This window comes from Corvus hawaiiensis, chromosome Z, assembly GCF_020740725.1.
Source record: "Corvus hawaiiensis isolate bCorHaw1 chromosome Z, bCorHaw1.pri.cur, whole genome shotgun sequence".
NCBI lineage: Eukaryota > Metazoa > Chordata > Aves > Passeriformes > Corvidae > Corvus > Corvus hawaiiensis.
The window spans coordinates 71,230,186-71,717,772 of record NC_063255.1 but is presented as its reverse complement, the minus strand read 5'-3'; the positions used below and the strand labels follow the sequence as shown (position 1 = coordinate 71,717,772).

At 38.1% G+C, this 487,587-nt stretch overlaps 3 protein-coding genes and 1 long non-coding RNA gene across 13 annotated transcripts; 2 read left to right on the top strand and 2 right to left on the bottom strand.

Annotated features, from left to right (window-relative positions):
• Nucleotides 1-3,703: 3,703 nt before the first annotated feature.
• On the top strand, nt 3,704-165,687 carry FER (FER tyrosine kinase). 4 transcript variants are annotated; one of them, XM_048292938.1, is made up of 20 exons: nt 3,704-3,753; nt 16,956-17,067; nt 22,644-22,902; nt 26,622-26,795; nt 30,215-30,314; nt 46,671-46,854; nt 49,247-49,384; nt 50,227-50,346; nt 56,329-56,451; nt 59,849-60,038; nt 83,157-83,249; nt 89,573-89,776; nt 93,224-93,346; nt 108,300-108,356; nt 111,325-111,440; nt 113,051-113,145; nt 127,039-127,162; nt 150,093-150,247; nt 154,002-154,124; nt 157,779-165,687. In XM_048292938.1, the coding sequence occupies exons 3-20, from the start codon at nt 22,696-22,698 to the stop codon at nt 157,919-157,921; spliced, it is 2,469 nt and encodes an 822-aa protein (XP_048148895.1). In that variant the 5' UTR covers nt 3,704-3,753; nt 16,956-17,067; nt 22,644-22,695; the 3' UTR covers nt 157,922-165,687. The 4 variants fall into 4 exon arrangements, with proteins under 4 accessions (XP_048148895.1, XP_048148896.1, XP_048148897.1 ...); XM_048292939.1 differs by lacking the exon at nt 3,704-3,753 and adding an exon at nt 4,173-4,314; XM_048292937.1 differs by lacking the exon at nt 3,704-3,753 and adding an exon at nt 6,937-7,633.
• LOC125320537 lies at nt 160,189-177,781 on the bottom strand. The gene is made up of 2 exons (XR_007201168.1): nt 173,593-177,781; nt 160,189-168,364 (listed from the first exon to the last, which is right to left on the bottom strand). It is a non-coding gene; the product is annotated as an uncharacterized LOC125320537 (long non-coding RNA).
• Nucleotides 177,782-188,669: 10,888 nt separating this feature from the next.
• PJA2 (praja ring finger ubiquitin ligase 2) lies at nt 188,670-238,577 on the bottom strand. 6 transcript variants are annotated; one of them, XM_048291449.1, is made up of 12 exons: nt 238,471-238,576; nt 226,412-226,612; nt 220,764-221,805; nt 216,333-216,518; nt 214,668-214,853; nt 212,456-212,564; nt 208,171-208,285; nt 207,766-207,881; nt 206,396-206,561; nt 202,762-202,888; nt 199,899-200,016; nt 188,670-189,664 (listed from the first exon to the last, which is right to left on the bottom strand). In XM_048291449.1, the coding sequence occupies exons 2-9, from the start codon at nt 226,608-226,610 to the stop codon at nt 206,499-206,501; spliced, it is 2,016 nt and encodes a 671-aa protein (XP_048147406.1). In that variant the 5' UTR covers nt 226,611-226,612; nt 238,471-238,576; the 3' UTR covers nt 188,670-189,664; nt 199,899-200,016; nt 202,762-202,888; nt 206,396-206,498. The 6 variants fall into 6 exon arrangements, with proteins under 6 accessions (XP_048147406.1, XP_048147409.1, XP_048147408.1 ...); XM_048291452.1 differs by lacking the exon at nt 238,471-238,576 and adding an exon at nt 238,245-238,400; XM_048291451.1 differs by lacking the exon at nt 238,471-238,576 and adding an exon at nt 230,477-230,605.
• Nucleotides 238,578-334,628: 96,051 nt separating this feature from the next.
• On the top strand, nt 334,629-446,664 carry MAN2A1 (mannosidase alpha class 2A member 1). Of its 2 annotated transcripts, none has more exons than XM_048291063.1 (22): nt 334,629-335,293; nt 347,045-347,305; nt 357,404-357,548; nt 367,060-367,231; nt 368,923-369,050; nt 370,538-370,711; nt 371,737-371,923; nt 377,118-377,295; nt 381,333-381,535; nt 385,982-386,167; nt 387,525-387,639; nt 390,446-390,513; nt 407,098-407,263; nt 409,082-409,312; nt 409,414-409,536; nt 416,310-416,424; nt 420,028-420,161; nt 421,228-421,369; nt 424,271-424,404; nt 438,484-438,678; nt 443,216-443,326; nt 443,680-446,664. In XM_048291063.1, the coding sequence occupies exons 1-22, from the start codon at nt 335,159-335,161 to the stop codon at nt 443,830-443,832; spliced, it is 3,456 nt and encodes a 1,151-aa protein (XP_048147020.1). In that variant the 5' UTR covers nt 334,629-335,158; the 3' UTR covers nt 443,833-446,664. The 2 variants fall into 2 exon arrangements, with proteins under 2 accessions (XP_048147020.1, XP_048147022.1); XM_048291065.1 differs by lacking the exon at nt 334,629-335,293 and adding an exon at nt 335,652-335,676.
• The last annotated feature ends 40,923 nt before the right edge of the window (nt 446,665-487,587 follow it).

The following is a 487,587-nucleotide window of genomic DNA, read 5'->3' as shown; positions in this document are numbered from 1 at the left end:
GTCACATACAAACCTGCCAGGATTTATTGCAGAAGGTAATCGTAGAGCTGATGCTCTGGCTATGCCAGCAGACATAGTTCTATCAGCCGACTTACCAAAGCTCCCCCAAGTTTTTGAACAAGCAAAATTGAGCCATGCCATGTACCATCAAAATATTCCTGCTCTTATCCGCATGTTCCATCTGTCGCGGACACAGGCAAAAGCAATAGTGGCAGCATGTCCCAACTGCCAGAAGCTACAGCTTCCATCACTGGGCATGGGGGTCAATCCCAGAGGTATTAATAGCGGTGAAGTGTGGCAAATGGACGTCACACATTTCCCTGAATTTGGGAGATTAAAATACGTTCATGTTTCTATTGATACCTTCTCTGGTGCTATGTATGCCTCTGCACATGCAGGTGAAAAGGCTAAGGATGTTGAAAAACATCTTGTCCAAGCTTTTGCTGTGCTCGGTATACCTGAGGAGATAAAAACTGATAATGGACCTGCCTACACCTCCCAGGAGTTTAAAAACTTTCGTCAGCAGTGGGGATTTCGACATGTTACAGGTATTCCTCACTCCCCAACTGGACAAGGCATTGTTGAACGTGCCCATCAAACCCTCAAGCGAATGCTGCTACAACAATCAGGGACCGCCAAACTCAACTCACCTGTCCTCAGACTCAGCAAAGCACTGTTTACCATAAACTTCCTGAATGGCACCTTTGAGGATCCAAACCCTCCCATCTATCGTCATTTCCAGAACACCAGGAGACAGAAACTGCAGGAAAATCCAGAAGTCCTGATCCGGGACCCAGAGACTCAAAAAATCCAAGGACCGTACAAACTTGTAACTTGGGGACGTGGGTATGCCAGTGTATCTACCCCTCAAGGACTGAGATGGATCCCAGGGAAGTGGGTAAAACCTTATGTCACTTCCTCAAAAGTTAAGGAGGTTAAAACTGCCTCCTGGAAGAGACGCCGTAAAAAGAATCCTGATTTAGCACCTTCATGTAAACCCCCTACTGCAGATCTTTATGTTAATCCCTTAAGTTAAGTTGCACTGTTTTGCACTCAGGTTTTTGCACTGTATTTTGTAAATCTTCGTCCTGATACTCCATACCATAGATGTCCTGACTAAACCCCTGAGTTTTGACTGGGGAACTAGTTTAAAGGCATCCTAGGTACTGTCGAGTTGTAGGGATGATAGATTACAATTATATTTTGCACTGTTGTTTTGTTACTGTTCTATGCACTTTTAAGTTACTAAGAGTTACAACCCAGCTTTAAAGAAAAAAAAATAGGGAATTGTTGCTGCCTGTTCTGAGCTTCCCCTCCCCCCTCCCAAAGACATGTGCTCCGAGTTCCTTTGTTCCAAGCGCGGGCAAAACCAAATGTAACTCAGACTCTTCAGCAGTGTCTGATTGGCCACTCACCCCGGGTCCGCCCCCAGTCATCCCCTTTCCCCTTCTCCGAATAAAAGATGGTCGAGGGGAGGCAAACGCTCTCTCTCAGCTCAGCTACCTTCCTGTAAACACCTCTGGTCGTCTGTCTCATTTGAAGGCTTCTAACTGCAGGGAATTGAGCGAGCAGGGAGCTATATTTCTCCCTCTTTGCTTCTGCTGATGGTATTTGCTCTGCAGCTGATTCAGGTACCGATTTTAGAGCTACTAAAGTGCTAGATTGCCCGTGCTACCTCTCAAGGCTGCTCGAGGCTTTCTAAGGCATTGAAATACAAGCGCTAGCCGGTATAAAGCTGAAAAGATACCTTCCACAATTTCTTACAGCAAATTCAGTGTTAGCATGTAAGATTTTTATCTCACATCTAACATAGTTGGGAATCTACAAATGTAAATTACATCTTAAACTCCCATTTTCTAACTAAATAGCTTTTTTTCCCCTTCAGTACTATGCATATTTGTTTACAACTGCATATAGGTCTCAATTTGCCTCAAGGTGCATAGAGATGAGGTACAAAGGAATGCAATTTTTTCTCATTTCATAAACAGGTAAATAAAGGAAATTACTTCTATAAGATATTTGGGAAGAAAAGGTGTGAATGGCTTAAACAGAGGTGGAAAACTGCACACAGCAAAACTTCATTAGCTCTCTTTAAACACTCTGGTCTAAAAAAGAAGCCACGAATTGGAATATGACTGCTCTGTGCACATCTTGGTTTTTAGCCTCCTTCCTAAATACCAATCACTGCCAACCTCTCAGGGGAAAAAAAAAAAAAAAAAAAAAAAAGATACTTATCTGTAGCTCCAATCTAAACTGTTAAGGGGCTCTTCAGTATGTATGAAATGGATTGTCCTACCAGACTTTGTTATTGCTGCTTCATTAAATTAATTTTTTTTTCATTTGCTTTGAGCATAATCTATTATAAAAGACAATATAAAAAGCTTTAATATTCATGGGTTTTCCCCTAAACCTGTCAAGGTAGTGTCACAATAACAGGTTTTTTCTTTTTCTTTTTTCTTGAGTCTTTTTTTCCTCCATCTTTTTTGTCTTTCTTTTTTTTTCATCCCCCCTTTTTCTTTCCCTTCTTTTTTTGGCCTTCATTTTTCCTTCCATTTTTTTCTTTCTTTTTCGTCGTCTTTTTTCCATTTTTTTCCTTTCCCCGTTCTTTTCCGTTTTGTTGTTTTTTCTTTCCCCTTTCCTCTTTTTTCCTTTCCCCCCCCCTTTTTTATTTTTCGCCCCTTATATTTCCCCCTTTTTTCCTTAAACCCCCATTCTCTTTTTCACCCCCTTGCTTTTTTCACTTCTCGCTGCCTCTCCCTGACGCGGAGCTGCCGAAGCACCAGAACACGGGGGGACTCCTTGTCCGTCTGTCCGCCGGCAGCTGCGATGCCCAGGAGTGACTGTCCCAGCATCTCCCACCGCTGAGCCTCACGGCCCCCGTCCCGCCGGCACCCACACATCCCTGACGGCGGCGCGGGCAGCAGGGACCCGCGGGGACGCGAGGGGTGTCCCCACGAGGGGTGAGGGGTGTCCCCACGAGGGGTGTCCCCACGAGGGGTGAGGGGCGTCCCCATGAGGGGTGTTCCCACGAGGGGTGAAGGGTGTCCCCACGAGGGGTGTCCCCACGAGGGGTGAGGGGTGTCCCCACGAGGGGTGAAGGGTGTCCCCACGAGGGGTGTCCCCACGAGAGGTGAGGGGTGTCCCCATGAGGGGTGTCCCCACGAGGAGTGAGGGGTGTACCCACGAGGGGTGAGGGGTGTCCCCATGAGGGGTGTACCCATGACGGCTGAGGCGTGTACCCACGAGGGGTGAAGGGTGTCCCCACGAGGAGTGAGGGGTGTCCCCACGAGGAGTGAGGGGCGTCCCCATGAGGGGTGAGGGGTGTCCCCACGAGGGGTGCTCCCACGAGGAGTGAGGGGTGCTCCCACGAGGAGTGAGGGGCGTCCCCACGAGGAGTGAGGGGTGTCCCCACGAGGGGTGAGGGGCGTCCCCACGAGGGGTGAGGGGTGTACCCACGAGGAGTGAGGGGTGCTCCCACGAGGAGTGAGGGGCGTCCCCACGAGGGGTGAGGGGTGCTGCCCCGAGGGGTGTCCCCAGTATCGCGGCGCGGGGCGGTGGGGGGCTGGGGAGCGTTGCCGGGAGACGGAGGCGCGCAGGAGGCGGTGGGGCGCGCGCGCGTCAGCGGGAGGCGGACCGCACCGCCATTGGCCGGCGGGGCGGCGGGCGGCGCCGCGCCCATTGGCCGGCGCGGGGTCACGCGGCGCGGGCGGGGCCCGTGACGCGCGCGGCGGCGGAGGGGGCTCGGCTTGTCAGGTAGGGACGGTCCGCGCGCGCCGTCCGCGCCCCCGCCGGCGCCGCGCCCGCGCCGGGGTCCGACCGCCCCCGCCCCGCCAGCGCCGCGCCCGCCCCGCCCCGCCCCGGCCCGGGACCCCCGGGAGCGCCGAGAACAGCGGGAGCGCCGGGACCCCCGCCCGGCTCGGGGGGGCGGGCGGGCCCCGCGCCGGCTCTACCTGCGGGCGGGGCGGGGCGGGACGGGCAGCGGCGCCGCTTGCGCTTCGCTGCGCCGGGGCGGCGGCGGCGGCGGCCGCATCCGGTCGCGTCCCGGTCGCGTCCCGCGGGGAGGTGTCAGAGGCGCCGCTCGCCCGGTGGCGGCTCCGCCCCGGCAGGGCAGGGGCAGCGTGGCGGGCGCGGATCGCGCCCCCGCCCCCTCCCCCTCCCCGGGTCGCCGCCGAGGTCCGGGCCGGGGGGCGGGGGGAGGCAAAGGGCGGGTTCGGCCCTGGGCTGCCCGGCGTGTCTGTTCCTCTCCCGGGCTCCGGGCGAGCTGGAGGTGCTGGGACTAGCGGGAGGACGCGCCGGCCACCGCCAGGAGCTGTGGTGGGTGACCATCCCCGCGGCCCAATAATGCAACAGCCGAGGGGGTCGGTTTGGGTTTTTGCGTTCTCTCCCTCCTTGGTCCCTCCGTGACAGCTCTGTACAACACAGCGGCTGCCTTAACTTCTGCATTAGCGTTGGAGCCTGCACGGTGGGGCCTTCTCAGTGCAGCTGCCCCGGCGCTTTTCGTGTGCGTTTTAATGCTTTGTGTGTTTAAGACTTTGGTATCTGCAAGGGTACTGAATACTCACATATTTGGTGTTCGAGAATAGATTACACTGAAGGGCATTAAACATCCCTTTTCGTATTGGTGTATGTTTCTGTTTGGTTTGACTTTACATGAGCATGCACCCCTGAAATGACACATCCCGTGTGAACACCAAGGGTTTTGTAAGGCCTTTGAAACAAGCCAGCTCATTTTCTCTTTGCAGGAGGGCATCACTGCTTTTCAAGTAGGTGAAATAACTTTTCCGTGCTTTGAAACAGACTGGCTCAAAGTGGCTTTGTTGCTCTGCTGTATTCTAATGCAGATTCCTTTGAAGACTTGCGGTGTGAAATAAACCAGGCGTGGTGCATGAAACTTCTTGACTAAAAAAATTTATTGGGTATTAAAATAAGTTAATTTTAGTTGCTGAATAATACCTAACAAGGAGATTGCTGCTACAGTTTATTACATGTAAGTGCTAGTCTTTGAGAGTCTCAAAGAGGTGGGACATGCACACATCATCTGCTCACAGTCAAAGCAAATTGCAGATGATGGACACGTAGGTTCAGATGGAGTAATGATTATTGTTGGTGAGACTAATGTATGTTCCCTTATTTTATAAATGTCTTTTTAATGTGGTGACAGAAATTGTCAGTACTGTTAAAATTTTAAAGTTGTTAACCCCAGAAGAGTTGGACTTCAGAGATATTTCTTTGAGGGAGGATATCAAGTCTCATGTGTACAAGGTCGCTTTCTAGCTGAGCAAAAGCTCAGTTATCCATCACCTTTCCTGATTTTCCACAACTGTAACTTCATGTCACAACTGAGTCTTTCAAAGGAAGATCCTTTGTCACTTGGTATTTGGATTGCCAGTATATAAAGTGATCATGTAGAAATAATTCTGATACTTGAAAGCAAAGACAGGCCGGAGAAGGTGACAAATAATATAGAGAACAGAAATTTTCAGTTCCTCTGAAGTTGTTACATAGAGCTTAAAGACTAACTAGCAACAAAAGATAAAATAATGTAAAAGTGTGTGCCACAGGATGTCCAGCCAATTTTTGTATCAAAGAACTTTAGTGCTGCAAAGGTGAGATGGACCTTTGTTAAGAGAGGAGGAGAGGTGACATTTGCTCCACTAGATTAGGGATATTTAACTAAGATCATAACAAGGGAAGTCAGGCTTGGCTGCGGGCGTTGCACTGCAGTTAGGTGCCATGGGATGTATATTTCCATACTTAAAATGTTCAGAGCTCATTGTTATTCTTCCTGCCGTGGAGAGCAGAGCTGCTTTGGTGGTATGAAGTTGTGTTAGATGTGAGAGTGGGGCAGGCATCTGGTGGTCTGTTCTTTGTCCGTGGGAAACCCCCTCTCCCTGCCTGGTCTGCCCTCCCCACTTGCCGCCTGCCCTCGATGTTCCCTCAGCTGGGAAGCAGCAGGATGGAGGAAGGTATGTTTGCCATGTCAGGCTGAAGGCGGAGAGAGCTCGCAGCATTCCCGGAATTGCTCCATACAAGGAGATGGGCTAGGAGCATGAGGTCATTATTTCACAGGGAGGAGTTTTTTTGCAGTGTGTGGGAAGTAGGTCTAGGAAAAGGAAAAGAGATTTTTTTGCTGGGGGGAGGAGAAACGAAGCAGTAAAAGAAGACAGGAAAGCCTAAACGCATTCTAGTAGGAAGTAAACTGCGTGTATGCTCCTATTCTAAGATAAAACTGCCCACTTAATACTGGCCTAATTATATTGTTGATGTGTTTGCCTTGTAAAAATGGATTTCAAAAACTTAGTGGAGAGCTTTATTCTACGGTAGAGATAGTCTTGGAATTGTTGAGTAGTCACCATTTCATTAGGGAGTTAAAGGATTTAAAATTCTGTGCATGAAAATATGAAGAAAGTTGCTGCTGTTTAACATTTGTGTGAGGTAAATGTAGCATTTCTTTGCAAAGGTTTATTTTGGAAACTTTTTCTCAGCAGCGAATGAGTGAAATTCATAGCTTTGTTTCCAGGGTTTGAGAGAAGATAGTTACCTCTCATTTTAAGAGCTATGTGTATGGTCTCATACAGTACATACAAAGTTTTGGTGAGGATTTGTAAAAAACACCTAGAGCCCTTCTAAAATGGCTTTTATTTTTGTGTTTGGGATTATTATTTTTTTTCTCTTGTAGGACAGCTTCCTTGGATGGAAGTCTTTGATTGCTGTCAACTTGTAGCATGAAATGATATTTGTGACCATTACATTCTTTTCTATTTTGTCCTGCAAGTTTAAATGCAGAGTTCAGTTTGGTTTTGAGTGTAATGAGTTTAATAATAATAATAATAATAAAAAAAAAGTAAATAGTAGGGAATTTTTTAATTCCTGTGTGTTTCCCTGATGATAATAAAAATAAATTCCCAATAAGTTAGGGCTTAATGCTGTTTTTAGTCTGAGTGAGTGAACTGTACTTCATGACATCATTCTACTTTGGATTTCAGATTGCTGTTTGTTCTGTAGTAACCAGCTTCCCTTGCATTGGTGCCTTCTACACCTGAAAATGCCAGGTGCTTTAACCACATGCAATTTCAGACTTTCTTCTTCATATCTGGGTTTCCTATTAACCTGCTTACAGTACTCAGATGTGTGTCATAGCAGTCTGTAGAGACAACTCTCTGTACTCATAACTTTACTGCAGTTCAGTGGCTGATTTCTGTCCCCATGTATGGGTATGGGTTTCACAGAATTACTGATCTTTGGAGAGTACTAGTTGGCTCTTTAGAATCTTGTTTATGTTGTGTGCTTGCACCTTGAGCAACGAGGGTATTTTGTTAGGCTTTCTGAAATGGCTGCTCTTGTTTTCTATTGAGGGGACAGTTACTGCATGGACAAAATCATTCCTTTAGGTTGTTGACTGGGTGAATGTGGAGTAACAGCGCTAGTTGTATACTGTGAGAGCTTTCTGTGGTGTAGCTTTCTGTTAAGACAATCGCATGAAACTAACTGTCAGCTGTTGAGGGGGAAATACAAAAATCATGTGTACACTGTTAATCTGTCTTTTAGGTATGCTGTACAATATTGCCTGCACGATACTGTTGTCCACTTGCAACCCTCTCTTAGTAAGAGCTAGTAAGAAAATAATTAGTGAGTAAGTACTAAATGGTTTTTCTTGTATTTGGCATTTTTCTACATGGCATTCATATCTTGGTCTGAAGACAGCTGTCTTGCAATTGTCATTACTTGATCTTGAGTCTCACAACCTTTTTTTTCATACCATTATTCTGTAAGTGACTTATTTCAGTACGAGGAGCTGAAACATTAAGAAATTAAGCTTAAGTGTAAAACTAAATTACCATAATTAAGACCTAGTGAAAAATCAGTTATCTTGTAAGTAGTGGCAACCTGTGAAAAGTTTGTGAATTGTTGCATATTATGTAAGCACTCTTTGCCAGAAGCAGAAGTTAAATCCAGAGCAGTGTTAAAGTGTGTTAATCATGAGCCGTTTGTTCGCCGAAATTGCCTGTTTAGTAAACAGGAGACATACAATTATAGCAGTGAGTGTGATAAGACTTGTGAAGATGAGCCCCTCTGACAAAATGCTGAGTCATACTCAGAGCACTCCATCATCTCTAATAAATGAGTTGGGCATTTTTGGAGAAAAGGCTGTGAAAGTAATTGCACAATCACAGAGTGCATATTCCAAAGAGGGTGGAATTTGGGTTTTCATCCTCATTTTGTGCATCTCTTAATTTTGTACTTGGTTTGTCAGCTTTGCTGCTTTTTGCCAGTTCTGTTTATGCCTAACGTTTTGCTTTAGAAAATTTGGAAAATCTTATTCCATACATTGACAGCATATTGTATCTTACATGGTTTGTCATCACATTTGTAATGTGTGCTGTTTGAATTGAGAGTGGCAGTTATAAGTTGTTTTCTTTCTTAAGAGAGTTGGAAAGGACGTAGATTTAATGGTTAGTTAGTAAGACAGGAATTATTTTATTGAATACTTGGTGCTCTAGCACTCAGACAACCTATTAATAATGGCTCAGCTGATGGAGGTTGTTAGCTGCTGCACTAGTAAATGACAAAATTCACCTTTGGTAGACCTATAAACAAGTAGGAGTAGCATCATAGGATAAATTTTGATTTTTGAATACATAAAGTTTGTTCTATCTACTGTTAAATTGTATAAATGTGTTAAAATATGATCACTGTGGTGTACTGCTATGGTGTCTGCTCAAGTACAGCTTTTTAGAGTTATGCTAAAGCTTCCTATGTTTCATGTGTCTTTAAGATAGCATCTGACTTCCTAGTTGTGGCTTCTGCTTTGAAACGTTCATACGTGTAGAACAATAACCCATAGCATTTGTATTCTAACTAAGTTTCAGGAAGTACAGATAAGGGGGTACAGTCAAGCAAAGTGGTTAAGTTAAAAAAATGTGACAGTTTAAGCATTGTAAAAATGGTATTTTTGAAACAAGTAGGCAATCAGCAAAATGTGAGAATTGCAGTGTTAAGGAAAATCATACAACTTTGCATCAGCTTTTTACTGATTAAAAAATAGAAAACATGAATCAGAAAAACACATCCTTTTTTATTTTTGGTATATTTGTTGTATTTCAAGACTGTGGATGCTGTATTTCTTCCCAAGGAGAGTGTCTTTTCTGAAATTTCCATGATATGGTTGATAAACTGAAGTTCACCAGATAAAAGGAAATGCCTGATTTGCCAAATACGGAAAAAGTGTTGGCAGCTGATGTGTGTATCTGAAAAAGCAAACAGTTCTAAAGGGTCTGTAACAAAGATAGAGGAAAGCTATATAATACCTAGTTCTGCCTTCTGGATTAGGTGAATGTTGAAATTTGAGTGGAAGATGTCTCATCAGTGGATGTGTTAAGTAAATTTGAAGTCACTGTTTTAATTAATTTAATTGGCATCCAGATAATCTGATTTATCTAAATGACTCCTTTTTTTTTTTTTTTAGTATAAGAAGGTAGTTATATGCCATTCTTATCAAGGTCAAATTCTCAGGTTGAGTCAGTTCTTGTGCTCCTCCATGGTCTTGTAGTTTTCCATGCTGCGTGCGTTCTGGCTCTGCTTCTCTGGAGCCAGGTGGTACCCTCTGAAAGGAAACCTGCTCGTAGCTGATGGGAGTTTTCTCCAGGCTCTGCTTCAGCCACGATATGGAAGCTCATTGCAGCAGATTTGTAGAACAGTCTTCAAGAGGTATCCTGCCCCTGTCTGCCTTGTGTCCCAAGGCTTTATGTTTCCAGGAAGCATGCAGTGCATATACCCTGTGCAAAAAATCAGTCTGATGGGCCATGACATGGTGATTTCTTGTGCTCTAGTGTTTCATCACCAAAGTCACCCCATCCAGGCTTGGGGAGCCCAAGTGAGGAATGTAGGGGTTAGCAGCCTGGGTGTGGTCAGTGGGCTTTTGAGGGGGAAGCTGCCATTTCCAAAGCTCTGATTAAGCAGATGGTAGTTAACATTTGGCCATTACAATATCATGGCTTGTGTCCGGCTACCGAATTTTTCTCAGATTAAGTTGGGATTTCAGGTTTAAAGATGCAGTCAGTCAAATTCCCTTCAGCTGTCTTGGAGTACAATAAGGCAAGAATTCTGAGAGAGCTAAATAACCCTTGCCTACAATATAATATTATTGTCATCTCTAACTTGTTTCTGAAGACTATCTATGAAAGATGCTATGTTATAAAGAATACTGTCCTTTTAAATGAAATATTGTCTGCCTGGTATGATTTCTGGAAAGAATAGTTTTGAGAGGCAGAAGGAAAGACTGCATATAAAATATTAATCTCTTGCAATAAAGATCAGACAGGCTGAATCTTACTTATGCAAATCAGTTTCCATGTGAAGAGTCCAAGCATGCACATGCACTTCAGGACCACATGTCCAGACACCTGGAAGATTAAACCTCTACCACTCTTAATTGTTCATAATAGCATCTGTTAATTAAAGCTTGATCCATTCATACATTTTCAAATGAGAATAATACCCTTCAGAATGAGTGTTCTTTACAACTAGGATGGCTGATGATACCCAAACAAACCTGGCTGGAACTAAGGAAAGAATGGGTAGGTTTCATTATGTATTTTGGTATATATTTGTAGAATATATGTATTTGAAATTTGTTACACACTTAAAGCATGTAAGAAGGTACAAATGCATAGTTCAGTCATCTCCATTTCTGGTGAGAGTAACTGTATCCCATTTAACAGAGAGTTGTCACAGTATCTTTTAAGATATGGAGCATGGGAAGGAGCAGACAGTTCAGGAACAGCAAACAAAGGCTTGAGGCAACACCTTTCGCTGAACCACACAGTATGTTATATTTCCTGCTGTGTAACAGCCTGGAATATCAGCAGCTGGGAGGAGACAGGACTCTCATGGACCTGTGGTCCTCATTGCCAGTATTTTCTGTACAAAATAGTGTGTAATCAAAGTGCATTAAATGTGGTACCAAGTGATGCCAAGGAAATAAGTGACCTCAAGAAGACTGAATGAACAGTGAGTTAACTAAGTAGAGGGCTTAATGAACCAGGATGTAATTAGTATAATGAAGGAGGAAAGAAGAAGAAACATCCTGACTGCTCTTTGGATTTCTTTTCAAAGAGCAATAAATAGTTGGAACTAGATTATGCTTCTCCTGAGGAGACCAGTATTGTCATATATTACGGACTAATGGCAGATTTGTTATCTAATTGTTCTGTCTGAAGTGAGACATTCTGCCTGATATTGGGCCGTAGGAAGAAATTAAATGCCTCTGGACCTTTAAAAGTTTTTCACATGCTGTGAATTTATCTTTTTCTATGGCTGCCCTTAAATCTTGAGAGTTAATACAGTTCTACTGGAAGAAGCTTCTAGCAGTATTCCGGATTTCTGAGTTGAAATGTGCAATGGTGGCAGCCAGATGAATTTTGGGACCTGAAGTCTTAAGGGAGGAGTCTTAGGTGTAGCTTTGTGATGATGAGAGACCCTCAGTAGGAGTATTCTTCAATCCTGTTTCCCCTGGAGAGATGCTTACATAGGCAGCCTTGGGAGTGAGAGTTTGCATGTGGATTTTGTGTGTGTTCATTGTGACTTAGCATGTATTTATCTTGAGACAGATGGATATCAAGATTTGAAGCACTACTTTCAGAGGTTTGGGGTATTTTTTCAGGTAAAGAAGACTGCTTCCTACCTTCAGACTAGAGGACTTGGTATCTAATTGAAATCTAAATAGCTAAAAGAAATCAGCAAAGACATAAGTTAACTGTGCATAGAATAACTCTTTAGGCAAGGTGGTTACTACAGGTACTTTTTAATTTCAGTGCTGACTTTTGCTGGAAGCTGTTTCTACCTTTGCTAGTCATCTAAGACAAGAAATCTCTTGAAAATGCAATAGTTTAGTTTTCTTTAGTTGCTCTTTTTTGCTCAGAAGTTTCTTTAATACACTAAATAATATATACTTTAAGCAAGCTTGAGTCACTGATGCATTTTTTATTCTGTTTTCATTTTGTGGCCAATTTTTGGACATTTTAACATTATCTAATTCTTTGTAATTCTGGAACAGTCCTTTTCTTTAGCTGGTAGAATTGGTAAACAAGGCTGGAGATGCACAGTACCTGCCCCATGATAGTAATTTTAGCAGCCTTATCCCGCTGAATCCATTTTTCTTCTAGGATTTAGTGTGGAGATGCATGTTGCAACACTGCAGAGTTGAGAGTTCAGTGAAAATTTGTTGGTCAGGAGCTCTCAATTGAGGCCATGCCTTTCCTTGCATCCTGGAACTGAATTTAAGGAAAGTGTAATTCTTGGAAAAATAGAGGAAGGAAAGCTTTTTTTTCTTGCAAACACATGAAAGGTAATGAGAAACTAGGTGTGTTTACCCTTTGAAAGCAAAAGGGGGGGGTGTGGCTTATTTTGTCACTTCTTCAGAGTTACCAAGACACCAGAAGAGTCTTGAAGCATTACTGCCAGGATGTGTCTTGTGTTACCTGGACTAGCTCTTTTCTTCTTAACTTGCATCTGTTTTCATCTTCTTGTTTTTCTGCCTGGTGAGATTCAGTCTTGCTATTTAGCTGTGACTGTGAGGTAGAAACTTCTACCGGGTGGAAGCAAAAATAGTTGAGTAACTGCACCCAAAAAGCACTTACTGCATGGTTCACTGCCAGATACCAGCTCTACCCTTTGCTCATTCTTTCACAGAAGTCCTGAGACAATAAAGAGCATGCTGAGAAAGTTATCAGGCCGTGGGAAGTAGCTGGAGGTGTGGTGGAGAATGAGATTACTGTTTAGAATAGTCTTGGCAAATGGGAGATGTCATCTGGAACAAAGTAGGGGTCAGTGAGCATGAAAGCTCACTGGCTGGCTGTAGGATGGATGTGTGGACAGAATGGATGTGTGGTAGGGGAAGAAATAGGAAGATGAAGTTCTGTGGAGAACATGAATTTTTGGATAACTAACAAATAAGGATATATTATAATGTTGTTTGGAAGAGGATAATCACTTGGGCAAGGAGCTCGAAAGTAATTTGAACTAATCTCTGTTCTTCTCAGAGTTGGTTGGTCCTAGAGTACCCCACCATTTTAGCTTCTGACTTCTTAAGTGAGGTGGAGACCAGTTGGGGGATGTTTAGAGGATAGCAGTGGTTTAGAAAATGATTTAAAATGAAAGATTGAAAAAAATCAGAATTGTGACTTGTGATGCTAGGCAGAGAATCTGGGAGCTGGTTTTTTGGGCTTCTTTCTGCCTTTTTTTTTTTTTTTGGACTGCTGACAAGTGTAAATCGCATTCTTTGATGAAGCCCACTGCTTCTTATTTGCACGTCTTTTTAATAACATCACAGCTGCAGGAGCTGCTAGGGAAAAGCATGGTCTTCCTACAGCTGCAGGGATAAGAGAATGAGAATGCACTGTTTGAGGATGTTTGCACATGACCAAGTGAAATCCATGTAGCTCAGTACTTGCTACTGTCAGATAAGAGATAAGATTTGTGCTGTTGGCACAAATGCAGAGTAATAGTTCCTGTTCTGCTTTTACAGTTTAGACACATCTTGAGATGGAATTCTTGCTGTTCTAAGATCTGTGGTTTTTTAATGAATTTTTATAATTATTCTGTACTTCTTTGTTTCATGGTCTCAGAAGTGTCTTTAGGCATTGAATTATCTCATTTAATTATTTACTAGCCAAAGAGGTACATAAGAGCAACTTTTTAGAAATTTCATTTGATGTTCTCAAGTTCTTCTGGAAGACACTTCAGGCATCTGACATACCATATAACTTTGTGCCACGATGATTTTTTTCTTTTGGTGTACTTTGATCTTAGACATGTCATTCTTACCTGTTTTGTGAGCTAAAAAATTCTCTTTACTTTCTCTGTGTGTAAGCTGCTCCACACTATGATCAATATTATCTATACCTTTTTTGGTGCTTTATGGTTTTCATGAGCTAGAAGAACTTGAACATATAGGAATACCGCTAATGTATCAGCAGCATAAGAACATATTACATTTTCCCTTCCCCTGATTAAAAAATAGTCTGATATTCTGGGTAGTTTCTAACCTGACCACTTGAAAGTGCTGAACAAATGTTTTTGAAGGTATGCGTTCAGAGACTACTGCAACTTTTTCTGGTAATGATATTAAATAGCTCCTACCAGTCTATTAATGTTGCATTTATTGACACGTGACTTCATCTGCTGTTTTCTATTCTTGCTGCTTAGAGTTCTGAAGTTCTACGAATTTTGTAACGATTTGTCAGTTTGGATTAATCATAGTAATTTTGTATAAAGCACAGATGCTTCTGTAATGACGCATAGGCAGGTAACCATTCTGAAGAGCAGCCCAGTCCTGGCACAGATTATGGTGAGGCTTCTGAGCTCTCTCCTCTGTCAGTCTTTGTCTCTTGAGTCTTACCCTGCAAGATCTTCAGTTCTCTAGCAGCTTCCTATCAGAGACATCAGCAGAAACTTCCCACTTTCAATGCCTTTTTCCACAGGATCCTTGATTCCTTCACAGAACTCTTCAAGTTCTGAAACTTGATTTTGCTCTGCAAAATCTGCATTGGATTTTTTTTCTTTTGAATTATTCTAGTCTATCTACAGATTCTTAGGTATGGTTTTAACCACATTGTGCACTACTGAAGTCAGAGTGTGTTGTGCTTCTTCTGATTGCCTTGTCAGCTCTGAAAAAAAATTGATCTTGTTCCACTCATGATTCCTCTTTGCTTAGCTCACCTTAAGCCTAAGTTTTTGCAGAATTAATAATTTGGAAATTTGATAGCTGACGCTTCAGTGCTTTGGCTCAATAGCATCTGACTCTGGTGAATTTTTACTATTAATTTGATATTTTTAATTGCTTCTCTGATGCTTCGTTTTTAGAAAATGCCTTGTATATCCTAAATCTAAAGAGGATCTGATTGGAAATTGGCCTTACCTGTCTTGGTAGTAATTTCAGAAAACAACAGGTCATCTAGGTTTTCTGCTCTGAATTTATCTTCTTATAAATCTGTCTCTTATATCTTCATTATCTAGGGGATGATTGCATTGAGGTAGCAAGATGTCTGTAACTATCAGAGTCTGCTATGTTTGAGCTCAGAAATGGCAGTGGAAATTTTGTGAGATTTTATTGCCCTCTGACAGATGGCTGTGCAGTTCACTGGAAAGCTTTTATTACGCTTTCCTGTACTAGCTAGTCTATGCCTGTCAATTAGACCAGCATTGGACTTGTATTACCTGCTTTAAGTTCTACTAATGACCTGTGTGCAGATGAAAAATTGCACATAGGTACAAAGTCAGTGGTAACTGGAATTCTAAAGAAAAGTTGGTTTTGCATTTAATTTTTGTACTGACAAACAAAATTCTGCACTATAAAATACGTGGTAGAGTAATTCTTTAAAAAGAAAAAATTATGTTCACTGTTTGTGTGCAGGGAGCAGAAGATAGAACTTTTTTGTGTTGAAGTGGCTCCAATCTATTGTTTCATTTGATAAATGGAATTTTTTTAAGGGCTTCATTTTACCACATACAATTCTTAACATCTGCTTGAAACTTGAATGTGCCCAGGTGCTGATGGTGGTGTTTGTTCTACTTTCACGAGTCCCATTTGAATGTGGATTAGGACTTGTGTTCCTGTCCAGCGACAGTCTGGTGTTTCCACCTGGTTTGTATTTGTGTTAGAAAGACTGGAGCCAAATTGACTCTAATGTTTGCTCCTGCTTGTACCTTTTTGCTGGTGAAGACTTTCCCTAGGGCTTTGAAACTTTGGAACAAATGATTTTATATCTGTTTTTTTAGAAAATTGATGAATTTTATAATGTTTATAATCTCCTGCTTTTTTTTTTTCTCCTTTCGTATCTGCTTGCATAGCTGCTGTTCCTTTGCGGTGACTGAATGTTAGCATCACTCAATCTTTTCTATTTTTGGTCATGGAGAATAGAAATTTTGTATTTATATTAGGCAGTTCTTTGTTTCTTGAACGTCACTAAGTAACCAGAAAGGAATACTAAATAATGCCTGCTTAAATGTGAACTAAGCCTATCCCTTCATAAGATTTTATAAACATGCCTGTGATCAGTGCTTTGTTTTAAATAATGGAGATTTTGAAAATAGTTTTGCTTTCTTCAGCCTTACACACCGTGTCTTTCTTTCAGTTTTGCTTTGTGTGTTTTTCTTATAAGGGCAATGCTAAACTGTTATGGAATGTCTCATCTAAAGTTGGACATTCTAGCATGAGATTGTGAGTGAATGCTTATCATGAGTCCACATGTAGATTTTACAGTATACCTTGCACTTGTAAGCTGTATGCAAAGCTTGTTCCTTACCATTTTTTATATTTTATATACTTTTTTTCTTAATATAAACCGTCAAAACCTTCTGTGTCAGTTTGCTTCACCTAAATTGCAGTCCAGAGTTACAACTTGAAATTTTGGTCCTGCTAGTCATCCTAACTTCTTGACCTCTTACTTTTCTAGATATTAGAGTAGTTAGAGCCATATAAGAAATTTATGTGTCTTGAGTGATTCCTTTCTGATGTTGCCACTTGTCGTGTTCAACTTTATAAAAACAGCACTACTAACTTCATCTTTCATATAACAAACTTTGGCCTTCCAGGCCTTCATTTTCCTGGTTAATGGACTTCTGTTTCTGTTTTACCAAGGGCAAGGTTCATAAATAAATAAAATTGTCTAATTTTTCAGCTACAATACTCTTGTCATAAGAAATGCCAAGAACTTAAAAAAAATCTTCTCTTGCATGTGTAGAGGCAAAATTATTTCTTCACTCAAAATTATGTGTATACTTTGAGAAGTCTGCTCTTTTCTTTCAGTTAAACTTTATCTTTTTTTAAAAAAAAAAGTGGCTGGCTCCTGGTAATAATCTGAAAATGCGGGGCAATGTACCTAAGTTTGAATTTTGCAATGTGTTTGAAAATGCTGAAATAGTAAAAACAAGTTTGCTATTTTTTTCTTTCACAGAGTCCCCAGAAAAGAAAAAAACAAGTGTATTTCAGAAAGTGAAAATCAGAGGAAGTAGCTGCTGACATAGGAAAACTGTACTAAAGGACATTTCTGGAGGAAAACTTCTAAGGTATCTGAGCTAAGTTATGCTTTGCAGAAGAGCCTTCCTGAAAATCAGCTGCCTGCTTTGCTTGGAGTGGACCAGCATTTCAAATCAGCTTTGAAATAATCAGACTAGCTTTTGTTACCACTTCAAGTGTTTATTGTTGACAAAAGCTTTGGGGAATGATTAATTTTGCTGGTTTGTTGTATACACCGTATCCATGCATACAAAGATGATCATCTGAATATTTGGTTAGTGTAAACAAATGGTAGGTAAAACATGTGTTTTGGGTTTCATGGTCTTGTGCATTCCAGGAATAGAGTCTATGCTAACAGAAATGTCAATTGTGTGAATGTCTAATTTTTATTTAAGATGGGGATGGATAGCTAAGAATTGATTTATTTCATTATTTTAATGGAATGTAGCTACTGTAAGCCTCACATTGAAAAATTGAAAAAGACTATCTAACAAATTGATAACGTGTTGTAAAAATGCTTTTAGATCAGTACAGAAGTCTTGATTTTGAGGATTTGTCTTCTGAATCCAAATCCTCTTTCTTTTCTGATTTTGACATGCTTTTTTTTAATGTTTGTAGGAAGTATTTGCAAAATAAAGGGCATTCTGTATTCTCTGTGATTTGGAGCCCATGCAGATTTAGGAGCAATCTAAATTCATAGACAGCGTATGAAGAGTGAGAGAAGCCAGATCTGCGCTGTGCTTTCCTGTTCTGAGTTTAGCTGGGGGCAAGGTGTGCTTTCTGGGTTTGTGGTTTTTTTAGTTGCCTGCCTTGTCACTGGTACTGTGAAACCACAAGTTCCAGCTGATGTGTGTAGATCCATCATTATTATAAGATTACCAGTCACAACCTTGGATGTAATGATGGCAATATGTAGCAGAAAGCACCAGTTGTTGTAAGTGTAGGAGAGCATCTTTTGAAAGTGTTGTGTTGTACGTGTTCTCTTCTTGCTTGCTCATTTCGTTTCAGTCAGTGTCACACACAGGACCTTTGGTCTGACATGGCGTGGCCACTTTCATATGTCACAGATAGATTGCAATTCTTAAATTAAATGTAGATTGGTTATTGAAACTATTTTCTTCAGGAGAAGAATGCTGCTGGAATCCAGGAACATGACTAACTGGAATATTGGCTTTATTTCCTGAGGGGAGTGTTACATTATTGAAGGATTATGTGACTACCATTGAAGTTTCTTACTGTTAGGCTGATAAAATTTAACACAGGTTTGTTTGGAATCTGACTGCACCACTGTGTTGGTGGCTGAGAGAAGTTGTAAATTGTCTTCAGTAACTCTGCTTAAATTTAGAACAGTTTGAGATCTGGTTGCTCATTCACACTGTATTATTAAATGTACATTCAATGTGTACTTCCTGTGAATGATTAGTTGATTGTTTTGAGCGTAACACTTTAAAGAAAGTAAGGCCTACTTTCTTGGAATTGACTGGCAAACATATTTGACTCCTAAGCTTAAATATTTTTTTGACTAATTTACATGTCCAGTAGTTTTTTTTTTTCTATATCTACCTCTATATGTCTATATCTGTCTTAGATTTCAAAAAAAAAAAAAAAATAGCTTAAACTCATGGTATAGTATTTTACTCATGGTACTAGTATTTTACTGCTTTTACAAAATGTGCTAGAATTCTGTTTGAAACTTCACTGGCATGTCAAATTATGCAAACTTCGTTCACATGTGGAAAAAGAGATAAACCTCACGGGTATCTACCAGAAGCAGAAGAAATCTCTTCACAGTAAGAGTAAAGCAATTCCTGAAGGTTTTGTTCTGTATGAAGTTAGCATATCATATTTGTTGTTATCACTTCTCCATCTAGCTTCTTTTAAAACATGATGCCATTTCTGTTTTTTCCTTCTCCCATGTTTTTTTGAGAAATACTTTTTTTCCCCAGAATAGCTCTCACACTGTATTTTCATCTTGCATCATCATTAGAGAAGAAAGTATGTTTGTGTCTCAAACCCACCACATCTCATACCAGTTCTACGTTAAAACTTTTCTGGGTTCAGATTTTGCTGTACTTCCCAATTTTGCCAGTAGTCTGTGATTGAAGAATCTGTTTAGGAATCTGTGCTTCAGTGTGAGTATTTTAATGGTGTATGGTAATGATGCCATGATGATTTTTGTCTTTTCTTTTATACCCCTGTTAAACATTTTTTACAACTTCTGTATTCTCAGTGCTTTTTGCCTACATTCTTGGACTTGTTTGTCAAGCTGAGAGACTAAACATTTTAGAAACTTCGTAGTTAGGGATCAGTGTGCCCCAGACCCCAAGGTCCTCTCCAGAACACATTTTGTAAACTAGGATAGAACCATACAGGGGAAGGTTCCTTGGGGAGGGGGGACTCATTTGAGCCTCTGATTGGGGAATTTTTGATAGATCTGCTAATTAGTAAGACCTATAATGTTATACCAGATCTTTTGGGGGGATTGGCGGTGGGCATTGTGGTGCATTCAACCTGGACATAGTGCACCTAAGGATCCTTAAAATAAATACCAAGGTAAAATCCCTTTTTCCCTTCTAACCGTGTATGGCTCTTGATTTTAAGACCAGAAAAAGGCTTCAGTAAAGCAAAAAAATACAGGAATGTTAGTTTTCCATAATCCAGTAGCTGTGAACAAGGAGGATCACACGATGAATAGCCCAGCTGGTTTGCTGTCCTTAAACATCTTCTGGTGCCATGGTTGGAGACACAGGGCTGATCTAAATGGGTCACTGTGCCCAGGTGATCATTGTGGGTCCCTTCTGACTGAATTACTCTGTTCCATTGGTCTGACCCTGTAGGGCAGCTGTCATCTCACCTGTGGTCACCAATGAGGGAGATACCAAGCTTGGAAAAATACCTGTCTGTATTGGTGCCAGATACTGTCTTTTTGAACGCTGACCTTTCAAAACGAGCGTGTGTTTTTTAAGAGCACTTGAAAATCAGATTGAGTGTTCATATGTTTGGTAAATCTTATAGTTCTGACTTCAAATAAATGACTGTGTGATCTGTACTGTTAATGTTTAGGCTATTAAAAAATTAGAAGTGGTTTTAAGTGACAGCATTGGTTTTTAGCTTATCAAAATTTAAGCTTAGTTGAGTGGCTTAGGTCTTGAATACTTCTTCACTGCTTCTTGTCTCCACAAGACATTTGGATTCAAACGTCTTGATTGAATGTTTTCTTAATTTACATGGAAGTCACATGGCAGCTGGCTTAGCCATTTGGCAATCATCAGTTCTGAGTCTTTATGCTTGTTAGTGTTAGCAAATCAGAGTTTTATCACTTCTGCAAAACAAATTTTTGCTGTGCTTCTTCTGTCACAGTGAAAGGAATAATTTAAAACAAACGCCAGAGTCCAATGTGTGTATAGTTTTTGCCTATGTATCCAGGCATCTAATAGTGGAATTGGAAAAAATCTGATTCCTGCTTCGTGAAGAGCAACTTAGCAGGCTGGAGTGAGATATTGTTGGGTCTTTTGTTCTATTGATTTTCATAATCCTATGGCTCCTCTGTAAGTCAGTAGAAGCAGACTGAAATATCACATGCCGAGAATATTTCCTCCTTTCCTTGCCATACTGCCTCTCAGTAAAAAACAGAGGCTAGGGTAAAAGCAAGCAAGCCATTACTTATAGCACAAGGCCATACTTCACTGTGAGATTCAGTTCCCATCTCTTCTAAATCTGGAATGTAAGAAAACAAGGATACTATCTTTTCCCATGGGTATTGTGCTAGGATAGTTAGGTAATGTGCTAAAATGGGGTAGGAGAAAAATGAAAAGTCATAAAAGTGGATCTAGATGTAGAGGGTGTCAAAAATTCACTAGTGCAGCTTTAGTCATGTTAATAAACAGGGGCTTTAAGATTTTTTCTTTGGTTCATGTTACTAAATTGTTTGTGGTTCTGTAAGACTGTTCCTGAATTTTAACTGTGGAGGTATTTTCATTAATGTTACTAATAATGACATAGTTCATGAATACAGCCAACATAAACTGTTTACTGTTGCTGTGTATGTCTGAATTCCTAGCCATCAGGAATAATTCTGACTAAAATATACAGCTTCAAATTAGAGAGCTTATGAAAGCTTGCAATAGGTTTAAGGTTACTCATACAGCCTTGACTTGCCTGTATTGTGTAGATACATAGTAATGTGGCACTGTTCTAGTTTTCTTTACTGGATCTTTGTTTTGTTATGTAGCATGGTTTGTGTTCTAAGAATAAACACATCGTACATGAGGCTTATTTCAGAGGCTGCTTGAGGTTCTGATTTGCAAAATCTTCTGAAATTTTGTGCAGTAACTGAAGCCAGTAATATATTTATTTTTTCTGAATACCTAATATGCTAAAAATGCTAGGCACTCTGAAAAGTCTGTCTTTAAGCCTTGTACATACCAATATGAGCTGCCACAGTGTCAACACTAGTTCATGTGTCAGTTCTTAATGTAAAGTAAGAATATTAGTCCTACTTCCCTCAGTGGACTCCTAGGAAGATAAATTTGTAAGTGCCTATAGAACACTGCTAATTTAAGAGGTAATGTAAAGCCTGTGAAGAAATAGGTATTTCTGTGTTAAAAAGAACCAGGACTTTGCTGTAGTGCGGGAATTAGTGAATAGGCAGTGTACAGGCTGTGGCTGCGCTGCAGTCCGGAGATAAGGGTTGCAGTTTATATAAGTTTATCTTACCTAGCTGGAAGCTGATTAGTATAGGAACAGGTGGTTGGTGTGTACACAGAAAAGAGGGTTCAGCCTACGTTACAAAACCTGTGCAAGAGTGTGTGGTTTCAGCTCTTCCACAATGTAGCTACCTGTTTGTCAGCATCAGATGGAGGTGTTTCAGAGCTAACTCTAGTAATGTGTCTTTGGCCTTCAGTTCTACTACAGGATTGCATAAGGCAGCATATCTTACCTGTTTATCTATCTTACTTTATGTCAGTTTGGTGTACAATAAGACTGGACTGTCCTAGGGTAAAATGGTGTAAACTAAAGAACTCTGACCCTGGGGACCAGTATGGTTGAATGGAAAACCTGGTTTGGGATATTTTCTGGTTTCTGGGAGGTGGAGTCTGCAAGTTTAATGGCCTGTTAACACAGGGTTTAGGAGCAAACTTGCTTCTAAATAGTTATCAATTTCCCACAGATGCAGTGCCTGAGAGCTGATGTTTTATTTGGATTTTTCTGTGCTCTTAGGACAGTAAACACCAGAAACAAATTTTTCAGATCACCAGGAGTAGAAAAGTGCAGTTGGCAGCTTGTCTGGAGATACTGTTAGCTGTACTTACTTGGTTAAATATGTAGATTGGTGTTTGTCTTAGATGCTGTTATGTTTTCTTACATACTGTACTTTAAAGTTAGGGAGGTACCTTTTTGCAGGAATGGAAACTGGAGAGCAGTTCTAAGGCTGAAATCTTTTCCAGTCAGAGTTTGGTGTTCAAAACAGTGCTCTGAGCCTCCTTCAGGTTTATACTGAAGAGGTAAATGTATGTGGTTAATCTTATGATTAAGTTATTTCAGGGTTAGGCATTAATAGTTGCTCTTTATCTCACCAGAAGCTTTTCTTTTGATAATTGTCTCATCAGTCTTGTTCTCATTTCAGATGTGGTGAAGAGCCTGTATTTTCCCCTGTCTGGTATATAGTGCCTTAAAAAATGGGGTTTGGAGGTGACCTGAAGTATTCTCACGATGCTTTATTAAAACTGCAAGACTGGGAACTACGACTGCTGGAAACAGTGAAGAAATTTATGGTAATGAGAGTAAAAAGTGATAAGGAATACGCATCCACTTTACAGAATCTTTGTAACCAAGTAGATAAAGAGAGCGCGTGTCAATTGGATTATATCAGCAATGTGTCCAAGGTAAGTCTGAAGTGTTTTGTATTTGGAATATCCTTGGGTACTGGGTTTATTTTTGTTTTTTTTGCTTTGAGTTGGGTTCCTAGCCATTCATTTCCTTGAGAGTTAATTTTGCCAAAGTATTTAAAATGGGCTTCTTTTAGTTTCTCAGTGAAATATGCAGAAGTTGAGCTGTAGTCTTGCTTTCAAAAAATTAACTGAACTAGAATCAGTCCTGATTTTTGAAATTCAGTATTTTACATAACTGGGTTGAGCCTGCTACTTTGTTTAGTGTTTTGAAAACAAGTATGCTATAGTAAGCTTTTCTTTTAAGGTAGGAACTATTGTTTATGTTTTATAGAATTTGTGACAGAAATAGAAAATGCCAGGAAACCAAGGCAAAGCCTAGCATTCCAGCTGTAACTCACACTGCAGCATGTGTTGTAAAAACAAAACATTAATTCAGGATGTTTCTCATAATGGTGAGGTTATTTTGTATTCAGTTTAAAATAACTGTGTTGACTTTTTAAAAAGGTAAGGCTGTCTGTTTTCCAAATTACTGATTTTCAGATTTAGAGCAAGTCCAGTAAATATACCGATGAAGCAAACTTCCTTTATCACCTGTTTGAAAGTTTTGCTCCTGACCTGGTTTCTCTACTGACAAGAGAAGACTATTCTGTTTTGATGGCTTACTCAGTTCAGTTCTTGGCCCTTGTGCTGTAGCAGTGGTTACACAGTCCTTCCAGTCTGGCATGAATCCTCATTTTCTCTCTGCAGGAAAACACCCTTTCTGGATCAAGTTAAATTTTAGACAGAACAGTTTTTATGTAGTGGGCTTATGGGGTGGCTGCTTGGACAGTGGCTGTGGCACAGCATTAGGAACAGGACTGCTCCTTGTGCGAGCAGGCTGGATTTATACAAGGTTAAAGTGACTGTGTGTGACTTGGAAGCTGTGCTGCTAGAGCTCGGCTGCTTCAGCACTGTGCAGTGTTTATATATAACATGTTCTGTTGTTGTTTCCCTCCCCCACAATAATTCTTGCCTTGTAAATTGAAATACTGCCCTTTTTTTTTCATTGGCACAGACCATTTATCATTATAAGGCATAAACAGCCATTAACCTTCACATAGGTATCTCAGTTAATAACATGATCACTTCTTGTGAGCAGATAAATTTCAAAAATCTGGAGATCTGACTTAAGCCATGTTCTTTTTGGCTTGAAAAGAGGTATGCGTGTCACATTTTGAAATCTTGTTTTGACCAGAGACACTCAAGTTGTCCTTAAGCATCATTTTTGTTCCCTTTTTTTTCCCATAAGGAGGTGTAATTTTTCATTAAGTTGCTTCCCTGATTTCTACAAATTTATCTAACAGCAAAAATATTCATGTGGACCGGCAGATCTTTTGTATGGGCTTGCCTTAAAATTTCACTGACACCTTGGATTTTAAAGTTGTGTAATGACACATTATCTTACTAGTTTTGGCAGTTAAAAAGCCTGAATTATTGATTAATTTACTAATCTCATTCTAATTTATTTTATTCTTTTGTGATACTTTTTTTCTCTCTTCCTGACATTTTACTGAACCAAAGACTGATGCAAATATTATGGGACATAAGTATAGTATCTTACGTCTTCTAAGATGTAAAATACCTGTGTTTGGTATTATGGTATTATTTTGTGTTTTGTGGCATTAAACCCCAATAGGAAGCTCTGTAATTTTTCATGGGTTCTGTTTGTTTGGTTTTGTTATTGTGGTTGTTTGTTTTGTTTTGATCTCTAAGTATACAGCAAGAGCGAGCGTTTAGAAATGGTGTTTGGGAAAATCTGTCCTGTGTTTTTTTCATGTGGAGACAGCAAACTTGCTGGAAGGCATGGTGGCAGCAGCTGGTAATGCTAGAAAAGAGGTGTTTTTAAGAGCTTCCAGACAGCTCTTTTGTGTGTGTATATGTCTAAAAAATATTGTTAAGCCAAACACACCAAACAATATTGTATTTTATTGCATTTGTTGGGCTGTGGTCATTTTTTGTGGAAGGAAATGCTTTGCCTTTTCTGCTGTCCCCACCCAGCTTTTTTGTCCCATATAAATCTCTATTTTTGAGTAGTTTTCACTTTACCTTCTCCTAATTTAAAATAGTAAAATATAATCATACAAAGCACAGAAGTCCTGCTTAACTGATATTCCCCTATGGAAACATCACTTTCATCTTTTCCTGGTGGAAAAAGTGATGTGTGAAGAGCAGGAAAATATGCAAATGATTTTTTTTTAATAGGAAGGGAAGTATTTGCTATGTTTCTGGCTTATTTAAGCTCATTTGGTGAATTGTAAACTAAGCATTTCTTTAGAATACCCTGTACTGTTGAAAAATGCTTTTGTCGTGATTTTTCAGGATTAAAACAGTAGTTCTGTCATCAGTAATAAATCAGCCTTATAGAAAATGGATGACTCTGACTACATTTTCACCTCTGAGGGCACTTTTATGAAATCTTCTGTAACCACAAGGCCCACTCCTCTCACACAGGTTTTCAATGATGTTTTTATCCTATGCAGCTTTTCAGTTTGGGTTCTGAAATGGTTTCCAGCCATAGCAGGGAAGCTTTAGGCGTTGACCTTTTACAACACCACACTTTAAGCAGTCTGGATAGCTCTGTGCCAATCTGTGGGATGTTTACAAGCTGGAGGAAATGTTAAAGATAGGCCAGTATATAGGGGAATCAATTGTCTTTTGTTTTCTTCTCTAGAATCCAGTTTCTGTTGTAGCATTGTCATACAGAGATGGAAATATTATGTATATGTATTTGTATACAGGATGGAAAGAAACCCCAAAGCTAACGAACAAATTAATCTTCTAAGGTTTTGATCTCAGGCTGATTTCTGTTTTAGTAAGAGTAAGATAAATGCCAATAAAATTCATATGCTAGCTGCCTTCAAAACATTGTAATTCTGTGGCATGTAGCCACTCTGAAATCTTAGATACAGGACAGCGTTCATTGGCAGGGAGTTATCTTTAAGGAATCCAATGCGTGACAGCAATCTTGAGGGTAACCAGGGCTTTTATTTGAACTGAAGATGAATTTCGCATTTGTCTGTGATATCTGTAAATGTGTGTCTGTATTCAAAGCCACACACAGCACATTAAGCTGTCCTGAAAACTGACAGAATGTCCAAGAAAGCTATTGAAGCAAGGGTACAGAAAGATGTTGGGTTACAGTGACAGATGAATGTTGCGTCTGTTTGTGCTTTGGTACTGGTGGCCTGACTGATGCTGCTGTGTGAAGCAGCTGATGTGATGGTATCCTCTTAAACCAAGACCACTCAAATGCATATTACTGTCAGGTATTTAGACAAAGGAGGAAGTCAGCGCTGGCAGAGCAGCTGTTGGTGGAAACTGGAGGACAGAGGACGTGGGAGCACTGTTCTCGGGGGTGTTGGGGGGTATATTTAAAAAAAAATAAGGCTGCAGTGCTTTCTTTGGTGTTTAGAAATACTAGGACAGTGCTAAAGGGTGAACATTCAACACTGTATTTTTGTCTTCGGTGCTTTTTTATTATTTTATGAATAAGATTGAGGCATAATTTTGCTGTTGCAGGAGGATCTCAAATGCATTTCAGTAAGTTTAAAATTAGTTCTTTTACTGATTTTTTTTAAACAGCAATGCATCTTTTCCCACAGTTCTTACTAATTGTTTGGTTATTTGTGAGCTGAAGTAAGTAAGTGCTTTTCTGTTCTGACTTTTTTTTATAGTCTTGGTTGCTCGTGGTACAGCAAACAGAACAGCTGAGTAAAATAATGAAGACACATGCAGAGGATCTTAATTCTGGGCCCTTGCACAGGCTTACAATGATGATCAAAGATAAGCAGCAAGTTAAGAAGAGCTTCATAGGTGTTCATCAGCAAATTGAAGCAGAGATGTACAAGGTATTTTATACATCTGTGCTTGATAAATGGATTAAAATTCTATATGTTTAAAAATATTAAATTAAGAGTGGATTTTTTTAGTTGCTGTTTCTGTTTGTGCTGTGATAAAAGCATAGTGGGTGATACGTAGAATGCTTAAGTTAAATTTTATTAATTTTCAATACAATTTTTCTTTCCTGGTAGCTGTCAAGGCAAAGATGGAGAATATCTTCTATATGAATTTCCATGGACAGTTAACACTGCAAATGCTCTTCTTCCAGTGGAGGATAATTCTTGTGTGACACTTCTCTGTTCCATCTTTATTCCTGTTCTCATTCCACTCTAGACATTCATGGGACTGGGACACTGTAAACTTTTGTTAATGAGTGCAGACTGTTTTGGGTGGGGACAGGATTTTAGTTTCTATTCTAAAACATAAAGCATGTGTAAACCAAACATTTAGACTGCAGGTGGAAGTCTTCAGAGTGTTTTCCGTGACATGTCAGTTGTCCTGCTTGTGTTGAAAGTGCTGTGTCTTGTCAGTAAAGCTGACAGAAATCACTGTTTCATTCAGATGCTCTGGGGAAAATTTAGCTACAGATGTCAAAAATCAGAGTGATAGTCTGAAAGGTCTGCTGAGAGAAGGAAAAGCACTTCTTCTTCTTTCTTCCAGCAGAGAATTTGGGATTTGGAGTAGTGTAATTAAAATGTAACATCTGAGTAAAGCAGTAACGCTGTCACAGATTGATGAGTAAAAGATTCTTGGGCCAGTTATGAGAAGAACTTGGAGCTATTCTGTATTTAAACTAAGAATATTTTAAGATAAATATATTGGCTCTAATAAGATTGCTTCCATACTATGCTACAATCTTGGCATCTTCCCCAAGTAGGGACTATGGGGACATCTTTTTTGATGCATGGTCAGTAGGCTGTCATTATTTGATAAAACTTCCAAGCCAAATAATCACTCACTGCTACTTACGGATTGGTGCATCTCAAAAAAGTCAGGATGGAAGAAGAGGAAAAACTGGTAGCATGTGTTAGAAATAATAGAAGTTACAGAGAATTGCATTAAGAGAAAAAGAAAAATAAGAAGGAGAGGCTGAATGGAGTAAGATTGCTGGAAACTCAGGTATACTTTGTAAAGAGACTATGAAATGGGGTTTTTTTCTGTAAATAGTCCAAACTCTAATAAAACCTCTAATAAAAATGTCTTTTAAAATAAGACTTTTCCAAAAAAACATAATGCATATTGAGCACTCGCCAAACGATTATTACAAACCATATTGACTTTATTTAATTATGGGCTGCATAACCATGAAAGTATTTTGCATCCTGCTGAATAAGCTTGCACTGTTGTTTGGTTTGAGGTTATTTTGGTTTGGGTTTTTTCTTTTTTTCCCTTCCTGATTTTCCAAAGAAGTATTTGAATAGTGTTCTCCCATTGTTAGCTGACATTGTTTGTTCGAGGTTTTGTGTACCTGGAGCCTTTTCAGAATGACTCCCTCAAATTCAAAATACTTCTCATGTTCTGTGGTATTACCTCTGCTTTTGTTATGCACAGAGGTAAAATGACAGTTATATACCAGGGCAGTATCCAAAGTGTGTGAACGTCAGTGTCTGTGCAGCTCCTATTTTTAGGATAAGCTGGCATAAAAGTGTGTTTAGGTGAAATACATATGTGTCATCCTTTCTTATTTTAGACACCTCTACGGTGAGGAATCTTATGGGGAAAATTCTTAAGGACAGTAAAATAACGTGGCTTTTGCATATATGTAATAGGACTTGAATCTTGTAGATTTATTCCAGTTTCCATTAAGGTGTTGAATAATTTTCTTTCTTCATGAAATTCAAGGGGGAAAAAAGTAGAGTACTAATTAGAGTGCTAATTAGGTGGGCAAGACCTTTTGAAATAAAAACGGAGTTTAAAGTAAACCTTGACCATGTTAGTTCCTTAAGTGTTCTTTGGGAACAGATATGCTCTTGGTGTTGGTTTTATCTGTTGGAAAAACACAATCTAAAAATCAGTAAAATACATAATAGAAGGTTATACATAAATACAAATGTTTCATAATGCTAGTGGGCTTTTATTTTTCAGTTTTCTGTAAGAGAAGCTGTTTGTGTTATTTAGATCTTAATTGTGATCACTACTTCTTAACTGAATCTTTTTCTCCATTTGCCATGATGTCTTTATAATGTAAGTTTGTTATAAAGTTATTTCTCCTGTATCACTGGATTATTATGTATTATTGGTGCATAATAACAGCAGTTGTGAGTATAATTTGCAGAATGTAAAAATATGAGATGAGTATATGTGATTGATGTGGAGAAAATGTTCTGCCTTTAAATTAAATTTTGCACAGTTGGCCCAAAAATAGAAGCTGTAGACAGCACTTTGTTGGATTTTTAAGGAATTTCATTAAATTTTCAGATGTTCTGGGGGGTGAAAGTAGTGTTACCTTGGCCTTACCTCATGAAAAAAAAGGGAAAATTGTGAACTTCAGCCTTCTTGCTGCCAGCTGCAAGAGGAGCAAAACCAGTTAATAAGTTTCTCTTCCATGATTTTCCCATGGAAGTCTGTTTTTTTGGTTGGGTGGTTGGTTTGGGGTTTTTTTTCTGTTCAGAATTTTTTGTTTTTCTTTACAATATTGTGGTTTCTTTACAGTTGTTTGGTATTACGATGGCTGTTTTGTTAATGGCTTTTGTTTGCAAGTTCATGGTTTGGGATTATTTCTGAACAGTGCACTAGTTTTGTGACACAGTGAATGAATGCTGGGGGTAGAAGAGAAAACTTTATTTTAATTTTGTGACCAAAAGTGTTATGTTCAGTGCTCTGTTTCATGGTAGAGGTTTCTTGTTTGGTTGGTTGCTTCTGTAGTTGGGTTTTTGTTTAGGTTTTTTTCTTTGTTGGCTTGGTTTTTCTTTTTAAGGGTTTGAGTTTTACAGTTGATAGACTGCTTCATGCCAAGTTGCTGTTCCTTAGTCATACGTATGAAGTGTAATGTCTAAGAATTCTGCTTTTGTTTTAGGTGCTGAAGAAATTCCTTCCTATGCATAGGACATTTTAAACTAGTATGATTTGTTAAGCATCTTTTTGATATTTTTTTTTCCTTGTAATTGAAATGGAATATCGTTGATGATTAACTGGATTTTCTAAATATATTTTTAATTACATTGATGTGAATGGGGATCTGTGTCTTAGGCTTCTTATTTAATTCCATGCATTTATTGATTTTGCACCATGTAATTTATAACATGTAATTTGCACTATGTAATTGCACCATGTAATATCCTGTTAAGATTTTCTCAAGCCAGTGGAAAGTGTGGCATCCTTATTTTGGATAATAAATTCTGTTAATTCTCTTTTACTAATGCTATGTTTTTCTAATGTGTTGAGAATAAGTATTTTTAATGCTTTTTATATTTCTCTTTTCTTAAAGGTCACAAAGACAGAACTAGAGAAACTAAAATCTAGCTATAGGCAACTAATAAAAGAAGTAAATTCTGCCAAAGAAAAGTATAAAGAAGCTGTGGCTAAAGGTATGATTGACTTAATTTTGTGTATTTTTTAGTGCCCTTTTCAAAACTGGTAAAACTCTAAGAATGAAACAAGGTAATTTTTTTTATTTTGAGTTACATTTTGATTAGAATGTAAAAGGTTATTTAGTGTCTTAAGTAAGACAGGCTGATTGTCATTGTGTATGCTTGGTATAATCTTTTAAAAATTCATAAAATATAAATGGTGATTCTTTTCAGTTCTTGTATTATTCCTTCAGTGGATGTTTTTGAAATCTAAAATTGCTCAGATGGACTCTTGTCTCATCTGCGTTGCAGCTGCGGCTTACTTGCCTGTGAACTACTATTGTTGCTATAGTGGCATCAGCATCAGTTTCTGCCAGTGTAGCACATCCAACCTTTGTCAACCTCATCTACAAGAGGAAAATAAGTCATTTGCACACTGAGATTTTTTTTTTAGGGAATGATGTGTTCAATCTGCATGGATTTTGATTCCTGTTGAATTGTGCTTGAATGATGAGATAAAAGAGAGCTTTTTTCTATTATGTATTGAAATATCTTGCTAATAGTTGCTTTTATGTGTTCTTCCAAGATTTTCTTTTCTTCCTTTAGTGAAAAGTGACTGAATGGCAGGATGTAAGTGTAATTCCAAGATCCATCCTAAGGTTTTGTCTGACCGTCCAAACGATAGTTAATGTTCTTGGTTCTGTTGTAGTATAGTTGTAGTAGCTCTCAGTGAGGAGAGACAGATGTTTTTTTCCAGCTTTGTCCAAAATTTGGACAAAACAGCAGGGGACAAGAAGTTACACTTAGCACTGTTGAACTTTTACTGTTTTATTTCTTTTACTGAAGTTCATAATTACTTTAAAATGCCTACTTAGATGTTCATTTCATCCAGTTGCAGGTTTTCTGTATGTAAATTAATTTGGTTACTTGGTTTATCTTCAAGTAACTACTTAACACTGGAATATGTAGTATGTAACATGGAAAATGTAATAGGTTGTTCAGATCTTAGTGTGTTATTTTTAGCCCGTTTCATCCTGTCTTCCTGTTACCAATCTGGTCGTTCTCTATCCCTGAAGCACCAAACTTTCCCATTGGAATAAAGGAGCATTCTGACTGTCAGCACTGTGATGTTTTGATGTGGTTTTGATTAACTGAATTAATGTTTCTTTAGATAGACAGCAAACATAAATTGTTTTTAAGACACTTATCTCCTGTGGTTTTCTTTGACCTTCTCTTTCAGGGTTTTATCTAATGTTTGTCTTATTATGATTCATACTGAATTTTGCTTCCACTAAAACCTTAGTGTAAGTCTGTTTTGACAAACACTGACGCACATAAAAATGTGACAGGTTTTTCTCCCAAAAATTGCAGAACTGCTTCTCCCCGCTGCATCCCAGGCCCTGTTCCTGTTTACAAATACTTGTGCATTTGATGAGCTACTACAGTTCTTTGTTGGTTTCAGGTCAGCTGAGCTGCTTCAATTTTTTTAAGTCATGGTATTTCTGAGCTTTTAAGTTGTCAAACTGGTTCACTGGTGAAGTGGAAAGTTAGGGAAGTCTTAAAATTGCAATGCTTCATTATTCCAGGGTATTTTTTATTCAGTAAGCAATGCTTATTCAAATTATGTGCTATTAAGATATATTACTTTTGTTTATGTACAAACTGGTTTAGTTTTTCAGGATTTCAAGAATTACTGAAAACAAGGGAAGAAACAGTGGTTACCACAACAGTGGGAGGGCATAACCAAGTATTGAAAATAAGCTGAACACCATTTTGTTAAACAAAAAAATTAAAATCTTTTGACACCAGTTCTTGCAAGTAATGTGTTAAAATAGCCCATCCAGCTCCATTTGTGTAAAATGTTGTTTTAAACAGAGTCTGTTCCTCCAGCAACCAAGTCTGTAAGACAGTGACTGACCTTTCCTGTCTGGAGCTGAAGAGGACAGCTACCTCTTAGGACATAAAATTTTAGCTTTGCTGTGGGGGTTACTTGTAAATTTGTGCAGCACCTGTACTACAGGCTGGTCCCCAGGAAAAGAATGAAATTTGCACAATGAAGTGTCTGACAAATGTCTCTGTTTTGCAAGAGTAGTGATTTTGAAATTTAGTGACTTTTTTCTGCTTTGTTTTGGAATAGCACAGCCACTTTCTGGTGAGAGAGTAGGTTTATTAGAGCTGCTAGTGAAAGAGGTACAACTGGTTCTTCAGCTTGTGAAGATAATTACTGTCCAGTTTTCTGGTTGAGTTGTTAAAAGTGATATTACGTTCTGGACTAAACACACACAGGAGAGGACATTAACTGATAAGGGTGAAGGCTGGCAAAGTTTATACAGTGGAAAGTGATTTTGTGATTTGCTGAAATCAGGAGGTATTCTCAGGTAAACTTGAATTTCTGTGTTTGCTACTTTACACTAGCTAAGGGGGCAGTCGCTTTGAATCAGTGACACCTTAATGCAGGGTTAGCATGTCATGGGTTAGCATAACTCCGGAAGTGATTTTCTTGCAAAGAGGTGCTTACAGCTTCCTCTATGACCTAACAGAACCTATCAGCTGGCCAGTTTGAATATTGACAATTTTTTAAGCCACTTAAAAAAGCCTGACATGCCTGTATGGTCCACATTTAAGAATGGACAAGCCCCAGGAAAGCTCTCTTGCTTCCAGCCTTGGGACAGGTAACTGGACTGGGCCTGTTTGGGGCCCAGCGGGTCCAGGCTGGGCCCTGCTTCGTCTGGGCTGAGTCTGGGCCAGGACCTGCTCAGCCCAGGCCAGGCCAGGCCACAGCCATCCTGGAGCCATGCAGCCCTGTTCCACCCGCGCCCCCCTCCAGCACTGTTACATGCAGATGGCGTGGCCTGGCTGCCACCCCACCTCTCCAGTGCGGCCGAAGATTCAGCTGAAGCTGCCCTGCTGCCTGGCAAAGATCATGGGACCAACAGCGATAAGCGAATTCCAGCTGCAGGGCCGGGTGAGATTAACCCTTTTAGTGCTGTAAGTTTCCTCCAGAACAGATGAAGCCTGCAGACATTAAGTAAATAAAGTAGAGCTGAAAACGTGAGGGAGGAGAAAGAGGAGATGCTTAGGAGCTGAAACTCTGTTGTAAAGCTATGGTGGTGATGGACTGTGATATATCAGAGTACCCGTTGTAATTTCATGAAAGCATGGGGGGTGGAGCGTTCAAACTGCAATTGTGAGCAAAGGCACCTGTGCTGGAATAAGCAAATGCTGGAGCAGCTGTAATTTGATGAGAAGTTTGAACAGGGAGAGATGGAAGTGATGAGGGCTTTTGCTCCAACTGGAAGGAGAAGACCTCTGTTCCTAGAGATGAAGATGATGAGGACTCTTTTGCTCCCAGGGAAAGGGGAGGGCCTCTATTCCTAGAGACGAAGATGCTTCCAGAGATGGGTAAAGAGAACCTTTGTTTTTGAACACCTCAACCTTAAAATGGCACCCCAGTAGCTCAAGATTGGACCCTCAAAAGCAGTTGTGGGGAAAGCTGTAAGTTGGGGGCAGGGACTCTCACATGCGAGCAGAGAACCAACACGGGTGGCTGTCTCGTTGTGATACTGAGCCATGAGAGAACTTTTTGTGGAGATGTCTCCATAGCATGAGCAAGAGAGACTCCTCTCCCTAAATGAACTGAACGAGGTTATTATGGAAGTGGTAAACACACTGAAAATCTCAAGGGTTGTCTTTTTACATTGTCAGTGGGAGAAGGGAGAAACGTGGGGGGAGAAGTGTTCTGAAGGTGTGGTCTGATTTTTTTTTTTCTCTTAGGTCTGTTAATAAACTTCTTTATATTCTTTTAAGTTTTGTGCCTGCTTTGCTTTCTCCTAATTCTCATCTCACAGAAAGTAAATAAGTAATGAGTGTTCTGCACCAAACCACTACACTAAATTGGTGTTTCCACCTGGTTTACGAACTGAACCTGCTACACAGGTGTTTTCATTTTTTGCTGAAAACACTAGGGGCCATTGGAAGAGTAGTAAGTGTTAAGGACTGAATAATGATACTGGTTAGTTACATGTTTTGTTAGTGTTTGAGCAGTGGGTAATGCATGTGGTGGGAATTCTTGGATAGTTTTTTAGTGCGGAAAAGGGAACTGGTTTCTGAAGGAATGCGGGAGCTTCATTGTGGAAGACTTTGTTCTGTCCAGGTCTGGAGGAAGGGGAGAGTGTCTGAGAAGCTGTTCTGGGGAACCCTTTGCTAGCACTGCTTGTGCACTGGGGGAAGCAGTGGGACAGTTGTGTTGCAGAGGGAGCACCACTGACGCTTGGCTGCCACTTCAGCCTTAGGCTGGGTTGCAGTGCCTTGTTATGGCCACCAGTGCCTGCCTGATGGTTCAGTCAGAAATGACTGATTGATCTTGTTTGTTCTAGCCCTTACCCCAGTAATTCATGCATAGCTGCTCCTTTCTGGACCAGTGATTACCGTGGGAATCACAAATGCAGTCTGGTTGGTTTTTCTTGGGCATGGAGGCTTCAGGTGTCAGGCAGTCTGGTTGATGTTAGTCATTTGCATGATAGTTTTCTGCCTTTATTTCCTCAGTCATTCATTCTTACGGTTTTTTAATACATGGTAAGAGATAACAGCTGAGAGGGGATGAAGTCAGCAAGCTGAACTAGTCCAGTGCCTCTTTAATGAGGCATGCTTCAGTTTTTGGAAACCTGTGGACAGATTGAATACAATAGTCTTCTGGATTAGAAAGCTTTGTTCAAAGAACTCCACAAAATATATACAGGAAATGCAGAGCATGTTCCTCTGCAGAACTGGGGCATTGGAGTCACAGGGGATGCAGGGGTCTTTGGAGCAAAATATAAACAAAAGCATATTATATTATTTTTCTATGATGAAATGGACAGCCCTGTGAAGTGTTTTGGATGTGTGATATTCAGAAAGAACAGTGTAAACATTTTACAGCAGCAGTTCACAGTAACAGTCTCAGAGGGTATACAAGTCTGAGTTTACAGTGCTGTGCTAATCAGTGATGCTGAGTAACAAGGTGATTAGAATGTGGCACGTTGATGTTGCTGCTGCAAAAAAACACATGAAGCCAAAATTTGTGCCAGATGGAAAAGGCATTGTTTCACTAAAGAAGTCACAAATCTTCTGGAATAATTTTATGAATAATCTATTAAGAATACAAAATGGAGACTGTAGGACGACAGTAAGTATCACGTGTGTTATTTCATTGCAGTTTGAATCTCATTTGGTTGGACCAGTTACTGCTTCCACTTAAGTTTGCTGTTTGCACAGTTACTTTTGTTTCAGCAGGATTGTGCATCTCTGTTTAGTATAGTTGCATGTGTCTGTGGGGGTTTCAAATATTTTCATCCTTGAATTTTTTGTTAAGCATTACTTAACTGCTGTATAAATAAGGAAATAATGATTACACGAAACAATAATTTACTCAGTTCATTACATGTTTTTTAAAAAGTTGAAATGCATTAATAAAATTTAGCATCTGTTTTTATAGCTGATTTTGGTGTTAGATGTTGAGGTGTGAAACAGTTGCTCATATATCAGTAAATATTGCAAGTCGGAGCAGAGCCAGTGTAGCTTTGGGAGGTTCATACTGAATTTTAATACAACATACTCTTTAGAAAAAAATACAGTTTTTCTGTAAATACATGAATTACATGTGTTTATTGTATTCTTGTTCCTAGTTCATTACTAATTGAATGTAGAAACTATGTTGCAGCATTCTTAGGTGACATAATGGATCTGAAATAAATAGTAAAGGAAAAATACATCAATTCTAAGTATTTAATATCATAATTCCATTTTATGCTGCTATAGCAGCATAAAAAATACTGCACCAGATTTCTCTAGGCTTGTGTTCCCTGACAACATTGTGATTTAGAGATGCCTAGAAATATTAACTGTACACCTAGCACATTATACCACATTGCTTCTGATGAAAGAATGTTTTCCCTGCAACTCTGGTGATTTAATACTTCAGAATTGATGTGACTTCTGTGGTACATACTGAAGTTGCACAGCAGCATAAGCTCACATTTGTGATGAATAAAGGAGCCGTTAAAAAAGCTTTCATTAAATCAAATTATTGTCCTACTATTCTTTGTAATAGCCGAGTGGTCAGAAAATACTTATTAGGTGGCCGGTGCATTCATTCTGAGATGCCTTTAAAATTGTTATTATACAACTGCATTTCCTGGTGACATGTGTTGCCTGTAGTTGTTCCTTCAATAAGGGAAACTCTTAGTAGGATATTTTTTAAGCTTAGTTTTGACTGAAACTCTCATACTGCTAAGACAAAACAAGTAACGCTGGCTGAACTGGTCTGTCTTACAGAGGTCAGCAGACTGCATAGATTTAAAATTAATGCTCTACTGTAAGTGTTTCAACACTTACATACTACCAGTGTGTGCTTGGAAGGGGTAGGGTTGTTTCTTCGCTAAAATAAAGCTTCTAGAGCAGGGAACCCGAGAGAGTGGAAAGAGGTCGTGGTGACTTCTTGTGCAGTGTGGGACCAGCTTGGACCTCTGGTTTCCTCTTAACACAGACATGCAACCCCAGGATGTGCTCTCCTCAGTCCTCACAGACCAGCAGGCACAGGACTGAGAGAATTGGCTGAAGGTGCTTAATAGTTCAAACACCTGACAGCAGTTCAAAAGATAGAACATTCATTTTTGCTATTTTTATGCTATGTTATTTACTTAAGACTGGGCTGATAGCTTTGGTGAACTAATACTTAACTCAGAAGTTTAGCTCTGGTGTTCTTTAAATTTGAACACTTCAAAATACACAAATAGTTTGGGGTTTTTTTTCCCATTAGAAAAATATTTACTATTTGCAGTCATTAACTTGTTAAGTAATAATCAGGAGAAACTTCTTACCCTCTTCTCAAAAGTTGGTTGAGTGGAGAAAGGACTGTGTGACTTGTTGAAGAAGCACATTCATGTAAGACTCTTGCAAGACGTAAAGGGTAAGAGACATTAGAGACTGAATGTGAAGATCCTATCTTGTTTCTGTCTATCTTTGTGATTTTGGTCTTGTAAAACCTGTGTTAATTAAGAGCACTGTGTTTGCATCTCCTGATTTGCAGAGTGATGATAAGGCTGCTCACCCACTAAATTTCTGAGTGTGCTGAGTAGTGCCTGCAGTTTGCATAAAAATTGCTTTGTAGATAGGAATGTTTCTAAAGCTTTGAACGCAAGTCTAAATTGGGAGTGGAGTGGCTAGAGAGCAGCCCTGCAGAAAGGGACCTGGGGTGCTGGAGAACCACAGGCTCCACATCTGTCAGCAGGGTGACAGGTGTTATCTTGGGGTGCATCAAACACAGCACAGCCAGACAATCAACAGAGGGGATTGTCTTCTGTATTTAGTGTTAGTGAGGCCTCACCTGGAGCACTGAGAGCAGTTCTGGGCCATACAGTTTAAGGATGTGAAGGCACTGGGATGCACCCAGAGAAGGGCAGCAGAGCTGGCAGAAGGGCTGGAAGGTCTGTCCTGTGAGGAGCTGCTGAGGAGTCTGGGTTTGTCCAGTTTGGAGAAAAGGAGGCTGAGGGGTGACCTCACTGCCCTCTGCAGCTTCCTGGGGAGGGGAAGTGGAGAGGGAGGTGCTGATCTCCCTGGGATCCAGGGACAGGACACACAGGAAGAGCTCACAGCCATGCCAGGGGAGATTCAGACTTGACGTTAAGGAACATTTCTTCATTAAGAGAGTTAGAACGCTGGAACAGGCTTCCCAGAGAGGTGGTTGCTGCCCCAGTCCTGTCAGTGTTTAGCAGGCATTTGGACAATGCCCTCCAAAATATGCTTTAGTTTTTTGCTAGCCCTGAATTGATCAGGCAGTTTAACTTCATGATTCTTCTAGGTCCCTTCCAACTGGAATAGCCTAGCCTAGCCTTAGGGAAGTGAAGCCAGGCTCAGTATGGGAATCCACATGCTTCAAAAGCCATGTCACTGGTGGTATTTTTGGGATCAATAAGAGCTATTGTATGAGGAAGTAATTTTCATAATCATCTATGGTATTTAGGTGTCTCTAGCATTGTAGTGTGAAGTATGGAATTTAAAAAGATAACTTGGATCAGGAAGGTCCTGAAATCAGTTGAATGGGTAATAGAGAGTAGTCAATTACAGAGCAAGTTCTACAACCTGTGTCTTTCCTACTGAGCAATGAAAACCAAGGAAATTGAGCAAACTATGAGGAATAGAATTGGAGAAGTTAGAGGTTGCCCCTGGAAGTGGGGCCCAGCAATTTTTTTCTCAAGAACTCACTATAAGTTGTGTAACGTACTCTTCAGTATTGGGAATCAATTAATGTAAATATACATAATTATATTGGCTTGATCTATAAAAGGAGTCCTTTTTTCCCATCATATCTAGGCTTTTAAATTATTTGCTGTAATTTAAGTGCTTAGTCCTTACTGAAATTCAGTTGAGATAATGAGCATGTTGCCATCCCATTGGTACTTGCTCCAGTTTCAGTCTGTGGAGCAGTTGAGTCAAGCTTTATGATTCTCTAATGTAAACATATTTTATTGTTTTAAAAAAATATCTTGCTAGAAAAAGACCTGTTTGAAAGCCAGGACCATCTCATTCATAAGTATAATGGAGTGTTCTTTTCCAAGCACAATTAAATAGTGCTCTGTGAACAGGTGTGTCTCCAAAGTCAAAATAAATAAGGAAGTGACTGTATTGGAGTTTTGTTATTGATAAACAAAGGTAAAGATAGCAAAAATGCTCAGAAATCATCTGTGTTGTTGAAAATGCTGAAAAAAATGTGTAGATGGAAAGATAAATGCAGTTCTGGAAAATTATTTGAAAAACAGCAGTCATAAACAATGGGAAATGCGTTGTAGATCACTATATGCATTGACAGCTTTACAGTTTAGTGCTGGTATTTACAAAAATAAAAGTTCCTAAATCAAACTGAAGAAGGAAGTTTTTTCTGTCTTAAAAATTATTATGGCTCAAGATTTGCATGTCTACTCAAGGGATTATTGTTGCTTCCTTAAAAAAAAGGAGAGAAAATATAAGAAAAATGGTAAAATCTGATTCTCCCCTCTTTTCCCATTTTAAAATTTTCTGAAATCAAATACTGTGGTACTTAGTGAGATTTTAATGCAGAAAATTGAACCAACTCTCAAGCCAATCTGCTTAGCTTTCTGTGGGACCTTGCCTCTTCCCTCCTTAATCCTAACCCATAAGGTCGCTCCTTGTCTGTTGCTCCTCATCCATCCCAAGGCAGAGCTCTATGCACTCCAGCTGCTATGTCATGTAAAGTGCAGCTCCCTCTCCTTGACTTCCTGGGCTGCTTTTCCCCAGGAGTCTGAATTCTCCTTTGCATAGCTCCAGTCCTGCCCCCATGATCCTGACAGTATCCTGGCCCTACAGCTGCACACAGAGAGCCAGCTTACCATGTTTATCTGCCACGCTGCATGCGGTAATACACAGGCACGTCATCCCATCATGTTGAGGTCCTGGTGAGGATTTGGGGGACTTTACTCACACTGGTGCCTTTTGAGAACCTTCTTGCTCACTTGCACCTCCTGGAGGTAACCCCATCAAATTCTGTTTTGTTTTCTTTGTGATTGATCCATTCCCATCTTACCATGCCCTTTCCTTAGCAGTCTCCTTCACTGCTCCCTCAGGACTGTGGGTCATCCTCTCCATCCTGTGTAGTTTCTAGTTTAAAGCCCTCTTAATGAGGTCAGTCATTTTACTGGCAAAAATACTTTTACCCTGCTTAGGAAGGTGCTTCCTATCTTCCAAGCAGGTGGTGTTCTGCAAAAAGGGTCCCATAGTAGAATCCAAACCCCTGTGGCCGACACTGGTTCCGCAGCTACTTCTCAGTTTGTACTGTCAGTGCCCTCCTTGCACCCTTTCCCTTCACTGGCAGGATTAAGGAGGACACAACCTGGTCCCTCATGCTTTTCATGTCCGCCCCCAGAGCTCTGTAGTCACTTTTGGTACTGTCCAGGTTTCCCCTGGCAGTGTCATTGCTGCCCACATTTCTTACGACATTGCCTTTGCTGTTTTTCCCTGTACTTACCTATACCCAGAAATTTGAATGGATTTGCATTTTGCAGTCCCTGAACTACAAGAGACAGTTATGTGAGTTCCTGGTATGTGTTTTAGTCCTCAGTTTCACTGGATTGTTAGTCATAGATTTATTTATGTATAAAGACTTCCCTCCTTCTTGTTACTTGTGTAGATTTTCAGCTTGTCCTTCTATTTTTCATTTTGTTTGTCTGTTTCCACAGTTCTAGCATATGTAAGCTTTCTCACTGTGTTTCTATTGGAGGGATGTAACCATATAGTGTCACATCAGATGTGTCATTGGCTTATTTTGAAACTAAATTAAGTTAATTATCAAAAACGTGGCCTATCTAATATTGTGTCAGACAGATACTACCTTCGTTGGTGTATCTACATGGGATGGCATTTGCTGTGCACTGAAGCCGAAGGTCAGGTTTCAATACCAGGAGCTATAAATCTATAAATCTAGTTTGTCCATTGTGAGCTAAGCCTTTATAATGATCTCTGTTGCCTCTTTTGTGATCAGTTTGTCATCACTTCGGAATGGCTGAAGGTCTAGCTGGAAGGAGTTGTAAGAGGGTACAAACCTGAGCTTGTTGGCATAATTATTTATTTTAAAGTCAAAATATGTGTGAAAACCTCCTCTGTTTGAGATATTTATTTCCTTATGGTCAGTTTCTTTGAGGCACTTGCGCTGTACATTGATGCTGATTTAAAAAAAGATGAAGTGAACATTATGAGCTGAAATTTTTCTCAGTTCATTGTCCCATCCAATATTTTTTCTTCCATTCTAGGTTATTATTAGGCCACAAGAGTCTAATAATTATGATTGCAAGAACTTCAGATTAGCAAATCATCCTTTTAATTGAAAATAGACTAAAACATTCTTTTCCTGGATGGCTGTGTTGTACTGTATGTAGTAAAAGCTTAGATGAGTTTTTATTAGAAATTGAAATACTAGACTCCAGAATGATTGAAAAAGAATGCCAGCCTTTTCTTTGTAAGTGTAAAACTTTCATAATTGAATTTTGCAAGCGTCACAGTGCAGTTTATGGTGTGACATATTGTATATACAGTCAGTTTCTATTAACATTAAACAGTTTTGTCAACAGCTGATGGCAGTAGAATTACAATTAGATCTATTTATGAAATTCATTATACAGATAAAGAAAATTGGCTGTTTTCCTCTATGCTAATTGTCATGTAGAACAACTCTGTATGATGCCTCACTGCATTTTGCTACTTAAAAAAATAAATTACAATATGAAAATAATACTGTAACTGTGTCCTCTGAATTAAATATAGGTCCAAGGCTCTGCTTTAAAGTTGAGTGAATATGATAATTTGATGTATGTTACAATTAGTTGAGGTGTTCTGCTGAGGAATAATGTATAGCAAGGGTATTTAGTCCTTAAAACAGATGGGAAAATAAGATAGTTTAGCTGTTAATGAGGTTTCTGAAAGAGATATAGTATTATTAAATTGCTACTTACATGGATTTGGTAATTTTAGTGTAAATTTTCAGTTTAGTTTAACTGTTGAAGGTGGTTTGTTGCAGTTCACAGGTCAGAAGCTTGTACTGATGGTTCATGGTATGATTTCACATGTGCTGATATTTCATAAGCTGAAAACTCATAAGGGATGTATTTTAAACACATGTGTAGACAGCTTGTAGGTTTTAAGCTCTTAAACAATGACTTAGGGAGATAATTTTGCATTATTTGATTTAGGGCATGCTTGAGCAGGATTTGCCAAACACAGAATAAACCCAAGAAATAAGGCAGCATTTTTGTCTCTGGTACCATCTTGCCTGACTCGTCTGGCTTCCCTGGACAGTCTGTCTCCCAATGGATTGGCAAGCAAAACTTGGTGCTTTCAGCCCTGGCTTCCAACTGCTTTGTCCTCTCCTTTTTCATCCAGTCTTCATCCTGTAACTGCTACATGACCTGTTCCTTTGCCTTCCAAACCCTCTTCAGTCACTTTCCATTATTTCCCCATGTTCCACATGTCTCTCCTTCTCCAGAAAGACCTTACAGGGTGTATGTTTTACTCTGAAGATGACCAGGTTGGCTCTGACTGCTGTATTTAGAAACAAGTCTGTATGATCCTCTGAAATTAGTTGAGGTGTTCTCCTCAGAAATAATGTATATAGAGGAGGAATTTAGTCCTTAAGGCACATATGAAAATGGGATTTTATGTGTCAGACATGCATGTTTGGGGGTGTTTAAGTTCTAGGGTATTATTCTGATGTGTTGGATTATTTTTTTCCCCCTTATAAATGGTCGACATTTCATTGAGAAAGAAATAGCATGATTCTTTTTGTTTTTGGGAAATAAAAAAAAATTAGTCTCCTCATGAAACACGAGCTTAGATGATTTGCCAAAGACAAAACTTGCTATGTCTGGCTAAAGTTTAAGATAGACCTTGTGAATGTTATCTCTCTGAAACAGTTCTACAGAAATTCATAAAGTGGATTGCTTCATTCATACTCACATGAAAAATTATTCTCTAGTGACAGCTCTGGAGATGTGTTTCGTCTTTGTTGTACAGTGTAACTCACATAAATTGTAGTGTAAGAAATCCGTACCTTCCACGTGCAAAATTAGGCCAGCAGTTGGATTGTTTTCAATTAAATGAAAGACATAATATCCTTTTTAAGTGATTTTTATTAATCCATGTTTGAAATGAAGCTGACAGTGGCAAGGTGGCGAGTGTCTACAGAGCCAAATGACAGTACAGACTGATAGAAACATGCTTCTGCTTCATGGTAATTTGTTGCCGAGGGAGTTCCTGAGTCAGAAGTGCTGTCCTAGCTCTTAGTAGCACTTCAGGTTGTTTTTTGTTTTTTTTTTTTGCATACACTTGTCTATTCACTGTTAAACCACATCAGTTTTTTATGTTTATGATAACTTTTGCCAAAAGAATACGTAGGTTAGCTGCATGCTCATTGAGGTAGGTCTTTGTTTTTACAATTTCCATAGAATGCTGTGCGGTTTTTACATTGAAAGAGGTTGTGCAGGTCTGGTAACTGTGTCTCTTGCATGTTCCTCCTCAGACTCCTAGTGCTTTGGGACCCTTCATTGTAGTCATTCTTTCTCTGTTTGTCTTGTTTCCTACCTTTCTGATAGTTAATGCCCTTCTCTAAACCTTTTGCATGACAAATATATTCTCCTTGAGGTCAGCAGATTGCATACTTATAAAGTGGATTTAATCAGCGGCATACCAACCCAGTCTACTCCTTTGCTAAATAACATTGTGTTCAGCAGCTGCTGAACACTGAGTTAACATTTCTATCAATCTTTCTGTACTGACCTCAAGATCTCATTTCTGTGTGCATTCAGTAAGCTTACAATAGGTTACTAAACCTGAATAGTTTTTTACCCATGTGCATCTCTAAATATTCACTCTATAATTTACTATTTTGAGTTTTAATCAGTACCTCTCAAGGTTTGTTTTCCAGTTCTTCACGTTTGGTTTCCCTGTTTGCTACTTTCAGCATCTTCATCATCATCACCTTCATCATCTGTCATAGGTTTGCAAGCATAGTCCCGGAAGGGACGTCCTTGCTAAGGGTGCTTACAGCTTCCTCTGGGACCTGACAGAACCTATCAGCTGGCCAGTTTGAATATGGACAATTCTTTAAGCCACTTCAAGTTGTGACCACCTCTGTGATCCACACTTAAGAATAGACAAACTCCCCCCCAAGCTCTGTCTCGTTTCCAGTGCTGGCACAGGTGGCTGCGGGTCCTGTGCGGGGGCCAGCGGGCCCGGCCAGGCCCTGCTTGGGCCAGGCCGGGCCGGGCCACAGCTCCACACAGCTGCAAGGCCGAGGTGAGATTAACCCTTTTATTGCTGTGAAGAGCTGAAAACCTGAGGGAAGTGAGAGAGGAGATGCTTAAAGCTGAAATTCTGTTGTGAAGCTATGATATATCAGAGTATCCCATTGTAATTTCATGAAGATATGGGGGGTGGAGTGTTCAACTCGTAAGCAAAAGCACCTGCGCTGAGATAGGCAGATGCTGACGCTGCTGTAATTTAATGAGAAATTTGGACAGGGAGAGATGGACCAGATGAGGACTTTTGCTCCACACGGGAAAGGAGAAAACCTCAGTTCCTAGAGATGCTCCCAGAGATAGTCCTAAAGAGGAAGATGAGGAGGACCCTTTGCTCCCAGGGAAGGAGGAGGGCCTCTGTTCTTAGAGATGAAATGCTCCCAGAGATGGGTGAAGAGAACTTTTGTTCCTGAATGGCTCAACCTTAAAATTGTACCCCAAAAACTTCAAGAGTGGACCCTCGAAAGCAGTTGTGGGAAAAGCTGCAAGTCGGGGGAAGGGACTCACATTGTGAGCAGAGAGACCTCTTCCTAAATGGACTGAACAATATTTGGAAGTGGGCGGCTGTCTCGTTGTGATAATGTTTTCATAGCATGAGCAAGAAGAGACTTCTCTTCCTAAATGGACTGAACAAGGTTGTTATGGAAGTGGTAAACAGACTGAACATCTTAAGGGTTGTCTTTTCACATTGTCAGTGGGAGAACGGAGGAAGATGGGGGGAGGAGGAGAGTTCTGAAGGTGTGGTATAATTTTTTTTTCCCTCTTTTAGGTCTGTTAATAAACTTCTTTATATTTCAAGTTTGGTGCCTGTTTTGCGTTTCTCCTAATTCTTATCTCACAGCAGATAAACAGTAATGAGTATTTTGGACCAAACTACTACATCATCTCATCTCTCAGAGCCCAGCTGGTATTCCTGGGGCTCTCCATTGAATGCCTACTTCCTCCTGTAAAAACTAATCGTAATATTTCAGCTCAAACTTTCTCAACTACCTTTGAAGTTTCAAAACTAAGCACCATCCAGCCCTCATAATTTGTTCTTATTTCATTTATTCTCAACAACTTCTTCCTCTGTCACCTCAGAAGAAAGAGATTCATTGACTCTTTCACAAAGTAGTGTTTTATCCTGGAAATCTCGGAAGGTCTTAGGCAGTGATCACAGAAGGAAAAAAAAATTCTTTTCTTGTACCAGCTCCTTTTCTATGGTGGCTGTCGTTTACTTTTTCTGACAAGCTTGCTGACTCCAATGTATATGAAAGAGGATTTGTTACTGGTTTTCCCGCAACTTTTTTTTAGTGTACCTTTAATGTGTGTCTCTGTTTTGATTTATTTGAGTTCACAGTCCCTTGTGTATTCCTTATATGACACAGCTCTTCAAGGTCTGCTTTCAAACGGCTGTTCTGCCACTTACCTATGAATGCTTACATTTTCTTTTTTCTCAACTGCTTTGTGATGGGTAGTAGACATGTTTTTTATGACATAAATTATTTTAAGTTCGTAAGAAATGCAGTGGTTAGATTGCTTTAGGTAGCGTAAGTTTATCTGTGCAGGTAGTTGTGACTCTGTACTTGATATTTGCAGATATGGGACTCATTTAAAATGATTTTAGTTCCTGAAAAAGTAATGAAATACTTGATAAATATCAAGAAGAAAGCAATGACGTCATTAAAAGCTTATGCATCTATTCTGGTTATGGCTGAAATAGAGTTAATTTTCTTCACCGTAGCTGTTATGGGGCTGTGTTTTGGATTTGTGGTGGAAACAGTGTTGATAACATACCCCACATAGCTGTGCAGTTACTGTGGCAAAGAATGGAATAGGTGGCCTCTTGAAGTATCTTGTGGCTCTGTGTTTCAACCCTGAACTGGTCCTGTCAAGCTTGAACTTGAGGACTTCCAGTCTCAATGGTGCAAAGCTGAGGCTGTAGAGCCAAACCTCCTGATCTGGATATCATGTGATAATGAAATGTTGAGTTCTAGGAGAGAAGCTGCCCATATTGAGCAGGAGTAGTGTGAGGGTTCAGCTACTCATATGTAGACTGCATCATTACTTTATTAGGATTATATGTAGCAATAGGAATGCTTGAATACAAAAAATAATAGATTTTTAATGAATCTGGTGTAGTAGGACATCTCTTCCTCTTTTATTTATTTGCAAATAGAAGAATAGCTTTTAGATAGTCACATGTCTGAGATTTCTTTCTTGTTCATAGTTATTTTTACACTTGTGGTTTTCATATACTTTTAGATAAAGAATTCTCACATTTCTGCTCAAAGAAAATAACCTTTTTCTTACATAGTTTATTAATTAGGAAACCTAGACATTTGATCATATCAATGATCTGAAAATGGTTGGATTTTACCTTCCTCAGAGATGTACCTTAAAAAAAGGTACCTTAGAAAAAGGGGCAGACTTTAAGCCCTGTAAGATGTGTTCTTATATATTTCTAACTAGTACAGTGAATCTACCAGGTATGTGTCATCTACAGGCCTGTATACTTTTAAATCACCATGTGCATTTTTGATTTGTTTTCTCTCAGGAAAGGAGACAGAGAAAGCCAAAGATCGGTGTGAAAAAGCCACTATGAAACTTCATATGTTGCATAACCAGTATGTGTTGGCACTGAAAGGAGCACAATTACATCAGCACCAATATTATGATACTACGCTTCCTCTGTTACTTGATTCACTACAGAAGATGCAAGAAGAAATGATTAAAGCCCTGTAAGATGTATTCTTATATATTTCTAACTTGTACCATTTTCTATGTGTAATATTCTAATTAATTTATAGGAATAGTTGAAAATAAGAAACAGTGCTTGATTAATTACTTATCTGTCAGGGGTAACAGTTGAAAAAAGTCTATCCTAATGATGCAGACAGTAGTTCCAAGTGCTTACTTAAGCCTACCAACAAGACACCATCTTCTTATAAATTCTTACATATTGACTGCAGTATTTATATTTGAGTTCATGATTTGTGCATCAGCTGACACAGACTATGGCAAGTTTGCTGCCTCTCTGGCAGTCATTATTATGAAATTCCACCAGCAACAAATTTGGTTTAAACTGCCCAAGTGTCTTGAAAGTGATTGTGGAGGAGGGCCAAGCCAGATGCATGGTTGATGATATGGGGGGAAGAATTAACGGTATTATTGAAAAACTTGATCTCACTGTAAGGAATCCACCCTTAAAAATACAACTACCTCTTCCCTAAAAGATCATTTTTACATCATTACAGAGTATGTGCAAAGTGATGATCTCTGAGAACAGTTATTGAGGACTTTCAGCCCTCCTTTCTGGTTTGTAACCACCATGCTGTGTCTTTGTCTTAGCCTAAAAAAAAGGGTGGTTACCTTTTTCTGTTAGTATTGTTCATTTAGATGTGAAATATTCTTCTTTAACTCATTTTGTTACCTGTGCTGAAGTCGGTGTTCGTCTTAATTGCAGTGCACAAGAAGTGAGGAGAGTTGGGGATCCCACACTCTACATGGTGCAGGCATCATTAGCTTCTCTATGCAGTATCATATTAATTTTTTTTATTCAGGTGCTGCTATTGCAATAAACCTTTAATAAACAGTAGTCTCTGTACAATCCTTTTAATTTTTTATGCAAGATCATGGCACAAGGCTACATTTAAATGTGTGTGCTCTAATTAAGGTGATTTTTTAGAATCATGAGATACGATAATTGACTGAAGAAATTTATGATGGAACAAGAACTTATTGAAACCACTCATCTTTGCTCTGCCTGGAGTAAAAACCTGTAAAAAATATTTTTGTCACTACACAGACATTTTTGTGAGTTCTGAATGTATTGGAAAATTATTCTTTTGTAATAACTTCAGTGTACATAAAGAGATGCTGATTTCAGGTGTAGAGCCTAGTGTGACAACCCTGCGTGAAACAATACTTCCTCAATAACCCTAATTTTGCAGGGTGAATTAGTTTTTTAAACTTAAAAAAGTATATATTAATATTGCTAATGATTTTTTTTCCTCTTTTTTTTGTCACTGTAATTGATACAGATTCTCTTTCTCTTATTGCTTATTCTCTTTCTCTATTGCTGTAGTTGATGTTTAGCTATCTTTTCATCACAGTCCATGAACTATTTTCTGGAACCTTTTCACACATGATATTCTCAGAAAAGGCAAGATTTAATGCCTTCTCTTGTCTCTTTTTTGCCCAGAACAAGTGTATTGAAAAAATCCTATCACACCTGAGATCTTATCCAGGAAAAATGTATTTATACTTTTTTCTCTGCGTATTTGGCTAGCCAAAATTCATCAGTGTTTTTTGAGAGGCCACCATGCTTCAGATCCTGGCACGCTAGCAAATTTGTCAGGGATAAAAAATGAAATAGGAAATAATTATGAAGGTACATTATGAAGGAAAGCTAAAAGTTAAGGAGAATAGAGGGGTGTTCTGAGTATGTGTCACTGGATGCTATTAAGAGTAGTGTCACAGTATTACCTCTTCCTCTGACATTCACTCTTCACTTGTTTTTTCCCACTCTTGGAAGCAGGTAAAGACAAGGTTTGGTGGCTTGCACTTTCGTATTGCAACTTCTTGGTTGATTTTCTCTCCTCTTGTAAATATGTGCTTACTTGTGACTTACCTGTTTTTGTCTGAATGGCAAATCATAATATAAATATATATTAAAAAAAAAGTTAAACCCAGTGTTTAAAGGAAATGCACATATTTCTGTAACTCGTTTTGCCTTATGCCAGAATGTATTTTGTCATGAAACATGAAAATCTTTGGTGTGGGTTATAGAAAGCATGGCAAGTCCTGTGTGAAGAAGAGCATCATCACTGAACTCTATACATTGCCTTTCCTTGTAATCTCTCCAGTTTTTGTTTAGCTATGCAGTGTGTAGCTGCACTAAAATCAGCAGAAGGAGCACGGTCTTAAGAGACTCGTAACCAGCCTAAGGCTTTAGAGAGAAGGCCACAGGTGATGCATTGTTTCTTTGAATAATATATTGTCTTATTTTTCCCTTTTTAGCCAGTTGCAACAAGAGTTTGTAGAAACAGCAAATTGAAAATCTGAAGCACCTTCAGTGTCATCTATGCCTTCAGTGCCATGTTATACACTAGAATTTTTTTTCCTCTCTAGAAAAGGGATCTTGGATGAGTATAGCGAGATCACCAGTCTTGTAACAGAAGAGATTGTGAATGTCCATAAAGAGATCCAGACCTCGGTGGAACAGATAGACCCTAACTCTGAGTATAATGACTTCATAGATACTCACAGGTGAGCATTTTCATCTCATGTTTCTTCTTGGGAAAACCCTACATTAAACTGCAACTCTGCTTAAGTGTTCAGAGGAATTTGCTTCTCTTTGGTTCCTTTTACATTGTTACTTGTAAAATTTTATCCTAATTTGAAAATTATTCTACTTGCACGCACAGAAAGCTGGCTGAACGGTCTGCTTGGCTAGCTCTAGAAAAACAAATTTCCAGTTACATGAGAAGAGCCATAACTTTGGTACTGATAGCAGACTACACATTACAGTCTAGACCCAGCTAATTTACTGTTTATTTAGATGCAATTTGCATTCTGGGCTAAACTTGTTCTAGTTTAAAATCAACTCTAGGTACCTTTGTACTCTGCAGTTATTGCAGGTTGAGACTTCAGAGCATGCAGATAATGCAAGAAAGTTTTTACTTAAAAAGTAGAGTGTCTTTCCCATTTATTGAGCTATTACTCTATATCAGTATATGAAGAAATATTCCTAAGACTTCTTGCATTATCTTTTTGTTGTTGTTACGTGTGAATTGATGGTCGTCTCGTGCAGGTTTATGAGTGGAAGCAGGTAAGAGTCACCCATTCACATTGGTAGTTTTTGAGAGCCTTTATTGTGCTTTGAACTTGATTCAAAGAATTGTAGTGCGTTTTACTATCTCATGAGATTTTAGAATTATGTTCTTTGTTCAAAGGAAAAAGAATATATATCCAATTGCTATCTATCCTTTTATTTCATACGTAATTTTAACTACAGTTAATAAAATATTTCAAAACCTAATGATTTGCTCTATTATCTACTCAAAGATACATGTTGATTTGGAAATGATAACAATTATTTACTAAATTAGGTCATCAGAAGTCATTGAACAAGAAATAGAGTTTGATACATCTTTACTAGAAGAAAATGAAAACCTTCAAGCTAATGAGATCATGTGGAATAATTTAACAGCAGAAAGTTTGCAAGTCATGTAAGTCTCTTTGAAAATCTTTCATCCTTCAGAAATGCTGTTTTATGTTATATCTACGCTCACTCAGATCCTTGCATGGCTGTGTCCCCTTTTTAAGATCCAATTTCTAAATGTAGTATTTACAGGCAACAGACGCTTACCCATGCTGGTTCTATCGTTCTTTGCACAAAAACCTTCTCCTTAGTCTCCCCAAAAACTTGGCATCATTTTTGATGTGTGTTCCTCTCTGTGCCATTTAATACAACGCCCCAAATCTACCATGGGTCCTCCTTGGGACCATGCTGGTTCATTTTCCCAAAAGTGTTTCTCATTCACTGCTCTAGGAAAAATAGCAAAATATTTTGATGAAACCACTGAGTAGAATTTTGTGGTCAGTGATTTAAATCACCATGTAGAAAATTTTCATGAATTTATTTTTCTCTTGTTTTTTAAGTGTTTCCTTTTGTTTTGCAAAGGAGATTCTTATTCATTATTGTAACCTTTAGAATATATTAACTTAGTAACACAGATGTAGTTGTTGTATAGCATTTCACAGAGCTTTTAGCTATTCAGGGTGATGAACTGCCTCTCTGTGTTTTGTTAATATATTGGCTAGTTAAATATTTTCATTACTTTTGCCAAGTTCACCTTTAATCATTTGTTATGGGGAATGAATCGACTGCGGAGATTATTATGTGCGTATATTATCAGCCTCAACTTTTGACATAAAATGGTCCTGCGTGGTCACTTGTGAGATTGCAACTATTAATCATGCCTTAAATATGGGAAATTCAGAATTTCATTGGTTGATGGTGTTTTTGCTGTGTCTATTGTATTTCAGTTCGTATTTGATTTATTTGAAGTATTTTCCCCTTAGAAAGTATAACTGATGCAAATAAGATATCAGTGATATATGTGGTGAATTGTTTACCCACTGCTTTTCCAATCCCATATTGTTCCCCGCCGCCCGCTTTCCATTGCCCCTAGCCTTGGCCAGTCCCTCGGGTTCTCCCTATCGGTTCCTGTACCCCAACTCTGCCCATGAGCCCCTGAAATCCTCCCTGCACCCAGATCACGAGGTCTCTGTGCCTCTGGGGATCGCTGGGACAAGATGTAACCATTAAAGGTCCTCTTAAACCCTCATGGAGAGACCCTTCTCGCCTCCTTCGCCGTCACTGTGTTGTAGAGCTGATAGGTAGCCAGAGCAAAACTGCGGAGCCGTCCAAAATGGGCTACGGGAGGGTGACAGTGGTCACACTGCCCTAAGCAGCCCCCCTGAGCTCTCAGGAAAGCTGTAGCTTGCTAAACTAAACCTAGCACTACAACAGGTATATTGTGGTAATGTGGGAGGTTTTACATTTGGTTTTGTGTTTTTTTTAGTTTCATTTGTTTAATCAAACTATGATCCTTATTTCTTGTAAGTTTTTCTGAAAATCAAAATCAAACTGAGGTATTTCAAATGTAAATGTATTGCAGTGTCTTCTGCAGGTTACTCTAATCCCTGTGTTTTCTCAACATGAGAGAAACTCTGGATTTTATTAATTCCTTTTTAAGGTTGTTAATCATCCTCTCTTTCCTGTATAATTTGATTACTTTTCGTAAATCTATTCCTTTGATAAGTATTGAAATAATTTTTTTAATATGAAGGATTTGCCTCCTTAGTCATAAAGCAGCTTTATCTTATGAAAGGATCCCATGATGGTTAAGCCCACCCTGTTCCTTTAAACGTTTCTCTTTTTAATATGTTCTGCATCATTACTGTATTGAGATTATTCCTGCCTACAACTCTGTAGATGTTGTACATCTTGATGTGCTTCAGCACAGTAACAAGAAATATATTAATATTGAACCTCCCTTTTCAATAGAATATTACAATTTTTCTAAGATTCTGCCTTCCATAGCTCAAAAAGGTAAGTTCTTGTTTGGCTTGCCTTTTGTATCCCACTGTTTAGAAATGAGACAGCAACATATCCAGGTAAAAGAGATGAAATGTTGCTTTTCTGATAAACATTTCTGATGAAATGTATAATTGTGTTATAAATGCTATGTCTGTATATTTGCCTACATATATACATTTTCAGTACAATTTTCATTGTGTTCTCTTGCAAATCTTACATTCATCCACTTGAAATTGTTTCGTGAATTTGGGTGAGAAATTTTATGGTGTGGCATTATTTCTGGAACAGGAATCAGGTATCTCTATTAAGTTGCTGTCTTTAAGGTGTTCACTTTCTGGTATAGATTTAGGACTCTGAGAAAAACAGTTAAACTGTATTAGGTCAGACCTTCTTCAGTCATGTTCAGTGTGTAAAAGTATCTGTTGTCCATAGAATTTTTGGTCAAGGAATTCCAGAAATTAGCTTCCTATTTTGTGAACCTGCTGATACCTTTTTTCATTTTATGTCTCTTAAGCTTTTGTTTTGGAAGAGAATAGGAACAATCTATTCCTTTCTGCCTATGATAATATAAATTTCTGTTCACCTTCTGTTCTGTGATCTCTATTTCAGAGTGTTCTTTTAGCTTTAGTCTGTCCTTTCGCAAAGCTTGCTCATCCTTTAGTTATCTTGTAGTCTTTATTTAAATGTTTTCAAGGTTACTATATTGGTTTTGAGATTAATGACTAGACTTTTACAGGTAATCCAGATACATAATTTAGAGAGAGGCCTTCAAAAGTTTCCTGTGTTCTTACTTTGCTTTGGTTTTAACAAATCCTAGAGAATCATTCAATTTGACTTTCTGACCCCAGCAGCTCATCAAGCCAGGGTTTTCAGGGAATCATCTACTGTATCTCCAAGATTTCATTTTTGAGTGGTAATGGTCATTTTAGAACCATGCTCCATTCTCCACATAAGGCTTTGGATTATTTTCTCCTTACTGTATATTTGCCTATTTCCATATGTGTTGAAATGACAGCCCAGGTATAGTGTGTCATAGAGTCCATAATAATCCCTTTTGCATGCCTTACATTCAGAGCCTTCCTCCTACCTCAAGTAACATTGTGTGATCAGCATTCTTTGTCACTTTTCAAACTCTTATTTGGATTATTAAGATCATATTAGGCAGTGCAGATTATTTATGAAGGTTCACTGTCCCGTGGGACTATAAAAAGTGTTTAGTCTTATCCTGTTTATCCTTCTGCTTTTTAATGCAGGTGAGAACCCTTTATTTTTTGTTGCAGTTCTCTGTATCTGTTGTTACTCATAGACCTTGTAAACTGTGTTTTAGGTATGTTATTACAGTCTTGCCTTAAAGCCAGTGCAGCCAAAAAGCCTCCACTGCATTAACTCTGTATGACTAGAAATTTGCAAGTAAGAGAAGTGTACTACATATTTATCCGTAGTTGATGACTTTTTAAAAAATCAGTTCTGTACATGATGAAACAATAGAAATTTGACTTTTGATCTTTAGTATTGAAAGTGTGACCTTAGAGCTTTAAAATGCTATGTCATTATGTTTCTGCAGAGGAGAACTACCTTCAGTATCTACCAAATAAAATAAGTGCACATGGTGGATTTATTTCACAAACATTTAAAACATTCAGAAACATATATTGATTTGTAATCAATAATATTTGGTTGAATCAGCTGTTTTATTGAGTATGCAATGGAAGAATGACAGTTTTGCATCATAACTGTTTAATGGTTTTAATAAAGTATTTTTTAAGGGAGTGTGATGAGAAAACTGGCTTTTACATTTTAAGGTAAACTTATATTTATGAATAAAGTTTTGACAATAGGAGTTAGTTAAAAGTCAGTGTTGACCAGCTAACCTTTCTAAGGAATGAGTTAAGGTGTCTTCCGATAAATATTAATAAATGTCACTGAATACTACTGAGAAATTCTGAAAAGTATAGCAGAATAAAAGTTTACGCTTTGAAGAGATATGCATTAAAAGCTGAGAGCATATTCATATCCAATTATTCTGAAATACAAGTTCTGTAAGATCAAGGATTTATTTTAACTGATAGATGCAGCAGAATGGAGCTTATAACTAAAGAAATACAAAAGGAAGCTTTCCAGGTAGGGGTATTGTGTGGTTAGTGATCAATTGGTTAGTAATAGAAACCCTTTTGTAAACTGACTGTATCCAGAAGGCAAATACGACACCCCAAGAAAATTCCTTTGGCAGACCTCAGCCAAGATGATACAAGACAGATGCAGCTAGTCAGCTGTTGCCAGTTTGAGTAAAAGTTATTGTTTAAACAAAAAATAGATTTTGAGTAGAAGGAGGCAAGTGAGTTTGGTGTATATGATAGCTTTTTTTTCTTTTCTCTAAGATAAATAAAAATGTCCTGAAGTATCTCAGAAGTTTCAGGAAGAACTACATCAACTTAATATTTTGATCTGATGCTGCAATATAAAATATAAAATCTAATATTTTTAAAGTGGTGAAATAAGGAAGATATTGGATCTGCATGTATATACTCTTCCCTTCCAGTGATGAACAGTCTTATTAATTAGGTTTTAATTTCATGACTATTGATGTAAGATCATTAGATAAAACATCTGCTTCTTGTAAATCAGTTGTTAAGCAAAAACAATGTAGATTAAAATTTTATTTAGAAAGCTGATCAAAAAGCAGTTAAAAATTGTTAATTACTTTCTTTAGCAAGATATTGAAATAAAAAACATTAGTTGGCAATAAGTTGGAGACCCAGTGTAAGAAAACACAGAGAAGTTCAGCAATACAGATTTTGATAGCCTAAAACTAATAAAAATATCTATGAAAAGCGGAGCTGTGAGGATGTTACTTTGAGGGAAATGTTTTAAGTATTTATCTTATCTCAAACACATGTGGAAGGTTTGTCTTTTGGGAAATAAATTTTGGTCATTCACTCTCTGGCTTTTTAAAGTAATTTAAGTCTCCTAGAATAAAACGTATGACTGAGTACAGATCATATATAATCAACATTGTATAAAATGCATTGGAAGGAGAGGACTGATTCAGTGTTTAGAATCAAGTAATTCAATTTGGTATGTATGGCCATGTGGAATGTGCCTCCTAGATATTTAGAGAGTTGGGTGTGCCACTCCCTGGTCTGGAATGGTTTTGGTCCATAGATCTTTGCAGTGGTAATTACTACATGTATTTTGCTTGTGTTCCACTCTTTACTTCAGTAATTTTATTGAAATTGGGCTTGAAAGTACAGGGGAAATAAAGTAAGATAGTCAAAGATGCATAGATAAATACCAAGAAGGAAACAAAATGTACATGCTTATTTATTTTTAAGAGATTGTTCTGACTTAACAATTTATTGAAGTCAACATTGATATGCATTTTAGAAGTCATCATTATGTAAGACATTTACATGCATTGTTCAGAATGTAAATGTTGTTGTATATTCACTGATTTTTTTTTTTTGTTACTGGAATATTTACCAGGATAATTACAAAGTGTCAGTAATGGTTTTAAAGTGTAATAACCCCTTCTCTGTTAGTATTGAGTGTTTTTGTACAGTTTTATCTTTACTTTGAATTAACCATTGCCAGAGATTGTAACATAAAAAGGATAATTGTGAATCAAGATGTAATCACTATTACAACAGAAAGTGATCATTTGTATTTTTGCTATTTCTAGAAGTAAATACAACCCAGCTACTGATTCTGGGTATTTATTTAACGCATGCTTTAGGAGTTGGAAGGCTTTTGTCTTTCTTAAAGCATCTCATAATTTAGCAATATATTAGGAAGGCATTAATTCACAGAACTCATCATGTATTTTTGGAAAAAATACTTCTTGATAGGAGAACCTGCAGGCAGCAGATCATTCTGTAACCTTGTTTGTATACAGAGGCTAGTATGGAATCTGTAATAATGCAGATTCCCAATGTAAAGGTATATCCACACAAAAAAAGAAAAAAATTATCACCAAGCGCTGAGTGAGATAAAAAAAAAAAAAAAAAAAAAAAAAGCTCTTTTACATCTTCAGGAAAAAGATTACAATGTTCCCAAATCTATGCAATTTATGCATTCACAACTTGGGTTTCTGAAATCTATTTTACAGGTTAAAAACAGTAATAGAAGAACTGATGCAGACACAGCAAACCCTTTTGAGCAAAGAGGAACTGGTGTTGGAACTAGAGAAAAAAATAGAAGAGTCCTCTAAGACATGTGAAAAGAAATCTGAGTAAGTTGAAATTAAATTTCGAAATACAATCATTTGAGGGGGGGAAATGTCTATAATGCAATTCTTAAAACTTAAATAAGAAATAACTTTCACTAATCTTGTTCTGCTTTTGTGTGTAGCAATTACTGTGAAAAACAACAGTAAATTAGTTTCTCATCTCTAAAATAACCCTTGCCCACTGCAGACCAAAACCCATTGAAGAATTGAGCAGCTCCATGAGTTTAATATAATTGTCATCGTTTCAGCATGGCTCAAGAGCTGGACCTTTCATTAGTTCAGTTCAACTTGATCTGAGAAGATGAGTGAATTCAGTTGCCTTTCTGTTTGACAGAATTCCTTGTATAGGTATAATTCTGTGAAAGGCTTTCAGAGTCGTGCACGACTTGTTCTTATTCAGTAACATGTTTGGAACTTGTGAGGTTAAGTTCATTCTTCTTTGCATTTCCTTTACAAAAGTGTAGATGTAAAGAATGTAAATCTCATATCCTGTACTACTGCATAGTAAATACCAAAGGTGAGGGCTTAATGAGTGTTGTAGTGCACCATAAATAAAACATTATTATAAAGAATCATTTTTGGGCAATGTCTTCAGGTTTTTCTTCTACCTTTGGTTAGAAAAAATATTCACATACTCTTCTAAACTGAAGTCAGTACAGCAGATAAAGAAACCTTTTGTCTGTAGAGGTATTTTCTGATTCTTATTGCAGTCAGTCTTAATCTTACTAATTTGGTAATAAATATTACAGTATTTATTTACAGTAGCAGTAGTGAATTGGAATGCAAGTCCTTCAGGTAATCCTTCATTGACTGAAGAAGTCTTGAAGCTCTTTGTTGAAGTAACCTTCTCACATGAAACATTGTATCGTATTTAATTCGCGTCCAGAATGTTATTTATGTGTATGATATCTCTGTTTTGTTTAGATATTTCATGTCCTTTCTTTGGTTAAGTCCACATGCACTCACAGTGTGTTTTCTAATTTTTTGTTCTTGAGCTATCTTCCTTACTGTATGCTACTTAAAGGATAAACTGGATTTGAACTAGTTGAGTTTGATGGGGTGTTATTTGATTTTTTCCCCCTCAGCATTGTTTTGTCACCAGTTACACCTCTCTCAAAATAGTTCAGACCATCCTTGTATTTCTAACTGTGTGGAGGCTTATCTGACTGATCCTTTAGCAGATGTTTGTGGTGTTGAGGAGATTATTTCATTTCAAATTGCACCAGTACCTGTTTGTCTTACTAAAAGGCAGGGAATCTGGCTTACATATCTAGTTGTAAGATGAAGGCTTCCCTGAAATCATCCTTGTTCATTTGTCATTGCTCATGCCTACCTCCAACAAATCCCGTTTTCACCTTTTAGCTGCAGTGCAGAGTGATATGGATGTTTCAACTTGTACTTACTGTCCACAGAAGGTCTTGTCCAGCGTTGCACTGGGTTTAATTGTGACTGCATAAGGTCATGCCTTCTGGCAGTGTCTTGGTGCTATTATCCTGGCACTAATATCCTTTTCCATCTTCAAATGATGATATTACCTTCAACACAGAAAATGTTTTAACTGTATGTTATTTATATGTGTGTATGTCAAGCATACCATCTGCCCTCTCAACATGACAGCATATTGAATATTTGGGTTTTGATTTAGTTCAACTTTTTACCACTTGCTTATATGTTGCCCTGATCTCCAGGGATCCTTCACACAAGATGTCACTCTGTGAGGTTGCTAGCTATTGCTAGCAGCTATTGCTAGCAGCAAGGACTTTAAAGTTTGTACTCATGCAAGCCACAGGCAAGTAATTTTATAGATTCTATTTCCTCATGCATGACTGGAGTGGCAAGCATTAAAAGTTGGATTTGGGAAGCCAAATTAGATTGTAATCCATCTTGCCGCATTTCAGGAAAGACACTAGCTTTTCACTAGCAGAATATGTCTTGTTATCACTGTGTCCTAATAGGTTGAAATCATTCCGTGTTTGGGGATATCACTCTAGCCAGCATTCACCAAAGCCTAGCTGATGGTTGAAGCCTATTATTTTCACAGGGTGATGTCCTTTTTCTCTCATAAAGGAGACTAGATGAAAATACATTATCTTGAGCATAACATCAGGATAATTGTTCATTTGCTTCTCTGATGCTTTTAAATCTGTGCAGGCTTGTGCCAAATCTCAGTTTCAGATTTGGGAATCATGTCTGCATACCTCACACTTACGCCTTTTGAATGAATGATCGTTTGGCTGATGGTGCAGAGTTTTGTCCATTAGTGACTTGGTGTAATGCTCACCTACATGGATATGATTTGCATGTTTTCCTGCCAATGAGGATTTTATGACAGGTGGTTCTCCTGTTACTTTGAAACCCATTTAAATACTTATTTGGCTGAGCATCAGTTTCTGAAGGATCAATCCCTGTATGAACAACATTTGCCTTTCTTTTTTCCTGCAAGAGTAGGGCTTGCAGGAGGGCTTGTCTTCCAGGGATTGTCCTGAAGATACAGAGCAACACAATACTGTGATTTTCCTTCATATTATCCTCTTCTTCTTCATAGTTCTGGTCCATTTACCTCCTTCGTCTGTTTTTGTAGGCTGTGAGAACTCTGCATCTCATATAGACCACATTGTCACTGGGCTCTGGTCGACTGGTTTTAAGGGTGTCTGTATTATACTGTGGGTGATTCTGTCTTTCAGGCAGCTTCTGTCACTCTTTGGTTTTGGCAGTTATTTGGGATAATAGAGTCATCTGGGTATCTGCAGATACTCTAAGTGCTTGTCCTTCAATATGATTTAATCATGACTGTCTTGAGTATTCACGGGTATGAGTGGTATTCATAGAAGAACCATAAAAATAAGCAGAAGACAAAAAGTTGCTTTTAGCGCCTCATAAAGATGAATTTATTTAGCTTCATAAGAAGACAGTTATAGCACAGTCCAGAAATACTTATGGAGCAGAGGGAAAAAACAGATATCTCTGATGTGATGCCATATGAATTTATACTGGATGTGAGGTGAGTTTAATATTGCAAATTATTACTGTAACAACTACACTGATTGGAGTGAATTTCTCATCACTGGAAATCACTATGTAAAATTTATTTATTCTCTAAAGGAGGAGGAAGTCCAGTGTTTGTAAATTAAGTCAAAAGTGGATAAAAGCAGGAGTTTCACCTATATTTATTACAACAGGATTTTTGTGATAGAGAGAAGAGAATGGGTGTTTTCCTGATAGAGAGAAGAGAATGTGTTTGCTTGCACTGTCTTGTTGCTTTGAAAATGTTCTAGAATTGCCTTACCTTTGAATAAATGATGATGTTGAGGAATTATCATGCTTTTTTCCCCTAGCTTTTATGAAGCAAAGAAACTATTTTGAATCTTGTATATTTTTAAATTGTTATTTTTCTTTGCAGTATTGTGCTCTTGCTGAGCCAAAAGCAAGCGCTTGAAGAACTTAAGCAAACAGTCCAACAATTAAGATGCTCTGAGGCAAAATTTGCAGCCCAGAAAGAACTACTGGAACAAAAGGTTCAAGAGAATGATGGGAAAGAACCACCACCTGTAGTAAATTATGAAGAAGATGCCAGATCAGTGACCTCTATGGTAAGTTTTACATCTGTTTTACTGAATTGTGTAGCCCTGCCATTGTCCTTCAGACCCAGGATCAGAGTATCAAGATACTCACTGGAGTGATTAAAGTGAATGGACTTCACTTTGCATTTTTGGAGAGCTGTTTGGACGAGCAGTTCAGTTGCGTGATTTCTTTTTATTTCTAAGTGGCCATAACTCCTAACAATCTGTGTCTGGGGACTTGATTGTTCTTCTCTACACTTGATGCTTAGATTTTCATTACACTCTTTTATAATGAAAAGACTTAACCCTTACATAGATTTAGTAAATTTGACTGAGTAGCTGTTGGTAATTTCCTTGGCTGTGTTGAAGAAACACATCTACAGTTGTAGATAGAAAGTTAACAGCAAAAGCTCTTGGATTTGCTGTATATGTAATTGGGAAATGAATTTTATGTACTGTAATTACTCTTTTCTTAAACAGAAATGAACATTGGTTTCTTTGCAGTTTATTTTTAAATGTTTACATGCTCTTAATAATTAAAAAGAAATTTTTTTGGTCTAATGAGATCTCATGTAATTTAAATAAGTACCTTACGTGGCTAATATTTTGTGTGACTTCCTTTTCTCAGTTGTATGCAGCTATGTGCAGAGTTTGTAGGCCACATAAAAAAGCAAACAAACAGTACCTGTTTACTAAAGGGACAAACAGTAGTGTTTGCCTTTGTGGATTGGTTTTGACATGTAGGAGATATTTGTGATTTTTTTTCTTTGAGGTTTAGCCTGGCATTCTTTTTGGCCCATGGGGCAATAGCTCTGTGAAATGTAATTAAATGGCTGTTTGTGAGAGGAAAGCTTTTTTCTTCCTCTGTCTATTTGTGGAACCGTTTGATTCCCATTCTACAATTACACTTGATTGTCAGCATTCTCTTGCTTCCACTGCTGTTTAATATTTACAAGGCACTATGAGGTGGTTGTCATTTACCCTGGTACAAAACGTTATTTTACAAAGCTTGTATGCTTGTCGTGACCTGGAAGTTTAAAAAGTACAAAAAGTTGAAAAAAGAGAAAATAAGAAGCAGGATAATGATTGCAGAAGATTAGGAGGCTTGGAATGCTTTTGGGGTAGGCTATCTTGTTAGTTATTTAATGTTATGCCCTGTAACAGTGCTAGGGATTAGTTTCTGCTAGGTTTAGTTGAGATGATGAGTCTAGTCATAAGAATGGTACTCTTCCCCTTCAGTTCAAGATTACTGAAGTCTGCTTTCTGGTGTCCAAACCTCTGTTTCAGTGAGCAGGAGAAAATAATCCTGTGTGCTGAGTGCAGGCCTACACAGGGCCAAGAGGACAGAGACAAACAACTCCATCACTGCCAGCACCGTGTCACCTCCAGTGTCACCTGCAAGGAGTGAGGTCTCATCACGTCCAGTGCAGCCATCGATGTGCCCACAAGTGCCCCAGGGCAGATGGCACAGGGTGGCTGGTTCTGTGTTCAGGGCATGGTGGCCTCTGCAGGAGGGCAGGGGAAGGGGCAGCACAGAGCCATAGGATGGTTGTGGGTTGGAAGGGACCTTCAAGATTGCCTAGTTCCAACCCCTTTCAACACGTTCCACTAGAGCAGGATGCACCCCTTTACAAAACCTTGCCACTTCAACCCAATGTGAGGTTGCAGAGAAAAGCCATGAGAGCACTTCAAAAGGGGCCTAATTATGAGAGGCTTAGTCTGGTCAGCTTCTCAGGGAAAAGGTAAAATGGGAACAGGAAGTTGGTACAAAAGGAGGCAGAAATACATAAAGCACTAAGTGATGTTAGGTAAGCTGAAAGAGAGGATAATGTGGGTTTTTGTTGTTTTATTTTTTAAACCAGTAAGTGAAATTTACTGTTAAGGCAGCTTGTGAAAGTAAATCAGGGATATATTTGTATGTCAGTGATAATGTTAGCATTATTTTTTTACGTGGATTTTGTACTTTAAGTAACTTACTCTAGTTTATGTAGTTCTATCTGGCCTCTGTTATCTGAGAGTTCAGAGTGTCTGCACCTTTAATGAAAATAATGCTGATCATTCAAGCTACCTTGCAGAGAAGATCTGTCATGAAGTGTGATGTGTTAACTTTCATCTGAAGAATTTAAATTGAGCAGAATTACCACTTCCCTTGCTTCTTCAAGGCAAAGCTTGCCAGAAGGGCTAAGCCACTCTTGGACATGCAGACTTATTTTGCAGGTCCTAGATGTGGAAGTCCTTGCCTTGCACAGGAGACTGGATGGGACTGAAAACAGGGTTAACTGTGAAAGCAGGCAACTTTATTTCCACAGCTAAGTCAAGTTCATGTACGTGTACAGAATACAGCATTTACATGCAGCCTTTGGTACTGAGGCTGCCTTGGGATCAGCAGACATTGCCCCAGAAGGAAATGGTTGTGATCCACTGCAGCCTGCACTGGATCTGGTTAACCCTGCTGCTCATGCTGGTTTTTCCCTTAGGACCCGCAGGGGCTCCTGCACCTCAGTAAAGAATTCTACCAGCTTTTGGGCTTGGAAAAAAGACGGGAGCTAAACATGCCTGATGGTGTCAGTATTGGCCTTGCCTTCTGAGAAGGGGTGATCATAAAATGATCCTATGCCTGTGATGATGGATAAGGCCTTACACCTGGGCTATCTGCTCAGCACTTCTACAGCGCACAGTAGAAGTGCTGAGAGGTGTAGACTCTGGGGCATTTTGCTCTTAAACAGCCTCTTCCCAGCTGGTCACTCCAGTGAGCCAGAAGTAGTCAGGCCTGTTGTCTCTGTGCACGAAAGGACCACTGCTGTAACCCTGCAGTGGAGCAGAGAGGATCAAGGTGGTGTAGAGTGGTCACTGTCAGTACTGGGGCGGTCTCGTCTCTCACAGCTCGTGCCAGAGCTTTGTTCCCCACAGAGCAAGACTCAGCTCAGGGGCTGGAACCTCTCCTCTTTAGACTAAGACTGTTTCCCCTTATCATATCACTATCTGGCAGTGTAAAGAGTCACCCTCCATCTTTCTTATGAGCTTCCTTTAAGTGCTTAAGGGATTCAGTGGGATCTTCCTGGAGAAGATCTTCCTTTCTCCAGGGTGAACAACTCCTCCCTCAGCCTGTTGTCAAAGGAGAGGTGCTCCAGCCCTGTGATCAACTTAGTGGCTTTCCTCTGGACATGTTCCAACAGCTCCTTCTCTTTTTGGTGTTAAGGACCCCAGACCTGGGTGTAGTTCTCAAGGCGGAATCTCACGGGGCAGAGTAGAGGGAGCAAGTCACCTCCATCGTCCTGCTGCTCATGGTGCTTTAGGCATAGCCCAGGCTGTTGTTGACCCTTTGGGCTGCAAGTGCACAGTGTTGGCTCACGTGCAGCTTTTTGTCTGCCAGCATCCCCAAGTCCTTCTCTGCAGGGCTGCTCTTGATGTGTTCTTCTTTCTCCCAGTCTGTGCTCATGTCTGGCATTGCCCTGACTTGGCAGTCTTGACTGTATCTCAAGATGAAAAAATAATACTCTGATGGGTTGTTTCTGTAAATAAACATCCTGGTGATTTTTAAAATGGGATTTTTTTTTTTTTAGTGAAATTCTTTAAAAGTATAGGCCTGTAAAAGATCAGAAACTACATGTTCTTGCTGCTGATGGCTCTCATACCAGTATTGTTCAAGAGGATCACTGTTTCATCAGCTATAAATTCATTTAGGTTTCTCTACTTTATTTGGGAGCAGTTCATCTAAATGTTGCTCTGATACACCTGAATGTGATTATTTATTGCTTTTCAGAAATTAATTGTAAATGCTTGTTTTACAATTTTTTTTCCCTAAGAATTACAAAATCATAGTTGTCTTGTGTTGTCAACATCCCTACGAAGCAAATTTTCGTGACCTCAGTCACAGATAATTTTTTTGTTTTGCAATTTAAAATTTAAAAGATGATATGCAAAGTGATTTTGTAAAGTTTTGTATCTCCTAAGTATTTATATCATATAAATAGAGCCAATTTCATGGTGGAATAGTTTGCAAATTGTTTTGTTTCCCTTCTCTTACATTAGATAACTGTATAATAGAATACTAACAAAGAGTGAAATTCTGAAATGCTGTTAGATATGTTTTTATAGACAGTGTAATGTTATGTGAGTGTTTTAACTTATTTTCCTTGTTCTTTTTTGCCTCTGTTAACTGTAGGAGGTTTCATACTCTGTTAGTGTCTTCAATATGTTTTGCTTTAAGTCAATATATTTTTTGTAGAACGTTAGCTGTGTCTTGGTAGTCATTTTAGCAAAAAAAGGAAATTGCTGAACGATTCTCCTTTTTTCAATCAGGGTATCAGGGTATCGTAGCAAGGACTGAAACAAAACTATTTTTTGTTATTTCTGAACGTTGCATATAATAGTTTTGTCATTGTATGTGGAAGAATGAAACGTGTTTTTGTTAGTAGCAGTTATACTTTTCTACTGACTTACCATGCAAGACAGAGATAATTATAATGCTGAAGGTACTACAAGTTTAAACTCTTGTCTTTGAGCCCCTTAGAGTTACGCATTTACGCTATTCACTATGTTAATGAGAGATTCATAGTTAACATTTTCTTCTGTACTTAAATTATGGAGCTAGATATTAAAAAAAAAGCCTGTTATTCCTTGTAAACAGATATATTTTGACAAAAATATAGTAGTATCCAAAGTGTTATGTATTATGTCACTTTATAAAATTTAACCAGTAACTGGAAGCAACTTGAGCTAACTTTTAAATGTTTAGGTGTTCAGTGAGTGGATGTATAGCCTGTCATTTTTCTTAAGGTACATGAGGTACATTTTTGCTGTTAATATGGTCAACAAAGCATGGCAGTAGTCCATGGCAATTAAAATGAAGAAAACAACAGCAACAAAATGGCTCGGACAACTTTTATATGTCTGATGATCAGATTAGAAATAAAAACATCATTGATTTTTGAATATTGCAGTGCTACCTAAACATGTACTCAGGTAATTATGTACAATTATGATGATTTGCATTTCATGGTAAAGCTTTAAACTTACAGCATCAGTATTGCCTTGGAAATTGTTACAGAAATCTTCAGGGAGGGCTTAAGCCAGGCAATAGACTTAGTTAATATAAAATAGTAATTAATTTTGTTTAGTAATCATATAGTGAAATCTCTGTGCCACGTCTTCTCCTTTTTCCTTACATGGTAAAAGCAAATTTTATAAGGGCATAAACCCATTACTTTTAAGAATGTGTTTGAAATTACGTGCTGTTCCCGCTATAAAAGTGTTTCAAGTAGATTTATTTTGCGTACTGCAGCATTTTCCTGGAGCTGGTTGACAAAATTGAGACCTGGTGTGCAAGCTCTGCAACACTTGAGAGACTTGTCAGCAGGTGGAGCTCAGTGCCAGAAGACTAGTTGTGGCTGAATAACCCAAATCTGTTAGCATGAACTCATGAGAGGTACACAGGGCAGAAGCAAGCTGAAGCACCGTGGTGCAGCCATTGGGATGCTGTAATGCCTCTGTGCCAGTAGAGTGCCAGGCTTAAAACTGTACACAGCAGAAAATGGTTTTATCTGTTGTAGCATAATTACTTGAAAGGAAAAAAAAAAAAGAAGTTCACCTCATATCTAATTGCTTTTTTTGTTTGTTATTCCTTTTTAAAAGGCTTCAGAGATGTTATCCTTAGTGATTGCTTTAAAAGTAAGATAAGCCAGCTATTAGTGAAAGTTGTGGTAATAAAAAAATTAGTTCTCAGTCATTATGGAAAGAAGAAAAACCTAAATGCATGAAACAGAGCTAAAGTGCTACTTGCATTGTTTGTAAATTAGTCTACCTAATGTGAATTTTTTCCTTTCCATCCTTTCTTTCTAGCATCCAAGACTTGGTGCTGTAAATGGTATGATCAACAAACCAATAGTCAGGGTCTTCTTCGGCAGGTTTGGATTTGAAGTGAATGTTTTCAGAGCTCTCACTAAAATAGTAATTGGCAAATTTAATCAATTTGTATGTTTTGATTTTTTTACTGTCAGTTGCATAGATATGAAAGAGGCTTTGCAGGAGTTTGCTGTTTGATTAAAGATGTTTCGTTGCATACATTTTAGATGTTGGATCATAAGGTCCTGAAATGTAATCTGCTGAGAGAACTACCGCACTCTTGGGGGTTCCTTTTCCTATGCTCTCTCAGACTATGCAGGTTCTTTATTTTGAAATAGATGCAAGGAAGTGATTTCCTTCTGTGACAGGCCATTGCAGCAATAGCAGAAAGTGTTACAATAGAGATAAATTTGTCATTTTTCTTACTGATACAGAAACATTTATGCTTTCCTATGGTCTGTAATGCATCACCAAACATCTCCCTTATCTGTCCATGAAAGTAATTCTCTACTGATTTGAGGCTCATGACATTTATATAAAACTAGGATTGTATTAGGGCATGGTAGGGGAGCCCTTCAGAATTACTTGGTTTATATATTTATAAATCTTGTACACTTCCACTGTGTTATTGCAAGATTTTAACTTTATTGTCAATAGAAACAGGGCCAGAGTTAGTCTGTGCAGCATTTGTATTCTTACCCTTTCTTTTATTCTAGTCTCTGCTGAGGAGACGCTGCCAGTGCAGTCATGCTGTAGAAATTTTGCCTATTTATTAGTAAAAGACTTGGACATAAACAGTTTTATTTGATGGTTGCCTGGACAGCTGAAGTTCAACCAAGTGATCTTTGCTTATGGCCACTTTCCAGGCTTGCTGGCTGGGGCCTGTGTTTCTGGCATACAGCCAGAATTTGACATGGATTGAAAATGCCCCAAATGTCAAATTCTTTTAGCAAGTGTGGAGGATGAATTCCATTCGTCTTTCTCTCATAGTGAATATGTTCTTGCTTCTGTTTCTTCTTTTTGTAAATCCCAACTGCCTGATGGATATACATCAGAGGAAGAATAATACAAAAGGAGATACTAAGGTAGTAGACAGATAAAACCAGTCATGCTTTGTCCCACTGAGTGGTCCGGAATTTACAGGATGAGAGGTCAGTTGAGCTGTCAAGCCTCTTGCCAGTGAACATGCCTAGAAACTTCTGAAGTAAAAGACTGGACTAAGTTCACACATTAAGGCTCAGAACTTACATATTCCTTAAGGTTAGCATATTATCTATCAAAAAACGTTGAGAAATAAGCTGGTCTTGGGGAAAAGTGATATTAGAAGTGTGAGCTAAATGTTTGAGGAATTGAGGGATGTGGATCATTCACAGAAACAGAACTCTTAGAATATTTGAAGTGCAGAATTAGTTTACCCTCTCCGTATGAAGGAGAGTTATAAGTACTTGAGATAAGTTCATAGACCTGTCTTGAACTGCCAAAAATATTTCAAGACATTTCATTTCTTCCTTGAGGAGGCAGGCTTCACCATAGTAGTGTTGCAGAACTGCATACCCACTCGGGATTTGTTGTTTCAGTCAGAATCTTCTCTATGGATTAGGAAAGCTCCACACAGAAGTTTTCTTTTAAACAGAAATCACATACTGGTATTCAGCATATGTTTCTCTGTGTGCTGGGAGGAAAGTAGTAATTCTCTGCCAGAATCATCATCATTGCCTTCTTGAATCTTTTTCATAGTGATGGCACCAAATTAGTGTGATTGCTAACTTCTCATAGCCTCTAGGCAACACACAGGAAGTAATGTGATAGAATTTGGCTGCTTTAAATCACCTCTCCGCTTTTCTCTCTTCCTTTTTAAGTAGCTGATTAAAAATACCATTGGCCTTAAAGGCAAGTATTATGCTTCTAAAATTCCTAAAATATGCTATAAAATAATTCTTGGAATTATGATTTATGGTTTTAATCTAGTGTAGTTTTTTGCCAGATTGAAGTGCATGATTTTATTCTTAGCTTCTGGTTTTTTCTGCTGTGTGGAGAAGTTCTCGCCTGCTGCAGACGTGAGAAACCAGAAGGCAATCCAATTTTCAGACCACTGTCTTTAAGTTACAGACCTATTTATTTGTTCTCCTTTTTATTTTTTATTTTTTTACTGTTGGTGATTTTAACAGTGGGGTAAGTGAAATAGTATGTTTCAGATATTACTTTTTTTTTTAAACATCCAGCAGTCAGATAGATATGAAACTTTTCTGGTCAGTTTGGGATCCAGGTGCCTGAACATCAGCGCTAATGCCATTTTTAGATTGGTTAAGGTATCCTGCCTGTGACATGAAGCTGTGACTGAAGTCTGCCAGTCCCATGTAGTTGTCTTGGATAACCTAGGCCATAAAGAGTACTGGTTATTACTATTCAAACAGGTGAAGCCCCCTTTCCAATGGACACTGAGGCTCTTGTTCAAAATAGTCTTTAATGGTAGGGAAAATTAAAGTTCTGTGTGAGATAGCGGTAGTCACTGTAACCTTGTCAAAAAATTCCAGGATTCCTTACCTCAATGTCTTTTTAGGGGAGATAAAGAAAGAGATCATCAGAAACTTAGTTTTTATTTGGCTGTTTTGTTAGGGTAATGGGAGAAAGGCAGAGGTATTTGTATGAAGATAATAGCAGATATCCATGAGTTTCTGAAACTAATGTCCTCGTCCTAGAGAAGAAAGAAAGCTTGGAGTATCACAGCCAAGATGCATGGAAATTTGTCCTTCTTGGAAAACGATTGAAAGTCTTTACTTTTAAGGCACTGTAGGATTTTGTGGATCAAAAGTAGATTTGTTTTCTGGAAGTTAACTGCAAAGTCTTTCTGCAAGCAAAATGATTTTTTAAATCTGATTTTTTTGTCAAGTTCCTGCAAAAAGCAAGAGTTGGTGGTGTCTAGAAGCTAGAGTATAGATTAGTAAAATTAAAAAAAAAAGAAAAAAGAAAGAAACCAAATTAAGGATAGAGTGGCAAAGCCAGACTCTGGCAGCTCCAGAGGCAGTAGAGCATTTAGTCAGGTTCAGAGTGCACTAAGGAGTCCTGTCAGGAGCAAAATGAAAAGCAGCCTGAGACAGTGCTGATGACAAGGCTATCATGTGGGTCCAAAGTCTGTCCAGGACACAGGACCAAACGTAGGATTGGAGAAGCCTATGACATAGTCATGTAGGACTCATCCAGGGGGAAAGGCTGGAGACAGAGCAGTTGCCAGTATAATTTAATGAGACACTATCTCTGTGAGATTGTGGCTCCGACTTTATCAACACATGTTGCCACTGTCATAAATTGGGTGCTAAATCAAAGCATAAATAGTATGATAAGTAAAATACAGTATAGAAGTGATATAGCCTGAGCTATATCTGCGAATTTTTGTTTTCTGTTGTACCTTAGAATTACTTGTTTTATTTCCAGATCTTGGCTCTGAATACTAAGATGAAATAAAATCACTTAACGTTTGGCTTTATATGTAATACAAACTTCTGTCATTCCCCTTTAAATTAAGTTTACCTAGTTTTACCAAAACTTTGTAACAATGAGGACTCTCACAATATCTAACTGAAATTATCTCACTCTGGAAATCTGTGGCATTTACTCAGCAACTGCTTTAAGAATGAAAACAAAGAACTGTTGGTAGGAGAGAGAAAAATGAAAACACAAATATGTTGGTTTGGGGGTGGGGGGACTAAAATGAGATGCTTGACAGTCTTGACAGTTTCTATATCATGTTAACCTGACATTTTTGTCTTCTGTGCTAGCTCTCTAGAGCAGTTGAACTTGGTGATTGTTTATACTGAGCTCAGTGTAATATAGTGAATGTTGCAGTACAGAAGGAGCTGATGTGACTGAGCAGGCCATAGGTGATTTTACTGAGAGAGGATGCAGATTTTTGTATGATTTTTAAGTGAGGGGAGATGTATTTGGAGAATTCTAAAAAAAAAAAGTTTAAAATTAACTTCTGAGTTAGAAACAACCAACCAAAAAAAGGAGTAACTTCTGGTTTATAAAACCAGAAAAGTTAAAGAAGTAACTTCTGGGTTTAAAAGAAACAAAACCTTTTAGGTAAACCTGTATTTCGTTAGTCTGAAAGAGAAGCCTACATCCTCAAGGAAAATAAAAGTTTAAGTGCATCTAAGATAAATTCAATTTTCTTACGTTAATGTGTTGGCTATTATAGCATAAAGGGGAGATGTTGTTTTCTCTACAGGGGGTGGGGGGAAAGACAAACCTGCAGGTGGGAATTGTGAACATTTCCTACCTAGTAGGATCCTGTTACAGTGTAGTTGTACTCACTTAGTGATTGTCAATTCAAACTCCAGGCCACAGTAATGTGTGACAACTATGTAAGTACCATTAATGGAGGAATGATTGGTCTTACAGTAATTTTTGTATGGGCCAGTGAAGTAGCTTTTTTGACAAAAATACAGCTGTTTTCTTCTCAGGGTGTTTTGTAGTAGTATCCAAAGCTGTGGCTGTGTATTGGAAGGTTTTGGTCTGCCTCAGGTGCTGCCGCTTTTGAGTACTTCATCTGTTCACTCCGTAGGGATTTTTATATATAACATGTAAATTAACACTGGTTGTGTGGATAGTTGTATGTGCAATTTCATCTTGGCATTAAGTGTCTCAGGAACTGTGTGATAATGAAATATGTACCTTTATAATATATAATAAAAAACAGTGAGGAAAATAAGATTTTCAGCCAACATGACTTAGTATTTCATCAGTTATTTTCTTCAACATACCTTTTAAGAAGTTGATGCATTGAATCATGTATAACTATACCCATAAAATAGAAATTATTGGGGATTTTTTTGGGGGGGGGGTGGGTGCAGAAGGAGTTTCTTCTGTAACATAGGAGACTGGTCTTTGTTTTAACAAGCAGCTTGAGCATGCTAAATAAGTACAACTTACAAACTTTGAGGGAGCACTGCTTGCTTGTTCAGACCCTTTTTAATAAGTAATGACTGAAATAAGAAAGAAAATCTGTTGACTGAACTAATAAAAGTCTTTTTGCATTTCTGTGGAAGTGCTGCCTTATTTTTTTTGGCTCATCATGCTAGGTAAAATTTAAAAACCTCAGCTTGAATAGGATTGAAATCTTTTACTTGGTACCATTACTGAGACTTGCACACTGAGTCTGTCCTCCCTGATGTCTGTATTTTCAAAATAGTCTTGTTTTGTGTCTGTGATTTGTAGCTGTGATCTATGCGTGATTTCAGTGGACCATAGGCTTTACTCAGAGTAGTATTTGAACACTGCCGATTTTGAGGGTTTGCATTTTTGTTGTTCTGTTGTTTAAATTGGCAGATATTTGTTGTTTTGGCACCCTGCAGAGATTACTCATTAAGCCCACCTCAGTTACGGTGCTCAAGTTGTGCTCAAGCTGTCACAAAGTTGGTCTTTCATTTTATCTATTAACATGCAGGCTGATTTTGCGCATAAACAAGTATCTGTGAAAACCAAAAGCAAACATCATATTCTGACTACCCTGCCAAACAGCTGTCAGACAGAAATACCTGATCAAATCTAGGCATACTGCAAACTCTTTCCAGTTATGAACAGTTCAGTTTTATTGTTTAACACATCCAATGTAAATGTGGATCTGCCTAAGAACCTGTCATGTCCTATCTGACTGAAGGTCTTCAGGGTTAACTCCATGCAACTTTTGTTTTATTGTGATAAAACAGATGCATCCTCTCACAATATGATTTTCCAAACAGGTTACAATCACCAGTCTATATTTAATAACACTGTTTATTGGAAGAACAAAAAGGCTTCACATCCTGCCTGATCACATAACATGTAATGCTGTTTCTTGTTGCTTGACTTAGCATTTACCAGGTGGCTTCATTAGAGCCAGTCAGTGAGTCAACTTGAGCCAGTTAATGAATTATAAGAGGAATCTTGATTAGTACATGCCAGTGTGTAGAGGGCAGAACTGAAGAAATGCTACCTCGTACAAGCCAGAGCAGCGTGATGACAAACATAAAGACAATGCCCCTCTGGTACAGTGACAGGGTGGTTGGCTGAGGAGACTGGATTCTTCTCAGGCCTCTAAGAACTTCCTTTGAAGTTAGGGGGAAAATTGGGAGTTTCCCCACCCTGTCACCCTAGTGAATAGTGTTTTCTGTGGGTTGGCATGGACCTCTGCCGAAGCTGGGTTGCAGTTCCCTGCCTGCAGCCTCGGATCCCGCAGCTGTCGGTTATTTACTTCTTGGTGTCTTGGGAACCGTAGGAGGATTTATGGTTAGTTGTGGATTTCAAGGTCATGCAATATAGTGATGTTTTTTTCTCTGTTCTTCACATGTTGCTGTTGTCCACTGCTTCCCCAACAGCTGTTCAGGATATAGCTGGCTTCAATATATCTAATCCCTTCCAGAAACCAGACTTTCTTGGACTTAAATGCCTAAGATCTGGACTCCACCACTAGCTTTGTAAGGCACTTATCTTGAGTGGCATTACTGAGTGTAAATGTGGCTGAAAACCAACGAAATCCAACAGTGTTTGAATATATTTAATGAGATCTGGAAAGACTGTCATTCGTCCTGTTAGTGAGTTGTGCATTCTAATTAAAGTAATTGACCTGTATACTAAGTGTAGTCACTAACAAATGCCATAGTCAGTTCATGCTATGTTTATAAATACTGCATTTAGATATATTTTGGGCTGACTAACCCCCAGTTGGCACACTTGGAAGCAGTGTTAGCTGCTTCATTGGCTGATGCAGAAGAGTACTTGCTCCCATAACTGTAGTGTTCCCTTTATGCAGTTGATATGGCATCCAGTTAGTTGCTTCAGTTGTCTTCCCATGTCTTCTTTGGATACAAAATGCTGAACCTCTAAAGAGGTGCAGTTCTCCTTAGAAAATCCTGGTTTGGACGGAACCTTTGCTTGAGTTGAGGTCAGGCAAATTTTTTTTTCAGTATCTCTAGGAAGAAACCCCCCAAACTGTCCTTCTCACTGACCTGTTACCTTAGTTCTGTATTCACTGTACTATCCTCAAGCATCTTTTAACTAGCCTCCGTGGCAGAAATAAATCACCTGCTTGTAGTTCATAGCTGTAATTTTCCTCTTAGCTGACTTACAATCCCCTACCTACAAACTGCTATACAGATTTGCTTTATGAGATCATATTTTGTCAAGATACTGATGCCATTGTACTCAGTGGGACCAGAGGAGCTTTGCCTGTGCAGATCTGGAATAAAAGATTGAGAACAGTTTTTGTTTTGTTCTCTGCTGAAATGTGTGTTGGCTTCCTGTCTGGGGGTTTTAGAGTTTTAAAATAACCAACACAGGTTTTTATAGTAATGAGAAAAGGAGAATGGTTTGTGCTATTCAGTCTGCAGGGTCTGTAAGTATATATGGATTTCTGGCAAGCCTATTATTGTTATTTTAAATTTGTGGCTAGTAAAGACAATTTCCAGTTCCAGATGGCATTCTTTGGCATGCACGCTACTCTTCGAGAATTCACCAACATGCTTGTGGTAGCTGTGGGTGATCTTCATCACTTCCTTATTTCAGCTACTGACTGTTGCAGAGAACATTAGTAATTAAGGTATTTTGGACATTTTTTTGCAAGACTTTGTTTACCAGGCTGAATCCTGATGTAAAAATGTCCTGGATGTTGTGTTTGTATTTGTTTAGTCTGCTGAATTCATTGTGTCAAGTACTGTATGCATAGCTTAGTTCTTCAGGCACTTGCACTGGAAAATTTTTCATGCCTCATGTGAAATGTAGCCTAGGGGTTCTTCACCTGTGGCTTTTTGTTATCAGCCCATATAGTGATGACTATAGTTCTTTTTGTTAGGCCAGTGGTTGTGCAAAGTTCTATTAGTCCTTAAGTAATATTTACCAGTTTGAAAAGTTTGATGTAAGCTTTTTTAAAACTGAAGCTAATACTGTACTCCTGAACTTCACCATTACACTGAGGAAGTGCCATTACAGAATACTGTAATTTGTTAACAAGTGCCAAAACCACTCTCTACCTTTATACTTTTTTTTTGCAAATAAATGAGTGTATGAAAACTTCAGGACATAGAATTTATTTTCTACAGTGGTGCCCATTTGCAGTGGAGGAAAACTGATGTTTTCAGTTGCTGTTTTGTCACAATCTAGTTAAGTAGAGATTCAGTTTTCCAAATAGGAGTAATGCTGCATAACACGTCTATGTAGAAAAAATCCATTTCTTCCATTACCTTAGCAACAATTTTCATTCTAGCTCAGGTTTTGGTTGGTTTTTTTTTGTTGTTGTTGTTGTTTTTGGTTTTTTGTTTGCTTTTTTTTAAACTTGAAAGGGGGATGGCAAGACTAGCCTGTGTGTGCATAGATGTATATAACCAGTTCTAAAATATATTTCACATTAAAGACTTTACCACTTCAAATGGCAGCTATAGTGTTGATCTTGGTTAAAACTCTGGGGCAGCATCTCCAGCATTACTGCATTTCTCTGTTTTTCTGAGAATTTGGGTCATAAAAACCTCAAACTATTTCAACTGGATATATGCAGTATTAAGGTAAAGAATAAAATTAGCCTATTTGATTCAAAAATGATCCTAAGAATTTTTAAATTGAAATGGTTTGTGGATGCACGTTTATTCACTGCTTTTTGACTTGTGATTCTTGGTTTTCTTGAAGCAGCAGCAGCACAGCCTGAATGTTGTCCTGGCAGATGGTGATCTTCACCAGCAGCCAGTTCATCATACCATTGGTTTTTTTCATGCTATTGGTTTTTTGAGTAATGAGCTGCCAGAGCATGTAAGATGTTGGCTTTCTAGCTTTTGTGCACATTAGGTGCTGCAGTACAACTACAAGCACTCAGTGCAGTCTGTTTTATATTCTCCCATTGAATCTTCATGAGCTTACACAGAATTATAGCAAGAGAGAAGTTGTGGGTATGTTTGGAGATCTGTTACTGTGATGTGGCAATGGCAACCAAGGAAGAGAAGGACCATGCCATGAAAAAGTAGTTCCCTTTTATAGATAGCAATTGCTGTACAGACTGAAATTTGATAATTTTTTATTAAGTGAAACAAGTAAAACAATAGTTTGAGAATTCATAATTTTTTGTACATTTAGTTAATAATGGCATTGCTGATTAATAACAGTTCATATCTGAAAATGTACACCAGCCTCAGGTTTTTGAAGGATAGAGGTCTTAATTTTCCCTGTTACATATTTCCAAAGTAAATAATAATAAGGTAATAGCATTTAAACTTAATTTTTGAAAAGTATTTATTTTTTCTATATTTGTCTGTAAGCTTTCCAAAGTCTTAATTCGTTTGTTAAATTGCCTTTATTGAAATCAGATGTCGTTTACTTGGCATCGTTATGTGATCCATGAATGGAGGTGTCTTAGGATTTAGTGGTGTAGAGATACATTAAGCAGAGAAGGAATACTTAATTTCAGGGACCTATCTGGACTGCAAAAGCCTTTGTCTGGCTACTTCTTCCTTCCACAAAAACAGTTTTTATACAAGATCTCAGTGCCTCAGCTTAGGTGTAGAGGTACATGTAGTCATCTTTTTCTCTAGAGAACTGCTGACATTCTTGATGATAATTTGGTGAAATCAAAGTATCATCTTAAAAATAAAAAACTGTTGGGTGTGTAAGAGTAAAAAGGTACAATAATGTTTCTGGAAACATTATTGCTAACACCCATTAAGAGGTGCTCAACTTCTGTTAAGACCTTTAATACATGTGCGTGTGTTTCAAAAATTTGCTAATTATTTAAAAGATGAAGTTGACATTTCCCTGACATATCATATGTAGCTTGAAAAATTAGTCTTCTGAAAGTCTTAATTAAGAGAGAAAACAGAGCAGACAACTTAACCATACATTCTGTTATGATAGATAGGGATTAAAAAAAAAAGCAAAGGGTCAATCATACTGTAGTTTTCATAATTCTTTTTTAAAAATTAATCTATTTACACAGTGTTTGCTGACATCCGAACCTTTCCTAAGTAAAATCTGAGAAAGATTTTTCAGGTTTTTGTCTCCAAAGATTTCACCAATCTCTTGCTTAGTACTTTTTCTTTACTGCTGTTTTCCTGGAAAAAAAAAATTACTTTCTAGGCTCTGTTATAACTTCAAGATCTGGTGTATAAGGAAAGAAATGCGTAAAAGTAATCATAAGAGAAAAAAGGAACTTCATTTTGAAAGAAAAATATTTTTTGATAGTAAGTTGAGTAAATTCCTGAACTTGTTACAAATTGCACATATTCTTTCTAACAACCTTTTAAAAACTTCTAAAACTAACATCATATTGTGTTACTCCTGCAGCCCAGCCCGTAGTAACACTGCCTGATTTCACATATACCAGTAATGACTTCAGAGTTACCACTCAAAATCTAAATGTTCCTGAAGATACCAGGTCACTAGAAGTGATCAAGACAACAAAACATGCTAGAAATTTTCAGGAAAAGAAGAAAGAGAGCAGAAACCATTACATCACTCTGTAAATTGATGTGCACCTGCTTCCCAAATGCCTTAGAACTACAGAATAATTTAAATTGGAAAACATCTCAGGGGGTGCATCTGGTCCCGCTTCTTGCTCAGAGCAGGGCCATCTCTCATGTTATATCAGGCTGCAAGATGCTTTATACATGTTGAGGTTCTAACAACTCCAGTAATGGAAGTCCCTCTGGGAAACCTCCTTCAGTATTTGATCACTGTCATCGCTGTGAGGTTTTTGGCTTTTTACAGTATCTAACTGGAGTTTTTCTTAATGCAAATTGTCCTTTTGCTTTGTACCACAGAAGAGTTTGGCTTCATGTAACCAATTATGTTTTCAGCTCCCTTAATTAGGAAACTGATCTAGGAGAATTCAGAAAGACAAAATAATGCTCAGCTATGTGGAGGAGCTTCTGTAGAATTAGTGAGTAACTAGATGAGCTTTACCAACTTGAGAAATGCAGTGGAGTGTAATACAGATGCGTTCTGTACTGGGTGTGAGGATACATGGGAGAAGTGAGTAAGAAGTAATGTCTGTTCTCTCTCTTTGCAGAAGCAAGATGTGTGGGCCATCAAATAACCGCAGTAGGCAAATGATTCAAAGCAAGCCCACAAACATGTTCTTGAAAAACGTGTAATTAAGTTGTGCAACTGGTTGCTACAGCAGTGGGTTGTAATAGGTTATATAGATTCAGAAAACAGCTGAAAATTATGGAAGGAAAATCCTTCCATGACTGTTGCATGTAGAAACATCACATCTTAACTAGTAAGGCTGATCTTATACTACAGATCTTCAGAGGACAAAGACATGCTTTGAAGAATTGTCATTCTTTTTTTCTTACTCCACTGGCATAGTCTGGGATATGCCTTTGGTCTGAGAAAATATAACTGTTACTAAATTTCACACTAGTAAGTCTTGTTTTTCAGTCTAACCCCTACAATTCAGAATGGGGAACATTAATTTGCATCCAGTGCAGTGTTTTACAATATGTGTACATCAATTATGCATCATTTCTGCTGCTTTGGAAGGTGTTACTTGTGTTTAAAACAGAAAATGGTGCCTTATCATAAAATGATTTTTGAGTAGCTAAGATAATTGGTTTCACTGTGTACTTGAGATATTTTTAATTAGCTTTGAGTGTTTAAATTTTTAATAACTATATTATGTATACATGGCTCTGCACAGTTCTAGATATCTACAATAGTGAACTAAGAAAATGCGTATTATCATTCCTGGAAAGGGGCTCCAAAACGATGATCTGCTCAACTGAAGTAATAAGCTTGTATTCAGGCAGCAGCTGGTTTTGTATGTGAGTGCCATGTTAATATTTTAAAATACTCTGGGATTTTTGGTAAAGACAGCATGATTCTTTATCTGGTTTTCTACATGTGGTCTGAGATATCCGGTTCTGTCATGGATGGGACAGAAAAAAAAAGAGAGAACAACCTTTTGAGGAAAGAGATTAGTGTTATTTCTGAAATAAAATCATAGACTTTAGGGATGTTGGCCATGTTCTGCTGTATGCTCACATTTTAATATGTCAGCATTTACATCTCTTTCAGTAAGTGCTAACAGCTATAAAACAGACACATGAAGATTCTGTGGTTAGTATATCCACTCATCAACAGGCCGGCCATAGTTAATGGCACAGTCTAAGTTTATGATATGCTTTTGGGGCTGCTCCTAAATGACTTAATCTCCTCTACTGAAGTGACTAATGCAGAGGATCATTTTCAGAAAAGTTCCTGCTTGTAAATCACAAAAGAGTTGAAGAGTTCCTGCTTGTAAATCACAAAAATTCATTCTCACACCGTACTTCTACTGACTTCTAAAAAACCAAAAATATTCCTTGTTCTGCCTGTTGTCTAAATTTGAAGCCTTAAGATGAATGTTGTCAGACACCTTTTTCATCAAGGAAATTGTATATTCAAACAAGAAACGAAGCTAGCATTCACTTTACGAAAACAATGTTAATTGCTCTGGCAGATACTGTCTGTATGCCTGTTTTATCTGTATCTTTATTGGACATATCATTTGCACTAGCTGCTGGAATTTCCTTGTCTGGTTTTATCATACAGCCCTTGTACTGTACCGAAATAGTTTTCATCAAAATCTCTGAGGACCAGTTAGTCAAATCACAGAAACAGTGATATCACTCTCTTCTTTTAGATATCACTGATTATGTTCATCTAATTGAAATCTGCTTTTCTTCTGAGACCATTTTCTCTTTGAATTGGAGAGTCGTCATCACATTCCATTTAAATTTCCTGTGAAGGTTCTGTGGTTTAATTTGCAAGCCCACATTCAACTTCTATATCCATGTGGACAGTTCACATCTGACTCATAAGGCATTTTTTTTTCTTTGAATGGAATAGTATTAGAGTATGAGCTTATTTGTATCACTGTACATACATGGCTGACCAGTGTTTTAGGAATATTCAATATATTCTGCCTTGCCCTTTGTCTCTTACTGATAATCTTCCACCTTTGATTGGTAGTGTTACTATTTGCCTGTCCCTCAGAAGCATTAATTCTATTTTACCTTTATCTTAGATCTCTCTCCAGCCTCTTAACTTCTTTGCTTTTCTAAAAAGAGTATAGACTATTTTTCTTTTATAGTAACAGCTAAAATATAGCCCAAATCCTGGATTTATACAGCTAAAAAGCTCTTCTGAGCTTTTACATCACGCAGTTCAATTTAAGCAAAATCTTTTTTTCCTGTTGCTTTGTCTTGCATATGTTCATTGGAAATACTGTTGTGACTATGACTCATCTGGCCTGTCTCTTTGATTGTGTCACACTGCTGGGTGTATTGTTTTGTTTCTCAGGCACTCCTAAGATTTGCAGTGATTTGGTTCCGTGACAGAACTGTGTGCTTGGTGAATGGGAGATTGTTGTCCACGAGACAGTATCAGTTGCAGTGCATGACCATAGAAGATAAATTGTAGTGAAAAATCCACTGGAACACACAGAACCTCAGACTGCTCGAGATCCCCCAAAGAGAACATAGGAAACACAGAAGCCCAAGTTCTGGTCATATATAAAGATGCAATTGAAGAAATCCTCAAGTAAAATAGCAAGTGCTTCACTTGTGTTTTTCAACTGACTTGAATCCTGCCCTTCTTTTTTGGTTCTTGGGCTTTATTTCTCCTTTCTGTCTCTTGTAAGAAGACAAGAATGGAAAATGAAATTAAGAGTGTCAGAATGGTTGTCTTGTGTTGTGACATCTCTTGAAAAAAGCTGAAGTAATTGTTTCCCTCTTAAGAAGGAAAGAAAACTGAACAGCCTGTATCCTTCTGTTCCAGCACTCCGCAGGAGCTGCCCCACCATGCTTCAGTGATACCAGTAGGGTTATAGCCGTACAAGTGTGACCACATCTCTAGTTCTTCCTGTTTACTCCCCAGCTGTGTGCATCAGCATAGGGATGTTTCAGTGGGCTCCCAGGGAAGCTGGCTTTGTGTCTGGCTGAAATTCCCTGGTGTTCTTTCAGGTGTTTTCCTGCTGACCTGCCTTTCTAATTTAGGTTCTGTGCATTTCACTGGTGTGGGTGGGATGGCATCTCATCCCTCACCTTATCATTGTTAAATATGATGATATCCCCCTCCTCAGGTATATCTAGTTTGACATAGTTAATTTCAGTTCATTGTGGGGAGTCATTAGAAACATGGCTAGTCCTAAAAAGGGAAATACCAGTCAATGCATTTTTCATAATTCTTTGTATTGTGTTCTCATGACACAGGTGTGTTTAAACATGCTTGAAGAGGTTAAAATGTTCTCTAATGACAGCTTGTATTTTCATACATACCTAGCTTCTTAATGGTAGAGTTCAATTTTTTCTGTAGTAATTCAGTTATTGCATAAAATATTAGGGCCCACAGGTAAGTTTGCTTTCTAGTGAAATTGGTGTTGTATAAAATAAAGAAGTGAGAAATCATGCTACCATTTTCTTGATATCTCTGCAAGTAATTAATTTAAACTGAAATGAATCAGCTAATATGCTTTAGTAGCTGCCTTGTGTATGCTAGCAAATATATTACTCCATAATGCTCTCTACAGCATCCCTGAAGTAGAATTCCTTATTCCTTTCCAGTGTCTAGCTCAGGTTTGTTTGTCTGATAGTCGTGTGTCTTACAACTGTGAAACTTTTGTCATGACTCCATATTTGGCATGTTTGTTCTGTTTGGTGACATGATGTCTGTTGGAATGAGCATTGTGTGTAATTATAATTGACTTTGTGAGCACACAGTGTCTCTGCTAGGTTCCTTCAGAAATTTTACATAATAGCTTGAGGTAATCCTTTCACCTACTAAATCCTTTGTTGGATTGAGAGGGGCTTGACTGAGAGGTTAAAAATTTGATGTGGCTAGGGAGAGATCACTGAAAGATAGCTCTGTTGTGTATTTGCTTTTATTTTGTAAATCAGACTTAAAATAACATTCTGATTTTAACTAGTAAGATTATATGCACACATGTACATAAATATATACATATAAAATGAAGAATATTCTAGGTTTCAGTTTTACACTAGTTTAGAAAAAACAATATACTTAATATGCATTTTAAAACCCCATTATAATGATTTCTGTATTATTTTGAGTTAAAAACAGGTTTCCTGTAAGATCTAATGGATCCTTTTAAGGTACCCTGCAGCTGGGCAACGGCAGAAAAGATACCAGTAGAAGGCCACTGTTGCAGCTCTTTAGTTTTATCTAGGTTACCCTAAAAATACTTGAATGTAATAAATAAACTCAGTACAGGCTACAGTTGTGTTTTGTCATATGTTTGGTTATGCCTGCTGTGCAGACAAATTGTGAATCTTCATTGCTGTAAGATACAGAGTAGTTTCAGTATGTCAGGGGAAAGAGCCATGGAAATGCTAAATAGTGTTTATAAATGTATTGCAGTTGGAACAGGACGTGCTACATTTTGAACAAAGCCAAAGTTTATCCTTTAAATCCACATTTCAATATTCACTCTATTTAATACGACTGTTTGCCTCTGTATGTCATTCAGTGATGCTAATCAAAGTTGGCACAGTCCTTGAGACTGTTATTTTGAGTCAAAAAAGTTCCCTCTTGTTAATAATATTTTTCAGGAGAAACTGGTGAGTGTAGAACCTTACTTGTAGTTGGGTGTTGTCACTAGATCAGCTGGCTGTTAGTGTCCACTAGAAAGAAAACTCTTGAGTTTTGGTTGTGGGAAGTGAAGTAGAATTTGTGCATCTTTTGGTAACTTATTTTCTCCTGTTATATAAGAAGTATACATTTAATTGGTATCTCATGGCTCACTTCTGAAGAAATGTGCAGAATGGATCATTCCACAACCAGCATGCAAGCAAGTACAGACTTCATGTCTTAGTTGTTAATGTGGTTTTTTTGTTTGGGTTTGTTTGGTTTTTTTGTTGTTGGTTTTTTTTTTTTTTTTGGTTTTTTGTTGGTTTTTTTTTTTTGTGAAGGCAGTTTAATTCAGCAGCATTATAAGAATAAAAATCAGGATTCAGCACACAGTTGTTTTATTAAAATAAAATTATTTGGTATATGACAATACTTAAGTCTGATAAAAGGTATAAAAATGTTATTGATGGGTAAGTGGGCACATAGTTAATGAGTATTTCTGTGATGGATACACTCCCCATCAGAGTTTTCACAATTTGACTGGTTTTTGCACTCTTTTATTTAATAGCATATAAATTAGGGCAAATTGCAGACTTTTGCTACCAAATAAATAGCACTATTTTGCTAAGATAATGTTTAACCTGTATCTTGTAGAATAAACTGTATTTGGAAATAATTTTCAAACACTGCTAAATACGATGTACAGAATGTATACATTTTGTTGCTTGTTTGGAAGTCCTGGAATAAACTGAAACTGCATTTATTACATTATGAGATTTTTGGTTTCTTCTATCAAAGGTGTACATTAGAAACTTGGAAGCAATTTTTCTTTGTAACACTGGCAAACAGTTGCGGTCTGTCTCAATTACCAGTTTTTTACAGTTTAGTTAACCTAAAGCTAATTAGCATGAGGTTGTTAATGTGTCTCTGCTTCAAGTTTATTTACTTTGTGAGTACTCATAGAAATATCTTTGCTGTTTCTGAAGCTGATTTACAACCAATGAACTCATTTTGTCCATGTTAAAAGTACTTTTTTTTTTAAAAGATTGTTATTAATTTTGAGAGCTGATAGTAAGAGATGAAGAAAAATACAGTCTTTGGACTAAGTCAGCTTATGAGACCTTGGAATTTACATTGGCTTATGCTGAACTAGAGATGCGTAAAGGCTGTTTCAGTGTTCCAGTCAGAGCCCTATTCATGCAGAATTTTAAATCCAGACAATGGCTACACTTATGGTTTACAGTAATGCCAGAAGAGAAATGGCTCCTGTATCTTGCACCAATGGGTGCTAGTATTTAGAAGTAGTCTGTTGTCATAGAAGAACCTGTTAATAAAAGGAAAAAACCCTAAGCATGTATTAAGTAAGGATAATGCACATACGTAGAGCTTTTAACTATGTGGGGGTTTTTTATGATATATTTTCGAATCATTGTCCCTTTAAAATGATAGGTATTTCAGGAGAACTGAGAGTTATGTCTCATGTTTTTAGGATATAAAATATACTTAAAATAATTGCACAAAATATTTCAGGAAATATAGAATTTTTAAGTGGTTAAATTGATCTGAGCTTAATCCTGCTGATGTTGACATTTCCTGGCTTGTATGAATAGAAGCTCAGCCCCTATCTCTTGTTTAAGTAAAATTCAAGAATTATATTGCACATTCTCCAATAAATCCTACAGATTTGCTTGTTTTCACTGAAGATTCTGCCCTTTCTCCTAGGACAAGAAGGATAAAGTCTCAAGATTTGACACTATACGTCATTCCATAGCTGGAATTATAAGGTCTCCAAAATCCATGTTGGGCTCATCATCAGTAAGTAGTACCAATACTGTAGTGTTGTGATATATTCTGTTATTTTTACATCTTAAGTAAGATTTTTTTCCTTGAAACATCATGCATTTCCATTTGAATGGACAAAAATTACATTATAATAATGTTACATAAACACTGTTCTGATTGATCAAGACACAGGATAATATTGTGGTGTAACAGTATGTCAGAATAACTTGCTACACTTTAAGAGAATCACAGTATGTATGTTCTTTGCAGCTTCCACAGTGGTACTGTGTTGTTCAGAACACTCTTCCCAATGAGGCTGATTTTCCTGAAATGTACTGTATTATAATAATCTGTAGTAGGTTAGATGGCCATACATGTTTTAGCAATTGTTGCAATAATTGTATTCACCATGTTTGTTATAAAAGCTCCAGTGTAAAAGCATATTGTTACTACTGCTCCTGGTACAATTTAAGTAACTAAGTGTTATAGATCTTGCTTAAAACCCCACTAAAAATGGTTGTTGAGTATTTCCGGGGTATAGTTGGCTTTTGTTCGAATTCTGTAATTGCTGGAAAATCTTCCTTGTTTCTTTTACTTTTGCAGTTCCTCTTGTTTGTTTCATATGGAGGCTTGCAAGATTAGTTAGAATACTTGAGCACCTACCTAGGGATGCATTAGATTTTACTTGAAAACCTTCTTCCTGTTTTTTTCTTTAAGTGGAACATGCAATCACCCTAATGTTCCCAACATAAAATCAAACCAAAAGAACAACTCAAAAAACAAGCAAAAGGGGAAAAAAAAAACCTGTAAGAAAGTTGGGCAGAGTTTTTAAAACTGTTTAAAATTGCTTTTTAATTGTTATCTTGTCTGCTAAAATATAAGCTCAAAATAGCATTCTTGCAAAAACTTCAGAAGCAAGGGGTTTTCTATTTTACGCTGCAGGCTTGCCTCCAAGGACCCATTAAAGGACACAGCAAGCCACATTTAAGCTAGACAATATTGGGTGGATTGGTTGAAGAGATAACAATTACATATGTGTAAATGCATATGTGTATACAGAGGAAAATTGTATATGGTAATGAAGGAATGGAAAAGTAAATATGACCATGAGATAAAATTAGGATAGAAAGGCTTTTCCTCTGAAAAACATGGAAGTTGTATGACATTTGAAAAGTAACAGGAAAAACGTTGCTGAAATACTGAAATTTCCTTGATGTTAGACAAAATCTCCACGTTATTGTGATTTTCATTTTATAAAAACTTCTAATTGTTTCAAAAATGCAGCATTTCATAGTAAGAACCCATTAAAATGTGTATTTCTGTGACCTGTGTTTTTTTGTCTGGGTGAGAAAAAGCATTCACCTCTATTTCAATGTATTATAAAACTTATGACTTCAAAATAAACCAAAAAGCTTCCACAAACCACAGAACAAACCTACCTAAAACTGCTTCAGATAAAAATTGGAAGAGAAAAAAAAATCTCAGGAGGAAGATTAAAATAAAACATTTAGATTAAATCAGGGGAAGTCAATGTCAAAATTTCAATTGGCTTAAAGTGTCATTAAATAAGCTATGTTTCACACTCTGATTTTCATTCCATGGAACCTGATGTAAACCTGGCTGTAGATACATGGTAGATAGGATTGGTGAAACCTTGGAATATGTTTGGAAGAAGTAAGATTGGCCTTGGTTCATTTGAATCAGAAAGTAAAATATGAGTAACAAGTGCAATCTTGATTACTTGTCATTTAAATGACACCTAAATGACTTCAGAATTAGAATATATAAACTAGCCAATTCTCAGTTTTGCTTTTTGTTTTGGTTTAGCGATTTCGTGTATGTTAGAAATGCTGACCATACATATACAGCTAAAATTTGCTTCATGAATTACTACTTAGCTATTAAATGAGGTTGGCTGTTTCCCACTGCCAATTATGTAACCATGCTTAATTGCTAAATATATAAACTGGTACTTAAAACTTATTATCCATCAACAAAGTATTCCAAGCAATTATTGAATATGTATTATAAAGTAATATTCACATACATAAAGAATTTGTTATTTTTTTAAATAGACCAGTACAAAAAAGGATCTCATAGCAGATTTGGGAAAGGACTGGTACTGATCCTCTCATATAGTCTGGTCTAAAATGTCTTCTTACCTACCTGTTTTCAAATTACCTGTTTTAAATATTGAAAGGTTTTAAAGTATTTTTAAATATTTAATTTTTACCTATATTGAAACTTTAGAAATGGAGCAATATCTTTAAATGTGGTGCTATTTTAAAAACACTGTCCAATATATTTAATTGGTGAGATAATTGAATTTTGTTTGTATAAATTAGAGAGGACTAATTTTTTGTATGTCGTCTGAAAAAAGTCATAGGGAAATGGTCTCATTCCAAAAGCAGTCAGGAGTTTTTGTGTGTTAACACTGAAACTCTATATATGCTCTCAGAATGAGAAGGTAAGGGGTAATACAGGAAAAGAGTGTAGTTTGAAGAGAAAGCAACACAGCTAAAGATTCACGTAGTTTTTCTTGGACAAAACGCAAGCCAATTTACTGTAACAGCAAGAGACATAAGTTTAATCAAATGAGGAGAGGAAACACAGCAATGGGGGTAACTTTCATGTACCTGTGATGAAATGCTGTGAATAATCTGAATGAAGAGTCTGAACAAATTGCATCATGAATGCCTGCTTCTGCCCTTCTGCATATTTTTTTTTGGTACAAGATATTTGAGCTTGACACAAACATCCGCTTTTGTTTACAGGATAATTTTTTTATTGTTCATAGGATAATAGGTGGAATTAATGCTTGTTTCAGATGGTATATTATTAGCATGTGGGAATGAGCCAGGTACACAGAGATGGAATGTCCATAGGGTATTGTCTCAAATTATCAACCTAAATTTATTGCTTTACATTCTCATTTGTGTCCGTGCTACTCTTTTACACTGTGAGAGAAAAAATATCTTGAGAAAATGTTTTGTTCTCTCAAAGATGGAAACTAAGGAACTACTGAACATTTGCATTCAGAATATATACAAAAATACAATATTGAGCATGCTATTAGTGTAATAAGATATCATCCCGGTTATTTTTATTTAATTGGTAGTGCAAGTGCAGGAATAATATACAAGTTTCTGGGGTTAGAAATAACACACTGCTGTTTGCTCAGTTTTTCTCTTGAAATAAGGGCAGCAGCTGGGACTGCTTCCTTTTACTCTTGGAGAAGAGCACATACAACATGGATTGTTAAACAGAGAGAGAGAAAGGGGCTCAATATAAGTAAAGAGGACAGTACTAGATCCATGAGGATCATGATGAAGTATATGAGGCCATCTCCTCATAGAAGAAAAAGTGTGATTAAATATAGAAAGACACACACCCCAGCCCCATCCAATAATCCATGAGTAAAATATGGCAATAAATGGAAATCTTGAGGGAAAGAGAACAGGCATAAAGAAGAAGAGGGGGAAGGCGGGAGAGTAGAAATTCGTAGTGTGAGTTCCTTTCCTTGTGCACGATTTGGTTAATTATTTTTACCTTCAAGCCAGATTAACAGCAAAAATCCTAGAAACAGTCTTTCTTCCTTTAGGCTGTTGAATCATGGAGTGCTTCTGTAAGTGTACATACAAGTGAGAAAGAGATCCATCCTCCAAATAAGATTGTAAAACATTAAGGCCTAGAATATAAAGTTGTCGTATTAACTTGCTGGCTGATAATTTAAGTAGAGTTTAAAGAAAAGAGGTGGGAATTCCATTTTGCATGGGTAGCTTTTTTTTTTCCTCTATTTTCCTCAAAGACTAACCTATCATTTAATTCTAGATATAAAATGCAGTAGAAATATTAGTATTAATAGTGGTAAACTGAGTTGAAATCAATATTAATATGGTTATATATCCTGCATTGATACTGTTTTTTTCTGGGCTTTCAGCCATGTTTTATTCTGTAGCCAGTCAGGGTCAATATTGTATCATAGAGAAAGTATGTTGGAATTAGAAGACTTGTTCACAAAAATAAAGCAATTTAAAAATAATTCAAATAACACTCAAGACAAGAATAATTGCCGCCTACTTCATCAGAAAAACCACAATGATATGATAAAAAGTAAAGGTAAGGTAAAGTGAAGGACAATCAACAGAGAAAACTTTGTGGAATTTCCATTGTTTCCATATAAAGTGATAAATAATACTTCAGTCAAATTTAAAAGGGAAGGAAAATTGATGATAGAGTTATAGACGGCACTGTAGTTATCTATGTCTAAAATGCTCCGTGTTCCTTCCATAAGCTCCTTCTCTGTCATAAAGGCTCTTAAGATGTTTTGTTTTGGGATGTGATCCTGAGTGTCTGAATGGTGCCTTAGCCTGTTTGTGCATAAGCAGGTGTTACTGTCTGGTGGGTTCCTTTTTAAGCTATAAAATAAATTGCATGTCAGCTTGGGTTTTTTTTAACTTTGTTTTGTGAAGGCCATGAAGTAGATTAGTAACCCTGTACTGGCCTTTTATACTTAGAAACTTTCCCTCTCAAGTAGAAATCTGCTCCTGTGTTAAAGGGTTTGCTGCTGTGAACATAACAGAGATCTAGGTTTTCTTTCAAGTCAAGCTCAGCATCTTTGAACAATAAATGTTCAAGTAAATAACATTGTCTAACCTTTTGAAAGCTTTTGTCTTTATTTTAGGAATTTGTGAAAGAAAATGACATAATGTCATTTAACAGTGGCTGACAGCTTTCACCTGAGATGGTTTTTAACTGTTGATGAAACTGAAAGATATGACTGCCTTCTTGGCCAATCAATATCTCTGCTTTTTAGCAGCTCACTGTGCTGATAAACACATAACCTTGGAATACAGCTTTTGCCTCTAAAAACTCGGTGTAATTTGTGTTCAAGCTGTAGTTATTTCTTACATAGTCCTTCCTATCTCTGACTCTGTAGAAGAGCACACTCACTCTTTCTAGTGATGTCTGTTGGTTATAGTACTTGTTACAAATCTCAGGTATGAAATTCTCCTTGAGAATTTCATCCATGATGGTTCTCTCTGTCTGTTGATGTCTGAAAACAAAAGCGTCTGTCAGGTTCTTAGATACGTTCTCCAGCTTTCCATCAATATCCTGGACTAAACTAGTCCTTTGAGGTATAACTTAGGCAGCCAGGAGCCAGTAAAGACATTTTTCAATAGCTAAAACTTTATGCAAGTGCTAAAGAATTGCAGATATTTGGAAACAAAAATTTCTGAGTAGATTCCCTTTCTTGGGTCTGCTCATTTCCACTCTGAAAGTCTGAGATCATTCCTAGTGTTTTTTAGACTAGGTGAGGGGTTGTAATCTAAGTGTTTTCTGAGGAAGACCCTAAATGTGCAGGTGGCCTCCAAGCTGGGTTTTTAGCAGGGCAGAGCAATAGGAGAGGTTAATTCTGAGTGGTGTGCTTTGTTTGCATGTGTTTGGTTGTCCTTCATTGAGGTGTAGGTCTCCGTGCTGATATGTAGATGCAATTCAGGAGGCTGGGAAACATTCACATACCTGTTTTACTCACAGTACAGTGTGTACTGCATTACTTGTTCAGCATTTTACCACTCTGGCTGTGAGAATTTCTATGAGCTCTGGCAGTGGTTTTGAATGACATACAGCTTAAATGGGGGCTTGCCTTCCTACCCATAAAAAATAAATCTGAGGTGGTCATTGACAAAGTACAGAGTTTTCTTCAGTGTTTCTTAAATAATGTAGGCATGTTAATGTGTGAAATCATAGGTTAAAGCTCATGAACTTCCACTTACCACTGTTAGTTGCCATTTGCAGTCAATTCCACGTAGTGAAAATAACAGAGTTCATAAGGACACTACACTCAGGTGTGTATTCTGCACTACAGGGTGCATGCTAGGAAAAAAGTCTCATAATTATTGATTGAGTTGGGATGCAATTGATAAATTCTGCGAAAACAGTTTACCAATTCAAGTGATTTGTATAAGTCAACTTATTATGGTTTTGTTTGAGAAGTTTCTGTCTGGATAGAGACATGAATAATACTCAGTTGTTAATAGCATGTCAGAATGTGTGAGAAAGAGTTGGATAGTATGGGTTACAAAAAACAGCAGGCCAGATAAAAGATATTACATGTTTTTATGGATGGTGCCTTAAACTTGTGCTTTTGACATACTGATTTTTCAGGTAAACAGAAAAGAAAGTGATCAATATGCTTTTGTGCAAGTAAGAGCCTTGATCTTGTTGGTTAATTGAAACACATAATTTAGATACATAAAAGAGAAATTATTGTTGTTTGTGATACTTTTCATGTACAAGTAAACTCTTAAAAATGTACTAATATAGTAACATTTTTCTTCAATATTTTTCCCAAGTTCTTTGATGTAATCTCAACCACTGAGAAACCGTTGTCTGAGCAAGATTGGTATCATGGTGCAATTCCAAGAATAGAAGCCCAGGAGCTGTTAAAACAGCAAGGAGACTTCTTGGTGCGAGAGAGCCACGGGAAACCTGGTGAATATGTCCTTTCTGTGTTTTCAGATGGACAACGGAGACACTTTATCATACAATATGCTGATGTACGTCTCTGATATAGTACTGAATATTCAATTTAGGATCTACATAGTTTACTATAGCAAATGGATTTAGCCTTTCTGTGAAAGTGTGAAAAAGTGTTGGAAATACTTCCATCAGTGCTGGAATCAGGGGAAAAGGTCATTTTGGGAAACAAAGGAAAAATGTGAAGTATCAGGTTATTCAATATCTTTTATCTTATATTGAAAAGCCAAGCTATTTCTATAAATGTTTTGAAATCTAGAACTTGTTACTCCTTATTTATGCATGTACATTTGGTTATTTTAAACCCATTTTCGTTGTTGGTGCAAATTAGGTTACTTTTAGTTCAGACTGTAAAGATCACACTGAATCTTCCTGAAAAATGGAAACAGCCATGGAGAAGAAAATAATCTCTATTGGTTTTTATACAGATGAGAATTGGAGCCCAATTGGACTTGAGATGCTTATGTTCTTTTTAGTCCTGTGGTTATTGTTTTGTTCAGTATAACACAAACACTTCGGATGTTGCGCAGTGTGCATGCTTCTAAGGACCAGAGCTGACCCCCTTGTTGCTCTGACTAAGGAAAAATTGATAACTTAATTAACAATATATTAGTTACTATCTGCCTTTATGCAGTGTATTTCTTTTTATTCTTGTTAATGCATTGCTTGGTTTTTTTAATGTATGTATTTTTCTTTTTACCTTGCAGAATTTTAAACTTATACGAAATGTGCCAGTTGCCATAACATTACTAGAATTTTTTCTTGACGTATGAAATTGCAGCAAATCATTCTCAGTTTTGATTCAGTAGTGGTGTCTTTTCAGCCTCTTGTAATAAAGTTTCCCACATACAGAAAAATTCTCAAATTTAATCGCATAATGATATTTACACTGAGGGAATTTCAGTCTGAATCCCCAGATGATGCAACATGCCTGGGGTAACTCAATATTGTGTACCTGGTTTATTTCCTTTTAATGAGAGGCAGTGATATTTTTCAAACTTCAGAGAGGCTGGAATGCTTCTCTAGGATTTAATGATTATAGATACTTGTCATGCTGGAGAGTGTTCATTAGTTCTCACCTAGAATTTTCCTTGTAGAAGTAACACACACACAGTCAGTTTTATTTTATTTTGATTTTATGACCTTAAAGTATTTTGATGTGTCAGAGTGCTGAATGAGAAAATAAAAGCAGTAAAATTACCTGTACCTAGAGTCTTACAAGATGCTTGGTGCTCCCTGACTGGACCCAGCAGAAATAAATACACATTATATATGTGGTGTGACTGAAATAATTTTGTGCAAATCATTGTATGTGGCAAGTAGATCTTCAAAAAGATAGATTGGACTGTCAGGTTGAAGTTCCAAGTATTACTTCGAGGCCTACCTTTAAGCTGACTCTTCTTGTTTGCTGGGGGGGGTTTCCACCAAAGCAAAATGAAACAAAACAAAAAAACTATCTTTATCTCCATAATTTTGTACTTTCTCCTAGCAATTATATTTGAAATGTGAGACTGATACTGTTTAATGTTGCATAGCTTGGACAGTCCCAGCATCATCAGGTCAAGATATCTATCTGCTTGTACATTTGCTAGTAGAGCATTATGTTCATCTGCTCTTGGGATTAATTTCTGGTACATTTTCTTGTCAATCATGGAAGTTAACACTTTTTTTTCTTAAAGATGTTCAGTACTCTGTATGCACTCCTATGGGGTGAATTTTCTGAGGATGAGAAAAAGCCTATTAAGCTCTAGAAAGTAGGTGTTGGGAGTGTTAGGGTCATACAGTGAGGGATTTATTCATGAACATTTTTGTGGGCAAGTTTGGGGAGAGTTTAGTATAAAGGATTTGTTTGTTTGTTTACATTAGTATGAACAATGTGGAATTCGGTCTCTGACTGGTCAAATCACACTCATGGATCATTGACAAGTCTCTGTATTTTCTTCTGAATCAAATACTGAAGATTAGAGTAGGACATTTGTTTTAACAGCAATCCTTTTTTTGTATAAGTGTTTCATCTCTGGTTTTACCATTATTTTAAAGGCTAATCTCGATACAACTATGAGTGTGATAAATTAATTCATCATTCAGCTTTAAGCATCAAAATTCACTGTTGTGATTCAGGGCTATCGTCATTTTCACTTGGGCTTATTTGAGGCTGTGCCGTTCAAAAATTTTTGTTTGTTAGTGACCTTAGGGTCAGGATGGGGTGTAAATACACAGAATCAAAGGACACTGCCTGCCCTGAAAGGTTTTACATAAATGGCAGCAGATGGGTGTGTGGCTGAATGTGGGATGAGGAAATAATAGGCAATAGGGGTGGTTGTGCTGAGGAGACTCTTGGGGCATCAGGTTTTTTGGATCATCAGCACGGAAGTATGAAGGAGCTTATTTGAAAAGAATGGAAACTAGTGTTAGTGGTCACTCAAAGCTGAGTCACTATTTAATAAACAACAAAGCATTCAGACTATGGAAACATTTTTTATTTTAGAGATCTCTGAATGTTAAAAACAGCTGACTTGACCCAACTGTCTTCACCAACAGCAGTGACACGTTTCCGGAAGTTAATGCTTTAACCCTTAAGGGAAACAATGAACTTAAAATGCACTGTGCAAGGATTTCAACCCTGGGGGCTAGAAAGGATGCATGCCAGTGCTGGCGGTGTTCATTGACCAGTTATGTAAATGAACTTGAATCACCATCTGTGCTCGGAGTTTCTTTAATTGCAGTACTTGTTCACTGTTGCCATTGTCAGGCTGGCTTATGGCAGCTACTGCCCTGTGGGAAAAGCTCTCTACATGTAGATGCTGAGTCTTAAGAAAGCAAGAGACTTTATTGTGTTTCACAATCAGCTGCAGGATCGTGCCTAGCTTCTCTCTGAATCCTGTGCGTGACCTGCCTTTGTCTCTAGCTTGTTTAGAACCTCCTGGTAAATACTCTTCATTAAAGAACGATCATGCATCCTATATTCTCTGCCAGGGATTTACTAATTTTAGGAAACAACAAATGAAGGAAGATGAGATTAGGATAATATTGCTTATATCCTGTTTATTTTATCTCTTTTTGTATTTTATTATATAGATGTTTTAGTTTGCTCGCTGTAATTTTTAGAAATAATTCAGAAGTCGGTTTTTCTGGTTTAGGGTATTTTTATTTCACTCTGTAATAGTTTTGAGTGTAACTGGCCTATTTAAATTAAGAGTTTAAATAGTTATTTTATCATATTGCCTTAAATGACTGATGCCGTAATTTGGCATGTATTAATTTATCATTTTCCTAATTATCATTCCAGTTAAGTCAGTATAAATGCTATTCAGTAGGTCAGAAAAGGAATATAAAATAACTCTGTAAAAGTGTACATTTTTTTCTTTGTTGTTACTAGTGAAGGAAGTTTGGTTGTGCACTTTTGCAGTTTCTTGTTCAAACTATTGCTTGTAGAGAAGTAACTTTTTCTTTTTGCCTCCATACAGAATCAGTATCGTTTTGAAGGAACTGGGTTTCCAACCATTCCTCAGCTCATAGAACATCATTACACAACAAAGCAAGTTATTACAAAGAAGTCAGGTGTTGTTCTGCTTAATCCTGTTGTTAAGGTAATGCATACATTCCAGAACCTTAATTTAACTGACAACAATTTTGGGGGATTTGTCTTATTATTTAAAATAAGATCCTATGGAACTTCTCAGAAGATTCTCCTTTTTTGTTCGTTTTGTGACTCTGTTCCTGATCTCTTTCAAACTTCTCACCTCTGCAATACATTCACTTAAAACAACTCTCCATCCTGATTTTTACAATGAATTTTTGCTATTTTGAAAGAATGGCATTCAACTTCTTAACCAGGTATCCTCTTACTTTTCTGTTTGGTTTCACATTTGGATTTCCCTACTAAGTAATTCAAAGTAGTAGCTCACTGCCATTCCTTCTATAAAGTAAAAAATTTCTTTTATATAATGGAGAAGGTCTCATGAAATTTGGAAGACTTACAACAACTCCATTTTGTCTCTGTTTTATATCACAAAAATAAGTTAGACACAGAAAAAGGTACTAATATTCCAGTATCAACGAAAATTTAGAACAAAATTTCCCTTTTTAATCAGGAAGCTACTGTAGAAAGTCTTTCAGGAAACAAAAAGGGATAAGTATTAAATTATATTAGAGTTTTACGAGTCTCCTTGACTTCTTCCAGCAGTTTTGCAGTTAGTATCTATCTAGCTGATACTTCATTCATAAGCCAACTCCACTTATACCTTTGCATCTTAACTATGGGTAAGCCTTTTGTTCTTGATATATTTATTTTTTTAAGACGGGCTTCAAGCCTGTGTTCAACAAAATTTTAGGAAGTATGACAATTTATATTTTACCATTAGTTACCTACTCCAGGGTCCTAGTTCTTTCCTGATAATAAGCCTAAGAAAGTAAAACATGTTATTTTTCTCAAAATTACATTTAATCTGCACTTTACTATTTTATGTAATTTTAAAATTTTGAGAATGGGACATTGTAAATACACATTTTATGTTAATATTTTGCTGATTACCAAACTGATGCTTCATTGAACATAGGATATTGTTTGCATTTATTGTAGATCACATGAGAAAGCATAGGACATTATTTTTGATGTGTTAATAATTCTTTTTGATATAAATAGTTTAAGCTACAAGTAAGGGGTAGTGAAGCTCAAAATAAAATACTTTAAAATCTTTTTGCAAATTTCTCTCTCTCTTTAATACCGTGTTTGTTTTTAATATGTAATGCTTTTTCGGTTTCCTGTGAGAGCAGCCCTGTTTTAGCAAGTGTAAAACTATAGTATGGTTTATTACTACATAATCTTAGTTATTGTCTGTTAAACTGGAACACATCGTCTGTAAAACATCATCTCTTCATTCTCTTGTTTACTTTGAAGATGGGAGGTTTCATATTCCTGACATTTTTGTTTCATTTTGTGTCATTTTTTAATAGAGTTAAGTTTTAATTTATCCATACTCTTGTGTAAGTATAGCCAAATAATTTTTCTAGTACCTGTCTTGTAGAAGAAACATGTTTCCAAATGGCATTCCTGCTCATTTCACCATTACTGTACTTGACCTTGTGGCCTTGGAGGTAAAAATGCAGTACCTTTAGATAGTCCAAGTCCCTTGATGATATCTGTCTGTGGTGGGTGTTTCTAGAACTTGAATCCATACCATTACCACTACATTCAGATGTATCATAACCACCTTGTAAAGTGGTGGAGGACAGTTTCCCAGACAGACCTTTTAGCTTTCCGACTGTCATGGAGTATAAGGTCAGGCTTTTTGTTTTTCTTCTTTTCAGGGGGAAATGAAGTGAGTCCACTCCTCTCTGGACTTGCTGACTTGAGTTAGTCTTCGTATCAACTACACTTAGTATTAACTAAAAATTAGCGGAAATATTAGTATTTCCTCTAGGATTGTGCTAGTTGATAGTTGATCTGAGCTGCACTGCAAAGCTACTTCAGCTGCTCAGGTTTCCCAAAAATTATGCAAATAATAGGCATCTATCCATAAAAACACAGGCTGCGTCTATTTTTTCATATGACTTATCTTGTCCTGGTATGCATCAGTTTTAATATTCGAGAGTATTTTCTTTAGGGTTAATAAACCTTTCTACTTCCATTCTGTTGTGTTATGTGATATAATGGAAAGGGTGACTGTTAGAACTCAGAAGAGTATTGAGTGACAGGAGCAATTGTATAGGTTTTTTTAAATATATGTATTACATAGATTGCATGTAGGCTTTCAAGAATTTATGAACTAGAATGTCAGTTTCTATAGCTACTAATACTTGGAGTGAACTAAAACCAGTGTATAGTATACCTAATGCTTTATGACGAGCAGTTTGAGCGAAATAAGACAATGTTGAAAAGGGTGTTAGCTACATGATCTGAATTTCTTTAGAGCAGCTGTTCTTAAAAATATTTAAATTATTATTGAGCTATGATTTTATGGTGGTTTTAGTTCTCCCATCTGATTAAAACTATTTGCTGTATTCTGAAGAAGTACTTCAGAATGAAGCAAAAGAGTGTTGTGAGCTCTGTTTTTTAATTTGTATGGAGCTCTGGCTTTTATATGGGAAAGCGGAGACATTTTAAGTCATTTTCAGAAGTAGCATATGCACTCTGACACCTAGTGTCGGGGGTAATTTATGCATCATGTGCTATTACCAAGATGTCTTTAATCATTTCCTTAAAGTTCATTTGACATCTGCAAAGACTGTTTTTGCTTTGTTCACATTATAGCTGCAGAGCAGTCTTTGTCATTTCATGTAATCTTTAATCTTTTTCTGCAAATTGCTGTCCCTGTAATAACCTATTTAGAAATTGAAAGTTAAATATGACAAACTTCACAGCAAAAAAAAAAGTTATGCTTTTTAGTTTGTTTTTGCTTTCCTTCCTTCCTTCCTTCCCCCAGTCATTTATCCTCCTTTAGCATATTAGTAAAATTAGTGTTCACCTTCTGTGATGTTGCCCTTGAAAGGAACAGGCTTAATTGTGTCACAAAAGGCCTGTCCCATGTCCCATTTCATGTAGACCAAATCTGCCTGCTTAGAATTTTAATGATTCTGTAATAATAGAACTTAAATTAGAAAAACTGAGGGCATTAAAACAATATCTGCAAGTAACTTCTTTAATGGAAAAATGTCTCATATTTATTTATAATCTTCTAGAAGAAAGTGCACATTATGTTCTTCAGGTTGTTATTGGTGGAGTCACTGGTACATAAAGCCCCTAAGTAACTTCAGAGCACACTCAAGGACTTTATTAGTAAAAATGCTGTTTTAACCATATTGGATGTATTTTAACCTTCTAACATCTCTGACCTCCTATTTTGGAGGTTTTTAGATTTCTTGACATACATTTTTTAATATATTTGAAAAATCTGTATTAAGTTGTGAATGTGCTTCAGTTTGACTACTAGAAAAAAGAAAAAGGAATACCATTTTTATTTAAGTGTACCTGAATTAAAGTTTTTGCTTGGATCAGAAATACAGCTTTGAAGCAAGTCTGCCCAGGATGCGCAGCTGCTCATGGGAGGGAGTTCAGTTTTCAGAGCCAGGAAAGATCTAGCCTGAAATAATGCTTTTCCTGCAAATATATGTTACAGATTCTTAGCACCAGTTGATTCACTTTGGAGATCTGCTACTATTTTGTTAGTGCTAATGTAGTCCTGGTATTTGGATGCTCTGTAGTTAATTCAAATGCTGAGCTCATGGAAAAAAATTAACTGCTATTTTGTCAGATGAGTTAGGCCACATGTTTGTTACTTGTAACTTTCATTTAAAAATTCTTGATCTATTTTTATGTGACAAAGAAGCCTGTTATATGTTTTCATATGTTTTGTGTACATAGGAAAGTGATGGATCATAAATGATGAGATGAAAGAAAAGTGTTGAAAGACAAAAAATAGGTATTTTTTAGTAGTGCTTCTAATGCTGATAAATAAGTTTGCAGATGACATGAGAATTCTCTGCAGATCTGATGCTGTCTTGCAAGGTATGCATATGTTGATGAGTTAGACATAGAAAGAAATTCTGAAGAACTATAAATTTAAGTTAGAAAGATTTTTTTTCATGAAAATCTGTTAGTAAAAATCTGACGTGACCGTAATTTTTTGCTGGTGGGTTTTTTGGGGGAGTTTATTTTATTTTAGCAAAGGAAGCTGAGGTTCGCTGTTGCAGACAACATCTGTGCTCAGGGTACAGGCAGTGTGTGTCTCTCAGGCCAGCAAAGCACATGTGGAGGAATTGAAGGACAATTGCTGCTGAACGGTCTCAGTTTCAGGCAAGCCCTCTTATGGCTGCTGGGAGATACGGGATAGAAACAAGGATACTTACAAAGGAAGCTTCCAAGTTTATCACAAAGTAATGCTGTCACACGATTATTGATGCTCATCTCATGGCTGGAGAGAATTAAGATGCTGCAGAGGGAAGCAGTGGCAGTAATAGTGCTGCCTTTGGGGAACATCATCTTGTGTCTGTTTGACCTGAGGACAACTCCTGAGGAGCAGATGTCTGAAAGGCAGAAGCAGCCTGCAGCAGGGAGTGATTCAGTTACTGCAGCTCTGCCTTGGCTAGATTTGTCGCTCCAGAGAGGATTCCTGTGGCACCCTGAATTACCTGTGTGATGCCCACCCATCCGTCCAAGAAGCACGTGGTGGTTGTGGTCTCTGTGTGTTGGGTTTTGGCCTAAAGCTGCAATTCTCATGGGTGTAATTAAAGTCTAATACATGCATTTTTAAATGTCGAAATATATCTTCAATTTTCTTCAAGGAAATTGAATTCACAATGAGAAGTGAGTGTTTATAAAGTGAAAGGCGTACTTACAGAAAATGAATGTATTTATTGAATATGCATGAAATGAATCAATAGCCTGCAGGTATTGACATTTGAGAGCAGAGTTTCATATCTTAGTATTAGAGGTGCATTTCAGTTATGTTCTTATTTCTTCAGAATTTGGAGAAGTGTCACAGGATTTGCTTTTAACGTTTTCTAGCAGAGATTATTGCAATATTTCTGTCAGGTAACAAAAGGAATGCATCATCTTTAATGGTGGCCTGTACTTGTCAAGGCATGTCATCCTGTTGAGAAAAGGGAAAAAAGAGAGTAATTTGCTCTTTGTGCTAACAAAGTACTAAACCAAATTTATGTATAATTTCAGGTATAGTGACTACTTTCAAAATTGAAAGGAATTATTTTCTCAAAAATCTCATTAAAATGTGTTGTAATAATGGAGGCACATAAGGCTACCTGAACGAAGAGTAACAAGGGTTGTTCTAATATTCAGTGATCAAAAGTTTTCTGTAGGTTTGTTTTCTAGAGGCAGTGGCATTAAACATCTGCTCAGTTGACTGTTTCTGGTTCAGTCTTGTCTTTTTGGTATTTCTTTCCATGATCAGGTTTAGATTAAAATTGAAATATAACACTCCTAAAGGGTGTAAGCATTATGCTCAAACCTAGAAAAAAAAGTATTTTATCAAGTATATGAATTTCATTTTAACAAACACAATGTTATTTTTGACTGATCTCATAAACAAAAATCTCTGTCCTAGAAATTTTAAATGGCAACATGTGCATTCCTACTTTCTGTACTGCTTTCATATAAAAAAATTATAGAATGCCATATTGCTGTGTGGAGTGCAAATTGAACAAAATGAGTTATCTCAAATACAACTGAAACAGTAGGAAGTAGAAAAAACTAAAATTTGTGAAGCAAGAGATGGAAGCAAACCATTCATTCTTATAAAAAAATAAAAAGTTATTTTGTTAGGAAGGGGTAAAAATTATTAAATGAAAGATTTTAGTGGAGGTTTTTTGATAACTAGGACAAGAAACTACTTCAATTAAAGCATCCTTCATCAAAGATTATTTAGATTTCCTAGATTTTGTTGCTGACATTTTGTATATACATGTGAAAATCAAAGGTTTTATTGTGTTCTGTAATTTTCTGGGTGTAAGTTGTGCCTTATGGAGTGCTTGTAAAAACTGGGGCCTTGCACTTTGGCTTTTCATTGTCTTTCTGAGAAGCTTCATAACCAGATGTTGATATAGCACAATAAAAAAATTGTATTAGAATTGTGTATGATTGCAGCAGCTTTTCTGCTGAACTAACATCCTGGGGTTTTTTATGGATTCTGACATCTTCCCCATATTTGGAATTCAAACATTCCCTAATAATTATTTTATATAAGATTGTGAGTTGTAAACTTCTTGTAGTCCTCTAATTATATTCTTCTTCCTGTTTTTAATAGTGCACTCAGAATGACTTTAATGCAAATAATGTTTTGAGTTTTCGGTATTTTCATAGCATGTGGCTGACAAGCACATAACCTTCCTTGACCGTGGGCTCTCACAGGTCAAAAAACACAGTGTAGATTAGGAATAGGAATGAGTGTCTGTGCTCTTAAATTCCTTTGTAGAGTTACAGTTATGCACAGTGGGGTACTGTGAAGTAGCTTGTGGTTGCTTAAGTATTTTAGCCTCCACCAATTTTAAGTGGAACAAAATGTTAAGAAGGAGTGAAATGACATTTCAGCTGTGGAGGAGCAAAGGATACACACTAAAGGAGCTACGTTTTTTTAAAGTCAGGTCTGTGCATCTGATCTATGTAACAGTGTCTGAATTCTCAAGATCTGTTTATTTAAATGTTGATTAAGGAGGAATTCAGGGGTGAGATTAGGTAGGGCTTCAGGATTCCTTATTTGCAAGGTAAATACTGTATGTAGCCTACTGTTGAGGCTAGTCCATGGATTTCATCATCAGTTCATAATGAAGTAAATGCTACTACCAGTTCTGCCCTTTCTGTCACTTTGATTTCTTCCTAATAGAGTTGCCAATGAGGCACATAGTGTATCCTCTGTGATTACTAAAATAAAGATCACCCCCAGAGGGCGGTGATCAGTGGTACAAAGTCTAATGGGAGGCCAGTAACTACAGCTGTACCCCCAGGGTCAGTACTGCGTCCAATCCTTCCTTCATCCACTTCTTCATTAACAAGCTGGATGATGGGACATGAGCAGTTTTACTGATGAGACCAGTCTTTGAGGTGGGACTGATACACAGAGGGTTTTGCTGCCATCCAGAGGGACCTGAACAGGCTGGAGGAGGGGTCTACAGGAACCTCATGCAGATCAGCAAGGGGAAGAGCAAAGTCATGCAACTGGGGAAGCACAACCCCAGGCACCAGCACATGGTAGACATAGATGTTTTTCCCTTATCTCTTGTGTTCATATTTTAAATTGAGGGTGTGAATAGTAAATTTGTTTGCTTAATTGTAGGTCAGTTTATTCAAAAAGAGTCTTGACACGTTGAGGAGGACACTGCATAATTAATTCTCAAGAGTTTTGAGTTTTAGAAAAAGATGCAAAAGGTACAATAAGGTGCAACTGTTGTGGTTTAATCCCAGCTGGCAACTAAGCCCAACACAGCTGAGCATTCACTTCCCCCGCGGCTGGACTGAGGAGAGAATCAGAAGGGCAAAAACTGCAAAAGTCATGATTGAGATACAGACAGTTGAATAGGTCAAAACAAAAGCTGTGCACACAAACAAAGCAAAACAAGGAATGGATTCACTGCTTCCCATAGTTGGGCAGGTGTTCGTCCATTTCCAGGAAAGCACATGTAACAGTGACTTGGAAAGAAAAATGCCTTCACTCCAAACATATTCCCCTCCTTCTTTTTTCCCAGCTTTGTATAAGCATGATGCCGTATGGTATGGGATATTCCTTTGGTCAGTTTGGGGTCAGTTGTCCTGCCTGTGTCCCCTCCCAACTCCTTGTACAGCTCCTAGAATAGGTGGTGAATTCTTCAAAACATTCATGTCCACTGTTTAATTTTTAGAGAAGAATTGTGCACGCATGCATGCCATAAAGATTGCTTCATGTGTTGATCATCTTTGTCAAGAGACTAATTTAACATGTGAAACCAAAATATAGCCCCATACTAGCTACTGTGAACAAAATTACCCCAGCCAGAACCAGCACAGCAACAAAGAGTCAATTGCTGTAGACCACGAAGGAAAATTTTGTCAAGCTAAAGTCAGTAATACAGGAGAAAAAAAATTGCTGAAGAAAGCATTCAGAAGATTACACAAGTAATAATAGAATCTGCTAATATCTTGCAGAGCCACTTGGTATGTGTACTGCTTCCCTTTGTGTGTCCTTCATTGCCTTTTTTCTCTGCCACTAAGAGATTTTCCAGTGATTTTGCTATTTTGAATAATGAGTTAGTGGTATGTGAGAAACTAGCAGTATCTTGTTGAAGAACTGTATGCATCTGATGTAGAAAAGACCCAGTGCAGCATACTTCTTTTAAACTGTTGGCATCAGTGTAATGTTGTATGACTTCTGATTCAAAGCCACAAACATCTGCCTGGAATGCAGGCAGACCTCGCTGGTACCCTGAAATCTCATAAGTTAAGGCTGCAGTTTCCTTTCTGTGTGGCTTTGTCTGTTTCTTGCTCTTCCACAGTCACAAATTAGCTAAGACAGCAGATTATTTGAATTTTGACAGGGTATTTCTGTTCCATTTCAGTGGTTTTAACATGTTATCTGAAGATTATGAAAGGCGCTGCAAAATGAGCAGGTGTGGCTAGAAAAGCATAGGATGAAAGATCTTGGGGTTTTGCTTTGAACAAAATGGTAATTCGGTGGAAGCTCTAATGTGGAACTGCAGCACTTTGAAAGGTATTGCCTGCTGACCACTGTAAATTAGGCATTATTTTTGAAGGATGAATGAAGTGTGTTTCTCTTCCTGGGGTAAAGAAGTCATCTAACTGGAAGCAACTGGATGTTTTTGAAGTTAAGTCAGGATGGAACTAAGTATGTGGCTAAGTATCTTACATAGCTCAAGGAGACTCTCTTGGACATTTTTACACTACCTGTAGTTCCCCCAACCCCATCTGACGTACCTTTTCATGTGTGGGTGGAAGTAAAAATGTGTTTGCACTTACATGAAAATATTTTAGCCTATTTTAATAATTCAAGTGTTTGGGGGAGTGTTGTGCATGAATAGTATGACTTTGCTTTTCCATTTCTTTCCATTTAAATGACGTGGACTGTTTAAATGAAAAGCCACATTATCATATGGTTTTGTTTGCCTTTGAGTGTACAGATGACTGTCACTGTTTTGTAGGGCATATCTGATCCAGGGCTGATAATTTGTCTGTTTGAATATATTTGGTTAGCGAGTGATTCAGGGTACTTTGTTTTGGTAGCTGAATTTACTGTATTCAGTAGGGGGGAATAGTATGTGTTTTAATGTGCTTGAATTATAATGGTTTTGACACGAACTTGACTTTCCTTTTTCTGTGCTTAAGGATTTCACCTTCTATGTCTCTTTCTTTCTTAGCTGTTTATTTGACTTCTCTATTTTTCTTTGTTTCTTGCGTTTTTCCTGAAATATCCTCCGTGTCATTTTAGCCCTTTCATGAATACAAAAATAGAAGCTTAGGGAAGTACTGCACATCCTTAAAAAAAAACCCTGAAGAAAACAGGTATTGTATGTTGAATTGCACAGTCATTTTGTCTACTGATCTTCAAGAAATAATGGTCAGAGAATAGCTGCTCAGTGTCCGAGGTCACTTCTGCAGTTTATACGTTGCATAGTAGCTTTTCCAAATCTCATTTCTACTCTCTTGTTCCTTGGTCATTTAGAATCTGGTTTAGCAGAAAGGTTGAACTTCCCAAAGTTTTTTTGTGTAACAGTAAGAAGTCAGGTAAAATAGTACTTTTTCCAAGGAGCTAAACCTGTCTGTGCTGTTATTCTGTTTTACAGCTCACATTGAGTTTCATCAGTGTGGCTTAATACAGTGCTGTTAATAATGCAAAGCAGCTTCCATAACAGTTTTTACAGCTCATGAATCTTTATTCTGAAACAGTTTTGAAGAAGTTGCCAGTGAGGTTTTTCAAAACCCCTCTTGTAAAACTCACTTGTTCTTATGAAAAATCTTTTCCACCAGCTGCCTTTATTTCTGTACTTAATCTGAAGGACTTGAAACATATAGTTTATGATTCATGAAATTGATATGAACATTAGATCTACTGGCATAGGTGGTATAAAAACAAGTACTTCTGTGAAAAGACAATTTTTTATTCCCACATTGATATGCCCTATCCACATGTACGCAGCTGTTACTTTTTTTTTCGTCTGGTTCATCAAGTTCTGATAAGTGAGATTTGAATGCCCATCTGATGAAAATTGTCTGCAATTCTGATTTTCTTAGCCATAAAAAGAATTTTACTCCAATTATCCTTAGTACTGAAAATGAAAGATTAACTTTCCATTTTTGTTGTTGTGGGGAAATAGCTCTTAGCTGCAGTAATTCATACTACTGATATTTTCTATTTAACTTGGAAGAAGGAGAGCAATTAATACTTTCCAAACTATTTTTTGATGCATTTTTTCTGATTAAAACATTAAGAAAGAGGCATCACTTCTGTTTATGCACTTGACTCCTGAGATGTCTACAATATCACTCTATTTTTGAGGTTTTTTAGAAGAATGTTAAGGATTCATGTACTGGGATGAGGGAAAGGGGAGGGATATTTAGGTTTTTCATAAATTCCACATGCTGTGCTCAGATACATTCTGAGATTGGAAAGTCACATGTTTTCAGTTCTCTTAAAGCAGTAAGTTTTGGTTTTGTTTGATTCCTTCTGGAGCTCCCTAAATCAACTAAAGTTTCCAACCTCTAGAGTTTTTAGCCTTTTTCACTTTGGTTACATCTACAATTAAGATTTTAAAAAGTGACAGCATTTGCTGTAGATACTGCCTTCTGAACTAAAAAAAGTAAATAATGTGTCAGAGAACGTGCGATAAGTAAATAAATTACAGTAAATAACATAAAGGTCTTTTTTATTCATACTGTGTTGGAACCTGATCTGGATTTCCTCACCCTTCCTCTTTGAAATATCTTGCTTTGGAGTTTGAGTAAGAATCTTGTTTTTATTTGGTGGTTCTCTGAATATAAGCACAGGTGGCATTTTTTTTCTCTCTTTCCTCTCTCCTATTAGAAATGGTGAGATTTTTAGAACCAAATGTTTAAGCTGAAGCTTATAAATTCATATCTAATTCTTAAAACATCTCTTTTTGAAAGTTTACTATCTAATTGCTTTAATGCTGGTTTTTAATTTGAAAAAGTACAATTTTAGAATTCTTAATGATTGAAATTGTTACTGAGAATTACAGAAAAATAATGCTAAGGGAATTTGAACACTAAGTATTACTTCATGGTTATAAATTCTATTTTACTGAAAGCTGTTGTAATTTACTGCAGCTAATTTGTGAGCCTTCTTCCTGGCATAGTAATTTGTGATCTCTTTGATGTTGTTTCTCCTAATGAAGGGAGATGGGCAGGAGGAAAACTGCTCTTACATATTTTGAGGATGTTTAGGGTAATAGTGATGACATTTCAGTCTCATGGCTCAGAAAACGAAAAATGGGATTGCATTTTCTACAGCAACCATCTGTGTTCAAACTGTTGTCAGTGGCTTGCACGCAACTCCACTGTACCTTCACTGAAGAAAGGATTGATGAACAATTGATTCTTTGCTGGTTGTCCAAGGTTTGAACCCTATCATGGTGTAGGGAGCCATGAAACGTAGTAACATGAAAGAAGGAATGCTGCATATCCAGGAAAAAAATACTGCATATCCAGAATACTTTATTTTATGAATAAAAGGAGACGTTTCTGGTTGGTTTTAAGTATTCCTTTTCACAACTGGAAGTTTCATTTCTTTAATTACTGTTCTGTTTGAGGTTTGTTTTTTTTCAGTTACAATTAACTTTTGAAATAACCCTTATCTTTGAAAATGCTTATATTCGTTGAAATCAAACAAGTGTACTGGGTAGTTGCAGAGAGTCTGGAAGGGTAGTCACTAGCAAGCTGCTGCATATAAAAACCTTCAGTGGGATGAGTGTTATTGAGTACCTGGCTGTTGGGGTAGGGTAGCAATGTCAAGGCTGACCAAGTTCTCTGCTTTGTGAACTGACTACTTGACAGCTTGTTTCTTAGTGTTTGGCCAACAGATGTGTCAGTACCTCCAAAGGTAAGATACACTGATAGGATTCCAAACATCTTATTAGCAAACCTGTGCTTGAAGTGTGGCATTCATGTAATTTCTCCTCCTGGGACAGAAATAAAGTAGAATCTGGTAAAGCTTGTGGATTTCCCAAGTAATTCCATTTGGAAATAAGGTATGTAATTAAGATTACAAATGAGTATGCTCAAGTGCTAATTTGTGTGACTGATTTTGTCTGAAGTGCTTTTATATTCTGAGGTCCAAAATTAACAAGAGAAAAATCTGAACAAGCAGAAGGTAAAGAGAGGTTTATAGTGGTGTCACAAGAAGAGGGCTGCATCATAAACAGCTTCCTTCTGGGTGAAATTGTAATGGGCATTAATAGTCTCAGGAGTTCTGTTCACTGTCATTCAGATTAGTTTGATTAGGTACAAAAATGTGCTGGATTTGCTCCATTTGGTTTAGAAGCAACTCTATTGAAATTAAAATTTCTGTGACTTGGACGGATGTGCATTAAAGCATCTGTTGATCTACATATTCAAGAATATTTTTTACGTCCCATTTTTCTGTCACATTTCTTTTGTGACTTTCAATATCTTTTGCACACATGATTAATCTGTAGAGTAATGGCATTTGACAACTGGAAAAATACGTTCTATTCACAGTCAGAATTAAGCACTTAGAGAAGATCATGAACTTCATGATCAAACAGAGACATGACTTTATTTCATAACCTTTTTTAATCATGTGCTTGTATTTACCCATTGATTTGTGTGCCTTATTGATGTCTTTAATTATTGACAGCTATTCAAATTCTTGAATGCGGTCATACTAAACTCAGGGCAATTCAAGTAGATTTTGTGAGACAACAAACCTGCAGTGGAATGTCTTATTATTGTTCACCTTACTGTGCTGTTCATGTTATAGTTTATTAATTAAAGACAATTATCTGAACCAGTGACAATTTGTTTTGACAATTTGTACTATTTAAATCAGTATCTAACACATTGCATATTAGAAAGTTGGGTTTGTTTCTTTTTTAATCCCAGAATTGTACACTGGCATGATGTACATGACTCTCTCTTCTGTTAGATTTTTTTTTTTTACTGTCTGCTGAAGAAACTGCTTTTGTGCAGTTTATAGGAGTTACATCAAACAAAGCCTGTCAAACTTTGAATAATTCTTTGACTGTGAAAAATCTGTCAGAACCACGATAAAGTAATGAATGAGTTACAGTGGTATACGAAATGACTGAAGGATTTCATAAAAAGTACAGGCAGTGATTAATGTACAGATACAATGATAAATCCTTCAACAGATCATGTGATTCCAGTTTATGGTGCTGTTTTCTTTGATTAGTTCTCTGAAGAATTATCAGATTTTTTTCCCTTCATAAACAAGCTTTTGAAATGTCATATTATCAATTTATTCAAAAAGTTGTTCACTGAAGTACAGAATCCTTGGAGTTAAGCAGTAAAAAAATCCATTAAATTTTAATTCTATAACTTTTTGACTTTGTCACACTTATTTCAATGTTAAAAACCATTATGTTAATACCTCCAAGTAGTAATTTTTTGGGTTTTTTTTCCTTAAAGCTTTCTTTGCAAATTGTTTTCTTAAACTGGAGTATTATTATTAAAGGAAAGGGTGCAGTTTGATGGCACTTCCTGTCTATTTGTAGTGTAACAGCTTCTCAATGAGATACTCATTCAACAAAAAGTATCAAAAGAGGAGATGCAGGAAATGTGTTTCTTATGACGTGGGATCTGTGAGGCAGTAGTTTTAAGCAATAATCTTGTCTATAGGGGGAAAAATAAATTATTGGATATTGAGAATTTCCTCTTGGGTCTCACAGTTCCCACCCAGGGAAGAGAAATGGTAAAGGTTGGTTTCCATCATGCGGCATGGTGGTGCAGTACAGGAATTCTTGGGATGGATCTGACAGGTGTTGTGTGCTGGGAGTTCGGGTTAATGGAAGCATTCAGAGAGTCTCTAGGATGTGCACTGTTCACACTTGTGACATTGTACTTATGAACAAAGGCATAGAAATCAGAATAGCCATGATCCCCACCCATTTTTTAATTTGCTGAATTCATGTTTGACAAACAATCTCCAGAGAGGGTGCACTCTACCACCTCCCTAGGCAGCTTACTCCAATTCCTAACCACTCGGTCAGTGAAGAATTTTATTCTAATTTCTAATCTGAACCTCCCTGGCACTATTTAAAGCCATTTTCTTTTGTCCTTTCATTTGGGATGTGGCAGAAGAGACCAACCCCTGCTTGTCTTCAATCTCCTTTTCTCCAGGCTGAGCACCCCCAGCTCCCTCAGCTGCTTCTCATCAGACTTGTGCTCCAGACCCTTCCCCAGCTCCACTGCCCTTCTCTGGACATGCTCCAGCCCCTCAATGCTCTTCCTGAACTGAAGGGCCCAGAACTGAACACCAGTGTCCAGCACAGGGGGATGGTCACTGCCTAGACAGAGTGCTTTATCTGACGTGTTATATTTTCAAGCAGTTGCCTGTAATATTTCCAGCTACAAGAGAAGATGTAAGAGATGCAAATATGAGTCTTGTTGAGAAGTCACAAGATCATGTGCACTGAGGAGAAAACTGTGGGAGTTTTTTTGATTTAGTAATAACTTACTTCGTGTACTAAAATGAAGTTTTCTTATCTCATTTTCACTTGACGAATTGTTAAAATCAAGGTGCTAAATCATTTCCAGAGCTTGTGTGAATCTTTGCATAGTGCTCATCTACCTACATACCATCATGTTGTAGGCTTAATTTCTAATAAAAATTTGCTATATGGTATCACTCACTATTTTATTGTATAGCTAGCTTTCTAAACTCTTGAATTATAGATGCTTAGCCTTAAAACTTCTTGGTATGCTTGTGATTGAGTGTTCTAAATGTAATACTTCTTCAGCTCCATTTCATTCTACTGAAATGCATCTTAGAGAAACTGTATCTTGCATATTTGCGCAGACTGAAAATTCTGCTTTCCTTTTCATAGGATAAGAAATGGGTTCTCAATCATGAAGATGTCACACTGGGGGAATTACTGGGCAAAGTAAGTAATAAAGTGAGCTAAATAACATTTGAGGAAGTATATTGTAATCATTAAGCCATTTCTGTGTACCTTTTCTTTTAAATTACTGTATGCAATTTTTATATCAATTTTTTTTGTGTTAATACACAAGACTGCCTTATGCTTTAAACAGATGTAAATCACACTTACTAGTAAACACTGTAAACACTGTGGTTGTGCTGAAATTATTTAACTAGCATACATATTTTTCTTTTTTGGAAGTGTTTTGAGCTAACTAGGTATCTATAAAGCATGATGTGGCTGTTTCGCTTTCTGTAGTCAGAACAATTTTGCAAAATATAAATCAAACATGTAGAGAAACAGGTGTATGTTTATTTGTGTATAAAATTTGATATAATAACATGACTAAATCAATATTTCTTAAAACAAGTGGTAATTGCTCGTGCATGATTATTTTCATTCATTCACTGATGAACGTTAGCTAATTTCACAATCTTATTTGTATTAAATTAATTCTTGTGTACCTTATAAACTAGTACTTCACAAATTCTGCTGAGGAACTACAAGTCTTTAAAATCAGACAAACTCCTCACATTTTTGGCACCTTTGCACCTGCAAAGATGTGGGTGCTACTCTGGACGCAGTGTTTGAAAAGGTTTTCCAAAATCGGAAAAATAAGATTAAGTGAGGAGGAGACAAATCGAAGCAGTAATTGCCTTCTTACTATGATAAACACTAAAAAAATCAATAAGAAATTCAAGAAATGAGGGAATGAAATACTGTCATAAACTTCTGTTACATGGGATAAAATCTCTTTGGCAGTGTAAGATGACAAAAAGTATGACCAGACTGAGCTGTGTCTGCATAAAATGCAGGTACTGCAGGATCTTCACATTCTTAAGCAGGATAGTATCAAGGGAGAAAAATAAAGATGTTCTAGGCATAAAAAAAGCTTTGACTTGCTAAAAAATAAATATGAATTAGTTTTGATGTGTAAAGACAGTTAAAGCAATTTGAAAATCATTTTAGTTAATTCAATTTACATGTATATTGCATGATTTTGGTACAAAGCATTTTTAACAATCAATAAAGACAACTCAGAATTTTAAAGTGATTGTAGAAGGATGTTCTTTAAAAAATACAGAACAGGCTAAAAACTTTCTTGGAACACAGTATGAATCTTTTATGCATTCATCTCTAAAAAGATGTAATCATACTAAAAAAGATAAGAATGACACAAAAATCGGCATCTGTATGAAAAAATATTAAATGAACTATAGCCATTCACCACAGAAGTGAGAATTCTGAGAGTGCAAAACCGTGAGTGGCCTGGAAAAGATAAGGAAGAAATAATGAAATTTTAATGTGTAGAAGATGTAAACTTAGAAAAGATGAAGATTTTCCTTCACCTCAGGAGTGAATGGTCAGTTTATTTACTCAGTATTAATTCTATAATACCCCACAAAATGGAAGTTGCATAATAGGAATCTCTTATACTAAAAATCATGTATTTAATAATACTTCAATGTTTTTAAATAAAGAAGTAAAGCATTTTCAATACTTAAATAAAGCTTAGGGTGGGTTCAGATTTCATTGTTAAATACTTCTGACCAGAAGGGTAGAGGAAAAGTGAGCTGGGAGCAGCTCAGCTGCTAACCTTGGGAACCTGATGCCATTTCAGATATGAGAGGTAGTGTGGTAGCCTCTGGAAGAGCTTTAGAAGGTCCTAAGCCTCACTTGCCAGCTACATCTTCCTTATCCCAGGGTACAGAAAAAAAATTCTGAAACGTGTTTAGACCTGCATTTCTTCCCTTGTTACTGGAAGCACATTACTGTTTTCCATCGATGAGTTTCTTTTTTCCCTTTTCTGTCATCTTTCTTTGCCAACACTAAATTCAGCTTCATGATGTAACGAAATCTTCATCACTCAAGAAAGGAAGGAAAACATCTCCAGCAGCGTTTTTTGAAGTCAGATGCAGCCCCAGATACCAGGATACAGAAGTGTAATACATGTGGAAATTAGTCAGGCATGGTTTCAAAATCGAGTTGTGCTTATTCTTTGGGAAATACAAAGCTTAACTTGAAGTATGAGATCTACAGTTTTCTTCTTGTTTTCTTCTCTTGAGGGTTTTTTCATTGATACCAATGTTTTGTTTTATACCTCACAGTTTTCTTCTTCCTTTAGTTTGTGTCCTAATTAATTTTCCTTTTTTTTTTTTTTTATTAAATAAAAAATGCATCTGACGGAGATGATATTTATTACTTCAGCTTTCTTCTGTGAAAGCTAAAAACAAAATTAACTTGCCTTGGGGGCATGTTGTTCGCTACCTAAAAGGTCTGATTATAAAAGGAACTGCTTCCTAAAGTCTTGTCCAAGTGGGAAGCCTTAGAGATTTGCCTTTATAGACCAGTGCTGAGCTTGGGTTTTAAAGAAATTCTGATCACCAGACACAACAATAAATTTTGCAGTAGGTTTTATTTATGATAAAAATTCATACTCAGTGTTTTCATTCTTCATATTTTGGTTTTTTTTTCCTTGTATATGAGAATGTTTATGTTATATTGATGTGTTTTGTCCTAGTTATTGAGATTAGTTTTTAGTCTCTTCCAGGGTGCAAGTTAAAAACTATTCACAAAATAGTGTGAAAATGAAAAGTGCAGGAGTAAGAATAAGAACAACAGTCAGTGTCAGTTGATTTTGAAAGTTACTAAGAGATTTTATGAGAAAATTCTAACTACTTAGTTAATGGTGTTTTTTTCCTCTTTCCAGCAAGGTCAAACCAGAACTCATACACTGTGTCGATGTAACAGATGTACTATGTCAGAGTGAACTGCTTTTGTTAGGGCAGATACTGGAAGAAAATCTCATTTGGCTTCATAAACACATTCCAAAGTTCTGTACCAGTTTCAATAGCTGTCTGTGTTACTTTTTTCTGGAAATTCATTAAGATTTTATTTACATCAATGATCTTTTTTCCCCTGATTTCAGGGTAATTTTGGTGAGGTGTATAAAGGAACATTAAAGGATAAAACTCCAGTTGCTGTAAAAACTTGTAAAGAAGATCTTCCTCAGGAACTGAAAATAAAATTTCTGTCAGAAGCCAGGTAGGTTCTGTAAAATTACTTGAAAAAAATGCTTGTGGCACTTTTTCAGTTTTTGTCACTAGATGCATTTACAAAACCTGACCTTCAGAAAAACTCAAAGAAGCAGTAGTCAAACTTTTCCTTCCTTTCTCTCCCTCAGTACATTCCACCACTGTCGCCTTGGTAACTAAACATTGGCATTTTTTAACGTGTGAGTGCAGTATCGTCTGCACTTGCTGAAACCATCTCTGACAAAGCAAGCCATGCCTGTAAAATAAAATTTTATTGTCTTAAGTGCTTTCATTTAGAACTTTTAAGATGTGCCATGAGGATTGGGATAAGAAGACTGGAAGATGTTAATTTAAGTGTGATTATATCAGGCCTAACTCCTACCTTACATGCTTGGCTAATAGAGGTGATAAGTGCATCCAGATTACTTTCTTTAGTGGGGTATAGACCCCATTTAGTAATTTTCTCTTTTTAAGAAGAGTTTGCTCCAGTAGAGGTATTTTATGCTGTGTCAATCAGCATGAGATTATTTTCTTATGTTTCAAATTACAGTCATGGCACAGTATACAAAGTACTCTGAGTGTCAGCTGATGTGGATAGGTAGGTTCTGAGACTCCAGGGAGAGGGTTGTCTTGACATATATGTCATGATTTTTAAACTACCTTGCTCCTTCTTGCTATGAGGCTTCATGTGTTTTAACTTCCACTCCCAAACTATATCATGATCAATATTGAAAAGTAAAAGATATTACCTGCATTTATAGAATGGAAATCAGCCACCCTATCCATTGAATCATTTTAAAAAGCTTGTAACTTGGCAACGGCAGAGATGTGTCATTTGTTGAGCAGCTTGACACTAATGGAAAAAAATGGTCTGATAAAATGGAATGTGTTATTTTTCGCTAAATGTGTATGTACCAGGTAGATTAGTATTTTCCTCTTGATCCCAGGAAAAAAGGGAGAAAGAGGAGGTGCTTTGAGTCAGCAAATATCAGAAGGAACATTTAAGTTGTAAGGTCTCTGGAGAATTTTTTTTTTGCTCTTCATTTCACTTACAAATCATAGCATGCTGTTTTAGGCTGGAAATGTTCTTATTAAAGCATTGTGTCAAAAGATGTAAATGTTTTCATTTAATTCACAAAATTGCTGTCCTTATAGTCTTCTAAAACTTATTGTATTAATTAATCTCTCAAAGTAAAATTGGAACAAGTGTGCTTTTGAACAGTGCAGCAGGGAAGTATAGAGGCACGCTGTGCATACTGTTTTGATGTAGCTCTGCTTCTGGTCCACCACTGTAATGCTGTTTAAATACAAGGGTACTTAAGAAACTGCAAACCTGTGAGGCCATTTTTCAGTTATATAGATAAATGTCACATAGGCAAATGGTAGAATTACAATAAGAATAATTTCTGATTTATTAGTGAATCAGTATGCCTTTCATTTCAAACAGTGTGTTGATTGATCTGTTACATTGATTTTGATAACAGTAATGATATTTTTTTCTTTGATAACAATAATGACATCTTCCATTAATGTTAAAGGTTTAAGATATTTTCCTGTAATACTTAATCAGTTTGTACAATAAATTTTGTTAATATAATAAACCTATTGTGTGTTTTGCAGAATACTCAAACAATATGATCATCCTAATATTGTAAAACTTATAGGAGTTTGCACTCAACGACAGCCTATTTATATCGTTATGGAACTTGTTCCAGGTAATTGTTTTTTTCCTTTTTTTGCAGCCAATTCCACAGGTTTCATTGTTTCCATAATGTGAAATGTATTGTATTTGTCTTATTCTGCATTCTGATGACTGACCTCAAAAGTCATCTTTGCTGCAAATCTTTGGAAATACTGGGTTCTACAAATCTGTTGAGAATTTTACTGTAGCCTTTGAAGACAACAGAAGCTTCATTCTTCTCCTGATGAGATATTAAATGGTATTTCCTTTAACAATAGAGCTAGGTAGTTAATGTTAAGAAGTATTTAACGAAACTTCATGTCCAGGTAATGTTTCAATTTTAATAACTCATGTTTGGGTCACCTTTAGTAATATACATTTTTTTCTTTACCAGAATGTATTGTTTGGTTTTCGGGTTGGTCTAGATTTATTTTGGAATCTAGTTCATTTTATTCTGCAATGGCTGGAGTGAATTTCAGATTGTTGGGATTATAACAGCTTTTGGGCAATTTTACCTCTTTGTTGATTTTCTGAGCATCTGGAAAATGTGTTGGTTTGGTAACCTCTAGTACTGCTTAATATGCAACATTGTATTTTTTTTATATATCAATGGATTTGTCTTCAAAATTATACAGCAAGCTGCTTTAAGAACCGTTTTTTTCAGGAAGACTTAGATTGCTTATAATTCTTGAATACTGGATGTAGTATGAGAGCACTGATGAAATATTTGACCTTGTGGAGTTTTCTGCCTTTATTAAATTAGATTATATTAGATTATTATATTTGTATGCACAATTAACTTTATTAAAATGGACACTGAAAGCAGTGTCCTCAGTTTTAAGGGGTACTTTAGTAAACAGCTTCTCCAGACATCTCTGAACTAAATCCTGATCTTTTAACACCTTTATCATTCTGGTTCAAGTTTTTCAGAGCCTTGTACAAGTTGTTGAAACATGCTAATGCTGTTGAGGAGGAATCAGTGAGAATTTTCCTCTGATTCTCATGCCTCTTTTGGAGTTCAAGTCTATCAAAACATTCATGTGTTTGAATTTGCTTCAGAAAGAAGCTTTTTGCAAAGAGAATTGTTGCCCTGTTTTGATGGTCTGTAAACCCTGGGCTGGCTGCTCTGCCTGCATGCCCTCATAAACAAGGTGCTACCTTCAAGCCATCACACTTTGCTACATGCTCTTACATGGTGGCACACCAAGAGACTGACCAAATCAGCAGAAAACATAAGGATGCCAGCTCTGAAGAAGCTGACAGAAAAAAAATCAAATCACTTAGATTAGTAGAGAAGCAGTGATTCTGATGTCACTGTTTTTTTCTAATGACAGGTTTGGATGGGATTACAAAAAATGATAGTTAATCCTTCTCTGACTTGGTATTGGTGTCGTTTGAGGAACAGGATAGTGGTAAACTTGTCTCCACTTGGCACTAAACTTTCACAGTATCTTCATTGTTTTGTCTTAAATGTGTTTATGGTTGAAGGTGTTTAAGCAGTTTAACTCTGACTTTCTGTTTAATAACTGAAAATGGCAAGTTTTACATAGAATTATATTCTGTGAATGTATGACTGAGAACACATGTGATTTATAAATGTCTGACAGTTTTTTCCCTGAGGATAAAATTAGAAACATCTCCATAAAACAAAGGATTTCTCCTGTGTTTTCTGACTTCTGTCTAATGCTTGCAGATTTTCTGCCATTTTTGTATTCCGGATACATGTAGGCTGTACACCTACTGTGTCTTTTGAGACTCCTGTGGTGTGGTTCCATAGCAGCTAATTCTGCTTTGCATTCGAGATTCTGATTTCAATTCAGAGTCTTAATTTATTCAGGTATTAGAAATATATATTGAAACTTACCACCTTATACAGAGAGGTACTACTAATCGGTTAGTTATTCTGTCATAATAAACTGGCTCTGCAGAGATATCTTTGTTGCAAGTGTAAATAGGGTTAAAAACTATGCATATGGATAAAGGCATCAGTGAAAATAGTAAAGAAAGGTTGCAGATGGATATTTAAGCATGTGCCCATCCTCTATTACATGCAAAAATAGCCCAGATGTTGCCAACAAATGACAGAGAAACAAAGTTGTCAAAGATGATTATTCTTTGCAGTAGACCCTTTTCTTGGTGGGTGGTATGGGGGCTGTTAATATAAGTGACATGCGTCCTGTAAAGAAATGCCAAGATGGGTGATGTAGGAAGGATTAACTGAAATAATAACTAATGTAGCATATGGATACATAGAATCATAGAATGGTTTGGGTTGGAGGGGGCCTGGAAGATCATCCAGTTCCAACCCCCATGCCATGGGCAGGGACACCTTCTACTAGAACAGGTTGGTCAGAGCCCCACCCCACCTGGCCTTGAACACAACTAACTACATATTAGTGAGAAAAAAACATTATTTACTTACTATTCACTTGCTGCTGGTCATGCTGATCTCACTGAACATGTCCTCCCAGTGTCAATCCATCACAGATTACTCCAGTACAGAAAGGAAAAACTTGGTCCTTTCTGCAATTCACCTATCAAGAAATGAGGAAAAGGTCCTAATATAAGGTATATGTATGTTATATAGATCTCTCTTTAAGGGATGCACATATAGGAAAGTGCATCCAGTTTCCCTGCCATTGGCTCGGTTTTTAGAGGGCCAGGTCTCTCCTCTTCTTAGTCTTGTCCTACAGGTCTTTCTGCAGGTTCCTCTACAAGTGGGAAGGAATACCCTGTTAGCAGAATGTGTGCACTGTTTATTTATTGTAGAATTTAGATTTATTATTGCTTTCTAAAACCTATTCTTTTAATTGTTGAAAAAAATAAACTAAGTAAAATGCTCTTTGTTCTATATAAACTGAAGCTAAAATATATGTAGCAGCAATTTTCTTCATGTATACATGGAAAGTTATATGTATGCAAGAAATGTGACCTTAGACCACGATTCAGGAATTTGCAATGAGAATTGATAATTTTTTTTTTTTTTTTTTTTTAAATCCTAAACAAGTTGTCCTGCCTTTCCTCCCCTCGCCTTCTCAAAATTATCAAGATAGCCAGGAAAAAGGAATCAATAAACTGTCACTATTTTTCTTACAAAGGTTTTATAATTTTTAAGTTGAGATCTATACATGGATCTTATTTGCAGGCTTAAGTTATACTAGCTAGCTTCTGTGAAAAAGGAATTTAGCCAAGCAGATGGTTTTAAAATTTTTGTGACTGCATAATGGATAGATTTGCAATAACCTTTAAATAATTGCAAATAAATTAAATAACCTTGCAAATAATTAATTTTATTCTCCTTTACGTAAATGACATTGAAATACTAACTAAAAGGATAGACAGCCCGGATCCTCATAAGGGCCCAGTGCTGTAGTTGCTGGATGCCTTTTCAACTACCATGTAATAATAAAACCCCCTGAATTTTACAGTGGCATGGTTTTCTTCTGTGTAATTTTTAGTAGAAATGAGAAAACAACTCTACCTAGAAATTACCTTTCTAATAAAACATTGTATTCTTAATGGAGAACTTATCATAGAGATTTCCTCTTCTTGTATAACTTACGACTCTTTCTCTATGACAACTGTTCTTTGTAGTTTGAAAATATTAAGACTGTTGAAAAGACTTCTTAGATAAATTAGACTGTTGCAACATGTTAGTATCTTGAAGAACTCTGAACATCATATAGGTTGCAGTAAGTTATTTTCTTTGTAATACTTTCCTTACTTTTTACTGCTTTATAGTAGTATATATACTGCTAAATGTTCTCTAAGATGGTTTGATAAGGTTTATTGCAAAGGTCACATTTGGTGGAGTTTTTTTCTGGTATCTTCTGATCTAAAAATAGGAATAGTGCATTATTTCATAACTTAATACAGGGACTTTTTATTAATCTGTTGTAATACACTTTAAGTACTCAGTTTATCCTAAGAAAGATAGAAGAAGTTAAAATGGGAATTGCTAATGAATTTTGGGGAAAGAAACCCTGTATGTTGAGACTTGCCAAATGCTTGGTGTTAGTATAGAGCCATGAGTTTGTATTGTCCTATGGACTTGACTGACCTGACTGAAAATTAATGTAGTAAATGTGCAACACGAGTCTTAAAGCTAGTCAGGGAGAATTGCTGCATATTTGCAACCACTGGAATTTTCTAAGGTAGATAAACCTTTGTCAGGGATGGTTTCCCACATGAGAAGCAGCAGAACTTTGTGTAAGAGTTTATAGCGCTGTGTAAGAAAGAGTGTAACTTTTCTGTAATGCCAAGTCAATCTGAAAAGCTGAGCATTTTACTCATATTTTTCATGTTAATTTTTTCATTTTTCTTTGCTCTGTGTCTGTTGTCCTGGTGGGATTTTTGTCCTTTGTCTTTCATTGTTGATCTTAAAACTGAAGAAAGAGAAATAATCATGAGGAGCTGCTTTGGTATTCAGAACAGCAAAAGAACTATTTGCCTTTGTCTCTTAAGGCTGCACAGGGCATAAGGAGTTTTCGTAACAGCTCATTTTTAGCGAATTTATATGATGATCAAAAAGACTGCCTGGAATACTGCCAGAGTCCAGACTGACAACCTGAAACAAATAGATGCTGAATTTTGTTGGGGTGTGGAGAAGATTATCAGGAAAATGCTGAAGGGGGTACAGAGCCTGCTTCCTGTTCTTTTCTTTTCAGAGTGAACTCAGCATCTTTTCATGATAAAAGGAAAAAAAGAAACTAAAATCCCCTTCTCTTTTACCCTTTCTAACTATTATCCTTCTGGCCCCAACTTCTCCTTTAGTGATCATGGATGACAAAGTTGGTTTTAATTCATTGCAATACTCAGGATCATTTAACTGCATTTTCATTTGCTTATAATTTATCATGCAATCTCCCATGTAATCAAAAAGGGACTGCAGGAGTCCCATTAAAAATTTGAATGTTTTTTCCTCTTCCTTTAGGGGAAGAACAAATTAAGATCAAATGTAATCTGTAAGATGCAAAAAGCAATCCTAAGCAACAACATTCTTTCTTCTCCTTTATGTTCATTTCAATTTACTTGAATCTTGGCTAGTCCTGAAAGGAGAATTTAATTTAGAAGTAAGAACTTGGCATGCCCTTGAAATGTATGTTCTAGAATGGGGTGTTTTGAAGATAGATGTGGAATCCTGTGGTGCACTTACCACTTTATGCAACTGTTTAAGCAACTTGTCTTGTAGAATCTTCCGGAGTGCCTCTGTCTCTCCAGCAAAGAGTCTGCAAGATAAGCACCATCCTCATGCTTGCACCAGCTCTCTCTGGAAAGATTTGTCTAATTGGAGGTCAATGCAAACATCTTTGTGTGTTCCAATGCTTGATTCAGGGTAGTAGAAGGAGGCTTGAAGTCACATGTTTCATGACCTGCTCCTTTTAGAAGTCGGACTGTTTAATCACAAGTTGGTAGCCTACTTTCTGTTTCAGGTTTCTGTATATTTAAACATTTTTATAACCAACATAGTCAAAATTAAAACCCCAAAAATATTCTGGAATAATTTTATTTCTGCTATGTCAGGCATTCAAATATAGTCAATTGAAGTGTCTGTCTTGTCTGTTGTCTTAATATAGCTTCCTCTAGCATATGCATTTTGCTAATATGATACATGATGAGGATATTATATATTATGATATTATGAAATCTAGATGATCTTCCTATACCAAATTCTTGCCTCAGACACTTCTAAACAGTTTCCCAGGAGCTGTTTCCTGTCTCCTGATCCATTCTGTGTCCATAGATCATATTTAGTCTGTTCTATCAGTGATCTGCCCTGAGTGTGATTCTCACCCCCTCTCCCCAGTGTGTATTTATGGACATTGTTCATTCTCATACTAATGCATTGTAGGCATTTCCCTGGAGTACCAGCGTGCCTTCCTGATACCACCATAGAATTCCTTTTTGATAATAGATACATGCTGAAAAAAAAAAAGCAACTTCCTTGTTAACCTAACAGTGAGTTCGTGTTCCTTGTTTTGTCTAACTTGTGTTTATACATTCTGAATGCTGGCAGCTGGAAACAGGTAGAGCTGTGTCTATACATGTGAACAGCTCTGGAAATACCCAGTAATCTAGTAGCATAGGAAGGTTGTCAGAATTAAGTTTCAACTATGATCAGCTTATATCTAGACAAGTGTAGCCAGCTTCCCGGGGAGGGGTTCAGCAAGGTCATAACTTCTATCTTTGCAGCTGGATAAGGTAACCTGTAGAGGTTTGTTCTGTATCATTTGGGATGCAAATTGCCTGTGCCACTGATGCAGAAACAAATCAGAGGTGACAGGTTTTATTAGCTCAGGTGCAGCAGTGCTTGATGTGAAGTGCCCTGACTCCCAGGCACACCTGGAATGAGCATGGCCATTTCTGTAGTGTGTGTACCTGCAGTCACCATCCCTTGAAGTGCTCATAAAATGAGTAAACCTGGCACTTTGAGATACGGCTTAGTGGGCATGGTGGTGTTTGGTCAAAGGTTGAACTTGATGATCTTGGAGGTCTTTTCCAACCCAAGGGATTCTATGATTCTTAACCTGAGCTCTGGGGTTACCTCTGCACCCTGTTCATGCTGTCCTAGCCACAGTTGGCTTTGGTCTGGCTTGGTTTATTCACTCCCTTTCTTCTGAAATCTGACTCCATTGCTACTTCCTGTATGTTACAGCACTTCTTACTTCCACGGGGTGTGTGATGTCAGAAACATGTGCAAATAAAGCCCAGTGTCTTGCCTGACCTACGAGGCTCACTTTTTGGCTTTCTTGGAAAAGAGGGCTTCAGGGCATAAAGTGTAGAAATACCTACATATCCATTATAGGTGTTTCTGAGGAGCTGGTACAAATTACTAAATCATAAATTACTTTTGTGGAATTGCTCTTATTTTCTGCATGTAGTGATACTTCAGGGTGTAGCACCAAATCACAACTGACTTTGTGCATTTCTCTTGTTATTTGCACTGGAGCCAATAGACCCATTTATAACTAAAAACTCAGTTCTGAGGCTAAGATATGTATAATTTATTTATTAATATGAAGTACAATATCTATATTATCTTGAGCTTTTCTGCTAAATTAATTATCTTCATGGATAAAGGAGAGCAGATGCTAAGAGCAGCTGAAGTATGCATGTATCATGGCTTACTTGAGCCTTAGATGAGACCTGCTGTCTCTGAGGTGCCACTGATTTCATACACAGGCCTGGAATGATGATTGTTGCTGGGAAATAGCTGAACTTTTAGTTTCACATCGTGCGATTCAGCTGGTGCATTTTCTACTTTTCTGTGGTTTTTTCTCTTTCCTGCTTCTGGAGACAGTGAGATCTTTATAGAGATCATTCATGATTTTTTTCTAATTGCTTCTCCTTAGAGAGCCCTTAAAACTTTAATAAAGCTTTGCATGATCTGCCCCACTGATTGTATTGTGCATCCTCAGTAGCTATCTTTTGTGAGCAGATTTCAGATCTGAGTCCTATCTTGCAGTCACATCCTGAGTCTTTACTGCATGCTGTCTAAAATCAATACAACAGAAAAAAAAGGGTCAGTCAAAGTCCAATTAGAGATAAGGTGCAGTGATAGTGACTGTCTGGCTTTGTTTTCTATTCAGTTCTCTTTTTTTCCTCTAGTCAAATAAGTTATCTTCTCATTATTACTGGTTAGTGAAGCCACCTTCTGTCTACCCTGCAGTTTCTCTTCACATGGACCCCTGTCTTTCTCTCTAGTTTTTGTCTCTCTTACTTTATCCTCTTAAGTTAAATAACCAGCTTCCATTTTGATTTGTCTCTATTTCTCTGCAACTTGCTGTGCTTCTGCCTCTGCCATCTCTTCTTGTTGGGCATTTCACCCAAAGAACCAGAGACCTCCCATGGATTCCTTCTCTCCATGTGTCCAACTTTTCCCTCTCCTCACCAGCCTTCTTGTAGTACACACACAAATGTACAGACCCTATTTCTTCTTCCTTGTCTTACTCTTAGCCCTGTACTGTACATGGTTCTCTTCTTCCCTCTTTGCTTCATGGATTCCAGCTGCAAGATTATTAAGAAAAGGAAAAGTCAGATGCTTTTGTTGGGGTGTAGGTGGTGGTGATTAAAAATTCTTTTCATCTCAGAGCTAGTGTTTAGTAAAACAGGACCAAAACTCTGCTCTACGGTCTCCTTTTGTGGTAACACTTCAGACTACAGTTGGATTTTTATCTCTTCAAATGTTCTACGTTTTGATTTTAGCATATTCCATATCAGTATTGTACAAAATCAAATCAGCAAGTAGATGAAACTAGAAAATCCATTTTAAAACTGAATAAAGACAAGCATAAAAAATTAGCAAAGTGCTTACGTAGCTGTAAAAACTTCTGTATTCAACTTACTTCTTTTTATTCATTGTTATTAATATTTCTTTTTTACTTTGCCTGAAACAGTTTTAGCTGTAGTAGCTATTTAATGTGTCTGTGTTTAAAAAAGTGTTCATTGTTTTTCTTCAGATTAAAAAAACCCTCTGTTCTTCAGGTGCATTCTGTTTCATGTCAGCTGTCATGTCTCTCTAATCTGGAATCCTTTTCAAGGCCTTCGATTATGGATTATTGAGCATAGTGCAATTACAGGAATTACTTATTCAAGAATGGAAGACCTCCTGGGGAAAGATGACTTTCTTTTCAGTTAGTTTCTGAAGAAGTTTTATCTATGCACTCACAGTGGGTATCCTTACAGCCACAATACTAAAACATAAGAGTCCGGGTAGTCTGGACAGTGTTATTTTGGCAGCAGAGAAGACAAGGGATGCTAGATGTTGATGTCTCACTATGATTTCTGGTTTCTTCTTGACAGATGATGACAGACTCTGTTTTGGACAGGTATTTAATGTTACTTTGCATATTGGCTTCATGTTCTAGCTTATTTGATCCACCTGAAATCTAAAGCAAGACTGATGAGCATTGTCAATATTTCCTTTATTTTGATTATATGTCTGTGGTCTGCCATCCTGTTAAAAGGAAGTGAAATAGCACGTGTGACTGTGTTGTAGCCTTCTTCTTATCTTCATTTTATCTCAGTGCAGTTATTTTGTGCTTGTGAGTCATCTCTGTTCTGGTCTCATCACAGGTTGTCTGCTAAAAAGTCATCCGCAGGATGGTTCTGGTACAAGTCACATTTTCTCTGTGTTTACTTCTTTGCTGCTGCTGCTCATGTCCTTAGCTCTCAATGCACACTATTAATATAATTTTTTTTTCTTTCTTCATCTTTTGTTTTCACATACAGGTATTTCTACTCATACTTCATTACTGCTGTTGTTAATATTATATTGGCAGCACTTTGCATGGTTATAACTACTTTTATTTCCTTTGCTTAATGGGAAAAATAAAGTTTTAACTGGATTCCACAATAGTAGTCTGTAGGCAGTTAGAAAAATAAACCTTGGTCTTAGTTACAGTTTCTGTTACCACATATATAAAATAAAAGAATAAAAAAAAGTGAAAGCACTGCATTGCACACAAATGATGCATTAGTTGAAATGTGAAGTTACAGTATTTTAATGAAAATGAGTGGTTTAGCATTTTTAAACCCTTGTATTTTTAATAGTTTGTCAAACAGCTTCTAACTTAAAAAACATTATCTCCTAGAATTCCCTAGAGATGCATATTTGCTATTTTAAATTCATAGTTAAAAGTAACTCTGTTTGTGTTTTAGATCCCATGTATATGGGATTAAGATAGTGGGCAGTAAGGAAATTCTAAATTGCTTCAGGGCTACTCAAAATACTGACCATTTAAGTTCTCAAATTTATAAATACTTACAGGTGCTGATAAAGGTAATTTCAATAATATTGCACTGGCCTGTAAAACAATTAGGGATATTGACTTCTAGAGCTCCCCTGGGTTAGGTGATCATTAGGAGGTGTGGCCATAAGCAATGTATCTGCATGATGAATGTGTGTATAAATATAAGAATTAAGCGACCTCTTTAAACAAGAGGCTGTTTAACAAAGGAAATTCTCCCACTTTATTAAAACTTACATGTGAATAATAATACATAAAACTAAACATCATTCTTAGTAGTTGGTATTGTATTAAGACATTTATTAATATTTGTATAACTATTAATCATATTATTAGGATACTATGTAGAGATACAATATATAAACAATGTATGTCTACATACCAGCTAAGTGGAAGATTTCTCATCATCGTTTCAAAATGTATTTTCATTGTGTTCAGTGTCAATACTGGTTATCAGAATGATGCCAAGAGTGCCTAGAGCAAATAGGTAGGTGTCATTGTGGACACCAGCTCAGGAGAACACTGAAATATGTGGTCATAGTTGATTATAAATTCCAGTGAAGTCAGAGATTGCCATAAATACGTATTTTGTAAACCTATTTAACATTTTTCATTGTTGTTTCTTGCATTTTTGGTTTCTTCTCGTAGATCACAGGGGTTTGGTTTTTTTCCTCTGCCAAAGCATTAGCTTGCTTTTTTGTGTGCCAAGGAGTGAACTGTTTTATTGCCATGCTGTGCTACTTATTGTACAACAAGAAGTTTATGCTGTAAAGCACAGCCAACACTAGGAATTGCTGATATGTAGTATTTTCACACTCTCAGAATTTCTGCATGTAATGAGAAATAGTTCCTATTCACAGCAAAATATGCGAAGGGCTGTGTTCAGGAATCCAGTTACAACAGGCTGCTCTCATGCAGCTTCTGCTTATGAACTACATTTTGTCCTCTACTTAGTAAAATAATTCTGTTGTACTAGGAAGGCACTCCAGTACTGTTATTTATCCTCCTGTAAACCCAAAACAGGCAAGCAGTCTCCGATAGGTGATTTTATATATATATATAATGGTCTAATTTTTTTTATATTCTTAAAGTTGTTGGAGCAAACCTCATATTCTGGTTGTGTTGTGGCCATTAACTGGAATAACAGGTAGCCATGCAGAATACAATGCAAATTCCACATAAAAGAGAAAGCATTGCTTACTATTATGTAGTCATCTAGTTTTGTATCAGTTGTTTCATAGCCTAATTGGTCTAATTTTTATCAACAGCTGTTACATTGCAAAGAATGACACTGTGTGCTGCAAATAGTGAATTAGGGCTTTTTATATTAAAGCTTACTTTCAAAAGTACATAAAGATATTGCTTAACCACAGTTCTGCACTGAAGAGTTTGTAGTGAAATACTCTTAATTCATCCTTGAAGATACTCATGTATTTGCTTTGCTGTGAAGATGAATAGCTGGAGCATTGACCGCAGTAAAAGTCAGAATTTACTGAGGAGTAACTCTGTTACTTAAAGGACAGACACTTAAGCCTATGTTAGTATCGTAATGATGAGGATAATCAGATTAAACCTAAACATTACGTATCTTGTGCAAAGTGAGATGCATATCACTTAGCTGTTTTATTTTGTCTGCAGCTACCACTACTTTTAATTTTGTTAAACAGAATATTTAGAAGATGTTTTTGCCATTTCTGTGCAAGGACAGACACAAGAAAACAGAACAAACAGTGAAAACTCTGAGATAGATTAAAGCAATGTAATTGAAACTCTCATAGGCATCAAGTACACTGTATACAGCTCGATGTATGGTGCTGGTTTTGCTGAAACCCCTAGAATTTCATACAGTGCATGCCACACTCTGAAAATCAGCAAGTCTAAATCACTTCCTGATGGTATTGAATTGCATTGGAAAGTAACAGGCTTGTGCTTTGTGAGTTTGACATATGCTGATGTGAGGAACTGAGCAGCTTTTAATATCGTTCAGAAACAAATTGTTCAAAATTAGGATGTTAATTGCCTGAGCATATGGGAAATAAATTTATAACATGTATTATTTTTAAAAGTTTTAATGGATATGGTTGGGTTTTCTTTTTTTTAAAGTTTGTCTTAAGTTTCTTTATTGTCTTTAATACCTCGTTATTTAAGAACAGATGGTTTTACTGTTGATTGTGGAGATGGTTTTACTGTTGATTATGGAGAGCATTAACTTATTTATACAAAGAATTTATATGAATTGTGAGGATTACAATTTACACTGATGTTGTTATAGCAGGTTTTTTTAAATAGAGAACTTTTGTGAGATTTTTTGGGGATTTGTTTCTGCGGGCTTTTTGCTTGTTTGTGTTTTTTTCCTTTTTTATTTGTTTGTTTATTTATTTTGTTCTCCGAGAATATCAAACTGAGCTTATCTGTCCTTTTAATTCTTCCTACAGGAAGTTGTTAGCAATTCTTAGTCTTTAATATTGAAATATTGGTTGACTGAGAATAGAGTTTTCTTAAGATGGTCTTAAATGTATTTTTATAAGCTGCCTTGATTTACTGCTCTCATTCAAGTAATGCCACAGTTTGTCAAGATGGGAAGACTTCACAAAGTCGTATAGTCATACTTACTCATTAAAAGATGATACTGTGTAAAGGGCAGTGAGGTCTCAGCATATAAATAACAAAATTTCTTCAGCTTTTTGTGTGTGTTGGAGGGGGGTATTGCTTAGAAATTATTTTTAGCTGTGTGCTGTAACTAGAATAATTCTGTTTACATGTGCAAGAAATGACACATACTTAATTGGAGTGTTTATCTTCCCGCTGGCAATACCTACTTTTTACCAGTTACCAGACTATGTCAGTAACCTCTCAGATTAAAGAAAAGGTGATTACTACCCATTCCAGTTTGCAGTAGTGATCTGTCCTTCTTCACTGGAGTTTAAAATACAGTATCACAAGATTCACTCTTGTCAGACTTTGGAGATGTAATGTGTGTAATCCTAGTTTGCAAAACAGAGGGTATTTCTAACTGGCTTTAGAGTCGAGGCAATCCAGTCACCTCTTGCTCTCCCATCTGTGTGTTACCCAGTCTGGGAGTGAAGGGCAGTTCCAACGTAATGTCTGAAGGCATTACAGTTACACTTCATAACATCTGACTTTTTCCTTTAATATTCTCTTATTTTATTTCTTACGCTGTGAAATATAAATATAAATGGCCTCCTAAAAAGAGTCACATATGAAACTTTTAATATGTACCATAATTTCCTGTTGCTAAGAAAAGGCAGTATATAAAATTGTGTAACAGTTTGCAAGAAAAAATCCTCACAGTCAGTTCAGTCCTAAATGAAAAGAAACAAGTACTGGAGCAATGACTGTCTACTCACTAGCAAATAATTGTGTGATGTGAAAAGCTCTGCTGTGATTTTTTTTGTCTTTGCCTGGAATAATAAAATATATTTTAGAAAAATCTTTAATACATTTATATCAATCAGAACATGGCTTTGCAGTGTTTGTATCATAATCCTCCATCTTACCTTTGTCCTAAATTAAATCAGTTTTTCAGAAGATTTTTTTGTTAACACAATTTGCTTTTTGGAAATCCTCCATGCTGACCCTTCCCACTTCTCAGACAAGAGGACAATGGCTTTGCTCCTCCTAGGCAGAAGTCTCTGAAGGCACAATAGTGACTGTTCACCTTCCACTGCTTGGTCAAATGTCCAGCTAATGTTGCCCAAGAAGAAAACACGTTTTTACCCCTCCAAACACATCAGTGTAGAATTTGAGAAGAATTGCTGCAAATGATCAATTAAAAATTACTTACTTTCATGTAGCTAATAGGACCTAACCTCTTTATTCACAATTAATAGTTCTGTGATTAGAGAAGAATTTGTATGACAGATTACCAGGTTTTTTTGTCAACAGTTTTTAAGTGAGTCGGTATCTAATTTGCACTGGTGAAGACTTTGGGTGTATCAAAAGCATGCTGTGCAGTTTTCACTTTTAAGCTCCTAATATTTAATGGAAAATGTATTTTTGAAAGGTGAGTTCCTTCCTTTTACTTGGGCTGGCCTTAAACTGATGGGATGAGGAGAACAGCTAATAACCTGCATTGTGTTCGGTCTTGCACCCCTCATGAGAGATAAATGTGAGTATCCTGTCAGTCGTGTCACGCTGTCTATCTGTCCGTTTTCTAGGAGGTGATTTCCTGTCATTCCTAAGAAAAAAGAAGGATGAGCTGAAAACCAAACAGTTGGTGAAATTTTCATTAGATGCTGCCTCTGGTATGGCGTATCTTGAATCTAAAAATTGTATACATAGGTAAGGAAAATTTTTTTCTCATTATTGTACCTTTGCTCAGTGGAAATGCAAGATGTTTAAAGGTGTGTGGTGTTTATTATCACAGGAATGAACCCCACGGTTTCAAAAAAGATACACTTTTTCTGAAAGTTGGTCCTTATTGCTTGTCTAATTCAAAAATACTCATCTGGGTAAAAAATATGTACTACACTATTTGGTATCTATAGTTTTGGTGCTATTAATAGAAGTTAAAAATTATTTTTCACCATAATGATATGCATTATAAGGAGCCTGATTCATACAGTGACAGTGAATCATAGCAAGAGGCAGTCTGTGAGGCTTATGTCATGTCTGAAATTTACAAATACTTGCCAGGCTAACAGAGAAATTAAGGTATGTTTGAAGTGTGCTTCAGGAAAATTCGCTGGTTTCTCAGATAATAGAGAAGAGCTAAAGTTCTATATGTTAAAATATTAATTGCCTGGACTGCTTTCTCTGAAATATGGAACATTATCAAGCATTACGCTGTTGGAGTTTCTTATTCCTGTTCCTACCATTCCTCTTTCTTGTTTCTTCTGCAGTTTGACTCTGCCACTGCTGTGCTTATACTCCATTTGTATTGAAGTGGATGGAATTCGTTTTGTTCTCTCAGAATAGCACAATATATACCCTGCTTAGTGCTGTGCCTGAAATATGAGATGTAAACATAATGATGATCCATTTCATAGAAAAATTATGAAGAACAAGTTTTCATTTCTGATGTTGATGTCTTCCACTTGTAGAACATCTGTAGGTGAACTGTGTGACACCTCACTTACATAATCAGTCCATTTGGGATTTAACACCTTTCTGGTGAATGCTGTTACCAGAGACCTGAGTGGCATTTCTCTTAGATTTTTATCAGCAGTGAATGGGTCAGTTGCAGTCCTGCAGGTCAAGTTAATCAAAACAATTCTGCAAGATCATGATGTATAAGAAACACTGAGAGAAAAAAAACCCTAACTCATGATCTAAAACTATGTAATATTCCCTTAGGGAAATCCAAGAAAAGGATTGTAAGCATTCTGTCATGATAGAATGTGTTTCAGCCTGGCTCTGTTTGTCAAGGATATAATAGCATAAAAATCAGAGCGAGAAACAGCATTAGTGATTTACACTAGCCTCATAAATGTTCTAGTGCTTAGTAATTCCTGTAACAGTCAGATCAGTGTTAAATCTGAAGTGCCTGTTTAAGCTCTTGTGTTCTTAGAAAATTAAACAAAAGATAAAAATAGTAGCTAGATAACTGAAGTTCATAATTGCAGTTACTGAAAAAAAATGCAATATTTAGTCATTAAATGATAGTGTGCTGCCTGAAATATAAATAGTTTTATGAATTTTTTTTTTAACTCTTGGAAAAGGGTATCCTTGCACAGCTGTGTGGGACAGAACTGTTCTAGTTGCTATAGATGACAATGTGGCCTCACTGTATCTCTAAAATGTGCACTGCTGGTTGGTGAATAGGAGATGTGTTTACAAAGCTAATAGTGATCTAGAGAATGTGTTTCAGAGAGAACATATGTGGAGTATTGCCTTACCATATGAAGATTTCATTGTTTCGTGTTTTCAGTTAGAAATCTGAGTGCAAATGTGTCGTGTAACTCCCAAGTCAGGAAAAAGAGCTGAAATCTGTTTTGTTAGTGCCATAGACTTGCCAATGCACACAGTCTGGGTTATGCATACTGTAGTACTGTAGTACAAGGAGAGAAGAACTTCTTTCCCCTTGTTTACTTTTTAACTTTCAAAATATTAATGAAATTTGTTTATTATCACAGATTGTCACAGAAGGTTATCAGAGAGCTAGCACTTTCCTTAAAGGAAGAACCAGAATTTTTAGGAAACCTATTCTGAATAAAAACAGAGCTTTAAAGTGCAACCAAGCAAGCAAACCATGTGTTCAGGAAAACTCTTACTTTCATGAAACATACAGGTTAATAAATCAAAATATGCATTTCCAGTATTAGTTTACCAGCCTTATTTTCTTCAGTATACAACATTCTTTTTTTTAGTGTGGTTAGCCATAGCATGTGCTTACTTAATTTATGAGCTAATTTTTCTAAATTTGATAGGGAAACATAATGAAAGTCTCAGAATCAGGAGAACAACCAGCGAAGTTTAGTGATTTTTGCAGTAACGATAAAGGAATTTATGGGTCGTTTCCTTGGTTGATTTTATTTTTAGTTACTAGTACAGGTTGATTAACAACTTAGTTGATTAACAACTAGCTTACTCTAGGAAAGTAGCTCATGAAGTTTTAAAATGTGTTTGACCAAAGGCTAAACTGCAATTAAATAGGCTTAGCATACATAGAATTTTGCTAGGTCTGTTCGCTGTTTGAGGAATTTGAGCACTGATCCAGGATTTCTGGATACCCTGGGAGTGGCTGGAGGTACATCAGTCTAGAACCCCTGTCTGCCACAGAAGCCCAGAAAAGCAGGGAAAAGTCAAGCTGTCTTGTGCTCTGTGAGCAAGTTCTTGGGTGTTCTGACTCAGAACCCCACTGGAATTTCCTTACCCAAGCACTGAAAGTACAACCATGTGGCTGCATGGTCCATACAAGGAATCTGGGGGCCTTTGCTCCCTCGTTTTTAGGTGAGGTAAGACAGATTAATCGTGTCAATTTAATGTTGACGGCAGGTAAAAGGGAATGGAACAATTTAATTCACAGTAGGAAGAAGCTTTACCAATCTGTAAAAGGAGTGGTGGTCTTCTAAAAGAACATTAAACTTGTTCTTTTTTTGTCAGAAACTTCATCTACTGAAAGTGGTTCTCAGATAAAAAAGAGGTGAGAAAATTAACTAGAGACAATGGACTAAGCAATGGTTAAAAAAACCTAAGTCTTCTAATTTGTTTAAAGGTCCATAGGTTTTGATTACTATTCCTTAAAGATCAGTATTTATTGTATAATTAGAAATAGTTTCTATTATGTAGATTGCAGTAAAATGAAATTGGTTCACTTCATGCTGTTGTCTTTCTGCAGTATTCAGTTTGCTGATCAATGCGCCATTTTGGACAAATCTGGAGGAAATTATCCTCTGAGAGAAGGCAGGTTACAACCAGCCCTCCCCCACCAGGTTTGGGAAAAAAAAATAATTTTTTCCTCGGAGGGAAGTGAAAGAGATAAAAACTATTTCTTTAACAAACACACAGGAAAAGGGATAATAATGCTAAATGAGAAATCCTTCCACTCTGCTGAGAGAAACCTTGGAAAATTTCAGAATCCTTCCGTAGATCTCTCTCACCCTCCTTGGAGCTGGGTCATGGGCCCACCTCCAGCGCCAGGACCTCGATGGAAAGTCTTCCCAATGTATTCTGATGTTGAAACTGTCCAGCAGAGAAGAAGGGAAAAATTGAAGTCCCAGGAAAACAAAGTTCAACTCTCTGGAGGGAAAGAAAACTTAGGAAACTGGCTGAAAGAAAAGCAAGCAGGGTGCTTCTCCACTCTCTCGCTCTGCTGCCGCAGCTGAACGCAGAGAGCCATCTCTATCTCTGTGTCCTTGAACAAAACTGCTTTGAAAAGTTTTGCTCCGTTTTTTCTCTCCCCACTCTCGGGCTCAGTTTAAAGGCATAGAAAGACACAAAATTAACTTCTGGGCATAGAGCAGCGATACAGGATACACATCATAAAGTCACCCCAAGACAGTATTTTTTCAGAATCCCATGTATTTTTTTTTAAGTAGTTCAAGTGTCTGATTTAGTATCTTACATATTTAGCTACCTGCTAAGGGTAACAAGGGCTACTAATCAGTTTATTGCTCTTTAGTTGTAACTGCAGTAGCTACATTTAACCTTTATATTTTAAAATTCTATCCAAATTTTTATTGGATTTTGGAAATTATTGTCTGAATTAAACTTTAACTTACTCTTTCAGTAGGTGAAATGGTTACATTGGCATGTAAGTGATTATTGAATGATTATTTGATCTACATTTTCATCACCTCTAGCATCCAGATATCACTTGTTCTTTGCTCTCTGTTTCTCTTTAAAGAGCAGAAATGACTGCACTTACAGGGGAAAAAAAACTGCATGAAAAGATGTTACTAAAAAAATAAAAAGAGTGGTTGAACATGCACAGAACAATGTAGTAATTTCATCTCCACTTAATTAACATGAGGTTGAAGAATTGTTTCTTACTTTTCATTTTTACTGTATGCTATTGTTTAGATAGTTCCATTTTTCTGTTAATTAGAAACAGAAGATAAGGATGGAAATGTGATAATCTGAGTTGGTTTAATAAGCATTTGTGAGTGGCCTTCTTTTCCAGTATTTGATTTGCATGTGATGAATTCATTTGTCCATACTTTATGTTTAATTTTCAAAGCAGTCTTGGGGAGCTGTAGGAGGGAAGCTGCAACTTCTATTGGACTTTATTGGATGTGTAGGGATGTCTTCTACAAGACCAGGTTGACTTATTTGCAAAAGATGCACTAGGAGTGTGAGAAAACAGAGACCAATGTCCCTGCGTTCCAGGTCAAATTTTCCTCTCAGTCAATGAATTTATCTTCTGGAAGTCTCCAATATTCTGAAATAAGTATATGTTGCTTGGCAAGATGATCATGTTCTCTGGTCTAGTTCTTCCACTTTTAGTCATTGCTACTACTTCTTTTTGCCTTAGTTTTGTAGCTGTTAAAAACCGTGTGTTGTGTTAAATCTGGTTTACTTTCATGTTATGAAATCCTGATTCTGTGGATATTAATTCAGGATTTCTACAGTTTTCATTAGATATGTATAATTTAATTTAATTATGTATAAATTGCTAGGAAAATACTTACTTCCCTGCTTCTAATCTAGTTTAGCTGATCTGCTCTGCTATTAGAGGTTTTTTCCCTCTCAAGTCTGGTAACTGCTAATGTACAGAGTTTTGGAAAAAAGTGTCAGAACCGTTTTATAACCGTGAACTTAAGAAGTATATTAAATAGTTTAGTAAGTCTTCCATTTCTACCTGGAACAATAGTTCAGCTACCACAAAAGGATGAAAAGTGATCCTTTTCAATTTATCATAGGTGCTGCTCAGTTCTGTGTGTTTGAGCAGTGATTCAAGTCTCCTGGGAGCAGGAGAGTGATGCTTTAGCTCCAAAATGGAACAGGTCTCCTTCCTAAGAAGGGGTAACAACCTCTCTGCTTGATTTGTCTACCTAAATCCCATGGAAGACAGTAGCCAAATACTTGTCGGTGCATGCCCTTGGGAGGTTCCACAGGACCCCATGCTCTGTGGAACAACTGGTTTGGTTCTGTTATGCAGTAGCTTGGGCTCCTTGAGCACAACGTGTTTCTCTGAATATCGCTTTTCCTCCTGGCCAGTTGCAATACCTGAGGCCTTTATTGCAGTTTCTCTAATTTTCTCCCCTAGTGTATGACTTATGAAGAAAAGTCATTTGAAAAAAAGTCATATGAAAGAAAGTCATTTTGGCAGTAAACCACCTGAACTCTCCAAGGTTTAGAGCAAGGATTAATTTGCCATTATTAATTATCTTTTTACAATTCCTTCAGAATTACATGTATAAAATGAAGTGATGATGTGAGATTCCATTTCTATAGCTTTCTTTCACAGAAAATTTATTTATGACTGAATGAGAAAATATGTACTATTGTGTTGATAATATCTGTTGATCGTGCTTCAATTAATATATCTTTCAGAGAATTATTGTCAGTGGTACAGTTGAAACACCCCATAAATGTAGTGAATTATCATAGTTTTGATCCTTTTTTATAAGGTGATGTCTCTGCTTTATATAAAATGATGTTTCAAAGCATTTTTTTTCCAATATGAATGTTAGAAATACTTCCATTCTGTTTAAAGCTAAAAACACAAATGGAAACTTACATGAAGAACTATTACTTTCTGCAGGCCGCTTTACATAGATATAGTGTTAGTTCTTAAAAAAAGCCACCAAAATTTACTCTGCCACACCTGTAAAATAATTTTTAGTCAAACTTTGAATTTGATTGGCGCATTACTGTGTGTTGAGGTTTTATTTCTTAATATGGACATGCCTGATACAACCTCCTCTGTTGCCTCTTAACTGGAAAGGTTTTTTCCACCAAAACGAGTATTTCCACTGACTTTATTAGATTATAAAGATGCTGTGCAATTACAGCACTGCCAGTTTTATACACATTATTATTTTTTATTTGTTCTGTTGGTCATAAGTGGTACTAATTCTCCCAGTTCTGTTGTGGAGTAAGTGAGGATCTGTCTGCCAACTCTTTCCAAAGAAACCTGAGTTCAGAGAGCTGCTCTTGGGACTCCCAGCTTTTCTTTGTTGCTAAACAAAGAAAGAAAATAAATTCGTTGTTTCCAAAACAGTGGTGCTGCTCCCCTTTCATCACACTAATGCCAGCTCTGCATAGGTGCTGTTGGGGTACTTGGTCTACCATGATCCTTTTTTCATCAGTGGCTATTAAAACTGCATTTCACACCATAGTATTGATCAAGACAAATGTGTCACTGCTTTCAAATGCAGCAGGAAATTATTCGTCATCATTTTCACACTACCTTGTTTCTTCAAAATGAGATGTTTCCAACCCTAAAATAGCTAATATGGTGCACTCCAGCTGCTGTCATCCAGGAGAGGCAGGTGAACAATGCTACATTTCACTCAGCTTGCCATATAGGAATAGATTATAGAGTATTATATACCAGGTTTTAGCTTTTAAGAAGTGATTTTCAAGAGATTCCCTCCATCCTTTTTTTTTTTTTTCCTGCTGTCACATTGGTGAGTGTGGTTTGATCCTAGAGAAATATGTTTGCAATTAAAGTTGGATCAGTTCTGAATCAGTACTTCTGGTTGTCCAAGGTCTTATTTGAGCAGCATGATTATTTTTTTCTTTAGTGAGCTTCTATGAATCTGATCTGAAAGCATTAAGGAAAAAACCCCAGTAAACATGAATATGCAAGGCCATGAATATTGTATACTTTAAACACATTATAATAAATTAGAGTGAATATTGAATTTGAAGTGTGCTGTAATGGAAGTGGCTGTGAACTATGGTGAAGAGTTGCTTTTGAATAAAAATTGAACTTTCTTCCAATCTTTTATCTGTTTCCCTAAGCTTTTGAATTTTGACATGGCTGGTGGTAACAAAGAATTTAAAAGGAGGAGAAATACAGTTTTTTCCTTGTGGATGCTGTGCATTTGTTGTACTGGTTGATACTGCTTCCCCTTGTGTGCTTTATTTGAAATTCACCCCAGGCTGTATTAAAAGCAAACTAGGCATCACAGATTGAGCTTTGCCATGGCTGCATAAGGCTTGTAATTAGAGTAATAGATGTGTGGGTTTGAATGGCCAGAGTGTGATATAAGGAAGGTCTGAATAAGTTTTTGTTTACTCTAAACCTCTATGTGTCATTCTGTCTCCATAAGACTGTGCTGTCTTTCATATATTCCCGATTTGTGGTCGAAGTAGTCCCGTTACCAGAGGAGTTAGTGGTCACAGTGTGTAGGAAATACATATTTCAATTGTGGCTTTTTCATGTTACTGTATTAAATAAACATGCAGTAGACTGCACAAAGTATTACACTAATGTAATGATTATTACATTAATGATAGAAATGGAAGTTCTGGTGCTTTTTTGTTTGCTTTTCATTTCGCTTTTTTTTTTGCCTCTTTAGGAATAACATGGTACTTTACTCAGCTGCTATTAGGACAGGTTTTGTTTGCCACGGGGATTTTCCAGTACTTAATATCTCTACCACTTGCTACTCTTCTTTTAAAATATTAAATTATAAGGCATCTATTCATACTAGTGGAAAAGAAAGTTCTCGTTCAACTGTGGTTGTTCTGAGGCTAATATTAATAATTAATGTTCCCAGAGGCCAGTTTAGTATAGGATATTAGATTATGCTGTTCCTATGCTGAATGGCAAATCGAAGTTTCTTCATATAAAATAAATAAAGGGAAATTACCTTTTTCTTTCCATGTTTGTATTTTCTTTTGAAAAGACAGTTACATTTCATCTTTATTTTTGCCTAATTGACATTTCCTTTAGGTTCCATTTTATGTCTAAAGAGAACACAGCCTGTATATCAGCTGAATGGCATCAGGGATAATCCAGTATGATAAGTCAAACATAGTTCTTTATATTAATGCTTTGAAGCGTCTGTTAAAAGCTTCAATAAGGTTGATATTTTCGTTTTATTGCAAAGTTTCCCTAGTGGTGCCTATTCAGTATGTGCTTAAATATAATCTTTTATGTGTTCTTCATAAAATGGAGAAAATATCCAATTATTTCAGACATCTGAGCTTTCAGTATTTCAGTTTTTCTTGGATGATGCTTTAAAATGTCATGTAGAGTTAAACTAAAGATAGTAATAGTTAAATTGGTTGGCACGTTAATGCAGAATTATTTTGTAGACCTAGGTATTTTAAAAAATGCAGTGTCAATATTGTCAGTAAGCTATATTAATACAGATATATGTGGTGATAGAATTCACTGATAACTGATAACACAAGGGAAGCTGAAAATCCATTACTTTTTGCAATAGCTAGAAATGTATAATGGGTTCTATTTTTGCTTTCTATTTGCTACATCTCATCCATCAGTTAGCAATTAGAGGTTGGATATTTACCATTAGAAGGTAGATTCTTCATTCTGGTCAGCTGGCTGTTGTATTTTTAAGGAACATTGAGTGTTTCATGTGTTTATGTTTAACTTATATGTGACCTGAGGTCTCAGTCTCACAAGGAAGAGCATGAAAAATCCTCACTAAGGAGCATTTGTTGAATACACATATAAAGGGACAGAATTTGCCATTTTAAGGATAATATTTTGTAAGAAAATGACCCTAAACCGACTTTTTAAACTTCCTTTATCTTCTGATAGTCCAGGGCTTCTCATTCTGAGATTTCACACCTTTCCTTTGCATTGTCCCTGCCCCTCCAGATTTTACTGCACAACTGGGTAAGACATGAGTGAGGGAAAAAAATACGCAAAAGGAAGATTTTTTTAAGAAGGAAATATTTTTGTTCTTGTTATTGCATAGGTAAAGTATGGTTGCATTACTTGCTAGCTGATGTTTCTGCTCTTACATGTTTAAGTAAATAGCAATGAATCTGTTCCCTGAAATCTCAGATAATGGTCTGGTCTTTCTGCCATGCTGAATTCCTGTTTGGGTTCCAGAAATCATCAGAGAATCCAAAAGAACATCACAAATTTCAGAATATTGTGAGATACTGTAATAAAATGTTGTCTATGATGCATATAGTTACATGATCTCTTCTTTTAGAAGTGTGTCCGTTTTATTCTTAGGGGGCTGTTGTTTTATGTAAAATCAAAATTAAGTTATTAGAAAACTGAGTATTTTATAGATGGTGGGGAGAAACATTAAGTATCAAAAGGTGATTATAAAAAGGCTTATATCAGAATTAATGCTTAGGTTGTAAACAATTAGTAAGAAATTCCAGAGGAGGGGATTTAGATTTTTTTCTTGTCACAGAAGTTGCATAGTATGAAAAATATTTATTTCTTTCCCCTGTGGGGTTGAATTAGTCCGTTATTTTCCTCATGTGATACAGAATGCTTGCTCCTAAAAAAAGAGCAGGCTTTGCTAGGAATAAAGGAAATAAGGCTGAAAGAAATGGAAGCAAATTTTCTTAGACTCTCTCATTCTGTTTAACAAACAGTAGCATTTTAAGTGTAAAATTATTGCACTGTATTTGTTTTTGTTTACTGCAATATCACTTTCTTGTTGATAAATACTAGGAATTTATAAGTATTATTCAGTAAAATAACTTGAGTAACGTATTTTTAGAATAATAAATCTACTCACTGCATGAGGGCACCAGGCTCTCTCTAATTAAGAAGCAAGAAGTAAAAAATGAAAGTACACGATATTGAAACTAAGATAAAGATAACATGCAGTTAGTGTTTGTGGAAGCTATTGTGCTGACCATGAAGTCTGGGTAGTGTAAATAACATTTTCTCTACTCTCATAGCCCTGTCGCAGTGGAGAATAGTGGGTGAAATGTAATTTCTTTCTAAGAAAGATGGGCTGCAGGATTCCATTTGTGCAGTGGGCAAAGGAGGTATTAGTCGATGATGAACAACTAATTAGATGATCGTACAAGACAAAAGCAGAATAATAAGGGAGGGGGGGAAGGGAGAGAATGCAGTCAACTACAGCAGTTGCTTCAGAAGTGAGGTTTAGAGTGGCTCTTTGAGCACAAATCATTGACCACAGGGTGTGTCAGTGTTTGTTTAGGGAAGCTAAAACATGTTTTCATGCACTGATTTCTTTTCTTTAGGGTGTAGAACTTTTCCTGGTTTCTTTCTTACAGCAGAAAATTCTAATCAGTGTTTTTGAAAAGGAAAAAGATGTAGTGTACATCTAAGATATAATGTATTGGTTCAATTTTTTATTGGTTTCCTGATACTAATTATTGACATTCCAAAGAGGAATGTACCACAATTATCTCAGATAGGAAACAACTTTAATTTAATAAAATTTTTTTAGGCTGTATATGGTAACAAATAATAAATTCCCAAATTGTTTTCCTGAAGAAGATAAACTTATTTCCCTTATCTGAGTTTTATACACATACATACACACACACATATAAATATATATGTATGTATGCTTACTAGGTTATGCCTATTTTGTCGATTTGACAAAATGTTTATCCACTACTTTTTCAGATAGCACTAATGATGATATACCTTGCCCTGTATTTTACCACTGCCTCAGGAGGTTTTTCAGAAGTGCCTCCGAGCTTCACAGTGCTGTAGTTTTATCACTGATGTATCATATTCAACATTGTGCTATGGCTGTGTACATAGTGAAAAACAGATGAAAGAAGGATGTGTGATGGGTTTTAGTGTGTATTCGTGAAATAACTTGGTTTTAAAGTTTCTGGAACTGAAAACATTATGGCATATAGTTCTACATATCAAATAATAAAGAAAAGGCTGTTTTCCAGCTCTTTTTGGAAAATCAGGACATTTTTCCCATAAAGCTAAGAGAAACTTACGAGAAATTATGCCTGTTCAGCTCAGGTGAAAGTAAATTCAGTTCCAATAGGTACTGCTCACAAAAAATATTTTGATCAAATTTAAACTGTCTGAAAGGAATCACTCTTGCTGAGGATGAGTAAAATAAAACACACAGAAAGCTAAGTGCATGTTTTGTTCTCTTTTTGTCATTGTTCTGTTGTTCTCAGCCTCTTTCCTCCTCGTTCAGCAGAATTGTAGTGCATGGATACGCTTTTATGAAACATTTTTATATCTCTGTGAGTTTTGCCTCAGATAAGGAGTTACTCTTTGTCAAAAGCTATTTCAAAATCCCTTATGCAAGGCAGTAAACAGCAAGGAAGGCCATATTGGCATGTTAACTGGTTTGGAAGATAGATGGAGATCATCAGGGTACATGGAGCTGTGAGAATTGTTGAATCAATGTTACAGTATTTAAATGTTCGCAGATTTCAGCTGAGTCATTTAAGCCTGACATAAAAGCTCCTGGCAATGCTGGATGTCAGATACTTCATCAAGTGTCCTGGCTTCTGGGAAATAGAAATAGATGAGTGAAATAAGGGCCAAGCCCCTGTTTAAAAAAACCCAAACTATTTATAGGAGTTAGGATGCTATAAGTAAATATACTTGATTTGAAAGGCTTCTGCTTTGTAATAATTTCGATTTTGGAGATCAGTAAGATCAATAAGGCTATACCTGCTCAAAAGGAAGGGTTTAAACTTTACTGCTCTGAATATTGCATCTTAGTAGTTAGTTGGTTATAAAAACCTCCAGGCCTATCCACTAACACATTAATTGACTGTCCTTCCTGCTTGGTATCTTAGACCTCTCTGACTTCTCATCTGCTTCTGGGAAGCCACCCTTGCTGCCCATTATTGCTTGTGCATACCACGCTCTCTTGTATGATATTATCTGGACTAGTTTCTTACTCTCCTTTCAGGGTCATGCATGGATTCATGAAATCCCACTCCCTCCTCATGAGAGCAACAGAGAGCAAAACTGAGATGACAGGGTCATCTGCTCTTGTCTTTTTTTGGCAAAACTCAAGTATGAAATATTAGCATTGTGGTCACAAATGTATTTATCTATCCTGGTTTCTTATTAATACATTTTATTTTCAAAGGGGTTATTAAACTTCCATATACATTATTAATCTTCTGTAACACAGCTGGACTTCAGTTGTAAATTGAAACCAGTTGTTTTTAAATTTGTAAGTCAATAAGGATCTCTGTAACCACAGGAGAGCATTATAACCTTCAGAGAGAGTCAGGCAGACAGAACTCTTAGACTCTTGTAAACGTTATGCAAGATTTTTCTATGTCAAACGTAAAGACATGTTTTTTCCTTAAGCAGGCAGTTTCTGCTTCTTTTAGCTATCAAGGAGCTATTAAACTGAAGTGTTTTGAAGTGTTTCAGTTCCTTTTGGGGAGTATTTTATAGTAACTTATACAGAGCTTGGTAATCTTTTTGATTTGACAATGGGCCAGTATTCTTCTCCGATGGTTTTAACATATTCTTTAGAGCTGCACAGTTCCCCTCTACCGATGTTTCAAGCCCTTTGCAGGAGATGTTGTCTGAACCTGGAGCTGGACTCTGAAGTGCCACTGACATGCTGCTGACACCAGCCTGGGTTAGGGCAAAGGACAAATTGGTGCTCGCTAAAGAAGGAAAAAAATTGTTGAGGAAGCCAAAATTTGTGTGATAGCTTTGCTACACACAGTGTGGGGCCACGTTTGACATGGGAAACCAGACTGCCTCCAATCACAGATAAATGCCTCTACCTGCATATAATGGAAATCTGAGGAGACTCAGCAGCCGCTATTTCATTATGACTTTGTGGGAGTCTACCTGTACCCAGCTGGCAACACTTGTAGCATTTTCTGGACAGAAATTAGCAGTTTGTGTCAATTGCATTCGAAATTTTGTTGTTTACCCAAATATGTGATTGGTTAAAAAAGTCACCTTTTCATATATGATAAAATGAACAAATGCACCAATCCAGGAAATTAGTAATTCTTTGGGTCTTTCTCTCTTTGACCATTACCTGTTTGTTGTGTACTGTATGCCTGATAGTATAATAATAGATTTCAGGGCATCTGACAACTCTAATGTTTACTTTAAGTCAATAAAAAGTTGGATTAATTTACTTAATCAATCCATCCCTTTGAAACAGACACTGGTCTGTACACCTGTTGAACTGGTTTTAGTTTATTAAGTAACTGCATTAATAAAATAGTATTTCTTAATTTTCTTAGATTTCTCACAATCTGTTAGACAATGAGGTTTCATTTTCCGATGCTCAATTTAGTTCCATTACTTGTATTTAGTTGTAATCCATATCTCTTTTGGTTCACTTTCTTTCTACGTGATTGCCTAGCAGTATTTGTATTTTACTGAATGTTTATATTTAGGCTTAATTTTTCAAAATATAATAATTCCTGTTTTACAGGCTAAGTCTAATCTTTTTTCCAACAGATACATCTCCTCTCCCTTCTCTCTGTTCTCCCCTCTCCCTCTTTCCCCTCCCTTTCTCCTTCTCTCCTCTCCTTCTTTCTTTTTATTTATTTGCCCTTACTGTTGCTTGCAGCTGCTCCTAATTTGATAATATCTGGAAATTTAATTAAGTTCCTGTTTAACTTTTCCCTCAGATCATTAACAAAGCTGTTGAATGAAAACAGGCAACTCCAGTTTGTTGCCCTATATTACATCACCTTCTAAGAAATTTTTTACCTTCTAAGAAATTTCTTACCCATAATTCTTTAAGTAGGAAGATTTTAAGCATTCAGCAGATGACTAGCTGAACTTTGGTTATTTTATAACCTTTGCCTAAATGCTAGATGCTAAAATGAATGTAACTAAATGGCAAAGAGGATCCTGTCTTCCTACAGTGTAATGGCAGAATAGTTTTTTGTGTGGAAATATTTCAGAATAACAGCCAGGTGCAGTAAATCCATAGCTTTGCAGTAGTTTTCTAATAGTTAATTCTTTTCCTGTCTTTAGATTAAGCACAGGAAAGTGTTTCCTACATTTCCAACAAACTTTGAATCCCTGTAGGACACAGAACACTCCAGATTCATAGGGAGTCAACACTCTACCTGAGTGAACATGCTTCTGCAGAGAGCAACCAGAGGTAGAGGGGCTGTTTCTAAACATAGAAGTCTGGATTTTCCAGAGGAAGGACATTCTTGTAACAGATGACTTCATGGGATAGCGTAAGGTTTTAATAGAAGAAAAAGGATAGAGTTAAGTAGGTGATGAACTTGGAGCCCCTGGCCTTATTAACATCTGTTCCTTGACTCATCCCAGCTGTGAAATTTTACCATGGTGAACATGTGAGTTAACATGCGAGTTCATCCAGTTCCCAAAAGTTGAAGTCCTGTCCCATCTTCTGCTATCAATATGAGATGTAATCATGATCCTTAATCAGCACTGTCATCTTTTTTTCTTCAACATCTCATACTTTGGGTGCCTCACCGTAATTCCATCAAAATTTCATCACTTTCTGCTTTTTCTTGTGATGAAAAAAGGGCAAAATATTTTCTTCCACATATAAGTTTTATTTTTGAGTAGGAAAAGTATTGTGGATTTTAATTAATAGCAACAAAAACCAGGACAGATGTTCAATTATTTCCTATCTTGTTAATTGACAGGAAATGAATAGGTAATTTTATTCCTCTAAATTTCTATATATAATCCTGTACAATGTATTAGTCACATGAAATTTCTTTCGTATTTCTGTAAACTAACTGCAAATCTTACTTAGCTGTCTAGGACAATTAGTAAATGATTACTCATCTTCATTTTCATTCATTTTAAGGTTTTTTTATTATAGTGACAAAACAGACTATTTTTAAAATATTAAAATATTTCAAGATGCCACTAAGCATTTGTTGGTAATCTTTGATGAAAGGTAGAGAGGTACTGTCAGGTACAAATTAGAATTTTTTTCTCTGATTGGAAAATTATGAATTTGTGGACTATTACTGTATATCTTTGTAAATGGTTTCCATTGCTAAGAGTGCTTAGCTGGCATATGCTACCTGGGCCATCCATTTAAATTATTTCCTCCCTAAACAGGAAACATCCCCAGAGAAATAATTGCCTTAAAATGTGGCTGACTTTTCTCTCTTTGCTCTTGGCTTTCTTTGTGACTGTCTCTTAAAAATTCAGGAGGTTTTTTTTTTTACACTTTCTAGCCACTCATCTTAGGACTGCAACACAATCCTCTTGTCTAGCACTACTTGATTCTGCTATGTCTCTGCTTTCTTTTCCTCCTGATTTCTAATCAGACAATTTATTTGGTTTCTCTCTTACTACTTCTGTATTATTTTCATGAATATGTAGTGTCTTTTACCTTTATTAGGCTGGATGGTTCATTTCTCTGTGGCCTGATTATTACCTTTACCTTTTTTTTACCTTTATTAATAAAGTATTTGAGGGTCTAGTTCCTATAAAATACTTTTCTACTGAAAAGTCATGAATGTCAGTCCATGCTTATCTGTTACTTCGAAACTCTTAATCCATTCCTGTCTGCTGTAGGAGCAAAAGTAAATTTAAGTGATTGAAATGCATGTAGAGATAACTTCAACTACAGCTACTGAATACCACATTATTGGTGCTGGCTGCTGAAAAAGCAGTAGAGTTGCTACCTGCCTCAGATGAACTTTGATATTCACCTGTAGCAAATACTTAAATCTAGCCTGAGAAGACAGAAAGACTTTGAAATTCTTCCTTTTTCACTAGGAGGACTTGAAAAACCCTGCAAATACCATATTATTGTGCTATTTGATTTAATTCTAGTGAAAAAGGTGGGGGGGAAAGTGACCCATGTTATAACTATGCTTTTGAATTTCTTGGTTCCTTGGGCACTTGCAGTGGTTTTCAATTTCTTATGCTCTGCTTTGCATTATTAGTAATTTGAACGTAATACATTATGATATTAACACTAGGAAATGCTTTGTTTAATAGAATCAATAGTTTATTTTCTAAAAACCTTAATCATCAGGAAGTCAGCAATAGAAGCAACTCTGCTTTAGGCATTTTCTTTAAATCCAGCATGCAGGCTTTTCTATTACTGGTATATAAAGACAAGGGAATATGGTCTTTGACTATATCTGGTCTGCCTCTTCAGATGTTTCCAGTTTTGTAAACAAGTTAAATGAATATTTAATGCTTCTGTACAGATAAATCAATTACATTTTGGCATTATACTGTAGAATAGAATAAGGAAGAGATTAATTCAAAGGTAAATTCAGAATTAAGGACTAAATTGAGGGATCCTCCTGGTCTAAAAAAGGTGGACACTCGTAACAAGTCTTACGTTACCACACAGGTTGAATAAAGCCATGATATTACAATAAAAATGCACTTGTTAGCACAATTGTGTGCTCTAGTATTTCATTTTAGTTGCCTCTGTGAATATTACAGTGAAAATTTCTTCTTGAAAATGGTATTTTTCTTCCTATGAGTAATACAGTCTACTTGTGTGACTTGTTATGGAAATGGAACACATTGTGACTTAAGTCCACTGTAATTTTATCAAGCACAAAATGTAAACTTGTGTTCTGGTACATCTTGGATAATTATTTTTTGGACACTTAATTTCCCCTCTAATTCCATTATATCAAAGAGATTTTTCAGGACTATTAAGAATGTTACACGTTTCTTAAATGTACCCATGTTTATGTCCTGTAATGTTTCTGTCAAAACCCAAGAGCTTAGGAATGGTTGCCTGGAACCTAGCAGAGGTGTTATTCCTCTGTCTGTCCTGTCATTAAGGATTTCCAGAAGGTATTTTTCATTTTCCAGTTGCTCTAATATTGTAGGTTCCTCATGAAGTTGCCTATCTTCCTCTCTAATGACTGTCCAGACCCTTAGTTTTTCATTAAAATGGGCACGCAGAAGAAATTGGATTGCAAACCTTTGTTTCAAGATACAGCACAAGGGGGGGAAAAAAATAATTAGACATTTTGTTCAGCATATTACATGTAATCAGCAGTGCACAGGAAAAATGGGTTATAAAAATCTACAGGGATGTCAATGCATAGAGGACTATTATAGACTAAAATGACTATGATGCCATTTTCATCAAAATAACTGTTCAGAAGAATACAAGTAATAACTATTAAGTTCTAAAACAGTTGAGAAACAATGCAGATAAAAACCATTTAGATGCTGCTGATGGGAATGTTTCTGTTCCAGGAGCAGGCATTGTGAAGACAACCTCTGAAATAGGAAAAAGAGGGAGGAATAGATGATGCAGCAATTTATTGCTTCATTTCCATCTTCATAGTCTACTGCTTTGATTCTTCTCAGAAAATGCTCATTGTCTACTATTGCCTTCTTTATTTCTTTCAAAATTGCTGGTACAGAAAACTTGCCCTGCTAGGAAAATAAAGGGCACACAGTAGCCTACCAAAATAAAACTCAAGATAGAAGTTTCCTAATGTGTCAGTAGATCTGTACAGTCCCTTGAGTCATATCTGGATGGCAGACAATAAGTTGGCAGTCGTGTTCAGCTACTGAATACAATTTTGTGGGGGTTGTTTTGTTACTTTTTATCTTTTGAGTTCCTTTTGCAAAAATTTAAAGTCCTTCATCTGAAAACTGAAAAGTGCTTTAGAAAGAGTAATTGAATGTCACTAATGCTGTGAGGTGGGAATAGTTGCTTATTTTATAGTTAAGAACTGAGCAATATCCAAAACTGTGGATAGCAAGCAGAGCACCTGACATTATTGAGAAATCACTACTGCATCCATCTTGGAGTTTCTCTGGTTTGCCTGCACTGTTCCAACTGTGGAGATGAAGATGGGCTTGCATTATATGAGGAACTGAGAGAAATTATTAGCATTGTAGTTAATATGGCTCCATTGGTGTTCATAATAGCTAAAATAATGTGAAGAAACAAATCAAAGTAAAAAGGGGAAAGAAAACACAGAACACATGAAAGGGTCTTCTTCTGACCCTCTAATATTTTCCCAGTCTGTTACTAGGCACATATTATTTGTTGTACTCTCCACATATAGCAAAATTTGCATACGCATATCAAGAAAGTTCTGAAATATGTGTGTTTTGATTTGGGCACCACTGAAAAATTACATCAGGTGTTTGAAGGTTAGGGTAGTATCTTACAGTCCACAAAAACCCCAATAATTTATCTTGTAGTTCCACTTTCCTCCCCTTTTTGTTGTGTTTAGGGAGTAGACTATTTTCATTGAATTTAACGTGCAGAGGAAATAAAATGGTCCTGTTCACTAATTAATTACTTGCTTTTATCACCTAAGAGTATTTTAACTGCACGATCCAGGGATGGAATATAAAATAACTAATTAGTTCAGTGAGGCAGTCTGTGCTACTGATTTAGTAATGTGGAGTTTACTCTCGTTTTGATTTGCTTTGACTCACGGAATTCCATTCCAATGCTAGGTAGTAGTTGCTCTGTAGTTCCTTTGGAGTGTGGAGGGAGTGTAAGAATGTCCTTAGAGAAAGGTTTAGTAGGTTTACATCCTGACTGACAGATGTGAATCCAGGTGGTAACAACTCCCAGCACAGAGAAATTGCCTCCACTTCCTCCTTTAACTGGCTGTTGAATTTTTAGCAAAAGTCCTACAAACTCTCTCTTACAGTTTCAGCATATTCAAACCATATTAGAGATCCCTAGGAGATGTCCTGTTTGTATTTATAGGGGCTGCAGAGCAGTGCTTAAAAAGGAAATTTCCAAATTACATACTAGTTCATGTATGTAATTGTTAGTAGCTGGGGGGAAGGCACTTTGTTTCCAGCAGTACTAGGAACTTACGTAATATTGTTATTAAATAGTGAGAATCAGTTTTTCTTTTGCTAAGGAACTTCCTCTGTAGCACCTCAATGTAATTTGTGCCCAATTTGTAGATCTTTCACAATATAAATAAAGAATATTTTCTTGCTTACTGTGTTAAGGATAAATACTGATTTTGTGGAATTACTGCTTTAAATAACAAATGCTTTATGAGAAAAAAAGAAAATTCCAAACAGATACGCCTAATTTTATGCAATTGTCTCTCTTTTTATTCAGGATGTTGGCTCTAGGGAACATTAGGGAGAAGGAAGAGAAAGCAAATAGACCATACTGGTTCTTCAGGGGGAAGAGGACAAATAGAATGTGGTTGATTTTGGTGCAGTTTTTTGTTTAGGGGTTGGTGTGTGGGGGTTTTGTCATTGTTTTTCAGGGGTTTATTGTTTACTTGTTTGATTTGGTTTGGTTTTTTAATGTCCATGTAGAAAGAGTCGTGATTTACTATAAATATTTAACACTGATGTTATCTTTAATATTGACTTCTCACAGTTAATTTTGGTCACCAGACCTCTGTATTTACATTTTCATGTTTCCCCTAACTCATGTTGTTTATCTTACATATGAGGTGAAACTCCATTGTGTGTATTTCATATGAAAGGTTAGGAAGTAAAGGGTCTTTATAAGCCCCTTAACACTATTATACTAGAACTCATATCTGTAGAAAATAGAAATTAATTAGAATCATGGAAACTGGAATAAAATGAATGTCATGATTTATTATTTTAAAGCAATGGGAGTAATAGTTGCTGATGCCATTTTGTTTCCAGATTCTGGCTATAAATTCTGTCATAAATCGCATTGACCAAAAGCATCTTTGGTGTTTTCTCTTGTGTCTAGACTGAAAAATAAGAACATCCTTTTAAAGGAAGCTGTCAGACATAATAAGAAACAGTGAAGAATTTATTTGAAAAATACAGAAAAATCTTAACCAAACCCTCGGAATAATAGTAAAAAAAATCCGAAAAGTTGAGGTACCTATAGCTTTCAGTGTAACTGTTTTTAAAAATGCTTTTAAGCATGCAAATATGTATAAAAATCACCTGTAAAATTAAGCAACAAATCACTGAGGACATGAAACATGTACACTGACAGTAGAAATATTAACAAGATAATCTAATTTTGGGACACTTGTATGCCTGAGGAATGAAAGTATCACATCTAAAGTGTTTTCTAAATAAGTATGGGAAAGCGCCTATAATATGCATGAAGATGGAGAAAGGCAAATTTGTGTCAGAAGTAAATATATGAAGTGCTCACAAGACTTTATTAACACAAATGATGTATTGAAAGTAATACAGAGTCTTATAGCATCAAAAATGGGAGAGTTTTAGCTAAAAACAGAAAAAGGTATTAATACAGTGAGACTCATAATGTGCCAACATTTTATTTGCTCTTTGTAGCATTAATTTACATATATCCTGAACAGAGTGTCACAATCTTTACCAACTTCCACAAATACCAGTTGATTTTCATGGAAGTGTTTTAGTCAATTTTCAGTAGGGATGAAAAGCTTTTTCTCTAGATGATTCTGAATGAAAAAGAAAAGTCATAAATACAAAACTGACAAAAATTATGCAAACTGAGTGTAGTCTTTGTTTATAAGCACCATACTGTGCATATTATTTACAATCTGCTTCCCCTAATAATCAGACTTATGCATGAGGAATAAACCTGAGGCAGCTCAGTATATAGGTTTTTCTTAAACTGACTCAAGATGTTCAAATACTAGGTCAGACTTCAGGTGGGGAGATGCCTGTGATTTCAGTTAATTGTAAATTTTCTTTGAGGTACAACCTCATTACTTTTTCCACTCCTTATGTGTATCAGTTGCAAAATCTAGACTATATTGAGTAAAACAATAAAAAAACTAATTACTGAAGTATGATTGGAACCTAAGCCATAAATTCTTGAGGTTCTGTGGCGATACTTACTGCACACTTGAGTATAAGCAATAACAATTTGATTTTGTTTTGCAGCTTACTTGCTTTAACCAATATAGCTGTATATAACAATACCACATGCTAACATCAAACTACATAACACAGTGCAGACGGAGCTATTTTATGCATTTGTGCACATCTTCAGCTGGTGCCTGTGAGTTCAGATTTGTTTTTTAGTGGTTCATCTTCTCAAACCACAAGAATAACTTCATTTATATCACTCAAGCTCTAGAACTATAAATGTTCTTAGTGGCAGAAAAGTTGTGTGAGTCAAATATGTTAAAATTCTTAAATCAAGTTATAATATTTATGGTGATACCTAGGCTCTGTCTACATATCGAATAACATAGCCCAATATCAATATGGATGAGCTGATCAAAGTGGATGTATGAGCTTCAGCATCCTTAAATATGGCTCTAGACTTTTACTTTGGGTTAAATATAGTTCAGTCCTTTGTCGTTAATGTCCCCAGCATGGGTAATGTTAGAAGCTGTTTGCCACTGGTTCAGACCTTTCTTTCTGCATTAGCTGTAGAAAAAAATTCCATAGAAACAAAATTCTGTAGCTGTAGAAACAAATTTTGTGCAAATCATGGGCAGAATTCTAAGTTAGTTTCTTCCAAGAGCAATGTAGTTTGCATGCACCAAATTCATTCTTCAAAAACCAATGAATGTGCATTAAGTGCTCAGGGGATTCACTTCAAAACTATGCTACAGCTCCAATTCAAAACATCAAAGTTAATGTAGTTTTTCTGGAATATTCATGCAAGGCAAGCCATTTGTGGGCATATTAGCTATTTAAGCTAAACAAAAACACAGCAAGTTTAGTTTAAAAATATTTTGCCCATGATGCTCCTAATGGTATAGAATTAATCCCCTTGCTTAACATATCTCCCCATTTAAAAATTTCTTCTATTTTATAATGATGGGAATAATACTATGTATTTTATTATGTTGTATTTTAATAAGCTGTAGAACACTGACATTTAATATACGTATAGTATGTTTATAATATATTATTTGTTGGGGTCTCCTCCCCTGCCATGGAGCCCTGGGAGATGGGCCCTGGGGGGGGAGACACGGGGTTTCCCTGCCCCTGGTCAGTCCCATTTCCCATTGGTTGGTTTGTGTTCCCCGGGGTGGCCAAGGACCCTCGTTAATATACGTATAGTATGTTTATAATATATTATTAGCATCTAGAGAAGCCACAGTAGGTCTTCTATCAAGTGTTACTGCATAATGTCTCCTAATCTAAAAAAGAAAAAGAAGTTTGAGATGAAGGGAAGGAGTTGACTTTCTGAGCTTCTCATCCATCACTGAAACAAAATTCCTTTTCTGTGCTGAGTAACTTTTAACTTTTAATAGAAACTCTAACAGGCAGAGAGAAGATGAAGCCATTTCTCAGGTTTCTCACTGAAACACATCCTGAACACATTTCAGGACATTTCTTCAAATTCTGTTTCATTTTACATAGGATCTGATTCATTAATCTGTGGTTTATTTCTGTGACCACTGAGGGCAGTTGTGATGAGTTAACTTTGCCTGGCTGCCAGACACCCATGCAGATACTTTCTCACTCCCCCTCTCAACAGGACAGGGAGGTAAATAAGACAGAAGAACTTGTAGGTCAAGATAAAGACAAGGAAATCACCTACCAATTGCCATCATAGCAAAACAGACTGAATTTGTTTTTAACGTGAATGTAATGTATTGCAAATTAAAATAAAGTTGGATGGTGAGAAATAAGACTGAAATACCTTTTCCCCTTCCCTTCTTCTGAGGCAGTCCTTCACTCTGGAATCCTTCACCTCCTCCTCTGAAGTGTGAGTGGGAATGGAGATTCTGGTCAGTCCATAACAGCTCCTCTGTGCTTCTCCTTCCACCTCACACTCCTCCCCTGCTCCACTGTGGCTCCTCTCTGTGGACTGCAGGGGAATCTTGGAGCATCTCCAGCATCTCCTCCCCTAACTTTTTCATAGGATTATTTCTGACGTTTCTTCCCCTTCCCTCGCTTCTGTTTCCCGACAACTGCTGTGAAGTGTTTTTTTACCCTTTTGTAAATAAGCCTCTGAGAGGCACCACCGTCTTGGCTGAGGGGCTCAGTCAGTTTGAATGATTTCCAAGTACTTTCAAACCTGTAAAAATGTCGGTGTTTATTTCTTTTTTTAATTAGAGACCTGGCTGCAAGGAACTGCTTGGTAGGTGAAAGCAACATTTTGAAAATAAGCGATTTTGGGATGTCCCGGCAAGAGGACGATGGCGTGTACTCATCATCAGGCCTAAAGCAGATTCCTATCAAGTGGACTGCTCCAGAAGCTCTGAACTATGGTAAGGATATAACTGGATTTTCTTGACCAAAAAAAAAAAAAAAAAAAAATCCAAAGTACAGTATAAAGCCTCAGAGCCACAATATTCGAGTGTATATACATACAATATTCCTTTTCCCCTGTTCAAAATAATTATGTTTAAAATAATTTTAATATTTCTGTCTGATTTATGTAAAAACCACAGTTTTGCCTTTGAAAAAGAATAAGGCAGCAACATCAGAATTGCTATTTTGCAGGAATAGCAGAGTGCTTTGGTTCTGTTGCTGACTCATTCTTGTGGATAGCCTTGTCAGTCATCTAAATTATGATCGTTAGCAAAATGAATAGCAAGTTCTGCATATTTATGGCCTCTCATTGAAAACAGTAGAAAATGTTAATGTACTAGAACACTGTGTTAGATAACTCATTGCATTGGTGAAAAATGTAGTCACTGGTTTTTTTGGGGTTTTTTTTAACTGCAGTTTTTATTTTCTTTTTTCTTTTACCTGCATTTTTGTGTATCACTAGGCTGTTGTATTGGGGATAAAAAGTCATTATATATCACTGAGGGAGGTGATCCATGCTACATGAATAATAGTTCCAGAATAGAAACAGAAACTGCTGTACTTAGCCTTTTTTGCTTATATGAAACTAGAAAAATAAGTTCTTCTAGGTAAAGTGGGCTGTGAGGGAGCTGCACATTTAATAGATGATGGCATGTTTTGAATGTACTTCTCTCAACCGGTTCTTTAGTTGAGTACATAGAATAAAATATTTTTAAATTCTTCATTTGAAGTGTCTATAAATATTTCTGCCATCTCTTAAAGCCTTTTTTTGGAAATCATGCATTGGAAATCATAAGTTTGTGAGTTATGATTGATAGCAGAAAGCTTCCTCTCATTAGCACTTTTGCAGCAGCTAATGACATGACACAGTAAAGCAGATCTTCCCTTTAAAAGGCTGACAGTAAATTTAGTTACAGTAATTGATCCTGTATTACCAGTTATTCTAAGAGATGTTAGTGTTGCCAGCATTCACAGCTTTGCCCTTTTGGGTGTTTGATCCACTGTAAAAGGTGTTTTGGGTTTTTATTTTTGTTATTTTGGAAATGCATACAGTGGTTTTGATATATTATGAAAACCTATCCTTATAACTGTATGTGGTCCAGTCGGCTATATTTAGCAAGAAACAGACTCTTGTGACAACACCTTCACTTTGTTCTGCTGAGTCTTTTTTTTCTGCACAGTACAGGAGAAGAGGGGATTGTTGATTAACATCTACTTATTTTGTGTTTCCTAAAGCACATCCATATTCAAGCAGCTATAAGTCGTTTTCTGTAGTGTCTGAGAAATAAGCTCTCTCAAACATCTGTTAATATGTTCAGCAGTCTTAATACTCAACTTTCAAAATGTTATAAAAGGTTTCTGTGTATTTTTGAAGGATATTTTTTTCCACTCCCTTTAAAGAGATGAGTCAAACTGACTGGATTATGTTTTATTGTTTTCCATTCTAATAATAAGGTTGTAAGAATTGCATTGATTTGTGTGGGTAAGACTGGAGGTATGTAAGATATCAAAATGAAATAAAACTAAACCTGCAGTATTTCAAAACTAGCTGGTAACCACTAGCCCTGTCAGTCTTTAATATCAAGATTCAAAGGTTGGAGGAAAATGAGGAATAGGATCATCTGGCCATTACATGAGTTCTAATGTGCTTAAGAAGCTACAAAGAAGTTCTGGTTTAGTCTCTGCTGAAGTCACTGTGTGTAACAAATTAACAGTAGTCACTAAAGTATTTTAAATTAAGAAAAAACACAAGTTGTGAAGGCTATAAACCAGATGAGAGCAAGTGGAGTGGTTAGGGCATTGTGTCAGAAGTTGTAAGCAAAATTCAGATGGCACTGGCGTTTTTGAGCAATGGAACCTTTGGTTCTGTGGGTGCTGTTCAGTGCCACTCCACACCATTGTGGTGACTTGGGAGGACGAACCCCATCACTCCAAATGTCCCCCCTTTCCTCCTTCTTCCCTCCCACTTTATACACTGAGCCTGATGTCACAAGGTCTGGAATATCCCTTTGGTCAGCTGGGGTCACCTGTCCCAGCTGTGTCCCCTCCCAGTCTCCCAGGCAGCCCCAGCCTCCTCACCAGCATGGCCATGTGAAAAGCAGGAAAGGCCTTGGCTCTGTGCAATCCCTGCTCAGCAACAATAAAAACATCTTGTATTATCAACTCTGTATTCAGAACAAATCCAAAACACATCCCTGTACCTGACACTGAATAAAATTAATTCCATCCCACCAAAACCAGCACATATTAGGAGAAGTATAGGGTATTTTTACTTCCCAGTCTTTCAAAATTAAAACACGTCTAGTACATGTATTTTATCACTACAACATTGTGAGTTATTTGTGATGTTAATAGTAATGTGGGGAGGACTTGGGGTTTTTTTCTAAACAGATCTTTTTTTTCTCCCCTCAGATAACATAATAGCAGAAAATATAATTAACTGTACAGAGCTGTACTTTCTTTAAAACAAACAGCTAATCACCTATCTTGTATCTGCTGAATGCTTTCAGTGAAAAGTGTTAAATTACTGGATGCCAAACTGTGGGGAGTTGATATACAGACAAGAAAACTAATCTTACTCCAAAGAGCATCGTGAATATCCATAATTGCCAACTATGAGGCATGCAAGCTAACACAGCACAGCTGGAAGTGATATTTAGTCTAAGAGTAAACTGAATTTTCTGACGTCAGAACAGTTGTCACTGTCATCAACTGTCACTATAATTTACATGTATTTTCCTTTTTTTCTTAGTCAGAAGTGGCTTAGTTTGGTTTGTTTGATGATTAGAGGTAAACAAACAATGCATTCACAAGTGATGTTTTTAAAGAATAAAGACACATAAATACAAAGTAATAGTATGGAACAAAGAAGAACGGTCATGAGAAACGTTGAAAGTAATGTTGAAAATGGATTTTTAAGGTAACATTTTCACTGATTTTGCTGCAAAAGGCTAGGAGTCTTAACTTTCTGATGTGAATCCATCAGGGACAATAGAAATATCTCCTCCAAAATGACTCCTTTTCCTGTAACAGAAAGCTATCATTACACAAAGAGGCTTAGAATTCAATTATTTATCAATTATCTATTTTGCTATCTCTGAAGCATAGTTGGAGGCAATGGAACCTTTTATTTTTTTTCTTAAATTGATTGGGTGCATCAGTTCTTCAGGGTCCAGCCATACTTTGATTTTCAGAGATCAGTTTCTCAAAGCATAAGAACCAGGCCTGCTTCACGTTTACAAACAGTGTTGGTGGTAGCTCCTCTCAGAATAAACACTGCCATCCTAAAATAGAGAACTGGGAAAGGTGATTTTTTTAAAGAATATTTTAAATTGAGAGTGCTTGTAAATGAGGGGGGAAGTCCTGACATTTTTCTGTCCTTTTATATTGAAAGAGAAATGTTTTTGTATGTTAAGAAGGAAAGAAATTCTTAACTTGCATGAGTGATGTGGCATGGTCTGTGTATAATAGTAACACCTAAGGTTAGCTTCTGTTGTTCCAAGGTATTGGCTTTAATATGATTTGTTCAGTCTTTGAAATACTGGAGACTGTGTAGTCTGTAGAATGTATTAGAAGCTGCAGCTTTGTTTTGCCTGAAGCTTGCCTATGTAACACTTTTACCTTTACAGGAAATCTTTGGCCATAATTATCTGAAATCTGAAATTTTTTTTTTTTTTATGTTAAGCTGAGGGTTTGTTTTCCTTTTCTTAGGGAGATACACATCTGAGAGTGATGTATGGAGCTTTGGAATCCTTTTGTGGGAGACCTTTAGTTTAGGAGTATGCCCATACCCTGGAATGACCAACCAACAAGCACGAGAGCAAGTTGAGAAAGGTAATTATTCATAGGGTGCGAAAGAAATGCTGGATAAATTGTAAGGATACAGTATGAAATAGCAAAGGAATAACATACGAGCTTTGTAGCAACTTTAGCAAAAATAATACAATGTTTTCTAAGAGGCTGAATCTAGCTCTGTGGGAGGAGTAGGGTGGTATTTAGGCCTTTTGAAAAAAAAAAAGGAATACATTGACCGTTAACTTAAAGGTTGGAAGACAGCATGCTGACTTTCATTGTTGCAGAACTAACAGGTGAGATGGAAAGGAGAGATTTACTGCTGTGCAAAGCAGAAGCTTGAACAGAATGAATTATTTAAGATTATGCTAATGCAGGTATAAATATTCTAAACTGCCAGAAAAAAAATCTGTATCATTCCATCTTCTTTATTAAATCATTTCATAGAAGGATTTAGCAATTATAGTGGAGAATGGTAAGCTAGGTGAGCATTACAAGCTGCATTTCTCTTTTACAAAATAATCGAAAGGCTTTTACTTAAAATAGCAAATAACTGTAAGCAAGATTCCAGGACTTTTGATTTATTTTCATTGTCTTTAGTGGCATTTCAGAACTGTTCCTTCCCTACATAGTACTACTGTATAATTTATAAATTGGTTCTAAGCTAGTAAAACTTCTAAATTATTTAAAACAAAACAAACAAGCAAACAAAAAAGCCCTGGTTTGCTGATTTACACGCATTGTCAGTGTTTGTTATAGTTTTATAAGCACTCTAGGTGATATTAAAGTTTCTCCTTAAAGGCCAAATCAAGTCCTAGAGTCCAAACCATTCTTGTTTGAAGTTACATGCATTCATCCCATTCCTAGAGCAGATGCATGCAGTATAAAAAAAGCAAAATTATTTCTCAGATTTACCTGTTTTAAGAGGTCGGTGTCACTGCGCTATTCTCTAGAAAGAGAGATACAGAGACCTGTGCAGTGGGTCTGGAGTCACAGAGCTGCATTTAGCTGTAGAGTCCTGTGTGCCAATGCACATCACTGTGCACTGCCTGTCATTTGCTCAGAGCTACATGTGGTAGACAATTCATGGAATCACAGAGTCAAAGAATGGCTGAGGTGTGCAGGGACCTCTGAATGTCATCTGATCCAACCACCCAGCTCAAGAAGGATCACACCCAGATGGCTTTTGCTTATCTCAATGAATGAAGATGCCACCACCTCTCTGGGCAACCTGTACTCAGTCACCCTTGCAAGGAAAAGGTGTTTCCTGATGCTCAGGAGGAATTTCCCATGTTTCAGTGGGTGCTCATCACCTGTGTGTCCTGCCACTGGGCATGGGAAGAGCCTGGACCCCGTCCTCTTTGCACCCTCCCTGCAGGTGTTTATATACTTGCTGAGATCCTCCTGAGCTTTCTCCTCTCCAAGATGAGCTGCTTCAGCTCACTCAGCATTTCCTCATAGGAGAGATGCTTTGGTGTCTCCATCATCTTGGTGACCCTTCATGAGACTGTCTGCATTGTGCCTGTGTCCGTCTTGTACTGGGGAGCCCAGAACTGGAGCCAGCACTCCACGTGTGCCTCAGCCAATACTGAACAGAGGAGGCAGATGATCTCCCTCAAACTGCTGCAACATTCCTTCTAGTGCAGCCCAATCTGCCATTAGCATTCTTTGCTGGAAGAGCTCATTGCTGATGCATGTTCAACCCTTGGTGCTCACCAGGAGCCCCAGGGCCTTTCCTGACAAACTGCTTCCCAGCTGTGCATTCCCAGCCCGTGCTGGTGTCTGGGGTTGTTCCTCCCTGGCTGCAGGACTTGGCTCTTCCCATGCTGAACTGCTTGAGGTTCCTGTCAGCCCCTTTCTCCAGCCTGTCGGGGTCCCTCTGGACGGCACCACGACCCTCTGGTGTATGAGCCCCTCCTCACAGCTCAGTGTCACCAGCAACCTCGCTGGGAGCGCAGCTGCCCCATGATCCAGAGCGTTAATGATGATGATGTGACACAGGATTGGACCCAGTACTGACCCTGGAGCTTCACTCAGACTTTGTACCACTCATCACCTCCCGTCAGGGCTCACTGTTCAGCCGGTTTTCAATCCACCTCCCTGTCTGGTAATCCATCCCATAATTCAAAGGTGTCTTTGTGAGGATTTTACAGTGAAATCCCCTCATATACCAGGCCACTCATCTCACTGAAGAAGTTTCTCATATTGGTCAAGCATGACTTGCTCTTAGTGAATCCATGCTGACTTTCTACATGCTTATTCCTGATGACTTTCTCGTCCTTGAGGTGCCTGGAAATTGTTTCCAGCATCAGCTGCTCCATCACCTTCAAGGTGATGTTGACCAGCCCTGGGTGCTCTGACTTGAAGATAGGAGTGACATTTGCTTTACTCCTGTCCTCAGGTACTTCTCCCAGTAGTCACAATGATGTATGAAAGATTATTGGGAATTGTGTGGCAGTGACATCAGGCTGTTCTCTCAGTACTCACGGGTGCATCAGGGCCCGTGAACTTAAATAAGTCCAGTGTGCTTGAGTATTCCCTGATCAGGTCCTCTTCCACCAAGGGTACATCTTCCTCATTCCAGCCTTTCCCACTGATCCCTGGAGCCCGGGATTCCTGAAGGCTGGTCTTGCTAGTAGAGGCTGAGATTGAGAAAGCATTCAGTATCTCAGCCTTCTCCATTTCCTGTGTTGCTGAGTTGCTCAGTGCCGCATTCAGCAGTGGGCACACATTTTTTCGAGCCTTCCTTTAGTCCCCTGTGTACCTAGAGAAGCCCTGCTCGTTGTCTTTGATACCCCTGACCAGATTCAATCCCATCTGGGCTTTGTCTTTCATAACTTCATCCCTGGAGGCTCAGACAGAGTTTCTGTATTCCTCCCATTACCTGATTTTGTGTTTGATTTTGTCCAGGAGCTCCTTGTTCATACATAGAATCCTCCTGGCGTTTTTCCCAACTTCCTACTTGTTGGGAAATTGTCTTCATTGATATGAGTACACCTCTGTGGTCCAGGGTATTGATGACATGCCTGAATATCCACTTACCTGTGACTTTTGAATGATTAGCTGCTAATTTACTTAACTGATTGTCCATTTTCCTGCTCACTGCCAAGTCAGAGAACTCCTTTGGCTGATGGCAGCAGAGAGGTGTGGAAGTCACTGCCTATCTAAGCAAACCAGAAGAGAAAGAGAGTTGAGATAAGATGGAAAGATACAAAAGTTAAGAAAATAGAGGAAGGAAAAATTACTGAAGTGCAAACGGGGAGGGACTTCTTTAAGGAGCCAAAAAAGGGAAGAAACGTGAGAATAAAAGTTGGTACATCTTCAAAAAGAGCAAAGAAATTTACTCCCATCTTAATTTTTGTTACCAATTTTCTTACTGCAGCGAGGAAAGGAAACAACTGAAAACCAGAGGGTAGCAACTTCCTAAGATGCAGGAAACAAATCTGTGCATGTTGCTGCTATTAGGGATAAGGAGCAAACTGACCATTTAGCATGCCCAACTTAAATATCACTGGTACCAGAGCTTTAATTAGTTTATAATTATCTCTCATCTATAGGTTATGTATTGAAGATGTTCCTCACATTGCCTTGAAGGTCTTTTTTAATGAAATGGTCTTTAACTTTGCTCTTTTTAGATTTGTCAATATGCGTAAGTTTTCAGTACTAAAAGTTTTCCCTACTTTTTCTGTGTACCAGGCTACCGAATGTCTGCACCACAAAAATGTCCGGAAGAAATACATAAAATAATGCAGAGATGCTGGGACTACAAACCAGAAAACCGGCCAAAATTCAGTGAGATTCAGAAAGAGCTGTCTTCAATCAAAAAGAAAGTGACATAGTGATGAAGAAGTGCCAAACTCAATGTCTGGGACTTTATTTTCCAGTGAAGTAATTTTTTCCCTCAAACACTATGCATTTATACAGCATTATTTGCAATATTCTTCTAGGATTACTTTGAAATTAAGTGGTGTACCATCTTGAATGGTGTCTACACCTGCATTAAAGATATATACTGCGAAATGCTATATATCCATTCACAGTAGTACTGTAATTTAGGTTACATGTACATAGGAAAGCACATACTATAAATTTAAGGGACAGTGGCTTCTATCTGTTTTACAGCAAATAACTGCTAGTGAACATTTTTCAGAGGTATTCTACTTTAAGCTGTGCTCTCACTCTGCTATCCCTGTCCTGTATGTCAACATATTAATTTAATGTGGGGATTGTCATACATGTTGACCTTAAAACTGAAGACTGTTTTAACAAGTATTTCAACTAGAAGTTTGGGGTTTTTTTTAATTCTTTCTGCAACTGATATATTTAGGTGATACTTTGTTTTAAACATGAAAGTCAGTCAGATTCTGGATGCAAACATGCTTACTGAATGGAAAAATCCAGATTTTTTTTTTGTAGCTGAATTATTTGTGCATTTATTGAAATACTTCTGATTTTTTATGTGATCTACTTAAATCATGCCCTTTTTTTATGCCTGCAGAATTCAGTAATAATTTATTTTACAGTGACCTATGTTTATTAGAAAAAAAGACCAATATAAAGTCTTGACTGCACATGCTGAGAAATACTGCAAACTATCTGCCTTCCAAAGAATACCTAAAAGTAGTAGGCCAAGAAAAAAAGGTTTATTAATGATTGCCGCAGATAACAAATATCATTGATCTTAGAGGAGCTAAAGGATGTATTGCTATATTTGCTTTTGATCCTGTTTTTTTCCTGAATTGGTAAAAATTCTCAGAATGCAGCTGGAGCATGCAAAAGTTTATTCTGAACAAAAGAACATTCCATGCATAGTGTCCAAAGGAAAATGCTACTTCTGTGTGGCATGAGGAAGTTGTTCAAACAACCAAAAGGAAAGAAGTGTGTTTAAAGCCTCTGACAGGGAACAGCAGAGTAGAAATACTAACCTATTTTTCTTAGATAATTGCAATCAAATATCAAAAGACTGGGGATAAACAAGGTTTAAATGTACCAAGAATATAAACCTTGTGTTTGTATATATATACATATAAATATATATTAAAAAAAAAAAAGCCAGAAAGAATAAAAACTTACTAGATAGGGGCAGGAGGAAATGCACCATTTGTTACTTTGACTCTGGGTCCTCTTTGCAGCTGGAATTGTTTTCTAGGGCTCTACATAGAAATAGGAACAAGTTACAGTATCCCTGTCTGAGTTCCAGCATTAAGGTGCTTAAAATATTTCTAGCAATTTACTAAAATGTTCAGATCAAGGGATACCAGTTGCTGCTAATGCAAGTAAGAAACAGGGATTGTAAGTAACACAGCATCTGGAATGTTAATTAGCCTTATATTTTAGTGTTACAGTGGGATTGAGATGTAGTTAAGTCAGTGGCTACATTACATTTTTATTTCTGTTAGAGTGGCTTTTCTATTGTCCACAACATCTTTTGCTCTCTAAAGTATATTTGCCGTAGTGCTGAGTGGTGGTTTAGGGCTATGTGTGACCAAAATAAGTGTAGACTAGAAGAATTTGTCTGTTACATAGGAATTAGTGTCCAGCTACAACAGTGAATGGTTGTGTGGGGGCACATCACCTGTATTTGGGGAGGTACTGTCAATATCCAGGTGTAAGGAATGGTGAGTGCTTCTTGCGTTTTGTTAAGTGATTTTTTTCTTGGAGATAAGGAAGCATATATATACACATACCCATGAAAGTGTAGTGCTTGGAAAACTTGGTGGCATAAATGAAAACTTCATTATAAGTGTACTGGATATATTTACTTAGTTCTGTACTTCAAGCAGCCCAGAGATATTTTTCAAGAGCAATAGGAAACATTCTTGTTAGTTTGTATGCTTCTAAGTAGCACACAGAGTCTGTGCCTTAATTTGCTAGTATGCTAATGCAAGTGCAAGTGTACTAAGATTTAAGGAATGTTTCACAGTCATTTGGGAAAATCCAAGATTCATCCAACTGCGTTTCCTTATGTATGCATCCCTAAAGTCTGCAAGTAAGGATAACAGTGTCAGCATTCATAGCTTTTTTTGGAGAGTTAATATTCTTCTGTTAGAGAGGTGGACTATTTCTTTGCCATATGCCCTCTTGACAGCAAAGAAATACTGCTTTATTCTGATAAAATAAAATACTGTTTTATTTGTCACAGATTAACCAAGCACCATCCAGACTCTTGCAGAAGGATAAAAACAGTACTAACATTTTTTTCTGAAATAGTTAACCTCCACAAATATGTACCACAGTTCTATTTAAAGTCTTTTTAAAACAGGGGATTTCTACAGCTTTCAGAAAATCTGTTACTGTTCCTGATGTAGGCATCAGTTCAGTTCAAAACTAGTAATACTTTGGGAGAATACCAGAATGGCTTTATAGGTATAGAATAAATGTCAACACAGGTACATGTCTTTTAAACTATTTAAACTTTTCATGTCATTAATTTAACAGTTTGTGGCAGAACTTGTTCATCGTGTCTGACTTGCAATTGCTGAAACTATTCAACTTAGGAAGTGGAATCCATACCTATAGATACTGTAGGCTTCTCACAGGAGCATTCACAACCAAGCCTGCCATACCATGAAATTTGAAAGAAAGACATGGCACTCAAGAAGCAAAGCTGCAATATCTTCTCTGCATGGCCTTTTGATGACTTAATCTTGTCAGGTTAATCCTACCAGGTTAGCCAGATCCTGGTCATTTGGCTGATGTACCATGTTTGCCATAGAGAACTTAACAAAGAAGTTAAAATTAAGTCTCTTTTGCAAGTATGGATTTCAGGTTAGGTTGTTACACTGGCACCCTGAGGGAAACCTGAATTATTTTACACTGTTAAACATAGGAAACTCTAAATACTGTTACCCTCAGCTTGTAACATGAGATGGAATTCAACCGGTTATCTCTTAATTTCATGTTTTTCCTAGGAATTGCATTCATTATTTTAAGAAAATTGCTTTGACAGCAAAAAAAGCATCCTTAGTTTGTTTTTAGTAGAAAATAATCACATACTAGCTTCCAAGTCCAGTCATCAGTGAAATCATAAGGTTTCCTAAGCTTCTTTATTTTATGGAATGTAAAATAGTGAAAAGTATCTTATCTGAAAACAAACCTTGCTTCAGCAAAAGGTGGTGTTGTAGAGTTAGCATCCCACTAAGGCATTATCTTTGAAATGTGCATTTTCTCTAGTTTTTGTGAAAACCAGTAAATTAGCTTCTCATTTATCAACTACAGTTAAATTGCATTTCTTCTTAACAACAATATGCCTTTTTGCAGAGTTGCCCAAAACTTTTTTGGAAATTGTTATTGAGGAGTGCATCACCAGAAGGCCATCAGTAAGAACTGCAGCTGGTAAAGCCCATTCTTAGTGACAGGAAAGACAAAACAGGTTAAGGAAATATTAGATTATTCATACTTAAGTACTTTTTCATCCATGTCTTTGACCACCTGTTAGGCTTACTTTAATCCTACAAGCACATCATTAAAACTGACTATGAAGTTACCCATTTTTTACCTCTTTATAACTATTTTGTTACCCTTTTTGCAGCCATTGTAAAGATAATAAAAAAAAGAAGAAAACCCCACATTTTTCCAAGGTTATGGAGTAACCAAGTCTCAGAAGCATTTAAAAATGTCTCCCCTCCAATTTTCCCAGATGTGCTGCTGCACAAATATTAACAGTGATTAAATACTGGCCCTGTTTCCAGTATTCTTGCTGTCATATCCTCTAAATGTCAGTGCTACTCACAGACTTGAGAGAGTGCAATATTTTAAGACCTAACCTAGTGTGTAAATAGTGTCATCAAACATGGTATTCAAAAGCAACAGTTCTGAAAATAATTGATTGTCACAAACAATAACGCATTATAAACATTAAATAAAGGGGAAGAAGCTGAAAGAGTCCACTTTCTGTAACAGCTGCCCTGTTTGTAGGCAGTAGAAATATTTGTTAGCCAGTGCACTTGGATTTGTAACATTTTTATGGCTAAGCATTAAGTAGTTTGCAGTTCAAGGAAGAGTTTACCAATTAATTTTTTTTCCCCCTAAACCACAAAAGGACTTCAGATATTGTTGGAAGCATTCTTCCTAGGCAGGTCAGGGAACAATACCCCTGCTAGCAGTGAAGTTATGCATTTTTTCTTCTTAGAATGGTTTTCATGCAGTCCTTCACTTCCAGCAATTACTTCAATTAGTAATTAGAAGGTAAAGGGCAAGTCCAGTATTCCTGAAGTTCCAAACAACCATGAGTTTTTAAGAGATCTGGTAAATTTGAAATATCAGCTCAATTAAAAATGCTTTCTTCCAGTTTCCTTCTGCAGATTTACTGAAAAACAAAACAAAAAAGCAGTCCTGTCCTTAATCATTAGTAACAACTTACTAGGAAAGTGAATCAAACTGAGGAGCCTATCAAGATTTTTTAAGAGTCGCTCTTCCCTGGGGTAGCTTCCCATTATAAATAAAGTTTAAAGGTGGAAAGCTCCAAGTTGAAATGGAAGAATCCTTTCAGTTGCCACATTATGAACAGTCAAGTATTGCTACCATTTCTGTACTCAAAGTGGTACTGAATTGCGATTTCCAGCTCCTACATGCATTGCAGAATTGCCTATTAGTATGTTATTAATACCCGACTTTACTTTTAGATCAAAGAAGGGAAGATTCTCTCATTGAAAAGTCCAGCAAGATCTGCCTGGTAGCTCCAACATTTTTGTGTATTTTCACATTCACTTAGCAGAGTCATTGTGTTCATTATAATAAGTACCAAATAGAATAGGAGCTGGAAGCTTCTGACTTTAAATTTTCACAGCTTTAACCCTAGAATCCAACTTGATTTTGCTTCTCTGTCAAATAAGCAAAAGCAATTTCTGTATTTCAGCCTTACAACTACTCTATAAAACAGAAAGATGTGTTTACTGTTCTCTCCCAGGAATGCTACCTCCACCAACAACCCTTAGTTACCATTATGTCCCCTTCTCTTTGATACAAAATTTCAACTGGAACATATGTCCAGGTATAGAACTTGGATGTTAACTCCAAGAGTTGTTTCTTTTTCAGGCAGTTGTATATTATTGGCTATATTATGGTTTCAGAGCACCATTTTCTCAGGCATCATCTAGGCAGGAATTAAATTAGAATTTTCAGATGGTTTAGTTGGGGGGGTGGTTTGTGAGATAAAAGACTAATCAGGTCACTAGCTACAAGCATTGTTGTTTTGCAGCTGTTTGAGATTGTAGTTATGGGAGGGTAGTTCATTTAGAGAGCTCAGATCCATATGCCTTCTCCAAATGAAAAACTGTTAGGCATACTTACAAAAAATGGATAAATAAAACGCTCAAATAGAGTTGACTGAGGTCATAAATTGAAAACATAGAAGAGCCATGAACTAGATTCTTTCTTCCTCTATCTCCCAGAATGAAATGCTTTGTAAATACAACTTGAGTTAATTGGTTTTGTGTTTATAGATAAATACATCCTCTGAACCAGTATGATAACCTAGGATTCACATTGAGCAGAGAATGCTTGGAAAAAATCCTGAATTGCTACTATTTGGAACCATCATCTAGTTTTAGAAATGAAAGTGTTTGTAGATAAGTACTTAATTTAAGTTTTAATACAGTAGGCAAGCCAGCCATTGAAACTTTTCATCAATATAAGGCAATTAGGCTTTTTAAAAGAAAAATCAGATCAGTGATTCCTTCTACATTACAGATGTTGAAAGTATGAGCCAGAACTTTCCATTACTAAAAAAAAGATGCACAGTACTCTTTTCAGTCAGCTCAGTCTTTCTCAACATATGAAGAATTCCATAATTGTTAATGCAAGTAGCAATGTAAAATTCTTGGATTACTGATATGTTAATGACTTAACTCTGAGCTGTTGCCTCAATTCTCAAAGAATCTTTCTGCTCTCTAAAGAGGGCTGCAGTAAGCTTACACTTCCAGCTGAGCTCTGCTGTAATAATCTGTACTGTTGAATCTCCCAAATACTTCCTAATTCTGAAGGCTCCGTGTACCACAGGTGGCGCCCTTTCACTTACCAAAAAATGTTATTCTGGTGACAGAAAAGTCCAAATACACTCCTGCTTTTGTTCAACTCAGAAATACTGTAGTGATGTTACACCTAGGGCAATGTGTTTGTATGAAAATGGAAGTAACTGCGAATCAAGGTGAAGCACATTGTTCAAATCACATTTTTAATGAAGTTGCATATCCTAGCTATATTATGAGTTGTCCACATCATAAAATACATCAGAGAAACCACATTCTTGACTGCCTAGTGTACAGTGCAGAACATCCTGCTCCACACAGGGCGAATTATAAAGCTAAATACGCTCCTTGACATTTTGCTATCAGGCCAAATTAGAACAGCGTCTTCAAAATCAACAGCAGTGACTTAATTCCACCTAAGCCTTGTTGTGAATTTCCTTCTTCTTAACAGACCTTTTCAGATAGTGTTAATTCTCATCATTTTGCTTTCAAAATTTTGAATTCACTGTGTCATGCAACATTTACTTATAGTGGTAATTATACACCCCCCCCCCCCCCAGTATGAAGTGCTGAGACCTCCAATTCCAGAAGGTATGCATTATTGTTGTGTACAGGGAACTGATCTTGCACTGGGTCTCAATTGATACGGCTTAACATGTCTGTTTCCATGGTTAATTGTACCATTACCCGTAAATCACAAGCTAACTTGTTTTTCCACCAAGCTTCCCATCTAATTTTCACTAAAACGCTGAAAACGTGATAGGGAAAACCCCATGATATAGGCTCATCACACAGGACACAAAAGGCAGGCAGACTCCTACAGAGAAATTTTGGGGCGTGAAAGCCAACATTAAAACACCTGCCTTGTACCTTCTGTTAAAGGACTGAATAGTTACATACGTGTTCAAGTGACTTTTGGGGATGAAATTTGGGCTGGGGTTGTAGGACTGCTGTTTTTGAAACTGCATGTGTTGCTTTTCCTATGTGTAACTGTTGGCAGCTGGAGACAGAGCAGGGGTGTTGGGGAAGGTGGGAAATTCACATCACTGACCTGCCGTCAGAAGCAAGACTTGACACCAGCTGCCTTGAGTGGGCACAGATACCATTTGCAGATGTCTTTAGGTATCTACTCAAGTCTCAATTTTGTGCCAAAATATGCACCAGCGAGTCTAATATCAGGTAAAGCACCTTTTATGCTCTTTGTTGTTTAAAAATAATATATTTGTGAAACAGATCGATAATACATAACACTGGAAGTGGGTGCTTCTTCCCTAAGTATACATGTAAAATAAAATAAAAAAGAAACAACATTTGTGAGTTTATCTGGCTTTTAATTAAGTCTGAAAATGATAAGTATGTTATACAGTTGCCAGTTGTTGGTCCTTTATAATTTTAAATAGATCTGCATTTTAACTTTATTTATTTGCCAATTTTTATATACTTTAAAGTTACACTTTAGAACTCAAGCTAACTTTTTATTTTCCTGGGCTGTTATATAACAGATTTTCAGTTTTCTCGTAAACTGCAGACCTTTTTTAAACAGTCCTGTGTCTTCTCCTTTGGACCAGTTACCACTAATGAGTCTGCAGTCCCCTTTTTACTGTACTCTTCCAATAAATGTAAAATGTTTGTATCAAGCTGTCTCATTTTATTTGATATTTACAAGTTGTTTTTCTCATTTGCTTCTGTAATCAAGTGGAAGACCAACTCTAGTAACATAGGAATAGACAAAATCCATAATTCTCTATTTCACACAGCGGGGGATCCCCAATTTTATTTGATTCTTTTGGAAATTTCTGGTGATAATATCTCTATGATCCTCCCAGTTTTGCATTACTTTTGTTTATTGTTTGCATGTTAGAAGATATTGAAGCAAGGAGTAACCTTGGACAGAAGGGAAAGGAAATGTGAAACAGGCTGAGAACTTTGTTATGAGAACATTATTATGCCTTAAAAAATATAAACTAACATTTTGAGATCTTGTGGGTAACATAAAGTATGAATACCTCTATTTGAAGAACTTCTTCCACTACCTAGCACTCCCTGCTGCAGATGCACCTTCTCTGAAGGCCCAAAACCAGGTAGAAAGACAGGATTTTGGGTACCTGCACCTTACATGGTGTTGTTAAGCACTCTGCACACTGGTACAGCACTGTGATTTGCAAGACTTGGGGCCTGACTGAAGAAGGAGTTTATAGCAAAGAAAGCAATTTACAGCTCAGGTTCCTAAGTGGGACTGAGGTACCTGTGTCGATTTTTTCCTAACAGAATACAGTTGTTCCCTTTTACAAACTCTTTGAGGCGTTTTCCCCGCCATCTCCCAATAATCATGAATGGATGAGGTGTAAGTCCAAAGCTTGTCCCCTGAATTTCCCCAGTGTGTGTTGGAACAGAAGACAGCACAGTGTGGGATTGCACACAGGTCTGGTACAATTCTGCTGAGGCTAATTTATTAGCAGGATAATTTTAGAAAAGGTTACTGCAGCTAAATCTGTTCCGCTCAGTGATGCCCGGCCTCCAAATAATAGAGATATGTTGTTTGAAAACCTGCAACTGCCCAACACTGAGCAGCACGGGGTCATCAGATTTCCTGCTTTGAAGTGTCACAGCAGTGAAGTAGGAATGAGGCTACTGAAAGGAACCTTGAAGGAGATCAGGGCCTTTGTACAGTCCTACATTTTCTGCAGTTTAGAAGTACAGTTAAAAGATTTGCTGTTGAAAGGATTTAGTTGATTAAGACTTCTCACAAGGTCCCAAAGGACACTGGTGCACAAGGACCACTTTAAATGGCAGATCACAGCATTTCCATATTCTTGAGATGCCCAGTTTAGCCATGCAGGCACATCCTACCCTATCAAACTTCATGGCCTGCAGTAACAAAATGCTCCAAGTTAGATATTCCCTAATTCCCAGGTGACCTAACGCTTCACTTCATATTTCAGCTTGAGTTCGTCACTTGGGACTTTTATGCCTTGCTGACTTGTGAGCTCTAACCTTGCAGGCACTGTACAGCTGGCAAAACTACACACAGAAGACATTTGGGCACAGAAGTTTTGAATCTGGATAGCAGTGCTTGTTTGGGGCTTTTTTCTAGACAGCCAGCATTTGCATGTCAAAGCTGGATTTGTTCTTTCTCTCTGCAAATGGCAGACATGCCTCCCGCCCTTTTAGATCCAAATACTGTGCATGCAAAGATGTTTTGATACCTGGGTACAAATCTTCTCTTGATGTTTGGCAGAAATATTTTTGTTAAATGAGGGAGAGACTAATCTTGCTCGGAGACACAGAAGAGGCTCACATCTGAGGACTCCAAGCCAAGGAGTATGTGCCTGCCTTCAGCCTGATGATGTGGGAAATTTGTGGAAAAGCAGGGAGGGGAAGAGTTGTTTTGGGGAGTGAGTTTTTTCTTTTTCAACATACTCAATTTAGAGGCACACTGGGTCTGCTGATTTCCATAAATGTTGTCCTGGGTCCCTGTGTTTCCAACATCTCCACATTCTTGAAGCTTAACTTGGCCAAGGACCATAGAGGGATCAAAAGCCAAGTGTTCCTATATTTAAGATTTTTGGTAGGTCCACCACCTAAAACCAAGTAGGTCTGAGGAAATCTGCAAGAAGACACACTTGCTCAGTGTGGAGCACAAGGGCCATTACACATCACTGAGTATGAACTTTCACCAGTGCCAGAATTTTCTGATAAGCTTGTGATATGAAAACAGTTTGAAGGACTGTCTCCATCACACTCTGCAGCTACTGTTCAGTCCTCCTTGAACTCATGTTCCAACCATAAAAAAATGCAAAAAATGCAGTAACATCAGTGATATGGTCTGGATTACAGCTGTACACTTTACACCTCTAAGGACATGTTACAGATAACCACAGAAAATGCACAAGTCAATGACACATGCACACACCACTAACACTGCAATGCACGGAGCTCTTCTTTGATGCAATTTCATCAGTATTCATCTCCTCCTCCATCACCCTCCATTCCTCGCAGGTCTGCTACACTAAAAGCACTGCTGCTAAACAGTGTGCAGAAATGCATCAGGACTGAAGAAATAGCTCTGTCTTGAGAATACAGAATAATGAAACACTGTGCTCTATTTTTCTAATATCTAAGTTCCCATAGCTTTCAATGACCTAATCTGCTGCAAAAAGAAGTCGGGGAAGAGTAAAATCAAGCTACTAGCTAGCTTAGAATCTTCAAAAGAATCCTCAAAGGAACAGGCTGGCATTTGACCACGCCGTAATGGAAAGAAGCATGCATCTTCAAGAGACATTTCCAACTCAGGATGGATTAGTTCTCTGACAGCTGAAAGAAAAATGAGATTGCATTAGCAACACCTGGAGTATATTGAAATATTTTTCTACTATCTTAAAAGCTTACACTGCCAAGTACAGTTCACTTAAGAGAAGGTACAGAGAAGGGTTAGTAGGATAATCCAGTTGCTAAAATTTAGTCTGCAGCCAGTAGCTGCCCATGAAAGCCCATCCTGTTAATACTAAGACATGGAAGTCACAGCCCCTATAAATTCAGACAAACACATACTAAGCCCTTACCCTGAAGGGTCCTGAAGACCTTCACTCAACTAACCCTGCAGTCCTGTGCATTGAAAAATCCACTACTCTATTGCCCCGAGTCTGAAATGAAAAGAATGCAATGGCCTAGATCTAGTGAAATATAATTAGAGAACCTTCAAATCTGATGGAGCTAGACAGCTCCATTTCACTCACAGTCTTGGACCCAGAGGGTTGGGTCTCTAAAGCCTGGGCCTGAACAGGAGTCAATTTTGTGGTATGCATCTGATTTACAGAGATACCTTGACATTCTGTCTTTTCCCAGACTTCAGGTGGACTGGGCCCAGGGGGTTTGTCAAGCTCTGTCAAGCTTAGGATGCTTTTTTTTTTTCTTCTTCTATACAGCAACAATATTTGAGCAGGAAAACGATGAAAAAAACCCTCCCGAGTCCTTGTGCACGCCCTGTCTGATCTCTGCTGGAGTGGTGTGAGAGGCAGGAAAGCTCTTGGCTCAGTGCCAGCCCTGCTCAGCAGTAACAAAAACATCTTTGTGTTATCAATACTGTTTTCACCACAGATGCAAAACACGGCTACTGTGAAGAAAATTATCTCCATCCCAGCCAAAACCAGCACAAGAGAGCGCACAGAGAAATTTAGGTATGAGGGGGTGCTCATGCATCTCCTTAGGGTGCAGCTCAGAGCAGCAGTCACACTTCCACACTCGGCCCCCACGAATCTGAAACTGTCCCTTGTGAAAGAGCTGCAGATGTGCCGGTTGAAGGAAGCAGGTGGTCACGGCTGTTCCTCAGGCAGGCGTGGAGGGATAAAAAATATAAGCAGTGTAAGCACCCTGTAGGTGTTTACATCAGTCACTGGAGTACCTCCTCCAGCCCCATGAAGCCTGTATTTTCACAACAGGGAGGAGTACGGAGAAAAGCCCTTGCCCAGCAGCTGTGACCTTGGCTTTTAGGGCTGCAGGGGAAGGCCTTGGAACCCAATTCCAGCTCTGGCTACTGAGTTGGGGAAAGATCCATTTTGGGGCTCAGAGACGTGCTTAATCCAGAAATGTGTGGGAGACACTTGGCTAAGCATGGAGATGGCAGCAAACTTTCCCCACAAAGGGCTCAATCTGCCCCTTCAAAACCAGTGTCTGTGCCAACAGCTGTCTTGGACCTTGGCAGCTCCAGCATCCTGCATCCTTCCACAGGCCTGCCCCTCTCTCTTCTGAGCTGAAAATATCACCTAAAGCAGTTTCTGAAAGCTAGAGACTGTAGATGACTTTGAAAAGCATAAACAACATATGCCACAGTCTGTCACTCAGGGATTATTAGGTTTATAGGTATAACTCCTCTAATTACAAAATCACTGTGAAGTACAAGGTTTAAGTGAATTTAAAACTAGGAAGTGGGAAAACCCATGCAGCCTTTTAATTTTTTTGCAGTTTCTTCATGATCCACTTGTAAGCAGTATCTGCTTTACATTCTGATGTTCATCTAAATTGGTATAAGGGAGTCTTTATTGAAGGAAGGGTGAGCAGTTCATTAAGGAAAAGTTTCAGGAAAAAAATTGTGCCAGAAAATTGCAGAAAAGTCGAAGTTCAGGCAGTTTTATACCCAGCTATTTGATATATAGAGTGACTACTAGACTGCTAGATATTTTCATACTGTGTTATCATCACCAATGCTCCTTCCTCTCTCTGTTTTACTCTTCACAGAACTGATGGTGAAGTCAGATTAAAGCAACAGAATTGAAGAGTCAATATGCTATTATTTGAACCAAGCACCTGATTATTATGGGGGAAAAATTTTAAAGCAGATGAATTCTTACCTTCTTTTACAATAAAAGCAGCCTTCAATTTCCAAGACATCTTGGGGTGCTGTGAGGTTAAGGGCATTTTATATGCCAGAAATACCTTCTCCTGAAACTTTTTGAGGCAAGCAAAATCTGACAAACATCAAAAATCAGCACATAGCCTATCTTTCTTTATTCCTTGTTATTATAATATTCTTCAGCCACAGAGATATCAAAGACTTTGGTGGCAATGGATGCAATTTAGCTGTTCCCTAGAGATGGTTTTAGAGAATGCATAATCAATTTTATAAATGAGCAGCTGGCCTGCACAGCAAGGTGCACTCCGTGTTTCACCGAAATGAATAATGAACTGCATATACTCTGCATTAAGGAGATTGGCTTTCCTCTTAGAACTGATATGACCAAGTCTTGTTCATTTCACTTGTTGAAAGATAAACTAAAGCCTGGCTGTTGCTTAGTGTACCCAACTTTTTTGTGTGGTAGCCATGGCCAACACTACCAGAGACAGCATATGCTGGGAGGAGACTCCCAGACATGGGCCATGGGCAGGCACCCAGGTCAGCAGCTCGTAAATGTCAGTCTGCCCAGACCCTGTGGACTGTTCACCGCAGACAACCATCAATAAGCCTGAGGCTCCAGCCTTGGACATTATCTTTGGCTGGCCCTACAAATTGATAAGCTTAGCTAAATGGCAAGTATTTATTTTTATATTGAACAAAAATATTTCATTGCAGAAGCAGAAAAACAATTTCCAATTCCACATCTATTTCCCTCAAACTTAGTGATCTCTGTGATCCAGGACAAAAGTTTGCTCAGGCCCAAGGCATTTTGTTGACTTTCCACTGGCCTTTAAGTCTATAATGTGATTTCTTGGGTCTCTGTGTGGAAATGATTTGTGACTCTCATATTCCCATTGAGAATAACCCATCCATTATATAGCCTCCAGCAAAAGCTGCACCGTGACAGGTCTTTTGAGGTCAGATAGGCTACAGTAATGCCTCAAATGGGTAGGCATGACAGACCTGCTGCTCCTCACAAAACACAGAAAGCAAGCAGGAAGGAAAGCAACAGAATGTGGAAAGTAAGAAACAGAGCACCCACCACGTTTACAGGGGCACATTCATACTTAGATGTACATTTTTTTCCTGAAAAGACAGTCTCTGAATAAATCTGACTTCACCTGCCCTACTCCAGCCCCTAGGAAATGTTGTGCTTTCAACATCAAGCCTTTCCTAAGATTCCTAGGTGTGCCTGGTGAGATTTCACTGGCATTTGCATTTTGATTTCTTATTACCAGACATTCTTGTGAGACAGCAAGACTGTCGTCACTGCTAAGAGCTGGCTCCAAGACGTCTGTGGGTTGGGTTTTTTTCTGATCATATTGGTGTGTTTTAAGCGAGAGTTGTGGCAAGAGTGATGGAGTCTGTGCAGACTATATTCAGCAACAGCAGAAGCCAGGAGAAAAAGTACACCTGTGGGAGCACGTAGAAATAGTGTTAGGCTTCATGCTCCGTGTGTGCTGCAGGAACTCAGCACACAGCACCAGGCCCCGTGACATCGCTGTGGGCCTGCTCTGTCCCTGCACTTTTTAATGACTTGAGAAAAACACCAATAATTCTCTCTGCACAGGTTTTAACACACAACTACCTTTTTGTACACTTCAAGCTTCTGATGCTAGAGAGATGCAAAATTAATTGCAGCATCCAATGGTCCTATTGTATCACTGTTCATATGGTGATTCCCCTCTTTCCACTACATGGGATACAATAAACTCAGTCAAGTCCTGAAGCATCATATCTTTGTATAAGCCAAAGAAGACCATGCAGAGACCTCGGCACCTAAGTTCTCTTTCCAACACTAAAGCCATAGATGGAAACACTGTATAGAATAATACGCAACTGTGTGGTCTCCCAACATTTGAGCAACCATCCAGGAGTGTGATTAAGGCTCCTGGCTGTTGCCAAAAGCTGGCAAGGCTGTGCTGGGAAGCAGAGCTTTGTGCTACTGATGCACCAACAGCTGCAGTCCCAAGCAGGCACAGCAGCTGTTCTAGCAGCAGTTCCCAAACTGGCAGTGACTTTTGCTGCAACGCTGCCCTCCAGCTGGCAGCCATCCCAGGTGGCCAGGCCAGGCATGGATAAAAAGGCCTGCTTTTTTAGCTCTGAGCATCCCTCCTCTTCCTCTTACTGTTCTAGGCATGAAGACAAGGAGCAGGGATCCAAACATGGGCTTGGCAACTGCTCTTCTCAGAAGGCCATAGCTCAGTTCTGCACATCCAAGGCAATGCTTGGATCTTGTTTGCCTTGTTCTACTGAGAGCAGCCAGGTAGCCCCTTCACTTCTGCATTCTGCTTCTTGAGTATTCAGTTATGATTTTCTTTTGTTTTCAGATCAACTACCAATTTTTTAACATCAAGAATTCACAAAAATGTCACTAAGCACTTTTTTTAAAAATTTCTAAACAAGTTCATTACGTGACTACTAAGTAATTAGTCTTAAAATAAATTTTCAAAAGGAGCTGTAGACAAGAACAAATCTGTTGCTAAACCTTGAAATTTTTTCTTCATATGGGAAGCTTGCTTTGCCTCAAAAATACTACCACAACCCCATTAGGAGTGAGCCATCTCTTTCTGTGTTTTCTGCTGAGCCTCTGGAGAAATGCTCCATAATCTAGGACTGAGGAGGGCATGGTACCTAAGTGGCACTGACACTCCACATGCAGCAAGCCAAGTTATATGCAACCTCCCTTTTGACAGCAAGGTTGTTTTCCCAAGGGAGACCAATATGTGTGTTAGAAAACACATTTCAAAGCCTTCTTCTTTTGCTGTAGTTTTTGAGAATAGACAGCACACTGCAGCATGCCAAGTGGAAAAATGACAGGAGATTGACATGTTGTGTGCCATTTGGATCAGGTCATGTCACAGAGACTTGGCTGTGGCAGGACTGTCAATGGGAATGGCTGTCCAGAAAATCTAGGATTTCACGAGCTGGAGAGAGGAAATCAAGTCCTCAGAAGGAAGGACAGAAATATTCAATATAGGGACAAGCTAGTCCTTCTGAACAATATAGTTTCCTGTATGGTTCTTACTCCTCTCTTTAGCAAGAATTCTGGATTAATGGCACTGGTCCTTAATTCTTATTCAAGGGGAAACCAGTGCAAGCTAGTAAGAAGCATTATGCAGGACCTGAAAAGGAACACCACAAGTCTTACCTTCTCAGTAAAATCTTAAAAAGCTGCTCTTTCATCTTTCTCTCTGACAGCGTTGATGTCATGAACAAAAGACTTTGTAGTCACCAGATTCTTCTCTGATTATGTAAATGTTATTACTCACACCAAAAAAAAAAAAAAAAGCTGAAAAAATGTTAAATTTTCAGATATTTGAGATACTTAAGGCTTTTTGGTTGTTTTGAACAAGAACTCTTTACATGCCTATGGCTGTTTATTTACCCATCTATGCAAATTCTGAGGAGCAAAAAGAGCCACCAACTTTCTAAGGTTCAGATAGTTTTAAAATACGATTTTATTTTTATAGGTAAACAAAGCAAGCTATAGCCAGGCAACTCGGATACAAACACAGCTATAAAGAAAAAGGGCTGATAGGGTAAGTAACCTGCAGTGCATGGGCAAGCTTAGTGCCACACAGGAGCACAGGACTATGAGCCATGGGATAAGAGCTGCTTCTCCAACCTGGTTTTCACCCACACAGCTGGTCTGTGTTGGAGGGAGAGCACGGCAGATAGGTGGAAAACCCACCTGTGGCACCTTGCCTTCCAAGGCAGCAGACCCATTTTGCACCAATTGCAAAATTAAGAAGCTCATAATTAAGCACCCAATCAAACTTCCTCATTACCCTGCCTGCAGGTCAGCTGTATTCTACTACATTTGATAGGAGGTATGTCCAGCTGTGTCTGAGGATTTAGATGGTTTTGTAGGAAATGTTTGTGGTAAAAGCTACAGGAACATGTTAAAGCAACATGAGAAAACATGAGTATTGCAATAAGGACCCTCATCCCACCTCTTCAAGATGGCATCTTGATGCTTGTGTTAAAATTTAGGTCTTTTCCCCAGAGGTCTGCCTGAATCCACCACCAAATCTTTTCCTCCTTAATCAGCAGGAGTTCTGTGCTGCAAGTAGCAATTAATCTTTTGTGAGAGGTTTCTGGTGGGATATTGTGCACATCCTTTGTTGTTGGGTTTTTGTTTTTTTTTTTTTTTTTTTAAGAAGGTAGTGACCAATTTACGTTATTATGAGCGGAAATAGAGCAGCAAAATGAAAGTGAAGCCCTGTATTGAATTGTAGTCTTTACTAATAGTTTTTTTTTTACTTTACCTAATAAATATGAAATGTTTTTCAGTAAGAAATAGGACCAACCCTGAAGTAAGTCAGCACATATTGCTTATGCATTAGCAGAGATTATTCAACAATTCAGTGCAATCCTCACAGCCAGTCTTCTAACAGAGGGTGAAAAAAAGGCAATGTAGTTTTTGCTAGATGAAAAACACATCAGCAGAGCTCTTGTTAAACCACAATCACAAAAGACACACTTGACAAACTGCATCCTAACTGTGCTGCCCAAGGGATTTACAGCTGGTTTCTGTGCAAACATTATTCAATCAGGCATTTTTCTTCTGTGGGCATCCTGTAGGCAAGCACAGCCAGGGGGAGAGGAGGCCAGGGGTGTTACAGCTGTTACCTTTCCTTCCCTTCCCATAAGTATTACTTTGCCCCTTGTCACTGCAAGCACATTGAATTTCCTTGCTATTGATTACACAGTAGGCAACGTACCAAAGGCATTTCATCGCTGGGTGTGAGCCTGTCACTGCCGCAGCAGAAAAGGAAGGCAATTAACTTTCCTGAGGGTAGATGGGGGTAGGGTTACCAACACCAGAGTACAGCCCCCTAAAGATCCCCCCTGCTCAAGGCCTGCAACAGAACAAGTCTGGAAGCACCATGCAACATTGTCCCACCTGCTTCCATAAATCCTCCCCATCTCCGCCAACTCCTTGCTTGTCACAGTGTCACAAAAAATAGTAGAAAAGATTGCTCAAACCTCCAGGTGCAACAATTTCTGTCTATTTTTCTTTTCCAAAACATAGACACTGTTTCTCACAGAATGAATTTTTGCTTCAATCTCTCCATTTGTTTTTTTATATGTATTTTTCTCCTGAAACTCCTCTTTCGGTCCCTGCTACAGTGCTTGAGCCATGTGACAGCTGATTATTTCTGTTTGAGAGAAATCCATTCACACAAAGCACATCTGTCATCTTACTACATATCCAGTTTAAATAAAAGGCATAGAGCAAATTATTAACAGAGGTGAGCAGAAGGAGGCAGAGCTTCTCTAATACCCTCCTGTCCAAATGCTAACATTTTAAGTCAAGTTCAGATGACAGGACTATGCTTCAATGATACTGAGCACAGATGGGAAAAACAGACAATATAGATTGAGAAAAATAAAAAAATGTTAGTTTCCATGTTAATGTGTAGGTTTTGCCTTAAATAAACCAGGCATGAAAGGAGCTGTTAGCGTCACTCTCCAGTGAGATGGTGATGCCACTGGGCTAGCAGCACACACCAAATTGAGGCAGAGCTGTCCTGGGAAGGGGTCTCAGCCTTCTAGCCCCCTGTCTGGGGACTGCCCAGGGCCTGTGGAGGAGAGGCCAGTCCTCAGGGCAGGTGGGTGCAGTGGGCAGCCAGGTCTGGCCATCAGAGCCACCCTGGCTCAGAGCAGTGAGGTGGCAGCTGCTCTCCAGATGGTCCCGTGGCTTCGTCCATCACCCTTCATCACACATCCCTCACTCATGCGTAAAACTGTGGGTATGGATTTACAGAAATCCAACGTCAGCTGCAGTAAAATGGGGCTTCAAAGAACAGCAAAACATTTGCAGAAAATCAAACTTAACCAGGAAGAAGTTTTACTGTAAGTGTCCTATATGTCTTGTCTTTTTCTAATTTCTTGTTCATGAAGATCAAAGTTAAGCACTTGATTTTTTTTTCTTAGTAAGCTTTGCTTCAGAGATGCATTACAAAAGAGTCAGGGGGAGGGGAGAGAAGGTGTGATTCTGCCATCACTTCTATGGCACCGTTAAATCCACATGGAGTAGTTCAAATATGGACTAGTTCCCCTTCTGAAAACAGCATTCATCCTCTGATGCTGCAAGCTAAAGACACAACTCTTCCACAAAAGGTGTTAAGGTTTAATTGCTTCTGAATTTAGGGATTTTGTATCACCTTCAAATGTGGTAGCATCCAGGAATTAAGGAAGTTTTGAGTGGGCCCTCCAGTGATGCTGTCACCAAGCTGGCTTAGGGGAAAGCAGTGCCATTAGCAGGGATCCCAGCCAGGCTGCCTCAGTCAGAGTCTCTCACTGCTGCTGGTCATGATGAAGCTGCTGAGGTCAAGAGGGTCATGGAAGGCTCATTTACACCACAAATATGCTTTGTATCAGGCAGAGCATTCAAACAGAGTGTACCTGGTAACTGAGTGGTCTTCCATCTCTGGGTTCTTCTGACTGTCCCTTGCTGTAACTGGAATTGGCCTGGCTGTTGATGGAAACTTATTTCAAGGCTTCTGTAGCCTTCAGACTCAGGTTTCAAGACTGGAAAGAACATTACAGGTTTCTCTTACATCCCAGTCAAGCCATGGCTCTGATTTGTCAAGGACCTTTCAAGGCCATGGATTTGTCACTCTCCTTGTAACTCCCTACAGGACACATCTGAATCCCTTGCACCTACCAGTTACCAGAAAGCATTTTCCTTGCAAACAGGGAACCCCTTCTTTCCCTTATCCATGTGCTTAGACAAGTACCCAAAAGACACACAAGTTTTAAATGTATTTTTTAAAGGGATACGAACACCATCAGCAAGCATCATTTTTCACAACTGTCCCTTGTTTCAGCACCATTTAAAAGTTCTCAGATGTCCCATTGTGGAGGGCTGTGAGCCCTTGGCACAAGAGCCCTCTGCACTCCCTTGGAGGAGAGAGGCCTGAGGCCAAAAAGACTCTCCCCAGAGATAAGCAATCTTCCTCAGGTCACGGTGACAAAGTGAACCACCCCTAGCATGCCTTGTTTCTAGATGATGGTAGCCTGTGCCCAGTTGGCTCACTGGTTTCTACCCCACCCCCTGCCTTTCCCATAAAAGCCCCTGTTTCTGCCCCAGGCAGGGAGCCCTTGTCCCTGGCCTTCCCTTCACGGGGGCTGCTGGACAATAAAAGCTGCCTCTGTGGAATTGCCATACGAGGCTCCCGTCTCTCTGTCCCCGAGTTCACCTTGGGTGATTTCACAAAGAGCTGAATCACAAGAGCTGGAATCACCTGTAGCTGAGAAATCAATTGCTACACTTGCTGGAATCCCCTGCTGCCCAGGGAGGCCGGCCACTGCCCCTGGAAGAGTTGTTCTTGGCAGGACCCTCTCTCTAGGAAGGCCGCGGCACACCGGTGCTGACCAGCATCAGACCCCCTGCGATACCCCATAACCAAACTGAAAAATCAAACCTACTCTTCTGACACTAAAGAGAGTCTACTGAAAAAACTGTGTTGAAATACAAAACAGCACCCAAACCACAGTAAGTGTGTTCTCTCTTTTCTCCCTCCTCTGATGCTTCTGCTACCATGAATGAGGTATTAAAATTCTTTTTGAGTATTTCTTCAAGCACTTCTTATAGTGTTTAGTCATTCATTATGAAAATTGTCATGTCCTTATGTTCATGGTTTCCCATCCTGCACAATTAGGGCACATCCATCAACAACATCATAAAACATACACCTGCACTATAATCAAGTCTAATACAAACTGCAACAATCCCCTTCAACAAAATATTATGTGCACAGTTTGGAAAATTTAAAAGGACAAGGAAGTCTTAAAACCTTTGCAGTGGAAGAGAAAAGAAGAAAAAAAATCCTGACTTTCAGCACCCACATACATGAAACATCACTTTGAGTCATATACTGCTCAAGATCTGTCTTAAAAAATAAATGCTCTTAAACACCCCACTATTCATCTTGGAAACTTGTTTTTGAATCTTCTGTGCAGATTAGAAGGTGCTTCCTACATATTCACCAATTCATCCTCTCATTTTTTGTGCTGGTATTGTCTTTTAAGTCATGAAGTCCCTTTCCTCCAACCCTGGCCAGTTTCCCTTCAGGATTTGATGCAGCATCATTAAACCACCAATCAAGAACAGCAGAGGACAGTAGTTAAACAGTAGTTTAAAGTGCTTTAAAAGTAGTTGAAGCTCCCACATAGGTAATACATTTCTGTAGTATACACATTGTGCAGACTGTGGGAATAAATGGCTCTGGGTATCTTGAACATCTGCTCCCTGAAAGCTGTGCCAAGTCTGCTGAGCTTCAGTGATGGACAGGATAGAGAGCAGCCCCTTCCCTGCTGTGTTTCACAGGGAGCCTCCTCCTGAGAGCCCAGCTGAGCATCCAACCACTCTCCCTTCCACAGGTTAAATGGACACAGAAAAGCTAGATGGTGAGTCAGCACTCCTGCTTAATTCTTTTTTGTTTCATCAACTAACCTTTTTACTTTTACATTATGTATTTTTTCTGAAAAAAAGTATTACTTTATGTTACTGCAGACACCTCATGTAACAGCAGATTAAAACAGATATTACACACTAAAGGCATTTTCAGACACTTTAAATGGAGTTTTCGAAGGTTCAGGGCAAGACCCCTGTTACTTTCCAGGGTCAAATATTGTCCAGTGAAAAGATTGTAGCAATAAAGAGAGAAAAAGTGGGGGTTTCTGCCATGTTTCTCTCTTACCAACCAATCTTCTTCCTCACGACACACAGCTTACAGCAAAATGGAATGGTATTTTAGGGTACTGCATGACTGCAATACACATACTTTGTAACATCTACTGTCCAGTTTTTGAAAGAGCATCTAAGTTTTGAAAGAAGAACATGATGAAACATGCAAAAGCCTCGATGTTTGCTATCATTACATGCCATGCTTCAAAAGCCTTGAGAGAAAGAAAATCTCCTCCAAACTCCAGGATGCTGCACAACCACCTTTCCCAGCTACACTTAAAGGTCCTTCTGCAACACTGCCTGTAAAGCAACATCTACAGACCTGTCTGCTAACAAATGTGGAGCTCTGGTTTTACTTGGACATTTGCTGTAGCATGCAAGAGGCAATTTAAGAGCTAAAACAAGCAAGAAAGAGAGGGGAATGAACGTGGAAATTCTAGTTTCTTGCACTGTAAAATACAAATTGTCTGGAATGTATTAAATTATTGTTTTTACCCAACCTCTGCTCAGTCTGTGGCCATAATTGACAAGCAATTCAGAAAAAAAAAAAAAAAGTGTTCTGCATAAAATGCCACCTCTTCAAGGTGAAAGTATCACGAGTCACTGTTGACTAATCTGAAAGGTCAATATACAAAACTGGAGAAGCACATGTACTCTAGAAAAGCATGCTGTCAGCTCCTCCAAAAATCAAAGCAGCAATGGTTTTGTCCTATGCAAATCATATAATCCCAATTCCTGCCAGGTTAGTTCCATTCCCTGTAGAAACTCACTCTAAACCAAGGCAATAATTAGATTCACACCTTCTAATTGCTTTTTTTCTCTTTGGGTTAAAAAGGCTAGAATTTCTGCATTTCTGTTGGGAGGGAAAAGAAAGCAGGAACTAAATAAAAGCCTGCCCTAAGAGATCTGTCACTTCTCTCTCCAATTCAAGCCACGTTCCTGCTCTTACAGCCTTTTCTGGGCACACTGAAGGAAGTGTTTCTGTATGATTTGGGAATTGCAAAAAACAGGTCCCCATATCAGCCACCCTATGGCCACACAACAGGGAGAAGAGCAACAGGGAGAGGAGCTACTACAGCTCTGGATTTGCTCACCACTGCTGGGAAAAGGAGAATGCTGCATGTGCAGAACCAGGCAAACCAAACGCCCTTTCTACAGTCCCAAATCCTCTTCCCCCCTTTCTCAGAGAAGAGAAGTGAGCCTCGTAACAGAGACTAAGTCTAATCAAGGAGAAAGCAAAGGGAACACTGAAGGCAGAGCAAGTAAAATATGGAGGGCAGAAATAAAAAGGAAAGTTCAAAGAGCTAGGGAAAAAAACAAGTGAAGGAAACAACCAGCCAAATTCAGGTGGGGAAAGAGGGAGAAAAACTTCACTGTAGTCACTGTTATGCAGGTATATTGCAGGCAAAATTTGCAGTCCAGCTACTGTAGCACGGGGCAAATCTAGTTAATATTGAACTGAACTGAACTGAACTGAACATCCCCACTGAAATTTAAATGTATCCAGTGCCTGACACAGGGTCCCAAAGCCTCCAGGAACTGTTGAATTAAACAGCTTTATCACTAACAGATTTTCAGGAAAGACTGTGAGACACTTTTAGGCAGTGAGGGAGCAAAGAACGTTTCAAGCCAGTAAGTCTTTGAGAAAGGTTTGAGTGACCAAGGAGAAGGACCTGACAACGCTGCACAGTCGTAGATGAAATTCAAAAGGAGAAAAACAAACCAAAACAAAACACACTTGAATTGTAAAGTTCATTTTTACACGTGAAATAAGGTGGCTGCCAGATGTTCTGTGCCCCTGGTAAATAGCAGTGATACACTTAAAAGTGAGTGGTAGGGTTGCCCTGGTTATAGAAAAGACATTGAAATTGTGTGCTCTTAACACTGTTTTTACATTAATTTCTCCCATGTCAGTGTTCTGCCTGGGACCCTCAACACCTTGTTTGCTCCAGCACTACTTATATTCTCACTGAGAAGGCTCCAGCTATGTGCAAACAATATCCAGAATAGTGAAGCATTAGCACTGGGTGTTGAAATAGGAAGAAAACAATATTCCACACATTAAAAAAAAAAAAAAGGGAAAGCTACATACATTAAAAGTTGTCTAATTCCTAGCATAAGTCAGCTGAAATAAATTTCGTGCCATCTTGGTTAGTTTTTTGGGATGATCCTTTCAAGAACATGATACAGTAATTCCAGGAAGCAAAGGCTGGAAATCAGTGCTACAGTAAATACAGTCTAACTGACCTGCTAAAGGTCTGTTTTATGTGAAGAAGGAACAGAGCAGTTGATTTTTTTCTCTCTATATTTGAAAGAAGAAAAAACATCCCCTGCTATTTTTGGATCAACCCCAGCTGTTTTCCTCAGCCCACCACAAATTTTTCAGAGCATATTTTGCCTATCCCTGCTCCTGCAGCATCCTTAGGGCAATTCTGGCGACCCAGAACAATTTCGTTCTCATGTCCTTATTTTGGAAAATCATCAATAATACTTGGTGCATCAAGCTGTTTCCATTCTGGTTTACAAAGATATTTGCCAGTTATCCCCCAATGTTCTCTTTCCTGCCCTTTCCACATTTCCACCTTCCACCAGGGACAGAACAGATTGTCCTGTAGTATACACAGAAGTATCTCTAAAGTAAAATCTGCTTGCTTGAAAGCCAAACCAAACAACCAGAGGTGCAGTCCTTGGTAACCAACATAGTGTTCCAAAAACAACATTCATCTCTCACTCTGCTGTAAACTGCAGACAGAGGTAGCAATTCTTCCTCAGAAATACACAGGAGCACTCTGGAAAAACCAACTGCCTTTCTTACAAAGTTAATCAAGGAGCACATGTGCTCCCAACTGCAGCTCACGTTCTGACTTAAACTGAATCTCTCTGCCAGTTGTTTCCTGTGTAAGAAGCAGCATTCCAACTATGTTTACAGCCAGCTTAAATTTTTGCTCTGCAGCAAAATGAGCAATCCTATGGAGGATTAAGGAACATTAAGATTTTAAAGTGCAAATTAAAAAGGAAGATCAGAAAGCATAATATACCATTAGATCACTTGGAAGAACTTCCTGTTTTGGATATGGCAAAGGACTAAACCAAGAGGAGACAGGGGAAGTTAAGAGGGTTGGAAGAGGTAAATTGCAGGCCCAGAAGCACAGCCTCTTAACTTTATCCAATAATAAATATTATCTGTGTTTAATACAGTGATACTACCATTTCAATGTCCATAGTACCTCTCTGAAGTGGAGCTGTACCTTGCAAGGACATGCAGCACTGTTTCTATGAGGTTTTGCAGTCCTGTGTCTTTGCTGTCTCTTGCTCTAGCCACATCAGCACTACTGTTACAGCACGACAAAAGTATTAAGGAAGTGCAGCATGTTTTAATCATGCTAGAGGTCAATATCCTGTTTCAAAAGTTGTAGCTGCATTTTTAGGAGATATGGCTAAGACAGGAGTAAGTAACTAACCATTTTTCTGAGGGCAAGACTGGTTAATGAATAGAGATGCTCTCCTGTCTCTTCGCACCATTCTTTGATCCAGATATACAACAAATGTGCTGCACAGGGTGTTTAGAGAAAAATTGTTGCACAATTTTTCCTCCTCCTCCAAAAGTAGTACTGGTTTCTCTGACTGTAATAGATGTCCTCTGCTTTTGTTTTCCATTGATCCTAGGTTGAAAAGGAATAGTAAAGCAGACTCTTTCCTGCATTTGCATCATCCAACAACAGGTCTGAAATGTTGAACTAGGATTTCAAGCGCTGTTTGTAGTCTAGGGTTTGCTACATCAGTTTAGGAATTCATGGTATCAAATAACCCAGAAGCTCATTTTTTTTGCGTCTTAAAAATTGCTTTTATCAACTTGTTCTCAAATGAAGGCTAGTCTGTCATTTGTCAGAGCAAACAGGGGGTCTGTTGGAGATCACTGCACAGGGAGGCTGTACAGAAGGATTTCTGTGCTGAACATCACCCCCAGGGAGCCTGCAATGACTAACAGCATCACAGCTGCCTGGGTGTAGTTTAACTTCAATCAATGAACTTTTTGATAAAATTTTGATGCGGACTGGAATGCTGGGGAAAATACAAAATTCCACTATATGAAGGGATTAGTGCTGCTTTGCCATGGAAAACAACCTCTGTATACATACTCCAGGACTTAAAACTATGTAGTGAGTGTGCCAGTCAGTTCATGAAAAGAAAAGCTTCTTATAGCATTGTGAGCTGTATAAAGTAGAGGACAATAATATTTGTCACCAAGGCCTAAGTTTAGGTCAACTTCGGTGAAAGCTATGTTTAGTTTCGGTTTCAGTTTTGGTTTTGGTTTGGGGTGGAGAAGAGGAAATCAGACAAAGATGCAGGATTGTTCACTGCCATTGTAGGATTCCATCACGCTTGTTACACCTTCTGCTTCTATTCCTTACATCAAACCAAAGAATTAAGAAAACTCACAGATTTCCCTGTTCAGTACCAGCACCAATCTCATCATGACTACCCAAAAGATAAAGGGATGCTGTCACTGCAGCAGATGGCTCATACATTGTTCAAGGCAAGGAAATTACAGGGCTTGGACAAGAGGATCCATAATGTCAAAAAGACCCCGAAGCTACCTTACAAAACAAAGTGCAAGATGAATTTACTGTTTTACTTCTGATAAAATAAGCCCTTCTTCCTGGAACCAGTATGTTGTTCTTAGGCTGAAGGACAGCATTAGAAATAAATTCAGATATGTATCTTCTACACACTTTATCTTATCTCAAAGCTATTTCTAGTAAGCTGCCAACATCTCAGCTGAAAATTGTCATTTATACACCCACCATTTAGTTTCGAAGTTATATGATGTCTCATTAATCCACTCTGGCTACTTTTTCCAAAGCAATAATCAATAACTTGTATTTCAAATGTCTTGGGTTACAATGTGACATGTAACAAAAAATATGTATTCTATCACCATCTGTTAAAACCAGGTGGGGCAGTGTTCTTTATCTCTCCCATGACACATCCCTGCTAACTCCCTTGGGAGGGACATCTTCTGTTAATGGGCCATCTAGCCTCAGTGCATGGCTCATTAAATTACATCGTCCCATTGTGAGATGTTCCTCCAGGGGGAGGAACCAAGCATTCCTACCTGGATATAATCTGAGGTTTGGAACACCACACTCAGCCCTAACCTACTGGATTTCCAGAGGACAAGAGCTACATAACCACCACTGGACCTTCAGAGGAGGACCAGATCCTTCTACAGGATCACTGCTTTGACAGAGCCATATCCATCACTTCAAGAGGACGGCAGCCACCATTTAATCAGACTGCTACCACCACCCTGCCCAGCAGGGTGTCAGGTTGTATCCTGATTCTGTCAGGGTTAAGCCAGTGTTTCTGTATTTTTGCCTTGTTACATATACTAGTAAAGAACTATTATTCCTATTTCTCATGTCTTTGCCTGAAAGCCCCTTAATTTCAAAATTATAATAATTCAGAGGGAAGGGGTTACATTTTCCATTCCAGGGGAGGCTCGTGCCTTCCTTAGCAGACACCTGTCTTTCAAACGAAGACCCAAGTCTCAAGTCTGGCATCCTGAGATATGCAGATACATTTCACTGAGTCAGCTGGACCTGTGAGAAACAATATGTTTAGTTAGTTGTAGGTCACATATTCCTCACACTTGATTAAAATGTAAACTAGCAAGCACCATGAGGTACAGCTTTAGGACTCATTGCCATGCCCACTAGGGTCATTTAGAGCACTGTGTGATTTTAGACAAGAACATTAGTGGAACAAGGCATACAGAGGCTGATAAGGCACAAGTTTTGAACACAAATCACATTACATTACCTCTCAATATTTCAACAATTGCTCTGCTCTGAATTTAAAAGTCCTTGGGTAATGTGTTTCTGGGCCTGCAATTTTCTTCTGTGCCACCTAGGACTGACATGAGCAGAAAGCTTTAGAGAGGATGTGGTGTCCTATATTAACAGTGTAAACGCCAGCATTACGCCTTACAAAATTTCATTACCTGGTCAAGAGATCCAAACTACCCTTTAAGCAGTATCCCTGCATTTTTGTTTCTTTAAAATAATTTAAAAGCATGTTAAAAAAAAAACAAACTACAAAGCAGCCCAAAAGCATTTGAACAAGAGCACCTTCAGCTTGGAAAAGAAAATGTAGAAAAAAAAAAATCATGCAATCATAAAATATCCTGAGCTGAAGAGACCCACGAGGATCATCAAATCCAGCTCCTGGCCCTGCACAACACCATCCCCAAGAGTCACACAATGAGAGCATTGTCCAAACGCTTCTTGCACTCTGCCAGCCTGGTGCTGTGACCACTGCCTTGGACAGCCTGTTCCAATGCCCAGACACACTCTGGGTGAAGAATGTTTTCCTGATACTTAGCCTTAACATCCTCTGACTCAACTTTAGGCCATTTACTCAAGCCCTGTCACTGGTCAGCACAGAGCAGAGATCACTGCCTGCCCCTCCTCTTCCCCTCACAAGGAAGTTGTAACTGCAGTGAGGTCTCCTCTCAGTCTCCTTTTCACCAGGCTGAGCAGACCAAGTGCCCTCAGCCACTCCTCATACGGCTTCCCCTCGAGGCCCTTCACCATCTTCATGGCCTCCTTTGGACACTCTCTGACAGCTTTATGCTTTTTTTATATTGTGGTGCCCCAAACTGCCCCCAGCACTGGAGGTGAGGCCTCCCCAGTGCAGAGCAGAGCGGGACAATCCCCTCCCTTTCCCGGCTGGTGATGCTGTGCCTGATGCCCCCCAGGACATGCTTGGCCCTCCTGGCTGCCAGGCACTGCTGACTCATATCCAACTTGCCATCAGCCAGGACCCCCAGGTCTCCTTCCCTGGTGCTGTTTTCCAGCCTCTTTTCAGCATCTCCCCATTTAGAGTCATCAGCAAATTTACTTAATGTACGTTTGAGTCCTGTGTCCAAGTGGTTTATGAAGATGTTGAGAGCGCAGGGCCGAGGATGGAGCCCTCTGGAACCCTGCTAGTGACAGGTCACCAGTCTGATGTCACCCCATTCACTATAACCCTTTGTGCCTGACCGTGAGCCAGCTGCTCACACATCACAGGACCTGTTTATCCAGCTGTGGGCTGGGTGTTGTCCAGAGGGATCCAGTAAGTTTTGAAGTCTTTGCTGAAATGCCAAAAGCTACATTGACTGGTTCCCTTGATCTAGTAGGTGGGATACCTTGTCACAAAACAAAATTAGGTTTGACAACCAGAACTTTCCTCTCATGAAGCCGTGCTGGCTGCGACCAATGGCTGCATTGTCCTTCAGGTGTTTTTCAATACCTTCAAAAATAATTTTCTCTATAATTTTACCAGTGACACCACTAAAGGTGTGACTGACAAGCCTGCAATTTTCCAGGTCATCCTTCTTGCCCTTCTTGAAAACTGTGATAATGCTCACCAGCTTCCTCTCAACTGAGACTTCTCTGGATTCCCAAGAATGTTCAAAAATCATTGAGAGAGGCTCATGATGACATCAGCAGCTCTTCGAGTGTTCTCAGATGAATCCCATCATGCCCCATAGATTTGTAGAGATCCAGCTGGAGCAACAGAACCTGCACAGGCTCAGGGTCAGCTGGGAGTTTATCACTCTCACAGTCATGGTCCTCCAGCTCAGGGCACTGGGACCCCCTTAGCCATCAGCAGCACTGAAGACAAAGGCAAGGAAAGCATTAAACACCTCTGCCTTGTCTCTGCCCTGTTTGGGAGGTGACCATTCTAATCCTGCAATGGGCCAATGTTATCTCTGCACTGCCTTTTACTACTAATGATCTAAGTAAACTTTTTTCATTGTCCCCCACAGTTCTGGCCAGCATCAACTCCAGTTTTTTGGCTGCATGAATTTTCTCCCTTACACCAGTATCTCTGTTTGCCTCCCATGCCACCTGACTTTGGCCACACATCTCCTTTTTCTTGCATTAGCTCCAGAAGAAGATCCCTGCTCAGCCAAGCCAGCCTTCTGCCTCACCTGCTTGACTTCTATCTGGAATTGCTCGTTCCTGTGCCTTTAGGAGGTGGTGCTTACAAAGTGACCATCAGAGTCCAGCACCCTCAAAAGCGTTTTCACAGGCATTCTTACTCACAAGTTCTCTGAGCAGCCTGAAAAAAATACGATCTAGCGAGACTTCATGGTTTCTTCAAAAATCTGGGCTAGGATGAAATGGAGATCTATTTAAAAGTTAATGACCTTACTTCAGCTTTTCAAGTATTTTAGTTTTCTCATCAGTACAGATATGCAATTATTAATGTCACAATTTCAGCCCAAAACACTGGGGTGTACAATTATTATTGTACAGGGAGCAGTACAATAACGATTAGTTTTGATAGTGCTAAACTCTGGAAAGGGAATGAGTCAATTAATATGAGGTGGAAGATAAAGAACCTGAAAGAAGTGGAGGTAGTAAGTGAAGGGATGAAGCAGTTTTGCATCTTTGGTTTGAAGAACACCAAGAAACACAAAGTCAAGAAAATCTGCAACAGTGCAGAAAGTAGAAAAGATGCAGATGAAAGGCAGCAGCAACACTTGAGAAGAATAAAAGCAGGATATTTTAATTCTGATTCTGTCACAATTCAGTGTATAGACTTGGAGGAATGGTTTCTCCCATGACTCAGTCCTCCTCTGTTTAAAACCAGAATGACAGTTTCTCCGAAGTCTTTTCCCTTGACCTTCCTACAGCATGCAAATCACTGGTAAAAGGAAAGGATTTGAACCCTTCTACTAGGCTTGCAATTGCTAGGTAAGGGTGTTAGTGCCGGTAGTTTTCAAGATCATGGTAAGAAATGTAGTATTTCCCATGCTGTGCTGGACCGGTGGTATGTGCAGCACAGAGTTTTCCCTCACTCCCTCCTGCACAGAGGATGCTTCTCTGGAATTTGCAGGTGTCCAGTGGAATAGTGGGAGCTGCCAAAAGCTCAGGGCTGGGGTAGGTCATTGGCAAGAGCAATGAAGAAGGCAGGAAAGAGGAACAAGGAAACAAGGAAAGAGCTGAGGTGACACGTGCCTGACTCACCACTGCAGGGACACAGACACCATCTGAGTCAGAGCCCAGGTTTGTGTGACAGCTCATGTCATTGCACGGAGCAACTTCTGACTGAAGACTCTCATGTGGAGAAAAGTGAACTGCGGTAGCTGCTAAGGAGCTTGATAGATGAGGCAGAAAAGCTGTCACTCCTGAGCGCTCCTTGGAGGCCTGGTGGGGCTGCCCCTGCAGCACCTGCCACCAAACCATCTCTAGACCCTCCGGCCCAGATAGAATCTCTAAATATTCAGGATCTCAAAACCCCAATGTTATGTCAGATATTGTGTCAAAGTGTCTCGTTGAAAGGAAAAAACAATGACAAGAGCTAGAGTCCTCTGCAAAATTAAGTTTAAAAAAGAAAATAAGTAGAAATTCCCAGCTGGTGGTGAGATTAAGAGGTGTCGTTAAAGCACAACTCATGTTACAGCATCTGTGAGTTACATACTGTAAATAACCAAAAGTCATAACGGAAACAAAACACACTCCAGTCCTCAGCAATGTTTTGGAACAAGTGAAAAATTTATTTTTGTCCCTTTTAGGTATTCACACTAATAACATAAATGTTTCACAGTTTTGATTAAGGGAAATAATTCCATCTTTAATTCAAACTTTGAAGTCACTTCCAGCACAAACACAGCATCTTTTTAATTGAAATAGGAGTGGACTTTTTTCCTTGAATAGTAATCACTCTTTCTGTCCTTGGAGATCAGACGATCATGTTAAAGTCTCTGAAATTACAGCAGAAAGTGTTGATGGTTTTTTAAGGTTAAATTATTGTTAGACAGCAGCATTAAGCACCAGCTTCAGTTTTGAGAGGGGAGAAGTGTTTATTTTCCAGCAGCTGTTATGAAACTGTAATGAAAAAAAAGAAGAAAAAAAAAAACAGGAAAAAAAAAGCACTCCAAGGTTCCTAGATTAGTTTTGTTTTTAAAAGCAGGATGGTTTACAGTTATGTGGAAACCTGAGACTGCCTGAAATCAGCAAGTCACTTGACCTGTATTGAATCTTAAAGCAGAAATAACACAGCATTTTGTCATTTCAATACAAGGCCCACTAACACTGAGATGTGTTTAGCGTGTGTATGTATGTCCATGTGTTGGGGAAGGAACCTGTGTCCGGGTTTTTATTTTGTGGCCCATTGATATTGTTCAAAATCTTTATTATGGTGGTTTGAGCTGTAATATGCTTTATGAAACCTCCTCTGCCAATAATTTTCTATTAATAAGTTGGTGAGACACAGTACTGAGTGTTGACTTCAGAGCAGGATGACCTCAGCAGTGAGAGGCTGTCCTTTGTCACTGTTTTCAGGCATGGCTGGTTTTGTTGTTGCTGATGTATTGCACTCCTAGTCCACAGGACCTGGCAGAGTGAGGACACCTCTGTGAGGTGTGTGACCAAGTAGACGATGGCAGAGCTTTGCAGGGAAGTGGACAGGTTAAGGAACATCAGGGAGTCTGAGAAAGAGCTGCTGGAACCATGCTCTTTCCTTCCTGAGACAGAAATAGGAATATCTGTGAGAAAAAAAAATCAAGATCCTGTATCCCACCCCCTGCAGACCCACCCCCAACCAGAGAGAAGGCAGTAACTTACAGTAAAGGAGACAATGGAGCCAAGTCTATGCTCAGGGTGGCAAGTGAACCGTCTCCAGATATCTGCCTCACCTGCTCAGGTGCCTCTACTCAACAGGTGTGAGGCTTTGGATGTGGCAGGTCTGACAGCTGATAATATGGATGATGGTCCATCTACCCCAGAGGTGTTGCCAAGATCAGAAAGGCAAACCCGCATGTCATGACCACCACCACGAGGAAGAAAAGATGGGTTACAGCTGGTCCCTCCCCTTTCAAAATGCTGCTGCTTAAAAGGCATTCCTTATTGCCAAACAGCACTTTATGTACATATTACAAATATACAAATTATTGTTTTACTGAAAGCTAATTAATTCATGTCAATTTTTCTAGGAGCACCTAATAGGAAAGATGCACAAAAGCATAGAAAATTGGAAGAAAATCCTTTTTTTTCCCACAGAGGAAAAAAATGCCTTGCGCTACATTTGTCAATATTGAAAACATTTATCACATAAACCCCATGAGTACGTTCCTGAAGAGTTTCACCAAACAGAGGTGCTGATGCACCTCAGCAGGTCCCTTCCCCTGATTTGTCATGGGGGGGTTGGTGCAGATGAGCTTGCACCCCCTAACCTGCAGCCCCCCACCAACAGCCCTGTCAGTGCCTGGTGCTGAGATGGGAGCTGTGATGGATCAGTGCTCTAATGAGCAAGACCATAAATAAATAAATAAATAAATAACTACAGTGATAATTAAAGCTGCCTGGATTTTCATCTTAGACATGTCTGCACTTTTTCCCCTGAAATATTTATGTTTGGTTTTGCTAGTTTTTTTTTTTTCTTTTCTCTTCTCTCCTTGATTTCCTCCACTTCAGAGCCAAAAGAACTGCCTGACTGGCAGGCACCCAGGCTCCCAACAGCTGGATGCTGGATGCTCTCTGGAAGCTGCCACTCTCCACCCTGGGGGCAGCCCAGCATCCCAGAGGAGAAGTGCAAAAAGCATCCAACAAGGGGAGGAAGCACCAAGAGGCTGATTAATGGCAGGCAGAAGCTGGGCCACATGCTGCAGCTCATGCTTCCACAAGGTCCCCTGGCAAGGATTAAGCTGCTGCCCCTGGCACAATGAATGTCATCCTTTCTTTAGCCCTGAAGGGGAGTTTTTGTTGTTCACTACTCACTGGCTCTCTGGCTAGGGGAGGCATTGAGGGGCTCACCCCCACACCTGGCCTGGGCCACCCTTGCTCCTGAAGCCTCACAAAAACCCTTTTCTAAGCCAAAGGGATCTGGTTCCCTCACCCACATCCAGGCTGGGAGCTTTGACAGGAAGAGCAATCTTAAAAGTGTTTTTCCATAAAAGCGCTGCTGACTAAAATACATCTGCCACTCAGTGGATTGAGCCATTTGATTTGACATTTAAATTCAGAAATCTCTTACTGCAAAGTGATTTAACACTCCACTGAAACACCACAGTTACAACATAATTTTCAGAGCAAGAAATATTTAAAGAGTCACCTGTCCAACCAATCCATTCCCAGAAATTTAACAAGATCTGCAGGTGTCTCTTTTTTGGGCAGAAACCCCAGTTGCTGCTGGTGCAGGCAGCATTGCCTGTGCCTCTCCCTTCTGCTTTACAGGAGCAGAACGGAGCAGAATAGAGGGGAACAGACAGGCACAGGGTGCTGCAACACTCCCTGGGCAGCTGCATCCAACCCCTCCTCTCCTCCTTCCCCCAGGAACAGGCTAAAGGGGCAGCTCTTCTGAGAGCTGTTCGGAGAGAAATGTGTTGTTGTGGGAAAGCAGCTGCTGGGAGAGAAAAACAGAGTGTAAGAGATGAGAGTGGAGGTAGCTAGTTGGGATAGAGGAAAAGTTGAGAAAACATGAGGCCTCTTAAAAATCTCATGACTGGACACAACACAGGAATAATGGAGGAAGAAATCAGTTCTTGACTCAAGAAAAATCAAAAATAATAAATAGCAAAAGAGATGGAAAAATCCAAAATAATAGTTCCAGACCAACAGATTAAATCAATGCATTCCTCTCTCCTTTTTTGGTAGCACTGGGCTGATGACTGCCCACTTATCCACAGCTGAGCATAATATATTTCACATGATGATTAACAGGAAGATTATATTTTTCTCCTCCTTACCATTTCTGAAAAAAAAAATATAATAGAGCCATCCAAAGCTAATACAACCTACTTTTCAAATCCAGAATGCATTTTCAGTGACCTTTTAAGGAAATCCAATATTGACAATTGATGCACTGAATAGTGTAGTGGAAATATGAGAAGGTTAGAGGACAGTGAAAGACAAGTAATACACCCATGTTCCTCCCCTCTTGTGTGTTTCATTTTTCCTGCTCTCAAAAAAGAAAGGTTTTCACCCCATATACGTCTGAGTGCTCAGAAACATGATAATGACCAAAAGGTTATCAGAAAGCATTTAACTTTCTGCCACTTTTACAAGAGATGTAATAGGTATGTGCTCTCTATCTTTCATTTTCATTGCTTGCAGCAAAAACATTTTCCAGGTTTTAGCAGAGTGGCTTCCTCCTTTTCTTGATGATGCTTACCACAGGACTGTTTCTGGTAAGGACAGTATTATTTCTCTCCTACATCTGCAGAGTCCTATTTGTCTCGTGTATGAAAACCCAGTACACTGCCTGAAATTAATATGCCAAAGCAAACTGTGGAAAAGCAGACTGAAAGCAATGCAGTTAAAACATGCATGGATCTGGTTCAAATTTTTAAAAATTTCATTACAAAAATAAGAACAATCTATCTAAATTCTTCTTTTAAAACCAACCAGACCAATGTCAACAATCAAGTTCCAGTAACCAAACAATGAAAAGTTTGTATTCTCATCTGCATTCTATTTACAACTATTTCATTTTATGTGGGAAAACACTTCCAAATATGCAGAAAAAATGGGCATAGATGGAATGAACAGAACATTACAGTCACATGAAAAATAATAATACATACCAATGCACGTGATACACTTGTATCCAATCATGCTTTTCAATTCCACAAACTATTTCTAAATTACCTCATGCCAAGGAGAAATTGTGCTACTGTTTGAGATTTCTTTTCCCCCTAACCTTCTTGGTATTTCCCCCTAGCAAGCACTGTCATAGCCTTTTACTTTTCTCTGGGATGTTAGGAGAAGGTGAATGGTGGAGCTAAAAGTCCATGGATGCAGAAAGGACAACCAACTTTTAAATGAACTGTTGAATTTTGGCACTGAAAAATAAAAAAGGACATCTGCATGAGCCTGGGCTAAAGCAACCCATAACTATGTTCAGCTCTGGGAAAAACTGCATCACAACTTTTAATCTCAAATTTCCTTTTCTGAAAAAAAATGTGTGAAAACACACTTACAGCAAAAGAAGGCCCAAACAGAAAAATATTTTGGTTCCAAAGATATTTTAAGTGCACAACTGACAGCAACACTTTCTTCATCTTTCAGGTTTTGTTCTGATGTTACATTATCTCCATACATGATACTAACTGGCAGCAGCAGTAACACAGAACAAAATCCCTTCACAAAAACAAAGTAGAGACCACCCAAACTGTACCCATTCCTGGCAGACCTGACAGATGCACAGCTGGAGAACACCACTTTACCCATCCCCCTAAAAAGTATGTATTTAATTGAATGAAACACCAGTTTCCACCCTCTCATCTTAATGTCAATGTTTTACTGCTCTCTCCTCTGTACACACATGGAGAGATGTAAAAATGTACTAGATTGCATTTAGTTACTCTGAAATCACATTGCTGAAATTATAGAATTGTACTCATTTTTAAATACATGATAAACACTAACCCATCTATTTAATGACTTCTAAAACAATATGGGTTTTGCATCCTTCCAGATATTACAACATAGCACTGAAATAAAAAATACATTTTTTGACTTTTAAAACTCTTAGTAGGCCACAAGTTTTCTTGACAGGAGGTTCTACAAGTGTCTGTTGGCCCAAATTCCTTCTTGAGCATCAGGAAGCAACGTCTCCTTCTTCCTTCTGTCCATTTGGGAATAATGCAAAGGCCTGTTGCTCCACATGAGCCACCTCCAAATGAACCTGGAGAGCACTGTAGCACAGGCAGCACTTGGCAGAGCAGCAGCACAGACAGAAGGCTGCAAAGGCCCTGGTGAATGTCCTGCTCATGGATCATGATCCTGTGGCTGCACCCAGGAACATATGGTCTCCCACACTGTGCTCTGTAAATCCTTCCTCGTCTCCTCCAATCAGTGTTAGTTCAGTGATTCTCAAACACATTTGGGGCATGATTTTTGGACAGTACAGAAGTGGTATATTGTGATTACCTGTTATGAGTGTATTGTCCCACAATGGTGCACACTAAGTTCCTGCTGACTACATGCAGCAATAGAGGCCACCTCTGAGGACACCTAGGCACAAACCAGCTGCTTCCAGACACCAAAGAAAAGAGGCACTAAAAGGGGCACTAAACCAGGAGTCACAACTCAGGCAGCTCACCTTAAAAAAGTATGCCCTAAAACAGGCTTAAAGGAGAAACACAGAATCATTGATTCATTAAATCATAGAATCACAGAATATCCTGAGCTGAAGAGACCCACGAGGATCATCAAATCCAGCTCCTGGCCCTGCACAACACCATCCCCAAGAGTCACACAATGAGAGCATTGTCCAAACGCTTCTTGCACTCTGCCAGCCTGGTGCTGTGACCACTGCCTTGGACAGCCTGTTCCAATGCCCAGACACACTCTGGGTGAAGAATGTTTTCCTGATACTTAGCCTTAACATCCTCTGACTCAACTTTAGGCCATTTACTCAAGCCCTGTCACTGGTCAGCACAGAGCAGAGATCACTGCCTGCCCCTCCTCTTCCCCTCACAAGGAAGTTGTAACTGCAGTGAGGTCTCCTCTCAGTCTCCTTTTCACCAGGCTGAGCAGACCAAGTGCCCTCAGCCACTCCTCATACGGCTTCCCCTCGAGGCCCTTCACCATCTTCATGGCCTCCTTTGGACACTCTCTGACAGCTTTATGCTTTTTTTATATTGTGGTGCCCCAAACTGCCCCCAGCACTGGAGGTGAGGCCTCCCCAGTGCAGAGCAGAGCGGGACAATCCCCTCCCTTACTCAGCTGGCGATGCTGTGCCTGATGCCCCCCAGGACATGCTTGGCCCTCCTGGCTGCCAGGGCACTGCTGACTGATGTCCAATTTGCCATCAGCCAGGACCCCCAGGTCCCTTTCCACAGTGCTGCTCTCCAGCCTTCTATTCCCCAGTTTGTCCATACATCCATGGTTGCCCCATCCCAGGTGCAGAACCCGTCACTTTACTTTGTTGAGCTCCCTATGGCTGGTGATTGCTCATCTCTCTAATTTGTTGAAGGCTCTCTGCAGGACTTAGCACACTTAACAACACATTTATGGCTACAATATGACTTCTGAAATCCAATGTTTTGCCAGAAAACGTGCAGCAAATACATGTACAGTGCAACAGTGTGAAGTGCCAGAGAGCCTCCTGTCCCCAGCACCAAGATGCCTTCTTGCAGAAAGTGTCACTGCAATGCTACCTATCAAACTCCATAAAGACTCTGCCTCATCCTCCTTCACAACCCTCATGAAAGCTCTGCAGTGATCACTCTACCACTCTGTAATCTGATCATGCTGAGACAGATGGCAAGCAAAGACTGCCCATTTGTACCTAAAATACGTTTATTTTGCTGGTATTTCTGTCTCCCATAGACCATATACTCCTGCTGCACAGTTCTTACATAGTGCTTTGTGTAATCCCACACTATTTTATACAAGCATTTAGGAAATGTAATGTTCTTCTTTTCTTTCTTTTCTCTTTTTTTCATTTCTTACAATGATCCCTATTGCTTTATCAAGTGCTCTAGAATATACTGGGTCAAAATTATGAAAGCCACAAACTAAAGTTTTATAAATAGCTAAAGAAAACAAATGGCATACGCCTTGAGGTAATAGCAAATAAAAGCTCTTAGAAGAACTTATGTGCTTCTGCATTGCATAATACAGTTGTGGAGAAAAATTTATATCTATTTATTATTAATTTAGTACACTGATTTCAGTGGGAATATTGCCTGAAAAGGATGTTGTTATTAAAATTTCTGGAAAAGAACCAGGTTTTTTATTTTCCCTTGCACACTGCAGTCTGTATTTAGTTACTGAGGGACAGCCCTCAATCCTCTTCTGCTTCCCTACTTTGAACTAGAAATCATTGCCCAGTTATATTAGATAGATGCTCAGAAAAAAAAAGGATAGTGATCACAATTAAGAAAACATAACAAGCTCATGACGAAGACATTTAAAGGCTGAAAGATTAACACTTGAGCATCTAGTACTATCTATCCTCCACTAGCTTTTTAAGTAGCAGAGAAAGAAATGCAAATGCTTGCAGGCATGTAAGCATCTTTGCAATGAATATGTATTTTAGAATTTCAAACTGAACTTTCACAACATCTTTCAGCCAGTTCTGCCATTCTAAGTCATACTCTTGAAGTTTTGCAAAATTAGTCATCACCTCATATGTCAAATTGTCACACATACAGAGGACAAGAGACTCACTTACTTAAGGAAACAGACAAAGGCTCAGCTACTTTTTTGCTCTCTCACTCCTTTTTCACTGAAGGAAAGAAAAAAAGTAGTTTGCCTCTGAATGAGGATTGTGTGTCATATAACAGCAATGGAGTTTTGCATTTGGGAACTGCAAATATATTTGAATTTTATGCATGGAAAGAGCAGCAAGAATTTTGAAGAATTAGACCTTCATCAAAGCTTAATTTATGTGATACAGGAAGACATAAATAGTATTTGTTAGTAAGAATGATAGCAAAAAGCAGCACGAGAACAGTTTTAACTGTAGCCAACATAAATATATACATTTATTTTCAGAGTAGGGTTTTTTTCATTAAAATGATGTAATGACAGATCACAATGTTTCAAGAAGTTCATCAATATTTGATGTATTTTCTACTTGGATAATGAAAAGCCTGAAAGAATTTCTAACTGATCTCCTGAGCTTTAAAGTGAACTAGAAATTCCACCGTATGTTGTACATAGCTGTGATCTCAGTTTTGAAGGCAGGTAATTATGTAAAAAAACCCCGAAACACTTTATTCAGATACTGTACTTCAATCTAGCCCTGTGGTATCATCTCTTAGTATTCAGATGATTATCCAGAAAATGTTGAAACTATGCAAAAAACCTATGAAAATCTGGATCAGACCCGACATGCTCCTCCCTTTCTTTTCTCTTTCTTTTTTCTTTTTTTTTTTAAGGCAATATTGTCTAAAGTCTTTCTGACAAGCTGCTGCCCTGCATTGCAGTACATTCCCTGAGTGCATCTGTTTTTCTGGTACTGTAGAGGACTTGAGGCCACCTTGCACTCTCCATTGTGCTCTAATTCACAGCACAACCAGTACATTAATGCAAGTTAGCTAATTATTCTGTCTTGTTGATAACTTCAAAATGCAGCAGGTGGATGGGAAAAAATTTAGTCATCTCTCTCAGATGCATGATGTCATGCATAACAAAGGACAGAAGATGAACGCTTTCTAGAAGTACTGGCATCCCAAGTACAAACCCTAAACAGTAGTCAAAATCATCTATACTTGTTCCAAATTTAAGTTAAAATTTGAATATGTACTTATTCTGAAAATGAAACACCCAGAGGTTGCTCTTGGTGCTCTGTGCTTGAATTATGCACACAGAGAGACACACCTTCCCTCTGTAATATATGGAAGGAGAAAATGCTACCTTCAGATACTTCCCCACTAACACACACAGACTGTACCAGCAATAATATGCCTCTGATTACTGTCATTCATCAAACCATTTTCAGTAACAGAACAGAAATTAATTTTCCAACAAATTAACTGATGCTTCTTTTCTTCAGTTAGACATGGTAACTGATTCAGAGCAGGAGAGTATACAGTGACACAGTTTGAAGTGATAATATAAGACAAAGACCCTTCTGCAAGGTCACAGGTGTCTCAGGAACAGGCCCTTAATAACCCACAGGGCACACAGGCATCCTTTCTGAGTCCTTGACACCAAATAAATGCAAACTATTCCTCTCAATCAGAAAGAAACTGTCTCACAGGTCATGTAAGATTTAGACCAAGAGATTCTGAATGTGTTGTAGTGATCAGGGTCCACATTTCCTGAAGAGCTAGAGGAGTGCAGTGGGCCAGACAGCAGTGCCTCAGGAGCTTCCATGATTTCTGCTTTGGGACAGAGCTGCCAAAAGCAATTTTGTGCCACACTCTCCTTTTTTTTTGCTTCCTTCCCTATACTCACAACTGAATTTGGTTTTGGTTGATACTGTAGGTTGTTTAGATTCACTTGAAAGACCACACTATTTCTGCTCCCATTTCTCCCCTTCTTGCTGGCCACTTTCAGAAGAAAACTGCATTAAGTGAAAGGATCTGAAGGGCATTTCTTCACCAAAAACCCTGGTGAACTAGACATTTATTCCAAAAGCTCCAAGAATGACACTTGCTGTCTCACAGGGAGAAAGATAACTGAAGGAGGACTGTGGCTATCTGCAGGTGACAAACACTGCTGAGGATCCCCTGTTCTCTTGTATCACTTCTGTTTAAATGCTCCTATTTATTTATTTTCCAAAAGCTCACAATTCATGAGCAAACTCTTTAGTCAGGCTCTGCTGGTTTTGTGTGTGATTCTTGAGTTGCTTTGGGTTGGCCCATTAAGTCATCTTTCATACTGTCAGAAGAAGTCTCACAGTCTCATGGAGCTTTAATGTAAATAATGAGAACTATATCCCATTCTTAATCTCTACAGCAAAACTTTCTTCTTGCTTACATGAATTGTGATTCAGGGAGTTAAAACAATAAAGAAAACAAAGGCATGTACAGAACAAGTTCTATGCAGGCTCCATTTCATTTCACTAAAATAGCTTAACGGGAAATTATTTACAGTATTGCTGACAAGAACATCTTTCTTGACTACCAAAGCAAGTTACCACCTTAAAAAAGGATGTCTGGGATATGCAAATAGCATTTTAAAATATGTGTCAGTGTTTCTGCAGCTGACATCCTCCTACTGCAGCATTAAAGCAGTGTTAGAAAAGCTTTTTTGTATTTCTGCTTTTAGTAAGAGCAGGGAATTCCACTCATCCACAGGGAAACTCTTCTACCCATTGACAGAGATGATGTTCCATATTAGCAGGTCATAGTACTCAACATACAATAAAGAAATACTTTGACCAGTGATTTTTATTCCCTATTAGGAATTTATTTCCTCTTTAGGTGTTCCTAACACAGAGCTATGAAAGAATGACCAGGTCCTAACTATCATTAATCAGTACCACTTACAACACTAAAATTGTAGCCCTTGGTTCTTGTCAATTAGAAAACATGACATAAAATGCCTGACTTGCCTTGGAAAATGTAATTCTCACCATCACATTAAATTTCATTGACTTCCTTGACATATTTTCAAGGGCTGCTGTCTGGTAAGCTGAAGACAATTGTGCTTCACAACTGAAAAAAGGACTTGTTTTTACTGTGATTTAAAGGTAGTTGAAGAAACTAGCTAGACTACAATCCACCTTCCTATTTCTTACCTAATTCTCCTTTACGTCCTCTTGAGAGCCTTTTCTTTTGCCTCAGGAGGGCAAAGCAACTCCAGTATAAATTAAAATCATGCCCTTTACATTTTGGCCTCAAGACATCATTAAATCCTCATACTTACTCATTAATAACTATCATTAGTTGTTTCGTCCATAATTATTTATGATACATGACTCAGAGCAAGGTAATTGTCTATCTACAGAGAGGCTTAAGACTGGAAAAAATTACAGTTATGTGGAATTTTAGGACAATAAAGATCTGTAAATACATATTCTGCTTACTAACCTATAGAGTGAAGACTTATTCTCCACATAGTGATATTACTTCTCTTGTCTAAATAATTATGCATCTCAGCTGTGTGTACCACCTTGACCAAAGGACTGCACATAACTAACATATATTCCTGTTTTCCATTTTGAATATCCTGAAGCATTCAGTGACACAAAAAAAAAACCAAGAAAAAAAAAAAAAAAAAAAAAAAACAAAAAAACAAAAAACCAAGGGAAAGAGAATGGATTGTAAAAACATGCAGATAAAATAAAACTGAAATTACTCAGCCAGGGTTGTTTTTCTTTTCCCATCTTTGGCATTTTTCAGAACAGGATACCTACTGCATTCACAGTATCAATTCAGATGTGCTCACGTTAGTGCATCACCACGGAGAGACTGTCCTATTAAAAAGAAAATGTGGAAAAGGATTCTTACAGCTGCATATATTCATTTTATGAAATAAACAACCCTGATGTTGCTGCTTTCAAATGTGTCTCTTATGGCAACAGTCTTATATTTACTAAAACACAATAGGCCTTTTCAGGAATGATGCTATTCCAAGTTCAAAGAGAAAGATAAGGTACCTGGAAATATGCTTTAGGAGTGAATTACATCCATGCCAAATACATCATATTCTCAACAAAATATGCTCCTCTCTCTCCACCCAAAGCCATCTGAAAGAGTTTACTTCAAACCTAAGGAAGAGAACTTTCATTTTCAATTATTTTTTACATTGCATTGTGAGGAATGTGGCACAAGCTTATGAGGAACCCTTGTGCTCCCTTGGTTCTGACTAGTGCCAGACTTTCTTTGGGTTAGTTTGCACTGGATTTCAATGACGCAATAGCAAAAGTCAGGGGCATTTCAAGGCTCCTGAACACTGGTTCAAATCTTTGATACCAGGTCTGTACATCTGAAGGTTACACACAGATGACTGTCAGCCCACTTGTCTCCTTGTAACACAAGACAAGGAGCCTTATCCACTAGTCCTTGCCAGCTGTTCTACACTTCATTAATTGAGCCCCACTCCATAATCAGTCAAGCCTCAGAGTAAAGAAGGTTCTCTTTGTATACTCTCAGTGTCCCACAAAACCTCATTACATCTGTTTCAACAAAAAGCAACTGGAAAGAAAATAATAGATTTTCAAGGTAGAAGAGCAGCTGGGCAACCAAAGAGGAAACTTGATTTTGTTGTAGTCTTTGCCTTGGCTTTCTGAGCAAGAATGAGCCTACCAACAATAGCAGTGTATTTTTTTCAGTGGCAACAGCTGTATCTTATTGGAAGGTTACAATATAAATACATTTTCTTGATCTTTAACAACTAAAAATCTACTTAAGGAAGCCCTGTATTGGACAAATTCTGTCAGCCCCAGCAAGCCCCACTTTCATTCCTATTCTGTTCAAGTAAGAACAAATGGAATTTTGTGAGACTACACCAAAGTGTTTATGCAGAAAGCCAAGCAGCATCACTACAGTATTAATACAGTTTTCAGGATTCAAACTGTAAAGCAGTAATTCCCAACCAGGGGAGGTTTTAAAAAAAAAAAAACAAAAAAACTCCAGAAAAAAGAAGAGTTCCAAGGATCACTTAGTAGGCATAGCTAGTGCCACCAAAAAAACAAACCCCCCAAAGTTAGGAAAATTCAGTGCTTTGCAAAATAGGGCACAAATAACAAATCGTATCATCATGTCAACAAGTTATAGCCAGTTCCCTTCTCCTGTGAGACAGTATTTCATTCTCATTATTTTAATTTTAAAAGGGTAAACTATCTCTGGCGGAAAAAGCTCAAAAACTACAACATTCTTCTTCATGTTCAGAAGAATTATGTTGTTGCAACACTTAGTTTTTGTGCAATACAACCTTGCAATTCTTTAAACAAACTGAAGAATACAGGACTTTTTATATCTTTAAAAATACAAAAAGAAGGTAGCATCTTGGAAATAGTTAAACATTTAACAACTGATCTTACATGCTGTCCCTACAAGTTTGAATATCTACCTTTCAATTAAATTCAAGCGAAGATGTTAAAAGCCGCAGAAATAAAATACTTTCAATGTGCTTGGAGCAGAACCAGACTGTTTATTCAAAATGGAAGACTCTCAGCTTTTTGCACACTGTAGTTACTAGATTGAAAAAGGGTTTTTTGGGAGGTGTGAGGTTTTTTGTGTTTTGTTTTCTCCTTCTTTCTTTTTTTCGTTTTTTTTTTAGCGTGTGATAATGATTGAGTCTCCGGTATCAGATATAGAGCACACAATTTTCCACAACATAAAAAGTCAATCTGATGATCAGCGAATTCAAGCCTGGAAAGGTGAGTCAGAACACTGATGCACCAGAAATGTATTCTGAGGGGAAATGACACCACATACAAAGCCAGTGGCAGATTATTTTAGACGTGGAGTATGAGAATTCAAGGGAAGCCCTACGGCCAAAGCAGCACCACATCCTGGGGCTCCAAGCCTGGCAAATAAGCAGTGCACTAAGTGCCAAGCTGAAAGTGGAACCAGGGGTGCACAGTTCTGAAATAGCCAGAACTGGTGAACTCAGACAGATGAAAAACTGCCCACAGTGAGAGTTTCAACTGAACACTTCCACTCCAAAGCAAGACCAGAGAAAATTGATGAAGCAGAAAATAAAAGAAAGAAATGTAACATGGAAATAAATACAAGGAATTAAAATAAAGACATAAAAGAAGTAAAATGAGGAATTAAGCTACTTCAGATCCCACAGGCTTGACAGATCCAACAGAGAAATGGAGTAACTTCTTAAAGAAAACACAAAGGTACTATTAGTTGCATGTTGTTGTAACAGCCTCCAAAGGCTCACATATTTGTGACCTTGCATTGAACTCATGCAAGAGATTAAAAACCCAGCTGGTACCAGTATCTTTATGAGACATAACCATGACCTGATTGCTACCACAGAAATTTGCTGGGATGAACTGGAGTGCTGTGACTGATGGCTACAAACTATCCAAAAGAGACAGGCAAAAAAAGAGTTGGGGGAATTTTCCTCCATGCCAAAAATGAGATTGATTGCACAAAGCTGTCTTTGAAGAACAGCAACATGCAGGTCAAGAGCTTATGGATGGAAATTATAGACTAAGCCAACAACAGAAACCTTGTGGTTGGTGTCTATTACACATTACCTGATCAAGGAGAGAAGGCTGGTGAAGAGCTCTTTCTTCAGCTGCAGGAAGAATCACATTTGCAGGCCATGATCGTGACAGAAGACTTCAGCCACATGGATGTTTGCTGGGAAAACAGCACAGCCAACTGCAAGCAGTCCAGGTAAATACAGGAGAGCATTGAGGGTAAGTTTCTAGCCCAGATGATGAAGACAGACCAGAGGAGAAACATTCCTTGACTTGTTTCTCACTAATATGGAAGAATTTATGAGAGAGACCAAGACTGGAGGTAGCCTGGGCTGCAGGAATTAGGCTCTGGAGGAATTTCCAATATTGAGGGGTACAGGTCTGATAACAAGTAGAATGAGCACCTAAACCAAAGACGGCATACAATGCAGCTTGCAAGAAGAGGGGAAGTTAGCAAGATACAGATGGCAGGAAACATGAGGAAGAAATGTGAATGGCTTGGACAGTCTGCAAAGGAGGAAAGGAAGGAAGAAGGCTAAAAAAGAAAACAGGAAGTGATGGTGCACAGACAATTTAGGGCTCTTTCTCAGAGGTAAACTCTAGAAACCCTGTAGAGCTTTCAAAAAGAAAGGGGTGGTTTTGAACTGGATTTTTCACCTGAGGAGTTACTTCAAGGTGATCTGTTTCTATTCTAGTCCAGGGAGTGAGAGGGGTTGCAGAGCTCTGCAGGTAAGATTACAGAGGAGTTACAAGATGACAGAAGGCAGTTAAAGGGAAAGACAAACAGGCCACAGGATTTCAACCCAGCTGAACAGTGCACTCAAACACAGAGATGTGCTGACAGCGGGAACAGAAGCACAGTCTGGGATCCAGGACCCCACTGCTCTGAGAGTCCTTGACTTCTGTGCCACATGATATCCTTCTCTCTGAATGGGAGAGACACAGATCTGACAGACAGGACAGTCACATTCAAAGGGTCAATGGCTCAATGGTCCCACGTGGAGACCAGAGAAAAGAAGATTCCTCCAGCATTATTGTTGGAACTGGCCCTGTTAAACATCTTTGTCAGCGACATGGACAGTGGGATCAGAGCAGCCTCACCAAATTTGCTGACAACACCAAGCTGTGTGCGGTGGTGGGCACGCTGGAGGGAGGGGATGTCACCCAGAGGGACCTTGACAGGCCTGAGAGGGGCCTGTGTGAACCCCACGAAGCTCAACAGGGCCAAGCGCAAGGTCCTGCACCTGGGTTGGAGCAAGTCCAAGTACAGCATAAACACAGGCTGGGCAGAGAATGGATCGAGAGGGGTACTGAGAAGTACTTGGGATGCTGAACGATAAAAGCTTGATGTGACCCAGCAATGTGCACTAGCAGCCCTGAAAGCCAGGTGTGTCCTGGTCTGTATTAAAAGATTGTGGGCAGCAGGCCAAGAGAAATGATTCTGCCTCCATGCTACACTCCCATGAAGCATTTTCCCTGCACCTGGAGTGCTGTGTCCAGCTCTGGAGTCCTAGCATAAGACATGGATGTACTCAAACAGACTCTGAGGAGGGCTGAAAAAACATCCAGGGAGCTGGAGCATCTCCCCTATGAGGACAGGCTGAGAGAGCTAGGGTCGTTCAGCCTGGAGAAGACTCCAGGGAGACCTTAGAGAAGCCTTCTAGGGTCTCCCTAGTCTACAGAATAGATGAAGAGCAATTTTTTACCAGGGAGTCCACTGATAACAGGAGGAGTAAGAGTTTTAAACTGAGAGAAGGTTTAGATTAGGTATTAGAAAGAAATTGTGTACTGTGAGGGTGGTGAGGCACTGGAACAGGCTGTCTGGATATGCTGTGGTTGCCTCATCCCTAGAAGTGTTCAAGGCCAGGCTGGATAGGGCTTGGAACAACCTATCTCCCACGGCAGGGGGGGTTAGAACTAGGTGATGTGTAAGGCCCCTTTCGACTCAAACACTCTGATCCAAGCACTTTTCACAGCTTATATAAGCAGCTTATGTGGTTTGTAGGGAGTTATTTTTCAGAGATGGAGGATAACTGCATTTTGCAGCTTTACTTTATATATTAAAAAAAAGTTTGTTTTCCTCAGATGTTCAATCAAGCACAGAATAGGAAAGAAGGGGGAAACAGGAGCTTTCTGCCTTGAAAAGCAATGAAGGATTCTACAGCGTTTCAACTTAGGAGGCAGTTTACCATGTAACCTTATCCAAAACCCTGGGAACTTTCCCTCTGACTTGAGGGAAATTGTTTTCATACTATGTTAATTACTGTTGCTATGGCTAGTTCAGAAAAAAGTGTTACCTCTTTGCCTAATTGCCAAAACAAATTAACTTATCAACACCTGCCAGAATCTGAATGCCTCCAATGTACTAGTGCATGTGTAGATAACATGAACCTTTAACAGAAACAAGACAATTTTTCCTATTTGCTTTCTCATTCTTTCCCACCTGGTGGCCTTCTATGATGGAGCGACTACAGCAGTGGATAAAGAAAGGCTTACAGATGTCATTTATCTGGATTTCTGCAAAGCCTTTGACAGCGTCCCCCACAACATCCTTCTCTCTAAATTGGAGGATTTGATGGGTGGGCTGTTAGACTGCTAAAAAGTGGCTGGATGGCCATGTCCAGAAGGTGGCGGTCAATGGCTCACAGTCCTAACAGACAACAGTGAGAAGTGCTGTCCCTTCAGGAACCTTCAGTACTGCTTAATGTCTTCATTAATGACACTGATGCAGGGACAAAGTGCCCCTGTAGCAGATCTGCAGATGACACCAAGCTGAGCGGTGCAGCTGACACTCCTGAGGGATGGGATGCCATCCAGAGGGATCTAGACAAGCTTGACAAGTGGCCTGTGGGAATCTCATGAGGTTTAACAAGGCCAGGTGCTGGTCCTACACCTGGGTTGGGGCAACCCCGGGTGCCAACCCAGGCTGGGCATGAACAGATCCAGAGCAGCCCTGCCCAGAAGGACTTGGGGGTGCTGGGGTGAGAGCTGGACATGAGCCGGCCATGGGCACTCCCAGCCCAGAAAGCCAAGTGTGTCCTGGGCTGCATCCAAAGCCCCGTGGGCAGCAGGGGAGGGAGGGGATTCTGCCCCTCTGCCCTGCTCTGGTGAGACCCCACCTGCAGAGCTGCCTCCAGCTCTGGGGTCCCAGCACAGGAAGGACATGGAGCTGTTGGAGAGTCCAGAGGAGGCCACCAAGGTGATCAGAGGGATGGAGCAGCTCTGCTATGAGGAAAGGCTGAGAGAATTGGAATTGTTCAGCCTGGAGAAGAGAAGGCTTTGGGGTGACCTAATTGTGGCCTTCCAGCCCCTGAAGGGAGCTCACAAGAAGGATGGAGAGGGTCTATTCAAAATGGCATGGAGTGACAGGACAAGGGAGAGTGGTTACAAACTAAAAGAAAGTAGGTTTAGATGACATTAGGAGGAAGTTCTTGGCTGTGAGGGTGGTGAGACACAGGCACAGGTTGCCCAGGGAAGCTGTGGATGCCCCATCCCTGGAAGTGTTCAAGGCCAGGTTGGATGGGGCTTGGAGCAACCTGGTTTAGGGGAAGGTGTCCACGACCACAGCAAGGGGGGTTGGAGTCAGATGATCATTAGAGTCCCTTCCAACCCAAGCCAATCCATGACTACATATTAGTATTTTATACTGAATTGTTTTCACATTATAATTAAAACAGGCAAAATTTACATTTTTATTTTGGTGGCAGATTTTATTTCTGACCCTAGTCTGAGGGTCCTGTAGCAATATTAACAGAAGATGCTGAATCATCAACCAAATAAAGAAAACAGGGTCAATCAGCTGCTTCGGGATGTACAGGTGCAAGCACATGACGACAAACAGGGCATGTTCCCGACTACAAAAAGAGAAAAAAAAACCAGGTCATTTGCACAGTTTGCAATTCTATTAAAAAGCTAATAATTATTTATAAAGTATTTAGTGTCTTCACAACAGCACCACCTCAAACTCAAATTTGACTGCAGAGCAACCTGGAGCTGACAGCTAACACAAACTCAGAATGAAGACTTGTTTTGCTTTTAAACTAGCTATGCAGCAAATGCATCAGGTTGTCTCCAAATTCTTCTTCAAAGCATTGATTTTACAGGTGGGATTTCTTTTTTTTTTTTGAGGCAAGGATTAAAAATAAGCTAGGCACAGCCCAAATATAAGAGGAAGTATTTTGCCCTAGTTTTCAGCAATAGTAGTTTACTATGACAACAGAAAAAAAAAAGGCAGGATGTGTAAAACAAGGAAAATTACTATGGTAATCAACATTATCAAGGTAAAAAAATTATAAACCCACCAACTAAATCCATCAACCTTCCATGCTACAGGTGCTCTGCTATGACCCCCATAGTACAATCAATTAATCTCCCTTATACTCTTGAAATTGTGTTGCACTGTAGGCTCACTGAGAACTACCAAGCCCAGGCCTGCACTGCACATAAAGGAGAGTGCAAGTAAAAAAAAACATTAATTATGGTTGTTTTAGTCTAGCTTCAATGTGATGCAAGCCTTTTTAAGACATTTGGAAGGAAACTGATTACAGGTTATGAAAATGAAATCTAATATCGTATAGAATTACTAAAGGTAATTTAAAAAAAATTAATCTACAAGCATTTCAGTATTTCTTCTGCCAGCCTTAGCTGTCACCATAAATGTGCCTGACATTGTGGTAAGACAGAGCAGACCCTTTGCTATTCTCAGAGAAAATGAATCCATCAACTTTACTTCAAGGCAGGAATATAGTAAAGAAAGCTTTTCTTGTACCAAAAGAAGTTATAACTCATCCATGTCTTTCATTCTCAGTAAAGGAAAATGTGTTTTCCCTTACAGAAATATTTCCTCAATTAAAGAAATTACCCTTCAGGCAAGTACAAATACAGCTTTCTTTCCTCACTTGCACTAGAATTTGGTTCCATAATGCATAAATTCAACAGCCAGTTATCTCTTGGTATTTCATCCCACATTTTCAAAGACTTAAAAGTCGTTCTTCCCCGAAGAATACACGAATTACACAACACCCCCCACAAATCCTCCACCAGCCCTGTAGTACTTACTCTCTGTAACCAAAGAGTTACACAAGGTTTGTGAAACAAATGATGACAGGGTAGCTCAGTTATGATTTCACCTTCTATATATTCACTGCAACAGATAGTACAACACTGCCCTTGACCTAAACCCATGATGAAGAAAAATAATTAATACTTTGTTTTACATCTAAGATGAGCTCAAATCAAAAGAGATATGTTATCAACAGTATCACTAAAGGTTGCAAAATACAGTCACAGTAACTCCAGTAAAGATTAGTTTTCCAGACGGATCAAAATTCTACTCAGATTCAAAAGATCTTAAAACAGCATTATGGAGAAAGTATACTTAAATATTGCATCTATGGTATCACAGAAAGTTGAACTTGATCTTACAAACTTTGTGGAAATTACTTTTTCATTATTTTTCCATACCATTGTAGTCACCTGTGATGATACTCTGTGGCAAACAATCTATGGTTTCTTTCGTAGCTGGTGGATGAGTCTGTTCAACATCAAATGTAAGAGACTCCAACTGTGCCAGAGCAGTCTGAAAGGGTAAGGAGAGATCAAGTTCTCTTACTCACAAACGTAACATTTCATACAAAAACAAGCAAGCAGGAAAAAGAATTCAATTCTAGCAGTATTACTTTTTAAAATGGAAGATACGTCTATCAGACTAACCATTACATCATTTTTAGTTTTGTAATGAATGAGATGAAACTGAAGGTCAAAACAGCAATGCCTTGTTTTTTAAGCATTCTTAGAGTATGAGGACAGAGTCACAACTTAATCTACAATGAACATCTGTTAATTTTATAAAGTTACAGAAAAGGCAGCAAGTCGAAAATGTAATAAGGCTCGCCAATCTAAAACTGTCTTTGCATTTTACTTCTGAAAATCAATGCCTCATTAATGTGTTTCCTGGCTTCAACTATTGAAATAGTCGGGCACAAACAAAAAATATTAAGCTACACTAATGGTGTAAACTTCCAGAAATAAAAAACCCAAGATCCACATAGATGTTTCTAATCTTAAGACAGACATAATGCTCTGAGGCAACTTTGTTTTAAACTCAAATTTCACCATACAAAATCTTTAAGACTCCAAGGCTATGGCATATTTGCTACATATATTTGCTGTGTACATCATACACTCAACCATGTAAGACACTAGAAGGATGTCTAGTAGAAAAAAAAAATCAAAATCACAGAACTCAGAATATTTGGTTATATTTGCTAAGAAATGTACTAGCTATACCTGTTTGAACAGCAAACGAACTGAAACTGAAGAACCAAGAACACAGAAGCACCAGGTTCACACCCTTAATGAGTTAGTCACATCCCTTAAGTACAGCAACTTACTGTTCCAATCAGCTTGAAAATTATTTACTCTATTGGCCACAAAACTCTCTTAGTAAGAAGTATAAGACAGTGTAATCTGTAATGTTGGGAATACACTTAACCAAAAAGCTCTATATACTAGGGAAACATTGGATTATACAGAAACCTTTCCAGTAGTCTTTCCTCTTAAACTTTCCCTAAAGTTACTAGAGCTGCAATCTGAAAACATGCCTGCACTTGGATCACAGTGACAAGGTAGCTCAAGCAACCACAGTACCACAGATCCAACCTAGCAGGTTTATACTCACAGTCAAACCTCTGTGGGGGAGAAAGTTCAGCATGAGCTAACAAATATTTACAGCTCCTACTGCCACATGTATTCTCATCTTGGAATCTCTCAATTTAAGAGAAAACTTGGGGTTATCCCTAGCGCAGTGTGTGAGTCCCCCTGCAAAACAGGTACACTGCTCCAATTTTACAGCTAATACCCATCAAACTCTGCTACAGCAGAAAATACTACCTTACTAACATTAAGATGATTTTAGAATTTGTAATTGGATTTTGCTACAAGTGCAATGGTCTGAGAATAAACTGTAGGTAAAAATATTATGCTTAATCAGAGTAACTACTACACCTGGAAAAACTAGGCAAGATCCTAGTTCACATAGAAGATCCTAAGCACACAGAAGGTTGCAACAGTAGCTATGTGTCAAACATCTGTTTACACCCACCATATGAGTATTCTCAAACAGAAAACATTGTATTGCTTGCTTGCTTTTGAAACCTACACATAAGAAACATCATAGACATAAAGCCTTACAGTGACTCTGATGCTTAAAGCCACATTTTCAAATTCAAAGCAAAGCAGTGTCTATTTTATAACTTTTCTAAGGCGTATCTTCAAAATACCTGTACTTCACTCCTCTAATTACTCATGTCACTGCTTACTTCTCCATGTACCATAAAAAAATGCTGGACATTGTTTTGTTAAAATCAAGAGTGCTACAGCCTACAGGGGTTTGAACTCTTCACATCTGTGAACTGGCACAGGAAATACTTATAACGTCACTGATGCAGTACAGACAGACAGCCTGTTCTGTACTGCTAATGAAGTAAACCAGACACTCCCAGCTATGTTGTTTCTTTATAACAGATGAAAGAAAAAAAAATTTTAAATCACACATGCATTTTACTACTTTTAAGAACCCAAAGCCTTATAGAACATAGCTTTTCAAAACAAGTATCTAATATTTTCATTACTTCTCCCCTCCAAATGTCACAATTACTTGGGATAGCTCTCTCCCACTCCCTCCCCTCCAATTAATTAAGATACACTTGAATTTTGGATGCTTTATTATGTCATATCCCTCTCAAGTATTTCAAAGCAAGAGTAAATCATTTTGCTTATATTTTCTGAACAATTTTAGTAACCAACTTCATACTGGAAAAATATGTGCTCTTTATTTCTGCTTGAGGTTTGAAGGGAGTATTTGGAATTCTTACTCACAACCTGTGTCATCCATGTGGTCACAATCAGTACAATTCCTCCTTTTATTACTCAGTTACCACTTTCTGCTGACTAATTCTAAATATGCCAGACTTCTACGCCCACCATAAAGTTTCACACCATTAAGTGCTACTTTCAAGCACAATTGCTATGTAAGAGAATTGGCTTTCCCACATTCACAGTGCCACAGGTACCTCTGTAGTCATCTGCCTGCTTGCTAATGGTGTTCAGTGACACTGTTCCTGGTGACATAAATGCAATTACAGCACCTCCTCAGCCAGCCATGCACATAATCACCTAGGATTTTTTTACAGGTCACTCTGACAAGACTGCACACATTTCTTCTGGCAGAGTAATTAGGCAAATGTTGTTACACAGGAATGAGAAAGAATAACTTGAGTCATAATAAACTCAATCTCCTCTTCAAGTGTTACTGTGCAAATTAAAAAAAAAAAGATGGGATTAGTTTCCCCTCTCTACACAGATCCTCTTGCTTTGGTGCAAAGGAGGAGGTCAACTGTTTCTGTAGTTCTGTTTTTTTTGATGTAGTGAGAACCAGCATCTAGGAAAGACACAAGAATATACAGCTTCAAAATACTGCTTTTATAACAAGGATATCAACACACCTTCCCCACATTAATGAAGTGTCTCTAAATGAGTAATGCTAACAAGACCCTACACAGCTGGAGAAAACCCTCTGATACTTGATCATGAATGATGACCTCCCATATACCTTGGGGGATGTACAATGACTGGCAGCTTAAGGCAACAGCCCTTCCACTGCCTTGGAAAAGACCTGTGAAGCTCATTCAGAAAATCATTGACTTTGCACATATCCATGGGAAACAACCCATTATCTATGACTGTTCCACTGCCTGCCAGCTTTAGAAAGCATTTCAAAGTGCCCTTGGTATTTTGTCTGCAAGCACATTATGACATACAGCCTTGCCCTGTTCACCCCTTTAAAGTAAATGCTAGCAGTCAAACTGCCCCTTGCTGCCCTAAACTTATGTCACCCAAAAACCATTCAGTTCAGCTGTTGTAACACCATATTAATGTCTACATATCATTTAACTCTTATTTTGACAAATACCCTGCAGGGGAGATTTCTGGTGATGCAAGAATTGTCGCATTGCATCAAACTGGGTTTCTGCTAGCTCTATATTCACTCTGACATTGACCAACCTATAGTAACAAACAAAAGACAAAGATCATAACCATGCTGGCTCTTGCTAATACATACTTTGGTCTATCCAAAATTAGACAGGTGAAATGGGATTAGAATAAGGTAAAGATAAGAGGTGTTTTTTCTTCTGGGTGGTTTCTTTACCTGATTGGGGTTTTTTGTTTGCTTGTTACTGGGTGGGGGTTTTTTAAACTTTTTTTTTTTAAATTTAAAATACACAGAGTCAAGACAGTCAAACACAGAGAAGTCTTCTACTGATAAGTAAAAATTTGAGAAATCCAAATGTACTCTTGCAAAAAAAAAAAAAAAAAGCTGGGATAATTCGCAGGCACAGATTCAAGTATAAGCTTTCCTTTGTTATGTAGAGAATTTGGCAAAATTCTTTAGAATAAATTAAATGGCATATGTTTATACTGGTAGAAATCAGTAACTTTCTTTCCCTTATGAGGAAATAAATACATATGCTAAAAGGAATAGGTACCAATCAATGACTTCTTGTAGTACATCCTTTAAAAGAACTTCCAAGATGTATTTTCATGTTTGAAGACCTGAAAGTTCAAACTAACACAGGAAGTATTTTTCCCCCCATTCTCCCAATTTTCAGATTAAGTTGAAGAAGGATTCAACTATAAACATTTGTGTCACAACATCACTGATGTAAGACTATCAAAAATGTTTTAATACCTCCACAGCTTCTAAATGTTCCTCTAGTGCCATAAATGTGAGAAGTTGAGGTTCCATGTAAGGAACAGCTTGAGGAAGTCCTAGGCCATCACCAAACTCATCAAGTAGTCTGAAAAACATGGGTTAGGAAACGGTCTTATTTTCAAAATAAATAGTTGCAACAGAAAGTCTGGGTATATCAAATTATTGCACATCACCTGCTAATAACAGCCAGATACCCAAACAGCTGATTTCTCCCTCCCCTGCCTCAACTGGACATGTAAATAAGATCAAAAGCTCATGGGTCAAGATAAACAGGGAGATGAGTCATCAATCACCACCACAGGCAAAATAGACTCAATTTAGGAAAAGCCTTAATTTAATTGAAAGGCTGAACCAGATGATCTTTTGAGGTTCCTTTCAAGTTAGGCTGCTCTATGATTCTAAATGAATTAATTGCAAATAAAAATGGATTTGAATGGTGAGAAACAGACAAAAACTAAAACACCTTTCCCTTAGCACTCCCCTTTATTTCCAGGCTCAATTTCACTCCTTCATCCTTGACTCCTCCAAGTTCCCCTATCCAAAGCAGTGCACAGGAAAAGGAACAGGGGTTGTGGTCAGTCCACGGTAGTTCCTCTCTGCAATCACTTTCTCCTCACACTGTTTCCCTGCTCCTGCATGGGTCTTTCCCACTATCTGAAGTCCTTCACTAACTGCTCCAGCCATGGGTCCTCCATACACACAGTTCCTTTAGCAAATCCCTACCTGTTCCAACATGGTCCTCTCCAGGGGCTGCAGGGAAATCTCTTCTCCAGCACCTAGAGCACTTCCTCCCCCTTTCTTTTCTGACCTTGGTATCTTGCAGTGTTGCTTCTCTGACATCATCCTAATTTCTCTCTCACACACTGCTTGCTGTCCAGCATTTTTTATCCTTTCTTAAGTATGTTCCCGGAGGCCCCACCCTGTGGTGGGTCCACTGCAGCCAGTTGGAACCAGCTGTGTCCCACATGGGGCAGTCCCAGTCTCTCAGAGGCAGCTTTGCAGCTCCCTACCTCTGGTCCCAGTACAGTGGTACCACACTCCCCACAATATTTACTTCAGAACATCCTGATAGGAGTTTTTAGTGCGCAAGGGCGTAAGTTCAGCTAATATGTTTCATATGTATGCTGTTAGGGTTGTTTTACAACTAACAATCAGATTTTGATTGCATCATGTGTCACAATTCATGGCTTGGCAGCTCCTTTGAGTTCTGTTTTAGAAATTCAGAAATCAAATCTTAAAACAGGCACAAGTGAAATCATGAACAGGTCTGCATATGCTCAGCAGACAAAACTTAACAGACCATCATCAACTTTATTCCTGTTTTTAGTAACTAGGAAGCTTACCAAGGCTAACCTCCAACACTTAAAACACAGCTTCTGTCCCTATCACACAATTCCATTGCTAGCTTACTGCCTGACAGCGTAAGAACACATGCCTTACTTCTAGTTTGGACTCTCATGCATTAGCTCCTTTTATGCTTTTCCACAGTATAACTTCACAAGGAGAAAATACCAGTGTTGGTATGTCTGCACAGTAGTTTATATTTTAATAAGCAGAAGAAAGCAAGTGTTATGCCTCTCACTGGAAAGCCTTCTATCTCATTCTAAAACAAACACATTATACTATTACACATTATACTGTTCTGAATGTGACTCCAATCACTTTATTCCTGGTATATGCAGCATTTTTATAATAAACTTATTGCAATATCCTCCAGTAATCTAACAACAGAAAATAGAGTGAAGCATTCAAAATTATGATAATATTAGGTAAGTGCATGGCATTTCACAGAGAAATAAAATACGTTTATAATAGCTAACTTACACCAGTTTCAAAGGAGGAAAATACCAATTATAAAATAGGAGTGACTTGAATGCTGATTACATTTATATTGCCTTACTTTTGTTATACTTCCACTTGAAAATTGAATGAAAGAATACATCCATCCCTATCATATTTAGGGCACCAAAATTTTGTCAAATCACAGCCTGATTTAGCAAATCTATTCCCTTTTCTCTCATTAGCAGATACATAGCACTTGAAGTACTTTAAACCTTAAAACTGAGATTATCAGTCCTTGAAGCAACTGCATACTGATAGCCATGAGTACTTTTGACATCTTACATAAAAAACGAAATAGTAACTACAAAACCTCTAAAATTAAAGCAGACAACTATCAAATGCATACCTCCACTCCACATCCAGGTCTTCACTCACACTGGAGTCATCCTCAAGGTTGTTATTTCCATCCAACAAGAAGAATCCAAGATGCACAAATTCACTAATTGGATCATTTTCCTCATCACTGCTACTTTCTACGTCATCTCGGAATCGTAACCAAGGAATTTCACCTTCCTCCAAAAATGTCTGCTCCCTTAATATAAATAAATGAAAAGCTAAAACTAAAAAGCTAAGAGAATTTACAAACACATGTAAGCAACAAAAGCTAAGCATAACACAGACTACACAGGCATGTTTCCTAGACTCCAGAGTCACAGATTAGAAATTTAGCATTTAGCACAAACATTCAAGAAATCCCCAGGGGAATCAGCTCCAGACTCAGCATCTAATGACACCCATGATTCCGTGGCAAAGTTATTTGCCTAACGCTCAAGGCCAGTAGTACAGTAAGCAGCTTGCTTTGCGTTTTCCCTAGTACAGCCAGCATCCCTGTCAGGGTTAATAAATTTGGTACTAAACATTTTCTTATTTATCTACCAGTTCCTAAAGGCATTAAGGAGAAAGATTGTCTTGACACTCTGAAGCAGCATCCACAGCAAAACTTGGCCTGAATGTAATGCAAAGAGCTACTACTTGCAAGAGAAGCTATCTAGCAAGAGAAAGACTCCCCTCATTCTTGGATACTCCAGAGGAGCACAAGTCACCTGGATACTGAGAGCCACAGGGCTGTGAGTCCCACTTTCCTTATAAAAGGGAAAATAGGCAGGAATTATGTTAAAGATTATATTATATTAAGCATAATCTTAATTATGTTAAGATTCATACATTTTCATGCTGTTCATATCAAAGAAAGTTAAAAAACACAGAGGTCCATTACTGTTGTTCTGAAACAGATGAGTTTTCATAAAGTTTTCATGAAGTCACACTAGTTCTCCAAGACCCAAGAATGTGGAAAATACTAAAAAAACATTAACAACAAACTGGACTGCTTGGTAATAGGCAAGTGAACCTAATAGCGGAAGAAGCTGAAAGAACACTTAGGTGGCTTTTGTTTTATGAAGACTCAAACTAGAGTCAATGTTAGCTGCTTAAAAAAAGCCAAGCACACTCTTCTTAGCTATACATAACTACAAATTTTGCCTTATAGCAAAGGCAGCTGCAGTTTATAAAGTACTGAATGACTGGAAAAATAAAGTACGTTTAAAGTTACTAGGGCAAGCAAGTAGTTCAAGTTTACTTTAATTACTGATACGGCTGCAGAAAATGAGGAGCAGCAGTGGAATAGAGAAGCAATAAAGCAGAGAGATAAACAAGTTCTTTTCAAGGAGTCCTAACCAGTATCAAGAGATGTTTATGTAACATGTACATATTTACAACTAACTTGCCAAACTAGCTTTTTTAAGTCAATATATTAAGTCTATTAACCATATTGACACTACATTGTCAATGCACTCTCACTGTTTCTGAATTTTTCATTAGCTAGAACTGTTTGCATGAAATGCCGTATTTTCCCTGATTTGAAATACATACAACTACTCAGATTATTGTGATGCAGGCAAATGATTGCTGGTAACTGCTTTTAGAATAGATGTTATGCTGTGTAGTGCTGTGTGAGTACCCTACTACTGCTGCCAAAAGCTACAGAAAGTTAGCCAATAAAACAAAGGCAAACCCTTCTTGGAAACAGAAGTCTATGTTCTCCTCTTTCACGCCACTGCTGCTCCTCTGCACCTCAGGGTCATGCTCCTCCCTGCATGGGACAGTCTCCCAGCTTTCATCACTTGAGGACTGCTCTTTTTCCATAGCAGTAAAATAGGAAGGTGCAGACGCAGACCATTCTCCATCACTGCACTCTGAGCTGCAATTTAAACAAGGCAACAGAGTATGAATTTAAACACTGCTTTAGGGGAAAGAAAACAAACAAATACTCTGCCATTTTCTACTTTTCTATCAACACTGCTCTCAATATAGGCAATTTTTTTTCTAAGAGACATGAATCTTGTGCTATCTATAGATGCATTACAAATCAAGTGTAGAGTTGATTAAAAAAAATAAATCAGTCTGTAAGAAAGAATTCAAGAATTCTGCCCATCCTACTTTGCAAAAATATTCGGTTCTTCCCTTGCCTCACATCCAGAGTACACGAAACAACTCAAGAACATAAACCAGACTCTCTACACATATCTTTCTCCCAGATCACAAAAACAACAGCAGTGGCACTGCTTGATTAACAAATAATAATCAATGTCAGCCTTACCTCTCAGCCAAACAAATCTAAAGTAAAAGCTCTCAGGACATATAAGCCATATAGAATAACTTCTTTAACACAGAAAGATATAATGGATGACTTACTGCAAACTATTTGATTCACTAGCCCAAACAAGATGAATGGCAGGGAGTTTTTCAAAGACAATTTGCTCAGCCACCACATAGAAAAGGGCAGTAAATAAGCTTTGGGCAGCTTAAACAAAATAAGCACAGTCTAAGGAAGGATGAACTACTGCTATCATTGGTAACGGCACTTAGATGATTCACTCACTACAGTGACAGTTACTGAAATTCAAAATATAGTCAACTAGCTATGTCCCTTCAAAAAGTTAGAGATAACATATATGCAAACAGCCAGCATGCTTAAGAGAGCTCATTTTATAAAGCAATCCACAATACCCACAGTATTACTTTCAAATCTGCTAAACCCAGTATGTTCAGGTGTATTCTTACCTCCCCACCTACAAGCTCACTAATTTCCTCCCTTATCGAATATTATGAATACATGTCAATAGAACTTTCAATTTAATGAATTTTAAGTGCTTTTGGAAAACAGCACAGTATACACTGCAAGTTTTACAAGAATAAGTAAGTTCAAGACACAGATTATATATAAGCATTTTGAGGCAGGAATATATTCTTCTATCACAATTTTGATGACTAAAAAGTCATGGAAATGAGCATATTCACTAATTTTGGGCTATTTTAATGGATTACTTTAATTTAGAAATCATATCTATTAAGAAATTCTGACAGGTAGTCTAATGCATCTCATATTACACCAATTAAACCTAAATACTGACATTTTTGAACCTTTTGTTCTGTTTGGTTCTTTGCTTTTGAGTTGGGAGTTTTGTTCACTTTGGAATGTTGTTTGTTTTTTATGCTGTTTGATCAAGTTTTTAAATATGTATTTTACAATTTTATCTTAGATACTCTAGGACTACCTGAAATACTCAAATTTCTTGTTTTAGTTGTCTCTATTTTACAATCCGAGAATGACTTCCAACACACCTTAAAATAATACTCCTTTGGTTTTAGTCCAGTTTGCTCTCTTTAAGGTTTATACACAAACACTCATTCAAACCAGAAAAGGATATGCCTAAAGCCACTAATACTAAACAACTGAAGAACATTAAATATTTCAGAACTCAAGATTTAACTGTGCTCAATCTGCAGAGCTGAGATGCAGAACATTACTTAATGGTTAGAGTTACAGACTTGTCACTTCCCAAAAGCATAGCACACAAACTTAGCCTCTGCACGTTGATTTTCTGGCAATAGTGTCTCCCCTGGCTGAATCCCCTCCTAACCTGTACCTGCCATACAGACCAAAATTAAACAGAGTGAGATAACAGATATGATCCTCCTCCCTCCATGCCTGCCCTGAGACATTCCACCACCCTTCCAACTTAGAACATACATGTTTCTAACAAATATGCAAGACTTTCTCCTTCCCATACACCTTCTACATGCTAACACCACAATAGCTGTGCACCTCCTTGAAGCAAAAATGTGAGGTTGGAGGCCCACACTGCAACAACCAAAAGGTGGATTTCTCCCTGGGTTGGGAAAAAGCTAAAATTGAGCTGAAGGATGTCATTTGACACATATGTCAAATCCACTTTTTATGCAAAACTTCACCTTTCAAGAGGGAACATATTACTCCTTTGTACAGACTAATCATCGACAATTTACTTCATAAACATAAGACTTTTGAGGTTCTAGAACATAAATTATGGGGATTCTAAGTTAAAAACATATGACTCCCATTTACTGGTTCAGTTATTGTCATCATCAAGAACATTTCAAATAATCAATCCATGCTTCTTTTTGTCATGCTACAATAACCCATCACTATGCATCATGGAAGCCAATGCTATAATTGTAGAACACATTCCACCTCCTTCATGGTACTTTAATCTTCTAGCAGCAGCATTTCAAAAATGGAGAAGATTATGCACAAACAAAAATTTTTGAAAAGTAAACTTCACAAGTGAAGGATTCATTTGCAAGTACCTTTACTAAGAATCACAGAATTGTCAGGGCTGGGAGGGACCTTTGAAGATCATCCAGTCCAATCTCCCTGCCATCCTGCAATCCAACCTGGAGCCGGTGACAGAGGAACGGTCCCAGGTGGGTTTGGAATGTCTTCAGAGAGCGAGACTCTATGACCTCCCTGGGCTACCTGTTCCAGTGCTCTGCCATCCTCAATCTGAAGTTCTTATTGTGGTAGAACTTCTTGTGTTTCTGTTTATGCCATCGCTCCCTGTTCCTGTCATTGAGCACCACTGAAGAGACAGTCTGCCACCATCCTTCTGGCATCCACCTTGGAGATATTTATTTGCATTAATGAGATCCCCTCTCAGTCTTCTCTTCTCCAGACTGACCAGGAACAGCTCCCACCTCTCCTCATAGGAGAGATGCCCCAAACCCCTCAGCATCTCTGTGGCCTCCACTGGACCCTCTCCAGGAGCTCCTTATCTTTCTTCAACTGTGGAGACCAAAAATGAACACAATATCCCAGATGTGCCTCACTAGGGCCAAGAAGTGCGGCAGGATCACCTCCCTGACCTGCTGGCCACACCCTTCCCAATGCATCCCAGGACCCCACTGTCTCTCCAGGCCCCCAGGGCACACACAACTGGCTCATGGTCAACTTGTCACCCACCAGCACACCCAGGTCCTTCCCAGCAGAGCTGCTCTCCAGTAGGTCAGCCCCCAGCCTGTGCTGGTACTGGGGGTTATCCCTACCCAGGTGCAGGACCCTATACCTACACCTTGAAGAAAAAAAGCCCCTATGTCTACTATCGCATTTTAAAATGCATTTTATTCTTTCATGGTTGCAACTCTGCAATATTTTAAGGACAAGATTTTAAGCAAATCAATTTTTATGTTTTTCTCTCTACAAAAACACAGGAAACACAATCTACTAAGCAGGTTAGCTTATGAATGGCAAGCACATGCACAAAAGAGCCACATCAACATCCAGAAGACACGTCTTGTAAAGAATGCTGTGGGAACAGAATCAACAAGATGAAAGCAAACTGGAAGAAAAATAGGAAGAAAGCCATCACAAACACTACTGCAAGTTCCATAAATGATCAGAAAGCTAGCAATGTTTTTACCCTCAAATAACTCAGTTATATAATTCCAAGTCATAGTGAAAAGTTCTCAACTGACGTTTTATGAATAGAAGTTAATCAACGTGTAAGGTTTATCCAAATTATCCTGTCTTTTAGGTGAAGAGCTCAAAACAGGAGGAACCTGAATACTACTCCTTGTGTCAAGGTTGAAGCAATTTGTAAATCTAAAACTGCAATAATTAATAGTTACTTTGGAAATACCTATTAGTCTGAAGAATTTCCATTAAAAAAGGGATTACAAGCAACCCTATCAAGTTATTCTTCAGATATTACAAGGAACAACAATTTCTTTCAAAAGGCTGGAGACAAGAGCATAAATAGGCTGCCATCCAAAAAACTGAGATTTGGTCGCAAAAAACCAAACCCTGAAGAATAAGCCTAGAAGGAAACTTTCAAAGCTGAACAAGGCTTTCAGTCTTTACCCTCCATCTGCTCAGTAAAAATGAAATAAAAATAAACAAATAATATCCCTCAGTGATAAGATGCTCTGACTGCAGACATAAGGAAAAGCTTTTTACATTACCAAGAGAGTGAAGAAGAACTGAAAGGAAAAGTTGCCACCTTGTTATCTGATCATATTCTGAAATGCTTCAAGTTTTTATGTCTCGTTGGCTAACATAATGTTCAGTTTTGCACATTATTTACACAGAAGATTCAATACTAAAACAGATATAAAAATGAAATTTTACCTGTCTTCATCTTTGTGGGACATTAAGTAATGTCTGTTGCGGTCTTCAAACTCATTCCAAAAAGCACTGTCACTTAGAACACTGTTTTGTTCTTGAGCTACTGCCTTTCTTCTTAAGTCTATTTCTCTGTTCTTTTGATCACTGTGGATTCTTGAGAGAAAGAACAAACCAGAATTCATCTCTTCCTTGCCATCTCTCAAGGGACACTCAGGATGGCATTGCTGGATATCAGCAATTCCAATTCTGCTCCAGGAATCACTTTCCTCTTCATCATCACTAGGGAGATGGTTTTCTCTCTCCAGCTGTTTTGCAGTATTTTGTTTTCTAATTTTAGGTCTCACTACTAGCTCAGGTGAATTTTCTTCGTCAGTCTCTCCATCACTGACGTTTAATACACCAGCAACTGGTAGGGAGCTTCCAATTCCAACATCCACTATATGTTTTATCTGCTGTGTTTCATAACTGTCACCACTCAGGCTAATTTTTGGTATAGCTTCATCTTCAGCAGATTTAAGTGTCCTATTGTTTGGACATGCCAAAGGCATTGGTCCTGCTTCTTCACAATTTTCTCTATAAATGCTGCGGTCAAAAGCAGACAGTCGGGACTGTAAGTCACTAAAAGACTCCACCTCTTTTTCACACTGGCAAAGTATGTTATCTAGTCTTCCCTGAATTAGACCTGCTGCTTCTCTTATCCAAGAACATTTGTATTGAGCATCCTCTTCCTCTCCATCACTGCTATCTGGCTCATAGGAGTCAATGTTTACAAAAGCAATTCCATTTTTAGCATTCAAATCATTACGTCCTCCAGATGTGTATTCTGCAAGGTCCTCAGATTTTTCATACGGATTCATAAAGTCCTGTGAGATTTGGTTGCCTTCTAGACCGTAACAGAACACAGAACATGGTGACGCAGTCACTTCCGAAGATAGGCTTGATGCACTTTGGCAAACAGGTTCTCTAGTGCCAGCATCTTTTGACAAAGGCTCATCTAATAAATCAGCAGAAACTTGAACCAATGGACTGGAACCTTCAGAGAAAGCTTTAAGAAAGAATGCACTGGAATAATCAAAACCAAAAGAAATATTCTCATCTGCAACAACTGCTCATTAAAAAGAAGGGATAATTTACTAGGACTGCAGTGGAAAGTGATAGAAATATTTATCAGAGATGCAGTCATTCTTCAGTAATATATTTACTTTCTCATTTATACAAACTAAGTTTATAGAAATAGATCTAAATTATACAATTCCAGCTACAGATGTGATAAGGAAAAAAGGATTAAAGGAACACGTACACAAGCAGAATTTTTACATTGTTTATATAAAGGGGAATTATAAGACAACAGGAAAACTGAAAGAACATCTCTTTCCATATTGGACTACCCATTCATTAACTGGCTAAATTGTGCCTTCTGCCACACTCAGATAAAACCACTTATTGCTACTATAAATTACATACTAAGAGAACTGTATTTTGTACATGCACCTTTGAGTGCAACTCTTTATAAGAAGAAAATAGCAGGGTTGAATGTGGTATTACAGTTAATAGTTGCTTCATCACGAATGCACTTTAGTTATATTACACTTGAACACTTCTTGCATAAAGAGACAATAAACATCAAATCTAGCAGAAAGAGTTGAAGAAGGTAAAACACGTATACTGCTGCTACTACAAAATCAATCCCTTGTTCAAGTAATTTTTAAACTCCTAACCAAGGAAATAGTCCAGACTATTTTGTCCAAAATCTCATCTAAATTGTTACTCCATGACTAGGTTGGCGAATTCCTGGCACTGGAATCTTATGAGACCTATGCCCATCAGCACCAGGAATATAGCTTCCAGGAAAAAATACTGTATCTAACTGATTAGAATCTTGAAGCTCCTCCACAAAATTGCTAAGAGCTGAGGCTGGCTGGCAGAGCCCTCTGGAGATCATCCTGTCCACTCCTCTTGCCCAAGCAGAGTCCCATACAGTAAGTTGCCAAGGAACAAATCCAGTCGTATTTTTAATATTTCCATTATTTAATATTTCCAATATTTCCTTCTACCCACCTTCCACAGATTCTTAGATTCCTAAAGCACCTGGATGACAACTTCATGGCAGAGGTACTAAATGGGCCAACTAGGATAGGTGCCCCCCTTGATTTATTGCTTGATAACAGAGGGTCTCAAGAGCCAAGAGACTGGTGACAGTCTTGGCCACAGTGAGCATGAAGTGATCGAGTTTAAAGTCTCTGGTGATAGAAGGAAAAGTAAAAACTTCAACTCTGGACATGAGAAGAACAGACCTCAGGCTGCTTAGGGCACTAGTTAGTGAGATCTGGGGAAAATGCTTTGGAAGGTTGCTGAGGTCAGTGCTGGTCACTTTTTAAGAACAACATCCCAAGGGCACAGAAATAGGCAATTCCAAAAATGTTGGGAAGTCAAGCAAGTGAGGCAGAAGGCCAGCTTGGATGATTAGGGATCTTCTTTAGGAGCTAAAGCAAGAAAAGAAGGTGTATGGCCTGTGGAAGCAAAGTCAGGTGACATGGGAGGAATACAGACATGCTGCTGCCACTGTAGGGAGAAAATTCATGTGGCCCAAACTCAACTGGGGTTGAAGCAGGTCAGAAACGCGGGGGACAATAAAAAGAGCTTTTTCAAGTATGTCAGTGCAAAGGCAGTGCAGAAATAACATCAGCCCATTACAGGAAAAGGATGGTCAACTCACAGACAGGGAAAGAGACAAGGCAGAGATATTACATGATTTCTTTGCCCATCTTCAAGACTGATGAAGAGAGAGTTGATCTCCAAGGCGGTCCCAGCGCCCTGAGCTGGAGGATGATGACCATGAGAATGGTCAACTCCCAGTCAGCCCTGAACTTGTATGAGATCTGCTGCTCCTGCTGAATCCATGTAAATTTAAAGGGCCTGATGGGATTCATCAGAGAGTAGTCAACAAGCTAGCTGATGTCACAGCAAGGCCTCTCTCAATGATTTTTGAACAATTCTGGGAATCCATAGAGGTCCCAGCTGACTGGACACTGGCTAATGCTGTCCCAGTTTTCAAGGAGGGCAAGGATGACCCTGGAAATGCAGGCCTCTCAGTCCACTTCAGTTACTGGTAAAATTAGAGATGACTGTTCTGGTGTAGCGAAAAACCTGAAGGACAATGCAGCCATTGGTCACAGCTAGCAGGGTTTCATGAGAGGAAAGTCCTATTTGTCAAACCTAATTTCCTTTTACAACAAGGTATCCCACCTACCGGATCAAGGGAACCAGTTCATGTAATCTTCATGGATTTTAGCAAAGCTTTCGATACTGCCTCTTATAGGATCCTTCTGGACAAAAGTGCCCACAGCTGGATAAACACATCATGTGATGGGTGAGCAACTGGCTCACAGGTCAGGCACCAAAGGTGACACTGAATGGAGTGAAATCACACTGGTGACCTGTCACTAGTGGGGTTCTACTGGGCTCCACTTCAGGCCCAATGCTCTTCAAATCTTCATAAACAACCTAGACACAGGACTCAAAGGTACACTAAGTTTTGCTGATGACACTAAATTGGAAGATGCTGATGAGCTGCTGGAGAGCAGCACCATGGAAAGCAATGAGGGTGTCCTGGTCAATGGCAAATTGAACGTAAGTCAGCAGTGCCCTGGCAGCCAGGAGGGCCAACCCTGTCCTGGGGGCCATCAGGCACAGCATCACCAGCCAGACCAGGGAGGGGATTGTCCCACTGTGCTCTGGGCTGAGGCGGCATCACCTCGAGTGCTGGGGGCAGTTTATGTACCACCATGTAAGATAGAGAGTGTCTAGAGGAGGGCCATGAAGATGGTGAAGAACCAGCAGGGATAAGCCATACAAGGAGTGGCTGAGGTGACTTCATTTGTTTGGTAATAAACACATGAACAAATGCAACGGAAAGGCATTTTGTTATTAGACTAATTTACATACAAAGCAACTGTATTAAAAACAGGGAGATAATACACCCTTAAACCACATGTATCTAATGACCCATAAAATAACTGCATGCTGCTGTCTGTGTAACTGTAACAAGAAATATGGTAGCGCTATAGAGAGAAAGTAGGAAGATCTCCACAAACATCAACACTACCTTAAAGGAAATATACCTTTAACCAGATGAAAGCATAGAAAATGTATGAAGCATGGACAACAGTAAACACACTTCAATTAGAAAAAATTAAAAACCACCCAAATATTATCTACATCACAACAGATTACAAGAACAAAGCGCTAAGCCATTATCATTTAAAAAGAAAAACAAAATTGGAATAAGAAAGCAGTTTCAAAATAGTCTATAACGGAAGGAGGAAAAAAAAAGCTACCTTGTAGAACCATAGAATCACTTATGTTGAAAAAGACCTCTAAGATATCAAGAGCAACCATAAATCTAACGCTGCCAAGTCCACCATTAGACCATGGATACACATTTTAAGGACCTCCAAGAACTGGCGACTCCACCACTTTTCTGGGCAGCCTGTTCCAATGATTGACAACCCCTCTGGTGAAGGTATTTTCCCTAACAGCCAATTAAACCTCCCCTGGTGCAATCTGAGGACACTTTCTCTTGTTCTATCACTTGTTATTGGGAAGAAAGACCCTCACGCTCCTCACTCCAGCCTCCTTCTCAGCAATTGTACAGAGCAAGAAGGTCCCCCCTCCTTTTCTCCAGGCTGAGCACCCACAGCTCCCTCAGTTACTCCTCACCAGACTTGTGCTCCAGACCCTTCCCCAGCTCTGCTCCCTCCTCTGTACACACTCCAGCCCCTCAATGTCCTTCCTAAATTGAGGGGCCCAGAACTGGACAAGGTGTGGCTTCACCAGTGCCGAGCACAGGGAGGACAGTCACTGCCCTGGTGCCACACTATTGCTGACAAAGGCCAGGTGCCTTTGGCCACCTGGGCACACTGATGGCTCATATTCAGCCAGTGTTGAGCAGTATCCCCAAGTCCTTTACCCCCAGGCACTTTGGAAGATCTAAGGCTGTATCAAAAGCTGAAAACCTCAGCCAAAGAAATTGGACCATATTTCTAATCCAAGAAGCCATTCTGTATTCCTCTATTAAATTATTATTCAGATGCCAATGTCACAGAAGGCATTTTGATAAATACTAACATCCAACATTCATTAAACAAAAAAGGGAAGTGGTTTAACCGGTACAAACAAATAAAAAAAGGACTTTCAAAGATGTTTTATAGGCTTAAACTAATTTTTACTATGGCTGACAAAGACAGAACAACCTGGGTCACGATGCATCCAATATTTCACAGCCTAGTTCCAACAAGAAGGTTTGAATAGGTATTCTCTTCCAAATGTGGATTTTAATTTGAAGACAAAATAATTTGAATTATACAATGTTATTGTTATCTAGTTTGTTAGAATGCATGAAGTCATTATGAATGTTCTTCAGGCAAAACTACACAGCCTAGTATGGATTTATTAGATTAGATTATCTATACTTTATAAAATGAAATTTAGTATAAAGGCAAATTAAAGACATACAGAATGTACTTTACGTGTTATTTAAGTGCCTCAATAACATGAGCCACTTACATGGCTCTCAATGCACCTTCCTTCTCTACCCCCAAGCATCCCAGTTTGCACATCAGTATGGTAAATACACAAAGATATATACATACATAAAGTATTCTCTTTCTGAACATCTTCCATTTCTAATTGTTTGCAGTCTTCATTCTGTTGATGTCCATCTCTGTCATGATTATTCAAAAATGGTCTAAACCCAACATAGGAATGTCTTCTTCCATATCTTCCACTTGTAACAGTCTGATATGCTCCTGCAGGTTTGGGCCAGGCAGTTTTGCCAAGTCCTTGCCCCATTGCTACAGGAGATTATGGAGGAAAGAAAGACAGAGACACTTGTTAGACAGCAATATGTCTTTGCAGTTTCCCTCTTCCCTACCACTTTCATTTACTTTTTTTAGCAAGGAATTTTCTATTTCTCTAAAGTCTTAAGCTTCATTAATAATGTGATTATTAACAACATGAAGTGCTCTGGGCCCATATGTTATGAAAGCACGTAACTGAGTTTTCATCTACACTAAATAATATTGGCAAACACTGATTGCGCCCCCATCTTAACATGTTTTCAGTCAATAACAGACTTAATAAAAAAAAAAAATTTAAAAAATCAAGCCCAGATGTCATAGCTTTTTTGGTTTTTTCACCCTGCTCATAAATCTGACGCAACATGTGTATCAGCTTGCAGAAAAGATTTGCAAGCACTATAAAGGAAAATCCTTCAGGTAATACAGCACAATTCAGGCAGCCCTAGCCAGCTTATCTTTGTGACTGGAAAAGTATAATTAATCAAATCACACCTCCTAGCAAAAGTCACAGGGAGAAGGCTTTATTCTTACTGCTAAAGGTAGAATGTTCAGGCATGGCTATACAAAGCATTGCCCACACACTGCTTCTTCTGAGAGCAGTTTTTCGTATTAATGACACTTACAGCTTTCACCAAGAAAATACGGGATAAGGAGTACAAAGGAACTTGAGAAACAGTGGAGAAAGGCTCCTGATATTGTAATAATGAGAGATTTTAATACAGCACTATTATCAGGTATTAATCTAACACATAGGTTCATGCCCAGAGGGTGTTCCTTGTACAAATGCAACCAGAAGTTCACTATTTCAGACATACAGTGACTTCTTTGTGTCCCTCTAAGTCACTTTTAATCTTTACTAGATATGGCATTTCAAAGTTTCTGTTCTTTAAACTCACCAAATTAAAAAGTTAACCTTAAACACAAGGAAGATAAAGTTTGCAACCGTTAACATAGAGTATTATGAACTTCAGAAAAATACGAAAGCTTTTTTATTTCCTGGCTGTGCAACTAATCTCTTCATTACACTTAAAAAGAGAATATCTATGAGCAGAGACCTATAAAAGAGACCGAACCTTTGCAGAAAAAAATTAGCAGGCATCTGAGGCTTTTTTCCCTCATTTATCTATGAAGCTCTATGGAGTTTGATTACACATAATTTTCCCTGGACATATTTTTGGGTATTTGTCCAGACCTGGCCATCCTACATTAAAAAACAGAACCTAAAATGTTTGTTTGATTGTTAACTATACCACTCCTGCAATCTTTAGAAAGGTAAAAATTCTGGTGTCTTGGCAAAACAAAAATCCTGGCAACTAATGCAAGGAGAAGACGACTGACAATTCATTTTCCCAGCTAGTCAGCCAATAGTTAATATCCTTATTAAGTCAACCAGCAAGTTAATTTTATTCAACCAAGCTCTGACAATCCTGAAATTTCCCTTGATTACAACATGGCTGGTCAGCAGACTGCCAGAGGGAGCTGATAATTAGCATCCAAATCTGCAGAGCAAAATCCAACAGTTAGATTAGTAAATCAAAACAGCAATGCAGAAATCTGTCCTCAAACAAGTGGTTGAAAGACACAAGGTAAAAATACAACAAAATTGCCTAACTCTTAATTTCATTTTGTTCTCTAAAACATCAGTATTGTTCAAAAACAGATGTCCAGTCAACAGAGTCAAGTTCTCTGAATGCAAATGTTTCATTTTTAAAAAACATGCAAAATTTGTTTAATGCACTACATTTTTTATTTCAAATAATGCTCTTGCATACAGAGTATCTCATCACATATTCAACTGTTCGTAGAAGATAGAGCAGGCAGTTAGTTATTATTTGTCTGTCCTGGGGAAGATTTATTGGATCAACATAGTGAAAGCTTTCACCACTTACTGTGTAAGTATTGATGTCATATTTGGTTTTTAGGAGAGGCTAACTTCTACCTAGATACAAAATACCTCAAAAATAAGAGCAGGAGGCATGCATTTATTTACCTACATGCCTAAAATCAGCAGCATTTAGGCACGTGAATGCTGAGACTAATTTACAAGAAACCCTTCAGGCAATGAAGCTGTGAGACACAATACCCTCTCTCAGGTATTTCTTCCAGGCCAGCTCAGCCTAAGAAGTAAGTATTGCTTCAGAAGCTCAGTTTAGTAGACCTGTTCAAAGCACACCCAATATTCACTGATTTTCTGCAAAACTGACCAGTCTTAGAGAAGCAACACACCAGCGAATAAATAACAGGGCAAACAAGTTACTTATTCACTTCTCTGGCTGAAGATGGTTATACACACACCTCCATACTTCCAAAACATTATTACAGTCACCTGAATTCCTCAAAAGGATCATGAGAAGGAAAGCATTCTGGATTACCACAGCTGGATTAAAAAAATGGGAGAGACTGTCTCCTAAAATGCACAGTTCTCAAACAGGTAAGTCCAGCCTTTAACAGGCACTGCCTTAATCACTGACACATAGTGGTGTGCTTCCTCTTTACTTCTACCAATACGGCACTAAAGATACTACTCCCTAGAGACAGCAAATTACAGGCTATAGCACAGAAAGCCTCAGAATCTAGACCAAATCCATCTGATTTACCTAACCAACTTGTCCTCTTCCACAAGGATTTAAAGAGGAAAAAAAAAAACCTGTTTTTCCAGAAGTGTTCAAGAGTAGATGCATGCCGACACATGTTCACAACCTAGCACTGCAACCTAGTGTTCAGAAATCATCCACACTCTTGACCACAATACAACAAAAAAATCTCAAACCAATTTACAGAGCCAGATGTAGGACAACTGGAATTTCCTGCTCTGACACATGCTGGCAGGACCCAGTCCTCACCCACTAAAACCCAGCCACCTCCCTTTACTCTCCTCTCCATTACCTTTTGTTCTCTCCTATCTCCTCAACTCCCTCACACCCTGTGCACTAGTGACAAGAGCAGCAGCTTTCTTGGGTCAAGAAGTACATGACTGAGAGCCATGAAGGTGATCCGAGGCTGGAGCACATCTCCTATGAAGGCAGGCTGAGAGAACTGGGACTGTTCTGTCTGGAAAAGAGGCAGCTTCAGGAAGGCCTTACAGCAACCTTCCAGTACCTAAAGTGGGGCCACAAGGGAGCTGAAGAGGGACTCTTAACAGACTGTGTAGGCCTATTACACAGGAGGAAAAAGCTTAAGAGAATGTGGCTGGGGTGCCCGGAAGGGGAGTGGGCATGGAGTGAGGGGGAAACAGTTCCAAGTGGTTTTCATCCCAAAGAGGGGAAGGGTTGTCCTCATTTCCTGCTGCAGGAAATATTTAACTAGCTCTTTTTTTTTTTTTTTAAGAAAAGTGAAATTAGCCTCAAGTATTTCTCTAAGAAGTTTTTTTCACTCTTTTAATAACTAGCACCTTTTTATGTTCTTCCTCAGGTTTTCCTAGCATTCATAAAAAAAAACTTGTATGCATATTCTGGACGAAATCTCAACACTTGACACAGAAGTAAAAATAAATCCTTTATCCTACTCAATTGCTCTTTTTTCTCTGACATCTATCAATTACAGAAAACATTTTCTTCTACAAGGCAACAAGATCTCGCACTCAAGGTTTGAAAAGGGAATGCATGTGATACTGACACAATTACTGTTTTCTAGGTTACCATCTTAAAAAAATAAATCTGCATTTGTTCCCAGAAGTATATGAATTCATTTGGCTGTCAATTGGACAAAACTTAAAACCAACTCATATTCTTCACACCCTCTCCCTTAACTGACTATTTCTGAATCATAATGAAATCACACCCCTGATCAACTCAAATAAATGTTGCAGGTAAAAGTATTCACATTGTCTTTTAAAAGGTATTATCTAATATTCTTTACCTGGAACCAGTACTCTACATCTCTTTCATTCCTGCAGGTATTGAAAGCTTCCAAGTGCAGATGAATTTTTAAAAACAAAATTGAATTAGAATGGAGAATTTTCCGTTTGCTAAGCACCACTGCTCAGGACTGCAAAGAGATGACTTCAATTCAGTTAACAGAAGAAAAGCACACAATAATTCCAAAAAAGGAGAGGAATATTTCAATTTGAATAATTGAAACAACATCCTACTGTTACAATTTCCTTCTCTTGCCTCTATGAGCAGGTTAACACTGAAATTATTTCATTTTTTTACTATGTTTTCAAGCTTCAAACTACATACACTAGCAAATTAATACTCAAAGCAATCAATATTCAGTTAAAATTTACTTTCACTGTCTGGGATTCATCTAAACCTTAGAAAACCATATGCCAGGGTCTAACTCTCGTAGGCAGTTAAGCACCACAAAGGTGATCGCTCACTCTCCCACCCAGTTGAAAAGGAGAGAGAACAAGAAGTGTAAAAGTGAAAAAACCCATGGGCTGTGATAAAGACAGTTTCAGAATTTGGGGGTTTTTTTAAGGAAAAAAAAAAAGAAGGAGACAAATAAAAGCAAGGAAAATGAATAATGCAAAAAAACCCTAATTGCTCACCAGCAACCCAACAATGCTCCGACAGTTCCAAAGTCACAGCACCCTGGCCAACCTCCTTCCCCCTACCAACTAAGCATGATGCCACACAGTCTGGAATACCCCTATTGTCAGCTGGGGTCAGCTGTCCTGGCTGTGTCCCCTCCCCGCTCCTTGTGCACACTGCCTGCTCACTGGTTGGGTGAGGAGCAGAAAAAGTCTTGGCTCAGTGCAAGCCCCACCCAGCAATAATGAAAGCATCTCTGTGTTATCAACGCTGTTTCCAGAGAAAAATACAGAACACAGTCCCATGCAAACTCCTGTGAGGAAAGGTAGCTCTATCCCAGCTGAAAACAGTACACCAGATGATAAGCAAAATTCAAACTATTTTCTTATGGATCCAATCCATTCAACGAAAAGTTCCTTCTCAAACTCTCTGGTTTAGAGGTGACTTTAGGCTCCTCACTAGGATATTTGAGAACACAGTAGTGATTATTTCCATAAGCAGTATCAGCTCAGCTACAAGTACATTGATAAATGGAATATGCTTCAGGGACTTATTTTCCAGGCATTGTCTTTTCATCAACCTTCCAGGTCATTTTGAACTCTCCTTTGAGCTACAGATTCCACTAAGTCAATATTTTTACTCAGTATAGTTTCTTCTCTTTGCCTGAGGCTGGAAGTAGCCTGTGGTCCAAATTCAATAAGCTGTCCCACTTATCCCACAGGCTGGCCCACTACTGATTTCATTTTAAATTAAAATAATATTGCTTAGTTGTGGGGTTTTTTTACCTTTCAGATTATGTTTTAAAGCAAAAATCCCCCCAAAACCATGATCATATCAAAATATTCTGATACCGATCTGAGACTCTTCCCAAAAGAGGCAAATGATCACCAGCAAACTAATAGCAGCTTCCTTCCACTTAAATACTAAATGGTTTCTGTTTTGCATTTCCCCAAAAGCTTGCTGTTTTGTATGTAATTTGTGCCATAAATGCAAAACTGAAGTCCTGAAATATTACAGTCTATTAATATTATACCTATAACAATTAATTTTACAAATATTTACATTTCTGCATTTACCAAAGCATTAATCAACATGCAGGCTAAAAGAAATAAGTTGATTAGTATTTTGGACATTGTCCGTATACTCCAAATCTCAATTAATGACCTCCTGTTACAATCCGTATAATCATCATAGACAATTCACAACTCTAGACAAATTATGAAAAAAGTTTCGCCAGACTTGAAATGGAGCCAGTGCTGCCACTATACAAACAAGAGTGAATTAAAGTGTATGCAGGAAAGTATCAGTGGTTGCTCTAAAAGAAATGCATTAGCTATATTCACAGGACAAGTCATGAGGAAGAGACACAAAATTTCTTCAAGTTCAGAGCTCCCTTAATAAGTGGAGCCCAGTCATCACCTTCCATACAGAAATGACTGAATGGGCGACTTGCTAAAAATGACCATCTTGATGCAGTTCCTTTCTATCCTTAGACATCCTCCTAGAGTCGAAGATCCTGCACAGCTCCCATTCTCTCATCCAGGCTCTTCTGACCAACACGAGGGCACAGAATCCCCCTATGCTGATGTTTGCCATCTGGTCACTTCAGCCAAGGAGCCAGAGCTAGGCTTGCTCTGATGCAGCTTCAGATGCGACTGCAATGGTTGGCTTCAAGCGAAAGCAGCCTGCATGAACTTACTCAGGTCTGCCAGATTTCCTTCTCCAAGGGTCTAAGTCTGTCTTCATATTTAAGAAGCTCAGCAGGCTCTTGAATTAGCACAGCTGAGGTGGTAGAACTGAGCCATTCCAGTACAAATTTTACACTGTCCTCTTAGAGTCTATCTGCTTCAATGCTATACACAATTCCTGCACTATTTCCAGGGGTTTTTTCACTGACTTGCTCTGACTTTAGCCCAGTTCTCCTTACTTTCTTACACAAAACTGTAAATAGTTTGAATGCATCATATTCATCTCCCCTGATGAAAATCCTCAATCCTCTGTTTGATCTGATAAACTGACAGCTCTGCCTTACCACTGTAATAATCAGTTTTACAGCTTTTATCCTAACAAATACATTCAGCAGAAATTACACATTAAATCTTATGAGGGAAGATTAAGCAACTGCAGTACTAAAAGCTTTTAAAGATGAGGAGAGTGTGTATGCCATGTACTAACCAAGGAATAGCAAGCCCCCTCCTACCTTAGAAAGCTAGCATTGTAACCTTAAGAATAAAAAGCCTAACTTTGCCAGTAGTCCCTGTAGCAATCTGTTCTGTTAATGCAGAACACTATTACGTGCTACTAAGCATCAGGCAAACTTTCTTATCTCTCTCCTTCCCCAATATCACAAGTTTTTGTATTCTAAATAGGTGCATTAAACTAAGGGCACAGAAGTAACAATTTTTACCTACTGCTTTTCAGGAGATGTATAGAAATTCAGTCACCAACCCCTACCCCTGTATCTGTCCTCTTCTTATGACTCTCACATCTTGTACTTTTGTTTAAGTTCTGATTACAAACTTTCCAGAGGAAAAAGCATCTCTCTGGAGCTGAACGACTTCAAATAGAAGCCAATAATCAACAAAATGCCAAGACTTTTCTACACTTTAAGCAGAAAAGGTACACTTCTACTTTTGTCAGTGCAGATACCCCAAAACACTTTAAGAAACCAGAACAATCACTTCCTTTCCCCCTGATAAACACAGCAACTAGAAATGACAAAAGAATCCCACAGTGGAAGTGCAGGCCCTGGAAACTCTTACACGACGGAGAGATATAATTCATCAACTAGAAGACCCAAAGATGTATTTTTGCATTGCTGCCTATCATCTTATATAACTGTCTTTATTAAAGCAAACTTAACCCAAAACATGTAATCAAACCTCCACTATCAGAAGCAGTAAAAGCAATTTTTAAATTTTTTTCCAAGTTTGGAGGTTTTTTGTTTTGTTTTGCTGTTGGTTTTGGTTTTTTCCTGAAGAACACTGAAGTCTCAGCACTTTCAACTCTTCTTCTTTCATAAACTTAATTCTGTATCTTGGATACAAGAGTAACAAAAGCCTCTGATCCAATCAGCAGACAGAAGAGCTTACCTGAAGTGTCATGAAACAGAATCTGAGGTGATTCCAATATGCCAGTGAAGAAGTAAGATCATTCTCAAAAAGAGAATCATGGGATATTATTGTCAGGTAGGAATACACAACTGAGGGAATTACTAAATTACTAAATGTCCAGCTAAGCAGAAGGGCAGTGGAGGATTATAGAGGACCACAATACACAAAACTCAAGTCAATGTATTCCTCTGTTTTGGCAAATAGCAACATACAGAGCTGCATTAGCGTGAAGACTGCAAGACAGGAAAAGTAACCCTTGTATCCTGACCAACAATGTAAATCAGCTCTTATGCTCTGCATGTGGTTTTTAAATACCTTGCTTCAAAAATTATCACTGTTTTCCCTGAGACATGGAAACAACACATGGAAATGACATAAGAGAAATGTTTCTACCAGTAGGGACACGGTATCCCTCCAACAGATCACCTGGGGAGGCTGAAGAATACCCATCAGAAACACAGCCCAAAGAAAGGTATTCAAACAAACATCTGGTGAAGAATCACTGGGAGGAAGGGCTGGGATAGAGAATAAGCCTGACAAGATAACTGTTTGAGGTCACTTCCCTAAACAAATGCTCCAGAATTTCAGATACTTATTCTGCCCCCAAGCTAGAATCACAGTCCTACATATCTACTTTTGGGTGGAGTAGAAAATCTGTGGGTTTTTTCCTCCAAACTGGTGGCGCTACAACACTACCATCTATCACTATTTGCTTGTTTTCACACAGAAGATGAATCAATATTAATTTTTTTCTTCTTCAAAATTTTTGGAAGGTTACACAATCAATATGCTGTACAAAACTGCACTGGGTTTACTTGGTATGGTACAAGTACTTGATTTTTTTTTTGTCATCTTTTAAAAACCACTACTTTTCACTTAAAGCACCTTATTAGATAATGGAAACATACTACCGATCCATTGCCTAGAAGCTAATTTTCAGGCCTCAAAAATAGTGCTGCAGGTTCCTGACAGTACTCTCAGAACCTTACACTACAATTTTTTTTAAGCTGCCAAACTACAAATACCTGGTTCACCAAACGCATAATGAATAAACACCTAGTTAACATATGAAGTCAACTATAGCACCACTAAAACATAAGGCAGATTTTGCTATTGTTTAAAATCATCCGGGTTAGGGCTCTTGAATTTTTTGGAACATTCTGACACCAAGCTGACATGATAGATATACCAAAGCTGACACTTTGGTATACCCAATTATCACTAATCTCCTGAGCAGTAATCCACAATCTACCCTCAGGATCAGAACCATTTCTCTGTACTATATTTTTCTATAGCATCAACTACTGGCATCATTTAAATTTCAAATTTGTTATCACTTTGGATTTTCTTTTCCCTGCTTTGCTTCCAGCAGAGCGATACTGACGATGTTACAGCAATACAGAAAAACCACAGGCAACTTTAGAATCTCAACAACCGCAAACTTTTCAGGTCCGGTTTTAACAACTGTTAAGGATGCACACACGTGCCAGTTGGAATTCTCTACTTCCACAGTCACATATTTAGTTACCTGAAATGCTGCGTAAGGATTTAGTACAAAAACATCACACTTGAATTAATCGAATTTGAAAAGCTGTTTTAAAACCACTCAGAATGATTAATGCCATTGGCAGCAGAATTCATAAATATCTTCTCCCACCACAACACATGAGCATTTAGCAATTTACATGACCATCCACTCTGTCATTCCTGCAGAGTATTGCACTCATTACTACAAGCTCATCAATAATTACCTCAATTTCCCATATAAATAAGTCATAGCCCTGCTCCACATAAACAGACTGCCAGGTGTGGCCTGTATGACAACAAAGGTTCTTGTGAGAACTACTGCATTTTTGCACCCTTGCACAACTCAAACAACTGCCCCCATGTTAAATGTGCACAGCACCACTATAAGTGCTTCAGGACATTCTCCTGATAAACTGCATGGTGTGTTTTGTTTGAGTCCAGGCTACCAAAACCACAGAAGCAGAAGTTTCAGACACTGGTTCAGGTCAATGTGTCCTTTAGGGACAATCACACTACTCCCTGTCCATGGATGTTCCGAACAGAAGGCCAAGGTGAGCTCACTGTCCTTCTCCAGTAGTCTGGGTTTATCTCTGCTTATTCCACATTTGAAGTCATTTCACAGTTTTAAGTCTTTAAATACACTTTCCAACTGAAATAAACACAAAGTAGCCCTTTAGAACCTGCCAAAATACACTGCTGAACATACAGATACAAGGCTGCTGAAGCAGTCTTGTAACTGCAGTGGGCTCTACCGGACTTCTAGACCTATCCACTAAAATGCAGGGGGGGTTATTACTGTATCATGAATAAATTAATTAGAACAAATGTGTTCCCCATACTTCATTCAAAATACTATTCAGAAGTATTAGGACAAGCCTTGACAGAATGGTAAATTTTATGGTCACAGCCTCAAATGACATCCACACCTCCAATTTCCTCAGAGGCTAAAGGAACACGACCCACCCTGGAAACCACAAGCTGGGGACTGTCTGCCCCAAAAACAGCCCCTGCTGCTGTACAGCACAATAATACTTTTGGATTCATTCAAGCCTTCCTCAAAACAAACACAGCTCAACAAGTACTATGGGCCACCAGGGAGATTACTGTGTAAAAATAGTAGCAATGCCAGCTCAATTTTTGCAACAAATACTCATACAGTGTTCGTGGAATTCATCCAATACGTCCTATCAGTGTTTGTCACTTGTTATGCTAAACTGCTTTTGCAGAAGTACACATCTTCATGGCATCAGCTAGCTTAACAAGGCAACAATTCGTAAGTATTTATTTTGATGAGGCTTTGATCTGTCAAGAACTCATGCACCTTACTAGACTGCACTGCAATTCACTCTATCAGCAAAGGAAATTTTAAAAAACGGGCCTATTTCATAGGAATCTCCTGATCCTGCACTTTAATGCAACTTCAAAATAAAGACTTTTATGATCAACTTTTTCCGGACTTCTTCCTTTCTTTAGTGCATGAGAAAGAGCAGGAAATCAATTCTGTGAGAGTCTGACTCAGCTACAAATAAACTTATTTTATTACATACATTTGCTTACACAATTTTAAATAAGCATACTTCTCCCAAATGCAGCTTCAATCCATAAAGTATGTATTCTTCATTTGTGCATTAAAGAGAACACTAACAGTTTGACACCACTCTTCATTGCTACAGTACATTTTTTTTTCTAGATAGTGTGGCAAAAATCCAATCAAAAGTCATTCTTCTAAACTGCTTAACTGTGTGCACAGACAAACGCAAATCAAGAACTACACAGAAAAAAAGAACTGCTGAGTACATCACAGTATAGAAAAAGGACCTAACCACAGTCTCTAAGCTTTCAAACGCATCCTATAAAGTCCACAGCCTCTAAACTTAAAATAAACTTTTTAAGTTTTCGTGCACCGTGGAGATTCACAGTGTATAACTCATATGTTTCACAGTGTTAATTCACCAGCAGTACCCAGTAAAGCCCGTGTGCAGGACATCCTGAGAACGCTCAGCTCCACCACAGCCAACACTGCTCCAGACAAGCACTTCAAGAGAACTGCTAAAGGTGCAGCAGGAGGTGCTACTCTCTTCCAGGTACAAAACCCATCCCGTGCAGTATAACTACAGTTAATTAACTTAACTCGCGTGGAAGAAAAGGCACATCAGCTACAATCACTGACACATCTCCCCTAGACTCTGGGCCCAAAGCACGTTCCTTCTGACCCTGTATTTGGGGGCTGCTCTGCTGGCTCGGACCTCCCCTCCTCAAGCAAAGAGAGGAGTGTGAGTGCTTCACAAACTCGCTGAAGCGATGTCAAGCGACGTCACTTCGCCCGTGACCCCGCTCACACCCGCGGGGGCTTGGCTGACACAAGGCAGACCCCGCGCAGGGACCTCCCTTTCCCCGGGATACTGAGTCACTGCCCTGGTGCTGTGGGAGAAAAACTACAAAACACAACAAAAAAACCCAAACAAGAACAAACCAAACCAAAAAAAAAAAACAACAAAAAAGGAAATTAACTGCAAGCACTTTGCCTCCGAAGGCCTGCCCGTGTCCGCTCCGTTGCTGTGCACCCCGCCGGCTCCCCCGCACCCACAAACGGCACAAACGGACGGGCACTCGCGGGGCCACCACGGCCCACCCGCCGTGCCCTCTCGACCCAACGGCTGAGGCCCCCGCCCTCGGCCGCAGGCCCGTTCCGGGAGGAAGGAACAAGGCCGACACTCCACAGCACAAACGACCGTACCCAAGACTACCGGCAACTCCGTCCGGCGCCCCAACCGCGCCCGCGCCCTTTCCGGGCGCCCGCCCCCTTTATGGGCGCCCCGCGGAGCCGGGCCGGGGCCAGAGCCACACTCACCCGCCCGCTCCCGCCGCCGCTTCCCGCCCGCCGCCGCCGCCACGGCCAATCCCGCCGCCCGCAGCGCCGCGCCGGCCAATCACGAGCCAGGAAGGAGGGCAGCGGTCAATCCCGGCCGGGGGGCGGGGCCCGGGGGCGCGGCGGGGACGCCGGGCTGGGCCGGCCGTGCGGGAGCTGCTGCAGCGGGAGGGCTGAGGGTCGGCGCTTCAGCCGCTTTTAACCTCTGCTTTGTAGGGTTTGTGGTGATTTATCCCCGCCAGCAGCCCAGTCCCAGGCAGCCGCTCCCTCACTCCCCCACCAGCAGGATTGGGGACAGAATGGAAAGGGTGAAAACCAAGGAACTCAGGGGTTGAGATGAAGACAGTTTATAACAGGGAAAGCAGAGCAACACAAGGAATTAATCCAGTGCTTTCCATGGTTGGGCAGGTGTTCAGCCATCTCCAGCAAAGCAAGGTCCCGTTACACTAAGGGTGACTTGGGAGGTCAAACCTCATCAGTCCAAACATCCTCTCTTTCCTCCTTCTTCCCCCAACTCCATACACTGACCGTGATGCCATATAGTCTGGAATATCCCTGGGGTCACCTGTCCCAGCTGTGTCCCCTCTCAGCCTCCCACGCACCCCTCAGCCTCCTCACCAGCATGGCCATGTGAAAAGCAGGAAAGGCCTTGGCTCAGTGCAATCCCTGCTCAGCAATAACAAAAACATGTCTGCATTATCAACACTGCGTTCAGCACAAAACCAAAACACAGCCATATTAGACAACCTAGACACTGTGAAGAAAACTACCTCAACCCCAGTCAAAACCAGCACAGACTTGACTACTGATTTTTATTAATATTTTTTGTTCTTCAGGGAAATCTCTCAATGTCAACTTTGTGTGGAATATTTCAACTAGGATAAGCTTACATTGTTTGGCACTCTTATCAGCGCAAGTATTCCTACACTCTGTTCCAATAATAAACAGAGTCAGTTCTTGGAAAATAGAAAAATAAAAAAAAGTATTAGATCATGGCACCCTAACCGGCTTCCATCTACAGCAAAAGTTTTTTTGGCTGTTCAGTATTACCATGTTGAGTACACTCTAAATGCCTAGGAAGGAATAATTTATGAACACTAATATCTACCTATTGAAACATGACAACCATGAAAGACAACAGACTTCATTCTCAAAGAAGAAAACGGGTGAACACTGGGCCTAATGAAATGTGACTTCTGTTAATGTAGCCCATATTTGTGCTGCCATTCAGCAAAAAGAGCCCAAGAATCAGACTCCTCTCTTCCTCACTTACATTATCAGTTCAGTTCTCATTTTTAGTCATTTTCATGTTCTGTGTTTTCTGTCATTATTTTTCATGTCCCTCCAATTTAAGCAAGAGAAGTGACCAGATGCAGCTAATTTCTAGTGTTCTAGTACCTTGGCCAGTGTGTGCACTGCCAGCTGCCAGCCAGGAAGCCTCATAAATGACTAACTGTGGAGTTCATGCTCCACAGAAGTCCTGACTTGGCTTTCTTTCTCCTGCACATAGCTGCTAATTTTTTGCAGAACTTACAAAAATCTAAGTGTGTTGAAGATGGTCACCTGACTAATAGGGATGAAGAAGAAGCAGAAGCATTCAATGATTTTTTTTTTTTTTTTTTTTTTTTTTTTTTTTTTTGGTGCACTTCTGTCTTTAGTAAACTGACAGGCCTTGTGTGGCCTGGTTCCCTGAGTCAGTACCCCCAGTGTGGGAACAGTCAAATTTCAGTCCTGGACACTAAAAGTGTAAGGGACCATCTGTATCAGGTGAATAGTCACAAGTCCATGGAGTTTCCATGGGATTAATCACAGAGTACTGATGGAACTGGTGGGTGTTATGGCATGACTCCTCTTGACCATCTAAAAGGTCTCGGGAGACCAGGGAGATCCCCACTGACTGGAAGTTGGCTGTGTTTTCCCAATTTACCCAAAAGGGTGTGAGGAAGGACCCAGAGAATGACAGACCTTTGAGTCTAACCTCACTACCTGGGAAAATTATGGAGAAGATCATGCTGGGTACCACTGCAAGACATTCAAAGAACAATGCAATCTTCAGGCACAGTCAACATGGATTCAAAAAGGGAAAGTCTTGTTTAACTAATTTTTATCCTTCTATGATAAGATCATCTGCCCAGAGGATGAAGAGAAGGCTTAATCCAAAGTGCATGTTAGTTTTGGGGGATTTTAATAAGGCTTTTTACACTGTCCCTCACAACATCCTTCTGGAAAAGTTGTCCCACTGTGCAATGAGCAGGTACAAGATGTACTGGATGAAGGACAGGGATGAAAGGGTTGTTCTGAATATGGCTGGCTGGCTGCTGATGCTGTTCCTCAGGGCTCAGTTCTAGAACCAGTTCTGTTCCATATATTTCTCAATTATCTGGATGCAGGAATTGACAGATTTGGTGATGATACTAAACTAAGACCGTGGGGCTGAGCAACACCAGGCACAAACCTGAACTGGGAGAGGATTGGCTGGAGAGCAGCTCTGCAGAAAGGGATCTGGGGGTGCTGGTGGACAGCAGGCTCCCCCTCAGTCAGCAGGAGGGGAAACCCCATCCTGGGGTGCATCAGACACAGCACAGACAGCCAACAGAGGGGATTGTCCTGCTGTACTCACTGCTGGTGAGGTCTATTCTATTCTATTCCAGAGTTCCTTTTTTCTAAAATTACTTTTGCTAGAAACAGCTGGTGGTTCAAAACCATTAGGGAGGGGCACTTACAGGCATGTATGCAGATAGACTCGTGGAAAGACAAGACAAACTCAGATACTTTGAGGCAATGATGTGAGTTATTCATAAAGATCAAGATAGGCTAGTGTTTGTAGACTACCTCTACTATTACTAGAGTCTAAATCCCTCAGCAGCAGAGGATACAGATTTTCAATTTAGGCTTATATTGAAAATCATCCTCTTAAGGAATCTACCCCCCACACCCACAGACTGGCATAAAAAGAAACAGGAGAAATTAGGCACTAAAGGTTAAAATTACCCTCTGTGAATACTCTTCATGCTGCATCAGCTCATGACTCCATGGCAATACAAGAAGTTTTGGCTGAAAATGTCAGTCTAAACAGAGGAGTACCGCTGCTGTGCAAACATCTTGCTTTTGTATCTTTAGCTGAAGAGCAGGTGGAAATTCTTCCTGAAGACTTGCTTTGCTGATGGATGGTTATACTCCAGTAAAACCAAAATACAATAGTCCATGAAGTTTTTTCTTAAAGAATTTTTAATGATTGCGTAAGAACCCTCTGATGCAACTGATGCATCCATGCTATCATTCATGTTGTATTCAAAGGACTAAATAAACACATACATAGAAAGATCTGTGCATGTAAGCATTTAGTATTTCATAACTTTTAAAATCTTCCAATATTCAGACCATGCGGTTTTTTCCTCAGGAAGCCAAACTGTAGCTTCTCATACCAATGCTGCACCCAGAAAGAGCGTATGGAATACTATATCGAGATCACTGTATCAAGAAGTGCCATCTCTTTTTCCAACCCTAGATTATTATGCTTCACAATGAGAGAAAAAGTCTTTGATGATCAAGTTCATCCTCCCTCACAGAGGATTTCAAAGGAAACTATGAGAGAGTACTGAAAGGCAGACATGAAAATATGATGATTCCTTTAAAAAATTCTATTATCAACCGTAAACTGTCATGCCTATGTGCTTTCTTGATGTGTCCTATTTTCTTTGCAGAAATTTTGTCCAGGAGTTTTCAAGAATTTTTTTTTTTTTCCAGGTTCTTGGTATTCCTACAATGTGCGTGAATAGCAGCTTCAATTGGAGTTACTGTTGCATGTTAGGAATGTTGTACAATTGGTTATTTCACGATACTTCTGAGCAAACAAAATATTATGTGTACTTCATAGCAGAGCAAATATTTCTTAGAAGCATGAGAATTATTGTATGTACACACTACAAGTGATTTATTCAAGTACAGTTACTCAGAGGCATCCCCCCAAACTCTGAAATTGCAGCACAAGAAGCTGTAAAAACACCAGTAACAAACATAGAACTGCAAATGAAATCTAGTCTCCAGAAAATTCAGATTGTTGTAAGTTTAGACAAGCAGGTTGTGTTCCACTTTAAAACATAGAAAATGTTAATATAATCCCATGTGACTCAAGAACAAGGAAACATTCCATTTAATAAAATGAAGGTAGGAAGTTTTAAACTGGTTAAAATAATTTTTTCTGAAACATTGTAAAATCAGCCAAGCGGTATTTCTGCAAGGGAGCATTACTGAAAAATGGTGTTATTTAAAACTATCATTAAGAACAAGCGTCTAGCAGAATATAACATATACTTTGCAAATTATATAGATAATATCAACATCTAGGTTTACAACAGTATAAATAACAAAGGCATACCAGCAATTATGGAAAAAATTATTATAAATATATGCCCAGAATTTTGGACTTCAAAGTATTTATTAAGAAGACATTTTCTCCATGGCTGGATTATTTCCTACCCTTGTACTTCAGAGTACTTCCCCAAAGTCCTTTTATTCCTACTGCTCTAGCAAAGACTTAACAAGATTTAAGTTTTTTCTTCATTCAGTGTGGTAATTTCTATGTAACAAAACATTACTTTCTGTATTAAAATCAATTAAATAGTCCTTCAAATAAAAATAGATTCTAAACTAGCTTAATTAAAATGATTTCTCTTTCTTACAGCTAAAATCACTTCCTTTGCATGGCACTAGGACTCAGCCTACTGAGCTGCTAAACAATCTATCTACTGTTTCAGACCCTTTAACACCTCCAAAAACAAAGCAAAACAAAAACGTAACAAATGAAATATGATTTTATTCTAGGTCACATTATCTAAATAATCCACTTGGATGCTGTCATAGGTTAGCAAGCATAGTCCCGGAAGGGACGTCCTTGCTAAGGGGTGCTTACAGTTTCCTCTGGGAACTGATAGAACCTATCAGCTGGCCAGTTTGAATATGGACAATTCTTTAAGCCACTTAAAGTTGTGATCACCTCTGTTATCCACATTTAAGAATAGGCAAACTCCCCCCCAAGCTCTCTCTCGTTTCCGGCGCTGGCACAGGTGGCTGCGGGCCCCGAGTGGGGGCCAGCGGGCCCGGCCAGGCCCTGCTTGGGCCAGGCTGGGCCGGGCCACGGCCATCCTGGAGCCGATGGACCTGTTCCAGCCATGGAACCACCCCCACTGCCTTGCCGTGGGCAGCCGGAGCGGCTCGGCTCTCCCCCCTCTCCACTGTGATAAGAAAAATTCAACATTCCAGCTGCAAAGCTGCAAGGCCGAGGTGAGATTAACCCTTTTATTGCTGTGAAGAGCTGAAAACCTGAGGGAAGAGAGAGAGGAGATGCTTAAAGCTGAAATTCTGTTGTGAAGCTATGATATATCAGAGTATCCTGTTGTAATTTCATGAAGATATGGGGGGTGGAGTGTTCAGCTCGTAAGCAAAAGCACCTGCGCTGAGATAGGCAGATGCTGACGCTGCTGTAATTTCATGAGAAGTTTGGACAGGGAGAGATGAACCAGATGAGGACTTTTGCTCCAAATGGGAAAGGAGAAAACCTCAGTTCCTAGAGATGCTCCCAGAGATAGTCCTAAAGATGAAGATGATGAAGACCCTTTGCTCCCAGGGAAGGAGAAGGGCCTCTGTTTTTGTTTCTGAATGGCTCAACCTTAAAATTGTACCCCAAAAAACTTCAAGAGTGGACCCTCGAAAGCAGTTGCGGGAAAAGCTGCAAGTCGGGGGAAGGGACTCACACGCAGGCAGAGAGACTCCTCTTCCTAAATGGACTGAACAATATTTGGAAGTGGGCGGCTGTCTCGTTGTGATAATGTTTGCATAGCACGAGGAAGAAGAGACTTCTCTTTCTAAATGGACTGAACAAGGTTATTATGGAAGTGGTAAACAGACTGAACATCTTAAGGGTTGTCTTTTTACATTGGCAGTGGGAGAAGGGAGGAAGGTGGGGGGAGGAGGAGAGCTCTGAAGGTGGTATAATTTTTTTTTCTTCTTTTAGGTCTGTTAATAAACTTCTTTATATTCTTTCAAGTTTGGTGCCTGTTTTGCATTTCTCCTAATTCTTATCTCACAGCAGATAAACAGTAACGAGTATTTTGGACCAAACCACTACACTAAATTGGTGTTTCTGCCCGGTTACAAACCGAACCCGCGACAGATGCTAAAACACAGCTGTAAGATATAAAATGTTGCTCTGACAGTCCTCATTTGTGCTGGATATTTAAACCAAGTATGAAAGAATAACAATATTTAAATGATTGTTTTGTGGGTAAGATGTTGTCGTTATTCATAGCAATTACTAATGGGTTAATAAATGTATTTTTTATATTGCATTTACATAGAATAGAATAAAGTAGAATAGAATAGAACAGAATTGAATAGGAGTAGAATTTTCAGTTGTAAGGCACATAAAATGATCATCCAGTCCAATTGCCTGACCACTTCAGATGTGACCAACAGGTTAAGTGTATTATGAAGGGCATTACACAAATGCCTGTTAAACTGACAGGCTTGGGGCATCGACCACCTCTCCAGGAAGCCTGTTCCTCTGTTATGCTAGATGGGAATTTACATCACCTCTATACTATGGATTAGACACAGCCATGTTCCTATAATCCAGACCTCCTAAAATACCTGTTGATACAGTTTAGCAAAACCTGAGCCCTGAAGGATAACTCAGACTAGTAAATTGAATACTAACTAACAAAAAATTCCCAAGGTAACATAACAAAGTAAAGTTTCATTAAAGAGACAGAATAGTCTACATATATTTGTATCTCATAATAATATATCAGGATACACACAAGCTATTAAGTATGAAAAAATTACTGCATGCAATCTCTCTACCTCTGAAAGTACTTTCTAAATAAAAGCTCTTTATAATTTGAAATCCTACCAAGGTGTCTGATTAATTCAATTCATTTGGCAGGGATATGTTGAATCAAATAATGGACCCTAGCAAACAGGTCTGTATTAAAAACCCAACAAAACATCCCCCACAAAACCCCCTGAAATTCCACAAAAAGCTGATACACAAACAGGTACTCTACTAGTTATAGATATGAGGCTCTCTTAATCGATATACAAATATATCTCCTGTTTATCCATCAAGACAGCACACACTAGGATTACAGTTCAAAGGGCTTTAGTCAGGAAAACGTCTTTGTCAGGAAAGCACTCAATGAGATGCGGAAGGCCTATGCACAGACAAGTCAAAGGTTGTGGAAATCTCCCTTATGGTTGTGGAAATCTCTCCCTATACCTCCTTCCTAAATTACAGTATTTTTAAACAGAAGCAGCCAACTTTTTCTGTCCTGAAAAGAGAGTTAAAAAAAACCTAATTGATTTTAGGCCCCTTCTTCATCTACTGTAGCAGTTACAGCTGTTGCTTCGAACTTGCTACATCCTAGGCATGTAACACCCTTTAAAACTAGTCATGAAAGATCCAACAAAAATGGGTGAAATAAGAGCCTGTAGCTGGGCAAGACTGCTCCCCTTTTCCAAATGTCTCGAGTGTGTCAGTGTGATACTGTAACAGAGTAAAATTGATACTGCACCCTGTAGTCATGCTGAGAGAAATGAAAACAGTGAGTGATTTGGTTTGCCAGCCAAAAAAAAAAAAAAAGAAGATTCTAGGATTAGTTTATAAATATATAGCAAAATGTTTCAGCCACTAGTTTCAAAAGTCTGTATCTTGGCCATTTACAGTAAGTGAGCCAGCTTAATTGGAAGCCCTAACAACTGTTCCAAAGTGGTTAACTTTTGCTTTCCAGAATATAATTATAAATTTTTTTCAATACCAAAGCCCAGGGTAGCTGGAGTAATTCTGTCATTATTCTCTGGGGCTGACTGAAGTACAGCATGTGTGTCCATGTATGTGTGTTATGTCTCCAAATTTTGGAACAAAGTCAAATTTGTCCAGTCTGTGTGTGTGAACATCTTCTGATATTTAGTTGATAGGGTGAAGAAGTTGAACTGAAGGGTGAAGAGCTATTAGAAGTCCAAGGTGGGCTCTCCCACCAGTGCAGTGAGGAAAGCTGGAGGGAAGGACTTGCCTCCGTAGTTCCCCTGGGGGCGGTTTCCAGCTGTAGCTTTACTGCTGGTGCCACAGCTGTGCAACAGCTGGTCTGGGCACAATCCCAGACCTTCCCCTGTCTCGCCCAGAGCTGGATCCTTGGGATGAACTTCCCAGCCCAGCCTCACCCTTCTTTAGCACCGTGGGCCTTGCCAGGGCTGTGTCTGACTGGGATCATCAGCTCTTGACCTTAGTTCTGAACCGTGTGGTTTTGTCAGCGAGGCCACTGCTCCCAGCTGACTTGCTGTCACACTTGGCTCCTGGCTTGCCTTCCTTCCCAGAGCAGTCAAGCCTCGCTGTGCCCGATGGAATTCTGATAAACTGTTTTGTCAAAAAGAAACAATTTTGGGGTTTAAGGCTAGAAATTGTTTCTCGAGAGAGGGATCTCAAAGCCTGAGAGACATGCTACAAGTTTAATCCATTAGGACACAGTTAAGAGGTCTGCTGTGATGTCATTATTGGTATTGTGGTAATGATTAAATTTAAAAATAAATCCTGGCCTAGTCAAGGACAAAGAGACAAAATTTTGGAAAGCTCCTCAAAATCTCAACAAAAGTGCCTTCTGAATTTGCTTGCATAAGGATTTCTGCTGCTCGGAGAAGATAAAGATTACTGTTCCAAGCTCAGTGAAGATAAAGATTACCTTTCTCAAGCAGTCATAATGAAAAACCTTTCTGCATCTTGGGATCTCCAGTCCTCAGCCTGGTCTTTTAGGAAAAACCATCATGGAAAGGGAGTTTGTCTTAGCTTATTGATCTGGCAGATGTATTTATAAGTATTGAACTAAATTCTGCTTTTAGGTGCAGACATACAGGTTCAATAATAGACAACATTGATGCTTTTTTACTTCTGACTGCATTTCTGGCAAAGGCAGTATGATCCTGGGAGTTGTATTTGTGTAATTGGCAGTAAAGTTTGAACGACTGTACTTTTTTCCAAGTTCCAGATTTCCCTTTCAGCCTTTTTATTGACACACCTGAATACACAAATGTTCAAGCCACTCCCTTCTCCTTCTTTAAATAATGGAATATCTGACTTGAGAGAAGGGAGACTAATGCATTAAGGCACTTTTTCATTTACTAGGTGCTGTGGGTGAAGAAGACTTGATCCTAAAATGGAAAATAACTATATGTGCTGTATAGCTGCTGCAAGCATGTCCTTCAAACCCTTGTATGTTATGGTTATACAGGAAGTACTACAAAATGCCACCTTATTTTAAAAACTGCCTGCCTTTTTTTGTTTTGTTTTGGTTTTTTCCCCCCTGTGAGGATGTATGTGTTTGTGTCCACAGAGAAGTGATTTTTAAATTTTTTTCTTATGAGTGAACTGGGATTTTTTCCATCTTCAGCAACTGAAATTGAAGAATCCTCATCCAGCACAGTGACACCACTTTGTAGGGTTGTAAATCTATTTTTGACTTCTTCAGCATACTTTTCCCTACTGAATATGGGTGATGTTAAGAACTTTTTAAGCATGTCTGCAGTCATATGTAGAAAAAGAGGTCTTGGCTTAACAAAAGGGAATAAAGAGATTTTAGATGATAAATGCACATATGGTGTTCTTACCTGTAGGTATTGTGATTAAAGTTTTCAAAAAGGCTCAAGAGAGATGTGTCAGTCCTTCCCCCCAAAAGGTAGCTTAAATTTAGTAGATTCTGTTCTCTCATACCTTTTAGTGTGCAGTTTTTCCTCAAACTCAAGACTGTCTGAATCTTTACAAGTTGTTCTCTGCAGGGAGTGGTATAGTGAGTCTTCATGTGAATGGCTAAGAAGGAATTTAGGTGTCTCGCCGTAATCACACATCCTGTAATTATGGAGCCTCAGCTCGTACCACTCTAGAGAAACTAGGACTGCTGCCTAACACTGATAACATTGCTGCACAGAAAACACCACAGATTCCTCCCTCCCTGACACTGCGTCACAGAAATGGTGGGGCACTCTGGCTGAAGTCGCAGACAAAGTCTGCACTTGTTTTGAAAACAGAAATTTTTATCCCTTTAATTAAGATAAGCATAAGAAGGGCAAATATTGTTGCAATGAAGACTAATTTATGAAAAGGGTAAAATCTGGCAGTTCTCAGATACAGCTTCATCGAAAAGCTAACTGATCAAAAAATTGACGTGGCCTACCTATTAGAAAGTTAAAATATTCAAATTCCATGGTTAAATATGTCATATCTGCAGTTTGGTTCCCTAATTAATCCAATTATTTGTCTGTCTGCCTCAGAGCTTTTTCAAAGGCAGTGAGTAGAGCAGGCTTCACTGTGAAAACATACAGTCCACAGTCTGTGTGGAATAACTCCTATGTTTGTTCAGCATCAGTTCTTTCATCCAGAGGAGACCGGACCCATCAATTCTTCTCTTCATAGCACAACTGATTTAAGCATGGTACAAACAACATAATTAACAGAGGAACTGAAAATTCGAAATGGAAGCTTGCTGGTTTAAATAAGATGGCATAAAGCATTTGCTAGAGTTTTATTTTTCAGCAACCATAACTTAGGAGTTATTATAGGAATTATCTTGCTGCTTATCTTCATTCTGTTTCAGTAACAGCACCTGCAAGATCTTATTGATGTAACTAGCAAACCAGATGGCAACTTTGCTAAATTTTGGGAAAAAAAAATGGATTGATTTTTTATACAGTCATTGTGTAGGACAGCTGGAGAATATTAAATTAGATGTACATATTGACTATTTTAAATCAAGCCACCTTGTTATGTTTGTTGATAATCTACTATGCTATTGATTGCTACATACTTCCCTATCCTCCAGAATCTGCTGGCTGTGTTCATATCATTTACGTGTAAAACATCAGGAGATCATTGGCAGAATCTAAAAGTTATGCATGGCTTCTGCCACCCTCACAGATCATGCTGGGAAAGCCAAGTCTGTTTTGTTTATTCTGTTACACGCTTCAAGCTAATTTGTTTCCTGGCATATATAAACAGTCTGAATTTTCTTTATTTATTGAGCTCATAATCTTCCCCGGCCAGTCAGATTGCTTATTCAAACTCAGCCAGTTAATAACTATACAAAACACAGTTATCTGACTTAAAACAATTTCTGTAATGTGCAAAATAATGCCCAACTTTCTTCATCCCTTTTTACTGCTTCTGTACACTTTCAAATATACTGTGTTGATATTCCCAGTTAACAGTATTTTAATGTATCATCCAGGAAATAAACTGTGAAAGAATGTTTTCACTGCAGCACTCATCTAATTTTAAAGGAGAAAAGTCTACCCAGAACCATTCTACTTTTATAAGTATGTAAGTTTTCTTGGGATGACTTTATGATGCTGTATCCCCTCTTGCCTGCTCTATGCCCAGACATGAATCCTGTGCCTTTCTGTGCCTTTAAGCTGGGTCTGAGAGAAAAGAGAGAAAAAAAAAGAGAGATTTTATGTTCAAGGACACAGATACACACTCCCCTGCATTCCTGGCTGCTACAGAGTGGAGGAAGGCACCTTCCTGCTTTTCCCAGCCTCGGTTCCTTTTCTCAGGAGAGAGACGGAGAGTTAAACTCCTTTGTTTTATGCTAGTCTGCTAGCTGAGGCAAGAGAGTTTTTCCCTAGGACTTTGGTTTCTTCTTCTTCTCTTCTGGACTGCTCAGCAACACCAGAACATCATCGGGAGACCCTACACACCGGCCAGGAGGGGCCCACGCCAAGCCCCAGCTCCGGATAGGAGAGAACCACACCCACGAGGACTTGGAATTTTACCAGGTCCTCTACATAGCAAGAGGTTTTCTTATTTAGCATCATTCTTTTTTCTGTGTCTGCATGCATTTTTGCTTGTTAAATAAATAACTTTTTTTCACTTTCCTCCGAGGAGAATTCTTTCCAAACATGGTGGGGGAGGGATAGCTGTAACCTGCCTTCTATCGGAGAATGTTCATTTTGGATGTTCCTCCGAATTTGTCTCAAACTGGGACATAAGTTTAGGTATTTTCCTCATACTGTGCATGTAGACATGGAAAAGCTACCAGTCAGGTCTGATTAAGAACACGTACCACAGGACATGTTTAAAGAGACCTGCATGACCCAGAGATGACATTAAGGAATGAGATCCAATCCTACTGTCCATATGTAAACAGAAAATAAATACAGTGGCACTAGTCTGGCTCTCCACCTTAAGAAACAGGCTTTAGGAATAAACTCATCAACAAACCACACAGAAGGCTGGTTTGCAGAATTTCCCAAGTCTTATCTCTTATGTTGAAATAAATAATGGAAAATATAATGACATTATTATATGTAGATAATCTACAGATTTTAGAACCTTACTGTTCAAAGTGAACATTGAAAACAGTGCAGCCCGCTGATTCAGACACAACGACATTATGAGAAGAGTTAGAATAACATGTAATGAAGTCTCTCACAACACTTGCAGACATCAGCAATTAAATCTGGAGTGTCATTCATTTAAGCAGTATTTCATGGAAGAAACCTTGGTGATCTATTCTGCTTGCAAAGACTCTTTGGAATTCCTTTCAGCAATAGCTTAAACAGCTGAAAAAAGTGAGTGTGTAAAGACTCCGAATGGTTTGCAAATCAGTGTGTATAGCTTTTAGGGTCTTTCTTATATAAAATTTTAAAATAACAGTAAATGCTGTTGAAACAGAAAAATGTTAAATGCTGAAATTCCAAAATGGAATTTCTCAGTTTTGCCTTATGAAACAGTCACCTTATATTATACATTTCTAAATGGATTTTTTCCTAAATAGAGACATTTCTGTGGAGGCATTAATTCTGAAAAAACTGATATTTTAAGAAGAGACATAATTTTCAAGCATCTCTGCCCTGCATTTCCTTGGCCTGTATGAATATGCAAACATCATAGCACAATGTTATACCTATTATCTGTTATTACCTGATTTATGTTTTCTATTGTTTCAGACAGAAGGAAACATAAATATTTTTCCCAGCCCTGAAGAGCTTGCGGTGTAAAGGCACTGAGCCAAGAGAGGAGCATTCTCACAGTACAAGAGAAGAATGTCAGCTGGTAATTGGCCACATACGCTCAGCATAAAATTTTAGAAATTAAAGGGTTTTTTTCAAAGGATTCAGTATGCAATGTATTCCTACAACTTAACACTAATGGTCAGCTAGCCTCCTGTGCACTTCAGTCCAAATTGCAGTCAATTATTATGCTGAAAGTCCATCCCCCCACTTACTCAGAGCAGAGATCTATAGAGGATCAGGGGGTGAATTGCACTGCTGTCTAATGGGCCTGTTAGCAAGCTATGTCAAGGTTTCCAGCAGAGTCTCCATACGCACTTTATCCCTGCCATTAACAAGAAGGAATGCTAATACTAAAGGGTAAGTCTAAGGATCTGACACAGCCTACAGACTATCACAATGCTCCAAAGCACCCAGCTATCAAATAAAACAAAACTGGGAGGTTTTGGTCAGAGTTGAAGATGCTTAGTAGAGGATCCAGGTCTCAGTCCTTGAGCTGCAGAGGTGCAGGGGTGTGGGCTGCCCCTGAGATCAGTTCTCAGAGGAGGTGGCTGTAGCCACTGTGAAATGGTTGACATCGTCAGCCCCAGGAGGACGATCTGGAGAACTTGGATCCAGTTGTGGCTCACAGGAGAAAAAGAGGGCCAGCTCTTGCTGAGCTCCCAACCGCCAGCACCTGAGCGACAAGTGACTTTCCAACCAGTTTTTGCGCCTCAACCTTGCGCCGTAGCTGCTGCCAAAGATGCTTTTTCTTGCTGAGTACTCCTGAGAGCCTGCTGCTCTCGGGCTCGGGCTCCACCTGCAGCAGGGACGTGTTTCTCTCTGCCGGGTGAGGAAAGGCAAAGCCTCCCCCGGGGGCGCGGGCAGCAGCCTCTCTCAGTATTCCATGAATTCCCTGGGCGCAGGCCCGGGCGCGCTCCCGGCTCCGCCCCGCCCCGCCCCGGTAGTGCCGCTGCACGGCCGCCAGGTGGCGCCGCGCCGCTGCCGTGAGGCCGCGGGGCGCTCCCGCCAAGCCGGGCCGGGCGGGCGGCGTGGACGGGCTCAATTAGATAATTAACGAAACAAACCGGTGAAAGGATGGCAGCTAACCAGAGAAATAAACAAATAGATAAACGAGGATCGAACTCTCTTGTATAAACCTCACCCCTTCCCTCTTGCCTCGGTGAAGTTTTTCTTGCTCTCAGACAAGTCCCTGTTGTGTTTCTGGAAGTGCTGATTCAGACGCAGCGACAGGAAAAATGCGGTGTTTAACGGAGAAAGTTGTGCTCCCGGGCTCCATCCACCTTGGTAGGACATCACACCCAAGGACGCTTCACACGCACAAATGGAGGGGCTGTGGAAGGTGTGGGGCAGCACCTGTGCAGCCCTTACATGAATTCTTTTGGTGATTGTGTTTGATAATGCTTATTTACCATTTCGGTTTATTCAGGGGTAGGATTTGGGAAACATAATTTAATCCGTACTTTCAGAATATGGAAAGTATCCAAAGTATTATGGCACAAGCAGCTTAATATGCTGCAATTTCATGATACTATGGTGATTTAACTGCATTTTTTTTATGTCCAGAGAGGATACATAGCTGACTCGTGTGATGTCACAACATAAAGAGGATTACACATACAGATTACAGCTCTTAGCATACCACAGAAATATCTAACACAAGCAGTTTACATCAGAACTGGAACTGCTATTGCAAAACTAAGTGTTTGGGTAAGTCTGTGACTTTCACAGGGGTTGTGTGTTAAAGAGATGGAACACAACATGGAGAGGAAGCCCACAAAGTGGTTGGCTGTATGGATATGTGTATTGCTGAGCTAGCAAAAGCAGTAACAATAGTGCATGATGTCACTTCTTATCTCTAGGGCCTTTGTGATAATCCACTGCTGCTGTTGCCATGGGAGCGGGGCATATGGTTACAATCCATAAAGGCAACATTCCATAAGGTCAACAGACATTGGCTGACAAGCTGAAAAAGTTAATATGCTGAGAAGTCTGCAAATTAGGAAGTTGGAAAGAAGCATCTAGTGCATCCAAGATGGAAGAAAAACTCTGGTAGAAAGGCTGGTGAGGAGTTTACTTTAAAAAAGTATTTTTGTCTGTTTGGTGTTTTTTGATGCAGAAAAAAGTTTGTATGAAATTCTTCAGCTGAGTGAGTGTCATTAAAGCAGTAGCACAGCTTCAATCCTCTAAAAAATGGCAGAGGGTTAGAAATCACTTGTGTGTTGGTAGGACTTTAGCACTCCCTTCTGACTTCTTGACTTCTGGATGTTCCAAAGCATTTGACAAAGCAGAATGCAAGCACATGGTGAAAACCTCTCTATACAGAAGTGTGAAGGCTGCTGTGTATTAACACTGACAATTAGTGTCAGCTGGGACAGAGTCCATTTTCTTCACAGTAGCTGCTACAATGATGTGGATTTTGGATTCAGCATGAGAATGATGTTCCTAACACACTAGGTTTTGGTTGTTGCTGAATAGTACTTATCCTTAGTCAAGGACATTTCAGTGTCTCATGCTCTGCCAGTGAGCATCTGCTGAAGAAGCTGGTTGGGAGTATGGCCAGGACAATTGACCCAAACTGGCCAAAGGGATATTTCATAACATAGAGTGTCATTCCCAGTATATAAACTGGAGGGAATTGGCTGGGAGGAGGTAGCTGCTCTTTGAGGATGGGCTGGACATCAGTCAGCAGGTGGGGAATGATTGTATTGTGTATTTCTTGTTTCTCTTGGGTTCTGTTACTCCTTCTCTCTCTCTGCTTGGCATAACAATTTTTTTTAATATTTTTTAAATTATTGTTATATTTGTTTCAATTATTAATTTTTTTTTAATCTCAACCCATGAATTTTACCTCTTTTTTCCAATTCTCCCCCCTACTAGGATGGGCTGGGGAGAGTGAGTGAGAGTCTGCATGGTATTTAATTGCTGTCTGTTATTGAAGCATGACAATTAGGTATTACATCAGAAAATTTTTAACTCAGCCATTCTGTTTCAATGCTCAAAATATATTTATTAGCTACAGAGAGGTTGTTAAACTCAGAGGATGTTAAGGAATATGGGAATCTCATTAATGGTCATTCACCCTGTTGCAATTAGCAGACAGTGTGGGTAGCTGGCAAATTTTGTTTGATTTCTGCTGCTGATTTGTGTGCTGACTTTTTTTGGAAATAACACCAGAAAATTCTAAAGATGCTGCATTATGACAGTAAAGAGGATTCTGAGGACACTGCTGACTTCTTACTTGTATTTCACTTGATAGAATCAGGGAATGCTTTGGGTCTGAAGTGAGCTTACACATTATCTACTTCCAACACCCCTGCCAAGGGCAGGAACATCTTCCATGGCCAAAGACATCTTCTACTGGACCAAGTGACTCAAATGCCCATCCAGCCTGGCCTTGAACACTTCCCAGAATGAGGCATCCAAAACTTCTCTGGGAAACCTGTTCCAGGGCCTCACAGTACAGAATTTCTTCGTAAGATCTATTCTAAAACTATCCTCTTTCCTTTTAAAACCATTCCCCCTTGTCCTGTCACTACACGCCCATTGTAAAAAGTCCCTTTCCAGCTCCCTTGTAGCCCTTTTAGGTACTGGAAAGCTGCTAAAAGGTCTCCCCCGAGCCTTCTCTTCCCCAGGCTGAACAGACCCCAACTCTCTCAGCCTGTCTTAATAGCAGAGCTCCATCCCTGTGATCATCTTCATGGCCTTTCTATTAATTCCTGCTCAAACAGCTCCATGTCCTTCCTGTGCTGGGACCCCAGAGCTGGAGGCAGCTCTGCAGGTGGGGTCTCACCAGAGCAGGGCAGAGGGGCAGAATCCCCTCCCTCCCCTGCTGCCCACGGGGCTTTGGATGCAGCCCAGGACACACTTGGCTTTCTGGGCTGGGAGTGCCCATGACCAGCTCATGTCCAGCTCTCACCCCAGCACCCCCAAGTCCTTCTGGACAGGGCTGCTCTCAATCCATTCTCTGCCCATCCTGTGTTTGTACTTGGGATTGCCCTGACCCAGGTGCAGGACCTTGCGCTTGGCCCTGTTGAGCTTCGTGAGGTTCACACAGGCCCCTCTCAGGCCTGTCAAGGTCCCTCTGGGTGACATCCCCTCCCTCCAGCGTGCCCACCACCGCACACAGCTTGGTGTTGTCAGCAAATTTGGTGAGGCTGCTCTGATCCCACTGTCCATGTCGCTGACAAAGATGTTTAACAGGGCCAGTTCCAACAATAATGCTGGAGGAATCTTCTTTTCCCTGGTCTCCACGTGGGACCATTGAGCCATTGACCCTTTGAATGTGACTGTCCTGTCTGTCAGATGTGTCTCTCCCATTCAGAGAGAAGGATATCATGTGGCACAGAAGTCAAGGACTCTCAGAGCAGTGGGGTCCTGGATCCCAGACTGTGCTTCTGTTCCCGCTGTCAGCACATCTCTGTGTTTGAGTGCACTGTTCAGCTGGGTTGAAATCCTGTGGCCTGTTTGTCTTTCCCTTTAACTGCCTTCTGTCATCTTGTAACTCCTCTATAATCTTACCTGCAGAGCTCTGCAACCCCTCTCACTCCCTGGACTAGAATAGAAACAGATCACCTTGAAGTAACTCCTCAGGTGAAAAATCCAGTTCAAAACCACCCCTTTCTTTTTGAAAGCTCTACAGGGTTTCTAGAGTTTACCTCTGAGAAAGAGCCCTAAATTGTCTGTGCACCATCACTTCCTGTTTTCTTTTTTAGCCTTCTTCCTTCCTTTCTTCCTTTGCAGACTGTCCAAGCCATTCACATTTCTTCCTCATGTTTCCTGCCATCTGTATCTCGCTAACTTCCCCTCTTCTTGCAAGCTGCATTGTATGCCATATCTCTTTTTCCCATGTCTACTAATTTCTTTCTCCATCAATTGTAGGTGACTGAATAATTTATTCACTATGTTATATTTCAGTATAAGTTCTGCAATATGTACCTTACACTGACTTCCATGACTGTATTCAGTGTGGAGTGTTTTCTCCTTACAGCTGATAAACAAAGAGAGAGGCAAAGGGATTTAATCAGAAGGAAGCAGCACTTTCTTGTTCAGGAGCAGTTAACAAGAGTGGCTTCCAGATGGCTCTGAACTGTACTCTCTTTATTTCATAGTTATCAAAACCCTTCCAATACCATTCACATCTTCCAGAATTTGACTGCTCTTGTTACTGGGAGTAGCAGTCAGGTAACAGCTGTGGTCCCCAGCACTAACACCATTCCAAAGGACATCCTTTACAGCCTGCAAATTATAGAAAGGCACAAAAGGATTGGAGTTATGAAGAGTTAAGAAGGATGCAGAGAGCTGTCCTAAGAGCTTAACAATTTGTTCGTAATTTCACCATGGGTGTTTTGTTTCCAGTTGTTCTCTTGACCAAATATTCCCAACTAGGACTGCGTCCAGTCAGGGTAACATAGCAAGTTTTTCTGCAGGAATTATTCAATTTCAGTTATTTTGTGACCATTTTTATGAGGAACAAAACAAAACAGAATGGCTTTCCTGGAAAATAGAAAACCATTATACAATAATATTGTTTAAAAAAAAAAAAAAGGAAATGGCACTGTAAGTTATGCTTTTTCTGTATTTTGGTGTTATTTTCTGCTATGAGGTATCATGATCTTAGATAGCATGATGTCTTTGAATAAAACTCCACACCACCAGCAGTTCTTACACAATTTTTGATACAGATTTGGTCTCATAAATTCTTGGTTCCCAAAGCATTAAAAAGTCTTTTCTTACATCTGTACTCCTTTCATCATGCAAATACTCTCCTACTGGTATAGTTCCAGTTAATTCCTTCTGAATAATACCGCTGTACTCAGGGAATAGTGGCATGACACTCAAGCTAATAGGCTGTCCATATTTTGAGCCTCAAAAAAATGATGAGAAATGATAGATTTTTTTTAAAGCTGTTGCTGCTGGCATGATTTCTGCACAGTGAATGTAATATCTTGTAATACTGTGAGTCTTTTTAAGGGGATAGGACTTGTGAAATCACAGAACTTCATATGTGGTCTCTTAAATAAGTTGTCCTTGCAATACAGGTAAACACTAAGGAGTGAGAAGTGATGAAAATAGAACTGTCTTCAATTTGCTACTAGAAAGGAATATCTTGATTCTGGCACTCGTGAATAGTGACATCCTTGTGACTCAGCACTGTGTTCACTGTTTTCATGGCAGGGAACTACTGCAAAAATTTAAGGAGCATGTGTGAAACAGGTATGTTTATCAGAAAGAGGGTGGCAATTTTTTAAACCTACAACAACTGCAGGCTTTTTCTTGTTTCCAGTCTATTGTACAGCTTAATTATATGGAAGATTCACAGATCATATTTCAAATTAAAAAAGTATTTAGGAAAGATTTGGTTTAATTAGGCAAAGAAACTAGGTGATATCATACTTTACACGGTTATTATCTTTCAAAAACTTTTAGGGCAGTTTTAAATAATTCAGTTTCCTTTCTCAGGATGGCCTTACTAAATAGCTTCAGAAGGATTATTTCCCTTTAGTTTTCATGAGGATTATGTACATCTCAAAATACAAGAACCTGGCCTAAAGAATCTATAAAACACATGGTGGACTCTCATTTAGCTATGTGACAGAAAGAGGTGTGAATAACTGGGCATGTACTATTTAGGCTTTCAGAAGATATGGGGAAATTATTATTATTATTATTATTACTACTATTATTTTAGAATTTTGGCTGCTTTCACAAAGAGTTGCAGGAAGATCAGCTAGTGCTCCAAGGTGGAAGGTTTCTTTGTTAATTTTATTTATGTGTGTCTATCATCCCAGTCTGTCATATAACCTATAAACTCCTACCATCTTTAGGAATGAAACTTGTAGAGTTAACTGTCTCTCAGATTTCTTTCATGTTGTCTATTCAGACCCATCAGCTGATAGATAGGCTGTGAAGTAGGTTTTCAAGTATTTATGGTATGTAACCAAATTGAATGTGTTGAGAATGAAAAAAAAATCGAGTGTCAGTAAAAAACTGAATTTATAACCTTGCTATTTTGAAAAGGTGATGTGAATGTTGAAGCAAAGCTGAGGTGAGGTGTTACAGAGGTGCCATGGCAAGCTTTGTGTGAGCCATCTTGGGTATCCAAAACCAGGTGACTAAACCCAAACTTCGTATTGTTAACTTTCCCTTCAGGAATACTGTTTAAATTAGACTATGGAACACTAAACTGTTCTCTTAGTTAAAGGAGATTTCTAGTGAATAATTTTTTTTCTCCTTAAGCCACTTACTGCAGAATACTTCTGGTTTCTTTTGAAGCAGGTGATACTATTGTCAGAGCAGTGCAGTTTCAGTGAAAGAGAACCATTTCAAATTTTAATGCATTTATATGCATTTGACTTTGCATTTATAACATTTGTCTTTGTTAGAATGCAACATGGGATATGGATAAAAGAGTTTTTTACTCCAAAGGAAAGATAAGCAACAACTGTTCACAGAGGTCAAACGTCATGTAAGAACTCTGACAAAACAGTATTTCACGTAGTTCTTCTATGACTTGCTTCGTCCTTTTCTCTGTGATTATAAATACAGTACTGCACTGGATCTTGGTTTAAAATAATCCTTCAGACAAGAAAAACAATTATTCCACCTGGTATACTGCAAGCACTTTAGAAAAAGTGATGTAAATTGTGATGTATCTTGGAAAAAAACCCGATACAAATTACACATGAAAACGTACCCATGCAATTGCTAGCCTGTATCCCAAACAAGCTTATTCAGCGCCCCAGCTGTCAGTATGACAATGGTTAAAAATCATGTTAAAAAGGAACTTAATTTAAGAACATGATGTACTGTAGCTGAACTGCCCTGTCCCTGGAATTTTCCTCTGCTCTCTTGTCTGGCTTCTCTTATGTTAAAAAAAACCCCAAACAAAAAAAACCCAAACAACAACAACAACAAAAAAAACCCCCAAACTAACAAACAAAAAAAAAGTAGATAAATCTTCACTTGCTCACTCAAATGTGAGTTGCAGAAAAAGGAATTATCTTCCAAAGCATTAGGAGGGTCAAATCTGTCCCTTAGTATTATCCCATCCAAAAACAGTATAAAAGAGGACAAAAGCTAAACCTATTCAAAATTCTGTGTTTTGTCACCTGGCCCAGTAAGCCTGGTGCTGACTTGTGGAGCTCTGTGTTCCTGCAGGTTCACCATATGTGAAGGATCCTTTCAGCTTTCTAATCTACCTGGGCAGACAACAGAATTTAGACATGAGGCAGCAAGTGAGAATCCCTGGCTACATTTTTGCTGAGTAGGTCAGATTTTCACTTGATATTGCTGTTGTAGTTGTAGTCTACCTTTCCAATAGTAAATGCAGGAAAAAGAATTGTGTCTTCTGACAGGGGACGAGGAAGATGACAGAAACAGTACTGAATATGCACTGCTCAGTGCAGGACGGAGCAATACTCACAAACATTCACACACAAGTGTGAATTCACAGACATTCACACACAAGTGAAAAAGCATTTCTTTTCACCTTTGGCTTTCTTCAGTTGTTGCAAGGGATCTTTCCTGGAATTTCCATTACCCACTTATCCTCTGCACTTGGACTGCCTGTCAGCTGCTGCTGCCTCTGTAGTACATTTAGGAGAGAAATTTGACATTTGAACTAGTAGCTATGGTTGCAGGCAGTTTGCTTTGTTCTTGGTCTAAAGGAACCAGAAATTAGGATGGCTTTGCACCATCTGGATAAGCACTGCTTTTTGCCAGTAGAGAACATCCATCTTTACTGTGACCACATTTACTGTCTGCTGAGCACATTGCAAATTTGCATAGATTAGGTGAGTCAATAGATGACTGATAATACTTTCTGGTTTGGGAAAATTTTCTACTTTCCTCAACTGCTTGTGGATTATTGTCTTATGCACTGAACCTATGTTTCCTATCTTACATGCTCTTTATTTTTATACAAATTAGTATCTTGAAACACATCAGCTGATGGGTGTTTCCTTATAACAAATTCTAAGTGTTTCTAACTTTTAAGATCTATTTCAATCCAATTAGGGGGCATGCATCAATGAGAAGAACAAATTAGAGTAGCAGTAAAATGTTGTATAGTACTCCCATGATGGGTTTAAATTTAGTACCAATGAGAAAGGAATTAGGTACCTCACTTGGATATTTCACTGAAAGAAGTATAGATAGTCTATTAACTGTGTGTAACACCATATAGCAAGCAAATAATTTTGTTCCTCAAATCATTATAGGAAGAAAAAGATTTTATGGAGCTAAAAAAAAAAAGAAAAATACAGTAATGTGATTTATATTACACCTTGTACTCTAAAGAGAATAAAGCATTGGTTTAAGTGATAGGGAACTTAAAATGTGAGGCAAACATCTTCGAAGCATGCTTGTCGTACCAAGGTGATATGAACCATGAGTTTCAGTAAGTGTTTCTTCTCTTCTGACAGTATGCCTTGAATCTATAGCCCTAGACATGTTGCTAAGAATAAATTATTAGAAGAGGGGTACTTCTAAAAATATTTTTATTCCTCAGGTCTGGTACTTGCTTATATATCTCCATTGTTAATTTCTCTAAGCACCCAGTCCTTATCTTAAAACTAGTGATACACACTACCTAAACAAGAATTATAGGCACTTAATATCTCAGAAACTATGCTGTTATAGGAGACAGGGAACTTTGTATTTTGGTGGATTCAGACTTAGAAGTCTGTGCAACATTTACCTGACTCCCAACAACCATTTCCAACAGAACTGAACTTTAGCCAATGAACCATCTGACTTGACAAACCTGATTCTGTATTTGATCTTTTGTGTTGGTCTCATCATTCCTGTTTTAGGTACTATGTCGGGATTTCTGTAACCTTTTTTTCTGAAGTTCCCTCTTCCTCTTCCGGTGAGCAATGTATATGATACACTTCAGGGCATTTTGACAAAGCATGTTAAGTACATCAAGCAATTTCGAATAAAATAGCATACTGTTTAATATTAATGTATTTACTCTGTACAGGTTTACAGAACTCCCAGGTCTATTCTGAAGTTTACTTGAATGACCATTTGATAAAAGAACAAAGTTCGTATTTCAACAAACTCCAGAATACCAAGTGGGGAAAAAGAAGCTTTGTTTCACTAGGGTTTATCCATATTTGTCTAAATTTTAGACTCTAGAATTTTAAGTATTATTCATAGAGTCGTCATTGCATTTCATGCTGGTAACAAGATTAACCTGGAAAGACTGTGGAAAATGACTTCATCATTTCCACATGTACCTGGTTATCCTTAATGTGAATTGCAGCCGTTGTAATGTCTTAGACAGTACAAAAACTGAAATAACATCAACTGGTCATATAGAAAATATGCATCAAAATGTGCCAGGAAGGTAATTCATTAGATTTTACAGGACAGCAAAACTCACCAAGGGGGGTGTGTGTGTTTATGTGCACAATCTGCTGAAGCTGAAAAAACAACTGGTTGATGAGTATTTCTTCCTTTGTACCAGCATACCCACTGAGCTGGTAATTATTCCTCCTTTTTATCTAATCATGATAAGGCAGAAAACAATCTCTTTTTCCTGCTTTCTTCCTTCACATATTACACATAAAAGAGCATCTGTATTCTGAATCCATTTTTGATTTTTCCTTGCCCTTCACAATTAATTTAAAATGTTTTAAATTATATATACAGTAGTTAATGCTCTGCAAAAAATAACAGTATCTATATGAGGTAGTTGTACTGGTCTATTCTCACAGACACAAGTCTGAGATAAAATCCCTGGAAGGTAAAGAAATATCATGTGTATTCATTCAATCAAAGTGAGTCAAAATATTCAGGAAAGCATTAAAGAAGAAATAGCTAATCCTGGCCTTTTCTCAAATGAAGGAAGTTGGCTATAAAAATAACACTGAAAAGCAAAACTGACAACTAATTTTAGATTCATAACTGTGAGACATTTAATAAAATACAATTATATAATCACAAAGCTTGAATTTCAAGACGGCCTACATCCCATTGACAGACTAAAATCCCATTTAGAGATAATAAATTCCATTGAATTTCCCTTTTAAAATTGTATTTCTGGAGAGGATCCGCATGGACATTATTTATTTATAAATTAGCTTGAGCATATAAACTTCACATAACTTCATAGTGGAATACATCTACCTGAATGAAATTAATACATTTCAAATTCTTCAAAACATAGACCATTCCTTTGTTCTACATCTGTACAGTGCTAGGTACTACCAGGACACCCAAGCTCATTACATAAACATAGTAACAGGAGTTTCAGCACCATTAGTTATATATTTTCCTATATTTGAATCAGAAGGCAAGAGATTATCATTCCATCTAAGTGGACAAATATATGCATAACAAAAAACAACACTGGTGTATGCTGGCAACTTAAAACTGAGGTTGTCTTAGATGCCCGTGGTTGCAGACTCTGTTAATTTTTGGTTTCTCCATGTAGTAGAACCCGAATGGGATAAAAGATGTGGGTTATTTAAATTCTGATAACAATCAATGCAAAGAAGTGAAATGAGAAAAAGAGAGCTGTTCAGGAGGAAAAGGAGAGGGGGAGGGGGAGAAAAAGCGGGATGAGAAAAAGCAAAAGAGAGAGAAAGTTAGAATGACGTTCAGTAAATGCAGAAAGCAAAGCCAACCCAACAGTATTTATGGTAAAGATTTTTATCTGATGTTATTTTCAGACTATTTAAGTCAGTAATGTGTTATCCCTCTTATTTGACCCCTTTCTTAGGCAGCTGTCGAAATCTTGCAGATTTCTACTGTCAGGATTTTTAAACATCTCTCAGGTTTCTCCCAGAGGTTTATATCTTCCTATTAATCAGTCATTATTCCTCCTACAGAAGATTAGTATTTTTCTTTCACTTTCACTGAAATCCAATAGTCATCAAATTTGATTTATCTTAATTAATTTTTTTGTATATGTAAGATATTGAAAAAGCATTTTCAAAATCTGCTAACACTAGCACAATAATATCATCTTCCCATCAAATCATGCTTGAATTCTTATTGCTAATATTAAAAATTTCCTTGGTACACTTAGATTAAAATTAAATAAAATAATATCATAATTGCATTAGAATTATGAACATACCGTGATATAGTACTCATAAAATATACACCAAACCTGAACAAGAGAGTCAAAAGCCAAAGTAAAATGACACATGTAGAAATGCTGAGAAACAGCAAAGCAACCAACATCCAGAAAGGAATCCAGGGAAACCACATGGCTTGAAACAAAAGAAGAACAAACTGGGTAATGGAAGACATACTGTGCAGAACAAGCAAATACAAACAGCATACAATAATGTACAGAAATGACTGAAATAGGATATGAAATATAACAAAAGGATTAATGAGGCAGACAGAAAAATGGGCTCCTTAAGTACATAATAATAATGATGAAAGGGAAGAAGGAAATCTAAGTGCAGTGTGTCTAAAGCAAATGTGTTGCACAAAGCCGACCATTCCACTGGTTTTGCTTTGACATGTATTTAGCACAAGAAGGGTTTTGTCTAGGGATCTAATTCAAGGCATGAGGCTAAGAAAACAATGCCTTTTCACCCTGCTGGATACCCTCCTGCAGAAGGAATCTAAGGGGAATATTGAATTCTCATTCTGGAAGCACCCACTTTCCAGAAGTGCAAAATTGTTATATAGACACCTTATAAGTTTCTTTCTACTAACTATGCACTGTCATGGCACCTGTTTGAGAAGACAGAAGGGTAGGAAGGAGGACGTAGGATAGAAAAAGGAGGCAGACTGCAGCGCTGTTGGAAGAAGCAGAGTGCCACTAGTCTGTTTTCATTTTCATTTTCAAACTGACTCCTAGCAAAATGGTGTCAAGCATATTTCTCACCAGCCCAGACACCAGAAAAAGCAGCAGATTCCAGATGAGTGGAGACTGTACAAGGGTAAGGAGGTAACCAAATAGACCCTGAATGTTTACAAGCTATTGGTATGAAAATTATGATTAATTACACCAACTGTAATTGCTGTAAGAGATCAACAATATGTAGGGCAAGAATTCTAGTGAGAAAGTAAGAATTTCAATCACCGATAAAAGGGTTAATGAATCCACTGAAAATTTTACACTTGAGTCCCATTTCTGTGGGTCAAATAGAAGAATTTGCCCAGAATTTTTAATGACATTATAACTAATTTTAGCTATTCCATGAATAAATGCTTTAAAATAAGTTACATTAGAGCTAGAAGCAGTATAGGTATGCTGAGACTATGTTTATTAACATATTGATGTAGAATGATGAAAATGCCAGCACCTTGTGATTAATCTCTTCTTAAAGAGGTAACCTCCCATGAATAGCTAGCCAGGAGTGAGGAGGTGAGCACTGGCAAAACAGATGTTAAAAACTGGAAGACAATGGGGAAAGAAAGAGGGGGTTTTGGGTTTTTTGCCATTTTGCTTCTCTGAAGGTTACTCAGAAGGAAAACCTAAAAATGTGTGTCAGATCACATGTCTGTTTCAGAAGGCTACAAAGCTGTCTGAAGGGAAAAAAGAAAGGTCAAGGTGAAGGCATTTGTTGTAAAGATTAAAGCAGCTGTTCAGGCATGGTTTGAGAACAAAATCCATGTCTATGGATGGGGACCTGCATTCTGACAGCTGGAGAGTACAGACTTCCCACCAGAGACCACCTGGGAATGGAAGACATGGAGCCACCTTTACAACTCATCAGCTTTCCCCTAGAACCACAGGACTTTTCTTATCCCATAACTGCATCTTGCCATCGCCTCCCATCCAGACATCTCCTAAGGATTTGAGATACGATCCAAGTTAGTCCAGTCAATAACAGAGAAAACAGTTCAACCTTGTTTTCTTTTAAAAAGTGTACCCATGCAAAGGCCACAGTGGGAATGGTTTATTCCAACTGTAGGACTGACCTGCAGTCATGTAACTGCTCCATTATCACAGACAAGTCCTAGATGTGTCTCTCTCATGGTTGTATCCAACCTAACTTTTACAAGAATGAAGCCCCCCCCAAAAGCAGTAGTAATCTGTGTTGCCATTAACAATGCCGATGAAACAGAAAATGCTGGAAGTACTTCAAATGTTTAAATTTCCATCACTTCTTTTCAATTCTAGTTGCTTGCTATTAATGCAGGTATTTATTTATAAAATTTCTAACAAACTTTGAGCATCTATCAATTTTCTTCCCTGTTTTTCTGTGGGTTTTTTTGATTGTTTGTTTGTTTTTACTTTGGAGGGGCTTTTTTTCTTTTTTTTTTTTGGTTGAAATTCAACATTTTCTGGTAATATCAAACACTCCAAATGCTTTGTTACTTCAAGTAGGCGCTATGTATCACTTGGCTGTTCAGTTTATAATGCTGGCTCATTACCATACTCATTATTGTGAATTATGGAAGTTTCCTGGCTGGTCTTCATTAACCATCTGGCACTTAAGCACTGATTTGTGTTTATCTATAATGTTAATTTTACAAAAGCACCTGAACATCCACTGGTAACACACATTTAATCTGTTTCTCTGAATTTTTGCAAAACCTCAGTGAGTGCTCCAAACTCGGATTTTGCTTTACCTTTATTATTTTTTTTTGCATACATGGGTACATAATTGTGTGCATGCAATAACAAAGCTAATTTTCTTCTCCACTTTCTACTGCTTTTTCAAAGAAGTGGTTATTTTCTCTGTCTTAGACAGTGGATACTTTAATGAAGCCTTAACTAGGATCAGCTTTTCAGACCTTGTTTTTCACAAAGCAGTAGTTTTGGACTCAATACATTACAGCTTCACTTTATTGCTTTAGATAAGTTTCCAAATTTCTTTTATAATTTGCTTCTGATACATTCAGAAAATATATTTTGAGAAATACAAAATTTAAATAATTACATTCTAACGCCCACAAAGCACCAGGCTCTAGTCTTAAAGCATGTGAAAGAAAAATAACAAAGGTAAGAAGTAGCTACTTTTCCCTTTTCAGTTCTGTAACATTGCTTTTCATTCCAGGTCTTGATCATTCATAATTTTCAGTGGAAACAAAATAATTTGTAATTACTGCTCTATCATTATCAAATATATTAAATCATCAAGGTTTCCCAACATCCATTTTAAAACGTTTCAAATATATTTTATAAATATTTCATTATGTTAACAGCCTGGAAACATTGGGAAATATATTAACCTCAAATTACAATGTCTGTATCTTCAGCAAAGTCTCCATCTTTCTAAGCTGCATATTTCTTCAAATTATTTGTGTGAGCCTAGAGACTACTATTTTTTTCATAAGCTTTTCCAGCTGAACTTGTTTTATCTAACTCATGGCCTTGTACTACTGGGCCATTAAGAAAAATCCCCCTAGCCCTGACAATGTATATAGCTATCCCAGGCCCACATGATCAAACTCAGAGACTAATCACTCTTTCTTAACTATTTTCAGAGAAGAACACTGTAAGCAGTGTGACCGAGAAAAGTCACTGATGCATTAAACACCACTGGAGCACTAGTTGGTGAACAGAGATAGCAGAGCCCTGTGGGAGGAGATTTATACACCTGAAGTGGAACAGGTATATGTGTGGGGATTTAAGCATTTTGAGCTACAGTTTGGATATTAAACGCTGATCCTAACTTTCTTCCTGATCCTGGATGAAACTAAGGGGAACACCGGCTGCTGCCCTTTACAGACCAGTTCAGGAAAAATGCTCAGAGCCCATTTCAGAGTACTCAAGTTATTTTGAAATGAGCTGCATTGTTTCCTTCTGTTTTCATATGCTGTTCTCTTTTCCCCCTCAAAGAATACAAACAAACATTTTATGCCTTTTTTTAAAAAGAATTTGCTATGTATAAGTTGCTGTGGTTAGAAGAGTAGGTGGGTGGGGAAGCTGCGGAAGTTGTGTCATTGTGCAGGAGTAAACAAGAGAGGATATGTGCCATCTTGTGAAATACTTAGTTGGAGGACTTAGATGGCAACATTGCTTGAGGTGTTTTCTCCTAACCTGGTTTTTGTCATGCTCCGTGTATTGTCATGGTGAGTGAATAGGGTAAACTCTCCATGACACATACTCTTCTCTTACTGAGGCCATGCTTAGAAAAGAAGAGAACCTTACCAAGAGCTTTCAGAGAAGCACTTTTGACCTCCTGGGTAACTGGTCCCAACAGAAGGTGATGTCTCCAAAGAACAGGATTTCATCTGCTTTGTTTACCTCAGCAAACCCTGCCAGCCAGCTCTGGGTGGGCCACCAACAAGTGTGTTGTCTGGCTGACCCATGCTGTCCACATGTTCCAAGATGCTTGTGCATAATGTTAGCTGGATTCTGTCCTCCTTCCCTGGGTCAAGCAGCTAACCCAGCTTTTACCTGGCTGTGTTACTAGCAGTAAAGGGGTTTCTTCTCTCCCACAACTTTTGTCTTCCCCACATCTATATGAAGCATGTGTCTTCAGAGCAGAATGCTGTCCAAAATGAATGAAAGAGAGTGTGGAGCCACTAGCATAACAGCCTGTTTGCAATGTGCCTAAGAGCAGTAGTGCAATAGTAAATCAAAGACTTGTGTGGGTGAAAATTGGGTGATTGTCGTATTGTCCCAATTTAAAGCAGATAAACTCCGCTCCCCTGCATTTCTTCTGAACTATGCTATCAAGTAGGTATATGGACTATTCTTCTGTTGGAAACATGCAATTTATCTAGAAAGTTCCTGATTATTTTGGCCTGGGCCTACACGTTAATTGAAATAGATACTGAAACATAAGGCTGACATAGCCAGAATATCAGTACTGTTAGAGAGGCTGACAGTAAGCTAATTGTAACATAATGAAATTGTATACTGCAGACATCCTGAAAAAGCTTACTTTTAAATTGAATTACCATTGAGATGCTTCATTAGTGATCTCAGCAGGTATGACTTCTTGCCTAGGACTGGGATCTTCATGCGGGTATCATTATGCAAGGGGTAAACAGCAGGACCTGTGAGAATCTGTGAACAAGCCCTTGGTCTTCCGACACCTATTAAATCTGTCAAGGACTCTGAGTGCTTCAGTAAGTGTCATATTCACCAACCTCACCAAAACTGGCCAGGAGTTTGTTCCTCAAAAGTGTGAAAGAGAAAAAGCATTTGACAAAATGTGTGCAAACCTGTTCACAGTTTGAGAATAAGGCTGTGTTTTACAGACAGTAGACTGAAAAAATCCAAGCTCCGGTCTTTTTCTGACACAAAGCAAATACACTCAAAACAATTTCATTTTGCAGATTCCTCCTTCCTCTGAGGAGTTTTCTGCAGCACTTTCTGTCTGCACAAAGTTCCCTGGAGGTGCTGCCAGGGTGCTGCTGCTGAAATAGCCTTGCATGGCTCTGCCCTTACACTCTGCTCTTCTTGCCTGCTTCTTACCCCCATTAGAAATTCAGCTGGGTGGAAAGGTTGGTCCTTTAGGGCTTGTTTTTTATGTCCTCCTGTGCTTTCCTTATACATGCAGTAAGCAGCCGCTTTCCTTCTTTCAAATAACATAATTTTAATTAATGCTTTCTTTACCTCCTTCCTCATTTTGAGTTCCCACTAGTTAACTTCTACTGACAGTAGGAATAGCCCAAAGAGCATGCTTTAGAGACATTTACAGCATTATTCACTGTTTGTATGAAAATTATCTTACTTAAAATAAGACTGTATATTAGTCCATTGCAGTAAATGGAATAGATTTCCATTCATAATGACACCTAATGACTTTTGAGCAATTATTTTTATTTGTCAGCTCTCACTCTGCCTTTAGATTCTCAAAAAGTCAACCCTTCAAATAAAGGATTTAAGCCCTTTGGTGTAATAATACATACAATTAAGCTTTGAAGATAATAGGTCTTCACATTGTGATGGCATCAATTAGCTATGATATTCCTTTGGATGAATTGCCAGAATGATAGAAGCATGATGATAGAAAGCAGAAAATTATTAATGCTTAAGTGAAACTGTGATTCTCCAGATTGTACTATTATCATCAGTGGTAGTTGTGGAGTAGTAGGAATAAACATTGTAGGAGTAGGTATCTTAAATAACAATAGAAAAACCAGCTTGTGTTTAATAGATGTATACTGGCATGCTTTCAAAACAGTTCACAGGCTAACCTTTAGTGAAGATTTCCACAGCACTGTCTATTACTTGCTGTTTCTCTTAAACCAACACTTACTACCTCTTACAACTTCTGAAATACACAATGAATTTTCATATAATCAGAACTGAGCAATTATTACTCTAACCACCTTTGAAACAGGAATTGCCATTTAAAGTAACTATACTGTTTTCCAAATTAAGCCCCTAATGTACGCGTATCCAGTATTTTCAATTACATTTTATAGTGCCTATTGCAAACCATTCTGTTCTACGAGAACATCACATTCATTTCTGGATTGTACCGTCACTTTTATTGATCTTTATTGCTTTAGTCACTGCTGCCACATCTTCTCTACCTTGTTCAACAGAATATATCAGTGCAGCCCTTTCCTTTGGAAGAAGACGTCTTATTTTGTCAGAGGTTAAGGCTTTCTTTGTACAAACAGTTGTTACTGCTGCTGTAAAACTTGCCTATATGGAGACTGACCAGTAGCTCACTTATTTGATCCAAAGCAATGTGCATACATTTTCCAGGAAACATTGGTATTGCATGGGTAAACTTCAAATTAATTTCACTATTATTCTGTGCAGCGGCACACTGTGATTAGGTTGCAGAAGTCAGTAATCACTGGCTCAACTCTGTTCTGTATTTTGGAAAATCTGGTTTTGGGAGTATTTGTGAGAGCCATTAGAACAGACATTTGGGGAGAGATATTTTAGAGTTGGTGCCTTAGTCATTGCCTCTGTTGTGGGTTTGTACAATGCCTCTTGTGTTGTGTTCAGCCTGCAAGTTCCTGGAGAATGGCTATTTATTTTGAAACTTTTTTGTATACAATGGTGAAGCAGCAATCTCTGGAGGACAGCAGTATTACCACTGCTGAGTGAGATTTGACTTTGCATAATTACCTATGTGTTCTTGTTTTTGGATGCCACTTGTTCTGCTTAATCTTGCATTGCCTGACAATTTGAGGTGAAAGCACAGTTAAGACTAAGTGTGGTGTTGTATAGTCTCTGTGCTGGCTCTGCAAACTTCCCAGTGAGTCAGAAAAGCTGTCTGTCAGCATCCTAAAATCTTGTCTTGGCATTATCATGGCACCACTAATTTTTTCTCACATTCCAAATGAACATCAAACTGCTCAAAGTCAGGGGATCAGCTTCATCCATCTGTGAACATAACTGAAAATAAATAAGTTAAGAATTGCATTTGCCTGCAGGATTTGGACTGTGCAAGGAACAGTTTGGACCAGGTTGTCTGTAGGAAAGACATTTGAGTTACAGGTAAAATAGTGATGACAGCATACATACATTATCAAAATTTGCACTGCTTTTCTTTTCCTTAATCTATTCACTGGAATATATCTATGTATATCTATGTCATAATCCATTTTTAATCCAGTATTCCTTTCATATTCCTGAGTAGAATATGATTGTAGTGGGCATTATTATTTTCATACAAGATATTTCTTCTTCTTTTTTGGAAGTTTTGCAAATTAGATACATATATTTAATGTATTGCATCATTAAAATTTCCTCATTAAATACAGAGCCAGCTGAACTAAATTGCATCAGAAAACTTTCTGTAATTACACAATATATTCAGATATGTCATACATTATAAAATAAATTACTCCCCCTGAAGCTCCATAGATTGGACTGGCCTTTGGGTTTCATTTACAATGATTCAAAACATTGGCATTAACTAGTGAAGCAAGTCCATGAGTATACAGCTGGAAGTATCTGCTATTTTGACGAGGCAGATTTAAAGGAAAGAGAGCACAGAAAAGGGCACATTCATTTTCTGTCATGTTTTGATAGCCCAGACTACCTAAAGAGATTGCTTTTGTACAAGGATAACTACACTTATACTTAAGGAAGGCTGCGAAATGGATACTTAACAGCTGAGAGAGGACATCTGGGGATATACCATTTAAAATGGTAAATAATTATATTTTCCATCACTGCTATCTCATAGTCATAATATTTAAATTAATTTTTAATTTTTCCTATAAACTTTTGAAGTTTAGTATTCACCTTCAAAAATATATTACTTGAATTTTTCTTCTTTGTATCTGGGATAAAAAAAAGATATGGGTGACAGTATCCTGTAGTTTAATACTCATTCCCATCCCCTCTCTTGCCCCGTAGATCTGTCTAAAAGCTAGGTTCTGTGATGTAGAGGATATGATGGCCAGCCACCAACATAATGCTTAAACATGCTCAGCTGTCATTGAGGCAGGATTTAAATGTGTTTAAGTCCTTTGCAAAGAAGGGAACGTGGCAGAAATAGGGTTCATAAGCAGCATTGTTAAGGAGTTCATTCCAACACCTTTTACTTATTCAAGAGATTTTATTTATTAATTCTACTATCTATATCTCCTGCAATAAAAAAAAGGCATTTAAGCTTACATTAAATGGTTGTTCAGGTAAGGATAAACTCTGCGGAGAATAGAAAAGAAGACACCTCTCTTCACCCACTCTGAAGAGAACAAGTGCTAACTGGAAACCTTCAGAGTTTTGACTGAAAATGGTGTAAACTAAATTTTAACAAAAGAGAAATTGGCACTGAATTAATTTTTTATGTGGACAGCTGAATCCATGATGGACAGTGATAGTGAATCCAAAATATATGAACCAGTGGTGATGATTATGATGATAATATACATGATTGTGGAGACTACAGATAAGCAAGCTGATCTACGTACTCTGAGAGACTTAACAAAGTGAAGTCCTCCGTCCTCTTACTTAAGTCATTGCTGAATGTGAAGTGTATGAGATTTCAGCGATGGTCCTGAGAGGAAAACAGCAGGGTTGTTCATTGAAAAATTTCTATCTGAACTGAAACTGTAGGGAGAAGAAAGAGTTAGGTGTGGGAAAAGCTCTGGTCACCTGCTAGTCAAGGAAAACAGCTCACTGGATGTGACTGTGGAGGAAAATCTGCTTCATGAGGGAAAGTTAAACACTAATTTATTGCCCAGAAGCTGGAAAGAAAATAGTACAGGAAAACACTTTTGTCCAGGGCCACTGGACTTCAGCAGTGTTTTGAATTCAATGAGTCAATATAGCCTAGAAAAGGAAATATTCTAATTATATTAGGCTGAAAATTACTAACAATGTAAACCCTCTGGTTTTACAATGCATTAGAATTTATTCCAAAGTCCATCACCAGCTAATTACTCACCCTTGTCAGGGCGCTGCTACTACAGTCATCTCTCTTCCCTGTCTTCAAGTACTAATACCTAGCACAACTTTTCCCCCTGTAAATCATAGTTTGCTCTTTTATGTAAGCAAGCTCCTTTCTCACCCCCAGCCCCTTTTTTCTTTCCCCTTCAGGTTTTATACTGCTTGAAACATTTCATTTAGAGCCATAGCAATTCTTCCCAGGCTGGAGAACAACCTGTTTCTCTTTTAGATATGAAAAATGGATTGCATGTCTGATAGCCTGGGTTTTTTTCAGCAGTATCAGTTAGTATAATATGGGACATAACCTCTCCCAGCAATACTTTTCTCATTCTGCTCCACAGGGACCTTAAAATTCATTCAAGTGCACTTACTGAATTATGAGTGCTGTGCCTGTAATGGCAGATCCATCCACAGATGGACACCTGCACTGTTTGTTTGTGGAGCTATTGCAGGGTCTAATGGTCCTCAATCACTGGGCAGACACTATCTAGACTGACAGGTGAAAAAGCTTTAAAAAATTATAGGACATTTATATTGTCATGGGCAGCAACAGCTTTCAACTTACTGTGTTTGGAGACATGTGCCTAAAAACTGGACAGCATGAGAGTCATAAAGCAATTTGTCTGTGTAAGCCAGAGATAAACCGCTCAAACAGATTTTCATATTTACCGGTCATCTGTCCATTATAAAACATGGAGGTCTCATATGTTGTTAGTCAATAAAATATTATTTGTACATAGCTTATGTTTTTAAGAGTCTTGTATAATGTAAAGTTAGGAACTTAATTATTTTTGAAAATGTAATGTTACAAAGCCTGCCCTTCACGTAAAGTTATTTTAAAACAAAAGCAATCAAAACCAACCACAGTAATAAACATCTTGGTATAGTTCTTCTGTTAGACAAGAACTAAAGTTTCAAAAAGGAAAAATCAATGTAAATGTGGCCTCCCAGTGTAGCTAGATACATTCTATAATTCTTCAGCCGTTGTGTTCAATAGCCAGCAAGGTAGGTATGTAAACTCTAAGAGCAGCCCATAAGTGAGTGCTCCAGTTGCAAACTAAAGAATGTCATGACCACAGCTTTTTTCTTTCTACTTCTCAGTGGAAAATCCAATTCTGTTGGTCTATTCCTGGAAGCACTTACTCCACAATGTTTTAACTCTGTAGTAATTATAAGGAAAGTAGAGGTCTTGTGTCATTCCCTTCACTGTTTTATTTCTCACTTGAGGGTAACAGTTTTCTGCTAAAAGCTAATTTTCTTTTTATTTTCTTCTGTTAATCATAATTGGCACAGAAATACGCTTAATGGCACACTGAAAGCCTGGCTAAGATATCCTGTTCTCTAATGTATTTTAATGTCAGTCTGTCTGACTACTTTTCTGTGAATGTTCACAGAACTCAAATATTTGCACATGCAAATCTAATAAATCTACTAGCTGCCTGAGCAAACAGGAGTACACTATTGAAACTTCCCAGGAGCTTTTTTTAGAAGTTCTGCTGTAAGAACCTGATTTAAGGTCTGAGTTTATCTGACAAAAGACTGAAAGTCCATGAAAATAAAAATTCCCATTTTTTAAAATGCTTATTCATAGGCTATATTGGTAGGCATTGGTAGGTATTTACCATTCTACTATTTTTTATGCATTTAAAATACATATTTAATTTATTATGGAATGCTACATTAGTATCTCACTGCTCCCCAGTCTCATTCCAGGAACCCTGCCTGTAGAACTCTGTTTTTCCACCCCCTCGCCTGATCTCTCCATCCCTCTTCTCCAACTTTCCTGGCCTACAATCCCATTCTCTTTCCCCAGGATGCACCTCATCCATGCAAAGCTTTTGGTTCTCCTAATATTTACAGAAGGGAAGAGAGGAAATAGTGGAGAAGTTCAGGGCTACAGCTGCCATTTTCATGACAATCTTTACACCTTTTCCTTCCCCTTCCTCTTCCCCTTTGTGTTCTCCATCCCCTCTTCCCTTGTGTCATGGGGTGGAAACTACACTAATCAGTTCTCTTTTTTTCTAGGTATATGTGTTCTCTGTTGGTGGAGAACCTCAATATTTTTAAAATCTTTGGACATGAAGAGGAAAAGAAGACTGTAATATTGCTTGAGTGGTTGATCGATATCCATCATCATTCCAGCTTGCAGCCAAATCTAGTATTAGTCCTGTTACACAAATAGTGAAGCTTCTGAAGCACCTTGTGGGTAAGTGCTGTATTCTCAAACAATGAGACTTGCAAGACGTGAGCAATTATGTGGTCTGAATGGCTAAACAGTACAGATTCTGGGTGATAAAAGTGACATGATATTTTATATACTGCAGACTGACAGCATTGCTGCAGCAAGGAACAACACATTTTTAACATCCTACAATTCCCCAAGGTTAATTCCCAGCCAGTGATAGTTTGCATGTGACATAAAAAATTTTCTTTCCAGCAGGTAGAAAACTTTGCAGTTACAAGTAATTAAGTCTTGGCAGCTGAATAACTAACTTGTTTGTATCAGTGTCCATGGAATGAGTTGGGAACACAGATGAGTTCTGTGTGTGGTGCAGGCACATACATGACTGTGTCTACAAGTTTTATTAGTCAGTAGAAAGTCCTCATGTGTTTGAATTCTTAAAATCTCCAAGCAACTTTTTCTTGTAGACTAGGGAAAGTGCAGTAGTCAACAATGCATGAATACTAGATGTAATCAGCCACAAAAATGTCTGTTTTCCTTATTTTCTCAAGAGGTTATTTAATAATTTAAATGTTTTCTCTTGGTATAAAAATATTTTCTCATGCATCATAAGAAGAAAAGTTACAGTGTCCTCTTTATTCTTTTCTGCTATTCTAATTGTAAACTATTATATTAGAAATATGTCCAAGTAGTGATGAAGACTACTTTGTGTTAGACAGTAATGACATTAAGTCATTTATTTATGCATTGTTTTCAGTAGCCCTAATAATATTTACATAATGAGTCTCAGAGATATGTTATAGACCCACTGTGGTATTTTGAATCATAATGTTAAGTCCCTAAAGAAAATTAATTACTTTATTGCAAAGGTAATTAAGCTTGCTTGTAACAATTTTTAAATCTGATTGGAAAGAAGACTAGACTAACAAGTGTAACTGAAGTATTAAAAAATCTTACAATGGCTTCATTTTTCCTTCTTAGCTTCTGATATTCTGATAGGAAAGATAGAAAAGAAAGTTACTTTAGCGAAATATCACACATTATTTTAATAAATATACAAAACAGCCAGCTGGGCATGTATATTTATATTTATGCTTTTGATAAAAAATATTTCTTGCAAGCCCATGAAAACTGAGGGGAATATGACTGCATGAATCTTCAATGAAAATCTGCCAGGACATTTTTCATTTCTCATTTTTTAATAGGTCAATTAATGACAGAAATAGTTTAAACAGAAGATTTTACAAAAATGCTAACAGATGTTTTTATTATTAACAAGTGTATGCATATAGATGCATAGCTATAGATGTTTATACATGTGCATGAATGTGTATGTGTGCATACCGAGAGTAATAGAGATTCACAAATATGTATATGGTTCTGCAATACCCATTCACACTCAAGTGTTTTGGCTGCTCTGTCAACAATAAAGTGGCATAACACCACTGATATTTCTGATATTTGCCTAGTCAAATTTTTTACTTCTGGTTTGCAGAAAAGGCATTGAAAGAAAGCTGCAGAAATAATCTCATAAGCTTTTTAGAACCTGAATAATTTTATAGCAATACTTTAGAACATGACCCTGAAATCTTTGATACCTTGTAGTCCGGTGAAGGATTGAATGATGAATATATTGCACCTTGGAAACAGAAGAGCTGTGAACTTTTCAAATGCTTTGGCAGCAAAGTGATTTGTCAGAAAGAATAAAAGACTTAAATTTATCATCCAACGTGAAGCAATTGCTCTCTGGGTGAACTTTTGTAAAAATCACGCTAACTCTGTGGAAAATTAATCCATGGAATTTCAAGAACATAGTTCTGGAGGTGAATATGACCTCAAGTATCTAAAGCTATGATATACCCTAAACTTACAATATAGATACTCTTACTGGCAATTTTAAAGCTCAGAATTTGTGATCTTATGGCACATAAGGCTTACCAGAGAATATATATCTCATGTAAGAGAAAATCTTCAGGAAACAAAAAGCTTTTCTTTATAGGTGGAGAGATGTCATGTGTTAGTTTTTGTGTTATTGTAGAACAATTATTAAAAGTAATTTCAAGACTGGTGTTTAATTATGTGAACTTTGGACAAATTTGCCTTTGCTTCCTGCATCTCAAGAGCTTGATTCTGCACGAGAAAAACACCTCATGCCCTGAGAAACACATCTTATGCCCTGGAAGAAGGTCCTGCCTTCTTGATCTGGAAAACACTGAATGCAAGGACTTCTTCTTGGGAGTTATCACTGCAGGGTTGTCTTATTCTTGCTCTATCCTTAGACAGCTGAGCCTAGGATGTAGTCTTGAGACAGAGGACTGGGTTAAATGGATATGATACCCAGTCTGATTCATTATGACTACTCCCACTTCCTGTTCACACAGTCTGTTTGAAATGATCCCAGCCCAGAGAACACAGAGCACTTCAGGGAGACAACTGCACTTATTTTCTCCATTTCAACTCAGTCTGGGGAAAGTTGGACTTGCTGAATACAATTTTAATTTAAGTCAGTGCTAGAGAAGGTGATATTAGACCTCCATCTCTCTTTGTGCTTTCACAACATTATAGTCTTCCCCAAAATTGTATGTATGGTCCCATCTCAGAGAGGCTGTGTCTTTCTGACAAGTTTAGTGAGAATCATAGAGAAAGCTCTGTACTGGTGATTTCCCTTTAGTCTTGTTCTGAAGAGTCCAAATGGATGTATGCTACTAACAGCTAAAACATTTCCAAAATGTGTCTTTTTAAATTGGTTTACAATTGCTTTCAGAAGCCTCCATCATGAATTCCTAGCTGTAAGAAGAGTACAATCCTGTGACATTTTTCCTTAAGTGTACTGAACTAAATTGGAAGGGAATTCTCACTAAAGTCACTAGAGCTGCTTATGCATTAAGGTACTGCTCTCATTGTGAAGAGAATTATTGATCTCAGTATACTGTGGATAAAAACAGGAAAACAATTATTTTTTGACATTTTAGAAATGTTAAAATTACATAAAGATTTTACTCTCTGATCTGCTCTCACAAATTTTCTGTAATGTTGCTAATGTCACAGAAAATGTAAACACAAATTAAACCCATGCTTTTGGGTTTCAATAGGATGAGAAAAGAACTGGAGGGATTTTTGTTCATATTCTTGGACAGATGATAAATAAGCCATTCTTAACTGTCAGGTAGAATTGTGACTAGAAATGTTGGTCAATGTTGAAGTCTGCCAACAGGAGATGTATGTACAAAAGAACACAACAGTTGTTGCAAAATAAGTAACTGAAGATATCACATGCTAGGTAGGCATTTGTGTTCAAACGCCTGCTTGGTAGGTATTGATTTGTTTGTTCAGGGCTATAATTCTTGTCCAATTTTGACATGTGTATCCAGATGTCTACCTGCTGAAAATTGGTTCTTTAGGATTATTTCAGAAACAAAAATCTTTTTCCATGTAAACATGCATTAAGAGGTTGCTGAACTCTCCACTTGCTACTCATCCATTTTGTGGAAATTCCTCATGATTACAGGATACAGTATAGTGACTCTTTAACCTTGTGGTACTGCCAAAAATAAAAAGAAGAGAAAGTGCTGCTGGAGACAGAGGGAATATCTGTAGGATTAAGGTTCTGTCTGCTCAGCACGCTCCTCTGGTAAGCCTGAAGTTCATTCAGTCCTATGGAGATACACGATGCCTGTTGTCCTTTTGTGATGGACATAATACATGTCAGCACTTTCAAGAATATGGTCAAATCCTTTTTCTTTTTTACACATCTTTCCTGTGTCCTGTTGGAGCTCAAACAACATCAAAGGAAACACATCTGAGAGACATGCTTCCAGAAACAAATTTTTTCTAATTCTTAGACCAAGAAAAAGGTTTCCCTGTTCTATTCTTCATTTCATAGTCAGACTAAGACTGCTCCTTACAAGCATGGTCCCTTCCAGATTTCATATCCAGGCTACTGCTACACTGTACTGTTGCACAAAAAACAGATGAAATAATCTGTTAGAAAATAATTATCAGCTCAGTGGTTATGACCAGTTCCATTTTTTAGAACAAGGAAAGTACTGAATATGTATTTGGGAAATGTCAACAACATGCACTACACGAAGCATTTCCATTAACACAGAATCTCCTCCAGTCCTTAAGGGAACAGTTGACAATTCCACAGCAGAGAGGAAGACTGAAGAAAATAGTGTAGCTTTTCCTGTGCAAGTCTGAGGGCTTCCACGCTTCCACGTTCCTGCTCTTTAGTGGTTGGTAGTGTACCAATTACAAGTCCTTTACTAACCAGCCAAGAGAAAAGAGGCATGCAGGAATTCTTAATGGTTGGAGTTGAGAGGTTTTTTTGCCTCTCACCGTGTATCTCTGTCTTGCTGTCACTGTAATGAAAAGTTAAGCTGTGATCCTCAAAGGTTAGAGATAGGTTTGTGGAGAATGTATTTGCTAAACAGAATGGGACATCTCCTTTGCATTTCTAATTTGAATTCATTTCCAAGCAATACACCACCTTCTGGTGTAGTTTTCTAGTGGACAGGTACAAGAAATATGACAAGAGTAGGCTCAACTCTTATCATTATTCATTCATAAAACAACTGGAGCATACAAAGCTGTAACTCCCAAGGTTGGGGTATTTGTGATTCCAGAAGAGCAAATTTCTTTCAACAGTTTTACATAGAAGAAATGACAGTGAACTAAAATTGTTCAGGACAAAAGCCCCACTAAAATTAAAATGAAAGCCTAGCAGTTAGATCATATCTACATTTCAAACCAAAAAGGAATTCACTAAAGACTATCAAAGCATCATACCATGTAAGTGGAGATATTTTATGCATGCAGACGGTCTATGGTCTATTTGGCTTATTATTACAGTGAAACAGGTAGGAACATAATGGTATTTTACATAAATATGTTTCTTTTTGATGATTTACAGCTGCTTTGCTTGTTTACTTTCACTGTACATTTGATCAACTGGTCATTTCAGTCAAGGATTAAATTCTTCCCTACTGAAAGAAGTATTTAGTACTCAGGAAATCTTTTCTAAAGAGAAGAGTACTAAAAATGAAAATTATGTTATATTCTGTCTCAAAGGCAGATTATTACAGTTCACTAGCAGGTATGTTGTATAAAGCCTGGATTCCAAAGGAGAGTGAAATACTAATTTATGAAGTTCCTTTACAAAGAAGGAGACAATAATGAAAGAAATGGTGAGTCATGAATTTCACCAGCACCAACCCTACAGCTCTATTTCCTTTTACAGATTATTTCAACTGAACACACATGCTTCTTTTCCTTCCAGCTCCATAGGAGATTTAAGGAGCTGTAGCACATGATAGAGAGAGAGCCTTAAAGCAGTCAAGAGAAGAATCTCCCACATGTGAACAAACTCTTGTAAAATTTCATGTAAAATGCAGGGTGATTTTACTGAGGAGACCTGAAGCTTTTCAACTAACATACCCTGTGAGGCACATGCTCTGCAGGACCTGATGTGAGAGAGCAACTGTGAGAGAGCACAAGATTTCATCCCATCATCATTGTGCCTCTGGAGATGCATTTCATTTGTCATTTCATTTGTCCTTCAACCTCTGAAAAGAAGGGTGCAAACCATAATCACTTTCTCAAGGTGGTGTTTGCATCACAGTATTTTAAAAATAAAACTTATCAGAATTTCCCATTTTGGAATAGATATTTATCACATTAATAACAATTTTTAAGTATTATTATTATTTATAACTATGCCGTTTCTGAATCCTCATCTGAACTCCTGTTTGTGGCAGTCTTGGTGTGTTTATACCACATCAGAAGTTGTATCTTTGTTGTTATCCCAGTGAATATCCAGATTTGACTGTGATTGTCTGTCTTTTTGTTTCCTGTACTGCTGTTGTTATGCAGTATATTCCTTTCTGGTTTTTTAATAGAACTGCAAGAGAGCCATGAGGGTCCATGTGCTTAATGCCCTCCTGTAATGTTTCATAACACTATGGAGCTAAGTGAGAAAACTACTCTCTGAGCCAGAGAAATTGATTGAAAATAACTCACTACCCTTATTATTTTTATCCATTAATTTACTAAAATAATTGTTCTCATCAATTATCTCTAATTTATTTGCAGTTATTTCAGTGTATTATGTTACTTTATACAAATACGTAATTCCTTTAGCCACATTTTTTAGTTCCTCCACTGCAGGCAATGCTTAAAATGTCATTAAAAGCCATGAAAATCCTAACCTGTGAAGACTTTGAAATTCAGATTTTTTTTTCCAAAAGATACATTCAATTCTGAGATACACTCAGGCATGAACGGAACAAAACAATTCAATTTCTTTTTATATGGTTGCATTCATAAGAAGTTTCATAAAATTCTATTTTTTTTTACTGAAAGACAAGAGTGATAGCAAGATAAAACCTTGCAGAGCTAACAACAGTGTCTTTGGTGCATGCAGAAAGTGACAACAGAGTGGTGTGATAGATTAGAAGGAAGTGAATGTTAAAATAAAAATGACAGAGGCGAATACTTTGTCATTGTGTCAATAGAACAATATTGGTGTCAGGAGAAAATAATAAAACTGGACAGGGTGATTGTAATCCATAATGTAAAGGTAAGAGAGAGATGAAATGAGACAAAGTTGCCAATACTTGAGAAATCCCAAAAAGAGAGTAGTTATGCATAGTCATGAGAGAGCTGGGAGGACACCCAGATAAAGTAGGTAGAAGCAAATTGACAGGGCCAGGATGGACGAAATCTAAGGGGAAATTTTGTAAATGAGAAGGAGCAAGTTGCCTTTGTTGTAGAAATAGTGCTACACCTCTATTCTCTGAAGAAGAAGAATCTGCTTTCACTATTATAAACTCTTAAAATTTAAGGATTAATATCTTTTATGGATTAAGACAGAAACTATTGACATACCAACATAACCCTGCGATAAAAAAAGTTAGTCATTCTCAAAGCAGCTGTCTTCAAGCATTTAGAACAGAGGAAAAGAAAAGTGAGGACAGAAGAGGGACACAATCAGCTATGATTTGCATAAGGAAATCTGAGAGTTTCTTGTAAATTAGAAATGTAGAAATAGTATTGCTTTTAAATCTAGATTCAAAATATATCTAATTTATATCAAATTTTTCTATATTTGTTCTTTGCTGACTGGTGCAGCCTGTGCAGTACAGGTTGAAGGTCTGGCTGAAGGCTGTCAGCCTGTGAATGCTGATGCTCCTTTTGCTCCTTCTCCTTAACTCCACAGAGGCACCAGGTCAGCTCACTTGTCCTTCCATTAACTTCTGTCCTCCTGTTTTCTGAGATGGCAGTAACATGTAGCTTTCTCTACAGGTGCGTGCACAGTTTTTAGTCCATGTCTCTGCTGACCAAAGGGTCAGAGTTAGCTGAGACTGAGCTGGTTGTTGTAATACTTCACTCCTGATGGACAGAACAATTCTGATCAGTACTGGTCGCTCAGCAGGTGCCCAAGTGATGAGGAAACTTCCTGCATTGCACTGCTTCTGTAACAGCACAAAAAAAAATAAAAGTAGGAATAGGTAGTAGCATAGCAAGAAGAGTTTCCTAGGCCTGTGAGGGTCAGAAATGTAAAAATGATCCTTAAAATTTTGGACAAATGAGTGTTAGAAGATAAGGAGAAACACCATCAGCGGTCAAGACAGGAGCTACAGCTGTTACGAGCAGGACTTCCAGAGCTGGGGGAGCTAACCTGACCTCTGCTCTGGAGATGGAGGGATGAAGAATCCACAGGGAGGTCTGACACCCTGACAAATGGAGGTTTGAGAGAAACAGGAGGAAGAGGTGGAGATGTAAGATTTATACATCACTTTTTGTAGCACACATTTCAAAGAGAAGTGGTTACCATTTGCTTGCATTTCATTTTTGTATCTATAATATTGGTACTGGTACTTCACAACTCTTACATCTTTGCTTTTCTTGCATGCATATTTTCTTTTCAAAACTACCTGCTTGGGTTTGGCCAAACACAGTGAAGTAGAGTTTTTGAATGTATATGCACATTTTAATGTTAACTTTCCTGAAAATATTGTGGCTTGCTTGGCAAAATACCTGAAATCCATACAGAATTCCAGCCTATCCATTTCAAAAGACTGAATGTGTCAAATTGGAGTTACATGAATTCCCTAAATAGACAAAACCAAGCATTTTGTATCAAAATAATCTCAAGTATAATGGAATGGATGATTACAGTCTATATCACATTACTTCTTTAGTGCTTTTAACAGACCCATAAAAAATTTGTGTGCAATATTTTGCAGTTATAACAGCATTCCAAAACTAGGTTGCAATCTCTTTAATTACATGAATACTTTCATTGATTTATATGAGCTGCTTCATATAAATAACCATTGAAAAAAGTATGTCTATTCCCTATGTCTACATTCGAGCTTGCAGTTTTATAAGGTTATGGTAGTGCAAAGTGCTCAATATTAAATCCTTACTGACAAATGAGCAGGTTTATTTTACTGACCAAATTGCAATGTGTGCAGATTAATAAAAATAAGATTTACTGGGTTCCATGTCGTGTATAGAGGAGCACAGAGAATTTATGCAATTCTGTTGGGGGAATGCTGTGTTCTGAACAAGTTTATGAGTCGTCATCAAGTGGAGAAACACATGAGTTATGAGCTTCTCTTTAAAGCACTGTTATTTGCAGTAGTAAAAATGGCCAGCTTCCCTGGCTGTGTGAGATTCATACCCCACAATCTGGGGAGTTGAGGAGAGAAAGTACTGCAAAGGTACCACCGAATGGAGACCTGTACCCAGTGGAGGAATCAGCCAACAGGAACCTCATGAAAGTCAACGATTCAGTGCTAAGTTCTGCACATGGGAAGGCCGTACGTGCAGAAATACAGGCCACCAACATACAGAATTATAGAGAGGAGTACAGTCAGTGGATGGAGGGAAATAAGTATCCCGTTCTGCTCAGAAATACATTGATCACCTGCAGTGAAACTGGGCTTGTTCAGCCTCAAGAAGAGAATTTTTTTGGGAAGACCCAAATAAGAGCCAATACTTATGAGGAGATTATTGAGAAGAGGGAACTGTGGTCTTCCCAACAATGCAAGGCAGGAGGATAAGACAAAATGAACTCAAACAGCAACAGCAGAGATTCAGACTTTTTCCTCATTAGGGCAACCAAAAATGGCACAGGTTGTCCAGGGAGGGTTGGACTGGACGTCCTCTGAACTCCCTTCCAGCCAGAATTGTTTAATTACTCTGTGACCCTTCATGGCTCCCAAGTGGCCATTGCTCCACTAGGGACGATAGTAGGACAGGATGTGCACCCTTGTCCCACAAAATGCCTGCGAGAGAAATTAGCAACTATTCCTTGCTCACTTTTTGCTAAAAAAAAAAAGGATGTGGAACATCCAAAAACCTCACTCTACTATTTATCATGTGTGATATATCTGGTGTGAGAGATATCAGTGCATCAATAGCCACAACCTTGTCATGCTTGGGCTATGTCTTGTAACACAAAATGAGTGAAAACTCTAGCGGGTGAGGTGGAAAGCCTTGTCCATGTCCTTAGAGTGCAACAAGAAGAGGGGCGAACACTGTTTTGCAAAAACTGCCTACTGATACAAGAATAAAGGAGCATGAACCTTGTTCCTCAGCCTGAGGAATGTGTAAGAAAGGAATAGCTGGTTGCTAACAAGGTCCAAGACGTGAGCAAGGTAAGCCTATGGCAAACCTCAGCTGCACTGTTAAAGAGCTCTCAGTCAGTTCAGTGCCAGCAGCTGCTGCACTGGGGCTGCCTAAAGGAACACACATCCTCTGCTTGCTTCATTCTGTGCCAGCAAAGTTACCACTCTGACAAACTGATTACATTGAAAATAGCATGGTTATTAACAAAAAGCCTTGCTCTCTGCAGTCTCCAAATCTGGATAAAATATGATTAGGTACAAACAAAAATATACTCTCTGGAATATCTAGGGTACCAAAGAACATTCTTGTAGCAAGCCACCAGGTACAGCAAGAAACCTATTAATAAATTCTGATCAATTTTGTCCTTCTGAGTTAAATGTGATTCTTGCTCCAGTGGAGCTTTTCCTGGAGAGAAAGAAGTTAATGCAACATGCTATACCAGAAAAAAAGTTATATTGAAATGAACAAAAAATGATTTCACAGTAATCCACTTGCTTAATGATTTTTATTTAAAAATTAGAATAATCAATTTAAGGAAAATCTCATACCATTTTCTTTTATTATAGTTAATGCCTAAGTTAGATTTGTTATTTACTCCTTCTAAATAATATGTCTAAAGAACACTACGTGAATACAATTATATAAAAAGCACTGATTAATTTTGCATCTCTTCCTGCTTTCATAATCTCTGTCAAGTGAACAGAATAATTTGTGCCATTTATGTTTCTTATTACAATATTTGTCATTAGAATGAGGTGTCAGGAAGTATTTAGACTGTCTCATATTTTATAAGTTAAAGTAGTGTGCCATATTGTTGTGACCTTTTCAATTTTCTGCATTTTCCTCTGTTCCTTTATGTTGCTTTCTTTCTCTGCGTATCTTCTACAGAGAAGGGCAGTGGAGCTGGTGAAGGGTCTGGGGAGCAGCGGAGGGAGCTGGGGTTGTTTAGCCTGGAGAAACGCAGGCTCAGGGGTGACCTTATCACTCTCTACAACCGCCTGAAAGGCAGTTGTAGCCAGGTGGAGGTCAGGCTCTTCTTCCAGGCAACCAGGCAAGAAAACAGGACACAGTCTCAACCTGCTCCAGGGAAGGTTGAGGTTGGACAATAGGAGGAATTTCTTCACAGAAGGGGAGACTAGACATTGGAAGCAATTGCCCAGGGAGGTGATGGAGTCACCATTCATGAAGGTGTTTTTAGGAAACACTGGATATGGTACTCAGTGCCATGGTCTGGCTGACAAGGTGGAGTTTGGTCACAGGTTGGACTTGACCTCAAGGCCTTTTCCAAGCTGATTCTGTGATGCTCCATTCTAAGGTGGTAAATGTGAACTTGCAAAGTATGAACAAGCAAATGGCACAAGACAGTATGGCTCATGAAAGTAATCCCGGTGTGTGTATCCATGCAGTGTGGTCTTGTAAGCACATTTTGACTTACCTCAAAATGGCTTTGCAGGTATATCAGCAGCACTGGTACAATAATGCTGTGCTGCATAATGCCATGAGAATATGAAGTAATTAAGAAACAGGACTCATTGCCATAAGATGTGAAAGATACACAGAAATATAGGACATTTCTACTCATGTCTAGTTGTGAAATTGTTGCTAATAAGATAAAAAAATTTATTTCTTTGAGATTTAAACTAGTATTTGACTATGACACACTAGGATGAAACCTTCAAAGAAGTAATTTATCTCACATTGGCTCAGTATAAAGCTCTTTTGCATTGAAATACCTGGTATATGCCAATCTTGGAGACAGTAAAAGACGTTTGAACTGCAGTTTTTAACTCACTCCTATGACTAACCAGAAAACAGCCTGTCATTGTGGTTGAGTCAAAGCACCTGCAATCATGGTCCATCCCTGATGCTGTTAAGAAAAAAGAACTGAAGAAGCAGTGTAATGGATTCTATAATTGCTAACATAATTTCTTTAACTTATATATAATTTAAAATGCAGCCTGAATCAGACAATATGACTGGTGACTGCTTGTCTCACTCAATCTTTGCTTCACTCTTGGATGATGATAGAAAAAGAGTTGCAGAGATCACAAATATAGTTAATACAATTTAGAGCTTCCTGATTAAACGAAAACATTAGCTGACTGACAGCAACATGCTTTAGAAAATCCTGGACAATTTCATCCAGTCTTTAGTCCCAAAATGGTCTTTTCTTAACAATATGGATAGCATGACAAGAGGCACAGAGCTAATATTCAAATGAAATACAAATAACTCTGACACTCTGGCTTAGATTAGCAAGGAATTTGTCAGAACAAAGTACCAATTCTAGTGGTCAAGATTGCACATTGCTTGTGTTTTGTGTGAGCCGCACAACAAGAAGGGACTAAACTAAATATCGTTTGCTACTGATTCAGCCTGAGGAATCTTGCAACTGATATATCATAAACTCATTCCATCATATTGTCCTTGCTGGTAGGTTACACAAATAAATGATTGGAAGCGGCTTCTAAATCACAAGTCGTATGAATTTGGCTCACAAGTTTCACAGAGGAGGAGCAAGAATTACAGAAAGCTCAGTGTGATCAAATAACTGATGACTGGTTGCGAAAGACATGTGAAACAAAGTAAAAAGTAATGGAAACTGGGAAGCTACAAAACACAGGGTATTGTGCTGAGAAAGTCTCAGAGTGTTCCTCTGTCATGAGCAGAATATGAGAAATGATGGGAGCATGGATAAAGATGGATGCTTGGACAGGACAGGTGGACAAGACAAGGGAGCTTAATATCAAACACTCCTTTTCATAGGAGGAAATGAAGGCATGGAAGAGTGCTGAGTACCTTGTTATCATGTCTCCCCTTGCAGAGAAATAGTTTCTATTTCTCCTCAAATCAAAGTCTTTGCATATCTCCATAAAGCCTCCTCTTTCTGATGAATCCTTCTAATTTTCCAAATATACTCTTTGATATTAAATGCACAGAAAGTAGTCTAAATAACTACCATTATGGTCATTTAAATTAAATGTATGTATTTTTTTAAAGAAAAAAATTAAAATTAAATGAAAAAATATGGCAATCTAAAGTTAAGGCTTTAAACTACTATAACCTTGACAATTTATTTCAGTAAATCATGTTATGTGCTATACCCACGACTTTCATCAGATGTGAAAATTAAGGGTTGAATAACTACTTAAAGAATCAGAAAGTTGGGAAGTGTTTAAATTTTTAAGTCAGCTCAAGCTTTATAAATGTATCAGTGTAATATTCTACATGTACTATTACATGTATTATTGCATGTCAAGTAGTACATGTATAATTTTCAGTATTTTTAGTGTGGAAAATGTAGATATATTTAACACAAAAACCCAAATTTTTTTTAATACCTACATGTAGAAAATATTTTTTTGGTACTTTTTCTGTAGTGAACTGTTTCAGAGCAAATAGTTTTCGTTGGGTTTTTTTCACTGAAAATTGTGTGAAACTGAAGAAGCCAGAATTCTGGTTTTCTGCTTCCAGATGATGCATGAAAAGTAAGTGCTACAGGGTGTGTGGTTGCCACAGGGGCACACTGCTGACTGTTCAATTTTCCCACCAGGACCTCCAGCTCCTTTTCTTCAGGTCTGCTCCAAAGCAGTCAGTCAGTCCCCTGCACTGGGCTATTACATCCTAAGTGTAAAACTTAGCATGTTTTGGTGTTGGTCTAAGTGAGATTCCTTCTGGGCCTCCCACCCTACAGTTTGTCCTGCCAAATACTACAGGAGATGGTATAGAAAGACAAGACAAAGGACACCTCTACATGGTGGTGGCCATTTCATCTCAGGAGCAAAGCAGGTGGTAAAGTACAGATTCCCCTTCATAAACACTGGCTGTGCCCAATAAACTTCCTGTCCCTCCCATGCATCAAAATGGTTTTTAGGAAGAACTGCATAAAACCCTACACATATTAGGGTGGATTTGACTTTCCTGTACTCTTCTAGATTCTCTTGCTTGTCTTTTTTAATATGGGTTTACCATTCACTTCTACGAGTGCTTGCTGCTTTATCAATCTTTTCTTTTTAAAATACAGATATTTCCATTGGCTCTTAAATGAGTTTAAAATACTTCTTGTTATGTTTCAATGCAATGCCTATATCAATCCACATATAGTTTGACCCAAACTTAAAATGAAAAGTCTGCATGTAATTTAAAAAGAAGAAAATTATAAAGAACATAAAAATGTAATAAACATAGATGAGTTGTTGAACACTTTCTAGGATAAAGAAAAGAAAAAGTGAATAAGTGAACAAATACCTGTGAAACTACAGAACTATTTATTTAAATAATTATAAAGTGTAAATTTCTGTGAAGAAAACAACTAAACAAGTGTAAATATTTCGGATTTTAATGTTTACATAAGTTGACAAGAATTAAAAATTAATCGGGAAATTTACTGAAAGTGCAAATGGAGAACTTGATTAAATAGAAGTTTCTTGTTTCCTATTTTAAATTTGCTTGTAATAATTTTTTAAAATTTACCAGCAGTGCGCCAAGAAATCATCTGCCCCACTCTCTTAGCAGAATCTGCAACTTCTCATTGTAGTGCCATCCAGAGTAATGTTGATGTACCTGTTAGGTAATACACATAATTTAGACTTAATACTTACAACCCATTTGTCTCCTTCACTATGCATTACTGCTACATTTATCATTACTGAATTACCTCTGTCTCTTCCAGTCCACTCACTGAGTCCTTGTGAAATTCCTCATGTTTTTTTTCATTTTAGGACTTTCTGTCTTTAGAAATAAATTAACATGGTCTTGTATCTGCTCTATCTATGAAATATGTTGTTAGTTGCTGTTGTTTTTACTATGGCCTAATCAATGCTAACATGGTATCTATGTTTAGAGTACTAGCTTTTAAATAACCATTTTGTGAGTAGGCAACAGTCTAGGGAAACTGAAAACTAAACACTAAGTTCTGATAGGCAGATACTCAAAATGACACTATTTATAACATGTATGTCAAACTGGTAACTGGTTGGGCAACAAAGTCACGGCATGCACAGGCACTGAATATGAGACATCCTCTGAAGTGTATGCAATTTAATTGGTGGTTTTGTTCTCCTTTAAAGGAGAGGCGTGTATCAGGGAAGAATATCAGCGCTGAGATCTACCATGATTAGAAACTCATTAACTAGTATTTTAAACATCTACTTTATTGACTTTTAAAGATTTGTTTAGCATGCGTTTGTCTTTTAGTATGCTTAATTTGTTTGATTGTCTTTAAATGTTGTTCCGGAAGGGAAACTGGTTATGCAAATCGGGTATTTCTTTGATGTTATCTTTTTGTTTATATTGAATGTACCTAAAATCCCCTTTCCCTGAACACAGCACAGGCAAACAGTCACAAAAGAAAAAGCCCACTAAAGCAATCTTTCTTTCCTGCTTGCTTTGTTGCCTATCACACTCTCACACACTCAGACAATCAATATCCGTAAGAAGGGGGCAGGGTTAAGTTTCTAGGTGGGAGCTTATCTTTATATTGGTAATATAGTGACAGCTAGAAAAACACAATGACATCATGAGAGGCTGACTTTTATGTAACCTGAACCTACAACAGCCGGAGCTCTGCCTGGGACACTACAGCCCAAATTCCTTTGGCTGTGGTTTTCCCCAGGCATTCCCAATCACATGCTGTACATCTCATCAGGTTTCCCATGTGACCATGTGGTTATGACTACATAAAAAGGCTTTTTTTTTGCTCTTCCTGTTAAAATTCAATCTCCAGCTCTGTGACTGATGGTGGTAATTATCCTCTCCCCATATACAAGTAGCATGCAACACATTTTATGATTTTATGCTGAGGCAGCTGATCCCTTGAAAGAAAAATCCATGAATCTGTCCAGCTCAGTTCCTGAGAATATCTCCAAGGGAGAATATCTCTTGATGCTCGCATATTCCTCCAGCTTCACTGGTAGAAATATTATTCGAGCTAAAACACAAGTCTTGTCGCTTTTTCACTCAATTCAAGAGGAAGCAACAATGAGAAGGGGCTGAATTAGGAGCTACTTCAGCTGGATTTACCCACCTCTTTGAAAAACAATAGCTGAGGAAAGAAGAGCACTGTACTCCTAAACAGCACAATTAGACAAAGGAGAGTAGAAACTCTGCAAGGGTACTTGAAAGTCCTTGATTCTCATTAGTGAGGTTTTAAAATAGTCCAGCATTCCTCGTGCCATGTGTCTGCCGAGAATGATTTCCCCATTTCTCATTATGTGTGAATGCCAGTGCACTGTGCAGCTCCAGTGCACAGTTGATTAATAAGGTCAGAATTAGAAACTGAGAGCTTTCCTTTTCCTAGCATCTACTGCAGTTTTCTCTCAACAGGGTTTTCTTTGTAGATTTTCTGTGATGTGAAAAATAGAGCTTACTAGAACAGAAGTTATATATTTTGTCATGTAGAACTCTGAACAGTGTATGGTGTCTTAAAATTTTAAAAAATATATTATACATTGTGTTTTGAATAGTTTGTATTAAAATCTCTTACACACTATAAAATATTTTGGTAAAACACATTAATTGCTAGGATAGTCCTTTCTATCAGTAAATGAGCTCTATATACTCAGACATGATTTTGTTTTCATAAGGATAAGTCATTGCTTTATCTGAATTTTGAATAAAGCAACTCAGTGTCTTTCAAGTGTCACAATGCCATCAATCCACTGTGACAAAATTCCTCTTCCATATAGTGACTAAAGACCATGAATTTCAAAACAATTCTAAATTATTTTAGCTGTCTGTAAATTACACAACTTTCTTCCTACCACTGCAGCCAAGGTTTTACATGTGCAGCTAGCTAACCCTCTATCCAATTATATTTTATAAGCATATTATCAAGTATGCATTGCTTCTTTCAAAATAAACCTCTTGTGTCCAGGATTACAAAAGTTTGTTTTGTTTTCTCTCTCTTTTCTTTTTTTTTTTTTTTCTTTTTGATTCCTCCATGTTTTTTCCTGAGATTACGCAGTTCTTAATCCTGTGATATTAACCATAGTAACTGGCCTGGTGCTTCCAGTTGTTTCTTCTGCAATCAGTTCAGATTTTTTATTTGAAAAATGTCATGGAAAAAAACTCTGAAAACCATTACAGTCCCACTAGCCTGGCACACAAAAAGAACAAAAACTAAATGGAGAGGGTTTTATCTGTGTTCATCCTCAAATTAACCTGGTGAAGAAAGCAGACTTTGAAGGAATCACAAACTCACAGAAATGTTTCTTGGAAGGAACTTCTGCTACTTGAGGGAGGACTATTGAAATGTAAGAACTGGGCCAGCTGTGACTTTGTCCAGCTGAGTTTTAATTTGAGGATGGACTTTCCACAGTCTCTGGATACCAATAACCCTTCCAGTACTGCACTGCTCTCCTAAAAATGTTACTCTTGATGTCCAATCTGAACTTTCAGCTTGAAAGTCATGGCTGCTGCCCCTTGTTTTCCGTTCTGTTTCTACAGAGAGGAATTAGGTTCTGTCATTTTGACATACTTGTTCAGGTAGTTATAGGAAGGTATTAAATTACCTGTCAACCTTCTCTTTGCCAGACTAGCTAATCCCATTTCTCTATACTGCTCCTCCTATGCCATGTGCCATTAGCTGTCTTGGTAACCCCCATGTATTCCTTGCAGTTTCTCAATATCCAGCTGGAACAGCAGGACCAAAACTACACACTATACTCTAGACACAGCCTCACCTTAGCCACATGGAAGATAAATTCATCTTCTGAATCAGGCTCTTCCAGGGTGTGGCTCTTTTTCTGCATTTATGATTGAGGTGCAGTGTTGGCTCATGCTCTGCTGTAACATCCAGGTCCTTCCCACCATGGACAGTGCTCAGTCAGTTGGTCCCCTGTCTTGGTTGATGGAAGGGATTATTCTGTCCCAGGTGCAAGCTTTGGCCTTCTTGTGGTAAAACCAATCCCTTGTTGGTCCTATCCTTAAGTTTCCCAGGGTCCTTCTGGACTGAAGCTCTAATGTTCAATGTGCCACCACTCCCTCTGATTTAGTATTGTTCACAGATTTGTCTTGTCACCCAGGTCAGTGATGAAGCTATTGAAGAAATACTGTGTCAGTACTGACTCCTGGCTAAGTAGCTTGTCCAGCCACCTGTCAAGCTATTGATTGCTTGCCTTTGGTTCTGGTTGTCCAGCTGCTTTTCAGTCCATCTAACAGTCTGTTTGTCCTGCCTATCTCAAATTTCAAATCAGAGTTATGTGGAAAGCAGAATCAAAATCCTATTAATTTCAAGCTTTTTCACAGCCAGCACTTTATCCTCATCCCCTTAGCCAATCATTTCATTGTAGAGAGCAGTCAGGCTTGATTTTCCCTTGGTGAATCTATATTGACTTTTCCTGATTACTTTCTCACCATTGTCAAGCTAAATTCTTAAAATATATCTTTTTACTCTTTAGAGAAAGAGTGGCTCAAGAAGATATTTGTAGATGACCAGGTCAGCTTTCAAATTCTGTCAGATGAAAGTAGAACTGACCTTGCAATGGAAAACTGGTATCACATCAGCTTTTCCCATGGATAAGAAAGTAGTTTGGAAGCTGGCTATGGACACTGGCTACTGAACTTTTCTTCTGATCTTTGGACTGTATGACAGCATCCTACATTAATATTGCAGGAAAGTAGTCAAATCACTATCCATTTAAAATAATAAACTTATTGGAATCAGCTGCAGAAACTTTACCAAAGCTGTAACTTGAACAAATATGGTAGTACAACTTGGAATCTAGGCCACTGGTCAACTTCCTGAACCATTTTCTTTGCTACTTCATTTATTATGGCTTTAAAATACATAATTCATTTTAATGCACCTTTCTGTATGCTGTAGCCACAGCTATATATTCCCTGGTTGTCTCTAAAATTAACTAGTTAGACCAGGTGGTCTACGGCTCTTATTAAAGTGAAACATATGGGAACAGGAAATCATCCTGCAGTATCACCATCTTGCATCTTCAGGTAGATACACAACATTACAGCTAAAGGGCATGATAGAGAACATATTCTGCTTTACAATTTAACATTCCTGATGACATACCAGCCATCATTTTACGTAACATCAATAAGACTATCTCTAAATTTTCAGAATAGTGGGAAAAGCAACATCTATGCTGTAATCCAGGTTTTCAACACACTTAGATCTGTTTGCAGGGCTTGACATAGGTGGTATAACAGAAAAGTGTGAGGCAGAATGCTCTTGCTTAAATTAGACACAAGGTCAAACAACACTGAAGGTAAAAATCCTTTCCACTGTACCTAAACTAAGAGACACATACTATGCATAGGGACACACATTCGTCTGCTTCGCATTAACATCCTCTGATGATGATCATGGATGCTGAGGAAATAATTTTTTCATTTCAATTTATTCATATAGTTTAGCCCAAAGACTAGTTCTACCATTACAAAACTTACACTGAATTTAAGAAGCAGATATACTTTTTTCCCACTTTCCTCACCTACATGATGGAAATGTAAAAATGTCGGACTTGCTTGTTTCCAAACACTTCATGAGAATATTAATTCCTTCAGCTCATTAACTGTGTGCAACATTTTGTTCTCATTACATCAGTTCTATATTAAAAAAATTGAAATAGTGTTTTTTCTTTTTTTAAGCCCCATCTCATTTTCAATATTAATATAATTTCTACATATACAAACAGAAACAAAGAAAAGGTAAATACTCTTCATCAGGAAAATAGAGAATGATTTTCTAGAAATAAAACAAGAACAATTAAATGCAGATAAAATTTGTGTTGAATTCTATAATTGCTTAACTATATACTAGAGATCTTTCCAGTAAGAAAAACATATCATACTTATTGTAAAATCTATATTACCCATAAAAAAACTGTAAAAGGGGTTTACCAGCTAATGAGAAATAACCTTCCTTTGTGAAACTAACTAAAAACTATTAATGAAAATCAAGATAATAAAGTTCATTGCAGCAAGATTGCCTGATTATTGATTTAAATTATGATTAGAATGATTTAACACCCTCTGCCCTGCTTCTTTCCTTGCCAGATTCTGCTGTTGCCATTACCAGTGTGGGGAATAAAGAAAATGTTTTGTCTCCTGGGCTAGAAACAGATCAAAGATATCTCCTAATTTCAGAAGTGAACTCTTAAACAGAATAAGGTCAAGGTCAGAAGTGTGGAGTAACTCAGATATGTTACCAGCTCCTGTTCTCATTCTGTCCATGTCACTTTGGCCAACAGCTGAAAAGACACAGTAATGATGAAATATTGTCATTTCTTAGTCTTCTTTTTCATTGCCTTTGTTGTTCATTTCAGTCAAACTTTTCACTATCTCTTAAGATAAATTAACGTTTTGGCTGGCAGCTCAATCCACCTCTTTAAAAGAAGGGTAGGTTGTCTGTTGGTATTGCAGATATTCACAAAATATTTCATCCTACTCTCTGAAAAAATCAGATTATTTTCCTTTACTGCTGGAAGCAGTCCACTGAACTTTCCCACTTGCAAGATGATGAGATCCCATCAAAGCAGTTTATGATTGTATTTGTCAGAATTAAATTCACCTTGGATGTGCTTTTCATTCCAGATAGTGAGCTGGGTCTTAGCCTTCGTCCAGGGTAAACATGTTGTCCTCACTTCCTGACAGAAGAATGTGAATAGAGTAAACCAAAGTGCAGATTTTTAATAGGTGCTGTATTTGTGCAGACTCTCAGCATGGTGGCCACCAGCTTCTGTAACAATCAGCAATGCCAGGCATATGGATTAAAGGTAACAGCTGGATGCATTTCAGGTACCAGTAATTACTCACATCTGTGGCTAAAGAGAAGTAGATGTTTTCCCAGGGAATGATAGTGAAGGGAAGTGTTGCAAATAGCACAGCCTCTAGTTAAGTGGAGACATTTGGAGATGTGGCAGTTCCCAGAACAGCTCAGGAAAACAGAGAGCTGGGCTCTTCTTGTGTCCAGTCCTGCACACTCCTTCTGCAGTTCATCACAGTGGATGCCCCTGCATGAGCATTTTGCTTTGATTCAGATGTGCACTTTAGAATTGGATGTCCTGCTCATCCCCACATGCAGAGTTCCTGGACAGTACATGTTTCTTCAAGGTGAGAAAGAGCAGCCCAGGGTAGCAGCTTTGGGGATGCAGTAGCTATGGTGCACTTGGTTGAGTGTTAATCCGGGGGAACCCTGCCCTGAAACGCCTTTAGCATGGGAGGGTGGGTAAGAGCCCCTGCTATTTCCCCTTCCGTTTCACAATAAAGTGAAAATATTGGTGATTATTTGATCTCAGGTGACTTTTCTGAGATAGTTTGTTCTTCCCTTGCATTGATTAAGTAACTACACGTGCAGTATACATTTAATTTCTCCGAGCCAAATGGTACTGTACACCATTATTGACTGTGTGCTTTTTGAGCACTTTGCCCTTAGCAAGCTATTTCTTTTCTGAGCTAGAGACCCATTAAAAATCTTCACTGTAGCTAAGGTGTGGTGTTAACCCACAACATTTATTTCATGCCCACTGGTTTACAGTGGTTGCTGTATAACTGCAGAAGTAAAGCACTTGCTGTTTTAACCTGAATCTGTTGAACTGTGTCATGAGCAGTGAAAGCAATTAATCCTATCCTTCCTCTCATTTTAAAGTCCACCCTACATTTTCCATAGCCTGTCTATTTGACACTTAATTACATCTACCTAACAGGTGGATTTAAAAATATTTAAATTATATTTATTTATAAATATACTTACAGAATTCCTCTATAGGACAAATACAGGAACGTAATTTTAAACTTTCTTGAACATGCTCAAGATCGTGATTCAAATTCAATGTCACTGGCCCTCTTGTATATTTTGTATTTACTTTCTTTCTCTTGAATCAGAGGTTACAAACTACAAAGGAGGACAAGTACTGATTTAAATTTTAAACTCCAGTTACATTAACAATACACTACCCACACAAATTGTCATCTGATCCCACACAGAGCCATGCACATTTCACTAGTCTGGCAACAAAATACATCAAAGGAGCACTTGTTTCTATTTGCCTTTTTCTTTTAGAGCCCAGAGGACTTGTTGGTATTTTCATTATGTGCTTAATTCTCCACTGTGTCATCTCCCTTGGGTGTTTGACTCTCAAGAAGTTTTAGCTGTAGAGAACTCTTAGCTGTGGATAATCACTGTCAGCATGTTAAACATTTGATTGTGTTGCCATTACGTATGCAATACTGAGTACTTGTGCTGTACTGAGTACAACACAAGTAACTGTTATAAAGCACATTATTCTAGATAAGTCCAACTGTGATGGCAATGCAGTCAGACCTTAAATCACACTGACACAAGTCCAGTTTTTCATAACATTACTTTAATTTAATTTTTAATTGAGAACTGGGTAGTTAGGTGGACAAACTGAAGAATAAGTGCTTTAGTTTTGTGAAATGTACTTGCAATTGAGAAATACAGCAATGGTGATTATAATCTCAACTACAAAATAATGATCCATGTGATTTTACTGTTTGCAAAGAAATAGCAAATTGTTGTGTCTGATTTGTCAGAGCCTGCTGCTGATAACATCAAGATTGTGGGTTCAATCCCTGTAAGGGCCATTTACTTAAAAATAGGACTCAGTGATCCTTGTGGATCCCTTCAAACCCAGAATATTCCGTGATTCTGTATGTGATTTCACAGGATTACTACATTATTTCTGTCCTAAGTTTCGATAATGTAATGCATTAAAAATAAAAACTGAAAAGTAGATGATTGCTTTATATTGAAATGTAACACCTTTTACATAGTCAGAAAAAAATACAACAAATACATTCTTCCTGTAAAGAGAGAGGATAAGACAACATGTACATAAATATTACAGGTTATACCTCATGTTTTTGTTCAGTTTTGTTTGCTTTCATTTTTTCAGTTTTCTGGAGCAATTTACTGGACTAAAGGCAACAGATTTTAAATAGAGATAATGAGATTCAACGGTTTTGTCTCAAATTTTGAATGGAAATTTATTTTTAAATTACATTTTATCCTTAAGTTGTTAATTTTCTTTTATAGTAACCATTTTACTCCCAAATTTCTTAGTTTTAAAGTATGAAATTAAAAACATCTGAGTACTTCAGCACAATATCCATATAAATCATGCTTAAAAAGGAATAAGAGGAATTCTATAATTAAAATTATTCATGTGCAGTAATTCAAAAACAACTCAAGACTGTCTCCTAAGGAAACAAGTTTTTGTGTGTCTAGCTAAAAATGTAGGTATAAAATGTGCACCTTCTCCCGTATGATTTAGAAAAAATTCAAGGCCCAGGTGTGTTTTCCTGGTAGAATCAAAGTTCGGGTTCTCAGTCAAGATGCTGATATAAATAATATTGTTTAGTTCCTTGACTAATTTACCATCCTTAAAACTGATTTGAGGTGTAAATGTGAACACATCTGTGTACATGGATTGTACCTATGGCTATGGCATCTAATTAGCAAAAGCAATAGAAACTGATGATTTTAGAAGTCAATTTTTATGAAAAAAAATTAGTAGATCTTATTCTTTATGATACCTATTAGTATCTGTATGTATATCTATATATCTATGTCTGTATCAATGTCTGTATCTGAACCTGGCAATGCAAACTCTGTATTTGATGGGTACCTTTAATCAGATACTTTTGTTAATGAACTTTATTCACTCTTCAAAGTATAGCAGATATAAGGAACAAGATTAAGCCCTCATTCAAGTTTCTGCATAGCTGGATTTTAGTGCCCCCCACAAAAAATCATCACAGTAGTATTAAACTGAGTCAGAGAAATTATTTTGTACTTCTTCTGCATCAGTCATTAACTATTTTTAGTTTAGCCTTATTTTCACCCTTTTTATTTTCTATAATCAGTGATTATGAGGCCCTTAAGAATTTTTAAAAGTGTGGTTAGTTCTCGAGCTGAGTAACACAAATTTGCATACATGTATTTAGTCTTGCAGTAGTCATATGAAACTGCTAAAACAGCCAGCACACAAGAGGAAGAGCCACCAGATGTGCTTTTAAAAATAACAGTCTCAAGAGCACACGGTCAATAGGAACAGTGCAGGGACAGCAGCACAGAACCTACTTGGCAGGCTGACTAGAAAAGTCACTCCTGTTCCGTGCTGTATGCTCTCTTCTTTATCAGGTCGTTTTGTTCTCAAAGAAGGTACTTCTAACAATGAGCAGTTCTGTGAGAACACCTCCTGACAGCCCCTGTGAAGCCGTGCCCAGGCTATCAGCCCTGCAGCCAGTAGCATGACAACAATCCATCTCACAGCTCTCGGTAAACCTGCCCGGTGTGGAAATGAGAACATGACCATCAGCCTGATTGACATCCTGAATCCTGAAAGAGGCCCAGAGGGTGAGGAAACACAATGGTAATGGGAGATCGCAATTACCCCCATGTAGTCTGAACAGATGTCCTATCAGCAAGCTGAGACTAAACCCTCAGATACCACAAGTGCCTGCTTTGAGGAGTAGTTACAGACTGTCAATGGAGAAGCAACACCTCAGCGGGTCCTGAGAGCAAGTATTTGTTCATGACATTGCTGTGCAAAGTCCCTGGGTACTGGCACCTGGTATTTTTTGCAGGATCTACAAAGGGAAAATGTCTTATCTCGTCTCAAATTTGCATGGAAATGAGATTTTTAAAGAATAAAATTATTTGGCACATGGATGTGGTCAAGATATTGAGGAAGAGTCGACCCAAGTTTGTAAAGAGGAGCCACACCTCACACAACACCGGGGGTCTCTCAAGGAATCGATGTTCATAGGGACCATGAAGTTCTGGCACCACAAGCACTTAAAGGAAGCAATCTTTCGTAAAACAAGAAAGTGGGACTGCACACAGTTAAAGGGTAGGAAACTAAAGGCCAGAATGTATGCTCCATTTTCATGGAGACGGAATGAGTGCTTGGAACTCCTCCTTCATACAATATGAACATACTTCAACACAGTATTGTGCAGAACAAAAATCTTCATGAGTTCAGAAGTGATTAGAAAAATTTCTAACACTTAGATGTACTTGTGGTTCGATCTAAATATTTATTGTTTTCAGAAATATAAATAAATACATAAAACCAAACTGTATCAAACCTCCCATCTTCACATGGATAGGACTTTTGAGCTTCTACAGACAGAAATTTGGGATATATAGTTCAGCAGAGTGCAGTATATGGAGGTCACTTACCTACTGTTTACACGACATTTGGAGAATCTTAAATTCTCATTTAGAAAGAGAAGAACCAAAAAGGAAGCTTATAATCATCTTTTTCTTAATATGCTTATGAATTCTTTATGGGCTTCAGTCAGTGCTTGTCTTTACTCAGCAGTCAAACTCAAGATAAAATTAGGAAGAAGTCTTATCTTCCTTGAGCCATCAAAACTGCTGATTAGGTTTTGTCTGTCTGTGAACTCAGAAGTAGTGTTAAACTATGCAAAAGATCATATTTTTTTCCTAAGAATTCATACACAGCTATGTTTTAAGACTGCTGATATTCCATGCGCTTCAAAGAAAGCAGTAGCTTTGAAGTAGAAAAGTAAGAACTTGAGAAAAAAATGGAAATTAAATGTTCAGATGTTTGCCAGGCTTTAGCCAAGAAGACTCATTTGTGGTCAGAAAAATGTACTCCTTTTTTCTCACTTTGCACACTTTGCAGGAGTTAGGGCTCAGGCTTGGTGAAAAAAGGAGGCATTCACTGTTGTAAACAGTGGGATGGATTCCACTGACCGTCCAGCTCATGGTGTTCTCAGAGAAGATGGTTTAGACAGCACAGTCTGTTTTGACAGTTTAAAGTCTCTTCCTGAACACGCAGGCAGTCCTGTGGTCAGACTCCAGGCATTCCCACAGCTGCCTCCCTAAGTAACAAGAATGTACGGAAATATCTTTCTTCTCATGCAAGTGTGTATTCAGCACCTACAGACTACAGCTATCAACAGTCAGAATACACAAATTTGGAGCTCTTTTGACTCTATTAGCCTGTGAAGAATGCTACTTCTGTCCTCACAAAGCTTTGCACAGGGCAGCATTATCCAACCAATGGAAAAATGTGTTGACCTTCCAGGGAAGAGCAAACTGCCTGAAATTAAAGGGATCAGGGAATAGATTGTACTTTGGGATCAAAATAGTCTCTTCTTGATTGTTGCAAACCATCAAGATGAATGTGTTCAACAATTAGAAAGATTAAAAAAAAAGTCTTTCTCACTGTTTTTCTAGTAAGAGAGAGGAAATTGAGTGTGCAGAAATGAGAATCATGGCATGCGATATACTGAGAACAAGAGTTTAATTTTCTCTCACTTTTTCTAGATGCCTAAATCACTTGCATCAATATTTGAAATGAAAGAAATATTCTGAGTCCTAAATAGGTTATTGCCTATATTTCAGGTCTCGGAAATAAGAATCTGAGGGGAAAATTTTGAACATGCTTAATGTGATGAATGTTGAAAAATGTCTGAAGACCCTGAATTGTTTACTCAGAGTCAATATCACTAAGGCATAGCAGCACATAGAAGATTTATGGGACTGTAATAGAAAATTAAACCTAAATTGATTCAACAAATTACTGCATATAAGAACAAGCTGAATAATTTAAAAAATCAATGTGAATAATTTGAGTAACTGGAGAGTACAGAAGAAAATTGTTGCATAGGTTAATGTTTATTGCACATCTATTTAGTGACTATCTTGAAGCAACAATTATTGAATTAAAATATGAATATGAGGTATTTTTAAGTGCATGACAGGAGAAAGTGTAAGAAACAAAGGCAGATAATTTTCAAATATCTGAGAACTTTGCTACACAGTGCTAATATGCAGACTACATTTTTTAAGAGGATCATACACAAATTAAGTGCCTTACTACCTTTCATGCTGCTTCTGTGCAATAACAGAAACATTGTAAATGCAAATTTAAAACTGTCCTGGGATGTAAGGTCATTTGAATTGAAAAAATACTGGACTCCATGCAAGCATTAGCACAATTTTAGTAACAAAGAGGTAAAAAAAATTATTCTGACAATCCTTGCATTTTTTCATTTATGTCTTATAAAGCAATTGAGTTTTTAAAGTACTTTAGGATCCAACTGTAGAACGGGGGAAAAAAACCAGAATGAGACTCATTGTATAAATAGAGGAAGACTATAAAAATAATAATTGAAAAAATGTGCCTTTATTTCCAGAAAAGACAGCGATAATGCTTAGGAAAAAAAATTTAAGATTGTTTGGTATTTTATCAAAAATATGAAAAATATGTTTTGCCGTCATAAAACACTACATGGCTTCTGGCCACAAGTTGCCAGGAGATTGCTTCTGTTTTCTAATCTTTATTCTTTAGGATTATCTAAGGGCCACTTAGGAAGGAGTGCTATACCTTATGCACACACTGACTGATTCAAATTATTTTATTATTTTTGTACTCTTGATCAGCTAATTCAGGGTGTTTTGTATCCCCTGAACTTTAAGGCTTATATTGTCTCTTCTGTGCACCTTCCAGAGAGAGGGGAAAGATCAAGCCAAATCATCATACTCACTTTTTTATTTTTCTGTGGGGGCAACCTCATGGAATTTGTGTGCACCGTGCTTTTAATGCTATGGAAAACCAAAGGAAAATAATTAGAAGGTTTTATAGCACTATAATTTATTGATGAACATTCATTATGAATTCCTGAGGGGGGGGGAAAACAACGATGTCTCACTGTTGTGTTTGAACTCTTTAATTTGCTGATTTAGTGAAAAAATCTGTCCTTATTTCACAAATGCATTTTATTCCATTCTTCAGAACAGCATCATATTCAGGAAAAACCATAATGCAACACAGAAAGGTAGAAGAAATTGTATTAAAGAGATGGTGCAGGAGGAAAGAGAGGTCCACGTTGTCTTTGGAGAGAGGCACTGAGGCTGTCTGCAGGCAGCAGAGCTGGGCTGGGCACCCCTAGTGTGCTTGACAGGATCTTTGGTGGGCAGCATGGAGTCTGAGCTTGCTGAGGATGGGAAAGGGTTTCCCAACTTGCAGGTGGGTGCAGAAGTGAAGGGAGCTGCTGGGGGCCACTGGGCACAAGGCAATATGTTTAGAAGTTCATTGTCACAGTATCAGAAACAAGTAAAAAAATTCAAAGAATCGAAAGGTGGACAGTTGAATCCACTGGTTTTTCTTTTTTTTTTTTTTTTACATTTGTTCTAAAAGGAAGTCTGTAAAGACTACTTTGAAGGGAGGACATTTAGGAGTAAAGTTTGTTCTCAGTGAAAAATTTTTCAACACACAACCACTTATTTTTTTATAAGTAGCCAAAAAGGAGTAAGACACCTACAGCCCAAACAGGCCAGTCATTTCAGGAATGAAGCATTACATCTGTTTCTCTGAACTTCTGTCCATTGCATAGAAACCTTATTTTTCCATAGAAACGTGGCTCAGTTTGGGATCCATTATTCAAGATGCTCCCTGAACATGGTGGCACACCACAGAGTAGGCAAAAATATCCATCTTTAATAAAATTTATCTCCCTGAAAATCCTTTCATATTGACCATTTCTCCCTGCAGCTCAGCCAATTTGCACTCCTTTTCCCTTTCAGGTCTACCATGCAGGAACAAGGAAAGAAATGCACTGAGGAGGTGGATACAGTAGGTTTTTTGAAAATTGAAGCTTTCGATGGCATTGCACAAGAGTTACATAATCAGGTCCTCCCAAAGGCAAGCACACAGGAATAAGTTGCATTCCACAGGCATTCTTACTTCAAAACCAACCAGGGAAGGACATTAATTCATTATTGCATTACTAAAGCTAGGCAAAACGTCATGAAAGAAAGCAATAAAGGGAAGGAAAATCACAAACAAGACTGAAATGTACCATATGCCTTTCTTAATTAATCACCACAAGGTGCTACCTGAGCAGCTTTATAAAGTACCGTGTAGTGCTTCTGTTTCACAGGAGGTACAAGGTACATTTCAGCTGCAAGTTAATTTAATTGCTTTTATTCTGTCTCATTAATATTCTTTTATTGCAGGTTTCTTTGTGGACATAAATGACCTTGAAGGGAGTATGTAATTTCAAACGTACATAAATTTGCTGATAATGCTAAATTGGACTGGACCGGTAAATAGAAGAGAGAGACAACCATTTGAAAATTATTGGATTGGATAAGGCTTGGAGGCTGATAAAGTAGCTCATTCAGTTTAGCAGGGAAAAGTGTAAGATAATGAAATGGGCCACTAGAAACAATCATAGTTTCTTTGGGCTAAAGTCATACAAGCTTCAGAATTTGGAACAAACAGACAATTTAAGTGAAATTGATGGCAATTAAGACTGTACTTTTGCAATTTTACATGCTTACTTTCAATCTCTTCAGTTCTTCTGAAAACATATAGGGAACGGAAGTCAAAATCACCTCTCACAAATGAGACTGAAAATGATGTATGAACAGAAAACATCAGGTTTAAGATCTCAGTTACCCATTGTGTTTTCTTTTACCCATTAAACAAATTTCCAGATTCATTTGAAACTGTGCAATCTCTTCCAGCAACACCAAGAGATTGGCTTGCTCTCAAACCAGCATGAAGGCCTTGGTCCCTCAAAGATGATTAAATAGCTTGATCTAACAAAAGAAAGGACTATTTCTAGTTTCCTCATCAGAATTTCTGTGCCACTCATGATTCTATAAGCTGTATGTTTGGCAGCAAAATCCACTGTGCCTGGCAATGGTTGCTGTTTATATTGTAGCTCTTAGGAATCCTAGACATGAAGCAGGTCTCGCTCTGCTGCTCATAACATATGCACCCGCACCAACTACTAAAGACCTAGTAAAGAATGTTTGATTTATATGTGCGACTTTCAGTGACAAAGAAGGTCTAAGGACAGCACGTTTGTTTAACAAACATAAGGAAATGCAGCTGCCATTTAGCTGGTTTCTGTCTCCCACAGCAAAGCCAAGAGACTTGAAAGAATTCCTCTGCTTCCTCTGTCTCCTCCTGCCCTTGAGTCCCATGTTCATTTTCCCAGACACAGGCTGTCCCTCCCTTGTTCAGGCTCTGGCCTCAGAAAGCCCAGAATGCCTCAACTCACCAGCCCAGCAGCAAAGTTTTCGCTTGTTTTCCTGCAGTTTAGGTAACTGAGTTGGCGTCGCAGGAGGCTGAGAGCTGGCAGCAGGTGGGGTGTGGAGGAGAAACCCTGCAGCCTGGAAACACATCCCACTGCCCCAGGCTGCAGAGGATAGCTGTGCTCCTAAACCCTTCTTCAGCTTCCCTGGGCAGGATTCTCTGTGCACCAAACAAGATGGGTGTCGCACAGCATAAGAGAATACACCACAATGCTGCACTTCCCGATGAAAAATAGACCCTTTCTAGTGCAAAGGAGTCAAGTATTAGTACTCCTGCTGGGCTGTTTGCAAGTCGTATTTAAAATGTCGAGTAAAACAAAACATTTGACCCATTTCTTTTCATCTGTGAAAGAAATGTGCAGTCTATCCTTCGTATCTCCTCGCTGCTCATATAGAGAAAATATTTTAATACTTTCTAACTTGTATAGTTTCAATAAAAGAAATGTTCTCTGTCAATCAGTGCTATTTAAATTAATTGGAAGAGTGGCAGGGATTTAAACAAATAGAATATAAGCTTAGTTTCATTAAAATAATGCATTCAAGTTGTTCTGCTTTTAGTTTATTACCAGGCCAACACTTAAAAATAGTAGTTGTAATTAATTACTTTTAAATTCAGCTCTGCCATATTTTAATTATTTGAAGGAACTACAGTGAGGCCTTTTATCTTTTTCTGGTGTTAATGGAAGACATTCTGGGATATTTTGGTTTATTTAAATACAGTGAAATGTGTTAAAAATAGCCAAGATAGGAAATGAATGATCTTTGGAGAAATATAGAAGCAAAACCAAATGAATCTTTTTTAAAAAAAGGAAAAATTCTCAAGAGTTTTCTTTGCTATCTTTGTGTTTTCTGTATGTATCTTTGCAGTTATGTAGTCAGACTGACTGCTCCATCTTTCTAACCATTCCATGGGGATTTCCATTTTTTTTGGCCAGCATCAAGATAGTTTACTTCTATCTGTTGCTCCCTCCCTCCCTCCCTGGTGTAAAACATAATGAATAGTATTGACAACGTAAGACTTACATTATATAAAGATAAGAAATTCCCATTTCCTGACTGATACTATGCCTGAAGCACACTCAAAATGTCAAGGAGATTTGTGTATTTGTCTACTTCAAAAGTTAGTGGTAAAGTCAGGAAAGAAAGCACCCATCCCATTTTATCTGCCAGGTTTCTGATGCTGGACAGCAAACTGGAAGTGCGCAGCTTTTGGTGAATAATGTGTGTAGGGCCAGTGCATTCTTTGACCTCATCCTGAAAAATAACTGACCCAGCACACCATCTCTAAGGGAATTGGCTGTAACTCCACAGGAAAGGAGCACACAAGCTTTTAAGTCTTCTACATGGTGCAGAAAATTCAGGAAAATTGCTTTTCATCCTCAGAGAAGAGAGTAATATTTATAGACCAACCAGACTGCCTGAAACTGTGGGAGTAGCTGCAGCAGGGAGGTGCCTGATGCCCTGGGGTGGGCCTGTCCTGGGGGAACATCCCCCCACCCATACGGAACAACTCGGGACTTTCCATGGGGCCAGTGCAGGTGATGGATGAACTTGCAATAGTGACAGACAGAAATAAACAATAAGAGAGACGTGGAAGGGCAAGCCTTTGCAAAAGGGTTTTTCATCTGGATACATTTTTCAGAATACATTTCAGCTTGATTAGCTTCACCATGCACACTGATTTTATTAGATGTACATAGGAGTCCAGAACACAGATTTGCTGTGGCAGGGGTTCAGAGTCATGTAAATCTAGCTGAAGTGTTCTTTTATAACTTAAGATTTTGCCTGAATGCACAATTTAACTAAGACCTCCAGACTTGCTACATGGTGACCTATCACAGGTTTTGGGTATTTGCTTGTGGGACTGATGAATTGTCTACAAAAAAAAAGATGAACAGGCAAACATGTATAGAATGGATCTGCAAGAAACTCCAGAACAGAATGCTTTGTGATGTGACCATTGGACCTTAATGCATTGGCAGCTTTATTCATATTGAAGGAAATGGGGAGAAACATGTTGAGAAAATATCTTTACAGGTTCATCAGAAACGTTAAAAGAGGGGAACAAGGATACATTTTGAAATTCAAAACACTTTTAAATAAAAAAAAAAACATATGCTTTTGTGAGAGATAGTGTGAGGTTTAGTAAGAAGGGGAAGAATCCAAATTGAATGCTTGGTGCCACTTTCTCATAAAATAATAATAAAATAAGAGGACATTTTAAGAATTTGCAGATATCCTTCTTGAATTTGAAAAACAATAATACATGTGGCTGGTAAAATAGAAAGTTTAATTCAAGGGGATGTTCATTTCATGATAACTGATTTTACTAATTTTCATTTTTTATACTTTTTTTTACCATACAATTTAAATTTTCTTTACCATAAAATTTTCAATAGATATGACATTTTTATTGTATTTTATTTTATTTGAACATTCATTTATGAAATAAAATAAACTGAACATGTCCAGTATTGAAACAAAAGTACTTAAATAAATATTTGACATGTTTATTCTACTCTATAAATTAATTGTCAAGCAACATATATTCTAATTTAAACCAGAAAATAAAGGAAAAGGGCATAAAAATTTATATAAAAGTCAAATTAAAAATTTTAAGCTTCAATAGTGAACAGCCGGCAGCTGCTGCACACTAATACTGGTGGTCTTCTTGCACTTGCAAGAAGAGGTTTATGGAAGAGGTCAAGTTGTATCACATCCCTCAGGAACATGCAGCAGCACTGACCCTATAAGGTCAGTGTAAGGATGGGATGATCCAAGACTATCCGAGTAATTCCCAGCACAGGAACTATTCTGGGCCATGCTTTTTGACTGACATGTGCCTGATGTGGACAGGCTGCTGCCAAGGCTGCAGGAAGGGAGGCAGTGGGGCAAAGGCAGCAGGGAAAGGGTGGCTGGAGCCATGGAAGCCTCCCTGTGCTCATTTTCTTACCATGATACGACCCAAAAATCTAAATGGTGCTGCTAGATGATGGCTGCAAAGCGGAACGTGGTTTGAGAAAAAATAGAGGTGTGCTGACTTGCATCATTCCTGATGATTTTGCACCATTCAGACCACCTCATAGGGCTGTCTGGAAGGTGAGACAGAGGTTGGGGATGTGGGAAGCAGCTTTGGAGTGGAGAGGGAGGCTGAGAAAGATGCTGGTTTTGTATGCAGTAGCCTTGAGCCCGAGTTAAAAAAATATTGTGAAGTTAAAAGGGGTTATAGAGAGAAAAAACTGCTGCACTGAATACATTTCTACACACCATGTTAAACAGAAAACATTTCTAATTTGTTTTTTACCTGTCAGATCTGAGTCACTTTCAGAGGTGTATGCAAGAGAGGAACCTTGTGCTACGGATGGAATATCTGGTGTCACTCTCCAGGAGTGCTACCATGCCATCTGTTGGGAGGGGCCAGACCAGAGGAGGACTGGATCATTGAGTGTGTGGCACATGAAATGCTTGCCAGGGTCATTCTTATTTGATAGACAAGTTAATTGTGCCAGATGAGGTGTGGTGTCAGGTGTGGTCTAGCTCAGCTTAGGAGCTATCTTTCAGCAGCTGGTGCTTTTGGCTGCTCTAGTTGCTGTGGGAGGCATGAGAAGAAAATCTCTCAGAATCTCACTTCTGAAGACCTGCTTTTCTTTGATTTGAGGGAGCTCCTGGACTGGAATTCACCACTGAGTCTTTTGGTATTGACAACAATGGCAGCAGCCTCCATCCATTGCTTTCGTGATCTCACTGGAAGATGGTACCTTGGAGTAGGAGAAAAGACTCCTAAATGACAATCTCTTGATTTCCAGGCCTTGCTCATCATTTGGGAGACCATGAAGTACTTCCCTCTGAAGATCCAGTTTAGCACAGCTTAGTGCAGATACTTATGCTGATTTGTAATGGATACACAGTCCTGATCCTGGACCTAGACATAAGCCACCTGGAGTTCCCTTTTTCTTTTTTGGGTCAATACATGCTCTGAAAATCCACCACTTCCACTTAACTGGAAACTTCTTGGTAAACAGGAGGAATTAGAGCTGAATAGCCTTAATCCTGGCCTAGCTTCTCAGGGATAAAAAGGACTACCTTCACATGTAATTCTGTGGCCTACAGCTTTTGACATACATGTTTTTGAGAAAGTGACTGCTTTTCAGTGGACTATAAATGCAAAGGTGCTAAAGCACAGCCTGCATGGTGTGAAATCACAGAAGGAATGTGAAGACAGTCAAAAATGCCAAAATGGTATGGTCTCAGATGCAATTCTGAAAGGAAATGTTCCCTGGAAGTTACTCAGTAATGCCAGTGAATTATTTAGAAAGTGAAATATGCCAATAGAAATATGCCAAATCTGTGCCAGAAAAAATAATAGAAGTTTATTACCACAGACTACAGAATCCAGCTTTTGGGAAATGTTCCTAAAATTACTGGACATGTCCAAGGGAAAAAGGCAAGATAAATCCAATTTGATACTGAATGGTATCAAGGGATATGAAAGAACTCTGAGCCTCAGAACATTATGTTATTTTGACATACTTTAGATTGCTAATACACTTAAGAAAATACAGAGTGGATTAGCTAGGGCTATTTTAAAACACGGTTTTAGAATGAGAGCTGTACATAAAAGGGGAAAGAAATCAAGTGCAAATCTTGAATAAAACAAAGGCTAAATCTGACCACAGGGTTCTGGGTGGAGAAGCACCTGACCTCCAGAGAATAGCGGGAAATCAGTGCCTGCCTGTCCAAGGAACCTTCCTTCATGACGACCCTCTTTTCCTCATCTGAAGAGGAAGTCACATACTTGAGAGACTTGGATCATAAGCCTAATCAATTTCTATGATTTCTAGGATATATTGTTGTTTTTGTATGGTTACCATTTAAGGAAGATTTAATTGTATTTTGCTGTCTTCAACACATTGCATAGTATTGTAACATTTATGAGAACTATAGGTATAGCAATTATTGCTTTTGCTGCAGCCCACAGAAATTAGGTTAAGCTGCTGATAGAGAAAAGAAAGTGTTAAGCATCAGCATTTATGCAGTCCTAACTGGATTTATCCTAATTGTATGTACCTCGTGTTGTTCAATAAGCACTGCTCCATCATTCTTCCACTCACTTTAGAAAATACTTCACTTTCCTATTAGGAAAGAATAGGCCTAACCAGAACTGAAACTCTTATTATATACATGATAGATGTCTGACTTGGCCTACATAACTCATGTCTTGTTTAGTGCTAAAGTAGGGCACAGCTAAAGAGAGAAGAGAATTAGGCAACAAATGGAATAAATGACTTAACAAAAGTTCCTCTGAAAAATTTCCATGCACTTCTTTGGATTTGGAACCAGACTCTGGGAAAAAAAAAAACCAAAAAAACCAAATGTGGCCATGGAGATAGATTTGACAGAACTGACTTCTAAGGTGGCAAAAAAAAAAAAAAAAAAAAAAAGAACATTTATATTGTCCTTTTTTTTAATGCTAACTTCTGTAGGAGACCTGCATGAGTGAGTTGCTGGTCACATTCTCCTAGGACTGATGTTGAAAAGGACCCTGGAAATGGTCTGAGTGGCTCAAGCTGGCCAAACTACTACAGCCAGCACTGCCAATGATGGTGTATACAAGAAGCTTACTCTGGTAAAATCAAAGAAATTCAAACCTTTAGTATCCAGTTTGATGTTATTGATTTTTTTCTAAATCATGAGTGTTTAGATATAATAAGTTATGTCATGCATTTCAAAAAATGAGAGAGCTTATTCTATGAATGCATGATGATATGGACACATAAAAAAACAACAGAAAAAATTAGTCCTTCAAAATTTTAAATTAATAGTTAAAATTAATTCTATCTATCCATTTTTTATTACCCATAACAAATTCTGTGTGAATGAAATGTATTCATCACAAACAACAGTACAACTACTGCTAGCAAGAATGTAGTTCAAACAAAACCTCAGCTAAATCCTTCCTTGTTTCCACTTCATTATTCAGTCAACAGGATTAAAACAGAAGGCAAGTAGCAGATTTCTGTGTTGTGGATCAGCTACTCAAATACCTGTTTATTTACTTCAGACTTTTGAGATCTGATGGAGGGTTATACCTCTTCGACATCTGTCTGTGGAAGTCCCGCTTACATAGACAGTACTGAATGGGCCCTTCTTTATTATCTACTCTCTTGATAAATGGAACTTGATGACTGAACAAAAAAGAAAAACAGATGATCAAGATAAAGTAAAATCGTTAAGCACAAGCTAGAAAACATACACAAGTAACACAGGTCAATGCAGTATGCTAAGGTATTATTTATCATGTTATAAAGTTAGTGCTTCTGGATCACATCATAAGGTCTGAATTGCAAGACAGTGCCTTTTCTGCTGACCTTTGAAGCACAGCTTAGTTTTCAAAATCCAGAATGCAAGAGTTTAATATCAATACTGAATAACTCTGTTAGAGTGAAGGCATAGGTATAGTAGATTGTTGTTTCTGAACAGTCATCTATTTCTACAGCCTCTTCAAACCTTAAAAGACAGTGCATTCGTACTTACTGTATCAATTTCCTCAAATGACACTTTTGCTGATTCAGGACACTAACCTTATAGAAAGACAGTTATGCTAATGCATGCATCTCTATAGCTTCCTTAAACATTGAAATAAAATAAATAGATAAATACATTTGCTTTTCACAGAGGGATTTTTATCAGGGCAAACTTACCAAATGTTTAGGTTCATCAGATAGTGTGATTTATCTGTCTTGCTCCCAGAATGACTGCTGCAAAGCAAATAAAAAAATTAAGGAAAATTATCAATAACCTATCAGTTTCATCTTTCCCCTTCTGTCAGCTGATTTTTAATGCTGATGTAAAGTGGAAAGAATATAAAAGAATCATATTCTTTGTCTGAGAGAGGTAATTTTCCATTGCTGCTTGGATCATACACATCTACTTCAGTCTAAGCAATGCTTGTCTACAGTCTATGAGGTTTTATCAGCAGACACAGTGAAGCCAGTCCAGGTATTCTAATAAGGTATAATCAGAGCAGGTAGAAAAAGACTATAACAAAGGATATATGGCTTTGGGTGCAGGCATCCTTGTAGCTCATACGAGAACACGTGATGCAATATCCTGTGGATTGTCTTTTCTCTGTATTTCAGACTTGGCATATTGTATAGCACAGCACCACAAAATCTGCCAGAGCACTTGGGCAAAACTCCAAGAAATCTGTCTGGTTTTACTCTTTTTAGTGCCATTTTTCTTTCTTAACATGACTCGCTGCTACTAACGTGAATGCTATATTAATTATATTGGTGGAACTATCTAATATATATTGAGAGGGTGGGAGCTACTTTTCTTTTGCAGAATGACAGCATCAGGAAGAAAATCAGCATTTTCAGAGGCTATCATCCAGCTCTGCAGGTTGTGGTGTGCACCTTTGTAAGACAGAAGGCAAGCTAAAAATGCCTTATGCCTAGGACAGTCATTATTACAGAAAATATCCCTCATGATATTGTGGCAGGATCGCATTTCATAACATTTGTGAGATCCAGAGGACATTCTAGCTCCAAGGCTGATAGTGAGATGTTCAATTTGCCTGCTGACTTTGAGCAACCTGAGATATGCCAATATGTTGCTAAGTGGCCACAGTAAGATTTAAAAGTGTGGTTTGACAGAACATGAAATCATGCAGTGTGAAAAGAAATAATTGCTCTAGAAAATTTCAGTATCTCTGTGTGTCTTAGTACAAAGAAAATACTTTTTTCTTCTTTTTTTGAGTAGAATTGTCTAGAAATTATTACTTAAAAAGTGGGCTGTCACAGGAATTGCTCTGACTAGGCTAATGCAAAAACTGGAAGTAAGGACTGTATTTATAAAAGACTAACACAAAGAAGTGAAAGCCCAATCAAAGTCATGCCCAGCACAGAGGTTAGCTGCCAGTAATCCTACCACTTCAATACTGCAAGGCAGGTTCTGAGAGCATGTGGGGAAGACATGAGTAAAGCTGAAGGACGATCATTTCAGCAGTCATGACTGGGCAGCTGAGAGCCTGAACAGGACCCCAGGACAGCGGCTGCTGCTCCTATGCTTCTGATGCAAAGGCAGCGCCCAGACAAAGCTGCAGTGGAACCAGCATGAGCACCCATCAGTTGCTCAGGCTTAAAGGCTAGCCTTTATTTCTTGCACAGTTTGGTCAGGTTATCAAGATATAGAAGGCTGGCTTCTGCCAGAATGCTGTCTGACATTCAATGGTCCATGCAGAGCATAATTGTGACTGACAGTAAGTTTATTCATAGAAGTTCTTATTATTTTCTGCTGGAGTGAGATTATAGGTATACTTCTAGGAAGACTGAAAGCCTGACAAAGAGATTTACATTACATGGACAGAAGTAATTTTTTTCTGTATTGTCAAGTGGCTGCTGTGCTGCAAGCCTGCTGATATTTTGATCAATAGTGCACTCTTGACACGTAAGTCTTTTGCAATGAAAGATGCAAGATCTCTCTGAGTGCTGAAGATCAGTCTTTCCTACTCAGTTTTACAGTATAACATAACATAACTACTTAGCAAACATCTCTCCAAAATATATCTCATTTTTTGACTGCTATCAAGCACCAAGTTATCATGAAAATAAGTGTCTGGGTTCCAACAAAAAAGTACAAGCAGCTATCATTTTGAGAAGAAGGTGGAGAAAGGATTTTGGAGAAAATAAGCTGTCTATATTCATGAAGCAGCCACTTCTGCATCACATCCACTCAAATTCCTTTTCTTACTGTATCCAGACACATTTCCAAGCATTTAGCTCTTGCTCTCAACATCATTTGCATTAACAGCTTTAACATTTTCTCCCGCAGGCACCATTTTAAGGACCTCTCTCTCAATTCAGATCAGATTGCTGCCCATTATTGCTATCAGGAAGGCATCAGGTTTCCAGTTTAACATGTTAGTGACGAATACCTGAAAAAGCATGTCTGAATAGGTATATTCAGGCTTATGTTTATGCTCTGTAATTTTGGTAAATATGGTGCATTTAATTTCTCTTTAGTTGGCATGGACCTTGTCCTCCTGAACCTCTGGGCTTCCCTACCTCCCATTCCAACAAAAACATCCACACTATTGCTGATACAATATGTATATACAATATCAGTGTTTTAAAGAACTAGAAGATTTTTCCCTCAGCACATAACAGCGTAAATGTGAGTAAGCAACATTTTCAGAAGAATGTGCTGGGATTTGACAGCCAGGCGATCCATCGTGCTTTGCTCCATGAAGAAGAATTAAAACATTGTAAAGTTTCTTTCTGGAAGAGCTCTATTGTTGGCTTGCTTTAGGAGAACTGTTTAAACTGTGATGTCATTCTCTGTCTGCTTAGGCACTGCATAAATGCAAATATACTAACAGAGCTCTTTTTTTTTTTTTTTTTGGAGGAACAGGTTTATATTCACTGGTAAATGAATGAGAATTATGTAGAGAACTTTATGCATACAGGCAGATTGTGATAAAAGAAGCCAAGTGCCATTGATAAATCTTTGAAGTAATGATCAGACCAATGGTAAACACTAAGAAATATCATTTCGATACCCTAATCTATAATTCTGCTGAGGTTTTGGGCAAGCGCGCCAACCATGATAAGTAAATACTTGGTTTTGCTTTGTTTTAGTCATAGACAAGCTGCAAGTTTACACATTTAAAATAATTCACTGTAGAAATGTAACATAACTATGACATACAGTCTTACCGAGCAAAGACAGGTCCAGAAAAACTCCACACAGAGTAACAATAAATTAATTATTTTTAAAATTACTGGTAATCTACTTATCTATTTATACTTTGTTTTTCTACTTGTTGATATCCCCTTCTGCTACATTTGCCATTATCCTCACTAAGGAAATTACTGGTAAAGCTGTTTAACCTGTATTTGAATGTATAGCTTTCTAATTGTCAGTAGTCATTACCTATTGAAGTATATGTTCTTTTACTCCATTTTTACTAACAACTCAAGTTGTTTTAACATAGATTATCTAATTTCATTCAGTTTCATGAAGTTATATACCTTTTGGATAGTTAGACAGATGATTTATAAACTGTATGAGTAAAACAATCCTGAGTGATCAGAACAATTTTGTTGTCCGATAAGTCACTCAGCTTCCTTCAAATTATTGTGGATGCTGTCCAATATATTGTATTTCTTTCAAAGAAATGATACGACTCCAGAAAAGATAATGCTGTGTTTATCCATTACGACAGTTTGAGTTCAAAATTCACATTGCTTTCCTCTTTGGTCCTGGAGAAGTTGTCCCAAAAGCTCTGCAGAGGCAGGATACATTCAAAGAATTATTGGTAGCTTTTCATTAGCTGCAGAAATTTGGGCCTGGTAATGAATTTCAGTATTGCATGTTTGATTCTTACATGCAATCCAGACACACGTAAAATTCATATTACTGCATTCCTGGGTTAAAACTGTAAGTAAATAGTAAATGTACCTTTATTTGCCACTTAAACAAAAGAGGTTTTTTAACACTCATCTTAAACCAATACAAACCTATGGTCTTTTGCTTCTGCCAGCACATTTCTGCAACCAAAGGGACAGTTGGATTCAGAAACTCAGCTGGCTCAAAACAAATTATTTTTTGTTTCCTTAGGTATCGGCTTCATTGGTTGCCTGGTTGCACTGCCCATGCAACATCATGACCTCAAATGCTGCAGCACGAGGCAGGTGATGTGAATTCAGGAGACGTGCAATTCATGACAAATAAGGTGAACTTAAACTGTACCATTAAAGTCCTGAATTGCCTGAGCGGTGACTCAGTAAACGCCAATTATCATTCTTTTGAAATTATGTGAAAGTGGAAGGGCTAACTCTTGAATATCAGTTAACATACTGGTTAGTGTAAGCAGCAGTAGAAACAAAACACACAAGAAAGAAGGCTGTCTTAAAACACAGGGAAAGAGAATTACTCCGTTGAGAAACATATTATCTAGCCAGAAGTTTGCTGCCTCAGCTGAACAGTTCTCGAATAAACTTATCCTTTCTCACCTAAGAAACTGTTTTGAGGCAGTACCCCTAACAAACCATTTGTGATGAAAATAAAAAGAGACGTTCTTCCTTCTAGGTCTGGTTTGAAGTCCAGACTCACTAGTCTCCATTATCCTAAATATAAAAAATATTCACCAATTGCCACAACTGCCCTCTTTTCCTCCACAGAAGATTACTGCTATACTATTAAGTAAAAGAGAGTAACAGATCATATATGGTTTCTTAAAGCAGAAACCAAAGTCACCTGATTTAGTAACTTCAGAGCAGTTTTCATCTTCTAGATAAGTGTTTGTGTAACTAAAGTAAGTTTAAATCTGCTTTAAATCTTAATAAGAATTTTGATTTAATTTCAAAGTTAAATTCTAGAACTTTCACTAATTCTATTACTACAAAATACTCACATTAATAAGTGAATAGCCTGCTGTGTAATGTACATAATATAAAGCTGTTAGAAATAATAGATTAATTATTTGTATTATTATTATTATCTTAAAAATTGCCATATATTTTCATCAAGTTATGTGTTCAGTTTCTTAACATCAAAGAATATCATCAATGGCAAAGAGATGGTAGTTTTAATTATTGGACATTGTTGGGGTTTTAGTTTAGTCTTAGGTTTTCCTGTTAAAGGAATTTTCTCCCATATGCATGTTGCTAGGGGACAAATAGCTGTACTTAAGAAAGACAAAAAGGGGAGTGGGGCGGGCCTGGCTACTCCTTTGTCTACACCTGGGTGTGGGGACAGTTCGCTCTGAGCGTCCGGAGAGAGAAGCTGCAGAGAAAGGAGCTGCTGCTGCTTTCTTTTTGGCCGTTCTTTCTTCCTGCTGGAAACAACGCCGGGACCCCAAAAGCCGCTTTCCCTGCCCTGCTGGAGACCAGGCTGTGGCTGCCCTGCTCCGCTGCTGCTTCGAGCTTTCGCTACGCTGTAGCCCTGCTCGCCCTGCCTGCCTGGGCCTCCGTGGTTTTTCCCACCTGGATACATCTCGTCTGCCACCCGGGATTTGCGTTCGTCCCTGCCATTCCAGCCTGCTGTTCCTGAGAGCCCGGGATCGGCTGCCCAGGGGTTTGTGAAGCCTTTGTTCCATCCCTTCCCGGGACCCCAGGGCACCGGTGCCGCGGGTTTCCCGAGCTCGCCCCGGAGCGCCCCCTGCAGCCGCGGGGGAACCATCGCACCTGCCCTGCTCACCGGGAGCCGCCAGCGCCCCTGCCGGCTGCGAGCGGAACTGCACCCGAGGGGAAAGGGCCCGACAGCCGAGAGGGCTGGGGCTGGGTTTGTGATTGCTGTTACTGCCATAGTTGTTGTTGTTTTGTTTGACTGGTTATATACATATATATATAGAGTAAAGAACTGTTATTCCTATTTCCCACATCTTTGCCTAAAGGCCCTTGATTTCAAAATATAATAACTTGGAGGGAAAAGGGGTTTTATCTGCCACTTCAAGGGGGGCCTCTGCCTTCCTTAGCAGACACCTGTCTTTCAAAACCGAGACAGATCTTGGCGCCCAACGTGGGGCCTGAGGGCATTAAGAGATAGAGGTGAAAAAGGGATAACAGTTCCTGGATAACTTTATTTTGTGTGCTGGATATTGGAACCTTGTTAGGCAGCACTATGTGGTCTAGTTTACCCTGGTTCGGGTGGCATGTAGCCGTGGCTATATTCTTCCCCTTTGCAGCTCCTTACTTGAGTATGGGTCCTCTGACTAAGGCTACCATTGCTGTTATCCAGCTTGCGTTATGGGTCGAGAAGGTGAGGAATTCATGGGTTTTTAACTTCCTCCGGAATGTGGGCACATGGATAAACAGCTATCACACACTGAGCACATGTTTTTGGGGTTATGTTAACAATGGTACCTTCTGTGAGGAAATGACACCAGGGGAAGTTTTCTCCCAACCCCTCAACCAGTTCTTTGGGCCCACCCCATCAATTTTCGAAGGGTTTAAATTCCCTCTGAATACTAACCATCTGCTGCTGATAGGCCTACTCTATTTAGCATTCAAGGATAAGTTGAGATTGGCTTGGATATCTACCCGGACACCAGCCCCAGAGACTAGAGATCCTGCCCCAGAACCTGACATGGCCCCAGAGAGTAGAGTTCCTACCCCAGAGCCTGATCCTGCTCCAGAGCCTGACACGGCCCCAGACACTAGAGATCCTACCCCAGAACCTGACACGGCCCCAGACACTAGAGATCCTACCCCAGAGCCAGAGCCTGCCACAGCCCCAGACACTAGAGATCCCGCCCCACAGACTGATACCGCCCAACAGTCCACCTCAGAAATGGACTACCCAAACTGGGTGGGGGTACTGGCAAAAGGGATGCAGGAGATGTGCCAGGAGATGGGCCAGGTGCGCCAGGAGATGTGCCAGGAGATGGGCCAGGTGCGCCAGGAGATATGCCAATTGCTAAGGGAATACACCTCCTCAGCTAGTGAAAAACCCTCTCCCTGCCCCAAAGAGGGTGAGTCCGATGGTGCAGCAGTGGAACCCACGGATGTTACAACCGTCCAGGCTTCAGCTGAACCACAAGGGCAACCACAGCCAGCAGCGGTCGCCCCTGTGCAAAGGAGGAAGTATAAGACCAAATCAGTACGACCAGTTAATGATGATGGGCAACCAGGGCCCTCACAACCAGCAGGAGAGCCAGAGCCAGAGATCATTACTGAGTCCCTGTCGCACGACAGTCTCCGTGCTATGCGAAACGACATTGTGCGAAGGGGGCGTGAGCCTTATACCACCTGGCTGCTTCGGGTTTGGGACCTTATGGGCACAAGTGTGCAACTGGATAGTGGTGAGGCAAGGTATCTGGGATCGTTGACCCAGGACCCAGGTGTGGACCAGATATTTGTGAGGGAGCCAGGGCCTCTCTCTCTCTGGGAGCGGCTCTTAATGAGTGTGAGAGAAAGGTTCATTCACAAAGAAAGAATGCAGGAGTATCATCATAGAATGCAGTGGAAGACACTCGAGCAAGGGATCCAACAGCTAAGAGAGGTGGCAATATTAGAGGTACTCTTTGGGAAGGATGGACAGCATGATAATGACCCCGATAAGGTCAGGTGCACAGGACAGATGATGTGGAACCTGGCAAGGCTAGGGCCATCGCAATACACCACCTTCATTGCAACGATTGATGCTGACAATACCCGAGAAACAGTGGGCTCTGTTGCCAACAGGCTCAGGCATTATGACAGCATGATCAATGGCCCGCTGAAAGCTCATGTCTCTGCTGTGGTCCAGGACCTCAAAGAGGAGATGAAGGAGATGAGGAAGGAAATGAGGGAGGAGATGAGGGAGGAGATGAGGGAGGAGATGAGGAGGGTCAGTGTGGCACCAGTGCGAGTCACAGGCCCCCAAGTCAGAGCCCGTCGTCCCCCTGCTAGAGAGAGAGGGTACACCCCACGAGCTGAGCTGTGGTTTTTCCTGTGTGAGCATGGGGAAGACATGAGAAGGTGGGATGGGAAACCCACCTCTGCCCTGGCAGCGCGGGTGCGTGAACTCAAGGAGGGAGGCACTAACCGAGGGGGTTCCGCTAAGGTGAAGGTAGCCTCAGCCTCCCGTGACCGAGCTGCCAGGTATTACAGAAGGGAGGATGATATGGCAGATCCCCTTGAAGGTACCTCGAGCATGTACGCCCAGGGAAAGAATGATAACCAGGGCTAGAGGGGCCCTGCCTGTAGCCAGGAAGAGGCACGGGAGAACCGAGTTTTCTGGACGGTGTGGATCCGATGGCCTGGCACATCAGAGCCACAAAAATATGATGCATTGGTTGATACTGGGGCACAATGTACTTTAATGCCATCGGGACATGTGGGGGCAGAACCTGTATCCATCGCTGGGGTGACCGGGGGATCACAGCAGTTGACCCTTTTGGAAGCTGAGGTGAGCCTGACTGGGAAGGAGTGGCAAAAGCATCCGATTGTGACCGGCCCAGAGGCCCCGTGTATTCTGGGCATAGACTTCCTCCGGAATGGCTACTACAAAGACCCAAAAGGACTCAGGTGGGCATTTGGGATTGCTGCTGTGGAGGCAGAGGGCATTAGGCAATTGAACACCCTGCCTGGACTATCTGAGAATCCTTCTGCAGTTGGGCTCCTGAAAGTGGAAGAGCAACGAGTGCCAATTGCCACCTCGACAGTGCACCGCCGGCAGTATCGGACAAATCGAGATGCTGTGATCCCCATCCACAAGATGATCCGCGAGCTGGAGAGTCAAGGGGTGGTCAGCAAGACCCACTCACCCTTCAACAGCCCCATCTGGCCTGTGCGCAAGTCTGACGGGGAATGGAGATTGACTGTGGACTATCGTGCCCTGAATGAAGTGACTCCACCCTTGAGCGCTGCCGTGCCAGACATGTTGGAGCTCCAGTACGAGCTGGAGTCCAAAGCAGCGAAGTGGTACGCCACTATTGACATTGCCAATGCATTCTTCTCCATTCCTCTGGCAGCAGAGTGCAGGCCTCAGTTTGCCTTCACCTGGAGGGGCGTGCAGTACACCTGGAACCGACTGCCCCAGGGGTGGAAGCACAGTCCCACCATCTGTCATGGACTGATCCAGACTGCACTAGAAAAGAGTGAGGCTCCAGAACATCTGCAGTACATTGATGACATCATTGTGTGGGGGAACACTGCAACCGAAGTGTTTGAGAAAGGAGAGAGAATAATTCAAATTCTCCTGCAAGCTGGTTTTGCCATCAAGAAGAGCAAGGTCAAGGGACCTGCCCGAGAGATCCAGTTCCTGGGAGTAAAGTGGCAAGATGGACGACGTCAGATTCCCACTGAGGTAATCAATAAGATCACAGCAATGTCTCCGCCGACCAACAAGAAGGAAACACAAGCTTTCCTAGGTGCTATAGGTTTCTGGAGGATGCACATTCCCGAGTACAGCCAGATCGTGAGTCCTCTCTACCTGGTTACCCGCAAGAAGAATGATTTCCACTGGGGCCCTGAACAGCAGCAAGCCTTCGCCCAGATCAAACAGGAAATTGCTCACGCCGTAGCCCTTGGCCCAGTCAGGACAGGACCAGAGGTGAAGAACGTGCTCTACTCTGCAGCCGGGAACAATGGTCTGTCCTGGAGCCTCTGGCAGAAGGTGCCTGGTGAGACTCGGGGCCGACCACTGGGATTCTGGAGCCGAAGCTACAGAGGATCTGAAGCCAACTACACTCCCACCGAGAAGGAAATCCTGGCAGCTTATGAAGGAGTCCAGGCTGCCTCAGAAGTAATCAGCACAGAGGCACAACTCCTCCTGGCACCCCGACTACCGGTGCTGGGGTGGATGTTCAAAGGAAAGGTTCCCTCCACGCATCACGCCACCGATGCTACTTGGAGCAAATGGATTGCCCTCATCACGCAGCGCGCCCGAATTGGAAACCCAAATCGCCCTGGGATCTTGGAAATAATTACAAACTGGCCGGAAGGTGAGACTTTTGGGTTATCTTCTGAAGAAGAAGAGGAGCAGGTGACACGTGCCGAAGAAGCCCCACCATATAACGAGCTACCAGAGAGTGAAAGACAATACGCCCTCTTCACTGATGGTTCCTGCCGAATTGTAGGCGCTAGCCGGAAATGGAAAGCCGCTGTATGGAGCCCCACACGACAAGTTGCACAGGCCACTGAAGGAGAAGGTGGATCGAGCCAATTTGCTGAGCTCAAAGCTGTCCAATTAGCTCTGGACATAGCTGAAAGAGAGAAGTGGCCAAAGCTCTACCTCTACACTGATTCATGGATGGTAGCCAATGCTCTGTGGGGTTGGCTAGAAAGGTGGAATAAGGCAAACTGGCAGCGCAGAGGAAAACCAATCTGGGCTGCTGAAGAGTGGAAAGACATTGCCACTCGGGTAGAGAAGCTATCCGTGAAGGTCCGTCATGTAGATGCTCACATCCCCAAGAGCCGGGCTAATGAAGAACATCGTAACAACAAACAGGTAGATCAGGCTGCGAAAATAGAGGTGTCCCAGATAGACTTGGATTGGCAACATAAAGGAGAACTGTTCCTAGCTCGATGGGCCCATGATGTCTCAGGCCATCAGGGCAGAGATGCCACCTATAAGTGGGCACGAGACCGAGGGGTGGATCTAACCATGGACAGTATCTCCCAGGTTATCCATGACTGTGAGACATGCGCTGCGATCAAGCAGGCCAAGCGGGTGAAGCCTCTGTGGTATGGCGGGCGATGGTCCAAATACAAGTATGGGGAGGCCTGGCAGATTGATTACATCACACTGCCTCAAACCCGCCAAGGCAAGCGCTATGTGCTCACAATGGTAGAAGCCACCACTGGGTGGCTGGAGACCTACCCTGTGCCTCACGCTACTGCCCGGAACACCATCCTGGGCCTGGAAAAGCAAGTCCTTTGGAGGCATGGCACCCCTGAGAGAATCGAGTCTGACAATGGGACTCATTTCAAGAACAGCCTTATAAACACCTGGGCTAGAGAACATGGCATAGAGTGGGTGTACCACATCCCTTACCATGCACCAGCAGCTGGGAAGGTTGAGCGGTGTAATGGACTGCTTAAAACCACCTTGAAGGCACTGGGTGGGGGGACTTTCAAAAACTGGGAGATGCATTTAGCAAGAGCCACCTGGTTAGTTAACACTCGAGGTTCCACCAGCCGAGCAGGCCCTGCCCAATCTGAACCCCTACAAACAACAGACGGAGATAAGGTTCCAGTGGTGCACATGAGAGGTATGCTTGGAAAAACTGTTTGGGTAAAGTCTGCCTTGAGCAAAGACAAACCCATCCGTGGGGTTGTTTTTGCTCAGGGACCAGGTTGCACCTGGTGGGTGATGCAAAAGGATGGAGAGACCCGATGCTTACCTCAAGAGGACCTTGTTTTAGGGTGAACTACCCATGGCTCTGTACTTGTATCAGTATCAGCATGTATATTTGTATATAATTTGGGTAATGCATAGATTTATATGGTTAAAAAAAAAAGTTAAGTTTCATGTAACATGTTAGTATGGGAAAAAATTCAGGGTGGATAATGTTGGGGTTTTAGTTTAGTCTTAGGTTTTCCTGTTAAAGGAATTTTCTCCCATATGCATGTTGCTAGGAGACAAATAGCTGTACTTAAGAAAGACAAAAAGGGGAGTGGGGCGGGCCTGGCTACTCCTTTGTCTACACCTGGGTGTGGGGGCAGTTCGCTCTGAGCGTCCGGAGAGAGAAGCTGCAGAGAAAGGAGCTGCTGCTTCTTTCTTTTTGGCCGTTCTTTCTTCCTGCTGGAAACAACGCCGGGACCCCAAAAGCCGCTTTCCCTGCCCTGCTGGAGACCGAGCTGTGGCTGCCCTGCCCCGCTGCTGCTTCGAGCTTTCGCTACGCTGTAGCCCTGCTCGCCCTGCCTGCCTGGGCCTCCGTGGTTTTTCCCACCTGGATACATCTCGTCTGCCACCCGGGATTTGCGTTCGTCCCTGCCATTCCAGCCTGCTGTTCCTGAGAGTCCGGGATCGGCTGCCCAGGGGTTTGTGAAGCCTTTGTTCCATCCCTCCCCGGGATCCCAGGGCACCAGAGCCGCGGGTTTCCCGAGCTCGCCCCGGAGCGCCCCCTGCAGCCGCGGGGGAACCATCGCACCTGCCCTGCTCACCGGGAGCCGCCAGCGCCCCTGCCGGCTGCGAGCGGAACTGCACCCGAGGGGAAAGGGCCCGACAGCCGAGAGGGCTGGGGCTGGGTTTGTGATTGCTGTTACTGCCATAGTTGTTGTTGTTTTGTTTGACTGGTTATATACATATATATATATAGTAAAGAACTGTTATTCCTATTTCCCACATCTTTGCCTAAAGGCCCTTGATTTCAAAATATAATAACTTGGAGGGAAAAGGGGTTATATCTGCCACTTCAAGGGGGGCCTCTGCCTTCCTTAGCAGACACCTGTCTTTCAAAACCGAGACAGACATCAATTAGCTACACATCAAATATAAAGCAATAGCCACAGTTCATAATATGCACAATTTTGCTGAAACTGGAAGCAGAAAAATATTCTATAGAACACCATAATTCAGTCTCGGTGTTTTTGCTCTACAGTTCAAATGTGTAAGTGTGAATATTATCTTAATCTGTAATTCTGTCACAAACCTTCAATACCGTCCAAAGTATTCTCATTCAAGGTTGTAAGTAGTGCAGAAGTTATTGAAGGTACGTTCTCTCATTATTAGTATATAATTAAATAATTTCTTATCCACTTGATATGCATCAAAATAAAGCTTCACCTGAAGGGCAGCAAAGGATTTAAAGGTTTCCTGAGAGTAGAGCAGGCATGAACTACTAGAAACGCTGCACCACCCAGAATTTTCTAGCACTTGTCTGAAGTCTCATTTGCCAGTACACAGAGCAGGGCCTTCAAGACCTTTGCCACAAAAGCCATGCTCTTGTATGAGCATCATGTCATTAAAGCACTTGACAAGCTCCTCATAAAAATGTCTTAATTTACTTTTCTTCATTACAAAGTTCTGAGCCCATGCTTGATAATTTTAAATCTCTGTCATTCAGTTGTTCCACCTTTCTCTGGGTTCCCAGTCTACCTGATCTATATACTCTTTCTCATCTGCTCCTTTTCAGTTGTTACACTGCTTTAAGGACGAGCTTTTTCATGTCTGTTTTCTCTGTCTCTTAAGGTTTCAAAGTTTCTGCTGGTGGCTTCTAGCAACCAAATAAAGAAAACTATGAAACACAAAACCAACAGAGAAACCTCAAAACTGACTTCCTCTCTGAAAGGGAGACTGTGGTCCTAATAGTTATGAAATCAAAGATTCGTACCTTCAGCATGTGACTTCAGTGAAGAGACTTGAATGGCTTCGTCCTGTGATGACAAAAATGAGCCAGAAATTATACTAATTTCTTACAAACGCAAGAACAAAATGATACAATGTGAATTTCTGTGCGCAGATCAGACACCTGTATTACTTGTTACCACCACAAGGAGCGCCAGCATTTTTGTACCTTGCTGACACTGGCAAGGTGGTCAAGGAGGAGCTATGGTCATGTTGACAAGTATGTGATTGCTTGTGATGAAGTCTGCATGCTGTGAAGAAAAAAGCTGTAGAAGTCAATCCTCTCCCCACTGCCTCTAGCAGAGAGGAGAATGGGAGAAAATTTCCTCCGCTTTGTTGACATATTTTCCTCACAACAGAAAGAAAGAGATGAAAGAGCTAATGCGCCAGTAAATCACTGGCTGAAGAAAGGCAACATCACTAGAAGAAAAGTGAAGATACAATGTCAGGATGTTATCATAACTACTTAGTGATTCTTGCTTAATGTTATTTCACAATAATCTGAGGACTACTTGAGTTGAGGATAGTTGCAGTACTTGATAGCACACATTTTTATGAGTACTAGTTTCCAATATTCTCTGCTGAGGTGGTGAATGACACTACACTTACTAAATCTTTACATGACAGAGGACAATATTTTCTCCAAAATCTCAGCACCGTTCCTTATTTAATGAGGAAAAATAAAACTCAGTAATAAGAACACTAATGTCTGCTGTCTCTTCTAGGACTTTTAAAACCACTAGCAAATATCAATCACATGTTACAGAAAAACAATGATAAATAAGTTGTGGTCCTGCAGAATTAATAAAAATGGACAATCAGATAGAAGACAGACATCTGATTCATGCCCTTCTGCTGGAGAAGTTTCACAGTTAGCTTAACATTATTAGTTAACTTACTTAAATATATCTTTTCCCAAGGGGAAAATAGGCTAATAAATGCCACCACTCTGAAAGATGGTGCCTATCCTTTATTAAATTACTTGAAATCAAAGAAGAAGGATCAAAATGATAGGAAACTATGCCTTACTTGTTCTGCTGTCAACAGAACAGTCACTCTTTCTCCTCCTACATTTCCTTTTTGGCTTTCAAACTAGACCTCTAAAACTCTGTAACTGTGGGACACCATGTGACATCGTGCATCTCCCAAAGGAATTGTGGGGCCATCTTTACCAGAACTGCATAAATAATGCTGGAATCTTTCTCCTTTTTTTCTTTCTAAATTGTGACGAAATAGTGGAGTAATGCAACCAAGTATTATGCATTCCTATACTATAGGTCATATACTGCAAGGGTCATACAAGCTTGTTGCAACATGTTCCAGATTGTAAAGTAGTTGTTGGTTTGGGGGTTTTGTTTCTTTTTAAGGTAACACCTCAGCATCCTCCAGAGTCCTTGCACACGGGCACTGCTGCCCATGAGCCCTTAGCAGGTCATCTATCTCCCTGCTGCCAGGGTTGGATATATGACAAATCAGTTTACACTCAAAAACGGGCTGGTGGGAGGAAGTTCCAAGGTATTCGACACAGTAATGGGCATTCTCTCTGTTTTATAATATATTATGGTATCCTCATCTTGATAAAGTACATTATTTTTCTATATTATTTTTCAGGTATTCACTGCTTTGTAGTGCACACACAAATGCACACATTTACTGCAGAAGGTTCTGTTGAAATCTCAACCAGCTAATCAGCAGTAAGGCTGCCAATACCTCCTTCAACCCTAAACAGCCTGGAGCAGCAGTGTAGAAACCTCTTCTTCTGTAGGGGGTGCTGGGGAAGGGGGGGATATGCTGTTTATCACTTTGCTTAGTGAACATTTCTAGTGGTTTAGCTAGAATTAATCTTTAGCACGTTTGTGAGATACATGTGACAGCATCACAAAAGCTAGGCATTTTAAGTATTTTTAGGGTAACTTAGGAAGACAAGAAAGATTAGATTGGTCAGAAGAACTATAGCTACTAGAATCTGCCATGATGTTTGGGGATTTTTGTCCATTTTTGTTTGTCTTTTCCTTCTAATAATATCATTTCTTTATAGTTGGGCTGCCTATAGAATGGGTTTTTTTGGTTGTCTTGTATAGACCTCACATATTAACGACAATTTTTCACAAGCTTTTTGTCCATACACAACTGTATGGACAAAGAGTAAAAGGTATTTCACAAAAGGTAAAGTTGATTTGTAATATTCTTTTCACAATGTAATCTTCAGTTGAAATGGAAAGAGATTAACGGAACAAATAATAACCAGAATATAATCTGAAAATACACCACACTTTTTTTCTGCAATTTGAAGCTTTGCTTTCAATAGGCAGGAAGCAACAATAGACATATGCAAATTTTGTTCCATATTGTCAACATTATTCCAGGAAATGTATGTTTGTATGTATGCTGTGATTTAATTAGTTTGTATACCAAAATGTTAGGAACATCTAACATTATCTTAGGGCTGTTTGCATTTGAAGTTACAGTTAATTATCTCTTCAAATAAAGATCTAGGAATTCTGTAGTAATGAACAGTTATTTTCTATTAAGGTGGGTCATGAAATAGCACATTCCCATATACTCACATACACTCCAAGGCATCACTTCAAAACATGGTACAATATTCACTGTCAAATGTATTCCTGGACCATCCTGGCTGCTTGGGCCATTGCTGCACAACATGAGAGAGAGTTGTGGATATGTTTGGCTTTTTTCTTAGAACACACAATTTCAAACTGGTGGATTCAAAACATCCATGAGAGCAGTAATGATGTTCCATAATAATTAGCGCTTTTTTAACCCAAGTTAAATGCTGAAAAAGAGCAAAATATGTCTCTAACACATTTAATCTTTAATGTAGGTGACTGATATTTGATCAATTTTTTGTGCTTTAGAGGCTAAGTCAGACGATCAAGACTGTATTTTAAACAAATATATCACAGCAAAACATAAGCTACGTTTGGTTGACACTTATTTCTGTTACTAGACTTAATGACAAAATAGAGTTTCTGAAGTAGATATTACTAATTTTATACTTGAAAGTGGCTTTTAAAAAAAGTATAATGGTTGCTGCCCTAATGAGCACTTTTGTTGCTTTTTTAAAATATTCATCAATATTAGTTAATTAGAAAACCAAACGGATATTTCTATCTAACTTTGTAGGACATATCTGAGACATTGTTCTTTGCTTTGATGTTGCTAATGCAGAATTTTATCCCCACCCATTTGTTGTTGCTTTATTCTCCTTAGACTATAGCTGCACTTAAATATTTGCAGTTTCCAGAATAGTTTCCCAGTTGTGGATAATTCTGAGAATAATCATGATAATGCTATATCCTCTATCTTTAATTAAATACTTCCCTCCTGTTATGCTTTCTAGAGATGGAACTTAGTACTTTTGGGGTATTTAGAGATGCAGAAAACTGACTACATCTTTTTTGTGGGTGCAACTCTAGTATTGCATAATAGCACTGATGACCGTATTTCTTAAGAACTGAACAACTATGAAGGAGCCCCCCCAAAACATTCAGAATTTCTTTCCTTAGCTCAGCCTATGCTTTACTCCTAGAGCCAGTGCTGCACTGTTTACAGTAGCTTCTCGGTGCTTCATCTATGCTTTGTGCTGAAATAGCTTTTATTTTGAGAATAAAATGCATGTATAGCAGATACACTGTTCATTTTTTTCTTGTGTATTTATTCTCCTTTTTTAAGGGAATGGCCAAAAAGTTAAAGACAGGACTGAGTGTACAAATAGAAACCACATATCCAGTAGTATTCAGCAAACAAAGCAAGCATTCTTTTGCTTTGTAAAAATACATTGATACATTGCATAATGATGAGATTCATCGTGAATGAACAGCCTTGTCCAATAAAATTTTTTTTGCTTTTTGGTATTTAACATTTTGATTTGAGCATTCCTTGTTATAGAATGGCATATTATTAGTCTGTAATAACTTCAGGAAGCTTTCATAACACACATTCAGCCAGACTTAACAACTTGTGGCTTGTCACATCTTACTTCTAAGATCTTTGAAGGCGACTTCTTGATTTTTGTCATGCCATGCTTAGTAAATTAACACATGTTGTGGAGCTCTCTGCACCCTGGAATCCAGATATTTTGACTCATCTAAGATTTAGGCAGGACAATTCCGTCCAAAGTTTTCCAATTGAAAAGGGCTTTTCTACAGTTGGTGGGCAAGCTGGCCATGCATTAGGAAAAATTATTTCAGTGCTCAAGGAAAACATCCTTTACACAGGTTAAGACATATGGTTCATGAAAAAGCTTGGGAAAGGTGTCAGCACTTGGTGAGGGGGATGATACAGTTCTGAATGGACTGATAAGTATGGTCAGGACTGGTTGTAGAAAAACAAAGGTCTTCCATGGGTTTGAAAGAGAGATTTGTGAATCTTCATGGACATGCATTCTGCACTGTTTTATTCTATGCTTTTGCGGTTTAGTGCCATCTACAATAGATTAATATAATGATTGAGATACTTAGACTTCCAGGATAACAGAGGTAATTGATTGTCGACTTCTGTGTTAACTTCCTGCAGACATAAGATTTTAACATTCTGATTTTAAAAGAGAAGCACCACATCACTTTTCTCTTTCTAAATGATGTATGGTTAAACAAAGACATAAACTAAACATATATTTAAAACAATGCACCCTAAATGCAGCTGGATGCCAGTTCTGTATGCAAGAGAATATACATATATATATATATATATGTGTGTACATATATATATGTACAAGTATCTTATAAAAATCAAATCTCTGCAGCAGTTCAGCTCTGAAAATGTAAGAGGCTTTGCTAATTGCCTGATACTCCACTGTTATATAGTGTTTCAAGATCAATACATATCAAAATGTTTCAAAATCTACACTAGGTCAATGCAGTCTAATTCTTAAGCCGTGAGCATTTAACATTAAGTTATATACAAAAAACAAGCAAATAAATTCAATGTAGGTGAAAGCAATGTCTTATTTTCCTTCACTAGTTCCTAATATTTTAGAGAAGAATGACCTGACTGCTTGGAAAGTGGATTGATTTTTGCAGTCTGGAGCCTTACACATTCGATAAATGCAAAGACTGGCAAGCACTGCAGCATGATACTAATAGTAGGCAATGAGGCACTGCTAAACCATTTCCTGGTTGATTTTTCATTTGTATTTAAATAAAAGTGATTGATCTGACATTGAGGAAACATGAAAATTAAGTGCTTTTAATATTACATCTTTGTCAAATGTAGGTTATTGCATCCAGAACTTGAAAAGCTACTGAAGTAGAAAACGAAAAAGGCGTGTATGCTCAGACAAGCCGAATTTCTTAAGAAAATGAAACTAAAATGAAACTAACTGTCCCTCCCTTTGTCTATTTGTATCAATCTGAATCCTAAGAATATGCATGCTTAGCACTGGTGAAAAAAGCAAAGTAGGACAGGAAGGAGCCAGCACAAAGGCAAAGGAACTGATGAAGGACCTGGAGCACAAGTCTAATGAGGAGCAGCTGAGGCAGCTGGGGGTGTTTAGCCTGGAGAAAAGGAGGCTCAGAGAGGACCTTATCTCTCTTTACAACTCCCTGGCAAGGGACAGGACAAGAAAAAACAGCCTCAGTTGTGCCAGAGGAGGTTCAGATTGGATACAAATTTCTTACCTGAAAGGGCTGTAGGTATCAGAACATGCTGGTGACATCCAGGGAAGTGGTGGAATTGCCTGTCTGGAAGAGTTCAAAAGGCCTATGGATGTGACATTTGTTCTCTTAGCCACCTGATAATGAATGTCCCTCTGTGGTACACTCTTTCAGTCTAAAGCCATGCCCCCTTGTCCTATCATTACATGACCTTGTGAAAAGTCCCTCTCCAGCTCTGCTGTAGCCCCCCTGTAGGTACTGGAAGGTGCTATGAAATCTCCCTGGAGCCTTCTCCTCTGCAGGCTCAACACCCCCAGCTACCTCAGCCCATCTTCATAGGAGAGATTTCCAGCCCTCTGACCACCTTCACGGCTGTCCCTTGACAGCTCCAGAAGATCCATATGGGACCTCCCCTTATGTCGGGAGTCCCAGCACTGAATGCCTCAGGTGAGCTCCCATGGTAGCTGAGCACAGGGGAAAAATCACCACCCTAGACCTTCTGGCTACACTTTTGATGCAGGCCAGGAGATGTTTGGCTTTCTGGGCTGCAAGCTCACATTGCTGGGTTATGACAAGCTTCTCATCCACCAGCACCCCCAAGTCCTTCTTCCCAGAGCTGCTCTCAATCCATTCTCTGCCCATCCTGTGTTTGTACTTGGGATTGCCCTGACCCACGTGCAGGACCTTGCACTTGGCCCTGCTGAACTTCGTGGGGTTCACACAGGCCCCTCTCAGGCCTGTCAAGGTCCCTCTGGGTGACATCCCCTCCCTCCAACGAGTCCACTACACCACATAGCTTGGTGTCATCAGTAAACTTGCAGAGGATGCTCTGATCCCACTGTCCATGACACTGACAAAGCTGTTTAACAGTGCTGGTCTCAGCAACAACCCCTGATGACCACCAGGTCTCCACCTGGATATTGAACCATTGACCACAAACACTTTAAGTGCAACCATCCAGACAATTCCTTATTCAGTGAGTGGCCCCACCATCTAATCCATGCCTCTCCAGTTTAGAGACAAGGAGAGCCATCTGGGAGAGTATCCAATGCTTTGCCAAAATCCAGGTAAATTACATCATTTCCTCTTCCGCTACTCACCAGTGCTGTAACCCCATTGTAGAAGGCTGCCACATTTCTCAGGCACAATTTGCCCTCAGTGAAGACATGTTTGCTGTCAATCATCTCCTTGTTTTCTGTGTGCCTTGCCATAGTTTTGAGAAAGGTCTGCTCTGTGATCTTGTTGGGTGCTGAGGTGAGACTGACTGGCCTGTAGTTCCCTGGGTCTTCCTTCTTATCCCTTTTAAAAATAAGGTTGATATTTCCCCTTTTCCACTCATGGGAACTCCACCTGACCATCACAACTTCTCAAATACATGGGTTAGCCTCTTCCTCCACCAGTTCCCTCAGGACCTGTGGATGCATTTTATCAGAACTCATGGAATTGTGCGCCTTCAGTTTGCTTAGATGTTCTTGAATCTGATCTCCTACTGATGCCTTTTACTGGTCTTAAAATCAAGAGTCAGACACGGTTAGAAGGGGAAAAGGGATTTTACCTTGGTATTTATTTTAAGGATCCTTAGGTGCACACGTCCAGGTCATATGCATCGAGATGCACCCCACCCGAGTATGTGTGTCAGTGTGTGAGTCCCCCCCAACATCGAGTATAACATTATAGGCTTTACTAATTAGCATATCTGTCAAAGATTCCCCAATGTGAGGCTCAAGTGAGCCCCCCTCCACAAGGAACCTTCCCCTGGATGGTTCTATCTTGGTTTACAAAATGTGTTCTGGAGAGGACCTTGGGGTCTGGGGCACCCTGATCCCTAACTACAAAGCTTCTAAAATGTTTAGTCTCTTAGCTTGACAAACAAGTCCAAGAATGTAGGCAAAAAGCACCAAGAATACAGAAGTTGTATAAAGGTATAACAGGGGTATAAAAGAAAAGGCAAAAATCTTCATGGCATCACTGCAGTGGAGGGTTATTTATTTTACCTATCCCTGCCTTTGTCTTCTGTGACTTAGGCAGGGAGGCTGAAGTCACTTGCCAATAAAGACTGAAGCAAAAAAGTCATAAAGTACCTCAACTTTCTCCATGTCCCAGGTAACCTCCTATATTCTTCTGGAGAGGCCCCACATGTTCTCTATTCTTTCTTTTACCACTGATATACCTATAGAACCTTTTCTTTTTGCTCTTGATGTCCCTGGCTAAATTTAATACTATTGGTGCTTTATCTTCCCTAACAGATACCTGAGTATGCAGACTAGTGCTCTGTACTTCTCCCAGAATACCTGTCTTTACTTCCATCCTCTATAGGCTTCCTTTTAGTATTTGAGTTTCCAGAAGCTCCTTGTTCATCCATGCAGGTCATCTGTGGTTTTGCCTGACTTCCTTTTTGTCGGGATGCACTGCTTTTGAGCTTGGAAGAGGTAGTCCATGACTATTAACCCGCTTCCTTGTGCCCCTCTCCAGGGCTTTATCCCATGATACTCTAAGAAGCGCTCCCCTGAACAGGCCAAGTCAGCTCTCCTGAAATCCGTGGCGGTGAACTTGCTGTGCTCCCTCCTCATTGCCCCAAGCATCTTGAACTCTACTATTTCAGAGTTACTGCAGCCCTTGAGCTTCACATTCCCCACAAGCCCTCTTCTCGTCGGTGAGAATAAGGTCCACCATAGCACTTCTCCTCACTGGCTCATCTATGACTTGGAGAAAGAAGTATTCATCAAGGCATTCCAGGAACCTCCTGAATTGCCTGTGCTCGGCTGTGTTGTTCCTCCAACAGATGTTGGGCTGGTTGAAGTCCCCTTTGAGGACTAGGGCTTGTGACCATGAGGCTGCTCCTCTCTGTCTGTGGAGGTACTCATGTCCTTGGTCTCCCTGGTGAGGCAGCCTGTTGCAGAATCCCACAGTAATGCCACCTGCCCCCGCCCTCCCTTTAATCCTGACCGATAAGCCTTTGGTTGGCTCCTCAACTCCCAGGTGGAGTTACACGCATTTCAACAGGACAAGACACTAGTGTGCACAGAGGCATTGAAATTGCCCTCCCCACCACCAGAAGCTGACTTACAGGCCAGAGTGGCTGGAATTCCTTTGTGCTGCCCTTGACGTGCTTTCTTGCTGACCTGAGATACATCTCCAGGCCCGGAGAACCTCTTGCTGGCCCTGGTATCAAAACAGTAAGAGCTGGATGGACTGAGGTTCCCCTCCCCTCAGCAACTACAGTAGCTCTTAACATTTCTACTCAATGACTGAAGCAGTCCTTACTGCTCTTCAAATATGGAATCCAACACTTCAAATTTTTGTCCAGTGGGAGAAATGGAAGGAGAAATTATGAATAATCAAACTTTGAAGTATGTTCTCTAAGATACCAGAAAAAGTTTCAAACATGGGGAAACTTAGCAATGATACAAGCTTCTTGGCTCCTGCAAAGATCTACTGAAATCGATTGGCCAAGTTTTTGAGTACTATTACAGTTTTAACAACTGTGGGGCAGGGAAGAGGCAGGGTGGGAAGGGGATGATATTCTTGGCAAAAGAAAATAAATAGTGGTTCTAACACATATGTCCTGACTTTAAGGCATAGGTGTATGTGTCAATGACAGTCATTAAAAAAGAAGCACACGCAATGGTAGAACATGTTCCCAGGATGTGCCTAATCCCCAATGGCAGCCAATACATCTTAAGTACTTCCTCGAAATATTGGGCACGAGCAGACATCAGGCATGAACGTTTTCAGACCGAGCAGATTAAAGCTGTAAGAATTAGGAGCTAAAAGCTACCAAACGGAGGGCACAACCTGAGTGGCCGTCCCTGAACCGGCCTGTTTCAGCTGTGACCCATTCCTGCAGGAACACGCGGTACGTCGCATGAAAGCACCGTGTAACATTGTACTCCTTCATGCGTAGAAAAGCCTGACCCAAGCTGGAGCTTGCAGCGGCTCACAAACGTGCCTAATGGTGTTAGCGGGCAACAGGGTCCCCACAGAAGGGTGGACGGGGCTTTGCTGAACAACGCGGATGCCAGGGTCATTCGGTACCGGAGGTCTCCCCCCGCCCTGCATTCCCTCTCCTCCAGTCCCCTGCCGCCTCGAGGCGCGGGCAGGACGGCGGAGTCCCCAAGCAGCCCTCCCTCCCTTCCTCTCGCTTCCTCCTCCAGCCTCCTCACTTCCCACGGCGGAGGCTGCCACACACCGACCGCCGACGGGGCGGAGGCGGCAGCAGCGGGGGACATCGGTGCGCGGCGCCTCCGAGCGGCCGCGGGGCAGCTCCCGACGGGCCCCGCCGCACCGGGGGCGGACAGCAGGACTGCCCCCGCTCGTGGAGAGCAGAAGGGCGGCGGCCGCGGCTCGCCCCGGGTCTCGAACGCCAGGGCGGTACGGGCCGGCGGGGGCGGAGCCGCGCCCGTGACGCGGCGCTCCGGCGGCGGCGGGGCCGGCACTGGCGGGCGGGCGAGCGGGGGCTCTCTCGGCGCGGGGCTTGTGCGCTGCGGCCCCGGGCGCTCCGGCGGCGGCAGCAGCGCTTCGGCCGGGGGAGGAGGTGCCAGACTCCGGCGCCGCGTGCGGGCAACGAAGGGGAGCGGAGCGGCTGCTGAGGCGGCCTGAGGAGGAGTAGGAGGAAGGGAGCAGGGAGCAGCGCCGCTTGGTCGGCCCGGCGGTGCTGCTGCCGCCACTTCCCCGCTGGGCTCTCTCCTGCCCGCGAACTCGATCCACTCCGGGAAACTCTCGGCTCGCCTCTCAGCCGCGCCGGCGGGGTCTCGACACGGGTCTCGGCCCCGGCGCGGCGGGCGGGGGAAGGGGGTGCGGGGGGCAACTTCTCGCACTTCTCCGGAGAAGGATTTGGGTCGCCCCGCTCCGGGGGCGGCGGCGCCTGCAGTCCCCGCCGCGGCGGGAGAACTTTCGCCTCCGATCGCGGGGCGGCGAGAGGGGCCCGGGTGCGCCGGCCGCGGCGGGAGCAGCGCGGCGGCGGCGGCGCCGGCCCGGCAGCCGCGGAGATGAAGCTGAGCCGGCAGTTCACGGTGTTCGGCAGCGCGGTCTTTTGCGTGGTGATCTTCTCCCTGTACCTGATGCTGGACCGCGGCCACTTCGACCATCCGAAGAGCCCCCGGCGGGAGGGCACCTTCCCCAAGGTGAGTGGGGCGGCGGCCGAGGCGCGGCGGGCGGAGGTGGAGAGGCAGGCGGCGGTGCCGCCACCACCGTCCCCCCGCCGCTGCCGGGGGTGCCGGAGCGCCGAGATGCGGCGGGGACGAGGCGCGGCGGCTGCGGGGCCGGCGGGGCGGGGGCCGAGCGGGGCCGCCTGCGGGCGGCGCTGGTGCCGGCCCGGCGCGGGGCTGCGGCGAGAGCGGGCACAGCCCGGGCGCGGGGTCTGGCGGGGGTCGCCCGGGCGGGACGGGACGGTGCCGCGCTGCGGCGGCTCCGCGGGCGGCTCTCCGGTCGCGGAGCGGGGTGCGGGGCGTGCGCGGGCAGGACGGGGAGAGCTGAGAACTCGGGACCTCAGCCGTGTCAACAACAGGTAGGTTTAGGGAAATGCTGACTTGGTGGCTGCTTTCCTTTCCGCTGAACCGTGCTTTGGTGCTGTAACTGGCTGACCCGACTGCTCCGCATGGTTAAACGACGCCGTTCTTCAGTTCTTCGCTTTCCTGTGTTGGCTGCGTGGCAGAGAAGTTTAAAAGCTGTGTGTCGTGGTTGTGTTCTAATAATAAATGTTTGCCCATGAGAAGAAATATGTATTTCAGAGAGGACGTGGTTTGCTGTGCAGAACGGCAGAATACTGCTGCCTATCCACAGCTGTGTGTTCTTACAGACACAAAACCCCAGCAAAACCCCACCACGTAGAATACAAAGTTATAACCTGTTTCTGCTTGCACTACTTGGTACTTATCTTAATTTTTTTTTTAACAGACTGAATGAAAGTATATTTTAGTATTGGAGTGAGACTTCAAGTGAATAAAAGAACTCTGAAGGCTTAGTTTAAAAGTAACAATTATCTCTCTGTTAGAACCACTCTTGTTTCGTTCAGTGCAAAAGTAATAATGGATATAATTTTTTTAGCGGTAAAGACAGAAGCCTCGACTTAAATGTAAAGAAATAGAGCTGATCTGTTCTGCCTTTATTCTTTCAAGTTACAGTTCAGAGGTCAGCCTTTAGTTTTTGCAGGAAGGAAGAGAACAAGAGGAGGAGGAGAAGAGGAACAAGACAAGGCTGGCTACAGCAGCTGTGTCTGTTCAATGTGTAACTCCAGCAGGACAGTAAAGCCACATGCGGCTTTTGTAAAAGCTGAGTACAAGTGCTGCTTTGGGGATATGGTCAGTATCTTATGTGAGGAAATGAGTTAATGTGTCATTATTCAACCAGCTGAGTTTAATACAGGTGAAGTATGTAACAGGAAATCTCATCCATGGGTGTTGTTTTCTATTTTTAGTGTTAGATTTTGGGTTGAAATAGTTGAGTGAACAAGGATTTATTAGATGTGTTTTGTCTTCCATTGTCAGTGTCTTGCAGTTGAAGTTCCTGTCCTACAGTGTAATCCCGGTTGGATGTGTAACATGGTCTTACCTCTTGTGAGCATGGGTTTGGTACTTAATCTGTTTTCAGGCCTCTTCCTTCTAGGTGGTGTAGTCAGCTAGAGACAAAGGTTTCTCCTTTCATCCTCCTCCCTCCCCTTGGTCTTCTAGAACAGTCTGTCGCTATTTACTCTTTTTGCCTTTTACATGTCTAGATTTCTTTGAGGCTTCTGATTCTCACTGGAGAAACTTCTGCCTCTCACTTGTTCTTTCTTTGGGTGAAACAGTTACCTTTTCGTTTCTTAATGCTTTATCTTTTGAGATGAAATTAATATTATTTTGTCATTTCCTTTTGCTATGCCTATGATAGAAATGTTTCACTTTGTTACAGCTGTGAAACCTCTGACACCTAGCAACTGCTTTCAGAGTTTTTTAACATCAGTTTCAAATAAATGCAAAAGATGAAGAGTGGAATAGAAGCCTCCAGAAATATGTGAGAGAAACACTTTAATACTACTATCTCAGCTGACAAAAAGTTGTTTGTGTTAGTGCAGTGTTGCCAGAGCTCAAAGTACTGTAAATGAAACTAGCCACAGATGTAAAACCTTCAGGCTGTTTTTGTTTGTAAAAAACTATGGCAGCAGACAGTAGATTTAATAATGCGTTCTCTTTTTTTGATTACAAAGGCCAGAATTTTTTAGCTTAGAAAAAGGAATTGAGACTTTTTTTTTTCCTTCAGATGTTACTGATTTGATTCACTTCATACCTCTCTGTTTTGGCAACGTGCTTTGCTGTTCCTCTGTGCAGCTCTGGTTAACAGCACACGTCACCTTTCATGTCCCGGAAGTTGCACATTGATTAGTTTGTTCTTTCTGACCTATGTGGCTTACAGTTAGTTCAGAGAAGAGAAGTGGGTACTTTTGGAAGCAGTCCCCTGTTTAGCTTATAAGCATTTGCTATTTAGGTATTCTGTCTGAACTCGAGATGGGATTTTTCAGGTGGTAGTGCCTGTTGAGCTGCATTCACCTAGAGTGTCATGATACCTAGTGCCAGTAGTAAAATAAGTTATTAGAACTGCTGCTCCATTTTCATTTCTACATTTTTTTCCAAAGCAAGATGCCTTCTCTTTGCCTGGTCTCAAGGTAGCTTGCATCAGACTCAGTCTTCTCTTAGGCTTCTCCGTGTAGGCCGGTGTAATGAAGAGTTGCCCTTACAGAACTTGCTCACTAGTTTGAGAGTTCAGGACACCAACAGAAGTGTCCTGCAGAAAAATTTTTGGGCAAGATCTCCCAAGATGGATGAATATCCATAGACAGATATCTTTATGTGCTTTTTAACCAAATATTTAAATGCTGTGGTACAAATATTTATTCACTGTGGTACTAAACAGAACTCATGGTCAGGCTTGGGACACAGCATTGACTTTGTGTCTTTTTTGGTGTTTGTGTTGCAAAAGCTGGCATCAATAGTCAGTTTCACTGTGAGTGTTTGCCACATTTATCCATGCTAGGGTTACATGTTACAACATTGTGCAGAGATGAGCTCAAGGCGCAGGGAGAGCCTTAGGTGCATTTTTAGGTTGTTATTATTGTACCAGTTGTCAGTACAGATCATTGTGTAAGATTCTTCTAGTACAATATAGTGGGGAAAGGGTTGAGTATGTTGGTTTTGTTAGCAATAATACAATATTCTCTCAGAAATCATGTGTGACTGCAGAGTGGAGAAAGGTTCAAAGTGGTGCTTAGTCCTATGACATTGCCTGTGTAGCAAGTGTCATGTACGAGTGATGTGTGGGCTAAATTGATAACTACTGAGTGAAAGCTACATTCAAATCAAGTCTGAGAAGACATCCATAAGCAGCTTATCTTGAAAAACTTGTGTTATTGTCTACAGACGAATACCAGATCCTGATAAACCCATATGAACCTATTCTGGATTGTGGACTCATATAGAAGAATAAAAATAGTTAGCCTAATGGCTTTCTCAACTAACTTTACTATCACTTATAACAGATCCATAAAATCTGTTCATTTACAGAAGGTTGTGGAGTGTTTATTTGGTTTCTAGGGTTTCACCTAAGCATGCATGGCGCATATTAAAAGTCCAATTAAAAAAAAAAAAAAAAGTGGAGGGTTTGTTTGTAATTGTATCTTGCATTAGAAATATATGCCCTTTATGTAGTCTTACATTGAAAGATAATTCTTAGTGAATTTTATGGCTAAGCAAGGGGAAATGACATCACATTGAATCATACTCTGTGACTACCTGGCAGGTAATGCTTTGAACTTGAGCTTTTTCCTCTAACCACTTTTTCACATGGCTTGGTTTAGCTTTTATGGGACAATATCTCTGCACTGTGTGAAAGGTTGTTTCTGAAAATACAGTTGTGGAAGTCAAGCCTGCTCTGATTCTGTGGATAAATGGACCAGCTCCAAGAGATACTTTATTTTGGTTTCGTTATTTTCTTTAAACTTTATTAAAAGGCAAAGCAGAAACAAACAGCAACGTCCATGCTTACCATTTTACTTTTCCTAAACAACTGTTACTTGAATAAGATCTCTCTGTGTTTTCTTCCCCACCTCCCTCTTTGACCACCATTATTTGAAGCATACTCTCATCTCATGTCTGTTAACTGCTTTTATGAACTCACTGATTGCACTGAATCAAAGGGAGGTGATCAAGTACAGTTCCTCTATAAGTAGCTGACTTGATTTTTTTTGGTTTCTTTTTTGGTTCCTGTGTCCTTCAGCAAATCATTAAGTGTCCTGGCAGTTAGTACTGCAGAAGCTTGTTGTATTCATGCTTACACAATGCATCAGATGCTCCAGGATAAATATCACAAGTGGTGATTGTTCCTGTATGGAGTGTTATTTCATCTGAGTTTGCCAATTTGACAGTAGTTCCACCTGGCCAAAATAGGAATCACAGTTGGGTGGAGCAGTAGTGGCAGGAAATTAGGACCAAGTACATGGCAGAAACACCAGAGTTCTCTGATCTGTGTGTTGAACAAAGGCACCCTATGAACTTTATTCTGGGGTTCTGCAGAGGTATCACTTCCCCTACTGTAAGGAAGCTCTGCCTTCAGTCAGCCCTGAGTCTCCACTGGGCTCATGCTTGATAGGTACCATGCTCCATAGATACACTATAAATACCTTTTCCAGCTGAAGCTTTGCTATATACCTTGCCACAGTGAAGTAGCTGAAATCAATGGCTCACATGGAGTATAAAAACACGTTTTGATGCTCCATGTTCTTAGTAACTGGTGTGTTTTCATGAGCTCATTTGGGAGCTTTATGACCTTTGTTATATAACAAGGAACCGGACTTAGCTTTGTAGAAGTATTGGAAGCAGCATAGTCAGGTATTTAGGAAATGTTTGTTTGTCACTCTAAAATGTGAATAGTGATAGTTAAGGTTGTGCATCATTTCAAAGTACTCTTTTTTTGACGTCTGAGCACTGAAAAACTGGGCGCAGTGACTTTTACTAGCATTCTTAGGAGTTTTATATCAGAGGAGATCAAGTGTTGAGTGAAGAAATCCACAGAAGGAATCAATTTTTCTGGATTTGAAACATGTTGACTTATTTAAAAACAAACAAACAAATTCCAATTAACAACACTTAGGAAGTTCACAGTCTAAAAGCCTTTGAATATCATGGAAATGATCTTGAGTGCAAATAATGAAAATTTAGGATTATTTCTGCTGAGCTTCTAGTACTTTGCAAAGCAGGAGCAGCTGTCTTTGTGAACATAATTACAGGTCAGTACCAATTCTTTATTTTCCTAGTGTTCACAGAGCGTATTTGTTTTTGTTGCTTGCATATTTTGTGTGAAGTTCTGTCTAAGCAGCAGTCAAGCAGAAGCTATTAGCCTCCTTCAATTACAGTCTCTAAATCTGGTGCGAAATGTTGAGCAAAATGTATTTTACAGAATATATATTCTACAAAACAGTAACTCTAATTGAGCACATCCTTCTGCTACCAAGAGTCATTGCCTAACTTAACTGTATCAACTAAACGAAGAGAGGTTTTCTAGTTCTTACTTGAGCTTTTCTTTGTCTGATACATTATTTTAAGTTTTGACTTGTTTGAATGAAAATAACCATTATTAAAGTTCTTACTCTTAGTGGCGGATAAGCCATGCTTCACTTTTGTACTGCTAGACATTTAAATAAAGATTCAGCATAGGGTAGGGAGGAGGATCAAAAAGGAGATGAACACAAAATGGATCAGTCACAGCAGCAGTGGACATTTTTCAGTTTAATTGACTTAGAAATCTGGAAATATTCAGTTTATTCTCCTTGCCTTCAGGTCAGTGATGGTGGTGTCAAAACTAGTCCCTGACAGCATGCCTTATATTTGTCTCTGTAAATGGCATGAAACATAAGTCTACTGTAATAGTACATTAAACATTCTTGTTATTGCTGCCTCTGGTGATAAAGCAAAATGTGGAAGTCCATCAGCTTCTTAAAATCTATTTGTTGTTGCATCTTTGGATTAGAACTTTGTGATTCTTTTAAGAGAACAGACTTTTGTAGTTATTTAATTCAGAAGAATTCCAGTGTCTCTGTAAAGTGAGCTTTTTTAGAATAGTATTTTAAAGGTAGGAAATTACTAACAAGGTTACTTATGTTATTTTCATTGTCACAAATATGCATAAGCCCTCTGTATGGATCAGTAAAGCCTTTAAACCTTGATTTGTCCTTTTAACTGAAACATTGTATGCTTGTTTTTTGTTCTGTATCCTCCCTTGCAAAGAGAATGCATGCTGAAACAGTGTGATCAAATATTAAGCTTTGATGGTACACTGGGTTGCATTTTTGACTTGTAACTGCTTTTTTTTTCTGTGCAGGAGGTGACCATTTAATTGTGTATTTGGTATGTTCTCTTCACTGCTCTGATAGAGAACAGAGAATGCATCCTGGTCTTACCATCTTGATAAGCTGGCATCTCATCAGAGTTTATATCAAGATTTTGAAAAAGATAGCATGTGATTTCTAGAGATGTACCTGGATATAATCACTGGCAAGACCAGTGCAGAAAACTGTTATGATGACTGCTGTTCAGTGCAGCCAGAAAATGAGACTTCGAGTCCAGTTTCCTCACTGCTTACTGTAGTGAATGTGGATAGGCAGTGACCTTGAATTCCACATCCTTCGGAGAGCTACGTCCATTGTGGTGTTCCGCTTTTTTCACCGCAGATCTTTGGTACACCAGAGCCTCTAACGCAGGACACTGACAGCTCCTTTGTGGTCTCCTGTTGTTTCATGTGGGTGAGAAAGGGAATGGGCTCTGGCTTGTTTCAAACCAAGCACTCAGTGGTTGCTGGCTGAGTCTGGATGCAAATAACCAAATTCCAGCTGACATAACATCAGAAGTCTCTAATCTGGATTTTCCTCTGCCTGTCTGTTCCTATGAGATATCCTCATCTGTGGGCCTGTCATACTCTCTCTTCAATTATTTGAGCTAGCTGTCTTTTTCCTGATGAAGTGATCACTAGTGGCCTGTTGAAAGCCACTGCATTTAGAGAAGGAGTGTGTGTTCACTCAGGAAATGAAAGTTCCAACTAGCATATTTTCCACAATGTACAGTGTTTAGATAGGAGAAACTGAACACTCTCTACTTCCTCAGAATAAAACACGTTGCTCTCCCACTGTGTTACTGGGCTTCCCTCCTTGTGTTGGGTGTCACTGTGCTCCTTTCTGGAGAGTCCTTGCTACAGATCAGGCTGGTGTCAGAAGCGAACAGAGAAGGACAAGCAGAGGGCAGTGGGAAAGCAGACTGCTCTGGAGTATTTGGGGCATGAAAACTGCTGAAGGGTTCAGAGTGACTGAAGCATAAGGAGCTGTTTATGTAGCTGATCCATGTGGTGATAGTGGCAGGTTTCTCAGGGCATCTAACAGGTGTGGACTCTTGTTCCAAGTGGGAGGAAGGTGTGCGGGTCTGTGTTGCCTTCACATGAGAAAATTTTGTTGGTTAAGGCCAACCCTGTGTAAGCACAGGAGTGGTGAACAGGTGTGCTTCTCATGTGATGCCATTCTACCAGTGCAGCTGTAGCTACTTTCAGTGGATTTGTTGGCACTTTGTGCTTCTTGTAGAAGTGCTTCCTTTGCTGTGAAGTAACAGGAGGATTGACTTTCTTGCTTTTTAGTAAGATCTTTATTTACATACTTGTGAATACATAAAGACAGAGAGAAATGAAAAAAGAAATCTGACACCAAAGTTGTTGCAAACTTTTTAACTGGTTGCATAGACTACTTCTAGTTTCTCTATGTTAAAACAAGTATGTAGATTAACAGAGCATCCTTGAATGCTATTCTCTTGTACTAAGATATACTTAGTGTATCTCCATTTTTCTGTGCAGTTAGACATTTGTCAAAGTCTTGGATGAAGGTTGCTTATTTTCTAAGAAGACTTGATGCTGTGAAGTCAGAGATAGTTCTGCTCACATGTTCAGCTAGTAAAGTTTTGTCGTTCAAGATCTACAAAGCCATGCAGAATGCAGCATTTCACATAGAATTGGTTATGGTTAAGTTGGTATATCTCTGCTCAGATTAAAAAAAGTTAAAAAAATCTCCCTGCTTACCCTTAAATGCGTGGAAAAATTGAAAACTTAATTTAAAACAAATACTGTTGGAGTATGGTTTTAGTAATGGAGAGAATCCCTGTGTTTTATCTTTTAATTAGACCTCTTTAGTGTCCCCTGTAACATGCTTCTAATCTGTTTTTCTGGTCTGTGGCTTGCAATTAATAAGATAAAACAGCTTGAGAGTAACTTCAGTTTGGTACTGTTTGGCCTTGACATTTGAAGTAAGTCAATTGCCTTCCTTTAAAAATTTTGAAACTGAATTTATTTTCATGTGTTAAATTAATTGTTTTGAAGAGCTGCAGTGTTTTCCATATTCAGCTCATGTTTTAAAATCATTTTACTGTTGAACAGGCAGTATCTATTTAATAAGAAGAAAAGGTGAATGTGCAATGAAAATATACCTAGCTTTTGCATAATTTGTATCCATGTGAAATTTTTGTCTTGAGAATGGATTCCTGACATGAATTATTTTCATACTGAATGAAGACTGGGATCCATTTCTAGTCTGAGACACTGTTGTTTATCTTAAGTTTCATGGATCTGACATTTCACAACAAAAAGAGAAAATATTTTGATGATCTCAAAAATTTGATTTCCTGCAGTTTTAACTTGGTTATTGATTACGTGTTGTTAACATATTCATGTTTTGCATTCAAGTTGATTTAGCACATGGCATGTGTAAATGCTTTAGAAGCATGATGTATCTCACAGTCTCTACAAAAGAAAGGATTTTCTGTATTAATGTCCTCTGTTAGGTTCCACAATGGGAGGTCTTTGTAAGGATTTCTTTCTCCAAATGACAGAAGAATTACCTTCAAAGTTAAAGTAACATACTTTTATGGACTTCTGAAAACCAGTGTCCTAGGTAGGCTGGAACCTTGCAGCTTAAAAATTATTGCTGGTTGTACGTAGCAGCATATGAAGTCATTGGTGTTTAAAGGTCGTCTAGTAACAAATTGCAATTTGTATGCAAGGAACTTGGTTTACAAAGAAAAATTCTTTGTCACATAGTAAATGGTAAACTGGTAGAACTTGTTACAGATTTTTCAAGGTTTAAAGTATAATAAGTTAAATGGAAGGTATGTCCTAAAGATATGAAATATGACATGACCTCCAAATTTGGAGGAAGTTTATATCTGTCTTCTAGAAACTGGCAGTATATGCCAGTGGAAGGATCAATCTAAACACTTATTTTATGAGGGGTTTTTTTGTTTGTTTGTTTGTTTTCCACTGTGTGTGTTATTGTCCTGGAGAGCATATAATTAGCTAGACGATATAAACCAGGTCGGTGGTGTATTCTGTGACCAGGCAGTTGGCAGGCTATTGCTAAGCAATATAAAACTGTTTTTGGTAAGAAGACGTAAAATACTTCTATAACATACATGAATGAGAATATAAATTTTAAACAGTTGTCTGGTTTTATAGTTGTAGAGACAGTGCCCATAGTGGTGGGATAGGTGTGAACAGTGCTTTAACTGCTTGCACACGTGGTAACTTTGAAGTGTAGTCAGGCAGGGAATGCAGTGAGGCAGAGAATGATTTATATGGATGGCAGCTGTATTGTAACTTCCTAGGAATCTGAAGATCAGAGCTTCTGTTGAGCAGCCTGTAAAGCCTCTATCAAGTATTGTTTTATATATGTTATTTTTAGATTGAGTAGCACAATAGGCTATGAGACGCTGTGTAGAGAAACCTTTCCTACTTTCGAAGCATCACAGATATTGCAACGGAAAACACTAAATTTGTATAGAAATGTACGCACAGTATCTTTAATGTAGCATTTTAAAGATTTTAGTCTGTCTGTTTCTTTTGTGCCACCAGGGGGCATGGGACTACAGTCTGTTTATTTTTTTTTCTTTCCAGTATCCCATCATCTGCATATTGATTTCTTCTTGTTTTCAGTTCCTCAATTTTAGAAGTTTCTAGCATTTATCATTAAACTGTTGGGATTCTAGGATGTTGGTCCTACATCTCAATTAGCTTAATCTGGTTCTGTTGTCAAAATATATATTTGTCCTTTTGGGAAGCAGCAATAGTTGTCTGCCTGTGTTGCATTTTAGAACCTGTTACTGTTCAGGACGTATCAATTAAGAAACGGAAACAAACAACAAGCAGTGGATCAGCACTTCACTCAGCCCATAAAATGCGGAGACAAACCAATAGATTTAAAGAAGTACTAAAACATATTGTCTGCAAAATTACAAAGAACTTTCATAAAGGTAGACTTATAGTAATGACAGTTTAGAATCCAAAAAACTGATAGGTAGCTCTTGGTAAGGGTTTGGTTTCTGTTTGGTTTGTGTATTTTTTTATTCCTGCAGGCTTCTCAAAGTCAAGAGAATTTAAAAATTGTACACATCAATTTAGAAAGGAGACCTAATCCTTTGCAAACTACAGTTGCTGAAAAGGAAAATGCAAATATTTCAAATGTATTACTGTCGAAAGGGAAAAAAGTGTCATGTATAGATGTTGTTTCTAATATTATACTGTAGTCCTAAGAAAATAAGGCAGTGGTCATTAAAACCATAAGTCACAGAGTAGCTGTCTCCTGATTCAATGGTATTTATGTTGAATGTAATAGTAAAATGCAGATGCCTGAAACTGCAGCAGGTTTGGCTATTATGACAGCTGCTTGCAAAAATATCTAATCATACATTGTATATTTTGGAATCTGAACTCAACTTTAATAATAGGAAGTGACTGGTTTTTTTGTTCTCTTGTCACTTCTTGTTACATTGAAGTCATTTTGAGGAAACAAAGAAATTACTGTTATGAGGAAGTATCCCTAAGATCACGTTAAATAATCTGGCCTTTTGTGAGTTTGTAAAAGCCAGCACATTCATGCCTGATAAAAACCATACCTCAAATGATTTGGAAGGAGTGGCTAGTACATGAGAGGGCAGTAGCATTTTGAGGTGCCCTCTGAGGAGGGCTGGGGTCCCTCCCTCATTCCAACAATACAGTGATTAGATGCTATGAAATTGCTTTGTGGGATCTGTCTCTTCCTTCCCAGTTGCTCTGGGAGATGAGTCTACTTTTTTCAATTCACATTGATGTTCTGCAGCCTTCCTCTTGTGGAGCTCTCTAGAATATCTACAAATCCTGTTGTTTGGCAGTTGGAGATGACCTTCTGACTGAAAATGCTATTAGCTTGATCTCTCTTTTTCAGGATTTTCTTGATGGTTGTAATGGTGCAATTATATAGATTATTCCTACGATCAGGCTGTTAAAGGATCTTTTACCCCCGTACAGTGCTTTTGTTAATTTGTCTCTGACTTCCACTGAAAATCAGAAAAAGTGGTATTTATTGAGCTATTTTAAATGTATGGGAAAAACCTGAAATGTTTACAATATCCTCTTAATCCCATCACGATGTGACTGACTTGTAAAAAATCACTTTGATGTTCTGATAAATGAGAAGATCAGATTTTTGCAAATCTATGGAAGATGTGAAAAAAGTTGAATTAGAGATAATTGCTGCTTGATACCGTGTGACTTTAAAGCGTATCTTCCTATCATTGATTAAATCTTGTGCTGTGAATTCAAGTTCATAGAGGAAAAATGTCTCTTGCTATTTTCTCTTGTACTGGAAAGAGGAAGTTCTGTGTGTTGGGTCAATACCTTATTAGTTTGTCTTTATGTAAAATATGAAATAAAGATATATTTGAATTTTCTGTGTGATCACATACTATTGTGAAACTGATTTTTTTGTTGTTGTTGGGCTTTTCGGGTCTATCAAGAATTTTTCTGAGAAGTAATTACACCTTACTTTTTTTTTTCCTCTCCCCTAGGGCCAGCTTTCAATATTGCAAGAAAAAATAGATCATCTAGAACGCCTGTTGGCAGAAAATAATGAGATTATTTCAAACATACGCGATTCTGTGATCAATCTGAGTGAATCAGTAAAGGATGGTCAAAAAAATCCAGAAGCTATAAACTTCAGTCAAGGGTCTGTTTCTGAGCTGTTCCCTTCTGCTTCAGTTTTGTTCACAGTTGATTCTGAGGATTGTTTGTTTGCTTCAAAAAGTGGAAGTCACAGTTCAGATGTACAGGTAAGCCGTATGTTTTTCTCTCTTATTGTGCTGGAGTCCTAGCTGTCACTTTGTATTTAATTCTGAAAATGTCAAGTTGCTCCTAAAAGCTTGGTACTAAGGCATAATAGAATTGTTGAAGTGATTGCTGTGTTTAAAAGATGTTGTGAAAGTGTTCCTTTATACCTTTTTTAAAATTCTCTGGAAATTGAATAATGATTATGAAGAGCCAACATTTGGCTTAAAGAAACAAAAGCTTAAAAGTTTTTTCAAAAATCCGAACAAAATATAGTGATTATTGTCCCATCAGTTCTTTGGAAATAATTTGTTTGAGAGTCTCTTTGAGTTTCCCCAAACTGTTCTAAAACTGATGAAAAATAAACTGCGAATAGTGGATAGTCTTGGTTTAAATATATTTTACTTTTAGGGACATATGTGTAGATGAGGTTTGATGGGGAGGTAAAGAATGTTCAAGAATTAGTAATTTAAAAAATATCTTGGGTCCTGTGTTCCCTTTTGAATGTCATTTCTGTATTTCAGCATTCCTGTGCCTCCAGTTCATATAGGCGCTTTGATCAGAAAGGAGGAACATATACCATGTTGACTGGTTGGCATGAACTGGGGAGGTTGAAGTTTTGAAGTTTTTAAAGTCAAACACTTCAAGTTGAATTTATTTTGCTTTCTGGTGATGCTTGTGAGTTCATGGACTCTTATATATTCAGTTTTAATGGAGTGATTCAGGAGCACTGAGAATACTCTGTGAAGTTTGTGATCTGTACTGTTTTTGTGAGTCTTGTGGGAGTACTATAAATATTCATAGTACTCTAAAGCAAAGATTAAATTTTGCAGTCCAACTTTCTCGTTTTAGAATTTAAAGTATTTCTATTGCAGGAGAAAGACAGCGGACTTCAGAAGAATAAGTACACATATTAGAACAATTGCAACCTCTGATGTATCGTGCTTAATGCCTTTAAACTCTTCAGGGATAGGCACCACCTCAATGTCTTTTATAGAGAAAGTAGACTTTTTAAAGGCAATATCTGAACATCTCTTCATGTTTCTCATATGCCTTAAGACTTCTGGGCAGGGAAGTGAAACATCTGGACCTGTGGTTACAGGCTTTCAAGTTAGTGGATTATTAACAAGTTATTTGTTGTACAATCTGTTACCATGTTAGGTGATGCACATTTTTATGTGCATTAAAAATAAGTTCCAGTAAATTAATTTTGAGATAAAATATGTTGTCTTAAATTCTTGGGCATGTTAACCTGTTACGAATGGAAGGTAAAATGTACTTTCTAAAACTGCTCTTTGTTTTTTCTTCACACTTGCAGAATGTCAGAACATACATCTCCTATCACCCAATGCACCTACTACCTACCTAATGGGAGGCTGTTGTAACTAAATTGGTTTTGGATAATTCTCTTTACTTTTAAGTACATTTGCATGTTCATAAGAAGCAAGCATACTGTTCCCCTACTCACATTTTCCTTTCTTCCTTGCACAGGGAGAGAGGGCTTTAATGTTCTCCATGCCATTTCGTTAGTACCCTCTGTTCAGCAGGTTATTCACCATCATCATTAAGTCACTTTAATATTGCTTCTGTATACAGTTAGTTTCCAATCCTGTGAGTCTGAGCTGCATTTCAGTTATGGAATCTAAGACCTTGACTTCAGCAGAATTCCTCTAGCACCACATTACGAGCTGATCTAAATCACTGTATTTCAGTACAGTTTTACTATTTAATACTTTACATACCCTGATGTATTCTGCGTGCTCAGTTAATTTATTTGAGACGTTTTCAATCATAATTTTGAGCACTTTTTGAAAGAAATAAACATGTTAATTGCTGCTGTTTGTAAACATTAAGTTAAACCCACAGATTTTTACATTACTTTTCCCATGTTTGTCCTTGGGTGGCTGAGAGCCTACAAAGTAGTAAGAGCTAATATAGGTGAGATTAAGTATTTGAATAAAAAAATAACTTTACAGAGTGAAGGTAAAAGAGTCTTCACTGAATAAATCATGGAAATTTATTATAGTCTCCCATAATGGAGAAACCATTGTAAAAATGCATTCAAATATGGATTTAAAAACTTTGTGATGGTTCAGTGAGAAATATTGCTGGATTTGGTACTCAAAGACATGTGTTTACATAAAACAGAAAAAGCAAGTTGCTAACAATATGAGACCAAAAGATTCTTAGATGGGACAGCTAAAGAATATTTTTTCATGGACTAATTATAAATCAAGAAATTGTTTACTTGCTACTATACTGTTTATAAGTAGGTAGAAAACTGTAATAGAGCTGGACACAGAAAATAAGGCTGACTTGAGAATGCTATAATTTAAGTCAAGTAAAAGACTAATGTGTACTTTTTTCCAAAAGATAAATAATAGACAGGTAATAAACCCACAAAAATGAAGACAACTGGATTAAATATGGATATGACCTCATACTTTTTCAGTTTAGGATTTCAGGAAGTATCTGGCATTTGTGCTCAGAGAAGATGGAATTCTCAATAGCCATCATGCTGAGCTGGAAGGTCTTTTAAATAATACACTGAGGTGTCTCCTGTCTTGTCCATTTCAACTACTGAAGCATCTAAGATTAGGCTTAGTAATGTTACTCTTTTTGAAAATGAGACATGAATCACTCTTTAAAAAGATGGCTTGAAGAGGCACAATCTATGCTTTTATTTCTACTGAGCAGTAGTTTAGTATTCGCTGTTAGGATGTTATGATGTTTTCATGAGATTTACATAATTTCAGCAGTTTGACTCCTTCAGTATAGAGGAAGAATAAAACCATGTAGAAAAAACACAGCTGATAACCTTTCTGATGTTTTAATGAAAAGCTTGTAGCAACATGGCTGTCTTCTGAAGCAGCCATAATGAAGAGAGGCAGCATCCTTTTTGAATTTCTATCTGTCTACTGTTTTTACAGAGTCCTTTCTTATTGTATCAGTATGTTATACTCAGACGTGAAACTGAAATACATCCATGAAATACTTTTCTTTAACTTCTTTTTGTTTTTACTAACTAGGGGCTTGGAACTTATTCATCACTTTCAGTCGTGTAACTTGTTTGAGTGATGATGCAATTTGTAATTAATCCTTTACACAATTCCTATTGAGGATGGTGTTGTATGAAAGATAAAAAAGATTTAACTTCTGTTTTTTGGATGTCTTTTCATAAGTGTAAGGTTTTCAGCCTGGTCTGGCTTTTGTTTATTACAGGGGAAGGTTTTGGGGTTTTTTTTCTTTGGCTTTTTTTTAACTGCTTCTGATTAATGTTTGAATCACAAAATGGCTGAATGGTTGAGGTTGGCAGGGACCTCTGGATGTCATCTGGTCCAACCACCTGCTCAAGCAGGGCCACCAAGAGTCAGGTGTCCAGGATCATGTCCAGGTGACTTTTCAGTATCTCCAAGGGTGGTGATTGCACTGCCTCCCTGGGCAACCTGTGCCAGTGCTCAGTCACCCTCACAGGGAAAAGGCTTTTCATGATATTCAGGAGGAACCTTCAGTGTGTACCCATTGCCTCTGATCCTGTCTCTGGGCAGCACTGGAAAGAGAGTGGCTCGACCATCTCTGCACTCTCTCTGCCTTTATTTTCCTGGGTGCTCCTTCTTGCCGTTCTTGAAGATAGGAGTGACGTTGCTTTCCTCCAGTCTTTGGGCACTTCTCCTAATCACCATGATCATTCAAAGGTTCTTAAAGGGTGACCTGACAGTGACAACAGCCAGAACTCATGGGTGCGTCCCATCAGGTCCCATGGACTTAGATATGTCCAATTAGTTCAAGTAGTCCCTGAGCTGGCCCTGTTTCAAGAAGGACATCTTCCTCAGTCCAGTTCTCTCCCCTCCTTTATGAGACCTGGGATCCCTGCAGGCTGATCTTGCTCGTAAGGACTGGGTGTTCAGTAAGGACGGTGTTCAGTACCTCAGCCTTTCCCATGTCCTGTGTCACCAGGTCCCCTCTCTCATTCAGCAGTAGATCCTGGCCTTCCTTTTGTCACTTGTCTGCTTAAAGAAGCCCTTCTCGATGCCTTTGACATTCCTGGCTGGATTCAATCCCACCATTTGTCCTTTAGCTTTCCTAACTTTATCACTGGGTGCTCGGACAGTGTTTCTGTATTCCTCCCTGTATTAGATTTGCTTGACCAGGATTTGCTGGGGGTGGGGGCTATAGGCGTGGGGGCTATACCTCCTCTTCGAGACACTGCTGGAAGTTTCCCCCATGTCTGACAGCCAGTGCCAGGTGGCTCCGAGATGGATCCACCTCTGGCCAAAGCTGGGGCAATCACATGATAGTAACACCACTGGGATAACAGATTTAAGACAAGGGAAAACAAAGATACTGTGTAGAAGTAATTGTGGCCAGAAAAGAGATGAGTGAAAATATGTGAGAGGAACAGCTCTGCAGACACCCAGGTCAATGCTGAAGGAGGAGCAGGAGGTGCTCCAGGTGCCAGAGCTGAGATTCCCTTGCAGCCCGTGGTGCAGCCCACGGTGAAGCCCCTGTGTCCCCACAGCCCATGGAGATCCATGGGGATGCAGAGATCCACCTGCAGCGCATGCAGGATCCCAGCTGGAGCAGGAGGATGCCCAAAAAAGGCTGTGATGCCATGGGAAGCCCATGCTGGAACAGGCTCCTGGCAGGACCTGAGGCCCTGTGGAGAGAGGAGGCCACACTGGAGCAGATTTCCTGGAAGGACTTGTGACTCTGTGGGGAACCCAAGCTGGGGCAGGCTGTTCCTGAAGCACTGCCTGTGGAAAGGCACCCTTGTTAGAGCAGTTCATGGGAAGGACTTACATTGGAGCAGTCAATGGGGAACTGTCTCCCATGGGAGGAGTTCCACACTGCAGCGGGGGAAGGACTCCTCCCTGCCAAGGAAGTGGACAGAGGAAAAACATGTGATGAACTGACCATAACCCTTCTTCCCCATCTCCTTGCACCACTGAGGCAAGAAGGTAGAGAACTGAGAATAAAGTTAATCCTGGGAAGCAGGGGAGGGTGGAGGAAAGGTGTTTTTAAGATTTGTTTTACTTCTCATTATTGTACTCTGATTTTGATTAGTAATAAATTCAGCTAATTTCCCTAAGTCAAGTCTGGTTTGCCCATGATGGTAATCAGTAAGCGATTTCTCCTTCCCCTAATCATGACTTGTGAGCCTTTAATTATATTTTCTCTCCCCTGCCCACTTTTAGAGGAGACTGACAGAGTGACATGGGTGAGTACCTCATACCCAGCTAGGGTCAATCCACCCCACTCTTCCATTTCCTGTCTCTGCCTTCATCCTCTGTAGGCTTCTTTTTTGTGTCTGAATTTTGCCAGGAGCTCCTTGTTCATCTGTGTAGGCCTCCTGGCATTTCTGCCTGAATTCCTACTTGTTGGGATGGACTTCCTCCACTTGGAGGAGGTGATCCTTATTACCAGAGGAGGTATTAACCAGTTTTCTTGGGCCCCTATTCCATCCCAGGGCCTTATGCTGTGGGATCTTGACAGCAAAGCATCCAGAGCCTGTGCTTCTGAAGCCCAGGGTTGTGGTTTTGTATTTTGTCCCCCTCCCTCTTCTCAGGGTCCTGAACTCTACAGTCTTATGGTCACTGCAGCCAATGCTGCCATTGAGCTTCACAGCCCTGATGAGATGAGGGCACTCATGACAAGCAAGAGGTCCAGCAGAGCACCTCTCCTCACTGCCTTCTTGGTCCCTTGGATTAGGAATATGCCACTGCCATGCTCCGGGAACCTTCTGGATGACTTATGCCTGGCTGTATTGTCCCTTGTGCACAACAGAGAGTCATTGAAGCTCCCCATGAGGACCAGGCCCTACAAATGTCTGTGGAGAGCCTCCTCTACTTGTTATCCCTGATCAGAGAACCTGTTTGCAGACATCCACTACACTATCACCCATACTGGTCTGCTTCTTCGTCCTTGTCCATAAGTTCTCTGTTGGCTTCTCATCCATAGAATCCAGGAAAATCAAGTGCAATCATTAATGTGGCAGTGCTGTGTTCATCACTAAACCATGTCCCTAAGCTCCATATCCACATGCTTTTCTGTACACTTGCACACTTCCAGGGGTGGTGATTCCACCCTTTCTGTGGGCAGCCTGTGCCAGTGCTCGACCGCTCCTTCCATGATGAATTTTTTCCTAATATCCAATCTAAACATCCCATGTCACAGCTTGAGGCTGTTTCCTCTTGTCCTGCTGCTGTTACCTGGGAACAGAACCAGACCCAGACCTGGCTGCACCCTCCTGTCAAGGAGCTGTAGAGAGCAATAAGGTCCCCCCAGAGCCTCCTTTTCTCCAGGCTAAACACCCCCAGTTTCCTCAGGTGCTCCTCATCATACTTGTGCTCCAGACCCTTTCTCAAATCCGCTCCCTTCTCCAGCCACACTCCAGCACCTCAATGTCCTTCTTGCAGTGAGGGGCCCAAAACTGGATGCAGGATTTGAGGTGCCTCACCAGTGCTCAGTACAGAGGGACAATCACTTCCCTGGTTCTGCTGGCCACATTGTCTCTGATACAGGCCAGGAAGCTGTCAGAGAGGCACCCCAACATGCTATTTTACCAGGAAGGATTTTGGGGATTTCTTTGTGATTGTGCCTTGTAGGTTCTTCCTTGCTTACCAAAAAATGTTGGAGGTGACCCAATTTTATTGATTTATTATATTACATATTTTTTAAACCCTTCCATGTCACATCATTCCTGCCCACTACCCCCTCACAGGGCTGCTGCTGACTCTCTCTGTCCCCTTTTATTCTCAGCCACAAGCTGTCCTTAACAGGTCAGCCATCTCCCTGGCAAAGGTACCTCTGATGCCCTTAGATGGATCTCATCTCTCCCAAGCAGACACAGATATGAAAACAGGGTCAGAGAACTCCAAACACCAATTCTGAAGCTATTTATTGATCTATACTATCAGTGTCCTCCTCTCACACTCTTACCCCCCTCACTGGTGGATAGAAGAGGACACCACCTGTGACCTCAATTACCTGCAGAATTCTGCAGTCAGTTTTGATGCAGTCTGGGTTGCCTCTGAGAGTTTCACTGATACCCACATGGAAGGACAACAAGGGATAGTAGCCATTAAGTTGGATAAGCTTCAACAGTTCCTCTACGATATGCATGATTCAGGCCTTTGCAAGGCAGCGAATGTCTCTAGAAGATGGGTCATGTCATCGAAGCAGTTATATCAGACAACTGTTGATAAGGATTCCAAGACCTATTTCCTGAATTGCAGTTTCTGTCTCCTGAGCTCGTAGTCATATCAGCGTGGTTTGAAATAGCTGTGAAGTTGTACATGTCAGGGAAAAAAATTATGAATGTTATGTTTAGTACTGTAAAAATTAGTATCTTTCAGACTGCAGAAATTTGCTTGTTAAATGCTGACTCCATCCATAAGAAAAACTCACAGGAATGTGTGGAATTCCATGAATTACTACTTTTTAATCAAATAATGTTTTCATGGTTGAAATGTCCAAAGAGTTTATCGGTATTAAGGCCATTCATTGTTCACTGGCAAATTGACAAAGTATGCACTTACATTTTCTTCAGAACATTGCATTGCAGAGAAAAAATACAGTTCTTCAAACTCAGATTTTAGAAAATACCGTATTTAGAAAATACGCAATAATAAAAGACTATCTATATTCTCTATTATATAATATATATTATTTATTCTTTATCTAATATATAAATTAGCCCAATAGCATATTTAGAAAATATGCTATTAGGCTAACAAACTTCAGCAAAACCCTTATTTGGGCCCTTCAAGCTGACAGTACAGAATGCACAGATCTTCAAGTATTGCACCTTTGTTTTCCACTAATTAATATTATCCAAAGATTGAAGCAATCCTAGGGGAGCAGTGATGTGACAGGATCATCTCATACAGGCCATAGATGTTTGGTGTACATGGAATCTCTCACATGTTGTAGTTATCCAGTGCACATTGCAGGCCCAGCTGAGGCTCTGCTGGATGTAGGATTACTGGGTTTTATTCCCTTCTTACCTTACTTAGTTCCCTTTATATCTTAAGCTAAAGGCCTGTGGTGGATTGACCTTTTCTGGCTGTCAGATTCCAACCCCTCCAAGGTTAACCCACTCCTCTTCCTTTAGGCACCCAAATCTGGGTCTTGAGGATTAAGAGATGGGGAGTGGCGATGGCCAAAACTTGAACTGAACATTTCCAGAGTGAAGTAACTGTGGGGATTCTTTTGTTGTTCTTATGAGGTGAAAGGACAAGGAGTGGAGATCTACCTTGTATGTGGGCGTGTGTAAAAATTTCCACTTTCTCAGTGTCTTAGTGTGGGAAAAGTTTTTTGTAAATGTAAGTGAAGTTTGTGAAGACTATGTGATGAATATGTATTTTATTGACTGTTCTTAAGTGTTTAACAGAGGTGAGGGTGGAATGCTCTGGCAGATGTCTAGGTGTTGGCAGTGAGGGGCTCCAGTATCTGTGAGGAGAGGCCAGTCCTGCCCTGTGCCAGACACAGCTCCAAACCCACCACAGGATACAGCCTCCACCAGCAAAGAGTGGTAGTACTTCTGGCAGAACTGGTTTTAGGAAGGTAAAATGCTGCCTGTCAGTGTGGTATAAGGCTAAAAAAGGGGGAGAAACAGTCCTGTGAACACCATGGTCCTTGATGGAGGAAGCAGAGAAGGTATTCTAGTCACTAGAGCAGGTGGGGAAAACCACAGTGGAGCAAGTTTTTCCCTGAAACTGGTGGAGGACCTCATGCCAGAGCAGGTATATATTTTCAGGAGCAACTGGAGCCCATGGTAGATCCACACTAGAGGAGTTCCTGAAGTGCTGTGGCTTGTGGAAGGGTCCCCATGCTGGGGCAGGCAAAAAATTGGAGAAGCAGAGAATGACAGAGAGGAAACATTATGGACTGATCTCTCACTATCCAACTCTGTTTTAATTGGCCACGGATTAAGTTAATGTTCCCGAAGTCAGGTCTTTTTTTTTCTGTGATGGAAATTGTTATTATCTTCACCCATAATATTTTATATTTCTCCCCCTGTTCTGTTGATGAGGAAAAATGAGAGATCAGCTGGGTGGATGCGAAAGTCAACAATTGCAAGGCCTTAATTTCTTTAGTCAGATATTTGTTTCAGATGTCTGTAGTTTTTTTTAGGTTTTCCTAGCAGGACAGAAAGCATCTTACCACTGGGAAGTTTTAACTCTTGTGGTGTTCAAGTAGCAAATGACTGCTATAGTGGTCCTTTTTTTGTGTAGATGAATTGGGTTTTGTAGAAAGTTTGTCAAGCATACAATTGTATTCTAACATGGGTTTGGAATTGATTGAAGTTTAGTTATTAAACTAGGGTGTCAGGAATTGGCTTGTCTGATGTCAATTCCTGTTCGTATCTTGTTTTCTTTCTTAAAAACAAACCAGAGCATTACCAAAAAAAATTCCTTGAATCTCCTATTAATAGCCTCTCTTTGAAGCTGTAGGGTGTTCCCTAAGTTTCATAGGAGCTTGTTACAGTAATTCTGTAGTTGCTTTATTTATCTGTATCCTTTTTATTTGCATTGAGAAGTGAAATATGTCCTTCCTTGTACAGTTAGTGTACTGGGCAACAGGAAATGTACAAGAAGCTTTGTTATAGCAGTTGACTACAGTTATCAACATTTTTTCTTGATAGCTTCTTTCAGTTCCTTTTTGTGAGTTTGCCATTTGCTTTGATATCTCTCATGTTGTCATTCCTTCTTGCTCAGTTTATTTTCTTCATTTCCTGCATTCCGCTGTTTTGTGTACTGTGCAATTCTGTATAATCCTCTTCATACCCTCCTGCCCAATGCCATTGTGAGCTGCTGTAATATTTTTGACTTAAGGCTTAAATCCTGCTGTTTATCTAATCAATGTCAGTTTCCTCAGAACAGAGCTGGCCAAATGCTCTTCTTCCTGCCAGCTGTGTCTTGGGTGTCCTAGTGTGATTTGAAACTTGCTCTAATTTGTCAGTTTTCTATTCATTTGGCTCGTCATCTCTCCCTCTGTAATGAACGAGCTGATCCATTTGAGGTGAAAACAGCTTTGTTTTTTAATAGCAGAACTGTTTCTGTGAATTCATGTTTTATATTCCTTTAATTTTTCTTTTTTAGATGCTGGATGTCTATGATATTCTTCCTTTCGATAATCCAGATGGTGGCGTTTGGAAACAAGGATTTGATATCACATACAATGAAAATGAATGGGACAGCGAACCACTTCAAGTTTTTGTTGTGCCTCACTCACATAATGATCCAGGTAATACTTTAACTGTATTGATTTGAGGATCTAAAGGCTTTTGGATTAAGAAATGCATTGCCATTTCTGTTAAGATTTGGGTTTTTTTGAAGCATACCAGTTAATATGTTAGATTTAAGTCTAGCAAGGCAGTTAAACAGATGTATAATTCAAGTGCCCTTGACTTCCGATGACAACTGCTATGATCCAAGTTGTATGTCTACTGAATTTATTAACTGGAGCAGAACTTCAGTGTTGAAATTGGAAAGTAACATGAATTTCTGGTAACCCATTCAGTTTATTCATTGATGCATTAAATACCGTAAATTCTTGTTTTTATTTTTTTGACTGTCATAGATATTTAACCCTTAGCCTGTGCTAAAGAGATGTGTTTTTAGAAGATGTGACAATGGCAAATCTGAAGTTTTTGACACTTTCTTCACTGTTTTGTGCACACCCCCAACCAATAGCAGGATAATGAAAAGTCTAGATTTAAACAGAAATCTAGGTATGCCCATGTTATTTCATTTCCACCCAAGTGGGTACACCCAACTGTAATAAACAAAATGGAGAAGTGTTCCTTAATTTTGGAATGACTTTTTGGTAAAATTTACCAAAAAGCAGTGAATTATACTGCTACACTGTAGTCCTGGTACATGTATACTGAGAGGCTGGTAGCACTGGCTGTTGTTGTAAAAAGCCACAATTCCAGTGATATTGAATTTTACTACTGTATATCTCTCTAAAATTTAATTTGTTATTTGAAGTACTGTGGATCTGAGTGAAGGTATGGTAGTTTGAACATAAATGGCTTTTATTTGCACGTATCTAGCAATATCAAGAAAATGCACACTGGAATGTGGAATTATATTGTCCAGTTATGACAGCTAAATTAGTACAGATATGGTAAAAATATTCAGAGCAAATAATCACAGTGTAAACTTATATCTGCCTATCTAAAGAAGGCCTATAAGAAAATCAAGTCCAATCATTAATCTAGCACCACTCTGTTCACCACCAAACCATGTCCCTAAGCCTCATATCCACCTGCTTTTATGAACACTTGCACTTTTCTGGGCAGCCCAATCCAATGTTCAAGCACTCTTTCATGGAAGACATTTTTCCTAATATCCCATCTAAACCTGTCCTGGCACAGCTTGAAGCAGTTTCCTCTTGTACTGAAACTTGTTGCATGGGTGAAGAGCCCGATCCCCACCTGGCTACAACCTCCTCTTGTAGTGATAAGGTGCCCCCGAGTCTCTTTTTCTCCAGGCTAAAGGCACCCAGAGTCCTCTTCAGATTTGTGCTCCAGACCCTTCTCCAACTTTGTTCCCTTCTCTGGACACGGTCCAGCCCCTCAAAGTCCTTCCTGAACTGAGGGGCCCAGAACTGGACACAGCACTCGAGGTGTGACCTCACCAGTGCCCAGCACAGGGGGACGGTCACTGCCCTGCTCCTGCTGCCCCACTATTGCTGACACAGGCCAGCATGCCCTTGGCCACCTGGGCACAGCTGGCTTGTGTTCAGCTGCTGTTGACCAACACCCCCAGGTTTCCACTGGGCAGCTCTCCAGGCACTCTGTCTCCAGCCTGTAGCACTGTATGGGGTTGTCATGACCCAAGGGCAGGAGCCGACATTTTACCTTGTTGAACCTCATTCAATTGGTCTTGGTCCATATCCAAAGGAAAAAAAATGCAACCAAAACCAGCCATCCTCCCAACCCCTCCAAAGAAGTTTGTGAGTAACTGAAGTTACTAGACCTCTAAGACAGATAAAGTGTAAATACTACTCAATAACTAGAGGTAGCTTCACCAATATCTTTTTCTGTTTGACTTCCTGTGTTATCAATCATGGAATTTCCTTTACTTTTTCAGTCGGAATTTCCTCTTAACCTAGGAAGTATGTTAACCATGTGTTTATTTTTTAATTTTACGTATGAGTGATGCCTCTTGGTATACCTGAGAGCTCCATTTAAGGAAGTTTAATCTGATTCTATTTTGCCCTTTCAAGCAGTGCTCTGGCCCTCTTCCAAACATAGGGATGTAGGCTATAGTGAGCATAGATTCAGAAATGGATTTTTACAAGCATTTATTACATTTGTCTTGCAGGGAGTCATGAATTAAATCTTTAAATCTATAGTAAGGTACTTGTTCTTTCATCTCTGAGAGAAGTCCTCCCTGTGACTGTGCCTTGAATGACTGGGCTTGAAAAAGTCTGAAGTTACAAGAGCTGTCTCCCATCATTCTGCTGCAGCATTTTTCCTGAATATGTTGTTTGCAAGGGCTTGCCTGAAGTCTTAATGCTATTGTCATTCACCTTTGAGAGCTGGCTTTCTTGCTGGTGTCTGGTTTTTGTTTCTAAGTCTTCATTCTTAGTATGTAAGTCCTTCATGCCTTTACAATAAAATGATACCTGTCTTTCACCAACAGCAACTAAAATGATGAAATCTGTATCTCCTCTTGCATACAATCTAAATATTTCTCAGCTTGTTCAAGCTTCTCAGATGATATTCAGTAGACTTAAACTGAGATAGCACTCTGGTAAAAGTAAACTGTTCCTTCACCAAAGGTGGTTGTGTGAGACTGGTTACTGTTTGCTTTTGCAAAGAGTGTTACAGAAATCTCGTGACTTGGTACTGCTTTTTAAGGACATTTCTGTGGAATTTTCTGCAGTAGGAAATTGCATATTAACAAGCACTTGAAAGAAGGAAAATATATCTGTAACATCTGAAATCTATTGTATAACTAATGGTTACATTGTTCCTTTCCCACAGAGGACTAAAAGCATTGTGCAAAGGAAATGCCTTCTCAGAAAAAAGCTTAAGTCATCATGACTGTACAGTGTAACAATGTATGTGAAAGATATTTACCAAGAAATGGGATCAGTAAAGGTATAACTATATTAGCTGCAGAAGCTTTAAATTCTGATTAGATTTTATGTTTTCTAATCTGAGGCTACTTTCTCTTTAACTTTCATATAACCAGTTATGCTAGTGAGGGTATGTACTTCAAAGGCAAAGAAATGGCCTTTAAACAACCTTGTCTAGGGGGTGGCATCCCTGGCCATGGTGTGGGGCTAGGAACTGGATGGTCCTTTCCAATCCAAGCCATTCTGTGAATCTATGAAACACAATCCGTAGGGAAGGTGGTGGGTTTAGGTTCCACCTTCTGTTTTGGAGGGATGACTGAATGTGCTGGTGCTCTGAAACACTTTGTGATGCTAAATCTGGGTTAACTGCTTCTGCATGAATTTAACCATGACCTGCAAACTCGGGGGTTTTGTGCTTCTCCCTGCAGTAGTTAATGTGTTTACCCATTTTGGGAAACAAGGGTTGAGAGTGGGCCCCCTTCAGACTTTGGATCAGTGGTGGCACAATTGTCTTGCATTGCTGGCAGCTGATAAAAATTTGAGCAAGTCAGTAGCATGTCTGATTTTGGGAGGACTCACCCAGTAGAGATTAATCTTAAGCCATGGAGAGAAGTTCAGTTGTGTGAAATTGTAGCCATCAGATAGGTAGCAGTTCTGTCAGGAGCAGATTAGGGAGCAAGCACATACTCTGTGCTGGCAGAGCCCATATGTTGGCTCTCACCTTCTTCAACTGCAGTTTCTTGTGGCTGCCTGAAGTGGAGGAGGCAGCTGAAATGCAGAGGGGAGAACTCTGCTTGGGGACTGTGAGATTGTCAAACAGCACAGCTGGACTTGAAAGATGAGGTTCAGATCTGACCTGAGAGGTGCAAAGGCACCTCTAGCATCTATTGCTCTGTGATGATTTTGGTAATGACTTCCTATTAAATTATTTACGAATTGAGACTTGTGAGCTTTCTAAATATATGTGTATACCAGATCCGAGTATTTAATTGCTGAATGTGGTGGTTACAGACCTAGTATGAGCAGCACCTTAGTGGAATGGAAAGTGACTAAAGTAGATTTTTCTCTTGCCTCTCCACCCACATGAAAGTGTATGGGCAGATAGGTCAGGACTAAACTCTACTTTTTAACATTTCATTAATTACCTATAACATTGGTAACTTTACCTTGCTACCATTCATATTAACCACCTTTTATTATTTAAGACAGTCTCCATTTCTCAGGAGGAAACCTATATAGACCTATGAAGGTAACTCAGTGTTAAAATATAAGAAAACTTAACCATAAAAGTTTGGTGCTGTTAATCCACCATGGAGTTTCATGTATGTTTTCTGTTGACAGGGTCTGGATATGTTTTTCAGGTGACTTCTTAGTTTTCCTGACACATTTGGAACACAGATTGCTTAGACTTTGTCTGACCCACCAAAATACTAGAAATGGGCAATTCACAAGTTTTTCTTGACATACCTGAATGAGGGAAATTAGAGTTTTATTCCTGGCTTGTTTCTCAATATTTCTGTTTTTGCAGAGGAGGTGCAGTTCCTTTGAAAATTGACAGGACTGTTACAGAAAGGACACTTTTGAGTGCTCATCAGTAGAAATTTCCTTTCCATTTTAGCTATGATGGCAGCAGATTTGACATGTGCAAAAGCAAAAGTAGCTCTTGTATAGGACTTAAAATGTAAGAAGTCTAATTATAATTTTGGTGGTACCTCACTGATCACGGCAGATTTTACTCTTTGTGAAATGTGCAATCATTCAAGTTTTTAGTTATGCTTATGAAATTAAGCCTGATAAATAAAATTATTCTTGTGCTACTTGAGCAGAGATATTTTACAAGTTAAGGTATGCTGTTGGAAAAGTAAATACATTGTCATGCTTCTTTAATTTTGGTGTATCTGCTTCTACCTAAATTATTTTAGTTTGGTACATATTTTGCAGGAACAAGAAGCTCATCTATTTAATTTCTTCGGAATCAGAATGAATGCTTTAACACAGGGATGTTTCAGGGGACTTTCTGTCTTTCTCTGATTTGACTATGTAAAACAAAAACAAAAACCAATCTTAGGCAGCTTTTAGTTTTAATTTGAGATAGCCTTACCATCAAGTTTTCCAAGTTTTATTTCACAGTCTTGGCTGTGAGCCATTCATCTTTGTTGAAAAGATACTTTTTGGTGAAATTAGCACAGAAGTGTTACGTCGGAATCATCTATAAAATATTAACTTGTATGTCTGTTCTGTTTTTTACATCATCAGAATGATGATGCAGTACTTCTAAATTTTAGAAAAAATTGATGTGCGTATTCTCTGCTTTAAAATGAGGGGGTTTTTTTTAATTGCTGATTCTACAAAGGAGCTAATGCCAAATTATTTTCGTGTGTGATCATGCTTACTAAAATGTAAGTTAAAACTTAGCTTTTGGACTTATTCCTAGTATTTGCATTATTGTCATTGTTGTGTGCCTGTGTATGGTCAATTAAACACACACACTGTGCTTAAGTTCTATAGAGCTCTTCTTTTGAAGGTAAGAAGTCATACCTATCTGTCCTTTTTTTTTTTGGTTTTATGAAAACCTTTTACTGTTGCACTATGTGGAGCTTGGATGTAATTAAGAACAAGGACATCCTCTCAGTTTATGATACTTTTTTACTTAGCTATCAAAACAGTCACTTAACTGTGTTGTCTTACAGGAACTAGTAAGTTGAGAATCAAGCATAAATGAAAAAAAAAAAATTAAAAATTACCGATAATTTTTACTAACTTGGGTATACATTTTTAAGATCAAAGAACTGAAGTTCCACTAATATATTTGTGAAGAGAATACTGTTATTTTCTGGAAAGCTGTATAGTGCTAGCTGAAATTTAATGGTTTTATTTAATACTGCCATAATATTAATAAATTACTCAAGTTTCTTGTGTTGTGAGAAACATCACCGATGTGTGAATTTTGGACTCAGTGAAATTAATTATGATCTCCTGAAAAATAAATCAGAGATGCATACTTCTATCAAAAATGCATTAATCTAGTATATTACTGGTGTAGTATTTCAGACATTCATGAGATCTGCCTCTTTGTTAAAACAGACTTCATCAGAAACAAGACATTTTTTTAAAGGCTCATTTTGTCTTAAACTTTGAAGGGTGACTTGTGGAAGTAAGCAATTGAAAAGCCTATTCTGTTTTATTTCAACAGTTAATTTTCACCCAAGAGGCAAAAGAAATGCAGATGTAAAAAACCACTCCTGCAGTCTTGCAGGTGTATGTAAGCAGTACCTGAATATTTTTGCTAGGAATGGATTTGTGATTCTTGTCATGATCAAATTGTTAAGTGCTTTTGCTTAATAAAGTTACTTTTTGAATAATGCTAATTTGTCAATTTCTGATTTTGTCCTGAAACCTTCGCTTTGTCTCTACATCTGTGTCAACCATGTTAAAACACAAGATTGCCTTTCTCTAGTGCAAGGACCTGATAGAGCTTCAAGAAGGAATTTGAACTTGAAAGTGTAGACAGGAATAGTGGCAAATCAGTTAATTAAATGTTTCAGGATTTTTTGTAGAGCAATGAGTTGCATTGATATTCAGACATGATGCTTGGAGTCTGCTGTCAAGCCAAGTAAATTTACATTAGAGTGGGGAAAAAAATCAAAAAAACAAACAGCTGCATAACGATGATAAATCTCATGGAGGTGGGGGAAGATAGCAACTTTCCACACTTTTGAGGACAAGGATGAGAGAGGGAATGAAAAGGCAAGCAGCTCAGCAGTGTGTGCCCTCCGTTATCACACAGGCTGGCAGAAAATGAAAGTATCCGGCTAAGTCCTCAATATGTATTATGTCAAGCCTAGCATAATGACATGAAAAACAGTACTATTTTTTTCTCCTGTTTACAGGATTGTTAAACATTGGAATGGTGGAGTCACCATCCCTGGAGTTTTTAAAAGAAAAACTGTACATGGCACTCACTGTCATGGTCTGATTTATAAGGTGATGGTTACTCAGAGGTTGGACTCAATAATCTCAGAGGTGTTTTGCAGCCTCAGTGATTCTGTGTTCCTGTGACTTTTATGTTGACAAAGGGCTTTATGTACATTTAAACCAACAAGTGTTATTTTGCTGTTAATATCATATTTAGTCTTGGTAATTGCAGCTCTGAACTATTGCAATTTTTGTGTAAACTGTCTTTGTACTGAAAGTTTCGTATTGGAAATACACTGGTAAACCTTTTTCTTTCAGCCTGGGAACAAATTTTTAGTTTGTGAATAAACACAAGTTGTAGATTCTTATGTTGTATTAAGGACTGAGGTGTGAAATAATACTCTAGCCAGCAACTGTAAATTGATTTATCCATTATTTTGTTGTTCAGCTTCTTTTTTTTTTAATTTAAAAAAAAATTTTATTGTGTGACTCCGTGCAAAATTGAAGAGTCTCTGTAAGTCATTGGGTTTAGTGCACCACACCTTAGGAAGCATGTGAAGGTACTGGGACACACCCAGAGAAGGGCAGCAGAGCTGGCAGAAGGTCTGTCCTGTGAGGAGCTGCTGAGGAATCTGGGTTTGTCCAGTTTGGAGAAAAGGAGGCTGAGGGGTGACCTCGCTGCTCCCTGCAGCTTCCTGGGGAGGGTGTTTCAGAGGCAGTTGGATAATGCTCTTAACATTTTTTTTTGGTCAACCAAGAAGTGGTCAGGCAGTTGAACTAGGTGATCATTATAGGCCCTTTCCAATGCAGAATATGCTGTTCTATTTATAAATAAATAGATGTATGGTAATTACATTTCAGAGGGCTTTCTGTTGGCTTGCAGCTAAGTCTGTGAATACCTGTAAAAACTTCCTAGTACTCTCTGAAGTGTGTTCAGTTCAGTGTGTTAACTCTGTTAACACACTGTTGTTAACAGTTCAGTATGTTACACTCTTCCTCAGCGTAATGAACTGAGTATGTTGAAACAAAACAATCTTTCATTATAACACTTCCTACATCATATTGTATTCTTTTGTCAGCTGCTTTGACATTTAGCTTGATGTTTTAGTTAGCCTGTTTTCTTAACATTTTTAAGAATGTTTCAGAAGACTAGTGTAAATTTGCTTTTATTGCTGCAATATAAAAAGACTTTGAAATAGTTTATGATGATGATATATTGCTGTACAGGAAAATCATAGGATGTTTTTAATTTATCCTCCTTTAGTTGTGTGCTAGGATGATACTGTCTCTTGCAGAAGAAATTTCTTGATATAAAGCTATAAACTGGCAGTCTAATACATATGGATATTTTAAATGTAATTATCAGTAAAATACTCCTTTGATTTGTTGAAAAGTAAATGAGAATTGGGAAAGAATAATTCTCTATGTGATCTCAATTCTTTGAGTGGAAGCTTCTATTAAAAAAAATACAACCCAGGTTGAAATGGGAAGAGGTCAGAAAAAAATTTTAGTACATATTCAGATTATTCATCAAATTTGTTTTCAGTCTTTATGAAATGATTGCATAATAGTAATTTACTGACAACTTTTTTTTTTGTATTAAGCTATTTCCATTCCTCTAAAGAAAGTATGTTTTAATTTTACGCTTTAAACCTTCATATTAACTGCCCTGACAAAACGTATTTTCCCCCTTTAAGATAGATTAGACCCCACTTGTCTATCTGTAGAGAAACTTGTATTACAGGTGATGAGTCTTCTAGGTGCTAAACATTTGTAAAAGAAAAAATAGAATGACCTAGAACTTTTCCTCTGGAGTGTTATGATTTTATTTCTTATTTTGCAGATTAAAACAGTAGCTCTGCATCTACCTAAGATGAATGTTTGAGGTTTTTTATCCCTAAAATAAAGTATAATATATCCTTTCTGAGTCAATAGTCAGACTTTATTTAATTATAAAGTTATTTTTGAATTAAACTTGAAAATTATTTTTTAGTGGTAAAAGTTTCTGCATTTATGTAACTTCCTTGAAACAATGTAATTTCATTCCATGACAGCCTAATCCTGTATCCTATAAGCAGACTGGCACTATTATAATGGTAGTGGCTCTGGAGAACTTAACTGGTAAGTCAGAGTGGAATTACTAGTATAATATTTGTCTGGAGTGCAGTCTTCACGGTGTGGAAGCTTTCACAAAATCTTATAATGTGCATACATGACAAAAGCTGGTAGGAGTAGGAATATAGCACTTTACAGTAAGTAGTAAGCAGATAGACTTAATTTTTTCAGTTATAGTTACAGATTCTGGGAAGAAAGATGTATGTACTCTCTCATGCAAGGTATTATGAAAAGGCTAAAAAATTTTATGTAAGATTGTGAAGTCTGAAAATGTGGTTAAAATTTCTTTTTCCTTTGCATCTCACTGATGCGCAGTTATTTGCATCCATGTATTCTGTTGATCAAACTTTCTACTATGCACAGCATAGAAAAACTAGAAAGTGGAAAGCCTATTAATTTCCATATATTTATACATTTAGGAAATAAAACTTGTAAATTTTGTAAAAAGAAACTCCTTGGAAGTTTAGCACTTCAAGCTGTCCGTGGCACGTAAAGTTCAGCTTTTTAAGAACAGTCTTTACTTAGCTTTTTTCTGGCGTGTGAGAAGGAGCCAGTTCTCTCTGAGACTGTTCCCTGAAGAGACTAAGAAGCCAGTTCTCTAAAGAGGCTTTATTTCATATTTTCTTTTTCCTAGGTTGGCTGAAGACTTTTGATGATTACTTCAGAGATCAGACACAGCATATTTTAAATAACATGGTTATAAAACTGCAAGAAGACAACCGAAGGAAATTTATATGGTCCGAGATTTCTTACTTTTCAAAATGGTGGGATGGAATAGATAGCCAAAAAAAAGATGCCGTTAAAAGGTTTGAATACTGAATTTTTCTTCCATGTATCTTGTGTTGAGACTTTGTGTGTTTGACTACACTGTAAACTTGAGATTTCACCTGTGATGCAGAATTGCTAGAATAATTGGCTGCTTGAGTTCTGACTTTTTGGGCTTGGTTTGGTTTTCTCCCAGTTGCAAAATAGAGAAGTGAAGACAAATTACTGAGTTGCCTAAAAATTTGACTAAAAGTTTCTATGTACAACCGTGTCATTCAAACTGTAATGGATAGTGATTATGATCTTTATTTGAAGTCACACTAAGGTATTTGCAACTAAATAAATACAACCTTTCCTAGAAGCTGTTTACATATGGTATTTTTTCCTTGTTATGATACATATGAAGATTTTATCAGATTTCTGTTTGCATAAAAATTTGTAAGGATTTTTTGTGTTTAAATACAAATGTTTTTTATAAACATGCAGCTGCTTTAATGGTAAAGTAGTATGTACTTTACACCCTTGCTCTTCTTAGTAATTTTTAAAATCACAAGTCAAAATGGAATATAGAAGTAAAAGGTTTACCTAGCCATTGAGACAAGGAAGGAGGCTGCTTGGATAAACTTGAAGTAAGGATCTTGTTTGGGGTTTTCAAAAAGCAGGGACATTTTTTTCTTGTTTTTACTTGGCTTTAAGACAGGATCCAACAATTGTTATTTCATGCTTGTGATGGCCTCCTTCTCATGCCCCTCTTCAAGATGCGGGTGTTGCAGTATGCATTAAGTCTGTGAGATCACAGCTGCAAAGGTTAGGTAAAGGTGGAAATCTTGGAATCTAGGTAAAAAACTACTTGTTTAAAAATTTATGTGCAGTGGTTGAGTATTATAGCACAGCTGTGTGGTTTTGTGACATTAAAAATAACCCTGGGAACACAGTAAACAGTAAATGAGAATCACTAGGGAACTGTGTCTTCTCTTCAGGGGAATCAGGTATTGGTTAAGCTGCTGTAAGACTTGGAGAAGCTACACTTGAGATTATTTTTGTTGCATGCTTTTTCATTACTCTTAGGGGTATCATCTGTGATGGGACTAAGTTTTGATGAGTTCACTGTATTTTTTTCTTGAATTTATTAAGCACTTCTATGCTGGTGTACAACATAAGTGCTGAAACTGTAGGGACAACCTGATGCTGGGATCATGATCTTTATGTTCACTGACAGTAGAGAGACTGGGCCATCCTGTGACCTGTTTCAAGAAGGCATTTTAATGAGTGAGATGTTCTGAAGCCTTTGTAGATACAGTAAACTTCGAAGATCTATCAGCTCCCTAAAACTCTAAAAAGAATATTAGATCAAAGATGGGGAGATATTAGCAGCGCTTGAAATGTGCAGTGTCTAGGCATCTTGGTCAGCTGGTCTTCAGTACTGTGGCACATACATTTTTATTTTTGTAATCTATGCAGGAAACAGCCTTCTTCCTAATTTAAAAAAAATCTAATGTGGCACATGCAGTAGAGCTAGTTTTCCTTGCATAAGGGCGTTAAAAACTTCACTGTTCAACACTTCATTTTTTCCCTGTTTGATTAAAGAAATATAGTCCAGTGATGGAAGTAGCACAAACAATTTAGATTTTGGCATCAAATTGCTGGAAAATGCCTGTTGAGTATACAGAAATTGATTTTAAGAGTGTGTTTTCATATGGAAGATTCTGAATATGATTTATGTATTTTTCAGGTTAATAAAAGATGGACAATTTGAAATAGTAACAGGAGGATGGGTCATGCCTGATGAAGCTTCTGCTCATTATTTTTCTTTAATTGACCAACTGATAGAAGGACACCAGTGGCTAGGAAAGAACCTTGGTATGTACATTGATCTAAGATTTAACTATGTTAATACAAGAAGTCGATAGGAAAATAATTTTTTTTTTTAATTTCTGAGATGCTTAGAAGGTGCTCTCTTTACTCTGCTTTTCTGAAACACTAAATCACACCATTTAAAGGAAGCTGTAGGATGAAGTCTAGTATTTGCCATTCTTCTTTGCAGATAGAAGTTTCTGGACAAAGTGTATTTGAACTATTTTATGTCATAGCATTTTGTCTTGGTCAATATAAGACATGCGTATTATATTGGAATAACCAAATATTAACACTAGATCATGCTGAATTTTAGATCCCATGTTTGGTATCACAAATCGTCTTCAATTGCCCTTTCTGTCTTTTAAAAATTATGATGAAATTCTTAAAATTACTTAAAAGTTGATATTTCTTTCATGTGTTTGGATCAATTCTGTGGGCTCTGAATTCATTAGCTTCTCTTTTATAAGGCTTTAAAAAAATTACAAAATTTAGTTGTAGCAGCAGCAGCAGTAGTAGTAGTAGTAGTAGTATAGTATAGTAGTAGTATAGTAGTAGTATAAGGCCTAAACCCAATGTAATGTTAGAATTGGGAATTACTGATTGCAGTTACATTGGCTGAACTGTTTTGCTGGCTTTGGGATGTTCTTTTGTTTAGTTCCGTAAGAAGAGAGAAACTTTTTTATATAGAAAATATTTGTACAGTGATTTTAATAATAAATTGAGATTATTTCATCCAATTAACTGAAATTATTTTGGAAAGCTGTTTCACTGTTTTTCTTAGATTGCAATTTCCATAAACACAGCTTGACATAATTGGAGGGGGAAGGAAGACCTAATAAAAGGGTAATGCATTCTTTACTGTGGTTTTTTTTTGGAAAGACAGTAAAAAGTGCCAAAGGAACCATGTTGATTAATTAAAAACGAATCAGATGTAGCTTCTTTATTTACTAGCATGAAGTTCAGTGAAAAGAGAGTATTAATCAACATGATTCTATTGATCAACAAACTAATAAATCAAAAGAAAATTTAGTTCTGAAGCCAAAAAAGATTAACCTTATTTAAATAACAGTGAAATATCAACAAGCTACCTCATTAATCCATCCACATCCATTCATTTTCTTTCAACTTTCTTTTCCTATTGTACCATCTGTAAACTACTTTAAGTGAAAGAAGATATGTATTTAATTAATGATTCCAAATGAAGATGTTTGATGCAAAATTGAAACAGCATAGCAACAAGGAGTACTATTTTAAAGTTTTTTATTTTGTTAGAATGCCTTGTTTATAAGATATTTGGTTTTTTTGTTTGTTTGTTTAATGGTTTAATTCTAGTTTGTTAATTCCAGGGTTCTGCAGGAGGTTTAATACCTAACTGGGTATATAATCTTGGAAATGTTATCTTTACTGCTCTGATTTGAATTATTGGAATGACTTTCTTGGAGTGAAAAGTAAAACTTTCTTTCCTTTTTTCTTTTTTCTTTTGTCAACAGGAGTAAAACTGAAGTCTGGATGGGCAGTTGATCCATTTGGGCATTCACCAACAATGGCCTACCTTCTGAAGCGCACAGGATTTTCCAATATGCTTGTGCAGAGAGTTCATTATTCAGTTAAAAAGCATTTTGCAACACAAAAGACACTAGAATTTTTTTGGAGACAGAACTGGGGTATATGCTCTTCCTTTATGTCAATTTATTTTGTTAATTTACACAGGTAAAATATGAAGAGAACTCGAATAAGTACTATGGAAATATTTACAGAGGAGATTTAGCAGAGTTAGTCTAGACATGAAAACTTTAAATTGCAATCCTGTTTAAAAAAAGCCTTTCATCTAGCTTAAATTTAGCAGATTTTTTTCCTTTTTTTTTCTCTTTGAATAACAGAAAGTGAAATGAGAATATCTGTGCATTAGGAAAGGCGCTAAATGTAAAAACAATATTGTTGCTATTGTTCCTCTGATCTTCTTTTCTTTTCACTTTCATTTTTGCTTTTACCTTCTCTTGTTTTTTCCATCCTCTCATACTCCTTGCAAGTGTACATAAGAAAAGTAAAAAGGGTGAAAAATTCCTTTACTTGTTTTTTACTTTTTTTCTTCCTCCTACTCCTTTATTTCCTACTATGTGGAAATATAGTGTAGGAGAAGGAACATTACAACTAATTCAAATATTGTGCTAATGAGGCAGTGACAGCAGGGTGATTGGCTTTTGCTTTGTTTTCTTTTTGGTTTTGTTTTGATGTTTGGGTTTTTTTAATAGTTGTTTTAATCCACTCGCAGTATAAAATGTGTGTTTTATTACCTCAAAAATTCTAAAAATCACGAGGTTTACCTGGGTAAAACACACCTAACATTTGTCCCTGTCTTTCCCAATCACCTGGTGCTTGACTAGAACATTCCAATCTTGACTGTATCTCTTTTTTTACCCTCTTTATACATATAAGGTATATATATATATATATACACACATATATATATGTATATATATATATACATACATACATATATATATATATATATATATTTATACATATAAGGTAGATTCAAGTTATGGATATTCAAAATAAGAAATTGTCTTGATGTGGTATTTTTCCAGTGCAATTCTTGGACTGATTCTTGGCAGGTATGTATGGGAGTGATTTACTTTTGACAAATCTGAGAGGACTTATTTTAAAGTTTTACTCTATTTTATTCCAGATTTGGGATCCAGTACGGATATTCTTTGTCATATGATGCCTTTCTATAGCTATGATATTCCTCATACTTGCGGCCCAGATCCGAAAATCTGCTGCCAGTTTGATTTCAAACGGCTTCCTGGAGGAAGAGTAAGTTGTCCTTGGAGAGTTCCACCAGAAGCTATTCATGCTGGAAATGTTCAACACAGGTACAGTTTTTACATACTCTTCAAGGAAATAACTTTAGAAAAATGTAATTATGCTGGTCAAAGATGACATCTGGCATAGCTTGGTGAATTTAGTTCTGCTGTGGTTCAACCCCAGTGAGCAGCTCAGCTCCACTCAGCTCACTGTCCCCATAGTGGGGTGGGGAACAGAATCAGAAGAGTAAAATGAGAAAACTCATGGGTTCAGATGCAGGAGAGGCCTTGGCGCTGTGCAAGCCCTGCTCAGAAATAACAAAATCATCTCTCTGTTGTCAACCCTGTCAGCAGAGCAGACACAGATCACAGCCCCATACTGCCCACTGTGACTCTACCCCAGCCAAAACCAGTAAAAGATTTTAAAAGAAGCTTGTTATGGCTAAACAATACCTATTGCATAACCTGGTGTTTGCTGCTAAGTTGGTAACATAACTGTCAGTGAAATTAGAGGAAAAGTTGTAGTTAAGGAAAGGGCACTTTTAAAAATTTTCTATTCGTGACACATGAGTCAGTGTCTGAATGACAGTCAGAACACAGTCATCTGGTTGTAGTCATGTTACTGGTTTACTGTGTTTTTTGTGAATTTTATGAACACTGCAAGTTCCCTGCAAGTGGATCACTTCGGGGCAGCGTGATGTGTGCTGTAACTACAAACAGTGGTATATTTCCTGTGGTATATCCTTGAAAAACTTGGCGATCTGTGGCCTAAGTTTTGTGAAGTGCAAGCCGTAAGTTAATCTGATTCCTATTTCTTTGTCTCCAGGGTGGAAATACCTGTTCCTTTGTGCCCAGGGTGGAAATTCCTATTAACCTCAGTTCTAGTTTTCAAGTAGAAACACAGAGTTTTGCCACAGTTAAGAATCAAATTTACACTCCTACAAAACTGCTTCTCATTTTTGGGTGACGGGGGCAGAGGGTGGAGGTGGGGAGCTGGGGAGGGAGAGTAAAGGAAGAAAAAAAGGAAAAAAGAGAAAAGAAAGGGAAGTAAGTTAAGCTACCAAAGGTTTTTCCAGAAAATGGTTGTGTTCTATGGTCCTGTTGCTATCTTCAGGCTTCAAACTATACCAGGTTTCCAGAGTTAAAAGTTGAGGTAGCTGTTTACAGTTTGTGCAAATTGCTGAGCATAACAAATGTATTAAGGGTGACTTTTTGGTCCTTGATGCTGAAGTTTTAAAGTGATGATGTGATGATGATGCACTGCTTGTCTACATGTCAAGTATGCATTGCTTTTCTCAGAGTATAAATTTTGACAAGCATCATGAAAACTTCACTTGAACAAAATTCAATTACAAAATATTACTGAAGATAAAACCAAAATTAAACACAATACATTACAATTGCTGTATTTAAAGGTAGGAATTGGTATGATGATAGGAAAAAGTGGGGTTTTTTTGAAGCAGAGAAATAAAAGATGATGGTGACAGGAGAAAAGTAGAAAAAATATGACACACCCAGTGCCTATTGAATATGAAGGAAAGCTCATATGTCATTAAATCAAAGTTGTAAAAAAAAAAATCTTGACAATATATCTCAATTAGCTGAGACAAATATTTGCAGAAGAGCAACAGCTTGTTTAACAAATACCTGAAACATAGAGGCTATAAATAAAATGTAGAGTATCTGCTTGGAATAGTCTTTTTAAGGGTCTTGATTTTTAATTATCCTTAATTCTTGTGCTTTCTAGATGCAACCTTTGCATTAAAATCTAAATTAGATCTTGTAAAAGAAATGGGTTTTCACATGTCAAAGCATATTACAGAATAAGATAAATGGGGGCAGGTATGTAGTGAACATATGATCAAGTTAAAGTGATTATCATCTCAGTATGGTCTCTGAAACTTAATATTTTGCATCAGCTTTTTTAGATAAAAGCAGTTTTGATGTCTAACAGGGAGTTGAAACAGCAGTATACTGTATGATACCTCTGGGAAAAGTAAAACTAACACATGGTGTTTGAGTTAGAAGCCTGGATTATTTACATTTGGAACACTGGAACTACACTTCTAGTGTCTAGTTTCAAATAAATCCACTATAATGCAGGAAGTAGTGTTTTGATGGAGAATGCTAAAACACTATGTGTGTTTTATGAAAAGTTGGAATATTGTAGACAACCAAAAACTTTGTTGATCTGACCTCTGTAATAACATGTTTTACAATTGTTATGATGAGATGTATGAGTTCCAGAACTGAAAAATCTATCTTTATATCATAAGTTTTCCAAGGTTACAGGTTTGCAGCAGACTAATTAATCTGCCTCTTATCTCTGATTGCTTTAAGACTAAAAAATACAGAAGATTCATGAATTTGAAAAAGGTTGATTAATTTGGAGACTAGGTTTAGATTGCTGACCTTTCTTCAATGCCAAAGCTACAACAAAATTAATAAAACCCAGATCTTGAATACTCAGCTGGGACTGTTGCTTTTGATTTCTATACTATTAGGGCCTTATATATGCATTAAAGAGATGCTGAGTTGAAAACTTCAGACTAGTAGTTGTTGGATTTTTCATTGCCTTGCCACATAAGTTGTGACTTGGTAAGAAGGAATGAAGCAGCAACCTAATTGAAAACCTGTACTTGTTTAATTACACTTCATAACACCTTAGGTTATAAAGACTACCCTTGCACTTGCCCTGATTTGAAGCTGCATCCTTATCCATAAGTTTGAATGCTGAAGCTTTTCGCACTAGGAAGAAAAAACAGCTGTTGTATTGGGGGTTTTTTTCCTGGGTTGTTGAGGTTTTTTTTACCTTGAATGGAAATGAGTTGTTAGCAGAAGCACAGTTTGTTTCTCTCTGAAGCATGGAAATAGGCGAGAATCTGTACTGCAAGTTATGTGCTTCAGAGAAGCAGTAGAGAAAGAACTTTCCTCTTCACCAGCTACTGTTCAAGAGCCCAGTTTTGCCCTTCAGCTTTTTTCTCCTTATGGTCACATTGTACAACATGCAATTTGTGTTCAGAATTACACTGCCAGATGGCATTGGGGGTTAATGTTTGTGATTGCCTACTTCAGGTGGTTGTAGCTCCTCTTCCTTTAACATAGAAAGGGGTAAAACCAGCCATGTTTATTGTTTTGATATGTATTTACTCAAATACTTGGTCTTGCATTAAAAGAAGACAGTTCTGGTACAAAAAGGTTTTCTTTATTTGTGAAAGGTCTCAAGCATTCAGTGATAGTCTGAAAACTTGAAAACAAAAGGTTTGTCATGTCTGATCTCCTGCTTCGTTTTCAGATTTTCATTCAGATAGGCAGGATAAACATATCAAAATGTATCTAATTCTGTTTCACTGGGGAACAATAATGGGAAAATACTGATGACAGTCACTGGAATCTTTTTTTTCCTCCAGAGGTGTTTTTTTTTTCTTCACCATGCTCTGTCTGGGGCTTTCTGCTGGCACTTTCACATTCCTATATGAATTAATGATTTAGGAAGTTATTTGAGAGAAACTTAGAAGGATATACCTGAATTGATGTTCTTCAGTGTTTTTGCAATTGAAAGTGGTTTGGAATGGAGGAAGATCTTGCCATCCCCTTAAAAACATAGAATAATCCCACAGTTATCAGTACTTTAAGAAATGGAGAGCAGCAATACTTATAAATTTCACAGGATGTTTGGAAAGAAACCAGAGAAGGACTTTGAAGAGAGATGTCAGAGTCAAATATCCTGTTAACTGTAACCTGTATTTTTCAAGAGACTCAACACTAAAGTATGTTTTTTACCATAGCCTATATGTGGAAAATTTGAGTTAGACTGGCTCCCTAGAAAGAAGCATTGCCAAGTCTTGTGTTGTGGCTGCTGTTCTGGTAGCTGTGTGGTGAGGAAGCTTTTGTATTTAAATCTTAAAACCTGTTGAAATCATGGAAAGTATTGATTGGTAATCTGCACTATAAATCCAGTAATAGACAGGGGGCAGGGTAATGATTGCCACTGGTTGGGTAAATTGTAGTCTCATTAGAACTTTGTGGATCCTTAGCTAAAGTTAATGTTGTGGCCCCATTCTCCCTCCAGAATACAGTCAGACCTTGTGTTTACACAGTACTTTTGCAATCTGATAAATAAGTAAACCCTGACATGCGGTTCAAAGGAAAAGGGGGTTCAAATATGACGGACTAGAATTTTGCATAAATGTTTATATAGCAGTTCTTCAAGAGTGTGAGTTGCAAGGTGATTTTGCTAGATCGTCTATTAAAAAGACATGAAGAAACAAAAAAACCTCATTAGAATCTGAATTTTCTGCTCTTTTGTCTTGAAAGCCTTGAAATTTGTATTTCTGTTTTCTTAAATATGTTACTATGGTTTATATTTCCTATGGGAATTATTTACATAATTTTAATTAGAGGGTATCAGCATCTGAAGATGCTGATAATAATTGTGACTTGAAGGGGGAGGGTTGAAAATGGACTTTTTCAATAACCTAGATATCAGACTTGTGATTCTTAATATATTGCTTTTGTGGAACTGATAGTTTACCCATCCTAGAATTAGTAGGTGCCGAAGGATAATTCTGCAGCTTTCTTCTGTGTGTGCACATGTGAGTATTTTGTTTCCGAGTTGTTTGGGGTTTTTTAAGGCCAAAAGCATAAAAGCAGTGGATTTAATTTTTCAGGACTCAAAGATTCAAGAGGGATGGCTCTAAGGCACATTAGAAGCTGGCTGAATGGAGAACAGTGATTTTTAGCAGCAAACTTCCTCCTGAATTACTTGTTTTATTTACAAGGCTGGAGTTCCTCAGAGATTAATTTATGGGCAGTTTTTCTGTCAAGGACATGAAGACATGAAGCAAAGTATCAAAGGAAGGTACCAGAGGGGATGAGAAGAGCTTGCTTATTATTGTAAATAGGAGCTGGAGAGGATTAGGATTGTTATCTAAATATAAAGCAGGTAAACATGATTTGAACTGTAGGTTAGTTTTGGCACAGGCACAAATTGGTCCAGACTGCCCTACTGCTTGAGATGAAGGTTGATAAGCTTATTGAAGGATTTAATTAGCATGGTGTTTGCAACAGTAGTAGGTTGAATATGGTGTCCCAGTGGGGAGAATTGCATCCAGCTTTTTGTTACAAAGTGGGATAATGGAGTTTAGTATGTCTTGTTTAGGGTCATCCTAATGCACAACTTGGTATCTAAGAATTGTTTTGCCAAATGCTGACTTTTTTCCCTCTGTCTTCCTAATTGCTCTTCTCTTTTTCTCTCCTCAAGGGCTTGGATTATATTAGATCAATACAGGAAGAAGTCAAAACTTTTCCGTACAAAAGTCCTGTTGGCTCCACTTGGGGATGATTTCCGCTATGCTGAGAGCTCAGAATGGGATCAGCAGTACCAGAATTATCAGAAGTTGTTTGATTATATGAATTCTCGTCCTGAGTGGCATGTTAAGGTAACTACAACACATTTTCTGGTTTGTGGAGAAAACAGTATTTCCCAAAATTCTGATATTCTTCATGGAAAAAAGAAATTGTTGTTAAGTTCAGTTTTTGCAACTGCAAGACGTAATATATTATTTAGCAATAGATTGATGTGTCTTGGTAGCTTGCTTACTTTTTTTTTTCCTTTACTACCTTCTCTCCCCGCAAAACAAAACCTTTGCTATTAATAATACCGGCTTGAAAACTATAGATAGTTTCCAAACCAGATTAATTTGGAGAGCAGCTATTAGGTTTTTAATTGTTTTCTTAGTGCTCCTGTTTTCACAGGCTTCAGGTATTGTTACTTACGACTCACAAGATTTGTTACTTAAAACTATTGTATTTTCTTACTAGAAGTTCAAGAAAATTTTGCTGTTTTATTTGAGTCCTCTTGGTTTTACATCCCAAAACAAACCAAAAAGTCTTAAGAGGTGCCATTGCTGGCACATGTGGTAAAATCTGAGACTGACCTGGCTACAAAAGGACTGAGTATACTAACACAATTATCAGATGAGGTACCACTTCAAATCAGCATTTATGTGTGAGAGTTAAAACACACATTCATATGCTCTAATGTGTAAGCTGATGGCCCTAGAGACTTGTACTATAGATGTTCTCTGTATTCAGACAACTTTTCATCATCTTTCGACATGACAGTAACAAATGGGGGACCACAACCTTGGGTTTTTTGAGTGTCACCTGAGAGTGCACTGTTGCTGCTTTCACATTCAGGTTTTTTTAAAAACCTGGTCTGGTATCTTTCGTGTGGTTTGTGCATGCATCTGTTTTTCCTTATCTTTTCTGAGACCTTCCCTGATTCTTCCAGCTGTGCATTTGACTAGTGCCTATAGTATTTTATTACTTTCTGCTGACTTCTGGGCTTGTGTTCTGCCAAGATGATTTCTTGGGATTATATCTTATCTGAAAACTGGATTTTATGTGTTTCCTATGGGATGTAGGCGACATGATGTATGGTGAAGGACCACTACGTCTTAGTGGACGGAGATACACCTGGAGAGGGCTCTTCAAATTTTTTTAAATCTAAAGCCCATCTTTTAAAACTTAAGATTGCTGCTATCACTTGCTTTATTTCTGTCAAAAATGCATATACTGTACAGGTATACACTTTGGTACTCTTTGGATACTAACAGCAACATGTTTTCTGTAGTTATGGCTAACCTGGGCTGGATGATTTTGTGGGGCAAAAACTGAAGGCTGTAAGTCTGAAGTCATTCTTCAAGGACCAGTGCTGTCCTGAGACATCTGAAAGTTCCTTTTTGGAAAGGTTCTTTTCAGCCCATTGTCAAGGATTCTATCAGTCCACTTCATTAGGCTAGGTGTGCCCATCTGGAATTGCATTAACCCTTGGTTCCCTCACAGAAGTATCCAGCCCTTTTTCTGGTTTTTAATACCCACACAAAAAGATACAAAATCCTCTTTGTCTACCACTTCATACCTAGGGTATTTTTGATCAGCTGGAGCAGCTGGTCAGCATCAGAGCATTTCTCCTTTTCATTTTATTCAGATACTTAGGTTTTTCTCTCTCTGTTTTTGTTGTTCTTTTTTTCTTTCTTATTTGTTGCCTGTCTGATGGGGTATTTTTTGGTTTGTTTGTTTTTCTGGTTTGGTTTGATTATTTGTTTTGTTTGAAACTGATGTCATTTATTCTTGAAAATTTGAGCTTAGATGGAGAACTTCCACACTCTTCTGCACTTTCCCTAGTGGAATGTACCTCCACAGGCAAGTAACAGGACACACTCAGCTATGTAAGAACTTAGATTACATAAAGGAAGAGTTCACATTTCTTCCTGAAGTGCTGAGATGCCTGGTATATTACTGCTTACACAAGGGAGTGCCTACTCTGCCTTTTTGATCTGAAGAGAGATTTACTCTTTCAGACAGCTCTTTGTGATGTTTATCTAGTGGATGTCTTTTACCATTGAGATTCTCCTGCCAGCCACTGTTCTGATCTAAAAGTATGTGGTACAGCACTGTAAAACATACCTATTTTGCTCTTGAGGAATTCAATCTCCCATTCAGAGATCTCCTTTGCATCTATTATATATAAATTAAGCTGAGTCTTTTTGTATGCCGATAGAAGAGAAAACCAGGGTATTTCACTGTTCCATTCACCTGATTTTGATGCTTCCACTGGTGAGGTTCTGCTCCTCTGATTCAATGCAGAAGTGAGATCATCTCTGTGTTTTCTCTTGGTGTATTGTTTTTGGTTTTTGTTTTCTACTTGTAGGTCCCTATGATAGTGAGGGAAAAGACTAAGTATGCCTAGAAATAAGGCAAGGTTTACTAATGGTGGGATTTCAGGGGCAATATTTATCTTTCTCTGCTTTATTGCCATTTAAAGTGGCAAGTTACCATATTGTATCCACCTAACAAATACGTGGATGATCTGAATGACTTTGAAGTGAAAGTGTTTGGGGTTTTTTAAATGATTAAAAAGTTTAATTTTGTTGTCACAGTGATAGTCTGATAGTCCTTATATTCCAAGTCACTTTTGAAAGATTTTTACTAAAACTTGGTTTTGATGCTGTAAATTGTAGCATGCTCATTGTATGCTTATTGTTAAAAATAATAATAGTAATAGCAAACAAAGGTACTTGATATTATCATTATAACTTAAGGTGAGGATACTCCTGGTAACGTAATGTGATCTTCTGTTCCAGCTTCCTTTTTTTTTTCACTTTCATTCAAAATCCAGTTTGCCATTTATGCCTTCTTTAACAACATTTCTTAATACTAACAACATTGGTATCAATCATTTATTTTTTCTTTTTTTTTGTTGTGCCCCTAAAGCTTGAGGATACCATTTTTGACCTACCCGGTAAAGATCTGCTATTACCATATCTTAGCATTTTTAAAAATGACCAGAAGATAATGAATTTATTTTTTACTCCCACATGTTACATCTCTAACTGCAATTTCTTTGTACAGAGTTAAAAGGACCAGCTTCTGAAAGGAAATGCTAATTTTTTTTTGATCACTAGTCATCTTCGTTAAGCAAGATCTGGAGCACAAGAGAGTTAATTTTGAAAAGACAGGATTAGGAGAACTATGCTTTTGTTACATTACACTATATTTCTTATTTAGTCCAGACAGCTACTTGGGTAATATTGAGGTATTATTTAGCTTGTGTATAAGAGACTTACTTGTAAGACATGAAACAATGCTTCACTTACTTCTTGACATTTAGATGTTATTTTATATTCATAAATATTTATAAATATTTATAAATACATATTATTTATATTCATATTTATATTTATATCTTTAAAAAAAATCATATTTCATCATTTGTAGAATGGTTTTGGTTGGAGGGGACCTTTAAAGCTGTCTCATCCAACTGCCATGCAATGAGCAGAGACATCTTCAATTAGACCAGATTGCCCAGAGTCCCATCCAATCCAGCCTTGGATGTTTCCAGAGATGGGCCATCCACAACCTCTGTGGGCACCTTGAGTGTATCACCACCCTCATATTAAAAGTTGCCTTTATACCTAGTGCAAATCTACCCTGGTTTAGTTTAAAATTATTACCTCTTTTTTTAGCACAAGAGGTCTGACTAAAAAGCCCGTCCCCATCTTTCTTGTAAGGCTCCTTTATTGAAAGGCTGCAGTAAGGTCTCCCCAGAGCCTTCTCCACTCCAGGCTGAACAACCACAACCTCTCTCAGCTTTTCCTCATAGGGAAGGTGTTTCTCTGATCATTTTTGTGACTCTTCTCTGGACATGCTCCAACAGATCCATCTCTTTCTTGTACTGAGTTGAAATGCTTTTTTGAAAGTACTTCTTGTATTGAGTTTTGAAATGCTATCCAGTTTGTCTGAAAAGTGTGCAGCAGAACTTTAAAGATTTTTGGGATAGGTTTTCTGCTATAAATCTGCTGGAAGAGTGGCATGTTTCTGAAATGTATATGGAACCAAGCATATTCATTCTCTTTGTATTTCTGCATAATGAAAATGGAACTTTATTACAGTAATTCTAATTTTAATTCAGGCCCAGTTTGGAACTTTATCTGATTACTTTGAAGCTCTGCGCAAAGAAAGCAATTTGGGTGAAAAGAGCAGCAATTCATTTTTTCCTGTTTTAAGTGGAGACTTCTTCACCTATGCAGACAGAGATCATCATTACTGGAGTGGGTACTTTACATCACGACCCTTCTATAAACGCCTGGACAGAGTCTTGGAGTCCTACATACGGTAAATACTGCCATCCAGTACATTCATAACGTGTTTCTTGGCACACAGGAGAGATGAATGTGTAAGTATTTGTTGTGATTTAACCCCAGGCAGCCCCTTGCTCATTCCCCCACCAGCAGGATCTTGGAGAATTGGAAGAGTCAAAGCTACAGAACTCGTGAATTGAGACAAAGGCAGTTTAACAGCAAAAACAAAAGGCATACATATGATCAAAACAATAAGGGATTATGGCTATACTGTGAACTTTTTTAGAGAGAAGTACAAAGATGTGAATTTTACAAAGGTTCTTAGAGGAAGCTGAGCAATAGCCAGGAATATTGTGTAATAAGTGATCTCAGACTACTGTTCTTCTGAAAACTGTCTGCATCTTTAAAGAAAAAAATAGTTGCTGAATTTTGGTAATGGAGTATTTAAGTGGTTCCCTCTTGTACCAGACATAAGATAAGATGATTTAACTGTGTTTCAAAGCTCCAGAAAGAAATCTAAGGCAGATGGATATGATGTAAACCCTGAACATTTCATGTATTGCCTTCCTTAAGGATTACAATTTTTTTGCTGTAATGGATGCTGCAGTAGTGGAATGAGCAAGAGAGGTGTGGAAAGCAGCATTTTGCGAGCTTGGAAAGTAGTGTTTTGGAGGAAGATACAAGTACCTTTCAGAACAGAAACTATCTAGCAGAACCTGTTCTATTTCTTCCAAGGAATCCGGTTTTTACTGTGGTAAAGTGGATGATTCATCATAGGAATCTTTAATTTTCAGTTAAAACAGAGTTGTTTAATACTGCTGTTGGAGAAGACAAGATGTACAAGAGAACAGGAAGAGCAGGACAGATAATGTTCTTATAAATTGGATTATCCAGATAATTGTTTTTTCATAGTTTTGATTAATTTCCTTTCTGTGTCTTAAAATGCACCAAGCATTTCCTTCAGCTTCATCATAGTCTATTTTTTTAATATTTTTAGGTGTGGTTACTTAATTGTCATTTTTCTGGTTTTTATTACATAGATTGCAGAAACTTCATATGAATTTGTTTGTACTATTTACAACTTTACATTGTTAAAGAGATTCCTTCATTTCAGTTGCGTTTAACTTCTGAAAAAGGTTTGGGTATAGAATCTCTGGAGAAACACCAAACTGTCAATGTTCTTAGGTATTAAAACAAAGTATAGTTTAAAAAAGTACCTGGGAGGTTTTTAATTTTTCATTATCCTTTGTAAATAACGTGTAAGGAAAAAATGTATAAATATGTTCTCATTGTTCTAATATCAGGTTTTTTGTCAGTTTTGTTTTCAGAAACTGTGAGAATCTTCACCAATGTCACAATAGCTATGAGAACAGCAGGAGTAGGGGTTTTGTCTTTTATTTTTCATTTCTTTAAAGGAAAGGAAATTCAGTAGGATCATATTTAATCCTTGAACTCGTGATAATTATTTCCGTAATATTTTTGAGCTAACATATATCCATGTATATGGGGTATGTCTATGTTTGTGAGGGAAGGAGTCATGAACAGAAGGTTCATACAACAGAAGGTTCATACAACACATGTGTATGTGTTCTTTACCAAGGACGAATATTTTTAAGTTCCAGCAGAACCAGAATTAAGTAGCACTTCACTGTTACTTAAAAGCCAGTGTTCAGCCTCAGGACCTAATATGAAAACTAACCATTTAAGCAAGAAAAGGGTTTGTTTGTTTAAGGTTTTTCCTGTTTGAAAAAAGGTTTGTTTGGGTTTGGGTAGTAAAGAAGTGTAAGAAAACTTAAGGATTTTATAATGGAGATTGACAGTGATTTGAGACATTATTGACTTTTTAATTTTAAGTGAGAGATGGATGGATTGAAGTGGTTTAAAGGGTGATAAAATATGGACCAGAAGTTTATATAATGTGACGAAAAGATAGAAAGAACAACAGCATGGTTTGGGACAAGATAGGGACACAATCTGTGGTTTTATTAGTTACTGATGTAAACAGGGAAAAATTACAGTAAATCTGCAAAAAAAATTGTTGAAGTAATTTAGACAATGAATACTACAGTGATACTTCTAACCATACAGATGGATAGAAAATACTACATCTTGAGAGTTCAAAATCTCTTGGATAAATTATTTATTTAAGTTAAACATAAACTGGACTTAACTGTAAGCTAGTGTAGGCCTTGACAAATCAGTGAAGCAAATTTTGGTATATTTGCAGTGTCCTATCCAGGACAGATACTACAAATTACAATGAAGAGGTAAATTTGTAAAAACTATTTCAGGTCATCTGCAGTAATTTGAAACAGAGGTGAGAAAACCAAGGCTTTATACAGCTTTCATGGAAAGGCATTAGATGTTTACCTAAAAGCTGAAGTGTTTTCTAATACCATGATGTATTTCTGAGTGTCTTTCATCTTTGACCATTGAACCATTTTAGTGTTTAGAAAAATATTGAGACATGAAAGGAAAACTCTGCATCTGAGAGACATCCCTATTAATAAAAAAGAAAATTAAATTAATGTTAGTTGTGGGGAAGGAAATCTCACCTTATTTTAAGGACTAAAATAATAGGTACAGTTAGGTCAGTGTTTAGTGGCTAACTCAATTTTTTTAAAAAAGGTAAAGTGTTTTTAGACAGGGTTTATTCACTAGATGAATGAACATCTGATGTCTTTTTTTCAACTAAAATATTTTCATTTTTCTTTCAAATTAAGCTGTATTTCCACTGTCGATATCACCATGTCCCACAGACGTAGAGAGGAGGAGAGAAGAACCAGCAGGCAGGAACTGTGCAGCAAAATTGATTTATTTAATTATTTTACAAACTCTTCTATAAACTTTTTCTTCATAGTCTAATTGGTCAAAGGATCAGCCACCCCTTGGGGGTGATTGGCTAAAATCCTAAAACATCCGTTGTCAAAATATTTTTCTACTGTACCATAAACAAGACTTTTCAAGGTTGCAGGTGTTCATGGTTTACAAAACTCTGCAATATCTTCTGTGAGAGAGAAAAGTCTCTCACGGACTTAGAAAAGAGCAGGAAAAATTCTTGCTAACAGCAATATTGTATCCACAAAGCTGCAATAGGACAAAGAAGGAGGGATGCACAGAAGTAGGAATTTGCGCTAAGCAACATTAAAATTACAGTGATTAAGGTTAATCTAGCACTAGTAATTAAATACAAGAATTGTAACTTTTAAACACCTTGATTTTGTATGTAGCTTCTGAGCAGTTACCTAACCTGCAAGAGCAAAATCTCATCCTGTTTGTGAAATATTGACAATATGAAAATAGTTTAGTCTGTTACATGTACAGTGCACGTTTCTGTGTAGTTGGGTATGTGGTACTTGCGGTTTTTATAGAACTGTCACCTATGTGTTGCATAAAGATGAGGAGAAAACTGAATCCAAAGGAATTTTTCATGTTAACAATTAATACCATGCATAGTCTGATAAAAGGGTTTTTTTAAAATTTTTTTGTTGTACCTAGTTTAAAATTGAACATATGCCCTCACTGGGAACTTGGGTAAATTAAAGAGTCAACTTATTTTCTTTCTTTTTTTAAAATTTATTACTTGCATGCCTAGAAGTTAGCATTACAAGAAAATAAGTTGTTGTGATTTCTTTGTTTTTTGTGGCATTAACCTGTATCATCTTTGTTGCTTCAAATAGTTGAGAAGTGTTCATTAACCTCTAATAAATTTTGAAAAAGAATCTGACAATTTTCAGACTTGCAAAAATAGAACTGTAACATTTTAGGGAAAGAAGATAAGAAAAAAGTTAACAGATGTTTTCCCAGAATTTATGCAGGCATTTCTGTTAGTCAAATATCCATAATAACTGGCAATTATGGGGATATTTTTTGTAAAATAAATTTAGATTCTCATAAAGAAAGTAAGAATCTAGTGGTAATATTTTAGTGCTAGGCTTTTGCAACAGATGTAGAAGAGGAAGGCTCTGCATTCTGTTCGACATAAGGGTTTTGGAATCCAGTGTTCTTCCCGTTCAGGTGAATGTATAGAGCAGGTGCACGAGGTGCTCTAAGCCCGTACAAGAATTTAGTTTGCATTAAGTGCAAATGGCAGAATAGATATTGGATAGGGTACAGTTTAATATATTCATTTAAAACAATTTTATTTGATTAATAATTTGCTTTTTGAAATGGGAATTGTATGTTTCTTATAAGGCACTCTACCCGTACTGTGGGATTTTTAAGACCAGATCTGTATCCTTCACACATTTATGAGTGTGTATTTCAGTTTGCACTGTTATATTTTTATTTTAAAAGTCCATCTTCCATCACAGAAGTCTTGCAGATAGCTACCGTGTGAAGATAGAAACAGGCTAAAATGCGTAAGAACAAGGTTTAAAGAGCTTATGGAACTATTTGCAGTTTATTCTTTAGATCAAATGTGTATTGCTTTTTACATGTTAACCCTATATAAATACTTGATTATTCTCTGCAATTCCAGGGCAGCTGAAATTCTCTACTCCTTGGCTTTAGTACAGTCCAGTAAATCTGAGAAGATGAGTGTATTTCCTTCTGTGGATAACTATAAATTGCTGACAGAAGCTAGGAGGAACCTCGGACTCTTCCAGCATCATGATGCTATTACAGGAACAGCCAAAGATTGGGTGGTTGTGGATTATGGCACCAGGTAATTTATTATAAATACATAAACTTAAATCTTAACTTCCTTTTGCATTTTTAGAACTGAAGTGTTTGTTTCCAACATATAGATTTGATATAGCAACATACTCCACTGATAGTGTAGTGGTGCTCTGCATGAGAAGTGGATTTGATTACCCATGCTCTTCATTTATGAAATATTTTTTAACTCTTTGTGTAAGAATTTGATGTCCAAACAAAATTTTGGTATTTCAAAAGGTAGACACGTTACTGAGATTTCCTTAATAAGAGAAATTTTTTTCAGTAACTGCCATATAGGAGAACTTTTTATATTTGTCTGTCCTAAACCATGATCAAAGATGTGATAATTTAAGCGTATATTCCTTGGAAAATCCCACACCCTCTGTGGTCTTCCTTTCTTAAATGTCAGAAATCTTTTTCATGTTGACAATCTTCTGCTTGTCTGTCATTGCTTATTGTTTCAGCTGGGGGGTATATTTCTCAGTATTGAGAAATTATTCTGCTAGCTGCTTCATATAATTTTTTTGAAGAACATTGCATGATATGTGGATGTCTGTGTATGCACATGTTTTAATTTTGGGTTTCTTCAGAAAAATGATACGTATTGAAAAGTTAAGAACTAGTAAATTTGATTAATTGAGGTGATGAAGGTAGACTGATGGTACAGCATGTTCACTAAATAAGTAATTGTTTTAAATGCATCTTAAATACTCCTTCTTGTTTTAAACTATTTCATGACAAGTGTTTTTAAATTCCATGGTTTTAATCTATTATGTCATAGGTATTCACAATTCACTTGGTTACGAGAGAGTAAAATACAGGTTTCTTTCACTTTACAAATAAAATTATCCAGCTCTCTGTATTTAGAAATTTGTAAACATTGTGTGAATTGTAACAGTGGACATCTTGGTAGTTTATATGGTTTACAGTTTATATTCTTCTTCTTTCTGATTTTCTCTTAATCCTGTGTAAACACAATCTTGACTTTGTGACCAGTGTTTCAGGCTTGTCTCCACTATAGAAACTGAAAATCAAATATACAAATTGCAAACTTTACTAAGGTTAACACTTTGACAAAGTACTTGGTATTCTGAGGATACTCCTTTTGTAGCATAGCAGACAGGAGGAGATGTACCTCATTTTCAGTATGCAAGACAAGAATATAACTCAGATACATCTGCATTTTTCAGGCTGGTCACCCATTGCAACTTACTGTTCTTAATTTCATAAAATACTGATGTTAAAAAAATTATTTATTTATCTGCAGCTCATATTTTTGAGTTCTTTAATGTTTTTACATTTTGATATTACCACATTGAATAAAAAAAATTGAAAACTAACTAAGATTTTAAATGTTTTAACAGGCTTTTCCATTCAATAATGAACTTGAAGAAAGTGATAATTGACTGTGCTCATATTCTTATCCTAAAGGACAAAAGTGCTTATAATTACGACACAGCAACTCCATTCCTGAAGATGGTGAGCTATCTTCCTTGATTTTTTCCAAAATGAAATATGAGCTATGTCTTTTGAATACAGTTTGAGTGGCCTGAGAAACATCAGAACTGAATTTGCAGCTAATGCCTTCTCAGAAATCTACTACTTATCACTCTTCATATTAGCTCAAGATATTAGAAAGTAAAAACTGAACATGTCAGCAGTTGATGCTGAAAAAAGCCCACACAGCTAAAGGGACTTATTTTATTCCCCTTTGTGAATGACCTAGTAAAAGCAGGTGTTCTAATTTCCTTGTGGGCATAAATTTGTTGGTGACTTAAGTGGCATACATATGCAATTGAATATATAACAGTATGCGGTCCTGTAATTTGACTTCACTTGTAACTTAAGAAATATGGGAAGAAGAAAATTTCCTTCTCTCACAGAGGCCTAGCCTTAGTTTGCAAGATTAGGTCTAGACAATACCTTGTGATCTTTTTCCTTTGCTGAAATTATTCGAAACAGGAGTATTCAATGAAATGGATGATAAAGTCATCAATGAATCCTCAGGTATCATTTTGAGACCTATTTTACAGGAAGAACACCTTGAAGAAACACACTTGCTAATATTGCTTCCTTTCAGAATTCTTAGTTTCTTCACTCTCTGAACAGAAGTCCTCTTCTGTGATAGCTAGGAATTTTTAGGAAGACTGCATAAATGCATTTATCTTGAAGAGGGACAATATGAGATGCTTTAATTTCTTTGTGCATAAACATAGTAGGGTTAAGACAGTCTTTATTATATGATTACCTCACACTTCTGACATAATAAACATGACATATTTTCTACTGGTTTAGTTGTCCCAAGTGAATTACTCTTCCAGTCACATGTATACATTAAAAAAAAAAAAGTTAAAATAGTTTTCCATACTTTTTATGACTTTTATGCAAATATATATGTATGCTGCATATGTATGCTATGTGCATGTGTGTCACAAATATATAATTTTTCTCCTCTTTGGAAAATGAGTGTGCACTTTCATAAAGTAGGAATATTTTGAAGGCATTCATAGGATGAAGTTTTTACTCCTGCTCTGAATTACATTGGAAGACATTGCAATGTTACATTTTACTAATGTTCCTGTTCTTTATCAGTCTGGATTAATACCACTGCATTGTAGAAGTACTAATTGCTGTTTAAACTGTATATTGCCTAGGAGCATACTAATTCAAGAAGCTATTATGACCACTGTGAAAGCAGAAATTAAAAAGGAAGTTCTTATTTCAATGAATTTATTGTGTCTATGTAAAACAAAAAAATAGGTGATTACAAAAGTAGATTAAGATTTATCTGTATGCTAAACAATATCTGCAGCATATCATTAATCTAGTATCTGCTGTGCACTGAATGTAGCAACAAACGCTTTTTAATATGGGATTTGTAGACTGCTACAGGAGAACTTCAGGATACTTACAAAACACCTTTGCAAACCTTGAGCAAGTTGAAAGTTCAAAGGCATTCCTTTTGGAGTACAGACTGTGGTGTTTTGGTGGCTGATGGAAGCTGACTTTAAGAATTGCTCAGAGATGGGCATTCAGAATGAATATCAAGAGGGTTGAGAAAGACAAACGATGAAGACTCCAAGATTGAAAGTGGCTGTTGTTTTTGAGGTGTGAAGAAGTAAAAAACACTTAGAGGACCAGAACACAAGACCATTGCAGCAGCATTCCAGCAGGCAGCAGGTACAACCAGGGACAAGTTTCCTTTCTTGGAGGCAGAAAGAAGAAAGTCAGGAATAAGACACTATTGAAGGATTCCAGAATGACACTGCCTGCACTTTTTCTATTCTTCTTAATTATTAGTTACACACGAAAGCATCATGTTTATTCAGTTGGTAACTGAATACTTTGTGTGTTAAGTTTTACAAACTCTACACTAGTAAACAAACAAAAAATCTCTTGGAAGGCAATACACTGGGAAATAGAAGAAACTTAAAGATCCCATAATGGCCCAACTTTGGTTGGATCATGGATGAGATTTAAACTGTAAAAGTAAAGCTGTACAACCATTACACCATTCCTGTACTTAAGTCTTAGTTCTTTCAGTGCAGAAAGAAAATTTTAATGTAAGTGACAATTGCTGGATTTGAAAAACATGATGTTGAGGAAGTTTTGAGGAACTGAGAACTCCGCACTTTCAAAGTCTAAACTGGTCACCATTGTGTGAACTGACAGGAATGCACTGTGAATAAGCAGTTTGTCTGTTCTCTTGGACTAATGCAACAGTGACAGCAATGTCTTGTCTCTACCTTTCCTCAGTGGAAGTGAGCCCTGTACCACACCACACCACACCTCAGATTATGTTTTTTGAAACTTTTCTCTGTGTACAATATAAGGTAACAATGAGAGCTCACAGGAGACCACACAGTGAATCCTTGTGATAAGTGCACAGGAGTGTAGTGTTTCAGAGTAAATTTATAGCAGGAGAAAGTTAATAAAAATATGTGATAAGTATTTGCAAAATTTGAAGGAAGTTGGTGATGATAAAGTCTTGTATGCAAAAATGAAAACACAGGCGTGATAATTTGATAATGGAATCTAATAAGATCTTTAATAAAAACAAATATTTCCCAGTGAATTGGTCAAAGTGAGCCTCTTCCTTTTGTCAGTGTGAAGGACTTAGTTTATTAAATTTTGTGGTTTGTCATCCTCAGTAATGTGCTAAAATAAGCTTTGGTTTGTGTTGTTAACGTGGTTTTGTACTTCACAAAACACATATAATAGGCAAAGCTCATAAATTATCCATTGAAGTGTATTCAAAAGCAAATTCAAAGATGTTCTCTTGTAGGATGATATTCAAGCTTCTCAAGATTCTTTGCCACGCAAGACAGTTATAAAGCTGACATTGCAACCAAGGTAAACAATTTATATATTATTCAGTGTCCGGGATTCTTTTAGCAATGTATGTGTTTTCACTACCTGTTAAGTAGTTTTTATGCCATTTCCTTTTTTTTTCTTTTTTAAAAATTTTCACTCAAAATAGAGCTATAAGTTTTTAAAAAAAAGACAATTAAAAAAATTAGTCTGGGAGATTATGCTGATATTATTATGTCTAATTGAAAGTGGACACAGCATGTTAAAACTATAGGCATTTCTCATACCACAGCTGAAGTAAGTATTCTGTTTCTGTATGGTTTTACAGCATTGTAATACTAGATAGATTATGCTTGAGAGAAGCAATAGAAGATTCTAATTAAGCAGAATTGCAGGTGCTTTAATGAACTCTGTGAGCAAAATACTAAGTTTTTATAAGCCTGAAAATCACAATTTATAAATACTGGAATTGTCTTTAAAAATCAAGTAGAAGATAAACTAGGTCATTGTTCTCTCTTAACTCCAACTTTCCATTGTATTAAGAGGAGTTACTTTTTTACTTATATGTAGTTGTAGAGTATTCAGTTGAAAATGGCATCCTCGTATCCCCATGAACACTCAGTATCCCACCTGAAATAATGTACACATTCATTGAAAGTGACTGATCCAAATAAAGTGAATAAGATATATGGGTATGAGAGCTACTGTATGTGTAACACAAATAATGCTAGGTATTTGCTTACGGAACAGAAGATTTAAGATTCATTTTAAAAGCAGCGAATGCTATTTTTGCTGATGTTAGTATTTGATTTCTCTAGTTCTAGCAAGTGGCAAGCTAATAAGACTTACTTGCCTAATTCATGAAGGTGTCCAACTATTCAGCCAACTAACTGTTGAAAAAAATATTATTAAAGTCTTTGAAAAAGTGAGTGAAGTTTAGTTTTTGTGAGCTTTTGGGGAAAGCTGTCGTCAGTCCTCCAGCACTAAATGTACATAATGTGTCTATATGTCTGCTTTTCTCTGGAGCGTGCTATTTTTTTATAATAGGACTTCTACTCTCTTACTGGAGTGCTATATAGATGCTAATAGATTCTTTTAAACTTGTCCAAAATGGCCAAGAACTCAGGTGCCTATTTATTTAACTAAAATATTTTAGCTTTTCAAAATCATCTCCTCAGGTTTCTTCCCTGGAAGCAGATTGTGTATGTAGTATATGAGCACTTGGTTGGAGGCAAGTTATGATGCAGACTTTCTTTGCCATTTGAGGATAGCTTTATTGCCTTTTTTTCCCTCACCTAAGTTAGCTGTTGAAATTTTCCCTGTGCCCCTTTCATCCCTTAATATACCTTTTGTTTGCATACGGTGTTCCACTTTTGTCTCTGCATAATATGCTGAGTAAGTTTTTCCCTTTTTGGTATTAATTAGACATTGGCCTTTTTTTTTTTCCCCTCTTACTTGTACATTAAATAGATATACATGACATTACCATTAATATTATTCTAGCAGACTATTGTTGCTACTTTCTAAAGTGGTCTTAACTTACTAAGAAGATAGTACTAGTAGAAAATTGCTCGCTTTATGTTGTCTGGTATTGTGAAGATACCATACAGTCATATAAGGTGTGGTTCATATAAGGTGCAGTTCCAAAGACTGCAGTCAGAAATGTGGGAAAAAGAATGAAGACAGGAAAAATCAGACAAAAAGGGCAAAGAAAGATTGTAAGAGAATATTGATATTACTGACTAAACCCTGTTTATTTTTTTACATCCTTTTTTGGAAACACTTTGAAAGTAATGCTTAAGCGTACACTACTTCATGTTTCTTTTGTTGTTAAAATTTTCATTTGAATATCTGTTTGTTAAGCTGGTTTTGCTTATAAAAATGAGCTTAGTCTTCTCTACATTTATCTGTGGTTGTAGTCTGAATCTGCACTAACTTTATTACCATTGGGAAAAGTGGTCTGTAAGCTGACGCAGTAACTACTGGTTAAATCTAGTATGTGATTATTATGAATGCATCTGAGTTTTCTAGTAGCATTACATTAAAAATGTTAATTTCAGTAGAAGCTTAAAATCAACTCAGTAAATCTATTATTAAGAATTACTATGCTTAAATTTCAAACTTTAAAGCTTATAAGAGAGAAACTGGTTTTTTCCATTTAAAATTTTGGGGCATCAGCAGATTTTAAATTCTGATCTTCACCAGAACTTTGTTATTTGCTTATCTTCTGTTCTTAATAGTCTTTATTATTCACCTGTCTCTAATCAAATCCCTAGATTTCTTTCTTTTAGTGTGTTCTAATTTATCATTATATGGCATAGAAATTAAATCAGTGTAACTGGCAAGGTGTTACTTTTCTTTGATTGTCTATTTAGCTTTTTGTATTTTTGCATTTCCATGTCAGAATTTAAAAAAAATATCTGTGTTGTAACTTGGTTATTCTTCTCTAAATGTGGTTCATATCACCTGTGAGTTTAGAGTGACACTGCTGATGGGAAGCTCATAATGGCTTTTTAAATCTCAATCTTTTTTTTTTTTTCTTTTTTTCCTTATTTTACTGATTGCAAATATAACTGGTTTTCTACAGGAACATAGTTAGTAATGGGCTTTTTGCCACTTTCATCCATCCTTCCTTTTTAGTTTTTAACTTTTTTTAGTTAAGTGTTCTCTTCAATGCTCGTGAAATTTGTAGTCAGTAGTGAAAACTGATCTGACAGACTGTACAGGAGAGCTACCACAACTCGATTATGTGGAAAAAAAAAGGAAAGCAGGAAAAGATCTCTCAGTAATTATTGTTCTAGTATGAAGTACCTCCATATTGTTGTGTAGTTGAGAAGTAGCTTTCAAACTGCTTTTAAGCAGGTGCCACATGTAACCTGTTCGGTATTGTTTCTGCCCCCACCTGAGCATCTTGCTCTGTAGTGCTGTTGTGATATTTTTATGAATCCATAGTTTTATTTTAAAAATAATGTGTTAATTTTGATGAAATAGGTATACAGGGTATTTTAGATCTTAACTTTGACTCCGCCACCTCAGGATGACTAAGTGGTCTTATGATCAGGCTTTTGAATACTGAAATTATGGAGTCTTTAATTACACTAAATGTCTTTTAACTGATAAATGATGTTGCATGGTTTTTAAAAAATTATTACTTTCAGCTGAAAAATGAAGCTTTCACAAGATAATATCCAACTAGATATGGAACTACTTCAGTCTTGTTCTGAAGTTTAAAATTACTGCATGTCTTGGAAACAAAGCTTGTTGAGTGTGCTGATAAATTGGATGCTGCTTCGTACTCTGTGAGTGCCCAGCCCTTTAATATAATAATAGATTTTTAGGAACAGCCTGCCAGAGGTCATAGTTCGTGAATGGCAAAAGATTTGCACTCACTGGACTTGGTGGATGGGGGATGTGTTTGAACCTCTTGTCACGCAGTTTAGGCTGTCAGCAGCAGATGAAGGTCACACTGCGAGGGGAATGGTTTTCCAGCTATTTCTGTCTGTGCTGTTTTCTGGAGACACCATTGCAGGGGAGCATGATACATGACCAAATGACTGGATTGACTGCCCCAGCTTGGATGTTGTAGTGGTCTTGTTTGGCACAATATGGTGAACCTGAGTGAAAAGGCCTAACAATGGCAATTAGGTTTTACTTCCCTGCCCCCCCACCCCCCATTTTTGTTCTAACTCCTGAACCTTCATGTACCCAGCTGGGCAGTTTCACTACTGAGCTCCACTGCACTCTACAAGCATGGTATAAGGCATCCTATCTGAACTGAAGATACTATGGCACTGAAATTTTTTTAAAAATCATTAATTTAGGATTATTTTTAGTGCTAAACCAACTATTCTTATAATTTTCCCGCAAATAACTTTTGTCAGCCAATCTTAGAGGAAAAATATTGTATGATAACCTCCTTATCGGGCCAGTTTTATAGCTTAGCAGACACTATTTCCACTAGCTGAAATACTTAGGTTGCTCAGGGTATTAATTATAGGAGGATACACTGTAATCAATTATTTCTCCAAAGATCTGTCAAAGCAGTTTAGTGATATCCGCCTTATAAAAGAAAGTTTCCTTTTTTCAAATAGAGGATGCAAAATATTCTAGGCTTTTATCCTTACCTTGTTATCCATGAGCAGGTTTTGGCATAAGGTTGTATTTAATAGAGTTTTGGCATAAGTTGTGTTTATCCCATTAAGTCAAAAAATTTGTGGTATTTTTTGAGAAAGAAAATCCCAGTGTACCTCTATAATTTTTCAAGTTGCTAGTCTTTTCAGAAATTCACTTGGCAGGTTATATTCACTGCTTTCTCAACACAGCACTATAATGTAGAAGTTAAAGCTATATTGCTAACTTTAATGTGTGATAGAGAATAATGTACAAAGGTCAAAAATTCTTGACAGAGCAGTGTGTATGTTATTGTATTTGGTTGGATGACTACAGCAAGGATAACTTGTCTGAGATGGAAACTTTGTTAGTCACATGCCATAACTGTGTCTTTGTGAGCTTAGAAAGTGACTGGATCAGGGTAATTATCTTTATTTGGCAACTTTAGCTTTGGTGATGTGTTTTTGTTTCCTTTTTTTTTCCCCCTTTAGACCTACGTCGACCATTTTGGTACAATCTATCAAAACTGTTGTCCAATGTAGTTACAAGGAGAGGACCCTCCCAAGAGCATTTGACATTTTAATAATACACATGTGAATTGCCTTTTATGCTTGCATGACTTCAGAGGCATATGTATTCCTAGTTATACTCTAAAATAACTGGGAAAAAAAGACAGTTGAAACAAAGGTATTTTCAATTGTCAATGAAGAAAAAAACAAATTTAAAGAAAACAGGAAAGAATACCGTAACATTTAAGATGCGTTCATAAAAATTTGTGGTAATTCATACATTGTTAATATGCACACCTGTTCCCCAGAGAAGAAAATAGATCTTGAAAAAGTAAGCAAACAAATAAACTCTAACCAAACCAATAGTTTTAAGTTTTTATTGGATGAAATAGTGATTGCAATATGCACAGCCTTGTGTCTTTAAGTGAAACCTCTGTATTAGTATCTTTCAGAGAGGTGGACAGGATGAATAGTCATTCAGTCAAGCCTTAACACTCACTGCTTTTATTAAGAAACAACCCTTAATTAGCACTTCTATTAAGCACCCAGAAGTGCAAGTAGGTAAAAAATTAGAAAACACTTTGGAGGTGATACATGAAGAGCCTGCATTTTAGTTTCCAATACCCTGGCTGCTTAGGTTGAATACAGCCTAATGGTTTTTTGAAAATTACTTTAAAGTGTTAATCTCCGTGTTCAGCTGCCTGATCAATTTACTAGATTTCATGTGACCTGTAACTGCCATGAGCATGTTCTGTTTGTAGTAAACTCAAGGTCATTTTGACTGAATCGATTGGATATTTTAAAAACATTCTCCTTGGTTTTCATGATGGAAGAGCTGTTGCAGAGGCAATGAAATACTTGGCTGACACAGGATAACTCAGATGTCTGAATCTTGAAACATCACTAAATGTGAACTTGAAATAAGTATTTCAGTAAAAATCATTCTGGTAAAAGTGGTGACTTCAAAATGAACAAAAAGCATGATACATTCATTCTGTTTTTTAGGTGGAACTTAGCTGTGCAGCTATCTTTATGACCAAACCCTGCAAACTCTCCATTGACAATGTCTAATGGGACAGGAAGTGAGGGGTATGGAAGAGTTTCACAGCACCTTGCTCTCTTTATTCTCACTTTTTGTGTAAGGTCATAACAGTTTTTCAGAGGTTTCTGTATTTTCTCTCTGAGTTTTCTACTTTTTGTGTTAAAAAGACATTTAAAAAATATACTACATGCAGGCTTATCTGAGAACTGACTCCAGGCACGGTAGTTGACATCTCTTTAAAAGTTTATCTGTGAAGTCTGAAAACAAAACAAAGAAGCTAAGAGATGAATGCCTGTTTTTGTTTAAGGGCTTTAAAACTGAACTGTGGTACATTTTTGGAGTTATGATAAATTTTCATTACGAAGAAGAAAAAAGCAGCTTTCATTTGCAATTAATTGTACTTCAAAGCTTTTTGTGGAATTAATTTTTAGTTTTCAAATCTCAGTTTTTGAATCCTATGCTTCTGAATTCAAGTTATTCTAAAAGTTGTTAAATTTCAAACTTTTAAAGATTATTTTTCAGTGTATAAAAATTCTTAAACATCAAACTTTTTTTCAGTTTTTGGTCTGTCGTACTGTGGATGAGCCAATGACAGTCTCTTCTAAATGTTTTTGTTTACTGTCTTTGAAACTGCCATTGCAAAATTAAAACAGTAAATAAGTTCAGTTTGTAGCATTTGTAGAATCTTTGCAGTTTTTCTAAATTGCACAAATTTAGTCTTTTCATTTCAATGCACAGTATAGCAAAATCTTTTGTTGGGGTTTGCAGTACCAGTACAGTCAGATAGTGAAGGTGTTGGATGCTTCAGTTGCTGTAAAAAATTACAACATCAAAATAAAATAAAATATGAAAATGAGGTCTTACAAGAAATTTCTGGTTTCCTCTGAGAACACTGTAGTGGAAGTATCGTGAAATACAGAAGGAACAGGTGAAATAAACATACTGTAGGGGAAGGGAAAAACCCTCCATTTGTTTTCAAAAAACAGAAAGTGATTGTTATGAAGGAATATGGTAGTGAATACTTGAATACAGCTGAAAGATCTGCATCGTATGCATGTACGTGTTGAAGCAGCTTTGGAAGTAGAATATACATATTTTCAGTATATTAGTACATTTGTGTATTATTTCTTTTTTTTCCAGGCACTTGCCCCTTCAGCCTTTTTACTGGAGTTACTTTGAGGCAATATTGTAGTTAGTCCAAGGCTCTCAAGGCACAGACTGAAGTGATATGGAATACTTAAAAGTCTTTCTGCTCTTCTGAACCAGATTTTTTTTCCCTTCTAAATGCAGATTTATAAAGCCTGCACTACAAGAGGAACAAGGAAAGGATTTTAGTGAAGGTACTTCCTGATCCTGAAAAAGTCAGGGGGCTTCAAGCCCATCTTGGACCTCAGAACATCTCACAACTTTGTGGTAAAAGAAAAATTTAAAATAGTGCCTTTGGACTTAATCCTTTTATCCTTAATTGGAGAGTAGTTATGTGCTCCACATTAGGATATGTGTGCCACTACAATCCATCTAAATCATAGGAAGTATGTGTATCTGGCATATGTAGTAGGTACATAACATTTAAAAGTTTTGTCCTAGGTTGATGTTGATTTTTTTTTGTGTGTGTGTTCTTAAAATATACAGTTCTTGCTGTGTCGGTGTCTGTGTTTTTTTCTTGAGGGTGTTCCATGGTTTGTTCTTGAGAGAGCCACACAAAAGTCCTGTTTCCTGTGATAATGGAGGGATGGATTATGTGCCTATTGTCTGCCTCATTCTGCACCTTTTGCATGAGCAATGGATATTATAAAGATTCTCACCTTTATTAAGGAGTCTAAAATTCAGATTTGGGTTTGTCATTAGGTAGGGTAATCCTGCAGTGATTCTGAAATGTCAAACTAAGATTATGGAACTCTTTTTAAGCACAGGATCACTGGTCTTATTTATTTGTATGTTAGACATTTTTATTTCAGACATTACTGCTCCTAGAAATAATATGTAATTTTCGCATAGCTCTATTTCTAAACTATACATTTAACTTCCTTTTCAAATACTGTTATAATCATGGCATTATATTGCGTTAGTCACAACTCTACTGAAGTAGATTCTTGTGAATTTACTTATTTCTTGATAGTATCTCTCTATTTCTTGATGTCACCAATTAGATGGTATAATGAAAAGCTGATCCCTGGATAATAGATTCTGTTTCCACCCTTTTACACCTTATGAAAGCAACACAAATTTATGTTGCATGCTTGTAATTTGAGGTTGAGATTACCATCCTACTAACTGTTAATGCAGGGTATTATTCATAAGCTGCAAAAGATGTCTTATTTAAGAAGAGGAAAACATCCTACTATTTCTTCATGTATGATAATATTTTATTATATATATTTGAGTTAATATTCTACTCTAGAACGAACAGTTTAATTGGATTATAATTTGCTGCTTTGATGTAAATTGATTTTTTTTTCCTTGTTACATCTGTGACAGTATTGATGAATTTATAAGAAGCTTCTCTGGATGTGATGTAGAGGAGCATATTAGCATTATTTATTTTATCTGCTTAGGTAAGCTGATAAATATCCTTAGACTTTATCCAGTCAGTTAAAAGCCTCTTGAGCAAAGGTATTGGCGTCATCTTTTGGGGAAGAACCTGCTTTTCTCTGATTTAATAGAAAACTGATTGTTTATCTTGATTTTTAATAAACCACCCATATTCCTACTGCCCCAGATTTTGTGTTTACATCTGACACTACCTCTGAGTGTGTAGGTCCTAATCATAAACAAAAGACTTCTCAATTTAATTAAATGTCTAGGATTGCATAGTTATGAATGCTAATGCTTTCAGTATCTACTGTATCTTGGAGAAGGTATGTTAAATCTCTAGCAATTTTTGAAACTATTTTAATATCATTAGGCATGTTGATTCAATTTAAACCACAATTTCACTGTAGTTTCATTTGTTGCTTTGACCTTAACTTTGTGCTACCTTCTCTCTGTTAATGGACAGACTTGCTGGTTGCCTAGCTGTTTTCTAAATGTTCGTTGGTAAATGTTCATTGGTAAATGTTGGATATCACATAGTATTCAAATTATATCTTTTGGTATTAATCTGAGTAGGGTGGAATTTTTTTTGTGCAAAGTGAGGCGAAGAAACAAGCAAGGAATTCTTTACGTCAGATAATAAAGTCACAAGCTGTTTTCTATCTGTCATGCTAACAGAGTAGAATGTAAATAGATTATAAAGTTTGACGTCATACTGCCAACAGCCGCTCTATATAGGGTTAGTATTTAAAACTGTCTTGGAGAACTGGAGACTTTATTTCATAGTCAAAGAAGCAGGCAAGTGGAAGTATTGCACATCACATGGGAAAATATTGTGTGGACTCACCAAATGGACATTAGTGAAGCAGAAGAAGACTAGATATGCCAGAAGATGAAATTAAGGGAGTTGCTTGTATGGTGTCAAAGACAATTTTGCTCTTGGAAATATGGGGTAAGACCCTGGAAAGGGTTAATAGGAAAACAAGGGCACTAAGTCTGTTTAGTTTGAAAAGACTGATAATAAGGAACATAAATCTATAAATGCATACAGGTTTGTTACAAAGAGTCATATTAAACATGCAGTGGAAAAAAGGAAGATATAATTGGAGGAAATGTAATTAAAATTTTAATTGTATATTAGAAAAACTGGTGCTTGAGCTGCAGAACAGTATCATCAGTTTTGGACTTTTTCAAGAACAGTGTTTGCAGCATTTTTCAAAGTTTGCTCTACTGATTTCTCATTTTGTTTAAAGGGTCAAGCTATAGCAACCTTCCAGTGCACTGGGGAATTTGTTAATATCTAGATTTTTCTTTCTCTCTTCAATTTACTCATGGGAGTCATAGCAAAATGGGGGCTTTTGTAGTACCTGACATGACTAAGGTTATAGTCTGTTTTGTACGTAGACTTCTGTTTGACCAGGTGGAATAAAACAGAAAAGTGGACTGGTTTAAGGCATGTAAGACCTTCCAGTGATCTGAAAGGCTGCCTGATGTTTATATAAGAATTGGTTGCTCTAGTGAGAGAACATCTCTGCTTCCATTTGTTGTGAACAAGCACAGCAATTTATGTTCTGTTTCTTGTACAGGCACATGGAATTTTCTGTTCAGGACAAAAAGGTTTTTTTCTCTGACAAATGATATTTTGTCACTTGGCAGATGTGCTGTAAAAGCTGGAGTGCTTTTGTATCACTTTTGATAAAAGATTGTCTGAGTGCTGGATGTTTTAACTGTTTTATGCATTAAATGTTTCCAGCATGATGTCTGGGGAGGTTGTGGAGGTCTTTTTTTGGTGATATTATTAATATTAATATTACTGTAGGTAAGGCGAGTTTTGGATGTGGGGAGCAGTGTGGTAGCTACTACTACTAACTGTGTAGATTAGTAGCAACAGATCAGTTTTCTGTAGGAATGCAAAGGGTCAAGATATTTCCTATCTGTACTGGAAAATCCTGCATTTTCCCTTTGTCTCTCTACACCCCTCCCTCTCCTCATGCTCCAGAAGTTCTGCTTCTAAAAGAAATATCTTACATCCCTAATATCAGATTTCTGTATATTAGTTGGTATGATGTAATGTTGGAAGTGTATTTTCCCTTCTGGAAAAAAACTCACAAAAACCTCTGATACATCTAATGAGTATTGCTGATTTTGTTCCCTTTTGAAATATGAACTAGGAAGAAAATTATTTTTGTATTATTGAACAAGTATCCATGCGTATCTGTTCCAAAATACGTTAAGTAATTCCTCAGGAGCTTATGGGGTTTTATCTCAAAATTAATTTAGACAAATTGATTTTGATACTTTTCGTTTCCTTCTTTTTTTAAGTAGAGTTTGCCACTATTGAAAGAAGGTTGTGGATCAGATGTCACTGATAGTAGTTCAAGGTATACGGAGACTTAGAATTCAGTATTTACAATAACATATAATAGAAGAAGTATAATTTGGGTGAAATCATGAGGATATTTTACATTTGAGAAATAAATACTCATTTCACAGAGGGGGACATAAAGATAGTTTTAAATACCTGCAGAGTCAAGTTTTCTTTGAAATGAGCATAAATCAGACTCAAATACCTTCAGAAAGTGTAGGACATTGGTCACAAGATTTTCATGCATGGGGGTTTGAATAACTTTGTCCAAAACTTTCTCTGTTGCCTAACTTTCTTACAAAATTAATTTTGAATAGAACTGAGAAGTGTCTTGAAATGCTGTGAAATGCAGTTTCTGAAGCCCAATTTAGTAACTGATAGAAGAGCTGTAGGAAAAAAGCATTAATCTGCTGTCAAGGACAGTGTCACAATCATGAGCCTGCACAGTTGGCTTTTGATGAGTCTTGTTCCTAAAGGAATATTAAGAACAGATCGTGGATTGAGATATTGGAAAATGTCTAATTTCTGTATAACCAGAGGAGCACTGTGAACAGAAAATATCCTGAAGATTGTATATATTTATTTTCAGAACAATTATTTTATAGGCTCTATAATTATATTTTATAGATCATCTTTAGTAATTCGTAGTAGAAAAGCATACAAAATGGAGGAGGGGACCTGTACTTAAAATGTCATGTTATTCATACTTTTGACTGAGGAGGCCTTGACTCTTATGTGCAGGACCATAAGAATTTTGAAAAGAGCCAAGTAACTTGACATAATTTTTTTTTTTTAACCTAGCAGTTGAGTAAGTATTCAATGGAGTTTTCCTTCTTAAGAAAAAGGAGTTATTACGGTTAGGTTTTATTCCCAAGTTTTTCCCCACAGCCCTCTACAGCAAGGAGAGAGCATTTTAAAAACAGGAGAGTCATTTTTGTGCTCAAGTTCCTTGGTTTTAGTCTGTATTAAAAAAAAGAGGAAAATAAGTATCTAGGTGGTTTCTTGGCCTTCAGTGCAAGAATCACGGAAGTCTTTTCTTCGGGGGAGGTTGTACATATTTGCACAATGCACAGATAAATGACTGGTTTAAATAGATGGTCTTGGTTCTTTTCCTTCCATGTACTTCCATCCCCGAAGACGTGCACCTGTGTAATGGCAATTTGTGGCAGTTTCTTAGGATCCTAGTTTCCTTGGACTTTTTGGGGCTTTTTTGTTAAACTTCCAGCATACATCAGAGGTCAGGTAGTTTAGATTTTTTAATGATATTTTTGGAAGCTGCCATGGCAAGCAGTGCTTTATGCAGTTTAAATATTAAGCCCTAGTTTGTTTCTACCTCATATACATCAGTGTTCAGTAATTAAGCATTACTACCTACTGACTCTTCTCCCATCTTTCAAAGTGATTTTTTCTTGCAATTTTAAGATGTGAAAAAGTTTTAATTCTATCTTTATCACCCAGTGAGATGATTTTTTGTTTTAGAGGATTACAGTTTTGTTTACAATTCTAAAGTCTATCAAAGTCCATCAACAGTCAAGAACTCAGAATACATTTCTAGCTGAATTGTGGTTTCTAACCCACCAGTTTTTCTGCTTTTAACATATGTAGAGTTACTTCAATTCCTTTTCTCTATAGCTTAAGGCATTTTAATCTGTTTTCATTACTCCTCCCTTGATGTTTTCAGAACTTATGTGCATCTGTTTGTTCTTTTTTGTTCTTCAGTGGAAGACCATTGATACAGTATATGATTTGGCTTCATGGCTTTTACCTTTTATCAGTTTGGGGCGTACTTGCTGCATTTTTTTTTTCACCATTTAGGTAGTTTTTACCTTAGCCTCTATAGGAGAAGAGTGAAAGAAACTAATCAGCTTTGAAGGTCTTGTTCGTGTACCTTTGCATTAAAATTGTGCATGTGTGTCCAGAGAACTGACTCTGATGAAACCATTTATAATGGGAAATGCACCAATAGGTCTCAGAAGGTTTGCTGGAGAAATTTTAGTAAAATTGATCAGTCCAAGCTGGAGTTCCTCAAGGAATTGGTTCTCCAAGTGAATTTGAATACAGTTACTCCGCCGAGCAATGAAAGGTATTGCCTTGAACTGTGAATCCCAGTGCCTTGAAGAGGTTGTCTTTGGATAAGCCTTTGTCACTGATGATGCTCTGGCATTTACTAGTAGTGAGTTGTGGTTTCTCATGTTAGTTGAATGCAACCCCTTGTGATGGAAGCATGAATGAACTTCAAAAGGAAGTGGTAATTATGGTAATTGTGTTGCAGGTGTTAGTAGTAAATGTGTGTATCAATATATATGCCCATATTCTTCACACTGAAGAAAAAGAAAACAGTGATCTTTTGAAATACTGAAGCTCTTCTGTTTAAGAAACAATATTCTTTTAGGAGGCAGAGATTAAAGTTCTTAGAGATCTAAATTGTCTTTATTCATATTTCTGTTCGTAAATAAAGCTACAGCAGTTGACATGTTTTCTTAATTGAATAATGAAAGTATTTGAAATAAGAAGGGGGAGTGGGGGGAAGTGAGGCATGTTCCAGCTCTTGCTGAAAATGTTCCACAACAAGTTAAGTCTTGAAGGAAAGACTGGTCAAAATATTTGATGCTTGAATCAAATCACCCAAAAAAGTATGGAGTAAAATAATTCAAGGTGTAACTTTCCAAAAGTGTCTGAAAATGAGGTGTCAGGAATTGCTTTTCTAAAACTGCAAATATTTGTGATGCATCCAATTTAGGATTAAGAGCTCAAATCTGCAGTAATTTCTCATTTTTTGATGGGCTGAGAGCAGTTAACTCCTGCTCCAGTTCAGAGGTGAAATACGTTGTCTCCCTGTGAGTGGTTTTGTCATGGTTTTTGTATCAATACAGTTTATATTAACATAGTTTTAGGATTCTTAGTTTTCTTGAATAAATGAAAGAAATTATGGCTGACTCTTGGCCATAATGGTGCCTCTAAAGTAAAATATTACAGATAAAATTTTTCATATGAATTTTACCAATAAGCATTAAAACCCTTCACTCTTTAACTGGATGAAAGATGTAAACTTTAATAGTTTTCTTGGTGTTGTTGCCAAAGACCAGTGACCTGAATAATGAAAAGAAAATATTTGCTTGCTGCTTCTGAAAGATTGTAATGTTCATGTTTTCGCCTTAAAATAAGGAATAGAAAACCTTTCAGTATTATCACGTTGCTACTCTGTGTAATGCAACCACAGTGCATTAAGCAATTGTACTTAGCTTTTTGCATAGCATTCTTTGCAATGATACAGCTTAAATGAGGTGAAGCTCTTTTTTTTTTCAAATAAAATCTACAATTTTTATGGTGGGATGTTATTTAAGGGTGGGAGTTGAATGGCACTTCAGAAGTAATGTGATTTAATTACATTAGTCAGTGCTTTTGTATATGCACAAGAATTACATCTTACTTTGTATAAATACTACAGTCTTCATGAAATAATATGTCAAAACAAAATGTTACTATCTAGTCAAAATTCCTGCATTTGTAGTGCTGAAAATGTGACCTATCATTGCTAGATTCCTCTATCTTACTACTCTACACACACATAATGAACTAAAAATACCTTGATTTGAGAAGTTAAAAAATTTATATATTTTAGTACAACAAGAGATTTGTTTAATCCAAATACAAATTTTAAAAAGTAGCCTGATGAAGTATAATAATAATATGGCAGTTCCTAAGGTCTTTTGTTAGGTAAATTTGTCATGAGACTAATCAAAGCTGTGAAATATGTTTGTATCTATGGGAAGGTGAACAAAGTTCCTGGAAATATTTTTTGCGCTAATATGTTCTTTGCTTGGCAGATAATTTAAATTTAATGAGGGAGTGTAGCATTAGTGAAAAATTATTATATACATAAGGTCTCCTTTTACTTGGAGGCATAAGAATTGAGGAATTCAATTGTATAAAAAGAAAAAAAACCAAGAAGACATGGTGTTCTGTTGATGGATGAGAATGAGGATTTATTTTGAGCTTTGGTGTTCAATTATCTGTTAATCCATATTGTTTCTGACAGAGTTCTTAACACTCTGTTATCACAGTATATGAGGAGTTCTTAAAAAAAGTTTATTTAATATAATTTCTTTATTCTTCCTGATTTGTAATGGGTCGAGACTGAGAGCAGGGTTGGTATAGCTAGGTTTTGTTTCCACTAATGTTATTTAAAAAAAAACCAACAAAGCAACAAAAACACCAAAACATTAAACCAAAAGGTTAACCAAAACATTTAAATTAAGTCTTACCCTGAAAGAAGACATCTCCATATAAGCAGAAGTATAAAATGCCCTACCCAACTCTAGGGGAGGTTCTCAGAAATTCTTGCACAAGTTCTTAAAAGACTCTGAAAGCTGACCCAGAATATGGTTAACTATTATACTGTCTAGCAATCTAGGAGTCTTCAGCATGAAATAGGGCAAAAGAGAGTATCCCAAAGCATTTTTGGTTGTGATCACAAATATACATTGAAAATTATTGGTATGCTTAGAAGTCATGATTCAAACAGTACTTCACAGGAATTTAGAGTTAAAAGGAAAATAATTTTTATGGAAAGCTCATTTGATATATGGCAAGTAATCCAAAGGTTCTTGATATAAAAAGCTAATAAAACCTCTGATTTTGTTTATTCAACTAATGAGAAATTGGAGTTGACCTTTTATTTCCTGCTGATTGTGAGGTACTAGGGTAGCAGTGAAGTGCAGGGAATTTTACTAGCCAAGTTTGATGCAGGCAAAAAAAGGAAGCCAGAAAAAAGATAAGGGGGAAATGATGGCCTGCTTAGGATTCCAAATGAGATTTGTAGATCGGGTGGACAGAGACAGTTCTAGGTGAAATGGTTTGATCTGTGAAAGGGATAATTGAATTTGAGATTTAAGATGTGAAAGCAAAATAAATAAAACCATGGACAAACCCCTGAAGAATCTGCATAGAAAACACAGGGCAGAGAATTAGGAGAACCTACTTAGCAAAAATGCGGAAGGAGTGATTTGATAAGAAATGGATCTCATGGAAACTGACGAAAAATCAGATCCCATGAGGAAGTAAGCTGTTTTACAGTGGGGAGGGTTAAGGAGGTTGGAGATAGAGTATTGGTTCTGCTGTATATAGTTAAGAAGATATCAGAAATTTTGGCAAGAACAATTTTTGTTGTAAAAGACTTTTTAAAAGGATGACACGAACAGAGGGAAACTTCAGAGAACAGTTGTAAATACTGCATTCTTTTAGCTTGTCAGTGAAAAGACATGAAGTATAATGATTGTCCTACAGATGCACGAGCCAGAGATGTTCTAGTATAATTTTGTTTTTCTATACCTTACAATACATGAATCTGTAATAATAAAAAAATATATAGGCTAATAAAGTCAGTCCGTTCAGCTCAGGGCTGATTCTTTTGGTTAATAGCATAATCTGTTTTCAAATGGAAGAAAAGGCATAAGACTATGTAAAAAAATAGTTATTCCATATTTACCTATTAAGAAGATATGCAAACAGTTGCCATAGTAAATGCTGGTAAATTATAATTTAAATAATTTTGTACTTTCCCTTATAGGAGAGAGAAACTAGCTCCTTTAGTGAACATATATAATTCATATATATATATAATTCATGTATATATATATATATGTACAGCCAGTTTTGTTAATTCATTTTTTCTAAGCTATGTTAAAAAAAAAAAACCAAATTTGGATGAGAATTTAATAGTTCAACCTGAAAAATGCATTTAAAATGCCCTTAAGTATCTTGACTGTGCTTGCAATTGTTAATAGTAATTCTGTAGCAGGGATGATGGGAAGTAGTTGTATATTTTGTAAGGAATTTTCAAAATTTCTTGGAGAAATAATAGCATTAAGAAACAACGATCTGCAAACAACTGATGTTAAATATCCATTGTTTCTTGGTTATGTTTTGTATATCTATTTGTTGTGGTATGTTCCTGTTGTTCTAACATAATTTTAATCCTCTGTATGTAAAATTTATGTGCAGTAACATTAACCTGAAGGAGGAAACTTGGTTGCCAAAAGATAATTTAGTAAATATATTTTTTTCAGATACCTTTTGATATATAATCCTACGGAACAAGAGCGATTTTCAGTGGTTTCAGTCAATGTGAATTCAGCCAGAGTTAAATTATTGTCTCCTTTGGGAAAACCTGTTACTGTCCAAATTAGTGCTGTTTGGGATGGAGCAACTACAGTATCACATGAAGCTTATCAGGTACCCTACTTTAAATAAAAAGCATTAAAATATGGTTTTTGACAGATACTGTAGCTTCATAGTTGAAGAAAATGGAAAGCATATTTTATATGTTGTATTCTCTGTAGACAGTACTGTTAATTCAGTCATTTTAAGTAAAAAAAAAAAAAAAACAAAAACCCCTTAAAAATCAACATACTTGTGTTTAGCATTAATATGTCTTAAACTGATAAACTTTTGTGATATCATTTATGACATTTAAAGGATCTGTTTCAGCTGCATGACTGGAAAGTACTAGATGTGTGTCTTTTTCCCTAACTTTCTCAAGCTGCTTCTTCCTTCAAGTGCTAGTCTGTACGCAGAGTCACAGTCACACAAGCCTGTGTGTTCTCAAGCACTCCAGCTGGAATGTCTTGTAAGTGCAATGACTTAAGCATTTACATTCAGATGTTTTCTTCCTTTCCAAATACTCGAGCTGGACAGGTATCTTCAAGGTCACCTCCTGGTTTTGTTTGAAACAAAACTGCTGAGAATTTTTGAGTTGTACATCATTATAGAAGATTGTCCTCAATGATCAGAAACTTACTTTGTTACATTTTTAATGATATAGTAATAGTGTATTATTGTAATAGTAATATTGTATTGCTTTCAGGCTTATGTTTTGATTCCTTTTGATGTAGGAACTTCATTCAGGATAATATTTCTGTGAAGAGAATTCAGTAACTGTCTCTCAATTGTGTTCCAAAGGGATAATTATTGTGGGTAAACCCTGTTAAGCAGCTCAACCCCACTCACCTGCTTGTTCACTGACTCAGTGGGGTGGAGGAAAAAGTTGGATGGGTAATGGTGAGAAAGCTCATGGGTGAAGCTGAAGCTGTGCACACAAGAAGAGCAAAACAAGGAATTCATTCACTGTGTCCCAAGGCTGGGCAAGTGCTCAGTCATCCCCATCAGAGTGTGGCTCCATCACATGGGTCAGTGACTTGGAAAGACAAACCCCATTACTCCAAACGCCCTCTTCCTTTTTCTTCTCACAGTTTTTATTGTGGAGCATGATGTCCCATGCTTTGGAATATCCCTTTTGTCAGTTGGGGTCAGCTGTCCTGGCTGTGTCCCCTCCCAGCTCCTTGTGCAGCCCCGGCCTCGTTCCTGGTGCAGCAGCAGAAAGGGCCCTGATGCTGCATAAGCCCTGCTCAGCTGTAGCTGAAACATACCTGTGTTATCAATGTGGTTAGTACTGAAACCAAGCACCATATGTGCTACTCTGAAGAAATTTAAGTTTATTCCAGCCAAAATCAGCACAATAATTAGTATACTTATTGCCTGAAGAAGAGGAAATGAAATGACTTATCTGGACCTCAAATTCTAAACAAATTGCTTTGGAGATGTACCTTGCATACTACTCTTCTGTGCAGATTATAGATCCTAAAAAAAACAGAGACTAAAAATGAGACACTTGCTTTATACTTAGTTATTTAAATTCATACATTTTTGAATTTAAATTTCAAACGGAAGTGATAAGTAGAGTCTGTGTGCACTTGGTCCAGTACACATGCATCTTCAATGAAAAGCAGATATATCAGAACTGCATACCACAGCTAACATTCTTAACAAGATTCAAAATTATTATTGCATTAATGTAATGGTAATCTTGATGCCAAGCAAATTACTGATGCAGATATTTTTGTTTGATAATTCTTTGTATTTATTTCCGGACTAAAGGAACACTCAGCCATCCTAAAATTATTCAAGCAAAGGGAGTTACTCTGAACATAAATTCAGTATAAAAAGTTGATATTTTGCTATTTTTAGTAATGACTACTTATTTGCTCCCAACAGATCTCTTTTGTGGCACATCTACCACCTCTTGGGATTGGAGTTTACCAGCTTTTGGAGGATGAGAGTTCAGAAGCAGTTTTAGCTGACTATAACATATATGTAAGAAATAGCAGACAGGAGAAGCCAGACAGAGTTTTCAAGATAAAAGAGATGCAGAATTCTGTGGATAATATAATCTTAGAAAATGCATACATGAAACTGTGGTTTTCTGGAATGTCTGGATTACTGGAGGTATGTTATATTTTATTTCAAAACACTATATTTTACTTTTTTGAGAACTTTTGTGCTTCTTTATGGAGCTTCACACCTAACATGAATCTCTGTCCTTTTAGAAAATTAATACCAAAGAAGATGGTAAAAACCATCAAATGAAGGTGGAGTTTGCTTGGTATGGAACTACCAGTAACCGAGATAAAAGTGGAGCTTATCTCTTCTTACCAGATGGAGATGCCAAGGTAAACCTTCTGTTTGCAAAGAGATTCTTATCTTGAAGTAACTTGAAGTGTTTGGCAAATACAGATTGGAAGAGCTAGTTGTCCCCAAAACTGAAATAAAAGCTGTGTAGCTAGACATAATGACATCAGTTACTGAAATGATTGGCAGAAGTTCATACTTCCTAACCCTACATCAGAGTAAAAACATGGTAAAAATTTGAAAATGTGAAAATCTAGAGAATATTTATGATTCCAAAAAAAACTTAAGATGTGATCCTTGCAAGAAATCCAGTGAGATGTGACCATTCATTATCAATTAAATAAGTTCATTTTCACTTTCTATGGTGAAAATGTGTAGGACATACTGATGAATTTCTACTTCTTCACTTTTCTGGTTTTTAATATATTTTTTTAATTGTGAATGAGTTGCTTCTGGTTCAGAGCTACTTTTTAAGCTGATATTAGAGTATTTAGTTTATTATAGTAATTAAGATACTGAGTCCCAATTGGTGTATATAAAGACAGAGTAGCAAGGAACTGTTCTGATTTAGTTCTCCAGGGTTATCTGTATTTTTAGCTGTGTAATTACTGGAGAGCAACAGCATACTCCTATTAGTTTTCAGATTGGAAATTGGGAAATGGCAGCATTCTTGCAGTGACTTAATTACCATACGGAGCCTACCATACCCCTTTTGGAACCGGAAGGGTGATATTTCAGAAGGCAAAAGATAAAATAATGAACATTTATGAAGCTAGCTAGTTGGCAGCATATTTCTTCTGAATTTCTCTTGTGAAAACCTAAGTTGCATGCAAATATGAGTTCTATGCTTACCATTTTAGGAAATATGCAAGAGTAATCATTCTAATTTTTGGCGGGAGGGAGGGGTGTTTGGCTTTCTTTCTTCTTCTTTTCTTTTTCTTTTTTTCCCCTTATGTGTGTAAATCAGTCTGGAAGGGAAAGAAGAGTTTTCTTTTCTTTTAGCAGTCTTTCCTAGTAGCATACCTTTTGAGGTCTGTGAGTTGACGGTTTTCAACTATTTAGTATATTTAGTCCCATAATTGTTTATTTCAGATATGTTCATCATGGTTCCCTTACTCTTCATTTTATATGTCATTTCATATATTTTGTTGAGTTTTTATCTGTGAATACTGGAACAATATCACTTACAGTTTTTAAATTTTACCTTTCATTAACTGCGTGGTCACACTTTAATTTCATTTTATATTCTGATTTATCTTTTGCTTATAAAAATAATCACTAAATCTAGCAGTTATGTAATTTTAACTACACCTTTAAGTAATTTGGTTTATTAAAATAATCTGGATGAATTGAGGTAGCAAAATAATATGGCTTAAACAGAAAAAGTCTGTCACATGTCTGCAAGCACACTTAGAAAAGAAAATGAAATTAAACTCCATTTTAAGTTAAGATTAAAAGGGTGGTGTTCAATTTTTGTAATGTTTTATACAATAAAAATGAAATTGTGATACCTCTGAAAATTCTGCCTCATTAATATTATGCTTCACCATAAGGCTCATTTGGCTTGCATTTTAATAACACTAATTAAGTTGTCCCACTGGGAATAACAATGTAATTCTATAGTAGTTTCTAAAGCAATTTGAACTAACGTTTTCTGTCTTAAAAGAAATGCCATCTGTTCAGGGTTCTTAGTCTGATGTGGATTGACTAACTTTCTAAGTCCTTGTGTGAACTGGCAATAGGATAAATGGCAGGCAGTTTTCTTGATTTCTGGCTAGGTGTTTTGTTGTTTTGGTTTTTTCCTTACTTCCCTTACCCTATGTATTACAGCAAAATTTGCAAAGAATAATTGCTTTTTATGTTGGACTATTTTCCTTTGGTAGCAGTAGAGTTATATGTTTTCTTTGCCCTTGTTAATTGATTAATTTTGTCATCTGATAAATCTTTTGGTTACTTTATTTTCAGTTCTGAAATACTCAGAAATTATTTTTCTTCGTCTGGTTTAATCATCTGTCTGGCCACAGGGCTAAACTACAACAGTGCAAAGTCCAGAACAGAGGTGCAGAGCAGGTCCTCCATCCTGCAGGTCTAGAGAGATAGGACAGTCCTCCTACCATGCCTTTGTATTTTCTGCAAAGTCAGAGGAAAAAGCAAGGTACCAGGGAAAAGGCAGCATCTTAACTTTTTTAAATGGCAGTGCAGTGTAACTGATTGACAGCATTACCAAAATTTGGAAGGAAAGGGTTTCCTTGGGCCTTGCAACAAATACAAACAAAAGTGTCCTGTTCATGAAGAGAAAACATGTTTTTGTCTCCTGTGATTTTGTGAAGGATGGCCAACTCGTATTTTTGTAGATCTGTGGAAAAAACCCCACAGTATTCAATAAACTTTGAAACAGTTAAATGTCTGTATTTTCTTTTGTGTATTCAAGACAAGTCAATATGTGATGACTTCTTACTAGCCCTGCTTGGTTATCAATAGGGAATAGAGCAAAGCAGTTTTTTCCAAAGCATCAGATGCTAAGTGTTTGTGGGATCAATGTGAGTAGTTGATTTTTGTTTTACAAATAATTTTTTTCACTATCAAAGTGATGGGTTTTGGTACACCCAGACTAGGAAATTCTGATTCTCCCTCAGGGAGCTGGTTCTGTGATTCTGTGTATGTACTAGTTCCCATAGGTACTTATATGCTAACAGAATGTGGAAGAAAACAGATTTTTTTTTTTTTCCCCTCTTGCAGGATCTCTAGTGCTAGAGCTAAAACACATGATATTAACTCAGTCTAATCTCAAACCCTGCCAAATAAGAGGCAATCTGCTATTGAAAAACACCTTTTCCTGTAGGCTTTGTCTTGAGGTCTTTTTTTTAAATCTCAGACCTATCCAGAGCATTTAATCTGTGGTTGAAAACTTTCCCCTGGGCGTAGTTTTTTTGGCATCCAGACCAACAGTGTGCTGCACTACCAGAAGTTTTCTGGCCACACTAAAATGGTTAGGAGTGCTTTACTTGTCTACAAGGGAAGAAGCTTATTGCCCATTCTTCATGCCTCCAGGCTGCAATATGCCATGCCATCTTCTGTACAAGCCAGTAAATATTTTGGTGAAGGTATATCTCCAGTTATGTCCATCCTTTGGCACCTGTTTTGATGTTAAGTATTTTAATATACCCTAGGGATCCATGAGGTATTATTTTGCTCCAAGTATTCTCCCTTAAAATTCCTTGCTAGCTTCTCTCCAACCTTCTTGCCCACTTTTTTTCCAAAGGAAGGTTGTCTTATTTCTCTTGAATATGAGTACAGAAAGATGATTTCTGAACCCTTTGATCCATAGTTCTGTTGTCCCGTTTCTGAAAAATACTGATTTCCAGGCTCAACAAAAACTGCCTCAGCAGGCTGCTGGATCTTTTACAATGGAATTCATTCCAGTGGATTTGAGTGGAACAAATATTACAGCAGCTATTTATTTTAACTCTTTAGAAAGTGGAGTCTTCAGCTTAACCATTGGATATGAGACCAGCATATTTTTATTCCAATTCAAGGTGTGAATAATCACAGATTACTTCATGCTGGAAGGTCCTTTAGTCCATGCTTGTTTTCAAAGCAGACTTAATACTGAATTGAGACCAGGACTTTGTCAAATCAGTTTTCCAAATATCTCTATCATTGTTTGCTCTTTCCACATTGCCTTAGACTTTCACATCAAAAGATGTGAAAACTGGAACTTTTGTAGTTCAGATCCAGGACCAGGATCATTTCATAAACCTGTGCATCTCACCAAGGATCTTTACAATGATACTAGAACAATTGCAAGTTCAATGCATAAAGATGTTTTCCTGCTTAAAAGCCTGGTTGATTGAAATTTTTGCTGTGGCAAACCTGGGCAGTTATCTTTTTATACATTCTGAGCTCTTGGTATTTCTCCTGGTAACTATCAACAAATCACTTTCTAGGATTAGTGTGCTTTTCTAAGTACTAAATCAATTAGAAGGCTTCCCTGTTCTATCACTACCATACTTTTACTTCATTTTTCTTGCTTGCTCAACAATCAGGGAATATCAGTCATCTGTGAGAACTTGAGTATACATCATATTGCCACTCTTTCTATCAGAAAGAACTTGTCTGATCTCCAAGACTACATTATAGCATCTACTTTTGTAAGCCGCCTTCCTCTTTTGTGCCTTTCCTAGCACTGTGTCTGAATTGGAGGCTTGCAAACTCAATGCATGTGCTAGCAAAATCACCAATTACTGTTTTTAAAAAATTGATTAGTTTCAGGCAATATCTTCAAAATAAAAGTTCCTTTTTCATCAGCTCATATTTCTGTTTCGTTCAGAACAGTCTGTGTGGTTGCCTTTATCTTCAGAAGAAGAGCTGATCTGGCTACATGTGCAGCCTGGAGGCTCAGGTGTGTGAACTTAATGTTTATGGCAATATCCCAGAATCTGACAGCAGACATATCCATCTCATTTCAGCTTTCTGTGTATTTTAATAGCTGTTGTCAATATCGCACTTGTATTTTGTACTAAAAAACACAATGGAAAAGAGTTCTTCCAAGTGTTTGGGTTTGTTTTTTGTTGGGTTTTTTTTTTTTAATTTTTGGTTTTTGAAATTACTTCAGGTAATTTTTTTCTAATAAGTGCACAGCTTTTTACCTTCCTGTGTTACTCATCCAGCATCTCTCCATTTTGCTGGCTAGCTCTAGTGAGAGCCCAGCAGGAAATACTCGTATGAACTACTGCAGACTGTAAGCTCTGTGTTACTTTGATAACAGAATATATTTGGCAGTCTGCTGTCTGTGCAAGTAACGTTCTCCTGGTTCACAGGTAATTTGTTTGTCCTGATGGCCTCAGGTTTCTCAGTTCATTTTCTGAGAGTTCCTTTAGGTGCTGTTTCAGTCTGTCTTTGCTAGCTTGAGTACCTTCATGTTGCTGTACCCTGAAGGGAGGATTTTGAAGGGTTTGATTATTCCACCATTTGGTCGGTCATCCAGTTCCCCTGTGGGATTTTTAACTTTTAGAAGCCATGTAGTCACAGGTTAAATGAGTTTGTCTTCTCTACCTATGTGTGATAGAAAAGCAAATAAGAATCTCTTCTGCCAGAAAGGGAGAATTCAGTCTACTGTTATGGATATTGTCAGTTTTTCATGGAAATAAGAGGTTCTAACCTGAGATCTGGTCTTCAAATTTCTTTTATCTCAGCATATTAGTTCATTGGGCTTATGTGCCCCCTGAATACCATATTTCTGCTGTATTTCTCACCTAGCAAATGGGTTTTGCGTAATAGGTAACATTTGTCTGTCCTATTGACAAGATGAGACCCTATGGAAGTATTCCATTGTTTTTTCTTGTAGACTGTCAAGAAGTCCAAAACACTCTTTTGAGGTTTTCTATTGATTAACTGGATAAGATTTTCAGTAGGAAAGAGCCCTGTGTCCCTAAACCAAACAATCTTATCAAGGTGTAAGTAGATGTGATTTTTCTTCCAAAATCCTGTATACAAAATTCCTGTAGTTGATAACTGCAGAGTTGCCTCTTGGAGCTCTGGCACAGCTTTTATTAAGCAGTATTCTGAAGCTCTAAGAATAAGTATGTGAATAGAAAAGGCAGGCTTTTAGCCCTTGAAAGTCTCTTCCAGTTTTTTCTATTATACAATACTTCTTGAAATCTTCCCTCTAAATATACATACAATTATATTTCAAAGAATGTTGGATATTTACCTGTACTTGTTCTTCTCTAGTATGTTTTTTCTGTATGTTTGTAAGTTTGATCTCTGCTCTTCCTCAAGATATATTTGATCTTTGGTGTCATTGCTTCAAGAAAGACCGTGCTCTGTCCTTATGGCCGTGCTATATACAGAAGTAAGACAGCCACCCTCTGAGAGCTTTCTGCCTACATCCCTCTGAATAACCTGTTTTTCAAGCATTTGTGGTGGGGTTTTTTTGAGTGAAGTCTTTATTTACAGTTGTTTCCCTATCGAAGTAATTGCGTGTGTTGTGTTTTCATTTTTGGCTTGTAAATTGTCAATATTTAATTCATTTTTACCTTTACAGCCATCCATTTATTTCCAGCTAGTGCACATAGTTCAGTTTGGGATCTACTGTGTTTTAAAAAAAAGTTGTCGTTTGCCTAGCCAAGACTCTAAATGCTGTGACTACATGGAAAAATAATTTTCTTCATCTCTTTGGTTTGACTGTTGATATGCAAAATTTGTCCTATTCTGTGGGAACCATGAGTAGTAAGCCACTGTCCTTGTTGGCTTTTTGTAAGGATTCCCAGCCTTACCCTGCATTCCAGAGACCTCCTACTGGCAGTAGCTGTTTCTGATGAAGAAAAAGCTTTCTCTTCTACTTTCAAAAGGATATGGAAATTGATCCACAAGGCAGAGTAGGGGAGGCTTTCCTTATACAATGTACCACTGACAGAGGTAGTTAAAGCACCTGCCACAAATTATGACACTACAGTATTTAATTCCTGGTTAGCAGTTAAAATTTTTCTTGCAAAAGAGCTCAATCCAGATGCAGTATCAATGCATTCATGTGCTTGTCTGTAGACCTTGTATCCATTAATCCTCATAAAATACTTGTGAGATATGTAATGAGACTTAACCTAATTTTACCTAAAGAAAATGTGAGACTCTGAAGAGAAGTTGCTGAATTTCAGATTAGGAGTAATTTTTTAATCTTCAGGTTTTTAGATCTGGAATGGTTTAAAAAAATAAAATGCTATTTTAATATTTATTAAATGCTTTGATTTATTGGCACTACATTTAGGCAAAACTTCCAAAATACTTACTCTGACTTTCTGTTTTATTTTTGTAGCCTTATATTTTTACAGACCCACCTGTCATAAGAGTTACTCATGGAAAGATTTTCTCAGAAGTTGTTTGTTTTTTTCACCACATGACACATACCATGCGGCTGTATAAAGTCCAGGGTAAGAGTTGTGAAATTCTGTCTCTCTCGACAGTTATTTTACATCACTATGGTTTGGATCCTACCTGCCTTTTGAATGTTTAAATGCAGTTCTGTCTGCACTAGTGCAGAGGTCATGAGACTGAAGTTGTATTGACTCCAGTGCACTGTGATTTCTCTCTGAGTATCATGCTAGTTATTAAGCTGGTGTACTTAACAGATTTGTTAGAGATATCTCTCCAGACTTTACTGACTCATCTGGATGCTGTAAATAGCGGTACATTTTGAAAATCAGACAAAAAATAGAAATATCTTGAAGGTAAGGTAAAAACATAGTTTCTTTTCGTAGTTTCACATTGACTGATGGAAGTACAATATATATTAATGGCCTTAATAGAGAAGTCTAGTTTACATCACAACTCCAGGCTTTAGTTGTTTATGACCTTCCTTTGTATGTCCTTTATCTGCTTGGAAGAGCTTGTGACAGAGTTGGCTGAGTCTGTTGAGAGGCACCAGCACCGCACATCAACTTTTTGTTTCTTAGGAAATAACATCGTACCAGTTTTCCCTTGTTTTCTTCAGTAAGGCTTTCAGGTTTTTGTTTCTTTACTGTTCAGCTACTGATTTCCAAGGAAATTCTTGGTAAACAGTCATTTTGGAAATTTTCTACCCTTCCAAACTAGATAAAATTGGCCACTGAAAAATGTAAAAGAAGGAGGAAATCATGGTGCAATTCTATACAATTATTTTCCCATGGAAACTTGAGTTAACATGCGTAAGTGTATCTTTCTGTGGTTTAGCAACATACATTTTCAGTTATTTATTATTTGTATCTACTGGAATTCTGAAATAAAGAAGCACTGGTTAATGTTTTCAGCTGAAGGAACTGACATGTTTTGTATTAGAAACTTTACTGTAGGAGTCAAATTTTCTGCATATTTTTTAAAGTCTTATTTATCAAATTTAATTATTTTTCCTAAACAACTTCAAAAAAAAAAAAGGGAAGTTGTAAGTACTTTCAAAGTCTTCCTTGCACTTTTCATTCTTTCTTTTAGGTTTCAAAAGTAGTATTGACATCATCTGTTTGATTTCTGGGGGGTTTTTTGTTTCATTTTACTTCTACTGTATTTCACTCTAGAACTAAAGAACTAAAATTGATTCGGATGCCTCATTTTTGTGACATGTGTACATTGAAGTTCGAAGTTGCTGGAGTTTATACATATGCCAAAAGCTGATCAGAGTTCAGTTGCCAGCTGATAAAGTAATTCTAGATCAAACATTAGCTCACACTCCTTAGGAACACAAACCAAGAGTTTGCATAGTAATTTGTTGTTGAAGATCCTAAGGAAACATGACTCATATTTAAGATTATGGTTTCTTGGTTTTAAGTGACAAGTATGTAAAATCAGCTTAGAGGAAAAAAGGTACCTTGAGGTCAAGAGGTACCAGGTTGCCAAGAATGTGGAAAGAAAGTTACATTTCTGTGTGAGTTTCAGTAAATTAAAATTCTCAGCAAGGAGGGAACTTATATAGGTGGATATTTATTGTAGTGAAGGAGAGGGAAAGACCCTAAAAAGCCTGTTTTTTGGTTGTTAGGGTGAGGCTGTTATTGTAAAGTAGATTTTTCTGTAGTACTCCTTTTTGTTTAATTCGCTACTAAATGCCTACTAGAAGTATTTCACTTCCCTTTCACAGTTACCAGAAAATGTGTTGTCAGTGAAAATCACTTAATTGCCAATTCCTAACACTTAAGTTTATCTTTTCTTGTGAGTGTACTGTCTACTTTTTTCCTTTGGCTTTTCTGACAATTTTTAATTCATCATGATGTTTCAATACTTACACCATTACATATGTAATATGTACACGTGTAAGTCCTGTACCATGCTTCTAGCTTTGACAAGGAAAAATGATGCAAAATATATATTATATATTGTCTGTTTGCTTTTGGGTGTGTTTTTATTTCAATTTCTTTAAGTGTTCATTCTCAAAGTTTAAAATTTGATAGCTTTGCATCATTGTTTTGCTGAGGTCTATTTCCTTGGCTTTGTAAGGGAAGTTATTTATAAAGCATTATGTCAATTATAATAAGATATTTTGAAGTCTAGATACTAGATATATACAGTAACAAATCATGTGGAAAAAAATCAATATGTGCATGTGTATAAATGTGTTTTGATTTCAAGTAAGGACCTGATCTCCTGTTGTAACTTGCCTGCTTGCCAAGGGGCAGCAAGCCTGATTGTGTGGCTAACCCAGCTGTTGGATAGTACTTCCAAGTCTTCTGACTTGGAATCTTCTTCTGCAATTTTGGGGGAAAAAAACAGCTTTTACCCCTTTTGGCTTTAAAATTCTCTTGATTTTGGGGAGAAGATACTCTGGGTTGACAACGCTGTTCAGTAATTGACCATTGAGTGGTTTTTAACTTCTGCTGACATTGGCATCTGTTTTTGATATTAGCATGATTTTGTTGAATCTTTTTATCAGAAGCTTCATATGCTTTATTTTCTTCATAGTTGTATTTCTGTATTATCTCAAATTATGTAGTACAAAAATGATGAAACTCTAAGCTAAAATACTGTATTCTTCTTCAATGTACTCATGCTTTTAAATATTTGGAAAAAGTACTTTAAATATTTGGAAGATCTATGACTGGGGGCATCAAAAGTGGAGCGTATAAATCCACATTTTCCAGACTAGGTTTGGGAAAATAGATGTGATTAGCTGAACCAAATGTTTTCCATTTAGCACTGAAGTTTAATAGCCATTGGTAAATGTTAACATTTTAACAGTTGCTGTACTTCTGCAGGTGGCATTCAGATTTTAAAATAGATGAAACAAATAGGTATCTCTGTTCTGCTTGGTGCAATTCTTTTCACAATCATTAGTCCCATTAGACTACAGAAAGGGTAGAAGTGGTGATGCTGAATGATGGTATGATTCCACTCCAGATTGTGTCTTGAACTGTTTGAAAAGGGCAGGTTATTATTAAAGGTATGTAATTTTCAGTACAAGGCACCGTAGAAAAAAAAAATCTCACTGAACAACTTGTCCAAATTTTCAGACACCTAATCCTTCTTTTAATAAATACGAATCCTTTCCCTGTCAACAAAGTTTTGTGTCCTGCTTGTGGCTGTATTAGTTGAAAATTCTTAATTCACTGTCCTTAAGGAAGATTATTGCTCCTTTGGTTAAAACAGCTGCTCACAGTTTCCTGCTCAGTTGAACCGTTCTGTCAAGACGCTGGTAACTTCATTCTTGTCTGGGAATGGTGACAGCTGCTTAAGAGTGAAGGGGAGAAGTGACTGACCAGGTCTTGCTCCAGCATATTTATTTAAAGACAGCACTTAACAGTTGTATGCTGTTTCCTACTGATGTACTGGAACCCACATTGGTTCTTGCCATGTATTGCTCCTGTTCCCCTTCAGTGCTCTCTTTCAGACTGTCTGTTCAATTTGTACCAAATTAGAAATACTGCTCTATCATCTGTCACATAACTGAACTGTCTTCCAATATCTGGTTAGATATACAGAAAACAAAAACTAGATCACTCTGTTCTGGGAGCACAGTCATTCTTATACATGTGGCAATCACTTTTAGAGATTTTAAATGCGTCTTTTTCATGTAGGTTTGGAAGGACAGTCTCTTGAAGTTTCCAATATTGTGGACATTAGAGGAGAATATAACCGTGAACTTGCAATGAGAATTTCATCTGACATAAACAGTCAAAATAGATTCTATACTGATCTTAATGGATATCAGGTAATTGCCATCTTTTAATTGTAAAAGCTTAGGGTGTCAGGTTTTGACTGTCTAAATATAAAGAGCTTATACTAAACAAACTCTCACGTTAAACTGCACTAATAATTTAAAAGGAAAAATGCTTTTTAAAAATATATCTGTTATAAAATTTTATGTAGACCAGATGAAGAAGTAAGTGTGTGCTTTAAAGGAGTTTGTTGAATATTCCTTTATATGCTTTTTAATGTAAGAATTATAATACAGCAAGTCACCACGTGGTTGCTTATATATGCGCATACCTTCTTTCCCTCCGCTTTGTTTATTTCGTTAGAGCCATTGGATAACACAGTGATAAGTATACATAAGGACCAGATCTGGTGAAGAGCTGCTTATTGCTGTGTTTGAAATAAGTGATGTATTTTGCATGTATGATGCTTTTTCTATTGTTAATGCATCTGAGGAAATGTAGTGGGACTATTGTCTTAATTTGAACTGTGCAGCTCACACAAAGAGAGAAAAATTGGTCTTCCTTACCTTCCTTTCTTGCTAAAAATAGTTTTGCAAATACAGGAGACCATGAGTCCTAAGTAAAAGACTACTGGTTTTCCAGTTACTGTGTAGTACTGTATTTTGCTGGAGACAATGAATATTTAAACATGAAAACAGTTTTAATACTACTACTCAGTTGTCATGTAGCATTCAAGAATTCCAACAGCACTTCAATGAGTTCCCATTATAAACCAACAATTCCTTTTCTGCTACCTTAAATCTATTCATTGCTTGCTCTCTAGAGGGGAAAAATTTTTCTCTCATTTTATAACTGTGATTATTCCTTTTTGTAGATTCTCTTGATAAATCTTTCACATTTTTTTTTAATATTCTTTGATGTAAAAGTACATTGAAGTTACCATTTCCAAAGTGGTAATTTTAGCCACAAATCTCCCCAAAAAGCTAAATAATACAGTTGAGTGAATGCTTTCGTGATGGTTGTTCTTCCAAAGCACATGGGATAAATGTCTGAAAATGTCTTTGAAATTTAATTGCATAAAAAGAATGTACCTTGTTGAAGTTTGTGTTCATAATGCAGATCCAGCCCAGACTGACGATGAGCAAGTTGCCTCTTCAAGCAAATATCTATCCTATGACTACCATGGCTTATATCCAAGATGTTGGTGTTCGTTTGACACTTCATTCAGCTCAGTCTCTAGGTGTTGCAAGCTTGAAAAATGGTAAATATAAGATGATAGATAAGATAAAAGTCTCTCCTTCATGATTTTCTGAAATAGTTCGTTCAGAGATTTCCATACTTACCTACAGGCATTTGAAGAGAGAAGTAAATTTTTCCAACTCTGAAAAGTTTTAGAATATGTCCCTAAGCAAGGAGGAAGAGGTTGGTCCCACATGAGATCCTGTCATCTTCAATGAAAGATCCCTCTCAAACTAGAGACAGAGGAAAAAGATTGCAAAAATGACAGAAGGAGCAATGAATTGTCAGAACCAGCTATTTTTCACCCAAGAACTCTGGTGGAGCTCAGGAATGAAGTAGCAGAACTAAAGGGGTTATTCTTTAGCAGAGTAGCAGAGGACTTAAGAAGAATGCTGATCATGTTTTTTGTTCTCTTTGTTTGCTTTAGTGTAGACAGCACTAGTCTTAAGGTATATACAGTATAGCCTAACTTCCCTGTCAAGGAAAAACACCAGCAGCTTTTTTGAAGATTAGTGTTAGTGAAATAAAGGATAAATATGACCCTGGGTACGAGTGAACATACTTCTGAAACAAAATCATACCTCACAAATTTAATGGAGTACTTTGAATATATTGACAAGAAAAATCAATTCATATTAAGAATTCCAAAAGAGACACAGTCTTGCTCCTTGGAGCAGAAAAGGGTATGATGAATGGCCTGGAGGACTGGAAACAGAGGGCAGTTATTCAGTCTATTGGAATGGAGGAGATAAAGCTAGAGGTAGTGGGCAAAATAAGGTATATAATTCATAACTTAAGATGTATAATTCCTTGCTGTAATATATATTGTCAGTTTAAATGTATATGATTTCAAAAAATAATGGAATGAATACTCAGAAAAGTCCATCAGAAACTGCACCAACACCTACTTCCCAGTTCGTTTTAAGAAAAATGTCATAAATACTGTGTTCTGACAAAAGGTGAATACCATGCTGGATTAGTGGCAGTATTAGCAAACCTAATTCACTTTAGGGCAGGGAATTAACACTGACATATACAGTGATGCTTTAATAAAACCACAGTGGAAAATACCAGCCTTTTGTTCCAAGTCTACTGGATACAAGACCCAAACCACATTTTTTCTTCCCTCCCCTTGCTGGAAACCCAGTTCCTATTGGTCTGATCTTGTGAATGACCCTGACACCTCCAGTGTTGTTATGCACGCATTAAATGGGTATTGGAGATTAAATTAGTGTGAAGAGGCTTTGTTACCTGATAATAGTGTCTGTATTTATTCTTTAACAATCTTAATCTCTGAGTCACAGAATAATGCACCATCTAAATCCACAGACAGTCCCGCTCTCTGCCATCAAATTAGAGAAGTTGAGGCTAGCACTGTTGGACATTTTGCAGTTAAGCATCAGGGAGAAACTGACCTTCTGTGAGCACTTGTTTCAAATCTGTTAGAATACATTAGAGGCTTTTCACCTACTCCAGTTAAATAGAAGAGCAACAGATGTATCCCCTACCTGACATGACATTGATTTCTTGACTGTGTCACTCTTTGGCAAACTGTATTATGTCATTGAAGATACACCAACATCAAATATTTACTCCGTCCCACTAAGAAAAAAAGGAGAATTAATTAATCTGATTTGTTATCATTAAGTAATATTCCATTAAATTACTAAATTGTCTACCTTGTCCAGAAGGCATGCTGGATTCCTCAAAAAAGAACAGAAAATTAAGCTGAAGGTTCAGTGGTTGCTGAATATCATATGCTTCATGACGTTTTTCTGAAGGTCTTTCAGGAGCTCAGAGGGATGGATCATGGAAGAAAATTTGAAAATCTTACAGTTTAGGCAAGCAACCCTCAGTATCTATCTGCCTGTGTCTGAGACACAGATGTGTCTCAAGGCATAACCCACCATCTGAAAGTTATGTGAACAGTACCTGAGTTCAAAATAGCAGTTTTTTCTTACTCATTATCAGCTGATTTCTGTCCTGGATAAACAAAATATGTTTGTACTTGAGGGAAGGGAAGAACAAGTATTTAAGAAAATCGGGTAAGTGTTTGTAGAACACTGAAGTATAAGAAAGACAGCCTTAGTAAGCAGCCTTTTCTAGAAGCTTAAATTGTGAATTTCTTATTCAGGATACAAGTACTTTGGTCTTCCATTTTTATTTAGGAAACAAGTGAACTTGTTTGAAGATTCAGTGTGCAAAAAACATAACAGCCTTAATTACGTGCCGCAATCTGGTTTCCTTCTGGAGATAGACCCTTGAAAAGAATGTGAGCTTCATTGTCCATCAGGCTATATATGATTTAACATCATGCTTAAAGAGCTGTTTTGAGTGGCCATGCTGCAGTTCAGTATAAACGCAGAACTTAATGCTCAGTGCTTATGCAGTGCAAAGTTTTTTCCTACTCCCACAAGTGAAGTTACCTGTACAAGAAGTGATTGTGAGTAATTATATACTCCTGTTGATACATATTTTTCCTTCTGACTTCAAATGTGAAACAAAAGAATGGAGTACAAGGTGAAGACAGTTCCTCTACAGAAGGTCTCTCCATACAGCTGCTGCTACTTGGGAGTGATTCTCATCTTGGATGTTTGAATTCCAAGTATCCTTGTTGCAAATAGTAGTTAATAGTAATAATTTTTCATAGTAAACTTTTATTTAGACTCTGAAAGTAAAAATTGATGGACATTCTGCAGAAGGGCTTGTGAAAATTTTTTGGCAGGTTATATACAGCCACAGTCCAGTGGCACTAACTCTTTTCATAATCGGTCCTAACAATATTGATCAGTGCTTACTCTGCCAAACTCAAGAGAAATAATATGATTTTTTAGAGTAAGTTAAATTTTAGGGCAGGTTTTTTATGTTTAATAGAACCTTACATATTCTTGTTACTAGTATAATCCTTGTGTTGCTCTTTCAGGTCAGCTGGAAGTGATCATGGATCGCCGGCTTATGCAGGATGACAACCGTGGCCTTGGACAAGGTGTTCAAGATAACAAGATTACAGCTAATGTCTTCCGACTGCTGTTGGAAAGAAGACGTGGAACAGATGTGGTAGGATTCACTGTCTGGATTATTTTTGCCAATTAAGATGTAAATATTTATTTCTGTTGCAGCAGCAAAGAACTCAGTAAAGAAATTATTCCATGAGCTGTAGAACTAAGGAAATGTAGCTTCCAAGGGAGTTTTGTCCTCTTGCTTGCATAATCTGATTGTAAAGACTTCATCTCTCACTATTCCTCATGTAAATCCATATCTACTTTCTCACTCACACTTCAACATACGAGTGGGGGTACCATTGTGGAAGTCTCTTTTTTCTTTTTTAATTACTTTTTTACTGAACAAGCTTTAAAAGCTGCTAATTAGTGTGAGTTCTGCTTCTTAACAATGTTAACTGAGTCTAAACAAAGGTTGACAAATTATTTCAGCTGAATGGGTAGAAAGAAAAAACCTCTTATAAATATAATTTTCCTAGGAAATAAGATTTGAGTGGAAATATTTAGACGCCAGACATAAAAACCTTTTCAGTTCATTATGATTCTAGGAAAGTTGAGACCATTTTGTTGTAGGGGTATTTTTTTATTTGCACATATCTCAGTTTGCTGGTTTGTGTCTTAGTCTTTTGAATAACCTCAATTTTCTTTCAGTTCTTTGTATTTTCTCTTTGTTTTTTTCTTATCATTTTCAAGAAGGACAAAATAAGAAGTACATCTTTGTACTGAGGCAGTATGACGTGATGACAGTGCTGAGTATATTTTAAAATCATTGCATACCTAAAGATGAGAGGTTGTATACCAAGCTGCTAATGAATATGCAGATAAATTGGAATTAATTCTGGTTTATAATGGATATCATTAACCACTGTGAGAGGATGATAATATCAAGCTTAAAGCTAATTTTCAGCATTTAATGATTGACAGTGGGGTTTTTTTTTCAGGTTGTACATGTCATTATGATTTTCTAGTTCCTCATCATGTATAATGCACGCTGCATATTAACTGCATTTATCAGTGTGATGTGCAGCTACCCAAGCTAACGTGAGTTCAGCAGCAGTCTGGTTGTGACAACAACAAGAACTGCACAGTTTAATCCCTCTTTACAAGAGGAAACCTGCAGAGCGATCTGTACTGCCACCCAAAAATTCCTTAGTACCCAGGGTAATTTGTGTTGTATTAAATTAGACTGTGGAGCTGGTAAGTAAGAATTGCTGGACATGGAAATCTATGTTTACATTAGAAAATAATTTGAAACAACAGTGGATCAAATCAGTTAGTGCCATTGTGCTTGCAGTGACACTGTGCGCAGTCTTGGTGTTTTCTGTAGAACCATAAAATAACTCACTAAAAGGTACTTCTGGAACTCTTCCGCTCTAGTCCCTGCTCAATGCAGTCTATTTTTGTGTCAGAACAGACGTAAAAAGTTAGTCATGCATTCAGACCATAATTAAGATGTGATGGGTTAGAGCATGTTTAGTGCCGTACCTCATGGGGAGCTCCTTGGTTACTTCCTTCTAAAATGAAACTGGTCCACACACACTGAGGTTGCTCTGCAAACTAGTACAGTGCCCCCCTTGAGTGGGGTTGGCCACAAGTTTAGTTTCAGAACAGCTGCTACTTCAGACCAAAACACTCCATTGGAAAATATTTTGAAGTACTTTTGAAGTAATATTTTGAGTCAATTACTCACTTAGAGTAAAGGCAACCTAAACAACTCTGGAATGTCCTAGTTAGTGAAATATTTACATGTGTCTGTGCATATGTTTGCTAATTTGTTTGTGATACCAGTCAGGTATCATCTCAGCAGAATAACAGTGTAATTCCCTTTTTTTGTTTAAATCATCTCTCCTACAAATTTGAAAGATTCTGTGCAAGTTACTGAGAATCTTTCAAAGGAGAAGGGGCAGTTGCCTACTACAATCAAAAATTTCTGAGGTGTTTTGGATACCTGTGTTCCAGCACCTTCCTTTCCCCATAACACTTCATGCTGAGCTTATAATGGTTTTAAATGGCTGCAGAGGACTTTAGGGGAACTGGTTCTTTCACACTCTTGAAAGGACTTCGAAGAAAATGGAATCAGAACTATGGGGGAGTAGGCGCAGTCCAAGAGGTGCTTGTTGTCCTAACTGATCCAATACGCACAAGCCCCAGGAGCCAAGCAAGAGGTTTTAAGGAAACATTTTCTCTCTGGTGTTGTATCTGGAATTCCCCATTCATATATTCAGAATGTTCTAGAATTATGTTTTTCAAAATTTACCTGAACATTAGTAACATTTTCTGATTCATGCCACTGTTTCAGTTTTAAAGTAAGGGTAGTACTCTTTCTGTTTCATTACACATACAATCATATTTTTTTTTAGTCCAGTTACCCAGAAGGTAGTTGTTATAATAGCTTAAAAATAACCATGTCAGAAAAAATTATGGTGAAATTATATGCAGTTTATATACGTAATCAGCTACGGTGTGACTCATACTCTGACCCTGATTTTGTTGTCAAGCCCTATTTTATTGACTTCAGGAAACATGAAAGCCACTGGAGGAGAAAGTTTTGACCATTTGACATCTTTGCCATTACAGACTTTTCCTAATGTGTATTCCAAAAGATTTCATTCTATCTTTTCTTAAAAACAATTCTGAGGAACAGGATGCTTTCTGCTCTTTGTGGAACTTCCCCATAAAAGTATGTCAAGTGTAAGATGTGCAGTTCTTTAATTAAAATAATTGTGCATCACTGGTGAAATTACTGTGGAGAGCTTTTGTTATCACTGTATCAACCAACAGTTTCTTTTAATTTATATCTCTGAAATACTTTTTTCCTTCCCCAACTGCACCCTGAACAGTAAATTGTAATGACAGTTAAACCACATGCATGTCGTGAAGTCTGAAACTCACATGTCCAGTGCATGGATAGAGTGAAATTCTTAATAATTCTTAATAATTGTTGGCACACTCAGTCTGTATTCTAATATGTTCTTAATCCTAACACCACCTGGGTTTTGGCTCTTGAATTCTAGCTCGTCTAATCAGTCAAAAATATGCATTCAGATACTGCCTCTGCAAAAGACTTCAGGTTGATGAGTTTTGCTGAAGCTTTTTTGGTTTTGTATTTGTGGGGAGGGAAGAGACTTGGGGGAGAGGTGGTTGGGTTTATATTTTCTGTTTGTTTGTTTTTGGGTTTTTTTTTTTTCCCTAAGATGGATACTAAAGGTTTATTCACAATTACAGTATGGTTTGTTAAGTGAGCTGTGTTTGTAGTAAGAGCTGGGCAAATTTTGTTTCACTTTACATTATACTCACCCCATTTATTGATAATTGTGTTCCTCAGACCTTGGATGTTTTTACTGTATTTTTGATAAAATTTCTACATACATCTTTTTCTTCTACTAGATGTAACTAATTCTGCTTATATGTTCATTTTCTCCTTGCAAGCATTTTTTGGCTTGAATATCTCTTTGAATCATCTTCTAATATTGTCTTCTTTTTCCTCAGATTGTTAACCAAGAACTGAATTCATGTCATTTTTAAAATGAAGGGAATATTTAGCTGAGAATGAAACTGAACACAGTTTATTAATACTTGTCAAAACAGTAAATGTTTTGTTCTTTTTGAAAATAGACTACTTTAGATTTATTGTAAGTTTTGGAAAAATAAGCATTAATACCTTTTTATATTCTGAATCCCAGCATGATATATCAATATAGGAGTGAAAGAAATAGGATTTATAGGAAGTAATAATATATTTTTTCATCAACGACGTAGCTGAAGAATAGATGCCATGCCAGGCAAACACTTTCTTCTTCAGATTCCTATTTCATACCTTGTCTTGACTTAGTTAATTTATATAACTGGATTTATAGCCTAGGCTTGAGCAGAGAGCCAGGATTCAATGGCTCAAATGGCTGTTACTTTTGGGAGAAGTTGTTTAGAGGAAAAATAATACAGTTAATAAAATCACAAATAAGTGAGAGATAGTCGAACTCCCTTTCTTGCACCACGTACAAGTACTTTTTTCTTACTAAATCTCTATCAGTACACACTTTCTCTGAAAATTTATGGTTGGTGATACAGCCATTTTTGTCTGATTATTGTGTTGCATTTGCCCCTTATTGGTGTGTTCATTTCTAATGCATGTGCATGTTTCTCACTGTAGCTATATATTATAGTGTGCATTGCTATGCTACATGTAACCACATCTTAACAAACATAATTAACTTGGTGTTTCAAAAAAGCAGAAAATTGACATTGGCTTAATTACTGCCATTTAGAAGCTTTTTCACGCCCATATGTGACAAGCTCAGAAACTCTAATATCATTTTTGATTGTAACTGCCACAGTGAACTTATCAAATATGTACAAAATTGTTACGGTTTTCGGGGTTTATGGTGGCCACAGAAGGAAAAATAAAAGACATCTTCCTCTTCCTTTCACACAAAATCTTCTTTAGAGCCTTACCACATATATTTAGTAAGGGGTGAACACTACTATTGTATTTCATTTGAAGAGATATTCAGGTACATGTTACTTCTTCCCAGCTTTGCATAAAACACCACATTTAATTCATTCTTTCTTCTACTACTGTGTAGTTTATACTGGTTTTCTTATGCAGGAACTTCGTGTTTGCTACTCAAGAAAAATGTTTCCATTTCTTATTTACTTACAAATACTCTCTGCTTTCAGGCAAGCACTGTCATTGTTTTTATGTCAGGACACTTTACAGCTTAATTTCCTTCAAATATTTTTTTCATGATACAGTGACAAAGATGTGTCGCAGAAAGCTTTTAGGTAAAGACTGCTTTGTCTGCAAGCTCCATTCCTGTGTTGGTGTTATGAAACATTCTCATCCTGTAACAGCAGCAGCCACTTGTAGCTGACTCATGGCTTGAGTAGGTAGTACAGACAACTGTCTTCCGTTGGACATACAGCTATGTCTCTTGTGTTCTTTTTTCTGTAATTATGTACATCTCAGCAGTGAATTACTTTCCTTGGTTTGGTTTTATCTGTCTTCATTTGCATGTACCTGTCTACTGGCTCTGGTTAGAAAGAATTTTACCTCAGTATTATGCATAGTATTCAACCTTGATCTCTCCACTTTTATCTTACATAATTCACCAAAGGACAAGGGCAGGCCTCTTTATTGTCTTTTGTGAGCTTATCTCTGCTGGTGCAGTTTGAGGTCTGAAATTTAAACCTTTCTGTATCACCACTTCTAGGAAGGCCTAATTCTTCCCGCAAGATCTGACTGTAGGGCAGAATCCTTCCTAAAGGAGGGAGAAAGTGTGCAAGTCCACCTTCTTCTTCTTGTATTCTCAAATGAAATTACTTTCTGGAATAATCTCCTTGCACATTCAAGTTTCCACCAGTAGCAAGAATTTTCCATGAGGACCAGACTTCCAATGCCTGGAAATTAGCAGATATCACTGTGTAGTTTCTGTCCTTAACATCAGTTTGTTTAAACTAATTCCCCATCAAAACTGAACTCCGGAAAATCTCTGATCACTGTTTTCTACCGTCATTGGGAACAGGATAAACTCTTGCCAAACATCTGGGAAAATCTAACACCAGGTCACTTCCACAAGCCTAGCATGGGGTATTTATTTAGGCATTAAGTCCCTCCTCCTGTGCCATTATTAAATATTATAAACACTCTAAGAAGAATTAGAAGAGAAGAAATAAAATTGACAGAAAAGGCTATAATTGAAGTATAAAATACTTTTATTGCCGAGGAAAGCATGTCATGCTGTCTGTCTGCTTTTCTGATCACTTTCATCCAGCTATATTGATGGCTGCCTATTTATCAGTCTTAGTAATTGTGGTGATGTGCTTATGATCATGGTGACTAGATACTTTCTTTACCATCTGCACTATTCCATAGACCAGTGAGCAGATGTTCCCCAAATGATCTCTTCATAGAACATGATTTCTGTTATGGTATCTAATTGAACACTAACTTTATTAAAATGCAGTCACCAAAAGAACAGTGAGAGGTGGAGCAGGGGATCACTAGCTGCTCCTGAGACCATAAAAGGGAGAAAATTAGATTGTTCCTGGTGTGAAACCCAACAAGATGGATCAGCAGAAATTTCCTTAGAGTAAGAAAATTCTGTACTTTTTAATTTTTTTTTTTTTTTATAAAAACAAGAGGCTAGCTGTGGGTTGTTCAGCAGAACTGGCACAGGAGGGGAAGGACAACAATTGAGGAGTATAACAAGTAGGAAAAGCAGGGGTAAAAGGAGCATAAAAGGGTCTGATGAAATCCAGTGCTTGATCACCACAGCCCATTCCGGATTATTAAATCTGATTTCCGTGCAAGTACCCAACCTTTTCTGAATCTGTGTGAGCCATCAGCTAACTTCAGGTAAGACTAGGAAACAAGCAGAGTAAGAGGTCTGTGTGACAGCTGTTGGAGAGAGAGATACACTGTTGGACTGAGGGACCAGTACAACTGTCTTCCAGTTGCTGACAAGACCTGTATTTTCTGTGTGTGCCTGTAAATAGCAAACTGCAAGCTGACAGGTCACAGGACAGCTCCTGGAAGAATGTGAAATCTGAGCTGGTGAACCATTAGGAGGCCTAAGACTTAAGGTCTAAGGGCTTAAAGTCCACACTGAGGTATCAGTGGTTGTTGAGAGTGCTTGAACTCCAGACCTGGTCAGCTGGAGGGCACAATCAGGTTTGGATTGTCTGTTCTACTTGTTTTACCTCAGTGCTCTGCTTTATGTGGGTTCTGGCAAAGGTGCTGTCACTGCTTACGTGTATGGATGGCCATGTGTTTCCATGCATGCCTAAAGGAATAATGCTCTGCCTTTCTCCTGCATGGTCTTGGAGGAGCAGAACCACAGCAGGCTCCTATCTATCAGCCTGGAATGAGAGGAGTCACCTCTTGTTGGAGACTACCAAATTTGGCTCTAGCAGACTGGGAAAAATTCCTCCTGTAGATCCAGATTTCCCTGGATTTGGTTACCTGTGACAGTCCCAGGTTTTTTCATCTGCAGTTTTAGTGCCAACTAAGCATCAGTACAGAAAATCCTTTTTTAGGGTCACTGAGCCAACACACAGTCCTGTGGATATTTTATGGTGCCTCAGAATTTTCATTTCTTCTATAATCAGCCTCCAGGAACCCCTTTCAGTGAGTGTGGCAGACATGCATTTCCAGTTTAACAATGCCCAAGTGAATTGATAGAAAATTTTCCATTCCCTGAGATAAAGAGATGAAATCAGATTTACTCTGCTCTTATGAGTCGTCTTTTGCTGGTCACTTCAATAGCTATCAAAAGACCCTAAGCACTCCAGGTCATGGCTCTCAATTAAAGGACTTGAAATCTAATGAAAAAAAAAAAAAATTGATGTGCAAAAATGTAACATAATTGACGGATTTTTAAGTGTAGACAAAAATGTATACACAAACAATTCTAATCTTTATATTTATCTGTATTTTTGCCCACCAGCTTTTCAGGAAAGCCAAATGCTCTGGTATAGCAGAAAATAATCTGGCATCAGTATCCTTGTTTACAGTCTTTTTAAGATTCCAGAATATCTGCCTGTTCAGTACTCACATTTGTGACTGTTGTTCCTGGTTGCCATTTACCCAGGGTTTCCTAAAAGTCTAATTGGTCTAAGCTTGGTTTTTTTACAGAGATTACCTGAAGATTGTTCTGCTGAAGATTCTTGTGCACCTTGAGGTCTTAGATGTTCTGAATCCTGCTGCACAGAGATCTTCCTATCACCTTATTTGATTTCCATACAAAATTCCCTCTGCAAACACCAGCCATTTTCAAAGCTGCTTGAAGTCTTGGTCACTGTTTCCTTTGACAGATGCTTACATTAACCTTGCACTCTTGGACACAAAAGGAATTATTCAGCTCAGAAGAATTAATCCAATTTACATTGGTGGTTAATTGCTATTTGTTATATTAGGGGTGTAAGACCCATTATCTTTCTTCTTTCCTTCTCAAAAGCACTAGGAGTTATTACAGGCATGCAAAAATCTAGCTCCAAGTATCAGTCTCAGAGGAAAGGGAATGATTCATCCATATCTGGAGGACTTCCAGAACTTGTCAGACTTTGATTATTCTTTTTGTATTACAGTGTGCAACTCTGAATGAATTTAAAGCATATGCATCTGATTTTCACTTGGTGAGATAACAACCAGGCAGTCTTGCATGCAAAGCCTGTTACTAAGTTGAAGCCATTTACTACTTGATGTCAATTTAATGAACTTGACTAGTGTCAGTCTAAAATAAAACCTGAATTCCTCTGCTAAGCTGTGAGCCTTAGGGTAAAGTGTGTATAGAACATTGTGCAATTTTCTCACTCTATGACTGCTTAGAGACTCCATCTTCCACAAGTGGTGAGCCACTGTAGTTAAGGATTCAACTGTTTGCATTTGGGGAAAGATGTATGTCATTTTAAACTTAGGCATCCACCCTTACCTGTCACTTATTTTTGTCATGTGTTGTAAACCTGTTATTCACATCATCAGTGATGTTGTCTGCTGTTTGTTTCTCACCTATAAGCAGCCTAGCACAGTATTACAGAATCAATTTCTCCTATAGAAGCAGCATCTCATCAAACATGTTGATGGATTGTCAGTCTTCGAATTGAAAAGAAAGAAACAATTTTTTTTTTTCATATTTGTCTTTGGAATTCTTTGACTCATATTCTTGATTGCTGTCAGTTGCTGTATGATTAAGATATTTAAAAATATTGTCTCCATATGCTTTGGTAATGAAGATGCTCTGAAAAGTGTTTTTACTCCACAGATTAGATTTTTCAGTCCAGAAACATTCTCCTTTGAAGAGTACTGTCCATTGGTTTTCTGAACCTGTCAGAGAGAAAGTTGATAAAAATTGTTTCCTGACACAACATGAGAGAGAATGAGAAACTTTTTCTTTCCATTAATAATCCAAATGGTTTGATATCAGATTATTTTTGTCTGCATCCCTTGGTTTGGTAGGCCCAGAACTGTACCTGTTTCCAGATTTTATTTGATTGTTCTTACACACTGATTCAGCATCCTTATTTTAGCATGCTAGATCAGGTAGTGCGGATGCCAGTGGGCGTTTACTGTTACAACTAAATTTTTTTGGTGACTTTGTCATCACAGAGAAGAGTCTTGAGAAGGAGAAAATAGTCAAGATAATGTGATTTGATAAACTGCCTCAGTTTCCTTTCCTTACTTTTAGATGGGAAATTTTAGATTACTTGTCTGTGTTGAAAAGTTCATTGGTTCTCCATTTGCTAAATTGATGTCCAATTATCAACTCTTTCAGCTTTACTTTCTTCTCTACAGAATTTTCCATTTCTTTCTTCTGTTCAATTACTAAATTATTTCTAAAAGGTCTAATTAGCATTTTTTCTCCTCTAATTAAGGACCTTAGTTACTTAATTTAAACTTTTACCAGAAAACCCTCTGATTCTTAGAGGCAGTGAATTTTTACACAGGCAGATTGTGATTCAGACAAGGGGGAAAGTTTTAAACTAAAAGTAAGGTCAATTAGATTGGGTATTAGAAAGAAAACCTTTACTCAGAGGATAAGGCGGCACTGGAAGAGGTTGCCCAGAGCAGTTGTGGGTGCCCCATCCCTGGAAGTGTTCAAGGCCAGGTTGGATGGGACCCTGAGTAACCTGGCCTGGTAGGTGGCATCCCTGCCTGTGGCAGAGGAGTTGGAACAATATGACTTTTAAGTCCCTTTCCAACCCAAGCTCTTCAATTATTTTTATGATTTTCAGTAAAATAGCTCATTTCTGATAGAAAGGCACTTTTTATAGGTGAGGCTATTCTTAAAACTTGTTGCAAATTGTAAGCTAATATTATATTGGATTATGGTTTGTGTCTCCTCAAAACTGAAAATTTAGAATTATTCACCTTGTGATGACAAGGAAAGATCCTAAATGAGGCTCCATTTTGTCTATTGCACACTTGTTCAAAGGGTTGTGTTTCAACACTGTTTCCAATTGGATAACTGTATATGCATGTACTGTAAGATGGTTAAAAAGGCAGTATTTGCTCTGATTAGAACTCATTAAGGCAGCACATCATCATCTGGCATTCATCAGATTCTTGCCAGTACTTAATGTTTGTAGGGCAGCCAGAGGAGCTCCATTCACACTTTGAGTGATAAATGCTGTCATTGAAATTGAGAAAATAATGTCACTTTGGAGAGAGCAATACTTTAATTAGATGGAGACTGTGGGACTACATCTTCTGACGCAGCATCAGCAGGGTACTGCTGAAAGCCATCAGTGTAGTGAAGGTGTGCATAGAGTAATTATTTTTCCCATGACATTGTTTGTGTGTGCAAACACTTCTCATCTCTCTTTCCAGAGAGTTCTGTTTAAATTCTGGATCACTACACTTTAAGGGAAAGATATACTCCAACCCTTCCATGATTGTGATCTGCCTTTGAAGAGTCCTTCTCAATCTTGAGTGAAAGCATTGTCTTCACCATGTTTGCAAAACCCTTTTTCCCTTCTGGCTGTCTTCTGGCAGCTTTTGACATCTTCTGTACTCTCCATTTCTATTACTGTTATAAAGATTCAGTGAGTGACTGCACTTTTTCTGTTGGGGCAAACATCCAGAAAGGACTGTCATTCCAGATGTGGGAATACAAGATTCAACATAAAATTCCACCTAAATCTTAGTTCCAAACTGGATAATGCTTAAGGACAATGTTCCTGCCTGTGATACTACATTTAGACACAGTGGGAGCAAAAATGAGCCAAGCTGGATCAGTTCTGGTTCTAGCATTTGCCAGTCCTTCAAGGCTGTGCTTCTCTGCAGTATTTTGTTTTAAACAATATAATAGCATGAATAGATTATTTTTCTGATTCATATGTGATTTGTGAGATATTTTAGGTTCTCAGATACAAGCAGTCAACTTACTTTACAGGGGAAAAAAGGTGAAAGATGAGAAGATAAATGGCAATTAAATGTTTTGACTGACTTTAGCACTTCTATGGCAACAGAGTGAACAGTGTTCCTTTTGGGGTGAAAAAATGAATTCTTCTTTGAAAGAACATGGATATGCACATTTTCCTTGTGCATAGAGCATGTATGCAGGTACTTGAATGGAACACTTTTAGATTAAGCTGTACATAGAACAAGCTTGCTCATACTGTAATTAGAAAAGAAGACAATCATGGCAATGAAGTCTACCAGTGATACGAACTTTTCAAGGTAATGGAAAAAAAAAAGTCACAGCTAAACTGAGGAATTAGAAGACTTAAGACTGATTAAAGATGCAATAAAATGGCAGATGGAATTCAGTATAAACAAATGCCATGAGACACATAGAGGAGCAATCCTCTACAATGATCCACTGTTATTATTTGGGGGTCATAATAGATACTTAAAAATACTAAGCCTCAATTCTTACTAGATACCAAAGAAGCAAAGTGTTAGTTATTCCTAAAGAAAGCACCAAGAATAAACCAGAAATTACCATCTTGCATTGATTCAGCCGTGGAATATTTTCAATTTCTTCACTGTTAGCTGTATTTAATGCTACTGCAGACGTACAAATAAATATGCATACATGCCTACACACCACAAAACAGAAATTACTATTATGGTTGTCCATTATAAGCTGAAAAATAATCCTCCCCTTTGCTTTAAGTGTCTCCCATTTGTTTTTTATTTCCATGTTTTCAGCCTATCATAAAATGCAAATTTGATCTATCAGTAAGATACTATATCCCAGGGTGATGAGGGAGCTGGCAGATGAGCTTGCAAAGCCGCTCTCCATTGTTTACCAACAGTCCTGGCTCACTGGTGAGGTTCCAGATGACTGGAAGCTGGCCAGTGTGAATCCCATTCGCAAGAAGGGTAGGAAGGAAGATCCTGGAAATTATAGGCCAGTCAGTCTAACCTCAGAACCTGGTAAGGTTATGGAAAAGTTTCTTTTGAGTGCCATCACACAGCACCTACAGGATGGCCAGGGGATCACACCCAGCCAGCATGGGTTTAGGAGGGGTAGGTCGTGTTTGACCAACCTGATCTCCTTTTATGACCAGGTGACCCGCCTGGTGGATGCGGGAAAGACTGTGGATGTTGTCTGTTTGGACTTCAGCGAGGCCTTTAACACTGTCCCCCACAGTAAACTCCTGGAAAAGCTGGCAGCCCATGGCTTGGACAGGTGCACTCTTTGCTGGGTTAAGAACTGGCTTGGATGGCTGCACCCAGAGAGTGCTGGTGAACAGTGCTGCATCCAGTTGGTGGCCAGTCACTGGTGATATCCCTCAGGGATCTGTGCTGGGGCCAGTTTTGTATAATATTTTTTTTTTATGACATGGATGAGGGTATTTGAGTCTACTCTGAGTAAATTTGCAGATGACACTAAGCTGGGAGCGTGTGTCGATCTGTTGGAAGGTGGGAGGGCTCTGCAAAGAGACCTGGAACGGTTGGATAGATGGGCAGAGTCCAGTAAGATGAAGTCTAACAAGTCCAAGAGCTGAGTCCTGCATTTTGGCCACAATAACCCCCAGCAACGCTATAGGCTGGGGACAGTGTGGCTGGACAGCGCCCAGGCAGAAAGGGACCTGGGGCTACTGGTCAACAGCTGACTGAACATGAGCCAGCAGTGTGCCCTGGTGGCCAAGAAGGCCAACGACATCCTGGCCTGTATCAGGAGTAGTGTGGCCAGCAGACCAGGGAAGTCATTCTTCTCTGTACTTGGCACTGGTGAGGCCGCACCTCGAGTACCGTGTCCAGTTCTGGGCCCGTCAGTTCAGGAGGGATGTTGAGACGCTTGAAGGCGTCCAAAGGAGGGCAACAGGGCCGGTGAAGGGCTTGGAACACAAGCCCTGTGAGGAACGACTGAGGTTGTTTAGCCTGGAGAAAAGAAGACTCAGAGGTGACCTTATCACTCTCTACAACTACCTGAAAGGTGTCAGGTGGGGGTTGGTCTTTCCTCCCCGGCAACAACTGACAGGACAAAAGGACACGGTCTTAAACTGCACCAAGGGAAATTTACGTTGGATGTTAGGAAAAAGTTTTTTACTGGAAGAGTAATAAAGTTCTGGAATTGTCTGCCTGGGGAGGTGGTCAAGTCACCATCCCTGGATGTGTTTAAAAAAAGATTGGATGTGGCACTCAGTGCCATGGTTTAGTTAAGGTGGTCTTAGGGCGTGGGTTGGACTCGGTGATCTTGAAGGTGTCTTCCAACCTGGTGATTCTGTGATATTTTCAGTAAACTTTCTGCGAAGTTTTCACTAAATACCACCTTTTAAACTGTAAACAAGCAGGGGTTTATCTGATTAAGTATGCTAGGGAAAAATAAGAGCAAAAGAAGTTTTCACCCATTTCTACTCTTCACGGACATTCTAAAATAGAAATTGCCTTTTTAAAGTTCTTTTGTTTTCTTTTCTTTTCTTGGGTTCTCTGGAGGTTTAACTAGTTGTTGTGAATACGTAAGATTTGGTCATCTCAGGTTTGTAAGGAAGCCTCTGCAGCCAAGTGAAAACACTGCAAATATAAAACTTTGGAAAGTACAAAATTTGTAAAATCTTGGGATAGAATACCTTTGGTTCTTGCTGGCATGACATCCAAATAAAACTTCTGGAAGAAATTTTTTGCAGTGCAGACCAAGACAAAGATGCTAGCTGCTATTTCTTCCAGGAAATAGTTTAAAGGAGATAGACTTAAAATAGAGGGATTTGAGATGTAAGTTGGAGGAAGAAAGAAATACAGGTCAGAAAGTAAAAGGAAAAAGGAGGCCTGCAAGAGTGAGTCTGCCTCTCCCTATATAAAGAGATACTGAATAAATAGGAGCAACTTGCTAAAGTAGTAGCTTATTTCTTTCTCCAAACTGTATTGTTTAAACATCAGAGGCTAACACAGAAACACAAGGAATTTTGAAAATTAGGTATCATCATAATTTTGGAAAGTGTACTAGTGGTTTATAAAAACAGAAAGTATACCTATTAACAGATGAAAATTAGTGGATGGTCAAAAGTTTCCAAGAGTAATTGAATGGGCAGTCTAGAAATTAAAATTTTCGATGTTATTATTGGAATCATGTATAAAGTGGGTTTCAAAATTCAGACATGATAGTATGTTAACTGGAATCATGTATAAAGTGGGTTTCAAAATTCAGACATGATAGTATGTTAACTGGAATCATTCTTTTGTATTTTGCAGAAGGAAGAGAAGGCACCAGTCAGTTTTCCGTCACTTCTTAGTCATATGACTTCTCTTTTCTTAAATCATCCTGTAATTCCAATGACGATTAATGCAGATTCAGGTGTCCCAGAGCTGATAAATACTTTTGCTCCACTGATGTCATCCATGCCTTGCGACATGCATATAGTCAATCTGAGAACAATCCAAGCAAAGGTAAGGTCAAACCACTGGTTTTTGTGAGGAAACATATGATACAGCTTATTAATATAGTCAAATATTTTATTCTTGTAAAGTACTTTATGGGCGGGTTTATGTGCTACAATAAACTGCTGTGTGATTATGAGCTTTTGTCAGTTCTGCAGTGTCTGACTAACATGAAATGCAGGGTTTGTTTTTTTACTACATATTAGTATGTATAGTGCAGGATTCTATCTCTGGAGAGGGCACATTTCAAATGAGTTCCCAAAGTTTAAGAGAGAAACATTCATATACCTCAGCTTTTTTCTCTACTAGAAGAATTAAATTTAAGGCCATTAGACTTTGTTCTGAGTGTGTTTTTAATAAAGGATATAGTTGTAAACCCAAATTTTATTGTTAAAATATTATTAAGCTTAATTACAAGACCTAATTTAGTTATTCCAACAGCATCTCATAAGAATTGGTTCCCATGAAAACATTCTCTGGTAGGCAAACCCAAACCAAACAAATACAAGCAAACAAAACCCAAACAACTAACCACCACCAAAAACCACCAAAAAAACCAGCAAACAAAATACCAACAAAAAACTCAAAGAAAAAAGGCTCTTCTGTACTCAGTGTTTATCTCCTTCTGAGGAAAGAAAGGTATGTACCCACCAGAATTTAATTTTCCCTTTAATAAACTGAAGGACTGGAACTTGTTTTGCATTCTTTTCCTGCCAACTGTTCTATAAATTCTTTTCAGTTTTTCAGCTCCTTTCAAAATGTGATTATGATAACTTTATGTTGTATTGCAGTGCTACTCAGTAGCGCTGCTACCACAGTGAAATCCCTTTTTAATTCTGCCGTACTTAGATAAAACTATTTATCCTTTTTCCTCTAGAGTCTCCATGATGGCTGAGCTTGTCTGCATTAACATCAGATTATATTCTGTTTAATCTGTTCTTCATTCTAAATCTTAATCTGTATTTTAAAACTTAAACAATGTTTGCTTTCTCATGCTTTCTCTATAAGTAGTTCAATCTTGTGTAAGCTCCTTCAGCTGTGACTGATCCTTATTTTGAATTTTGAAGTGGAAAATGTCTTGATTTTGTGGGTCTTGTGCCTTTGAAAAGTTAGGAAGGAGTCTGATACTAAATAAACCTTCATGTCAAGTGATTATTTCACACTTCACTGTGAATATTTTCATTTGCTTCAACCAGCTCAGCATTCAGGTTTACTTTGACACACCACGTTCAGGGGCAGACCTTCATGAACATCTTTCCTCTCCCGTTTTGAGGTGTAAATCCATCCCCTTGTTTGTAGGATCTGGGCATGAAAGCTGTGAAAAGAAAGACTTGCTTAGTGTCTGCTTTTTGAGTTCAATCTTACTACTTGTAAGTGAATTCTCTGATTTTATCTGGACTCTACTGGCTCCACTGTCCCAACTGGTATAAGACTGTTTGAGACTGTGATCTCTTCCCTGTCCACAGCTGTATGTTTCATTGATTACTGATTGATAGCTCTTGAACTTGCAGCATTAATATGTCCACTTCAAGGTGAAAGCTTGCAGCTTTCACAGTCATAGGATAGGAGCACTATCATTATAGATAGAGTGTTCTTCCCCACAGCAAAAATGATGCTATGCCTTGCAAATAATTCTGTAAATCGCTCCTCATTTTCTGCTTCTTTTCTCTTGCTTCCAAGTATTTGAATGACAGGTGCCATAATTTGGCCTGACACAATGAATTTTTTTCCAGAAATGTTGCGCCTCTCCATTGCTTTAGCTGTTGAAGTTGATTTTCCATAATCCATTACAATTTCAGAAAAGAGGGTACCAAATTTTTTAAAAGTTAAGATTTAATGTAGAAATCAGAAAGAATATTGTTGCTGTTGTAAGATATCTGATCTTGTAATGAAAAAGTCAAATGCCTTAGGATTACATCTGAAGATTTTTTTCTTAATAGAACTCCAGCTTTTAAGAAGTTTGACAGATATTTTACCTGATCTAAATAAACTGGGACTTAAGGTCTAGAACACAGTTGATTTGTCATTTTATACTAAGCATAAATACATAAATTTGTCATATTGCCTAAACTTTTCAGTGTATGTCTATTAGCTCACAGTAACTGAATTTTAAAAGAGTTTAAATGATTTTTCTTTCTCATCAAAATTTTAGCAGCATTACCCTGGGATACTGGTTATGAGAAAACCTAGCAATATTTTTTTTTCCTATGAGGCTGCATTTAAATTCTCAGAGATCAAATTCAAATCAAACTTTGGCAGCTCTTCTTAGAAAGCTAGTTAGAGATTTGATAGCACAGTGTTTAGAGATTTTTTGTTGAATAACAGTGCTGTGAAGTTTTACAAGGTTAAGAATGTTGTTATTTGTTGAAAATTGAGGAGTTCATTACAGGTTTTTGTGCAGTTAGCATGGTCATGTTCAGAAGGTGTATTTGATGAAAATTAAGTTCATCCTTGGTCAGACATTCATTAGCCTCGAATGTATTTAATCTCATCTACCTAGAGATGATGTAAGAACAGGTAAATTAAAGTAGATGTGGAGGCTGTGACAACTTAATCTGTCTTTCACCTGCTTTGATAATGGGTTAGAACAGCTTTATTTTTCACACAGGGCTGCTATGTGCATGGTGGAAGGTGGAGTACTAGATCCTACATATTTATACTTAACAAAACACTTTTACTCAGGGCCTCATTAATTGTTTGTTACCTTTTTGTTTTAAATCTTTTGAATCTTAATTAAGATAATATTTAATTCTAAAATATTGGGAGATGAAATATTCATGCCATCATTTGAAATGCATACATGCATTTTTTATGCAGATTACTAAAAGATAATTTAAATGAATTAGAGGAAGTGTTGATACCCATTACTGGCTTGTCATTTTTAACATTAATTTACCCCATAGGAAGTCAGACTTTTTCAGTATGAATTTTAATGTTTCACTAATCTGATGTTTAGGCAGACAGTATTATTTTGTGTGCATAAAAATATCTACTTTTAAGTGCAACACTGTCACATCAGTGACAATGAAAACCAAGTCAGGTGTTTCATAGTAGGAGAGGGAAAATAATTCTGTCACATCACAGTTATCAACTTAATTCATGTAGAAAGTAGTACTGCTGTTCCAGTGAACAGGATAAGAACTTCTTTAGTCCTCAATGCTAGTAAATACTGGAAACTTGTTTTCCTTTGCTGAATGTAGGCACTATTTATTAATCAAAAAGTTGATTTTAGGTGGTTATAAGCTAGTGTTCAGAGAATCTTTTCAGGCTGAGTTTTATTCATGATTTGTAAACTATGCAAAGTTTCTAACATTCAATGTTTTACTAAAAAGTATCTCATTTCAACTCCAGATACTATTGAGTAAAATTTTACTGTTTTAAATGAGGAACTTAAACCAACAAAATTTATAATTTTTTTATTATATGGGTGAGTACTTTATACTATAAATTTTTTGTACTTTGAATCTTTGTCATGCTGGGTTTCAAAGAAGCTGGTACAAGCTGATCGATGATCTCCTTTACGAAGAGAAATTTAGGTGGAAAGTCTGTTAGATTAAGACCACTTTGGTACACCTTCAGGAGCTAATGCATCACAGAGTGCCTAGTGCTTGTTGGTATTGGTTTCTTCAAGCAGCAGATACATTCTAAAGTACCAGAAATGAAACTAACTCATGGCAGACGCTTTTGTGAAAAAGCACCAGTATAAGAACAAGTAAACCAGAAATAAGAAAGAGAAAAATAGCCTGAAGAACGGGCATGGCTTTGGAGAGAGCCATCTTTTTTATGCTCTTATTATATATATAATAAGATTAAGAGCTGAAGAATGTAAAACAACAATAAATAAACAAATAAAGTAATGCATCATAGTAAATAAGTGACTACGGTGAGTGTAGGGGTGCAGCCACAAGAAAGACATTGACACAGGGGAGGGCAATGGAGCTGGAGAAGGATCTGGAGCACAAATCTGATGAGGAGCAGCTTAATCTTAATATCTATTAAGGTTCTGAATATCTTTAATATCTATTAAGCACTGAATGTCTTAGAGATAAACATAACATTTATTTCATATGGGTATTTCAGTGTACAGTTTTCTGTATGCCTTAAGCTGAGATAGAGGGCAGTTTCCCAACATGAAAGTTTGTTCAGCATAATCCCATTTAATATGTAAAATTGAGTATTGTAGTTAACATATGGTTTCTAGTTTGCTTTCTGTTTTGCCATCTAATTTTTGTGGGAAACCAGTTAATACAACTATGATAGCTACTTTTCAGTCCCAAACCTGTACGTGTGCATCTGTTGAGCTTTAAACTCAACAACTTACATATATATTCTGTAGTACATTATATGTTCCAACTCTTTGCCATTTAGTTCTTTCTCTGTTTAGCTTTATAAAGTGTTTAAAAAAACCATTGACAGTTCAATCTAGGCTGAACATTTTTTAAGGTGTAAATGTCTCCATACCTGTATGATGATAATTTTTTTGGTGTCCTAAAATGTCTTCCTTCCTGATACTCTGTGAGCAATCTTTTATATTGTTTGTTTGTAGGTAGATACCAAGCCATCTGATGAAGCTGCTCTGGTACTTCACAGAAAGGGATTTGATTGTAGATTTTCAAACAGAGACATGGGTCTGCTCTGTTCCACTACTCAGGGAAAGGTATGGTTATTAAGCTGTAGGAATTTTGTGATAAAATTTTTAAAATAGGTTTGGGATTTTCTTTAGGCAGAAGAGTAAATACTGTTTTGTTTAGAAACAAGAAGAGTTCAAATCCAAACATTTCTAGTCATTTTAAATATACTGATTGAATTACACTGAAATGTAGCAAATGAATACTGTTTAAAAAGATCTAAATTAGTGCACAGTATTTGATCTATGATACTTAAAAATATTCAAAATCTTTGGCATGAGAATTTCTATGCTGGTACCTGCAAGGAGCTGTACAATTTTAAGTTATATACTACTTTTTCTAAATGTAGGTGGTTTTTTTTGCTTTTTTTTTTCCCCTCCAGATAAAGGTGCACAAACTCTTTAGCAAATTCAGAGTGGAAAGTCTTACACCCACATCTTTATCTTTGATGCATTCACCTCCAGATGCCAGAAATATAAGTGAAATAAATATGAGTTCTATGGAGATAAATACGTTCCGGATTCGGCTGAGATGAAATCTGTCTTTACTACTCAAATAGAGAAGAAGAATCTGCAATTGTATCTCCTCTGAGTTTCACGTGCAATAAGAAGCACATCAATGTTATTCAAGCTTCTGGATACTGTGAGAAAAAGATGCATCCTATAATTTTTTTTTTTATCAACACAATGGAAAGCCATGTTGCAAGCAACTTTTTTTTTTGTTCAGGTTTTTTTATTTCCCCAAAAAATAGCAACCTCATTATCAGTTAATGCAACAAGTGAAGAAATTTCTATGGATGTTAACCTCTCAATAGATTAAATCTCAGGTTAAATGCTAATTAATGATGGTTTTGGTGTTTTAATTTTCATAAATAGGGGATTAGATTTTAAACAGCCTTCTTTTCCTGATTCTTGATGAATTTATGTACAAATAACTCAGTGTAGGAAGTCCTGATGCAGCTTGGAAATAAAATGGAATAAAATGTTCCTGTGTGGTAGCTAATGTCCAAATATTTGCAATCATTTATATAAATGACAATAATCTCAATTTATTCCACAATTAATTTCAATTTATTCAACACAAAGGGGATTATTAATTGTGGTAAAATGAAAGCCTGCAGTACTTGTGATAAGTGATGGTAGATTTTAATACTTCTACCATTCACCTGAGTTATGTAAATAGGAAAACGTGAACCTACAAAGTAATTTTGCAATGGAAATGTTTGTTAAAACTCCCATTTTGTTACTTGACACACTGGGATATGTGCAATTATTACATTACCATGATGAGAAATGTCCATAATTATCATGAGTACAAGATTTTTTATAAAACTCATTTAGATACCAGTGTTCTCTGAAATGAGTTTTCTATTTCAAGATTACCATATCAAAATAAATGTGCCTTATTTTTTGATATGTCTTGTTACAATTTTGGTGTCTATGTTAATGTTTTTGGGGAAAAGGTTGTTTATATAATACTTAAGCTGTGTATCTCCTGTTTGACAATGCTGGCCACACTGATCTATGTACTCCTGCACCAAGTTTGTGCTATCTTATTCTGAACATTTTGACTATTTGAATGTATTAATATGATGTCATGACGTGAAACACCGACAAAAAAAGAATAACTGTAGAAGCTAAATTCAGCTGCTTTCAAGAAAATTGCAACTTGATGCAGAGAGTTGATAGTAAGCAAGACATAGTTTGCAAACCCATCAAAACGTGCTTGCATGTCACAGAATGTGGTGACCTGTTAATTCAGAATCATGTGCCTATATTTTAAACAACGTTTTTCAAACTTGGAACCTCATATTGCCAGTGTTCATGTTACTGAAGAATGGAGATTTTGCTTTTTCCCATATTAGTTCATATTTAGTACTTAAGCCATCCAAGTGTGAGTATTTCCCTAAGTAGAGCTGCTGTTTACAGTTAATATATATAAACATTCACTTGCATATGAGCCCATTTTATAGTCTTCATTTATTTTCATAGCTTGTTCTTCTATGTCTTGCTTATGCTTTCCTTTTCCATACCTTGTTGCTTATCCTCAATACTAATGCATGAAAAGTCATCATAACTGGTAAAAAGATGTGCTAGCTCTAATATTGCCTCCTGTATTTAATTTCATCATTGTTGTTCAACAATTATATCAAATATCGAAGTCTATGAAATTATTCCATGTAGCTACAGGCTATCTAAAAAGACAATGAAAGTCATACTTACATTTCATGCATTGTCACAGGTTGGATCTCAGTTGAGATTGTGTAGATTTTCTTACTTAATTCAATCTGCTGTGTGTTTTGTAATAATGGGAATACTTAGTAGGATCTGGTGCAAGTTACATCAAGAATATAGGAACCACTAACCACAAATGGAAGAATCAGATAGATCCAATTAATGGATGTTTTCATGCAATAAACATGTACTGTAACTTTTCTTAGAAAGAGTATTTGAAAATACTGGTTTTTGTTGGAACTCAAAGCTTAGTAGGCTTGCCAGCAGAAATTTCTCATACCATTTATTTTGTTGCTTCTTCAGAATTAAAATGTTTAAGAGACTTCTATGTGTTCTGTGCAACAAAACATTCAAAATACTATTTCAGTTTTGTTAGGCAGAAAGGAAAATTTTGATGCAATAAAGTTTTAAAGTATTTTGCCTCTTGGAATTGCTTTGAAAGATTATTCATATAGCATTTGTTCTTTACTTTTATCATCAGCTGTACAATCATGATGCCTGAATTTTCCTTAACCAGCAGATGTAATCCTTGTTCCTTTATTTTGCTTCTTTTTGTTTGTGTGATGACAGCTTTCAATTCAAGATCCTTTCCTGAAATCCTTAACTAAGTCAAAACTCCCGTCAAAGTCTCAAAAAAAAATTTGCTTGAATTGGTTCAGAATGTGGCTGTCAATGAGGTTGTGTTTTCATTGATTTGGGCTTTTGTTGGATTTTTGGTTTGTTTTTTTTTCCACAAGTCTCAATGAATTCTTATGCAGTATTTCTGTGAATTGGCCATCTGATTCAATTGTATTATTTTGGGGTTTTTCTGTTTTTATAGCTGCTGGGTTTGTAGCTATTGGTTAAGAGAAATCAGCATCTTTACCTTGCCAGTATGATTTTAAAGACAATGTTGTGTAAGAAATAGTTTAAAACCTTGTAATTACTTTCCAAACCAGAATTGTACCTGTTCTGATTTTATGGTTTGGGGGTTTTTTACATTCCTTAATCTTAATTTTCTTTGGTTTACTTGCTCATATTGTCTGAAACAAACTGATTTCAGCTGAAGGTTTTTGATATTTTCTCTTGGAAGGTTTTATATCTTATGGGGATATGTAAAATAAGATCTCTAATAAAAGGTAATGTTATTGTGAGATATGGTCAGTGTCATTAATGCCTTGGCTGTAACAAATTTTTAAAAAATATTTAAATGAGAGAAACAAAAAAGATTACTTCTTTGAAAAGTTCATACGTCAGTATCTGTTGGGAATAACAGTTATCTGTAGTGAGATGAACTCCCGATCAAAGGTGCAAGCTATTTCACAGCTGCCAAACAAAAGAGGATAGATACTAACTTCAGAGATGTAAACATGTGAGATTGCACAGTGTGGGAAGGAAATGGGCAGCTCTTTTGCAAAGGAACTCTTGCACTGACTTTGTAGAAAATATTAGAAGGTTTAAAATTCTAGAGTTTTTTTTTTACTTGAATTAATGTTTATCTTTGAAGCATTTGGGAGCAATGAAATGGAAGCTGTTATTGTAAATTAACAAACACACCATTAGAATATAGCAAGTCAGAATAACAGTTCAACTGTAATTAGACTGAATGCTTTTTAAAAAATTATATAATGCTAATATAATGTTCTGTAATTGCTTAGGGCATGTTGAACAGGCATAGATGTTTGGCAGGTTTGCTTCCCAAAGTGTTGGTGGAGCTTGAGCATAATGACTTGCAAAGACAATAAAGTATAAATTTCAGTCAGTGCCTGAGGCTATTTGATGTTTGTCTGGGGAGTCTTAACTATAAATATAAAAGCAAACATATACACAGAGTAAATCCCCACAATTTTGAAGCTGATGTTTCAAGATAAAAGATGAAAGTGTATACCATCTAACAGGTGACAATGGCTCTGGGTCCAATTTACAGTAGCCCTTCATCATTTTAAGGTCATCCTATTTTGGTATCAATTAATATCAGCATGGCCACATGGACAAAACATATTCCACTAATTCCAGTAAACAGTAATGTATTCTTTTGCTATATGAAATTATACTTACTGTATTTGATGTATGCCTGTCCATTGTGTTTTAAAAAAAACATGCTGTATCTCTCCCTACATCTTTACTGATTGCAACACTGTTGCTCAGATTTAGAGGGTTATTTGACTTGCAGTGAGTTATATATATATATATATATATATGTGATAAAATATTAAACACAGATTCAATAATTTTCCCTTTTTATTTTAGGATAACTACTCTGTCATAATATAATGAATTTCAAAAATCAGCCAAAGGTATTAATTTTGTCTTCTAAAAGAGGGAACATATAAAAATAATATATTGTCTAGAATAAGCTCAGGTCAATGGAGAATTATTGGGATTTTTCAGACAGTGCTGTTACTGACACAAAGTTTGTCTGTCTCCAATTTGTCTGTTAATTAAAATATTAAATTGTGGACCTGTCAGTCTTCCAATATACATATTTTATGAACTAATAGATATTTCAAGTCCATATTGCATCACCTAATCCTTGTATGACAGAATTTGTGTGAAGCATCAGGAATGCATGATTTCCATTGCTCCCCTTCCTTTAGGCAAGTGATTTAATAGCACTAAGAGTAGTAAGAAAATAATTAAATTTTTAAAAATATCCATCATTTATATAAACACGTGCTGTTTGGACTGTAAAGGCAAGGACATTTTTGATTACACATTTCAGAGCTTCGGGTTTTCCATATAACACATTCTTCCTGATATGCAGTGCCTGTTAATATGATGCCCTTTGACAGTCTACAAAAATCATTCATGTTATGGGTATTAGTAAACTGGAGACTTCAGTCTCAGTTTTACCTCCACCATTGCCACTTCCTATGCACCAGATGCATCCACCATACAGGAAAGCACATGCCTTTGTTCCTTTCAAATCATGATCTCCAAAGTCTCATGGTCTCCCCAGATAGCTGGTCTATTTTTATTTCTATCTTAACTTTCTCCCTTTGTCCTTTCTCCATTCTTGGCATGGCAGCTAAATGTGTGGGCATTTGTAGGCTCCAGCATCCACACAGCCCTCCAGCTCTGCCCATTGCACACTAACAGAGCTGGAGCTGGGCTACCTGCAGTGTCAGCCAGAGCATGACATGTGATGAATGTTCAAGAATTACATATTTTAAGTCTACATCAATGTTCATGCAAATGATGCACATGCCTTACTTGCTTGCCAAAACTGCCTCACATCACTGGCCTGCCTCCTCAGAAATACACATCTTTGTTTCTGAAAATCCACTTGAACAGGCTTCAGTGCTGTTATCCCTTTTTCTCTTCCTCAGTTTCATGATATAACATACTTTTCATTTCAGGACCTTTTGGTCATCCACAAGTTCACCTATAACCTACCTTCCAGAAGTCCTGCATATGTTCAGAATTAATAATTGCCTGTCTTGCAGTTTAAAATGCCTAATGAAGACAAAATAGATCTTAAATGAGCCATGCTGTCTGAATCACTTGTAGTAGTGTAAAGACACGGCTTTGCAAACACAAGATGACCTTTTTTCACAAAACGCTTTAATACATGTGACAGTGAAAAGAAGTATTATCTGTGTTCTGTTTTGTTTTGAATTATTTAAAACAGTATTTATTTTACAAGCTAAAATAAACAGTATGAGTTTAATGGAAGCAATTCAGATTGACAGTGATGGTGTCAAAAGATTGAATGCAGCAGTTACAAACATTCTTAATAGAGCATGTTAGTAAAAGTCCTTCAACCAGATAAAGGATTCAGGTTTGCATGCCAAAAGGGATTGTTTGTTTTTACCGTGACCAAATCAGTTCCATTGCTTTTTCTTGTATCTTAGTAAGTGAAATCTGCTGACTTGGCTAGTAGACATGGGAAAGAATCTGTGAAAGCTCAAACGTAACTCTAAGGCAAACTTACTCAAATGGATTTGACACAAGGAAGGATCCACAACCTATTAGCCTAACTGGTATTCAAATACACAAAATGAGTTGTGAATTTTCATTCATCAAATATTGGGAGTTTGAAAGATAAGCCAAGATGATAATAATTACATTGCATTGGGTTTTAATATAGCTAATCAATGTGTAATGGCTGATAAGGAAGGTACCTTACAATTTGAGTTTGTGGAAGTTCATTTTTAAAGATACAGTCTATGCAAAACATGATTAGCAGCTCTTAGTAGCTTTTGAGAGAGAACACATGAGGTGTAGCTGAAAATGGAAACCTATAGTTTGGAAAGTTGTAGCTATTAAAGCTCCTGCAGATGTGGATCAGAAATGGATCTCTGTAAATTTTCTAAGTGTTTTTGATAACTCTTACCCAGATAATGGGATATTTTGGTTTTAATATATAATATATGAAACAATGAATCAAGTTAAGTGCTAGTCAAGAAGGAAAAGTGTTCTGTCCTTGATGCAGAAAAGCATTCATTGATGATGATATACATTTAACTGGGGAGAACAAAACAGCTTTTCCAAGATAGGATTCAAGAGCATTCTTCTAAATCCAAGAAATAAAATGTCTGTGTTTCACTGACCTAAGGAGATTTTGGTAGAGGCCTAAGCACCACCTAAGTAAGCATCAGTAGCTAAAGAAAAGAAGACGCACTGAGATCTCTTTCCACAGGGCTTTATCAAAATCTGTGTGGAATCTTACAGCAGTCCTTGTAATTTTCCCATGTTTCAATTAAAAAATTAAAAACACCAAGCAAGCCCACATCTCACCACCCCCAACACATATCTAGACTCTGAGAATGCCATGTCATCTCCGTCATGATTTTTAAAATTTGGCAACATGATGCCTATAGAATTCCAGTTCCATTTTCTATTGCAAGCTGTGATAAAAACACAAGTTTAATTGGGCTTTCTAGTTACAGTGTTTTCACAGTGGTACTGCCTAAATCATTATGTGCCCAAAGCCTTGTGACTGTGGTGACAGGCTCTATTTTGGATATGCAGGTCACTGAGGAACAGGGTTGAAAGGGTGCTGGCTGTGTTGTGATGGGAGGTGTGGAACTGTGGGTGGTCAGGGTGCGAGTTTACAGTTCCTCTAAAAGTGAGAGCAATCACTAATTTAATGCTGCCTTACATATGGATCAAGTCAAAAACTGAGATTAAAAGAATTTTTAACAATTGGCATTGATGCACAGTAACTTGGCATCAGTGTTTGGTTTAATTTTGTGTTCTACATTTGGCTTTAAAAGTAGGTATTGGTAAATGGAAACTAATCCAGAGAGCAAAGAGAAAACATTTTTGTGGTAATGACAGAGCTATGATAGTAAAAAGTGATTTCTCTTGTCTTAAATGATGCTTCAAACCAGGTTTGAAGGCTCTTTCTTGTTCGCTGAAAGATGTTGTCTTGGTATGTGTTGCAGTCTGAATAAGAATCAATACAGTTTTAGTTGACCTGTGAAAACACAAGGTTGTCAGTATGATAAAATGAGAAGAAATGTGAATATTTTTTTAAATTAATTTTTTATAGCCAGGCAATAAACAAAGAAATCTCCATGGACAGAAACAGAAGTGAGAAAGCAGACACCCTAGAAGACAATTTCCCAGACAGCCATAAATGAAAGGAGTTTTCTTGGACTTTGCTTCAATTATACATCATCTGCTTATGGATTTGCCAGTTTTCCAGAAGAACTTTATGGATTAGAAGAGAAACACCAATGTATATTCTAGTGGTCAAGGTTGGAAAAACTACAGTGGCTGTTCATATACTCATCTACCTATTTTGTCTTTCACACTGGACATAGGTTTAGGAACAGAGAACTTACTTTAAGAACTTATTGAGAGGATCAAGTACATAGTAATTTTCCCTACTGTGTCTATTGCAGTTACTGTGGGAGAAAGTCTGCAGTTAGTGCAGAGTTCTTTGGTTCAATCCAATGGACAAGTAAACACTTGCTAATCAGCAAATCTGAAATTCTGCTGTATTCATTTTTAATTCAGTCTTTGTTGAATTACTTTGGAAAACAGCAACACATTTCCCGAGAAAAGGTTTGCTTTGCTCTAGGAGATCTATGTCTATGCTCCAATGATTAGAAGAAATATAAATATTTAAATTTCTACTGATGGTAAAAGGGTATAGGATGCTTTGCACTCAAAGATAGCTGATTTTTTTTAAGGAAAAGAGACAACTAAGTGGATTTATGGAATTGGAAAATCAACAGGAAAGGATCTATTCTAGAAATACAGTTCACTTTCAAATCCATAATAAAGTGTTCCTGATCACATAGAGAATGCTTGAATGTCAAAAGTAAAGTATTTGACAGGGGAGAGAAACAACAGATGATGATCAGAGCATGGCTCCACTGCTCATCACAGGCAGAGGAATTTTTTAAGATTATTTCATTATTGTAAATTGTTGGATATTCTACAGTTCTAAAAACTTCAGTAAAGGCAAGACAGAATTAAACTAGGGAAAAGGGAAATTTGGCAGTGGGACATGTGCAAATAATGGGACTGAGAGAGCATGTAGCCAAGGCTAGGTCACTGGAGAACACCAAAGTACAGTGGTGTCAACATAACTGTGACTTGGAATTGTGTAAGTGGACTGAAACTTAGCAAGAATAAAGCAAGTTTATAGTGAATTTTCACATCTATTAGAGATCAAGGGAGAAATATGAACCTACAGTTCTTTGGCAAGGTAAAATATTTAGAATCTAAAAATTCATACTATTTTAAGAAACATTCAGTCTTCTACCATTATGGAGGGGACAGTGGGGATTGGCATGATGGCTTTTGCGAGATATTCATATAAAGATGAGATCAGTTTACAGCATCTGCTTGCCTAAAACCAGCCAGTGTCACTCTGGCTGACAAACAACAACATTTCTCATAGCTGGGCAGCATCAGACAACCCTACAAAACTCTTGTTTAGAGGTCTTGGAAAGCACATGTGGATTTCTGTCATTGGAACAGTGCACGGGTCCCACCAACGCAAGCTGATAATGGTTCCAGTTTGAGAAGAGAAAATGTGACTCTGACTTCTGGCAAGCCAAATGGAGAAGCCCTTTACAAAAAGATTTATTTGTTTCACTCTGAGAATGGCAACAGATACAAGCTCCTATCTGAAAATGGGAGATAAAAAGCCTTAACTGTTCTCATCCAGGTAGCAAAACAGTGTCTAAATTAAAGGTAGATCTCAATGGTTTATCGAAATGTCTTCAATTTAAGTTTGATTAAACAGTTTTTCAGCATAAGGGCAATGCTACTGAAAGCCAAATATCTGTACCTGTGAATTCAAACAGAAAAGACAGAAAAAAGAGATTTTTTTTTTTTAAAAAAAATCTTCCTCAGTTTTACTTTGAGTGATGGCTTAGATTGGTAGTTAAAACCAGAAGGAGCTTGGTTTAGTCCCCATCAGGTGTTTGAATGTTTCATCTTGGTTGAAATTGTAAGTTTCTTAATACCATCATATTCCCATGCAGTAATTTATTTAGATAAATTTTTTGAAGTCATTGGAATTTTGAAAATTAGAACTGAGACCTTGAATATGTCTCTCTGTAATAGAAGGGACTGGTGCATAAAGCAGAAGATGCATTTGGATGTGTTTGTGGCAGGCTTTGTCAAAAAAGCAGAAATATTAAAAGCATTCAGTAATCTCATTCAGGAGGATGGATACTCAATGACAGCAACCATGCAGACCAGTGTGGAAAGGGAAACTGTAGCCACAGGAGGCTTTTACTTTTGTTTTTCTGCATTCAAGGGGAGCAAATAGGTCTTCAGAGTGACTCAGAGAATTCTGCTCTTAGGTTCACTGAAACACTCCCTGCACAGCCCTTTCCAAGGTGTTTATATGGAGATTAGTCGTCTGGGGCTCAGCTTTAGTACTGGAATATGATCTCACATCAAGAGATCAAACAGATTGGACACAGCAGTCTTGGAGCCAAAAGGATGTCTAAAAAAATAATTTAAATTTTAAAAAAGTATAACAGGATGTAAAGACAAATTCAAAAATATATATTTTGGGAGGTTGTGGTATAACAATTCAGCGTCAGGGAAAGCTGTAAGATCAATGCCAGAAGACTATGTATAAGAATTCTAACACATGTGTTTACACAGGTTGTTTTCCCAGATGATGCACAGGTGTACAAGTAAGGACAACGTTCATGCGCTCTGCAAATATTGATTATAGTACAAGACCACTGGATCTGTGTTCTTCTGAAAGCCTTTTCAAATGTATTTAATCCTCCTTTAAAGTAAGTAAGGGAAAAAACACAGTTACAAATCATGTACCTATTAGATTTAGTGACTACAATGATCTTATTTCAATTTACGGGTGTGCATACTGTAGGGTGCAACGGAATGTATTTTTGGTTTATACTTTGAATTTCAGGAAATAATTTTATTTAGGACAGACTCTGGAAAATAGAATATTTTCTCAACATAAAATATTGTGAGAAAACTGTTCATGGTGTTTTATTTGAAAAAAAATAAATATTGATTTTTATATTATACCTCCACACTGTTTCACATTCTTGAAAATTATACAATCTTTAGATTGATTAGTGCACAAATAAGTCTAAATATTTTTTCCCTTGAAAAGTATATGAATTAATCTATAATTTAGAGGTGGAATCAAGTAGTATTGCACCTCCAGTTCAAACTTATATTATCTTTACCTATGTACTAGAATATAGGCAACAGGAGCATTCACATCTCATTCCTGTTGCCATGACAATGGCTTTAGTCTGTGTTTTGTGCTTGGAAGGGCTTGCTTTCTTTCTCCAAGCCTGATGCTCAGCTTGCTCCAAGTTCCTTATATGAAGAAAGATAAGATAAGACTAATAGAAGACTAACAACAAACAAGATAAGAAAAAAACGTGTGATTTTAAGTATAGCTTCAAATACAATTGAGGGAAAGTTATGAATGCAGGATTTCTTTAAGTAGAGACCTACACATGGCCAAGCTTGTCTGACTATACATCTCTGCTTTTGTATAATACAGTTCAGAAGAGGAGGTGTGAATTTTGATACAGTTTTCACTGTAATTTTGGACATGATGAAGCAAGTGGGCCAAAATAAAATGCCATTTACATCCCTGAAGCTCTAAATTCAGCATCCTGTCACTTCAGAAAACAGAGAAATTTGCTATTCCAGCTAATTTTCTCCATTGTTCACTATTTAAATATCTCTGTTTATCTGCATAATCAATCTTCTAGTGCATCATCACTGCATCTGAAAAAAACATGTCTCCAATTATTTCCATGTTGTTTACTACAAGGCTGTAAATACAATTGTGAGTTTAGGAGAGAAAGTGTCACCATTTCTTCTTCATCGTCTTAAGAGTTTTTTATTTCAGAGTCCTCTACCTTTTATCAAGTAGTGTAACATTTCACTGGCAGAAGTCTCTGAGTCTTCTCAATAGTAGCATTCAGTACATGTAACACCATTACTGACCTTTCTGTAGCAAATAATGGGAATTCTCGCAGTTTTGGACCACATCCACATCTTGTCTGTTAACAATTATTCTACTAGCATACAAAGACTAATATCCAACGTTTTATTATCCATTGCCAAAATTTGCATAAGAAAATTTTACAAGTTAAACCATCTACGTAAAAATTTTTCATGTAGTTTAGGTATAAATTATCCTAGAAATTTTTTGAGAGTTTAATAATCTGTTCTTGCAGCTAGCGCCACGAGACACTGGATTCACAGGGAGGATATGTAGTGTAAAAACAATGCCATTAACCTTCTCTTCACTTCCAAGAGAAACAGAAGAATCTGGCTTACAAATCTATTTTGTATTGCTGTATCTGATTGCCTAGATGGAAAAATACAGCTAAAACCTATAGCTTGCCATAATAAAGCCAGAAAAGCCCTGTGCATTATGATCATAGCCACTTGCATTACTTGCATTATAATGGGTCAGTTCTGGTTCAAAGAAAGCTGGGAGCATTTGGCACATCCATTCAGTGTCCTGCAAACCGCTCTGTCATTTCCTGTGTTGTAAAAATGGTACGTTGGGATGGCTAGTTGTATTTTTCTCTCCAAAATTAAGTCTGATGTAATCTGTCATAAACTGTGGAATGGAACATGCTGCCCCTCAAAGAAATGAGAGGCTGACACCATTGCTCTTTGACATGAAGGTTTTCTTTCTCCTAAGTTTAGATTTGTTTTCTCTTACAGATCCCAGTCTTTCAAGATGATGCAGCCTCCACTGCTGTCTTTTCAAGCAGTGTAAAACTTATGTGCTGACACTGGCAGATCTGCTGGAGGTTGCACTGTGGGGTTGGGTCATTATGGAAGCGGTCTGGGGAGAATATGTCTGCTTTTCCTTACCCTAAAGAGTGTACACTCTGTGGTTTGGGGTTTTTTGTGAGAAGCTTCAGGTCACTTTCCAGTTTGATATTCACATCAGTCAGTAATAAGTATAAATTGTAAATGTTCACCTATTTCAACCAATCCTTTGTGATTTTAGTGTTCTCTAGCTGAAGACTGACAAGATTGTCTCAGCTGATCTTGAAACAGATATATGGTATTTAATTTCCTCTCAAGATACCTGATGGAATTTCTAGGGATTCACATGTGGACACTCTTAACTTTAAGGGCTGTAGGGGTAAGTAAACCGTAAAACCCTACAATTCAGTTTAGCTGTCTCATAAACTTAATTCTCACTATTTCTTCTGCTTTTCTGTGTGCTTTACTGTAAGTCTAATTCTGCTAATCTCCTTTATGAATACCAAAGGAAATCACACCATAAAACTGATTTAGGGTTTTCAAAAAAAAATTTTTTTAGCAAGAAACAATATCTTTCTGTTATACATTAGATGCAGAATACATTTTTATATTTTATGAAGAATTCATTTTTGATGCAAGTAGTAATAATTATCTAATAAACATTCTTATACAGTTATTGATTTACATTAAGATAAGCAAGGTGACAGAAATACCACACTTAGAGGAAGCTGGTTTCCAGTGAGCCACTAGTGTCAGGAGAAAGGATGTTTGACTGTGAATTTCAAGGTTCCTCCTCTATACATCAATACAATACCACCCCTATTCCAGTATACCATGTTCTAACACTTCTGTTAGCCTGTCTGGTACCAGAAAACAACTATACAGAACTTGGAAAGTACCGATGATTTTGCAGATTCAATTGACTCTTCTCTTTCTTGGAACATCCTACTTTCCAAAACAGGGCAGCTTCTGGCTTTGCAGAACCAGATGTGTATTGACATCTATTGCAAACCTTGGTATTTTTTTTCTTATTTCCCTTGTAATTAATATCTATTAATACTAAGCTGTTAAACAGTGGAGCTTTAATTTTTTTGTCAGTTCAAGTTAGAATATTGCCTGTTGTAGATGACAAATCACATCTGTTCCTTAGCTGGGAATACACAGGATTGCTTTATGGTTTCAGGGGAAAGGGGGTAATATAACAAACAAATATGCACATGTAGCCCAACTGTGGGAGGCATTCTGGCTCAAATGGCTGGGTCAGAGATCCAAATTTGCAAATTTTACTACATTTAGATAAGCATGCAGAAGAGATACTTGTCTCATGAATATTTTCCTGGGATTGAAGTTTCAAAATATATAAAATTTAAAAATGTGAAAAGTGTCAGGATGTCCCCACTTCATTTTGTCTTGCAGCTGTTGAAAGCAATGAAATACAAAAATTACATGAGCAGGGCTGCAAATAACAGCCAGTTGTATGGCTCTCAGAAACATTTTTTATTCAATATTGATATATTATTGAAAACTCCATTCTATGACAATTTGTGCTGGTCAGCAGGATGGTGATGGAGGAATAGAGTAAGTAGGATATATTATAGAAAATCAATGTAAGCTAAAATAAATTTATAAATGTATTATATTTGTAGGTATTTACAACAAGAGTGTCCTCTTCAGCAGCCCAAGTATGCCTTGTATTATATATATTAGTAAATTATATTTACTATCATTTTAGCTGAGGTGACATGGATTGCTGAGATTTGCACCTGTTTACCAGCTATCCAAATTAGGTGGAATGTTTGTGTTATAGGTTCTTGAATGTCTGAGTCTGAGACAATGACAGAATCTGATGATGGGATATTAAGATAAATATAATGAATAATTTTTATTTACCTTCTACTAGACTGGTGAGTAGGATTTTTCTGCCATAGGTAAAAGTGACAGAATATGGCTAATCTCTGGTGCCAAAGGGGATCCACCAAGAAGGGCCCAGTGCCCATCACTTACCTCTGTCATTACATCTGATAATCTGCTTGAGTTGTGATGAAAAATTAATTCTCTACTACACTAAAATGTGGATGATTGCTTCAAGTGGTTTTCTCTGAGCTGCTACTGAACACAGTTGATTCTGACTTGTTGGGGACATGATTAACACCCAAAAGTGAGCTGCTACGTATCAGCCTGGTATCAGCTGCCTAGATGGCTGGTCTGCTTTTTTCTACAGAGTATGCATAATTAAAAATTGTCCCTTTAGTTGACATCCTTTAGTTGTCCTTAGATATTTGCTTGAAACTCACTCTTATCACCAGTACTGCAAGTGATGCCATACTTTTTTTGCTTTCTTCAGGTTTTCCTAATTTTTAAGTGCTATTTCTTAGTAGTTCTTTTTTTTCTCCACAGTTTTACACTTGCCACCAGCCTGTTGTTATAGATCAGATCAACAATAAGATCAAGCTTTTGAAGATATGCTGGATAGCATCAACAAGTGCCTGTCTTTTGCCACAAAAAATCCCCCAATATCAGTTTTTTGGGAGACTGAGAGCAATCCATAACTTCTAACAAAAGTGGTCTAACACCAGTAAATCCAGGCTCTGCCTAGGAGATTTTGGGATCTTCTCTGATGTGAGTACACCCAGAGATGACCACTCAAAGCAAGAAAAGAATGAGAATGGCTGGTCTCTCTTTAGAAATGTTTACAATATGTACATTCATAACTTACCTTCTGTCTTTCTTCCTCAGAGTCCCAACTCCAGATTCTTGGACTGAGAGGAAGTTATTGGGAAATCTACCCATTTATAGTTCTGTTTACATTGGAAATAAGAGTAGGAGGCTTGGATTGCTCCAGGATGAGAGTGTAAAACTACTCTACAGTATCGGTACACTTGTACCCACAACACAAATATATATAAACAGGTACAAAACAAGATTTGGCTTACTTTAACAGTAAGGACAAAGCACAGAGCCTGTTGTATATACATCTATCCTCCTATTCCCTGGAAGTCTTACCACTTCAGATCCTCCAAGAGGTGTCTATGCATTTGTCTAGTCTACTATAAAAGTTATCAACAGCAGTTAATTTCTCCTTTAGAAAACAAAAAAGGATTACAGTAGCCTTTCTGCTCTATTTTATCACCCCCCTCATCCTTTCATAAGATTTCCTCTTAATTGTTTATTTCTAATGACATGGGAAGAAGTTATTTTTATTTCTTTTTCCTTTTCTTTTTCTCCTCTTTCTTTCAAACTCTGTGTCTATTTCTCATTAGACAAGATTTCTATGTTCAAAAAGAAAGGACCCTGGTACCAAATTAATCATATTCAGAAATTATTACAGGGCAGTTTTCTTTCTGCTAGATTCATGACTGGTTATTTCCAAGTTCATCCTTTTAGAATCATAAATAAGCAATAGCACTTGTCTATGATTGATCTGTAACCTAGCAAAACATATCTGCTAATGTTTTTTTGGGCATCTAGCTAGTAATTAGTCTTAGGAAAAGATCTGAAAGAAGAGAAAGGGTAACACCTTTTTTATCATATGAAACATTCATTAATTTTCCTGAAGGCTTCCTGCATAATTCATATCAACATTTGAATCACCTGACCAACAGAGAGACTGCAAAGCAAGTGGTTTTTATGATGGTACACTTACTTCCCTGCAAGCAGATTAAAGTTTGATGGAACTGATCTCTTCTGACTGTAATTTTTTTGAAAGATTTTTATTTCAACTAGCTCTTCTGGTATAAGAAGTTCTCTGGATTGTCTTGAAAAGGAAGACACCTTTCCCTCATTTCTCTGATTTCTTGTTGTTCCTCTGGTATCAAATCCTTCTGATTTGAATGTTCTTGGCTTTCAGTAGCTTCAGGCCTGCATGAAGATTAAAATCCTATTGATGTTTCCATAGTCTTTGGATGTCTTTGAGACTAGAGTCTCTTCTGTGAAATAATTCTGGCATTTGCTGTAATACATTTTTCCAGGCTTTAATTAAGGTTTCAACAATTTTAGTAGACTTGATGCTTCAGTTTCTCCCCTCAAACATATCTTCTCTATTGACATGTAAATGCCTTTAACCAGAAACATGTCTAATTCTGGACATGTACATCTACTGAAGTTTTTTCTTTCATTTTTATGGGTTTATATTCTTTTGGCACCAAACATACTTTTCAGGATAAGGCGTTGAAATACATATACAAGATACAGGACAAATGGACTGGGAAATGAATTTCGGAATATGGAAAGTTTTATATATATACAAAATTATGGGCTATAAAGTAGCTATCACAAAAAAATTGTGCATGTCTCTGAAAAATGTCAGATTCAGTGGTCAGTGGCAAACAAGAAAATCACAGCATTGGACTTTATTCTTAGGAGAGACAAGGCAAAAAAAACAAACCACACCAAACATACCAGAAAATATTCTTGAGAATTTGCACAAATCAACAGTATGTCTTCCTATTGAATATTGTCAGTAGTTCTTCTTATTTCATCTTTAAAATATTATAGTAGAACTAGGAAAAAATAATGGATGCAGAACAGGGAAGATTAGAATGGCTTCCATATGAGGAAAGAGTAAAAAGCTGAGACTCATCAACAACAACAACAAAAAGAAGAAATAGCTTCACAAAGATGTCAGAAGAATTCAGAAAGGAATCTGCTGGCTGTTAAAAACAAGAGCCTGAGCAAACCCACAGATCTGGAAATCCCTGAGCCTTATGCTTTTGGAAGACAGGAGAGTAAAGTTAGGTAAGGATTATTTAATAGTGGTCCTGTGCTATTACTCTTGTTAAAAATAATATATTGTTCACTGTTTGTTACACTACATACAGTCCAAATCTGACCAGTCTGATCAATTATTGTGCAAAGTTGTTTACACAATATGCAAATCATTTATTTCTTTCCCCAGACCACTTACGACTATTCTTATCAATAGCACTCATTAACGCAGAATTATGAAGAATAATTCTCAGGCAAGAATCTACCAAAATGGTGGTTGTAAGAAAATAGGTGCAGTTCAGATACATGGATAAAAAATTATAAATAAGCAGAAGAGAAGTAGTGTAGAGTAACCACATTGTGCATCATGTCAGTCAACCTCACCCAGCTGCCCGCTGAAGTTTGGAATAAATGCAAACAATAGTTTTCAGAACAGAGATATTATTCTAGATGCTTCTGCATCTTTGGTGTAAAGAAAATGAAATACCTAAAAATGCAGAGGAAAAAACATATGTGGTTATTTTTAAATCCTGAAAGAAGGAATGACCATTTTTTTCCCCCTCCGGTTTCTGACTATTCATAATTTTAAACTTGGAAAATTGAAAATCATCATCTGAAAAAATAGCAGTATGTTTTCCCTGGGTCCTCAGAGATCTCCCTAAGTCTTACTAGGTAGCTTACCTTATTTAACTTTTGGGAACAGAGGCAGTTTAGACTAACACAGGATTTCTTCCTTTGCCTTGACATTAGCATCTTCCCCTAACCCATCTGTCGGTCATAAATTAGGACTCCCATGCCCTTTAAACCCACGTGTCCTGAATCCATGCATGCTCCCATTCCTTAACTGGTGTGTCTGGTATGCAACCAGTAATAATTAAGTAACTGAGCTTATTTATGTGATACAGACACCTGGTCATGTTAAGATGAGGACAGCAAGAGCCCCATTAGTTGCACTAATTATAGGGAAGATGCTCTAGCCTTCCCAGGATATTCACTCAGTCTTCCCAAAACAGGTTTGTGTCCTGCTCTCTTTCTGCATGCTTGGGAAGAACAGTGGTGTAGAGTGGGCCAAAAGCCAACCTATTTTGGCAGTAGCAGATTATCATGCAAGGAAAAGAAATCCATATGGCCTTTTATATATTTTAGTTGGAACATAGCCATGACCTGATAAAACACTGAACACATGGCATTGGCACATTGCAACAGCATAGTCCTACTCTGTTTGCCAAGGTCATGGATGAAAATATTTAAATGCTATCAGTTTAAATACTTGAAAAAATCCCTAATTGCCTGTCTCCAGAACACTAGCTCTTCTTTCATCAGAGCTCCTTGCCATCTCCCTTTCAGGCAATTCCTCAACCATTTTTTTTAAGTTCATATATTAATTCCCAGTGCTCACTAATATTGTGTACTTTCAGGCTGTTTAATTTTATCTATTATAGGTGTTTATACACTGGTATTTATTTTTCTGTACCCAAATTATGAGAAAAGCTTCTTTGTAGTACGTTAAGACACAAGATTGCTATGTGCTTGAGCATACGTGTCAAGGGATTTAACTAAACTTAATATAACCCATTAGTAATTGCCAAAAATCTTCACTAGTAAAGCAAAAGAAAAAGGAGGAAAAAAGCCACCCCTCTATTCTTCAAATGAGAGGAAATTCACAAAATACAGTTCTTTATAGTTGATGAAATTACCTACTTAACACAAAGTAGTCAAGATTAGAGATTGGGACATCAAAAGCCCAGTGCTCAGAACATTAGAATAATTCTGTGCATGAACTTGAGTGAACAGAATTGAATATCTTCCATCCTCCTGCTGGCACATGACCTCTGCAATGTCTTGGGGCACAAAACAAAGCTGGCACAGGAGAGAGAGGCGGATTCCATCTCCACCTCATCCAGTGAAACAAACCCATGGCATAGGCACATGAATAAAACATAGTATGAGTGACTGAAGTGATCCTGGTAGGCTTGGAGGGATTTGGATTGGGCACGTCTGGAAGGAAAAAATCCTTTCAAAATTGGTGCAATAGCCTGAATTTATGGTATTTCTTAGTCACTGTCTTAGCAGCTATGTTATAGCTCTACATATGGTCAGCAATCTGTATCTGTCTGTAGATGAGAATCTGCAGCCCCTGTGATTTTGTAACAAGGACTTGATACTGTTTATATGAGTGTTTTCACCTTTATCCCTTCATTTCATTTTACAACTCCAGCATATTAAATATGATTTTTGTGTTTGGTAAACCTTTAACTAAAGATTTGTTGAAAGTCAGTGGAAGTTAAATACAAAAGTTGCAAGTATATTCTGAATGACTCCATCGTTCTCACCTGTGCTTTATAGAGAGAAATTCCCTTGGAAATCCTGATCTTGAACTAGGGCACTAACAAAGGACGATTTTGTCATGTATTCCCAAAAGGCCTTGAAGTGAAGTTCAGACACGTTTCAAGTAATTGCACAGCACAGATACTGGGCTACTTCGTTAAAATATAACTCCTGTAGCAAATAAACAGATCACAGACCTTTACATCTATTCTTTCTGTGTGCCTTCTACAGAAAAAGAATCCTTTGTTTCTGGTTTTCTATCCCTTTTTGCCAGAAGCTTAGACCTTCCAACCTAAGTGATATGTTTTAACCTACTTTAATGCAACACATGGGAACATAATTCCTACAGCTAGGAGGAAAAAAATCTTGTATTGATGGAGATGTTTGTTTGGGGTTTTTCTATTCACAGGAAACAGGGTAGAAGTCTGCATGCTTATAAATAAAACTGACTATTGTGTGTTTCTGAGGAGAATGTGCCGTACAGGTTTTGAAAATATCACCATTTGATAAATGTACAACATAAACACAAAAATTAACTTTCATTCTCCTGTTAGGAGGAGAAGAACATGTTCAAAACTGGTTATACGTTAAACAATGAATTCATGGAGACTATTTGAAGAAGGGAATTTTGTAAATTAAAGTCATATGAGAACGGAAACAGATTAGTCTTTATATTAAGGTTTCTGTTCAATACCATTCAAATATTTGTCAATCATTTAATAAAGGACTGCGAGCCCCAGACTGAAATTCATGGAATAATGAATGGCTTTATGCAAAACACTAAATACAAAAAACTATTTCTTTCTGTACACATGTGTATAAACACACAGAGGTGTAGTTATAAGCAAAACCATGCCAGAACCTTCTCAGCTTTGGCTGGTAGTTGTGCAGTTTGTGCTGAAAATAGTGCACTCAAAACTGGGGGATTCTTCTGTGCATAGATGGAAGTCTTCAAATTAGAGTGCAAGCTAGTGGCAAAATCTAAACTGAACATTTTGTAGGAGGAATGTGTAGGAGGCTGGTTGCATCTTATCTTACATAAAGAGTGATCATTTTTTATTAAGAGCTATTTCTTCTAAGATTTAAACAGAAAATCAGTTTACGTTCTGCTCCAATTCATAGAAACTAATTTTAAAATCTGAATCCTAACCCTTCAAAAATTTACCAATATTTTGTGCAAGAAGGTAAAAAATTTATTTTTAAAGCAGGCATACTTTACATTAAACAATATGCTTGCACAAAAAAAAAAAAAAAGATTCTTACAGAGAAATGTTCTGGAACAAAAATGTAGGCACTTCTCACAGATATTTTATAAGATCAGATTTATTGCCTGATAAGAACATGTGAACCTAATTTTTCTTACCTTTTGTGAAGGAATTCCCCTAGCAGAGTGAATCGGTGGCTCTCTAAGCCCCAATTTAAGTATGATTTTAAAAGATATTGTGGTATACTCAATCAAATTTCACTGATTTAGACTTGACATTTAAGTGGTAATTCGGAATTTACAGGCAAACTTGTTTCATAGCTTATTTAGGAGATAATATTCCCTGGATCTTTGTTAATGAAATTACTCATTTGAGAGAAGAAAGCTATCTTTATTCGTATTTCCACAAGTATTTGAAACACAGAAATACAATCAAAAAGAGTTCTTGAAAGAGGAACAATATTTCTTTCTGCTGATTCAGCAATATCGATACAGTGTTAATTGTTTTTCTACCTACCAGCTTCCAGTCTAGAAAGAAGCAGGCAATTTCTATTCATTTTCATTTAATCATGGTTGTTTAATGAGGTTGTTTTTTAAAAGATGTTAGTTTTTACTGTGTATCCAAAAACAATGTACAAGAGACCAAAGAGACCATCCTCTGCAGGGAAGTATGTTGGACACATATTCTCCTTATGAATGAGCTGATGTGGGTTGCTGACGTCCCAGGTGAGATCCTTCTATGCTGCACCCAGCAGGGAAGAACCCTGGGAGATTTCTGAACCTTTAAGTGCACAGCACTGAGATAGGTGTAGCACCAGCTGATATCCCTGCGTGAAGATGGTAGCTTGCTCTTCATGACCCACTTCAAAGTTAAAGAATTTGAAGCAAGGAACTGGGTGCATGCACAATTGTGTGGTTTGAGCGCAGAAATTTTGATCCTGGTTTCAGTCATGAAGATTAGCCCACAGAGGATAAAATACTAGAAACACTGGGCAGCTGCTGAATCCCACAGGGCGATGAAATAGAGCCAGAACAAAAAGCTGAATAGCTCAATAGCCATAGAATGTATGGAGATAGGGAGGATGGAAAAGTATTACTGGTGATGCATTCTGTATCTGCAAGAATCGAAAAATATTTCTATTATTAATCATATTTCTACCAAATGGCTAACTCTGATACACAACACTAGTTCAAGGAGTACTTTTTAATTTAATGTAACAGTAAAGCCTTTGGGGGTGTTGTATTTAAAAATAATGAGACTTCAAAAAGCCAGTGACTTTATTTAAGAATTAAAAGATGATCAATAATCTATAAAGAGGACCTGACTTTGATTAGGTGTGGAACAAGAGAACTGAGGGAGGGGAAAGGAACTGAAAGAAAAACCCAAAAATCTCACCCTGATTTTTGACAAAGAAATTTGGCCTGCATCAGAAATAGTCCAGACCAGAATGAAGTATATAAAATGTGAGCATCAGTCCAGAGCAATAAGAATGATTTAAATAAATAAATAAATCTGAAATATCTCATGGAAATGAACCTAATTTAGAAAGGCAGAGCTCTAACAACTGCTCAGGAGGATACTGGAGCCAAGACAAAGCTCAGCTTGTGTATAAATTTTGCAAGAAATTTAATGATATCATTTTGCAAGAGTTTGCAAGGGCTTGCATAAAATGCACAAAATTGTGAAAACCCAGTAACACCACAGTCAAATTCTCCATAAAAGCCTGAAACAGGTTATTAAATTATTAAATTATTTTAAGCTAGGCACTGATGTACAAAACAGCCTGGGTATTGCACAGCTAAGTCTATAAAGCAAAGCACACAAAGGACAAAAATCTCCCCGAAAGAAGAAAGCCTGGGAGTAACAGGAAGTACAGTTGTTGCCATTGGTAATACTTTTGCTCCAGCAAATATCCCTTGGAGTAATACGCTTTGTAATAAGTGTGCCTAATCTATCTGCTCAGCACAGTGACCTGAGAGTGCTCCTCTGGACTGTGAACACTAAATGAAAACCTTGCCACGAAATAAAAGAAGCTGAAGAAGTTACTTGAGGAAGCAGCAACGGTCAGGAACAACACCAGGAAGAACAATTTCAGTTATCAACAGGTGACTCCAAAGGGAGTTTAGGGGCTTTTCAGTAATGTCAAAACTGCTGCTTGAAACTGCAGACCATTTGTCTGTGTGTGAGGCAAGCAACAGAAAAGAGGCATCTTCAGTGCAGGAGAAGCTCTCTAAATACATAAGGCTTTCAGTCTATATGGGAAGCAAGCACTACCTGAAGTGGAACAAATATCTCAAACTATTTTTGCCAGCAGAGGTCTTGGAGACTGGCACTCTTACCCTTCTCTGTTTACTCCCCTAGAGAAAATGGAAAGGGCTTGTTGCTCTTTGCTCTTCCATCTTTACAGGCTGACAAGGATTCCTAAAATCAATAAGTACAAAAACATTAAATATGTAAGTGGTTCCCATCTACTTCATTGGAAGCCTTATTTCCATCTCTGAAAATCCTTCCTAGTCCTTGGTATGTCTTTTATTGCAAATATTATCATTTAAAATACCAGAACGGATACAAGACACTTGGGAGGAGCTGGAGCCCTTGGGAATATGAGTTATATGGTGCAGAAAAGTCCAAATACAGTACTGGATAACTTGCTTAGTAGAAATTTTAAAAGGCCATAATCTTAGTCTCACAGACTTCACATTGCATTGGGAAATCATCCTCCATAGTAAAGAAAATAAAAATTTATTTAGATTTATTGTTTCACTTTTCTGTGTGAAAATATTCCCACTCCCTAGACCATACCAATAACGGGGAGAAGGTGGAGCACAACTTGCTGTCTACAGAACTCATCACAGCAAAGATCAGCAGCAGCAAAGTGGTTAAGTTCACACCTATGTCTTCAGCTACCAAATGTTTTGAATCTCAGAAACATAGGACAACAGTGAGCAGTGTGTATTATCTGATTTCTTTTCAGAATAGAAATAAACCTTATTTTTGTCAGCAAATGACATGAGGCACTTTCAGTAAGTGTATATATGAATTGGAGGAAATCTTAGCCAAAGAAACCATAGTCTGGAACCCAGTGGAAGTAGCACACAGAGACAAATTCTTCTCTGGGAGCGGAACACAACCGTTCCAATGAAATAAGGCACATATTGCTCTAGGCTAAAAATTCACTATAAATGGATCTATGCTGCCAGAATTAAGATGACTGGTACACTTTAGGATATATATCTGTGCTAGCACTAAACCAGGCAATTTTGGAGCAGTGTAGGGGAGAAGTAGATTTCAAGGTGAAGAGACTCACATCTTGAGCAGGTCACTCAAGTTATAGACAGGTTTGCACTGAAGGGAAAAATCTCATAACAGAATCAGGTAGATTAAGGCTTGCATGACCATGCCTTCCTGTACATCAATTACACCTTCAAATTCAGTGTAGGCATAGGATAAATGGTATAAAGGCATTAAATGAAAGCACCTAGTTTTAGGCAAAGGAAATACTAAGAAAAGCCTGAACAAATAAAAGCAGTAGGGTGATGCAAGAAGGGATTAGGGTCTGGATGTAGGCAGGATCACAAAATGTAGTGATTTAAAAGGAAGGGGAAGGCAGAACAAAATGTTTTGAAGGGAAAAAGCTGGTGGAAACTTCAAAAAGACATGGTCAAATCAGGTTTTTGCTGTACAAGAGGTTTTTTGAGGGGCTTTTAAAGTGTGGAATTGAAGGAAACAAGTGTAGATAACCACATGAGCTCTTAGTAACAGAACCGTGACCAAGCTGTGTGGTGTGAAAAACTGGCTGCGAACTTTCTTTGGACACAATCTCTTCATTCAAAATCCTTTGTCTAAAAGCCTGTGGGTTTCCACAAAAATGAGAATATTTCTAGTATAAATATATTTGACTTTTTACTTTACAAAAATTTCTTCCTTTATCCTAACCCAAAAGACAAGGTGGGTCCAGAACTTTATTCATGTGTAATAATGAGTAGAAAAAGAATAAAGTGCCCATCTCAGGCTTTTGCAATGGAGTAAGATGAAGAATTCATAAAGGAATACCATCAAATGGAGCAAGGTCAAAGGTATAAAGCTTTCAGTAATCTCAAAAGAATCCAAAATTTTATCCACCCCTTCCCCCAGCTGCTTGACATTTTAATGGTAAAAATTCTATATCTAGTTTCCAGGTTCATGTTCTAGGGGGAAAAAATGAACATGCTAGTTTGCTCAGAGTAAAAGCTAATGAAGAGCACAGCTTCCTAGTGAATGTACACACTATTGTACAGAAAAGCCCACAGAAATAAGAAGAAGCCAATGGTATTAATCAAAAGCCAGTGAGCCAGCGTATTTCAGTAATAACTGCAGTTATCAATACAGGACAGAACAACTTGAAGTGAAACCTTACGAAGAGATCAGAATCTTATCAGAACCTTTCTTTCAAATCTTATGTGTACATAAATGCAATGTGTCTCTTTCTCCATCTGAATGGATGCTAACCAGTAATGCTTAGAAAAACAAAATTTCTGTAAGTAGCTTAAATTCATCCATACTCATTAGATGCTCAACTAGGAGAAACAAACTTTTCATCATATGCCAGAGGTTTAATTTAATTTGCCCAGGATAAGCACTTAACCATACCCACAATGATCTTTATTTTTTTTAAAAAAAAATTACTCCAGGGTAGTGAAGCAAACACTATTAAATACTGGAAATCTACAGGCAGACTAAAATTCAACATTATTTCTGCTAGATCTGAAGGTATTTACTTGAGTTATTGCTGAAAAAATAAAAACATCACTAAATTCCATGCTATACAACTGCTCATTGAAGTAAACTCTCATAAATAATAAGGTAATTTAACCTTCCACTTGCTTTGGTTGTATTATGATATTGCAGGAAGAATAATCTCTTAAAGATGATGACTCAGAGGACTTTTTCCAGTAATTTAAAATCAAATTAACAAAGATTTTCTTTACAAAGAGGTGGATACTCAGTTTCACTCCTTGAAGGCAAGGGAAGGGTTTTTTTAAAAAAAGAAATGGAATATTTTAATGGCATCAATTATGTTTGTTTGCAGTTTTAAGACTGATGAATTAAATCAAACTTTGATGAGAAGCACCCTTGCTAAACTAAAGCAGGCAGCTTGCCTGCTCTCAGGGCTTTTTAGCTTCCTTTGAAAACTAAAATCAAGTTAGAAAATGAGAATCAAACAACTGCAAGTAAGTCAGTACATAGTTCCTACCTGAAAGATAATTTCAAAAGTAAACAATTTCATATGTCATTTTAGAACAATCCTAACTGGATCCTGTTTTTATTAATACTTGGAAAGACTGGCTATTTGATTTTATCTCCTTCTATGAAGATAGTGTATCAAAAGGAGTTATCACTAGTAAATGTATATCAGCTAAATATTTTTAGAGAAGACTCCTGCAGCTGATCAGTATCCAGGGTTATATAATTTAAAATAGATTTGGCAAACCCTTTTTGACCAATAAGTGACTCCAGAAGCAACACAATATTTACATGTCTGAAGTTACTGCTAATAAATCACTTACAGTTCCTCTAACAGGGATTTTATGATTTGGTGTCCTAAAATTAAGCTCCACCTGAGTACTTATTATGATGATATTAATTTTCTTGCCCCAGCTGCCAAAGAACTAGATGTAGCACAGGCAACCAAGAAAAATCTTGTCTCCTTCCACTTAATTTTCTTACAATTCACTAGGCTTGTTTTGAAGCTGGAAAGGGTGGTCAAACAGTGGACCAGGCTGCCCAGAGAAGAGATGGTGTCACCATTCCTTGAGGTATTCAAAAGATCCATAGATGTTGCACATTGGGACAGAGTTTTGTGGTGGACTTAGCAGGTTGATGATTGGGACTTGACCTTAAAGGCCTTTTCCAACCTAAATGATTCTAGTATCCTATGATTCTATGTTATATACACTGTAATCAGCCTGGGGAGATCACTGGTTTACAATGTTGCCTTTTTTTTTTTTTCCCAAGTACTGAAAAATATTCAGGTCATTAATTACATTTGTAGTCATAGTTAATTATGTTGGGGTAATCAGGCTTCTTGCTTCAGGGTGCAAACTAATTACCACAAGGGACATCTGCATTTTATGGATGGCACTGCAAATCTGGAAAGTGCATATAAAGCTCTTCTTTTTCTTTTCAGATATGCTGTTAATCACTAACTGGACCAGAAACTGACTTTTCTTGTGTGAAAAAGCTTTATTTCCTGTAAATTACATGGAAGCATGATTTTTTCTATTGCTGAATAAATGAAACAGTACCATCAACTGTAGAGTTTGGGTATTTTGTTCATGAGGGAAGGAAAGATGATAAACTGAACAAATATAACGGCCTAGTGTTGTATAAACCTGTTACCACAATTTAATTGATACCTTATCAACTTTAAATCTCTTATGAATGTGGAAATTTGTGTTCTCTAAACTGAACTGAGAAGAAACAACACTCTTCTGCCAAACAGTCTGAATGTTTGTACCCTGGACAGGACAGAATTGAAAATCAGGCCGTTTCACAGAGATCAGATAAGGTGCACACAGGCTTTTCTGGTGTACTGTTTTATCCTGTTTTGGAGAGCTTTCCAGAGTTAATGAAGAATTATGAGAAACAGTGTATTCTGTAAAAAGGCTGTTTCTTGCAGAAGATTATGAGGAACCAAAAGAATGGCCTATTTCTCCAAAATTAAGATGATGATTGATGTTGATGATGATGATGATGATGACAACGACCTTTCAGTTGTCTCAAGAGGCTTTCTAAAACCTCGTTCTTTATGTTCTCTTTTGTTCTTATACATATCTATTTTTAAGGGTTTGACTTCCTAGGAACTGAGCAGTATTCAACAACGTACGCATCTTTTCTGCTAGAAATACAGTATTTCAGAAGGATGAAAATTAAAGCACCAGCGAAGAAGTGCATAGCCCATGAAGTGACAGTGATCAGAACAGGGAAGAATTGTTAAAGAGTAAAAATTGGGACTGAGAATTGAATTTGGGATTTTTGTCAAATCACTAAACTTCTTATATAATGTCCTCTGCAAAACAAAAAGTTCATATTTATTAAGTTTGTGAGTTTCGGTTCATTAGAATTTATCAGTGTTCTGAGATCAATTGAAAATATTTTGTATGCAAAAAACATATTTTTATGAAAGGTCTTCAGAAATCATATTAAGGTGCATATTAGATTTGTAATGAAATACAAAATTATGTGCATATCTGAGATGAGAGAGCAACCCAGCTTTTGGGAAAAGTAATGGAAATTAATAAACTTGATGTATACAAGCTACCCAGCAGGTGACACAGTTACAATTATCATTTTCAAAAAAGATACTCAGTAAGATTCGGGATTCTTCCTGTTTGAAAATTGTGGAGATTCTTTTTGTCAAAAGTCATTATATGCCAAAACCTTTAGTGCATGTACAGCTTTTAATTGAGCTTTAACTCTGCTTGCCTTGGCAAGCTTTAGGAAGCTTTAGCAAAGGCTAAATAAGTTCAAAACAGTAATGAAACCAGAGCCTTAGCTCCAGTCACAGAAGACTCAGTGAGACATGGGATCCAAAGCACACAGAGCTGCACACCCAGAGTTCCCTCTTGAATGGGAACCCAGAGTAAGTATGTCAGCAAAGCTGATCCCTGATCAGATCTCAGAAACACCCCACACTCACTTAAAGCTACAAGGACAAATATCATGAGCCACATGTGGAGAAGGTGAATGTCTCTGCTATCAATGTCGGAACAAGACACTTGAAGATAATCACCTGACTGGTGCTTGGAGCATCTGTTCTTGTGAGCAATTACTCAGCTCCAGACAATCACTGGAATCGATGAGTCCCTTATGTCTAAAAAATACCTACTGTTTTAGGTGCATAGGAACATCCATCTCCTCTAAAAAATTGAGCTGATTCACAAAATGGTACTTATGAAAAGGGCAGAACTAACATCCTTTATATTTACCTTCAGCAGAACACTCTCTGTTTTTAATGCTGAACTTGCATTTTCTACCTGGTCACAGACATTCTGCAGGTTTGTCAGACCATTCAGCATTTTCATGTTTTCCATCTGAATTACTTATTTTGCTTCTATTAGGAGAAAAACCAGTTCTCCCTCAAAAGTCATTGACATGATTGCTTTCTCACCGTGCAGGCTGGACAGTGGGTTCAGCCCCTATTTCTATGATACCAGTAACTGGGAAACAGAAGCAGGCAAAACGTAGTGCTTTTGTTTTCTTTGATCTTTCATAGAGAATTACTACCATGAGCCTTGTCTTGACCCATTGGTCATTTTAGAAAAGTTTTTTGAAAGATTTAGCAGCCTATGATAATACAGAATTGAGAGGGCAGAGATCCTCCTTTAACTAAGTTCCTTAAGATGCTGTCCAATAAAAATACCAGGACAGTTTCCTGTTTTCAAAATCCTTATCCCATGATCAAGAGTTTTGAAACCATTTCAATTCCAAATATTACAAAGCATAATCCAATCTCTCTATTGTCTTACACTCTGTGGTAAAAAAAAACATTCCATCTTACTTCTGGAAGTAAATTAGGGGGGTTTTAATATATATTGCACACACGTCTTAACAGGGTTGTTGTTGAGCCATAATTCTTTCTTCATCAAAGGCTGATAAGAATTTAATACTAGTGATTTTGAAGGGACAAGTTTTTAGGCCAGTAAGTGTGTATATGAATAAAAACAGTGCTGTTTTAGCTCCATTTTTAATGCAAGAAAAAGGACTCATTTTGTCTGTAGGGATAATTAAGTCTCACAATATATTTATTTCAGGATTTAAGTGCTATTGGAAATAATAAGAAGTCACCCAACAACTATTAGTAAGCCTTTTTCCATATCCAACAAGCTTCTTCTATAATCTTTCCACGGGAAACCAAAAGCAGGGTCTTTTGAAAAAGTTTTAAAAAAACGATCAGATGTGTCTTGACGAGCAGGTAATATTACTGACAGATAGTGATTGTAAGAATGCTTTGTTATGTTGATCTATGTCCACCTCCTACGATAATTTTCAAAAATAATTTTTTTTTACTCATTATGTGTATTACCACCTTATTCAGGAAGCTTGCCCATCATCCAGAGGGAAAAGGGTAAGGAGAAACAGAAGAGAAAATGAAGCTGACATAGAGGAATCTACATTGGCTAAAGGATTTCCACAGCAAGGGCAAGAGCAGGACCAAGACCAGAGCACAAGACAGGTCTGTGAGGTGGCTCTTCCTATGGATCATCCAACAGGTGAGATGAACAGGAGTTGTGGACAGAGAAACATGAGCACTGGGAGACCCAGTTGTCATCTTAAGAGCTAAAATAAGGAAGGATGGGCTGGGAACAGAAAAGTCATGGGTGGTATATAGCAGGTAGTCAAAAAAACCCTAAAGACTGAAGGATTATTAGAATGGAGATCTGCAGCAAAAGACAGGTTAAAATAGCACATTATGAAGACTGCAATTAAATAATAGCCTTTTTAGGCTGGATTTAGATCCAAGACTCATCATTATTTTAAAATAAGAGGATGAGGTAATGTGCAGATCAGAGGATGGACTGATCATTGATTTGAAGGCTGGCATCATCATAGATGAATTCAACAGATTATCAGAAAAGACAAAAGCAATTGAAGAGCTTAGCTCCAGAAAAAAGGTTGATGGCTGGGTACATTTGATATGAAAACAAATGGAGGAAAGTGGCTTTGAGGCTACTGATCTAAGAAGGGAGGAAGCTACGAATCCAGAGGTGACAAGGTAGGGAAAGAGACTGAGAAGCCCCGTGCCTAAATTATTCTCTGTAAGAGAAAAACTAAGGCCATCTCTATGTCAGTTTACGTGACGCAGTGATCCAGGAATGGCAATGAAGAGGAAGATGAAAGGTCATGAACATCTCAACTCTTCAGAAACAGCAATTAGGAATCATGTTAGAGATGCAGCATGCAGTCCAAAAACTCAGAGAGAAGGGTACAGGATGAAATGCAAAAGGAATGAAGAAAGTAAAGAAGGCAACTGCATGGAGAAGCAATGTGGTGGCAGTAAGTTCAGTTTTGGGACAGTGTCAGCCCAGGCCTTGAGCAAGATCCACAGGAAAGTGTGCAGGTGATGTCTGGAACCTGTTAGTATTTGAGAAGGGAAACTGGAATGCAAGGAAGAAAAGAGACTGTGAGCTTTTAAAGCAGCAAGGATCAAAAAGGAAAGAAAAAATCAAGGAAACGGTGAGAGACTGGTAAGAAGCACAGGTGAACTGCAGAGAATATTTAAATAACCCTCTGAGTGGCATTTAAAAAGTGTTATAAAGTCAGCATCTGTGGAAGCTTAGCACTCTTTTCCTGTCCTCATCCAGGCAGCTTATGCCTTGTTCCATGCTGCTGAAATCATCTCTCTCTTTCCAGTGTGACAGTGTGTACTCTTGCAAATGCTTCTTAATCTTTCTTAGGTTTAGCTGCTAGCACGATGCTCAAAGGCATGCATTTATGCAATGTAAAATTTCTTCTTGATCTGGATTTTAAGTTTGCAAAGATCCATTACAGACCGTAAACAAAATAAAAACTTAGGTTTCTCATTTTCTGCTTAATCGTTGTTTCCAGAAATCAGGTTTCATGAGGTATTTTTAATAGAAAACTTAGAAAACTAATGTGTATCCTTGGGGATTCAGACAAAAATCATCATTATAGCAGGTTATCTGACACTAACTTACACGTCAGCCAGCAAATTTAGCTAATTTTTTTCATATGTTACATTTTTCTATATAACACAAGCTTTCAATATAACATAAGCTTTCAAGCTTTTCTCTCAAGATGTGCGTTTAAATTAAGAAGTTCTGTTTTCTTTTATTCTGAACTGTTTCCTCTTTTTTCTTTTCCTCTTTTTTCTTTCTTTATTCTTCTCATGGTGCAGAGTCTTGAGCATTCCTGAGCATGTAAGAAGCTGGAATCCACTTTTCTATACACCACATTCAGATTATCATACTGACATCATTCTGTAAATGGCTAGGGTCAAATAAAATAATTAAGATATGAAGCCACATAAAATATGTTTTCTGTTAATTGTGCCCATCTCACCCTGTACAGCATTTTAGCAATGAGACATTGTAATTAATTGACTGTACAATAAATGTACTAAAATTCGAGAATGGTAATAACACCCTTTGGCTTTGAAAGCATTGGCAGAATGATGTTAGCATAAAAATCAGGTTTTATATCTTCATCTGTAGATGCTTTAAGGCAGTGGATGCCTTTTGGGTGTGACTCTGAAGGACAGTAGTGCAAAGCACAGGGTTCCAGCTGCCAGCTCAGTGCCTGATGGACTGCCAACAGAGCACAGCAGAATGCTCATGAGCTTTGGCATAGTCTTGATCTGAAGGGACTGCACAAGTTGTTTCTGAAGTTAGTTTATAGCACATTTGCCCAGGACATGCTGCTTTCCATGACACAGACATACCCTTAGGTCTATACTGACAAAATGTTTTCCTTCTGTGTTTAATTTCTAAATATAGCTGGGGCTGCAAGAAATGAGGCACTGAAACTCCTTTAGGGTGGTGGCTGGGGTATGATTTATTTATTTTTGTGACCTTGGAGCAATCTGAGATTCTGAATTTCAAAGCTGTTCTTTCCTCTCTTATCTTTGTAATTTGGCCTCCAATACTAATAAATTTTGCCATGTGCAATCACAGTTCCTGAAAATGTTCACATTTACAAGGGGGATAGTAACCATCTAGCAATCATAATAGCAGAGCCTGTAAAAGACAGGATCTTAAACTCCAGATGCCCAGTACATAGCTCTGCTCCAAATTTATAGGAAGATACACTGACATTTTGTAAGTTAAATTTCACATACACTTCAGCTTCAGATGCTTTTCAGTCAATATGGCAGTTCCCCAAAGTATCTTATGTAATTTTTGTCATGTCACACTTTTAATTAATATTTAAGTTTTTTACCAAAAAGAATTGCAACTTCTAAGCAGCCTGGAGCCTTGGAATTCTGCAGGAAGAAGCTGAATTTATTGACACAGCTGTAGAAGTGAGGTCCCTTGTTTTGTACAGCCATTACAGAGAAACAACAAGAGTGTACAGAATATTCATTTCAAAACTGACTTAATATTCTAGATAGTATGGTTGTTTAATGATAGCCTAGAAATCGTCGTGAGGGTATGTTCCAATTTTAGTTTCAAATGCACCACTATACAGCTACCAGCCTATATTTTACACACAGACATCTTATATTTTCAATTAAGACTGAGAAAAATGAGTTCTTTTAAATGTGCTTTACCAGCTTTCAGACCTACTCTGAATGTCTCAAACCCACATATTAGCAACACCAGATCTTGAACTGTTATGCATATATGAAATAAGTCATTTAAAATGTCAATAAATGGCCCCAATATGAGCATTGTGATCATTTGTCACATTGTGAACGTAATTTTTTCATATTGAATAACTGTATAAGAAGGCTTGAATAGCACATAGTAGGAAGTCTAAAAAGTGTGTGTGGGGGTGGTTATTACAAAATCTGACACAAAAATCAGTAAGCAGAATGTATCTTTCTACTGTTTTCAGTGAGGTTTAGATGAAGCTTTATGATGACATTCTGTTTTGAAGCTGTGATTGTTTATTCTTTAACAACTGATTCTTTCTCCCTCTCTCATTTAAATAAATAGATTTGCTTTATTCTACCAGCCACAGGAAATAGACAGTAAAACATGGTAGTCCTGGTGTTGTTCTTGTCTAGGTTTTTTTCCCTACTTCATGTGCCCTTAAACATTTTTACTTAATCTATGATAAGCATCTTGTACCTCAGACTGTATTTTCTCTACAGAAGATGAAGAAACATGTGGATTCTTGTTGAAAAAAAAATACTTTCTTATGATCTAAACAGGAAAAGGTGCCTTCCCACCAAGCAAACAGTGTAATCTCTAGAGCATCATCTAGTAACATCTGTAGTCTATTTCTGAAATATGTTTTGATGACACTGACAACACTGCATGGCGTCCGCCTCTCACCACTCATAAAGAAGCTGCAAAAGAAGAGCACTCGATTGCCTGGGAAGCCTGGGGCTGGCACAACGTGCTCACCAGGCACTCCCTCAGCCTTCAGCCAGTAACAGAGGTGCACAAAAGCCCTAATGGCTGCCCTACAACGAAGGCACAGAGGAGCGAGGCGTGAGTCAAGTCTGTGGTGGCTGGTGACTGCAGGGGCAGCCAAACTGTCAAGAACCAGCCCACTGCTCAGGCAGCTCTGGGTTGCCCTTGCCAACATCTGCCTTCAGCAGAGAGCAGTGAGAGTGCAGCAGCACCAGCAATTAGGAGCTCCTCTTCTGAGAGGGGAAGGAGCAATGTGGATGCTTCATACCTAGCAAGTGTAAAATGTGGCTGTGCCAGCACTGAAGGGATATGTGGTGGCTTCAGACCCTGAAAGAATCAGGCTGCGGGACCGTGTATGGCAGATCTAGGTGTGAGGTCTGCAGTAAAGATCTGGGCAGGGGGAATTCATTTGAGTGGCTTGCAAGGGGGTTCTTTGTGTGAGTGTGTGAAGGAGCAGCACATGAAGGCAGAGAGATTTAGCATGGAAAAGATGAGTTGTAGGTAAAGAGAAAATGAAAGAGGATCCACAGTATATACAGTCGAATATAAATCAGTGGGTTGACAGCACAGCTGGGCACATCCTCTCTGTGGCCCTGCTGAGTGCCAGCTGCAAGGAAGGCCATCTGGAGCACTGATTTATACTGTGATTCACCAGCATCAATGACAAAAACAGCTGGCTGCCTCTGAGCTCTGGGTGTCACTTTGATAATGAAATCCAGTGGTCCTCTTTCAGTCAAAGGGGCTTTCACACGCATTTTTATTAAAGTTGCGGTTAGAGTTACACTGCTGTCAGTTAAATTTGTACCATATTTTTCATCTGAATTTGGGTGATTTCCTTCATAATGCCACTGTGTCTTCAAGAGAATGGTGTGCCTGCACATTAAAGTGTGTTATAACAGTGTATCCTGTTATAACAACCAAACCTGATCAATATCTGCACAATTTAAGAAGGTCTTACAGCTACACTTTCTAGAGATCTTGCTTTAGGAAAACACCATACAGCAGAGTCTGTTCAGAAGGCAAGCAGCATTTATAAGCTTCTTGTGAGGGTGATTTAGCTACATCCAAAGAAAGTGTTAAAGCTATTGGAAGCAGAGATAGCTAGCTGCTTCTTTGGTGTCAGAAATTTAACAATGCCTCATGGGACCCTTTCCAACTTGTCCCTAAGTGAAACTAGCAGCCCAATTTTGTTCGTTGAAGTCAGTGAGGAAAGGAACACTGCCTAAATTTGTTAGCATGCAAAGGACAGGTTTCAGGATAGTCCAGATAGTCTGTCCTTTCAGTTTGTTGTCTTTTGTCATCTTCCCTCAGAGTCTCCTGGCAACAGTGGCACATCTGACAAACAAAAGCCACACAGACACTGCTGTATCCCATCAGAATGACAATTACTTCCCATTCCAGTATTTGTTCAAACAGTTGTTTAAATATGTGAGGCAGTACACTTGAGATGAAAAAAATATGTTGCTGAGAAATGTATTAGAGGATTTTGGAAGATGTGGCAAAGCAACGCACATGTGGAATGGACTAAACAAGCATCATTTTTCAAATGCCTTGTTGGTGACCTCAATTCAGAGTTTTTTCAGTAGATAGCTTTGGCTGTGAAATAAAAATTGGACAAGAGTGTCTCCTACAAAGCACAAACCCCAATTTGCAGAATGAAATACTTGCAAGGTCAAGAAGTTACAACTCTTCAAAAAATTACATTTAAAGTAAAACACTGGTCTTGCCTAGTGCATTAGCATCTACAGCGACAAAGGCATTCAGACATCTGAATTTTATTCACAAGGCTTTTACATGCTCTTTTAAGAATATTCATAGATAGTCCAGTATAAATGCACGGCAAAACAGTGAAGTGCCACACAATATGGCTCTGTGAGAGGGACAAAGGAATGATCTAGAACTCATGTTCATTGATTTTTCAATTTAAGTGATTTTCATTCTAAACCACTGACAGCAATAAAAAGAGGAAAGATTCATTTCACATAGATACATTCAGCTGTATCTCTAGTGCAGACAGAACAGCATCGACGAACTATTTATACCACAGTCCCTGTTAATACACTCTTGATTGATCTGACCATTACAAAACACTTTGTGGCACATGACATAGCAAAACCCCAGCAGAAAGCCCAAATATAAAATGTGTAATGCCAGCACTGGACTGTCCACAGTGACATCATTTTCTTACCTACTTCCAACATTTTTTTCTTCAAATTTCTCTGCCCTACTAATAAAAAATAGGAAAACTCTAGCTTCATGGCAGTTCAGCATGCTGCTTGCAGAGATCCTCCTTGTGCTACTGGCTGTTTTGCACCAATCCCAGGTTACCCACAAGGCAGATTGCTCAGCTCAAATGCACTGTGCTGGACAGATGTTGCCAGGATGCACGGCAACTTTTTGGGAGACTCCCAGAAAAGGGCTAATTTGCCACCTTAACATCCAGGTTAGAAGGTAAGCAAGAAGAAAGGTGTCCTTACACCTACGGCAGCACTACAGGCCTCCTCAAAGGGCCCCATCTTAAAGGGTGCTGTTGGATATCAGCTGCTCATCCCTCTTCCCAAGGGACAGGAATGACTGATACAGTTTTGTAAGTGAGAAAGAGAATTAGATGGCAACACTGAAAGGAATTTTTTCTAACTGCAATGTGTGCAGCTTATTCACTAACACAGCAAATCCTTTGTGAATTCTGTGCCAGCTTCTTCAGTTCAAGACTATTGTACATTCACTTGATTTAAAAAGATTGGTTTTGGTCTTACTTTAAAGTTGTGGTACTTATGCATGACTCGCGTATGAATGAGGTGAATTAATTCATTACTGAGAAGCCAGATTAGGTTCTGCAGCTGTTCAGCCTGGGGACCTTGTTCAAAGCATGGCCAGAGTGACTGAAAAATCCTTTACTGCATGAGGCAGTTTTAGGCTCAAGTGTAACATGGCAAGTAGCATTAGAAATATTAGATTGGAAAAGAAATTAAAATGACTTGCTTATACACATCATCTGAAGAATAAATATTTTTTAGAGGGCTACTCTGCAGGTAAGTAATGACAGTGTATGTGTTGTCCCCACAGCTGCCTGACCTCGAGGGTGTTAATTTGCGTCTTGAGTGCAGCTGTGATGTTCACAGCTCGTATTCACAACCAAGATGTCAAAGGAGCTTTACAAATTGTGGATCAAATACAGGATGTTTTCTGTGGTAGAGAACAAAGTGAGAAGAAGAATATCTCCTCTCTTCATGTTTGACATTTTACCTAGTGTTCTCTCACACATAGTCTTTCAGATATGATCAGAAATTCTGGGAGAATTTTTTACTTTGTAGTAGTTAAACTACATACTATATAATACTGTGGATGGAAGCCAAGCGGTAGATACTTCCCTTACTTTGTTTGAGCATGTTTCTGACTGCCTGTTTATGGCACTGTTCTATTACTTCCTAGGACATGACAGTGCAGTCATTTCATGTTTATCTCTTCCAGCTTTCAGAGTTCATTGAACTGTCATGTTATACATGCAAACTGTAATGGGAGAAATGACTGTATTGTTACAGTACAGGTTATAAAATATGGTCCGCTTGGTAGTTTTGTAATAGTGTTCATGAATTTGTGTTTTAAATACAGCTGACATACTAAACAGTATAGATGTTCCTGTCATTAAAAGGGCTTATTAAAGGAAAATATTGATAGCAGGACAGATCAAGAAATGAAATTGTGTGAACAGAGGACTAAAACCCCTGTCATGAGTATGAAAGTAATTGTCTACACAGCAGAAATTCTTCTGTATGAATTAAAGGAAAACTGAAATTCCATTTAAAGAATATCTGAGAGTACAACCTGTGGGGAGAAGAAGTAACGAAGAAAAAAAATAGAGAAAGGAGATTCAAACAAACAAAAGATTTGGAGCAATGAGGCAGTTCCTCTATAACAGAGATCACAGCAGAAAAGCACTATGTAACTCCCGTTGATATAAATTTAATATTAGCAATGAAGCATACTTTGGATTTGCTGGTTGTTTTTCAAAAAGTAAGACAGCATCAAAGAGTGATTTCTTTCCTTCAGTTTCAGTTGAAGAGTGACTATATATGCTTGGAGGTGTTTCTCACCTGTCCACCAGAATATATTCTGGTAGCATGGCCTATCTGCAATAATGTATTAAATACCTAATTATTCTCATGTCTTGCTCACATACTGTTTTGTATTTTTATGTTGGGTAACAATACAGTAGCACATGACAGTGGTGTTTCTCTTGATCTTTGTGTGATTTTAGTGTAATACATTCAAATCAACCTCTTTGAAACTGTAACTTGACTGAAGCAAGCAGTCACAGACTGAACTAAAAGTGGCAAGTATGGAAGTAAGGCTTTCAGGTTGTTTGATGGTCACTGCTTCTGTTTCCACACAACAAAATAAACATAAAATATTTTCTTTTAATTTCCAGTGAACACCCACTTACTCTGCTTACCAACAGTAATAATAATAATAACAATAACAGTAAAAATAATAATCACAAACAAACCAAAACAGAGAGTCTCAACTTCACTTTTGCAACCATCCACTCTCTACAGACTGTTTCTCTGTCAGGGACCCTACAAATTCTCTGCATCTCCAGATTCAAGTAGTGTGAAAGAACTTCTTGCAGGTTCTCTTAGAATTCTCCTTGGACTTGGTGAAAGGTAACAGAAACAATGATGCTTCATGTAAAAACCATTAAGGCTCAACAGGCATTTTCAAATAACTAGTTTTCCTGGGGAATTATTAACTTCTGAAGCTATCAATACGTGTTGGCTTGTATCTTTATGCTTAGGTAACTTGAAGAATTTTAGTTTTAAACCAGAATAATTCACAATGAATCTTCAGCATGAGAGAAGAAGCAGCAGAATTACAAACACCCATGTTAATGAATTCCATGTAACATTGTGTGCTGGGCCAACCATGGTAAATGGTTATTTTTTCTAAATTTGATTTCATATTTGCTAGAATGTTCCTGTAGTCTAAGCCATAATATGGTTACAACTATATCTCAAATCTATTAGCTGCAGATTTTGAACAGTTTCTATGATTTAACTTCACAAACAGAACATAATAACAGCTCTGCAGTGGGGTGCCAGATGATTCCTGCATGCAGCCTAGTGTACTAAGGCATGATCACATCAAGAGTGAGAGACCCACTCTGGACCTTTTCACCCTGCGAATGTGTGTGTGTATGTACACATAATTTCTAGCTGAATTGAAGAAGACAACATTTGCAAAGGAAATTATATAAGTGAAGACTGTAAAATCATAACTTCCTTTCTTTACCCCTTTTTTAGAGCCAAGAAAAGGCCTTTTTGACTGCTTCTTCATACACAGAACTAATTAAGAGTATGTTCAAACCCTAAACAAGTGCATTTGCAGTGTCAGGGAGAGAAGCAAACAGCAAGGCTCCTAATTTTACAAAGACTCCAAATACTTACCCAGATCAGAGTTGCAGAGTCATGTTGCTGATCATTCTGTCATTCTAGCCTGAGGTATACACATATCTCCAATGGTGGATGTGAAGAAATGTAAATAGATTCATGTTTCTAGCATGCTCATTTCTTGTCCCTCAAGGACTAATCTTGAGTTTGCACTAAAATCTGCAGAAAAATCATGTGGCTAATCTTTGTTTTTAAAAGTGAATAGTAATGCATACATTTTCTGGTTTAGGATTTTATCTTTTTTTTTTTTTTTTTTTTTATATCTATCAACAGGGTTCTAAAATACACTTTCTTATTATTTCTCACAATCCTGTCACTCCTCCCTTATCCCCCCAAGCGATCAGACCTATGCAAATTCTTGATGGGCTCAGCAGTAACTTCAAGATCGTTTGGAATTCTGTGGGCAGTTTTAAAGCAACAAAAGGCTCTTGTACTTTATCTTAGGTTTTGGGCTCTATTTGATTCCCCTTTTTTACAACACTATCTCTGAACCTTGCTTCAGAAACACACAACAGCTGAATTATCAGCAAAATATTATCAGCAAAAATATTGACCCCAGGTTAGCTTCTAACATTTCTGAGAAGTCCACTAAAACACACCTCATGGGATGATTTTAGTTTTGTTAACCTCCCTACAGGCAAAGCTTCGTCCCTTTATTCTTGTACGAATTCCCAAATTTCTTGTACAAATTTTTCTCCTGAAATACTAACTTCCTACATGGCATTGTGTCAAATTCCACTGCATTCCAAAGATAAGAGATGTGGAACGCTTTCCTTGCCTAGAACACTAATTGTGTTTTTCTGTGAAAAACCCTTGATGAGACAACTTGCCATTCTCACACTGTTGCATGTTTAGACATTTTCAACTTACCCGCATTTTTTTTCAGTAAAGACTAATTTGAGCCCTGTCTATTACAGTGTCTTAACTCTTGCTTAAATGACATGTTTTCCCAATTCGTTTTCCCTTGTAATGCTTCTTTATTGAACCTGTATTAATATTCTGTTGAGCCATGTTCTGGTTTCCAGATTGGTGGTACCTTTCTCTGGATGAAAGATCCATTGTAAATTCTCACTGCTTGATAGTGGTTTCATTTCCCAACTCCTTCAGAATTCTGAAATAAAAAAAACGTCCTGCTCTCTAGTGGAAAAAAAACCCAAACCAAAACCCTACATAATTTATTTGTTCTTCTGTTTATGCATTAAAACTTATTATGTGTCTCAAACTCAGGCAAAATACTCTTTTTTGGAATCATACCTACTTTACACCCTTATGTTTTTCTGGTAATTTCCTATGAATAGAATTTTAACCTTTTTACTAATAGTAACAAACTCAGAAAGAATATTATCTTTTTTGTCTGACTTCCATTATTTCTAGCATCAGTTTCAGGCAGTGACACTACATTCTGCTCTGAAGCCACTGACCCTGAAAATCTTCAAAGCTTAATAAACTTCATACCTGTCCTTGCATTCTCTTCTCTCTCTCCCTTTTGCTTCTATTCTTTTTAATTGTAGGAATGGAGTGAGTGGGGGAATCAGTGTTTTAATTTCTTTTGACAGGTTTAGCTCAACGTGGCTATCTGTATAGTCTCCTTACTTTAGCTGAACAAACCCTTCAATATTTTTTGATATAATTTAAAATAAAAACCAGAACCTTAGTGCCATTGTTCTCCTCTGTGGTAGTAAATACCTATGGAAATAAATCTTTATGGAAATATGCTTACTGATACAGATTGATTACTGTTATACTAATTTGGAGAAGGAACAGTGTACATAACAGGGGGAAGTGGATGGACATGCATTCCACCTTCCCAGATGATCCTGAGCACACCTAGGAACTGCAGCTCCACTCTGCCAAGAATGATGTTACTACCTTGAGAATTAGCTTTGGGACTTGCTGCTACAGTGAGCATCAGTAGGAGTTACTCAGCATTCTGGCAGCTGTGCATTTAGGAAAGTATGAATTTAAAGTATGTGAATATGGAAAAGCCACAAGCTGCTCAGTGCTTTTGCTGCAGATCAGTGCTGCCCACTTTTCTAGTCAGACTGGCAGATTAGTCACCAGTTTGCAACAGAGGAATCCTACTCCACAGTATTGATTTCCACCCTGGAAAAACAGCCCGGCTCAGGATAGCACACAACAACCATTTCTGGCTCCTGTTGTCTCTGTGCATCAGTCAGATGTAACTTCCCTGGTCCCTAACATCCAGAACTTCTTTATAACTGCTATATAATGATGGAAATTATATTGTATCAAGAGTTACAAGAAGTAGAACATAAGTAATGCCTCTAGTAAACATATGGTCAAATTATTGACAGTCCTTTGTTTGAAAGGTGGGATTTCCTGATTGGCCAAGAAGATTGCCAAAATTATTTAATATTTCATAGTCTAAATGAAAGGATGTAGTGAGTAGGATTCTGCCAGGGAATGTCCTGGCTGATGTACTAGTTAATATTTTCATTTTTGTGGGAAACAGAGGAGCAGAAACTTCCACAGGCATTAATATGTTCGATTTACAGCCCTGGAAAGAGCTTGGGTTGATGTAACAGGAAAGGTATACAGACCTTAAGCAGAAAAATTATAAACCTAGGTTTCTATAGTTATAAGTAAGAATATGCATTGGGTGATATGGTGAGGTTCTTAAGTATAGTTATGTGATTTTATAGTTTAAGTTAAGAATTTAGGTGTTATAATAGAAGTATATGTGCGTACATGAGCTAGCAAGACAAAATGCAGTAAAAAGTACCAAAGCTGATAGGTTATAAAGTCAAAACAAAGTATCTTGTTAATTGCTTATTGGACCAAAAAGTTATAAATTGCCATGTAACTTGGAAACCTGTGACTATCTGCAGCTATGGTGACTTGTTACTAAATCATGGCCTCTGAGACTGATGCCTTGTTGATTTTTCAAGTAATAAATCGTGACAACTGTGACTGTCCCATCTCTTGGATAATAAAGCGCCGACACATTTTGATATAGATGATGGAAGTGAAAGCATAATTATTACATTTGTGAGCAGTGCCAAGTGAGGAGGGGCAGCAAGAACCTTGAAGAACTCAAAATAATCTCATCACAATGAAGCCATGTCCCTCCTCAGTTTCAAAAGCCACATGATACATGAACACTCCTTAATCGTCCAGTACAGTGGGCACTTATGTTACAGTGACTCTCTTGTCTGTATTCATTTAATGAAAATTTCCTATGTGAAAAGTTCAAGCCATGGAGGGAGGCTCTTAAGGAACTGGTTTTAATGCAGGGGAACTCAACTCTCATCATATCAAGTCTTTTACAACTATCTCTTTTTAGGAAAAGAAATAGTAATTAAAAAGCTCTTTAGCCTTTACATTACACAGGGATGTGCTAATGGGACCGGTAGCAGGGTTTAAGTTGGATCTGTCTTGTGGGCCTGTGAGACGTTTATGGAAAAATCCAAAGACTGAAATGTTGACTGGGTTATATCTATGGGAATATTTCAGCATTCTGCACTCCCCAGACAAAAATTAAAGCAGTAATAAGATAAGACACCTCTAAGTCCCTATAGACAATTGAAATCTGACCTCTTCTCACTGAACACTGCAGGATCTAGTTGTGGCTTAATGGTATGAAAGAGAGCACAGCTGCTTTCTCACAAATTACGAATAAATTCTTACCACAAACTCAGATTTCCTGGTTCGTTTTTTCCAGTCTTGAATAAGAAAAACTCTCAAAATTTAAATCTTAGGGAGGATGACAGAGTGCCAGGATATGGCCGGCCTGCCTGCAAATGGCCTTTTCTTTTGTTGTTTTGATATACATTAAAAAACTGCTTCATGGATAATTTCATACCCTTCTGGTTATTAGAAAGTCAATTTTAAGTGCTTCTAGCTCCAAAGTAACTTAATGCTGCAGCTTTGAGAAATTTGCTTTACCATACCCACAAGAAACCTGTGCACGAGCAATGGTTTTGGCATTGTGTTCTGAATGTGTTGGTTTTCTGACAGAAGAAAGCATATTTTCAGTAGTTTATGGCAAACTGCCGTTTGTTTTCAGATCTTTGCTGGTGTTGGGGAAGATGAAACAGGAAAGCCTTGGAAATATGATTGCCTGACAAAAGATTTTGGGAATATGAAAACTACAGGCAACATCGAAATGAAAGCCACTTTTGAAATACCAGGTCTTAGTTACTGAACAACTAGAAAACAATGGTATGGCCACTGAAGTAATCCCCTCTTGATGGAACAATACCCTCTGCTTGCAAACAGGTCCAAGGGTCAGAGCAGACCCTACTAGCTCAGCAGAAGGGGTCCAAAGAGTAGTTTTTAGAAGTTAAGATGTAACACTCTATGGTAATATAAGAACTCTTATAGGCTGTATGTAAATGCTATAGGATTTGTATCTTGTATTAGATTGGTTAGTGACAATTAGAATATTCAGTGCAGAAGATGATTTATTGTATTGTAACCAGGACTTCAGACATTCTCATTCTCACTTCTATTCATTCTCTCTTCTATTCATTCCTCTCTTCCACTTCTACTCTTGCTCCTACTCTCTCTCTCTCTCTCTCTCACCCGTTCACTCTCTTGCTCTCTTGGGCCTGCTCAGAGCTGAGTCTAGCAGCTCTGAGCAGTGCCCCAATACCCACGCCCTTTACAATAAACCGGCTGTGTCCCAAGACCTGCCTATAGAGATCTCTCGTCTCCATCCGTCACCGTCTACGTCCGGCCGTCCCGACTGGACCCCCAGAACCCCGTAACCTACAGCTGGAAAAGCCTTTAGATCTGCTACACTCAGATTCTTCACAGCCACTTGCATGTGCTAAGGAACAATCCCTGTGTGAACACTTGAACCAGAAAGAGAAGTAGACAGAAGGCAGGAATGGGCGGCCATGAGCTAGACTGTACATGTGGGTGACTGGGGGATTGCAGCACCAAGCTGGGCTACCTAAACACCAGCAGAGTTGAGATACTGGTTTGTCTGCTAAATAAAATTAACCAGGCTTTCACTGTATAAAGACCTCTTGAAAATAAATAAATTCACTCACTCCAAAAATTTAGGTATTTAGTGATTATTGCTCTAAAGGAGCCCAAAAGGAAATTAGAAATTCTGTCTTCAGAGCAGGGCTTGAAGAATATAA

What these genes read in the sequence shown, in the direction of transcription:
- PJA2 (XM_048291449.1), bottom strand. Translation starts at nt 226,610, where the DNA reads ATGGGGCAAGGACTTGGCAAAACTGCCTGGCCCAAACCTGCAGGAGCA. An exon ending in TCCCACAAAGATGAAGACAG is followed by an intron (nt 216,519 to 220,763) that starts GTAAAATTTCAT and finishes TTTAAATTGCAG; the next exon opens with CTCAGAGTGCAGTGATGGAG. An exon ending in GACCTGGATGTGGAGTGGAG is followed by an intron (nt 212,565 to 214,667) that starts GTATGCATTTGA and finishes CATGTTTTTCAG; the next exon opens with ACTACTTGATGAGTTTGGTG.
- FER (XM_048292938.1), top strand. Translation starts at nt 22,696, where the DNA reads ATGGGGTTTGGAGGTGACCTGAAGTATTCTCACGATGCTTTATTAAAA. An exon ending in ATATCAGCAATGTGTCCAAG is followed by an intron (nt 22,903 to 26,621) that starts GTAAGTCTGAAG and finishes TTTTTTTTATAG; the next exon opens with TCTTGGTTGCTCGTGGTACA. An exon ending in TGGGGGAATTACTGGGCAAA is followed by an intron (nt 108,357 to 111,324) that starts GTAAGTAATAAA and finishes CCCTGATTTCAG; the next exon opens with GGTAATTTTGGTGAGGTGTA.
- MAN2A1 (XM_048291063.1), top strand. Translation starts at nt 335,159, where the DNA reads ATGAAGCTGAGCCGGCAGTTCACGGTGTTCGGCAGCGCGGTCTTTTGC. An exon ending in GTCACAGTTCAGATGTACAG is followed by an intron (nt 347,306 to 357,403) that starts GTAAGCCGTATG and finishes TTTCTTTTTTAG; the next exon opens with ATGCTGGATGTCTATGATAT. An exon ending in CAACTCCATTCCTGAAGATG is followed by an intron (nt 387,640 to 390,445) that starts GTGAGCTATCTT and finishes GTTCTCTTGTAG; the next exon opens with GATGATATTCAAGCTTCTCA.